We start from the raw sequence: 576,304 nt of genomic DNA, 5'->3' as shown, positions 1-576,304 counted from the left end.
GTCAACTCGAGAAGCTTTTGTTAGAACTTAGAATACCTATTACACTCTCTCTCCCCAGAAGTTGTTACATTGATAGAAAGATATTAGACTGATTTGATGCACTGTTTCCAACAGCCCTCCATGATGACTGCCTTTCATTTCATTAACTTCTAGGTACTTGCAAATAGCTGTTATAATAGACTTCTCTGTTTGTTTGTTTGTTTTCACTTGGAATTGAAATTACATTGGTTTCTAATTTACAAGCGTCTTCTTTCCCCCTTTTAAAAACAAAAATCTTGTTTGTCTTTTTCTAAATTTATAAAACTTCAACTACTGTTCATGAGACTTCAAAGGAAGCCTTTCACTTTTTAGAAATTATTTCATGTTGCTTTTTAATGAACTTCAGCTATTTTCAAAAAAGATTGAAGTCTTCTGGACACTCTCTAACACATACTTTCTTTATGTATGAAAAGTCTTTATTGTTTATAATCCTTTTTGTTGTTGGTTGCATTAATAACCTGAGCACAGTCTTTTTTTTTTGTTGAGAACAAGAGCAGGGAAGTCCAAATTTTTCAGACTCCATCACATTTGATATTTTTCTCTCTGTTTTCAGAAATGGACCAATTTTTCCTTGATTGTCTTCTTGCTAACAATATAAGATCATTTCTCATTATCCTTTACACCCCACATAACATTCATCTTGATTCATATCTTGCCCTTTTGACTTTGTTCTTGCTGGCAAATCGAATTGTTTTATACTTATGTTTAGGAACTTGATCTGGCTTCCTTTTTTGAACAGGTTCTTCTTTTGCTCAAGGTCATATAAGTAGTTATGAGTTGTCCGCATGTGATTATTTTATTCTACTGTCTACCCTCTGCCTACACTGGACAGTCTTTACCTGTGGCCTCAGTGTGACTTCTTTACAAGGTCTCCTGTCTCTCTTGAGCAACATTTTCCTAAGACTTATTTTCTATGCAATCTCATCAGTTAACTTTCCAAGTTGACAGTGTTCTCTTTGCCTTACCTCTGTAAGTTGCTTCAGGTTGTTTGTACAGGAGAGTATCATAAATCACCAGGAAATATTGACTTAATGATTTTTTAAGGCTTTGTTATAATATTTTGCCAGTGACAAATGTTAGGTGGTTGGTTTTGTTTGTTTGCTTGGGGAGGTAGCCTTCAGTTTGGAATATTACTGCTTTACTCACAATAGACAAAATTTAAGTTTTTCCTGGTTTTCAAAAAAAAAAAATAAATCTATTTTTTATGCTATATCAAAACTATGTTAAATATTTACAACCATTGTGTTACAGAAATGATTATGAGCAGGAAAATGGTGAAACAATGAATCATTTTACTGGACAGAACTAAGTATCCTCTTTCTCCCTCTTTCTTTGCCCACCTTCACTGCATCTTTAGTAGGTTCAGGAACAGATACTGAAAGGCATAAAAGCAGCTTTGAGATCCTGAGCACCATAAAAGCAGCTTTGAGCACAGCAAAGAAAAGATGTCACATGAACAGCCATAGCTGAAAAAGGATTCATGCAGTCAAATATATTCCTTAGACAAGAGAAAGATAAATACAGGAGTGCTCAGGTAGACAGCAACAGTCCATTTTGGTAACAAACACACAGCATCATCTACGCAGCTACCGGGCAGAGCAAACACCTCCAACACAGTCAGGCTGTTGGGCACAGGCGCACGGAAATCCACACAAGGAGTTCTGCAGTGTTTCAAGGTCAGTCTCTGTGGCAAGGACATGAGATTTCTGCAGCAAGCGTTCGTCAATCCTGCGGCTGTAATAACGCGCTGCCATCTGCAGCCCCACACCCCCGAATCCCCTGTCGGCTGCCGAGTTGCCAGAGCCAGGGCTTTTCGTAATTCCACGGTCACATGCACGCACACTGCCCAATTTATTTAACTCTTTCTCAGCACTTTGTTAACAAAACAGGGAAGGAAAGCAAAACCACAGAGTTCAAGAGGAAACATAAAGAGAGCTGAGCAGCAGAGCTTAGTTGTGGTTAATCCAGCCAAGTGCCTGCAGGAGGAATAGGGTGAGCTCAGAGGAGAGCAAAGGGTAGCAGTGCCCTGTGCCCACCACGCAGAGCAGGCAGCTATGAGGATGGGAAAGGCTGCTTGGTCCCAGGGTCTGCTGAAGCCAGCAGCAGACATGAACATGTGAGTCATTACCCAGGCAATCCAAGTCCAGGCTCTGCTGACATATCACAACAGAAAGAGAGGAAAGAAACCAGCACTATAGTAATATTTTCTGATTCTCTTCCCAACTTCCAGGCATTTCTGTTAAAAAGAAAAAGGTATTTCTCTCTGATCAGATCTCACTTGCACATACAAGCCCTTAAGCAGCCACACACATCTCAGGTTTGCTTCTAGTGCAATGTGCCATGCTGAAACCTGGAGATGGACAGTTTGCCCGCCTCTCTGCAGACCCTGCAGAGAGCTTAAGCAGCAACATGTAGGCTTTGAATTAGCTCAACCCACAGCACTTTCACTCCAAGCTCAGGAAGATCATATCTAACCTGCTGGAGGACAAAACTAGCATTCAAAACCCCAGCCAAGCTCAACTTGGGTGGGTGCAGAGAGGGATGTTGATGATGGGTGGAAAGTTTGTCACCTAGGCATGCTTGAGGCTCAAAGAAATTATCCACGCATGACTGCAGTCAGCACAGGCCCATTCTCGTGACATTATCCAAAGCCAGCAAGTCTGTCCAGCTGGCTGGGAGAAGCTCACCGCATCATTCATTGTGCACTTGAAAAAGCACATTTTCCAATGCTTTTCACCTGCATCAGTCCAGCAACAATCATAACAAAACCTCTGGCAAGACTGGTGAAATTTCTTCTCAAGACAGTAAGTTTCTTCACCAAGCTTTCATCATGTTCAGCTCTGCTACACAAGAAGACAGTACCTGAGATAAATGGACACAATTTCATTTATCTCTAGGTTTTCTTCAGTTACTGAATATTCTTTTATTTTCTTCTTCCTTTTTCTTCTTCTTTTTTTTTTTTTTTTTTTTTTTTCTTAACTCAATGACAGTTCCTGAAATAGCATAGGCTGGTAGTAAATTCTCCTGAATTATCATACCAGCTATCGCAACTGATCAATTTAATTTTGACTGATATGTTAAAACCATTATAGAGGGACTAGGCTCCCAAATGTAATTGAATTTCAATAGAATTTTGGCACTTAGTTCTCTTAGAAATGTAGAATATTCCAGACCTTAAGACTAAATATTAAAGGTGTTTTAAAAAAAAAAAAAAAAAGATTGCTACAAAATAAAAATAAATAAATAAATAAATAAATAAATAAATAAATAAATAAGAACTAGCCCCCATTTGACTTCAGAAAGTTCACTCAAATTTACATCTTTTTCAGCACATAAAAAGAAGATGAAATTCAAAAAAGAAAATCCTATGGAACAAAGGAAAAAAATTCTTGAATATGACCCCTGAAATTATTGTTTAGCAGAATATATACAGCCACAAGATTTCACATTTTTATTAGAAATTCTAACCAGCTAATGAAAAATTAACAGATACCTGACCTTAAATTAATTTAAAGTAAATATTAAATATTTAATGATTATCATAATATACCTAATATACTTTTCTAGGAATTTAGATGGTTCAGATCTTTCCTTTTGCATCATGTGACCTGATGCAGATTAATACATTTTTTTGGCACTTAAGAAAATTGAAAATAATTAATCCGTAATGGCATTGATGGAAAAAATGTTCAAAATGTCAATAAAAGTGCTACTTTAACAGTACTTCAAATATTCTACTTATGCAACTTAAGAGACACATTATCTTCCAGACTACACACTTTTCCATTAAGGCCTATGAAATTCTGCAGGTGTTTAATTACCTGCTCTCCCATTGTTCCCTGGCTGCAGCAGGAGTATTTTGAATACCACCATGTAAAACTTAATGTGCAATTTGACATAACGGTTATGCAGATGAAATGAAAACTTTCCCTACTTTCTATTTTGTATGTAAAGTCTCATACAAATAAACTGTAAGATGCTTTTTCACCAGACAGGCTTGTTTACATATTTTCACTAATTTCAAACATTTATGAAATAAAGAAGTTAAGTATCACTATTGCAATCATCAACAAAATACCATAAAATATCTGGAAAAATACTCTGTGAAAAACTGCATCTTGTGAGAATAGTTTAAATACGCATTCTTTTTTCCCCAAAATTAGGAGAGAGTTTGTTTAATAAACTCTTATTTCAACAGTTTATCTCAGTTTTCTGTTGTGTTTTCACCAGTGTCAGAAGGACTCAGACAACTCAGTTGGATGTTTTTGCTAAGGACATTTAGTGTCATAGGCCTGACCAAAATGCAAAGAAAATCAATAATTTTTCCATTTCTTTGGGCATTGGTTCAAGGCCCTACCAGCTTGTTTGGCAAGCTTCTAATTTTTCTGTTTCATGCCTAGTCCTTTAAGGCAAAGCCACCAAAGAGGAGCAGTATTTGACTGCCTCATTCATGAACCCTGAATGAATATCTTCACACACACACAAGGACCCAGAAGGGGATCCCATTAGACCCCCAGTAGTTCCATCCATTGGCTGATCTTTGATACCATACTTCACCCAAAATCAACAGCCCAGACCTACTTCTGGGAGCAGGCACTTGCACCCTTTCCTTCCTTATGGAGGAGAGCTCTCCCTTATTTCTGAAGCACTGTAGAGTAGGAAAGAAGACTTCCTGTCTTTTGTGGAACAGCTCAGTGATGCATAGTTGTATCAGGTTTAGAGTGTCATCACCACACTCAACGTGGGCCATAGCCCACCCTCTACCCTGGCCGTAGAGACTATCCAACACAATAAAAGAAGAATTAAAAAGTAATGGAACCAGAGAAAGAGGAAGTAAGAATGGAATTGTTTCCAGGACATACCTGGACCTTTCCAAGGGAAGGAGTTTCATTTGTGTTCCATTTTAAACACTTTACTTGGTCTTCTGAAGGAAACCTTACCTAATGAAAGCAGTCTGAGGTTTTCCAGTTTCCCATGTGTGTCAGGCCCAGATCCTCAATGAAATGGAGAAGGACTACATTGCACCTTAAATCACATATTACTCCTGAACCCTATCTCTGTTTGTCACATTGCTGCATCAACATTACAGACAGGCAGATAAGTCCCCTGGGAATCTGTATCATTCGTGATCCTTTCAATAGAGAAATTTGTGAAAAGAGTTTGTTGCTCTCAAAAATATCCTGGAATATATTTTTACATTAGTGTTTCTTCTGTAGATAAAGGGGCACAATTAAACCTTTTGCTTTCCAGATATGTCCCTTATATGGAAATTACCACCCAACTCCCAGGATAGCAATTGTGTTCAGAGGCACATTGTTCCCAAACCTATTGCAAATATGTGAGGTAGATGAGATTAACTGCTTTCCTAGCCTTGTAGGCTTCCTAATTGAGGTACTTACTTCACTGCATAGAGAACACAATTAGTGTTGTTAACTTTAGTTTTGTGGAAGTAATATATAGGTTTCCACATTACCACTTGGGAACTTTAGAAACCATTCTTGACTTGTTTTAAAGTAACCTTAGGTTTGTTCTGTCTGTGCTCCAGACAAATCAAATCAAATCACTGGAAATCATATAGTCCTGTTGATATAGGATCACACCTAGATTAGTAAACTCTGAAACAAACTGCAAAAGACAACCCAGATATCCCTTAATTTAGTTTACTACTAGATTGTTATTAAGCTCCTTGACTTGGACATAGCATAATCTTTACCATTTAGGGATGAATATCACTTTCAGTCCTGAAGAGTGCAAATCCCAAGTTTCCCCATAATATGTTTGACAAGGCTTGGATACTGCATGAGGCAGTAGCAATAATCTCACATTAGGAATTTCCTCTCTTTTTATACCTGCTGCTGTTCACCACCAACCCTGGCCAGATGAAAAGATGTTATTTCATAGGAGGTTGCCAAATTTTGCTGATTTTGCTGAAGCTACTGAAATTGGCTTATGTAATTTTGATCTTTTTTTGCAAAGCTAAAAATACTAAAAGGGAGGGAAAGGGAGGTGATGAGGGAATTATGCTAAGAGCTTTAAATATATAGAATAGAACCAAGAGAGCAATACTTGTATTTAGTAGCTGGAGGAACCTTTCAGAGCATGGGGGAGAAAGAGAGAGACAAAGATTTAAATTCAATTCTTTTCTTTTCCTATTATGCAGTACTGCAGCATCAACAACCAGCAATTGAGAGAAGAGATACATCATTAAACTTATTTATAGCATTAACTACTTTGCATTCATCCACACAAGTGAAACTGTAAAAAGAAGAAAAAATTATAAAGGGAGTGTGTGGTTCTTTCATTAGCTTGTCTGTAATGTTGGATTGGTCCATAAATTAATGTGTAAAAGAGGACAGGAAAAAAAAAAAAAAAGAATTCAAAGCTTTGCCATTGTAATTACAGCTCTTTAAATATCAAAAGACACAAAGAAAGATTCCTTTTGAAAAGAGTACCGATTCTCTTGGCAAGCCACTATTAAATACTTGCATAAATCTACAGTCTGTATCCTGCAAGTTGAGGTGACATTACTATCATGGCTTACAGGTTTTTGCATGTAACTATTGGTGCACTTCGGGATTATTTATTCGTTTTATTAGGACACCTTGATGGGATAAGACACCTTCCTTCTGTTGAGGGTGAAGGGCTAGGAAGCAGCAACTGAAGTTAACAAGAAAAAGGACCTTGATCAAATCTCAGCTAATTGACTTGAGCTGTTCCAGATGCAGACTGAAGGAGTCTTTGGTACAACTCAGACATCCAGGTGCAGTTTCATCAGATTTACCAGCAGCTCCTTCATAGCCTGGTCCATGTACTGGTACCGTGTCCACCGTGTCCTAGCAGCAGATATGTAGCTGCATCCCTCTGTGTTTGTTTTTTTTTGTTTGTTTGGTTGGTTGGTTGGTTGGTTTGGTTTGTTTGCATCTGGCTCCAGAAAGTCAGCAAAGTTTGCAGACAAAATGTACTAGTTACACACCCTGTAACACACACAGCAGAGTGGATCACTAGGCATTGCCATGTCTAAATGAAACACTGCAAAGCTCAGCTCTCAGCCCCCATTCACTCACTCACTCACTCCCAGGCAACCATTCCACAGTGTCCCATAGAGAGAGGCTCTGCCATCCAAATAGTGCTGTGAAGAAGAAGATCTCATACTTGACACCTGTCAGGAGAAACCAATGCCCTTCAGTCCTATACATTTCTCAGACTGCAAACTTACCTAGGTCCCATCCCATATGAGAGCAGCAGCTTAGGGTATTCCTTTTAAAAGGATAAATCCTACACTTGATTCCTAGACGAAAATGGAATCATAGAATGGTTTGGGTTGGAAGGGACTTTAAAGATCATCTTGTTCTGACCCCACTGCCTTGGGCTGCAATGACACTCACTAGGCCAAGTTACCCAGGGCCCCATCCAACTTGGCCTTGAACACCTCCAAGGATGGGGCATCCACAGCTTCTCTGGGAAACCCGTGCCAGTGCTTTACCACCCTTACAGTGAAGAATTTCTTCCTGATGTCTAATCTAAATCTATCCTCTTCTAGTTTAAGAGCATACTCCCTTGTCCTATCATTATCAACATGAGTAAAGAGTCCTTTTCCATCCTTTTTATAAGCCCTCTTTAGGTAGTGAAAGGCCACCATAAGGTCTCTCTAGGGCCTTCTCTCCTCCAGGCTGAAAATCTCCAGCTCTCAGCCTTTCTCCACAGGTGCTCCAACCCTCTGATCATCTTTGTGACCCTCTTCTGAACCCACTCTAACAGCCCAATGTCCTTCTTGGGCTGGGGGCCGCAGACCTCAGCACTTAATTTGGGGCCTCACGAGGGCAGAGTAGAGGGGGACAATCCCCTCCCTCACCCTGCTGGCCACTCCTCTGTTGATGCAGCCCAGGATGCAGTTGGCCTTCTGGGCTGCAAGCACTCAATGCTGGCTCATGTTGAGCTTTTCATCCACCAGAACCCCTAAGTCTCTCTCCGCAGAGCTGCTCTCAATGAGTTCTTCCAGTCTGTGCTCATATCTGGGCTTTCCCCAACCCAGATGCAGCACCTTGCACTTGGACTTGGTGAACCTCATTAGGTTCACATGGGCCTACTTCTCAAGCTTGTCCAGGTCCCTTTGAACAGCATTTCTCTTCCTTCTGTTGTATCAACTGCAACACTCATCTTGTCATCTGCAAACTTGCTGAGGGTGCACTCAATCCTATAATCATGCATTGCACATGAAATAATTCAGAAGCAGATTTTTTTTTTCTTTTTATGAAGCTGAACAAGTGTTTCCTCAAGACTGAGGTCAATGTATGTGTGAGCAGCTGCAGCTTTTAAGGGTTTTTCAAGGGGCCGGTTGTTTTCCCACAGCTCTCAAGCTGCCAAGCAGAACTTGCCTTATTGATGCTCAACAGCCACAGCTAGACCCATGTGGAGCATGGCACCATTAAGCCCTGGTAATAGCACAGCCTGTCCTCTGACTTGACACTTTCAAGCAAAATACAGGGCACAGCTCATCAAATACACAATGAAAGGCAAGAGTGCTTTCATGAAACTCAGCATCTTTTCCCCAGCTGCTACAAATGTAAGCCAACTCTGAGAAGTAGAAGTTTGCAGGACAATTTTCATGAAGTCAATGGAACCGTTTGCCTAAGCGTTCTCCTCATCTTCGTCCTCAAACATGCAGTTTGAGTAAAACAGATGAGGTAATATCCATCCTAACACCCAGGTATGTTTTAAAGGTAATCCAGCTGCAAGGAGAGAAGCACAGAGTGCCTCGGTTGGTCTTCCAATGGGAATGACCTGGACAGCAGGATGGAAGCAGGTGAGGATCACATCAATATTCACTGCTGTGACATTGCTGAAATTGAGAGCCCATAAGGAGAATGGGACACACAACAGAGGACTTCTTCACATTAACTTATTCTCAGATACTGTGGGTGAGCCAGCTGGTTACCAGGTGCAATAAGTTTGCAAACTCTGCTGCACAGCTTGGGCAGTATCTCTTTTAATGGCTCTTATTTGAAACAAACTGGCTTTACGATTCAGTAGAAAGTAGGGAAGCTCTTGTCATGTATTCTCTAAAAATCATAAAGAATACAGATTTTTTTTTCCTTGCTAGTGACAAAGAAAAGGTTTAAGAGGAGATCCTTGAGGTACTCTGTACTGGCTGCTTCTAGAATTGACTTGACACCATTTAGTACAACCTATGTGCATTCTTCTTTGCAAGCTAACAAGCCAATTAATTATGAAAGGCAACAGGTTTTGGCCTACAGCCAAATTACAATGGTGTCATTAGTCTCTGCTCTGTAACAAAGTGAAGAGTCCTGCCTGGATTACATTCTCTGAACTCTTCACTTCAATGATGCTGTTCTGTAGGACTCCAAGTAGGTGCAGACACTTACACACATCCTTATAGTAGGCACAATGATAGTAATAACGATGCCGTATTTGTAAAGGTCTTTTCACATTTAAATATTCAGAATTTCTCTGTAAGAAAATGACCTAAAACTTGCAAGCCTCTCCTGTTCAACTACCTACCCAAAGGGACCTCACCTAGGGTAATACATAAATATAAGCCTGGAGGCTGCTCACTCTCCAGCAATGCTCCTATCCCAACCCACCCACCCAGAGCCTATTACTGCTCTCAGTATAGCCCCCATCTCTGAAAGTCCTTGCCTCTGATTTTGCATGGATTAATCCTGAAGATTGATTGCTCTCAGGTTTAATTTCAAGAATGGTATTTTTTAGAAAACTGGTAGAGGCTGTACACACACACACACCAAAAAAAAAAAAAAAATCAATAAAAATACTTAAAAATACGTAAATTTAAATTAGAATATTATTCACACTAAAAAAGTAGATCTGATTGGTTTACAATGTACATATGTAAACTATACACAATAAGAAAAGAAAAAATCAGTAAAGTCTGAAGCACAGACAATTTCAGACAAGATGGTGGTCCCCTGAAGATTTTGTCCAATTTGGCTGCACCTCTATCACAATACTTTTAGGTCTCCCTCCTGGGATATCTTCTCTTTCCACCCCATTTCATCCCCCAGCACCACTGTGCCCTCTCTCTCCCCCCCTCCGCTCTACTCCCCCCCCCCCGAGCTGCTGGCTGAATTGCTGAGCAGGCTGGAGAAGCTGCCACAAGCCTCCTAGCCAACTGAGACACAACGCATGGCCCACTGATATGAGCGAACTGGCTGCTGCAAGCCAAGCAAATTGCTTTATTCATAAATTGTGAAAGCTGCATCTAAATTTCATTCAGTATTATTATAAAGTGCCATAGTTTAAGCCAGTAGGATCAATGGCTCATCTAATCTGATTTCTGTATAATGGGAAACAATGGGAATTCACCCCATGACTTCTATGTTGCTATTGCTACTTCTGATAAAATATTATACAAACATATTAAGGAAACCAATAGAAAACACCTGAGATGTCTATCTATGTTAAAGCTTTATTACTTCTGGGATCTCAAAAGGCTTAGGAAACATCACTGAACATTGTTTCATACATACTTGTGAAAGGGTAGCATAATAAAAATAGGTCAAACAATGCTGAACATTAAATTTAATGTAAAGTATGTAAGAGAAAGAAATACAGGAAGTGTCAAAAGAATTATTAAAAGAGGGAAGAGCAAATAATTGTACCTGTGATTGTGTGCATATTTTTGCTGGCAGACAAAACCATTTTACCTCCAAGGAAATATACAATTAATTTTCCTCTTTTTTTTTTTTTTTTCCTAACAAAATTTGGAGCAGCTGAGAGTATGGCTATTTCTAACCATCTTTAAAAATGGACTTATAATGTTGCCATCTGTTGGCATATGACAGATATAGCATCCCTCGATTCCAGACAGAGTCACAAAGACACAGAAAATTAAAGGGACAGATGTGAGGAATGCATGCTCTCATTTGGTTTCAGTGTTCACATCTGTTCTCCTCAAAGATTTTTAAATCATATAAATCAGTCCTTGGAAGCTAGTACCTTGAAATGTTATGGCATTTCTGGTAATAATAAAAAGCATATTCTAGTAGAGTTTACTACATTCCAAAACATCACTGCATTCATAAAAACTGGTTTCCATCAACAAGATACAGAATACATAGCAACATTATCTGTCTAGTTAACTTCCCTCTCCTTCACAAATCATGAGCAAAAAGGTGGGTGATTGATGCTACTGTAACAAAATTACAAGCATACAATTTCAGCAGTTAACTGCAGATACTTTATTTTTACACAACACCTCAAAATGAAATTGGTATCCCTTTCTAATGGTCACTGCACACTAGACTGTCCCTGTGAGGCTCATACAGAGCACTACTCCTGTTCTGCTGGTGTAATGGCATTTCTTTTCACTGAATTGGTTGCCTGCTGTTGCAAGCACATCTGTCTTCATTCGCAAAGTCACTCATTTCACTGTGCTTCTGCCCCACTGCTCCCACAGCACCAGCTCTCTGTGGCCCTGTAAGACCCTCTCTGAGTTGGATGGCCTGACACCCCCCCCAATTCTCACAGATGAAGTAACCACATAATCAGAAATACTTTTTTTTTTTTCTTTTTTTTTTTTGTTTGTTTTTTTTTTTTACTCTTCCTTTTCTTACCTTCATTTTCTTTTCCTGTTATTCCTTGACTCCCTTTGGAATTGAACTTTGCATATCATTTTCATCCAACGGGAATTAGAAAGCACATTTTTTCACCATTATTCTGTCAGTTGGAGCAGGTACTGAGGGTTGCTGCATATTTGTGAGATATGCATGTGTGCTTCTATGGGCAAACATGTACCACCACTTTCTATTCATCATTAAAACCTATGAAAATAAGTAGAGTCTGTGAAGGACAAATATTTTTATTTTTCCTTGCATGCAGTGAACCCTTTTTCACCTAACGTATAGCATACCTCCTTCTTTGTAACACACTGCACAAATTCTCTCTCAAAATGGCACTGCCATCAAAAATTAAAAGGCATAGAACAAAGCAAACAATATTGGAGCTACATAATCATGCTGATAATTCACATGAACAGTTTTCAGTATTTACAGAAAGCATTGACTGATACAGTTCACTGGCCCCATGAGCACTATGTTAAATCATTAAAGCGTGAGCAGTCTTTATTTGTATTGCAATAATATTCCATATCCCCAGCCCAGAACCCTGGTGTGTTCACTGCTGTACAAACAACCACCAGATCATGATCTGCATTTGTGCATGATTTTTGTCTTTAAAGAACTAGTTTCATCTTTGATAACTCTTCATTTTTCCACACAATTTCAATTATTTTGAAACAGAAAATGACCTGCAGGCTACCAAGTGGAAGTCGGAATTCCTCCACACAGTTCTTACATTAAACGCTGAATTAACCTGAAGAGCCTAACTATTGCATGTTTCAGAAAGACCAGTGGCCTATATAAATTTCAAAACATGTGAATATGTACTTCGGAATACATGCTTGGCTTTAGCTGATAGGAGCTACTTAGCAAACTGACTGTTTGGTGCCACTTGCTCCCCAGGAAATTATGTATGAAAATGTAATGGAAAAATATTTCCCCTGAAGCTTCTGATTGTAAGACATTTTATTTTTAGCAGCTGGTACTTATCTGTCTTTCTAAACATGCTAGAAGCCTTAAAAAAAAAAAAAAAAAAAAAAAAAAAAAAAAAAAAAAAACAGCAGAAGTAACCATAGCTTCTTAAGTTTCAAGTGCCAGTAAGCAGTCGGACCGGTGATTCAATATATTGCTTCTGTGGGTTGACCTCATCTGTGGCCACATCTTGTGGCCACACAGCAAGTGCCATAACTTGTATTTCCATGAGAAAAAAATCCAGGGGATAAAGAAAAGACAGTAAAATTAGGGCTATTATGTCTAATGTGGAGTCTCTCAGAAGTATTTTGTCTCACATCTAACTACATTTAAAAGTATATTATATTTACGTGCTTAGTGCAATTCAGTATGAAAATGGGTGTAGCGTAGGTTTTAGTTCAGATTAACATTTCTCTGTAATACGTGGCATGAAGTTTTCAAATACCTTTTCCTTGTAGATAAAGTCAAGGTATTTTTTGGCAAATTAAAGGAAGAATATATAGGAAGAATGTATTTTCAGCATATTAAAGGAAGACTATCTCACCTATGTCTTCTACAGAAGGGAAAAAAAGAATACTCATTAGCACAACTGTCTCCTACTTGACTTCCTTAATGACATCATTCGCTGTTTCCTTCCCAGTATACCCAGTCATTTTTTCCAGTTCCTAAAAGGATTCTTCTTGCAGATATTTTGACCTCACTCACTCAAGTCTTTGCCCTATCACCCCTCTGCTGAACTTCTGGTCCCTTAATTTAAATATCTTCCCTACTTTTTCTCACCTATTGATTTAGTCTCTTCTTTTCTTGTATTCCCCTTGTATTCTTGGTGATAGCTTCACAAGTTGATCTCTGTTTAGCCATTTCTCATCCATTTTCATGTTTTCATCCATGCTGATAATTCTCTGCAAGACCTTTCACTTGAGCCAATTACTTTTACTACCATCAGTCTTTGCAGGAAGTGTTTGCACATTCCTGAGACCTGAGCTATGACTAGAGACAAAATCCCTCTTTCCCTCCATTGACAAAGGAGCGAGCTGCTACCACAGGTATAGTGATCCTCAGCTGATATTTTCAAGAGTTTTTGAAAAATGCTTAATGCAATTCAAGAGTAAGGTATTAAATAAAGAGAGTCATCATGACATCAGACTTCAGCTGCATTAAAAAGAAAAGCAGAAGCAACAACTGAATTTATGAGGCACCCTATTCTGTCAGTGTGTGTTAGTCTCACATCTCACCTGCTGTATCAGGGGCGTAAACAGAGAAACACTCAATTTTCTGAATCCTGAAGGAGCTCAAGCACAAGTAAGATACTGGGCTGCTCAGAACATCCTGAATTAAGACAATTCTGGCCTTACACTGCATGCAATTTTATCATTTTTAACTAACATCTAAAAATCAATAAACTTTTAGAGCTCAGGTATCTTCAGTTTTGGAAAGCAGTTGAGTAGGGGGGTTGAAAGCTACTTTTTGGTACATATATGTTGACAGACATGACTCATCAGCTGAGTGTATTGGTAAATAGGCAGCCCCCAGCCCTGATCCAAGTGTGAGGAGTCAGGATCACATCACAGGAGATGGAAGCAAGACCCAATTCTGGTTGTGCAAACAATGGGTTAATAGCTCATTGTATCCTCCTCCAATAGAGCCATTTCTGATAAATGCAGAGTGATGCATCATTAGAAATGAAAAAAATATTTTTAAAAAGGTCAAATTCAAATCCTGCATCATGGCACAAATGGATAATTCAAAGACTAACTTACAAACCAGAAAGTTGTCACCTGGCTATTTACAAAAGTTAAAATGCTTAAAGATGCTTCAATGCTTCTGTGTCACTAGGGAAAGGCTGTGTAAAAATTACTTCTGTTTATTATATTAGCATCCATCTTCATTAATACCCAATATGGTATCATTTCATACACTAGAAAAAGTAATTGTTAAAAATGTGATTTCCAAAATGTATCAATTGATCAGAGAGTCCAAACAGGATTAACCAACTTATGCAGACCAAGGAGAATTGTTTTCATAATCTTCTTGCATGTCTAAAGAGAGAAAGTACAAATAGTTGTAGCGAAGACCCTTTCTTTTTTTTTTCTTTTCCCCTTAAACTATGTTCAAACACTCCTACACCACTGCCATCTGCTGGCAAACAGGAAATAGAAGTTTTACTTTAAAAAAAAAAAAAATTAGTAGTGTTTAACCATGATGTTATAAGGCTAGAACAGGAAGCATGGCTGGAAGTAAGGCACCTGTAAGGTCCAGGTCTGCAGCAAGGCACTTGCTGTCACCACACTGCTAGAGATTCCCCAAGCTTGAAAGCACATGAGCTTCTTCTGCCGGTGGCATCATCAGCATTAACAAGTATTGCTGTTTCCTCTTCAAAAGTATTTTCTTTCCCATGAGAAAATCAAGTCTTAAAAATGACCCTTCATGAAATACAACAAATAAGTCCCACTTGGCTGCTGTGGGAGCTATAGGAAACATAACTCTTGCTGGAGAACTTTTTTCTTTTTAACTGTGAAGTTGTATGATCAGAAGAAGAAACAAAAAAAGAAAGACAAAGTACAACACAAAGCAGATACATCTCAACAGTTTCTTCCTCTTGCTAGTCAGTTTAGGTTTAGCATGAAATGCAAAGGAATATCTTGTGATAGGCACAGCAATACATGACAGAGAGATCAACAGGCTTTTCTGCTACCTTCCTGAGTGCCAAAGTGCTACATGAATTACAATAAATATTTACAGCATAAGTGCCTTGTGATTTGCCCTGGCCAAAGGGTGGGTCAGTGGATCAAAACAAACTGGAACAAGAGCAGCAAGCTTTTATAAGCATTTGATTGGGATTAACTGATGAGGAAGACAAACATTTGGTTCTGAAAATTCATCTACCAGCAACCATTCCCCTGTACCCCAAGAATTAACATCCATCACAGCTCTAGTACTAGTTAAGACTTCTCAATAAATGAAAAAAAAATATTGAGCTTTTGGATAAAGTTATTTTAAAAAGATTATTAGTATTAGTGAAAATTTAAGATAAACTCTGGGACTGTTTTGGGAAAGAATGTAGGTTTTGTGATTTAAAGTTTTCAGGATTTCAAAAAGAGTGAGATTGTGCCTTAGAAACAAACAACACCCTCAAAATTTTAATCTATGCATTGATACATTTATATTATTGATATTATGAAAGCATCCAGAAGACTTGGCCTTGGACCAGGACTCCTTTTAACATTAGGGCACTGTAGAAACTCAGATCAAAAAAAATATATATAGAGATATATATCTCCTTGCCTTACCATGCAAGGTTTCTAAGATAACAGAAGAAGAAATACAAGGAAGTCACAAATGGTGGAATTAATCCATCAGTTGGCCAGGAAGTTATCCTGGTAGCTACATCAAGAAGTTCCTCTGGGATGTCTTGAGTTCACATCTCAGAATGCAGTGAGTCATCCTCATAATGAGATAGTAGAGAGGTGGGCTGGAAAGAATATCACAAATTTCAACAAGTCCCGCACCTGAGGAGGAACAACCTCAATCACCAGCATGTGCTAGAGGCCACCCAGATCGAAAGCATCTTTGCAGAAAAGGACCTAGGAATCCTGGCGGACATCAAATTGAACATGAGTCAACAGTGTGACCTTGCTGCTAAGAAGGCTAACAGTACTCTTGGCAGCATTAGGCAAAGTATTTCTAGCAGTTTAAGAAAGTTGATCCTTCCCCTCTATTCGGCATTGGTGAGGCCACAGCTGGAGTGTCACATCCAGTTCTGGCCTCCCACCCCCAGTACAAGAGAAACCTGGGCGTTCTGGGGAGAGATCAACATAGTGCCACCAAGATGATGAAGGGATTGGAGCACCTCTCCTATAAGGAAAGGCTAAGAGCTGGGACTGCTCAACCTGGAGAAGAGAAGGCTCAGGGGGTATCTTATCAACGTCTATAAATACCTGAAGGGAGGGTGCAAAGAAGACGGAGCCAGGCTCTGTTCAGTGGTGCCCAGCACCAGGACAAGAGGCAATGGGCACAAACTGGAACACAGAAAGATCTATCTGAACAGCAGGAATCACTTCTGTGATATGCAGGTGATGGAGCACTGGCACATGTTGCCCAGATTTCCTCCTTGGAGATCTTCAAGAGTCACCCAGATGTGGTCCTGCGAAACCTGTTCTGGATTACCCTGCTTGAGCAGGGGTGTTGGACAAGATGGCCTCCAGAGATCCCTTCAAACCTCAGCCATTCTGTGATTGTGATGTTGTGCCATAGGTAGTAGGCACTAATTACAGACAACAACCTTAAACTAGACAACTGAAAAAAAAAAAATAATAATCCAGTTGAACCTCATCTCATGTCAGAGGAAATACAAGGAAGCAAGGTGCTGCTGTTCAGCATCAACTTTACTGGTCATAGCATGTAACAACCCTACATAAGGGCATAGAGGAGATGGAAATTTTGAAGGAGAGTATGAAGATTATTTAGTAACATGAGAAAGCACAAGGGTGTTTACTTGAAAAAATAAAAGAAAGAGAAATTGGCATCTTAGGCTACTTCAGAAGTAGTTCGCATATTTGCAGTAAAGGTAAGAAGGTGGGTAGGCTGGGAAGGAACTGTGAAATGAGGCTTGAGTGCGATGTGCTAAAGAAGTTATAAAGTCTAAGCAATGGCCTTGAAAAAAAGAAAATCTTTTCAGATGTGTCCTGCACAGTTGCGTAGACCAAAAATGCATTTCTCATGGCCAGATAGATGTTACAATAACTGACACAGAAAATTAAAAAAAATGCTACTTACATAAAATGGACTGAAAAAAATGATCAATCTTGAAAAAAACTGCAACAATTGGCTCTAACATGCAGGAGAGGGAAACATGACAGCCAAAGATATACTTTTATAGGTCTGAATTAAATAAGAAAGCAAGGTTGTCTTCAGAGACAAAAATAGGATGTGAATGTGTGAATATGACAGAAATAGAGGACTGTCTCCTTTTTATATATGTATGCTTTGTATATATATATGCATAAAATAAAATGTGTATCCCTCTATATGAAGTCTATATACATGTATAAATAGCCCTTTTGGTGACATGAGTTAATGATTGGACATTCCTGAAGAGATATCACGAAGGTGGAATGAGAGTGGATTTTTTTGAGGGTGGAGGTAGCTTGACAACAGAGAATAGGATTGCAAGTGTAGAAATAATAGTCATCCAACAAATACAATTCTGAGATACAGAGAGAGAAAGAGAGAAAGAAGATGAAGCAAAAAGGAGAGAATAAGAACCCAAAAGATACAATGAGGGAGAGACGCAGAAATTGACAGAGGTATAAAAGTTAAACCAGGCTGGATTTCCAAATGACATGTAGTCAAAGTCAGTCTTAGCACTTCTAAAAACAGACCTAGTGAAGAATAATTAGGAGCTTGTGAGAGTCACATTTAGAAGAAAATAGAGGCAGAAGAAAAAGAGGCAGAATAGGAAATAGCATAGTGCAGAACTGTAAAATAAAAGCAAAAGGGGTAGCAGGCAGGACTTCTGGTGATCTTGGAGAAGCCAAAGCAAGGATGAGAGATAAAAACACAAGAACTGAGAGCAGATGAGGAAATCAAAGCAGATTAATTGACAGAGAGCAAGGGAGAGGTACCCAACAAGCAGTACTAGGGAAGACACCATGATGGCTAGAAAAAGAAAATGAGGCTGGGAGATAGAGGGGGACAAGGGACAGGCTGCTAAAGAATAAGATAGGTAAATGGTCTTTTGAGAAAATTTTGAAACAAGATCGTAGATCAAACTAAAATGTAAGAGAAAGGAAGCACGTAACTATCAGAGTAGGTACTTGATACTGGAGTTAAATCTGAAGTATTAATTCCCATTTAAATCAAAGGAAAGCATATCTATGGATTAGTTTTTTGGCCTATGATCTAGGCAATCTCGAGAGATCAAGCCTTCTCTTTGCCCAGGAGCCCAGCTCCCATGATCAAATATTAAAGCACGTGTGGAACATAACTAGATAAGTGGAGCATCATAGAGAAGTGTCGTGGTTCCGCTCGAGTGGGCAGCCGAGCTCCACCACAGCCGCTCTCTCACTCCCCCTCCTCAAAGAGGAATAGGGAGAAAATATGTGAAAAGGGCTCAAGGATTGAGATAAGGACGAGAAAATCACGCAATAATTATTGTAACGGGCAAAACAGACTCGGCATAAGGAGATAGTAAGATTTATTGCCTACAACTAACAAGCGAGAGAAGTGAGAAAACAAAGGAAAAAAAACCAAAAGCACCTTCCCCCCCCATCCACCCTCTTCCACCTCCTCCCCCCGAGCGGCGCAGGGGAACGGGGAATGGGGGTTATGGTCAGTCTACAGCACTTCTTCTCTGCCGCTCCTTCTCGGTCACTCTCGTCCCCTGTGCTGTGGGGTCCCACCCACGGGATGCAGTCCTTGATGAACTGATCCGGCGTGGGCTTCCCACAGGCAGCAGCTCTTCCAGAACTGCTCCAGATATGGGTCCGTACCACGGGGTCCATCCCTCAGGAGAAAACTGCTCCAACCTGGCTCCCCTACGGGCAGCAGCTCCTGCCAGATCACCTGCTCCTGCGTGGGCTCCTCTCCACGGGCTACAGGTCCGGCCCGGAATCTGCTCCGGCAGGGGTCTTCCACAGGCGGCAGCCTCCGTCAGTGCAGGGCCACCTGCTCCATCGTGGTCTCCTCCACGGGCTGCAGCGTGGAACCCTGCTCCACCGTGGTACTCCATGGGCTACAGGGGGACATCCTGCTTCACCATGGTCCTCACCACAGGCCGCAGGGGACTTCTGCTCCGGCGCCTGGAGCACCTCTCCCCCTCCTTCTACACTGACCTTGGTGCAAGGCTGTTCTCTCATTCCCTTGACTCTCCCGGCTGCTGCGTGGTGCAGCGTTTTTTCCCTGTCTTAAATATGCTCTCACAGAGGCGCAAAACAACATCACTTATTGGCTCGGATCTGGAAAACAATGGGGCCCTTCCCAAACATGGGGCAGCTTCTAGATCTTTCTCACAGAAACCACCCCTATGGCTCCATGCTACCAAAACCTTGCCACGTAAACCCACTACAAGAAGTAAACAAGCAATTTGGTATTGAGCAGAGAACTTGCAAATGAAGGAGGAAAAATACCAGCACTTCCTTTCAGTTTGGGTCTAGAGTCTATCCTGCGTTTGAATTAAGTGTCAAGATCAAATGTGAGTGTTGTAAATTATTTAAACATATGATGCTTTGGGGGAAAGCCTTGTTTTTGATAATTTGTGACTAACTTTTAATCTTGACTTTTTTTTTATTAGTGTCTTTTGAATAATATTTTAAGTACTGCATCCTGTGAAGTTCCCATGAGCTCCAATTTGAGTGTGGTAAATAACATGTTTTGGAACTCAGAAATAATCTTCCATATTCCGAATATTGTAATCTTAAAAATGTTTTAGCCCATTTTTTTCTCCTTTGTGCAGTTTCTTATTCTTCTTTTGACCATGCAAGATTCTTTTCTTTTTTTTTCCCCACTTAGCGTCAGAGCAAGTATGGAATTTGGCTGATAATTTATTTCTAATACTACTCATTGAGGGATTAACTCACTCCCCAAACCATTATGCATTGCCATTTCCATTGAGAAAGTGGCTAATCTAAGGCCTAAAACTGTTAAATAATAACATGATGGTAAAACTAGTGTATAAACGGCACCTGCTGGCTCTTCAGTTTCTAGTCTGTCCATAACCTGACATCCAATGGGATGAAACTAACTGTAGTTTTTTCACCCCACTTTTCAAAAGGTAGTGCCCTACTGTTCTAATCTTGATCCCTGGATCAAGTATTTAGGAAGCAGTTGTATATGATCAGAATCCCTTTTCAGGCAAGTAGTGTAAGATAGTATGTATGACAGCAATAGTAAGTACAATAACAATAATTAACATCAGGTGCATAATAAACTCTTTAACTGTAACTGGTTTATACTTATTATTTGTAGATAGGCTGAGAAAGAAGGTGAAAATTCTCATACTATGTGTGAATGTACTGGGTCTGGCTGGGATGGAGTTAACTTTCCCTGCAGCAGTCTGTGCAAGTGCTCTGCACTTGTAGCTAGAATAGCACTGATGTCACACCAATGTTTTGTCTATTGCTGAGCAATACTGGCACAACATGAGGACTCTCTCCATGAGACTCCTGATGGTCTCATGAGTGTACATTTACCCAATGGAATAAAGATGCCAACAAGTATGGAGAATAGTCAGACTTGTTAGTGTCACTGATAAGCACTGGCCTTGGGCAAGGAGGGAATTAAGAAGCTTTCTTCCACTTATTTCTTATGCAAACTTTGTGGATGGAGGTCTGCAAGCTTGGTGTGAGACTGTCAAAGGAGGGAGTCTTTCAGTGGTGAGATGGCCCTGTTTTGGTGGTAGAACAGGTCACAGTGCCCAGAGTGAATTTTTTTTCTTTATTATTTATAAAATTAATATTAAAGTTAACACACCTATAAAGAGCTTAAAATTAACACACCTATGAAGAGCTTAATGAAGTAAGTGCTAAACATATACGACTACAGTACTTGATACTTCACCCAAATCATGCCAAACATCACTCCAGGGGGAGAAGGTCAGGATATATAAAGAAAGTGTGGGAAAAAAAAAAAAAAAAAAAAGTATTAATGCTAGGAAAGAGTTAGTATTAGCATTAGTTAGATAAGTTTCAAGAGAAAATTTAGAAAAGAGAGAGAGGGAGGGATAGGAGAAATTGGAGACCTAGAAGAGGCTGTGCTCCTTCTCCACCAAGACAGGAACACTATCTTGGAAAGCTCTGTACCTTCAACTTTTGGTGAGGAATACCTCAGATAAGATTGCTGGCAATCTCATATTAAATTAGCACTACTGCAGTAAGCGTATTCATCAATGGCAATTCCTGATCTGTTATATCTGTACTTGGGAAGGCTCTGAAACAGGCAAACATTTGACTCAACGTTGTGAAATTGTCTCAGCGAAAGTCCTTGGCAGGGCTCCAAAGCAGACAAGCGTTTGACTACCCTTTAACATGACAACCAGTTAAGTTGTTTATCTCTGGGCCCCAACGGCAGAACACAGCTATGAAGGTCAGACATTACATTTGCAAGAAGTGACAGAGTTTCAGCATCAACTTCATAATTTTAGAAGCTATAACTGAAAACTATCTAGACATCTGAAAGGCAATAAGGAAGGACAATTAAACATAGGAAGATCAAGGTCATTGCAGTGTATAATACTACACTGTAGTGCATATTACTACATGACAGTTGGAACCTAACAAGGTCAACCTGTCACCAAAAAAAAAAAATTAAGTAAGTAATTACAATGGACAGAGATGCCAGAATGCCCCAGCTTTCACTTGATGCTCAGTCTAGGAATTAAGAACGGCATGATAAGTTTGCAGAGAAAAAAAAAAAAGTATCAACTAAATGCAGAAGTCAAAGGAAAGGTTAGTTATACTGTTCTATACTAGAAATCTATGTATTAACCTAAATATTGTTTAGAACACTCACCAAAATTACTCATTCTGTTCTTCTCATTTATAACCTGGAAGATTATTTATTTAATTTTGGAATTTATTAGGTTTAAATTAATTCCAAGTTCTTAGAAATTCAGATTAGGTTTTTGCATTTTCAGCTAAGCAGACATTTTAAATCAATATTAAAAAAAAAAAAACTGTAGACAATAAACAATTGCCATAATTCAAAGAGGAAGATAAAACACCCAGCCATCCAAAAAGATAATTCAAATGAATGAGAGTGGGTGCAAGAGTGAAAACAAACCATAAAAAAGTATGAAGTTTGTTTTACTTGAGGACAGTTTTGCATGGCATAAACCTACATTAACCTAAGAAGATTAAAGGAAAAAAGAATTTCTTTCTGTAAATCTCATTTTATTTGCACTAGTAAAATAAAGGCATCAAGAAGATCACAAGTATCTGCAGCTTGACTTGTAAAAGGTCTTGATTGCTTTGTGAAATAAATACACTTCCTAAATGATACTCTGAGTTCAGGTGTTATACATTGAAACCATATACATCAATAATTTTAATTAAAGAATTAGCTGGTGTATAATATAATTACTATAAAGAATGTAAATTTTAATTTTTATTCAGTGTCTTAGTTTGCAGCTGAAAAAAAACATAGAAAAATAAAAAGTCCTTAATCTGAAAATTGAGTTCCCCAAACCTCTGCACATCCATTTATATGAACAGCAGTAGAAAATCAAAAATCTGTCAATCACAGAAAGGCTGGGGTTGGAAGAGACTTCTGGAGATCATCTGATCCAACCTCCCTACTGAAGGGACACCTACAGCCACGTCATGACAATTTTTGAAGATCTCCAAAGAGAGAGGCTCCGTAACCAGATCTCCCTCCTTAGAATAAGTCTGGTTACCACCTCCTTAAAGTCCTTTTATCAAACTGCCAATGTGGGCCTTCTCACAGATGCAATTGACAACAACATGGTCAGAGGCACAGGTCACCATGCAGGTCACAACAGCAATCCAAGTAGAAGCACTGTCTGTGGAAACTCAGACACCAGGAAGCAGAAGAGGATTAAAACAAACGTTATTTTAAAATATCCCTTTTTTACACCATCAAGCTCTGCACTACAAGCCTTGAGGGCACAAACACTACATTGCGTATACAGCACAATTTGCATAGGTCTGGAAGCTGCAGACAGTAGATTTGGCTATGCTATGCACTCCAAGAAGCTTACAGTATATATAAACCCTTTGGCAGCTTGGTTTCATGTAAAACCGCTGCCAGAACAAACATACAGGGATTTGATTACTGGACAGAAGTGAGAGGATCAAATCTGTCCCTCCCTTACATACATTTAGTTCTATAGATTGCATTGAGGCAGAAATGCTAGAGTGAAAACAGCACTGGGCTGTCATGTTTGTCGTCAAATGATTGGTAGCTCTAGAAGGTACACAAGAACACCTGCCAAGGTAGGATGGCAAGTAAAGCAAGAAATTTAAATTTCCCTTCACAAAGATGCAATTAGTGTTGAAATATTGAATTTGTATTGTACCTTAGGTATTTTCATAACAACAAAAAGGAAAAAGAAAAAACAACCATGGAACTGAAGAAAAATATCTGCTTTTTGAGGCTGATATGTATTCAGCATATAGCTAAGCAGGAATCACCATGAAGAATGTACATGTTACTCCTCCTACTACTATTCAAAACTAGAGAACAGGCATCCTGTGATAATGAAGTCCTGCTGCAAACAAAATGCAATAAGCATGCATAACACTGTTTCTAAGACAGACATTATAATCTAGTTCTAGTTTATGGGAACAAAGATGCCTGGGGTAAAGTCACAGTTGGCATCAGCCTGCTCTAGGCAGCTGATTTCATCTTCCCCACCTCTGCTTTCTCACCCCACGTCACTGTTTGTGCTCTCCTGTTTGACTCAGGGAGCACGTGCCTCCATGTGTTTGTGGATACAGTGTGTACGACCATGAGCTGGCATTTTTTGCTGTCATTTCTAGCAGGTAAGAAGGGTAAAGAATAAAAAATAAATGCCCTTTTCTTCTCACCCATTTGCCACAGTCTATTTGTTAATACAGTTTTGAAAATATGGAAACACATTTTATGCACATATATTTTGCTTTTGGAAACTTCTGTTAACGTTCCTGCAAAGCCCACACAGCTCCAGGCACTATGCAAACATATGGGAATACATAGAGTGAAGTAAATATGGAACAGTAGAAAGAAATAAGGCTAGATATAAAAATGAGGCCACTAATAGCACAGACTAAAAATAGCTCAGGTTTACAGTATGGATTTTAATAAACAATGTTTCACATTCTAGTAGGGAGTGCATGCATGTAATATCATTCATTGCTCCACAAAATTGAGTTCTCAGAATTTATTTAGAAAGCTGCCCAAAACACTAATATAATCAAATCTCCGAAGCACATCAATGCTGCCAGTGACCATACTGTAAAAGGTATTGAACTGTCATGGATTTTTTTCTTGTATTCCCATATTGAAGGGAAATCAACTTGATTTTTTTTTTTTTTTTTTTTTTTTTTTAAGTGAAGCAAGCATACCGAATCTCAATGGCTCCCTCTGCTGTCTTGTCTCAGAAGTTTCCGGTTCTTTTTTCCAGTCAACAAATATCTGGTGTTTTCACATACCATAGAATGCTCCATCCCTGGAGAGCCAAAGAGACCTTTATTCAAAAGCAACTTCCTCAAAGTGCGGTGAAACCTCTGCTTATCAAGGCTGGAACAGCAGCATCCCTTCAAGTTTGCACATCAGTATCAGGAAGCAATATTTATGAATATTTTATTATCTTTACTGTCAGCTTTGGGGTCCAGCTGGATTTAACTGCTAACAGAGAGATGGATTTTGCCACTAGTGATGCCAGACCACTTTGCATGATTCAACTGTACCAGAAAATAAAAAAAAAATATTTCAGAGCTATGGAAACAGTCCTAGAGGCAGAACAAAAAACAGTCCACAGCCTTGCCAAGCAGCTTACGATGACTGGCCTGCCTCTCAGCATTTAGTTTAGTGATATGTACTCCATCAGAGACCTAACTCCAAGCCTCAGAAATCAACAGGTCCCTCAGAAGAGCCCGTACTTCACCCAAACATCTGCCAGTTTTCTGCAGCACTCCGTCGAAACCCGGCAGTGTAAAATGAAGAGGGAAGCAAAATACTGGAGTACTTCACTTTTTGACCACCTCTGAAAACCTTCTCAGGCACATCACATGCATACAGAGCCAGTGGAGGGGGGACTCATCCACCTCTCTCCCCAGCAGTGCTCCCCTGATCTCAACAGTCCAGCAGGAATAGGTGCTGCTTATAGACACATCCTGCTGTTGTTCCCCCAAAGCATATTTGGCACAAGGTTAATGGAATGACTGCAGGGAATATTTCCATGCTAGAATTTGCCCCAATTGCTTCTGTCTCCCTTTCACTCAGAATCCGATACCTCCACTCCAAAACTGGGAGCTATATTTACCCATCACACACGGCAGCATCTGATGGTCTCATGGTTCTAAATTAAGCAGCTTCTGTCATGCCCAAGACCAGCCATAGCTCTTCTCTATCGACTCTCAGCATCTGCATTCTTGGTGCATTTGTCTAAATCATACTTAGATGCATGTACTTAAATAGCTGGCAGGCATCTCACTCATCTGATCTTGAATCTGAGATTGCTGGGTGTTGTACTTACACCCCTTTTTATTTGGTATGCATTTAAACTAGTGGAAGGCAGCCTTTCTCTCCTCAAATAGCATTAACACAGCTAGTCTAATTTTGCCTAAAAATTATTCACAGACTCATCTTTCCATCACCTTCTCCAGGAAACACGATAAAAATCATTGTGTTTCTATTCTTCACACATCTTTGGCATAGCAAAACTTCCCTCTAGATTTCAACTTTTGTTTTGTTCCATTTTTATTTTTTCTCAGAACATTTTTATCATGGCAGGCTAGTTCACTTCCAGTAAAACAAGTCTAGTTTATATTTTTTGTAAAGCTATATAAGCAGCACTCATTTATTACTACCTCTGAGCATGAAAAGGCTATGCTCTCTAGTTTCAACAAGCTAGACTCACACATTGAATTCTACCAACACAATTTTAAATATTTCTAACACTTCAGATTTAGCTTGGAGGGGAAGCATCATAATCTGACAAGAAAAAAGAAAAAAAAAAAGAAAAAAAGAACTTCTGAAATATTTCAAGTGAAGGATGCCCAAATAATATTGATATATTTGCTCCATATTTAAAATAAGACTTTCCAGTTATCTCCCCAATGCCTTCAGTTTACAGTCATGGTTATCAGCAATCCAAATCTCATATCCAGTGAACTTAAGTTTGGTCTTATTTGCTCAGATTGTAATAAGCTTATGAAGTCATTTGTATTTGCAGAACTAGATACTATATAAGCATATAGTGAAAACATATATATATAGTGGTATATAGGCATCAGGGGAAAAAGTTAACTTAGAATATTCAAAAAAGTTAACGTAAGACTCGTCATAAGGCATCTTGTAGTGCTAGTGAATACACAAACACAACAGAGTGGTCCACCTTTACTTACCCTCCAGATTAAAACTTTTGACATTCATGTTTGTATGAAGTTGCATCTTTATTTCCTTTGGTTCAGTTTGAATGCTGCACGCTACCAGTAGACTTTCCTGACTGGCAGAATTGGGAAGACCAATTTTCATGCAAGAACTGCTGATATTACAGCAGTTATTACAGATTTTTTGCAAAGGAAAAAAAAGTGGCACACTTATACCCTGACACTTCAACATACTGAATGGTGGAAGGCAAGGGGGTAGAAGAGGAGTACAATTAGTTAATGCAAGCAGTTAGCAAGACCATCCTCCGTGTTTTTTTTAGAAACCAGTGAGAATGTAGCCTCCAAAAGCTCCTCTTGCATCTATTCCAAACTCTGCCTACAGAGCTGTAATAATTATCCTGACTCGGGATCAAGTGAGCGTCAGAAAGGCTGAAACAATAGAAGTTCATGAAACTTATCTTTAAAGAATTTGCATGCATGATTAATTTATTTCCTAACCCCTACTAGGTCAAGAAGCCTCTACATTACTAATGTGAAACCAAGGCATGAAGATAAAAGGATGTTTGCTGTTCAATGCCTGATGCACTTCTTTTTTCCTGTAATGCTCTCAACCAGTGAATTAAGCCAGAAAGTTGTGGATACCAAGTCTTCCATCACACTGCAGATACACCTGCTCGTTCTGCATAGTTATCAGCTGCGGTGGTCATTTTGTTGGCTTGTATGGTGGAGGTGGACTTGTGCAATTAGAATGACCATGCTCCAGACGTGCCAGATGTGATCCAGCTGCAGCTCAGAAGCTTGCCGCAGGCTGGGGGTGCTGCTGAGCTTGCCAGCTTTGTTGAAAGCAAGCTGAGTAGCAAAGAACATTACTGTGGCCCAGAACCATGCTGATCCTTCTTCTTCAATAGCAGGTAACTTGCATGGGGACGGCTTCTGGCCAGGAGGAGCAGGGAAGCATGTAGCAGAGATGCACAATGAAGTTTATGACCAGGGGATCATTTGCACAGATAATAACCTATGACATCAATGTTTAAAAATTACTTTCTCCACACTACCCCTCACTCTTTCACAAGCAGTTAACTTGGATAAAGATATCTTTATAGGCATTAGAATAACCTGAGCTCTGTGTGAATTCTGGCACAGCTATCGCTTGTGATTCAATCTCTTCCAAAAAGGCTCTACCTCTGTGAAGAAGGCTGAATACTCAGGTTAAAATCTGCAGCACGGAATAAGTAACATCCAACAGTATCTCAGCCCTTTTCTGGAAAACAGACATTGCTGGAAGGAAAGCATGGAATTCAAAGCATGGTTTCCATATTTCAGAAAGCATCTCCTCCAGCAGCTACAGTTCAGCTAAAAGCAAAGGAACTGACTTTCACCTGGGAAGAGGTTTTCCTATGCTAATTTCCACATGTACTGCCACGAGCGTGAGGGAAGAAGTGAACAGGGAAGAACCTAAACCAGTAACTAACCCAACATCAAGCACATTCTGTCTCTGTACAGGGACAGGAGCACTTGATTCAGTGGGAGTGCAGCACCTGCCCCCATCTAACTGCTAAATTAAGTCCTCCTGGAGGTTGCTTTAGCATGCTTCCTCTGGAACACCAAACATTTCAAGCTGGAAACTTCAACCCAATTCTCTCTCAAGGTAACTCATTGCAGGAGTGCTGCGGTATTTTTCCAGGGGAAAAGTCTGTGGACAGTTCATTTAGACACATCTATTTATTAATTGAAACTTTCTAAACATAATTCTGTCATATACAGTATAGATTTAATTTTGCAAAGCAAATGCCACTTTGCCTGGAACTAACCTTCAATTTATCATCTTGATATTTTTCCTATTTGTTTAAAATTTCTTTTAATGGAGGAAAATCACACTTAATGTTCAACTTAATCCTTTTGAGAAAGTTCTCAATGGACTCTTTTGTTCTTAGCTGTCAAATGAGTCATGCTCTTACTGCAGATATATTAATAATAAAAAGTGAAGAATATAGAATTTTCCTTTTAAAGGTTTTCTGAGTCTATTCAAGCTGCATTGAACTATTTATATAACTTGCAAATCATAAAGCAACTGAACTAATTCACTGAAACAAAATTCCAGAAGAGGTCCTGATTTAGAAAGTCCCAGCCAGCTGGAGGCTAGGAGAGCAAGCAAGAGGCAGCTTATGCTGTCCTTGCTCTTCCACTGGTTTTTAGATGTTCACAACCAGTTGTGGTAAGAGGCAGGATATCAGATTAGCTAAGTCTTTGGTCTCTCATATCCATTCTTATATGAAGCAATTTGTGGGAAGCTTTTCATTGTAAAATATCTGCAAAAAGGGCTGAATTTAAATTGCAAAAATATTTTTGCATCAAGCTTCTTGAACTTCTTAACACAACAAAATTATCTTCTCATACTTTCTGGATATCAGCTCAGGCAATATTTACATGTTTCATGCATTTACTTGTAGGATTTTTTTTTTTTAAGCATAATGTTATGAACACTAAGATGTGCAAGTGTTGAAAGAACTTTGATTTAAAAAGAAATCAGGAAAAATAATGAACTGAGCAAAATTTAGTCAGTCTTCTTACATGCTACATTTTGATTCATGTGTTTAGTTGAAGGGGTAGAACACTCCTACACATGATTTTTTAGGATTATATTGTGGTAAGATTTGATACAATCTGCATTGGGTACTAGCACTGGTGACATTATTTAACAGGGACTTTATATTGAACAGGGACTTTAGGCTAGAACTAAGTCTATGAAGTTTTTTGCTTGAAAAGAACATGGCCCCAGAACTTTCTGCAATATTAATTCTTCCAATGCAGGTTGTAAGAATCACAAAATTGGAGCCCAATCTACCAACACTTTTTTTTTAAGTGATGTGACAGAAGATGGCTGCAGCTGTGTTAACCTCTCCTGTAAAATGTCATACCAAGGCATAGTCTCCCTTGAGGGTCAGCACTCTGTGTTTGAAAAGCTGCAGAGTTCCTTCTTCTTTACATTTTGCTAGCAAATTAGTGGGTAAATCACTTACCAGCCTGAATGTTTCTCTTGTGACTTCCCTCCTCAGGTAGGGATTCCAGGTCAAACTCTTACCTTTGTGCAAAGTTGCAACCATTGAACAAGTGCAGCCATCCTGTGAGCAGGGACCCATGCTTTCAACTCTTCCCTCCTACACGCATGATGCAATGCCTACAGTGATTCCCTTCCCCCAGTTCACTCCCTCTTAACACTGAAAAATCCCCACTTACTATCAACAAGTTTACTTCTAAATCCTTTGTGTTCACTTCCACACCCTCGCTATCCATGGTTCATCCTGTACCTCCCCTACTAAACACTTCTCAGCCCTCAGTACTTTTTACTGTCCCCCCCTCCCCCCCCAAAGGTCCATGTACCATGCTGGTTCACTGGTTCTTATTTAACCCTCCTCCCACCACCCTCAAAAAAATAGAGTAAAATATTTGCAGACAACACATTTTATTCAACTGTCTCCATTTCCTCTGTTTGTCAAGTCCAGGGACAAGTTTTCAAGTCCAGGGACATCCATTTCTGAAGTGTATGGTGTGTCTCACCCTTTGCATGTTTCTCAACTCTACTAGTAGAAAATTACTAGTAGAAAATGTGATTTATTGTAATAGGACTATTACTTTATCAGTTAAATATAGATGAGTGGATGCCTGTCAATGGGTAGCTAGGTATAAATGGGAAAATTACTGCATTACATTTGTGCATTTTAGCTGAAGATGTTTCTCTAAAAGTACACACAGCAGAAGTTTCTGTATAACAATGTTTGCAGGAAAAGATGCTTTGAACATCATAATCAGGATTGTCTTTTGAGTGCAAAATGAATGACAATCAAATTGTTTGATACCAGAATTAAGAAAATAACCATTAGCTAGTATTTTTAAATATATCTTACCACACTGAGTGACTTAGAAGTACAGCACAATAAGTAGCTATTCTGGTCTATCCACCTTATCACACAATTGTCCCAGCACTGTCTAATCAAATTTAGGCTAAAAGTTGAGTAAATATAGGATTTTCTGCTGTTCATTGTATTAGATGTGCAGAATATTCCAGAGCAGCTGAGAACCGACTCAACTCTCTCAACTGAGGTTTCCCACTTCTACTCCACAAGAGTTATTAGCAAACTACCTTCTCTGATGTGAAAATAAAATCCTGAAGAGAACAAATTTTGCAGTCAGCACTGATCCCTAATAAGGAGAAATAAGAGCACAAAGGATAAGGTAGTAAGTCAAAACTCAGAAGCTGACTTTGATTTGTCTCTAACACCTACACAAGGTGTTCAACTAAGAGTAGGTGAGGTTTGTTAATTCCCAATCTGTATGAACAGGCTATTTTTCTCTCCTGCATGTATCATTTCTCACACAATACCTGAAGGACAAATACTCTGCTACAGAGTATGTGTCTCATTTAGGGTCTCTGGAAAGTCTCTGCCTGTGTTACCTCACCTTCTGAGAAGCACAGTTCAAAAAAAAAAAAACAGCTCATTCAATCTGTTATCTGGTACAGCAAGTAGCTCTCTTTGAAGCCTCTTTTCCTGTATGCATTTCAAGAAGCAAGCTGCATTATTTTTTAGGGCCAGCCAGGCTAGCAGCACCTCAGACTGATGCTTCAATTTGTACATTGTTTCATGGGTTGCTAGATGGCCCCTAAGCTGCCGCACTCCCAAACTAATTTGTTCAAATATCTGCATTACACAAACTTTTTCCTTCAATGTTCATACTTTTTTTTCTTTCTGGGGGGATTAGAGGATGTGGAAAGATGGAAAGACTCAGAAGTACCTTCCAACTTTGAAAAGAAAATGAGCCACTTTGAATTTCTCCCAACTGAGCAGCTTTTTTTTTTTTTTGGTGATCTTTAGAACTGTAGATTTGAGTTTAGCAAACTCCTTCAATTAAAAAAGAAAAAAACAAAAAAACTCCATAGCAAACCAACCTACAAACATAGCAAAACATCATAGGGTACATCTGGAGAGTTTGTCCTCAGTTTCCTTTTACCTCAGACTTTGTTGGTGTGTTTGCTCCCTGCAGGTGCAAGCATCACACAATTCCATCTGTTTCACATTTTCTTGAAATATTTCCCATTATCCCTCCCACTTGCTGCAACTGAATAAATCAACAGCTCATTGTTCTTTTACATGCCATAGGAATGATTAACATAATTATGAGGAAAATATCACAAGAAAAAAGGTAGAAACTTAGAGTGTCCTTTCAAGTGCATTTTCTTGCAGAGAAAGCAGGTTCCCTGAATGCAATTCATGTTGCAAGCTTATTCTTTGACCTGAAGACACTAAGTGACAAACTCCATCACAGTAACACTGCAGAAGCATTTAGACAGTTTTCAGCCTACTGAGCCTGAGTGCCATTAAGACAGATTTGAGACACAGAAAGCTAGCTAGGACTTTGAATAGAAGTGGTGAAAGTGTTCGAAATGCATGTTTAGGAAACCTTCCGTATTTTAATATACCTACTATAGAAATCACTTCACCATATTTCATTATCCTGTTTTTTTAATGAGTATGAGGTTAAAAAAATAATGCAACTTACCAAAATAACCTGCTCCAAGGACTAGTAATTACCCACAGAAATACACTAGCAATTGAATAGCTTGTTCAGATAAGCAACTCAAAATAGGTAAGGCTAGAAAAATCACTGGCCATGAAATTAGCTGAGGAAGTTTAGAAAACATCAGTGACTGCTCCTTGCAGAAAGGGGCAGAGGTAGAATGGAGACAGGACCTGACCTATGCCGAACAATCAACTTCCAAAGCCTCAGTAAAAATATGATTTAAAGAAAATGTGAAGTAGAGAATTTTATACTGGAGTGCAAATTAACTCTAATACAATAAACTGACATAGAACCAACAGCAAAAATCATGTTAGGAGAAAAGTTGAAGTGCTTTAGGAGAGAAATGAAAAAGGCCAGCAGAACAAATTAGGAGCTCAACTGGAATAAGGTGTTCTATGTGCATAGAAGTATGTGCATTTTAATTCTTTGCTCAAAAAATTCTTCTGGCATCTGAGAAGTTAACACTGAAGTGCAAGTGAAGAATCAATCTCTCAACACTATCTTAGCTAACATCCTTTGTCTTGAAGAGCAGTCAGTTCTCTTTGGTACTCCAGCGCTTCATCCACTTCCCAGGACAAGTCTCCATCTTTGGCCTTTAAGTTTTCCAAGAAATCATTAATAGTCACTAGAAACCCAAAGGGCAGATAGGATAGGTATTTATTAACATTTAAAATAAGCATAAATTTCAGGAACTAAAAAGTTCTGAATTGTTCGTCATGTGGTATTGTTGAAATTAAAGAGGAAGATCAATACAACTGAAAGACCAAGAATTATAATGAAATATGAAGTTGAATGGAATACAGCTCAAGTTAATAGCAATTATTTTACATTAACTTGAAGAAATTAGTTTTACACATTTTCTGATGAAGCACCACACTCACAAGACCCAGTGAAGCATCTCATGAGAACTAAGCTGCAAACCAATTAAGCAGTTGTAAAACAAATTGGCAGCCAATTTAAGTTAAAAAAAACTAAGGAAGTTGTAAAAATTTAGTAGCGACATTTTCCAGAGGACTAACTGAAGAGGGATAGATTCAACATCCAATATATTCCAGTCACACAGCACAAACATCTTAATTTCAACCAATTTAACAATTCTGTATTCTTGTAAGAAGATCTCAGTCCTTTCATCCTCTACTTTACATAGCTGCTACAATGAACTGATGGAAATACTTGAGAGTCTTGGGTATTATTGAACAGCAGCTGCAGACATTAATGCCTGCAAAATAATGTTTTGTTTTGTTTTTTTTTTTTTACAGCAGATATACAATTACAGTAGATAATGAAAGACCAACAATCTTCTATCTTAACATTTTGTTGAAATGCATTAGATTATCTCAAACTGAAGCTAAACCTCCATTTAACTTGCTCAAATGCTTAGTTTGAAAATTTTTATTCCTGTTCTAAACATAAATCAAGGATTTCTGTTTTTTTTTTTTTTAACATCTGAGGTTCTTTCAGACATTTGCAGAAAATGAAAGATGCATAAATTCAGAGTTCAAGATTAACATGTAATCCTTCACATATGAGGGCACAAATAAAGACAGCTTGTTCATTTGAAAGCCCACAAGCTCCACTTGAAGTACAATCATCAATCTAGAGCATCTTGTTTCACATTACATGAACATCCACTTCATTCTCGAGATGCACATAAACTTCTGCAGGCAGTTGAAATGTTACAGTCTGAGTGGATGAAACTAAAGAAAAAAAGTTCTTCAAGTGTTATGAACTAATCTTACAGGCAAAGGAAGTTAAGTCAGTACTAAGATGACAAGAGTAAATGCACACAGGATATGCAAACAGCTTTTAAACTCACTGTTAACACTTCAGTCATCACCACCACCAAATATCAGAGGAACACCTAAAGCAGATCCTTGCATGTAAATAACTATGCCCATTAAAATTCCAAAGGAACGATGCACCTCCACATTCTGAAAGAAAACACTGTAGAATAAGGTTAAAAAGATTGGCCTAAACCACGTGAGAGACTCAATTCATTGAGTTCTTAAACCCATGCTCCTCTATTTACACTGCCAATTCCTGTGGCAAACAGGCTGAAACAGACCAAGACAAATTGAACTGTCACAAATTTCCTCCATCCAGAAAGGGAAATCAGTGGTATTAGAAGACCAACCCATTCGTGCTCTACTTGCACTATGGCAAACAGTTTGTTGTGAAATACAGAGGTAAACTGATTGGACAAAAAAAAAAAAATCCAACTCATGTCTTTCTTTGTCAGATACCCACTTCTGAGGAAAGACACAGTCAGATAAGAGCAGGTAATAGAAACATTATGCATAGAAGGGTACATTAATAACAAGTGTTGTATGCATTATTATTAATATTGGGCTTACAGATCCCTGGACACTGAGCATATGTTTCAGGATTATGGGAAGAAAAATATCATCAAAAACCTGGACAGATTTAACGTCCTGTACTGAAAGGCCCATATTCATAATATTAAGATGTACTTTATCAAGTACATAAAGTAGAATAAACAGTACAGATGCTTTGATGAAAACATGTCAGTTGTACACTAATTCTGTAGTATTAAGTGTGGCCAAACTTACTTACAAATCCTACAACTCAAAGTCTCCTCTCCCACACCAAACTGTGGTGGACATGCCAGACTGAAAATAAGGATGTGAACAGGTTACTTTTGCTGAAGCTTTCAAAGAGATTAAGATCAAATTGTCAATTCTCATGCCAAAAAATCTCATCTATGTTACTGTACTCTAATGTACATAAAACCAAAGTTTAAACCAGATTTTGCTGCAACTAAGAGAAGATTTTTTTCTATTCAATCTCTTAATTTTATCAGTAAATTATATGGATTTTCACCTGTCAAAAGAATACGAGACATTGAAAACAGGTACATATTTCTGTAACACAAAATGGTAGCAAAAATAAGGTTAAATGACTGGAAGTCACATGAAGGCCATTTCTTCATGAAGCGTAATTTGTATTTGAATACCTGGAATTAAGTTAAAAAATAGTGCAGTAGAAAATTCAAACAGTCCACAGAGGATTTCAACAGTGTGCGAATCACCTGAAGTATTTAGGTATCTTCTGGTGAAAGAACTACCAGTAGTATTGAAAACTTAGCTGCAATAGGGCCAAAATAAAGATAACTGATACTTACAGAATTAAAAATACTGTCACTTCATTGTTTTCACTTAAATTGCCAGTTTCACATCGGACTGAAGGGCTGGAGCACCTCTCCTATGAAGGAAAGCTAAGAGAGCTGGGGTTGTTCAGCCTGGAGAAGAGAAGGCTATGGGGAAACCTCATTGCAGCCTTCCAGTACCCAGAGGAACTCCTACAGGAAAGCTGAGCAGGGACTCTTTGTCAGTGAATGCAGTAATAGGACAAGGAGTAATGGTTTTAAACTAAAGGAGAATAGATTTAGTTATTTAGAATAAATTCTTTACTGTGAGGGTGGTGATGCCCTGGAACAGGTTGGCCAGAGAAGCTGTGGATGCCCCATCCTTGGAGGTGTTCAGGGCCAAGTTAGATAGGGCTTTGGGCAACCTGGTCTGGTGGTAGGTGGTCCCTGCCCATGGCAGAGGGGTTGGAATTAGATGATCTTTAACTTCCCTTCCAATCTAATTGGTTCTATGAAACATGTACTGATGATTGTACATCAATTTTTTAGAAGAATATTTTGTGTGGATACCCTTGTACACTACAGAACAAAACAGTTCAAAACAGAACTTTGACTCAATGAAAAATATTTAATATAAGTCCTCCTAAATACCCAGTTTTTTGCACCTGACCAAAAGCTTACCGTATTTGGTGTGACAGATTTGTCTTTGATCAATATCATTTTGGCAAGGGGCTTTTGCATCTCAACTTTGTAGAGTGTTATGAAACTGCTGGTGTATCATAGAAAAAAAGAGCAAGATGATATAAAGAAAGAAGGTATTTGATAAATTAAGCCTGGTAAAGCAAAAGACATGAAAACAGTGAATTTTACCTAGTTGTAAATATTGAAGTTTTCCCAATCCAAATATCCCAAAAATAAAGTTGCACCCATGTTTTGCATCAGCCAGCAACCTGAGCATTCAACTGACAGAAGCTATTTCTTGTTAAATACCAAAAATATCCTATGTTAAAGATGCTGATATTACAAAGTCAAGACACTCAAGGATTAGCAAAGCTCAAACTTTAATTTGTCCCACTTGATTGCTGAAAGGCTTGGCCTGCCTATACATTTCTGACTTCTCAAATCTGTGAAAAAAAGTGAAAAAGTACTCAAAATGGAAAATACTCAGCATTTTTTCCCTCCTCCTGGTATCACTAAACATGTGGTAAGTTATTTTACAGTACACTACAAAAACCTTACACTGAAAAAGACATCTGGTGGTGTGTTTTTTTCCTCAGGGTGCCCTCTCCTCTGCAGTTTTCACAATACTACTGCATATATGGTTCACCAATTCGAAAGCATAGTTACAATGCAGTTTAGCCTGTGCAACGGTGCTCCTGAAAGAACTTATATTCTTCCCTCCTCCCATCACCTCCCTTGTAAACAGCCAACCTCACAGAACTGCCCAGTTTGAGAAGTTTTCTGCTGGTTTAGCTGGCTTAGAATGGATCACAGGAAAACCAATGCTGACACAAAGGAGGTGGAATCACGAACAGAAAAAGGGTTCTAGCAACTCCTTCTTTAGCAAGCAGCCATTATGACAGCTTCACTGCGTGGAAAAAAACAGACCCAAAAAAAGTATTTTACATTTATTTGAGATATTAAGCACCATTCCTTTTCTTTCTGGAGGAAAATAACTCGTGCATAAGAAAGCTGAAGGCTAGAAGTGTCAAGTGTCCATTAACCAGTACAGGACTCCATAGCTGATTTTACAACATTATACACTATTTTTACAGCACTTTATATGCACATAAAACTTTTTCATTTCAGCTGCACATACTAAACTCTCAGCAGTCTGCAAGTCGGTCACAACATGACTAATACCACCAGCAATGAAACTCTTCTATTTGTAGAATTGCTAACAATTCTGGAACAGCACAAGAACTGTCACAGCTTTCTAAATGTGATCACCTCCTTCTCTTACAATCCTCTCTCATTTTCCAAGCTTTCCAAGTCTGCAAAGTGACAAACCCATTTTATACTAAACCTGATTCAATCAAAGCTCAACGCTTATGCTATAGAGTAAAAGAGGCAAGGAGTAAAGCAGGAAATACTTTAAGCCTGCAAAAATATGAGTACTGCAGTGGAAGCAAACTAAGGTTGCACATGCAATCAATTCCTGAATACCTCACTAACAGCAGCTTTCTTAACTGGAAATGTCTTTGCATTTTCTGGAGATATTTTTGCAACGAAGAAGTAGAAACATGCTGATCCCTTGAAAGATCATCAGAAGGACTACATTCTTTGAACTTACAGCATTGGTTTTTGCTACTTCAAATAATTAGCTACAGTTGGAGTAACAGGCAGTAATCCATAGGTCAACCAATAGAGGGAAACAAATACCTACAAAATCTGTTAGCAAGAAACAGACATGGAAGTAGAAATTTTGGGGCTCAAGCCATGTTTCATAGGGTTTAGGGCTTGCAACCTTTCTCTCCTAGTCTCCTCAGGTAATAAGCACTTAATTTTCCCTTCCTTACCATATTTGCATTTAAGTGAGATTGCTTTTCTCCAAACCATGGGAGTGGCTTCCATTTTGAGCTTCCAGAATCCAGGCAGTAAACATTAAAATTCATATCTGCTACTCCTCATTATAAAATAGTATTTTAAATAACAAGAAATAGCATGTACTGAAGGTTTTCTGTATGCGAGGTCAGAGAGCTAGGGGCTTAAAAAGAGAAAGTAAAATCCAGCAAAATAGCCAATATTTAAAACAAAGCTATAGAACTTAAGCTTCAGAACTTTGTTTGCCAGAATCTATAAATGAAAGGCTCGAAACACAATATAAACATCTGTGTTGGACATTAAGACATGAAACGTTCAAATACGTGGTATTGCTATTTTAAGCTATAACATATCTGACTTCTACAGTGCCATTCTAAAAAGAGAAAGCTATCCCTGGAGTTTGGTACAAGCTGTTCAGTATTTTGTACAGTCAATACACCTGCTTAACATTTTTCTAATATTCCCTTCCAGCAGACAATGCGCATGGCTATACAAACTGAAACAAAAGACATAATTTTGAGAAGTTAAAAGCTAGTATAGCATTAATCACTTTAATATGCATTCTAAAACTTATCGAATGTTCTAACAAAAAAATCTTGCTAAAATGGCTACAAATGTCATCCCCATGGATCAGAGTATTTCTTTCAAAATGTTTTCAATATGTGGGAAAAAATAGCTGAACATTGGGACAATGAAACAAAAGATTTGAGAAACAGTATATGCTTGCTAAACAAGAATTATGTTTATTTAGCTAGTGAATCACCTAGAGGAGTAAATTTTCACTTTCATGATAGCAATCTGTCAGGCTTGCAAACACCCAGAAATAGGAATTAAAGATTTTAAATGTAGTTATAAAGGTCATAAAAAGTCTGATTTAGACTGAGGTACATTTACTCAAAACTGAGATTCATTGAGTGGTAGCAAACAAACAGTTCCTCAGACAAATGCACTTTTTCAGTATACATGTTACAGAAAAAAAAGAAATGTGCATTAACTGGTGGTGTCCACCAAGCTGCATATTAATATTCTCTTACACCAAACAGTTTGAAACAAGGGAAATGTCATTCTAATATAATTTTATGTTACGTTTCATTTGGCTAAACTGCAGCTTAAAGTTGCTTTGCCATATTAAAAGATTACTACAATAATTTCACATGAACATTTAGACTTGAGTTTTACTCCAGGACTAAATATGGCATGATTTGCTTTTAATCTGTTGAATAGCTAAAAACTGACAATTAAAAAAACTACAACAAAGAAAAAAATTAAGTTGAAGCAATGTGGATCTCACATCATTGAACCACTTCTAATGGTTAAATGTTAGTATTTAACAAATTCAAAGAGTTAATGAATCCTTGCATTCGTTCGGTCTCCTGTGCCTTAGCTAGGATGCATAAATACAAAAGACAGCAGATACTGGTAAAAGCTTCAGGACAGAAAGTGCTTGACGAAGGTACAGTTCTCAAGTGTGTTTGGTGAGAGAGTATAAGGGCAGATGCACTGATGAGAACCATTACAAGAAGAGTCAATTTTGTGTTAAAGTGTTCAAAGATGTCACCTTAAGCAGAAAAAAGCTTTAATAACGTCTTCTTAGACATATTAGGCATTTCCAGAGTCTACATCATTAGTGTTGTAATTCTAGCAGGACATCTCCGTATAGTTATTGTTTGTTCCTATTCCTCTCCTGAAAGAAAGCAAAAACAAAAAGAAAAATAATGTTAATACACATACATGAACTTTATTTGCTTTCTTCTCACTAGAGCAGTGGCATTGATTGTCATTTCTCTTAAATCAAGCAACTAGCTTTAAACGAAAAAAGTGTGTTTTTTTTTTCCAGAAATCTGAAGTATGTCGTTCAAGTCAACTTTTTCAAAATAAGGCACACAACTATAGGTCAAATTAAAACAAAGATGCTCAAAAACAGCTATCAAAAACCAAAGGTTTTGTAACATTACTTTTAAAAGACTGACAATAAAATATTGCACGAAGTGAACTGGTTAAGGAATCCAAAGAACCTACAAACAATACAAGAGGTAAACCTTCTATTTAATTTGTCAAAAATGTTCTAAGTTTAAATATCTGTCCACTAAATACCTGGAAAAGTGAGGATCATATTCCCAGGTACCTTATTCAAAGCCCACTATAATAAATGTTTCCATGTGCTTAAGATCAAAAGGTAAAGGAACAAGTTGCACCAATACCACCACCTCCATGCATCATAGTGTTGAGAGGGCAAGTGAAAGACATTTAAAAAGCCATTCATACATTTGTTAAAAAGGTATTTACCAATAAAATTCAAAAACATTACAAATAGGATGGGAAAAAAAACTTGAATGCATGCCTGAGTTGGAACACCTGAGTTGGAATCAGGCTCATATTCAGTACCAAGCTGCCACAGCATTATGAGGTGTAGCCTTTAATGTAAAGGAAGACAATATAAAACATCATATGTAATAAAAGAAACAATGAACTATAGTTCTATAGTTAAAGTCTAAAATACTAACTGCATCTCTAACAGGGACAAAATGTTCCTCTATTTTACGAGACTAACATAGGAGTAACTTTTTCAATGCTTTTGTCACCAATTTTCTCTACTTTGTTAAACACACAATTACATATTATGACTTATAGGAAAAAACAATGAAATATTTATTCTTTTCTTCATTATGTATCGTTCTAACTAGACTGCAGGACACTATTGCTTGACTTTAGGAAACTAAGAAGTTTTCTTCCAATAGCATTTTCTTATAAAAAAATATGTAAAACTGAGAAGGCTACATAAATGTTTTAAAATGCCTTCATGAAGATGTGGTTCTCTCCCCCATTTAAAAGAACAGAAGTAATTTGCTGTGTTTTATATTATTATTGCATTACACAGTATGTTATAAATGGAACAAGCATAGCAAGGAAAACCAAAATAAACCAGGAGGTATTTGAACAATTTCAAAACCACTATCTGGTATCATATTGAAACTTTATTATGCCAGAAACTATTTAGAAAAAGCAAAAGTTAGCATGCAATCCCAAATAAATTCTTCCCAGAAGACATTATAATGAAAGAAAAGTCTATGTGACACTTAAATTGGTTATTAGTGTAGAGATGATGCTCTAGTCTTCTCCAAGACAGACTCCTGCCTCAAGAACAGTTGCTTCAAGATGAACACAAAAAAAGTAAGGCTTGCACAAAGTTCTTGGTCACAATAATAATCCCACCATCTCAGCAGCTGTGTGACTAAGCTTGTACAATCTACAGAACTTCAGTATATTTAAACAACAGCATCTGCAACTATTCTGCAGTATTTTTCCTAGTTCAGAGACAAGTGACCAATATTTGCATAGTGTTTTTGAAGTGAGATTGATGCTATCAGTCATTAATATAAATTGGTATGTTAAGAGTGTATCTCCAGGCTAAAAGCACATGATCACTGGCCTCATGCCTCACGATGCATGTAAGGCATGCAAAAATAGCCTGCTCATGTACATCTTAGATTATTGCTGTACTATTAGCAGACATAACTGAAAGGACTGCACAAAGTGCTGAAAACCACTACTGCAGTACTGTGGTAGCCTATGAAACTGCTATGTTAAATAATGAAGCAGTATTTAAAATATTGATATCTATACACAGGTAATACCATTAGTTGCCATCCATTTGCAAGTATGACAGATGTAAACACTTCAAAACATCTACAAAGCTTCTCTGCATCCTAAAGTGCTGCACAGTAAGCTGACCAGCCTTGTATTTCACACAGCCCTGAATCAAATGCACTTCAGTTCATAACAATTCACTGCAGAAAGGGAATGATATCCTGACTACCTGCTTCCAGTGTGTGAAATAAGGGAGGCTTTACTATTTTTAAGTCCATTTTGAACTCCAGAGAGGAAAAAAGGCTTTAAGAAAAATCAATGCACCTTTCCTGTAGTCTCAAGGTTACATTACTACACGTATAGTTAAGCACTTTAAGCAGACCGACAAACCTGACATTTTTCAACGTGTGCAAACACTGTCTTCTTCAGATATATTGGTGTCAGTGACATTTGGCACTGCGGACAGCAAAATGAACTGAGACAAAACCTGATTTCTTCAAAATACAAGAACAAGACTATGCTCAGTAGCAAACTAGAACCCTCCCCAACCCTAAGTCAGATCACTCAGTAACAGCTTCACTTCCTATCTCAAAAAGTATTCCCCTTTTTCTGCATAACCAGTGATTATTAACATAACAGAAGCCTTTATATCCCAAGCAGCTTTCCACCATCAGCACAGAGGAAATTTCCACTGTACTGTCTGGATTGTACCACATTTCCCTTTCACAAAGCACCTCTTAGTTATTCTGTACATTCAGATGAGCACCATCTTTGCCAAATCTCTCCTCAGCATCCTAGGGTAAAAAGCTTCTCTAGTCAATTCAAGTTGCCTGCCAAAGGCCAGCACAGCCTGCTTCACTTTACAATTTGCCAAAGTGAGGTTATTCAGCTTTAGGTGGAGTTTATGAGCAGGAGTGGAAAGTAATTAGCCATTTGAATTAGAACTAAGTGGGAATGCAACAGCTGGTTAGCACTAACTGCTAGCTATAGACCATGTGGTGAGCAGATTGCACACAGGCAAACAACTTGCTACACAAACTGAAAAACCAAATAAAGGTGAACCTAAAGAGGCTCAGGCATTAGGAAGATGCCTCAATCTAGAGTAAATGAAGGTACAAAATGAGCAATGCAGCAACCTGGTCTTAACTGTTAGGTTGACTTATTTCAAAATTTCAGTTCTCTAAATTCAGTGCATTAATTGAATGACCCCAGGCTGAAAAGCAACTGCAGTGTAATTTATCCTCACATTTAACAACCACTGTGCCAACAAAATTTCAGCCTTCTAACAAAATGTTTTCTGATCTGAAAGAAACTGCCAAGATGCATAACACTGGTTTCTAGATTTTGATTTTGTTCCCCAAAAAGAAATAAAAAAGACTGATTTTTTAGTACCAAAAATTTAAGTCATGACCTAACAAAAAGCTACAGTCCTCAGCTGCATTTTTTTCCCCCGGGGTCCCACAAACTGAAGCTTAAAAAAGGTGACAGAGAGTAGACCTGAAAGAAGGGCTTGTGCTTTTTTTATAGTAGTTGGAGGTGCAAGCCCAACTACTGAAAGTGCCCATTTTGAAATCTGTTCAGGATTGCAAACTTGCACAAGCAAATTGCAGATAGCTTCCCCACACGCTCACCTCCAGCACAATCAGCTATACTTGCAAAATAAAATTTTGCTGAACTTGTGCATCTTGCTGCAACATTTAAAACGTTCATGCCTGAAGATGTCTGCTTCGCCCCTCTGTCAAATGTAGCATTCTTAGAGCAGCTTCAGAAGCCAGTGTGTGGCATATCTCAGTTGCTTCGATGCAAACTTTGATTTAATCTTCATGTTCATCTGCAAAGTAAGCTAACATGTCAGACTGCATTTCTGAAGTGAGGTGCTCTGCCAGCTCTGCTGCGTGGGCAGAAACACCTGGCAGAGGCAGAACAGACAGCTGTAGAGGTGGTGAGGAGAAGCCACAGCAAAGTTCATGAAATCTCATTTACTGACGGCATCAGCCAGAAGCTGCAGTTTATTGCACCCCAGTCTGTCATTATAGCTGTAACAGCATAAAAATTGACCTTAGTGCTTCAGAAACACAACGAAGAACTCATTACTGAGAAAACCAAAAAACACTAAAAATAGTTTACCCCATTTACAGCAAGAATGTCATCAGCTGTTAACTAAGTACTTCACCGAAACTTTAAAAATTTGCCAAGTAGGAGTCCCTTTTGACTTCTCACTCATCTCTTAAGACAGATACTACCTCACAACTAGATAAAATACATTTTTCTGAGTAGTACTTCTAGTGAATTCTGGGAATCTTTGAGGAAAAGGTCAGATGAAAAGGATTTCCAGAGGCATTACATGGACCCAAAAGTTTCTTATGTGGCAGATGTAGTAAGAAATAAAAGGGAGATGATGACAACATAGAAACTAAAAGCCACAAATTAAAAATCAAGCTCAAAGGAAGTCAAATGAGGCTTTAAAAACTCCAGAGCAATTCCTTCTCCTGGTAAGCCCTACGAACTAATACTCCTGAGACCTCACTGCTGCAGATGATTTCATGTCCAGGTAGTAAATAAGGCTTTCTAGCATATAAATATTAAGAAAATCTACAAAACTTATCTACTCTTCATATCAATTTTGATGGCATTTTACTTTATTTCAACCTCTGCAACACTTAGCAACAGCAAAACTGAAAAATTAAAATGGAAGTGGTAAATACATTTGAACTTGAGCAGAGCACTGTTAGTGGAACAGACAGATCATATTATTTTGTTATACTTAAAAATTGAATCCGTATCTGAATTTCCACAGCACACTAAGGAGCAGGGTATGAACACAGAAGGCAGAGGTGGGGAAAGAAACCTAACTAGTTTAAAGATACCATGTGATGACAACACGAAGGAAGGCTCTGCAGAAATCATGCTTGTACTAGAGCTAGCAAAGTCTTTCCAGCCTTGTTTTCCCAGATGGATATTTTCAGTGATGAATAGGTCAATTCTAACCAGCAGTAGCAAATGCTTCCCTCCAGTGCTGTACGCATTGGAATATCAGATGTTAATTAGCAACAATACAGCCATTTCAAGCTCATTAAGAAGTTGTTTTTTAAAAAAAAAATCAAGTTTCTCGTTCCTCATTACTATTTAACAACGTAAGGCAGTGCAATATTGACATTTGAAGACTGACAACTGATAGCTTTCAGAACTGCATCCATAGAAACTGCATCCACTGATGGTTACAATCACAGTGAAAGGAGCAGAAAGATGACTGACACCTCTGTTACTTCCACTCAGAAGCCCACAGACAACAAGCCCTTACTTTACTGCTCTGCTAGGGAATCTAGAGCACCCCTGGAAGGGTTATGACATTCAATGCAGGGTCTACAAAATATACTGGGGAAGAATTTCTCAGACATTCCTTAAGCCTCACCAATCTTTGCAGATGTGTAACTCAAATTACAGTCTGCCTCAAGGAACCGTGAACATTTTTAATCTTGGTTTCTCATTATATTCCATACGAAACTGGAATTAACATGCAAGTTTGTTTACATTTTCACAACCAACTATAAGCCTAAGTAGAGAAGCATACAATACTACTTCTGTTTATTAAGAACACTATCAGACCCCTGAAAAAGTGTTTAAACATAACTTGGCTCTAACAGCTCTTCTTTCAATTAAAAACACACTTCATAATAATATAATTTCATAATTACAAATAAGTGTCTCTGAAGGTTAAAGCCAATTAATATTTATATAAAACTTCAACAATCCTAGTTTAACTGAATGTACAAAACAGCTTGGCTAGATATAAGCTTTGTATGGTTTTAAGCTGACATGGTTTTCCAGCAAAGCACCACTAGCAATCTCTGCTTGATTTTCTCCTAACTAGTCCATCCATGACATGAAACAATGAAATACAGCTGAAACAGTTTAGAAAGTCATGCAGGCTGTGATTACCTTATGCAGACATATTTCTTCCCACTTCCTGCAAACAGCAGGAAAAGCACTGCTGTTCTAGTCAATTTGTTTTGAGTGATCTGAGGAGATGCAGCAGGAAGCAAAAGGCTGCTGCATGATTTTTTTTATTTTTATTTTTAACAGCTACTAACATATACTCAGGGCTCTGCTTTTGCTCTGGAAGAAGGGATTTAGAATTGTTCCTTTATCTTATAAAAGATTAGACACAGCATTTAGAAATAGTAAAGTTAACACAGATAACACTCCAAGTTGAAATTCTTGTTTTGAGGATCTACCTTCATATTCAGGAACATCAAAGAATTCGGTTCGAAAAATACCTGGTCTCTGAACACTACGGTAAACCACTTGGTTGACATTCCTAGCTTTTCCAATAGGGGTCCCTATATTACAGGAGAAACTGGTCATTCCAGTCCTAGAGTCAGAATTTAACTCCCCTCAGTAAAAAGGACTCTGCGGTCTTCATCCTGCAGGCAGCAATTTCAAAAAAAAAGAAAAAAGGAAGATCCACGTAAGTCTCTTTCTAAACTCACGTGTGAGTTTGCTTAGATTCCAGCTTTTTCATTCAACAGTCCAATACCGGACCTTCTCTGCTGCAGCACCTTTTTCCTTACTACAGGAAGGCACACCACTACCTAAACTCTTATTTAAGTCACTCTGACACTTTTTCTTAATACTCAGACCTCTCTATACCATCCCCATCCTGTAAGAAATTCTAAACACAAGCAACGATCTCAGCCACATCCACAGAAAACATGTTTTAAATCTCTACATCTACAAGAAAATTTGTAGGTCATTTTTAGGTACTTCCGAATGACTGAAGATGCTGAAGCAAATGAAGATACAGGAACTATGCATGTCATCATGGGATGAAACTTCTGTATCAATGTGTAAATTAATCTTGCTCCAAACAATCCTCTTCTCCCAAGACCAGGGGTACACATTAATCTTATGAGTATCAAAAGGAGCAAAAAAAATCTTGATAACACTTCCTGAGCGTTTTTCTTTCTTAAAATAGTTAACAACTGCAATATCACTGGATTTACAAAGAAACTGTAGGTATGTAAGTTCAAGCAAATCATAACTACCTTTAAAACCTCAACAGAAGCATATAGCACTCACAAGATACTAGAAACTGTTTCATTTACTGTTTTGAATGCCCTTTAGACATACCTATGCAAAGTTCAGAAAGCAGTACTACAAAACAGTACAAATAGCATTTAACTACATTAAAAATGTCCATCAACTACCTGTTTTTCTTGACTTGTGCAAGGATTGTGTCTGTATCAGAATTTGACATTACAAAATTGTAATTGAATGGGTCAGAGGAGGGAAGAGTCAGTTTCCTCTTAATGGATTATTTCTCACTTCCCTTCTTCAAAATATTTTTAAGAAATATCTAATCAAGCATTAATACACCAATGTCCTAGAGTAGAAAGGAGATAAGTTGTGTCATTTCAGACTACACTGTTACATATCAGAGAAACAGAAGTTGCATTAGTATCAGAATGAAGGAGAAAATAGGAAATGAATCCACTTAAATCAAAGTTCAGCTGTATCTGCATCGCTCTTACAAGATATGTAGTACAAGAGGAAAAAGCTAACATTTTAAATGTTTGACCTTCCATTTAAAAGTTTCTTGAAAAGTTAAAAATCCAGATGCAAATTAGAGAAATACAAACATACTGCATTTCCTTTATCCTTCCCTATGGATAACAATCAACTATTTTCAGTGCTATCACATTAAGACAACAATTTCATGTTAGTTACTGTGTCAGCATTCCACATTTACATGGGACCAGGACCTTGTTTCCATCATATTCTACAGAGAGCAGAATTCAAGAGGTCCTCAGACAACAGATAGTTGTAGTTTAATAAGCCACCTCCTGTGGGTGATAAAGACTATTAACAATCATTTGACTGGTTTTTGTTCTGTTTCTTTTAGTCAAATCCATGTTAGTTTGTTAGCATCTACATTAGTATGTTAATATCTACATAGTTATGCACCTGATCATCAGTAAATACTGCTTTTTTGCAAGCTATTTTTCTACTGCAATTATGCGCTCTTAAATTGTGTCTTTTTTCTGCTCCTTTAAAAAAAACTTTTTCTAACTGGTTTCTGTTGAAAGACAATCCAACAGAGTTTTAAACAATCTGAATGCAGTTATGCACACTTACACCCCAAAACAGTAGTTCAAACTACAGACTAATGCAATTTCAGATTTCAACGTACTATTAACAGACCTTGTGAAAAAGGGGCAAGATTTCTTTGCTCCTTAGGACTACAGCACTTGCACACTTCGAACAGGACACTAACTTGAGCCATACAAAAACTGTGAATGATTACTGCACAAATTAGTTTCCAATCCCACTTTTGGGAACACTACCTACAGCAGGGTCACATCAAATAACAGTACACACTCCAGCTCTAATATTTAGACTTGAAATCATTATTCACGATCATTTGGAAGTAACCTTTATCAAATGGCAAAGTTAAGCAAGTTTAATGTTCATCAGACTATTCACTGCACTTTTACAAGTATATTGTCCTATTTTAATAAAATATACTGATAGGTCATATTGGAAATTAATTATTGATTCCCCTGAGCTGTTAAGATTAAACTTTTACAACCAATTATTTTAAAATAAGTTAGCTGGAATGATGAACAGTTATAAAGTAAATTAAATCCATAAATCACATGCTGTTATGTTTAGATCAGTGATGGATTCAAATTTTTTTTACCACCTATTTAACAACAAAATATTAACTGAACTTGAAGGAACACGCGACTACTGCTGTCTGATGCACTTAATATTTTATTAAGAGCCATTAGCACATTTTTCATAACAAACACTAGAATCAAAATGATCCCCACAGCTGCCACAGAAAGCATTTTATACACAGAATATACAGTTTTACTGGCAGTAGAAAGTGCACTAATTTATATATAGCTCCATAAAAACCTAGATAGCACTAGGTAAAGGATTACTCAATTAACCATAAAACAGAGCTTACAATAGTAAGTAATTATTTCTGAGCTATGTCTGAATCATGAAGGAGTTAACTGTACGTTTACAAGTTGGGGATAAGTTGTTTATATACTGTGTCATAACAGAACAAGAAGCCTAGACATTTTAAATCAACACTCACATGTAAGAGAATGAAAATCATCTCAGTGAGCATTAGTTTAATTTGGACTTCATACATTTTAAGTACATACTAATTTGCTCAAGGCATGTCTTAAATCCATCAACAGAAGAAATCTCACTAGATATCCAGCACTAAAGTCATTATTTGTTTAAGAATTGGTCACAAAAACAAGTTGTACAATGCTGGAGAAGAATCAATGCCTCCTGTGCAAGTATCAGGGCAAGTATGTTTGTTCTCATTAGTGCTGGGAAAGGCAGCTGTTTCAGCAGAGAAAAGCAGAGCTCACTACTTGAGTCATATGGATAATGCATGCTTCACCAAGAAGATTACAGGAAATAGCAATGTTCCTTTATTACACAAAATATACATAACCTCATTGTCATCTAGAGACCCACTAAATGCTGAGTTTAGTAATTTGATTTTTAAGTTTATCATACACAGAAACACTACAAAACCCACGCTCCCTCCCCCTGTCCCCAATTACATTTCATGGCTTTTAGCTACTGCAGAGGAACCAAAACCACAAATAAAGCAGCTGCTAGGGCATGTCTGAATTATGACTCCTTTGACAAGTTCTTTCACAGAAGTATCAGCTTTTGAAGCAGCCAAGGTATGTGTGAAAGTGTCTTAAATAATCAGAAATATAAGAAACAGGAAGGCCATAGAGAAACACTATAATCCTTCTGAAACATTACCAATAATGTTGTATTAAAGCCCGAAAAAAAATCAGTTTTCCCCATACATAGTATATTAGATATGAATGTGGCCCAATCTCCTATCATCAAGATGGCACAGAAGCAACAATACTGATTTAGGGCAACTCTGTTTTTAAAAAGGAAAAAAATACATATATTTAAAAGGCATTACCCACGCAGATATTCATCCTGCCTCCAAATAAAAAACCTCTAACATAATTTATTGCAGAGTTGTGCAATAAAACTACGAAGTTGAATTTGGGCATACATGACACCAGTCTAGAGGAGATGCCAAACATATGTTGAAGGATTAGGTATGTTCAAGGGCTAGAATCACTAGACACTATCAGAAACCTAACAGAAGTAAGGAGATAGTGGAGCAGGTAACACAGCCAGAATGGTGACAGTTTCAAATGAAAACAAATACAGCACTTTACAGACCACAAGTTTCCTAATTAGCAAAACCCCTAGAGTTTTGGGGTTTTGTTCAGTAGGTGGTGCAATGGATGAACAGAAAGTACTACCACCAAACCCCAGTAATGCAAATTCTCACTTCTGAGTACTTGCACACCAAACTAGTACAATAGTTCCAGATCCCTGAAATGCTTCTCACCATGAGACAAGTCATGTATTTACTGTTACTAGCAAGCCTGGAAAGAAAATACAGTGAAAGTGAATATTGAGGCCAATAGCGAATAGAAGTGTTTTTAGTAGAGGGGGAGTACGCAAAACAAACAAGTACTAAAAGTAATTTAACTTAAATGCTTTTTTCTCTTCCCCATTTTTCTCAAATACTGACCTCCAAAACTAGTTTTCTCTACAGATTTATCATTTATTTTCTCTACAGATTTATTATTTTCACAGAAATTAACTTTTTAATTGCACTATCACCACTGTCCAAAAAATAATTCTGACACTGTACAAAATCACTGTATATCACATTTCACAAACTTAAATACAAATTAAATCAGGAGGAAGATCTTTTTCACAGTAATCTTGCTGTTAAAATTTTGCTAAAGCAACCTGAACTGAAATATTTTGTTAAACTTTTTGCAATTTCACATTTCAAATGACATCCAGAAAAAGTAAAAATCTAAACTAGAAAACTTCAGTCAATACACTCAATTTGGGTTTTGTTTACTTTGTAAAGTAAAACACATCTGAAGTCAGCTAATGCCCACATTAGTATTGTGGTTAAATACGTAACTGTTGTTGTGTTAACGCAGATATAAGAACTTAAATCTTTTCATTAATAGGTAGTTACATCAAGTATATACACTTTAGGGGGGGGAAAGCACCACTTTCTGATTCAACACTCTCACAGAGATTTCAGTCATATGAAATAACAAGCTTACCAAAAGTAGGAAAAACAGGAGAGCTACTATAATACTGATTTCTTACCCTACGCATGGCTTCCTCCTCCTCTTGACGCTTTTCATAATGTGCAAAGTCATCAAAGATTGAGGTGGTATGCTTGAAAGTAGCAATTATTTTAAGCACTTGCTTGGCTTTTTCTAGGGGTACTTCTTGAGTGTCCCTCGAATTGGTAACTGGTTTGTTGTCATTGTTTTCCAAGCGAATATGCCGCAGTTGGTTATTGGGAACGTCTTTGACAAAGATCCATTTGACATCAAACTTGCCCTTCCACTTATCCTGAGACCAGACACCAGCATATGCATTGTAGTCCACAACAGACTTCATCTCAGCCACTCCACAAAAGTGTCCACTGCCATTCACGCTGAAGAGTAAATAGAGTGGGCCTTTTCCATTCAAGGAACGGTAAGCAGCATCCAAGCGCTTATTACCATGTTCAGTACTACACCAGATAGAGTACTTAATGGAGCGATGAATATCGTCCTCTGAATAACTTTTGATTATAAACACACGTCCATTCTTCAGGTTCCAATCGAAGTCTTTGGGATTGTAGTTGTTTATGGCCTTTAGTTTCTCCAGCACTGGGTGCACTTCCACACCAGAAGGTGAGGAGCTGACGGATACAACACCTAAACCAAAGTTTTCAGTACCAGCTCCGTTGTTCTGGCTGAAGCCCACCCCCCTATTACGAGGCGCTACCCAGCGGTTTTGCAGCTGTTGCTGCTGCAACTGGTGAGGCTGGGCCTGCTGCTGAGGTCCTTGTTGCTGTTGTGGTTGCTGTGGCTGAGGCTGCTGTTGAGGCAGTTGGCTTTGCACCAGTGGTGGTGGTTGAATTAATGGCTGAGGCTGCTGGATTATAGTCTGAGGAGGCAGTACTGGTTGGGCTGGGGGTGCTTTTACCACTGACCCTTTGTCATCCCAAGTTCCAATATTCATGTTGTGTTTTATAGGTGGGGGTGGTACAGCAGGGCCCCCAATGCCCACATTACCTTTAGGCTTGAGTTTTGGCTGAGGTTTAGCAGGCTTCCTTGCAATGGCAGCCCATGAGGTTGGTTTAGGTGCTGAACTGCTAACTGGGGGCACGCTGTTGGCTGCAATGCTTGTCATACCTGTACTGCTCAGAGCTGAACCTACAGTTTTTGTTACAGCAGCCGTCATATCTCCACCAATTTTCAGTCCAGTCATGCCTTGCTCAATGCTGCTAATACCAGGCACCTTGCTCAGAGTATCGCTGCCAAATCCAGCCTGTCCATCTGCTATGGCTCTCCCAAGAGAACTAGGTGGATAGCCATAGCTGCTGCTGTAAGCAGAGCTTTGCGTTGATTGTCCCTGAGATCCACTCGTCCCCCATGTAGAGAAGTCTGCATTCCCAGGAAAAAAATTAAATCCATGCTGCCCAAGAAACGGAGGGGTATTTCCTAATGCCCCAGGTTGACTAAATACACCATCGGGTATGTAATGGTGTTCACCATTACTCATCTGTCCATAAGTTGTCAAGTATGGCATTGGAGGGTCACCTGCAGTTGACCATGCTGCTTCGCCTAAAGAGTACGGAAATCCAATGGATGGAGCATAATAACTAGGCATATATGGGTCTGACATTGGTGGATAGCTGTTACTCTGCAAGAGAACAAAACAAAAGATCAGCAATATAGACTACATCCACAAGCCAAAAAAATCTCTAATACCATCCAAATGTTTTTAACGATTATATGAATGAAATTATACTTTCACCACTCCTCACAGGTAACAAACACGAATACCTGTTAGAATTGGCCATTTTTTCCACAAACCATTTTAAAAACAGAGTCATAACAGTAGTTTCATAAGCAGAGAAGCATATCTGCAACTAGGATTTAAAGTTTTGCTATTTTTTGGTCAGATTTCACACTTTTAATAGGAGACAGCTGCAGGAACATGATGGCAGAAAGGATGTAAGGATGTCTATTTGTTCCAGGAGGAACAATACTCAAACCATAAGCTTTCCGTTAAGTATAATTTGTGGTCTAGCAGAACAAAGTTTACTGGCTAAACTCAAATATCAAGATTTGCTGGAAATCAAAACAGTTATTTCTTTATGTGAGAAAGTACCAAGACACTTGAAAGACTACCCCCATGTAACTTCTGATGTTGTTTTGGAAAAAATATGGCACAAACATTATCATACCTCCTTAATATCACACTATTTGATTAAGTGGGAAAGCAGGAAAAATTCTCAAAAGCCTTTTAATAAGTTGTCCTTTCCCATCTCTCATGGCCATCACAACATATAAAGTTAACTTAATGAATATTAACTTCTAACTACAGAGACAACTCCCAGCTCTGAAAACAAGTCATTAGCTTTCTGGCAGAAGTGTTATACCAAGCCATAGTAATATTAAACTTCAATCTATTATGCCATCAACTAGAAGATACTATTCCTCCTACCAATGTCAAAGGAAATCATGTCCATGCAGTTAGTATTTTCTCAGAGCCAATTAAACTGTTGTTTTGAACTTAATCTAAAATATGATGAATTCATTGTAAATTTAAGGTGTGGGCTTTCACTTTGATATTTGGGTTTGTTTTATTTTAAGCTTCTTGTAATTGGATCTTTCTGAAGTCAGAATACAAGATCAGGAGATATCAGAGCATGCTTTTCAACTGAATCTTTTCCAGAATTTAAGACAACTTTACCTGTTTAAGATATAAGATAGAAAATTATATTTCAACAGGTACTCAGACAAGTAATGCTAAGAAGCATCAAATTAGGTCTGGAAGTCCACCGAGTTGCACAGTTAAATTCAAGAAAGTAATATTCACTTACCTGATTTGTCTGACTACTTAGATATGGCTCAAAATCATCATCATTTACTGCATCCTTTTGATGAATCGAACCGTTTTGTACTGAAACTAAAAGTAAATCTGTATTAGGTATACTCTCTGGAAATCTATCACACTTTCAATCTAGGTAACACTTCTTAATCACCTGTGCACTGAAATACCTCTACTTATGCTTTGAGACTGAATATATTATCATTAAATACCACATTGCCAATTTAAAGAAAATAGTTTGTTTTGTTTTTAAGTCCCCCGATTACATCTCAGGAGAGGCCTGGAAAGACTGCAACCAGAACAGACTATTCCTGTCTGTGGAGTTTCCTCCTTCCTGAAAGAGGAATTTTCCTGAACTCCACAGACAAAAAAACTACAGTCACACCTTATTTGCATGGGCAATAAATCCAGCGTTTCCAGAAGTACCAGACCAAGTGCATATATACAGACCAACCCGACCACACATTCAATAGGTTCAGGGAAAGTTGCAACATGCACCTTTCTCTTGCCAAGAATAAAGTCAGTAACCCACCAAGACAACTGGGAAGAGCTATTCCAGCTGTTTAATTTTGTAATTGCTACATAACTATTATACTATACTAAATTAGCAGCATCTCTAGAGTTCATAGGGGACAAGACAAGATGTACGCAATAGCTGAAGTCCCCAAGGGTGATTACAATCCTTATGTGCCACTTCACACTGGAATCTCTACCTACCTGCTCTTCTTAGCCTTTTATTACTTTTAATTTCATCTAAGGCATTACACCTACCTGGGATTTTGCAGCTCCCAAATTATTTGAAGCATCTCTCAACTCCCCCTCCCAAGCTATTATTTAAACAAAGTCAAATTGCACAAATTTCTACTAAACTCCACTGTTTCCCATGGTGCAAAGCAGAACAGGCACTTAAATGAGGAGGCTGCTGATTTGAAATTATACAACTTCAATCTGAGAAGATAAAGAACTTCTTCTCAAAAAGAAGTGTCTGCTTTTCTGAATGCCTTTTTTGTTGTTTTTATTAGTAGCTTCAGTGAAAACAAGTTTTAGAGTAATCAATAAGGTACACTATGAATCCATGACAGCAGAAGTTCCAGGAGATTTTCTGACAGATGGCAAATCCGAGTTATGAGTTGACTCCTGTTTCCCTCTTCTAGCAAAAGCTTCTGAGAAGTATATACAACCACATAACTAAACTTTCAGCTTTGTTGTAGCCAGTTTTTTAGAGAAGGCTTTGTTGCTTGGTTGTGCTCCTCCCTCCCCCAAAGTTCACACTGCAAACCAAGCAGTACTTGGACCATATCACTTCCTAATTTTTTCACATTTGATTTCAGTAACTCTAAAACAAACTATCCTCAGGGAATTAAACTAGATGAAAAATAACAATGGAATAGACGATCGTAAGAAATAACCAGAATTCTGGAAAAATATATTAATTTCAGACAGCAGTAACAAGAGCTGAAAAATCATAATTTAACACAGAACAATAAAAGATTTGTTCCAAAGCAAATACCTGGGGAGGAGGGAAGCAACTTGCATCTTGTGCATCTCCCTGGGGTTTTAAAAGTTAGAACACTTGACACTTCAATTGCTACAAACTGGCACAGTGTGTATGTATGCTAGCTGCAGCCAATTATGACCAGCAATAATGAGCATTATTAAAACAAGATATAAAAATACTTATAAATTAAGTAACAACTGAAGTTAATATTAGTGTTTTATTTTGTTTTCCCCATAAATAAGGAGTTTCAGTTCTGGTCATTAATCATCCCAAATTTAAACACAATGGAAACACACTAATGAGCTGGAACACTGTATTCCTTTTTATGTTTGGCCCAGTCACACCAGAGGATGATCCTCAAAGTCTTTTCTCCACACCATATTCATTGCTTATTCTTAACCAATTAGTATGGACAGGAAAATTTTCAAACACTATTTTCTTCTAATAGAAAAGTAAATGGAGGGAGAAGTGTCTTGAAGGCATGCAGCCACAAATAAAGGGATGTACAAGCATGTCTAGACTGGAACCTTATCAAAATTAATCTCTTTTTAGCATCTGCCATGTTTGTTTCAGAGGTATCTAAAGATAACTTAGAATTATTTTTGGTCAGCCATGACACATAACAGAATGCTATTGTAAACTTATTTCCTTTCTTATTCATTCTGTATTGAGATCTTAAGTCAGAGACAAAATATTTCCACACTGCCATCTTTACTATTAAATGTATACATTCCCCAGTGAAATGGCATGACTAGAAGTGTTTCTTTGGCTTTCCATTCTAACTTTACATAACATGTTAATCATGAAGAACGTAGCCCACACACAGATTTAACAAGAGCAAACAGATTAAGATGCATGCCTTATACCCCAAACCTCACACTAAGTGTTCCAACTGAACAGGGCAGCAATGAAAAACACTAATGGAAACTAATCTACAGTTACTAAAAATATCTGTATCAATCCAACCCTGAAAATACTGTATGCTTCCGCAAACACTGTGAAAACATACGATGTAATTAAACGTTGTGAAGAAACATCTAATCAAATAAAGGAACTTAAAGCTTATGCTCTTTTAGCTGCCACTATCCTTTGAATAACCACTTGCAAAAAGCGCAAATGATGGCCAAAGGCATAAGAATAAAATTTTCCTTAGAAGCAGCCATTATACCTTGATTAATGTGGAGAATGAGGCCTAAAATAAACAGGTAACATTTCATTCCTGCTTTAAACCTAATCCTATGTTTAAACCTCCTACAAAACCAAAAAAGATATATATACATATATATGTAAACAGAAGTCAGCACTTCTCTATCATAGGTGTGATACACTGGCATGAACAACAGAAAGGGAAAGAGGGAGCTTGGGGAACACCAGGTCCCTATCACCCCCATCTTAAGACATCATTTGGTTGTTATCATTTCTGATGTTTCATGTCAACACTACAGCATTTGACAAACAGAGTAAGAGAACTTTCAAGATAAGATAATTTACTGGTTTAAGTTTCTGAAATACTGGAATTAACATCCAAGAGATTGATAGTACTGTTCTACACCCTGCAACTTCAATCCCACACATTCTGGTCAAAGGAAAAAAGCACATTACACCAACTTATAATTAACTAGAACAAAGCATTAACAACATTTTACTAGACAATACAAATCAGCTACTTCTATCATTTGCAGGCTTAGTATTTTTATTTCAATATGATAAATACTTTCTATTTACATGCATACACCCATTCAACTGCCTGTTCTAAATCTCTCATATGCTCTATCAGCCCATGCAAACAGTAACCTTTTCACCATCCTTTTCAGCATCATGATTCTTATGCATAGAATCAAATTTAGTCTGTTGACTCAGACTAATCACATCTTCCCTCAAAGCCCCTTTAAGCTGGGACTATATCGTGACACCTGAAAAAGATTACTGTCTGCTAACATGTGGATGGACAGTAAGGATTTATGCTACTGACATACATCCTCTTGAATGAGTCGCTGATGCAAAGACAACTATTTGTGCTACCCTGTGCCACCATCTTCAATCTCCTAGCCCTTTAATCTAAGGCTAAATCATAAGTCAGATTCATATGCTATTTGCTTTAATGTATATTTCACCAGAATTGAGCTGATTATTGGTTTGTTTCACTACAACTTTCATTGAGGTCATATTCTCACCAGCAGCCTACATATATATACACATTATTTAACAGGATGCACTCCACAAAAATGCAAATTTAAAAAAAAATGCAAAAACATTTTTATTTAGGAATTTATGAGCTGTATTTTGATAGACATTCTGAAGTATTTACAAATTACAGCACAAAAAAATGCTAACATTAGTTAGTAAAGTTGACTTGTTTTCCTTATTGAACAAACTGCAAAAACAGCATCCAAAACAGAGATGCTTATTAATACTTCCACTCTCAATTCATATATATGGAGTACAGTTCAAAAAAACTACTTATAAGATTCTCTAATAGATGCATCTTAATAACCTCAGAAAACGAAACAGTGTAATTCAAAGAACAGGAAGCCACAAGCTACTTGCTAAGACAGAACTGACTTTTCTTCTCATTTAAGAGCAACATGGAAGACAAACAGAACTGTTTTAGAGACACAGAAAGAGTTAAAAGCTCCATAAATATTAGAATATGAGAGAACATGAGAGCATGACCAAACTGAAAAGGCCTGAGGAGGCAAACAGGTTCATTTTTCTCTGAATGCTTGTCACAATTAAAAGGGAACAGACCAAATTCAACAAGATTCAGGATCCACTTGTCAACACATGAGTGACATATACAATAAGCAGCAGATAATCTGCACACAGACAAGGCAGCAGAATAAGTAAACTGTGGATAACATTAAATGACAGTTCACTGAGAACAATTAGATTAGTTCAGGTAATGAACAGCATGGGCAAAAAAATGGTTCTTTTCTGCAGACAGAAATAACAAGCATATTGAATACATCATGCAGGTAGCTGTTTGCGTATTATTCTACAGCCCAGCTTACTGAGCAGGTAAAAAATATAAACGGGCACAAGTGGACTGATTAAATAAAAATAAATCCCAAATAAATTTTGAGATCAAAGATAAATCCCAGACCAGAAATAAATTGTAAGATATAATCTGAGATGCTGTCTAGGACAGACTTGCCAAGTATTTTTGAGGGAAGAATATTAAGTAGTTAGCTGTTTGTTTCTGTGGGAGGGAAGAAACCCCAATGAGTATGGTATTTAAAAACTAAGATGTTGACAGAAATCTGAAAAAGAAAAGCAAAGGGCCTAGAAAAACGAAGGAAAAATTCTTGACTGACTAATACTAACATGAAAAGCCAAGAAATTTTCTGAAAATAAGGGTGATCTGTTTTGCTCACAGATATGAGTAACTAAATAGTCACGTGGCTCTTGTCTCTCAAGCTGAGGAAGCTGTTCAAAGACTCTTCCTGATGATTCTAGTAAACTGATTCTATTCACTCTACAGAAAGACCCAAGGTATACTGTTAAAGAGATTATACAGACATATCACATATCAGCTAAAAATAAATAGCTATGTTATCTGCTTACTCGTGACATTAATCTTTATCTGCAAAATAAAACATTTTAAATTGATGTGCCATTGTGCAATAGTAAAAATGCTGGGAAATAATATTTGGCACACCATTTCCTGTCATCTTGCTCTGAAATAAGACATCCTATAGCTGCATTCTCTTCCCATAATTGTCTCAGGACACATTAACCTTCACAAACAACAAGATAAGAGACTTACACAAAATTACAAGGAATCAACTTACCTTTATTTCCCTGTCCTTTAGGTCTCTGTATAGGAAAGGGGAGGGGGAAGCAAAACAGAAAAGTTCTGTTAGAATCCTCAGATGTTTACTTCAGGATATCTCAATTTTTTTTGCTAGTTCTGTTGTTTTCAATTTAAGCATCAATTCAAACTACTATAAAAACATGCTGAAACACAAACCCAACAGAATCGTTTTAAAATTGAAAGAATTTCACAGAAAACCATTAAAGTATTCTACAGTCTTTTATAGCATGTGAAGCTTAACCGGTGGTGGAAATGCAATGAAATGAATTTTGATTGCCCCTCCTTGAGAAGCATAAGCAATAAACATAGCATAAACTGAAACAGAGAAAGTTAGCTTAAGATTACTGCCAGTGCTAGAACTTCATTATGATACATCATCTTTAGAATTGACTTACGGTTATTTATCAGAGAAAAAACCTACCATGTCTTGCCTTTTAGATATACAGAAGTATATAAAAATACACGGTAATACTGCAAGCTGAACTACAAGCTGCGCATTCCTCATTTAGGCAATTACATTAAGTCTCTACACTTTCACACACGGAAATACCTTAAGGAGAATTTTTTTTTTCCAGGATTAGTCATTACAAAACACTGTTAATCTGTCATGCACTAAGAATCACTGTAACAGTACAAATTACAGTATCCTTAATTCCTCTACAGCAAAATAAAACAGCTTAAAGACAGAAACAACTACCAACCCTGAGAGTTTAATTCATCTCCTCATATATGTACAATTAAGCATGAGTTGATCTCCTGGCGCCATCACTAGCAATTTTTAGTCCTGACAGACTCAGTATTTACTGGTTTGAAAGTTTAGGGTAGGTTAGAGATAACCACCTCCATCTTGCTTTCACATGCATCTGTCTCAGGGTTAGGTGCCTGTTTAACACAGCTCCATCTAAAGCTGCATTGGTTAGTCACTCCCCTCTCCTCAGACGAGAAAAAAAACATCTGTAACATTAAAAGCCCCAGCTATATCTTCTTTTCTGATATATCTCATCCAGGCACGCAAGGATCAACAAGAGACGTGAAACTAAAAGAAAGTCGAGAAGCAGCAGCCCCCGCAGAAGCGAGGGGAGCAATGAAAAGCTAAGAGACCACTGAGCTAGAAATAAGTGCATAAAAGGAAACCGGAGAGCATGCAGAGGGACAAAAGCAGCAAAACGCTACAGGCACACGAGGAAAAATAAAAGAGGGAAGGAGGCTGCGGGGAGAAAACTTTTGGGGAGTGGCAGAGGCCCGAGGAGGAAGCAGAAAAGCACGCACCGAGAAACGAAGAGCAGCAGAGGCCTAGCAGAGATTAGTTAGAAATAATAATAAAAAAAAAAAAAAACAACAACCTCGCAAGGCCCGGGAAGGATCGCAGCGCAGCGACAGGGAAGGAACGGCGGAGAGCGGGTGGAAGGCGCGGAGGCCGCGGGGGAAGGAAGAGAAAGCGGCGAGGCCCGCGGGGAGGAAAGGTGGGTGAGGAGGGAGAGGAGAGAAGGCGTGGAGAGCGGGGATGCGGCGGCAGCAGCCCCAAAAGGCCGGGAGGGCGGCACGGAGGCGCCCGGGCACACAAAGCCGGCGGGCAGCGGGGCCCGGCGGGCCGGGGGAGGCGGAGCGGGGCGGATGGGCGGCTATAAATAGGGGCCGCCGGAGCGGCCCAGCAGCACGGGCAAGCCCATGGCGGCCGGGGCGAGCCGGGAGGGAGGCGGCCGCCGCCCCGGCGCCGGGGGGGGGTGAGGGGGGGCCGGTACCTGGTCGACGCTGGTGGCTGACATTCTTCACGGGGAGCCGCGATCCCCTCGCTCCGCCTGGGCCTCGAGTGCTCGCTCGCACGCCGCCCGCCTCCCTCCTCCTCCTCCGCCTCCTCCTCGTCGTCGTCCTCGCCCTCCGCCGGGTTGTCGCCGCAGGAGGCAGGCAGCCGGCCGGCCGGTCGCAGCGCCGCTTCCCCCCCCCGCTGCTGCTGCTGCCGCCGCTCCGGGCTCCGCTTGCCCACAATGGCGGACGGGCTCCGGCTCCCACTTCCGCTCGGCGGCGCCCTGACCTTCCGCTCCCCCTCCGCCGGCGGCGCCGCTGACCTTTCCCTCCCCGGCCCCGCCCCCATGTCACGTGGGGGGGCGGGGAGGGAGGGGAGGGGAGCGGCGGTGCGCTGCCAGCGGCTTAAATGGTGCCCGGGAGGGGGCAGTGCGCATGCGCAGGGCGCCTCCGTGCCCGCCTGGAGCCTTGCGGTGCGCATGCTCGGCGGGGACAGCTGGGGAGAGTTAATGGTGATGGGCTGCGCGCTACTGCGCATCTGCAGACCGGGGGGGGTGGGGAACAGGGCGCATGCGCGGGGAGCAACCAGTTGTGGCGGTTCACGTTCCAGTCCCAATCTCACTCCCAGCCACAATCCCAATCCTAATCCCAAACCTGGTCCCAGTTCCAGCCCCAATCCCAGCCAGCCCAAACCCTGAAGCCCCTCAGTTGAAGCACATCTTCTGACAGGAGCCCCTGCTGCCAGTGCTGCCTCCCCTCCCCTCCCTCCTCATCGCCCTTAGCAGCAACGCCAAAATTCGGTGTGAGGGTGACCACGAGTTTAACGCTTGGTTAAACGCAGTGTTACGTGTATGGCTACTTTCACCTCATTAATAAAGCATGCAGGCCTTAATCACTGTAAACACAAGTTCAGCATGCATAGGTGGTTCCAGTAGCAGACAATCTTCAATAAACACCATTGCTCATCTGATGATGGGGAAAATCAAGCAATTATGGGCTTGAATGTGAAAATCTATCATTGTAATTCAAACACATAGAGTTTTGGGGAGATAATGCCTTAAATCCTGTACCATCTGTAATATAAACAGAGTAGTCTGGGCAAAGTGAAAGGTATATCACTTGCAGTCAGTTCCTTTTGCTACAGGATGCACATCTATTTTTTCCTCACAAAGTAAGGAATGTCTTTTTTATTGTTTGTTCTTCCTTTAGCAATTACGCAAATTGATCCAAATAACTGGGTAAACAACCATTCTGCATGGAAATCTCAGGTTAGAGTGGATAATAATTTCTTACTATTGTCAAAAAGTGAGCATTATACTGGACGTTACACAAAATTGGTGTAGTTATGACTTGAGTGCTCATGTATTCCACTGCAGTGCAGTCTGACAACCACCCATCAAGAAACATAGATGCTAGAGTCAAGAAGGAAACAACGAGGATGATGAAAGGTCTGGAAAATTGGTCTGAAGGAAAAGATTGAAAGAAATTACTTTAGTTGGGCTAGAAGAGAGAATGAGGGTTGACGTGAAGATGGTCATCAAATATTTTTATGTATGAAAGAGAAAGTGATAATTTTTTTGTGCTTTTTTTTTTTTTTTTTTTTTTTTTTTTTTTTGAGCATCACAAAATAAAAGGGATTTAAACTATATGTGTAAATTTGGTCTTCTCTTATGACACCTGGATGACTAGCTGACCTTTCCTGACAACTGAAGTTTGGATAGGACTACTTTAAAAGACCGTCAGAGCAAATAAAACTGCAACCCTGCCTCTGTAGCACCACAGTTACAAATCAGGTGAGACCCTTTATGTTCAGTCTTTAAAATCACATTTCTCTTTTTTTTTTTTTTTTACTGTTTTCCTACTCCATAGGCTGCTCTGGCATGAGGGGTTTCTCACTGTTTGATGAAGTGGATCTAGTTTGCATACAACAACAACAACAAAAGCACAATAAGACAGAGGAAAAAGTAAAAGTAACTCAAACAAAGAGCATGGGCACTTATGTGGGAATAATCCCCACCTCACATCTATCTATCTGTCTATCTGTCTATCTATCCAACTATTTATCCATCCATCTGCACCTTGGATAGTTTCCTTACCAGTAAGCTAGACATTCATTTATACACTTTTTCTCCCACTGGCATCTTCTATCCTTGTTTTATTTAACCACAGTGAAATAACTTCAACACCAGAATACTTTTTAGTGTGGTGATTAGAATACTGCCACAATAAATGTGGGTCCTAATCTCTCTCCACTGAGGAACTAATTAAGATTTCTCAGTATTTCAAGGGGACTACTTGGCCTACCAAGGTGGATATTGAATATGTCACTAAGGATTCCAGTTTGGATTTTACAGACCTAAATTTGACATTGGGAACACTAGATAGGAGTCTTCCATATCACTCCATTAGGGAAACCAGGCCAATGAATCAATGGGTTTTAAACCATCTTGCCAGTTTTCAGGGTTTTATCCCAAGATTTAGAAAGTGTATTTTTCAACCTCTTATCTTTGGAATCATAAAATGACATCAAAATAACATTTTTTTTAATGGTTTTGGTCTTCCTGATGGACAAAAAGTTTTGGAAGTAAGCAGCTAAGAACTTCAAAAACAGGTTTCAGAGAAAGGAAAACTCTTATTTTATTTTATTTTATTTTATTTTATTTTATTTTATTTTATTTTATTTTATTTTATTTTATTTTATTTTATTTTAATCTCATTGGATTTGACCTCATGTCATTATTGTTTTAAGCCAAATATTATTGAATGTTCAGGGATTTAGGTATTGTTCCTCTTACACCACTAATGTGTTGCCTTTGAAAAAGTGCTGGTTGCTAGTGACTTAATAGCCTCTATTCAGTTGAATATGCAATGTAATAGTGGAACAAATAAAGCCAGTAGGAACTTAGAATTTATTTGTAATGGTCTCTGCAATGTGTGTGACAAAAATCCAATGTACTGCAAATATTTTCAATTTTTGATAAGGTTGGTATCTGTACTGGGAAGTGAATCTACTTTGTTCCTTCTTATCTGTATCATTAGGAATGTGGTAGAGTGAAAATTATCCTTAAAGAGAGTGCAAGTTCAGCAGGATTCCAGTCTGCATTGCAAGCTTTACAAAGTCTTAAGCTCAAATGAACCATTTTGATGGGAATAATGCACCACTCTGAGGACTTGCTGAAATGCTCTGTGGCAATTAGTTCTGTAACATTATAGTTCAAGTTCCTGCATTATGTGTCCCTAGAGACCTCAGAGGTATACACATTTCATTTTCAAAATGCTTTTAGGCCCCCTTTTTATCTCTTATTTTTCATCTTCTAATAGTTATCCTCAGGAAAATTGCTTGTGATCTGAACTGTGATAGTTTGATTCCATAAGCTTTTGCCATCAGATTACCATAATGAAGATTTGCATCATCCATGTGTGTGATTTGCAGAGTTGGTGCAGTTAGAGCTATGTCTAAGTCAACGTACTGTCAATTCTCCAGCTGGACTTCATTGGACAGAGATTGCCAACCAACACTAACATTCACTTCAGGACTCCAATTCCTCATGGTTGTTTGCAACACATACCAAACTGATGTGGGCTTATGACTGTGAAAAGGTCTTACGTAGCTCTAGACTACTATGGAGCTGAGCAAGAGGATCCTTTTTTTAACTATGGAATCAGTAGGTCATTATCAAAGTCTTCCCCGTTACATTCAACAAACCCTTCTAGATTTTTTCCATTCTGCTTTCAGAAGTTTGTTGTCAAATTAATAGCAAACTTAAAGGGCAAAAGAATGACAGTTTACCCTTTTGAGAAACATTTTTCTCTTCAGTTTTGCTGGACAAAACCAGAAGAACATATATATATTAAAAATTAGGAAAACTTCATGGTAATATCTTATTTCAAAATGATTGAGGTTTAAGACAAAGTTTCTTAAGCTTTTAGAAAATGTAGCAAGAATTCTTTTCTTAGCACGTAAAATGTTAAAAAGACCAAGTCCTAATAATCATTTTTTCTCAATACATCTCAGAAGCTCTCACTGGACTGGAAAACAGGTGCAATTTTAGCTACAGATAGAAAGTGATCCAGAGAGTCTTACAAACTAATAATAGACGTCAGACAAACTGTAAATAGCATGATGCCTGTGTTTCTCAGTGTAGTCAAACAGCTCAAAAAGATTATGAAACCACTTGTTACGGAGGAAGAAGACGGATGCTATCAATGTTCCTCTATTTCTCTTTCCAGAGTGTCTCAGTTACTGGCACACCTCCAGCTGCACATTGGCATTGAACCTCTGCTCCTTGCCTCTGTGGTCAAGAGGCTGGGCTGCTTGTCTTCATCTGGCATGAAGGATGATCACATCAGTGAAAGTCCTCAAAACACTGCCATAAATGAGTGACGATCAGCTCAGCCTCTGATAACTAAACAGTTACTCTCCATAAGTGAGATTTGATAGTTCTGAGCTATTAAAAATAGGAATATATTTATCACGTATAATTTAGGCAGCAGTAATTAAACAACTACATGCTCTGCATCCTGTGTGAAATACAATCCTACACTGAAGGCCAGGGCAGATCCCAGATTCCAGCAAGCATTCTTTTCCAGGGTTTGAAAGGGTTGAGTGATACATTATCATCTATGGAATGGTGAATTTCCATATACAGAGCAGGCATTCTGGAAAATACACTGACCATGAAAGAGTGATAATGTTGTATGATATGTTAATGTTGTTGATGCACTTCTTGGGAATGAGGAAATATGGGCTTGCATTTATGAAAGAGTTCAGAGGAAAACATTGTATGAAAGGACTGCAAATAATCATAGTACATGTAAAACTGTAATTAATGGACAATTAAATAGAATGTAATTCTGAGACAGAGTATTGCAGCTAAGTTGGTGCATGTAAGTCTTTAAAAAAAAGAGATTCCATCGCTGAAACAACAATAATTTTGCCTCCTAATTACTTCAACTTTATTTCCTTTGTTATCCAGAATATTATTTTTGGTGGGCTCTATTAACTGGCAGCACAAGGTAAGACAGGATCTTCCCACACTGGCAAGCTTTTTTTCTAGGTATATACTAAAGTAAAGCATTGGTATATTTGATAACAATGTGTACTAGCTGTTTGGCTTAAATGATCGTGTAATCACATATCATAGTAGGCTGGGTCCATGACAATGATTAGTTGCTGATGGATCTTCTCATATTAGTTCTCCTTAAGAAAGACAGTCTTGAAAACAAACAAACAAACAAACAAACAAAAAATTTTATTTCTTCAATTTTCTGAAACCTGTCTATCAGTCTGTGTTTTTTTTTAAATCTAAATCTCACTCACTTTTTTTTTTTTTCTGAAATGAGTATTTTCTCTTGCTGTATTTGCTCCTAGTCACAAAGAACAATCTCTTTTTTTGGTGCACAGTGTTGCTCATCTTAAACACTTTAGAAGCTTAGCTATGCCAACATCTTGACTACAACCCAGAGGGATGAGTAACAACCAAGTCCTGGGGTAGAGATACCCAGGGTCTGTATAGCAGGGGTACTTGGGGTATTGATGGCCCACATCACTGCGCTTTTAAGACTGTACCTCTACAAGTTCCTTGGTAAACTATACCACATCCAGGAAAACCAACAACTGCCTATTAATAAATAAATAAATAAATAAAACTTTTGTGTGGCTTTAAAACACAGATGCAGACTCCTGCAAGCAGAAACCCTCTTAAAGTAAACTGTATGCTCATGTTTCAAATTGTTTTATATGCCAGCTGAGAAAAAAACATGGAACTATGGCATAGACAGTGCTCAGATATATTACTGTTTGCCCAAACATTTTTACTAAGAAAACTTCTCTAGTTCCATTTAGCCTGTGACATTTATACTCGTGGGCAGCTGCATGAATGTTTCATTCCAGTCTTAATATTTCTTTGAGGAGCTGGAGGTAAATAGAATCATAGAATCATTAAGGTTGGAAAAGCCCTTCATCTGGTCCAACTGCCAATGTCTGGTTCATCTGGTCCCTTACTGCCAATATCACCCACTGAACCCTGAGCACCTAAGCACCTAAGCACCATGTCCAACATTTCCTTGAAAACCCCCAGGGATGGTGATGCCACCACTTCCTGGGCAACCCGTTCCAATGCCTGACTGCTCCTTCTGAGAAGGAATGTCTCCTCATTTCCAACCTGAACCTCCCCTGGCACAACTTGAGGCCATTACCTCTATTCCTATTGCTAGTTATCTGCGAGAAGAGGCCAACCCCTAGCTCCACACAGCTTCCTTTCAGGTACCTGTAGAGAGCAATAAGGTCTCCCCTGAGCCTCCTCTTCCCCAGACTAAACAACCCCAGTTCCCTCAACTGCTCCCCACAGGACTTATGCTCCAGGCCCTTCACCAGCTTTGTAGCCTTTCTCTGGACACGTTCCGTGGCCTCGATGTCCTTCTTGTACTGAGGGGCCCAAAGTAACCTAGCAGTTTAGGTGTGAAGCTTTACATGGTAACCTGTTTGCCTGAGAATATGCACTGAAATGCTGTTCTTTAGTTTTAGATTAAGTTTATAATTTCTCTGACGTTCAAGAAAATAACACCCAGTAAAGGTAAAAGAATGTAATAAGTGAAGAATTGTATTCCTGAAATATGTTTGCCTTCAAATATCCATAATTATTTTTTTTCATCTGTATCATGTTCCTCTGCTATCTAAGGGTATACATTAATTTTATATGTATATCACTTTATATAATCAATTCTCATGATTATGTAGATTATATTGTCATGCTTGTTTATTTAAGAAGCACCTTTTTAGAATCATTTTTTTTACAACAAACTATGTTAAATTTCTTTGTCCTTGGGTGACAAAAGGGATGCATCTCCTTAAAAACATCTGCCTTCTGGGATGCTGAAGTCTTGTTAATAAATCCTGATCTAGGTACCAGCCAGTTTCTCAGCCCTTGGAAGCACAGATCCTACTGAAGGAAAAAGCTTCTGTATTTCTGTGTGCATCTTGGGTGCCATGATCTCTCACTGAACAAAACAATAAAATGTACGTTCATTCTCCCTGAGCAATATGGGAGGTTAAATTCAGCCCTGTTATCATTGTACAGTAGAATTGCTCCCACTGACACCAAGCTGAATTTGCCCATCAGAAATATAGAAGCTGCAGAAGGCAGCATTATGATTAATATAATATGTTATTTCTGCATTGCTAAACAATCTTTACAATTTACCATTGCAGGCACAAAATCCAGCCACCCACCCCTTTATCAGTACGATAACAGAAAGAATTAATCACCAAAGGCTAATAGAATTTAGTTAATTTCTCTGTTTGCCCATTTCCTTGACCAAAGTATGTGGGAGAACCAGACCTATGAATCAGAACATTTGATATTTTGTATGTGCGTCATTTTAAAACATTTAATGCAAATCTGGAGAAGGGGAAAGCCTTGTTTTCTTCAAAGTATGTAAGCTTTGCATATATCTTATCAGCACAGCCACACACCATCCCCAGTATGAATGTATTTATTTAAGTAGGCCCTAAATAAATGTGATACATATATTTATATCCAAATATTTACAAAAGAATATAATGAGCAAATATGCAGCAAACTATGATTCCCCCATTGTTATCTGTAGGAAGAGAGGAACTTAAATTCTGGTTTAAAGCAGAGATATCTTGTAATGTACCACATACAGACCAAAATACCTTACATAACTTCAAACCAAAGATAAAATTGTAATGATTAGTACACAGTACTTTGGTCATTTTCATTCAGTCTACTAAAAATAACTACATTTCCTCATTAATGACATATTTTCTCTATCACTACTTGTAGCTCAATATTTCTTACAAGAATTAATCCGTTTTCAGTCATGCCTTACTGTAAAATAACAATACGGTGGTTTTAGTATACAATGGGTGAAAAATACTTTCAATACACAATACAAACATTAGAACCAATAACTTTTTTTTTCCTAATTTTAGACTAATTGAATAAATATGAGATAAATCCTACTGAACTCATTGCATGATGAAACCTACAACCCATTGGCTATTGCAATCCACTTTTATTTTAATAGCCTCATCAGAGAGACAAACAAAATCCTTATATTTCACTCGACACAGATGATGACCATTTTTTTGAGGCTTTTCATTAACCTACATAATCATTTCTGATCAGCTGCTGGATCAACTCCATCAGTTCTAGTCCACATGAAAGTGTCTCCAGGGTGGGGAGCTCAGGGTTATTTTTTCTCAACATTGGTTTCTGCCCTCAGTTCTTTCACTAATTTCTGTTTGCCACTGTTTGATCTTTCAGCCATCACTAACTGCATCTCATAAATGGTTGTGCTGATTCTGGCACAACAGTACTTTATTGTTTTCTAATGACACTTCAAGATATTTTTTCTATTTTCTATTTTAGTTGCCTGATCATGGCCATCTCTATTCCCTAATTTTACAAGGGCTACACTGGCTAGCTAATATTCGATAAGGCATAAGTGCTAAGTTGCTTAAGATTTGGTCTCAGTCCCGAGTCAGAGTAAACTCAGTTTACTTAGGCCAGCCACACATCACTTTAAATGTATGACATACATTTAAATGTATGACATGACAGTATGAATGACATACTTTACTTCATGAAGCAATATTCAGATCAACTACAGAACTTAAATAAGTAACCATCCATCCATAATTGAATTAAAACAATGAAATCAGTAAAAGTATTAACAAACCTATTTATTGATTCTTGTGATATTATTTTTATTTTAGGAAAGTACATGGATAGAAGGCCTACTATGTGTCTCTGAACATACTCTATAGTCATATTTTTAAAACTATATTTTTATATAGTTATATAGCCACATTTTACTGACCAGTAAACAACATTAGGAGTACTTTCATTCTTTAGTTAGTTATTTTTCAATATAAAAATTATGACTTCTCAATCTCTCTCACTCGCTTTCATTTCAAAGGAGAACTTAATTTATTTTTTTTTACTCTGGAAATTCTGATCATTAAAGGGCATAGCTCTTTTAATGTTTTGGTCCTAATAAGTTGGGAAGAGAATGTCTCATTCTGAAGCTCCATAAAAGCCAAATTTTGACTGATGCTATTTTTTTCACCTTTATTAATTTAGTGTTTTTCAGAGATGTGACTTGTTTTCAACAATATCTATCAAATAGGAACATTTAAAAAGGATAAACTGAGAGCTGTCATTCCTACTTTCAAAAGCTAAAATATTTTGCTAATAGATATATATATTTTTTGAAGAGATCCACTAGGTGGTGCTTGAAATAAGCTACCCTGATGTTACTCACTTAGCCTTGCCAAGCACATCTCAGAAATCCGGGGGCAATTGGGAATTAGTGTGGCTGTGAAATATTAAACTATAATTCATTAGTTTAATCTCCAACATGAATATTCCTGGCAACAGGAATAAGATTTCTCTCCAAGTGCTTGGGTTTCTCCTTTTCCAAAAACAGGTTTTCTATCTGAGAAGTAGACTACCTCTTCACCACTCCTGAGGTGTACAGCTCTCAATTATAAATTTCAGTGATTCTTCACCTCTGATACTCTCAAAATGGTTATTTATTTATTTATTTTAGTAGATTATTTTCCATATTATTTTTTACATTTGAAGAAGAATTTTGTCCCATTCAAAATGATTTGCATAAGTAGTTCTATAAACATGTTATACAAAAACAAAGACTGGCATTACCAGACTGCTGCTCCACTCCTGAAAGTAGTTTAACTTCCAATAAGAAATGCAGGAAGATTTTTGCCATGTTACTGAGCATGGCTGAGGCAAGGAGCAGGAAGGCATATATTGTTATTATACTGGTACAAATTGAAGATGCTGTGCCAAATTCCTTGTGGAGACCAAGGAGTGTTTTCTCAGACAATACTTTAGCCATTTGCTCCATAATATAATTTCTAATGCAAGCCAGCATCCTCAGAGCTTTGAAAAACTCACAGCCACACAGCAATGCCCTGTTCAGTTGCCCGATCATTCCCCTATCTTTCAATCTGTCAGTAAAAGCTTCTGGCATGATTACTTGTTCCTGACATTGCTCTTCTACCAAAGAGGGTTTTACTTCTGTCAAACATCTGTTCAGCACCCCTGTGCAAGCTCCACAGCTCCTCCAGCTGCCAGGAGAAGCTGACAACACCTTCAGCCCTTGGGCCACTCTGATTTCCTCTCCTCTCCCTTGAGGAAACGAGGTGAAATTCTGGCAAGTTAGGTTTTCATTCTGCATGTGGTTTTGAGGGAAGTGTCTTTCAAAGAACATTTTTCATCTCTTTGTAGACCCCAGGAGAACAACTCTAGTCCACATGGACAGCAGAATATAGGCAGAGGAGAGGAAGGAAATAATGAATTTTTTAGATAAGTGGCCCAGGGCAGCTGCCCAGGCTGCATGGGTACATGTAGTGCTGGCACTTGTATGGCCTGTGCAAGTCTTACCTGAGAAGCAGGCCAGCAAAAGCTGGAGCCATCAGAGGGCTCTGATTGACAATGTAGGCCTGGGAGAGCATCAGGTTTGAGGTGAGGGAGCTGGGGAACTGAAGTGGGGGAGTCCAGAGGGAAAGCAAAGGAAATACTGGGGAGGAATCAGAGGTGTTGCACTAGCAGCTGTGGAGAATTAGCATGAAGGTGACTGGAAGTAACCATAGCGGAACAGTTTGAGAGACACAGGACAAATTTACTGTAACCCAGGCTTCTGTTATTCATAGAAAAATAAATGTTTAAAATTAACAGTGAGGTTGGGTATGAAGGAAAACCGTATGTAAACAGCCAGTGGAATAGCCTGTAGATAATCTATAATAAAACTCCCTAAAGGTTACACATGCAAAACCAGAGAATTCAGACCTTGTTATTGATAAATGCACTGCAACAAAATGCAATGTGACATTTAGGAATAACAAAAAGTCTCATTTGCTCATAGCCAAAGCACAAAGGCTCTTTTCACCAGAGTTTTTAGAATCAGAGATATACAAACTAGGGTGATGTACACAAGAAGCTAATCTTCCACTTTCAGAATGGGTACTTTTGGATGGGAAACACCTCACTGGGTATTTTTCATGCTTAAAACAGCCTTTCAATACTTAAAAAGGGGTTGTAAAAAAGACGGAGAGCAACTTTTTGTCAGGAAAATAGTGATAAAAAAAGGAGGATTGGTTTTAAACTAAAAGAAGGGAGATTTAGATTAGATGTTAGGAGGAAATCCTTTACTGTAGTGAAGGATTTACCTGAGGTGGTGAGGCACTGGCAGAGGTTGCCCAAAGAAGCTGTGGATGCCCCATCCTTGGAGGCCAGGTTGGACGGGGCTTTGGGTAACCTGGTTTAGGGGGTGGCATCCCTGCCCATGTCAGGAGGGTTGGAACTGGGTGATCTTTAAGGTCCCTTCCAACTATTTTTCTGTGATTCTATTCTACAATTCTATGAAAATATAGTATATGAAGAACGAGCTTAAGAATATCGATCTCACATAGGAAAAATAAAAGGATTTGGGTCATTGGAAAAATATAGAGAAATTAATCACAAACTGAGATAGCATTTTGTGTGTAGTTGATTTATTGATCATGGAAAAGGAGAACTATTATCTGCAATGTATAAAACTAAAACCTTTTTTAAACCAAAACTCAACTGTGGGTTGATGGAGTTAGTTGATTTTACTGTTAAAGTATCACTGTTTATATAATACTGTTTGTATTGTGTGTGATTTTATCAATTATGTATTCATTAAATTCATTTTTAATGGCCTAATTGTTATTTACAGCCTGTTTCAATTTCTTGGCTAAAAAGGAGACTGAAAATATTTGATCAGATTATATCAGCGGCCAAATCACCAGAACTACCACTAGAAGTGCTGCACTCACATGCAGTTCTGGACAAGCTGTAGGTGGCCATTTCAGCAGGGAGCCAAAATAAAAAAAAAAAGAAGCCCTTGGCTCTGTGAGTCCTGAAAGGGGGATGGAGGGAGCTACTGCCTCTGCCAGGCTCAGTAGAGAGCATACTGAAATCCACATTGAGAAGGAACATACTCTGACCTCTGTGCTTTACCATTGCACATACTGTTATCAGATATCAGCTGAAGAGAGAGTATTCAAGTTCAAGAGCTGAAAAAGGACTAGATAGGTTTTACATGTCTTTGTAGGACCTCAGCTAGGACACAGGAAAAAGGTTAGTTTCTATTTCAGTGAAATAAGGTTATGTAAATTTTCACTCGTTTAAACAAGTGATTTAGCTAGGTTGTTATAACATCTTGTAAGAACTAGGAGCAATATGTTTCAAGATCAAAAGAAGAAAATATGTATTTTTTATTATTTAATGCTAAAGTAGGACAAATGATGTTTTCTTCAGTTAGTTTTTAAGTTTTCCTTTTCAAGCTAACCAGAAAAATGCTTAGGTTAAGTAAAGATTTTTTTTTTCCCTGTCAAGTTCTGAAATTGCTATTAGTTTTAAGGCTAAATTCATTTATGGTGTAACTTCAAACAACTTAACATTACTGCTTTAGAAACATTTTCTGGGACAATCTGTGAGACAGACACTGGAGCTTAGAGACAAGTCAGTCTGAGGACAGAACTGCAGAAGAGTAACTTGATTGAAAGCCAAACCAACACAACCTTTGTAAAGGGGAAGAAAAGTGCTTTGCTTGCAGGCTTTAGCCTGTGAAATAGCAGGTGAAGATGTCCTAAAAGCCGAGTCAATTTTGCACAGGATATCTCAGAGAATTAAGATGATTAAAGGTTATGAATAAGTGTGGCTTTTGCTATGAAATAAACATTGAGTGTGTGAGGGAAAAAAAAAAAAAAAAAAAAAAGGAAACAACAACCAAAAAGCTGGAGTGAATGGCAGTTTCTCAAAATAGAAGGAGGTTAGTGACAGGCCATCCCAGGGATCTGTGTTAAGACCATATTATTTTCCTTTGGAAGCAAAACCTTTTACCCACTTGTTCTAAAAATAGGCTAATATGAGATGGAAATAGCTCTGTTAGAATCCAAAGATGAGATACCCCTTTGCAACAAGACAGAGTTGACTAATAACTATTCTGAGATAGAGTACGGTATGTGCCTGTTTTGTGGTTGTATTGGCTTCTCAACTATATATCAAGTCCAATTTATTTCCATGCAATTGTGTAATTGCTCACACTTTTAGGATTGTCACATCCACTTCTTCCCTCCAAAACTTTTCTTACTAGCAATTGAAATACAAGTATGCCTTCCTGGCTTGTCTCACGGATGGTTAGCCAGCAAACTCCCCCCTCCCTACCCAACCTTTCTCTGCCTCCTCTTCAATGCCAATGTCATCTCTCTGCCTGTCATTTTGACTATACCTGAACACCTATCAGACTCCTTTCTCAATCCTTGTCCCTGGTTCATACCTCTTTTTCACTATTTCTCTCTGCATACCATGTCTAGGATAGAATTCTCACTGTCTGCTCACAAAGCTGTTGTTCTCATTCATGTTATCTCATTCATGTTGTCTCATTTATTGAGGCCTTTTTCTGGTCTTGTCAAATACAATCTTGTCCTGCTCACACCTATCTATGAGGCTGCTGTAAAAATTGTTTTCAGTGTGGTCCCTGAAAGTGTTGTCTCTGTGCATTCTTATACTCCCATTTCTCTGTCACATCAAAACTATACTGCTGCTTCAAATCAAAGCATTTTTTACTGCTAGCATCTAATCTATGACACCAGCTTTTCTGTATCAGTGATTTAAAATTAGGTGCAGACTCCCTTTTGCCCTCACTATTGGGAAAAGCTCCATATATGATAAAGGTCCTCTATTTTCTCCTTTCGTTTCCAACTTAAAGCTCTTGTCTGGGATACTTCCAGGCTTCTCAAGACCTAGGTTGCAGGCCTGTTGTTTTGACTAGTATGGTCTTACTGCTTTGTTTTTTTTTTTTTTTTTTTTTTTTTGTTTATTTGTTTTATCCTCTGTCTAGCTCTGCCTTTTTGTATCTTTTTTCATATGGAGATGCAGGCTGTCTGTGGTCAGGACCCTCTTTTTGTTCTATGCCTACACAGAAGCTCAGAGAAGAGGGTAATGCAGTAACATCAATAACAGTAATAACACCATCAATGCATACGTAATATTATTTTTATGTCAGTGGTTTTTAGGAATCACAGGCACCTTTTTGGCTTAGCCACTTCATGAAGGTACCTTCTCTTTTCTCCTGTGCTCATGTCTTTCATTTAATTTCACTGATATCACAGCAAGTTCCCCTGCCTGGACAGCAGCAAGGACCTCACAAGGGTGAAGTCCTTACTTTTTCAGTATCTAAGGACAGTTGTGTCCTCTGGCTACCTTCACACACTAAAGAAAGGAAAATGTTGGTAGGAGATTGCAATCCTGTAATGATGCTGCTATAAAATCTCTGGGTATGATTAGTATAGGCAATATAGACAGCATCATTATTCTTTTGAGTTCCATGAAGAAATTGTAAAGAAAATAAAGAATAAAAATGCTTAATTAATTTATTAACTCAGTTGATTCAGTGAATACCAACCAAACTAGTGATTGCCAACCTGGATTAAAGTTTATATATCATTCAAGAACTCAAATATTGTTTTGCTTGGCAGGCAAAGGTTTAAGTAAACAGGTCTACCCTGAAGGTAGCAAGGAAAGATGATGCAATGTAGTTATTTATTAGCTTTGCTATTACTGTCTGGGAAATGGGCAAATAATGCCCTAATGCTTAGAAATTACATGGGTTTAACTGCACTGCTTGGTCTCTGCCCAACTTCTTTATAAGTTCCTAGAAATAAACTTCTCGGTAAACTTAATAATTTTCTGAAGTACTTTATTCTCTTTTGGTACTTTGTGACAGTTTAAGCTCTTTTAAACATCAAGCCATTCATTTAAGTTTTGCAATAAAACTACTCAGAACATTTTTTTTTTTCCTAGAAGATACTCCTCATTTAAACTCAAAGTTTTCATACAGATGTACTAATTTGCTTTCATAGAGATCTACCAATTTGGACTGAGTTCTTTCCTGAAATGTTCAATGTTGCCTGTTTAGTCACTTCAAGTGTGATATCTAAATATACATATTTTAAATCCAAACCCAAACATTTGACATAGTATGCTCTCATAGTTCTTTCATTATTATTATTATTATTATTATTATTATTATTATTGCCTTTTTTTTTTTTTTCCAGTATAAGATGAAAGCAAATATTGAAATCTTAGAATAACTGGATGGTTCTCCTCTGGACAGGTTTAATTTTACCCCTAGCTTAAATTAGTTATTTGAAAAATATATAAAAACCTCTTGTTCTCAGGTTAGGAAAAAAAAATATTCCTTTAAAAAAGCAACTTAACTGACTCAACTGGGGAAAAAAATACTGAAAGTAAGAGAGGCTGGAATGAGTTTCCCAGGGAAGTGGTGGCATCACCACCCCTGGGAGTGTTTAAGAAAAGGTTGGATGTAGTACTTAGGGACGTGGTTTAGTGGGTGACACTGGGGGTGGTTAAACCAGATGATCTTGAAGGTCTTTTCCAACCTTAATGATTCTATCATTCTGTGTTGGATTCTGTGTTTGTTGTTCAAATCTGCTTTCCATTTGACTAGGAGAAAATAATTTATGTAGTGGCGTATACCAATTTCACTTTCATAATACCCAATGGACACTAGCATCAGATCTTTGCTGATAGTCATTCTGCTCACTTTCCTCTGCAATCTCTTTTACAACATGGTTATGAGTTGGAGTTTGCTCACAAGATTTGACAGTGTCAGTACACCTAAACTACCATGGCACATAGTTCTTTGCTACGGAGCTCACATGCAGAAGTAATGCAAACCAAATGAAGATATTCCTTGACTGTGTCTTTGAAACATTTCACTGGTTATCTCCCCTAAAATATAATATATTTGAACTGACAATAGAAAATGGGAGATCCCTTACCCAACATATATTCTTATTGTACTGAATTAGTGTAAAAACTTGCAAGAACAGTGCTTCAGTGTTAAATACTTGGCACTAATCTAAAGCCTTGATTTCTGTGTGTCATTTTAGCATCAAGACAATACATGCAAATGAAGACGTCTAACTTCAAAATTTTTAAGGTTTTCAGATATTATCATTGTTTTTCTGTAAGTTTCATAGAATTATAGACTCTTAAATGAGTGCCAAAACTATTGTCTACCATTTTAAACACAGCAAGTGAGATTAAGACTGCTGAAGTGATACAGCAAATCCTATTAAAGTCATTTATGATAGGACTTCAAAGTTGCTTAGGTACCTAATTCTCCTTTTATTATAGTTAAGATGAGGTGCATAAAGAAATTTGCAGCACTGCGTCTTAGGGACGTTTGAAAATCCCACCCACCAGCACACTTTTTGCAGTTTTGCATTTGACATAGATCTGACTTCTCAAGGAAATAAATGTGCTTTATGTGATCATGTTGCCTGCTCATCTGTCTGTCAGTCCATCAGTCTGTCTCTGATCTGTCTCTCCCATTCAGAACTTTTGACTGGCAGATAATTGTTAACTATATTTGATGAGAAGGCCCAAAGATACCAAGTTCTTACAAAGCATAATGTCAGGGAAAATAACACAGGCTCTATTCTCTCTCTCCCCAGCAGCTGCAACATGGACTCAGCTCTTGTTAGTCCCCTCTTGCCTGCCCAGGTTAACTAGTAGCACGCCTGCAGTTGAAAGCCACCACAGTCCCTCTGTCTCCACCAGCCTGAAGGTATGACCTTGGCTTTGGGAGCAAACAGTGCAGAGAAAGCACTTGGCACTGTTCTTCAGGGGGTGTTGTCAAACTTGAAACAGATCCAGGGTAAACCAGGCACCATGAGTTTCACCTGTCTAAAACCAGACATTTACTAACTTCATATAGCCAACATGGAAGAGCAGCTTCTCAATACAGCTTCTGAAAAAAACACTCACAAAAAAAGAAAAAAAAAAAAAAAAAAAAAAAAACCACAAACAAACAAACAAACATGCATTTTCACTGCAAAGGCCATCAAGAGAACTTTTTAAAGTTCCTCTCTGGAATCCCACAATTTTGACCTCTTGCAAAGAGAAATCAATAAAGCAATCAATAAAAGACATGTCACTGGAGCAGCAGCTGTACTGAAGAGTTAACTTCGGTGACAACCCTGTACAAGGCTCTCCAATCCAGATTGGTGACATGCCACAGGCATGAGATGAACTGTAATTTCTTTTTGGTTCACATGGGTAATATTTCTTATCCTCCAGGTTCGCATCATCTTGATCCCATGTGACCAGCCAGCAGGACAGGTACCATGCCAGAAGGAAGCAATGGAACTCCAGCGCACAGGTCTCAGATCTAACTTGAGCTCAGGCTCTTTTGTAAATAAATCAATGCCTCGGTCCATGAAGCTCTATGTCTTCAAGGCAGTGAACATGGTCAATAAAAGTACAGTATGAAAGCCAGTAGAGGTGACTGAGCTTCAGCTGGAAACTGAGAAGCTGGTGTCAAATGAAATTAGGTCAATTGCTCATCTTAAAGAGTTAAGACAATACCAATTGGAGGCAGCATAGACCAGGTTTTAATCGAGTGTCAGGAAGGAAACATAGGGTAGAAGCTATGTATCTCGCCTACTCAAAAGTATATTTATTAAGGGTATTTACAGAGAGTTAAAAACAATTCTGCACCTATCTGGAACCAACCATTTTCTTTTCCAGAAAAGATGCACCATTTATCAGTGGCTGATTTTTGTCAAAATTTTTGAAAATTATTTTTATTCACCTAGAGTGAGGCAATAGTGCAATATATCCCTCTCCACCTCATAAACCTCTTTAGCAGTAGGAATGAGGCCTACTGGTTTGTTTACAGTTTGTTAAATTGGCCTGATTCTGGTCACAGCACCTATGTTTAGGCAGTCCAAAGCTTGTCTAGGTGAGAAGAGGCCTGTTGTTTCAAATAAGATTGTGGTTTGCTAAGATACAAAACTAAAAGATGGGCCATAAAATGGGTCAGATTTTTGGCCAGGAAGTCAAAACCAGCTGTGGATACTTACTGTTTGTGTTTCCAAAGGCACAAATGTGTTCATGGTGAACCTGGATATCTTTTTGCAGCATCTGCAGGTGCTCTTTTCTATGTTAAGTTTTTAATCACAGGTATCAGCTTGTATATGATTTTCCCAGTGGCTCAGAGAATCAACTATATGTATTCTTGAGTGAAAAGTAGGTTTCACTCCTCTACACAGAAGCAGTAAACTTCATAGATTTTTGAGGAAAGTGAATGTCTTCAGAGCTTCAGAATCTCCCCGGAACAGAATATACCATGTACTAATTATTTCCCTGGAAATTGCTTTTAGTAATCTTTGCATTACTATCTTATTTGCCAAATAAATAAATAAATATATGTTTGTGACTCTGCTTACTAATAGATCATATCAATGAAAATCATATCAATAAAAATCAATGCCATTCTTATCTCCACAGTGCTGGTAATCAATGATACTCATGGAACATAAGAAAATGCAGACTTGCTGAGGATATAAAATTAAACATTACTTTTATAGGGGTCATTGAAGTCAATAGCACTGCAATCTGATTTCATTTTTAAGGCTTATATCTCTACAGAAGTGGTTCTCAGCTTTTCTGTGCCTGAAACCCCTTCATCTTCCAGTTCCCTTCTCATTCCTTGGGAATCTAACTCAGACTCTCATATCCCCAATATTTCTGAATTTTCTCTGGTGTTCAATGAGTATCTGTGTTTACTGTCAGCAGTACTGATGTTGTTTTATTGTTATTTTCTTCCTACTTATTCAGATGAACACTATGTAAGATATACTACTCTCTTTATTTAGAATTCAGAGTTTAAATTCAAAGCAAACTTATTTACTACATTGATCTCAGTAGTTTCTATGTGTTAAATTGCATATAATACATTCCTTTTTTTTCTAAAGGAATATTTTGTCAGCAATTGCTGCAAATATTTTATTTTTCCCAAAATGTCCATTTTCCAAAAGACAAATATAATATTTTTCTCTGCCTTTGAAATTTTCATACCTCACGCAGGCTTCCTCAACTACTGTAGCAGCTTACAACACAACAGCAATGTTTATTCAGTGACAAGAGAACTGCTCTGCAGTCCTTCCCTCTTTATATCTTTGTATATTATGCTTGTAAAATATTTAAGCTGTTCCTGGAGCAGGATCCTGAACCAAAGTTCCTGCTGTTAGTACTCTGATTGTTCTGCTCTACAGTCAGGTTCATCTTACCATGCACTAAGACCCAAATAACTCTAGTGAAATATGTGTACTAGAAGTAAAGGACAGAGTGTTCTCATAGTATCGTTTTACAGCATTTAAGGATTTTTTTTTTTTTTTTTTGAGATAAGCATTTGGAGGTGGAGGAGGGGAGTTAAACCTGGGGCTTTTACAGTCCTGGCAAATGTTCTAACCAGCAATTGACATTAATATGAACCAATTCCTCCCATTCTCCTCCTGAAACTATGTTTTAGTGACAGAAATTGATTTCCTTGGTTTTTGTTTTGTTTTGTTTGATTGATTGATTGTTGTTTTTGTTTTGTTTTGTTTTGTTTTGTTTTCAGTGCAAAATTGCAGTACAGGACTCTGAGAAGGGCACACCTTGAGAGCTCAGAAATCAGGCACACAACTCCCTGCTGGTAAAACTCCATTTAGAAGAACCTAGCTCTTTCCAGGCAAAAATTTACTAACTCAGGGCAGTGGATGCTGCTTCTGTGCCAGGACTTGTATTTATTACCCTGTGTATCCTGCTGCATACCACAAACAAGACTACAGAGTCAACAGAACTAAGGAGTTGCCGAGTGCAATCAAGTCAGGTACAAAGAAGTGGGGAACCACACCTTGAAACAACATGCTTTTATTGAGTATTTGGCAGTAAAGGAAAAGAAACTGTAATTTGCTACGGTAAATCATAACTCGTAGAGGGCTGCTGAAGGCAGTAACTATATGCCTAGCATAGATCCAGGAAGAAAAAGACAAGGCATTTGAACACACAAATATTCACCCTATTGATTCTGCTTGTTGATTTTGCTCTCAGCTTTTCAGTGGCTGTTAGCATCAGAAACCTGAGTTAGCATCTTTTATCGCTTTTATACATTAGAAATCTTGACAAACTGCAAAAACAGCAAAAAATTATGAGCATAGGTCCCAGGGAGGGACACTGCAGCCAGCCAGACCAAACACACAGTCACAGACAGATGTTGTGAAATGCACAGATGCAGGCAGGGAATAATGAGAAGTTTGCGGAAGAGCTGTTCTGTTTGCTATTTTTTTTTTTTTGTTGTTTTGTTTTGTTTTGTTTGTTTGGCTCCTCCTCACCACTAGTTTACAGACGCTCTGCAGTGAAAACATTGTGAAATTACCTAGATAAACTTCAACTAAAAATGATGGATAAGTGGAAAACTGAAAGGTGAAATTAAAGCCTGCAGTCTTCAATTAAATGTGCAGCTGATGGGTAAATCCTTTCCAATATGTACTGGCACAAATTTATTTGGAAGAAGTGAAGAGACGAGAGGGTGAAGAGAACCTACACAGGTCTTTCCTCCCTTTCTTTAAGCACCTATAATGCAATACATATTCTCCCAGACATATGGCAGGGCTGGGCCTTTCCATTATCGCTTCTTTAACATGCCCAGACTTTGAGGGGATGCCCGTAAATCTGGCAGTTATTAAACCATCACCTTTGCAAAATAGTTTGGTGTGGGTGATTCACACTCTTGCTACAGCAAGGCAGCAGGATCAAAATCTCTCCCAATCAACATACAGCCTTTGAGTTACCTTACCAGTTCCTCATAACAAATATTTTTCATCATCTCTTCACACACCAAGGGTTGTAATGTTTTACAGAGTAGATTAATTAAACTTTATTTAATTTAACTAGAAGCTTGAGGTGGGCTTATACTATGCTTTTGTTTGTTTTAAAACATTTGCTTTCATTACAAGATGGTTTTGTAAATAATCTACTGTGCTATAAAATCACAGACAAAGTTCTCTGCCAATTCTTACCATCAATTCTCTCCTGAGATTGCCTAATCACATTGTAGAGTGAGACTTTTAAAGGCTACTGCTAAGTAACTGACACCTGCTAACCGTGCTGTAAGGAATATTACAAGCTTTAAGGTCTAGTACAATAAGAAGTTTGCCAAATTGAGCAATGCTGCCAGCACAAATGAGCAGGCAGACCATGAGAAAGATGGATCATGGAGAAATTCAGGCAAAAATCAGAAAGTATTTACTGCAGCAACCAGAGCTACTAAACCTTGGGGTTTACATCTTTGGCACTACTGTCACTTGCTGCAGCATTCCTATAAGATCAATGCAGAGAAGGATGACATAGAATCATAGAATGGTTTGGGTTGGAAGAGACCTTAAAGATCATCTAATTCCAACCCCACTCCCATGGACAGGGATGTCACCCACCAGACCAGGTTGCTCAAAGCCCCATCCAACCTGGTCTTGAACACTTCCAGGGATGGGGCATCCACAGCTTCTCTGGGGAACCTGTGCCAGTGCCTCACCATCTCACACTAAAGAATTTCTTACTAATATCTAATCTATTTCTATTACAATTAGTTTAAAGCCATTACCACTTGTTCTATCACTACAATCCCTGACAAAGAATCCCTCCCCAGCTTTCCTGTAGGCCCCTTGTAGGTACTGGAAGGTTGCTACAAGGTCTTCCTGGAGCCTTCTCTTCTCCAGGCTGAGCAACCCCAGCTCCCTCAGCCTGTCTTCATAGGAGAGGTGCTCCAGCCCTCTGATCATCTTTGTGGCCCTCCTCTGGACTTGCTCTAATAGGTCCATGTCCTTTTTGTGCTGGGCACAGGGTTCCAGGTGGGGTCTCAGGAGAGCAGAGTAGAGGGAAACAATCACCTGCCTCACCCTGCTGGCCACGCTGCTTTTGATGCAGCCCAGGATGCAGTTGGCTTTCTGGGCTGCAGACGCACATTGCATGTTTAGCTTCTCATCCACCAGTATCCCCAGGTCCCTCTCACTCAATCCATTCTCCACTCAGCCTGTATTTGTACCTGGGATGCAGACATCTATTATATATATATATTTTTTTTTCTGTTCAAAATTGTCAGCCTTCAGATAAAGTAATGAGTTCTTGATTTAGTTTTGCTTATCTTGAAAGATTTATTTTTTCCATCCTTACTGAAACAGCAATATTCCAAACTACTGTCTGTGAACACTCATGGCAAACTGGTGGTCCCATTGATTTGACTATCTGCTCTGTATGTCACTGGAGCTTGCATTTGTACAAGAGTTTGCTTGCACAGGAATGTTATTTTTACCTGTACATGCTAAGTACCTGAGTGATAAATAATATTTTTCCATGTGACGTGCAATTTTATGTTATTTATTTATTTATTTGTTTATTTTTGATAGAGAAGGACTATTTTATCTTAGCTGTGTATGTTTCTTTAAGGAGAAAGGCAAGAGGAAGGAGCAAGCCATCTGGCACTCTGTGAAACAGTTCTCCCAGTTGTTGCCCTGATTTCCTGACTAACACTGCTGCACTTACACTTTTGTGGATTTTTCATTAAAAAAATAAATAGCCAAAGATCAGAAAATTAAACATTCCATGACATCTTTCTCTGCACAAGTTTAAGCAAGTTAAGTAGAACTTAGCTCACAGAGTTGCTGACCAGTGGCTGTTCTCACTGATGGAAATTAAATGTTCAGCATCTCTGAAGGTTTAATTTTTAGTTTCAATCCTATTGAAATTGTATGTTAGTGCTAGCTTAAATGTGTGTGCAGAAGACAAGGTCCTTCCATTTCATTCATAATATTCACAGAAAGAAAATATAACTGCTACTGTAGGGTTGAAATTTAAAAAATAAAAATAAAATTAAAAAAAAAATGGATATACTAGAAACTCTCACAGCTCCTACTTCCTGACCACTTTGAACTTTAGCCAGGACAATTATAAGGATTCCCTTGCACTGAGTACTACAACAATACGCAACAAATTTATTTCAACAGTGTCAGGGTTTCACACACGGGCGGTATGTTATGAGGCTGGAATCCTCATAACCTGTGCCCTGTTCTCAGTCTACTTAACCAAATGTGGTTTTTTGTTTGCTTGTTTTCTTTTTTATTATTATTATTATTATTATTATTTTTTTTTAACTTAACGGATATATTTTAAAGCCTTAGAAACATCCCGTAGTATAATAGTATGAAGTTTGTATTAATGCATATTGTCTTACATACAGTGTAGGGAAAGGGGGATTTTTGAGATACAAGAACCCAGTCTTGGTATAATTCAGAAAAGTAATTGACATTGGACAATAAATAGGCCATAAAATACATGTTAAGCCTTATCTCCTCTGAACTTTAAAAGTTTTTGAGGTAGTGAGTTGTCCCATTAAATTTTTAAAAAGATATGGCATGTAAATGCTTTACATACATCGTTGACCTGAAAAAATAACTTTTGAGTCATAGATCATGTCTATACAATCTGACAACCTGAGGCCTGCCTGCAACACCACTCTGTGACCCAAGACTTCATTTCTGGGCCAAGTGCTGACTTTCACAGCACACCCAAAGCTGCTCTGCCCATTTTCCAAATGAGCTTGTGGGATCTTCAGTGCAACTGGCAAGTGGATGGGAGTTTGGAGGATGTACTGCGAGTCTTCACATGTGAGGACAACTAAAGAGAAAACAGCTTAAGCAGATACAGGTAAAGTCGTTAAACTTCAGAATGATTGTGTTTCTGCCACCTTTTATATACATATCCATAATATATGTGTACACGTACGCATGTATTTTACGGTCAAACTAAGATAGCTGCCTACACAGCACTCGAACTCTTTTCATGGAAGACCTTTAAAGTTATGATGCAGGTTCTGTGAAATTCTGTGATTCTGTGATTCTGTGATTTTACACAGATTTCTGCTGAAGGAGTGCAAATTCCAGCTATTTTGGAAAAGTCTGTCACAGGAATTTGCCAGAATCCAACATCTAAGAGACTTTGCTACAGTTGCAAGCCTTTGTTGCAGCAGTAAATCATCAAGGCCCAAGGACACCAGCAAGGTGTAGTGGGTTTACGTGGCAAGGTTTTGGTAGCAGGGGGCTATAGGGGTGGTTTCTGTGAGAAAGATCTAGAAGCTGCCCCATGTTTGGGAAGGGCCCCATTGTTTTCCAGATCTGAGCCAATAAGCGATGTTGTTTGCGCCTCTGTGAGAGCATATTTAAGACAGGGAAAAAAAACGCTGCGCCACACAGCAGCCAGGAGTGAGAGAACAGCCTTGCACGTGCCAAGGTCAGTGTAGAGGGAGGGGGAGAGGTGCTCCAGGCGCCGGAGCAGAAGTCCCCTGCGGCCTGTGGTGAGGACCATGGTGAAGCAGGATGTCCCCCTGCAGCCCATGGAGTACCACGGTGGAGCAGGGTTCCACGCTGCAGCCCGTGGAGGAGACCACGGTGGAGCAGGTGGCCCTGCACCGACGGAGGCTGCCGCCTGTGGAAGACCCCTGCCGGAGCAGATTCTGGGCCGGACCTGTAGCCCGTGGAGAGGAGACCACGCAGGAGCAGGTGACCTGGCAGGAGCTGCTGCCCGTAGGGGAGCCAGGTTGGAGCAGTTTTCTCCTGAGGGATGGACCCCGTGGTACGGACCCATATCTGGAGCAGTTCTGGAAGAGCTGCTGCCTGTGGGAAGCCCACGCCGGATCAGTTCATCAAGGACTGCATCCCGTGGGTGGGACCCCACAGCACAGGGGACGAGAGTGACCGAGAAGGAGCGGCAGAGAAGAAGTGCTGTAGACTGACCATAACCCCCATTCCCCCGTTCCCCTGCGCCGCTCAGGGGGAGGAGGTGGAAGAGGGTGGATGGGGGGGAAGGTGCTTTTGGTTTGCTTTTTCCTTTGTTTTCTCACTTCTCTCGCTTGTTAGTAATAGGCAATAAATCTTACTATCTCCTTATGCCGAGTCTGTTTTGCCCGTTACAATAATTATTGCGTGATTTTCTCGTCCTTATCTCAATCCTTGAGCCCTTTTCACGTATTTTCTCCCCATTCCTCTTTGAGGAGGGGGAGTGAGAGAGCGGCTGTGGTGGAGCTCGGCTGCCCACTCGAGCGGAACCACGACACAAGGGAACAAAGAAGAGTATTTAATCTCTTGAACCTGTTTCCAGCTTTCACAATCCATGACACCTCTGGGTTCCTGCAAGCCCAGAACATCCCCTCTTGTGACAGGGATGGACACAACTCCTTTTGGGGGCTATAAGCAGGCAAACCAAAACAACAGGAGATCATAGAATCATAGAATCATTATGGCTGGAAAAGACCTCCAAGATCTTCTGGTCCAACCATCACCGTACCACTAATGTCACCCACTAAACCACATTCCTAAGTAGCACATCCAACCATTCCTTAAACAGCTCTGGAGATGGTGATGTCACCACTTTGCTAGACAACCCATTCCAATGCCTGACAACTCTTTCTAAGAAGAAATTTCCCCTAATTTTCAACCTAAACCTCCACTGGCACAACTTGAGGCCATTCCCTCTACTCCTATTGCTAGTTATCTGTGAGAAGAGACTGACCGCCAGCTCCTCACCACTTCCTTTCAGGTACCTGTAGAGAGCAATAAGGTCTCCCCTGAGCCTCCTCTTCCCCAGACTAAACAACCCCAGTTCCCTCAGCTGCTCCTCACAGGACTTGTGTTCCAGGCCCTTCACCAGCTTCATAGCCCTTCTCTGAACATGCTGCAGGGCCTCAATATCCTTGTAGTGAGGGGTCCAAAACTGAACACAGTACTCCACCAGAGTACTGGAGTACTGGTGTGGCTCCACCAGAGCAGAGTACAGGGGGATGATCACCTCCCTGGTCCTGCTGGCTACACTATTCCTGATACAAGCCAGGATGCCATTGGCCTTCTTAGCCACCTGGGCACACTGCCAGCTCATGTTCAGGCGAGCATCAATCAGTACCCCCAGATCCTTTTCCTCCGCACAACTTTCCAGCCACTCTGCCTCAAGCCTGTAGTGCTGCATGGGGTTGTTGTGGCCAAAGCACGGGGCCTGGTACTTAGCCATGTTGAACCTCATCCCATTGGCCTCTGCCCATCAACAACATGTACAGGTCCCTCTGCAGGGACCTCCCACCCTCCAGCAGGTTGACACTTCCCCCCAGTTTGGTGTCATCTGAAAATGTACTGAGGCTGCACTCAATTCCCTCGTCCAAATAATCAATAAAGATATTAAAGAGGATGAGCCCCAACACCGACCCCTGAGGAACACCACTGGTGACCAGTTGCCAGCTGGATTTCAGTCCATTCACCACCACTTTCTGGGCCCAGCTGTCCATCCAGTTTTTAACCCAGCAGGGTGTACCTGTCCAAGCCATGGGCTACCAGCTTCTCCAGGAGAATACTGTGGAAGACCGTGTCAAAGGCCTTGCTGAAGTCTAGGTAGACTATGTCAACAGGCTTTCCCTCATCCACCAGGCAGTCACCTGGTCATAGAAGGAAATGAGGTTAGTCAGGCAAGACGTGCCTTTCATAAACCCATACTGGCTGGGCCTGATCCCCAGGTTGTCCTGCACATGCTGTGTGATTGCATTCAAGGTGACCTGTTCCATCACCTTTCCTGGCACCGAGGTCAGGCTGACAGGCCTGTAGTTCCCCAGTTCCTCCTTATGGCTCTTCTTCTAGATGGGCGTCACATTAGCACGTCTCTAGACATGTGGGACTGCTCCAGATGATCATAACTGCTAACAGATGATGGAAAGTGGCTTGCAATCACACACCATCAATCACATATCATCCTGTGTAACATGCTGTAGGTCACCCTGCTTGAGCAGGGGCTTGGACCAGATGATCTCTGAAGGTCCCTTCCAACTTCAACCATTCCATGATTCTGTGATCCACCAGCTCTCTCAGCACCGTCGGGTGGATCCCATCTGGCTGCATGGACTTGTGACAGTCCAGGTGGAGCAGCAGGTCTCTGTTTCCACCTGAACTGTGTGTGGGGTTTCTTCTGCTCCCTGTCCCAGGTCAGAAGGCTGAGTAGCCTGAGGATAAGTGGTCAGCCTAGTAAAGACAGATGCAAAGAAGGTGTTAAGAACCTCAGCCTTTTCCTTATCCTCAGTAGTCATGTCCCCCATTGTGTCCTGTAAAGGATGGAGATTCTCCTTGCCCTTTGTCTTACTGTGAAAATATTTGTTAAAACGTTTTTTGTTTGTTTGTTTGTTTGTTTTTGTTTTGTTTGTTCTTGTTTTTGTTTTGTTTGTTCTTGTTTTTGTTATCTTTTACCACAGTGACCAGGTTGAGCTCATACAAGGCTTTAGCATTCCTGATTTTTTTTTCCTCTGAATATGCTGGCAACCTCCTTGCGCTCTGCCTGAGCTGCCTGCCCCTTCTCCCACCAGACACAACCTCTCTTTTTCTCCGGGAAACTCAGCAAAAGTTCCCTGCGATGCGCTGAAAGCAGAAAGTTCTGAAAACTAAGTCTCCATAAGTGGGAAAAAGAAAAAAACAAACAAACAAACAAACAAAAACGGGTGGTTTGGGGGAGTAACCCGAAGGGTGCGGAGGGGTTAAGCCCCGCCGCCCCGGGGGCGGAGGCAGCCCGGCCGGGCTCTGCAGCCGCCGCCGCCCCGCACCTCGCCATGGGTCCGGCCGTGCGGTGGGGCTGAGCGGCGGCCCCCGGCCATGTCGCAGCGAGGGGACGGCGACCTCCCCGAGCAGTCGCCGCAGGCCCGGGGCGCCGTGACCGAGCTGCGGCGACGGGCGGAGGCAGAGCCCGGGCAGCGCTGGCCCCAGCCCCTCAGCGACGCCTTCCTGCTGAGGTTCCTGCGAGCCCGGGACTTCAACGTGGACCTGGCGTGGAGGGTAAGGTGGGGAGGGGGGCGTCACACCTCGGGGGTCCCCTCGTGTCACCCCCCCCGGGGGGGCTCGGAAATGGAGGTTGAGGGGTGAGGTGCTGCTCCCCGGGGGTGGACGGGTGGGTGATGCGCGCTGTTTGGGTGTTTCGTGGGTGTAGCAAAATGTTGGTCGTGGAGTAACGTGGGCACACGCCAGCTTGGTGTGACCCCACCAAAAGCAGCCACAAAGGTTATGGGAAATGTGGGAAGGTCACAGCTTCACTCAGGGAGCGGCATCCTTGCACGGGCATCCTTGAGGATCCTGCTTGGGCCACCTGCACCTAGTACACCTGCTGGTTTTGTTATACGTTTATAGTAACCCTAGTGTAAAGCTATCAGTAATAAGTTCCTTTCTCTTAGAGTTTGATGGTTTAACACCTTTCAGGCTTTGGTAGGTTTTGTTGCTTTCCTGGCTGTTTGCATGACTTTTTGCCCTATCGACAATGCATGCCTGTTTTCGGTACCCAAAGGTACAAATTATAATTAATTGTTTCCTTTTTTACATAAAGGAAACCACTAATCCTTCTCAACAGAAAGTATTTCCGGATCTTCCCAGGGCAAAAGCATTTATTTGCTTGTGCCAGTTGGGAACTGTGTTTCCATGGAATGTGATGCTGATGACAAAGCATCAAACAACAGACCCCACCATTTATTTTCTGACTTCTGTGTGCCATAGATCTTCCAAGTTCAGTGTTTCATGTTGCCACAACTAAATACTGTTTGCATGTGGGTATACTGCCGGATCAGGGTGGCTAAACAAGAATGTGAGAAATTGTATGATGCTCTTAATAATAACTAGCTTAAAAAATGTATTTTGTGTTTACCTCGCTTGATTCATAACATTGGCATTAGAGCTTTAAATCATCCCTCCTCAGCAGAAGAAGAAGCAAGTTAATCCAGATTCCTTTGGCTATTCATGCATCTCGCTTTTGCTTGAAGTTCATGAGATTGCTTATATCAGCTGTGTAGTAGCAATTGTAGGACTGTGCTGTTCTTTTATTTCTTTCCCAGCAAAAACTGCCCCCCCCCCAGTATTACTAGGTTCCAAAAAGTACAGCTTAATGAAGGTAATATGCACTCCTACATGTGTTGCAATACTGGAAGTTAATAATTGTGTAGACATGGCTACATGAATTGCTCAGAATTTGGTCCATACATTTCTTCTGATAAGTTGTGAGACATATTATAAATGAGACTACTCTTCAAGAGTGTAAAATCGAAGCTAGGTTTAGAGATTAGAGTCTACAGAGTAGCAGATTTCATATGCTCTGTGAGAGTCAGCCCTTTAGGGCTGGAGACCTGCTTTGGAAGAACCAAGTCTTTTTAGAATCTCTTCAGAATTTCTGTGTCTCTGCTGGTTATGAACTCTGTAAAGTTCTTGTTTGGACCCTTCTTTGTTCTGAGAGATTTTGATGATCAAAAACCACACATTTCAGCTTTCCACCTAAAATTTCTTTCTCCAAATGCAGCTTGTACTTAATCTTCCACATACCAGCTGACACTGATTTCTAGGTTACTTCCCTTTGGAAGTAGCATGGGAAGAACACGAGAAACACAAACACTTTTTTTTTTTTTTTATTTAATATCTGCAGTCAACGTGTTCTTAAAAAGCCCAAGAGAATTATTGTGCAAAAGTCTGTGGTGGTCATAAGATGAATATTCGTCCAGCCCAAGTGTGACTTTATGCAGAGGTTATAGGTTACATTAGTACTTCATCCTAGACAGAGCCCTCCTGTCGTCTGTCTAGACAGTGGGTGCTCCTCCCCTCCTGGTTAGATGTCCTCTCTCAGTTTGGAGTTGAGGCTGACACAGCCCCTTTTCCCCACTGGGCTTCTGTGTACTGCTGCATAGCACTTGTAGAGCAGTAAGGGATAATCAGAGTCTGTGGCTCTGTCAGTGCTTATGACCAAAAGATTGCAAGCTCTTCTCAAGCATCCTTCTTGGCATGGGCTTATACTTAGCCTTAAATATTAATTCAGAGTCTGGCCACTGACCAAGCTGTCTCTTGATGCATGCCTGGTTAATATGTGACACAGATCTATCTGATTATTGGCCTCCCTGGAATTTCAGTTTATCAGTGTTTGGATATCTTTCAGAAAATAATAATCTGGTAGATTGTGAAAAGACATTCAATTCCTGAGTCATTTATGTTAACTCATTGGAACAGAAATATTTTACATTTTCCTGCTGGCAATTCCAGACTTGTTTCGAAGTACTCATCTATTGATATATACATATGAAATGCTAGAAGAAAATTCACCACTGAAACAGGTATATGGTGCTGAAGAACTCAAAGGAGAACTAGAACTGTCTGTATGCTTTAAAATCAGCGATATATTTAATTAAGCTCAGTAGCAGACTGTTCTTTTTAGAAGAAAATTCTTTTCCTAATTTTGAATCACAGGAAAGTTTAATTTTGGCCACATGCCTTATCTTCAAAAGTGGATGGAGATGTCTGCATGAACCCTAACCACTTAAGGAGAAACCTCCAGAAGAAGAGATGAAATTAAGCAGATACCTTCCGCTATGGGATTTCAAATGTGTGAATGCTATCAGTGAGAATGGTTATGATGAAATCCTTAAATCCTATATGAAATCCTGTCACAGATATGTCTCCAGGAATAAACAGAAAGTCTGTTGACACAGGCTAACAATAACTGTCAAATAACACATCAAACCCTGAATAAGTCAATAAGACAGTTCTTGTCCTGTGAGACTTCAAAGCAATGCTTATATCCCCAAAACATTGACACTTAGAAGGAATGGTGTTACATTGTCACAAGCACTTCTGCTTGTGGCTTTGGAATCACCGTGAGAAATAAAGGTAGGGGTCAGATGTTGATCATAGAATATCACAAGTTGGGAGGGGCATGCAAGGATCGTAGGACTCCACAAAGGACTACATAAAAAATAGATGATAAGTCTGAGAGCATTGTCCAAACGCTTCTTGAACTCTGGCAGCTCAGTGCTGTGACTGCTGCCCTCGGGAGCCTGTCCCAGTGCCCGACCACCTTCTGGGTGCAGAACCTTTCCCTAACACCTAGCCTGACCCTCTCCTGTCCCAGCTCCATGATGTTCCCTTGGGTCCTTTGGAGAGAAGCAGCCATTACTGTGGCTGATACCAGCAATTCAAGCTAATATATTAAGCAAATATATTCTGCTTAAATTATATGGAAATCGGAGAATCACAGCATAATTTAAGTTGGAAGAGATCTGTGTAGATCATCTAGTCCAAACTCTTGCTTAGTGTGGGTCCACGTAGCAGATCAGTCAGGGCAAGGAGCAAACCTGTTACATCATGTTTTGAATGCTGCAAAAGATTTCAGTCTGGATATAAATTCATACCGGACCTGAGCATGTTGTTTGCTTGTTCATTTGTACAGGTATACCTACGAACTGTACGTGTTTTAAACTAAAAAGCAGGCCATGGGTCTCCATTAATGTGGCTAAAGCAATGGGTTTAATTCTTTTTTTTTTTTTTTTTTTTTTTTAATTTTAATGTGCCAGCTATGTTTAACTTTCTTGCTGTAATTAAAGATACTGTCACAGTACAATTCAGTAAAAATGCATCATTGAAATGCTTTTCCTAACACACCACTTAAACTTTTTAAGCATCCTTTTTAGAGCACTCAAAACCATCTAAATATCTAGGATCCTTTTAGGAGTTCTGGTTGACACAAAGGCATATATCTGGACTCATTCTTTGCCCTGCATTTGATTTATGGAGGAAACTTTGTGGTGCAAGTAAGTTGCATAGAAAATCTAGGATGTACAGTATGTGTCAAACATCCTGCTGTATGTGCATACTACATGTATACTTGCGTAGTGTCTGAATACTGCTGGATTTCAGGCTTTATCTCTGAGGATCTTCACAGCAGTCAAATATAACTACTAAGTTCAAACCAGTTACTTGGCTGATTTTCAGACCTTTTGCCAATGAGAGATATGATGAAAAGGGTGGAAGAGCCCTTGGTAGGCTCTCTGAACTGACTGTTGAGGAAACATAAAACAGTTGGCCACTCTTCCCTTTGTGCTAAGCCAAATGCCTAAACTTATGCTCGTGCCTGTCTTCTCCCAGCTGGTGAAGAGGTAATACATGTGGAATTAGGGAAGTTCTGTGTCCATATAAAAATATTTTAAATTCTATGCCAGTATATGCTCAATCTTTAAATTCTCTGTGTAGATGAAAGCGCATATATAAGAAATGTAAAACACACACACACCTTTTTGCATATATTTATGTTTATAGTGGTTCTGTAACAAACACTGTTGTCCAGTTCTTTTAATTCTAACTAAAGTACTAAGTTCACTTTTCTTTGTTTTGCATCACATGAAACTTGGATTAATCAGTAACATTTCTATCTCCAATGTTCAGAAATCTGGAACTATCCCCAAAAGACCTCAGGAAAAAGCTCTTAATTAATGCTTAACTCCAGACAGTGGAGTTTTTCATCCAGCTTTAGCCATTTATCAAGCTATCTTGCATCTATTTTCAGATGCTCAGCAGCTTCTAAGTAGGTTACTCAGTTTGTAAACACAGATAATTACACATTGAGATGTTTTCCTTGTAGGTGCATGAGACATTTTTATTACATTTACATTGCATTTATCCAATGTAATCCATGCTTCTGTTTTTCCTGATTATATTAAGTTGCTTTATCTTCTTCATTCAGACTGATTATTATATGTAAAGTTTACATTTTCCCCTGCTGCTTTTAGCTGAAAAGTTTCCTATGTTTTAAATATTCCACATGGATTTCTGCATTTAAACAATATTAAAGTAGATATTTTCAAAATATAGTAAAACTGTAAGTATGTAGTGCTAATTTTTGAATTCAGTTACATATGTAGGAATTACTCATGTAAATAGCTCCGTGTGACTGGAGTGTGTCCAGCTGCTAAGAAAGTGATTGTTTACATAAATAAAGACTGAAAGAACATGTCTCCAAACTAGCTGCAGATGCTGTGGAGGGTTGCTAACGTCTACTTCAGCCATAAATCACTATTTCAGGTAATTAAATCACATGGTTTCAAAATCTGAGAGCAATTTACTTTGTAGCTTCCTGGACAAGGGAGGTAGGGCTGGAGCTTAGCCATGCCTCTGTAAAAAGATGTAGCATTTGCCCACGTCATGGAAGGTGTCAGAAGTGTTCCAACCGTATATTTATTGCTGAATGGACAGTCAGTAGGTAAATTATATCTTTCATAAAGATCTTGAGTGTGTCGCAAACCGTGAACACCTTTCCTTTCCTCTCCAGGCTCAGAACTTGAGCTCTTGCTGTTTTTAACTTGGGAAAGGTTCATGCTCATGAAAAGAAGAAATGAACTGTACTGACAAATTGGGATTATTCAGGGGATTGAGTAAACATATTTATTCTCATCTTGGTTTTGGCAGGCAGCTCTTCAAAATCTGTGGAAAACATTTAAGTAATTGTTAATTAGTTCATTATGTTGTGGTACAACTGAAGTTAGTAGAATAGGGACAAAGGATGCAGCTACAGATGTTTGGTTAGATGTTTGGTGCTCTTTAAGCATCTGTGTTGGAAAGACAAAGGAAAAGAACACAGTATGTTAACAGTGCTGTCTGGTTGTCACAAAAAAAGTGCTCTTTATTGATGCTGGACTCTTTATGTGGCACCTCATCAGGCCTATTTTTGCAATCACAGTGAATTTCTGTTCCAGAGATTAACTTCTTTTCCCCCACTACTTCCCCACCGCCTGTTTTGTTTGGTTGTTAAATTAACCTAGACTAGAACATATATAAGACTAAGTAAAATTCTATAGCACTTATATGTTTCTTTTTTACAGTGTATGTCTTAGGATGAGGTTTTTATCAACTTGCTCATTGCCAAATCACATGGGATTTTAGTGTGGCTGTTGAACTCTCTCGTTTTTGTACCTATAAACACATATTTATAGGTTGTATTTCCAGGAAGGATATAGACAATTGCTGAGCAGTGCATCATCTATTTGTAAATAAATTATGTTAACAAACAATAATGCCCTGTAAATAGTTCCCTCATGACAATTTTTTTGAGAGACCTTAAAAATAACTCAGGACCTTCATTTAAGAAGAGCCTTAAGCTGAAGAAAAATGGTATGTTGTATACTAAATGATACAAGAAACTTGAAAGTAGAAGGAAGAATAAGAAATTACTGCTAAGACTAATTATCTAACATAAGCGGGCTATGAGGTAGACCATGGTGAATCTTTGGTTTCACTCCTGAGTCTGTAGCTACTCTGATGCTGTGATGTTCCAAGGGATGGATTCAGTATCCACTGAGGTTCCTTCCAACCATTCTATGAAGATGGTGAAGAAAATCATCCTTGCATAGCTATGAGAAATGTTGTTATTTATTAAAGGTTATGTTTTATTAGCTGGAGATTGACAGTTCTTTTAATTCTACTGCTTCTGTTCCAGAATGTGGTATAACTTAGAGATGAGTAAATACAAATTAACAGAAATAAAAGAGTGTTGGCTGATGTTTTTTCTTTTGCTGAACATACTTTATTTGTGCAACTGTACTGAGGATGATTGTTTTCTTGCTGTTTGATGAAATATAGCAACAATTTGAAAGGCTGGCCTGTGTGTGCTACCTTTGAGATTTAAATGTGTGTGTGAGTTTGTTGTGAAATGAGGTACTGAAACATTCTGATGCACTTAGATCCTGTGAAAATCTCAGTTAGGAGTCCAAACTGTAGCTATCTAGGAAATTTTAATGCAAAATTTAAATTATTTTCTAGAGCTATCCCTCTACTCTACAAAGTCACTTCTGGACAATTTAGCACAGCAGAGGTAGATCATAGCTGATGAATTTACAGAAAGCTTTATAAAAAACAGCCACTGTAACTCCTTACTTACCTATACAAAATGTCGTAAATAAACTTTAGTTGCAGGGCACAGCAGTTCCTTTTCTCTACCACCACTTAATTTCTTTATTTTAAAAGGGAAACGATAATTAAACTGGGAAATTGGAACTAGTGCATCACCGATTTATTATTTCACAGTCCATCTCTACAATAATCTTTCACAATATTACCTGTAATTCCTCTACCTAGATGTTATCTCAGAAAGAAACACCTTTAATTGACTCTTCCTTAGATTTAGGCCATTTCCTTTCAACACATAGCCCTTCCTATCCTTTAGAAAAGCCTGCATATGATGCTGCCTTCCAGCCTTGGGAACAAGGGCAGCAATCATGTTCCTGACAATGGGCAGAATCTTTGTTTTAGCAAAATGGGTTCTCGTTATTTCCACTCTGGGGTCTGATAGGTAATGGGAGAGATGAATCCACTACACTGTTTTGTTTTGTAATTTCAGAGGGATAGGAAGGACTGAAAATGTGCTTAAGATATGCTGATGACCATATGTGTTTCAAACAGTAAAATGAACTTATTAATAATTGTGTATACAAAATGGGCCCAGACTTTGGGGGGAGGAGGGTGAGGAAGGAATTGTCCTCTGTAAGAAACTTTTTTTTAATGTATTTTACATAGAAACTACTGCTGCTTTCTACGTAGTCCAATTTTTTCTGACATAAAATAATAACTGGAGTCCATTAACAAGTTGATAGGATTCTAAATTCATAATGACTTGCTCATTTGATGAAGGATAGCAGCCTTCTGTTTCTAGGAGCGATTTTCTTAAAATGCACAGTGAAATGATAGCTAATATGATGAATTAAACCTCTGACTGTGACCACATGTTGAAAAGCACATTTTTAACTGTGATTTTTATGTAATACCTGATGCAAATCTGACATGCACATTTATTTTTTCCAGTTACTGAGGAATTACCAGAAATGGAGAATTGAATGCCCAGAAATAAGTGCAGATTTACAACCATCTTCTATTCTTGGTCTTCTGCATGCTGGCTATCACGGAGTCCTGAGATCCAGAGACCCATATGGAAGCAAAGTTCTAATATACAGAATTGGTGAGTGACAAAATTTCTTGGACATGTTTCATACCTGGTTTTTGCACGAATGTTTTTATGTGTGTTTTTGTTTGTTTGTTTAATTCTCACAATTTCAGCAGCAAGATAAAAGTATTTTATGGGTATAACACTGGGAGTTGATAAAAATGGAAGATGATATCAGAATATCTTAACTAGAAAAGTAATATATTTATTGCTCCCTGTTAGAAATACCTTTAAGATAAAGATGGATTCATTGAGCTGCAACAGTTATATCATTTGACTTATCACTAGTATGGCTAAAGCTATACAGTCCTTTATGATGGACTGATTTTCTTTTAAATAGAATTATTATGTCTGCATCAAAAAAAGTCTTAAGGCTAAAAGCCTGAAGGTTAGAAGCATAAAACTTACAAGAATATGCAGTTATTTAGCCTTGAGTTACCAAGCATTAATTTTGTTCCTATGGGAATTTTCAAAGCTGTATGCTAAGACTGTGCTGGTGCAGCTGCAGCCGCCAGCACAGAGTGGAGAGATGGAACAGAAAAAAGGCACACATCTAGCCATGTAGCAACATTCAGCTTACATGAGGATGAGTTCACTGGGTTTTCACTACTTAGATGTATGTAGCTGAAGAGCCCTGTTAGTAAGATACACTCTGAACATCCTTGGTTTGTATGATGCACTCCCCAAAATCTTTTAAAAAAGTTAAATGATCACATGATGCCATGCTTCTTTGTGCTTGTGTTGGACATAGGAATGATTTTTGCCAACTTTCAAATAATTTTTTTAATATCAGCTCATCTAGCAGAAGGAAAGGCTTTTCTTTAAAAAGTTGTGCTCTCTGAAGATTGTGTCCAGGGTTAATGCCAATACCATACAATTCTTTTTCAGGCCTCAGAAATGAAAATGGGATTCACTGAATCTTCGCAGTATTACTGTACTGAAGAAAAATTATATGAATTGGCTATGAGTTGATGATCAGTTCCTGAAGGCCATAGACAATGATTAGCCCATTTGAGCTATACTGTGCTTTGTTTTGGTTTCTGCTAAAATGACAGTTACTGACTTAAGCCGTTCCTGTCAAAATCTTCTACTGGATTCTACAGTAGATGTCACACACTACTCTGGTACCATCTACAGAAATAGAAATAGCATCAAAGATAACTGATGGAACAGGCGCATAAAAGAATTTCTGTACTGGCAAATCTGTTTAATTCAGAACCTTTGATATAGCTGCTTACTTTTTCTTGAGAAGAACATCAGAAGCAGTAGCAAGTGAAAGTACAAGTGTATGTTGTATGCTTGTGGTAATGCAGTGTAATCTTATTTACTCTTCAGGACAATGGGATCCCAAGTTATTTACAGCATATGATGTGTTTCGTGTAAGTTTGATCACATCTGAACTCATCGTAAAGGAGACTGAAACTCAGAAGAATGGAGTCAAGGCTATCTTTGATCTTCAAGGGTGGCGATTTGCTCATGCATTTCAAATCAGTCCAGCAGTGGCCAAGAAAATTGCTGCTGTGCTCACAGTAAGTATAACATACTGCTTTATGTTACTTCACGGCTATAACTCCCAATTTTTCTTCCATTGAAACTTATGGTAATTTTTCCTTCCATAGACATTTTTAGAGGTCATGCAGTTTGAAAGAACAAAAACTTAAATCCATGAAATGTCACACAGCTGAGGCATAAGCTGTGCTCGACTTGACTTAAAGTCTGTTCATGTATAGCAGCAAATGCCCTTTAACCTCTGATGTTTTATTAGAATTCCACTTGCCTGTTACAATACAGGAATTTCATGAGTAGATGAAGCCTACTTTTGTAATGATCTTTTCTGTTCTACTCTTTTGTACATTAACTTGTCGTTCAAAACCTTTTTATTTCTTTTTTTTTTTTTTTTCCCCACTGAGACTCAGAGAAGGTGAGAAATAGCATGTGCTGGGAGCATTTAAGAGCAAGAGAACAATAACTTGTTGGCCAGTATGGATGATGCCACACCACCATCCATGTGCTACCAACAGTGTACAATGTTTATTTTGATTGCTTTTCTCACCAACACGAGCATTATTTTGTGCAACTTAGTGCTACCTCACCTCCTGACTTTAACAACACTTGCAGGGATCTTACTGTCTTTAAGATTTTTCCTTTTTGTCAAATTTGGTTGAATTTTACTAATGAATTTGACAAAAAAAAAAAAAAAGAGGGGAAGGAGACAGAGAATTGACAAGCAGGCTACACTGTACTTGTACTGTATTTGTGCTATTTTCCTTCTGAAGTTAAGCTAAAAATCAGTAATAATAAAACCGTTAACCTATGATGTAGAAATGAGCTAGGGACATAATCTCTCACTTTGATTTGTTAAGGGTCGTGTCTGAGGTTTGTCTGAGGTTGATTCGAAGCTTAGTCAGTGAGCTAATAGCATCAGAATTTCATCCATTCTTCATTTTTGATATTTACTATAGAACTTCAATGAAACTAGCAGGTATAACCCCCCCCCCTTTTTTTTCCCCATCTAGAATAAGACAAATCTCATTCATATGATTCTGGGCCAGATCTCACTAAAACAGCCATTGAGAGTGTTTCAGTCGATTTCTGAGGCACTAAACTAGTTACTAGTAATTTCATGACCTTGAAATTGAGAGCAGAAATTATGTATAATTATATTCACAATTAAATCTTAAGGTTTGAATCCATTACCTCAAACCAGGAAATTCTTTGAATGGAATGTTTCCATCATGACTTATTTCAGATTTATTTTATGCTTTTTAGGCTTCTAAAGGCTTAATATAGCTATTGAAAAAGAGGGAAAAACAGATTGTGTTTCTAGTGTTGTTTTCTTGTATAAGGAATCAACTGGGTTTTTTTGTTTGTTTTTTAGATTCTTTTCATCTTTCTAGCTGGGTTCATATACTTCTCCCAGAGATTATTTTAGTGTTAATTGATATGTTTATAAAAAATAATTAGGGACGTTGTTTTCAACTCTATGTTTTTCTTAAGAAATGTATCTTTCTTGCAAATTATTATCCTGTATGGAGAAACAGAAATTAATAGAAAGGAAATAAATGCAATACAGAGTGGAAAGCATAGTACCATCAGTAACGAACATCAGCATGAAAAAAATCTATTATCCACAGGCAAAACCAAATTGTTTTGTATAGAACAGTAGCCTTTAAACATATAAAACATAATAATGTGTAGTAAACCTAAAACCTGACAGTTTTGAGGTCTTTATCATACATTAAAATCTAATAGATTTTGCACTTAAATGCATGTGTTTTTTGTTTGTTTGTTTTCCTTAGCCATAGAATAGTGCATGAAATAAGGAGAAAAGGACTATTGTATTAGTGGGAAGAACTGTTTGTGACAAGTGCCATTTTTATAAGCAGAAAAACTCTGGTTGCAATAGTAGTATCGGAGAGATATGAATGGAACTTATTTTTACCCTATTTTATAATACTGTCTTTGAGCACTGCCATACTTCCTTTAAACTTGCAAAGTTGTGGTACTTCTTCATGAATCTTGAATCCAACTGTCAGTATTTCAAACTATAAAGGCTGTATAGAAGATGCAATTTTAATTTTATGAGAGTAATCTTACTGTAAAACTGAAGTTCTGTCTTGGGTAAATTTTTGCTACTTTTAAGACTTTTCTCTGGATAATATTTTATTATATTATTGTATTATATTTATTTAATTTTATTATATTGTATTTAACTTAAAGATAGCAACTTTGATAGTTTGTGTGTATATGTATATAAGGAAAAGAAAATACCTATTTTCCTCCAGGTTGTGAATTGCCAATGAAAACACTAGATAGCTTTTTGGTAAAGGAGCAGCAGGATCTCTGCTGTGGAGGAAAAGCTTAGCACAAGCTTCATGTGCATTACTTACGTGCAATTCGTTTTTCATGCTTGTTTTTTTAAGTCAGCCTCTTCATATACTGATTTTTTTTTTTCTAATTCGAGGAACAAGATATGCTTTTCTAAGCAGTGTAAACTAAGAGCACTCCAAAGTGCAGGAATTAGCAAGGTCAGGAAGAATTCTTTAACCTATGGACTAGGTAGTCTTCACAGATTTGTCCTTAACAATAGAATCTTTTCAATAATTCCTTTTTCTCATGCTGTTTTTCATGTATGTTGACAGGATTCCTTTCCACTAAAAGTTCGAGGTATCCACTTGATTAATGAGCCTTTATTCTTCCATCCAGTCTTTGCTCTAATTAAGCCTTTTCTCACTGAAAAAATAAAGCAACGGGTGAGTGCACACAAACATTTCTTTCTACCACAAAACCCCTACGTTACAATCTGCAGCATTTCCTTTAGGATCTGAATACTGAAGAGGATACGTCATGTTTATGTCTTAATACTATACTGGCCTCTGGAATCTAATTGTAAAACATTCACAGTTACCAATAATGTGAGAGTTGCAAGTGTTTGATGTTGTTAAGTGTTTGTTGTTTAATCTTTTTGTAAAGATTAAAAAAAAACGTGGTAACTCAAGAGGGTTGGTTTAAATAACTTGCTTAAGGTCACACAGCAAAACTTCTGCAGAATTAGGAAGAAATAGGTCCCAGATCTCCTAGCATTCAGTCTATAAATGCCAGTGAGAAATTGTCACTGTTCAGTGACATTATGCTCTAAGTTGTGCAAAATTAGTAGAAGACAGCTATCCAGTTCTGTAAAAGCTGCAGAGGCATTTATGCATCAATAAAGAGGTCAGGCTGAAGTTCAGATTTATTTTCCAAGCAGCTTCTTAGCTGTTGCAAATAATTTTGTAGTTTTAAATTGGAAAACTCTGCATTTGGATGCAAAAGCATGCCAAGAATTCTGGAAGAATTCTGGTTTATTGCAATACAGGAAGGAAATATTGAATGTTTCAGCTGGCAGAAGAGGAAATGCTGTGAAGTGTTAATAGCAGAGCTAAGGTACAAAATAAACAGCACAGTCTTTTAATATTCTCCCTCTGAGGCCTCCTTGTGCCTCCAATGCACATGGATCTTGTGCATTTACAGTAGCTGCTGCACTCCAGGACAGTAAAGCAAGATTTTCACTGTTAGTGACGTTTGCCAGTCCCCTTTTTCTTAGCATGTGCGTTTTGTTATGGTAGAGAGGCAGGATTACTTCTGCCAGCCTTGTGTAGTCACTCACTGACACACAGATGATAAAGAAAAGAATACATTCCAGCAGCCTGATGCTGTGGCCCTTCCCCTGTCATATTAATGTCCATGTAACAGCCCCCTATCACCAGATCCAGCTCAGAGAATCTCTGGGGGCTAGAATTCAAAAAGTGGGAAAGAGGACAGATGGACAGTAAAGGCCTGAAAGAAGACAAACCAAATATCATGATTCATGGAATGGCTTAGAGTTGCAGGTATAAGCTGAAAAGAAACTAGAAGGACCAGTTCCCCATACTTTCATAGGAATAATTACTATTCACTCATTATCTTAGTGCCTGATGTGGAAGCATTAAAGGCAGCTAGCTACATTTTGAGTGAACGTGTTTGTAGTGTTTGTGTAATAATAATCACAGAAAATTCTTGTCAATTTTTAATAAGAGACCTATAAAATTTCCTGACCGAAATTAATGGACAAGGCTTCAAATCAGCTATAATAAAGCAAGAAAAGAACAATTAGAATGACTGCATTAAAAGGGTTAAAGTGGAGGAGCAGTCCAGGATCTAATTTCTTCTGGAACTGAATTGTAAGGACTGAAATGTAAGACAGGTATTCTTCTGAATATCCACCTTGGTACCTGTCTGAATTTACATACCTAGCACATAATGTTGAGTGTAAATGCATATAGCAGGACCAGATAGGAATAGCCAGGTGTCCTGGTTTCAGTTAGAACAGAATTAATTTTCTTCCTAGTAGCTGGTGGAATGCTGTGTTTTGGCTTAGGATGAGAAGAGATAACACCCCGATGTTTTAATTAGGATGAGATAACACCCCGATGTTTTAATTGTTGCAGAGCAGTGCTTATACCAAGCCAAGGACACCTCAGACTTTCGCTCTGTCCTGCCAACAGGCAGGCTGGGGGTGCAGTAAGAGCTGGGAGGGGACAGACCCAGGACAGGTGACCCGAATTAGCCAAAGGGGTATTCCATACCATCTGACGTCATGCTGAACAATATATAGGGGTGGCTAGCTGGGGGGAGGGGGCCGGACTGCTCGGGGTTAAGCTGGGCATCGGTCAGCGGGTGGTGAGCAATTGCATTGTGCATCACTTGTTTGTACATATTATTAGTAGTAGTACTATTATCATCATTGTACTATTATTATTATTATTATTATTATTATTATTATTATTTTCCTGTCTTATTAAACTGTCTTTATCTCAACTCACGGGCTTCACTTTCCATTTCTCTCCCCCGTCCCAGAGAGGGAGGGGGGAGGGTGAGCGAACGGCTGCGTGGTGTTTAGCTGCCAGCCGGGTTAAACCACGACACCAGGTGTCAAACATTTTTTTTTTTTTCTGAAATGACTGAAAAGCAGCTATGCGATACCCATCATGACAAGACCAAACCCCAGTATTCCCTGGTTTAGGTCAGTTTATCTACATGGGTGTAGTTAGTTTTGGCTCTTGTGCTTGGAGCTGCATAAAATGCAGTTCTTTGTCTGCACATTGATTGAACATGGACTAAAACACAGACTGAACAATCATTAAGCAGGAGAGAGTTCGAGCATCCATGTGAAACTTGCTTACACAGTACTTTCTTCCTCATTGAAGGAACTCATTATGAACACTTATTTAGTAGAACCAAGCTGAGGGCTTAAGCCCTTGCATTGAGTTTGCTGTCTGTTTTCACCCATGAGTCTAACAGCTGTTCTGAAGTAAATGTTTTTCATATATTTTCTTTAGGTGCATATGCATGGAAATAACTACATGCAGAGTCTGACTGAACACTTTCCAGTCAGCATTCTCCCACAGGAATATGGAGGGGAAGGAGTCTCCTTCGAAGAGCTGGCCAAGGAATGGACTGACTTCATAATGTCGTGTGCAGATTATCTCCAGAGCATTTCTCTGGTTGCCCATAAATAACCTTATGGCAGTATTACAGCAGATCATGAAGACTGGAAGTGGAAATAAGTTTAATATGAAATCTTTCATGTAAACTTGAAGTTGCTGTAAATGGAAGCAGTATGTCTTTGCGGGGCACTGAGGGTTACATTGACTGCACTTTAATAGTAACTGGAGTGTATCTGTATGTACATCTGAGGAGACTAATGAATTCTAAATGTTTGCGATACTGTTTGTAACTGATTAAGTTGTATGTCAGTAGTTGTGCATTGGATAGGACATTATTGATACTGCTCCTGTTAAGTCATTGGAGAAAACTCCTGTGTCCAGAACCTTATGCTTAGCTCTTTTATCTTGGCTTGATGATTAAATACAAAGCCAAATAATTTAAGTAGAACAGAATGTGAATGGGGTAGACTAGTTGCAGAAGTATGAATACAAGCCTAATTTACAACTGGGGGAAAGAGGCTGCTTTTTGGATTGATCTCAGGGAAATGGTTGTTTTGTTAGTTTGCGCTGCTAAGATTGCACAGTCAAATTGAGAATTAGTCAGCAATAGTGAAACATTTGTTATCTCTGTGCTGCTTGTGCAGCTTCCCATTTTGTGCTAATTAACACAGTAATCTGCTAGTTTCATAGAGGAAGATGAGAAAAACACCATGTACGTGTTCTTCAAAGGACAGCATGAACCAAGAGGAACTGTTAAGAGAGTCAAAAGAACTTTGAAAATTCTGATTTTCGTCCTTCAGAGATATTGTCTGTGAACAAGTTATAAGCAACCCAGTAATGCGAACACTTTTAATTCCTGCTGTAGAGTGTTAGAGGTCAAGAGCTCTTAGCTGTTTGCAGTATCAGTTTGTTTTGAAGGGTGAAGTAAATTATCCTTCATACATCTGAGCTTTAGAAATATCTGTTCTGTGGTATATGGGTGCTTGTAGGTCACTTTGAGCCTCAGCTTAGGAGTTGCTGGCTGTCTTCCGTTTTATCTTCGGAAAAGTAATTGGTATCTTGCCAGCTTACGTCGTGTTGGGCACTGGATGATTTAACTTTCTGTCAAGTCTTATATGTAATGAAAAAAATCTGTCTGTAGTTATGGAAAATGGATTTTTCTAAGGGACATGATTCATATATGAGTACTGTATATGTATAAGTTGTCACGTATATTACATAGCAGTAACATCCTACATTCCTCAATATTTAATAATCTGAAATGTTAATTTACTTTTGACTCTGTTTTTTGTTAAAATTCCTGAAATACAGCAACTGCTGGAGTTCATTTACACAATTTTTATCTCTCTTTTGTAACAAACCAGGGGTCTTTACATAAATACTAGATATTTAAGCATTCCATGTGAATGTTCATATAAATGAATCATTAATTACTTCTCAGGTAGCTAGAAGTGCTTAACTTCAGTTATTTTGAAATCATTAGAACATTGGAATGCTGTATTAATATATGTTTAGGGGAGAGAAATAAGAATATCTTACTAAGTCAGAAATGTCTTATTTTACTTTATTATTGATACTCTGTTATTGCAAAAGCCAGTGGAAGCTTCTCTTTATTAGCATGAGGAACACCTATGAAAGTCCTATATTATACTTGGTGGTGGTAGTTTCCTCTGATATTGTAAGATCAATGTCTGTTATAAAATTCCTTCAAAACTGACAAAGATTTTTTTTCCAATCCCCTCATTTTCACAAGTGCATTTTCATTCTTTTCTTTCAGGATATCTTTGAAACAGAGCCTAAATCTAAAGAAATTATTTTTGTGATGCATTTTCATATATGCACGTATTTCATATCCTTCTTTTTCTCTGATTGAACTATTTTGTGATATGAAAAAAGCGCCTTAAATTGCTGAGTTCATTGCAATGATTATTCTTCTTTATTAGAAAATAAACTAAGTAGCCAGACATCTGGCAATTCTTCAGGAGTTTAACTCAAGTTCCAAATCATTTATGAACTGGAGAACTGAAAGTACTGTCCTAAAGTTATGCTCCTTCAGTTTTAGTGCTTGAATGTAAACTGCATAAAGGAATTAGCCATGTTTCAGTGAAAAAAAAAGATTCAATCCTTTCCTATGAAACCAGTCCCCGATTGTTGTGGTTTTATCTGAAAGAGACAAGAATCAGATTACTTCCGTTGATTGCATTTGTATATGTATGCAGACAAAATGTATGGGTTTTATCTTCATTTAAACTACACCATCTCTATGAAGTCCAAAATGTCTTCAAAAATATCCTGGATCTATTATTAAATGGTAATATATAAAAATATATATATAAATGAATATATAACACAATGGAGCACTGAATAGTTATTTTTTTCATGAACTGTTAATTATTTTTAGTGTTTACATGTTCAGTAGGAAGTCTGTACACTGAATTTGCTGCTATTAACGATGATTAAATAATCAGAACATTTGCATAACAAATGGCAAAGGTGTTAGTGTAATGGGTGGAGAAGGAGCACCCGTGAGTTTTAGAGTAAATAAATCTGTAAGTGCCTTATTCTTCTAGTGAGACCAGGAGTGCCTTTAAAGAAAACAAGCGTGCTGTGAAATGCTGATGCAAGTACTGGCAACAAGCGTTGATGTAATGCAAAATGGTTTTTAATCCTTTTTTTTTTTTTTACATGTCAACACCATTATTATCAATAAACCTCTTCTAGCTGAACCGGTCTTTGAGAACTTTTTTTTTTTTTTTTTTTTTTTTTTTTCATTTAGCGATATAAACAGCTTGCCCGGTCCACGTTAACCCCTGGGGCCCAAACCCTGCCCCTCGGCCCCGCCCGCCGCCATTTCCACCCTTCGCTTCAGCTCGGAGCCCGGCCCCGCCGCCAGGACTACACTTCCCAGCGTGCCCCGCGGCGCAGGCAGCGAGGGGCGGGGCGGCGGCCGTAAGGAGCCGGGCGCCCCAGCGGCTCCGAGCCGTTGGTTCCGCGGTGCGCGGCGGGCGATGGGGCTCTGTGCCGGCTGCTCCCCGCTGCTGGCCGCCGCCTTCCTCCTCCTCCTCTTCCTCCTCCAGCTTCGCTCTGCCTCCCCCGCCGCCTTGCCCGGCCGCCAGAGCGAGCCCAACGACAGGCCCATCGTCGGTAAGGGGCGTTATGGGGTGGGGGGCACTCACGACGTAGCCATAGCGCTGTGCTTGCAGCCTCTTGAGGTGCCTCCCGAAACTGGCGTGAAACCTCGTGGTTTGCTACAGTTTTGTTAAATTGTAGGTAATTTACTTAGGATAAGGCGTAGTACTTCCCTAAAACAGAGGAGTCGGGTAAAACGCGTTCACCTGACCCCCTGTGGCTAGGCATTGCGATTGATGCCCCGTTGCCTCGCTGTTCACAGTTCTTCCAGGCAATAAAGGTATCAACCTTTGTAACGTGGCATTTCAAAAACTAAACTCTGATTTCTCTTTCAGCGCATAACATTTCTGTGAAGTGTTCTCTATAATGCTGGTTTTCTTTCTTGGACCTTTCAGGGGTGCTGGCACAGGAATGTCACTTCAACAAGTTCCAGCAGTTTGGAAATTCGTATATTGCAGCTTCTTACGTGAAGTTTTTAGAGTCTGCTGGTGCCCGAGTTGTCCCACTAAGGTAGGTTTTTATATCCTTGTGAATGGTTAATAATCCTGTAACATGAGGGCATTAGGGGCACCTGAAGGTAGTTCTGCTGATTTTTTGAGTGCTAAGTGCTCGTCAAAGACCATTTCAGGATGCCACAATTTAAAAGCTATTTTAGAAAGCAGAATAAAGGAAAACTGGAACATATAATTTTTAATTTTCTTACAAAATTGTATGATTTTTTAAATTTTTTTTAACCTGTAAAATTACTCAGTAGTTCACATTAGTGTTTTTTCCAAGTTAGCTAGCGTATTTTGCCTTAAAAACATGCATATCAAGATAGATAAGGCTATCTTTTGACACATTCTGTAGTCCTAGAATCTGACTAGTGGAGGAAGACTATCAGTAGTCCTTGAAGAAATCTAAATCCAGTTTGGCTCCAAGTATGGGTCACTAACACCATGTTGTATAATATTTTGATTGTTGTGTAAAAAGTAGCAAAGTAAGTAAAAAAAGTGACAATATTTCATAGCTAATTGTTAACTACAAAGTAGTAAATGTGCTATTGTCCAATGCTAAAATGACCTTTATACAAAGTTAAAGGTAATACTAATGAGGCCGCAAAGAAAAAAAAAAAAAAAAAACTAAACACAATAGAATGTATAAAGGAACCAGTGAAGTGCCTGAATTATAAGCCAGTGTTCCTCATGTAGCTGGTGAAAGTTTCAGAATGGTTGCTGACTGAAAGCTGTATCAATAACACATTGAACCAAGGCTTCCAATTCTTTCAACAAAGTTAGATGCCATAAAGCTGACCACTTTGAATATACCCAGTGTACCTACACGAGTGTAGGCATCATACTGTTTTGCTGGTGCTGAGGTCGTTCTCACCTTTCTACTTCTCAGCTTTACCTTTGTTGAAGAATGGGCGTGACTAACTGTTTGCAGTTCTTGGAATCAATCTGAAACTGGAGTTGCCAGTCTGCAGGAAATAATAACTACACCACTTACGTAAATGCTAAATTTAATGATTGGTTGCGAAGGGGTCTCAGACTACCTAATTCTGAACTGTACTTGACAGGGACCTGTTCTCAGTTGTGTGGATTCTCAATCTCTACTGAGCTGTTACACGTGATATGTTTCATTTGAACTGGGACTATTGTATTCTAAATGTTTAAAGCATGCTTTCTATGTATTTTCTATGCCCCTTGCTTCAGTTCAATAACTAAGATATTTTTGTGATTAAATACATATATTTCATGTGTTCTGTAACTATTTTTTGGTGTTTCAGATTAAATCTTTCAGATGAAGTGTATGATAAAATATTCCACTCTATTAACGGGTAAGTTTTGAGCACTATCTTTCTGTTGAAATATATGATAATTCCTGTTTTGAGATCTGGCATATCCTCAAGGATATTGTCTTTTACCCTTTTGGAAGGTTGTGCTGAGTGTCGCAGATGTGTAAATCTGTTCTAAGATGGAGTACTGTTTCATCCCACATCGGTCTGCTGCATTTCCTTCCTTTTGGAGCATGTCAGTTAATCTGCAACACTGTCAGAGTTCGTTTTAGCACTCTCCAGTGCTTGCCTGCAAGTACACAAAAGTGGCAGGATAGAGGTTAACAATTGTTTTTACTTTACTAGTGAAGTAGGTCACTTCCTCTTTGTTATATTTTTTCTTACCCTCATATGAGTGATCACCTTAATTTTGAATTGTAATAGCGCTTACTGGGTGTGTCGTCACTCTTCGTCTTCCCTTCCCAGACCTTCCCATCCCTTCCCATCCTCTCCGTATTTCCTCTATTGTGAAAGCTTCTGATTTCCAGTCTTTATTACCCTATCTCTTTGGGTTCCTTCTCTCCTACTTCTCTAATGGCCCATATTGCCTGGTGTGATTCTGTGGCTTAGATCTCTGTTAGACAAATGTATTTTAACTTCTCAGCTGATGTACAACCATTATCCACTCAAGTGTTTTTCCTGAGTTTTTAAATGTCAGATAATGTGATCTAGTTCAACACACATTTAATTACGGACTTAGCAAAGTCAAAACCTTTTAGGTTTGCTTTAAGCTAACAGTGCTTTTCAGAAGAGTTAAACCAGCTGGTGCTACATTTCAGTAGCTTGGTTGTGTGTGATCCCCTAGCATGTGATTGGGCTACTTGTAGTCATGAGATGAACATCTTAAACCATGAGTATTTTCATTAAGCTTATGCATATAACAGAATGTTAATCAATGTGAGTAAAACCTGCACGTTTAGATTTGTGGCTGTCTGGGTAGATCAGTCTTATACAGCACACCCTATATGTTAAGATGCGGGTCTTTACAGTGTTTTGGTGAAAACAAGCGTATGACAGCTATGCTTTCTCCCCTGTGTCTTCTCATAGTGGAGACAAAATGAGTAATTTCACCCCTTTTTTTGTGACTGTCACCCTCTCTTTCATTGCCAGACGGATTGTAACCTATGGAATCTCCTCTTTATTCTACTTCCCACCTCCATCAATGCACGAGGTGGTATTAGGCAAGTAGATCCAGTTCTGTTATCCTTCTGTCTTTGCAGTGACTGGCAGTTGGGTCTGTGCTATGTAGGTGGGTAAGGATGATCTATGTTTCCTCTTGTTGCCCTCCTCTGTCACCTAATGGCTTCCACAATACAGTTGTCTATAACAAATAAGAGAGAGGACTTGCTATACTGTGGAAACTTATAAGAAAGAGTCACCACTGACTTTTCTGACTAGATCCCTGCTGTCCCTAATTGAAGGTTAGATATCCATCTACAGGCTTCTGAAATCTAGGTGTCCTAATCTACACCCGAATCCTACCCTTAAAACCACCGTCAAACTTTTCTCTGTGTATGCTGCCCAGGTTTTAGTTCGATCACCATCATTCATTGTTGCTAATCAGATTCTTGGATGTTGCCTTTCAGGGTACTTTTTCCAGGAGGTGGTGTGGATCTTAAGACTTCAGAATATTCCAGGGTTGCTAAGATATTTTACCGCAAGGCATTAGAGGTAATTACTAAAGAACAGTCTGTTCTTGTTATTGTCACTTCTTAGAGATCAAAATGACAGGGAAGCTTGTATTCTCAGTTTCCCACTGGCATACAGTGTGTTAACTATAAGCCAAATAATAAGTAGCTTATTGCTAGCTTCTGCTTAAAAAAATCATTTCATAGCTTAAGATTCAGACACCCCATGCCCTTTCCTGTTACGTGTTGTGTCATTGTCTTAAAATCTGATTTCTTTGGGTGGGTACACTATCATTTATTCATTATAACTGGGACTTTATTGCTGTTTGGAACCTGCAATAAAATAACAACAATGCCTTCCAAAAGCACAGGGTGTTCAGTGACATTAAACATTGAACAAAATTATAAAAAAAAATTAAAGGTAACTACATTTATGTTCACTTAAAGTTTAGACTTTGAAGGAATTCTAGAGAGACTCTCAAATAATCCAATTTACAGTAATATAACATTAAGGCTTCCCTTAACATATATGCTACAGCTAGTGAAAGACCTTTGTTCTTACTTACCTGTAAGTAGATTTAAATACATATTTGGAGGTTCATATGAAAGATGTACATGAGATAATCATAAGAGTTTTTATTTATTTATTTTAAGATAATAACGTATTTTGAAGTAAAATTTTATCTTGTAAGTGCATTGTGGAAAGGAATGGAGATTCACTGAGCTTTATACTCAACCCCTGTGATTTCTGAAGGATCTTCTGTATTCAGGTTGAATAAAAAATGCAAATTTTCTTCACTTTTTCTTCTTTACTGGCTTTATTTAATTTTATTTTCAGCTGATGTTGATTACAATTGTTGCAGAAGTCATAGCTCAGAAAACTTTGCCCAATTCTAGAGCCAGTTGAGAGTAGTGCTTAAGCTACTAGTACAGTAGGAGGCATTCACTGGCAGTGAGGAATTCCTTTCTGCTCTGGCTGCTGACTTTTCTTCAGCATGCAAGGAAAGTGAAAAGAATAGGAATTTCTGTTCAGTCTTCTTTCTGTAAATCTTCAGAACTTTTTATTTTGCTGCTTTTTATTTTGAAGGCTAATGATAAAGGAGATTATTTCCCAATATGGGGGACATGCCTTGGACATGAAGAACTGACATATCTCACAAGCAACAAAGTTTTACTCGTTAATACCAAGACAACTGGTTTGGCACTTCCTTTGAACTTTACCTCAGGTGAGAAATTCATGTCTGAGTTTTGCTGAGAAGTAATGGAGAGGTGTTGTGGTTTTGTTTGTAATAAACACACGTGGCTGAATGTTTGGGAGGTTTCTGAAGACTGTCTTAAGTGCTTTCTTAATACATTGCTGTGACTCTTTATGAAGGCAGTGCAACTCTATGACTTCTAAGGAAGAGATGTGAGCACAAGCTACTTGAAACCAACAGCAATCAGCAAAAAACAGAGTTGTGGCTCCGTGAGTCATTTGATCATTTGTACCCACAAAAATAATGTGGGTTTAGGTCCCTTTTTGTTACTGAGCTGGACAAAATTCACAGTCCCAAAACGTATCAGACTTGGAGAGCAAGTGCATTTGAATTTTTCACCTTGCATCTTTCCTAATGATGAATATTTGCACTGCTGTCTCACTTGAACAGTATTGAAATCAGAGAGGGTCCTGAAAGTAGAGCTGTGCCACTCAGTAACACTGGTTGAACGTTGATTCTTGTTATACTTCATATGACTTTATCCTTTTGTGAGTAATCCATGTGTGGTGCATGTAGTATTCACGAATTCTGGCAATTGTAGCCACTCTGAATGGAAAGGTCACTGAACTGAGTGGCAAAGCATTATGCTTATCTGTGGGAACTTAGGTGGTAAAGTTGGGTTCTCTCTAGGTCAAGACTGGAAGACAGTGGTAACATCATACTTGAAACCTGTTGGAAGTTACTTCACTGACTTTTTTCCCCTTGCAGTATATTCTTAAATCAGAAAGTTATACCACAGAAACAAAAAAGGTTGCTTTAATGTAGTGTTTTATTAAATAGGTCTCCTTCTATTCAGTAACAGACAATCTGTTAGCAGTTTGAGTAATGGACAGTATCTTTTTTTTGTCTTTGTGACAGCTGCAAAAGACAGTAGGTTGTTCAAGAATCTTCCTAAGGATTTGTTACGTGCTCTTGCTAACGAGCCATTGACATCAAACTTTCATAGATGGAGCCTCTCCATGGAGGTATTTAATCATTTTATTTCATTAACACAAATGTATTCTCTCTGTTAAAACTAGAAATAAGTAAACAGATAACGCACCTTTATTTTCTTTCCTCATTGCAGAATTTCACAAAGAATGAAAAGCTTCATAAATTCTACAATGTTCTGACCACTAACACTGATGGTAAAGTGGAATATATATCTACCATGGAAGGTAGGAAAACGAATTTCCTTTGTATGCTATGATTGTAAGAGAGTATTTCTTCAGAGGTGTCAGTTTATGCTAATTTGTAGAGCAAGCTTACCCTTAGAATAACAGGGTGAGTGCCGACCCTGTATGTGCTGACTGTGAGGAACATACAGTTTACAGACAGAGTTTATCTTTTGAGTACATATCCTTGAGCCTAACTGCATACTTCTTTTGCCCACTGTTTCCCTTCCAGATATGCTGTTGCAATTTAGCAATATTGCAGTGCTGTGATACAAAGTGTACAGCACTCATCTTGTAGCAGTTTAACCCCTCCATAGTGCAGCATGCCTCTGTTGTATCTTGCTTGCTATCTGCCTCTTTATGCTTGTGTTCCTGTGTGATGCTTTATTCTGTGTGCTGTATGAGGAGAACAATTCATGGCACTGAGATATAACAGCAATATCCCTCATTACTTTGACAGCAATACTGGTAATTGTTCTCCTCCAAAAACCTTTTGCGCTGGGTTGTATATGTTCTGCACCACACTTGCTCAGCTCAAGAAACAAGTTAGCTCATTAGAGAGTAGTTTATTTTGAATAGTATACTACTAGCAGCTTTACAATAAGGCCCAGCTGTCAGCCTATGGCATTCTTCTGTATGGCATGCTGGCAGTCCTCCAGAAGAGGAGAATAACCGTTTGATCAGAAGACCTAATTAGGCTAATAAGATATGTATCCTGTGTCTGCAAGCAGTTTATCACAGAGTAGTCATCAGCTGCTGTGCTTCTATTCTTTTTTTTTTTTTTTTTTTATATGAAAGTTAAGGACTGGCTTCCCCTGGCACAGAGCAGATGGGAGCTGACACTGTATTGACTGGGCCTTCAAGGGGATCCTAAGACTTGGATCTGTTTTGACTTGCTCTCTAAGCTTTTGTGAAGCTGTTGATAAGTCAGATATATTTGTAGGTTGTCCTTTGAGTTTGTTTTGCAGTAAGACTTAGCACATCACTCTTAAGGCATAGATCTTGCTTAGATCATTCTTTGATGAAAAATGTGTTTGTTGCAGCATACAAATACCCAATTTATAGTGTTCAGTGGCATCCGGAAAAAAATCCTTTTGAATGGAAGAAATCAACAGGCATTCCACATTCCTCATCAGCTGTAAGAGCTGCATATTACATAGCTGACTTCTTCGTTAATGAAGGTAAAAAGTTTTTTGTTTATCAGTTTTTAGAGTGAAGAAGACTCTCATCTTTCAAGTTCCTCTTGCTGCTTTCTTAAAAGTTTATTCTACAAGCTTTGTAGACTTACAAAACACAAGGGGTACTAGAAGTAGAATGGTTTTGTAAAAGTGACATCAAAATGCTGGTCGTTCTTGCAGAAGTAGTCTCTCTTTTCAGTAGACTGGGCTAAGACTAAAAGTCTTGTCTGTGCTGTGATTTTTCTACCATTTTGAATGGTCTCTGTAACATCTTATCCTGCCTGGCACAAAGACACTGAAATGGAAAAAAATGCTCCATTCATAATCCCACATACTTCCTCAGTTCTGAACTGAGGAAAGTTGTTGAAAGTGTTATCTAACCAGAATACCAAGATTATAAATGCTGCTTGGGCTCAGTATACAGATGTGTCAGGGGGTGCAACATAGTGCCAGTAGTATATAACTGCAGGACGGCATTTTGAGGAAGTTTCTGAATTTTCACTGAGCTTCTAGTTTATTTTGTTATACGCAAAGATGTTGAAAGTAACTAATGTGTGAAATTTTGATAATTTATTATACTTTTTTTTGTTCACTGTGAGTGAGTGATGTGGAAATGCAGAAGTATTTGAAGCAATCAAACTTGCTTTATTCTTTTATCTGTACCTCCTAAACCATTCCAATGAAATAGCATTTTCAGATATTAAACTGGCAATACATAAAATTGTCTCAGCTAATTGACTGGGAATATAATGAACATAAGCAATAGCCTAAGTGAGTTAGGATTCCAGATTTCATTTCTCATCAAAAGAGTCACCATATTGGAGAAATTGGACAGTGATTTAAAGAAGTGAAATATGTGCTGACCTGGTCAGTGAAAATGTAGAAATAAAAGTTATATGTTGTACAAGTTTAAGGCTGTTTCCTTGCATTATATAGTTCTACATTGGTTTGTGAAAACATAACAAAATAATGTAAAATTCCATATTGGTATCCATAAGCTTCACGTATTTATGAATTTTAGTAGTGTGCTTATGGGATAAATAGGGTAAAGTGTAAGATGAATCCAATTTTTCTTATGCTGTGTTCTAATGTTGTACAATTCTTCAGCTTTGTTTGCTACATTCTGTAGTACCTATCTACATACTGTGTTACAGGCAGAAGTAAGCTTGCTCTAGCCATTATCCAAGTAAATGTGGCAAAATTCAGTGCCAACTATTCTCATAAGTCCTGCAGCGCATGTGAGTTTGTTCATTTGTGTATGTGCACACATAGTTGGCTTGTATGCAGTACCACACTGAAATGTAACCAGCTTTTGGATGTGCTGGACTTTAATTCTAGCAGAACAAACTGGTGTCAGCTAGCTGCGTGTGTCTAGCCTCTGCCTCATATCAAACCAAAAGTTCCTCTTAATTATCTCCCCTGTCTGTGTACAGCTACTTCTACTATTTCATATCTCAATGTTGTGATGGGTAGTTGATATTTTCAGCTAACATAAGGCAGAGTGTCTTCCTTAACTTTGAAAATTAACCTTGGGGCAAAAAAATGTAAACTCTTGTCAACTGGCAAAAATATTCTTATTTGTGATTTTTCTTTTTTTTTAATAACTAAACTGATATCGTTTTTATATTCACCTGTTAATTTTGTGTAGAGTTGCCAACATGACCAAATAGAGCAGAATTCATTTTTTATTGTCCTCACCAACACATGCCACGTTAGGCTGATAGTCTGATACATTTCTTCCAGTACTATGAGTGCTGGTATCTTTGGTAGGTACCGACAGTACCTCATGAATAAATCTTGTTGTGTAGTCTTGGTTTTAAATGAGCAATTAATTTTCTCCCTCTTCAGTAATAAAATACCGTTGTAACCAGCTTTCCGAATCTGTATCTTCACAGTTCTCCATATATTAGTTACTGTGATTCTGTTTGCTGTTACGCTACACAGAATAGTTTTGCCAAGAAAGATACTGTCAAGGCTGATAACAGTAACGTGATGTATACTTTTAAAATGTTTTACAGCACGGAAGAGCCTGCACCGTTTCCCCAGTGAAGATGAAGAAAGAAAAGAATTGATTTATAATTATACTCCAATTTATACAGGAACGTTTTCTTCATTTCAGCAAGCCTATTTTTTTGATTGAGTGTCTTGTCAGAGGTGCCGCATTGCTATTTATAAATGGAATTATTTGCCTGCATTGCATAATTAAGCTGATATAGTGCAGTGCACGTGATAGAAAGCCAGACCAGTTCTCTTCCTTTACAGTGACTTATTCTGTGTTTCTTCTGCACTACGGGACCGCTAATCTGAAAATTTACGTTCTACACCATAATAGTTGTCTTGGATCACACTTTAATGCGAACTACAGAAAAATGCATTTTTTTCCTATAGGGAAGGCATTTTGATTGTGCTGATGAATTTGAACAATTTCAGGTTTAGTACAGGGAAAAATATTGTATTCTTATATTGCAAAATATGGGGGTTATCTCTATAAAACGTGGACTATGATAGCACTACAGATTTAAGGTGTATTCCTTACTAAAATGCTGTCCTCTTCAAATGATTTAGTGAACAAGACTTTGGATCTTGGGCCTGTCACAAATGTATATGTAATCAAGTTCTTGACAGCGACTAGTTTGTCATTTGAAAAATTGTCCAAAATAAGCATGATAACAAGGAGACACAAAAAGGATGTGTTATATCCACTTTGTGAAACTCTCCATTGTGCATTCAATTCAATGTTCAGAGAGTTCATACCTTGTGAGGTCTACATAAATATGAAGATGTAGTGTAAATTAGGCATTGCAAATTTCAGATAAAGTAAGTGTGGAGAGTGTAGTTATGTGCTGCTTTCACTTTCTGTTCTTTTCAAATTCCTTTTTATATATATTCCAAGAATCTGTTTGACAGTACCTAGAATCAGCAGGCAGATATGAGGTACAGACTTCTCTTTGTATGTAAAAGAATGTAAAACTAACTTTTGCTTTATATACTCTAACTTTTCCTGTAGTTACTTAGTAGAATTCTCACTTTTAATCTGAGATAGACACTATTGTCTCCACTGAGTCAATGGAAAACTTTCTGTGTTGTTGGATAGTTAGTACATCTGGAATTCAGTAAATGGATGAATGTGTATAAGAAACCTGCTAATATTGACATAATGTGATAATAGCAGTTGCATTCGGTACAGTGCAATATTTTCTGGGTGTTTGATTTTTGCTTTGCTACATGGTTAGTTTAAATCTTGTTCAGTGGTTTTGTTTAACATTCAGAAATTTACCAAGACAATCAGCTATACTTCTTTATTGCACAGCTTCCAAATCCTGTTAACATCAGTGGGGATTTGGAATTCACGAAAAATTCGGGTTTATACCTCAACTCTGTATCATAGTACGTTACACTCTCAAGTACCACTTGAAAGTCAGATACACTTCTCAGGTTTCTCAGGTAAAGGGCACTCTAACTTATTCTTTATAATGAAACAATGTCATAAGACAGAGAAAATGTGAAATGTATTAATTAAAATAGTAGTCACAGTTAATGTTTCCTTATACTAGAAAGACGCTGCTGGGTAACCACAAGCTTAAACATGTGATACTGTGGATTTCTATGCTTGTCAGATCAGCCAAATTCAGTAAATCTCTTTTTCATATGGGTGATTTTATCATGTTAACTATATTATCTGATTCCTGAGTAGAACCAGTGTAAAGAGATAATCATGCTCTACAGTTGCATATAAGTACAGCAGCTAATCATAGGCTCTCAGAATGGCTCAGGCTGCCTTCAAGATCATCTAGTTCCACCTGCACTGCCATGGGCAGAGATGCCACCCACTAGCTCAGGTTGCCCAGGGCTTCATCTAACCTGGTCTAGTCTATCCAGCTAAGATACTTATGAAACAAGTCCAGCCACCTATTTCTTAGTCAGGTTGAGTTCTTCGGAATACCTCCGAGAACTTGCCTAAGTAAGAGGGGCGGGATTTAGCCTTAAAAATAGGGACCGACCTTAGAAGTCAGATGTCTGCTAACTGCAGTGGGAGTAATTAGTTCCTAAGTGTACAACTTTAAGGAATATTGTGTGTAATATGATGAAAGAGAGCAGTATATTTATTATGAATTTGTATGTGTCTCTTCTTTATATCCTTTATCTTGTAAAGCCTTTTTGATGGTGGCAGTGATTTTTCTATGATACTTGAAATAAAATATATTCAAGCAGATGTGTATTTTTGTTCTTTGAGGTACCACAGATAAAGCATTAACATTGATTGGCCTTTTTTCCCCTCCATCTATGTCTGTTATCAAGGCAATGAATTGTTATGATTTTTCTGAATCAAAAAATTTTTCTGAACATTCTGTGACAGTCATAATTCAGGAGGCTACTCTAACCTACATGTATGTCCACTTGGTGTGGTTTTGGGAACCATTTCTCTGTTGAGATGGTGAAAGTGAGGGAGCTGTCTATGTCAACTTAGTCCAAGAAGGTACGCAGTTACTAATCTCTTTCATTCTGCCTCTTGGCACTATAGCTAGAGTATCCAGGATCAGAATGTTTGCCTGCTTACTTGCTAAATTTTTCGTCGCTTCGTTTCTGCAAAAGTGATGCTCTTATGCTGTGTGTTGCTTCTATGCAGTCACAAAGCTGGTAGGCATGATGGCTAGTGATTTGCACTTTTGTTTAGTGGTAACTCATAGTCAGATGGGAGGCAAACAAGGGAAAGCTGAAATAGCTGAATGAGCTACTGATTTGGGGAAATTTTTGTGGAAAATGCAAGTGATTGAACTACGTTGAAGGTTATTGTCCATCAGAAGTAGATAAGGCTTGTGTGATCCAAAACAGAGTTAAAAGCTTTTGATTTAGAGCGTTGCCTAGAAGAAAAATTGAACAGGGCTACCAGGGAAGGTGGCAGAACAGCTGGCATGATGGCCTTAGGAGGAAGGAAAGTAAGGAAAGCACTTCAGTAAGGAAAGCAGAACTTTGTCACTTGTTCAGTGACAATAGCTTGGGTCAGCCACAGTCTGAAGGTTGCTAGACAAGTCCTTAGTGACATGGCAGGTCCAAGGCCAAGCCAGAAAGTCACATCAGCAAGTTAGGATCAGGATAAGTGAGTTCCGTGGCCAGGCACAGGTGTATCTACAGCACAGTTCAGGCAGGGCCCAGAGACTGAGTTTAAATACACTGAAATGTAGCTGCTGAGCCAGGCACAGAAGCTTTCTACAAAGCTGCTCACAGCATCTTCTTGCACAGGCCTTTCACAGCAATCTGATCCTAAGTGTCATTGGGCATAGGCAACCTAACCCCTGTAAAGGTGAGAAGGGCTTGTAGAGCTGTTGGGTGCTCTCAAAGTCCTGAAACTCCAGAGCTGTAAGCAAAGCAACCGCTATGTTCAGGGAAGTAAGAGCCTCTGTCCGTGTATGTGGCAGCTTCCACCAAGTTCTCACCAAGGCACCCAACAGAGGGTTTGAAATTGTTTTTAGGAACTTTCAGTAAACCTCTTACTGCTCTAAGTGATTACAAGATTTACAATATGGTTTTTAATTTCTCAGAAATTATAACAGGTAGTTTTCAGGATTAATGCTGGAGAGAAGGCTGGCCATACTCTCATCTTATTCAGAGTATGGTTTATAAGCCTAATCATCTTGCTTACTGCTATGTGGGGAAAGCGTCCACCGATCAGTAAAGTAAACTCTAATATAATCTGGCAGATAATATTCAAACACTTTCAGAAAAATTTGAACTGGTTTTCTCTTTGTAATATTTCTTTTTTACCACTAGATGGCCCACGTGAACTAGTAGTGTAATTTCTTACTCAGACGAGGTGGTCTGTCAAAAGTTTTAAGCGTCACGCTGAATAGGGTGCTTATTGTATTGTAGCATTTACATATGTACTAGGATACATTGTATTGTGGTACCTACATATGTACCAGGATTTTGTGCATGTGGATGCAGATGGAAGGAGACAGACTAAAACAGAAGCCTTAGGGCATGACTGGCCAGATTGGCAGGGCAGGAGAAGAGAAGGAGAGGGTACAAGAGCATAGAATTATTTGAGCTGGGATTAAATCATAATTCCAGTGAATATTTAAAACATTTGAGCATTAGCCGGAGGTGATTAGAATGAAATCCCAATATCCAGGTGATGGTTCTTCCCCTACAGCTACAGCGTCTGTCTTGGTTCCTTTTTCTATGAATAAGAAATGAACTCATGCAAAACAGAAGAGTTTAGGCAGGAGTCTGTGAGAACCTGAGCTCAGAAAACCTTTGCCTGGGAGGTGGAAAAGACCGTTTTGAATTCCTTCAGGTAAGGAAGAAATTACAGGGAAGAAACATTCTGAGTAGGTGATCTAAATACTGAATAAAAGAGTAAGATGATCCTAACTCATAAGCTGCTTCCTGGGCTAAAAACAAAACAATAAAAAAAAAAAAAAAAAAAAGAAAAAAAAAAAAAAAACTCAAACCACCACTGACCAGTTTTGTGAAATTACCTACCAAGATTGTGAATCCAAAGCAGATCAGAAGCAGATCAGTGTCTGAGTACCTAGAGGAGCTGGCCATGACCCAATTCTCACTTCAGCACTGACTATCTTGGTTACAGACTAATTTTTAACAGTTTTCAATTCATCATCAGAGCATCCTATTCATTGCTGCATATGCCACTTGGATAAAAGATACAGAAAGCTAGACTGTACTGTACTTCTGTGCACATTTCTCTAAAAATTAGTAATGTATTAGGGATGTGATTAATTTTTTTTCATGAAACAGTGAGAAAGGTATGGGGAAGTCTTGAAAAAGCAGGAAAACTAGCAATGAGTAGTTTCCTAGTTGTATCATCCCTGCATTGCCCTTTTATGAGGCAAAGGTCCTTGGGGGGAGAAAAATAGCGTGTGGTCAGACAGTAGAGAGTACATGCCAACATATATTCAAGAATGTTTGTGCTTGTGGTATGAGGGTATATGCAAGACGATTTCACAGTCGCTTCTATCATGGTAATTAATTTCATTATTTAAATTTGCCTTTTTTTTTTTTTTTTTTCTTCTTTGCAGTTCACTTACATGTATCTGGTGGTGGTGCTAGCATAAAAGCTATGGAACTTGGCTAGTATTCAAATTCCATTAAGGTTCAAATTATTTTGGCTTGAGTGCTTACATGGAAGACAGATTGACAGATACAGTGAGGTGATTGATTACCTTCTCTTGCTAGCCTTGTGTCTTTCCCCAGGGCAGGTCTTTTTCCTACTCTAGTGCTTATTTATAGGACAAATAGTGAAGAGTATCTTCCCCAGGGCCACCTGTCGATCAGGATACTATTCCAGCTTTCATCGCTTCCTCATAATGTTTACAACTATTTTGTGATGTAGACAGTATGTTTTAAGAGCTGACTTTCCATATAAGTTCTTATATAACCAAAAATTTCCAAGAACCATTCACCACAAAAATCCAAATCATCTAAAACCAGCTGTCACTATTTGAAAGAGCTCTTGAACATGGCAACATCTGAACTTAAGCTAAAGAACTCAAATTCCCTTCTTTGTGATTCACAGAAATGCAGCGAATGAACATCCCTTTCAACCAAGCTTTCTGAAAATGAAATGCAAAAAGCAATCAGAGCAAAACGCTTAAATGAATAAATTCTAGGAATTGTAGCCTTACATAACCAATAGTACTTGGACTGAGTACAATTAACCTGGGACTACATACCTCCCAAGAATATTAGAAAGCTTCATTTGATGATCTAGGCTGTAAGGTATTTCATAGTCTTTTCCCTGTTACAGCAGTCCAAAAGCTGATTTTATATGTGTGTAATTTTTTTACTATTTTCCTGAAGAGATCAACAACAACAGAAAACCTGAAGTGGTAATTTTCTAGCTAGGAACACATTAGGAAATTAGTTTCTCCCTATGGCATTCTTGAGGCAGCACTGTAAACAGGTTATAATCATCTTTGCAATATTTCCGAGAAGCATCTCAGCCTATCCATTCAATCAAGAGTACCAGTAAACCTGTTTCTAGAGTTACACCCACACCAGCTTTGTTTCTTTGTTATGCCAACAAATTGAGAAAAAAAAAAAAAAAAAAAAGTTTTTCTGTTAGAAACAGAAGCTGTTTCACCCTTTATCCCTAGCCTCTCAAACTTTACTTCAGGTTTCTCATGCCTCACAGGGATGAGTTCAAACACATCCTTGTAGTTTTTCTACTTGGGTTCTTGTGGCCCATGGTACTTCACAGCTCCTCAGGCAGCCTAGTTACTGTACCCGCCAGTGAAGCCACTACTTCATCCAGCAACAGCTGCTGTAGTCTTCCCAAATTAATCCCACTTAGAGAAAGCTTTCAAAGAAACGCAAGACACAGCGTTCCACTTCAGATGCTTGCAAACAAGTGTATTGGGTTTGTGAGCATGCTGAGTGTTTGAGCAAGCCTGGAAGCTCCCTGGCTTAGAAGCGCCGGTGGATGCGTTAGTTGGAGCCTGCTGCAGAGCTGGGGGAAAGGAAGCAGCAAGTAACAGAGGCAGCAGCCTGTGCTGTCTGAAGCTGCAGCTCAAGCCATCCTAGTGTGCGCTGTGGTTAGGCAGCACTTGAACACAAATGCTGTTTGTGTCCTTTTAGTCTTAACTGTCAATACTCTTGCCCTCCTTTAGTTGTTTGTAAGGCTTCCCTAAGAAACCCATTCAGAAACTAAAGAGAAGTTTCCTCTTTGTTTTCCACAGCCAGGGGGCTGAGGCAAGTCAAAGAATGAATCTGGACCAATTTCCAACTGTTTTAATCAGACTAGAAGAGAAACTTGCACTGTGGGTGTACTGTGGCTTTCAGCCACACCTTAGGGCAGCAAGTGGGAAATAATTATGATACAGACGAAAGTATATTTTATACATCGATTTAATTTGAAAATAAACTGAATTGTATCACATCAACATAGGGAACACCAAAGCAGATAACATCTGCTTGAATAGCAGGGCTTACTGGGAATCTTTTGCCTCCCCAGATTTCTCACTGGAGCATTTAACAAGGGAGTCCAGGCTAGTTTATAAACCATCCTTTTAGCAACTGCTTCTGTGAAGTCTCAGTGTAGATAGTGATGGTCATGTGAGGAACTCCCTCCTTGCCCCAGTCAAAATCCTGGACCAACTCGTGTTCAGATTCAGTGATGTTTTGTTCTCCTGTTTGGTTGCCTGTGTCAGTCAGACCATGGGATTACATAGGTGAAAAATACAAATGACAAGTTATGTGGCAGATTAGGCTTGACACGTCAGGGTTTCACAAATCACACCTCATCTGTCACGTCTCACTCAAACAGCTTAGGAGAGTTTCACCTTCCCAAATGCAGAGCAAGCCCAACAGGCTTGTATTTGACAGTGCCATGTCTGAGTGCAGACGGGTGCACAAAACATGCCATATATATGTGTCATTCATTATGAATGACATAAAGGATTTAACACGATATTCAGAAAGGTCATGAGGTGTCAAATAATGTTCTGCCTTCCTGCATTTTCCATGAGAGATAAAATTAATACCCATACAGCACAATGAAATGATTTCTGGTCAGAAATTTTATCTTGTCAAAATAGTTTTTTCTTTCCTTTTCCTTATTTTTTTCTTTCTTTCTTTTTTCTTTCTTTCTTTTGTTCCTTGGGGCCTTGATAGTATAGTATTGCTTCCTCTGAGGCTTTTAGCACCCTCCTGCTCCCTTTTTCAATTTGTTGTCTCTATTCCCATGACCTTTGAGGAAGCGAACAGCCAAGCTTGTAAGTGTGGCATCCTCAACATCTTCTCCTGCGTGGATATCCCTCCCAAGAGCATCCGTGCTTCCCTGCCGCTGCCCTACAGTTGTGTGGCAGAAGAAGGATGGCAGTGGTCGCAATAAACCTCTCTGCTGGAAGTGGATATTTTGTATTCCTGACATTTATCCTACTTGCTGCTATGGGTGGCACTAAGCAAACCTCTCCTGGGATCAGCTGCTCTCATGTCAAGGAGGGAGGGCATTTTTATACAGTGGCATTAGGACTAGGGATTACTGGGAGGAAAAAAAAATCCTGGGAAAAAAAAAAAAAACAAACAAAAAAACTTCATAGTTATGCTCAGTTTTTAGTTACAAGACAGATGACCCCAGATGGTAAATGAAGGGGTAAACTGTCATCTTTATTATGGGCTTTGCTGCAGCCTCTAAATCAGTAACAAACATCATTTTTATTCTTCTAGCACAGCTTCCTGCTATGCTTGCCATGAATTCATTGCATGTTTTTTAACTCAACTATAGCACTGAAGAATATAATCCAAACAGATGGATGATTAATTATTTGAGAAGTAATTATAAAGAAACATGATCTCATACTTTAATGAGTAGTAGGATTTTTGGTAGTTGTTTTTTTTTCTGTGTCCTGTAAAACTTATTGATAAATTATAATCTAGATACCAAGACTTCATACCAGACAAGAAAAATTAAAGTGTGTCATTTATGCAATTTGAAATTAGATTGGAGTACTAAAAAATTGAGACAATTAAAATTTGGGATGTCTCATCTGCCTGATTAAACATGCAACAAGATGTGTGACTGACACTCCTCTCCAATCTTCATTTATTTGTTTAATATTAAAAAACTCCTCAGATGTATATAAGCCATCTGCTGTTCTCACATTCACTGAGCCTTGCTATATTATGCATCTGCAAAGCATTTTAATTTGATGCCATTAACTATGGAAATTTGCTCATGAAATTTGCTCATTTGAAAATATGAAATTTGCTCATTTTCCAGTAGAAAAACCTCATGCTTTCTAGACATTTCTGATTATGACCCAATCTTCTTTCCTCTTTTGTCTTCAACAGCTCTATTTTCATCATTACAGTTAAGCTGCAGGCTGCTTTGGTGATAAATAACACTGAGTGAGTCACTGCGAACAGGCTGGGTCCTCCTCAACACCTTCAGGCCACTTAACATTGTTAGCTCCTCAGTGCACTGCGAACATCTCCACCTGGAGATAGGGCCCTTGCTCAGCCAGTGGACTATAGAGCTACCCTAACCTGTAGCACGGTGAATGTCATCGTCCAACATTGCCAGGGTAAGTGTGAGAGTGTGACAGCATGCAGAGAGTTTCAGACAGAGGAGGCAACCATGCCTTCTGATGTGGAATCCAGGCAGCCCAGGGAGGGATTCACCTGAGCAAGCATTCAAGGTGGTCACCTTGACTCCCTGCTCTACACCCTCTGTTGCACTCTCCACCACCATGCCTTGCCTGTTTCTCTCCTAAGAGGGCGGGGAAAGCCCAGAGTTCTCTCCAGAAACAGAGTTGTAAGGCAATGTCAGAGGATGACCAACATCAGCCAGACCTTCTGCGTGGCTGGAGGTGGTGAGCTGCCTCTCCTTCCTCTGCCTGCGTTTGCCTTTCTTCCTACCGTGCCTTCTGCCTGGTGCAAGCTGTTATGCATATGTACAGTAACAAGCGTGGTGGGATTTGTTACGGCAGCTGCTGTAATACAGCAAACATATGGAAATGAGAAGGAATACATCAGTGCCATAAAAGAAACTAGCCCTTAGGTCTTGGATGTAAGCTGAAGCAAGACATGGCAGTTGCAGTCAGTTAACATTATGATTTACTTCAGGTGTTTGAGTTACTGGTTGGCTCTTATTTTTGTTGATTTGAACAAATACCTGTAGATTTCAGTCATTAGACTGCTTGCCAAGTGCAGCACCTGAAGGATTTAAATCCTTGCTGATGATTTCTTCTCAGTCTATTCAGGAGGTAGCTACCATTTGACCATCAGTGCTGATAACCTGCTTCGACTAGCAAAACACTGGGAAAAGGCCAAGATAAAGGAGAATAGTCCCTAAACCCTATACTGTAGGAAGAACCTTACGTAGCACCAATTCTGTGGCCTCCCCATACCTCATGAGGGAAAAAAATTGGGGTGAGGTATCACTGACTTGCAATTTCATTGTACCAGGCCTCATCACACAGTGGAAATGACTTTATCAAGAGGAAGGTGGTAGCTCCTCCATATACAGCCCATGAGCGTGGCTCTGACAGGCCCTGTCCGTCAACCCTCTCAGCTGCACTGAAGGGACAGCACTGGCACCACATAGCAAGGATTTAATCTCTCTCAGGAAAAAGGGGAGACTGAAATGTGCAACTTCTCAGTTGTGCCACCTCTCCTTTGCCACCTATGACTTGCACCACCCTCCCTTTCCCTCGTTCCTTGCAGGGACAAGTGGAAAAGTGCAGTGATGTTAACACGTGGCATCTGTCAATGGTCACAGGGCAGCTTCTCCCCTTGGGGTTCCTTCCAGTCTCAGCACAGAGTGCAGTATGTGCACTGCGTGAAGAACCATGGCCCCACCGCCAGCTAGGAGGAGTCAGCAGGAGAACTTAAGTTTGGTGTATTTCATTTTATTTTATGTCTCTTTGCTCCTAATGACCCTTTAGTCTCCTGTGCAGTAGAGAATGGAAGTGGATAAAGTGGCAAATCATTACAGTCACACTTTATTCACTTGATGTACAGAATGCCGATTTAAACAAAGAGGACTGAGATGCAGAGTGCCTGGTGCATGTGCACAGAGGCACTCCTATTTATGATAGCCTCTTCCTGGACTATATAGAGATTTAATCCAGAGCAAGCAGTGACTGGAGCTCACTGAATGTACTGAAGGGACAGGGTGCGCGTCACTTCAGCAGGTACTAACTCAGCTGTTACTGTGGCTCTGATCATTGGTAATCATCTTTATTACTGTCACTGGGGCCAGTTTAAAAGACAGAAAACTTAGAGTCTGCAGGGTCTGCAGATCTGCATCTGCAGGGTCACCCAAATAAGTACATGCTATATAGCATTAAGTACACCGTGTCCGAGTTGGATGTGTCCTAGGGGTATTGAATTTAACATCTACTGTATTAACAGCCTGTGTATTCACACCAAACAAGCCAAGAATTGTTAATTTACAGCATGATCAAAAACACCACTCACTACAAGGCAACCCACCCCAAAAGATTATGAGATTGCTAGAAATCTGGGAAAGATCACAAGTCCTCAGATAATGATCCCAAATGGTGCCGAACAGGTGTAATTTCTGGCTGGGGAGAAAGGATATATACAGGAGCAAGGGCCACACTGCAGCCCTACAGAAAAGATCCCTTGCAAAAAAAAGAACAGTAAGTCAACATAACACTGGGTTAGAGTGCAGGCAATAGGATCTCATATCATGTTAACAGCAACATGGAGTACTATCTCTATCTCTCAGTTACTTTTTAACTGAGTGAAGGCAAACTCTGGAGACCATATCACATTTCCTGTCTATGATTTTATACTTTACTTTTCAGTGTTCATAGCACTTCTGAAGTGGAGAATAATACATTTCTACTTGTGTCTCCTAATGTGGAAGGTCTTGTGGCTGCTTTTTTTTTTTTTTTTTTCCCCCCCTCATTTCTCATTTTTTCCCTGAGGGAAAAAGAGATGTAGATAAAGCAGTCCTGTAAATGACAACACATTATTTTTAGTTCCTGAACTTAGCTATGGTTAATTAGTTTATCCAGCTGAAAATGAAAAAGAAAACCTCATGCCCCACAGTAACATACTTTCATGTGTAGCTCCCAATAACTGAAATCTTTTACTTTGTCCATGAAGAAAAGCCATTGTTGTGTGTGAAAAAGGTGGCACAATCTGTTATATATAATCCTCATATTTAATAAAGGACAAATAATTTCATCTCTCATTATGAAGGTGGCCAACATGACTATCAAATTGAAAACCCTCATAAGACACCTTGAAAAAAATATCAGAAACATGAATGTAATGCAAAAGTCCAACCCTTTCTGTTAGTTTCCTGCTAGTTCTCTTTCTTGCCTGTTGGGTTTTGCTCCTTGCACTGCCCTTGGAGCTAACCTCTCTGTGACTGGCATCTTTATTCTAAATTACTTCTCCCCTCTGAATAGAGAATATTCCCCTTCTTATGTTTCCGTCTTTGATAAACCTTTCAAAATTAATGTATATAAAGGGAAGAAAAAGTGCTCAAGAAAAGGCAAGGGAGACCTTATGAGCCTTCCACCTACACTGAGCTCAAGCGTAGCCAAAATTCAACCCCCGCCCCATATGGACTGCCTCTCCGTGTCTTGTCCATTCAGGCTGAAGGAAGAGGAGCCCCAGGGTTGTAGTGAGCCTCCTGCCCCTGCTGTTGGGTCTGGTGTTGAGGCTGGTGTCCAGGCACTGAAGCTTTGCCAAGTGGTAGTGGTACCACAGACATGCCTGTCCCTTTGTGTAGGTGACAAACCTCCAGTTCAGCTGCCATTGTGGTCACAGTGGTACAGAAAATAAAGTGGGCCAGGGCCTATGATCTAACTTCTTGGTCAAATATCTCAGTGCAGCTTATCCAAAAGCTACTAAAGCCTAAAGTGGACTTTAGTTAGTTGATATCCATCCACACTGACTACCGGGGACAGTCCCTGGCCCATGTTTTCCCCCAAGCTAAGCCATGCATGCACTGACTGGAAGAGTACCAGCAGGCCTGGCTCAGAACCATACCAAGGGGTTAGTGACAGCAATGTTGGTTCAGTCAGCACTGGTGCTTGAGGCCCCAGCTTACTTGAGTTTACTAGGCAGCACAGACCCTGAGCAGCTGCTGTGCTCTCATCTTTACACTTAAACATAGCCATGGGCAGGCCCCAGGCCTCCTTTTATCAGGCTGGGCTCAGGGAAGGAGAGGGGAAGGGGAAAGAGGTTGGTGCTGGCACAGGTTTGCTTTGTGAAGGAGGTCCAGCTCTGGTCCTTTGCCAATGATTTTCTCTTTGCAGCTACATGGTAGTTCCCAGTTGAAGTCAAGAGAAGTTGAATCTCAGAACATGACCTGGGAGCAACTGATACAGCTGCCATACAAAACGTTGTGTTTTATAGTCAGTGGCTCCACTAAATTAAATGTCAAATATGAGTGAAATCCTGTTTCTGTGGACAAATGTTACATAACAATTATTATTCTCATTTCTCAGAGGAATGTGGTAGCAAGACATTAAAGAGCATAGCCCAAGTCTCAAAGCGGGACTTCATGTCACAGACACAACTACAGTTTGGACTATTAGGGTGAGGTCTCACTAGTGGGCAGTGTTGCTTCTTCAGAAAAAATCCAAGTACCTTCTGTTTCCTTAAAGTTTCAGCATTCCTGCTTTGCAGTTTCATAGCATAAAGGGAAAAGAGCTGCATTTTCTTCTTCGTTTCTTTGTAAGGCTTGGACCTGAAGTAACAGCTGTACTAAAGTACAATAAGTAGCCACATCCACTGAAGAAGCTGTTTTCATTTTTCTCCAGGAAGACAAAGACATATCTACACACCATTATTTACTAATGTGTTGGCCCAAGCAAGTTTTCATCAGTCATTTTAAAGATCATTATAGAGGATGTGAGTGTTTTCAGAAGATAGCTTTTGCGTGGATATTCTAGCCAATGCCAGGAAGTCATTTGCATGCAATTTCAAAGCAGAGACTCTGTTTATTAAGGGCCCCCTACTTCTAACATACTGACTAATGGTATGCATAATTATCTGTCACACAGAGCAGACTGAGAGTCATAATAGTTCCACTGGATGAACAGAATGAATATCAAAGGTAGGGAGCTATTCTTGCAATACATTATTCATGGATGGCCAAATTTATCCCAGAAACTGGAAGTAGGGAAAGAATGCACAGCTTATAGCTCTTTTATTCCCAGTAAATTCTGACTACATTGTCATATTTGCTGCACACACTATCTCCTTCTTTAAACAATCTCCAGAAAGAGTTTTCAGGGCTCTTAGGTAGTTATGCAGTGTAAATTTTAAAACTGGCATAATTAGCAACATATATTCTGTTTTACTTTAATAAACAATTGCTTTTGAACAGGAAATAACTAGTAACTGCTATTTTTTTTTTTTCTGATGACAATGTCATTTTAATTTATTTGAACAGTAAGTCATCTTTTGGGAATATGAAATTTCTGGCAAGTCTGAGAAATGAGGACAATCCCTAAATGCATCAATAATTTTGTAATGCCTTTTTTTTTTTTTGGTAAAAACAAGGCACAGTCCCTTTTTCAAACTACTACATTAAGAAGAAAAGCTAAATTTCAAAGAGCAAATGGTGCCTGACTTCCACATTCACTTTTACAAAGTTAACCTACAAGGCTTTTTCAAAGAGATAAAACCAAGGAAGGTTTCTCTATCCTCTGTCATGATGGAAAGACTGTAGTACTGTTCAGAGGAGCATTTTTAAACTATGTATAGTCATATAGTGGCTGGAAAGTTGCCTGGTGGAAAGGGACCTGGGGGTATTGGTCAACAGCAGGCTGAATATGAGCCAGAAGTGTGCTCAGGTGGCCAAAAAGGCCAACAGCATCCTGGCTTGTATCAGAAGTAACATGGCCAGCAGGACCAGGGAAGTGATTGTCCCTCTGTATGTGGTGAGGCCGCACCTTGAATACTGTGTTCAGTTTTGGGCCCCTCACTACAAAAAGGACATCGAGGTGCTGGAGTATGTCCAGAGAAGGTCAATGAGGACCAGCAGGGGGAGCTGGGGTTGTTTAGATTGGAGAAAAGAATGCTCAGGGTACCTTATTGTACTTTACAATTACCTTAAAGGAGGTTGTAGGGTGGTGGGGATTAGGCTCTTCTCCCAAGCACCAACTGATAAAACAAGAGGAAATGGCCTCAAGTTGCGCTGAGGAGGTTTAGGTTGGATATTAGGAGAAATTTCTTTACTGAAAGGGCTGTGCGGCATTGGAACAGGGCTGCCCAAGAATCACCATTCTTCAAGAAACGTGTAGATTTAGAACACAGTAGCATGGATTAGTGGTGGACTTTAGTACTGGGTTAAAGGTTGGACTGGATGATCTTAAAAGTCTTTCCAACCTGAGTGATTCTATGATTCTATGATTCCTCATGTGTTCTGGATTGGTTATCTGGTTTGTAGCTAACCAGAAACAGAAACAACCAACAAACCAACCAACCAAAAAAAAACCAGAAAGACATATTTTTGACACCTCATTTCCAGTTTTCAAGTTGGCATGTGTTTGCCTGATTAATAAATGTTTTGTTTTAAATGCGGTTTTTGTCTATTTAGTTTTCTTTAGATATTCAGGAATTGGCCATACTCAGAACTGTCTGAAGCTGAGCATGCTTCATTGAAAGATCAGGAAAGTAAAAACAAACGATCTGGAAGTACATTTGTTTTACATTCCTCTGGCCTAACTCTGAGTGGGACTCAGATGCCCAAATTAAGAGCTTGATTACCACGTCAGGTGACTGGGCTCTTAAATTTAGATATTTAAGATAAATTCCTAAACTTAAATGAGATTAATCTATTTCTACTCATTTGTATTCAAGCTCATATTCATCTGAATCCAAGCCATTGGTTTAAGCAAACATTTTCTCCAAAATGATTTTGGTGTAGCTGAGAGGCTGTACATCACCTACCTGACTGTACACTGTTTCTTCGTTTCCTAGCTCCACTAGCTCCAATTACTACTTCACTATATAACTTATTCTGATGTAAACATATAATCTAGTAATTGCTAGTGTATTATGAACTGAAGTGTAAATTATATTCTCCTGAGCTTTTGAATTTTTTTTTTTCTTTTTTTACTATAAGATGTTTAGGTCACCCTAAAACACTAGTCTGATAATTAGGTGTTTATTATCCACATCCAGGGCTGGAATTTCATATTAGTTATCCAACTTGTAAGTGGATAACTACAATATATACAAAATAATATTTCCTCTTACTAGAGTGATAGAAGCAAGGAAATGATACTTCCTGGAGATGATAGCACTATGTGCTTTCAGTTAATGGCAACCTACCAAAACCAGGCAAACATGAGAATTTAGTGCCATAGGAGGAGTTGTCTGTGGGGTGCTATCAAGTCAGATTTGGATTATCTGTTATGTTAGCAATCTGCTTGCAGTAAAACAGCAAATTCAACTGTTAAAAGGAGGTATGTTTTGCAGTGTTTTGTCCTTTCATACTGTATATAATTCACAGATTAGATATTAGCACTTTGTGTTGATTGGTCCCAGTGGGACTTCTGACATTTCAGCAATATATGCTGATGAAGGAGAAGTGCTATTCTTTTTCTTCTGCTATATTTTTGAAATATCAATCTTGAATGTGGTGTTTCTGCCACTAACCATGAGGTGGCATAATGTGCACATTGCGATGGCAGAAGAAGTGTCAAGCCTTCATTTTAATACTCCTTTGTAGATCATAGTCCTTGGCATATTAAATTTTAATGCTGAAAGGCAGGCTGTAAAACTTGTCAGGGTTTTAGAAACCCTACACTATGATAAAAGTGGTGACAAAGGTATATATTTGTGTGCATGTGTGCTGTGGTTCTTTTCATTCTAGCAAATAATCATTTTGAGTATACCGCTTCCTGATGATGTTAATTAAAATTATATATATATATTTTTATTTTTTCAAGTTTGCTTTTCATTATCTACTTTTTCTTTTAGAATGATCCCTTTTGTCTGATTTATTTATTTGTTTCCTCAAATCTTTATTCTTTCACAGGGCTAGGTTTGATTTTCCTTTCAGGTTCTTGTAACGTGAAATAGATTTACTGAGTTAAGAATAGTCACAGGTTTAATTTCTTAATAACTGGACAGAGCTATAGGATTGTCTTTTAAATCAGATACTTTTCACACATCTGTTAATCACATGATTGAGTCTAATACTTCCCCAAACACACAACACTTTTAAAAAGGTGGAGTCTAAATTTGTATAAGAATATCTTTGTAAGAGCACTTGACTTCATATCAAACATCATTAGAAACTCATTTTTTGAGCACAGATTTTCATATTTGCTGGCTTGAGGAAAGAAGGACAAAACCTCTCTAATCCTAACACTAAGGTTTCTGGCAGATTTGGAAAACTTTCTGGCAAGCCATAAATCAGTAAATGGACTACATGCCAGGTTCTTTCATCCCCTGTAAACACAGTCTGTTATATCCATCTTATTTTCATCACCAGAGTCCTTGTGGTGAAGGGATGCAAAAGGAAGGTTATTTTGTCAGTGCAGGATACTTTATATAGGAAAAACAAACAAAACAGAACAAAACAAAACAAAAACAAAAACAAAACAAAACAAAAACAAAACAAACAAAAAAAAAGGTAAGCCTCTGTCAGGGGAAGTGGGAGAAGGATGCTTAGGAAGTGAAGGCAAGCCAGGAACCACAGGTGATGGGCCCTTTCCCCCTGTGCCCAACAAGAAGAGTGACCACCAGAAAAAGTGGCCACGACAAGGCAGGTCTGAGGTGGAGCCAGGAAGGGGCCTCAGTGATCATCACAGAATCACAGAGTGTTTGAGGTTGGAAGGCACCTCTAGAGGCCTTCTGGTCCAACCTGCTGCTTAAACAGGGCCACCCAGAGCAGGTTGCCCAGGAAAAGTCCAAATGATTTTTGAATATCTCCAAGAAGGGAGACTTCACAACCTCTCTGGGAATCCTGTGCCAGTGGTACATCATCTGCACTGTAAAGTGGTTCATAATGTCTATACCAAGCCTTCTCTTCTCCAGGCTGAACAGATCCATCTCTCTCAGCTTTTTTCTCAGAGGAGAGGTGCTCCAGCCCCACCATCATCTTCATGGCCCTTCATTGGACTCTCTCCAGTAGCTCCAAGTCTCTCTTGTACTGGGGAGCCCAGGACTGGACAAGGTACTCTACATGGGAGTCAGGGTCAGGCAGGTCCTTGGCCAGTCGCAGGCAGGGCCACAGCACATCTCAGGGCTTGGGTTTAAATACAGTTAAATGCAGCCTCGAGCAAAGCAGGGGAGAGCCCCGATGGGGCCCTCAGGGCTGTTTCCAGCAGGCTGATGCAGGCCACAGAGCCTAGAGGTGGGAGCTGGCTGTGGTAGCCAGGGCCATTTGGTTGTCTCTGAGCCCCAGGCTCCTCTGGGTTTCCTCCAGAGCTGCCAGCCTGGATGGGTCTTATGTGTGCTCCTGCAGGCAGGCAGTGGTCTCCATAGGAGTTATTCTGGTCTCTAAAACACTCCAAGGAACACTTCCCACAGCAGTCTAGATACAGCTGCTCATCTAAACTTCAGAGCAAACAGACTTATGGCCTTTATAAACCAAAACATGGGTGTGAATATATATGTGTAAGAGCAAAACAGAAGGTTATCACACACCTGAGGATCTGGCTGTAACCTTTAAGCCAGGCAGCTTTACTTGCTAAGAAAAACAACGTCCTGCTGCGTGGATTATGAATATCAGACCAAGGTTGTTTAGATGAGCTGCTGGCTTTTCTGTACAAACACTTGGGTCTTTGTATCTGCTTGCCATTCTGATTCTGGCTATACAGATAAAGTACGATCGATACACCCTAGTGATGTGTTGTACAGCGTGGGGTGCAGATCTGCTTGCCTGTGTGTAGCACAGTTCTCATTCCAAGTATGGAATACTAGGAAATGCTGTAACCTTTCCTTGCATATGATGCTCTACTAATTGGGCAGGTACGCAATGATGTGGAAAAAGAGAAATTAGATTACACTTTGAGTCATATTCAGCCAACTTATAATTCAGCTTCAGCGAGTCTGCTTGGCAAGGACTCACGTGAATGTTTTGAAAGCATGCTTGCATAAGACTGGTGTGAAATAAATAGGAAACTGGGACAGAAGGCTTAAAGCTGTGATATTAGGTCCCAGAGGAATAAGCAAAACAAGGAGAATCCTTTTTGCCTTCCCAGTATTATTTATGCATGGATGCTGTTTAGTGAGACTATCTCCCGAGTCTGCTGCTGGCTTCGAGAGGCAATAGACCATGCAATAGCAGCTATGCCACAAAGCTGTCACACACGGAACTGTGTAATGTGTGTGACCAACTAGCAGGTATTCATGTGGAGGAAGGAATTAAATCCAGACGCTTAATTTGTTTAAAATCAAAGAAAAGCATTCAAATTATGACTTATATGAAGAAAATGGAAATTATGGTGAGAAACCATCATTTATCAGCCATTGCTTATCGACACAGGGAAAGAAGCACATCTTATATGTAGTTGTCAAACAGCAAGCTGTACAGGCTTGATCTGTGTCCTTAGCTGCTAAGTAAGGACAACCTTGTGACTGGTTACAGTGAAGCAGAGTATTGCTGGTACACCAGGGTGATCAGGGACACCCTGAGAGGCTGTGAGCAGACCACCAGAATATAATGCAGATAAAGCTCTAAGGGCTAATCCTGCAGCAGTAACCTTGATCTGAAGCATCTTCTTCATGTGCTCATTGCATAGATCTGAATCCCAATTGTCCATAATGCTTGTAAACCCTATTTCAGTGCAAATTAACTAATCTTTCAGGTTTATCACCAGTTATACTTCAGGCAAAGTCAGCTCCCTGGATAGAGAGGACAGAGAGCGCTCATTAAGGCTGTATGGATATTGGGCATCCTCTATACCATGCAGTGCTATCCCATCAAACCTCCGATGTGAACTCAGCCACCCTACTCTAAAGGCATTGTTCTGGTGAGCAATAATATGGCCCATAGCTGTTTCAGGCACTAAAGAACTGGTTTCTATCAAGGCATTTGGCATGGTGGGTAAGAGCTGAATTTATTTGTGAGAAAAAATGGCCTGCAGATGTGGGAGCTGTATGTGGAAGGAACATTTTGCCAAGTTGAAAAAAAACTTCTTCAGTTTACAAAAGAGCTCCCAGGTTGTAATTTATTATAATTAAACTAGATGAGACTGATTCTACAAGGAGGCAGGCCAATTAGTTTGGGATGTCAATTTTTGTTTGCCACTGTCAAAGTCTGTTAAGGGAACTTGATAGATTGCTGGGTTGGCTTTTTTTAATCAGATAATCCCCACATGAAAGGCAGACAGACAGCCGGGTGCAGAGAAGCACAGAGCAGTTGCCACTGTAAAAATACACCTGCCAATGTGGTGCTTGAAGGTGAAGGAGATTTTGCTATGCCTGAGCTGTGGACAACTGTATGGAGAGGTGAAACTCAAGACCTAAACATGGAGCAGATCCCTGTGGGGCAGCTGCAAAGAATGAAAGAAGCCTTAATCGAAAGGCGTTTGAAAGACAAAACAGCCACTGTTTTTTATCTGGGAGAAAATCTGCCATTCTTCAGGAAGGGCTATGTCCTTCTGAGTGGCCCAAATGTGTGGTTCCACAGCTTTAGACAGGAAAAGTTAATTTTGTCACACATTAGCCAGCTCCCATACTCTTCAGACTCTGATATTCTTACTAATATGTGTTAAATATGTGTTAAGCCACTTGCCGAGGCGATCGGCTCCGGGGCAGACGCGTTCTGCAGCAGAGCGGGGGATTGGACAGGCAGGGCTAATTTTTCCAGCACTCGAGGGAGCCGCCAGGACCCGGCAGCCCTCGTGAGGGAGGTGAACGAGGCGAGAATGTGGCATAGGCGGAGCCAGCAGCGCCCCCTCCCCGGCCCTTCAAAAGCTGCCCCTAGGGAGCTCAGCGACCAGGACGGGCAAACAGGGCATGGCGCATCAGAAGGGAGTGGTGTGGCAGTTAGCACAGGCAGGGCGAGCAGGCAGGGCAGAGCGCTCCCCCCGCCCATACGAACAGCTTCTCTAATGGCGGTCTACCACTAGCTCAGCTGCAGTGGTGTACACCAGGCACAGTGCTCTCTCTAGGAAGTCTGTACACACCCAGACCGACTGCCCGCTCAAAACTGCGGTAGTTCAGGTCTCTGGATGCAGGGAGTGCCTGAGCCTGTTGCTACCACCTGCGGGGGGCACAGAGACTGTGTGTGTGAGGTGCGAGCAGGTGGACGACCTGGTCCGCCTGGTGGCAGGACTCAAGGAGGAGGTCAAGAGGTTGAGGGATATCAGGGAGTGTGAGCGCGAGATAGACTTGTGGAGCAACTCCCTGCACAGCCTGAAGGACAGGTACTGGGGTGAGACACCCCAAACAGGGGTGGACCCCCTGCCCTGCTGCTGTTGGACAGAGGGAGGGGACCTAGGAGTTGAGGAGGAATGGAGACAGGTCCCTGCTCGACATTGCAGGCGATGCCCCCCCACCGGCCTCACCTTCCCAGGTGCCCTTATGCAACAGGTTTGAGGCCCTGGAGCTTGAGAGACCGGTAGCTGAGGAAGAGGGAAAAAATGTACCCAGGAGGATGCCTAGGGTGAGGAAGTCAACTCCACGCCTCAGAACTACCAGGACAGAAAGAAGGGTGATTGTTGTGGGCTACTCCCTTCTCAGGGGAACAGAGAGCTCTATTTGTTGGCCTGACCCTACCCGTAGGGAAGTCTGCTGGAGGTCAGACATTGCCAGAAAGCTTCCCAACCTGGTTTGCCCCTCTGACTATTATCCTCTTTTAATAGTCCAGGCTGGCAGTGATGACATTGAAGAGAGAAACCTGAAGACCATCAAACAGGACTTTAGGGGACTGGGACAGTTAGTGGATGGAGTGGGAGTACAGGTGGTGTTTTCGTCTATCCCCACGGTGGCAGGGAGGGGTACAGAGAGGACATGGAAAGCCCACCTGTTAAACACATGGCTCCGGGGCTGGTGCCAACACAGAAATTTTTTTTTTTTTTTTTTTTTTTTGACCATGGGGCACTTTACTTGGCACCCAGCCTGATGGTTGCAGACGGGTCCCTATCTTTTAGGGGAAAATGGATCCTGGGCCAGGAGTTGGCGGGGCTCATTGAGAGGGCTTTGAACTAGGTAAGAAAGAGGACAGGGCTGAAACAAGGCTACATCAATGCTAAACAGAGGACTAAGGAGAATCTCCAGCCTTTACTGGATGCAGGGGGAGAACTTAGTTACAAAAGATGAGGAAAAGGTGGAGGTGCTTAATGCCTTCTTTGCCTCAGTCTTTAGCGGCAAAACCAGTTGCTCTCTGGATACCCAGTACCCTGAGCTGCTGGCAGGGGATGGGGAGCAGAATGTGGCCCTCACTATCCATGAGGAAATTGTTGGTGACCTGCTACGGCACTTGGATGTATGCAAGTCGATGGGGCCAGATGGGATCCACCCAAGGATACTGAGAGAACTGGCAGAGGAGCTGGCCAGGCTGCTTAGCATCATTTATCAACAGTCCTGGCTATCGGGGGAGGTCCCAGTTGACTGGCGGCTAGCAAAAGCGACGCCCATCTACAAGAAGGGCCGGAGGGCAGACCCAGGAAACTATAGGCCTGTCCATTTGACCTCAGTGCCAGGGAAACTCATGGAGCAGATTATCTTGAGTGTCATCATGTGGCACTTACAGGGCAACCAGGCAATCAGGCCCAGTCAGCATGGGTTTATGAAAGGCAGGTCCTGCTTGACGAACCTGATCTCCTTCTATGACAAAGTGACATGCTTGGTGGATGAGGGAAAAGCTGTGGATGTGGTCTACCTTGACTTCAGCAAGGCTTTTGACACCATTTCCCACAGCATTCTCCTCAAGAAACTGTCTGCTTGTGGCTTGGACTGGCATACGCTTTGTTGGATTAAAAACTGGCTGGATAGCCGGGCCCAAAGAGTCGTGGTGAATGGAGTCAAGTCCAGTTGGAGGCCAGTCACTAGTGGCATTCCCCAGGGCTCGGTACTGGGGCCGGTCCTCTTTAATGTCTTTATTGATGATCTGGATGAGGGGATCAAGTGCACCCTCAGTAAGTTTGCAGATGACACCAAACTAGGTGCGTGTGTCGATCTGCTCAAGGGTGGGAAGACTCTGCAGGAGGATCTGAATAGGCTGGACTGATGGACTGAGATCAACTGTATGAAGGCCAAGTGCCGGGTCCTGCACCTGGGGTGCAATAACCCCAAGCAGAGCAACAGGTTGGGAGATGAGTGGTTGGAAAGCTGCCTGGCCGAGAAGGACCTGGGAGTATTGGTGGATAGTCACCTGAATATGTGCCAGCAGTGTGCTCAGGTGGCCAAGAAGGCCAACAGCTTGCATAAGAAACAGTGTGGCCAGCAGGTCTAGGGAAGTGATCGTCCCCCTGTACTCGGCTCTGGTGAGGCCGCACCTCGAGTACCGTGTTCAGTTTTGGGCCCCTTGCTACAAGAAGGACATCGAGGTGCTTGAGCGAGTCCAGAGAAGGGCGACGAAGCTGGTGAGGGGCCTGGAGAACAAGTCCTACCAGGAGCGGCTGAGGGAGCTGGGCTTGTTCAGCCTGGAGAAGAGGAGGCTCAGGGGCGACCTTATCACTCTTTATAAGTACATTAAAGGAGGCTGTAGCGAGGTGGGGGTTGATCTGTTCTCCCACGTGCCTGGTGACAGGACGAGGGGGAATGGGCTAAAGTTGCGCCAGGGGAGTTTTAGGTTGGATATTAGGAAGAACTTCTTTACCAAGAGGGTTGTTAGGCATTGGAATGGGCTGCCCAGGTAAGTGGTGGAGTCACCATCCCTGGAGTTTAAAAGACGTTTAGATGTAGAGTTTGGTGATATGGTTTAGTGGAGGACTTGTTAGTGTTAGGTCAGAGGTTGGACTTGATGATCTTGAGGTCTCTTCCAACCTAGAAATTCTGTGATTCTGTAAATATCATCTTCTTAACAGGCTCTATTATACTGCTGAAAGAAAGCAGGTGTTAAATAAAAACAGGCATAATTTCCATGGTTTTAACTGATACAGCTCCACTGGAAATTGTTTAGAATAGTTAGTGTCATATCCTAGCACTGTAAAGACCCTTCACCAAATCCAGGTAATAAAGTGTTCAATTTTAGAGAGCAATTTGGGATCATAAGTGATCATCAAAAAATGCATTAATTTCAATTTTTTGAGTCAAAAATCTCTATGGAAAGAGCTGGGATCATCGGCCCAATCAATAATACCTCCAGCAACACCAGGAATTCTAATACATAATCACTCTATGTCACTCATACAAATATCTATTCACAAATATTTCTTTATACAATTCCAGTTTCAGGTCCTGAAAACTGAAAATCAGCTTCTTTAAAAACAAAACAAAACAAAAAAACACTGCTTGTACCTGGCTCAGCCCTTAGTGAATGTGTAACACCATCTTTCTGCAGTCACATCTCTAGTTCTGCTATCAGTCAAAGCACTGTTTCAAATCTGATTCTCTGTAAAACTTGAATTAAGCAGAAACTCGGAGAATAGAAAAAGGTGTAGAAGGCTGAAGGACAGATCTTCAGCTGTTACAAACTTTTACAGTATGAGTTATTAATGCTGCCAAGAAAGTTTATACCAACTGATAATCTGCTCTGAAATTTGAGGATTGTTGGCAAATTCTCTTTTGCAGTACAAATTTAGTCATTTCCTGAAACTTCATGTTACAGTTAAGCTTAACAAAACTATCCAAGCATATTTAGAAAGCTGACATTTATTTGCTATGTAGCTGGCTGTTCTGTGACTCACCTAACACCTTACTGAAAGTATGTGTTGCATGACTCCCTACCAAAATGTTACCCGATATGTATACTGTATTGGAGGACACAGCAATTAACATTCAAGTCCATTTATTATTCTCAATATTTTTTTTTCCAACATGTACAGATTACTTGGTACTATTTTGTGTCTTAATTTAGAAAAGAATGACAGTTTTCCTCAGCATTGCAGTGTGCATTTTAGTTTGTTCTAATGAAGACAAATTCCTCTCAATCAGGTTTGTTCTGTTCATTAAATGAGACAGATGGCAGACTTGCTGTATAGGTAACGATTCCAAGATTTTAAGCTTACTTGGAATGTAGTAGTTTGTGTTCCCCAGCTAAAAATTGATCAATATCTCAGATGAAAGAGTAGTCGGTTCTGTCTTTGCAGAATTTTTGTGGCATGTCCACAGTTCTTCATTAGAAAGCTGAAAATCTGAAGGTGCCACAGAAAGGCATAGAAGAGGTACATTCAGTCAAATTTGTAAAATATGGTCCAGCAGATGTTTCTGTCTTGGTTGAAAATTAATATATGTTTCCAAAGCTCTGCCAGAACAGAGTATATTATCTTCTGGAGGAGAATCTGCAACTGACTAGGATGTAGTGCTCCTTTCCTTTCTTCCCTTTGGTTCTGAGAGTAGCAGTGTGTTCAGTTGGAAGCCTTTAATCTGCCAGCCCATCATAATTAATGCCATGAAATTAGTGTTGAAATGTAAAACCCAAATGGGAACTGCTTTGATCATAGGAATCTGTGCTAGATGCCCACATCATGGACTCTCTGAAACTGAGAGAGGTAAAACATGGAAACTGCTGAACAGTGCTCAGAGATACCAGTCTCTGAAATCCTGGAGCCATTTCAAACACAGAAGGCTACAGGCACTGGCTGGATAGACATTGTCACTGTTTAAGGCATCATAGAAAGAAATGAAATAATCTTTTGTGCTAAACAGAAGTAAAGTATTACTCAAGTAGATAAAAATGTTTTTGCCTTATTCAAATATTACAACTATAAAGCAATTCTCATTGTTATCTTCATAATGCCTCAAAAATGGTATCATTTATATTAGTTTTGTGATAAATACCTATTTTTTTCAATGCTAAGATAAGTATTCAAGATGAAGCAAGCCATGTAATTTGCAGTATTCTTGAATATATGAGAACATCATGTATGAGGGAAGGTATAAGTACAAGAGGACATTATCTTCATGTACATTCCTGGTTTTGGCACAGTCTGATTTTACACACACATACTGTTTGAGGTATATCTAACCCTAGGAACACTAAGAAATTGTTTTATTCAGTTGTCGTTTCTGTTCACTTTGTCTTAACAAATTCATACTTGATTTCAGGGAAGGTTATCCTGTGTTCAGACAGTGTTTTCTCCAAAGATGATAATGTCTTTGGTTCAGCTAACTGGGAAACAGGTGCATGCACCACTAGAGCATTGTCAATAATAGACTCTGCCTCTATTATATTTATTAACATTCTCATTAGTTCATATCAACGAATAACACAGATAGACTTTATAAGGGAAAGGATCAAGACAAGCCTTCATCTACTTCACATCTGCTCAGACTGGAAAAGACAGGGGATGCATCCTTCAAGAGAAGACTGGAAACTGAGAATCTGAATGCTGTTGGACCAGAAATTACCAACCGAATACTATTCAGGACATTTACGAAGGCCCTTAGTTCAGCTCCTATTTGAGAGGTGGAGATATACATATTGAAAGGAATGTCCTTCCTGACAATCCCACCAAAGAAACCACAAAATGAGAAAGCACAAATGCCCCAAAACCCTGATGAATTTATGCTGATGCTGAGGCACATATGCTCTGTGGAGAGACATAACTCTCTGGTGTATACAACTATGCACCCTATTTTAAATAGCAATTAAGAAGGAAGAAACACAGAATTCTGGTAAAAAGACTACCAGTTGCCCAAAGAAAGTAGCTTTTGTGTATCACTTTATGCTAGTGGTGACATAATAGAAAACAAAATACCACAGAGTTACATACATGTTATTTGTCCAGACGTATTTACAAATAACTTTACAAATTTTTATACACATTTTCAGGTTTGCTTGTTTACTTTTAAATTAAGAAAAAAGTTAGTCCCCAGAGGCTTCTAAGGCTGAAGTTGGTGCCTTATACTGTACATTCATGCTTGGCTTCTTCCTGGGAGAAGGGAGGAAAAGAGTTTAAAAATGTGCAAAACCCAGACACCTAAAGAGCCATGGATTTAAAGGTTCCTAGATACTGACATCCACAGAGTGGTCATTCTACTTCTCAAATTAGAGACACTATTGTTGATGGGCTCAGGACAAAAGAGATTAGGGAAGGAGAAGGAGCCATATATGAATTGCAATAATGAGATGAGTACATTAGTGCCGGAACATCTGGCTAAGAAGAGTCATAAATCAATTCCTACTGCATACAGCAGTTAAGAAAATACAAGGAGTGGACATTGTGGATTTTAAATACAGCATTGAAATGATCTCTTTTACACTGTTAGGGTTTGACTCATGCTGGATGTTTTGGAGTCAAAATCACTGTTTACTGATACAATCTTGACCAGGCACAGTATGATTCTGTCAGTTAAAAAATACTGTCTTCCTTGAGGAAGATGCATCCTTCTCATAGTTTTCACAGGTTTTGTTTTAATGCCTCAACACTAACTGTTGTAAAAATATTAAAATTAAAAAAGAAAAAATTTACAATTTACAAGTGTCCATATAAGTAAATCATTCAAAAATTCCAGATAATCTACAAGGATCTACCAAATAACAATGCTGATAATGACACTGAGCCTGTGGGAAGAACAATCCACATGCCGTGAGAAACGGATGGTGGGTTTCTTCCAGAAGGATGAGTCACAAGGTTGGTCTTTTCTTCTAAAATCTGTTTCTTCAGCTACAACAGCAGAAGTCTTGAGTCAATGCTCATTACTTACTTCGACCTATAAAACAGAATATATGAATTACTTACAAATGAAAACCTGTTCAGTACATCTTATTTGTGAGGTGTACGTTCACAGCAGCTGACAAGTTAGTAACTAATGAACAAGTGGATAAAACACCTCTAGACACTAATTTCCCCAGCTGTAAGACACAGATATAAGGTCAAAAATGAAAAGCTGGTTACAAAGTAGTAGATTTGCATCATGCATACCACAAAAGCAAAAAAAAAAAAAAAAAAAAACAAAAAACATTTTGGGAAAAATACAAGAGGTGATGAAAAATGCCTGAAGCTCACATAATAATAAATTATTTTCAGAATTTTAACAGTGTAAGATGTATATTCACCAGGTTATAGAATTCTCATCTGATTACAAATGTACATTTCAGCTGGACTCACACATTTACAGTCTTCATCATAGTCACCTGCCTGCTGAATCTATGTATTTTAGTGTCTGCCTGTAAGCTGTGTTCACTTGGATAATTTTGGAAAATCTGTGGTGGCTTTTCATAGTGATTTCATGGTGGCTAGGCTCTCAGGAGAAGATACAAACAGGGCAGGAACACACAGACCCATCATAGAGCGGTAGCCTTTCCATTGGCCATTTCTCAGGCACTGCATCAATCCCACAAGCAGAAGCTAAGAACATCTCTAGAAAAGGTCTGTATTCTTTGGAATTAGGGGTTCAGTGTCTGTCCAGACAAGGCTACCCAAAAGTATAGTAGCAATGAATCAGACCTACTCATCCCAGCAGTAATGGTGGACATGTAAAGCTTAACTTCTGCAGCCAGATAATAACAGCAATAAAAAACCCAAGTGCAAACCAAAATGCAACATTTTTAATTTCTTCAAATCATTAATAATCATAATGAAACAAAACAAAACAATGAAATTAAAATGCAACATTCTGTTTTGTTTTGATTGTGTATCTCCATACTTCTCTGTTTTACATGTAGCAGTACGTGGAAGCAATTTTAATTACTACCAGGTGACCTGGCTTTAGATATTGTGCTTGAAACAAATGAAAATACAACAGTCTTCTTTAAAGCCCATGTGTTTCAGTCCCAAGAACATGACAATCTTTTTCCACTCCCTCTGTTGTCCCTCCCGCCACATTTTAATTGAAACTGCATGGTTCAGGGCAAAGATTCTCCTTCTGCTAGTCCAATGGCCTAACGGAGTTATAGGCAGAACTGACAGCAGACATGCTATGGTTGTTCATATTTGTGTTTAAAAACATTCCCTGTGAGCACAGATTCAAATTTAATCTACATGTATACTCAGAGACGAAAAGGAAAATGACTCTTAGACTTGTTAATGATTAGCAATTATTATAGCACCAAGCAGGTATCATACTGAGTAGTATGGGCACTCAATAAAAACAGAGAATGTCTTCTACATACATTCAATGAGGCCACAGAACCTTTTTTTTTTTTTTTTTTTTTTTTTTTTTTTTTTCCCAGTGTCTTATTTTTAGTTAATTTATGAATGAAAGAAGGGACATGAAAGGGATGAGAAAGCGGGGTATATAGCCAAGGTATAAAGAGCATCACACTAATCTTTCCCATGAGTAAAATGGTGAAGATAGCAAAAGATCTATAACCTTTATTAAGGCTTTTAATGTATTTAACAGGCATTATTCATGTTCACTTCTCAGTGAATAGAAATGGAGTTTTTCACTGGATATCAGCAGTCACATTTCTTAGGGATACTATGGATTTTCAGACTACATATAACTGATATTGATAGCAATTAACTTCTTAAAAGAAGTCAGGAAGGCTGATGTGCTGCAGACAGATAAGCATCTGCAAATTTCTGGCACAATCCTCTGACTGTTCAAATGGTTTCCAGCAATTTAAGTCAGACTTTGATCACTGATATTATTTTTCCTCCTTGCTTGAGTAAAGATGCTTTCTGTAGCTTTCAGTGCCTAAAAACATAACATCAATAAAGAAGAAAATACAATGTAATTTGTTTGTTTTACAGTTTTATACTTCTAGCAGCCATAAAGAAGCCAGATAAGATCCTTCCAACTGTACAAGAATACCTATCCATAGGAAATGGGAAGACGCTATTTATTTTCCAGTATAAAAAGCTCACCAACATCCCCCATATCCTCCAAGCTATTTAACCTAAATCTGCTAACAAAGAACAAATTCTCATATTCTTTTTTTTTTTTTTTTTAACATAAATGAACAGATTTTACAGGAATGTATATATAAATATTTCCTGAATATATGTATATATTTTTTTTCTTTTTTCTCCTTTAGTTACACTGAGTTTGCTCAATGACTGTTTTAAAACTAACCTCAACACAGCTTTAGAGATTAAAATTGTTTATGGAGAGGTGTAAATGTTGTAGCTGTGGCTTTCTTCTTCCCAGATACCAATTTCATATTTTCATTCTCAAGCATCATGTTAAGAATGGTCAAACCTCCTTTCTGCCATCATCTTTCCTATATAAAATGCAGTAAAGCCAGCACCTAGAGAAATATTACTGAAAATACATATTCCAACACAGAGAGTATACTTATTATCATGTTAAACTCCTCATTATTTGTTGTTGTTCTTGTTGTTGTTGTTGTCTTAATGTGATATTTCTTCCCGTTCTAACATGTACTATCACACTGAAATAGGGCTTTTCTCTTTTCTTGGCTTTCATAATCCTACAATTTTTACTCACTAAATTTGAATAAAATTTTGTTCATTTTTTTTTTTTTCCTGCAAACTGAAAGCTGCAGCACTTGTAAAATGTATTTACAAAACATGCAAATATTAGCAAAGTCTCAAGCAGAGTTCAGGTGTCAAGTGCCCACTCAAAGCATTTTGTTAGCAACTGTCTTCTTTAAATTAAAACTCCTAGAACATGTAACCATACATACACCAAGAAAAACCTTCAAACTCATTTTAATTCTCTTAAGTGATAAGTAAAATATAGTAAGTCATTAGATCAAGTTCGGTCAGTTAGCTGCACTTGGGTTTTGTGCTGCATTTAAGATGCACGAAAGGCCCAAAGATAAATTTAAAGACGGAAAGCATCGAGGCAACAACTTACAAATATCTAAGATCTCCAAATGAACATCTGTTTTACCAGTAACACTATGAAATATCTATTTAAATTTATCTTAGCTTCTGACAAAATATATGTACTGCTAACACTATATTTCATATACATGTAAAATGAACAGATTTGTATCCAAATTAATTCATTAGATAGCAGAGAGTACTTCATAGAAAGACTGTGTAAAAACTGTGATTTTCATAACTGATAACAAAGAGATAATGAAGTTTCAATGAAACTCTACAGATAGATTTTAAGCCAACTAGCAGTTTTTCAGCAAACATTTTTTCTTCCAGTATCTTAACTGACAACAGAGATAATGAAGCTTCAATGAAACTCTACAGATTTTAAGCCAACTAGTATTTTTTCAGCAAGCATTTGTTTTCGAGTAGCTAGAAAGTTCTGTTTTTCTATAAATGGGTTAATCCCATTAAGATTTATGAAGCAGGAGCCATAAACTAACTCTCTTTTTTGCTGAAAAGTCAGCAGGAAACAATTCCATCCTTTACTGCAAGCCTCTCCTTGTGTTAAGCCAAGGCATGTCACAGCAGACATGGTGATATTTACTAATCCTTGTTTTAGCAGATGTGTCATCAATGACAAAGTGTCCTTACTAACATGTTTTATGTGGATTATTTTTTAGTTAAGTTCTAATTGAAGTAAAATTATTAGTAACCTCATGCCAAAATTATTTCAGGAGAAAGTTAGCTTTCAGTCCAGTTAGAAGGATTAATGTGGTCCATAGGACCAGAACCTTACCTACAGGCTTTACAGGCTTTAACTCAACATGCTCCTGGGGGGGCTGTCGGTAGGAGTATGTGTCAAGTCCGCCTATGAAATCAACTGAAAATACAACAGTGCCAGAAATGAACAAATGGAAATGAAAGTATGTCAACTGAAAAATAAGTATGGACAAATTATATTAAAAAAATAGTAAACACATGCACAGGTTTGCATAACAGAAATAAACAAGTAAAAATACTGTGGAAGTGTCTTCCAGAAGGCTCTGTGGTCTGTCATCTACAATGTCCACATAGCACTGTGCCAGGCCAGACAAGGCAGCAGCTGTCTGACCAAACATGCATGCTTCTTTCAGCACACATGCTTATTCACATATCTGAAGAGTACGTAGATAAAAAATACTGTGGAATAATTAGCTTCTTGTTTCAAAAGCAATCTCAGCATAAATTTCATAATTCAGATTCTGCTCCTTCTGAAGTGTTTAGAAATTTAGTGGTGGAAACTATTTAGTTCATGAACCTAATTTCTCCCCAACTTTCATAAACCAATGGACTCATGAATGTAAGGAAACAAGACAAACCAATGAGCCCACTGAGTTGAGAATAAATAGGTAACAGGTCGATGTGAAGAAGCAGCAGAATCTTCTCTGAATTTGGGGGACAGTAAGTCTTTTCAGAATCCTTCCAATTTCTTTCAACATTTCTGTCAGAAACTATGTGGGGATATCTGCCCTTGATAAGTTTTTGGTTCCCTTTACGGTCATAATGATTTTTAAATTACAATGCTTTAGTCTAAATCTTCTATCTTGTTACTCTTGGTAAGATTTTCAACAGCTTCAAGAAGACACAGTTCCAAGCTATCACAGAAATCTAAAAGCAAGTTTGGGATGAAGATGATTTTTCTGCTGATTTAGGAGGGCTTTTTACAGAAGCAATGTAGAGCTGACAATCACATCACATTAGGATTCTTTGGTCACATGAAAGGCCTTTATTTGTTTACACACAAACACATTTATAAATCCTAAACTGAATTTATGTCCTCATCATGTTAATCACTGTATGAGGACCTGTACTGGGTTTATGTGGCAAGATTTTGGTAGTAGGGGGCTGTAGGAGTGGCCTCTATGAGCAGAGCCCATCAGCTGCCCCATGTCAGATCAGAGCCAGCTCCACAACAGATCTGCTGCTGGCCACAGCTGAGACAGTGAGCGATGTTGGTTGGACCTCTGGGAAAGCAGATTTAAGAAGGGGAAAAGAAAAACAAAAAAACTGGTGTGCAACAGCAGATGGGAGAGTGGTGAGAACCAGCTCTGCAGCTCCCCAGGTCAGTGCAGCAGGAGGGCAGGAGCAGCAGTTCCCCTGTGGCCTGTGGAGAGGCCCCTGGTGGAGCAGGCTGTCCCCCTGCGGCCCATGGGTCCCACATGGAGCAGCCCATGGCCCGTGGAGGAGCCCTCAGTGGAGCAGGTGGATGTGGCCTGGAGGAGGCTGCGGCCCATGTAGAACCCCTGCAGGAGCAGGCCCTGGGCCGGAGCTGCAGCCCGTGGGGAGGAGCCCACGCAGGAGCAGGGGACCTGGGGGGAGCTGCCCCATAGTACGGAGCCGTGTGGGAGCAGTTCTGGAAGAGCTGCTTCCTGTGGGCAGCCCCCGCAGGCTCAGTTCGGGAAGGACGGCATCCACGTGGAGCAGGGGCAGAGAGTGACCATGAAGGAGTGGTGGAGACGAAGCATCAGGGGCAGTCTGCAGCCCCCATTCCCTGTTCCCCTGCACCTCTCGGGGATAGGAAGTGGAAGAGGGCAGCGGGGGGGGGGGGGGGGGGGGGGGGGGGGGAGGTGGTTTTAGCTTACTTTTTTCTCACTGTTCTAGCTTGTTAGTAATAGGTAATAAATTAGATTAATCTCCCTATGCTGAGTCAGTTTTGCCTGTAATGATAATTGTTGAGTGATCTCCCTGTCCTTATCTCAACCCTGGAGCCCTTTCTATCGTATCTTCTCCCCCTTTCCCTTTGAGGATGATGGGTGAGAAAGTGGTTGTGGTGGAGCTCAGCTGTCTAGTTGAATAAAACCACCATAGCACCTAATATGAAACAGCCCCTTTCCCAGCACTGTGTATGTACAAGGCAAACAGCGAAAGAGTGCTCATTGAGGCTGAGGGGGATGGAGAAATGAGGTTTAGAGACTGAAGGACTGATGAAATGTCCTGCAAAATCTGTGGAAGTGGTGCTGCTGATTTTAATTGCCTCTTCTCTTGATCCCAGAAAAGGAGTAGCTTAGATGAAAACTGAACTTGATGTATTTCAATCATGCAGCATCCCCTCAGCTGCAAGAGTATTTTCTTAAAACTGCTTGAACAGGACATTATGCTCACCAGCTAGCCCAGTCTGAGTGTCAGACCCAACCTATTTTCACCTTCTCCTTATACTGCTTTTCTTTCATGTTGCAGCCCCCCTTCAGAATGGTATAACAAAATAAAACACCAAAAGTCAAAATTGCTCTAAGCACTAATGGGACCAAGAGATACATTTGCAGATATACTCTTGTAAAAACTGATTTATAAAATATCTAGATGTATAATGTAAAACATTACTGGTTCATTTTTGGAAGAAATCATGTCTGTGGTAATAGATTCTTTTTTTATTGTTATTTATGTGTGTGGGGGGTTATTTATACACCTTAGTTTTCCCTGCTCTTTGAAGAGGATTTTTTTTTTCCCTGAGGATATGATAGAAAGAGTTAGCAAGTATTCTTTTGAGATAATTCACCACTTCAGAACTACACATCATTCCTCTCAGCAATCACCAACATAATCTGCAACAGTAAGCAGGGAGAGAATTTAAAATAACTAGTTCAACAAGCAGGTCTCTTGGAGAAAGACATGAAGTCGGTATGTATTAATGATTGGCAACATAGATGTGTCTTTGTCTGACAAAGAAAACATATTTAATAGCACCATCAGAAAAGTTTTGAGATGAGCTGTTCAAATCCGTTTAGCTGAGGCTTTCTATTTTGCAATGAAAGACGTATTATATAGTACTAAAGCTGAAGTTTGACTTAAAATTCATGTGAAGATAATTCTCAAAGCAAGAAGCTGCTCTATCATACAAGACAATGGAATGTGCCATTTTCTATTATGCACTCTATTTTATGGTTGATAGCTCTTTAATATGAAGAATCATCATCAGTTATTTGAATTAAGTTACTTTTCATTCTAAAAATTCTCTCTGATTTTACCTGATATTTTCAGCATTTATGTCTAGAAGACTGCCAGGACTAGGACTGCGGAGGACCGTTAAATGGAACTTTACATTGACTGAAATTTTAGGATGCATACATCTAAAGAGATGTATGCATGTTTAATTGGGAAAAAGTAAAGAGCAATAACATCTGTATAGGTTTCCCAAGGGGAAAATATTAGTTTAGGGCTGATATTGAATAACTGATTTTGTTTATTCCTGACTAATGGATTATGGATAATACCTGCCATACAGTTTTAGGATTACAACAATTAACTTCAGAAAGCTGCATAGAACTGGAAGTTCAATGAAAAATAAAATCACTTTCTATACAGTTCTATAGTTCTGTGCTTTATTATTATTATTATTATTTTTTAAAGCAACATGTCATCAGTAGAGATATTCAGTCACTAAACAAGAAACACCCCATGGAGTCCAGTCATTAACTACAGTCATGCAGAGAGAAACTTAAAATCCTAGGGAGAGGATATTTTAGAACCCCACAGATAATAGCAGGTTACAGCAGAAACTGGTTATTTTATCTGCAGCTGGCTGCAAAACATGATCCATATTCCCAGGGAATTTTTCTCTCCTTGTGTCACCTCAGTTTTGTGGTCATGCTGGATGCTTAATGGCCAGTGTGAAATGTTCTTTTAGAGTTCACTACCTGCTGGGCTTGGAAGTGCAAATTTGTGCTGGCTGCCCACTGTGGGTAGTCCATTAAAATGATGTTCATTCACTCATGGGCCATATCAGAGGAATAGTTGTCATAATCTGTCTGAGTGAGAAAAGTGCAACATGCTGCTAGCTGAAGAAGGTGTATCCACTGTCATCAGTAATTCTGAGGGTTATTCTTTTGTAGAAGGATGACATTTAGGTATGCCTCACTACTATTAATGCAGTGCATTCACCCATATGCCAAAAATTTCCTCTCCTTTTGAAGGTAGCACAGAAGAATCAGACATCTGAAAAAATCCATTCTCCTTTGCCACCCTCTCATCTGTAATTCAGCTTCTCTGGCAGTATCTCACTGACCTGCTAGCAGGCCCTGTGCAAACAGCTGCCAGAGCTTGTCAGCCTATAGGTATATAGGTATACTTATAGGTATATTACTAATTTCTCCTTTCAAAGCTGGCACATCCTAAGTGTGTCTGGAGGAAGGTGCAGGGTATGAACAGAGCAGTGATATGCAGATAGCATAAATCTTAGTAAAAGTTGCAGCTTCTTGTGCTGAAATAGCTTAGATTCTCTTGATGTTTGCCTCTCCATTTTATAAATCAGGATAAGCCCTCAAAATGATGGCTGGAGTGGATAGCACCTTCAGCTGTCCCCTGTTGCAGGCTAGAAGCTACTTGCCTTTGTGCTTTTATGTACAGAATATTTTCTTAATCAATGGGGCTCCAAATACTATTTTGCACTGCATTTTTTCCCACTGCGCTAAGATTTTTTTGAATGGCAATATAGTAATGCAATCACATTCATTAAGAAAAGTATATATCTGGGGTGGTTGTAACCAGTTGAAGTGACAAGTAGTAAGACAAGGAGCCAAAGCCTATGACAAAGAAGTAAAAATGGGGAATTGATGTTAAGTCAGTGCTACATGCATGAAGTCCAAAATTTAGACTTGCCTATGTTTGCACTTGGAGCATATATAAACTTTCCAGATAAGCATCTGTGGGTTTGGTTTGATTGTTTGTTTTCCCATTAGGTCTCCACTTTTTCAGTTTCGTCAAAAGATACACTGTTCTTATATCTGAACTACTCAGATTGATCCAGGTATCTGTTGGGAGCCAATACTATCAGACTTCATATTACATCTGAGTAGCTGAGCCTCTAGTCATGTGGCAGAAGAATCACACATTGCTTTGCAGGATACCTGGAATAGCTTCTTATTTATGGAGAGGTCTAAATGAGGGAAAACATGTACAAGACAATTAAGAAAGGAAGAAAAAGACACATCAGTAATAATGTGCCACTGCGATTGTTTTTCTGTCTCTATGAAGTATTAGAAGATAGTAATAAGATGAAGACAGGAAGAAGTGGTAGCAAACTACTGAGAAACAACTTCTTGCATAAACTTTTATAACCAGAAGCTGGAAGGGGAATATTTCATGGTTCCACTCTAATTATTATGATTTGGCACCAAATTTTCCTTTTAGTCTTTACCTTTTAAAACTGCCCCACATTTTAAAATGTGAGCCCTACTCTGATCACCACACTTCTCTGCAGGACTGCACTGAAGGAAACACTCTCTCACAAGCTGCCTTAAACTGGTATGGAAATCTTAACTATGGTCTCTGCTACTGAACTCTCTTCTAATTTTATTAGTGTTTTGACAACCAAGATATTCATATCAGATGTTCAGATTTTTTATTCTCTAACGATGCAGCTGCCCAATAAGATGAAAGAAGTCTGAAGAACATCAAAGATGTTAGGAGGTGAAGGTGGCTCAAACCTTCTCATCCCAGTTTCCCCAGTCCTTCTGAATCAGAAATCTTTCCAAAACATTTTCCATGCCATGTCTTTGGCAGCTATTTAATCCCACTATTGAAGTTAAAAGGCAGGCTGGCTGCCTGGTTACATGTATTTTCTTAAAGGAAATATTTATCAATCACTTTCAGGTCATTAAGGACTCATGCCCATTACAGGGTAAAAGTTCCTGGTAGAATATGGTCATCACCCATAAGGTCTATAGAAAAAAATACTTATCTTGAGTACTTAACACTAACATGGAACCAGAAAAAGCAGCAAATATGTAGGGATTCTTTCTTTTAGGCTTAAGCAAACACCATTTTTTCATGATGTGCTATCTGCAAATCCATACTTGAAGCTTGAGTTGTTGAGGACTAGTTTTCCATTTTGGTTTAAAATGTTTTACTGTATTCTTTCTAAATACATATCAAAGCTTCATCTGTTTAGCAAAGCAAATCAGCTTTGGCATCAGACATCCCATACATGTCTGCATGGCTACAGCTTATATTATTCTTCTGCCAGGCTGTCCTAATGAAATATTTCTGATGATGCATTTTCTTCCTATATAGGTCACTATTCTGTTCCTCATTTTTCTTAAATTTTGTCTTGATGACTAAAATACTTGACTAATGACTAATGTCTAAATAACTTGTCATTTATTTGTGGAAAAAAATCATATGGAAAATATATCTAAAACCACTTCAAACAAATAAAGCTTTCCCCTCCCTCCCTTCTTCCCCCAAGGCTTGTATTTAAAGGTGTTATTGCTAGTACTAAAATAAGATTGTTTCAAAGAAAGTGAATGGTAGCTTTCTTTCTGCCTATGGCCAAAGAAAGTTACAAATGATTCCTATTTGTAACTTCTTATTCCTTTCAATATGGATGATAATAAACTTGGTACAAGTATTTTCCATATAGAATTTATATGTCATTATAGTCTTTTTCGTACAGTAAGAAAATTAGAAAAATGAAGAATCTTAGCTCACTCGATTTCACTAATTATTAATTTTTTCCTCTCTGGCACCCTTTCTAATTTAATCTCCTTTGAAGCAGAATGCTCTGGGATTTTTATTATTTTTTTTTTCAATAGAATGGTTTGAGTTGGAAGGGACCTTAAAGATCATCCAGATCCAAATCCTTGCTATGGGCAGGAACACCTCCCACTAGATCAGGTTGCCCAAAGCCCCATCCAGCCTAGACTTGAACACTTGAACACAACAACTTCTCTGGGTAACCTGTTCCAGTGCCTCACCACCCTCTGAGTGAAGAATTTCTTCCTTATATGTAATCTCTCTTTTTCTTACCATTAATTTTCTTACCATACTGCATTTATACAAATTAAGCTGGTAGAGGAAAATAATCCATGCATAAAAGATGATAAATACTCAGAAACTACACCTACCAATTAAGTTCATATAGTAACAAGACAGAGACAATGCCAATGAGGTTTTGCTATGCATACCCAGTCAGTCCTCTAAACTGGCAGAATAGTCAAGAATAAAGACTTAAATATAGAAGGCTGCTACAACTTCAATCCCATCTCCTAACACACGATCTTCACAATAAATGTGTCCAAGCTGACTTCAGAAGAGATAGAACTCTGAATTTGCTTTTTGAAGATATGCTTTGATCTTTTTTGGTAGTTTGATTCAGGAAGATATGTTATGTATTAGTGTGGCTTTATATTGCTGCTGAGTTTGGTGCCAGAAACTACACACCTCTTTAAAAAATGTTTAGTACAGATGCTAGGACCAACTGGAATTGATTTATTCCATTTAGAGTTCATTGCTAATTCACAAGTTAGGTGTTTTGTTCCTTTATTGTTAATTTTTCTTTTTTTTTTTTTCTTTTTTTTTTCTTTTTTTTTTCTTTTTTTTTTTCCCTGTCAGTTGAGTCCCACATGGCTCTATTTCTGGATTTTGTTCTTTGTATACATACCAATTGCTGTTTGCTCCAGTTATTTGTCAATATGATCCAAATATTTACTTTAAGACAACATCTAACTCTTCCTGATTATTGTATATCTAAGAATATCTCAGCTGCTGTTTCTAACCTTAACTACAAGACACGGACATTTTAGTATGCAAAATTAATGTCCCTTATATAATGTATAACCTGTTCAATTCTACTGAATAATTAAAGATAAACTTCCTAGAGCAAAGTATTTACAAATCAAATAGTTGGCATAAAGCAGTGCTTTTCAAAACACTTGTGACATTTGGAGTTTCTGTATTGGAATTTCTTTTGGATTTCTGTACATAGAAGAAAGTTCATGTCATCTATTCATGACAGAAGAATATTAACATTATTTTAATAATTTAGGTTATGGGACAGGAGGGACCCTTTTAATCATTGAGTGATTCTGGATTTTTATTCCCACTTTTCTAGTGATGGAAGGCTGTTCTTGAACTTTGCTGCTAGCAACCTCTGTGACATAGTATTTGCTTCACATTTTTCTATCTTCACTGCTCTTGTGAAGATTGAACGGGAGTGAGCTAAGGATGTTCAGGATAGTACACCTGTGTGCTGTTCACAGAACAGGACTCAAGTGAGAGAGGCACCACAAGATGCTGGCACTCTGCTCCTCGAGCCTCGGCTGTGGAGAGGAACAGCAAACCAGGTGGGTCTTAAAGGTGATGGAAAACAGACACTGATAAGGACTGGGGAGGGTGAGCAAAGTTTTCTGCAATTCAAGAAGCCAGAGACCTGGCTGGGACTCAGAAGAGAAGAGTGGTTCTCCAACTGCATGGACACAAAGGGAGGAAATGTTATTAACCTCTCATTTTTATTCTGTATGATCTAGTAATTTTGAGTTTGCTATTTAATTGTACTAGTTTATAATCTCTCTCTCTCTCTCTCTCTCTCTTTTTATTTTTATTTTTTTTTAATTTAGTGTTGTTTTCTTTGGGAGTTCTCAATGAAAAGATTTGTACACATCTACTTCAAAGCTCTAGATAACTGCAGTTCTGTCACATTCAGGCCATGTTGCAATTTTTTTTTTTTTTTAATGGTGATATTTTCAATATAGGGCTTAAAAATCTGTTTAATGACTCTTCCTGTTAATTTTTTTTGCAGTCACTCAGGAAAGTCTCCCTTTTTCCTGACCCTTCCTTACTGTCTAGTAGCTAACTGCTGTGGTCCAGTTACAGCCTACCATCTTTAAGTTGACAAACTAGATAATGTGAACTTGACAAACCTGGTGAAATTTATTTCCATTAGTATGAGAGTTCAGGTATGAGGTTTTGTAGCAAAATATTGATCTTGCATTTTCTTCTCCATAGTATCAGGCACACTAACATTGTGTAACTTTGTTTTACGTTTCAGATTGTACTGGGTTTATGTGACAAGGTTTTGTTAGGGAAGGGCTTCAGGAGTGGCCTCTGTCAGCAGAGCCCAGCAGCCACCCCGTATCAGATCAGAGCCAGCTCCAGACAGCTCCAAAAGGGATCTGCTGCTGGCCAGAGCCGAGCCAGGGAGTGATGCTTGTTTGCCCTCTGGGAGAGCAGATTGAAGGAAGGAGAAAAAAACTGCTGCACAACAGCGGCTGGGAGATTGAGGAGTGAGAAGCAGCCCTGCAGCCCCCCCAGGTCAGTGCACCAGGAGGACAGGAGGTGCTCCAGGCAGGGAGCAGCAGTTCCCCTGCAGCCTGTGGAGAGGCTCCTGATGGAGCAGGCTGTCGCCCTGCAGCCCATGGGTCCCACATGGAGCAGATCTCCATGCTGCAGCCCGTGGAGGAGCCCTTGGTGGAGCTGGGTCTGGGGAGACCTGCTGCCCTTGAGAGAAGAAGAGGGGGAGTGAGAGAGTGGTTATAGTGCAGCAGCCCAGCAGGGTAAAACCACCACACAGATGAAGCAGTTTCCACTTCCGAAAACCTCCTTTTCATTTATCATCCTGCGTTTGACTCCATGAGCATCTCTGAAGCTCTGCATAGAAATCCTGATTTACCAGATGACATTTGCTCCTTATGGTCAGGCACTGTGTAAATTCCCTCCTTTGCAAATTCTGCTCACAGCATAGACATGATCATCATGTGTAGTGATGGTCTGCCTCAGTCCTTGAGGAGGTAGATCCCAACGTCTTCCATGGTTTCAGCATCTTTAAACTCCAAACTACCTTTTTTTCCTCTGCTAAGCAGACAAAATTACCTCCAGCACTGATAGAACGTTCCTTTCCTCATGCTAGCAGAAACTCCCACATTCTCCTTCTTTGACCAACCAGCAGGTAAGCTTGTGGTCCTACTGTGCCTTCTTTGAATTCAGGTCTACAGATCAGAAATAGAACTGGATAAACTCCTGTGATCATTATGTCTTCTTATGACTATGATTATGTCTTCTCCTTTCTATGTTTTATCTCTCTGGATGAGCAGAAACTAGTGACCTCTGGTCTTCCCTTTGTTTTTGCCCTTGGTTTTTCAAGCCAGCAAAATAATCCTTCTCTTGATTTGTGTCAAACCAGCATTCTCCAGTCTCTGTAAATGCATTATTAAGTTCTTTTATGGTGCCCTTGGTCTTCCCTAGAATAAGATCATCCACTATGCTCCATTTTAGAGCTGTTGCAGAAGCACCTGGTAAGTCTTCTACTTAATCACACCCAAGTGCATCAGTGAGCACTGGTTTGTCTCTGTAAGTGCTTTTCTGCAAATGGGCAAACCTACTGTACCTCATATGTTTATTGCTTTTCTCTGGCTCTTTCTTCATCTTCAAGTTGTCTTGCTGATCTCTTATCCTGGCATTTTTCCTGGCATTACCATCGTTCTCACTAATTAAGCTCTTCTCACTCAAGGTAGCTCTTCAAAAATACCCAATATATATGATTACATTCTCAGCTATGAAAATAGACCTAAGAATATAGAGCAGTAAAAACCTGGAGCTTACGATGGCCAGTGGATGATGGACACTTCTTATGATGGAGTGGAAAAAAATAAATGTCCTTTGTGTCAGAAAACATGATGGCTAGGAAAATGGTTTTCTCATTGTTAGAAAGTTTGTATCATTTCATATTAGGAGAAAGATGAATGTGCAAAAGGGGAATAGAGTATGTAGCAGGATTAATACTCATTTTGAAGCCATCAGTGAATCAATCTGTTAATGATAAAGAAAGATAATTCAATACTGACTTCATCAATAAAAAATTCTCTTCCTGAGGAAAGATGAAGTAAAAAATACATTTTTATGAAAGCCTTGTGAGTCTTGAATTACAATCGTACAAAATAGCACATTGTCCTGATTAATTGTAATGATTATGAAGGAAAAGAAAATGTGCAGAAATCAATGCCAAGGAATAAGAGTCATCTTATAAATGGCGAGAGTAACACAGCATTATTTGGTTTTGCTTCACCTAAACTGTAATATTGAGAAAAACACAGATGTACTGAGATTAAATTTCAGCTAACAAAACGAACTGTATTGAAACAGTCAATATTTACTGTTTCGAGACAAAAGAATGTAAAATGAAGTTTGAATTGAGTCCAGCTATGTCCTAAATCACAGAGGATTCATAAGAAAAGTCTTGTTATGATAAAGAGCTAATAAAACACATAACCAACACAGATTAACTGCAATAAATATAATACAGTCAACAGTAGGCTCAACATGAGGCAGCAGTGTGCCCTGGCAGACAAGAAGGCAAACCACATTTTGGGGTGTATTAAACACAGCACAGCCAGCCAGTCAAAAGAGGTGATTCTGGTAAGATATTTAGCATTTGTGCTGCATCACCTTGAGTATTGTGTGCAGTTCTGGGCTCTGCAATATAAAAAGGATGTTTTTATACATCCTTCCAAGGATGTATATAGGATGTATACAGGTTGTATACAAAGATGTATTTATACATCCTTTCAAGGAATCCCTTTCAAGGGATTCAGGGACACTTGAATGTGTCCAGAGGAAGGCAACAAAGCTGATGAAAGGGCTTGAAGGGATGCCCCATACGGAGAAGATGAGGATCTTTGGGTCATCTAGTCTGGAAAAAAAGGCTAAGAGGGGACCTCACTGCTCTCTGCACCTTCCTGAGGAGGGGAAGCAGAGAAAGGTGCTGGCCTCTGCTCCCTGGGAACCAATGACAGGACATGTGGTAACAGCACAAAGCTGTACCAGGGGAGGTTCAGACTGGACATTAGGAAAAATTTCTTTACCACGGAGGTAAAGACACTGGAACAGGCTTCCTAGAGAGGTTGTTGAAGCCCCTTGTCTGTCAGTGTTCAAGAGACATTTGAACAATATATGTTTTAATTATATAATATGCTTTAATTTTTGGTTAGTCATGAAATAAATGGTCAAGCAGTTGGACGCAATGATTGCTGAAGGTCCCTTCAAACTGAGCTATGCTATACTATGCTATGCTATTCAATTCAATTCAATTCTATTCTATTCTATTCTTGAAAAGTAAGTTTTCTATGGAGAGGTGATACTTTTTATGACCAGCAGACCCAACTGGAAAACTGTATTAGCTAAATCAACAGATTTAATAAGACAACATCTCTTGTTATAAATCCCGCTTCTTTTATATCCTGAAAATTAGGACTATTGAAATACTACAACTAAAAAAATTTGAAAAGTACAAAATATAGACAACAATTCATGGCTTACAAATAGGAGGAAGTTAGAAGGATTATTTTATGAAGGGTTGAAAGCCTGATGGCATCAGAGACTCAGTACACAGAACTAAATAATAAATTACAGTAAAAATCAATAGGATTTTAAAAAAAAAAAAAGGATTTGCAAAAAATATTTTAATATGTTGTTTTTCTTTGTGGTTCTTCTAACAAATCTTTGTGATGCCTTATTTGTATGGGTCTTTCTCTTGCTTTGATATTGTCATTAATCAACATTGGTATCCCTTCCTTTTCCAAGAAAAAAATTACGACCTATCTTGGTTAAACATGCTGGTTGTCTTTAGGTTTACTAGATTTAGAACTGAGACAGCTACAATTATGGATAACTAATTCTTATTTGTTTAACTTTGCTATACCTGGGGAAAGAACATTACCAAATACATTATCTTCCAAAATTACCTGACTGTGACTGTGACATAGCTTGATTTAATGTATTTCACTGAGTTGTGCTGGTTAGCCACCTCTTAGAATTTGTACTGTAGCTCCTTTGCAAAGTAATTGTTCAAGTGGTCTGTAAGGCAATCATGTTCATATATACATTGGGAAACATTACATGCAATGGGACCCATAGTATATCAAAACAAGAAATGAGCAGCTTTGGCTTTTTTTTTTTTTTATTCTTTTTTTTTTTCTTTCCCTTTTCTCCTTTTTTTTTTTTTTTTTTTTTTTTTTTTTTTTTTTTTAATACTGGATTTCAAAGCTTAGTATTGATAGACAGGAATTGAATATAAATCTCAGCTTCAGGGAAATTTAGTGACAGTCTCTTCTCTCATCTGGTCAATATTGATCTGTTCATTTTTGAGGTTATTGTCTGCAAGGAAGAAAAAGGGAGGACATTTCTTTCTTATAAGATGAAACTTCAGTGTCACTCTCTCAGACCAGACGTAGGCATAAAGGAAAAGACATTGAGAATTCTGACCACCTAAAAAGCCAGTTCATCCTTCTGAGCCTTCTGAGCCTGTCAAACACATTGAGATATTTATAACGGGAAGCAGTTATATATTTGTCTCAATTGTAACTGTTCAGCTCACTGAATCCCCAGATTTCTTACCAGTGTATTACCAAGATAATTTATGGCCAGCTCCCTGCTGGTGTAGGGCCTCATTAAATGTGTATCCTCTTTGACTTGGTATGCCACCTCCATAACACAGGCCCACCACTAATTCCATGCTTACACATCTCACACTAAAAACATGAATTAAAGCTGTTACAATATAGATCTCTTAGGTATGATGTGGTAACTAGCCTAAGGGAAATTCCCACTCAGGCAACAAAAACAATGAAATGGATCTTATTTAAGCTGAGGCCCAGAAACTGGAAGAACCCATCTACCTGTATCTTAAGACATGGAGGAGATGGTATTTATAGGGAAGTACAGGAGTCTGAAAAGTTTCCTTTCAAGCTCTACAAATTAAAACAGACACAAAGCTGTTGCCTTTTAGAAATGAAAAAGTAAGAAGGTTGCAACTGGAAGTGGAAAATGGATTTGGAAAGAGATTTAATTTTAATGGAGAAGCTGGGTGAAAGCTAGGGGCAGGAGCAGGCACCACTTAGGCCTGTATGTGATGTCAAGTGGAAAGCTCAGGAGAGGGATGCTGGATGCTGGAGTAAGATTGATTTAACAATAGATGCAATTTAAGTGAAAAGGCTAAGGTGCTGGCAACAGAAGGTTGAGATGGCATCCATTTAAAAGCAGATCTAATTTAAACAGAAAGGCCAAGGAGGTGGAAGGTGGAGACTAAAATTAAATCAATATTGAATTAGCTAAGTAGAAGCTTGAATCAAATCTGCTAGTTTAAAAAAAAGGGCATACTGTGAGTATTTGGGGACCAAGGAATGGACCTAAGAAATGTCAACGAGCTGTCAGTATACAATATATTGCCTCTAAATTGAAATTGTATTTCCATTTTAGTAAGAATATTATTTATTACAGTAGTAAACCAAGAAATCTTAAAGGAAGGTGTAAAAGGAAAAATGCATTATTATAATTATATACCTATTTGAAGCAAATTGTCTTTTAGGTATATATTAATCTATGTATATATATACCTGGGGTATGGTATATAGTATTCAGAATCACAGAATCACAGAATTGTCTAGGCTGGAAGAGACCTCAAGATCATCGAGTCCAACCTCTGACCTAGCACTAACAAGTTCTCCACTAAACCATATCGCTAAGAATCAACAACAGAAATGTTTGACATTAATTACTTTTGCAAAACAGGAAATTATAAGGTAGTAATGAACTAGCCTTTAAATGCTGTCCTTTCTAGTTATCAGTCTGGAAACCAACTAAAGGCTAAGGGGAGTTTGTATTTACCTATGTTTGGAACAAAATATATGTGTGATATATATATATCAATACACACACACATTCATACACATATACACATTCACCTACATATATATATGTTTATCTATTTATTCATAAAGGTCAGAATTGGCCCATATATGCCCTGGTAGTGTTCTGACACATTTCTCTGTTCAGAGAAATATGTTAGTACGCCCTGCAAAAAATAAATCAAAAATATTTTGCTTTCCATAAAAATATTTCTAAATGTTTAAATGAAGGCCCATTTAAACATTATATATATATATATAATATATATATATATATATAATATGTGTATATATATATATATACACACACACACACATATATGCTACTGCTCTCATCTATTAATATTCTGTGGAATATTCAACAAAAATTCAACAAAAATTCTTTGTGATAAAGTGATAAAGTGATAGTTTACTACTGAATTTCAGGAAAAAAAAAATCCATTTCATATTTATAGGAAGAATTGTGGATAGGCACTGGAGGACTCTTAAAATGAGTGATTTACCCCTATCCTTTAATGAAAAATAAATAAGCTGCTGGCTAGCATGAAAATAGTATCTAGACTATCATCTTCATACCTATGCCAGAAAAGATAGTCAGAGTTTAATGCATAATTAAACTTGGTGATGGCAGAGGAAATTAGAGGCAACCCTACAGTAAAAAATGAGTTCTTTACTGAAGATGTATTAAAATATTTTGTTCAAGTGGTACAGAAACTCAGGGAGAATTTCTTCAAGTTATGTGAGTCGCATATTATAGCAGGCTATGCTTTATCAATGAAAAACTGAATTCATTTATATGTCTTTTAGATGTTGCTACTCTCTCATACTTCATCTGCACCCTACTTGGATAAACCTTACATGTTACATTCCACATTAAATTTATGATACTTTCAGGCAGATAAGTTTTGCTGCTGCTAGAATATTCCAGAGCCATGACTTTCCCTTCTGTATATTGTGCACTATCTATTATTTAAAGACCATCTCTCAGCTAGAACAAGGTGTTCTGTAACAGTCCATGAAGATTACATCTGGAAACAAAGACTATTTTGTACATTTTGCTAGAGGACTGTAAAAGCAGAGGATGGAATGGGTGTTTTGTTCTTAGTTGTTTTCCTGAAATGGATTATTCATCTACAGTTTTATAGCAGAATAAAGAAGGGGGAATCACGCCTCCACTGTAATTTATATATTTATTTATTTATTTTGCCACTGACTTAACTAGGATCAAGATTTCTTCTGGTCTTCAGCATTTATATTGTTTAACAGTTTTTATTTTATGCTACTTCAGAGGTTTTACTTTTGTTTTTCTGAATTATATCTATGTGCTTATTTCCATAGGAACAAGAACAAATGCTTGTTCAGGCAATTGTATAATAAAGTAATGTAAAAAAAAAAAAAAGTAAGAAAAGAAAAGAATGTAGTGTTAATTTAAATAGTATAATGTGCCATATGTATTTGCTCCTTCATTAAATATTTCAGAATTCACTATATCAGTTCAAAATAGGACTGAACATGCATTTTCAGTCAATTCACACATTAAGGCTAATGATATATAGGAAGACACTAACAGGACTGTAAGACCATGGAATATTGTTGCAATAATAGGTTTATCCTGTATATTTACTGTACGGGAGAAAGTGGAGTAAGCATGATAGCAAAGAGGTGAGTCTGCATCTAGTCAGTAAACTCCCAACTGGACAGGCCTCTCTTGTGGAAGCTGGAAGCTGACATTTGGCTCCATTAAATTTTTGGTGGGGTTGTCCTGGGCCACCACTGAGCTGAGGGAGCCTCCTGGATACTTATGGTGGTATTTCTGATCGTATGTCACCTGCTTCTCTTCTCTGTTTTATAGTGGGCATCTACAAGGCAATGACAGCAGCCATTGTCTTACCAGAACTGGTACACCAAATTCTGTGATTTTGCATCATTCTTCCAGATGAGCAGATGCAAATTTCTTTTCAAGCCTTCCAAAAATACTGATTGTCATTTTGCAGATATGCAAAACCCAGGAGAATACTCTCAACCTGGAAGCTATAGTGCTGTTTGAGAGCCAGGAAGCAAAACTTACCGTCATTTAAAAAGTCTGTGTCAAGCATATTCATCTGCTGGTCAGTAACAGCACATTTTGTTTCAATACCTAAAGTCATTATGGCCTAATAAAGTGGTGAGTGCTAAAGCTCAATGATGATCTTTGGCTACTGTTTGGAAAGTTTCACAAGTACTCATTTTCAGTGAGATAGTTTAAGATAGTCGTCATCTGGGGATGTTTAAATCTGGTAATGCCCAATAGAAGTTTAACGCAGTATCCTCTTTGTTGGTCATCTTTTAAGTTAACTGTTTTATTATAAAAATCATATATTTTTAGGAGTTAAATGGACTCAACCATATTGGAAATTGCAATTGATGTAAAGATATTAGTAGTGGATTCCCAAATACTGCTTAGTTAAGTAAACATGTATATTTATATATAAAGGTAATCACACAGACATATGGATATGTTACTACTATTAGCTACTATGATAGCTCTTCATTCCTTTTGCAAAACATAGCATATTTATAAGAAATTTATCACTGCTGGACCTCCTGTGTAACTACAAAAATTAAAAGCAAATAAAAAATTATCTTGCATTAGATTACTGACAACAGATGCTCAATGATGTGCATAAATGTAATGCCATATGTCAGATAAAGCATTGTGGTAGTTTTTCAGTGTTGTTAATAATTTGGTTTACTTAATTTTTGTCTAATGATAGCACATGGAGGTTCCTATAGATAGCGCAGTATAGGGGAAACTCTTCCTTTTTAAAAAGCAGGTTATTGTCTTCTGTTCTGAAATACAGCAGAGATCTAAAAACAACTGGTTCAGGGGAGAGAAAAACAAAAACCATTTTTTTTTTTTTGTTAACTTTGTTCTTGTGGTTTCATTTGTTGAATAAAACTTTTCTTTATGATGAATGGAAGCCCTTTCTCTTATTTTCATTTATGTACAAAAGAGGCTTGAACTTCCTTGGATTGACCTTTTGATATTTCAGTCTTGTTTTTATAATGAATGGTGAAAGAGCGATTGTAGGTTTGTCATAAATCTTCCTCTCTATTTTCATGTCTTTTTCCTTATGCAATTTATATGCAATTCAGCTTCCACTTTACATACTCACGTACAGTACAGAACTATCACTTTTGAGATGTGTCAATGTCATATTTATGAAATAATATTTAGCAGCAATAATGCTATTGTTTCTCAAAGAAAGTCCAGAAAATATTTATAAATTTAAAAACATTTTTAACATTTTTATTTTGCCTAGTCTCCAGACTCCACTTTATTAAAACCATTCTGTAACTCTGACAGGGTGGTAACAAGATTCTGAGTTCATTTTTTGGAGAAAATGATTCACAAACAGGATAGTGACAGGCTTTTATGATTACGGATTTCACTTATTCTGTTCCTTCAAAAGGGCTTATATAGATTGATAGATCTACAAAGATAGAAATGAAAAAATGAAAGGAAGAGATATAAATAGACTTTTTCATTAGGATGAATGACGGAAGGTATTAACCCCACTACAGCAGCGTGCCTTTTACATGTCTTCTTTTTTATTCCTTTTGACCTGCTATCATCTTCTTTCTAAGTAAAAGTTAACTACAGTCTGGAATGTACGTAAAGGTGAGCAATAGCTGGAAATAAATGTTTCTTCAAGCATTATTACTGTTCAGAGAAGTGTCCATCAGCCAAAATGTCAGCCTCAAAATCCATTTAAGCACTGCACAGAGGCTAAACAGGCAGCTATTATTAATTTTTAAGTCTGCCTGACAGGTTTCAGACCAAGAACTGGGGTTAACTTGATGCACTGAATATTGCAGAATGTATTTAGTTAAGGAGGCTGTGACTCTCAGATGGCTGAGGATTTCTTATATGCAAACTACTGCAAAACTATGATAGCTGCATTTACCTAAGAAAGGAACCTGTTGCACCATATTAAAATGCGTAAAATTGCTCTTTCATTACAGTTTCTTGAACTTTTATCCTAATGTAATCATTAAATAGTTTAAACTTGACTATTTTGAAGCACCACTGTACTTCTCTTTTAAATAAATTTTGTTCATTATGCTGCAAGTTAACAATATGAATTTTTCCAGAATAAGCCCTATTCATTTTTATGCTCTCTAGTTAGCAAACCAAATAATTTTCCCACTGTGCCTTGCATGGATGTTTCCTCATTTAAAACATAGCTGTGGAATTAATATAAATGAATTAACATTTGTCTTTAATGTATTTATCTATAAAAATTAAGGATTCTAAAACACAAATAGGCATTAAGACACAAATCAGCCCGAAGTAAGTTACTAAAGAGCTATTTAGTTGCTTCTGACTGGATTCGGGATCTTAGAAAAATATATATTAAAAACCAACAAACTAGAAATTATTTCACTCCACTGGTTGTTAAACCTCCTAGATGTTCTGCTGTTTGCTCCACTTCCAGCACACAGCTTTTTTTTCTCTGTCCCAGACAATCCTCTGCTAAATAATAATAATAATAATAATAATAATAATAATAATAATAATAATATATTCACACAAGAATCTGGAAGATTATAATCATACAAGTGAAAATGGGAAACTGACACAATCCTAATGAAAGATTTTAGGTACTGTTATCTCATTAGCATTTGATATGCTTTATTGTTTAATAAATAAGTCAATTGTCCATTCTCATTGATTTAAATTTCCGTTGATATCATACAGCATGAAACTCTCAGAAGATGGTGACTCAACAGTCAGAGGATAGAGGGTCTGGGGTAAATGCATTTTGTAAGTGAATAAGGCCATTACCTTGACAATAACCCTCTTGTGGGGCCCCAAATGTAAACTGCTTATACTCTTTATCAGGTGATGGTATTTTCCAAGAATATGCTATATTCTTTGGTCTGAGTTTTGTATTTCTTTCACGCATACCTAAACACTGATATGTGAAGCACACTATGAAGGACTAAACAAACAAACAAAATATATAAAACACCTATGGAAAAAGTAAAGTATAGATATCTGTGTCTAGATATAGACACAGATATAGATATCTGTGTCTGTATGCGTGCGTGCACATACAGGCAGCATTGCTTTTCTAAGAGTACTGTAGCCTGTGTCTTTCTTATGAGTTTGCCAGACTTCCTGATCATTTAATGAAGCCTCCCCATTACATTTTGTTAGCAGTTGTCTCATACACAAAGTTTCCCGACATCAATACGAAGCCTTAGATTCTGTCATGACTCACCACAGCTGTATGAAAAGAACATTTGTCTCTCCGTTTCTCTGTAGTCTTTAGTCCACATCTCGTATATCTTGCTGCCACCCTCACCTTTGGAGCTATCCTATACTACCAGTTCCTGACTAATCAGCACTTCGTAGCTTTCTAAGGGAGCGTTGTTTAGGCTTCTGCTCCTCCTTAAGACCTACATTTTATGTTGCTTCTCCAAGTGTTCATATTTCTCATTTACTGCTCCAGGTTCCTTTAGCCTTTTCAAAATGAACAATGTGTACAACAATTTAATGACTTCCTCCCACTAAATATTATCTGAGAATTTCTTTGCTATATTTACTTGCTATTAGAAACCTAAATGAAAGCATGAAAATAGATTTGACGCTAATAACTGTCACATTAGGATGGAGAACTGAACACAGTATTGTTTGTAACAGTGGAAAAATATATTCACACTGTTTTCAGTCAAAAAGTCTGTTTTTCCATCACAGCCATGAATTACCTGAATTATGTTTTCAATAAGATTTTCAAGATATTACCAAATACTTTCTTAAGACATGAGTTATTTTTTTTGTACTCTATTTATCTCACCCACTGGTGCTATTCTATGCAGAAACAAAACAACTATGTTAAGATTTATGAGTAAAACTTTAGGAATAAATATTTGGTTGCATATTATTTATCCTATAGCTATAAAGATGTTTTTTTTTTTTTTTTTTTTTTTTTTTTCCCCTAAAGGCAGGTATACTGCTTAATTCCTTACATATGAGAGGAGGTAACTGACACAAACACATCCTTTTATTTTAAATAATTTTGTTCTTCTGCTTGCTCCTGTTTGCTCATTCAATATCATTGCAGTTTCACTACTGTTTTTAAGAATACTTATGATAGTCATGTGCTTATAGCAAGTTTGTTAGGCAGTTCTCACAGTCACTTTTCACACAGCTTCCTACCAAAGCATTCAACATATTCATATTTTTCCAAAGACCATTTAATTGTTTTTGATAAATGCTTTTTAAAAGATATTCACATTTTCAAACTCTGAACAATATATGGGTATGTATATAAGTGTTTTCTTGATAAAAGCATGTTAACAACATGGAGTCAACATTTCTGATGTGTGGTCTAGTTACTTTTAAGTGCTGAATAGGTCTATCTAATTATTGATGAGAGTAATACAGTACACTGTAAATGGCTTGACCTGTCATCTGCATTAACTTTACTGCCGATAAAACTGTCATTTGGAAAAACAGACTAAATGTCTTCAGAAGCTTTGGTTCAAATTTAAATATACATATAGAAAAACTCATGTATATATGCAGCATGGATCACATCCTTTTCAGCAGTATGACTGGTTCACAGATCCCTACAAACAAGTTCAATAAGTATAATCCTGACACTTGTAGTACCTAAATACTACAGTGTAAGTATGGGTTTGAGCAAAATTTGTTGTGTACATGACTGTCATATTCTGCCATTTTTACAAACTTTGTTCTTCATCTTGGTAGTTAATGCAAGACTAAGTCTCACCCCAGGTACTGTAGCTCCAGAGATGGATAGGTGTGTATCAGTACTTACAGCTGTCCTCTTCCTCCATGAAAATACTGATCACGTAACAGGCATACACAAATCCAATCAGCTGCATGAAAGAAAAGGAAAAGCAATCATTAGAACACTCTGAACACTTATTAAGCTTTTATTACAATGCTATATAAATACAGGTATTACAGCTATATTTAGAAAATATTTGCTTCCATTTCCTGAATTTATATGTAAATTTCAGAGCAAGTGGTCACAAACAGATAAATTAAAGAGACTTTCTCTTTTTTTGCACATTACATTATATTTTAAGATCTTTTTCTCTTTTCTAGCCCCACTGAGATCATCACTGATGAATGCTACTACAAAACATTAGGTCTGAACATCATGTTAGAAAGTGCTTGGATCTTGATCTTTAGCTACTATGTACATTTCTTTGTTTGTTGAATACTTCTGTGCTCATGAGGCTCAGTCAACATTCATTGCTGAGGGCCCCCTAAGAACCTAATTAAGATATAAAAAAGATAAAATATTTACTGAGTGCTATAGAATTAAGTTATAGTAAAGGTATTACAGAATCCACAAGAGATGTCATTTGTCTTACATAAAGTGATCCAGTGAAGGACTGCTTGGCCAAAGTTTAATTTGATATGTGAAAAAACATAATTTAGCTAAACAGTAAAGTTGTGTTATGATTCATCTGCATTAGGAAACACCTTATCAGAAGGACCTATCTGCAAACCACATTCACTATGCATGAAAAGAGCAGACGCATTTCCTCAAAGGACAACACCAGCAAAATCATGCCATTATTTTAACAGGAGCTCCCATAAGAACTTTCTTCCCTGTCCAGATCTGTGTCACTTGTGCAACTGAGAGGAAGGGATTAAAATCTTAGGACCAGGGAATAGACACTCTGCTCATTAGCTTTTAATACAGACAAAATATTTTCTTACGACCATCACCAAAGATGAAGAAAATTCCAATGGGAAAGAAAACATAATAAACTGCACTGCCCAGACATGTCCATGCTTGAGAAAATATTGTTTGTGCAGCTGTACACAATTTGTGCTATCTGAAAGCCTTGAAGAGGCTGTTCATGAAAGATTTCTAAAATAACCTAGAGATTAGTGTTTTTTTTTTTTTAAAATCTTTTTGTCTGATCCATTCAAAAAAAATTCTAATTAAAATAGTTCCTTTAAGGGTGTCATGGATCGACCATCTGAGAAGGAGGTAATTTAATAGCATCTAGACAGGTATAAGCTCCTTCACTGGCACAGAAATCATTCCAACCTGCTTTCTTCTTGAGCTATACCAGGAGCTTTACAAGCAGCTCCAAGATCCTCTCTGCAGACAAAAAGCTTGTCCACACAAGAGAATTCAGGGAAGTTAAGATGAATTAACTAAAGCTGTGAAATCAATGCATGTAAGATAAAGCACATTAAATCCCTGTGTGGCCTTTTCCATTCAGAAATAAAGTGGCCTCAGTTCACTGCAGCTTAATCCTCCTCCAAGGGATTAATCTTCCCCATGGAGAATTAAGCTTCAGTACACCCAGGCCAAGTTCCGTGTGAATGAGAGCTGTCACAGCGTTGCAGCCCAGTCCTGCCAGCTTCCTCTCTTGGGCATTCACCTCACCGATGTTTTGGGAAAATGAGCCAGTAAGTCTAATCCAGCTTTCCTCTCGCTTTGAGCAAGCTGCAGCTTCCTTAGCTTTTTTGGGAGTCATATTTACTGGGAGAAATTGTCACAGCCTTTATCAGGTGGGTATTGGATCGAAGTGTCTTTCACATAGGTTAACTGAAGCACGATTATATAAAGGCTTTCAAGGGATAAAAAAAAAATCATATTATATTTGAGGTATATTGCTTGTGCCACCCAAACATTACACATAGATTAAACTGCTGTTGCATTAAGTATCATACAAAACAAACAAACAAACAAACAAACCAGAAAATGAGTGGCTTTTCAAGAGGAAATGTCACCTGCTTATCTGCTTATTTACAGTATTTCCAGGTCAGCACTGACAGTGTGAGATTTGACTAGACAAGTCACTTGGGTTTGTTTCTTCTCCCTAAGTATGTGACTGAAATATTTGGAAGAGAAAAGCTGCTGAATAAATAATGAACACAATAAAAATGAATTGTAGTACAGCTTTTCAGGACAATAACAATTCATGTAAAACGTGGTATCAAAAAAAAAAAAAAAAAAAAAGAAAAAAGAAAAATCAAAAAATCAATAAAACAGATTAGACAATTTTAAATGGACCTGTCCTAGTAATTCTCCCTCTTTTATGCCTCTAGATGAGGTTACTAGCTATATCATACAACATTTGAAGACTATAGGCCACGATTAAGTAGAGTTAAGCATACATAAGAGACTGGATATGAAGGGAATTGCAAGTGGTCACAGGCATCGCAGCAATGATGCCCAGCAAGTTGGCAGTGCAGCTTGGCATGAGCCCTGGATTGGGGGTGACCTCTTGCTTTGTGGAATATCTTGCAGGAAGCACATATTTTTTGTGCTATATAATGTGTACTGTTATCATTCTAGATATAGGCTCCAACTTCTGCAGTTCTTCCGCACCATTCCCATAACAGTATTTGGAATCTGACTACAGAAAAGACCACGTTTTTATCTGTGCATCACCCTTTGCTGTCTGGCTACCCCATGGTGTAGGCTAGCTAAAGCTGATGATTGGGTGTCCTCACCCTCTGCCTTCAGCAGTAAATCCTAAATTTGCTGAGCTTCAGAGCACCCTGAAAACATTACCTCTTCTTCCTGATGTGAGCAAAGAATGGCGGTACAGACAGAGCATTGGAAATAGGAGTGACAGTTCAGCCCACAGTCTTTGTGGGTTGAATGTTTGTGAAGGAAGCTCAACGATTTAGAATTATTTACCGTTATCCAATTCTGTATTTTGTAATTTTTTTGTACTCAAACTTGGTGAGAATGCTATTTCCACCTCTCATCCTCCCAGCACAGGAAGAGATTTCCACTCTCATAGGTAACAACCTACTTGACACAAAGAAGAAAGCTACAGGGAAAACTACTCTGGGAGGTCTTCCCTCCAAAAAAGTATGAGGTTTGGCAAACCTGATTGTTTTAGCAGTCATAACAGCTTACATCTTGCTCTTTCAGTAGATCTTAAAGTAAACCTTTTGCTACTGCCTTTAGAGTTTGAAACATGCTGTTGTAATGTCTTTGTCTTATTTATGGCCTTATTCTTGAAGAATCAGCCATCTCTTTCTGCTTCTTAGTATTTCTTTTTATTTCTTAGCATTAGTAGATAAATATTCCTCAATCAGACAAAAATCGATATTACATATTATGTTTATGGCATATACTGGTTTAAAAGATAGACTTTCCTCAACCTGATTATCAATTAATACCTAGAGAAGTAAAAAAAATATATTTAGCCATGCTCAGTGTTTTTTTTTGGTTTTTTTTTTTTTTTTTGGAGGAAAAGGAAAAATCAGGTCTTTAATCACAGTGGGAAGTATAAAAATCCACCATATTTCAAAAACAACTGTCTGTAATCAAAAGGTAGAATGCATATTTCTGAAAGAATACAACAACAAAGAGAGAAAAGAGCCCTTTGACATTAGTTGTTAGGTATAGGTGATCAGTGGTGGACAGCAATATTTGGCTTGTAACTAACATACTTGTAATTATAGCTGGGTAACTGATATCTACAGTACAATTAGTAGGAAGTGATGAAGTGGGAATATAACCTTCTGCAGTTTAGATCTCTTTTCAGATCCTTAAACAGAGCTACAGCCACCACAGTGTGAATATTTTTATAAATGAATTAATTAAAACCTCTTCTTTTGCTTTATTGATGGACACACTAATAAAATATTTATTCCAACAAATTACTTTTGCTATCTTGATTAACCCAGCTGCTGTTTAATTAATAACGTTATGCTCATGTGAACCCATCCAGCCATCACATTAATTGCCAATTTGCAGTGAGCTGATTGATGCGAACTGCCTGGTTTCTTGACATTGGAAATGTTGGCTATTGGCCGGGCACCAAGTGATAGACATAAATGTGTGTTCCCTGATAACTAAAGAAACCATGATGCAAATGACCCGAAAGATATTTAATTTTCTTATCTTGTATTTCAGTAATCATTCAAGGGGACAAATGAAGTGGTTGGAACAGGATGTCCAAAGCATCAAATATCGCTAGCAATGAGAGGTGTATAAATGGGAACCTAGGGCTTGATCCAGACAGCAATTTAGATTCCAAAGTGGAACGTTAGAATCTAAGCAGGTATTGAGACCCCTGACAGCATCTAGTCTATCTTTCGGAAAAATAAAATAACCCTCAGAAGAGTCAAACATTGGCCATGGTTGGATATGAGACACTGAGTGCTTCTATGAAACCAACAATATTTTGGTACAAAAAGTCATATTTCTCCAATGACTAGCTGATAAACATTGCTCATATTCCCCACATCACAGTGATCAGGGTGTGGGTAACAATTGTCACCTTGTTTAAGTTGACAAGGACTTTGATGTGGAGTGCACAAAGGGATTTCTTAATAGTGGAACATAGGTACGTTAATATGATGTTATTATGAGGACATTTTATACGTAATTTCTTTTCTCCTGATACTCTTAGGTAGAAATACTAGACTGTTATTTTTTCCCTATGCAGGCAGTATAGTCTCTAGAGGACATAAATGCTTTAGTCTAACTAAAATCTCTAAGCTTGAGATATGGACATCTGCATGAAATATAAATACCTCGTTTAATAGAAGTGAAATTATATTACATAATTGTTCATCATTAACTGTAAGAAGCTGTGAAAACATGTAAGAAATTTAAAAACCTAATCATCTCAGCAAATATATGCTGTGTCTTAATTGCTTTAATAAATGAATATTGTTATAATATATCCTATTAAAAAGAAGAAACAAACTGGGTGTAAAATGTATATTTACTTGTAAATTAATGTATTTAATAGTTAACAGTTAATGTGTATTAACCTTTCCTTAGAAAAGCAAGGACAAATGCAAAATAAAATTAAAAGTGTTTATTTAAATCAAGGTTATGAACTGCAGACTGAAATATTTTTTTATTAAAATTGGTTATTTAAATAATTTTGATTTAAATCATTTTACCTGGCTTTATCATCATCAGCAGCTGTGGCCTTAAAATCTACTGTCTCAGTATGTGATTACTTTACTATCTCGTTCACACACTGCAGTTCCTCTAGTTCAAAAGAGATATATCAGAGTATACTGGGTATTTAAGATTACATGAAGCAGTGCTCTAGGCTATCAGGTTGATCTTCAAGATCAGATGTACAACAGGACACTTATCACTGTTAAGCTACTACCCAGAGTTTTATAGAGATCTCATTACAAGAAGACGGGACCATCCAAATAGGCTGGTAGCCTGGCTCTCAGAGAATGTACAGGTTATTATAGGTAAACTAGTTTTGGAAGATTCATCCAATCAAAAAGATATGACAACCCTACTTCAAGTTCTTCCTTGTACACTCCCAATACATTCAGGTCATCTCATTGAATATGGATTTATCTTGATTTCATTTGTTGCTCTTGACAGCTAAAAATCATTATTTCTTGTCTATCTGTGCGGTGCTTGAGAAGTGGTGCTTGAGAACCTTATAAATACAAGTCCCATTTTCTGTGAGATATTTCACTATTGGCTAATTTAGTAATGCATTAGTAAAGCATTAAACCAGAATGTGAGAATTCAGAGGGCTGGAGCACTTCTACAAAAACAGGCTAAGATAGTTGGAGTTGTTCAGCCTGGAGAAGAGAAGGCTCTGGGGAGACCTTACAGAGGCCTTCCAGTAGCTACAGGGAGGCTACAGAAAAGCTGGGGACTTTTTGTCCCACCAAAAAAGCTGGGGACTCCCTGACTCTTTGTCAGGGAGTGTAGTGATAGGACAGGTGGGAATAGTGTTAAACTAAAAGGTTTAGATTAGATATTAGGAAGAAATTCTTCACTCAGAGGGTGGTGAGGCACTGGAACAGGTTGCACAGAGAAGCTGTGGATGCCCCATCCCTGGAAGTGTTCAAGGCCAGGTTGGATGGGGCTTTGGGCAACCTGGTATGGTGGGAGGTGTCCCTTCCCATTGCAGGGGGGGTGGAATTAAGTAATCTTTACGATTCCTGCCAACACAAACCACTCTGTGATTCTATGATTCTATGCATAAGAGAAGCAGGATATTATCCTAGGATGTGTGTGTATATGTGAGTTAGTAAGATAGCAATATGTCTGAGATTATCAAGCATGAAGAATTTATAGCTCCACATATTCCACAGCAATGACAACAGATATCAAAAAATGCAATTTGCAGAAGAGGAATTAGGATCAAGGGTAACAACGTATACAGCTGTAGTTTAATAATAAGTATGCACTATAACTGCGTGACTATATAATGTATACTATTGTATATAGTTATCCAGTTTTATAATTATATATATAATTATTCAATATAAATGCTTGATTATATACTATAATTAATTAAATGCTTGATGATACACTATAACAATAGTTTTACACTATATTATAATTATACATAATTTCAAAACAATGCAATTTTTGAATTACAGAAACAGTTTCCAAGTTCTATTTTCTTTGTCTAGAACTAAATGTTGAAATGCACACCAATTTACTATATAAGTCCCAACCTTAGAGTATTAAGCAATCTAAAAACATAAAAGTAGACCAACAGCTAGAAGTATCTCCAGAAAACATAGTATAGCAGTAAGTTCTGAAGTACACTATTTACTTAATATTCCTAAAAACTATTGGATTTGATTTGAATAAAATCCAGGTATCAGGGGCATTGTCTAACAATTTCAACTGCATGACCCAGAGCCAGTCTGGTCCAACTGTGCTATTTAGAGTTGTAGTGGAGAGCTCTCCCAGAGGCTACAACTCAGATAGGACTTAAAATGGATTAAGCACTCTAAAAGTTGGTGAGAGGAGTTGATGGGTCCTTTAACTTTATATTGATAGGGGAGAAACAAGTGAGCAGAGATCCTAAAATAAACATGTGTTCTTCAAATGTACATAAAGGTTGTTGTTGGCTAATACTGCAGGAGATAACTCCTCTCAAATGCCATCTACCTAGCACTACAAGGGGAGAACAGCATGCTGGAAAAGACTATGCCTGTTAGTTACTCTGCTTTTTGAAGTCCTGCACAGTATCTGCTCTTCTCTTTTCCTGGTCTCTGTGGGGGCCCTTCATCTTTAAAATAAAAATTGTATTTGACAATCTAAGCCAAGATCAGAAGCATTATGATATGCATTTGATCTGGAAATTTATTTCTCCAGCATCTTAAATATAAAACTAACCCTATTGCTCGTTTGCCAAAAAGACCAGTTAAGAGGGAACAGTGCTATGTTGCCAATGTGTGTCCCAGCTTGGTTAGGGTTGAGAAAAACAAGTGAGAGCATTTTGTATTACTTCCCTCTCTCCCTCTCAAGTGTTTATCTTACTTGCAGCTTATTCTCCTTACTTTGTTTTCATTACAGGACCTTTAGAAAAAATATCATATGTTCTTAGAACAGACAGCTGGAGAATTTGGATCAGACTCCTTAATCCAGACCTCTGTATAATTTAGTTTATAGAATTTCATCTAGATACTCTGGTATCCCAGAGATAACATTGTCAGAGCATCTCTCACAGATGAGGTTAGGGAACAGCTGCTCTAGATGAGTTACACCAACAGAAGGAATCTTGGAACATTTGTCCTTGAGACATACAAGAGAAAGAAAAACGCCCCAAGCAATAATCCTATTGACTTGGTTGTCCATCACATGAAAGATATGCTTAAAATTTTGAATGAAATGGAAGTCTCAATATGTAAAAACATTGAACACAGTATTTAAACATGACTGGCTGGAATATAGTGTTTTATCTTGCAATAAATTAATCAAATGTTAATGATTTAATTGAATACAGTGAAATTCAATAGTATAATATAGAATCAATCTCAAACCTTGATTGGTAAGGGACAGAATGATGCAAAGGGAAAGGAATGTGGATGGTAAGAAGGAAGAGGGAGATAACAGAGATCTACATGTGAACAGATTCCTACAAAATAACCAGAAAATCATTGGCTAGGCAGCAATTTTCTTTTTTTTTTTTTCTTTTTTTTTTTTTTTTTTTTTCTCTAGATCTGTTTTTCATTCAGTATTTAAAGAAAATAGAAGTTCTGCTAGGAACAAGGTAGGAGTTCTCATACTTCCATTAATACCTAATCAGCTTGTCAGCTAAATAACAGAGTGAGAAAACACTTTACATCTAATTTTACAAGGAGACAGAAAGATGGTTTTCTTTTTTTTCTTTAAACCTGGCTTTGACCTGGGGACACTGGTTGATGAGAACCTCAACGTGAGCCAGCAATGTGCACTTGCAGCCCAGAAAGCCAACCATATCCTGGGCTGCATCAAAAGAAGCATGGCTAGCAGGTCAAGGGAGGTGATTCTCCCCTTCTACTCTGCTCTTGTGAGACCTGGTCTGTGTTCAGCTCTGGGGCTCTCAGCACAAGAAGGACATGGATCTATTAGAGCAAGTTCAGAGGAGGGTCATGAGGATGATCAAAGGGTTGGAGCACCTCTTCTTTGAAGAAAGGTTGAGGAAGTTGGGGTTGTTCAGTTTTCAGAATAGAAGGCTCAGGGGAGACCTCATTACAGCCTTCCAGTACCTACAGGGGGCTGGACAGGAAAGCTGGTGAGGGTATATATCCCTTTTGTCAGGGGATGTCGCTTTTGTCAGGACAAGGAGTAGTGGTTTTAAACTAAAATAGATAGATTTAGATTAGACATAAGGAGGAAGTTCTTTACTCAAAGGGTGGAGAGGCACTGGAACAGGCTGCCCAGAGAAGCTGTGGATGCCCCATCGCTGGAGGTGTTCAAGGCCAGGTTGGATGGGGCCTTGGGCAACCTGGTCTGGTGGGAGGTGTCCCTGCCTGCGGCCAGGGGTGGAACTAGATGGTCTTTACGGTCCCTTCCAACCCAAACCATTCTATGTCCTTTGTTGATAGAATACCAATATATATATATTCTTAGTAGATCAAAGGGTCCTAATTGGAAATAAGGAATTGGAAAAAAGGGTCCTAAATGGGAATATTATTTCCACTTATTTGTGGCAACAGGCACAAAGAATATATTTTAATTCTAATGAAGTGCAATCTGTAAGAATTATTTATTTTCTACTGAATTATTTCTTTCCCTTCAAGCACCATGTAAACAACACGTGGATGAAACTATTACATCACATTGAGGTAGTACCCGTACCCACTTAAAGACAGATGAGCTGTGGCACAGAAATAAAAATGCCAAATGTTTAAGATTTCAGTGAGGTCACAATGACTGTAAGAGTAGAAATACTACATCCTGATCCTTACTACTCTCTAACCTCCTTTAAAAATACTTCTTAAATACCTAGGTCATAGTAGCTAAGACTGAACACATTATAATTTTAGCTCATATTATCATATTAATCTATAAACATAGCCTGAAAAATGTATGAAAAAATTCAAAGCTTTCACTAACAAGAGTTATGCCAGAGCATGTGTCAGGGAAAACAGAACAAAAAAAAACAACCCCCCCTCCCCCCCAAAAAAAAAAAAAAAAAAAAAAAAAAAAAAAAAAAAAAGCTAAGTCTTTGTATTAACTCACTGTAGGAAATGTTCTATGATCTAATGAACTCCAAAGTAAGATTTAATCTCTAGCCTTCCCAGGTTGCCCCTATTAGCCCCCTAGTGGAACACTCAAGGAAGATATTCAGGAGTAACAGACACAGAGATGTACCTTAGAAGCAAGCTCCACAATGTGAAAGATGTGCTCCAGCTTAGACCCAGAACTAATTAAATCACAGAAAAAAATAGACTTGAATAATAACTAGGAGGAGGATAAAATTCACAAGAGTGCAGAAGTTCACATAAGTCAGCACGGATGAGTACAGATTGTCTGAAAACTTTTCTTATAATCTAGTCTGCAGAGGGAGCTGAAAAAGCATCATATAGTATTTCTCTTTGTGGATCTCAATTACAAACTGTTTTTGCACACATCATTATTATTTTATTTTTCTATTAATAATTTATTAAATATAGACAAGGAAAATTACAAGCAAATGCTAGTTTTGTTATTATTTTTGGAAGTATAAATAAATACTTGAAAATCTCATCTTCCTTAGAAGTTCACAGATGATAAGTCTGTGGACTTATCTATCTAAAGTCTAGTTGTTGTGAAGGTGTACCTGCATCTTTAGGAAGGAAAAAAGACAGAACATATGTTGGATTTTGACTCTTGAAAATGAAAAATGAAAAACATCACTTCTATGTCCACCAGAGACTTTGATATTGTTTTGTCATTTTTTGTGCATTCATCGAAATGCTAGTGATGCACAGAAGTATATCACAGACAGATGAAGCTGAGGAACAGCATTCTGATCATCATTCTGTTTTTCCTAATCAATTTCCATCTAATACGATGTTTAGCAGATGATCTACCACATGTATGCTTTCACTTGTGTATCAATCTGACGTACTCAAACCAAAGAACAAATGACTATTTTGAGCCACAGCTGACCTATTTTTGCTCTTTGGAAGAAACAGTACTATTATCAGAATTGTGTTTGAATTTATGTTTGGCAGGTAACAGTAGCGTCTTCACCCAGCTGTAAACTTGTGCAATGATTGCAATGCAGGTCATTTTGAAAAACCCTTTTATGACAGTTTATTTTCTTTTATGGCTATCTTTCCCACTGTAGTACTTTTTACTATGGATAATATTGGTTAATTCCTTCAAGCTGCTACCTGAATGTGCAGATGGAGGTTCACATACACACACACAAACACACCCCTATAATGCTTTGTGAAGTAGCCTGCTGTGATATGTAAGAAACAAGACTACCATAAAAGCAGCTATGTTATCTGTTTGCTCAGGTATTCCCAGTAAAACTGTGTGCTAAAAGGTTTTTGTGCAGGATTCCCACTGGGCAGAAAAGCTATCAAGAATTGCAATGAAGCTTTGCTTGCTCTCAGTGTTTAATGAATTTCAGAAGCAGCTTCTCTAGTCATATCTGACCCAGCATGATCTCTTTTACCACCTGTCTGTGACACAGTTTATTTTTTTGGTCCCCGTATGTGACTCACAGTTTTGTGTCCGGTTGCCTCCTGTTTCTTACCAACAACTATCATTTGACAGTGTATCCTAGTGCCTTCATTACCTTCATCTGGGTCTGACTGTGGGGCTTGAAGCCAAAAATCACTACTTCTTTTCAAAGGAGCCTAAGTTCAGGCTGTAATTAAGAAGTTTACAAACATAGAAGAAACACTGGAGCCCTTCTAGCAATGACATTGTCTCTGAAGATTCACACAAAACCAGCATAAGCATCCCTTCATGGCTGATGATCACACCCTCATGTTCTGTGTCTATGGGTGGCAGCAAGTGAATTGCCCTAGAACCAAACATCAGGATGTTTTAGCAAATGGGAGACAGATTTCTCCTCAAATCCTACCTTGAAGATACTGTTATTCAGAAATGCAAATGTAGACATAGAGCCTACACTTTGCAACTGCAACTTCAGGAAGAGCCAAAGCTGAAACTGTAGCTCTGAGAATGCATCTTGACCAGAGACAGGTGTTACTGGAGCATGTCTTTGCAGTCCTTGACCTTGGATCATCTAGACTGACCTTTCAGCTACAGCATGTAGAGATTCTTTATGGAAAACAAACACAGACTTCTTTCCAGGAAGCCAGATTCTGAATTACACAGCCTGAAGGAGAGAAAGTCAGGCAAAGAAATGTAAGCCTACTTCTGGCATCCAGAGCTGGTATTGATCTTTGCCAAGAAAAAAAATAAAAGTGTAATAAAAAATATTCAGTGATGTATTACTAACAAAGGACAAGCTCAAGCAGTGAGCTGTTGTAGTCCTTAGTGATGTGACACTAAGGCTGTAGGAATATGCAGAGGCAATAATTGTTTTTCAGCATGGGCAGGTGACCCACCAGCTCTCCAGCCCATTGCATCTACACAAACAGCTCTTCCAGCTGAACAGGGCCATGGATTTAAGCAGGTAGAGATGAGGTTTGGCTATGTTAAATGGCATTAAGATGATTAATACAGAACTACGGCCTTGTGCTGGCTGAAAATCCTAGTATCTTTTATCTTTATTTTCATCTTCAGATAGTCAGCAAAATAATGCCACTGACACAACTGATGAAGGACTCGGGTGAGCATAAGGAAATAATATGCTTATATGCTTTAGATAATTCATATAAATCAGAAACCAGAAGAAATGCATATATACTAGTCTTGGTGGATTCACCTGAAAGCATATAAGGGTCTTGCTAAAGCAATCTCAAATATGTACACGACTTGCTAGAATTTGATTAAAACAGGAGAGACTGAAGAACATTGGAAAGCCAAAGATTGTCCCTATCTATCTTTACACTAAGACAGGAAAAGGGAAGGAAAAGACCCACAGAAAGACCCGTAGAATTATGTTCCTAACTTCATTTACCATAAACTTACTGAAACAAGAAATCAAATTATTAATGGGTAAACAAACATACTACTAAGAAGATAAGGTGAATTTATTCACATTAATTTATCAGAAACCGAACCATGTTAAATTGAGTCTGTTCTTTTTCAGGAGAGCTAATGGGCTTTGTGGTTAGGGAAGAAGCAACAAGTGTGATAAATCTTGTTTTTAGTAAGCATTTTGACATTGGTTGGCATTCTTATAAGCAAACTATGAAAACGTTTAGACCAGAGTATTGCTATATAGATTGAACAACTGTCTTGAAAATTGAACTCATAAATATCTACCCACAATTCTTCATCAGATTAAGAGTCAGTAACCAACAGGAGTCTGTTGAATTCGTTTGGGTCCAGCACTATCCAGTATTTTCATCAGTCACCTGGTTATCTGAATAGATATTATGCGTTTTACACTTCCAGACAGAAGCAAGCTGTCATGGAGTTGCAGGCCAAACACAAGATTATTATTAAAACAATCTTGACAAACTGACAAAGGGTTTGGAAAAAATGTGATGCAATTCAGTGAGACCAAGTGCAAATTACTATACTTAACTAGGACTAATGAAGTGCTCAGAGGCAGAATCAACTAAACAACAGGCTATATAGCAGTAACGAATCACAACCTATGACTTGATAATCTTATACTGTTGTAAAAGTATCAGATGGCATAGTGGGTTGCAAAACCGAATTTCCTCGTGAATCAGCAGTGCTCTAGTACACAGCACCAATAATGCATCAGATCACAGATTGTCTGAGTTTTGGAGACTTCTCTTCATCAAAGATGTGAACCAATTAGTGATAAGTCCAGATGAGAATTATAAAGATGATCAAACACCTAGAAAACTTAACCTCCAAGAAAAGCTTGTGATACTAAATTATGCACTCCTTTAAAACTTCTGTATCTGGGAGTATTTACAGTGAGTGGTTGGTTCACATTGTTCACATACAGATCAAGTGCAAAGGGCTTCTTCATACTGCTACCATCTAAAATACTTTTCAAACTATTTTGTTCTAGAAATAAGAAGTTACTGTCAAAAGATAAAAATCTTGACAGAGCTTTTTATATTCAATTACAACATGAAACAGCTACTAATATCATAAGACTCAAGGGTATTCTCATTAGTATTTTAAGGCATTGTGACAGATTGTTTTGGGTGTGTCAGAAGTGATTCATACTCCTTGTTGAGTCCCCACTGTAAAGGGAAAATTGTAAGACAGTCAAACTGTCTTTTTTCAGAACAATATATGAAAAACATCATGAACGTTGTTATGAACCTAGACAGGACATAACTTTGTGTGACATCTACAACAAGAGCAGATGAAATGCAAAGCAGAATCTGATCTCCTCAGATTTTCTGCTGGCTACTATGTGGGCAAAATTCAATTATTTTTAAAGAAATATGACACACAGGAAATCTATCTAAAGCGGAAAAGAGGAACAAGGCAGGGAGATTATTCTCTGATGGTGAAGAGAGACTATTTTATACCAGATATTACCTTCTTGATAGGTTAAACTGATGATCACCATGAAATAGTAAATATCTTCAACATCAAACAAAACATATGTTACTGTTGGACCCTGGGCTGTACATGAGAATAAAATTGCAATTCTTTCCAGGATGCACCTTTGACACGTTGCAAGCCCGGTGTCCAGCCACACCTATCCAGAATGTGGACACACCTATCCAGATTGTGGACAATCTTAATCTATTTTAAACATCAAGTTTGAGTTGATTACAAGAAGAAGATACTGATGAGGAATAGGATAGTTGTTTGTTTGTTTGTTTGTTTTTCTTTTCTTTTTTTTCTTAAGTTTTAAAAAAATGACAACACAGCTCAGACAGTATGTTTCTGATTGGTCTAGACCCTCAAAGGAGTGGTAAGAAACCATTTTTCCATCTTTTTCTTTTCATCTTTCTCAAGATCAGCTGCAAAAATAGCAGGAGAGCAGAATGAGGGATGTCATTTCCAAAGAAGGAGATGAAAAAATCTGAAAGGAAAGCAGAAACATGTGGCTGTGTGTGTAGCCAACAGTTTTGTTTTCAAAACAGATTGATTTTCAGTGCTTACTGGTTATGAAAGAAGAGAAGAGGAGCTATACAACAAAAGACCAGTTAATGATGAAAATTTGACCACTTCCACCCCTACATCAATGCATACCTGGCTGCCCTTTTGTAAGCATATACAAGATTAAAAAGCTGTGTTTTCCAGACTTGGCTGAAGAGTATAACCGTAGTGCTGCAGGAGTTATTGTTGCTTAGAAAATCAGACCTTATTCATTGAGTTGAATAAATGCAGTTGTAAAATCTTACAATATGTTAAGAATATAGTTATAGAATATGTTAAGATATAGTCCAACTGCCCTTTTATGGCTTGGGTTAGAAAGTATCTTAAAGACCATCTATTTCCACCTTCCCTGCTGTGGGCAGGGATGCCATCCACTAGAGCAGGTTGCCCAAAACTTAACCAACTTGCCCTTGAACACTTCTAGAGCTGGGATATCCACAACTTCTCTGGGCAACCTGTTCCTCAGAGGCCTCACCACCCTCTGAGTGGAGAATTTCCTCTTAACATCTAACCTAAATATAGAATCATGGAATGAATGAATACCAATAGCAATGAGAGCTACATTAAGTAGGGAAGTGACAATTAAAATACAGGCTGGCTGGTTTCTTGTTAGAACATCTTTCAGCTGTACAGTTCAGCTAAATACCACTGAATAGTATTTCACTACTGTGAAAACTTTTAAAAATGTTATCTGTATCGCTTTATTAAGATTTAGTTTACTAAAATGTATGGTACAACCATGACTGATTATTATACTGAAATAGGTGATGGCAGCATACCTAGAGAAAACAATATACATGTATAGCTACAACTTTTCAACAAAGATTTCTAAAAGCTGTATCCATCTCAGATTGCTAAAACAGATCAAGAGGTTACACTAACAGAAACCTATCCTGTTTTATCTTTTTATATCAGAACTGAAGCTGTAGTTATGGCAGTAAATAGTAGTAAATACAATTTCCTTACTACATTTTGCTATTTTCTCTTTCCAGTATATGCCTATCCTATCCTATAGATTTGTACCTATGTCTTATCTGCATTGCAGAAAGTGAATAATTGGGCTGGAAGAATTGTCTGCGTTTAGTTGTCTGAACAGAACCCTGGCAAATAAGATATTTTGACTGCCAATTTTAGTTTCTTTCACTGGAATTTGTAGTGTTATATACACCCCAAATATTTTCTAGTAATATTTACTTCATCTGAAACTTCCTCAGATTAGTTACCCTGAAAAAAATAAAATAGAATAACCATGGTATATAACGCTACCCTCTATTGTAGCAGAATTCCTAATTGTGGAAGATAATTCAAAGAAAGTCTTAATGTGTGTGAATGTCATTTTAGGCCCTACAATAACATTTTTGAACCATTATTTTTTTAGCATATTTTAAGCAAATTAATAAAAGTATGGCATACTATTTGATAGAGTAGGTATCTAAGCCTGTTTAGAGAAATTTTCAAAACCTTTAAAAAAAACCCCTGACTAGGTACTGTGGCTGAGGCAACTGAGAGAATTCATTTCTTCAGTGAATAAAAGCTAATATTGAGATAGCATTTATTGGATTATAAACATGGTAGCATTCAAACATAGGTTTATTGAAACATTATTTTAATACTATTTAAGATCAAATGATTCCAGATGGTTAATCTGGAATCCCCACAGCTAGGCCTGTCAGATATTCTGGAGTTTTAATCAGGCTTTTAATACACCAATGGGTTTTGAACAGCCTGCATCCTCTGAAAATAATAATAAAAAAATGTCCTTAGGAACAATCATGAAAAGATTGATGAAGGTATCTGAATAATAGGCAGCAGCAGTTATGAACATCAAGCACAGCATGTTAAGGCAAGGTAACTGTGGCCAAAAATAATGCACTTCCAACATAGGAAGCTATGCTTTTTATTTTCCCTTCCTTACTGAAGAAACATATCCTCAATCCCTCAGGGGTCCATAGAAGAGAAGCCGAAATCCTGATCCCATGTCACATACAGTCAATACCTCAAATACCTTGATATTATAAACAGGACAGACAAAAACCCTAGGTACAAATTGAGTCTGTAACCCATCTCTGCTTCTTGTCTACAGAATGCTGCTGATAGTGCTTTACACAACATTTTTCCAGGGCAAGGCAGAAGACAACCAAATCTCATGGCTAATAAGCATATTTCAAGTGGTATTTCACAATCACAGAATCATCTAGGTTGGAAGAGCACTCCAGGATCATCTAGTCCAACCTCTGACCTAAGACTAACAAGTCCTCCATTAAACCATATCACCAAACTCTACATCTAAACATCTTTTAAAGACCTCCAGGGATGGTGACTCAACCACTTCCTTAGGCAGCCTGTTCCAATGCCTAACAACACTTTCAGTAAAGAAGTTCTTCCTAATATCCAACCTAAACCTCCCCTGGTGCAACTTTAGCCCATTCCCCCTCATCCTGTCACCAGGCATGTGGGAGAATATACCAACCCCCACCTTGCTACAGCCTCCAGTACTGAGGTATAGTGAATAAGAAGCTGATACAACATGCAAGCCATCTGGCTGCAGATCATGTTTTCCTGAAGAGCTAGTCTAAAAAAACTATTACACCCAAAGCCTTTTAACAGTATTTCTGTGTATTTCTGGAGACCAGCCTGAGGCTCCTCCACACCATCCACTGGGGGTTCTGAGCCACTGCAATGCTGTACTCCTCCAGAAGAAAGGTGAGGAAATAAGAATGTGTCACACAGGTAATATTGGCCAGATTGACTGTATGGTTTTACCAAAGTCTCTAGTAACAAGGTGTAGGTGTTACTGCCTGTCAGAACATCTCCTGTCTTCATCTAATTGTTTCTGCTACAGATCTTCCTAGATGTGTGGGGTGATTAATAACATGTTCTCTCATTAATAGGGTTTACATCTCCTATGTCAGGTCATTGCCTATTTCTCCCATAGGTAAAACTCCTTCAGAGCAAAATGAGGAATCCCATATCATGACAATTATTATCTCAATTAGTGACATTATTAATATGCGCTAGCAAAAGAACAATTGCACTTTACTGCACTAACAGGTGGAAATGTTCAATTCTTAATTAACTTTATAGGACATAAAATTATTAGAATACATCTAGAAAGGTCAAATTAAAGGGTAAGAGAAGTGCAGAACTCTACTGTAATAAATCTAGTAGCCAGGGAGGCCATTTCAAGTTGTGGAACATTTTGCAAAGAATGGAAAAGCAAAAAGCCAAAGATCTCTTCATGTAGTAACAATTTTTGAAGGGGTATGCTATTTTCTTAATATAATATTCTTATAAACATTAAGAAACTAATACTGCACTTGTAGAACAAATTACTGCATTGTGCATTATGGTACAAATGCTAATGTGCAGATGCACTGTTGACTGCTTGTGCATTTAGAAAATCTAAATCAAAATTCAGAGTAACTGAAAAAGACTCTGTGAGTTCTTTCTTCAGTGACTTCTTAGCCAGATATGTGACAGGAGCTCTCCTTTCTCTCCTGCTCTATGTCCTGCTATTATTTCCCTGGTTTCCACTCTCCTTATCCAATGATAAGCTCAGATCCAAAAGATGAGCTCAGAGGGATTCGTAACAGTGTAGAGAAGAATGAAAAAATAACTGTTTTTACACAGCACTTGCAAATGATAGAATGTTGCTGAAGCTTCAAAACTCAATATGAGGAAAATCTAGGCTTTCCTTTGAAATTCCCAGGCTTCCAATGAACCCTTTCTTTTCAGTCCAGTCACTGTGATTTTTAACACTCCTCTTCCTGCTCAATATATTTTTTTGTGTTTTCCCTAAGGATTATCTCATACAGTGTTTACAGAATTAGTGATTGTGTTTTCAGTATACCACTAATGTGTTTGTGTGGAGGGATTACTCTCCATCTTTGAAGACTGGAGCTACTTTCCTGTAATAAAGCCTGTTTTCACAATTTTAGTCCTCAGAGTTTCACAGCAGCAAAACTAAACAATATGGTATTTCACACGGAAACTTAGCTATGGAAATACAGAACAAAGTGTTCAAGCTCCATGTTTGGAGATACAGCAGGTCGAACAGTTTGAGGGGGTCTCTGGGCACTTTTCCAAATTATTTTGTACTGTTTTATTTCAAAACCTATTTAGACTGGAAATTCATCTTTCTCCAGAGTATTTGGCAGATGCCTTCAAATTCTCAGACATGAAGAGCAGACTGAGCAAATAATTATTTGTATATTTTAGAGGATTTATGTGTATTTTATGGAGTCTAAAATCCATGTTATAAACACTGCCTGGTCTGCTGAGAAAATTCTACAGTTGATGTGGTGCCAAAGTTTGTTTTCAGACTTCGTGTGGCCTCAGTGAAGTTGGCCATAATGGGAAGACCATCAGCCAAGAAACGTATAAAAGGGAAAGAAAGCACTTTTGTAGTACAGGAATAACCCAAGGAAGTCTGTGAGACAGAAGAATTAGCACGAAAGCTAGTAGAATATGGTACTCCGCAAGGACTGCCATGTCCCAGCAGCAGAAGGATGTAATGAGTGAAGAACTTCTTTGTCTTTTATTATCATTATATTTATTATAAGAGGGGAGGCTCAGGGGAGACCTTATTGCTCTCTACAACTACCTGAAAGGAAGTTTTGGGGAGCTGGCGATTGGCCTCTTCTCACAGGTAACTAGTGATAGGACTAGAGGGACTGGCCTCAAGTTGTCCCGGGGAGGATTATGTTGGAAATTAGGAGAAATTTCTCCTCAGAAAGAGCAGTGAGGCATTGGAACGGGTTGCCCAGGGAGGTGGTGGTGTCACCATCCTTGGGGATGTTTAAGGAAAGGTTGGATGTAGTGCTTAGGGACATAGTTTAGTGGGTGACATTGGTGGTAGGGTGATGGTTGGACTGGATAATCTTGGAAGTCTTTTCCAACCTTAATGGTTCTGTGATTCTATGATTATTGCTGATGTAAGGAAACAATACCTGAAAATTTACAGGATACTGGTTGATGTGCTATTTCTTTTTCATTAGCTGCTGTTATTAGTTAATATAATATCCAGTTATCACTTAAATTTTCAGCATTTTTCATTTTTAAATGATATTTGGGAATGTAATTTTTGTATGTGGTAAAATCAGTATACAAAGGGAAAATAATTAATTCTTATTTGCACTAGCAGGAATTTTGTTATTCATCACAACAGGACCAGGATTGTATCTGCAGTCTTGACTTTTCTCAGACTCCTGCTTCTTGGTTTGCTAGCAACAGTGACTTCTAAAAATAATTTTTCATCCCACCAGCAAGGTTCCTACTGTGCACCATGCAAGCAATGGCAAGCCCTGCAAAACATTCATTTTGAATTTGCTCTTGTGTGTTTACGTGTTTACCTTATTCATGGCCCATCATGCTCTTTGCAAGGTAAATGTTCACTGAACTCATGGGTGTGTTTGAAGAGTTCAGACTTTGGACAGCTTTTGGTGTTTATTTCTTTTTATCTGTCTGTCTGTCTGTCTGTCTTTTTTTTTTTTTTTTTTTTTTTTTTTGGTCAAATCCATAATTTACCAAAAGTATAGAACCATTTTCCTACCTCTTCTTTTTATATTTATTTGTTATTGTGTTGACAAGATGGCCTACAGGATATATAAGCATAAGTACCTTTAATTTGAACAGATAACTTGAAGAAGGGTCACAGAACACCCAAAAGTACTTCTATAAAGAGTACATTATATCTTTAACACTCTTTAATAGAGCTTTCTTTAAAACAAACAAACAAACAAAACCAAAACCAACAAAAAATGCTCTGTTTTTTCTCTCTCTCTTTATTTCTTAACACATGGATTGCATTTTCCTCTGATGCTTTCTTCATGATGTTGAATAAGGGTGAAATTTTCTCTTGAAATAAATGACCATTGAAATAAATGACATAATGAAAGTGCTTTCATAAGTCATATCTTTATAGATTTAGAGTCTATTTGCAAGTAGAAGAAAACAGTTACATTTATTTCAAAGTTCCTTGGATCAGGCATTATTTTCCTCCATCTTCTTCAACTCTTTAATTACATTTTATAACATATTTAAGTCATGCTACCTATTATGACTAGTTTTAATCCAGTAGATTTGTTTATACTTTAGCTTTACTAACTCTGTTTGTGTATGCTTTGGATGAGTATTTTACCTCTCTGCAAGGCAGCAGACTTCGCTTCTAGCTTTATGTACAAATGATTTTGAATTTTTTTTTTTTGTCAATAAAAATAAGCAGCAGACAGCTGCACAGTTTTACTGCTCTTGTCTCCACTAACATCCTCATTTGTTCTTAAGAGATGAATCATTTTATTCCTTCCAATCAGAATCAGCGGTCAAATGGAAATGTGAATGGCACATAACGAAGTAAATAAGGAGTGATGCGAGGTGAAATTTGGTTGGTTAGAGCAGAGGTCTAGGCTATAAGGACAATAATAGAGCTCTGAAAGTGCCATATGGTGACTAAAAGGCTCAATTTGTTTCACAAGCGCTGCATTACAGTAGATAAAAGACCTTTTATATCAGCTTCTTTATATCTCATTTTTGCAAATCGATCCTACTTTATTCCTCCACTCAATTACATGTTTTTCTATTGTTAATAGCAAATGTAAGAAGGCTGAAAAATGCCTATGTTCCATAAGAAATCAGATTTATTCTTCACAAGGTTGCAAATGTATGAATAAAGTTAAAGTTAGAAAGTTTATCTGTTACACTTTCTGTCATGAGAAATGTAATAAAACACACTGTATGGATAGAGATAAGAATTAAATCAAATCCGTAAAATCAAAATTCCCTAACATATAGCAGATAATTGTATTAATCAGCTAGACTGGGAAATAAGTAATTTGCATCTTTCATTGCTCATTTGATATAACAATGTATACATACTAAAATATACATGCTTTAATACATATATATTTCAAATTTGGAGAAAATAAACCAGACGTGATTTTAGGAAAGGAAATTCATATCTGTCCACAAAGGAAAAATACATCAGGGTTCTAATCATATAGACCCTTAATCTGGAAAAACCAACGAGTTTTTTATCTAAGCAATTCAATTCTGTAGGTTTCCATTTCTGTACAAATAATAAAAAGATACATAAAGCCAACATTTGATATAGAAGGCTTGGTTTTAATCTTTCTCAAACTAGTGTAAATCAAAGGCTGCTCAGCTAACGGTAGTGGAAATACAGCAATATAAAATAAGTGTGAAATGAGAATTAAGCTCAGGCTTTCCTTTTGGCATAGCTTTTTTATTCTAAGATGTAGTATTATGTGCTGTTCTCTCAGCACCAAAGACAGCATCTTTGCCAAGGGCATAAAATGTATTACCTGGCACACAATAAAAGAACTCATATTAATGCAGAATGGCACTTTAGAGTAGGGATTGGTTTTCTGTGTACTCCTGAAAGACATAGTAAAGGATAATTGCTATTTTCATTAACTATCTCACTTACAGAGTTACTTGCAGTGGTTTAGAAAGCCAGCATCCTGGAACAATTCCAAAATAAAAATAAATAAAAAATACACATAGCTGTCTCTTCGATACCCTGATAACCTGTGGGAATATCCAGTCATTTCTGATAGACTTTCAGTATTTTTTAATTGAATGCAGCAACTTCCTTATACAGCCAAGCAAAAATCCTGGAAGTATACAGACAGAAATGAAAACTGTCCAGGAAGATGTTTTGAGATTGATAGACTCCACTGCAGTTAGAGGGACAAGATATTTATGGCAGTGAAAATGCTACATTAAACTGAACATCTCACTAAGGCTTCATTCATTTCCATAATCAGTTAGGTTTATAAGAAATGCAGATCAGTTATCAGTAGCAGCAATTTAGACACATGTTAGAAGCCAGAGTGCAATAAAAGACATAGTATAAGAGTAGAGTGTACTCTATTTTGGAGTATCCAGTGGTCTTGAAGAAAAGGTGAGCAGTCACCAGATAGACATTTAGAAGTGAAAGCTTGCCAAAGAAAAATGGAAAGAAGAAATAAAATAGAAGGTAAGCAGAAAGACAAGCAGATTTTTCTCTTTGCTTTCCTTTAACCTCTCAGGTTAAAGAGAGGTTCATAAGGAAATGAACCTTCAGGTTCATTTCTTTAACAAAACAACATCAGGAAAACCTGAATATGGTACTCCAGAAACATGCCCACTGGATAACCCATGTGCTGTCATGGCCTGGGGAGTATGAGATTCCTACGGCATAAATAAATGAGTGCATAAGCAGTCATAGAACTATGTATTTTTCATGAGAGAAAAGATGGACACTATAATTTAATGAAAGGCTGACATTTTGTAACAAGAAGATCATATTCTTGTATCTAAAACAGGAGAGAGTGAGCGTAGTATATGAGAAAAATAGAACAAAGCGTATATGGAAAGCTTTGGTTGTAAGCATGCCATTTTTAATAATTTAATACAAATACATTGATTTGCACTTCTGTATCCTCATGTGCATCCGCTTTATGGAAATATCAAAACGTGACCATTAACCATTGTCTGAATATCATATAAAAAGATTATTTTCTGCCATTTAGTTTCAAAAAATGAAAGCCTTGTATCATACACATTCTTTTGATAAATCAAGTCCAGTATTTTTGTCATTGGTTTACAAGAAAAACATTTGCCTCGGATTTAGTTAAATCATGCTGCTCAAATTTGAGTATGATTGCTGCCTTGTGCTGTCAATGTGCACTCAGTTTCTATTAGAGAACTATGCCACACAAAATTGGCATTCCCGACTTTTAATTCTTATTAATAATTAAATGACAGCTTGCTTTGAAATGAAACCACTAACAGTGGTGCAAGCAGGAACATACTGCAATTCATTGTGTTCTCTGGGGTCTCCATACATCAGTGTCAAGACTGAGCACACAGGAGCATTAGAAGAACTGTATTTTCACACAATTTTCAGTGTTTGTTGCTGATTCATTGTCACCTCACCCTGTAATTTCCTGTGATTACTTTGCAGATGTCTAACGTGAAACAGTGAGACCATAGTTCCCCTTTACAACAGAAAGCCGATACAAAGTTTCCTGAAATCAATAAGAGGCATAGCATGTGGCATTTGTTATTATGGTAAGCAGAGCGTATGTACTGCTAGACAGCCATTGAGAATTTTCAAGTATTCATCCAAAATCTGAACTATATCCATCCTCTTTTTTTTTTTTTTTTTTCCCCAATCAGATAACTGAGTATAATTATCTTGATATATGAAGGGAGGAGGGCTGAGCAGAAACAATTAATGCTTGAAACACTTATTTCATCTGCTAGCAGTGGATTTCACCATCCTTCACTCCCTCCTGGTATCATTTAATTCTTGTTTAAACAGCTCCTGCCTTTTAATTTCTTCTGCTGTGATTGTCACACCATTTCTCATAGTCATGACCCACAATATAATAATGTCTTTGGAATCCTCAGGCAGTTGTTCCAGATTTGTTTTCCTTCCAGTTTCCTCTATGAATGTATTTGTTCCAATGTTACTACCTAGCATGAAAAAAATACTTTAGTTAGAGTGGACTAAAAATATAGTAAAATTGATATGATAAATATAAAATATGATTCATAGAATGCTATGTTTAGGGAACTTTCCTGTCAGCTCCTAACACTCTTAGTGTACACACTTAATGCTTGTGGTTCTTCATGTCTCTGCTCTTTGTTTTTGTTGTGCTAAAATGCGTTTATATTGATTAACCACGTTTGAATTAAATAAGCAAACCCTGTGTTGAAAAAAAAATCAATACTGTCTTTAATTCTGAAAATGCCATTTTGTATGTAGAAAAAAAATATCCCCATTTAAACATGAGCATGAAACCACACAGACAGAAATACAGACTGATTTTTCAAAATCATGTCCTTTAAATACGTATGCAATGAAAATGAGCCAGATTTTTCATAACTGCTATATCAATAATGATTGATAGCAAAGGGATTCAAAAGTACCTACTGACAAATAAAATGACTCCCATTTCTTCCATATCCTCATTCTATATTGATGATGTTTTAACTTATTTTGCATCTGGTCTATGACCAGCATCTAGTTCTAGAATCCATAACTTGGTTTTAGCAGGAGTCGAGATTGTCAATTATTATTAAGGGCTTTTAGAAGGTGTTAGTAATATCCACCATTGGATATAGATTGCCATTACCTTTGAGCCTGGATAAACAAAACAACCTGAGCTTTAACTGGCCATTTCTAATGAGAATATTATAACTCTGTATTCAGTAATTTTGCATTCATTATGTCTTTTGATAATTGTAAGAAACATTTTAATTGAGGGTTTTCCATTTAAAAACCCACAAGAAAAATGAAAGCATGTTAGAAAGGGTAAAAATAACAACTCTCATTATGTATCTCTCAGGACTAAAGGCTGGTCTGATCTTCCTTCACATGCTAACAAATTTAGCTGCCCAGATACAATTTTAAACTATATGTTTGCTACACTCATTTTTTTTTTCCCTTCTGTGAGCATTTTGCTGGTAACAAGAGCCAGAGAGCCAGATAATATAAGCTGGTAGGTCTCTGAACATCTTTAAGGATTATTTACATGAGCAAATAGTTCCCAGATTGAGTCTCCAGCCCCTCAGCACCATCTCATACCTTCAATTTTTACAGAGATGTCAACAAATACCGAATTTCAAAAAGCCTTCAATAAAGCCTGAGGTTTTGTGCGTACTCCAAGTGATGCCAAAAATTCTATTCTTTGTTTCTTTCTTTGTACTCATGGATTACTTAACTCTTGAAGGATCTCTGGGACACAGTTCCTGTCTTAACATTAAAAATACAGTGGCCACAATCATGTATTGCTAAAAAGAAGATAAAATGTTATTCTCCAGACCCAAGTGCACATATAAATCTTTTCACTGGACATAAATCCAAACACATTACTGAACCTAGATTTCTCATGGCAAAGAAGCAGAAGATAAAAGGTGGGGTGACACTTCCAACACACAGTTTTGAGAATCATGAAGCATCTTGCTTATTTCTCAACTACAAGTCTTCCCCCTTTTCCCTTCCCCCCCCCCCAAAAAAAAAGGAGAGAGAGAGGATGTCAAAAAATAAAATAAAATAAAATAAAATAAAATAAAATCATAGTTACTGGCTACATACATACATGGCTACAATAAAGTGAATATTGCATTTCCCCTCCTTACTGGGAACTCTAAATATTGTTAAATATAACATAAATATAATATAAATATGTTTGTATTGTTTCCACCACTTTTTAACCCTGCGCTTGTCAAACAAACCTTGCATATCTTACTGCTGCAGTCCTACTATTCTCTACAGCTTGGTAATATGATGAACCCTTCCAATGACTTTCAAAGATATAGAATAAATTTTCTTTTCTTTGTCATGTACCAGTCTGTGTCTCTCATAAGGCTATCTATTGTATTTCCTCTAAAATATGTTTTCTTTTCATATTCTCTGCTCTGCCCTCAGTTGCTGCTTGTTTCTAAGACCTGTGATCTAGATATTGTGCCAGCTTCTGTGTCTCAGATGTTCCCCATTCTGCTACCTCCTTGCTCTTGGTCTTCTCACAGTTTCTCTTCATTCCCATACTATTTTTAATTTATTTTTATTCTAATCACTTATCTCCAACAGCTCCTATAGTCTCTTGAATTCTGTCCATGACCATGGGTCTTAAGCACATCTCTTCATCCATGGTATAACTCCCTGCTCATGCTATTTTATGCTTCTCACTCTCTCTCTCTTTTTTTTGTTGTTGTTGTTGTTGTTTGTTTGTTTGTTTGTTTTTGTTTTTGTTTTTTTAAGGAATTTTCTGATACTTCCAAAAGCAGCACTGCTGCATCTCTTCTTCAGAAGCTTATTTCATTTTTTTTTTTTTCAACTACCATATTATTTCAGTTGCTTTGATATAAAATACCGAAGTTGGTTTTGATTAGTTTCTCTTTCCTTCCTTTTATGTTTGTATCAGTATTCTAGCACACAAACTAATCTTCTTACTTCTCTCTGTGTAACAGTTCTAAATTCCTCTGTTCTCCTTCACTGTTATCTAAAACCATGATATGCCTATAGTTTTCTTTTTTCCTTCTGTTTTATCAGATCAGCAAATCACACTCTTTCTTAGGCTTCCTGAACTTCTTTGCTTTTAAAGCCAAACTTACAGCTATTTATAACAATGGAACTGGAGGCCAGTATCTGGAAAGGCGAAGCATGCTCAGATAAGACTGAAATGAACAATCTATCACAGGGCTTGCACTAAAATGGAACAAGACCACGTTCATTAAAAATGCATGTTAATTCCTTAAGCAATGTTTCCTACAGCAGTCTAACAAAGCCTAAAACTTGAACTGTTAGCTGTGACTTCTTAAGAAAATAGATATTAACGAAGTCTTGCAGCAGTGATGGATAGAGACTATTCTTCAGCTACTTCAGCTCTCTCTGAAGAGAAAATGTCTTTTAGTGGCAGAAAATTAGTCCTTTACTCACTCCTGTCCAGAGGGAGCTTTCACTTATGCAGTTAAACAAATGGAATGTGCTCCCCTTCTCTTTATTTATGCTGTTGGCTGTATCTTTGCAGATTTCATTTAATCCTTGTGAGACTGTTAGCCATTATGCCATTTAAGATTAATTGAGCAGGGTTATGAATTAAATTAATATGATTTCATTAATATTTGAACAGTATGTTACAACTGCCTATAAGATTATTTATAACTGTTTGTGTGTCATAATATCATTAATATATATTGTCTAAATGAAAAACCTTTATTTAAAATATGTTTGATATTATGAATTAAAATACATACTACAGAGTGAAAGCATGTAACAAACACATTAATTATTAAAATAAATGTATAGGTACATTAGCTAATTATTTTATTCACATTTTCCAACTAGCAGAAGAATGAATCCATATGTGTGACACAATTCCATAAATTACTCACACCATAATAAGTAAATTGACCTTGCTTCACCCTTCTAAACAGCCTTAAGGAGGAAAACAAAACAGAGTATTTTTTGCATGCTTAGAAGTTCAATTATTCAAGCCCCTAATCCTAGAGTTATATAAAAAAGAAGGGGGCAAATCTTAGTTGAAATCATAACTTTACTTTCATTCTGTTGATCCAAACATTGGGACTGAGTTAGAATAAATCACAGAAAACTCCCCAGAGCAGCAACCACCCAGATTATTCAGTAGAGTAATTAACACTTTATTAATCAGGTAACAGGTGATGTAGAAGCACAGATACATACTTTCCCAAATATGCACATTATCCTAAATTAGGAAAAGTTATAAACAGAGAAAATAAGATGACAAGGACTAAGGTAACAATATGTCCAGGAACAGGAGAGTTTAAGTAGAGAAAAAAGCAGGTCAGCACATTCTGAAAATAATAATCTAAAACATAACTTTTCTGTTGGAAATACTTGGAAAGCAATAATGCTGGGGCAGACCAAAGGGAGATACAGTAGAAAACTGGATATGAATCTGTGCTGGGAAATGAAGGAAGCTAGTTTGATTTTGAGCTGGATATGTAGAAAAAGTGCATGCTAGAATACTGATAGCCCCCGTCTACACAGTACTGATAAAGCCAGTTCCATACAGACTTCCATTTCAACATGAGAAGGTGCCAACAAAGAGAAATTTTGAGAAAAATGAATATATATGTACATATGAGAAACAGAATTTTCACACATAGAAAGATGAAAAGAAAGACTCTGAAAAAAAGGAATATAACACAGGACTCCCAAATTTATAGTTCTACACCTTCATATTAGATTTAAAATATACTTGTTTTTCATGACAACAAGAATTTCTGCTTTACTTGAAATAGCTTTAATGCAGCTTTAAACATGGCAGATTAACCCACTATAGGTATCTTTTCTTTAAGTTTTGTTTTCTGTTGCCGGCCATTATTCATCATTTGAGTAAACTGTTGAAACAAAAGAATATTTATTTCAGGAGGTAACAAATTAAAGAAGGAAAAATATGATTTTGTTTAAAAATAAAAAAATAGTAAAAGTGAGCAAATAGCATTTCACTTCATTGTGTTCTGAGAAAATGGTGATGTTTTGCTCTTCTTACAGCTGTTAACAACCTTTCCTGTCTTCAAAGTGTTAATTTGGAAAGAAAGATCAGAATCTTTTTTATACACGTATATGCATTACATGTAAATAAATTTTAAAAATAAAATGATGAAAGAATCCGAAAATATTTGTGATTCTGAGATAAGTAGAATGAGAATCAGATTATTTCCCATGTCAAATAGGGAATATAACTGCCATTTAGAATTGAGCTACATATTTTAAAGCAGATTTCCTTGACCTTGTACATATGCTGAACAAAGGAACTGTTATTTTTGCATCTGTGGTTTAAACAGATTATTATTTTTTACTTTTGCTTGTAAGGAAACAGCAATGACACAAATAGGGCAGGGAGGCAGAGACAACACAGAATTTGTGTAACCACTCAGTGCAGGAAACAGCGTGACAAATTGGTCAGATTCACCATTTTCTGTCTGAAAATCAGTAAGGTCATGCAGAGAAATTAGGGTCGACTAGTATTTCCTGGTAGTTTAAACTTCTTCAGATCACTCATTCTAAACGACAGCAAGATGCAAGCCCTCTTGTTTCCTGAAACATCTTTCTTTGCTAAAGATGAGAAGTGTGCTACAATTTATAGATGCGTCCAGAAGAAAATGTCAGATGGTTTTAACCAGCTGCTTTACTTCAGAACAATGCATTGGGTTCATTAGGGAAACACAGAAGTATTTTCAAACATTGCCTTTGTTGTTTGCCATTTTGTTTGTTTGTTTGTTTGTTTGTTTTTAAGCATACTAATGGAAATGAGAACTAGTTTCAAATTGCTAGGGAAAAAACAAACAAACAAATAAATACTGATGTGTAAAATCTAGCATATTCTGTGATTCTATGAAAATCTAGCATATACACATTTTCAAATTAATGTGAAAAATCTGTGCATGGTCTGCAGTGCAGGTACCATATGAAAACATTTGTGTGTCATGGATAATTCTAAGAAAAAATCATATTGCTCAATATCTCAAAGAAAAAAGAGGGGATTGGTGATAAGAGCATGAATTTCATCTCATCTTAAACCTCTGCTGGAGTTTTTGCTGGTGAAAACGACTTTTGAGGCAAACTAATTAGCTGATCAGAGACCTACCCCTAAAATGCCTGAAGCAAGGGTCACTTCAAAGGTTTTGCTAAAAATAAATGTAGTAGCGTTCAAGGCCATTCACATTTTGAATATGAAACTTTTGATTACTCTGATTCCAACAAAGATGTTCGACTGGGAGAAAGGAGTCCTGTGAGAAATACATAGAATCACAGAATCACAGAATCACAGAATTTTCTAGGTTGGAAGAGACCTCAAGGTCATCGAGTCCAACCTCCAACCTAACGCTAACAGCCCTCCACTAAACCATATCCCTAAGCTCTACATCTAAGCTTCTTTTGAAGACTTCCAGGGATGGTGACTCCACCACTTCCCTGGGCAGCCTGTTCCAATGCCTCACAACCCTTTCTGTAAAGAAGTTCTTCCTAACATCTAACCTAAAACTCCCCTGGCTCAACTTAAGCCCATTCCCCCTCGTCCTGTCACCAGGCACGTGGGAGAACAGGCCAACCCCCACCTCTCTACAGCCTCCCTTGAGGTACCTAAAAAGAGCGATAAGGTCACCCCTGAGCCTCCTCTTCTCCAGGCTGAACAAGCCCAGCTCCCTTAGCCGCTCCTCGTAGGACTTGTTCTCCAGGCCCCTCACCAGCTTCGTCGCCCTTCTCTGCACCCGCTCAAGCACCTCGATGTCCTTCTTGTAGCGAGGGGCCCAAAACTGAACACAGTACTCGAGGTGCGGCCTCACCAGAGCTGAGTACAGGGGGACGATCACCTCCCTAGCCCTGCTGGTCACGCTGTTCCTAATACAAGCCAGGATGCCGTTGGCCTTCTTGGCCACCTGAGCACACTGCTGGCTCATATTCAGCCGACTGTCCACCATCACTCCCAGGTCCTTCTCTGCCTGGCAGCTTTCCAACCATTCCTCTCCCAGCCTGTAGCTCTGCTTGGGGTTATTGCGCCCCAGGTGCAGGACCCGGCACTTGGCCTTGTTAAACTTCATGCAGTTGACCTCAGCCCATCGGTGCAGCCTATCCAGATCCTCCTGCAGAGCTTTCCTACCCTCAAGCAGATCGACACACGCACCTAACTTGGTGTCATCTGCGAACTTACTGAGGGTGCACTCGATGCCCTCATCCAGATCATCGATGAAGATATTAAAGAGGACCGGCCCCAGCACCGAGCCCTGGGGGACGCCACTAGTGACTGGCCTCCAACTGGACTTGGCTCCATTTACCACGACTCTTTGGGCCCGGCTATCCAGCCAGTTTCTAACCCAACGAAGCGTGCGCCAGTCCAAGCCAAGAGCAGCCAGTTTCTTGAGGAGAATGCTGTGGGAGACGGTGTCAAAAGCCTTGCTGAAGTCAAGGTAGACCACATCCACAGCCTTTCCCTCATCCACCCAGCGCGTCACTCTGTCATAGAAGGAGATCAGGTTCGTCAGGCATGACCTGCCTTTCATAAAGCCATGCTGACTGGGCCTGATCGCCTGCTTCCCCTTCAAGTGCTGCATGATGACTCTCAGGAGGATCTGCTCCATGAGCTTTCCTGGCACTGAGGTCAAACTGACAGGCCTGTAGTTTCCTGGGTCTGCCCTCCGGCCCTTCTTGTAGATGGGCGTCACGTTTGCTAGCCGCCAGTCGATTGGGACCTCCCCCGATAGCCAGGACTGTTGATAAATGATGGACAGCGGCTTGGCCAGCTCCTCTGCCAGTTCCCTCAGTACCCTTGGGTGGATAGGTTTGACATGAAAGGTTTTGCAGAAAAAGATGTTTTATTAGAGTGAGAGCCATGTTTTTGAGAATACAGAGTTGCATAGAGCCACAGATCAGCACCTGGGGGTATCTTTCTCCCTTTATCACAGTTGTGTTTTAGTGGGTCTCTTCACAAAATGTTCTCACAGGCAATTCTTTTGGCAGTGCATTTCAGGTAGTAACCTTTCAAACTTCTTGAGGCATTGCCATGCACCCACTGTATTGGTTTTTGAGATTTTTTCAGTGAGAAACCATTGGTGCTTGCCTGTTTCCTTTCTGTACAGTCTCTTGATGACAGTACTTCAACTTTTGAAGCAAGGCACAGAAACAACACTGCCAAGCAATTCAAGCACCAAGAAAACAAGGTGGAGGCTTGGAGGCAGGTGAGGAGGCAGAGCCCAGTCCCTGACCAAGGCTGGGGAATGGCTATGCCAGGATCCAGGCCCGATTTGAACACACTGTCCAGCATTTCTAGTGATTAAGGTCAGTGGTGACACAAAATTTACTTTGATTTTTATTTTTTCTTAGTTGATATGAACAGGTCTTTTTATCAAACTGACCAAAACAAAGAATAGTTTTACTTTTTAAGGATGTTTATCACAAGTCTCAGAGGTTTGCAAATGCAGCAGCAGATTCTGTTGCAGCTACACACATTGTATCTTGATTTAATCTGAAGAAAATAAATCTTTTCAAATTGGTGAAATATTGAAACAGAATTGTATACATTTTTTTTTCTGCTAATTGACTTTAAATATTCTAAATAGAGTAATGTATTTTCAACATATATATATATATACATGTGTATATATATATATATATATTTTTTTTTTTTTCCACAAGGCAATTTTCCGAATTGGAATTTGAAAAAGAACTCACCAAAATGAAGCTAACAAAACCCCAATAACCTTTAAACTATTCCTTATGTAAAGAACAGCTATGCGTAATTTAAAATGAGTAAAGACAAGCTTGAAAATAAAATTGCACCAACACTTTCACTAATTTAAGATTTTTCTTCATTTCACAACCAACTCTACTAGCAAACTACAGGTCATAATCAGATTAAAATTTAGTAGCTTAGCCAAAAAAGGGAGTGAAAGTTTGCCAACAACGTCAAATCATGCACTTTAGCGAAACAAGTAATTGAAATGCGATTACTTCCTGCTGTAGTAAAGCTCAATTTGAAGTGATTTTTAGGAAAGTTATGATCCTACTTTTAAATACATTTCCACAACCCTAGAATTCCTAATTATGTAAATATATATATAGTTATATAAATTTACAATATGCATATCTATATATTTTTACACTGGATTTATAATTCTCTCTCTCTCCCCCCCCCCCCCCCCCCTCTCTCTCTCTCTATATATATATATATAGTCCTTCAAGGGGCTAATATCTGTATAATTCAACTACAAAAGTAAAACATAGACAGACGAAAATACTAGAATTGCTACAAAGATTCATATTAATCACTGGGAGTAACATGATTTTTTCTCATGAGTTAGCCTATGGAGCTAACTACAGTAAGCAGTGAAACAAAATAGTGCTTGCACATAACACCTGCAAAAACATTCCTGCAGAAGTGTGCTTCTCTAAGGAGGACATGTAAATTCCAATCTATGAATGTAAAGTTCCAATGAAATTAGCGTCATATTAAAATATTCATTTATTTATATTGCTTCTTCATACCTGAAGATATATATCAACTTGCAAGATTGTAGTCCTAAAACAATTTTGGATACAACACAGCTAAGATACAGATCAGCAAGGTGCAATATCCTCATCTTTTTCTGCTTGTAAAAGCATTTTACAATGTGGTAATAAGGGAGAAAAGCCATAAATGTAAGAAAAGTGACTCCATGCATGTGAATCACACTTGAAAATAGCACCAATATAATGAGATTAGTTCAAACTGGGATCATTTCCCAGCCTCATTTCAACCTGGAGGTCTTCCTCAGACACTGATCCCACAGGTTCATTTGAAGCACGTGGGTGCTCAATTAGACTTTTTTTTTATGATGCCTATTAAATTACAGAAGGTGCTCTACACTGAAACCTGTAAAGCACTCATTAGCACAGTGTTATAATGGTGAGCTAACTTGATTGCAAAAGCAGAGGCTGAGTAGCTCTTCAGTGTTTTCTGAATGAAACTGATTTTAATTGCCTGCCAGCTTAAACCTTGTGACATTGCAATGCCTCTTTGGAACAAACAGTATCAAACGCTCTACCAGCTGTGCCCACGCTTGCATCTTCCTTTCATTAATTGCCACATGAGGAGGACTTAGGACTGAGGTTAGCTGAGGAAATTTGTGCACTTCTTGCCCCAGTGAGCCTCTGCAGAAAGACAGCTGGTATTCTGGACAAGATCAGCACAGCTTAGCCATGCTCCACTGATCGCTGGTGCTGGTGCTGATCCCTGAGAGTGTGTTTTGGTCTCGTGTCAGGAATGGGCAGCTTGACTTGATTTCTTTAAGTTGCTCACTACTCTCTTAGCTGTTGCTTTGTGAGGCTGTAGGCAGCTGTAGCCAGCTGCAAGCTTCCAGGTCTCCTGGAAACTGCTCTTAGCTTTTTATATCACTGAATTTTTCTCTCAAGCACTTGTATTCAAAGGGAACATCAATTACTCCAGAGCAGAGACTGATAGCTTGTATGAAACAAATCAGAGACTCCGATGCCTCTGACTCACATCCTAGCTGTAACTCAGCACTGAGCCAGAGAAGAGTGATCCATGACTGATAGTGTGCATACAGGGACACACGAGGTGACATGTGTATGTCAGAAAAGAACAGAAAGAGGTCATTGGACTAAATCAGTTAATAACAAAGTAATGGCTGCACAGCCCAGTGGTTGGGAAGCTATGACACTGGCAGTGCCTTGTGGAGGAATGAAGTGCCCCAGGAGAACACCTCTGGTGAGACTGTGTCACCTTTCTTCACATTTGGTAATGTCCTTGTTGTACAGTTCCTTTACTGAGTTTGATGAGCTCTCCTCTGAAGTGAGGCTCAGGTGGCAAAGTATGGCCTTATTATAGAGCAATCAAGTTTGGAACTAGTTCAGTAAGAATATTCCTGCTTCTGATACTCAGTGTAATTTCAGGCGACATTAGACTGCAGCATAATACATTTTGCACAAATATTTACTAAGGGATGACTAACCTAGTACTACTGACATATCTGTTACAGTTTTGCAACTGTTTCTATTCCCACCATAATCTCCTTGAGAGAGATTCTATACTTTCTGCATATCTCATTTACAATGAAAGTAATTGAAAAATCATTTTGCCTCCGGCTGCTATGTAGAATATGGGAAAATGGCATTTTTCTAGGGCTACTAGACAACTCTCCCTTCATATTAAGGAGTCTCTAAATGGAGAAAATTACTTTTAGTGATTCCCTCAGCAAGGCAAGAAAATATCTGTCATCAGATCAAGTTTCAGACATGAAGAAGGAATCATGTACCCATAACCTTGTTTCTTCTTACCAGGTACATCACTTGGACTGACCTCTGTTTCGTTTGTTCTGTATAACCTTTGTAGGTGTCTTGCTGATGCAGGCTGAGAGATGCAATCAAAATTTAGGCTAGCAAGACAGATGAGAATCAGGCATAAGGAGGCTCTGTGGTCACAATTTGAAAACAGAAGTAACCTGTGAAGAACAGAGGTCATTTTATCTAAGATATAAACGAGGCTCACTGCTCAAATCTCTTTTTAACATATCATAAATGAAATTTTAAGTGATACATTTTGTGGATTTAGCCCAAGTAGGAGGTATGATGATATCATTGGATAAAGCCGACACTGGGTACCATGTTCTCTTTGGGAACAGCATTTCAGGTAACATTGGAGAGAATCCAGAGAACAGTAACAGCTATCATGGGCTTGGAGAAAATGGTCTAAAGTCACAACTAAAAGAATTAGTTCAGCCTCATCTAGAGAAGACTATGCACTAGAGAAGACTAATCAGCACAGTGTATGATAACAATTTTCAAATTTATGAACAAAATCTAAAAATCTAAAGAAAAATATAAGCAAATTTTCTTTGCTCACAGCCTGAACGATTTGAAATACAGAACCTTTCATTTTCATAAAAAAAAAAAATATGTTAGAAAACTTTCTAGTTATGAGAACTGTTAATTAGGAAGACTGGAATTGCTGGCATGGTTAAACTTTGCAGAACAAATTGTGCAAAGATCCATAAAAGATAGTAAAATCACTTGATTTTCCCTTGATGGATGATCTCTTAAGATACCATGTAACTTTTTTTTTGCTACATCACTGATGTCTTGATAAACAAATAATACATATACTATGCTAAGCGTTACAGGTATTAGAAATATTTAGTAATCAGATGAAACACTGAGACATATTAATAAGACTAGAAAAAGGATAAAATGAGAGCAAGCTTTTGTTTCTAAGGCCCTATGTCCAGGTCAGTTGTTTGCTTGCCTGTTATCCCCAGAAGTTATGTCTGCAGTAAATTGGCCACGTAGACTGTTTCCTGTTAGGAAGAGGATAAGAAAAGGATAATAACTCAGAGTCCAATTGTTGTTTTGTCTTAGGTATTGGATAAATATACATTTCTTAGTCTTTCCAGAGTCCTGGGAGCTTAAGCAATGGTTTCACACATATCTTTCTGTGAAATGCACTGTTGTGTGTTAGCTAGGTAAAAGCTAAGTATATGTGTATTTCTTATAATAGGAAGAAAGAACTAAGGAATTCCTTATGTTTCTTAAGATAGTCGTTAGATAAGGTACTTGCTAGAATTACTAGCCTACATGTCACAAAATACCTATGGGAGGGTTGAAATCAGTTGTGGAAAGGCTCAAAGCAAAGCATGTCTCAAAGTTGTTTCTTTGGAGGTGTCTTTCTAAAAGACTTGTTAAGACTTGGTGCAATTTACTCCAGAGCTAGTGCAGAAGAGGAAAGCGGAAAGAAATGCGGGCAGCAGGATGAGGAGAGCTGCATGGCAGTGTGGGCCAGTCATTGATGGATGCAGAGAGAATAGGGGGCATGGGCAGTGCCTACTTTGATACTTGCAAATCAAACACAGCACACTTCAGACTACACAAAAAGTTCTGTATGTAACAAAAAAAAAAAAAAAAAAAAAAAAAAAAGGACAATTCGCTTTTTAATATTTCACAGCAGCTCATAGTAGAAACCTTAAAAGTAACTACAGGACAGCCCCTATACACACACTTTGTTACTTTTTCTTTTCTGTCTGTTGTCATGTAAAATGCTCTCTTTTCCTTGAGTTTTATTCTTGTCAGCCCATGAAGCATTCTCACCTTGGGCATCCAAACAAGAAAGGACCAAACCAATAAATGTGCTAGGGTTGAGAAGGCATGTGCTAAGCAATAGTTGTGTTGCATATTAGGGAGTGGGGAGAACTAGGTTTTTGTACTTTCTTTAATAACATAGTAGGTGGTGAGAGAGTGAAAGAAAACAGAGTACATAGGAGTACAGAAGGAAAATTAGAATGGTGTTAATGTCATCGTGCTCACAAACCAAGACTTTAAGCCTTTCTTACAATGATATTAATATCACACTGTGCTGATTAAACACAATCTCCTCTCATCTTTGGGCCTCCAACAGATGTGTGATAGCTTTTCACAGAAGTTTTAGACTGTATGAAGTCTCCCAGAGGCCCTATTATTTCACCAGCACTCCTCCAACCTGCCACAAGCTCTTCTGCTTTACTATGTTCCCATTTTCTCTCCCAGCTGTTTTAATTCTGCTTGCAGACCTGCAAGTTGATCCTGCTAAGTGACTGTTAATCACTCAGAAGGACCTGTACTCACCCTCTCTCCATGGAGGGCTGGTACCAGCAATCATAATGTGGGACTACCTATACCTGAAGTATCTGCACACCTGACAAGCTAGAGCAGCAGCAGGTGTCATTCAGCTGCACAGCCACATGTCAGCAAGAGGTGATGCTGGGCTGGGGTGGTCTCAGAGGCTCAGAGGTACCAGGCTGGCCAGCCAGGTACCGTGGGATGCCCGTGGGAGGGCATGGTTGTTGGATGACACTTTTTCTGAGGGAGGAGGCATACAGGCTTGCTGGCAAGCAAGATAAGCCAGCATTTTCCAGAGGAAGTGCAATAATGCATATAAAGATGATCCACCATAGGTAGGCACAAAAAAGACTTATGAAAGAAAGTGTCAATGAAAATCTGTCCTGGTTCACAAGAACCTGCAGTTCATACTCATTCCCACAAGAATGACTGCTATTACTCCCTGAGAAAATCAAGGCTTCCAGCACTTAATCTTAACAGATCTCTTTTTTTTTCTATTACAATCATGTTAGCATAACTTAGCAGTACTTAAAATGTGGCTGAATGACCCACTGCCAGCTGATAATTATTTAGTTAACACAAGTTAACTAAATTGATAGTTAACACAATCAAGAAATTGTGTAGGTAACCAACTGCCTAAAATTTACTTCTGTGGAAGACTTTTCCTTAACAAAGTCATGAAAATCACAATCTATTCCCATGAGATTCATAAATATTTATTTTCAAAAACTAAAAAAATAATTTTAAAAAAATGTAATTATTTGCTGCTATTAGTTTGCCTCTCTAAATATTCTCTCAAATTTAACAGACCCAGCCTCATTGCACAATCACAGATATTGATGATGGGAAAGAACCAGATACTTTTCTTCTTTAGCTGAGTATCATTGTCCTCTCTCTTTGTGATATGCTTCCTAAAAAAATGCTGTGAGGAATTTCTACTGTGTCTCTGCATTCCTTTGATGTCTTGTACTTGTCCAGTCTCAGAATCTTCAGCTTCTTCAGCTTCATACTGAGTGCCTCTGCTCAGTTGAAACTGTGCTAATGACAGTATCTTTTTCTTTACTGCTTACTGAGATTGATGCTTTCTTTGAAGGTTCCCTGCTCATTTAAATCTTTGCCTGGTACTTAAAAAGCAGTAGTACATGCCTATGTGACAGGCATCAGTGTTCTGTCAGTTTGGTCCCATGTGTCTCACTTTGGCTTGTTGTAAATCATAATTCACAGACAAGACTCTACTAAGACCTGAATGAATGGATGTTCTGAGAAACTCAAAATGCCAATTACTAAATGATAGCTAGATGCAATGTGTTCCTGCTTATTCAGGATTGTTACTTCTAAAATAAATTGGTCTCTCAGTGTCTAAACCTTTTTTTTTTTTTTTTTTTTCTTTTTTCCCAGTAAATTATCCTGATGAAATTCTATAAAGTTTCTGAATACCAGTGAGACAAAATGTCTTGTGCCTATATGACAGTAGCCTAATGTCAGCTAAATAAACTAGTGATAGTGGTGACCCACTACATCTTAAACAGACCACTTGTTTTCAGATACATATCACTAGACAAAACCTGAGCACAGCTTTCAAGCAATTACTTGACACAGAAAAGAAGAGAGGAAACAGTGAGAATAACAACTTCACAGTATCACACAGTCTAGTGCATATAAGGAGTCTGATCTTTGCTATACAGAGCCCCCTTTTTCTGGGCTACCTTGTTTTACTTATTGGCAGGTGATGGTGCTTTTGTTTGCTATTAGCATTGTGCAGTGCAGATGAGTATAAACAAAACCACTCAGCCAACATGTTTATAACAAAGAGTTTGTTCTAGAAGGTGCTCAGCACCTTCTGAAGTTCTTCACCATTTTTTCAGGATTGAAGAAATGAGAGAAGACTTGCCAAAGACACTACAAAGGAGAAAAAAAAAAAAAAAAAAAAAAAAAAAAAAGAAAGAATGATGACGATATCATAATTTGCCCTAGATTTTACAGAACACGGCAACTGAGAAGCAACTAGCAATTCTTTTGAGTCTTTGCATCTTTTTTTTTTTTTTTTTTTTTTTAATATTTATTTTTTCCTTGGAAAAGAGTAAACAGCAATTAGTCCTAATATGTACAGGTAAGAAGTACCCCAGTGTCAATTACTGTCTACTTATAGGAATAGAAGAATAAAGTTAAGAGAATTGGGGTATTTCAAAATTGGTGCTTAATTACAGAATCACAGAATCACAGAATTTTCACAGAATTTTCTAGGTTGGAAGAGACCTCAAGGTCATCGAGTCCAACCTCCAACCTAACGCTAACAGCCCTCCACTAAACCATATCCCTAAGCTCTACATCTAAACGTCTTTTGAAGACTTCCAAGGATGGTGACTCCACCACTTCCCTGGGCAGCCTGTTCCAGTGCCTCACAACCCTTTCAGTGAAGAAGTTCTTCCTAACATCTAGCCTAAAACTCCCCTGGCTCAACTTAAACCCATTCCCCCTCGTCCTGTCACCAGGCACGTGGGAGAACAGGCCAACCCCCACCTCGCTACAGCCTCCCTTGAGGTACCTAAAAAGAGCGATAAGGTCGCCCCTGAGCCTCCTCTTCTCCAGGCTGAACAAGCCCAGCTCCCTCAGCCGCTCCTGGTAGGACTTGTTCTCCAGGCCCCTCACCAGCTTCGTCGTCCTTCTCTGCACCCGCTCAAGCACCTCGATGTCCTTCTTGTAGCGAGGGGCCCAAAACTGAACACAGTACTCGAGGTGCGGCCTCACCAGAGCTGAGTACAGGGGGACGATCACCTCCCTAGCCCTGCTGGTCACGCTGTTCCTAATACAAGCCAGGATGCCGTTGGCCTTCTTGGCCACCTGAGCACACTGCTGGCTCATATTCAGCCGACTGTCCACCATCACTCCCAGGTCCTTCTCTGCCTGGCAGCTTTCCAACCATTCCTCTCCCAGCCTGTAGCTCTGCTTGGGGTTATTGCGCCCCAGGTGCAGGACCCGGCACTTGGCCTTGTTAAACTTCATGCAGTTGACCTCAGCCCATCGGTGCAGCCTATCCAGATCCTCCTGCAGAGCTTTCCTACCCTCAAGCAGATCGACACACGCACCTAACTTGGTGTCATCTGCGAACTTACTGAGGGTGCACTCGATGCCCTCGTCCAGATCATCGATGAAGATATTAAAGAGGACCGGCCCCAGCACCGAGCCCTGGGGGACGCCACTAGTGACTGGCCTCCAACTGGACTTGGCTCCATTCACCACGACTCTTTGGGCCCGGCTATCCAGCCAGTTTCTAACCCAACGAAGCGTACGCCAGTCCAAGCCAAGAGCAGCCAGTTTCTTGAGGAGAATGCTGTGGGAGACGGTGTCAAAAGCCTTGCTGAAGTCAAGGTAGACCACATCCACAGCCTTTCCCTCATCCACCCAGCGCGTCACTCTGTCATAGAAGGAGATCAGGTTCGTCAGGCATGACCTGCCTTTCATAAAGCCATGCTGACTGGGCCTGATCGCCTGCTTCCCCTTCAAGTGCTGCATGATGACTCTCAGGAGGATCTGCTCCATGAGCTTTCCTGGCACTGAGGTCAAACTGACAGGCCTGTAGTTTCCTGGGTCTGCCCTCCGGCCCTTCTTGTAGATGGGCGTCACGTTTGCTAGCCGCCAGTCGATTGGGACCTCCCCCGATAGCCAGGACTGTTGATAAATGATGGACAGTGGCTTGGCCAGCTCCTCTGCCAGTTCCCTCAGTACCCTTGGGTGGATCCCATCTGGCCCCATCGACTTGTGCACATCTAAGTGCCGTAGTAGGTCACCAACCAGTTCTTCATGGATAATGAGGGCCACATCCTGCTCCCCATCCCCTTCCACCAGCTCAGGGTACTGGGTATCCAGAGAACATCCGGTATTGCTGCTAAAGACTGAGGCAAAGAAGGCATTGAGCACCTCCGCCTTTTCCTCATCTCTTGTAACTAAGTTTCCCCCCGCATCCAGTAAAGGATGGAGATTCTCCTTAGTCCTCCTTTTTGTGTTGATGTATTTATAGAAACGTTTTTTGTTATCTTTAACGGCAGTAGCCAGATTGAGCTCCAGATGAGCTTTGGCCTTCCTAATTTTGTCCCTGCACAGCCTCGCTACTTCTTTAAAGTCCTCCTTAGTGGCCTGCCCACTTTTCCAAAGCTTATAAACCCTCTTTTTCCTCCTAAGATCAAGCCACAATTCTCTGTTGAGCCAGGCCGGTCTTCTTCCCCGCCAGCTCGTCTTTGGGCACGTGGGAACAGACCGTTCCTGCGCCATTAAGACTTCCCTCTTGAAGAGCGCCCAGCCTTCCTGGACCCCTCTGCCCTTCAGAACCGCCTCCCAAGGGACTCCACCAACCAGTGTCCTGAGCAGCTCAAAGTCAGCCCTCCGAAAGTCCAATACAGCGGTTTTACTGGTCCCCTTCCTGGCCTCGCCAAGAATAGTGAACTCCACCATTGCGTGGTCACTCTGCCCTAGACAGCTCCCGACGATCACGTCCTCCACCAGTCCTTCTCTGTTTGTGAAGAGAAGGTCTAGCGGGGCACCTCCCCTGGTAGGCTCACTAACCAGCTGCGTCAGGAAGCTATCTTCCACGCTCTCCAGAAACCTCCTAGACTGCTTTCTCAGGGCTGTGTTGTGCTTCCAGGATATGTCAGGGAAGTTGAAGTCCCCCACGAGTACAAGAGCTGATGATTTTGCAACCTCTGTCAGCTGCCTGTAGAATTCCTCATCCGTCTCCTCATCCTGGTTCGGCGGTCTATAGCAGACCCCGACCAGGACACTAGCCTTGTTGTCCCTGCCGATCCTAACCCAAAGGGACTCGACCTTGTCATTCCCAACCTCGAGTTCTACAACCTCGAAAGACTCTCTAATATAGAGAGCCACACCACCACCCCTTCTATGCTGCCTGTCCCTTCTATAGAGCTTATAGCCAGGCATTGCAGCACTCCAGTCATGAGACTGGTCCCACCACGTCTCCGTGATGGCAACCAAGTCGTAGCCTGCCTGCCGCACGATGGCTTCCAGCTCCTCCTGTTTGTTACCCATGCTGCGTGCATTGGTGTAGATGCACTTCAGCTGGGCCATTGCCTTATCCTCCGGCCTTGCCATTGTTCCCCCTGGCACAGCCCCAACAATCCTAGCCTCAGCCCCATCCCCCTTCCTACCTAGTTTAAAGCCCTCTCAATGAGCCCTGCCAGTTCCTGGCCCAGGATCCTTTTTCCCCTAAAAGATAGGGACCCGTCTGCGGCCATCAGGCCAGGTGCTGAGTAAAGTGCCCCATGATCAAAAAACCCAAGATTTCTGCGTTGGCACCAGCCCCGGAGCCACGTGTTTAACAGGTGGGCTTTCCGTGTCCTCTCTGAACTCCTCCCTGCCACCATAGGGATGGACGAAAACACCACCTGCACTCCCGCTCCATCCACTAACCGACCCAGCCCCCTAAAGTCCCTTTTGATAGCCTTGAGGCTTCTCTCTTCGATGTTATCACTGCTATAATTAGTAATGTTTCACTTGTGTTCAGACACATCAACTGTATATAACACTTTAACCCAGAAATGTCAGGCTAGATTAGGCATGAATCAGTACAAGTACTGATACGGAAAGGTGTTTAATGGTAACCATGAAGGATGAAGCAAATTGTGTACAAGAAATATAGCATCTGTGCTTTCCTACAAGATGTGAATGTACTACTTAGAGTCAGCTTAGACTTCTTCTCTGATGAGCCCTTCTAACCTAATATTGGAAGGGGTGGATTTCTCCTCTCCATTTATCACTTAGCCTCTATGTACATTCTTCACTCTTCTGCTTTCTCTATGGGTTCTTGCTTATCTTTCCTCCTCATTCATCATCAGCAAGAGCATGAGATCAAAAGCCAATGCATTTTGGAGGGTCCTAGAGGAGGTGCTCTAAGTTCCCTAAAAGATACTGGGACTTTGAAGATCACCCATGGGAGGCAACGCAAGGCAGCTCTGAGGTATTGAACTTGCTCTGCATTAACAGAATTGTCAGAGAATGGATCTGATGTATTTAAAATACACTACTGAAATAGGAGTCTACTAAATTTCTGCACAGTCAGAGAGCAAAAGTATTTAACATTAGAGCATTCCCTTTATCTCTTCTTCCCTGCAGACTTCAAACTCCTGTTCTACAGCAGGGATCTCCTCAGTAACAATATGTTTTCTCTTTTTAATTGTCAGGGTGGACCATTTTCTTTTGGTCTCATTCTCAGAAAAAAAAAGTTGGATATTAGAGCTAAGTTAGGCATTAGCATACTATGGAAAATTTGGGCAGAATGTTCTAAATTTTGTCGAACATTTATTATATCATTATACATATATATCATTATACATGTTTTATCAAGCTAAGCAGCCTTAATGACAATGACCATTAGGGCTGTGTCTACATGAACAGGCAGTGCAGACCACCAGGTGCAAAACCAAACAGTGAAACAGCAGGACCTCAGAACCATACTACTGCCAAACAGCAGGACCTCATAGCCATACTACACACATATCAGACTCTTTTGGTTTGGTTTGGCTTTAAAGTTTGGACTAGCTCTGGTCTAATCCCATCAACTGAATGCCTGTTTTGGACACTCATGCCTGAGGTGTCCTACAGGAACTCCTCTTCCAGTTCAGTTTCATGCAGAAGGAGATCTAGATATGAACCACAGCACAGAAAGTTGTCATGGCTGAGGGCTGTCCTGCAAAAGCCAACTCTAATTAGAAATGAAACACTTACAGAAATGCATGTTACCAGTACTAAGGATAATATTGCAATAGTAACAAGGGTATCATAAAATGTTAGCCTGGTTCCCATGGGTTCTGGACACCTTAATCTTCCATTTGCTTGTTCAAAGGCTCACTTGACATATCTCATGTTCAGAATCAGGGTTTCTATTTTCAACAGAACCTGATTCTGAGTTCATCAGAAACCTGTGTTAGTGACACTTGCCTATGTTTACTGTTCAGAGTAGAATATATGTGAGAATGACTGATCATCAGCAGATAGAAATGGCAAAACAGGAGCATAAGGGACCTAATTCTCATTTTAGAAGAACTGACAAATGAAAAAAAGTCCTAAAGTTGACAGGCAAAAGAAAAGTGGGAAGAGAGCAAAGCTCATTCTCTACAAAGAGAGAGTAGATTACAGTTTATTTTATGAATAAAGGAGAATCATGGAAAATATAGATGAGGGAAGCATGTAAATTACTTTCAGCTGAAAGATATTAATATTAAATTTGAACTGAGTATAGCCTCGTTCATGTGATAGTATCAGAAACCAAATGAGTTACCCATTTCAGTAAAAGTTCAGCTTTGCAGAATATAAAATTCATAGAGATGGCAACAGCATTCTTAGAGCCATTGCACCTGCAAAGATCCAACCAATAAAGTCTAATGTGTTTCTCCTGTTTTTGCTATTTGTCTCAATTCCACTAGGATTATTGCTCGGACTGACCTATTCATTCAGAAACTACACATCCACACAGCCCAGATGCTGCTGCTTCAGGTCAAAGTACAAAGCAGCTCCTATTTTACATCCTTTCCAACCCTGACTTATGCTGTCTGTAGTGGCTTTGGAATTCAGGCAGTCTTTCAGGCAAGTTCTTCCTGAATTGTCCCCCAAAATATTGTCTGTGAGTAACTGTCTAGAGAGTACACGTTTGTGATGCTAAGCAATGCTGTCAAATGCATTAAGTAGTAACAAATCATTAGGTTTTACTTTGAACTAACATGGTGCACATTTTAAAATCCCCACATGTGGGAAGAAAGGAGCAAATCCTCTGCAGTTTACTCATAAATATTTATAGGATTATTCAATCCATTGTGTAGCGAATAACCAAATGCATTCTGATGTAAACCAGCTCAGCTTCTGAATATATATATAGTCTATCTGGTGGAGTGCAACTACAAAACACATTTTTTATTTATATATATATATATATTTGTAATTTCTACTCCAGCTCCTTGAAGCACCTAGAATTTGATCTTGGCAATATAGAACTCAAATTGTCCAGGGACCCAGCATCTCAGATATTAGAAATGCATGTATTCTTTAAGGATAAAACTATATACTGTATACTTTATGTTCACATAAATGTATTCTGTAAGGACAAATCAATACATACTTATATCCTACATTTCTGATCCTGGTAGGAAATTCTACTGCCAAGTAGAGCAAACCCACAAAAATAACTTAATTCTGAGAAACAAACACTGCTTTTGCTTTTTATGGCTTTATTTTATTTTGAAACCAAAAAGGAAGATATAGGTGTAGGATGCGACTCTTGACTTAACATGTCCATGACTGGGGCAATTGGCAAGGGCTATTGGAAGGGCTACTATTTCTTATGATTTTATGAGTGTAAACATTTATGCTCAGTCTTAATTTTTTTTCCTTTTTTTTTTTTTTTTTTTTTTTTAATATATATTCTGGTTGTTCCCGCTATTCAGTTTATTTACCATTGAAAGTTTTCTTTTTTTTTCTTTTTTTTTTTTTAATCAGAAAATCATAGTCTGAGGCATAGACTGAAATGCCGATTTCAGCAACAAATTGGAAACTGAAAAATAAGATGAAAGGAGAGAGAAAGCAAGTTGGAAAGTGCAGATGCACTTTCATTTTCAAGAATGTCTGTTAACTCAAATGAAAGAAATACTCACACACACACACACAAAAAAAAAAAAAAAAAAAAAAAAAAGGTTTAATTCACCATGGAAATGTACAAAACTTTTCAAGGCAAAGTCTTTGCATATGCTAAAGGCACAGATGATGTTCCATGTAAAGGATTACTTTTATCTTTATTGTTTTGAATATGTTGGATCATAAGAATGAATGCTCTCCAACTGCCACTTCAAAGCTGCACAGATAATCCCATATCCCTCTTGCTTTGTTTGCGTTTTTAATTTTGCTCAAGTAAAAGCAAAATCAAAGCTCATGCCTTATTCTCTGAAAAATGTCTGTACAACCTCCTTCAAAATTCCAGCTTGTCTGCACCAGGGTAAGTTACAAAGTTCTTAGCTCATTTAAGGATATTTCTATTTACTTTGTGTTTGCCTTTTTTTTATATATGATAAAGTGCTTCAATTTCTCACTGGATGGAAGTCATCAATCTCTACCATTCTCAAAAATTCTTCCTCTGTAGATCAGGGAGCCCCTAATCTGTGGAGCAGGTGCTGATGTTGAAGCAGGAGCAGCAAGAGGAATGTAATTGTTTCTGATGCACGTGACAGTCATTGTCACTCAGCCTGCAATGCAGGTGTCGATAAAAGCAAGGTCAAACTCCAAGTCATTTTTGCCTGTTCTGGTCCCTGAGCCTGAAAAATGGGCTTGAGTGCAGGCAGTCTGTCCCCAGTTCCTTTATCACCTAGTTGCAGGCTCTGTGGGCTGCTGTGCTTGTTGCCCAAAGGAGGAGAGAAACAGCTGCAAATGTAAAATTTCTTCACTCATTGGTGAAAAGTTCCCAGGTGAGAGCAGTCAGTGATCAGAGCAGGTCTGCTGCCACTTCATCTGCCAGCTATCTCCATTCTTTCTGAACTGATCTCTGCTCAGAAGACCCCAAAAGATATGGTTCCTATCTTTACACCTACCACTGAAAGTCTTGCACCCCAGGAAGAGACTGAGAATATTAACATGAAAGAGAAACAGTTGGCTTGGAAGGGCTTATAGATCAAGTGCTTTTCAATGGCATTTTTGTTCAAAGCACTTCAAACACAAAAATAAATGCAAGTTAGGGAGCTTTAAGTCAGTAAAGCCTTTTTCTAGATGACATTATTTCCTCAGATGATTTGATAAGCTATGGCTGGTAGTTAAAATAAGTGTTACTCCCCTAGTCTTTCATGAAATCGGGTAACTTATATAGCAAATTTGTGGGTGCTTTCCTTCTCACCAGAGGGAATACGTCTTACATCCCCCCATAAAACCCTACAAATAAATGAGAGCCTAGAAACATGCTATTTATTGTAATGAGAGCCCTAGGTTCAATAATACTGTAAGAAAATATGTGAAGGTCCTGGAAAGTGCAAGATCTATGCAATCTTCATCTTACTCATCATTTTCCATATAAATTATTTTATCAATAAGTACCTAGAGGATTATTTTTCACTTGCATCCGTTTTACAACTGTATGTTTCCATTTATTTCATCAAAATTATTTCTGGTTTACAGTGGTGCAGTTTAAAATATTTTAATAAAAATGAATGACTCCCCCATGAAAAGGAAAAACCCCTAATAAGGTATTTTCGAGTACCAGCTCTAAACTGACAATAACAGATTAAAGGAGAAAACATCAGTGGCCATAAAATATTCTTAGCTTGCAGGTATGAGAATGTGCCAACATGACATCATGAGGGAAAAAAAAAAAAAAGAAAGAAAAAAAAAGATTTTAATATTATTTATGCTTTTTGTCTACAGACCTCCAATGGGGTCCATAAGAAGCCTGTGTCCATCAAATCCAGAAAACAGTAAAGTAAGAAGAATTTCTGAAGGATTAAAACTGATGGCAAACACCTGACTCTTTCAGCCACTCTATTACAAAAGAAAATTGGAATCCCCTCATGTTTGATACAGGATCTGAAGAGTGTGTTTGTATGAAATAATAAACACAGAGAGTACCAATGTTCCTGTGAAATTAAGTATATTTGTTAATGTGGAACTACATGTAATCTTCTAACTGGCAGACAGAGACTCCCTATACTAATGAAAACTGAACAGGTAGGTGTGGAAAACAAGGGAACAGGAGGAAAAATAAAATAAAAATGGTTCCAAGCCCTGAAAATTTTTTAAATTACATTATGCACACAGTAGAAATGTCATGCTCTCAGTTGTGAATCATAGAAAACACCAGAAAAGAAACTCCACAAAACTCTTGCTTCTGTGGGCTCCAAGGCAGCAGTAAATAAAATGGGCCAAGGCACAATCCCTGCCACCACAGGGTAAGTGGTGTGGCTGGCATGGCTCAGGACTTATGTCCTCCCCATCTCTCTCAGTGCACTGCTTAAATGGTGGATTCATCTGCCCTGGCTCCTGGTATGGTCCCTGATCCGCGCTGTGCCCAGCTTTGGCAGCTGATGTAGCCAAAACTGTGATGCTAATGTTCACACAATGGGCGGTAGAGGACGATGCTCAAACATTTTCTGTTCCTGTTCGGGTTATTGGTCTAGACACAGCTATTGAAATTCTGCAACACACGTTGAGCGTGTTGGAAGCATGAGGGTGTCCCATTCTATAAGTGCAAGTAATACAGAAAGCAGAGCACTGGAGGATAATGGTGAACAGCTCTTAATATTCCTTTCATATCCTATTTTAGCCGACTAAGGAAAAATAAGGAGATTAAAAGATCCAGAAGCCTTTTGTGAATTTTCCTTGGAGTCTAATTACTTGGATCATATTGTAGTTAAGTAAAATTGCTAGGGATAATTATATTAATATTATTACGATTATTAATTATGTATTATATGATAATATTAAGATAATTATACATTATACAATATCAGTATAATTTTATAGTATTAATCTATCTCACTTTAGAACAATTTCCATGGTTAGAAAGAGCAGAAAAATTCTCTGGTACAATAAGGCCTTAATTTGGTTTCATCTCCACATAGTTTGTGTAGGATTTGCACAAGAAAATTAAGTGGTATATAACAGTATTAAATTGTGTTAATGGTTATAGTTGAAAAGAATCTTGTAGTAGTGTCCTTGTTTTGTCTGGGACAAGTTAATTTTCTTCATAGTAATTGGAATGGTGCTGTGGTTTGGATTTAGAATGAAAAAAATGTTTATAACACATTTTTAGTTGTTGTTGAGCAGTGCTTACACAGACTAAACCAGGACAGCAGACCCAAATGAACCAAAGGGATATCCCATATCATAGGACATGATGTCCAGTAATAAAAGCTGAGGGAAAGAAGGTGGAAGTGGGCACATTTGAAATGATGGTGTTTGTCTTCCCAGTAAACCACTACATGTGATAGGTCCTGCTCTCCTGGAAGTGGCCAAACATGTGCCTTTCAGTGGAAAGTAGTGAATGAACTCCTTCTTTTGCCTTGCTTGTGCGTGCAGCTTTTTGCTTTAGCTATTTAGCTATAGCTAAACTTCTTTATCTTGATGCATGTATTTTCTCACTGTTATCTTTCTGATTCTCTCCCCTATTCCACTTGGGAGTAGTGAGTGAGCAGCTGTGCAGTGCTCACTCAGCCTTCTGAGGTTAAACCACAAGCAGGAAAATTTCTCTAGACAGTCAATAAATTTGATAATTATACTATGTCTATTAAGCTTTGCAGTCAGAAGGGCCTGTCCCAGGTTGGACATTAAACTTAGTACCATGAAGCAGACCATTTCCATGTCACCAGTGAAGAATAGAATGGCACAGATAATAAGACTTTCATTACTGAAGACTGAAATGTGTTTAAATGAGGTTGTGGTTTAGGTCCGCAAATTTATTCTCTAAAAATAATAGATGGGGAACTAGTAACTACTAGTAAAAGCTACTGGTACTACTCCTTTCAGACAAAACAGCATAAACACATGCAAAAGAAGGTAGAAATCAATAGCAGAGCCAAAAAGTATAACTTCACTTTCCAGCAGGGATGATTACTTGTGAGGTCACTACTCGGACAACCCTAGCATGTCACAGCTAGCCATCACTCACTCCCACTCCTGGTAATCTGCACTGTAACAAAATCTGCAGAGAATTGATTTTAGCTGCAATGACATTGGAAAAGGGGAAACAAATGTTCTTGTACATAGTTCAGCCAGATCTCACTACAAAGGCGGTAAAGAAAATAAAAAAAATAAAGTTGAGAAACAAAAGAAATGTGAGGCTTGTCCAATTGTGTTCTAGACTGTTGCCCCTCTGTGGGCTGATTCAGGGAGAGCACCTTCATGTGATATGTTTGATATTTCATGATATTTCACCATGGTCCCAGCAAGAGGCAAGGGAGAAGAAACAATAATGAAATTCAGCACAAGAAGGATGTGGATCTGTTAGAGCAGGTCCAGAGGAGAGCTATGATGTTGAAGAGAGGGCTGGAGCAACTCTCCTATGAAGAAAGGCTGAGAGAGCTGGGTACGCTCAGTCTGAAGAAGAGAGGCTCTGTGGAGACCTTATAGTGGTCTTTCAATACTTAAAGGGGGCTTATAAAAAAGATGGAGTGGAACTTTTTGCTTGGGTAGACGATGACAGGACAAGGAGGAGTAGTTTTAAACTACAAGAGGGGAGATTTAAATTAGATGTTAGGAGGAAATTCTTCACTCATAGAGTGGTGAGACACAGGAATAGGTTACTCAGAAAAGTTGTGCATGCCCCATCCCTGGAAGTGTTAGATGGAGCCTTGGGCAACCTGATCTAGTGGGTGGCATCCCTCCATCACCTCCCTGGGCAACCCATTCCAGAGCCTTACTGCTCTTTCTGAGAGGAAATTTCTCCTAATTTCCAAATTGAACCTCCCCTGGCACAACTTGAGGACATTCCCTCTTGTCTATCACTAGTTATCTGTGAGAAGAGGCTGATCCCCAGCTCCCCACACCTTCCTTTCAGGTAGTTTTTAACCCAGCAAAGAGTGTACCTTTCCAAGCCATGGGCTGCCAGCTTCCCCAGGAGAATACTATGGGAGACTGTTGTCAAAGGCTTTGCTGAAGTCTAGGTAAACTATTAGATGATCTTTAAAGTCATTTCCAACACATGCCATTCTATGATTCCATGAAATATTTGTGTCTTTCCATTTCACTCTTGTTTGTCTGAATTAAAAATAGTATCAAGGGAGGGGAATTTGGCTATCCCTGCCTATTAGTGCTGACAGCTACTAAGAAGATCAAGTTTGTAAGAAAAACCTACAGGTATTGGAGAAGGTATTTCAAATATCCACTATGTATGATTTCAGTCTTGAAAACTCGCTCTAGAAATCAGTGTTTTGCTTAAATAAACATTACATCTATCTTGGTATAAGTGTTCAGAATGTAGCTTTAGTATTCAATGTTGATCTTTGTATTCTAACCTTTTATTTGAATTTATATATATATACGTGTGAATATATCAGCCACATTTTAAGTTAATAAACAGGATAAAAATAAATTAATCACAAATAAAAATGGAAATGATAATGTTCTTTTAAGAGGCTGCTTAATTATCTACCACTTTTTACTGTCATTCACAGTGATTATCAATTAATCTACATAGCAGGAATTTGCATAGAAGTTAATGGAAAGTTAAGCTGGAAGGCTTCTGCATCACTAGGAATGATTTCTTGAAAAATCTTTACGTATGTGATAAGTTCAGACAGAGATCTAGCAGATGTATCTTTCACAATACGTGATTTATTAGATTATCATTTTGATTCAGACTAGCATCAGAACTGTGGAGAAACACTATTATTCATAATTTCTGTCCTTTCCATGCAGGCAATTGTTTCAGCTGAAACCTTCTGCGTATTCTCCAAGGTTAAGAAGAAATAAATTTGCTTTTCAGACTTCCACCTGAAGGTGATTTTGTTCTCTCAGCATTGTTTCTGACATATGACAAAAACTTAAAAGCTGAAAGTAATTCATATCAGTCTCCCTTTCAAGACCACTAGCAATCTTACCTGTTCAAATCATAATCAAACCACAGCAATGAAATTATTCAAGCATTAGTTTCACTCCATCTCTGTCTATTCTGAACATTCTGAGAACACAAAAGTTACTCCCAGCCATAACCTCAAAACCCATCCTTCTCACCTGTGTTTGTCTGTTTCCTTTCCATGACATGAGACTTTTTTCTTTTGTTTTATGAAAGCACATAAAAAGTACTCATTCTCTTATGCAAGCCTGACAACCATGGCAAAACAAATCCAAGTTTTATTAAAAAAAGGTAAATTCATCAGGCATTCTACCTAAATTACTACTGTGATACAGTAAAACATCACTTCTTAGGTGCTCATCAACATGTGTCTTGACTGTACTCATGCTGTATTGCAGGGTCATCCAGTTGCTGCTGTCTGGTACATAAGTGAATGAGTCCTGTGGATTAGAGCTTTTTTCTTTCCTTCCTTCTTTCTCCTCACAGCTAAATTGTGAATGCAGAGTGTTGCAGCACCATCTCCTCTGACAGGTACTGAAAGAGCAAAACCACAACTCTTGCATCATCACTAAGTTTTACAACAGTTTCTGCAATATTAGAGTGTAAACAAAGAACAGCCAAAAGATATGCAGATATACTACACAATCTTCCAAAATCAAAATACATTTTTCAGAAAACCTCATCTTCCTGTGAGTAGTTCTGAGAGGAGCACATACGTGTATACACATTGACTTTCTTCCTCAATGAAAAACAAATCACACCATCAAACCTTGAGGAGTCTGAACTGTTCTACTGCTTGTTTAGTGAAATCCCTGATTTGCGTTCTTATATTTCCCTAGGATAAAACAGAGAGTGTTGCAAATAATCAGGGACTGTAGTCAAGGGAAAAAATATATATTTCTGCAGTCTGGTCACATTCAGGCAGCAAATTTTAATGGAAGAACTAGTCTGTGAATCCACTACATGATTAAAAGAAAAATGTCCTGTCTGTGGAAGCTTACACAGAGATAGGTTTTAATCAGTGAATATTTCCCCCCCAAGAAAGAGTGGTCATGTGGTTATCAACTACAATGTGCAGAAGGAATCATTCCGATAAGCATTAGTGAACACGTATCTACTGCTGTTAAGATCACCAAGACTGTAGTGTGAGGCTTGCCTCTGATTTCCCTGTGTTCTTTACACTAAATGTGACTCAGGCTAAGAAATCAGTCCATATGAATAAAAAGTATTCTCATTATTTAAAAGCATGGCTGCAGGAAAATATCAATTATATATATATATATATAAATGAAAAAAAAGTAAAACCTATTTAGCCAAGTGAGTACTTTACCTAAAGAAGGAGTTAATTTCCTTGATTGGCTTATCAACTTTACAAATGGAGCAGACTTTTTGCAGCACACTTGCTGGAGACACAGCAGAGTTGTTTGTATTGAACTGCAGCTTGGCAGAAAGGTATGAATTTGATTCTGCCTTCCAAGGGAACTGCTATGCACTGATTGGCAAGGTTCCTCAAATTTGGGAGTGTCCTGAGAAGCAACAAATACAGACATCCTTGGGAGCACTGTGCTCTGACTTGAGCAGGATTTTCCAGGTCCTTAAGTGTCTCAGTAGCTCATCAGTTAATGGCTTCAGACAATATAGTCAGAAGAGTCTTCTTAAAGTCCAAAGTAAATATTGCTTGATTTTTTTTAACTGAAAAATGTTGGATTTTCTCGATTCCTAAAAAAACACCACCAACAACAAAAAAATCTAAATTGCTAATCTTTGTTCCAGTGCAGTGCTTTCTCTTATAATTTTCAAATTCCCAGTGTAACACAATTTCAGCATTCTGCTCTGATGTCTTTACCTCTTTCACTGCCTCTGATGCTTGTCTACTGGGATGCTGCCTTGTATTTGAATCAGCAATCTCTGAATTTACTGTGCATTGGGCCACTGCAGCTCCCAGTTCAACATCAACTCTATTTAACATGAAATGGATCTGAATGAAAACATCTGAAAGAATTACCATGACTAAGATGCAGACATACAGTTTATTATAATGCTTGTATCATGGGGGACGTAATTTCAGGCAAAAGTGGAAAGAAAAAATGTTGGTATTTTCCAAATCTTCCATTTATCTCCGATGTTTCTGTGCCACTTCTATCAGAACATTCATAAAATTAAAATTAAAATTAAGAGTAGACTTCATTTTTACTTCAAATATTTTTCATGTAAATGAAAACATTTCACAATATTTTCACAAATTCATTTAATTTTTTGGGGGTACAAAATATTGGAAAAATGCCATAGTGATTTTCACATCAAACAGAAAACAGATCTATATCAAGTACTGCAAAATGTCTAGAATAATTTAGTTCTTGTATTGATTAGTTGACAAGGTGAAGACACTGCCATATTGCTAGGCTTAAATTGCTGTCCCCTATCCCCTCACCTTTAGCCAACTCCACTTAGAAGTCGCCCAACTTTTTTGCAAATCCATATCAGGACAGTTAATAAATAAATGATCATGCAAATAACTAAATCATCAATGTTTTCAGTTCATTTTAAATTAGCTCCTTGGAAAAACAGGACCACCCAGGAAAGGAGAACTCAGGTGGAAAAAAAACTATTTTTCTTGATTCTGTCTCAGAACAAGAGAACTCTGCTTTATTGACCCAGACAGGTAATTAGACAAATATACTTGTGTGTTTTCTTAACCTATGCACTATCACGTATAATGGTGTCTGACTATATCTAACAATAAAGGACAAAGCAATTTTTAGAATGTAGGTGCAGATATAGTCTCTCATTAACTTTGTTTCTCTTGGAAATATATTTTTTTAACAATGAAGGCGTGATATTGGCAAAGGAGAAATGGACTCTGTGCAACCCTGATCTATTTCTACAAACTCTGGAGGAACTGCACAAGATTACACTAAAAATATGAGACTACTACTATAGAGCACTGGGGGTAATTTCAAAAGCCACAAGTTTGAACAAGCCATCTTCTCTGCAGTTTGTTCCAGGGACTGAGAACTCCTCTGTAAAACTGCCCAGGCTGAATAAGTTCTTTTGACTTTTAATAAACTGGTGATCACTCTAAACTTACTAATAAATCTTTGAGAAGCCCACAGCCCACCTGAACCAACTATTCACATGACTAAAAGGTCTTTCTAGCTATGATGATGATGATGAACAGGTATTTACCTCAGACCCTCTTCTGGAGTAATGTTGAAGTTGAGCTCTGCAGACAATGCCAAGTTAATTTTCTATGCCACTTGTGCAATTCTTTATTTGCAAGTTATTTGCAATTTGAAAGTTACAAGCAAAAATTCATGAAGAGATGTAATACCTTCAGGACTACTATATTTGAGTCATGTACCATTCCTGCAGCCCTTAACAGTAAATTACCTCATGTTTTTCTATCACATGCTGATGTTGACTGGCTTTCTTAATCAATCACGTGTCTCTTGAGGAAATTGAAAGAGAGCAAGGAACCTGGCTGAACACTAGTGTCAGCCCCTACAGGTCTTTTCTTTGCAGAACAACGTACATGATGTGCTCCCTAGCATCCTTTTCTGTTCAATTATAAAAATAACAGGGCCATAACTAATGGTAAAAAAGGGGCTGCTGCAGTGCCCTGGAGGAACCACATTATATATTGATATCATTAGCACTTTTGTTACATCTAAATGAATAAGAACCAGGCTGCAGCTCTGTCTGCCTGAAGGGAGGGGCAAAAGCTGCTTCTAGAGCAACTCCTGGAGCTTTTAGAGTGGCATAGAGAAGGCAATTCTTAACACTGGGGATATAGGAAGAGCCATCAAATTACCCTAAAAAGGATTCAGACTCAGGGCTCAGTAGTAAAAGTTTGGTCAATGATCTGAAATTTGGCATTGCCTCTGCATTTAGTCTCTTGATATTCACAATGTTTCTCTTGTTTAATTGTCTACATAAGACTCATAAACTCCATTTTAATGTATGTTGTGCTAAATATGATTGTTAATTAATTTATATTTTTATCTTATGAAAAAAACATTTAAGTCTACCAAATGTCATAACTCATTTTAGTATTACATAGTCAACATTTGGCAGATTCTTTGAAGACAGCAGGGCAGAAATAATTCACAAAGGGAGGCAATTGCTTGGAGTTAGTATGAGGCACTGACTGATGACAGATAACCAGAAAGAATATAATCGGATCATATTGTTTTTCTTTTCCCTATAGAACTGATGTTGCATCCTCTGGGCAGAAGAGTACACATTTAGGACATCAGAGAATTATGATGAGAAATTAACTGAAGGGAAAGTAACTAATTTTATGGTAGGGGTGGTTGCATTATTATGAATCATCAGAATAAAATGAAAATTCAAAATGAAATCATCCTACCTGGTTAATTAAAACAGGGAAACCTACAAATGTAAGGATGACAAATCTAAGAATGTTGATGATTAGATTTTTTAAAGTGTTTAGCATCAGCTTTCATTGGCAAGCATGAATATTTTGGACAGGTTAGTACTATTTTTACAGAAAATGAGGTAAGTGCTGGAAATATCGTTAAAGGCTTTTTTTTTTTTTTTTTTTTTTTTTTTTTTTTTTTTTTTTCTTAGCATAGCATACAGAGGTTGAGATTTTTCTACCAGCAGTGGAAATGTTATCAAACTTTCAGGCACAGATGCTTTGCAAGTTTATTTCCTATTCAGAGAAAGTACAATTTTTATAAATTCAGGAATTGAAAGGTGCACTGGGAAGAGATATTCTTAGGACACATACTTTAGCAATTGTATTTTATATGTACTTATTTTCTATTCCAACTCCTGGGAGACAGTGATCAGTTACATGTAGTCTTGTCATCTCTTGTACGCACAATTGTGGGTAGATATATCCAGACCTCCACCACCAACAATGGAAGACGGCAGTGCAAGCTGCCTCCACACTGTCAGACTGCTATGCACGCTGGATGTCTTCCTGTATCAGCATGAACGCATGCTCCAGCGCAACGAAACCAATACTGAACAAAGACAAAAGTCTTCAAGCTATTTAAAGGTGTTGGCCCCAATTTTCTCTAGAGTACCAAAGAAAGAGTTTTAGCCAAAAATTATGGTCAAAGCCCTATCACTTTTGGTACCATCTTCACTCCACCATTTATGCAAAAGACAGAACTTTCTTGGGGGCCAGAATGAGGCCAGGTATAAATGAAAATAATTCCCACAATAAATTAAAAAAAAACCATCTCAGGCCTTGGCTATTTGTGCCCAAAGCTCAAGGTGTTTCCATCTTGTTTTCCTGTTGATACATCATGAAGATACACATCCAAGAGTGAAACATTTAGAAACAGCACAGAAACAACACAAACCTTCTCCAGGCAAAGCCTCAGCTCCATGCTCAGTTCTCCATCTGGAAAGAGGACAGCAGAACTTCTGACACAAGACAGATGTATGTTCCTTAATGCAGGGCTTGAGGTACTCACACAGTGTGCTACATGAGGATGGTGGAAGAGCTTAACAGAATAGAATGCCTCTCAATGGAAACCCACCACCATCTTCAGTTGTACCACCTGTGGAATTACCTATCCATCAAAATGGATATTAACAAGGATATCAATTCCTGATATCAGTCCAGTATTGATTGCCTGACATCATGTGCTATCATAAAACATTGCTGTGAACACTAGGTGTCACATGAAAACATACCATACTGTGTCAAAAAGGTAGATCATTAGCTTCTCTGGCAGAGATTAAAAAAGTAAGATGTTGGTATAAATCAAGGATTTCTACACTCCTCTAGCTAAAGAGGCCCCTTAGCCATCTTCTGCCTAGGTTGCCTCTGCATAAAGAACTGCAGCTGGACATTTGTCTGCTACAGCTTCATCAATAAGAGAAAATTCCTGCATGCTTGGGAACGTTCCTGGCACTAGCATGCAGTCACCCATGTCACTATGAGTTTGGCCTTTTCCAGCCTTTGTTTTCCCCAAAAAGTTTGCAAAACACAGTTTTGGTTGGGAGAACAATCCAGGGATTATTCCTGCTGGGTGTCTTGGACATGCTAGCCTATTTTGGAGACTGAGACCCTTTGTGTAGACATGAGCTTGAACTGTCCTGGACCGATTGGCCTCAGCCTCCAAGTCCCTTGGCATGGTTAATTGATGTGTATAGATGTAGTCTGTCCATCTTGCTGGAAAACTGAACAGTGACCACAGTATCCAATTCCCAATTTGGCTGCCAGAAGTCTTCTTATACCTGTGAGTATACAACTTCCTACATACAATATACTGTGGAAAATATTTATTTTTTTTTTTTCTGGCTATGTTTTGTGTGTGATAGAGTTAACAAATAAGTTATTCCCCATTGATTAGTGACTGACTTTACCTTAGGCTGGTATGTTCACTGCTTTCAGCTCCTCTATGGATAAGACTCTTTAAATCACATCCTTGCCTGTCTTTATAATGTATTGAAAACCAGGTGACTCTGAAGGTGGGTTTTGTTGGTTAGTTTGTTTTTATGGTTGTTTGTTTTGTTTTGTTACTGTTATTTTGTGACTGCTCCTCATATGTAGTCCAGTGGTCACCTAGGAGCTATAAATGACACTGATTGACAAGAGCCACCAGATGGACCTCTGCAAAGTAAAACAGAGATTTTCTTCAAAATACCCTGATTTTGGTCAGCAGCAACATGCCAAACAGCTTGAATGCTTTGGGTGTTTTCAATTTTTCAATTCTCTTGTCTTCAGGGTTCTAGATATTAGATATGGCTCTTCTGTACAGTGAAAAGTAGTGTGCTGGGACTCTGGTGGAAAGTTAAATTCACTTTGCTCAATGCAGCATCACAAGAAGGTTACAACTCCTACCCCCTTAAGCACTATAGTGTCAGCCTGTCACTCTGCCAAAATTAATTTGTTTTGCTTTTTCAGTACTAATGAAGTTATACTGCTGCTAATTCCAGAGCTACTTCCATGAACCTTGGCTTGAGGGTCTCTGCTTCACAGTGAAGCTGTAGACAAATGTTCTGTGATATAAGTCTCAGGGTCTAATACAAAACTTTCTGCAAGGTCTTCTCTTAAAGTTACTCACTGTTTTGACTACAATAACCATTCATTCTCCAAAAATTCAGATTTCAATAAAGATGACATATCTTGCATTTTGAAATAAAAGGTGCTGTGTGAAAAGCCTTACCCATCACAAGAATATGTGCTATACAATAAATAAATGTATATTTTAAACACACAACTTAAATATATTTTGTTATTATTAATTGCATTCCACTCTCCCATATGTCTCTTGATTATTCATCAGTCTACAGAAATTCTTAATACCTTCAATACTCAATCATTTCAATAGCTGGTCAAAATATGGACGAGATAGAAAGTTACTGTTTCACTGATAAAAGATATTTTCTTTGGAAACAACTAAAGAGCAAATACAAAAGGAGTCTTAGTGTATTAGAATGAAATAAACTGCTATATAGTCTATTACCTGAAGTAGGGTCTAATGTAGTCACAGCTGCAGCATTCTATGCATATAAATATATATATATATATATATATATATACACCTTTTATTTCATTTATTTTTTGGACAAACACAGCAGATTATATATCTGGACAGGTATCTGATATTTACCCCTGGAGGGATATTTTATTACAGTGGCTCTGACTCCCTATCAATTGGAAATGCTCACCTTTCCAGTCATTTGGACAACAGTTAGCATGATAAAATGATTTGTTATGCCAATAAAGTTTTTGTTACACTGTAAAATGGTTTGTTACACTCCTACTGCTACCAAAAAAAGAAAAAAAAACTTTATGAAAATTAAGTAGATTTTAAGGTCCAAAAAACGAAAAGTCTACTGTGGGGTCTAGATAATAGAAAAAAAAAAAAAAAAAAGAAAAAAAAAAAAAAAGAAAAAGAAAAAGACAGGCCTTCTGATCTACATGTCTGGCCATCTAGTAATTCTTCAGTACTGTAAAAAGACAACCTAAATGACCTTTTAACTAACAACTGAAATTAGTATCCCAATTAGGAAAACAGTTATGCATCTGAAATGAATGGGAGCCTCCTCAGGTCAACAGTACTCAGAAAATGGGAGGAAACTGCAGCAAGTCTGATAATCTAGGTGGTGACTTATATTTTATGGGACAGTAAATTAAGCAAGGCTAAATTACAATTCTAAATGGAAATTGAAGTACAGACTCATATGCTAATCACACTGCCTCACAGATGGAATAAGGAAGATAATAAGACTGGAGGAAAACCCTACTTCGCATATTTTAACATTGTGTATATCAGGCAAAAACAATATCTGAGACTGCAACTATTTAATTCCCAGTCAAGCCTTACAAGTTCCTGGCACATTTTGAACTTGCAATGAATTGTATACAGAATTTATTTATGACTGTTCCAGGCAATCATTCACACCACAAGGAATGGACATCTTATGCTTTACACAAAGCTGTACAAATTATTACATAGTTTTCCTATTTTTTCCATATGCATATTTCATTAAGTTTATATATATTAAATGCTTTTATTCTATTATTATAATATTTCTATCTGTGTTCTTGTCATTTGGTAAATTTTGAGCTGAATTTTATTACACTGGATAAGCAGAGAAGAAAACTGTTCTTGATTTCAACCACCAGCTGTATTTCCACTGAACTCTAAATTTAATCACAAAAAATTTTTGATCAAATCACCAAAAAATCACCAAAAAATCACAAAAAATCTATAAAAAATTCTGAATATCACAATACATTTTTCTTATAGAAGTGATGAATAATTTATATAAATATAATTTGGAAATATTAATGTTTTTCTCCTATTAAATAGACCATACTACAGTTTCCCTTGTATGGGCAAAACTAGAGGACTGTGAAGGAAATTTTCTGCAGATGCAGAGATGGACCTAATGGGAGAGGCAACCTGGTTTCAGTATCAAACCCTCACAAGAGTAAGAAAGCTACACTCTATCAGGCTTTGCAGTTGCAGTGTGCAATATTCTTTTCCAAAGCCTGCTTGCATTGTAATTTCACAATGTATGTTGACACATACAGGACTAAGCCTCAAGAGAAGTAATTTTATCTTCATTGAAAAATATCTTGACTCAAAGTCTTTACTTTCTGACTGAACAACACTCGGGAAAAGGCTGGTTTATGTGCCTGTGATGTCGCTAGTGCCTGAGAAGCTGGAAAAGGCACATGTGATATGCAAGCACTTGTGATGTCACTGGTGAACTAAGAAAATGCACTAATTCAGGTCTGGACTTTCAAGTGGAAGTTCACTAATCACTGCTGTAAGATCAAAGTTTATTAAATTTTGACTCAAAGCAGTGGTAAGACAATAACATTTGGCATCTTACAAAAGCATCCTTTAGTAATGCTGAGAAGTCTAAAACTTCAAGACTTTTAGACTGTGAACACTACTGTGTTCTAGACGGTTGGGCAGTTCTAGACAGTTAGATCTATGATAGATAATAGAAATCATCTAGGTCCTGACCCTGTCAGCAAGACTTCTGAATAGGCTGATGTCTGCCCTCCAGAAATCCAAGGTAACAGCTCTGTTAACCCCTATCTTACTTCACCAAAGATCAAAAACTCTATTTCATGATCGCTGTGCCCAAGACAGCCTCCAGCCATCACATCACCCCTAAGTCTTTCTTTGACCTATCTGCAAGGATAGGTCAAGTGAAGCACCTTCCCTAGATGGTTCCTTCACCGCATGTGTGAGTAAGCTATCCTACACATACTCCAAGAATCTCCTAGACTGCTTCCACTCTGTGTTACTTTATTTCTAGCAGACATCTAGGAAGTTGGAGTCCCCAAGAGAACAAGGGCTAGTGATCATGAGACTTCTTGTTGCTTATAGAAGATTTCATCTGCCTTTTCACCCTGTGTGAGTGGTCTATAACAGACTTCCAACATAATATCTGTCTCATTGCCCTTTCCCTGACTCTTACCCAGAGACACTCAGCCCTTTTTGTCACCATCTCCCAGCTATGTGCAGTCAAGGCATTCCTTAAAATACAGGGCTACTTACCTCCTCTTCTTCTCTGCCTTTCTCTCCTGAAGAGCCTGTTATACCTATTACATCATTCCAGGCATGCAAGTTGTCCCAACATGTACACTGATTTTTTTTTTTTTTTTCATTCAGAATATAAATGTCATTAACTTGAGAAAATGTAAAAATTAAAATGTGGACATAATTTTAAACTAATAAGCTTAAAATCTCGAATCTCTTTCTTTGTTAGTAAAGGACTTACAAGTCAGTTAGTAAAACATCTTGAAATACTGAGTAGACCAGGAATATCCAGCCTATCTGGTTGATCAGACCATGGAGTTTTTTTCATGGAGCAGGTGTGGACTTTAGACCACAACTCTTCTTTGACTGTCTGCCAAGCACTGGAGGTCATAGTTACAACCATGAACCATGAACATTTGTGTTCTCAGAATAGGTGCAGATATCTAAGGCATATCAGAACCATGTGCACCCACATGGTGTGAACCATTTGCTATGTACTACACTCAGCTATGTAGAGAAAGAAACCAAGAAAGAGGTACTACTTCTAAATCACACAAAGTCTGTGCCAGTCAAGATTTTGAGCATAAGCAGAACCTGCTACCAAAATGAGGAAAAACTGTGGACAAGACTTGGCTGCTGCTCCCAGAGTAATTCATCGAGCCCCAGTGCTTCTTTGAATTGCCCATATCCCTCAGGTGCCCATTGTCCCGTGGCTCAATGACCATGCAATAGACAGCATACTTTTTGTAATGACTTCTAGTGCTTGCATTTTTTTACTAGTAGTGCAACAGCAAAAAGTAGATCATGAAGGCAGAGTATTCTGATAACCCAGAGACCCAGGAAAGAACAGATAATGTCATTAAATATACATGAGTACTCCCATTCCTAATATTTCCCCGACTTTCTTCACATGTCACATTCATATCTCCCTTTGGGAGAATCTTAGCTGTGTGTCAAGTAAAATATATTTACATTCAGGACTGAATAAATACCATCATTGATTGTGAACTTTGGAAAAGTTTAGGCCAACTGATTTTGGACAAGTCTGTTCTCCTTTTCAGTATGTCTCAATGAATGAGAGATGAGAATTTGAAATAGTTTTCACCTTTCCTAGCAAAGGCCAGAATGGGGACTATGCCACTTTGTCACTTTTGTCGTAAGCAAAGAGAAGAGCAGTGTACATTTTAATAATGTGACTATCATTCTCTAATTCAAAATACAATACAATTCCAAATCCATGCTGCTATTGATCAACCACTACATCACCTTGTCAGGAAAGAGGCACACAACAACTGATGGCTGAATGCGGAAAGACGTCTTGAGTCCAAGTACAAGAGAAAATTGGTACTTACGGAGAGGAGTATTTGGATAGCACTGTGAATAACCTCTAGGTACTGGAAATCAATTATGCAGCCTGTCACAGAGACGTAGGAGTAATCATCTAGGATGCCAGGAGCAGAAGGACGCACCACCCTTCGTATGCAGCCGGGCCCGTGCTCCCGCCACCAAGATCGGTGCATTGAGATGTTAAATGTCATGAGATCGGTTTCCTAGGAGACAGGGAGGGAAAAAGCATGAAATCCTCAAACTCAATATTATTTAAGATAAAGAAAGGGAAATAAAAAGTGATTTTAGTTACTAAAATGAAAATAAGATAAATAAATAGCCTTCCTCTTCACCCACATAATCTTAACATGAAAGTAGACCATTAAGAGGGAGAGAGAAAATTGCAAAGGTTTATTGTTTATTTTGTAATTGTGCATTAGAGTTTTTGTCTGGTAGAAGGGCCATCATATCACGTAGTACACAAAACACAGTGAATATCCTATGTCTCCATGGATTCACAGCCTGAAAAGCAATTTTGTTTTTACTTGATTAGAATTTGATTCAAGAATTATTTTTTGAACAAACAACAGAGACAACTTTACTCCGTGGTACTGGAGATGATCTAAAAAAAAATTCCACCACATTTATTTAAGTTAATAATTATAGAAAAATTAAGTATCATTTTAAATTAGGCTACAACCAGGCAGATTGTCCCACTTGCCAATGGTTCAGATGAAATGTTCTCTCCAGCCAAAGATTTGGCTGCCTTTCCTTCCTTCTATTACCTCCATGGAGATTATCTTTTTAGCTTAGATAATAAACCCACTTCTGTGAACTGATTTCAGTTTAAAATAAAAGGAATAATTGCTCTTCATTCACATCAGCTTCAAAATCAATGACAACTTGTCCAATCAGTCTACCCATAGAAGTAGCATAACACACTAACAAAAAGTACACTTGGTACAAATTCCAGTTCAAGAAAGTCTTTATATTTCCCTTTGATAATTACTTTTATTCTGGCTACACATGAAAATTAACAGGTGTTACACATGGTCAATCTCTGTTAGTTAGCAGTAAGTAATCAGCCTTTGTGGTTTGATGTTTTGCTCTTCATAACTTCTTTACCCTTTAAATGCAGATTTGTAGGATCATTATTCACAGTTGATGAAGCATTTGTCTTTTGACTTTGTATGTCATTCCTTGATAGTGGTTTAGAAATTTTTCAGCTGCAATATGAAAATGATTTACAAAATCAGAAGTTGACAGACAATTCAGTGTAAAGAAAATATAATTATAAATACAGTCATAGGAAATAGCTGAGGCTTTCTCTGTACAACAATGCCAGAGATTGCACAGTGTTATCAAGTGTTTTTTACAACTGTCAAGTGTAGGAAATACCATTTGTCAAGCAGTACACAGATACTCATCTATTTTGGTAACTCTTTGTTGAGTGGGAATATGGATTTACCATGTGGATTAGTCTATATCAAATGTTGCAAGTTAACACTTTGTTATCATATCTATGGGAAAAATTGTGGGGTCCGCGTGTTTGGTGTTGGTTTCATAATTTCACTTATTACAATTTCAAGGTTTCATATTTTTCTTTACCCTCAAAGTTTTTCTTTTTGGTTCCATTATTTCATTTTTTTCTATCTTTTGCCTTTAAGTTTTATTGAAGTTTGTGCTTGGGCAGGTAACAGGAAAAGGCAAAGGAAGCCAGTAACTTGAAAAGGAAACATCTCTGTTACATCTTGCCAACACCTTTAAAACATAAGAATTTGACGTTATTTTTCTGATTATTATCAGAGCTTGTTTACATGGATCACATCTGTAGTTTTGTTCATATTTCAAGGTTCCTGGTGACACAGTGAGAAAAGGAAACAGCAATATTATAGCTAAAATTACTTTATATAATTAGAAAGAATAGAGATATCATCACAGCAATTGCTGCTTTTCTTCTTATTATTATTATTCAGACATTATGGATAAAGGCTATAAGTACAGCTTTCTAACAGTTATTTGTCACTGTGTATATTATGTCCTGAGTCCTCAAAACAGGTAAATGATGATAATGATGGCCCAGTAAAGATCACTTTTAGAAATGCAAACAAAACCACCTGGTGCACAAGCTTGACCTCTAAAATATCACTTCACATATTGGCAGACGTAAGCTGTTTGAGCTGATAAATGTTAAGCTGTCAATCAATAAATGAAAGCCTAAAAAAAAATCAATTTTCTTTTTATTATTATTATTATTTTTAAGCAGCCAAAGCACACTCCCACCTAATTTCTTGGAGATTTTTAATCTGTGAAGTCATTGGAATATACCAGGCTTTGAAAAATTAGCCTGTATCTTCATTACTACTTACAGTAACATAGAAAATGAAAAAACACTTTGGCTGGGTGTACAGATTTTAAATACTGGTGTACTTCTGAGAGTGTTTCGGTATCTGTAAATTCAGTGTTTGGAACCTCTGTGCATAAACTGATGCACAAGTGGATTATTGTATGTTCAATAAAAGTTAAGAATTCTTTCAGAATGTACAAGCAAGTACTTCATTTTTTTTTCAAGAGATAACGTGCTATTTTCCAGTGTAACAAGCAACCATTAAGCAAATGGTTATAAAATGATCAGACTTCATCAGGTGATGTAAACTGTTTATTTCTTACAGGAGAATGGTGCCTATTCATAACAAGAGACCAAATTCCAGGCTCTGTACAAAAGACATCAATCTGTCTCTTTGATGAGTCAGTTGGGATTCATGTAATAACTGAAATTTCAATTATGAATTGAAAATTGTTGTCTTCTGAGCTACAGACTCATCATGTTTCTTGATCTTGATTCCATACATCAGCACACAAACCAAACTTCCCCAGCTAGTAACCTGTCGGGAAGATGCCATAAACTAAGTGTAGGTAGAACATAAATAATAGGACTTCTAGGAAATTCATGTGGCACTTATGGAAGCGATATAGCAAAGGGAACCCCTATGCTCTATTTTTGAGCATAGGGATTTCATTCAGCACTGAATAAATGCTCCAGTACATGGTAAGAAGTTTTCACCTGAGCACAGGATCAGCACAATAATCACATTTCTACTGATGTAGAGTCCTGCTTAATGGCTTTTTAAGCTTTTAAACTATGTATAGGATTTGTGTTGGTTGTCAACCAAAGGATTAATTTTGATCATTATTGGAAATCATTGCTACAGCAGGTGCTTTCTTTTAGGTGAGACATAATCCCTTTAAGTCCCAATAATACTGTTTTCTAAGTGCTTGGAGATAATGTTTAATTTCATTATATCTGCTTAAATTCCACATTTGGTTTCAAGCGGAGATTTTCTATATTCAGGTGGTGGATCTAGATAAATCTTATCAGATAATAACAGATAGCAGGGCTTAGTTTTAAACTAAGTAACAATAATAAGGATATTTCTTTCATTTATTTGTTTACTTTGTGTACAGTGCCTACAAAAAGCAAAAAAGATCATAAAAATAATGATAAGTTAAGACTACTTAATTAAAATCACCAGAACTAAAGAAAGAAAAGACAATAAAACTCCAGGGGAAAAAAATAACAAACAAGATTCACTTATGTAACAGACGTATTTTATTGTAACATAATGATTATGCATTGTAGATTTTTTTTTTCACTGTATGTTTCTGCTTTATGCCATGCTATTTTATATTTTTTTCATTCCTGAAGAATAAACTCTTAGGAAAACCACTAACAGAGACATTTGCATGTCTAATTGGATGGAGGAGAAGCACTTTTTCTTCCATAAAGCAGTCACCACTTGAAATTTCACAGAAAGATGCAAGAACAAGGGCTAGCAAAGCATAACAGTAGAGGACATTATTTTCACTTGTGCAGTACCTAGCCCCTACCAATACTTTTTTATTTTATTGATATATGCCATAATTTATATTATAAATGAAAATTATTTAGGCTGAGGCTAATGTTAACAGGTTGATGTTAATAAACATTCTCATCTCATTTCTAAGACCAACAAGTATGGTCTAGTTCTCACTTGCTACCCAGTTTCTGTTTTTACCAATGAGGAGAAAAAGTTTATATCAAATCCTAATCAATAGTTAAAAGGTAAAGCATGTAGTGGTAGGAGAGCAGAAGTACATTACATTTGTAATTTCCTGCTCCTGATTAAGCTTAGAGTTAAACTTATAGTGCTGCTGGCATGGATAAGGAACACACATATTCTATTATATTCTATATTCTATTATATTCTATATTCTATATGATATATTCTATTCTGGTAACTAATTTCGAGGAGACATTAACCCCTATTAGATATAAATGGTGTGTTCCAGTGTTAACAAAACCTGCTCTAATTGTAGAAGAGGTCTGTGGTTCCCACTGTAATTAGAGTCTCACACACTGAATGAATCCTGTAGCCATGATATTGAACTATGGCTGAAGGAAAGGATTCCCATGTCAACCATAACTACAGTTAAAAAAATTGTATGCATTTAATCTCAAAAAAATAAAAAAAAAAGGTGTTTGAGTTAGGCAGTACTGTCTTTACTGTTTTTTACTGGTGAGCTTTGCCAGAATTTATATATATGCATATATATGCACACACATATATATATGAATGAATATATATGCATATATATGAATATATATATATATAAATACATATATATATAAATACATATATATACACACATATTTTTTTAAAGTGAGCAAAATAACTTTGGGCAATTTGTTTGAAAAATGCATAGATGATCTACTGGAAAGATTAAAAAGAAAAAAAGGTTCATCTGCATTGTTTAATTTGCCACATGCTCATAAATTAGTTTCCTGTCTTCTGCAGAACTTACTTTCAAAGTGGAGTGTCTTTAGAAGACCAGAAGGCAAGAAGTCAACCAAAGAAGCACACTGCTGTCTTCTTTATTCAACGTTATTATCAGTCATAAGAACCCATCAAGGGGTTGTTTTCTGCAACCTGTTTTCTGCAACCTTCATCTCTCAAAGGTGAGCTCTCATGTTTGGCAATATTCAGATCTATGCTCAAATCTCAGTTTTATGGCTCATGTTTTTTTCCTCCACCACTTTTGTGGCAGTCTCTGTGTCTGAGAAACATCCCAAGAGGTAATATAGTATAGCTGAAATAAGCTCCAAGATCAAATGAAAAAAAGACATGAGATAGGGTGATTGAATCAATATGAGCCTTACTCATCACTTGTCATAGGAAGTTCAACAGGAGCACAAAAAAGTCACAGCTGTCCAGAAGAGCTGTTTTGTTCCCATGGGGTCCTTGACATGCTATTAAGTCAAGCACTTAGTCTGAAAATTGTTCTCACCTATTCCCTCTGACGATACAGACAAGGATAAGAGACAAACCAGGTTTGGACTGATGGCAAACTGAGCACTGCTTTCTGTTTTGAAGACTGGAGATGGGATAAGGGCTTGTGTGAAGTCAAAGCAGACTGGTGTGTCCCTCAGTCAAGCCCTATGCAATTCTGACTGAAATGAGTCAAGATGATACTGACATGTAACTATAATAGTGAAAAATTTGAAACAGCGTCAGCAAGACATATATAGTCACCAAAACAAATGCTGTATGAAAACTTCTCAGGGCAGATAGCCAAGAAAGGCAAAAGAAGGCCTGGAAAAGTCTTGGAACACACACACACACACAAGATTTGAAAAAAAAAATCCAATTATTGGTCACAAAAATTTTCTGTCTAAAAGGTTCATAAAATTATGAACATTTGAAAAAGGAGTTTATAATGTAAAGCAATTTTCAGTCTCAACAAGACCATTTCATTTCAACCCATCTTATCTTGGTTTTGTTGCTTTTAAACAATAATGCTCAGATCCCTAAGGAGTTCTACATACATTTGAAATATCAAAAAATTAAATTTTGTCACCAATATATCTTCCCTGAAAGAAAACCTGCTATAGGAGGTCTCTAGCAATGTTAATAGGGTCTGGTTTGACTCACTTGTGCTGAAACTGTTTGTTCTTATGTAGTTCTCCATCTTTAGTACCATGGGCATCCTGAAGTGACAAGCCTTACAAAACCAATCCTTGCATGGGGTAGTAGTTCTAGTGTTCCTGGGAAATGTATGCAAATAGGAGACATAACTTGTGCCAAAAGCCCACATAATTCAGTAGGAGGAACAGATGCAATCTAGCTTGCAGCCAAAACAGGATTCATCTTTGTTGTTATCCAAAAAACTGTACTTTGTGCACAGTGGTTGTGAACAAAGAAAAAATATGGTGATAAAGGCATGATTAAGAATACAATAGTGCAGTAATAGTACAGTTAATTTTAATAATTTCCTTAATTTCTGTTTGGTTCTGTGCTCTCTTTCTGTTGTGGATGTAGGAATACTATAACTTCCCCTGCTATATAATGAGATAAATGTTATGCAGGAAATAAATGCACAAGAGAGTGGGTGCTAAATTTAAGGGTCTGTACCAGAATCCAATGCCATTAAAATGAACCACAAAAAGATTTTTGAAAACTCTCTTGAATGTTAAGATTTCCAGCAAGAAAAATAACTCCCTCTTTTGAGACTAACTACAATGTTCATACCTGCATCCAGGAACACTTTTAAAGATTAATAGGCCAGTTTAAGCAACTGCTGTTGTGTTCTCTGCTTTGCTTGCTTGAAGCGAAACAATTGCTCATGATATTGCCAACCCTTGTTGTTTTATGGCAAGTCTGGTTATGTTCAGCATTTTTGTTAAAGGCTCCATTCCCAGGGACATGAGATTACAATAAGGAGTTTGGCTTGTTACAAAAAAGTGAGTTGAAGAGTAGAAACTTCAAAAATCATGAACCCTACTGATAGGTACTTCTGATCTGTTCTGTAACTGGCATTATTTGCTTAAAGCTTAGCTCCTGGGATCTAGGTGTGAAGCATCTGAATCACAGTTCATGGCTATCTAGGACACCATGTCCCCCATCTTGTACCGTAGTCCCCCATAGATCTTGGATGATCACGGATCCTGCAGGGTATAGGAAAGGATCAACTGTTTATTAACTATGAATTGATCAAAGAGTTCAAAATTCAAATGCACCCCAAAGAGCTTAAAAGTCAGAAGTCAAAAGGAATACCCAGTTTTATTGATTTTTATATCACATCATATGATTTACTGGTATTTCTCTTAGGAAATTTGAATACATGACTAAACCCTAAAAATTAAGAAATGAAAGAACATTTGTAAAAAACAAACAAACAAATAAAAATGATCTAAATCAAACCAAACCAAACCAAGTCAAATCAAACAATAAAAATGCCACCTTTTCTATTTTACAGGTATTGTTATAGTTATGAGCAGTTGAAAACATTGTTACCAGCTGTACAGGGCTGCCTTCTGCATTAGAGATACCTTTTTTTTTTTTTTTTTAATTTTAGAGTTTGGAACCAGAAGGATCTATGCACTCACCAAACCTTTTGAGTGGACTCCTATGTAGTTTATTGAATAAAACTGTCTGCAGCCAACTGATTGCAAAGAATGAGTATCTGCACTGCTGAAGCCCTCCTGAGGACTCAGAATACAAAATGAGAAGAGCAGCAGTAAGCAGCAGCAATGTATTGAACTAATAGGGGACGCTTTTCTTACTATTTTTATTTAAATGAAGTACAAGATGTAACTTTTTTATTATTTTTTTTTCCTGTGTTTGAAAACAAACATCCTGATTACACTTTTGTTTCTATATGTCTGGCACGTGACATCAGGTCATCATATTTTTACTAGTCTCCCAAGTTTTGTGGTGTTGTTTCCCAGTGACCTTGACTTTAGGAAAGTGATGCTTTAATCACAGACCTTGCTTACATTCTGCTGGAACAATGAATGTCTTTGAAATACGTTTGTTACATATATTTAAAAAAGCAAAGAGAGTACCCATAGAAACTTTAAGTTTAGATGATGAAATTTGAAATCTTCTCTTTCCTAGAGAGGAAGTGAAGCACTGACAATGAATATAGAAAAAGAATCTGCTGTATCAGAGCTCAGATAATATGATTTCTTTAACTGAATTCCAAATTTTCTATAAGCATTAGTCCATATTTTAGGTTACTTAAAGCATTTTATGTATATAAATACACGCATACTTTGTAATTTTTATATTGAAATTATGCATGTACTTATATATCTACATGAACACATAAAATAAGAATACATACATTTACACTTACCTGCAAAAATTAATGACACAACAGTGCTTTCCTGAGAACATCTGCCAACTGTAGCCAAAGCAGGCAGCATTAATAATATCCTTGAGCAATGCCTGGCCTTAATCAGATGAATCTAATTTCCTGCGTAATCTACCTCCAAATCTCAGTAACTCTCACAGACATTCACACGAAAGAGAGTTATAATTTGTCCTCTCTAGTCATTTCCAGATTTTCAGAAGATTATCGCAGGAATAAGGACCCTTTTTTCTCTGACATGTGCAGGTTATCTTTGTTTCAGTCGGGATAGAGTTAATTTTCTTCCTAGTAGATTTTGTAGTGTACTTTGGATTTAAAATGAGAATAATGATAACACACTGCTGCTTTGTGCTTACATTAAATCAAGGACTTTTCAGCTTCTTATAATCAGACTTTCAAAGTTCTTTCCATGAGATTAATCAGAAAGATCTGATAGTGTCCAGTAACTTTTGGAAAATTTCATGTTTGTTGTGGGGTGTTGTGCTTACTCATACTTTTTTTTTTCATTGTGAAGAAATTTCTCACAAATGTACTTCTACTCAACATGATTTAATATGTTCCTATAAAATGTATTTTTAATCCAGGAGGAAAAGACATAAAATTCTGTTAAGAACTTCAAGTCTAGGCAGATTACTTAATCATCCTGTTAACAGATGTTAAACAAATCTGGTCACTTTAAGAGATGAATAAAGCCATAGAGAAGCCTAATGATCCATTCATTCTTTAACATCACAGACTTGTCTGTAATCCTTCATCAGGCAACATTTAATATAACTTGCTCCAATAAATAAAAATAAAATGAGACTACTGCAAAAATGTAAGAGCATATCAGAAAAATGATTTTTTCATTTCACTGTCAAATGTGAAATTATCTTAACAAACAAAAAGAAGGACATTGATCAACTTTCAGATAGGCTGATACAGTTGTGAATGACAGCAGGACACAAATGTAAAAGGACAAGTAAAATTAACATCCCTTTATTTACTGAAATTAGAAAATTGAGAATGCTACATAAAGAGCTGCCCAAGATAAAATATATAGAAAAATAATTTTCAGTTTGTATGAGGAAACAAAACAAAACAACATTGACATTGAGGACTTTTTCTATATGCTGCTGTGTCTACAAGTTCCAATATACTTCAGAGTTCATTAATCTTTACTATAAATAATAATTATTGATATAACTAGCATTTTCACTGTGTGTTTTATTTTTAAAACCATTTAAAAATCATTGATATGAAGAGGTCAATGTAACCCCAGAACACAGCTGAAAGTCTGATCAGTCTACAAAGCTACTAAGCTAATTCAACAAGCATGTATGCAAGTCACTTAATTTCAACAAGCATCCCGTTGACCTTAGGGATCTACATATATTTGCTGGATTAAGGCCAGCAAGTAAGAATGAATAAAACAGATGTGAGAGAAGGAGGAGAAAGATAAGAATATATGAGCATATTCTTGACAGCCTAATTGTATAAACCTTGGAGATAATACAGTTTCTTATCAGTACATCCGATACAGATTTTTTTAACTTAATGCATAAAGAGGAAGGTTTCTTCAGACAAACACATGGTATGTGTTGCTCTGTTGCTCTAAAAGTCTAGTAAAATCTGCCCACAGATCATTCTAGTAGATGTTAATGTTACTCCCAGGTACAACTGGTGTTGTTTCAAGTATACTGCTTTAAAGGTGAATTATCATTTCAGTCTCTGGGAGAGGAAGAGAAGCACAAAGAGACTAGATCACAGAATCACAGAATCATTTAGGTTGGAAAAAACCTCTAAGATCATCACGTCTAACCATTATCCTAGCACTTCCAAGTCTACCACTAAACCATGTCCTAACCGTCACATCTACATGTCTTTTGAATACCTCAAGGAATGGTGACTTCCCTGGGTAGCCTCTAACCTTCCCTGGTCACTTCCCTGGGCAGCCTGTTCCAATGCCTCACGACCCTTTTAGTGAATAATTTTTTCCTAATATCCAACCTACACCTCCCCTGGCACAACATAGTCATTTGCTCTTGTCCTATCAATTGTTGCTTGGAAGAAGAGACCAACTCCCACCCCATTACAATGTCTTTTGAAGTAGTTGTAAAGAGTGATAAGGTCTCCCCTGAGCCTCCTTTTCTCTAGGCTGAATAACCCCAGTTGCCTTAACTGTTCCTCATAAGACCCTAGGCCCTTCACCAGCTTTGTTGCCCTTCTCTGGACACTCTCCAGTACCTCAATGACCTCTTGTAGCCAAAACTGGACACACTACTCGAGGTATAGCCTCACCAGAGCCAAATATAGATGGGCAATCACTTCCCTGGTCCTGCTGACTGTGCTATGTCTGATACAAGCCAGGATGCTGTTAGCCTTCTTGGCCACCTGAGCACACTCGATCATGTTCATCTCACTATCACCCTCAGATTCTGTTCTTCCAGGCGGCTTTCCAGCCATTCTTCACCAGCCTTTATGGGGTTGCTGTGCCCCAAGTGCTGTGCCCCAAGTGCTGGACCCATCACTGAGCCTTGTTAAACCTCATACAGTTGGCCTTGGCCCATTGATCAAGCTTATCCAGATCCCTCTGTAGAGCCCTCCTACCCTCAAGTAGATCAGCACTTGCATCTCACTTGGTGTTGTCTGCAAACTTACTGAGGGTGCACTCATCCAGATCATTGATAAAGATATTGAACAGAACCGATCACCATATTCAGCCAGGGGAGACACTGCTTGTGACCAGTCTCCAATTGGATTTAATTCCATTCTCCACAGCTCTTTGGGCCCAGCCACCCAGCCATTTTTTTCTCCAGCAACGCCTGTGCCCTTCAACGTCATGAGCAGACAGTCTCTCCAGGAGAATGCTGTGGAAAACGGTGTCAAAAGCCTTACTGAAGTCTAGGTAGACAACATCCCTTCATCCACTAAGCATGTTACTGTGTCATAGAAGGAGATCAGTTTAGTCAAGCAGGACTTGTTTTATGTAAACCCATGCTGACTGGGCCTGATCATCTGGTTGTCCTGTATGTGCTGTGCGTTGGCACTCAGGAAGATCTACTTCATAACCTTCCCTGGCACTGAAGTCAGATTGACTGGTCTGTAGTTCCTCAGGTCCTCCTTCCAGCCTTTCTTGTAAATGTTGTTTACATTTAGTTTATGCCTCACTTGCAGCCAGCTAATGTCTTTGGAATAAATAAAAAAGATGTGGATGGATTCAGAGCTAAGCATGTCTGGGGAAGATGATAGATACAGCAGGTGAATATTGAGATGTGAAAATGTAAAGCAGCACAGGAGTGCTGCTGTTTCTTATTTCCCACTGATCCTTGGAGAATTCCCCACTGCTGCTGTTTCAGTACTTGCCACTTTTCAGAGCTAGACATGGAACAACAATTTTGCTTCTTAAAGAACTGTGGAGAGTTGGGCCCTTCCTGAAAAGGGCTATGAAGATGGTGAAGGGCCTGGAACACAGGTCCTATGAGGAGTGTTTGAGGGAACTGGGGTTGTCTAGTCTGGAGAAGAGAAGGCTCAGTGGGGACCTTATTGCTCTCTGCAACTACCTGAAAGGAAGTGGTGGGGAGCTGGGGGCTGGCCTCTTCTCACAGATAACTAGCAAGAAGACAAAAGGGAATGGCCTCAAGTTGTGCCAGGGGAGGTTTAGATTGGAAACGAGGAGACATTTCTTCTCAGAAACAGTAGTCAGACATTGGAATGGGTTGCCTAGTGAGGTGGTGGCATCATCATCCCTGGGGGTGTTTAAGGAAAGGCTGGAAGTGGTGCTTAGGGGCATGGTTTAGTGGGTAATGTTGGTAGTAGGGGAACGGTTAGACCAGATGATCTTGGAAATCTTTTCCAACCTTAATGATTCTATGATTCTGTGAGGGGGTGGGTCAGCTTGTCATCTGTGCACAGGCTGCATTTCTGTGGGTATCAAAGCAGTGACACCAGCTTAGGTCACACCAGCTGTGGTGAAGAAGACCAAGTGGTGTGTAGTACATTAGGATGTTGCTTAACAGGTCTGTGGATCAAGAATGTGAAAAATCTCACCAAATTTTGCCTTGGTACTTCTAGATAACTCTTATTTCAACACGTGTAACACTGCATGTCCTAACATCTACACATTCATGGATTCAATTTTAAATCTCAGTTGTGTACTAGCAATATGACCACATGGCCACTAGCAGTACCGAGACATGCAGAAACTTTGGGAAGCTTTGGATTAGATCCCTCTAAACCTAACTGTGGGACAAAGAAGCACTGGGTCTGATCTGAGGTAAAAGGATCTGATAGGACAGGCTAGCTACAGATGGGCAGCTGTAAAGTCACACCAACATGCATACATGGAAAACAGAAATGCCTTCACTCCCCTCCTCTTAACTTTGTTGTCCTGTTTGGGAGCTTTTTTTTTTTTTTTTTGCTTTTTTTTTTTTTTTTTTTTTTTTTTTTTAAATACAGTTATGCATGCAAACACAAGGAGGGCAATCAGATATTCATATACTGTAATAAAGTATATCTATGAACATCATGATATTCTGCATGGAGGGAAAACTTTGCTTCACAAGTTAGAAAACAATGTGACATCTGCAGTCGTCTGCAGTTGACAATCCTTTTGAAAACTGAAATTGTTATTTCTGATTTTTTCTCTTGCCATCAGTAAACACAGATATTAAATAGTAAAGATTCATGACCTGAACAGGAAAATTAAAATATATATATATAATATTAAAAAATGACTCTAAAAAAAAGAAGAAGAAAAAAGAAAAAAGAAAAAAAAAAAAAGAAAAGAAAAAGAAAAAAAAAGAAAAAAAAGAGAAAAAAAAAGAGAAAAAAAAGAAAGAAAAAGGAAAAAAAAAAAAAAAAAAAAACAAAAGGAAAAGGAAAACCTTGAATGTTCCCATTCTGTTTCATCTTAAATGTATTCGTAAGGGAGCAATTTTTCAGCTGAAAATGTACTCCCATGGCAAGACTACTAAAAAACAGTACTAAAAAACCCATATGTCTCATGACTTACCTCTGAACAAAGAATATGGCCTACTTACAAACTCATGAGGCTTTCTAATGGGGATCTAATTTCACAGCTTTAAACATCATCTAGAATATGGTAGAGTATAACTGTTCAGCTTTCTTTTCAGAAACAACGTAGTGGATTGGATGCTCTGTTGCTGTAGCTTGAAATTATTTCACTGGGTTAAGTGCTCATAAACATGGTTTACGTAAGTCAGGGCTACCCATCCTGTTCGGTAAGAGTATGAGCAACTACTGAAGTCACTGTGAGTCAGAAATGTCATCTAATGCCCCCATTAAATTCCTAAGTCAAAAGTGAGACTTCATAGTAATTCATACTTACTATTTTAAAGATGTAAATGGCCACTCATAATTCAGCTTTAAAAAAAAAAAAAGTCATACAAGATAGCAGTAGTAAGCAGTGTCTAAATGTCATAAACACATTGTGGTGTTTACAGGTATTTTTTCACAATACATGTTAAGTAATTTCAAGTAGTGTCTGGCAGAAAGGAAATAGCTAAACTGAAAGGCTCTGTCATGGAGCAGACAGACACCTAACAAACAAATCCCTTAACATCCCCAAATGAGCTTTCTTGGAACGTACTTCCAGAATGGAGCATATTCAAGTGATCCCATTTAATGAGAGCAACGAAATAGAGGTACAAGTGAGGGCAACTGCTTGTGATAATATTACAATTCATGGAAGTATATCTCTCTTTTTCTCTATATTAGTGCCTGGCTATAAAATTCACCTTCCTATGATTTGTGGTAAATATCTATATTCTTCAAAAGTTGTGCTAGTCTGATGTGTTGGTCTCCAATAATACTTTAATAAAAAATAAAGTTATTGTGATTACATTAACAGGGTTATACAAGTAGACTTGTCAACAAAAGCATATTTGAATAACTATGATTAGCTTACTGGATTATAACTGTGAAAGATGTACTTTCTTAGAAGTGGGGAGAGCATCTCAGTATATGATTTGGACTTAATTCAAGTACAAACCCTCCCACAACTTTTTGAATTCCAGTCTCCGGAAGATCCACAAAGAAAGTGAAAATAGAAAAAATGGAGAGCCTCTTACTTTCTTTCACTTACTTTCTAAGTAAGCAGATGATTTTCTTTACTTGAAATACAATTAATAAAAATCCAATGAACTTTATGTATGGGTCACATCTGTAGAATGACTTCTTTGGAACTTTTACTAAAGGAAGAAAGAGAAAACCTTTCTAAGTAAAAGAAATTTGCTCTTTCTTCCTTGATGTGCAGATTCTTTGAGCAAACTGTAATTTAAGAATGGTATCCATCTAATTCATGAAGGAAAACAAAATCAACCAAGTAAACAAACAAAAACATCCAAACAGAAACAAAACAAAACAAAATCTCTATTAACACAGCATGAGTAAACTGTACAGAAGTAAATCACAGATTGCTGCATCCAAAGCCTGGTCCCAGAGTTGTACTATTTCAGCTAAATTGATAAAATTAAATTGGCAAGAATTCCACCAGCATAAAAACAATTATAATGTTATAAAGTTATTTTAACAGTATTTCTTATTGTGTTACAGAATGCAGAATAAACCAAAATGGTATAAGGAAGCTTTTTAATAAAAAGAATAATAATGACCATAGTGGTCACTATACCATCTGAATAATTTAATTAAAACAAAAATTTCACCCCTAACTCCTGTAGCAATATTGCTGTTTAGCTCAAGTCTTTACTGCCTTTAAAATGTATAATGGTCTATCAAGGAGTAAATTACCCTGCAAATGTCATATAAAGGGGTCCTACTAAAATTACAATTGGCCATTCACTGCAGGTGTAACTCAAAGTGCACTAAAGAATTTGTTTTGCATATGGTCCTTACAGATACTTTCAAAGAAATTTGATTTGATTTATATCATTTTATACAAGGAAATTTGTTTGATTTATACCTAACAGCTTCACCAATATGCCTGGATAAAGTACTACTCTGAGTGTAAATCTGCTATGTTCTGACAGTGATCTACCAATCTTCTGAATATCCTGAACAAATTACCACAACTCAAGTACAGCACAACTCAACATCAAATGTACGTTGTATAGACTGCCTGACTTGCTGCATGTGTGTAGGTCAACTGAGCATTTTCAGTACATTCCTAGTGAAAAATGTTAGACCTATCAGTCTCAAATAGCCAGTGCTCACAGGTGTATCATAAGTCAAGCATGATTTTTAGCCTAATTTTAGTTTGTTTCCCTAAAGAACCAAAGATGTGCATAGCATCTGAGTGTCTCAGTCTCTTAGTCCCTCAGTCCCCTCAGGGCATTTTAAGACATTTGCAGATGAGGAAAGGTATCAAGTTTATTAACATTCCTAAAGATTTCATTGAAATAAGTCACCGGGAAGAGCAGAAGTACCCTAGGGAAAGATTACATTTTTTGATATCAGAGAATCCATAAGGGAGATCGATGTCAAAGTACAAACAGAAGATGAGGCATCATTACTTCTACTACTCACAAAACTATCTATGTTGCATATTTACCAGATTTTCAACAATGTTATGATAGAATATTGTTAGCAAGGAGATTGCTACATTTTTGGGAGAATGGCAATCAGAAATTGTGAACTGTTTTCAAGGTGTCAACATACATTCAGTACCCATTAAAAGCAAAAAAGAAAGGAAAAAACAAAACAACAACAAAAAAACATCCCCCATCACAGCCAACAAGTACATGCTTATCTTGTCCTGCTCATCTGCACTTAGGAAGTCCAGGGATGCAGGACTTAGAGGAAGATCCTATGAGAGGAAGCTAAGTGGAAACTAGATATCTTGCATGAGGCAAGAGATTTCAAATCCTACAAACTCCCAGTATGAAGTAGGACAGTCACAGAATCACAGTTGGAAGGGACCTCTGGAGGTCATCTAGTAACACACCACCACCACCACCTCCCTGCTCAAGCAGGGCCACCTGCAGGCTGCCCAGGACCACGTCTGAAGATCTCCAAGGGGGGAAACTCCACAACCTCTCTGGGCAAACTGTGCCAGTGCTCTGTCACCTGCACAGCACGGAAGTGCTGCCTGGTGTTCAGAGGGAATCTCCCATGTTCCATCTTGTGCCCATTGCCTCTTCTTCTGGCACTGGGCACCACTAATAAAGAATGGTGGCCTGTCTCCATCCTCTTTGCACCCTTCCTTTTGGTATTTATACACATTAATAAGATCCCCTCTGAGCCAGGAATTTATTTTCCACCAGGGTATAAAACATGAAAAAAAAAATATAGTCACAGGAATTACTCCTTCAGAATGTGTTATGAGGCTGTGGCAACAAGAAATAGTATGTATTTTGTATGACATGCATACTCATCTGCAACACTGGGCTCTTTTTAAAAGCTATGAATAGTTACAAACCCTTACATGTTATATAAACAGCAAAGGATTATTGAAGTGCAAGAGAAAACAATTCAAAACTAATTTTATGCTTCAAGGAGAAGAAAGTTTGTCTCTCTAGAATATTTCCTTTTCTTTCCACCAAAGCTTAGACACTCTTCTAGACAAAATGGGCAATGAAATTTATTGGTACACCTGCACTGAAGCTAATGCAGCTAAGAACATTTATATTGCTAAAGAATTTGGCTTTGAGAAGATGGTAGTTGGGGAGAAAAGAAATTAGGCATTAGATTCCGGCTTGGAAAAGCAAAAAATCTGAGAATAAGAAACCTGAACAGTTCTGAATACTGACAGTATCCCTTGGGTAATTAGAATTTCTGCAACAGCAACACTCTAGGTAGTAATGCTATTGTCATTTATAGCCAGAGAGAAAAATTATTAAGAGTTTAAAAATCTCCTGTGACTTAGTTTTATTGTTAACTTACAATCATATAACTAGTGCCATCATATTTTACAGCAATGTAAAATATTATACACATCTATGGCTGTGAATAATTCCAGAGGTCTGAATGGAAAGATACAGACTGATACTAACATTATCTCATTAATATTTAATTCCTGTCATGTTCAGAGAGGTCTGTTTTCTGAAATATATATTTATATATTTTGCTTTTAAGGTATTAAGGTGTTTTAGAGTATTTTCACTGATCTTTATACCTAAAATTAGTTGAAATTATGAAATTGCAAACATCACAAATATTTCCCCTATTTCAGTACTTGATTTTGTAACCTGCATAAAATATCAAAGCTGTAATCATGCTTCATTGTGAATGCTGATTAGTTAGTCCAAGGTCATTACAGACCTGCTTACCATGTATTGCTTAGGTTCAGTTTTTACCTGCATGCTGTCTGTCTACAAAAAGTGGAAAAGTAGTTCCAGATCAACCTTATGGTTCTGCAAAATCTTGTCATCAGGCTAATTTAAAGCAGGCTTTTTTTTTTTTTTTTTTTTTTTTTTCCTTGCCCCCTATTCCACCAGCTAAAATAATACCTCTTGCTTGACTCTGCTGTATGTAATACACTGCTCGAGGATTTTTCTTCTACACTCTTAGTAACTCAAATAGACGATATAGGTTTATGACATAAGAGTCTCTAACCTTGAAGGTAATCCTCAATGACTTGTTTAAAGGTGGACTATTTGGATTTTATTTTAAAGATCTTTCCAAAGAAGTACAATGAAAAGTGGTGTCTGTCCCACTCTCTGTCTGTCTGCCCTCCATTTCTTCAGAAATCTCTAAAAGTGGGACCTGACAGACACCATTTGTAATGACACGATCATCAAGAGGACATTGTCACAAACAAACTGCTAGAAGCAATATTAACATTAACATCTTCCTTTTCACTTTAGGCATGATTTCTTCTTATTATTTTTTATTTTTTTCCTGAAGCACAAGGTAATGGAAAATAGATTAGCAGTACCAGACAGGCAGGGAGATATCTTCAGTACCAGCAGCAACCAAGTATATTGCACCTGCTGCATCATGTCTGAGATGTCACAAGAAAAGCTTAAACTTCTGCTATTCCAGAATGTGGGTGGTTTGCCCATAGTCAAAAGGTGCAGTAGCAGTGAAAGAGTGCTTTTATTCTCAAAAAATGGCTACAGATTGTTAAGGAAGAGTCTTAGTGCATTGGAAAACAGTGTTTGCCTCAGTGCTCCTTTGCAAGTGGTTTATGCTCTCAGTCCATCTTCCGGTGCAGTCTTCAGTGCTGCTAGTGACAGTCCAAGAAAGAAAAATAGGTAAACAGAACAGCTAATGTTGAGAACCTAATTTTTTAATGATTCCTCTGGAAGATTTCCCAGAGTACACATCTGCCTGCACTTCAGAAAACAAGTCTCACTGGAGATGCAGTGAGAACAGCTACATTTACTCACAGTGGGTAGGCTGCTTCTCTCCCCTTCTTTTGAGATACTATGCCTACTACTTATCCTTTCAAAAAATTTAGCCAGTTAGTAAGAACTGTGCATTTACTAAAAGCCACAGGAAGATCCCAATATGCCAGTTGCAATACTAAGAACAGAAAACAAGGAGAAACAGATCTATGTGACAGACAGATCAGATTTTCAACATAGTCAGGATTTTGTTGTTGTTGCCTCATTGTGATATTTTACTTATCTCCCGTGCTTCTGTCCTTAGTTGTAATATGGAAGTGCTAGCAATGATCATGACACAAACGGTACAGTTCCAGGTGTTAATGCTTTGGATAAGTTTTATGTAGTACAAATATCAGAATCAATTTCCCATACATAATCTTTTATCTCCAATATAATTTATTTTTTAGAGTACCTTCATTCATATTGTAAAAGGTTTATGGCCACATAAAGTTAAAAAATAAATGCTGAAATAAATCTTCACATGACTTCATGACAGTCATCATGTTTATTCACAGCATTGCCAGTCAGTGAAAAGGAGACCACATATGAAGGAGTTACCTTACTTCTACCAAAACAAAAAAGATGGCAAGTGAATTTGTTTTTTTAATTCTTAGTTGCCCAACAGTCAAATGATACATACTATACAGATGGAATGGCTATTATTTTGCCATGTTCCTAAGTTAAACTTAAGTTTGAAAACAGTGCAAAATTCATCCAGAGTTTCCAACATGCCTGCAGTCCATTCTTCCCTTGAAAGCAGCTGTTTGTCTTTTCCTTGTGAGGAGAATGACAGAAAGAAAATTCCCACAGTAGAGGTAAAATGGCAGAATTGCCTAAGAAAATTGTATTTGCTTTTACATCTGGAGTGAGTTTTCTGAAGAAGCATTTTTATTTTTTTTTAATTTCATAAGGAATATATGTGTTTTGCAGAGGACCACTTACAATATTGCTTGTGGAACCATAACAAGGAAAGCGAGAGTGTCCCCTGTTTTATTTCTATGGCTGAAGGGGGAACTATCCCCACAGAACAGCCCTTCCAGTCCTTTCTCCCCCATTGCCCCACCTCAAAATAATCTTTTTCATGAAGGGCCCAAAAAATCTTACAAATGTTGCTAAAAATAAAACTGTGGTGTCCCATTTTTATTTCATGCAAATTAATCCTATGAAGAAAATATGTTATATATCTTCAATAGAATTTCATTTGCTCTGCAGTCCCATTAAAACATTTATGTATATGTTCCCCAAGACTTAGAGTATATGTCTGGACAATTATGGACTCAGGTGTGCTAAAAAGGTCATTGAAGAGAGCCAAATGGCAATCACAGTCCCTTCATTCATGCGCCTTTTGTCCCCTCCATCATATACATACAGTATCTGACTTAATTTCTTATAAGTAGGATCTTATATCCTAGTTTTATAGCCTCCATGGCCAGCAACTCAGCTATTACATTGTATTTTTCACAGGTTTGACTATAATTTCATTAAAATCCTACAGAATAGGCTTAAGTGTCTGTGTGAACATAAAAATAAAACGCATTCTTGATAAGCAAAAGAACAAAAACAAAAATAAAGGCAAAACCAAGGAAGAGAAAAACTACCACTAGTTCAAAAGCCAAGAAAGCAAAAAAGCTGACATCCATACCTGAAGGAAACCTAACTGCTGATGGGGACTTAGTTTGGGACTAAAAGATTGTTATTTTTTAACTGCTGAAGAATGGATTATGATAGTAGAACTGAGGAAAAAAGCTTTTGGTTGTTAAAGTTGTTTCACTTAGTTCAGAGAGCTGTAAAGATAATGAAATTGAACAGAATAGAAAGTGCTATTCAAGTCAGTGACCTGGGAATAAGGTGTGCACTCTTCCTAATATGAATTGTCACAAAAATAATCAGCTGGTGTAATAACTTAGTCTTCTCCAATTAGAAGGTCTCCCCAGGGTCCCAAATTTAGTGACAACAGGCAAGTGATATCTAGTGTTATTCTTTAACAGTCCCACTCTGATGGCAACTTTGACTCTCCAATTACTATATATCAAACAAATAGCCATTTTTTACAGATCCTAATTAATATTTAAATGGAAGAATAAACTGATACAATTTTACAGTGTTTCCCCTTGATAATAATCTTTTTCTTTAAATAAAGAAAATAGAGGGAGATTTTTATGGATGATAACAATTTCTGAGTCAATTAAAGGTAAGGAGAGTGGCAATGAAAGAATCTTAGGCATCTTAGAGATGAGAGATAAAAAGAGAGTTTTATCTCTCTTTGTCACTTAATTAGTTAAAGCTTATGTTTAATTTTACCAATTCTTACTACTCATTACATGAATCTAATTTATAAAGACATGCAGCCCATTTAGCATTAATCTGAAATAATTAAATGGCATACACTAGGAATTCTTTTCAGAGTATCAAAAAGAAACCAATGACTAGACTCTCAGGAAAAGAGATCAATCTCACCTATCTTCAGTAGGTCTAAAAAGTCTAAAAGTTAAGTACCTAATTTCACCCAATTTTCTATCCCTCCTGGAAAAAGAGATGTAGCTCTAAAGGGCAGCTGTTACTACATTAGGTATTTAAAAGATGTAAGATGCCTCTGGAGGATGTCTCCTTCTGCTTTCTGCTGAAGATGGAAGGAGCCCATATAATCAACCTAGACTAGTTGGAGATGATTAATCCCCCAAAATGCTTTGAAATGTAAATCAAGACTTTAAATCCAGCAGACAAGATCTGTGTTACATGCATTTATTTAATAAATGGCATTTTTTTGTCATTTAGAGGTACTGATGAGGCTAAATCCAGTTATATGAAGAAGGTGCTTTTGAATCCTAGAAGATGGTGTATAATCAGGTGACTTCATATTTGCAAAAAGCACAATGAGATGTTAAAATATAATTATTTAAGAAGAATGCAACTGCTTGCATTTCTTTAAATGCAGTAATCATACTAAGAAATTACATTAGCAATTACTTGCAATAGGATTTTCCTTTAATAAAATGCTCCATTCTGGACTGGCATTTCTATCTTTTTATTTCAGTATTCAAAACCTAAACCAATTTCCTGCTACAAATAGCATTGTTCTTCGCTTTTTGGAAGATGTTAACAAATAAGGAATAAAGTAGAAGAGAAATAAAATTATTAAGGATCTGAAAAGGCTGAGATATGAGGAAAGTTTAACAGGATGAAACTTGGCTTGGGTTGGAAAGTCATCTAGTTCCAACCTCCCTGCCATGTCTTGAACACCTCCCAGGATGGGGCATCCACAATGTCTCTGAGCAACCTGTTCCAGTGCCTCACCACCCTATGAGTGAATAATTTCCTCTTAATCTCTAAGCTAAATCTCCCCCTTTTACTGTAAAACCATTCTTCTTTGTCTTGACATTGTCTGCCTAAGCAAAAAGTTGCACTCCATCTATTTTATAAGCCCCCTTTAAGTATTTAAAGACCACTATAAGGTCTCCCAATGAGTTCTTCTCCCAGTCTGGGTATATGTCTGGGCTTGCCTGACCCAGGTGCAGCACCTTGCACTTGGACTTGTTGAACCTCATTAGGCTCAGATGGGCACACTTCTCCAGCTTGTCCAGGTCCCTTCACATGACATTTCTTCCTTCTGTTGTATTGACTACACTGCTTAGCTTGGTTTCGTCTGCAGACTTGCTGAGGCTGCACTCAACCTCATTGTCTATGTCATTGACAACGATATTTAACAGTATTAAACAGCAGAATCTAGTTACACTTCTCTGCTGGAAGTGCTTCTTCTGCCTGGTCTCTTCCAGAAGAGCAGGGAAATGCCCCAAGGATGGGTCTGACCCAGGAGCGGGCTGTACCCTGCTTGGCCAAGACCAATGGCATGCAATCTAGCAGAAATGTAGGAACTATCCTGTCTGAATAGTTTAATAGTTTAAGTGTTTTGTGTACCAGGTACTCAAAACAAGAACATTATGTTCAAATGCATAAAGTGGATTTGGACACTATACAAGAGTGTAACAGTCTTCAGAAGAAAGCCAATGGATGTTTGGGAGCACTGGTGAAAGTTATCTTAACACAGCCCTCCAGGTTGCAAGTTATCCAGCCCCACAGCTCTGAACAGTAATCACTGAAGATGGGGTTAATTTGTTCCCAGAAAAGTAAAATAGAGGACAAAAAAAAAAAACATGGAAAGGTGATGTTGGTCTAGCCTCCTCTCTAAGATACTTTATAATCCACCTTCACACAGAAAGGGAAAATAATGTTTACAGGTCCTAAAATGCTTGGCAACATCATCCTTCTGTGTGGATTGCCCCAAAAATCTCCAGTTTGCAGTTTAGATATGGTCCAACACTAAAAGTCCTGTCACTTTCAGACTGCTCCCTCAGACTGCCATTCCTCTTTTGCCTAACCTGATCTCTGTTACCTTACCTGTATTCTTTACTTCTCCTGCTGTCAGAAATTTTATATCCCACAATATCTGCTCTCCCAAGAAAGACTTTCTGAGAAGGGATGAATACTTTCTTTATAACTTGTACATATTTACATTTCAGCCACATTTTGGGAACAAAAAATAAATTTTGTGTACTCATAATTTATTAGTAACTACAAAATATCTATTTCATAATTATATGCTTCCTTCCCAATTACAAAACTGATATCTTAAAAGTAATTTGCACTTCTAAAGAAGACAGAAGCAGAAAAATCAGTGTACTGTTAGAATGACTTGGCATTTTGTAGTAACTTGCACTGCACTTACCAAACTGAAAAGACTGGGGGTGCATGATCCTTTCTGCTCCTTGCATTATAATGAATTAAATTTAGCCGTACCCATATCTTCTGTGTAAAATTTTGCACACAATATGCAGGTTTTAAAACAAATCTGCAAAGATATTGCTTTCCAGTTATCTCCAGAAAAGCAGTGTCAATGTTTGAAGGAATTTGCTTCCTACATTTCTTTCTTTTTCTGCTTCCAGGCATAGAAATCATAGCATTAATCTCCATAAGACTGGAAAAGATTGAAGTCTCCACCAGACAATATTTTGTGAGTGTGTATATTTTAATAGCTGCAGTTACTCTTGCAAGTACACTGTCTGAATTCTGCACTTAGTGCCAGTTATAGAATTGTGTTAAATATGAAAGCCCAAGCCCAGATAATACTCTATGTCTAAGAGTCAGCAATTTTCTTAGTGAACAGAGTGCAGCGGATAATGCTAAGGAATATCAATGACAGTTCACTTCGTGTCCTAGAAGAAATTTGACTTCAAAGTATTTGCCACAGAATATGAATAAGTGATAGAAAAAAATCCTCCAAATTCCTTTAAAAATAGCATTAAAATAAATTATTCAGTAATTCACTGCATTTCTTCACTAACTTTTCAGCATTTATAGTTTAAAATTCCAGTCAAATGTGCAGAATGAATATGGAAGATAATTTTGCTCATGTGAAGTAATTCTCTTCACCCAATGTAATTTAAAAGCGAATTGGGTTAGCAAAGTTAGGTTGTCCACTAGTTAAACATCAGCTCTGGAGTATCTAGAAATATCTGTGAAACCAAATTAAAAAAAATCCAGTGTTTTCTGAGCAGCATCCCACCTTATCGGTATAGGAAAAATACAGACATGAATCTGACAGAATGGCTGCGCTCTTGTGGAATGAAGTCACCACTTCCTAGAACAAGCCACCGATATTTGTCCTCATTAAAGTGGTTATCAAGGGAGAGTAAGTGTTAAAAGAAATTAATTACATTAGGGTAACTGAATCATTCCTTCAAAGATACAAGTTTCAAGAACAGTTCAGACAAAGAGTTCTCATGCATATCAGAAGAGAAAGATATGATGTAGGGTTATGTTTAGTCTATCGAATCCAGCTCACGGGTATGAAATTGAAATGCAATAGCTATGAAATTGCTGAGATTAAATGACATATGGACAGAGAAATAGTGTATTTGATTTCTCTACCACACTGGAGCTGAAAAGGCAGAAATAAATGTGATGGTTTCCTCCTAGGATTTATTTTAAAAGATCAAAATCCTAACAATGTTTCTAAATTAAATTTTCAAAATAAATAAATAAACAAAGCTTTCCTGGATCATAATAGTAGATGTAATCATCTACTTACTCACGCCCCTTAATCTGCTGGCTTTTCCTGTGTTCACCTCATGTTGTGCTTAATAAAGAGGCACTAACCAACCTAACACTCCTATGAAAGCTAAATTCTTCAACAAGTTCATGGAGGAAATAGAAAAATAATGCACTGTACTCCTATATATTATCTCTTTCTTGACTGATACTAGATGAAGTGAAAATAAAATTGGAATTCCTGCTTGAGGAAAACAGACTGGAGCTTTTCTATTATTATAGTAATATTATTATAACATATATACCATTATTACAATATTAATATATATATGAGAATTTGACTAACTATCTACATTTAAAAATAAATAAATAAAAAACCTATGTAAAACTTGTCCTTGTTGCCTGACATCACATTTCATCAAATCTATAAAAAACACTGTCTCTGGCCTTATGGATGTAAACAGAGGGACAATTGCTGTTTAACTGGAAAATAAAATAACTATTCTGTGAAAAAAGACCTCATACAACTTTTGTTGTATCAGCAGAAATTTGAAAAAAATAAAAGGGAAAAAAAATTTGACATCAATCCCCAGATTATGTGTCCTTTATCTCCATGTAAGTAATGGTATCTCTCCTTTTGGATGACAAAGGACTGCAAGTGCACACTACCTGTAAAGGTCTGCCAGTAGATTTGTGTTCTTATATTCAAAAATATAAAATGATGGAGAGTGTCATCTTCAATTAGTCAGGTACACTTTGGAATTCCTGGAAGCATCTTTATATAACCAACACTGGCAAGATGACATTTATATAATTCAACTTTCCAAATGGCTATTACAGTAAGTAGCTGCTGAATTAAATTTCAGAGAAATTATGTCTTTAATTTAAAATACTTGCAGGAATTTTACTTATTTGTTTATTTTCAATGAGTATATGAGCATGATATAAATTCATTAATAATTCAATGAGAAATGCTTTATACATCCAGAGCAATTAACTATTTTTAAAGAACATTTGTCAGACACTTTTGAAGTAATTCAGTTGTTTTGTGACTAATTATCACACAACCTACAGTTTTTAGATCTCATGAAAATGGTGACTTTCAGAATATATACACACAAAAAAAAGATATAATTATGTACTAGTTAGGGTACTGTGTCATCATTTTTTACAGTATAATTAGGAAAATGTTTACAGAATTTCACAGAATTTCACAGAATTTTCTAGGTTGGAAGAGACCTCAAGGTCATCGAGTCCAACCTCCAACCTAACGCTAACAGCCCTCCACTAAACCATATCCCTAAGCTCTACATCTAAGCGTCTTTTGAAGACTTCCAGGGATGGTGACTCCACCACTTCCCTGGGCAGCCTGTTCCAATGCCTCACAACCCTTTCAGTGAAGAAGTTCTTCCTAACATCTAACCTAAAACTCCCCTGGCTCAACTTAAGCCCATTCCCCCTCGTCCTGTCACCAGGCACGGGGGAGAACAGGCCAACCCCCACCTCGCTACAGCCTCCCTTGAGGTACCTAAAAGGAGCGATAAGGTCACCCCTGAGCCTCCTCTTCTCCAGGCTGAACAAGCCCAGCTCCCTCAGCCGCTCCTCGTAGGACTTGTTCTCCAGGCCCCTCACCAGCTTCGTTGCCCTTCTCTGCACCCGCTCAAGCACCTCGATGTCCTTCTTGTAGCGAGGGGCCCAAAACTGAACACAGTACTCGAGGTGCGGCCTCACCAGAGCTGAGTACAGGGGGACGATCACCTCCCTAGCCCTGCTGGTCACGCTGTTCCTGATACAAGCCAGGATGCCGTTGGCCTTCTTGGCCACCTGAGCACACTGCTGGCTCATATCCAGCCGACAATCCACCATCACTCCCAGGTCCTTCTCTGCCTGGCAGCTTTCCAACCATTCCTCTCCCAGCCTGTAGCTCTGCTTGGGGTTATTGCGCCCCAGGTGCAGGACCCGGCACTTGGCCTTGTTAAACTTCATGCAGTTGACCTCAGCCCATCGGTGCAGCCTATCCAGATCCTCCTGCAGAGCTTTCCTACCCTCAAGCAGATCGACACATGCACCTAACTTGGTGTCATCTGCAAACTTACTGAGGGTGCACTCGATGCCCTCGTCCAGATCATCGATGAAGATATTAAAGAGGACCGGCCCCAGCACTGAGCCCTGGGGGACGCCACTAGTGACTGGCCTCCAACTGGACTTGGCTCCATTCACCACGACTCTTTGGGCCCGGCTATCCAGCCAGTTTCTAACCCAACGAAGCGTGCGCCAGTCCAAGCCAAGAGCAGCCAGTTTCTTGAGGAGAATGCTGTGGGAGACGGTGTCAAAAGCCTTGCTGAAGTCAAGGTAGACCACATCCACAGCCTTTCCCTCATCCACCCAGCGCGTCACTTTGTCATAGAAGGAGATCAGGTTCGTCAGGCAGGACCTGCCTTTCATAAAGCCATGCTGACTGGGCCTGATCGCCTGCTTGCCCTGCAAGTACTGCATGATGACTCTCAGGAGGATCTGCTCCATGAGCTTTCCTGGCACTGAGGTCAAACTGACAGGCCTGTAGTTTCCCGGGTTAATGTTACATTATTGTATAGAAAAACAAAATCTGACAGCAAGACTGCATAATTAGGACACCACCTCAGTGATGATGTCAGATGTAAGGTCAGAGAGCAAATCATTTCATCTCCCACAAAGAGCGAATAAGGAGTGCACTCCCACAGTGCTATTGCTAACATGAAATAGCGTTTATGCACAATGATGGAAATCAGATTCAGGTGTTATTGCCAGGGTTATGACTTGTAGTAACACTGCAAACACCCAAAAATACTGTCATGGAGCACTGCTAAGTACTTTACAGCATACTACAGAAGACAGGATAGATGGGATGGGAATGCAAAGTTGTTTTCAAGCGTTTAAAATGAGCTTTTAGTTTCTAGAAAACCATGTCTTAATCATGATTATTTTCATGACTAAATAGCTCCTTGCTAAATATTCTGTAATGCTAAAACGTTTGGCTAACAGCTGAAGAAGTCATTCTTTTAAGACATTCAGATCCCCTCCTTGTGTCTCTGATGTTCCCTCCAAACTGAAAAAGCAGAAATAACCAGTGAACTAAAAAAAATAATAATAATAATAAAAAAAAAATCTCCCAAACTAACTTCCTGAATAGCAGAGATGCTACAAGTTATACCAGATGGGTATCAGGCTCTTCTCCCAAGCACCAAGTGATAAGACATGAGGCAATGGCCTCAAGTTAAACCTTGAGGGGAGGTTTAGGTTGGATATTAGAAGAAATTTCTTTACTGAAAGAGTTGTGCAGCATTGGAACAGGCTGTCCAGGGAAGTAGTTGAGTCACCATGCCTGAAGGTCTTCAAGAAATGTGTAGATTTAGAACTTAGTAGCATGCTTCAGTGGTGGACTTTAGTACCAGGTTAAAGGTTGGATTGGATGATCTTGAAGGTCTTTTCAAACCTGAATGATTCTACAGTTCTCCAAAAATTATTCATTGAAAATCCCTCTCAGTGAGTGAAGTTACTTTAGCAATTCTTGTTGCAGAAACTCCTACCACAGTCATGATGATGGTTTATGTCCCACATGAGAACAATCACAATAGAGAGCTTCCTGAACTGCTTTACCCTGTACTCCTCTTCCCACAGAACCCAAAAGGACTTTTGAAGGAGTCAGAAGAACTATTAAGGCTGGTTTTCTACAAACATGGGCAACTATGCAACAAATTTTTAGTTCAAAAAGGTCCACATGATTGTCTTTCCACCTATTCCTATATCTATCCATAAAACCCTTCCCAGAGCCATGTAGAAAGTACAAGACCTGCAGTACAAAAGACCCTGCAAAAATATAACAGTTACTCTGAGTTCAGAATGGAACTGGAATGATTTAATGTATGGATCTTCAAGAAATTGCTTTGTACACGTATCCCTCCATCTTTTGCTTTCATAAAGGATTTATCAAATGAAAATCAGAGGAGTTCTCCAGTGCTGTATGATGCTCTTTTCCTCTAGAATAGTATTTTTTTTTTCTTTTTACTGTGTTACCAGGGCATCTTTCATAGTGTAATAGCTGACAGACAACATTTTTTTCCAATGGAATTTGTCCATTGTTTTCTTACACTTCTTTGGGGAAAAGTATTTGTCTATGGTTTTGTACCAATGAATAAAGGACCAAAGCTGTGTCCCTGACCTACCCCCATCTCTAAACAGAGCTGAGGTCTCAGTCCCAGTGTGTGGGACTCTATATGGAGACAACGAATTACAAGGTCGAGAACAATCTATTTTACTTTATTGTATATATTATGATCCTCCAGCTGGGCTCGTAGCAGGCTGACAGTTTAAACCACAGCTGGGAAAGATTCAGGACATCTGAGCTTTGCTTCATTTATGTGTACTTATACCTGCCAAATGTCATGGTCATGTACTTGTCCCCATGGCTCTGACCCTGGCTGCAACAGGGGAGGAGGCTATTTTCACTTCCCTCTTGTAGCTGCTCAGGTTTGTTGATGAAGTTGCCCATATCTGAAATTGTTTCTTCATCTCATTCAGACAGGCTCTCAGCACTGCTCTCCTTTGGGAAGAGCAAGAAGCCATTCCAGATCCCTTTTAGAAGAAATGAGTCAACTAATTTGGGAGTATTACAAAGGCTTCTTTCCCTGGTCTTTCTGCAAATCTTAAGGTCTTCTCTGAGTGCACTATTAAAAAGAGATGGAATAACAGATGGACATCACTAATGTTTGATGATGGGCATGCAAAAGTATATTTTTAATAGCACCAATCTAGTGAGCTAAAGCCATTATAAAAATACAGTCAAGTGTGAAAGTGGAAGAAGGGGAAAAGTTAACTGTGGAGGGGAGGAACAGAAATACCTACCCCTATTCTTCTCACTTGTTTTCTGACCCTGCATAGCAACAGAATCAAATTAGAAGTAGAAAAAAATAAATGAGGATTAGTACTGGGGAAAAGGAACGTGAAGCTAGTGGAAGGCTTATGGGACAGGACAGAAGGAGAACTAGACCAGAAGGAAAGAAAACTAGCATTTATAAGAAAGTAATCACAGAAAGAGAAACAGGAAAAAAAAAAAAAAAGACAAAGAAAAGTAGAGATAAAAGGGATACAAAGACAGAGAGAGGTGAACAGGGGAGAGAGAGCAGTGCAGATAAAAATAGATCTAGGAAAGAACACTCAATTATAAAAATAGCTCCCATGCTCACACTGATGAAAAACATCTCTCTTGAAGCTACTCAGGCCTTGACAACCATACGTCCTGCCAAACACAGAATTGCTTTTCTGTGTTCCCTGATACACGCTCACCTCTTTATGAAATTATATTACTTAGATGAGCTATGAGCCATTAGCAAAAAGGTACTTAAATACTTAAAATTCATTTGTGATCACATTCATTTCTTTCACCTCTGTTCTGTCCTCTCCATTACCTTACTGTGCTGCAGACTTTTCTCTCTGTAATCCGTTATTAGCCCATGCTCAGAACATTTTTAAAAACTGGACACTTCTTAGTCGTTTTGAAATTAAAATGGAAGTGCAGTTGTTAATCACTTTAATCCAAATTTAAGCTTTCAGTGCTACCATCTTTGGCTGCAATTTTGTAAAATTATATTTATTGATTTTATTATTATTTTTTTCCCCACGTTTTCAAAAACTGAGAAGCATGTAATAAAATGTAAAACCCTTACAAAATACCTTTCTTGCCAACCGTATGTAATGTAATGTCTTTGTAATATTTCATATGTTCACTGATGATCTGGAAGAGAGATTTGTTATCAGTAATAAAGCTCAGGTAAGATGCAAAACTAGAATATTTTTTAAAACAGCTGCATAACAAATGGATTTATGTGCAGTTGGAGAGCTGGGAGTAGCTGAGAAGGATACTCTATAAGGGTAATATTGGACAAAACGTCCAAAAAGGCAGACTGGGACTATCAGTCTTAATAGAAATACACCACTGAAGGAAGCAGGAAACAGCAGAGACATCAAGGGAATACAAATCAGGTAGAATATAAGGTTTCTGGATAATGGAGTGCGACTGACAAGTGAGCAGGAGAGGACAAAAGGAGGGAGAAAAGACAGAGACAAGTTGGGGAGGACAAAGCAGTAAGTGGCCAACATTTCTCTTCCCCAGAGATCTATGCTTTCAGAAACTTACCTGTTTGCCAGGGAAAGGAGCCCCAAAACTCCTATTCCCCTGCAAAACCCATGGGCAAAATCTTTTCTTCCATTCTAATTTTGATCCACCAAGATGCCAAACCACTTTTTCTAGCCACTGTTCTACTAGTTACAATGACAGAAGTCTATTCCGTGGATCAGGAAGCTCAAATCTAAACGTGTTAATAGTTTTGACACCTCAAAATATGCTACAGAAGTATAACAAAGCCCATCAGTCAAAAATCAAATTTCAATTTTCTGTTTTGCTGAAAAAATTATACCCCAGAATTTTCTCTTGTCACAAGCAGAAAAAAAAACAAAAAAATAACCAGATTTCAAAGAATAGAAGTCATCCAAACTATTCTGTATTTAGAAACATCAAATCAACCTGGATTAGCATTTATTTGCCTGTTTTGGTCTATGTAAAACAATGTCGTATTCTCATAAGAAAAAACCTGTAACAGTAAAGTAAAATGGATACTTCCTGACGTGACCAAAATGAAAAGTTTGGAGAAGAATCTTCCTAAAATGTCAGTTGAAATCCATATACTCCTTCCATTTCATTCTGTGAGCTGAACACTTTCTGCTAGAAAACCTTTTTGTCAGAAATTCTCGACCAGCAGCTAGCCAGCTGCAGAGTTAGGATGAATGGCCAGGCTGCCCACTTGCATGTCCAGACCTGGATCAAGGAGAAAGTGTGGCAATTCAAAGAGAACCTCTATTTCAAGGAGAAATAGTGGCAGTTCCCACAGAGAAGCTCTCTATGGACTCCAGAGCAGCAGAGAATATTTTAATTTAATTTATCTATTTATTTTCTTTTGTACATGACTAGTGCAGACATCGCCATTTCATGCTGACAGAACCATGGTTTGGGAATAACCAAAGAGGCTGCAGTGTTCTCCCAGGCCAGATGACATGGCAATACAACAACCACTTGGCTCTTCTAGTCTCTCTTGTAAGCTATAGGTAGTTCTCAGTGGAGACCTTGCACTGTGTAACTAACCATGTAACAAAATAAACCCAAACACATTCAGTATTGTATCATCTTCCTGAGTCCCACTTCATACAACCCATATTTGTAAATAAATAAATAAACAAATACATAAAATTTACTTTATTTTCCCTTTCTTCTACTACACTGTGTCTGAGAGCTGGTTTCCCATTAGTGGCATGTCAAGTTCAGGCTGCCAGAGCCCATCTGTTTGCCTGCTGGAGATGGAGGGCAGCCCTCTTTCCTCAAACCCAAGCTTACGCACTGGACAGATGCTCCAAATGATGTGAGAAAAAAACATCAAAAATAAGAAAAGCAAGGAGACACCATTCCACTGTCACATTCTGGAGCATGGTGACAATTTCTAGAAGTATCATTTGTGCCCTCTGTTTGCTAAAGTAGAAGCAAAAAGATCAGGAAAAAGAGGGGGAAGAAAAAAGGACAAAGAATTAACAGTAGAGGGAGAAATGCAACAGAGATGGTAAAGAAATGGAGGGCTAAGTTTCAACCAAAAACAAAGAGAAAATCTCCCAGGGGAGAATTAAAAGCAGGGAGGAAAAGGATGCTGAATAAAAATAAATAAATAAATAAATAAATAAATAAATAAAAGAGAGGGAGAGGGAGAGAGAGAAGTAATTGCATCCTGAAGGAAGGAGACTAGAGGAATATACCAACCTAGTCTTAAAAAATATATTAAAAAAATAGAGACTAATAATAGATAGAAAAGCCTGCAAAAATAATTATTTAAAGGGAAGTGTGTTATGCATCTGTCTTGAGTTTACATTGCAAAGTTTTGGTTACAGGGGGGCTGCAGGGGTGGCCTCTGTGAGCAGAGCCCAGCAGCTGCCCCATATCAGATCAGAGCCAGCTCCAGCTGGGTCCAAAAGGGACCCACCGCTGGACAGAGCTGAGCCAGGGAATGACACTGGCTGGGCCTCTGGGAGAGCAGATTGAAGAAAGTGGGAACAAAAACAAAACAAAACAAAACAATAACAACAACAACAAAACTTGCTGCACAACAGCAGCTGGGAGAAAGAGGAGCGAGAAATATGAGAGAACAAATCCTGCAGGCCCCCAGGTCAGTGCAGCATGAGGGCAGGAGGTGCTCCAGGCAGGCAGCAGCAGTTCCCCTGCAGCCTGTGGAGAGGCCCCTGGTGGAGCAGGCTGTCCCCCTGCAGCCCATGGGTCCCACATGGAGCAGATCTCCACACTGCAGCCCGTGGAGGAGCCCCCGGTGGAGCAGGTGGATGTGGCCTGGAGGAGGCTGCGGCCCATGGAGAGCCCCCGCAGGAATAAGCCCTGGGCTGGAGCTGCGGCCCATGGAGAGGAGCCCATGCAGGAGCAGGGGTCTGGGGGGAGCTGCCAACCACCTGTGGGGTACCCGTGCTGGAGCAGTTTGCCCTTGGCAAATGGACCCCGTGGTACGGACTCGTATCTGGAGCAGTTCTTTTACAGCTGCTGCCTGTGGGCAGCCCCTGCAGGCTCAGCTGGGGAAGGACGGCATCCCGTGGGAGGGACCCCACGTGGAGCAGGGGCAGAGAGCGACCATGAAGGAGTGGCGGAGACAAACTGTCAGGGACTGACCACAGTCCCCATTCCCTGTGCCACTCAGGGGGGGAGGAGGTGGAAGAGAACCTTGGCCAAGAACCACATTACTTCCAGAGAATCAAAGATGGTAGAAGGGCACATAAGAATATTATTTAAAGCAAGGCACTCAGGGTAAACTAGAGATAACTGTGGGACTTGCTTGACCAGATTGCTGCTTTAGCCCCCCCCCCCAAAAAAAAAAAAAAAAAAAAAAAATTAATAATAATAATTGAAGAAAATAGAGCATTACCAATAGATGAAAAATACAATTATTTCATTTTCTTCTGGCAATATTGAATCTTCACAGGTCATAGAAGAAAAGCTATTAAAATAATAATAGGTAGTAGTAGTAGCAGTAGTAATGGTAGTAATAACAACAATAATAGCAACAACAATAATATAATTCTGCTAAAAATTATATTGGAAATTCTGTAGCACTATTGTAGGGCTTAGCTCAGGCTAACAGAATCAATAAAAAAAAAAAAAATAAAAAGGAGCCTGCAAATGCATTGTGTCCCTCAAGGAATTAGCAGCACCACAGCGTAATTTGTGGCTGCCAAAACAGTGATTGTTTCAGAAACCTAATTCTTGTTTCTTATTCAGAGAACAGAGATGAATTGGATCCATGGGAAATAAGATTCTCCCTTAAACTAAGAGTTTCAAAAGTAATAAACAAAATAATATTTTTATTGTATATTTTGAAAACTAGTGCTTATACAGTTTTTTCTAGTCTTGGTTGTGTTGGCTGCACATTGTTTAATGCAGAGGTGTTTGAAAGCTCTTTTAGACATTAAAAGAATGTAGTCATTAACTACACATGCACATGCATTCATCTCTAGGCAATTTTACACATGGAGAACCAATTTGTATGATTATGTGGATAAGTCAGCAAGTGGTTCCTCATGTGTAGGCAACTTGAGGACTACAGATTTTTTTCTTGCTGTTGCTGACACTTGCATAAATTTGAAACTTTAGACAGAAAAATCTTCACTTTGAATATTACCTCATACAAGCCTGCCTTCCAAGATGTGTTTTTAGAAAGAGGAAGGGACTTCATAAAAAAACCCACATCCTTGCCACAGGACCACAGGAGGCTAGTTCCTGTGGCAAGATATTTGATTTAGCAAAATCTTGTCAGTTGTGTATAAAATTGCTATTGATTAAGAACAAGGCAGTTAGCACAGATATGCTGATCATTAAATCATAGTAGAAACAAATAATAAACTTAAGGCTAGTAACTGAGTATTTGATACACTTCTGGAGTGTAGGGATTCTGGCTAAATAATGTCTTGATATCAATGCATTGCTCTGAACAGCAAACAGGTACATTTCATAGGGAAAGAAGAGGTGTTTGGTAGTGTTGGAATAAGTAGTCCTACAAAGCACATTAAAAATGGATGTCAAAAAATTACATCACCTTCCTCTTTACCCAGTACAGGTCAGGAGGATGAAAACATTCATTTCTGTTCAAGAAGCAAAAAGGTGCTCATTATACTAGCCTTTTTTAATGCACAATTTTATCCTATTCCTACAAAATACTGTCATATAGAAGCTTAGCATGGATACCAAAGATTATGGGAAGAAAAAAAAAAAAAAAGAAAAAAGATTTGTCTAGTAAAATGCACTTTCTGGAACACACCAAAAGTAGAAGGTATCCTAGGTTAAAATATATATATATATAGGTATATACATATATAAATCACAATAATAAATTTTGTGAATCAAATGAATTTTTAGTAACAAATCAAATTCAATTGACCAAAGGTCTTTCACTTAAGTGATGAAGAAATACTTATGCTATAAAACAATCTATTGGAAATGGCTGAGCTAAAGCAGGACTGGATATGCTAGCAACTTTTGGAATCACTTTTTTATTAGCATTAGTTAGGATCACAATTAGGATTAACCCAAATCTGACATCTAGAATAGATGAGCTGGAAGCTCCCTGGCATAACTTCAAGCTGTAGGTGCTCAGTGCCTCTGAAAATCACATTACTTCATTGGTGCCTTTTTCAAACAGCTAAACTATTGGAAATTAATCTTAATTCTCACCTTCAATAAAATGAGGTTACTACTACCTAACATAGTTTTGAAGACTTGTGCACATACCAGGTTGCAAAGATTATCAAATCTGTGAAAAGAAGCAGTTTATTATTTTTTATTTCTAATTATTTAATTTTACATTAAAACATACTGATTTGAACATTTTACATATTTTTAAAACTAAATTTATAAGTCATTTTGGATACACATAGATAGGCAATATGAATCTACTGAAGATATTGGGCTCCAGAAGGAAATATACAGAGATCTCCCTGTTTTTCATTATGGAAGAAAGACCTGTGACATTTCAAATACAGTTAAAATGTTTCACTCAGAAGACTTATAGAATATGCAATTGCAGCTTCCCCTGAATATAGAAACAAAGAAAGACTGAGACAACTTATCTAAAGATAAAGCACCTAGTATTTTAATTTGAAATGTCAATGTGATATGATTTAGAAGGAAGAACTAGGATAGAATCTATAAAACAAAGTATTATTGGTTTGTCCTTTCATGACACTACTTTTCTCATTCCATTAAAGTGCTCAGAATCTTTAGACTTGGTCTCCAAGTTCCATCCAATAAATATGTGATACTGTCATGGATTCATCTTCGATCTGTGTTTAGGTTAGAAGGGCACTATTCATTTTTGAGTGAAAATATCTGAGGACAGAACCTTTGTAAAATCATCTGTCTGACACATTTAGCCTCTACAGGAGTGAAAAGTACCTCTTAAATTACTTTCAAATCTATATAGGTTTCCCCTATATATTCTGCTTTATTAGCTTGAAAAGAGAGGGGAACTATGACTTCCTACAGTACAGCTGTTAGTAAATGTAATGCACTGGCCCAGTAGTTAAACATCCAACTCAGCAGCATTTAAAACATCACCATCCATCATAGCACAGCTTCTTCCATACAACTGTACCAACCAAATAAATGCAAAATAATGGTTGCTCTAAGCAATCAAATGAAAGAAGACAGGGAAAGCATAACATAAAATCTCTGGACACCCTGGCAATCTTTTGTAAATTTTTCTCTTTCTCACTGTGCTTCCAGGTAATTTATTTTCTATTCTTGCAATTTTTATTTCTGTAGTAGAGACATTAGGGTGAACATTGCATTGCAGGACACACTAAGACTTTCTCATTTGAACTGAGATTACAGTAAAGAAAATAGGGTTAAGCAGGACTGACAGAAAATTAAATGAATACAAGCAGCTAGATTTTAGTTTCTGGTTCAACAGCTGGATACAAAGGCTTGCATGGATAATGCATAATTTGCTTTTGCTCATAAGATGAACAAGAAAAAAAAAAGTCAGACCAACCCCAAATTATTTTTCTACAGTTTCCCTACTTTAGGGAAGATTACAAATCCTACTTAAATTACTGTCAAAACTAGAGCACATATTCTTCAATGAAGTCTACTAAGTCTTAGATAAGGCAGGATGGAGAACATTCTTTGTCCTACAAAGGATCCATTTTACAAAAAACATTGAGAAATGTTATACAAACAGGTTAGAAAGCCTTTGTGAAGGACATGAGTACATGGAAGCATGGAAAAGTAATTTGTAAAGTTATTATATAAGGTTTGTGGCTTTTGAGTTCATAAACTATACTAAAAGCTAACTGAATAAACTACTGCATGCATTTAGATTTTACTTAAAATCCTAAACAAGAAAATATACATGATATGTATGATAGCACATTTACTGTAATACTACTCTTTATTAAAATGGAACATAATGATCAACCTGAAGGCAGGGCTCAAGACTTAATCATTGTATCTTCTGGTTTAGATTAGAGGTTTACACAACTCAGAAATGGGTAAAACAAGTGAACAATGTGAAAGTCTCGGGATCTTGGGATCCATAGAAACTGTTTCACACTAAGATTAAAGGTGCAATTACAGCACTTTGACCCATGGTGAGCAGTACTCAGGGAGGGATAACCACAGCACTATTTACTGAGTTTCAGTATTTTGCTGCTGTGATACCAATATTTTCAGTTTTCAAGTTAGCTAGTTTAAAGCTGACTAGCTAACTGCTGTTGGAAACAAGAAAGAGTTCAAGACCTGCAGAAATGCACAAGGACTCAACACCATGTCTTGTTTCAGATTAAGAATATAAAGCTATCCAGCAATTTTACATTAGTACAATCTCCTTATATCTGCTATCAGAAAGTATCAGCTGTGTTCGTAACAAAAGATTCCTATGACTAATTCAATGACAGATTGATTTTGTGTGCAAGCATATGCATACAGAAACAAATAATACATGTAGTTGAAGTATCCTTTTACTAAAATACTGGTAGCAATAAATGGCTTGCACTTACTTTGCCTTTCTTTGCTGAACAATCTGATTCGTGAGGACCATTTTCTCCAACCAGGTGGGACAAGCCTTTCTTAAGGTTGCAGGCTGTTCAGTTTAATCCCATCAATTATTCACAGTTTTCAACTCTTTTTCTTCTAGACAGCATGTTCAGAGGGCTTGTAACTTTGGATTTTGACATAGACACATGCAGAAGAACTGCCTGTCTTCAGCATCCTCTTTGCTCACTATTTGTGCTGCCTCAATGAATATTTTTTATAGTTTAAAGCCCAGTTAGATCAACTTGAGAGTTTTGGAAAGTCAATTGTGAATTGCTCCTCTTATAGCAGCAATTCTTAGGTTTGTTTATTCATGTACAATAGGTAAATATCTTAAGTCTGCTCCAGGACTACTTACTCTGAAAAATTAGGTATATCCAGAAACAATTTGCCAAACTAAGCTGGAATAATCATGCAGGGAAGTAACACAACACTATGGTCTTGCTTTCTCAAGCTTAGAACAGATGAGATGAGATGTAAAGCAAGATGTAAAGCCGGCTTTGCGAGGAAAGTTTTATTTTCAAAGTTGAAAGGCAGTAGCTGCAAATGCAGATCTGATATAGGGACGAGAAGGACTGGAGATGCTGGAGCTCTATTGACTGCACCTTGTGCCAGAGAGATCATGCAGTTGCATCCTCTTCACACTCTTTCCCCATGGCTTGTACTGACATCACCTGTGTGGTTCAGCCAACCCTTGATATTGGAAATGCACTTGATAAAAATCATGTCTGTTTCAAAAACTAATTAGCACATCCTAAGCACATTTCTCTTCCTGGCAAGTACTTTATTGTTCTCCATACTGCTTAAAATGTCATGATTTCTTTTCTAAGAAGGATCTGGGAGATTAGTAGAACAGCCATGGCTTTCCCTAATGGCTTTTGACCTAAGAAAGAAGACAACATTTTATTGGAACAAACTCTGCTTATACACAAAATTTCCTCCAGATCTACTCAAATTTGGACCTGCATGCTTTATATCCCCACTTAAAGAAACAATTTACATGGTAAGGTAAAGAAGGAGCTCTAGTCTGTTCTGATTCTGAGCCATGAGCAGGTATTTCCCAATAATTCTGCACTTGCTCTTTCAGGCAGAGGATTCTCTGGAGGATGCACTTATCATTTGTTGAAGTTGTTGAAAAGCTGATTAGGAATAGGGCAGGTGACTGCAAAAAGGAGAAAGGCTTTTTAAGTTCCTTTGCAAAATATGGGTAAAGCACACCTTTTGTGCTCACAGACCTTTCCCCCTCCACATTTTTGCTCTTATCCCATCCAGCCTCATCTGTCCTGCAACCTGATGTCTCTCCCTGGTTTGGTGTGCTCCCTGATCCACGTATCCTGATCCTCCTCCTTCCGCTGTGTCAGTTTGCACTCAGCATAAGTCTTATCCCACTTCTGCCCATTGTTTCCTCCTCTGAACTTTTAGTCTGAAGCCCAACTTTCTTTTCTACCACAACATCTCTCCAGTGCTGCCTTTCCTCAGAGGATCACCACCACACACCAGCCATCCTCTACTTTAATTTCCCTAGTTCCCCAGTCAATCTGCACTGCATACTTCTGCTATTTCCCCTACTCAGTTTCCTCAGTCTCCTTCATCACTTAGTCAGATTATCCTGGCATAGGCTCTGCAACCATTTTAATGTTTGAGAAGCCCTTTCATAATGCAGAATCCTCTCCTATATTGCTCAAGTGCCTGAGGAGGGAAAGACGAGCTCTTCAAGCTCAGTTCTTGTATTCAGCAGAGGAGAGAACCAGCTACAAAAGCCCTGAGGTAAGCACAGCAGAATCTTTCAAGGTAATACCTATCCCATTCAAACAAGTTTCTTCTAAATGCATGAAAACCTTTTTGAAGACTTTTTTTTTTTTTTTTTTTCTCTTTTTATTTTCTTCTTCTTTATTTCTTTTTAAATGCTCATGAGCCTAGTGAAAGAAACATGCCTGACACAGAGGTGGCCACTTTCTTGATATCTTTCAAAAGCCCCCATTAAATTTTATTTCTCAAAAAAAAAAAATAAATTAAGAAAATAATAATTAAAAAAAAAAAAAGCTTTTGTTTTTATTTTATTTTTTTTTTTAAATCAGTATTTGTGTCTGAACTATTTAACTGTAACTTTCCAGTAATAATACGCATTAAGTTAATTTAGATATCAGCTCTGGGAATGATCACAATAAATAGACTTTAAAAAACAAAAACAAACAAACAAACAAAAAAAAACCACCACACATTTACAATGGCTGTGAACAGCAGACAAAGGGTTCAAATGTAATAAATTCAGTTTTAGTGGGACTTATCAGTTGCTTTCCCAGGCTGGAAAAGAATGATCAACACCTTGGAACCAATTACCATTAACACATTTCCACTCTCACATAGCTGGTATTTTCAGTCATTTGAAAAGCCTTAGCCAAATGTTAATTTACGCGTCAGGCCCTTGCTGCCTTGAACTGACATTTCCCAACCAGACTCCATGGACAGACAAAGTCCATGCAAACATTAAAGTCACTCAGTAAAAGTGCATAGACTTTTTCCTGAATGCATCTCAGCATAAAATTTTTCATTTATTCATCCAGAAAGATTCTACCTCTATGTAACCAAACATACCGCTAAATCTTGATCAGAAAGTACTAAGCATTGAATAAATTAAGTGTGATGGCTCTGGGAGGGCCCTGTTCCTCGTTTTGTCCAGCAGACCATACAACGATAGCTCCTTCATATAGTGAAGCTGTTCATGACTGCAAGGAAAGAAATCTGTGCTGTAATGCATCATTAAGTCAAATTAACCCAATCATCCACCTGTTAAGTGAACAAAATGAAGAAAAACCTCATTCTCAGCAAGTTCTCTGGCATGCAATTGGCAGGGAATGGCTACATCATGCCAACAGTTCCTTAATCTCATTAGTTAGCTCTCAATTCTTTTATAGCCAGTAATGTACTTTGCTTCTAATGTTTCAGCAGATTTATTATGGGAAAACACAAATTTATTTTCAAAATTAAATGTACCAGTAAATAATGTATTTTCTTTGAATGCGTCTATTTTCATGGGAAGTGGTATGTGTTTTTAACAAAAACAAACAAACAAACAAACAAAAACCCACCACAACAACAACCCAAAACTATTTATTATTGAAGATACCAGTATGGTACTTGCTACTTTCAGTTTGCTTGTGTTATTTCCCCATTGCATTTGGGCTTGGGCTTCTACCTATCTACCTAAAACTGCTTTTTTTTTTTTTTTAACCTTTTTTTTTCACAACCAGTGACAACCTCATTGTCGCATAGTGGAGACCAATTTGCTCTTCTTCCTTACCAAACACAGTATCATGAAGACAATAGAACTAACCTGGAGCATTCTTTTTCTTTTTCCTGTGAGAATTGGTTCCAACCAAACTTCAGATGAAAGTGTTTGAAATTGCAACAGGACCCTTATTAGAAAATAAACTACCCCCATGAAAATAGAATCTTAGTGCTGCTTCATTTTTACAAATTGAAGCATCTCACTTCTAAGTCCTGCATTTTGTTAATCTGCTTTATTTATTGCTTTATTTATTGTTAATGTGTGTTGTTATTCATACAGGCATATAAACCTTTCTTACTTTGGTAATTTATTGTACCAATAGCACACAGTTTTCTTATCTTTTTTTTTTTTTTTTTTTTTTTTTTTTTTTTTTTTTTAAAGTGAGGCCTTGTTTAACTTGTTTAAGAGGCATCTCTTAAGAGGTGGGAGAAAAGTCGTGATATATTGGCTGATGTAGAAAAAGTTATAAGCTATTTTTCTATTACTACTTACACTAAAGTAAATCACCAAACTAAATGAAATGCTATGTGGATTTACTTGAATAAATGAGCCTTGTTTATTACAGCAAAGCAGATGGTCCTTTTAAAATACAAACTGGAAAAGTAAAAGGAAATAAGGGATGACTGTAGCTGATCTGACTTCCTTTGCATCTGACAGGTGAAGAATTATGGATAGAAAATTTGAAAAGCTGTGTAAGAAAGGTACTTATTGTGCTTATTACAGAATGAAGAGAAAGAATGAAGAGAAAGTTTTTAGGCTGAACAATAATTTAGAAGCATAGAAGATCAAAACATCAAATCAGAAGATCAGAACATCAAATTGTTTCTTTTAATATGAAATGTTTCTTGTGATCCTATTATTAAGACTTGGGCTTGGTTCTGTGGGCAAATGTATTTATATCAACAGAAATATATATATTTTTAAATGTAGTGAGAAAAATGGTAATATAAATTATGTCCTAAGGTTTCTATTTCAGATTATATTTTTCCTCATCCTGGTCAAGGTTTTATAACCATTATTAATGCAGTAAATTTTGAATTTAAAACTTGGGACAACACAAATATGCAGAAAATCCTGCCACTCTAAAATTTATAAATAATTTATAAATAAATTTATAATTTATAAATAATGAGGACATAATGGAAAAACAATAATCCATCCAGCTGACAGAAAGCAAATAAATGTGTGAACCATAAACATTTTATTGCTCAACTTCCTGATCAAACAAGAAACCTTTAGTGTACCTGTCAGATAACATAAAAACACTGATATAATAAAATAGGAAAAATAAACTTAGGTGTAAGAAATAATTATTGTGCTTACTTCTGTCATACCTCAGGCCACTAAAAATCCTATATATTTCCAACATTCAAAATTCATGCATGTACTTGATATAAGCTTGCCTAGGAAGGATAGGATTTGATTCATTGTCTGTAGGATGTGTGTGAAATTTACAGTGGAAAAAGCTTTTGTGATCAATGCTGTGGAAGTACAAAATCTATTGAAAATGAAGCAAGATGAACTGCTGTTACACAGTACAGTAGCACAAAAGGAAGGACAAGAACTACACAAACTCATCATCCTTAATGGTCTGACAGTCATCAGGAAACAAACAGAAAACACTACTGCCTGAAAAAAAAAAAGAAAAAAAAAAGAAAAAAAAAAAAAAAAAGACCAGAAAAAATAGCATCTGCTATCAAAGTAGTACAATAGTAACATTTGATGCAATCAGGGCCATCACCTATAGCTTTGACCCTGACCTTCTTTAAGAGAAAAAACATGGGGCCACAGTGACAGTGATACTGCGGGCTATGAAAACCTCTTGTTTCAAGCAATGTTGTAATTCTCATACCATATAAATTCTCTGTTTTACCCTGAAGGTAACCTGGGAATTAGGAGTATGTTAGTGTTTCCTTCTCAGAGTCAAGTTTAAAGCTTAATCTGAAGGTGTGCTCTGGTGTTACCGATCAGTGAGGTGTGTATTCAATACTCCTCTTCAAGGACTCCGTGATATTAATATTAGTTACTGGCAAACACCAAATGTATTTGTTCTCTATCGAAGAGGCTTCAAGGCTGCTTGGGAACAACCTTTAAATGGTTCATCTTGCTCAAACTGAAACCCTACAGGCAATATTTTGTCTACATCAAACTTTTTTTTTTTTTTTTTTTTTTTTTTTTTGTGTGTGTGTGCAAGAGCCAAAAGGCTTATCTTCTCCCTCTGCTATTGCATGTGTTGCGTGCAATAACAAGTGCTGTGAGACAGCGCAGGCTGATTTCTAAAATGAAAAACACTTAAAGACTCTTCTGTATAAAAACAATCCACCCATCTCTTAGTTTTCTTAATGGCCAAGTAAAACTGCTGAAGTGATACTCCTTTTTAGCAAAACATTGAAATGAGGGATTTCCTGAGACAAAAATGCTCTTTAAACAATGTGATACTTTTAGAGCATCCCCCACTAGGGATGCAGTCTCCACCAGCTTGTTTGAAATACCAGACTCCTTAAAAGCTGCTTTTGAGTCTCAAGTAGACAAAGCTCTTGAAAGTCTAAAAACCAGCTGGGGAAAAGATTTCATGTGCTACAATTAAGTGGAGAGTAGAAAAAAGAAGTCCTTGCACATGTGAGACTTGATTTGTACCAGCAAAATATAATAATGTGGATGACAGAACTACCATCAGACAGTAGACACTGTTCTTCTGCTAGATATCTTTGAATGTGTCTTCCCTTTACTTTGTCCCTGATCAAGATCTCTGTGACAATATTTAAAGCTCTACAGTTAGATATGATGTGCACTTCAAAGCTGTTAAACTGGGGAACAGTGAAAAAGATTAAGTTCAGGAGAAAAAAAAAAAGAAAGAAAAAAAAAAAAACTCCAACATGATATACCAAAATTTGAATAGGAGTTGGACTATGCAGGAAAGCTGCTAGCTCAGACAACAACATCAACAACAAACCTTTCACAGTTTTCCCTAAATATATTCTTTCTTGTTCACCTATCCTTCTACCTGTCCCTGCTAAAAACTATAAGTAAGCAAAGTGACTCTATTATCCAAGTTATTCCTCTTCCATCCAGATCAGGAAAATAAAAGAGAAAAGGTTGTCTCTGCTCATCATTCATGAAATACCAGAGCTGCTTAGATGCTGTGTTTTTATGCCACATAAGAATCTACACAGATAGGATTCAAACTATTTGGTAGATGGAGAATTGTGCTCTATAAAATTCATACTACTGTACGTGAGGATTCTAATCAGAACATGTTATGGGTTTAGATAATTATAACATTTTAGCTGATAATTAGAATAGAAGCTGGCAGTTAGGACCCAGTATGGGGCTGAGTAATGCTGAATAATACTTCTGGCAGGCAAAGGACACAAGGGATCCGTAGTTCAGATGAAGCTGGGTTTGTGAATAGCCATATTTATGCCATCTACTTCAAAACGTCACTTCCAAGCTGGAGCTACTCCAAATGTAGCAAGGACATGCATGCAATAAGGCAATATTCAGGCAGAAGACATGTACATGTATGTGTATGCCTGTGCATGTGAAATATATGAAGTGCTTTGAAGATAACTATGTAATGCCTTGGAAGGTTTGTGAGTACAAGCATAAAATATATGCTTGTTCTTTTATAGATATATATTTGTGTGTTACTAGGTGGTGGTGTTTCTGCTTTCTTTGTGGTGAAAAGCAACTCATAAAATCCATGTAAAACATGTCTGAACAGGAAATAAACCATAAACCTCCATCCAGTTCTACTTCTAACAAAGACAAGCAGGAGAAATTCCCTGCTCCACTCTAGATTTCCTATATCCTTTGAGGACTTTTCACTCCTGGCTTTACAATCAACTCAGCTGTGGATGGATGCCATGAAAGAAGCTTTTAGATGGGATGCTGAGCAGCCCAAGCATCTGCTTGTGTTGGAGAAAATTTCTTGAAAATATCTGTAACACTGGAGTTCAAAAATTCCATCTTTGGGATGATGCATTCCATGAAAAATGCAGACTGAAAGTACAGAATTACCATGAAAATAGTAAGACAATGCAACCTTGTAAAAAACATAGCAGTCTGCTCATATCAGTGAAAGCACTGGTAATCATAATGGATTATATAGACAATTTACTGAAACGGGAAGACAATTTAATTTTTTTTTTTTTTCATTTTAATATTGGTTTTCTCCTATGAATAATTTTTACTTTCTGGAACAGTCTTTCTAAAAAAAGTAGAACCTCTTTTATCATGCAAATGTGAATGCAAAAGTGTGAAAAAAAAATTAAACTACAGGTTACACAAAGAAGAAAGAAGTATATCAAAGTTGCTCTGAAAAGCCTGTTTCTCCCTAAGGAAATTAAAGTTGTAAATGTATTCCCTTTCTTTTCAAACATTTTTTTCTTTTTCTTTTTTTTTTTTCCTTTTTTTTTTTCTTCTTTTTTTTTTTGCAGGTGCTGGTGGGAAATCAGGGACGGTATTCAAATGTAGATTAATTTAAAAATATACATCTGATTGGATACCATATTTACTTGGAGCTTCTACTGACTGAAGTTCAAAGGCTCAATTAAGACAATGAGAAGAGACTAAGAAGAAGCTCTTCTAATAGAAGCCTTTTCTTTCCATGGAGAGCAAAGATTGTTAATTTAGGAGAAAGCTGATTCTATGCTTAGAGCTGAGCCAGAAGAAATCTTTATTTTCAAACACTCTTCTACAAGTGATGAATAAACAAACGCACACACACACACACACACAAAGTAATTGCCAGCATGCTGGGGACACACATTAAACATCCAATATTTAAATCTATATATTCTGCAACCTGCCACTCAGTAAAATTCTGGCACCAAGTGGTTACAAGCATTGGTGACCATCCAAAAAGATTACTTGTTTTCTTCATTAAGAGTATCTGGTACTCAGGCAGTGGGAGAGAGAAGGAGGCAGGACATCAATCATTCCATTTGAAAACATCCTGAAGCATGTGAGAGCTCATGGAAAAATAAAGGAAAAGCACTTATTTCCCTTTCAAACATTTTAGTTGTGATCAATTCCACTAGCTCCCCTGTCTTGCTGTATTCCAAGCATGTGTACAAGTGCTTTGGTTTCTTCCACAGTATCTGGATGCAGCAGCACTTTGCTGGAGCACTTGCAAGGCCTCACCTGGGAGATCAGTTCTCACAGACTGGGTGCACCTCACCCATGTGGTGACCACATCTGGAATCTCCTCTCCCAAAACACCTGAAGTCTACCCATTCTGGTGAGTCACCAAGTACAGCTCTTACACTGGTGTGCTCAAGATCTTATCAGAATATGGGTTATTACATTTACTAGGCAATGGGTTTACACAGAGTACTGCCACAGACATTAAAAAGCAGAGGGTGGTAGGAGGCAGTCAAGATATTGAAGGCCATGGCATTTCCAATGCAAAAGTCCCCAAAGATAAAGGCATTTTATGTTAAAATAAGGAATGAGAGCAACTGTCCATTCAACAGCACCTGTTCGTCCTTTCTCCTGTGGCTTCCATCAACCATCTCCAACTAAGAAATGGCTTTTCTAGCCAAATAAACCAGAAGCCCCTGGAATCAACCATGTCAGCTGTTTCAGGAGGCTTTTCTTTCAGGAAGGCTCAACCTCGAGTGTGAGGAAAGTATCCTGGGAGCAGAAATTTGAACTCATTGCCATACCTGGGTAGACCTGAGCAGTGCAAGATCTGGTGAGGATGATCAGATACTTCACTAGATTCTTTCCTTCACCATGGTGATCTGGAGCAGAGGGGATGCTGCCTTCATGTTGAAGCTCTGCCAGAGGCTTCCAGCCAGAGCAACCACTGACCTCCTGCTAGGTGCTGGAGAAGATGAGGCCCTGAGTACCCTTTCATTATTTTCACTCAAGTAACAGAACTTTATTAACATTTCCTCTCAATTTCTGAGTCTCTCCTGTGCTGCCAAAAACATAATTCAAACTAGTGTAATCAAAAGTCAGGTCTTCTGACACTGTATGGTTTATCTCCAATATTAAATATATGGAATTTATTTATTTTAATTATAATATTAGCTCTTACATTAGAAGATGCTTAAGCTGATTTACCCTGAGAAAGGAATTATGAGAATGATATAATTTTACCTGTGTTTTCATCAACCTTTATGACTTGATGTGCTTTGTTTATTAATGTTCCTAAAACATTTGCTTTTATATATTTTTTTTTTTCCTGTAGCAAGTTGTTTTCTTATTGGTGTCCTTGTTTATTCAGTTATGAGATTTGCTTGATGTGCTATTTGCTTGGGCACTAGAGTAGGTTAATTGAGGAGAAACATTATTGCTCTCCATGCAGGCACAGTTGTTACTGTGTAGTTTTGTTTTCTACTGAACAATATCCTCCTGTGATATTTTTCAGCTGATTTGGATTCTCTGATCTTAAGTTCTGCAGTGGATTTGAATTAAGAATACCTGTAAAACTGTGGGAAAAAAAAAATAAAAAACACCTAAGGTCCTTGCATAGAATCACAGAATCACAGAATTTCTAGGTTGGAAGAGACCTCAAGACCATTGAGTTCAACCTCTGACCTAACACTAACAAGTCCTCCACTAAACCATATCACTGAGTTCAACATCTAAACTTCTTTTAAAGACCTCCAGGGATGGTGACTCCACCACTTACCTGGGCAGCCCATTCCAATGCCTCACAACCCTTTCAGTAAAGAAGTTCTTCCTAATATCCAACCTAAAACTCCCCTGGTGCAACTTTAGCCCGTTCCCCCTTGTCCTGCCACCAGGCACATGGGAGAACAGACCAATTCCCACCTCGCTACAGCCTCCTTTAAGGTACCTGTAGAGAGCAATAAGGTCGCCCCAGAGCCTCCTTTTCTCCAGGCTGAACAAACCCAGCTCCCTCAGCCGCTCCTCGTAAGACTTGTTCTCCAGACCCCTCACCAGCTTCGTCGCCCTTCTCTGGACTCTTTCGAGCACCTCCATGTCCTTCTTGTAGTGAGGGGCCCAAAACTGAACACAGTACTCGAGGTGCGGCCTCACCAGAGCCGAGTACAGGGGGACAATCACTTCCCTAGACCTGCTGGCCACACTGCTTCTTATGCAAGCCAGGATGCTGTTGGCCTTCTTGGCCACCTTCTTGGCCACACTGCTGGCTCATATTCAGGTGACTATCAACCAATACTTCCAGGTCCTTCTCCACCAGGCAGCTTTCCAACCACTCATCTCCCAACCTGTTGCTCTGCTTGGGGTTATTGCGCCCCAGGTGCAGGACCCAGCACTTGGCCTTGTTGAACTTCAGACAGTTGACCTCAGCCCATCAGTCCAGCCTATCCAGATCCTCCTGCAGAGCCTTCCTACCCTCAAGCAGATTGACACACGCACCTAACTTGGTGTCATCTGCGAACTTACTGAGGGTGCACTCAATGCCCTCATCCAGATCAACGATGAAGATATTAAAGAGGACCGGCCCCAGCACTGAGCCCTGGGGAATACCACTAGTGACCGGCCTCCAACTAGATTTGACTCCATTCACCACGACTCTTTGGGCCCGGCTATCCAGCCAGTTTCTAACCAAATGAAGCATACGCCAGTCCAAACCAAGAGCAGCCAGTTTCTTGAGGAGAATGCTGTGGGAAACGATGTCAAAAGCCTTGCTGATGTCAAGGTAGACCACATTCACAGCCTTTCCCTCATCCACCAAGTGCGTCACTTTGTCATAGAAGGAGATCAGGTTCGTCAAGCAGGACCTGCCTTTCATAAACCCATGCTGACTGGGCCTGATTGCCTGGTTGCCCTGTAAGTGCCACATGATGACACTCCAGATAATCTGCTCCATGAGCTTCCCTGGCACTGAGGTCAAACTGACAGGCCTATAGTTCCTTTGGTCTACTCTCCGGCCCTTCTTGTAGATGGGCCTCACATTTGCTAGCCGCCAGTCAACTGAGACCTCCCCCGATAGCGAGGACTGTTGATAAATGAAAGTAAGCAGCTTGGCCAGCTCCTCCTCCAGTTCTCTCAGTATCCTCAGGTGGATCCCATCTGGCCCCATCGACTTGCATATATCCAAGTACTGTAGCAGGTCGCCAACCATTTCCTCATGGATAGTGAGTGCCACATTCTGCTCCCCATCCCCTTCCACCAGCTCAGGGTACTGGGTATCCAGAGAGCAACTGGTTTTGCCGCTAAAGACTGAGGCAAAGAAGGCATTAAGCACCTCCACCTTTTCCTCATCTTTTGTAACTAAGTTCCCCCCCACATCCAGTAAAGGCTGGAGATTCTCCTTAGTCCTCTGTTTTGCATTAATGTATTTGTAAAAACATTTTTTGTTGTCTTTGACGGCTGTAGCCAGATTGAGCTCCACATGAGCTTTGGCCTTTCTAATTTTGTCCCTGCACCACCTCGCAACATCCTTATAGTCCTCCTGAGTGGCCTGCCCTCTTTTCCAAAGATTGTAAACCCTCTTTTTTCTCCTAAGCTCAAGCCACAGTTCTCTGTTCAGCCAGGCTGGTCTTCTTCCATGCTGGCTCATCTTTGGGCACATGGAGACAGACCGCTCCTGCACCATTAAGATTTCCTTCTTGAAGAGTGCCTTCCTACACTCTTCTGCCCTTCAGAACCACCTCCCAAGGGACTCTACCAATCAGTGTCCTGAACGTCTCAAAGTCGGCCCTCTGGAAGTCCAATACAGCAGTTTTACTGGTCCCCTTCCTGGCTTCTCCAAGAATGGAGAGCTCTACCATTTCATGGTCACTCTGCCCAAGACAGTTTCCAACCACCACATCTCCCACCAGTCTTTCTCTGTTTGTGAACAGAAGGTCTAGCGGGGCACCTCCCCTGGTAGGCTCACTAACCCAGCCTTGCCATTGTTACCCTTGGCAGAGCTCTAAGAAGCCTTGTTTCAGCCCCGTCCCCTTTCTTACCTAGTTTAAAGCCCTCTCAATGAGTCCCACCAGCTCCTGGCCTAGGATCCGTTTTTCCCTTAGAGATAGGGACCCATTTGTGGCCATCAGGCCAGGTGCCAAGTAAACTGCCCCATTGTCAAAAAAAAAAAAACAAACACAAGATTTCTGTGTTGGCAGCAGCCTCTGAGCCACGTGTTTATCAGGTGCACTTTCCGTGTCCTCTCTGTACCCCTTCCTGCCACCGTAGGGATAGATGAAAACACCACCTGTACTCCCACTCCATCCACTAACCGTCCCAGTCCCCTAAAGTCCTGTTTGATGGTCTTCGGGCTTCTCTCTTCAATGTCATCACTGCCAGTCTGGACTATTAAAAGAGGATAATAGTCAGAAGGGTGAACCAGGTTGGGAAGCTTTCTGGCAATGTCCCTGCATAAACAATTCCAAACGTTTTTCTGTATCATTGCCATTACCACCAGTAAGACTGCCATTCTTTCTTCCACAAAATCTGCTGATTACCACTCCTCAGCATAGTGAAAACAATTCGTAGGTATTATATGTAGTAAGCCGTAATGTATGAGATCTAGAAAAACATGAACACAAATATGCATGCCACACATTAAATGCTGGATTTTGAGTGGCCATCTGTATTTCCTGCCAGATCTCTTTTTCCATAATAGTCATCACTGCAGCTTTGGTATTCAAGCTTTTGTCAACAGAACCTGCAAAATAGCTGAGGTACATGAGTTAAAGTAGTTACTTTCCTTTTTGTTGTTGTACATACATAGGAAAAATATAAAATAACTTCTATATACACATACAATCACAGGAGCCAAAATACAGTGTTATTATGCATATAACTCAAATGCTATTGTAAAGATAAAAAAAAATAAAAATGGTGGGGCATTGCAAAAAATACGAGAATTTGCTGAAAAGTAAATACTTTAGTGGCAGTTAAACGCATGGAGGTCTATGGCGTATATCTGAAAGATGAAGCTAGGTTTAAGAACGTGAAGACAGAATTAAACTCACTGTCTCTTTTCTGTCTTTAAAGTTCTCTCTTTTTCTGTCTTACCAGTTATCGTTGTTATCTCATTTGTTTCATCATTTATGGGCTTCTGGTGTTCCTGTAGCATATGCTAATTTACACCTGAATTCCTTTCACTTAGCATTGCTTTTGTTTTGATCATTACATCTTAATGTTACAATTACTTAGATGCTTCTTATAAAACACCATAAATCAAAAACATGTTATTTTTTATCTTGCTTTTGGGCTTTAAAATTAAAAAAATGTGGCAGGTAGCTACTACAGCCATCTCTATGGTGATGAATAGCATGTGCTTTAATAGGTAGTTTACATAAAAATTACTTGGTGTTTGAGAATGGTAAAGCTATTTTAGAGTGGAGATATTCAGACTTACTTTAATACATTGGCTTAATACACTCTAGAAGCACTCTTGCAAGGTGTTTTCAACTAGGGAGGAAAGATTGGGTAATTTTTAATTGCTCAGACCTAGTTTTAATGTAAACTGACTGTGTTCAGCTGTACTTCATGACTCTAAGGCCTCTTACTATGGTGGAACAATAGCATGTGATAATTAACACTTCTGCCAGAGCAGGAGGAGTGGAACAATATACTTGATAAAATTCAATGACCTCAAGGCTACACTGTCTGTGCTCTCATATATAAAACTGTAAATGCCAGGAGGAATAAGTGCTTTTCTTAAAAAAGAAAATGACTGCTGCCAGCAACATGCCTCAGCAACAGGTATGGCTGAACTGACAAAGTTCAGAGTGCAATTGAAAAAGCAGGCAGGGAAAAGTGGTATTCAGCATCATCATAGAAATGATCATAAGCGTACACTGTTTGCCCTGATCTAGCATGGAAATATTTACTTGTTGTAAGTGGCCAGGATAATCATTGTGCAAATAAGCCTTTTTGTGGTTGTCCTCAGGCTATGGACTACACAAACATGTTGCTCAGGAAAACATCTGGCGTGCTTCATGAGCAAGGAGATTAAAACAATGTAAACTGTCCCACAGGGAGAGCAACCTATGATGCTTGATACAGTACATTAATGGTCTTGCTAGTTATTGGCCAGCATAAGGTGGGGACCACTGCTTTAGTATATATGTTCCTCAGGCAAAGCACTTGGCATTTTATTTGCTTTCCGGGTATTCAGCACATTTCATCACTTTCCATGTATTCAGCACATTCAGCTGAGATGATCATTTGTGAAGGCATTAAAGTAAATACTGGGTTTAACAGGGGTAACTCAAAAGTCAGTCATTCCTAAAAGTGTTGGGCTGAAAGATGGTCTATATTGTTAGAAATAATAACTGCCCTTATACCTATCTTCTAACTTACAGCATGTCAAACAGTATTTAAATTGCCATTTATACATCATATTCAACCCAATCCTAAGCAATTAATTGCAATTGAAGTGACCTGAGACATTAAATGTTCTGATTTTCTCTCCTATACAGAGATGCACTTGTGTACCAGTTGTGCAATAAATAATTGCCATACAAGAGTTGGCAAAGTAACCATTCACACATACGTTTTCAACCTTTGTCTTCCTTTCACCACAGTACAATTCATAAGGTAGATATGGCTCTAAAGGTGCAGAAAAAAATAAAGTTTGTCTGGATTTCTTCCCAATTTTTCAGCAGAGTCTCTTTTTGTGTAACAGTAGAAACTTGATGCTAGCGAGCCACAAAAACTCACTATAAAATCTGTTTAAGGGGGATGAAAACAGCATAGCAATTCAGGTTTTGCATTCAGTGTCTCTATTTTTGTTTTTGTTTCATTTAATGGATTCTTTACTGTTCACTGAATGAAGTCTTTAGCGATTTAACTGAGGAAACAGTAGAACAGATTTTCTGGAATAAATTCATATTAATGTATAAAAATAGAAAAAAAAAAAGAAACAAACAAAAAACAAAAGCTGATGACAACCACAAGCAAGTTTGGCAACTTTACTTCAAGGATTTTGAGTCCTGTGCATTATAAGCACCCCAGCTGCTTTTCATTTTAAGTTTTCCACTGAAACTAGGAATGAGGTTGACTTGAACTGATACAATTGACCTTATCTCTAAGATAGATAAGAAAAGCTACACAGTCTGTTACTGCAGCTTAGAGATGTACAGTAATTTATGAAACCCTGGCAGACAGATCACCCGACTGAAACATTGCTACCTTCAACAATGTTAGGTACAAAATATCTGATTTGCAAGATCTGGTTACTTACTGGTTAGTCCCAATAAATTGTCTCTCACAGTGGTCTGCATCTGATATTTTAGAAAATAAAAGATACACAAATACACTTGCCTCATTGTTAGACAGGGCAAATGGGTGAAATTCTCTCCTAATCCCAGAGTTTACATATAGATCCTTATGCACAGCTATCTCAGTTCAGAATGACTTCTGTTCATCCTTGTAACAAATATACAGATATATGATCTTCAAACCCCTTCTACAGATGTCTCTCTAGCGTGATTTGCAATGTATTATACAAAACACAGAAACAAAAATAAATAGATATTTCCTGAAACAGGAGATCCCCATAGCAGTAGCAAAGTATCACTTCAGAGGCACCTTATTTGGTTCCAGAGAATGAAGGTGCAAATACCATAACAAATTGAGAAAAGAAAAGTGTAACAGTAGAATCCACATCTCCAAGTGAATTATGAGGAATAGGGTGGCTGAACACAGCCACAGATGTATGCACAAGCTGCAGCTTTCATTTATACAACTTGCTGCCTCACCAAGAGAACACCCAACTTACAACAGAAATGTACTGATGCATTTTTCAGCTACCAAAGCCAGTAAAAAACAAAGTGGTTAGATAATTTGTAAGGAATAAAGTGCAATTTATTTAAGCTTAAGATCTGAAAATGTTGTGAAATCAGTTTTAGAAGCATAAAAAAGCAGAATTCTTCAAACAGTGGAAGAGAAAAAGCAGACAATGAGTCTTCACTTGGATGATTTTTTTAAGAAGCAAATGATCATTTGGGGATGTTTTCTTTGATCCTTTTTAAGGTTTAAATAAAAATATAGCATGGAAAATCCTCTTGATTTCCACAAGGTACTTATGGGGCATCCATTTATTGGACTAAAAAGACCGTCACATTATTAAGGCACCCACTGTTTCTCATAACTGCAGTTAGTAGTGAGCAGCTATGGGATCTGCTTTTCTGTATTGATCAAAAAGAGATACAGTAGGATTAGTCAATTTACAGCAGATAGACAGTTATTCTTATTCTTATTTGGATTTACCTCAGAATATTCCTACAAGACTAAGGAGTTGTAAAGCATCATAAAGAAAACAAACATCTGAACAACTTACATATTACTAAAAACTACTACATATTACATCAACTTTGCTTTATCTACCCTTATGGTCTATAAAAACATTATTTTTCCTTTAAGATCACATCTGTAATGAACATGTCTTTCACTCATTTCCTCACTTCTAAGGACTTTTCAAAATAAATGCCTGAAAAGATGACATTACTTTCTTATCTAATACCTTCAGCTATTGAGTTCAAATCATCTTCCAAACACTGGGAACACCCAAGGAGGCAACAGTGGATAAAACATCATCATCTTACATAAAATGCTCAAATCCACATCTCCTTTAAATAACATTAATAGCATTACTGTTCAGCTTTCAAAATCACCATGCATAAAAAGAGCTGTTAATTGTACGGAAGACTAATGTAACACAGAAAGAGAAGGAGTACTTCAGAAAAATAAAAAGACAATCTCATTATTTTGGAGTGACCTGGCTCAGATTGATTTGTTTGGGTGACGGCTGCTAATGAGGCTGCCAACTTACATAAGGAAAATTTTCAGATGAAAACTCTTAAAGAAGCTAATGGGAGATTAAGATCATGTTCATTCTATAGCTTAAACCAGTCACAGGTTTCACTTTGCAAAATTAACTTAAAACTCTATTCTCTAGCTTTGACAATTTTGAATGCACAAGACCACAACATATCAATTCATCCACAGATACAAAGGTAATCAAAATTCTAATCAAGAGATTAGAGACTGATAAAGAAGCAATAAGAATTAAGTTTTAATAAATCATGAATCATTGACACAGGTTTGGATCTGAAAATCAGACATTTCTAATGTTAAAAAAAAAAAACACACAACAAACCAACCAACCAACCAACCAAACAAAAGCATACTCAAAGGATAAGCGAGAAAGTCTGTGCTGTGTTATTAGCTCCCTATAGAGATTTTGCTACTTTTACTTTGATTTCTGTCTGAATTTAAAAAAGGCCTTTTCTATAAGGTAATAACCAAATCAAGGCATTGACAAGAAATTCTACAATTCAAGAATTAAGCAGCACACCTTGCCAATAGTCTCCTGATGTCTTTCACTAGAAGCACACACACCTAAAGGTTGTGATCCCTTTATTCCAATGCTACTACCAACCAGAAACTTCCCTTATTGCAGCTTCAGTAGACCTCTTGACATGGATCATTTGTTAATCTGGAACACCTTCTATACTGGGCCAGCTAGGCTGGCAGCTCTCCTCTGACCTAGATCCAGACTCTGGTGCTTACAGTAAAGGCTTCTGTGCCTGGAAAGTTTTATATGGACTTCAGGGATGACAGGAAAAGGAGATGTAGAGGAAAAGGATCTAGGGGTGCTGATTGATGCTTGCCTGAACATGTGCCCAGGTGGCCAAGAAGGCCAACGACATCCTGGCTTGTATCAGGAATAGTGTTGCCAGCAGGACCAGGAAGGTGATCGTCCCCCTGTACTCTGCTCTGGTGAGGCCGCACCTCAAGTACTATGTTCAGTTTTGGGCTCCTCACTACAAGAACGATATTGAAGTCCTGGAATGTGTCCAGAGAAGGGTTACGAAGATTGTGATGGGCCTGGAGCACAAGTCCTGTGAGGAGCAGCTGAGGGAACTGGGGTTGTTTAGTCTGGAGAAGAGGAAATTCAGGAGAAACCATATTGCTCTCTACAACTACGTGAAAGGAAGCTGTGGGGAGCTGGGGGTTAGCTTCTTCTTGCAGATAATTAGTGACAGGACTATAAGGAATGGCCTCAAGTTGTGCCAGGGGAGGTTTAGGTTATAAATTAAGAGACATTTCTTCTCAGAAAGAGCAGTCAGGCATTGGAATGGGTTGCCCAGGGAAGTGGTGGCGTCACTGTCCCTGGGGGTATTTAAGGAAAGGTTGGATGTGTTGATTAGGGAAATGATTTAGGTGGGTGACATTGGTGGTAGGGTGATGGCTGGACCAGATGATCTTGGAAGTCTTTTCCAACCTTAATGATTCTCTGATTCTATGAATGTCTGTGTACCTTTAAGTTAAGTGCTGAGTTACAGCTCATTGGAGCCTTGAGCTACCTGTTGGGTAAAAGTGTATGATGACTGATCTATGTCATTTCCCCGATATCAGTCTCTGTCATTGCTTCATGTGGGCAGACCTCTACTGTTAAGGCAAAATAAAACATCACCCATCATTTTTCACACACTTAGAGATGAAGCAATCATAACATACCCTGTTCTAGAGGACTTGAATCTCTTCTCTGTTTTCTCTTCCATAGCTCTGTTTATTTTAGCCTACTTGGTAGCCATATACCATGATTTTATCTGTAGTTGCAACACTTACCATGGTAATATGCTAAGCTACCACTGCAGCAGAAGAACAATAGTTTAAGAACTGTACCTTGTTCAATATACAAGTGCTTTTGTTATTGTGGAAGGCATTTTGAAAATACACTACAGATCAAAAACATCTGAAGGCAAAAAAAAAATAATATATATATATATATATATTATTTTTAAATCTCATTATATTTCTGGCCTTGCTTCATTACTTTTGATTGTCTGGGTTAACAGTACTTGACCTTACAAACAATTCTGAGATAGTGCTGGACTCAATTACTTAAAAGAAAAAAAAAAAAAAAAAGGAGAGAAAAAGGGAGAGAGAAAGGGAGAGAGAAAGGGAGAGAGAAAGGGAGAGAAAAGGGGAGAGAGAAAGGGGAGAGAAAAGGGGAGAGAAAAGGGGAGAGAAAAGGGGAGAGAAAAGGGGAGAGAAAAGGGGAGAGAAAAGGGGAGAGAAAAGGGGAGAGAAAAGGGGAGAGAAAAGGGGAGAGAAAAAGGGAGAGAAAAAGGGAGAGAAAAAGGGAGAGAGAGAGAAAAAGGGAGAGAGAGAGAAAAAGGGAGAGAGAGAGAGAGAGAGAGAGAGAGAGAGAAGGAGAGAAAAAGAGAGAGAGAGAGAGAGAGAGAAGGAGAGAAAAAGAGAGAGAGAGAAAGAGAGAAAAAGAGAGAGAGAGAGAGGGAAAGGGAAAGAGAAAGGGAAAGGGAAAGGGAAAGGGAAAGGGAAAGGGAAAGGGAAAGGGAAAGGGAAAGGGAAAGGGAAAGGGAAAGGGAAAGGGAAAGGGAAAGGGAAAGGGAAAGGGAAAGGGAAAGGGAAAGGGAAAGGAGAGAAGAAATTATTGGTCCTTTATAATGCCTGGGTCCTTCACAACACAAAATGACAGCAGGATTGCCAGACTCCCCTTGTCCTGGTTTCAGCTAGGATGGAGTTAATTTTGCTCCTAGTAGCTGGTGTGGTGCTATGTTTTGGATTTAGGATGAGAATGGTGTTGATAACACACTGATGTTTTAGTCATTGTGGAGTGGTGCTTACACTAAGCCAAGGACTTTTCAGCTTCTCACTCTGTCCTGCCAGTGGGCAGGCTGGGGGTGCAGCAGGATCTGGGAGGGGACAGACCCAGAACAGCTGACCAAAACTGCTTTAAAAATCTAGATGCAAAATTGAAGCATGGATGTAGTATATAGGTCCTGATAAACTTCCAGGGGCTGCATCCAGCCTTTAACATTACACAGTGACAAAAATGGTGACAAGACTGATGAGGTTGATGCCATCCTTCTCAATGGTTCTTCTGGCTGCCTGCAATGGGCGCTGCTAGCAAGGAGATGCACCTGGCCACACTTAGTCAATGCACAAAGCCTCTCTGGTTTCACTCTAAGTCATTTAAGAAGGTCAGAATGCTGATACTGAGGAGAGAATAAACATTTGGTGTATAATAAACAGCACTGTTAATTGAGAGAAAGACTTTCCCTGGCCCTTGCCAAGAGCTTATGAGGAGTTTTGCTTCTTTTTTTGCACTCTCTGGGCAAAGACAAGATTTGGGGAATGTAATGACTGCTCCTTCTATCAACTCCTAAAGTGCAAATTTCCCCAGAGGTGCCCAGAAAATGAGAACTACAGTTTCAGCCACAGCCCAGACTCATGCTGGGGTGTTGACCAGCTGAAAAGGAACATGCATTCTCTTATCTTTTATGGGCAGAATCACTCAGAGTTTATGTCTACCAACACACATTTACTTATGCACAGTTTAGTTATTAAATACTCTGAAGACATGAAACGAATCATTAGAACAGAATGGTCAGGAACTCATCTCTTCCCCATTCTCTTAAAAATCATTATAATAGAATTGTGCTCTGAGACTAATTCAGTCTCATTAAACGCCAGTGTAAATATCCATGCTCTTCCCATTTCAAAAGCAATTCCAAATCAACTCAAGCATCAACAATAATACACATATACAAGCAGGTACAACTATAACTTTCATCATGATAATTCATCTAATCGCTAGCTGAGCAGAGGTGAGTCTCTGAGAAATTATAAAATTAAAACATAGAAAAACTAAAGGGAGGCAGATAACAAATCTCTTTACCTGTTGGCTATTAATGTTTCAACTTGGCTGTTTTCATTCAAGAGCTCACCCAAAAATGCTCAAGACAATTGCGACTGTAAAGACAATATTAATCAAAATTTTACAGACTGCATAGATGTACTGGAAAGTGTCTGGAAGGAAGAATTGATATTAAATTTTCCAAATCCTATCTGAAAATTTGCACCCCTACAGCTTCTGTGAAAATGCAACCTCTTTGTTACTTGAGGAATTCTGTAAGAAAATCAGGATCTGATAGAAAACAGATATTTTTATTCTAGGTTTATTCAGAGTAGCTTCAATTTTGCAATGCAGGAGTGAAGATCATTATTATTATTATTATCACTATTACTAGTACTATTATTATTATATTTCTTTGTCTCCAGGACCAGAAATGTGCCTGCAGCTGGGAAAATCAGGTTTCTGGTTCCCTTGGTAATATATTCTACCACCAGCTGTCATTTCCAGTCTTTGACAAGAAGTCTGTAAAAGGTGATTCTTTATCAGCCTCACCTGAAAAATGCACCCATGAAAGATTGACATAAAGTTCCCATTTTTAAGTGAACTACAGAAATAGACCAGCTGCCAAAGAAACATTTAAATACACAAACATGCACAAACAGTGTATTTCAGAAATAATTCTTGTGGCACACTAGAACATAATCCTGTCATCAACACATACCATTATTTATTCACAGATTTTCAAGATAGAGATGAAAGGACTGAGAAATGCTGCAGTTTTTAATTCATGACATTGTATCAAGCTGAGAAATCAGGTCTTTGTCTGAATGCTAAGTCTGTCTACTTAGGAGTCAAACATCCATTTCTGTGTGTGTAAGTTATACCTACATGTCAGAGTTCCAGTGGATTGCTTTATTCCTATTAACTACACTGGAACCGTCTGATCTTTTTATTGCAATTTGGCAGCTACTGTATCAAGTAAAACTTTTAAAATTTGATTGCCAAGAGTTACTACCCTATTTACAAATTTTCTAGTGTAGTAATTTTCTAGATAAAAGAAGATGTTGTCAGTCAGTGTAAACTACATGGGACCTCATTACTGAGTACAGACATTCCAATTAATCTTAAATACATGCGGTGCCAAGAGAGTAATTAGCAACAATAAATTGCTGTGATTTTTTAAAATAACAATCGCTCCTACAAATCTCATTTATGCTTCATAAGCCCCAAAATATCAAAGTGTATTATTTACTAGTGCTATTTTTAAAGACATTAGTTCTTTCTGATTACCACTGGCAAGAAACTAATTTACAAAGTCAGTCGTTTTATCAAACTCCTTCATGGAAGCCCAAAGAAAGCACGTGAATTTTGCAGAGTCAAGCACTGAAAAGTTACTAAGTGCAAGAATTAAAATTGCTTATGCGGTTCTCACTTGTCCCCTTTGTACATTTGCAGTTTGATAAAAGCTTTAGTCCATGAACAAATGCTTTCTTTTTTCTTTTTTTTTTTTTTTTTTCTCTCTCTCTCTCTTCACCTTAAGGACTCATGGTATTTATAGATATGTTTCCTTAACTGTTGACTATTTCTTTTTATATCTGTGATTTAGCACATAAACCTAAATAAGGAACATGCAACTAATGACTATCACGATATTTATATTGGGAGCTACCTCATGCTGGGCCAGCATCTAAGGGGTGAAGAAAGACTCCTCATCTACTTGGATACAGCTAATGGATTATCCAGCCACAGGAAAAGAGGTTGCAGGTGAGGTAGAAAGATATGGTTGCCACAGAGACAGACGTTACCTGGCAGGAGCCTGTCAGTTATGGGCTGGCAGAGATGTGAAAGAGCAGTCATGCATCCTGCAAGAAGTAAATGAAGGCATTGCATTCTTTCCCAACTCCCAAACCATCTATAGAGCCCCCATGAAGACCACAAAGCTTATAAAGCCAGGTGAAAACCACAGGAAAATGGTAATTCTTTGACTGCCAACACAAGCACAGGTGTATAAACTTCTCCAGAGCTGGCCAATGGTAAAGGAGGTGCAGGTAGTTCACTGTGTGGTGCCACCAGAAGGAAGCAGCGCAAGAAAACCAGAAGCTGGGAGAAGATGGGCAGCACTGGGTCAGCTAGTGGCCAAACCCAATAGTAAGTGGTTAGGGGGAACTGAGTTTTTTTAATTATTTATTGACAAACAGTAGTTTGTTGGGTTCAAAGGTTATGACAACTCATTTCATGCTGTTTTGAGGGGAAGATGCAAGCAACATGCCATGGCCTGACTCGTAAGTGGGTATTGACATTCAGCTGTAAAGCTGACCTTACAAAGTCATGCTGGTTTCTGAGAAGCAAGAAAGTCTGATGCCAGTCTGATACCAATTCATACCAATCTCTTTTTATCAGGAACACTATAGTAGTTAGGCCAAGAAAAGGCCTAATCCACAATACATAACAGCTGGTGGCTTCAGGCAGCAGACACTATTGCACATTATCCTGCATCGTTTCTGCCTGTTCATTCACAGTTGAAACTGTAGCAGCTGGGCTCTTATAATTTTGCAAGAACTGGCCTAACGAGAGACTGAAGAACTTATTTCACTCAATTGCTGAGAGACAAATCAACCCACAAACCAAGAAATTGATCTGAAGCTTTAATCAAAAGAAATGAGAAAAAGCTTCACATAGATGTGTCTATACCACTGGGAGAAGACTCCTCTAATTTCAGATTGCTGTAAGAGAAAACTTCCAGGCCTCAGCTAGCTTTGTTTCCTTTTCTTTCTCCTGGGAGTATTTTGAGCCTAGCAAGACAAAACTTAAAATTACAGACAGACAAGGTTCTCCATGATATAGAAAAATTTGCACAACAGAGTCTCCAGAAAGTCCAGCTGGTACAAAATACATTAACAAAAGGCATCTTCCTAAATTTCGTAATTAGTACTGTTCCCTTACTCCAAATTACTGAAGAGGCAAAGACAACATGAAGCACCACAGATACAAAACTTTTAACGTTTATTAACCAGATTGCAAGAAAAACAAACCATGACACCTGATTAGTTATAGGGTAAAAGGATACTTCAGATTGGAAGGGACTTTAAGAGACCCAAACTCCTGCTCCTGGAAGGCTCAGATGTAAGATCAGGTCAGGTTGCACAGGGCTTTATATTGTTGGGTCCTGATAAAGTCTGTCAAAACTTTAAAAGATTCTCATAGACTTCTACCTCTACAAACTCAAACCAGGACTCAGTATAGATCGTTTGAGAGAAAATTTTAACCTCTAACACAGGCGTGAATATTATGTTTGACAGATGCCTTCCATAACTTCAAAAGATCTAAAATAGATGGGAATACACAATAGGAGATGTGAGGGAGAATAAGAACAATATTCAGAGTACTTCCAACTATGCTAGATCCTCTTTAACTCTCATCTCCCTTCCCCAACCCCCTCCCTCCCCCCCCCCCCTTTCAAAAAAAAAACAACAAAACACCACAAACAAAACAAACACAGAAAAAAAATGTTCTTACACAGATTTAGGTAGCAACAGTGCTGTCTAAAATTGGTGATTTTCAGTAGAAAATGTTCCAGAAACTAAGAAGACATGCACAGAAAACTTTATGTAGGAACTGTTTAGTGCTTATAATGGCTACAGTTTTTATAACATAAAGCTAAATTCCCAGGAAGTCAGCTTTCTTTAAAAAGAGCTGCTAGGAAAGGTTAGTATTTTAGGGTACTGGCTGCACTCATCATCATTAATATGTCTTTGCAGCTATGAGATTAAGTGGAAAATGCCTAACAATAACAAAAATTCATCAGTAATCCACTAATGCCTAATAGAAAATTTACTTGTACTTTGGTTTGCAGTCAGTTTCAATGGGAAACTGACGTTCAAGAAAAGTGAGCAGTCTTTGTGCTACTTAACAACTCAGTCAGAAGACGAAATTGTTAAAAACAGAAACATTTATTGAGAGAGCTAATGCATATATTTAGCAGAAGCTGAAGGACTTCTTAGAATATAAACCTTCTCTAGGAAGTTGCTCCAAAATAAAATAGACTATTGCACACTGTCTACTTTTGTTTAACTCTTGGTGTGGATATCAGCATGTTTTAAGTGAAATGAACTAATTCACATATTTTATATGACCAGGATCTCCATAGTGGGTATTAAGATACAGTAGTTAGTACATATGAAGATTCTAGTATTCGTAGATTTTTCAGGGTATGTTTCTGTATGTTTGCTCATACGGCAAACATAGTCTTAAAACTTGTGTCACCATAATGACACTTCATGATGCAACTTTCTAATGCCATTCTTAATGCTGTCAAACATCAATAAATAAATAAATAAATCAGATAAATAGAAAAGGTTCTGTTGTTAGAATACTTTCTTTTTCTTTTGTTCTGGAACCTGATACAAAATACTAGCTAATGTTGCTAATATATGAAGTCTTTGCCACAACATACGGTCTTTTCCAGGGTGGACTCAGACTTACATGTCATTTCACAGTTCATTCCCCTTTTCAATGTAGCTAAGTCTCAAAAAAAAAAAAAAAAAAAAAAAAAAAAAAAAGATAAATCTATATTTGGATTTATTTATTTTTTATTGTGAGACTGAAAGTAATTTTTTTTTGCAACCTAAGTGGAATATTTGTGTTCTCACTGTTAATTTTTTTTTCCTTTGATAGTACTTATTATTAACTTTGATTCATTTAAAGCACAAGGAATAAAGCTGTTCAAAAGATAAAAAAGAGCACAGCTGTGTAGTACATATACTTTGCTACTTAGTGTGGCAGAAGATTTGGACATCTGAACCTTCTACCCAGTCTCATGATAACCAGGTTTTATGCTCCAAGTGCAGGAGTCCATGAAATGAGACTGATAGTGACCATAAGATAATGACCATAGTGTTGTTTTCCTTCTTAACCATCTACTGTCTGTATCCACCCCTTTCCTACACCTCAGCCATTCATTTTGTAATCTTCTGAATGCTGTTGAGATTTGGTATAATGTGAGCAAAAGAAGGCCCAGTATTTACGAATGCAGGTTGTATGCGATGCAATTGAGGATACATTAAATTCCAGTTTTGAGGCAAAAGACATGATACAGCCCCTGTGAGGAAAGAGGACAGGCCCTTAGCAACTGTGAATGGTTGGCACTCAGACAGAAGGTCTCAAAACACTCTGGAGCTGGAGTCTACAGTGTAGTCAGCAACATTGCTGTGTGAACCACTCCCACAGGTCAGAAAGACTTTGTCTGTCTATGTTCACTTGTGTCAATGTAGATCATACACCTGCTATATCCACCGCATCAAGCTTGACCATAGAGCACTGGGAGTCTGGGAAAGGGAACTACTGTACTAGGTTTCCTACCAATTTTGCCCCCAAGGTATAGGCATTTCTGAGATCCTCACATCTAGAGACTAAGAAACATAGCTTCTGACTCCCAGACAAACATCCCACATAGTTAGCACAGCATTATTGTGGCATCTCTCAGCTTCTTTTAAAAACAAAACAATATGATGATCTGAATATTTGACATAACTCATATTATATGGAAGGGAAAAATACCTTCCCCAGGAACTGTCAAAGTATCAAAGACTTATTAAGATGAAGATGACATCTAGTCATATTGGCTGGATGTAATATTGGCTGGGTACAGTACATCACCTCAGACAGATGTACTGTTTGATGGGTAAAAATCTGAATGGATGACCGAGCCCAAAAGAGTCACTGTGAATAGAGTTATAACCAGTCGGTGGCTAGTCACAATGGCGTCGCATGGGACTCAGTACTTGGGCTGGTTTTGTTTAATATCTTCATAAATGATATTGATGAGCAGATTGAGTGCGCCCTCACTAAGTTTGCAGATGACACCAAGTTGGGTGTCAGTGTTGATCCGATGAAGAGTAGGAAAACTCTGCAGAGAGATCTGGATAGGCTGGGTTGATGGGCCAAGGCAAATCAAAATCAACAGTATGGCACTCAGCAAGGCTAAGTACTGGGTCCTGCACTTGGGTCCTAACAATCCCATGCTGTGATACAGGCTGTGGGAAGCATTGCTGGAAATTTGCATGTCAGAAAAGAACTTGTTGTGTTGGTTGACAGCCAGCTGAACATGAGCAAGAAGTGTGCCCAAGTGGCCAAGAATGCCAGTTCCATCCTGACTTGTGTGAGAAATTGTGAGATCAGCAGGACGAGGGAAGGGAAGTGATTGTCCCTCTGTACTTGGCTCTGGGGAGACGGCACCGTGTTCAGTTTTGGGGCCCTCACTACAATACATTATAAGTTGCTGGAATATGTTCAGAGAAGAGCAACAAAGCTGGTGATGTGACTAGAAAACATGACATATGAGGAGCTTCTGAGGGAACTGGGGTTGTTTAGTCTGGAGAAGAAGAGGCTGAGGGAAGACCTTGTCATCCTCTACAACCACCTGAAAGGAGGTTGTGGTGAAATGGCTATCAGTCTCTTTTCTCAGCTGATAAGATCACAGAATCATAGAAGACTGGCCTTTCTTTCCAAATTCTTATCAGCAATAGTAGCAACTTCTAGAAAAAAATAACTGATGCAATGAAATGGCCTTGAGTTGTGCCAGGGAAGGTTTAGATTGGATATCAGGAAGAATTTTGTTACAGAAAGGGTGGTTAGGCTGCCCAGGGAAGTGGTGGACTCCCCATACCTGGAGGTATTTAAGAGGAGCTGATGCTTAGGAACATGGTTTATTGGTGGACTTGGTAGTATTGGCTGTGATGGTTGGACCTGATGATCATAAGGGTCTTTTCCAAACTAAATGATTCTATATTTATTCATTCAAAAGGTAAAATTGTTGCACCAACTTCAACAGTTCAAAAGTCTTCTGTTTTGGCTTGTCCCCTGCTTGTAAATGAGGTACTAAAAGCAATTAACATCCTTATCTATTTATTTAGTGCTGTGGTTGTGGAGGAAAATACAATATCCAGCAAAGTCTGAAGCTAGCTTTTGAACTGAGATTGAGAAAGAAGCCTGCAAGGTATTTAACTGGTGGCACTTAATCTATAAGAATGAAAGATGTGATCACCTACAAATCTTCTCCTTTCTCTCTCTCATTTATGAAAGTTGAAAGCTAGTGCCCTAATCCTCCACTCCCTTCAAGACAGACCTTGCTGACTAATACACAAGAATATCTTCATCTGACATGCAGTGCAGGTATACCACAGCATAGTCCACTGTTGCCAGACCACTAAATGGCTGCTCAACATCGAGAGTGTTTGACATCTAATATATCCTTTTCAAAGCACACTAAAGCAAGCAGTGCAGTGCAGCAGCAACAGGGCATGACAGAGTTGAAAATGTGTTTCATTATCAGAAAAACCTATGGTATTAAGTACCTTTAAATATAAATGGAGAGAGAGAAAGAGAAAGAGAAAGAGAAAGAGAGAGAAAGAGAAAGAGAAAGAGAAAGAGAAAGAGAAAGAGAAAGAGAAAGAGAAAGAGAAAGAGAAAGAGAAAGAGAAAGAGAAAGAGAAAGAGAAAGAGAAAGAGAAAGAGAAAAGAGAGAGATCCATATTAGTATTTGGGTTTGCTTTGAAACATTTCGTTAAAGTTCTTTTCAATAAACTTAGAAACATAGAATCATAGAACTAACTTAATTGTTAGAGCAATTTAGAGCAATCTTTTTGTTAGGGTATTCATCCAGGCTATGTAAAAGTCAGGCTGATACCCCTTTTTGATCAAAAGGAGGGATTTAAATTATGATCATCCACATTTTAAGAAAATTGCTTTGACAGCAAGCTACACTCTTCTGGGGGATGTTTCCTTTTGAGTCATTCTATTGCATAAGAAATATTTTAGTTTGGGTCAAAGGAAAAAAAGCCCTCATGGCAAAGTAGGTCCACTTTGGAATAGAAAATATTAGAACTTAATCAAATAAATCCTCTCCAGAGCAGGTCTAAACTATAAAAAGACAGAACAGAAGTATCTTCTCAGCAGTAAAATTAGGAAAGAAATGTCCCTGTGCCACCAATTACTAGGCTATTTTGCCCAGAACCACCTCACTCTCACATTGAACCCTATGATTTTTTGCTCATTGCCCCTTCACCAGCAGCTGTGACTGACAAAATCCATTAATTTTCAAACATCTCTTCTTATGCTTTGCCTTGCTGCAGACAGCCCTTGTGACTTTGGCAGTGTTACCTATCTGTGCACTAGCAGTTTAGAAAGTGAACCTCCACCACTGGTGACTGAAAGAAAGCACAGGGGCATCACTATTTTCACTCAGTTTCTGAATCTAGAATAGGGAAAACAAAATACTTAATTTTAGGGGAGAATTTGGATCACTCTTTCTGCTTTTCAGTAGATTAATCATTTTTGCGGAAAAGAATAAACACGAAGTCTTAGAATTTGTTACAAAACCTGTCTGTTTTATGCCCATCTAGGGTGCCAAATATTCCCCTCTTGATGCTAAAGCAAGCTTATCTAGCTGGCACAAGAGTGTGTACAGTGCACACCTTAATGCATTTTGGACCTCACCTGATGGGTCTAGTGCACATGGCTGCTTCTGCTTCTTGTAACATGGCACTATACAGAGAAGAATGCTTTTGCAATCTTTATCACATCTTGTTCTTCCATCCAATCCCTCACCCCACTTAACAAAGAAGGTTAACACAGTCTTGCTATATTAGTGCTATAGCAGTATGTGTGTATATATGGCCAACTTGTTTTGCATATATTTTTAAGTATTTTTTTTTCTAGTGTGAGTATTGGGAACGGTGCCAGTTACTACATTTGAAAAAGGATGTTTTAAAATGCAGTTCATGAGCTCTTTCTCAGCGTTAAAAACAATTTCCTAATGGCTGGGCTCTGATCCAGCAAACGTTTCTCTGTACCTAGTCCTACCTTTATAAGCTATCCCATATGGATAGCAATGTAATTAATAGAACTTATACGGAGTTTATTTAGCAGTTCAGATTTAAAAAAATGCTGAAGGTGAGAAACTTTAAACTAAAAACCAAACTACAGAATTCTTCAAAAACATTGTTCAAACTGCTCTATTAAAATTATTTTTTCTAGAAGTGCACTGTTCACTCTTAAAGAGTGAAAAATACCTGCTATTTGGTGACATCTTAGGCTTTATATAGGCCAAGGCCAACTGTACGAGGTCCAACAAGGCTAAGTGCTGGGCCCAGCACTTGGGGCACAACAACCACATACAATGATACAGGCTGGACAAGAGTGTCTGTAAAGCTGCCTGAGAGAAACGGATCTGGGGGTATTTGGTCAATAGCTGGTTGAACAAGAGCCAGCAGTGTGCTCAGGTGGCCAAGGCCAAGAGCATCCTGGCTTGTATCAGAAATAGTGTGGCCAGCAGGACCAGGGAAGTGATTGTGTCCCTCTGTACTCAGCTCTGGTGAGGCTGCATCTCGAGTAATGTGTTCAGTTTTGGGCCTCTCACTACAGGAAGGACACTGAGGTGCTGGAGCATGTCCAGAGAAGGGCAATGATACTGGTAAAGGGTCTAGAGAACAAGTCCTATGAGGAGCAGTTAAAGGAACTGGGGTTATTCAACTCAGAGTGAAGGAGACTCAGGGGAGACATTATCATTCTCTACAACTACTTCAAAGAAGGTTTTAATGGGGTAAGGGTTGGTCTCTTCTCTCAAGCAACACATGACAGAAGAAGAGGAAATGGACTCAAGTTGTGCTAGGGGAGGTTTAGGTTGGGTATTAAGAGAAATTTCTTCACTGAAGGGGTTATAAGGCATTGGAACAGGCTGCCCAGTGAAGGACAGTCACATATCCCTGAAGGTATTCATAGGACACTAGGACTTGGTTTAGTGGTAGACTTGGGAGTGCTAGTTAACAGTTGGACTGGATGATTTTGGAGATCTTTTCCAACCTAAATTCTATAATTCTGTGAAACAAAATGTGCCCCCCTCAACTAACAGCTATGTGCTAACAATTTGGAGTGGAAAAGAAATGATTCTCAAATACCAGTTTGACTTTTACAGCATCTATAATTTACATATTTCTTCTTCCTATTCTTCTCAGCTGACTACAGATCATAGTGTCACACTGGTTCAACATGATTAGAGAACATGGGAAATGTGGTCAGATCAGATCTGTATATCAGGGAAGAGAATTAGAGATACGAGACTGAACACTTCTGAGTCTAAATTTTCATGTTTCAAGTAAATGTGCTGTTTCTTGGGGAAATTTTTAGTTTTCTATTTACTTTCATTGAAAATTTTAAATGGTTTCTGAAAAATATTCTGAGTACCCGTAGATCTTACTTCTCATGGGCTGCACCTATCATAACAAATACTGGATTTTTTGAAATACTATATGAGCTGTGCTTATGGTAAGTATTGAATTCCTCAACTTAATGTCAAACAGACATTTTGTAGTATAAATGATGAAATAAAATGATGATACAGTAGAAAAAAATATTATATTCCACATTTACCCCTTCTTCGATCAGGTCAGAGGCAGAGCAGTAACCTAAAATGCGTTAGATGAAACACATTATCACTTTGAGATATATCTCAAAACAGCGGTCCCAATATTTGACCACAGGCAACATTACTTAAGCAGAATGAGCAGTGGGCACTTTCCCATGCCCACAAGCAAAGGTGAAAAGTCTTGTAGGCAGCACATTGTCTGTGACTGAAGGCTGGAGAATACTATATTAAATATCTTCTCAACGCACCTCAAAAGGTCTCAGGCGATGTTTTAACTTGCTGTTTCTTCTTGTTTTTATTTTCCCATCCCCCCAAAATTATGAGCCATAATTTTCCATATCTTGATAGTGAGAGGTAGCTAAGAATGAAGGAAAAGAAAAAAATTACTGTATTTCGTGCAATTCATACAAAGATAGGGCTTGTAATTAGCAGTTTTGATATTTGAAGTAATGAAGACAGTCCATTTTTTTCTTTTCTTCCTTTTTTTTTTTATCATTACTTTTGACTATAGAAAAAATGTTTTCCTTTACAACAATGGACCACAGCAACAGTCCTATAAAACAACATAATTGCTCCCATTCAGCTGTAATCTCATCAGATCTATCTACAGACCCTCAGTGCAGTTAAATTTAAGAACAAAAACACATGCAGTCCTTACAGGCACCTTTTGCATGGTTGTGACAAACTGCTTATCTGAAAAGGGATTAAGCTGTATTCTTTAAGGTGTTTTGTTGTTTCTTCTTCGGGAATAGAAATGTTCAGTCTGAGGGTAGTACTTCAAAACCACCCTCTCTCTTCTCCTGTGCTAGATAGAATGGTGTGCTGAATTTATAAGGCAGCAGTCTTGGGTAAGAGTCTCTGTACAAAAAAGCCTATTACAATGCTGAAGTGTAGAGAAGGAGGAAACAAAAGAAACAAAATAGGTAAACAGTTTTCTTAAAATTGTAAAAAATACTTAGTGTCAGGAGAAGTCTATGATGTTATCCAATAAATCCAAAATTTGCAACTTCAAGTCATTATGTGCTACGTGGATCACAAAACTCAGTGTGAAAATGCAAAATAAAATGACATGGGTCATATAATCACATTATATGTAACAAGTGATGGGTGAATCTCAACTAGTTTTTCAAAGAGATTACATGACAGAACTGTTGGTTATTCAAAAGACTGTACATGGCAACTGAGGAAGTGTCTGTCCTTCATGTCCACTTTTCTTAATCCAGCTTCATTTTCCCTGTTAGCTAAGAAAACGGAACTAACCTTTGCAGGATGCACAGTTTGATTATATTTTTTCCTGATTTTTTTTATTTTTACTTTGTATGCATTGAGGTATTTGCTTCAATTATGTGGCCTGGGAAATACTAGGTGGTTGTATGTCTCATAAGGTGGGCCAGAACTGATTGATTTGCTGGATTTATCCAATAACCCTAGTATGTTATAGTCTGCTTGAAAAGGGGAAAAACATCTTCAGAAAGCTCTGAGAAAAAAAAATAGTGAAGCCAAGACAGAAACTGTTAATTCTGTCAAGATTTATTAAAAATGCCAAAAGCAATGCCACTGAGATAAACTTTTCCATGAGCACAGTTACTTCAGCAGGCAAGTACAAATTATAATTAAAGTTTTCTGAGCTCTACTGTTTAGTTTAAATGCATGGAAAAATTAACTTAAAACATACAGTAGAGAAGTAGAAATCATAGTAAAAATTAGTGTGCAATTTTACACTGTGAATTTTAAAATAATTTAAATCTCAGGTTTGAGGAAACTGCTGTTTTCAATCTTTCTTCCTAATCCCTATGTTTTTTTGGAAAATTTAAGCAAAGTACATCGACATATTCTTTAGTTGTTCAGTGAAAGAATAAGTAGCTTATTTTGTTGCTTGAATTCATATTTATCTTTGAGTATATGTAAGGCCATATGCAGTGAAAGATTATTCAAATATTTCACAAAAGCACTTTTGAATAGATTCCTTTATTCTGACGTTCATTTAGAGTGCGTTCAGGTTCCAGCAATATTTCACACCTTGTTGTTACCTTAAAACAGCAGAGAATCTTGGGCATTTCCTAAAGGATGTTCCGAATAGCACACAAAAGAAAAACTGGGGCAATGCAAGTGCTCATTTTAAAGAAGATTTTCTGTGTGTGTACATGAGCAATTATGCCTACTTGTACCTCCCTACATACACTTCTTAGAGGGGGTCCAAAATGTGCCATAGTATTTCATACTGTGAAAACACATTTTCTGATCTTAACACTACAGCGGTATCGCTTACCTTTTTAATAAATCTACTCTTTTTCTGACTTTTACATTTTTCTGTTCTATTTGATGTAAATATAATTCACTCCAACAAAGATGTGCTAAAACATAGCAATATTCATTTAGCAACCCAACTGATAGCAATATTAGGAGGTAGTGAAAGGTCGTGTGACTAAATCTGCGTCCTACATTGTGTACAGGACATACAATGAGATCAACAAAAACGGGATTTTATTTAACCATGAATAACACTGAGCATGAGATTGCAACCAATTAGAAATTAAAGAAAACTTTTCTTTTAACTGAAGGTAGGACTCAGAATATAAAATTAATTTACACCAAAAAAAAAGAAAATTTTCACCATATAGCACCTAGCTAAGAAGTCTAAGTCTATCATTTGTGACCTTGTAGCTCTTCTTGTTTTTACAGCTATGCCTTATTTTTTTTTACTCTTAGAGAAAATGTCTTTTCTGTGCTGTCCTGGTTTTCAGTTGGGATAGAGTTATTTTTCTTCACAGTAGCTGGTATGGTGCTGCGTTTTGGATTCAGGATGAAAATATTGCTGATAACACTGTGTTTCAGTTGTTGCTGAGCAGTGCTTACAGGAAGCCAAGGACTTTTCAGCTTTTCAAACTGCCCTGCCAGTGAAGAGGCTGGATGTACACAAGAAGCTGGGAGGGGACACAGTCAGGACATAAGACCCAAACTGAACAGAAGGAAGTCCTATAACATAGGATGTTTTACTCAACCATAAAATTGGAGGGAATTGGTTGGTGGGGCTGCCATTGCTCAGGGACCTGCTGGAAATCAGTCAGCTGGTGGTAAGCAATTGTGTACCACTTGCTTTGTTTATTCTTTTATTTGATTTCTTTGTTTCTTTGTTTTGTTTTGTTTCTTATTAAATTGTCCTTGTCTCAACCAGCAAGTTTTGCCACTTTCATGTTTTTTGTTTCTCTCCCTCATCTCACTGGACAGGAAACTGACCAAGCAGCTGTGTGGTACTCAGCTGCCTGCTGGTTTGAACTACAACATGTGGTTCTGGAAAGGACCTCCACAATCATCATAGAGAACTGACTGTGCCAAGGAAAATTCTATCAAAATATTTTATGTCTTACAATGTATTGTAAAATGTTCTAAATGAAGAACACCTCAAACCCCAATGTAAGATATTGATATAACTGAAAAAAAAGCAGCAGGTTGAAGATGTCCAGAGAAAAAAAATAAAGACTTCAAAATCAGTACTTTTCTCTGAAATGTTATGCTAAAATAGTTACCAAACTGAAAATGTGTTTATTATCTGCTTCCATCATACTGTTTCAATCATAGACATCTTTGCAAAAAGTAAAACAAGTATAATTTTAACAAGACTGATGATAACTGCATTGTAAAAAAAAAAAAAAAAAAAAAAAAAAAGATATCAAAGTCTTACTGCCAAAGACTAGCCTAATTAACAGGCGAATTTCATGACCACAAGTTTTCAAATCTGTAATATTAATTAAGAAACTAAAGGAGACAAATGGCCTGCAAAGAGACTTATTTGCCTTCTGGCCTGCAAATGAGCACTCACAATCTGTGTAATCAATACCAGGAAACTAGCTGGAATTAATGTCCAGCCTCACAGTATTGTGCGCCAGCTCCACATTTTCCCTTAATTTACCTGACCTTTTAGGTTCTGATATATCTTGTGGTTCTCAAATGACCAGCTGGCACCTTTAGTTATTTTAGTCATCGGCCAAAAATGTATGAAAATGTCAGCCTTTTTAAGATGACTTGAAGACTGGGAAAAAGACAAGCTTTATAAGTTCTCAGATACAAACAGAAAATTAAAATTATACTTTTAGCCACATTCTAGCTGTAGCAATAGTATCACTGCTGCACAGGATTCACCAGAAAAGCTTTTACATGTCATATGCACCACTTCCTGATATAAAAGACATATACAGCTGGCTTGGATGGCAAGCTTAAAAGATATAATTCAAATTAAGATTTGTGGATCAGCAAAGTAAAACTTTCTTGAGATTTTTTTAAAGAAACTAACATGTTAGGTACCAAGACTTTGAATATTGAAACTGTAAATATTACCCTCCGTTAAGATGAGGGAGTGTAAGTACATTCAGATAACTAAACATGTAAAAACAAGGACCAGCCATTTCCTTTATCTCTCTTCAAATGGCACAAAAGGAACAACTATCCAAACTAGACATCTCTATAGGGCCTGCTTGTATAGGGCCCCTCTGTGGGGATGGAGATCTGTCACACAAGCCTCACTGTGAGAAGTCTAAAATAAGAGCAGTCTAAAACAAGAAAATAATGCACAGGTTCTTTGAATAAGGTCAACCAAAAAGGTAGTCTGAATGAACAAACTACTTTGAGTAAAATAAGAAAAACTCAAGTCTTCTAAAACTAAATAACGTTGCTTGACCTTTGAATTACCAGAAATAAGAACAAAATTTTCCTCAACAAAATAAAGTTCCTTCTTTGAGACTTGCAATAAAATTTCTAGAACTGATAGACTTTTCTGAATGAACACTTTGAGTAAACAACAGGTTCTTACTATAAACTAGTTATAACCACAAAGGCTTATTTTGATACCATAAACACAATAAAGTTCACATTTTAAATAAACTTTCCCTCTGTGCTTCATGTGTGTACATATGTCTCTGAAGTGAGGGTACATCTTCCTGTTGATATTCCTTTTTTTTTTTTTTTTTTCCTTTTTACTAAAATAACATATACAAAAGTGAATACTTACTTCCCCAAATACTGATTTATCGATATTTTTATGTAAATATTGAATTACCCCCTCAAGAACACTCATTCTGAAGAAATACAGGCATACAAAACAAACAAACAAAACACAAACAACAACAAAAGACCCAATACATGAAGACATGATTTGTGATAGCTAATATTTAGAAATCACATTATGAGTTATGATGGGCTCTAGAGAGCAGTAGCTTGCAAGCTTGAGGTCATGGCTCCTAACCTTTCAGAAGTCTGTTCCAGCTGAAACATATCTCAATCAGAAATTCTGCTTATGCATCTTGTGCATTTTCTTGAGCTTTCTATTCTTACATTTCCAGAATGTAAGGTGAGGCTTGATACTTACATGTATGTAAAAATATTATTTTTTAAAATTTGCCCTTGAATTAGATTCATATAAAATTACTATTTGACAAAAGAAAAAAATAAAATCTAGTGAATTTATAGTGTTCTCCCACTCTGGGGGTATGTTTCCTACATTTTGTACAAAGACTGTTGAGGGGATAGAATGTGCAATGACACTTTTGATCAAGAGAATAACACACAACATACAAACCACAATATCCTTTGTCTACCCTCATGTGGAGTCTACACAATGACCATACCCTGCTTTTCACTCATAACCATTATATTCTATCCCATTTTCATGTCAGAATTCAAGTTCACACAACATGCTGAAAGGAAACTCATGACAAAACTATTTAGCCAGTTCATTTAAACATATTCCATAAATTCATTACAAACTAACTTGGTTAATTTCTTGCAATGAGGTGAAGCTAGAGAAATGAAGAACATGCTTTCATCTTTTTCAGCATTTTTTTTAATCTTCATTGCTCGTCATAAAGCATTTTCCCCTAGTGAATTAACCCCAGATGACTCATGCCTCTCAAAAAATTTTGATAGGTAGATGTCAAACTAGCTTACATTTTCCAATATAAAAATTGGTGATAAAAGGACAGAGCTAAGAGCACACACAGATTTTAAGGGAAGATGTTGCCTGAAAAACTCAAACAGAAATCCACAGATAGCAGAAAGTAGTTTTTATAAAGCTGAGTTTACCATAAAGTCACTTGCTCCATTTCTGTTCATTTTGTGGAAGCATATAAAATAAGATCCTTCTTGCATTTACCAAAAGAAGAAAGATTAAAAAAAAATAAATCAGAAACTGACAGCAACAATGAATTATAATTTGTGTGTTCCAGAATATTTTAAAACATGACTTAGATAGTAAGACATGTTGGTAGAAAACACCATGAGATATTACTTAGTTTCTTAATTGCATCCAATATTCCAGAGATCTTCAAACAAGTCACTAATTATTAAACTTTCACTGTCAAGATTTATTTTTGTTTTGATTACATTATTTTGACATCTTTCAATTTAAAATGATAACGAAACAAACAGCAACATAAGGTTCCTTTGCAGGATTACTTTTTATTATAAAACATTTTGAAGTTGGGAGTTCCAAGTTATTTTGGAAGCATACTAAATGCATGCTAAAAGTTGACAGCAACTTCCTCAGATCAAAACCAGATACAGTGCACATATAAATTGAGTAATATGAAAGAATCTACAATTGCATTTTTAAGATATGTTTAGCCACAACGCTACAATCAACAGTTTTTTCAACCAAGTCTTTTAAATAAATAGTTTTTTATCTGCCTAAATTTTAAACAAACTATTTAGACTTGAGACAGGGTAATATGAACGGTAGCAATTTAAAAATGCTTCTTGCTTATTGTTCCTTTGTGGTGCTATTAGGTATGTACAAGAACTTGTGTTTGTTCGATGTCAGGCAGCCAAGAAAAACATAAGGCATGGCACAAGATCAGAGAGAAACCAACAGCAAACAGCCCAGGGATGGTCATTTGGAGGGACTGTATTTGTACAGTATCAAACAGAGACAAAGTAAATGAGCTCACACATGACAGCAAAGTATTTAATAGTAATTCTAAAATGTATTTACAAAAAAAAAAATAAATTGGTAGTCTAATTTGTTTAGACTTAACCCTGGAAATAAAGCTAGTTTATAGAAGTTCAAAAGAGCTAGAAATCTGCATTTAGCTTTTCCCCATTAGGGAAAGTTGTTTTTTGAGAAGAGAATCTGAGAAAAGAAACTGTGTTTCTTCCACATAATTCAAAGTAATGTTCCTGTTACCAGGTCAGACCATATGACCTCATGAATAACATACAGCCCATGTCTTCCATGCTTGAGGTCTGGTTGGTGAAATAATTGCTACTGCTGACCCAATTTAAGGTTCTTTCTTCTGAAAAATCAAAAGCAGAGAAAGATTTCATAGGACCTAGCTTGTGAAATATTGATCTCACTTGTGAAATAAGTCATGTAATACCAGACTAATGGGCCATTATTAATCTGTATTCATTGACCACTTCACTTTTTAATTCCTATGATGAAATTCTAACATTTTCTGTTCTTATTCATTGAAGTTCAAAGGGGAAAGAAAACTAGTCATTTATTAAAAAACTGTCACAGCTTCCCTTTTTGAGAAAAACTGGATGAAAGATGACATTAAAATAAACCATCAAAGATGAAAGCAGATATTAATTTGGAGTAGGGAGATTTGAAACACAAAACACAACGTTTACTCTTTCCTTGCTTATTTTAGGGTTTATACACAAAGCAGCATTACTAAAGTCCCTGGGAGACTGCATAACTCATATTAGTCCTAAGTGATGTGAATTCATGTACTTAAATTTGAGGAAGGAGATCTCGTAGTAGCAGCACTGTACTAGTCTCAGCACCATGGCCTCTACCACTTCACACTGCCACAAAATCCTGTGCAGGCAGACTGACTAATGCTCCTCCACAGGAAAGAGAACTACGTGAATAGCAAACCCACTTTACAGAAATGGAAAAGACAACTTTTAATAAAGGAAGTTGAAAAACAGAGATTTTCTGTGCATAAAAATGCATTGGAACCTCCTTTGCTATTTGGCTCTATGTGCCAGTATGGAGGGGACACGGACTGAATTATAAATCAAAGATACATAGCAAGACATTTAGCCAGGAAGTTTTGACTTCTAAATAAATCAGAGATTTTGCTGAGTATTCTTAAGAATCTGTTTGTAATGAAATATCCCAATATCTTTTGCTCTGTGCATTACAATCCTACTGAACTAGTGTAGTCTTCCTGCAAAGTTGTTCCAGAGGAAAAACATTTTTTCTTTCCTACCAAACACTTCCCGAAAAAAAAAACTTTCCATAGGCAACTCTACTTGGCATGACTGGAGAAGGTACAGGAATCCCGGAAGAGCACCTAACCCACTTGTAAATACTAATACACATGGGTACTAATACTAATACAGGGAATACTAAACATTTAATTCACATAATATAATACAGTAACAATATCCATTTGTTGTGTATAATTAAACTTGGATCACCTGTCAGAAGCTAAGACCTGTTATCTGAGATGCACATTGGCTGAAATTTAGCAATATCATGGCTGGAGTAATAGGAATGGCAACATCTGAGAGATCACCTTGATTACTGGGTGACAACAAAGAGGTTCATTCTTTTTTTACTCTAACCTCTCCTAGGTTTGCCAGACATTTTCATTGCCTCTCTTTACCACACACCTGTAACAAAATTGCTCATTGGCCTTCAGGTATCACTGGCTTGTACAGCTGGACAGGATTATCTCTGGCTTTTCACTTACATTTAATTCAGATTCCAGTCTTCTGTTTTGTCTCTTTTTATGTACAATACTTAGACCCTTTTTCCTAAGAGTCTTCCAAAAATATTGAATGTTTAAGTTACAGTGCACCTCCTCACAGTGGCTGTTTAAAATGTTCTCCATTGTTTATGATCACTTTCAACTTTAATGGTTTCCTGTCTTTTAATACTACTGGTCAAACAATTTTCCAGGTGAGCAGCACTACGAGAAATTCCTCTTCATGACTGTCTGCCAAGTTAGAAGAATCTGGTGTACTGACAGCATAATGGGGAAAGAGAGTTTTATGTCTGATTTTACTCACTTGGACACCATGTGCACAATACTCTAGGCAATACAATTTTAGACTGACTGGATTTCTGCCTCTCCTGGGAGAGTCACTGAAAGCAGAGTTTTCAGAAGTTTTTATGCAAAATCATTTATGCAGAATCTAGTGATGTCATATCCCTTGATTTGATTTCTTCAAAATAATTAATTAATTAAAAAGAAGTTTAGGGTTGGAACTTGCAGTGAAGAAATTGGGGAAAAATTATCATGTAGTGGTAAAACATTCCTTATAAAGTGCTGTTTTATCAAAATAAAGTTCTCTTTTTCTATTTTAACGATTCTTGGATAATTCACTAACTACCGTGACTTCATTATACCAAGACATCTTTTATACAAAACTAGACAGGTTTTTGAATGAGTGACTACTGGAAAGTACTTTGCAACTATTTAAAAGCCAGGGAATCTGAGCAGAAGTTATTGCGTGTCAAAAATAAATTTCTGGAGAGTGCATGTTCATTTTTGAAGATCATTAGAGAAAGACAAAGAAGGTGAATGGTATCATCACTTACACTGAACCCATGATGTTGAAGGAAAGTAGTTAAGAAAGCAATGAAACATATTCCTTGGGTCAAGCACTGCACATCAACATGCCATGGAAATATAATGGGAACTGAGTCAATAGGAAGACTTACAATTCAGTTGATAATTAAAACAAACAGACAAATAAAGCTGAATATCTCCTTCTCTGGTCCAATATGATATCCTGGCACCAACAGATCAGCTTCAGAAACAACTCCAGTAACCATCAGTTAAAGAAACCAGATGAAGTGATGAAGCTGATGCATACTGCTGTATTCCCAGCCATCTGAAGCATTTATAATCAGGATTTCTGACATACCTCTGAAGAAAGAAGGTATTTTGGGAATATATTACTGTGTTAATGAGATGTAAAATATCAGCACAGAACCATACAGCAACCATACAGCACTGCAGAACACAAATGCCTAAAAATATCATGTAAAATTTCCCTTGAAAATGTTAATTTGCATGCATACATACTTCAGTTGCAGTAGGAGGTCTATGTGCTGTTCCCTACCCAAGCAGAAATATAGCTCAACCTCAGTTGTAAGGAGTCCTTCACTAAACTTTATAACCTCATTCTAAACTCTGGCTGTCAGTTAACAGCTTTTCAGAATGACAGTTTAAATCAAGAAAATGTCACATGTGTATAGTAACAGGTCTAATCTTTTCTGTAAATTGCTGCCTGTGGTTTTCAGAAACATAGTAAATTGCTGTCGATTTACACTGAGTCTCACTGCAAAGATAACTTGACTTTTGCACATTTAACAAAACAGTCTTAAATTATTCAAGCATATCATTCAATGTTTGGGCAATTTTGAGAGCCATTGATTTCAGGAACCTGTAGTCTGCCTTTCCACTAGATAAATATAAATCTTACACTTGACTTCTGCTTCTCAAATGTAAGACTGAAAGTCTATCCAGGTACCAAAGATCTATAACATTTTAGGACTCACTTATCAAGCCTAAGTGGCCAATATTTTCAAATACCCAACAACTACAAACAATGCTTTAGGCTGTTTTCAGGTGCCTCAGGACTAGTGGTATTTAATTCCAGTGATCCAGAACACAACAGCACCCACATTTTTTTTTTTAAACACAGTGAATCCAAGGGAGAAACAAACAAACAGAACACCTTATGGTTGTCTTCCATGAGTCAAATATCTAAGCAATGGCTGTCCAGAAACCAACAAGAGATTAAAAAAAAATAGTAGAGGACAGCTGAGGGTGAAAAACAATGGCATAAGTTAGTGGACAGTGCTTTGTGGAGAAAACAAAACAAAACAAAACAAAACAAAACAAAACAAAACAAAAAAACACCACAAACATGACAGCAAAATTTCTTTTATCCTGGTAGTTGGATGAGGACTGCAGCATCACTCCGTCTAGGATAGGAAGAGGTATGATCTATTTTTGGAAGGGAGAAGTCTGAGTACAGAGATGATGTGCTCTGCTCCTTCTAGAGAGACAGCAAGACTCAGAGAGACAGTTTCATTCTGAGAGTTGCCACTGAGGCACAGTCTATGAGCAGCCTATGTGAAACCTGTGTCTGCATCCCTAAAAACTCATTGTAGGTGTCAAGTTAGCTATACATCATTGCTCTCCAGGTTTTTTTCCTCCTCAGAAAAGGAAACTACCTTTGCTGGAGTATACAGAAGAGATCTGTAAAACTTCTGTGACAAGCTGCAAAGTTAGCCTGTGCCTTGGTAAGAGAAACTTCTTCATAAGTTCCAAGGTACGCATTTATTTTCTTAGATGATCTAAGACCATGACCAGTGGCTTTGCAAAACCCCACCTCTTTTTAAGGTTAGTTTATTTTGCACACAAATGTCTTTGTTTACTTTAAAGAAATATCTGACCAAAAAAGTCAATTTTTTATCTAACCTGTGTGATCCGAAGTTGAATTTCCTGTAGCTGTGTTAGTTTATACCAGCTCAGCAGAAAGCCAAGAGCTTTGAAATATTAACAGAATTTCATAAAATGAAATATTCACAAAACTTTATTTTTTCCTCCTAAATATAGCATTTACCATGAGCCTATACATTAGCAGTAGAAAAAATACAGTAACCAAAATACTATCTTTTGTTTTCAGTAGTTATTGTGTAATACCTTCTCCTTATTATAGTGTAACTCATAAGCTTCTGTGTTTCTTTTCGTCTATGGTACAACATGAATTAAATAGCAAAAGGACTGACAAAATAATCTATTAAGGCAAGAGAAATTACAAGTAAAAGGGAGTGATAACTCCATTAGGAAGGCAGAACACAATCTTTTGAACTATTAAATCACACTTATTTGACACACAAACTTATTTTACTTTTGGCAAAACACCTAAATACAGGAACTCATTCATATTTCCATACTAATAATGGAGCTCAAACTACAAACACTAAATTAAAAAACAAACTATGCCAGAAAGATTACTTATTACAATATCCATAGTCCTGGTGATATGATGAAACAGAAGAAATTGTAATGAATTATTCTTGGCAGTGTGTTTAGCAGAGCATAAAAAGCAACAGATAGTGCAGTCTTTTACGTACAAACCTAATGCTTCCTTTGTCTCTGAATCTTTTTTGGATCCTAAGAAAAGCTTTAATTCCCAGTGTGCTATGTGTTTGCTCTTGTTGATATTTTGTTTTGTTTTTCCCTTTCTATAAACATTATAACTTTTGTATTGTTCTGTTTTTAAATGAATATTTCAGAGAGACACTGAAAAGTAAGATAAGGCAGAAGATAGCTTAAAAAAAAATAACACAAATTTCATACATATACATACATATTCATCCCTCGCTTTTTCTGAATTCAGTTCACTGAATTCTCTCATCTAATGTCATGTATTGGAAGCATTTATGAAGCACAAGCACAACAGTAGAGGTGCCACAGTAATATATACAAGATCAATACAAATAAATGCAACCTAGATGATTTGAACATGCTGGTAAGAGATATTATAAACATACTGTAACATTCATCATATAAGAACATATAATAATTTACATGGACCCATACAACAGAATTTATTTAATATGTTAGTATATATTACATCTTTGCATTTCAACTTTACTGCATAAAGCAAGAATTCCATGCCTGATGTATGTTCAGGATTTTTTCAGCTTTTATAGTCAAGCCTCCTCCCGTTCCCAAACTTTAATATATGAAAACTGAAGAGGTCTATAGATTGCTTCTTATTTTAATGCTGATTCAGCAAACTACTTAAAAGCACAGTAAGCACGTGAGTAATTTTATTGAGTTTAATGAGACTACTCATGCATTTAAAGTTAATCATGTGTCTTGCTGAACTGAAGCTGCAAAAGAAAGCGTACAGAAATCTTATTGGAACCACACATTGATATAGGACAATAACCACTTTAATTTTTATCCACTACACCTGTTCTTTAGGTTGCAGCAGCCCTTTGGGTGTATGCTGTTCTTACTGCTTTTCTGAAGCAGATCAAAGAATCACAGAATTGTCTAGGTTGGGAGAGACCTCAAGATCATCGAGTTCAACCTCTGGCCTAACACTAACAAGTCCTCCACTAAACCATATCGCTAAGTTCAACATCTAAACGTCTTGTAAAGACCTCCAGGGATGGTGACTCCACCATTTCCCTGGGCAGCCTGTTCCAATGCCTCACAACTCTCTTCTCAGTAAAGAAGTTCTTCCTAATATCCAACCTAAAACACCCCTGGCACAACTTTAGCCCATTCCCCCTCATCCTGTCACCAGGCATGTGGGAGAATAGACTAACCCCCACCTCGCTACAGCCTCCTTTAAGGTACTTATAAAGAGCGGTAAGGTCGCCCCAGAGCCTCCTTTTCTCCAGGCTGAACAAACCCAGCTCCCTCAGCCGCTCCTCATAAGACTTGTTCTCCAGATCCCTCACCAGCTTCGTCGCCCCTCTCTGGACTCTTTCAAGCACCTCCATGTCCTTCTTGTAGTGAGGGGCCCAAAACTGAACACAGTACTCGAGGTGCAGCCTCACCAGAGCCGAGTACAGGGGGACAATCACTTCCCTAGACCTGAAGACATTAAAGAGGACCAGCCCCAATACCAAGCCCTGGGGAACACCACTAGTGACCGGCCTCCAACTGGATTTGGCTCCGTTCACCACGACTCTTTGGGCCTGGCTATCCAGCCAGTTTTTAACCCAATGAAGCGTACGCCTGTCCAAGCCACGAGCAGACAGTTTCTTGAGGAGAATGCTGTGGGAAACGGTGTCAAAAGCCTTGCTGATGTCAAGGTAGACCACATCCACAGCCTTTCCCTCATCCACCAAGCGCGTCACTTTGTCATAGAAGGAGATCAGGTTCGTCAAGCAGGACCTGCCTTTCATAAACCCATGCTGACTGGGCCTGATTGCCTGGTTGCCCTGTAAGTGCCACATGATGACACTCCAGATAATCTGCTCCATGAGCTTCCCTGGCACTGAGGTCAAACTGACAGGCCTATAGTTTCCTGGGTCAGTCCTCCAGCCCCTCTTGTAGATGGGCCTCACATTTGCTAGCCGCCAGTCGACTGGGACCTCCCCTGATAGCCAGAACTGTTGATAAATGAAAGTAAGCAGCTTGGCCAGCTCCTCCTCCAGTTCTCTCAGTATCCTCAGGTGGATCCCATCTGGCCCCATCGACTTGCAGGTCGCCAACCATTTCCTCATGGATAGTGAGTGCCACATTCTGCTCCCCATCCCCTTCCACCAGCTCAGGGTACTGGGTATCCAGAGAGCAACTGGTTTTGCCGCTAAAGACTGAGGCAAAGAAGGCATTAAGCACCTCCGCCTTTTCCTCATCTTTTGTAACTAAGTTCCCCCCTGCATCCAGTAAAGGCTGGAGATTCTCCTTAGTCCTCCGTTTTGCATTAATGTATTTGTAAAAACATTTTTTGTTGTCTTTGACGGCTGTAGCCAGATTGAGCTCCACATGAGCTTTGGCCTTTCTAATTTTGTCCCTGCACTGCCTCGCAACATCCTTATAGTCCTCCTGAGTGGCCTGCTCTCTTTTCCAAAGATTGTAAACCCTCTTTTTTCTCCTAAGCTCAAGCCACAGTTCTCTGTTCAGCCCGGCTGGTCTTCTTCCATGCTGGCTCGTCTTTGGGCACGTGGAGACAGACCACTCCTGCGCCATTAAGATTTCCTTCTTGAAGAGTGCCTTCCTACACTCTTCTGCCCTTCAGAACCACCTCCCAAGGGACTCTACCAACCAGTGTCCTGAACAGCTCAAAGTCAGCCCTCTGGAAGTCCAATACAGCAGTTTTACTGGTCCCCTTCCTGGCTTCTCTAAGAATGGAGAGCTCTACCATTTCATGGTCACTCTGCCCAAGACAGTTTCCAACCACCACATCTCCCACCAGTCCTTCTCTGTTTGTGAACAGAAGGTCTAGTGGGGCACCTCCCCCGGTAGGCTCAGTAACCAGCTGTGTCAGGAAGCTATCTTTCACGCTCTCCAGAAATCTCCTAGACTGCTTTCTCTGGGCGGTGTTGTGCTTCCAGTCTCCTCATCCTGGTTCAGCAGTCTACAACAGACCCCCACCAGGATGCTTCCCCTGTTGGCCTTCCTGCTGATCCTAACCCATAAGGACTCAACCTTATCATTCCAGTCTCAAGTTCCACAACATCAAAACTCTCTCTGATATAGAGAGCCACACCACCACCCCTTCCATGGTGCCTGTCCCTTCTGAAGAGCCTATAGCCAGACATTGCAGCACTCCAGATGTAGAGGCTGTGCATATTAACAACACAGGAAAAACTTCTCAGCAAGGGAAAATTCATTTTGCTATGCTGTTCTGTAGGAGTCAGAGAAAGAAAACATCCAGGGTACTAAGTACCCCGGTGAGAAGGGCTGCAGAAGCCCTAGGTGGAATTTCAGAGGTTAATAAGTCAAGGGGTATCCCGGGTGCAGAGCTAGGGTGATTTGGGTGATGAAGAGAAGCTGGGAAGAAATACAAAATGATCTCTTTCCCTTCTCCTCCTCTGTGGTCTTTCTTCTGATTTAGTGTAAACCAAAACCAGCAATTATAAATAAAGCATTATATAGTACGTAGAACAATCATCTCTCAGAAACAGAACAAAGCAAGTTCTATTTATGAATATTGTTTATGAAGCAGAGCTGCCTATTTGCAGTTGGATAGTAGCAATCAAGCAAGTGTTTCTGATAAGAAGTTGCAGCACTTTTTGTCTATGGAGATGCTACACAGTTTCTTCTGTTCTCTCTTCCAGCTACATTTTTCCTTTGTAATGGCACACATGCATGAATTTAACCATGAAATATTTATTTGTAAAAATTTGTTCAATCAATAGGTATGAAAGTTTTCAGTGGCACATAAACACTCATGCTCTCTCTCTTTTGTATCAGCCTGTTCCTCAAGAAGGCAGAATAACAATGGATAAAAGATTTCAGTCAATATAAATTAGAAGATACATAATAGAGAATATTTAATGGGGAAGAAAAATGTCAGGTAAAATCCATACTAGCAAGGTTAAAGGCAGTTAGAGGTACCTCATAATGCTTAATTAGAAATAAAAGAGATTGTAGAGAAGATATAGACCTACAAGTAGATGAAGTCTGTCATTTTTGTAAAGAGGCAAAAAAGGTAGACATTCTTTAATAAATATGCAAGTTCTTTATTTAGTAAAGAACAGAATGAGAAGAAGTGGAAAGGTACTTTCAAAACCATAAGTAAATGGCTTAAATTGGTTTTAGTGATTTATAAATCATATCAAGTCTGGCACTGAACTTACAACCATGCAAAAACTTGGGTGTGGAGATCCATGAATGTAGAGAAGTTAGTTTTTAATACATCATTTGAACTTCATGAAAATGAAGAATTTTAAAGCTGACGCAAAGTTCACAAAACACATGTGCAATGGTTCAAGAACAGTTAGTCTAGCACCAGTTACAAAGAAATTGAGGAAAGATTGACAAGATCTTAAAAATAGATCTTCGAGAACCAGCAAAAGCTGTGTAATCAATGCCAGTCACTATGAATTCATAAGACATTAGAACTTGTTAAAAAAAAACAACTTGATTTCATTACTTTAAGAGGTTAAAACTTGAGTTGATATAAGCAGCTGCAAGAATGTAATTTACTTAGTCCTCTATATAAGGCATTCACAAAACATTTTTATTGAAAAAATTACAAAGTCAGTACATTTTTAATGGACTGAAAATTAAATGGATTGAAAACTGGCTAATTAACATAGTTGTCAATGGAAAATCATAACTGAATAAGAGTGTTTCTAGCAGGACTCCCCTGGGACTCAACTAAGGTCTGATGTTATTCAACACTTTCATCACTGATCTAGAAGTAAATATAAAATCACTGCTTATAGTGAATGTGTTTGCAGATGACACAAAGAGAGGGAGGAGGTTAAATAATGAAAAGGCAGGCAGCTGTACAGGGCCATCTGGATTACTTGGTAAACTGGGATCAGCAAAATAAAATCTGTTAAATTATAGGCACCAGCAAAGTGATATAGCTTGGAAGCAGGAAAGACAAGTTGTGTAACAGAATTGGAAACTGCATCCCAGAGAATAAAATGTTTGGAAAAATAAATATGATCCTGAAATGTTGAAGCAAGGTGACTACTTACAGCTATAAAAAGTGATCATAGACAGAAATGGAGAAATCCTATGATATTGTTCTCATTGCTAGGGTCTAAGAACATTTTAAAACTCTCTAGAATATCCCACACTAGAAGGGACCTACAAGGATGATTGAGTTCAACTCCTCCCTCCAGACAGGAACAACAAGAAATCAGACCATATATCTGAGATCATTTTCAAAACGCTTCTTGAGCTCCACCAGACTCAGTGCCATGACCACATCCCTGGGGAGCCTGTTCCAGTGCTCGACCAGCCTCCCACTGAAGAACCTTTTCCTGAAATCCAGCCTGAACCTCCCGTGACACAGCTTCAAGCCATTCCCTTGGGTCCTAAACAACCTTTAAAAACCTTTTTGTTATTTAATGTATTAAAACTAGGTAAATTTGTGTCCAAAGCATATTATAATATGTAGACATTTTCATGAATATTAGCGTATTGCATCAGAGTGATGCAAAAAGTTTTTACAGGAAATTACTGTTTTAAAACTGGAATAGAAAGTATATGTTTAAATAATAACCAGATTTACCCTTATGAATCAATTTATTATAAGTATACACAAGCTAAACCTAAGATACATAAAAATATCAATATGTACAAATTAAAATGTATTTGTATGAAGTAAAAAGTAATTACTAAGAGATTTATAACACTGGCTTTTCTGAAATAACTATTTTCAATGACTGTGCTAATGTTTGTAGGGTGTACACAAAGTCTACATGCACACAGCATGTAACAATAAAAATAGTTATTTCATGCAGATAAAAAAAAAAAATAAAAAAAAATAAAGACAAAGGGATGCAAGATGCCCTAAAGCAAAACATAGTTGAAACTCAGGGTAAACATGAAGCATATAAAAATAGCCCCAAAACAGCACAAATGACTCTGAAGTTAAATATTGTACAAATATATTTCAGATGAAGACATAATGGATATCACAGTTTCTTCACAACTGGACACATGCACACGCACACACACACATATATTTTCCCCCTCAATAAATGTTGTCTTTTATCCAACAGCCATCTTTGAAGTGGAAAAAAATAAGACAGCTGTGAATGCCTCAGGAAATGGTAAAAAGAAAGAAACATTAATTTAGTCAGGGTGAAATGTCTCTAAAGGAAAATAATCTGCCCTGGTAATACTGATCATGAGAAAGTTAGACTGTAGTTTGTCACTTCTGTTCAAAATAATGAAAATTACAGAATAGTGAACACAAAGCTGAAAAGTGAAAGTATCATCCACAATTCACAGAAAATAAAGGTAAAATGAATCAAGTGTGTTTATCTGCAGCAAGCAAGTAATCTGAGTTTTAGAAATAATATCTGTGCTCCTCTTAGCAGAACACTAGGCAGAGAGTTCAGCAGGCAGCTCAGAAAGTTCAGTCTCAGCATAAAAAATGCCCAAGCCTTCAAACAACTTTGAGATAAACAAGGAAACTCCAGAAGAAACTCCCAAATCAACCCTGAATCTCTTGATCTACCAAGGAGGGGTGGAGGGTGACTGTTTCCATGCCTGCAGAAGATCCATAGCAGTAACACAGAAGAGCCAAAGCCTATCTGTTCTCAACAGACAAGTATAATATATTCTCTCCTTGCAAAGGAAACATTCTTCCAAAACAACATGGACTTCTACGTGCTCTCTAAAGGCATATGTGGAGAGGTAATTTAAGTATACAGAATGCAATATGGACAAATAACACAGACAAATTATTCATAAATAGTGTCTGCCCTTGGAAGACAGTCTCAGGCAGGCACTCCTTCTAGCACTGTGACTTCTCCAAAGCTTCTACCTTCCCCATTTGACTGAATAGGTCAAAAAGACCCAGTATTATTCCTAGTGTAGTAAAGCCACTGACAATAAATCTCCCAGCAAAATAAAGGGCAGGAGGTCAGCCAAATCCCCAGTGGGATTCTCTCACTCTTTCCCCATTAATCCAAGCTGAAGACCTCTGTTCAAAGGAATGCTGATACTCATGAATAATAAACTCAGTCACATCAATATGTCTCAAGAATTTCCCTGAAGGACAGCTAAAAAAGGAAAAGAAAAGCCAGAAAGGTGATTCTACAACTGAAAGAGAATATAATAATCTACCCAAGGAACAATCCCTTCTTACTGAGGCTAAATATATTATTACACAGAAACCAAACATAGGATATAAACTTGCTCCAAGTCTTGAACCACAAAGATTAAGAGACTACTTCCTGTGATCTATGTGATCAAAAGTCTTTTTCTAATTAAGACAGATTAATACAACATAAAGATCAAGCATTCCACAAACAAAATACTGCCAAAACAGATGTCTTGGAAATTTATTTGAAGTTTACCCGAGGTGAGCTACTGAACTAACCAGCACTTCTCTGTTTGCTGAAGTCTTTGAAAAAAAAGTAGTAGTAGAAATCTACCAGGGACACCTGCCCTATGGCTCCCCTTACTGAGCAGCAAGTAAGAATCATCTCATGGGAGCTAAAGAACAAAATTTTCTTGCAGATGCTTTTGAAAAACCTGATGAAATTCTGGCTCAGATAGGCTCACCAGACTTAAAAAATGTGTAAAACTCAGAAGGTAAAATGCTTATACCAGTCCCATGGAACAAAGCTGTTGTAAGCAGATATTAATTCAGAAAGTTCAAGACAATGATTGTCTACTGTTGAGATCCTAGAAAATCCTAAGATATCTCTGACTGGATACACAGGCTCTGTGTAGTTAGTAAAATCACCTTGGTTGTCAAATGCAGATCTGTGAAATGTAAACCAAAGAACTGCTGCTTGTCTTTCCACTAAATTAGACAGAGTTCATGAATCCCAAAGGATGAAAGTGCAGTCTTCTGGATGACATTTGGTGGTGATGGTGAATCACCTGCTTCCTGTATTTCTTTTACAGGTCAAAGATAGTTCCACGTTAACATATCTATCTAAGCAATATGCTGAAGTTGCACTATTATGAATTTCTGTAAGATGCACTTAGCATACTTAAAAACTTTCATGCAATTCAGTATCATCATTTCTGGGAAGAACTTTTTCATATTCTACAATAAGTCCTCTGTACTTTCATCAAGCACTATTGAGTGTAAATTATTTACTCTTAAGTGTAAATTATTACCAAAAAAAAACATATTATATTTTGTTCCTAGTGAATATTGTCTTCAAATGGAAAAAGATGCCATATGAATCAGTGCAAAACTCCCTTCAAAACAATAAAACTGTCTTAAAACTAGACATCAGTTGAATGCTGATATTTACTAGAGGACAGACTAAATAATAGGCCTTCTCATAAAATGGAAGAACGGCTTACTTGACCAACATAGGAACTCAAATTCTGAAAAGTGGGATACAACTGAAAAAATAGTGTATAGAAAAAAAATAGTAAAAAACAAACAAACAAACAAAAAACTAATTTGACCTCAGCTTGCAAAAAACAGAGCCAACACTAGCATTAAAATAAACACACTGCCCTATAGAAGCATTAAAATCTGGACACAGCAGTCACTCATGTCAATAGTTAGAAACAACTGGACAGACAGCAACTGTGGCCAATCCAATGCCTAACCAAGAATATGATTAAAGAAGCAATCAAAATATTTCTTTGAAATCTTGCCAGGACATCATATACAGAAAACAAAATCTCAGCAATCTTTCCTTTTTGTACAATAAGAGTATAACAATCAATGCAAAATAGATTAAGTTGTCTATAAGTACATAAAATGATACCCTGAGTAATCAAACCTAGGTTTACCCTTGTTTGCAGACAGATTTTCCATACTTGCTTACAACCAAACCATGATTTAGAGGAATTTCCCTTCCTCTCTCCATGAACAAATTCAAATTCTCCATCCTCGCACACTGACCCTGCTCTGTGGCAGGTACTCAAGCAGCACCTATTCACCAGTCTCTTTATAGATGAGTTGTGGAGAGGTGGGGGCAGTGAAAAACTAATTGGCAGAGAGACACTTAATAGCAGAGAAAACACAGCATATGCTGGATATGAGACACCAAAATTCAAACTCCTGATCTAATGAGCAATTTTAGACTGAAATGCAATTTCTCTACAGTGTTTAAATCCTTACTTAAGTAAGCATTGGATATTTAAGAGCAAGAAAAAACATACACAAAAGATAAGGTACCTGTATTTAACACTAAGGTGATTAATCATAAGTGAACTATCACAATCTGATTGATTCTTCAGGATCCTGAAAAATTTGTGTTAGTGTAATAGACTAAACTGAACACAGGAAAATGAAAAAATGCAGCAATCTTTCGGACACATCAGGTAAGTGTAGATGACTGGACGATCCTTCCTCTCTTTACATGCTCTGACTCTTTATTCTACATCTTATTGTTCTCTATATAAATACCCAATCCTTCTTCAAGTTCTGTGAGGGGATTCAGGCAGTTATACTATAAGGTACACAGGGATTTAATCTCTCTGCCACAATAGCTATAACAGCATGCACATCTGCATCACATGACCCATTTCAGGCTGGAACTGCATCATTAATTCTTTTTCATATCCAACTGTGGTTTTGGAGAGATTTTGCAAGCTACCTGCCTCCTCCCTGTAAGACTTTTTATACATTTTAGCACTTGTTTTAAGTATTGGATTTTTTTTTTTTTAACTTCAAGATCCTAGAAATATTTGAACGATTAAGGTAATAAACTCAAACAAATATGAATGCGGTATTTATATTAATAAATTTATTTGTGTAGTAGTTAGCTAACCATATATAACACATCCATCATTCCAAAAGCCAATTAACCGTGGATTTTCAGTGGCATACTTAAAAATAAAAATAAAAATAAATAATTAATAATAAAAAAAGACAGTGAGGTATCATCTCAGTTATTTAAACTGATGAAGGATGGTACCTCCTGCAAATATCAGCTTTAGACTTTAACATTAAGGTTATTTAAAAGGACATTAATTCTGTTTTAAAAAAACATATTTGAATGGTGCTGATTGTATAAAATATTATGAACCACTCTAAATGTCACCTGAAAGGATATGAAATTCAATTTTTGCACCATCTGTAATGTACTCCTGATTAAGTTGTTCTGCAATGTGATTCTATCACCTAAACAATTAACATCAGGATGACACATTTTGCAGTTTCTGTGGCATTTATCAGTGTCCCATTTGTTCTTTTTTTTTTTTTTTTTCCAAAATGACCTTATGCTGAAACTGTGGCATCCAGCTATCTGCTATCTAAATTGTCCTTCTAAGAATAAACATATATTTCATTAAAACTTACATGGTGTTGCAGCTTTACTCAGCACACAGAAACGGAATGAAAAAAAAATGGCTTTGGTCATGTAAAATCTGGAACATCAAGAAACTTCCACAGTCTCTTCAGCTAAATAGAAGCCTTTGAGGCCAGTTGACTGTTCAAAATTCCAAACTGGATGAACTGATTTTAATACTAGAGTACTAACAGATTAATACTCTTCTGATATTCTCTCTCTCTCTTTTTTTTTTTTCTTTTTTTCTTTTTTTTTTTTTTTTTAATATAGAACATATAAAATCTTGTTAAGCAGTCTGCAGGTAGCATTCCTTTGATTTATTTTAATAACACCAGCACAGATGTGTAGTTTTTCCTTTTTTTTTTGTCTTTTTTTTTTTTTTTTTTTTCTGGATGAGAAGTGTAAACTGTTAATAAAAACATAATACTTTTTACCACAGCTTCACTATTATGATTCACAGTTCATGGCAGATAGTATGCTAACTTTTAATGGAAACAATCATTGTATTCTAAACAGAAACTATATGCAGCAGTAGAAACTGCATGTAGTACCAACGTCAATATAACAGAACATCAGAAAATATTGTTTGTAAATACTGTGGAAAGGCACACCACCAATATATTGAATTCATGATTAACGGTATCTGAGGCAAGATCATGGTTATTATTTTGAAGCTCTGAAATGTTTCTGTTCAGCATTACACTGCATAACATCACAGTAAATTGGATTCCAGGTTTACTGCCAAAATAATTAAAAATTCAAAAGGTTGTTCTTAGAACAGAACATTATGGAAAAATATTAAATACAGATGAACCTGGATATTATTTCTCTTTATTATGAAAAAGCAGCACGATGGGAGGAGTAACGTGCATAAAGAAGGTCATATTAGAACATTATGCTGTAGCAAACACATTTCAGTGGAATCTCTACTGTAAGAAAGGGAAATATAATAATAACAATAATAAAAAGAGAGGCAGGTGTTTCTTAACACATCCTTTTGTTGTTGTTGTTAATTATGAGAGCTGGTTCAAAGAAAGAGTGAAAGCTGAGATGAATTTGTTTGCACAAGGCAAGCATTGAAATGTGTATACTGGGCCCACTTTTCCGTGTCTTACTATAAGTTTAATTCTATTTACTGAAGTGGTGTTTAATTAGCATTCCTCATTTCTCCATACCAGAAAACACTCTGGAACATAACTTTAAAAACAGTAATTCCTTAAACTCTTTTAGAATAACAAAGTCAGGAAAGTAGGAGGAAGTAAGAGGGTCCAAACTTCAAGGAAATGAAAACTTTCCTTTCTTCAGGTTTAATTTCTGCTAATTGAGTTTTATTCAAATACACACTAAGAAGAGATTATATTTAACTACTGCTATAAAACTAGTTATCTGTAACAACTAGAAATTGCAAAATGCCTCCAGCTACATCCACTGCTTTAGTGTGATCCATTATTGCAGATATCACAGTTAGTAGCAGTTGATGGCATCAGCTGAAACAAATGGATCTATAGGAGCATGAAGAATAAGAATAATGGATACGTAGCCTCCCAAGGCCTAAGAGACACTGACCTAAAGCAATTGATAGTAGTCATAGGTGTGTGGGAAGAAATTCTCAGCTGAGTTGTACATGACTATGTACCATGTCCAAAAGGAAAGAAATACACCGTTACTGGTATTAAATTCTCTTTGGTGAAGGATGCGTTGTGAATGGCAATGATTTGTGTTCAATTAAAAATCCATCAAAAGAACTGAGAGAACATGAGTCTTGTGTTTAACAGATGCCTAGTGTCTGTCAGGAGTGAACAGCAGCGACAGCATCGCCTCCCACTTGGTGTCACACAGCTGAACACCAACATCCCATCCATGCATGTACAAGAACTGCCATCAGCCGCCTTGAAGCCTCCATTGGGTTTCCCCATTTTCTGTGTCCCTACACATCTGCTGAGGGAAAAAGCCAGAGACACCCCAAGATCCTCAGCTGGAACACCACTCCTGCTGAAGTTAACACAATTCTCAGTTAGTTGAAGAGGAGGTTTTCCATTTTCAAAATCTATTCACTTTTTCATATGTAACACTCATACCTCAAACCATCCATGGATATTACCTTGGAATTTTACCTTGACAGAGGCTTATTTCTATAGATTAAAAATAGCAAGGAGGAAGAGTTACCTTGATCATCACAGATAGCTATTCCTTTACTTAATTCTTCACAGTATCTAGTGATGAAGAGTTACAACAGTGTTAGACCTTATTCAGTGCACTTAGTACTAGAAAGCTCCTCCTAACCTCCAGACAAGTATTTGTCACATGTTCAAAAAGTTATTTGTTGACTTTCTTCTGAGTAGATCTAAAAAATGAACACTTGCCTCCATATAAAAATCATTTACAGTTGAGTAGATGTGTTATGCCCTGCCAGGAAATCCTTTCCACTCTCCTTGCTGATTTTCTATATAGGCTTTATTTATTTATTTTATTTTATTATTTTATTTTTTAAGTTTAGCACTTCTTCCTCTCCTAAAGATGCTGCCAACTTTATTCAAATGTTTCTCAGAGTGGGCTATGTCATTGAGCTAATTTTGATGCTAACTACACCAAAATAATTGCCTTAATTTTCTCATTTATACCTGCATGTTAGAATGAGAATGACTTTTTTTCATGTTGTTAGCCAACATATTTTGTATTGTAGCAGCCAACATGGCTTCACTAAGGGTAGATCTTGCCTAACAAATCTGGTGGCCTTCTAAGATGGGGTTACAACACTGGTAGATAGGGGAGGAGCAACTGACATCATGACAACCAACTACCTGGACTTGTGCAAAGCATTTGACGCTGTCCCCCATGATATCTTTGTCTCTAAATTGGAGAGATGGGGATTTAAGGGACAGACCACTCAGTGGGTAAGGAATTGGCTGGATGGTTGCACTCAGAGAGTTGTGGTAATGGCTCAATGTTGAAGAAAATGGGTGAAGAAAACACCCATCCCTGGAGGTGTTCAAGGCCAGGTTGGATGGGGCAAACTAACCTAATGGGTGGCATCCCCGCCTATGGCAGGTGGGTTAGAATTAGATGATCTTTAAGGTCCCTTCCAACTCACTGCTTAAGTTCCAACTTCCATTGCTTAAATTTAAGCAATGCTCCTGTTCTCATTTCACATTAAAAAAAAATAATAAAATAAATACCACGAGCCCCCAAACTTTACCTTTACATCTTTATTAATTAAAAAATGGCATTATTTTTGAGCTTAACTTGATCCATTTGAGATACTTAGATATAACTGTACAATAATTAAGAATTGACTGACATGCACCAAATGGAATAAAGAGGACTCCAGAAGTAGCCAGGATTAAGCGCACATGATTAGCTGATTAGCCCTTATTCTGATCTACAATACTTTGTTTAGAAAAGAGTATTAAGTCTCTATTCCCACAGCACTTTTGCTAAGTAATTTATTAGTCCATTTTTTCCTCAGAGGGAACAAATTAATTTTACCAGTTATAATTTTATCCACCAACTAAAGAGCTATATCAAAACTTAGTCCATATTTCTGTCTCTAGTTTAATAAAGTTGGCTGGGAGCCTCAGACACACTGATATAAATAAATATTACTAGAAAATAAATGTGAAAAAGATTGTTTTATTAATTAGCATATGCAAAATTTCCACTGGCTTCAGTGTGTGTAGTATCGCAGACACATTAAAGAAGTCACATTGACCTCAATTCGACTTCAGAAATTAAGGACCGGATAATAAACGTAAGCTGTTTTAGAAGCAGTTTCCTACTGAATATGTGAGTGTGTGCCATGGAAATCTTTGCTCAAAAGCAGCACTAGACATAGCTAACAGACAGCTCAACCTTGAAAGCTGAACTTAAAGTAACCTAGATTTAGGCAAAGTTCATGCTTAAGAAGCATGCTACAGAAAAACAGCGAAGAACAGATGGAAACATCATAGAATAAGAAACTAGCTGATCAACATTGCCCAGTTGGTAAGGCAAGGCATATAAAACAGGAAAGGAATATGCAGCCCTGGAGTGCTGCCATACATTTACAGGATAAAGGGTAGTAACATGTGTGAGCAAATGTCACAGTAACCCACAATAAATCTAGTAGGAGAAAAATGGTCTACCAAAAAGTACCAGTTAGCAGATCAAATGATAAATACAAATAAACACAACTATTTTCATACTTGTTCTGAAATACTAGTGGGAGGTAAATGATAGAAATATTAACTCTGAAAACTAAATAAATTAGGCATCCTTTGTAAAGTAAAAAGTACATTAAAGAATGTACTGCTAGGGATAGAAGGCTGACTTATATAAGATAGATTATGTCTAGTCCATATTTAAGAACATATAAAATTTCAAAAGGACAACTTCTGGTACTGGTAAGATTCAATTGAAGTTTATTTTCAAATGTGTTTTAGGGAATGTTTTGTTTGCCTCTTAATTCTTGAGATTTTTCTTTATGTCTGTATATCTAAGATTGTCCATACTCTCAAATGCAGCAATTAGAACAGTTTCATTTCAAGACATAGAATAAGATCCAAACAACTAATGAGCTCCACGACTAAAAGGTGTGTGGATGTAGCAATCTGTCATCCTGCTGTGGAGGATTAAAAGGTCATGTTATAACAACAGCTTTGTTTCTGTCACACAGGGTGGTTTACACTAAAAATTATGCTTTGAGTTTCAAAAAAGCAGTAAATTAAAAATATAGGCAATTTTCATTTTTTCACAGGGACAGTTTTTTCACTGGTAGGCAAATAGAGAGCTGGTGGGATTGTACTGCTAAAATGAGAAATAAAAGACAAGTAAAAATCTAAATTAATACAAACAAAGAATTAACTATTCTATTTCTGATCAAATAATATTTATTTAGCCCTGAAAGAAAATATTAATGTTTTATTTGCAATTCTGTAACAGAAGTGAGAAATGATCTTGACTTTACACTGTCTATAGGATAGTTAAAGATGAGCCCTTTACTCATTAGATTTGTGCTTAAAACACTCCAGCTGGTGGAAAGCCAAGTTTATTCCCCTTCCACACACAAGAAGACTGGAATCCATATCATTAATTTCTCAGGAGATTTCCCTGATTACCACGTTGTAGTTATTGTGGGATGAGCTGCTTTTGGTTTCTTCTGCACAACTCTCCTTCTTTATATTTATAATTCCTGTTTATAATACCATATTAATTGAGTATTAATTAACTGAGACCTAAGTTAATTCCTTGACCACAAGAGGTCCTATAGCCCCAGATTACATATGTATATAGACTATATACATCCCCTCAGGTTTTAATAATCTCTCACAAGATTATTAAAAACAAAAACTTAAATGGGCTTTTGGGTCAAAATATTTGGGTATTTGTGAAATTGAATTCTTTTGGCAAAGGTGAAATATGTTTGTAAAACATGAAATGTGTTTTCACTGGTATATTATGTATTTCAAAAATACATAAACTTTCCAGGAAACTCTTAAGAAAAAGCACCATACTTTGCTGAAAGAATAGAAAAGTTCAAGCCACTTCTGTGGTGTTTGACAATGAGAGAATGGATGACAGTTTTCATCACTCTTTATCAAGAAAAGTTTAAGTATCTATTATATGTGTCTACATATATATATATACACAGTCACACACAGACTTAAAATTAAAATCAAGCTGTTCTTTTAATAAATAAATAATCACTTTATCTTTCTGGAAAATATGAACAGTATGCATTGTAACTGAAAGATAAATGTTTTCTTTAAACCCTCACAGCAAAGAATGGGTATAAATTAGCTAAGTCCTTCTTACTCAAATTTTCCATTACATTTAGTGGAATTTCTTGGCACAATTTACACAAAATTCTGGATTTTATTATTACTAGCTTGGTCCTGATGCCAGTGCTACAATGTAATGTGTGATGTAATTTGTTCAGGAGCAGTTAAATTCCATGAGGATAATTTTGTGTGTACCACCTTGAAATCACTTTTCAAACATTGTAATTATAAATGACAAAATAAAAATTCCACCAAAAAGATCAATCAAAATAAATAGTAATAAAAGAGATTTTTCTTAATTACTGAGTGATATTTGTACTACATCTCTGCATTTTGTTTTGTCATATATATTAAATAAAAAGGCCTAAAAGTGAAGCATATTGGTGAAACTGGAAGATAAAGGATTTCTATTTATTTCTACTGTTTTATATTGGTAAGGACACAATCAGAATTATTTGCAATCTATGTAAAGGCAACTCTGATTTTCACAAATTTAGGGGTCACACTACAAGTTTCACGTCCAAGGCATTTAGATAAAAAATACTAGCAATCTTTAAAAAAATATAATAGTCCCTATAATAACAGTCATCAACGAACTGAAAAAAAATGCAAACTATGTGTACAGCAAAATGAAAAAGAACAATTACTTTAGGCATTCATCACTTCTGTGTACACAATAGATTTTTAAGTCAAAACATGCCAATACAATAAGTTATTTTGATCTATGAAGTGCACTAATCTCCCCATCAAGTCTATGACTCCGAGCAAACTAAATCACATTTGCAGAAAAAATAAGCTGTTTTAGTTTTTCATTACAAAGTTTTATCACCAAAAGAAGCTTTCGTTGAAAGCTTTAATTTTAATAGATTTTTTTTTTTTTTTGCTGAGTAAATTAAATTTTATTTCTTATTAAATTGGTTTCACCGTTTTTTTATTTGTTGTCAACCGAAAGCCATGAGTTTTAATGACGAACCCAGAAAATCACATAGCTCACAAACATTGCTATCTGAACTGAGTGGAGTTCAGAATTCTTTAAAAGCATTGCATGAATCAACAGTAGCATAATCTATATCATTAAATCCACAGCTAGTATCAGGGACATTTATTCTATTAATTCCAGGATCCACTTGTGCTATTGGCATACTGTGCCTACAAACGTTTAAATATGAATGTGGTAAACAGAGATTAATTTAATTTCTGTCTAACAATAGAATAAAAATCATCAGACACTGTATGGAACTCACTGTAGATACAATGCTAAATATAACCTACACTAACATAAGCACTCTGTTTTATGAATGCAATACATATCCTGGTAATTCCAGCAAATACTTCTGCTCTAATCAGAGGTTTGAATAGAGAATCAATGGCCTAGAGCATTAAGTGCCATGTAAAGGAAAGTTTTATTCAGATGTGAAAAAAGTCATCCTTTGCCTTTTTTTTTTTTTTTTAAAGAAAAGAATTAACATTCTCACTGTAAGACCAATTTGCTCTACAAGTTACTACATTAACCTTCTTCGTAATTTTCTTTAGCTGCTTTCAAAGCAGCCTGAGAAATTCAGATACGTTTTCCACTTACGCTTGGAAATTCACCCAAAATGGCATTGTCTGTTTTTCAAGAATCAAAAAGAACTTTAAAGTTTCTACTGAATAACATAATTTTTCTTCAGATGGTGCTTCAGAAGGCAACTGTAGTTTAGATTCATTGCATTTATGTACTTCAAAACCATGATTATTTACTATCATATACAAGTTCAAACACTGAAGATCAGATTGTATGCTCAAACAGCCACATTTTTCCTCTATGGTTCCAGCCTTCTAAAATCCATGAGTTCTGTAGTTAAAACACCCTCCCATAAACCTAAAGAATGATAAGAGACCTACCTTAGAAAGTCCGCCTACTTCCAAATAGAAGCAGATAATGAAAACATTCCAGGTGACCCACAGGGCAGTCCACACCGTGTACTAAACACAAAGCCGGATGAAAGCAAAAAGACAGAAAAATAAAACGTGAAGATGAAAGAACTTTATACTGAGCAAATCAATAATAAAATACTGATATCAATAAGCATTGTTCTTCTGGGAACAGTCAAGGGCAGAGTTCAGAAAAGGAGTTTTCCCTGCACAAGTCCCCTAAGAATCACAGGAAATTACAAATCCAATACTCTTTGCTGTTCTAAATACATACTAATAAAACAGATTTATTCTTTACAGTTTTACACTACTCTACTGGTACCAATTAAAACCAAAATGCTGACTTTTGGGACAACTGTGAGTCATTTGTAAATCATGACTTAGCTCTGTTAATGCACATTTCAGAATAGTATAGTAATTTAAATGCTCCATATTCTACAAAATATTATGAAGAAAGATACAAGGAAAAACAAAATGTCAAAGAAAACAGAAAATCTATTGATCTGATATTTAGAACTTGCTAGAAAACAAAAAGGAGAAAGGTTAGGATATTTTTTAAGAGTCTTTAAGTAAAAGATATTTTAATTAGATCATTATTTCAGCTGATTGTGTCTGGCTCATTAGTTCTCCAACCCTTGTGGCTGTGAACATGATTCTACAATGCACCCTTACTGGATGAATGTATCTACATCACTTCTGGGTTCTCCAGTGCTTTCCTCTAGTGCAAGAATGACCCTATACTCCACCCACAGCATGTATGGGAGATTAATTTGTCTGTCTTAAATCATCTTTTGCATTTTAATTGTCAGCATAATTGACTGGCACTGTTTCCTTATGCTGTTTATCTATATATGACAGTAAAACTATGCATAATTAACTATCCAAACAGCTCAGCTCAGAAGCATTTATGTCTGACTAGTCAAGTGCATACCCAACCATGCTGGGGCTACACCCACATAAAAATATAACGAGCAGTGGCAGCACAATTTTACATGTATGTGCTTATAACCTTCACAATGGAGAACTGCTGCTAAATAGCTTTGCAAGTCTACTTAGCTGTGACCAGGTGAGGTTAATATGCTATTGTTTTGCTTCAATGCACTCAGAAAAACTTAACACCCTAATCTGCACTATGCTAGATCCTGTTTCCATTCCAGGCACATTGTCAGCTTGGCTTTGTTGGGCAGGTTTCAGTTATGTTCTCCTCCTCCTTCCTCTTCCTATGGCATACAATGATAGGTTCAGCTGAAGAGGGCTGAAGTTTTCCACTCTTTGATTACACGAGAATATAACAGTTTCTGTACGCAGGTTAGCTGGTTTAATTTATTTTCTTTATGTAGTAATTAGGATGTTTGGAGATGTCTATGACATAAGAAGTAGATCATTAATAGACAAAATTAAAGTAACACTCCTGGCCCATTTCTGCTGGCTTCCAGAGAAGGGCAGGGTGGCAAACTAAGGGCTGTGTTATAAATTAGACAAAGCAGCTGTGGACTGTGAACAATATAAGGTCTATTCAGAAGATTAACTTAGAAGAGGATATCACAGTTTTTCCTGTTTGCTGACTTTGTAGTAACTCACCACAAACTCTTGATTTTCCATTGTATGTCCTAAGAACATCAGGTGCAGAGTGCTCAAAATTAATGAATCCTTAATACAATGCCAGCTGCTGGAATTTCAGTCTTATTAAGGCACAGCTGCTCATATACAGCAGATTTCTGAATATTGAGGAGAATTCCACTTTTTAAGAAAGATTTTTTCATTTGTCAATGAATGAATTTTATCATCATAATAAAAATAGGAAACATATTTGATCTGCAGGCCATGCCAAATCTGTTAAGGGTCTCGTTCTGTTACATGGGTGCAATTCTATGGGCAATTATAAACCACACAGGCAAAACCTATCTGTTTTACAAAGTCAGGACCTGCTCAGTTACATATCCACTTGACAAATACTGAAGGAGAAGTGATGATTCAAAACCAATGTGTACCTTGAAACCCAGCTATTGTGTAAGAAGGTGGCTCTTCCAACACTCACTGAAGAGCAGGAATATAAATATAGGCTCTGTATTGGTTAAGTACATGTTACATAATTACATATTCAGTAATAAGTCCTACTTAATTTTTATAAGTAAGAAAATTATTCTTCACACTTAAAAACACAGCTTTTTGATCTTGCAAGTAGCATATTTTTTCCTTGTATAGCATCATAGATGCTTAAGGAAGACTGCATTAATAGAAAACTTTAAAGAAAACAAAAGCAAGAAAGCAAAATGAGGAAATAGAATTCTAGCTATACATGCTATATTAGTTTTCCTTTTCGTGGCTGTGTAATACAATGCAAACATCAATTAAATCATTATATATATATATTTTTATTTTAGAGGATCCTACCTTACTCACTCACTGAACAGCTAACTTAACACTTTGTTTCTCTTTGTCACTCAGACCCTGCTCTGAAGACAGAATATTAATTTCCTCATGAGGTTTTCTAAGATGCTCATCGCTGTAATGTTAGAACTGCACAAACATTAACTAATTTATTTTATGTTATAAGGGAATGCTACAGCTCTCAGAATGCAAATGATGTTCTGATACATGCAGAGATTACATTCAGAAGTACTCGTACATTATAGGCATCCAATTTGAGATGCTTAAGACTTTGTTTTTCAGAACACTTGGGTTTATACAGAACTTTACAATCTCAGTGTTCAGCTCCCAGAGGCTGAGTGCTCAGCATGTGTGCAAATCAGACCACAAAGTCTCCAGTCAAGAACCCAGAACACAAGGGGAAAACAAAGCATGCAAGAAGTTTGGTTTGAGTGACTTGCCTTGTGTCAAAAAAGGTTTCACTGGTTGAGAGCAGAGAAAAAATTCAGCTACCCATAACTGCCTTCATAGCAAAAGCAGTCCTTTATTCCTTCAGTTTCATTGTTCCCATGTCTTTTGTTTTCTGCAAATCAAGTTTGTATTCTATAGCTTTCATCACCAGAAAACTGCAAAATGTCTGTCCTTTCTATTGAAAGTGAGGTGTCACTATGAAAATATTGGTATGCATCCATGCAGCTCAAAACTGAAAATATATAAAAGGATACCATTAAGATTGTACATTATTAATAGTTTTCCTTAGCTTTTTTTTTTTTTTTTTTTTTTTTCTGTGTGTGTTCACAAAAATTTATAATACTTTCTGAGCATTATGTGTATGTGTGTAATTTTTTATGTATATACACTTTCAAAGTTTAAAACAACAACTTGTAACAATATTCCATGATGTGGTATCACACTTAACACCTGCTTAGGTCACTAAAAGAGGAATACCTTATAGATCCATTACAAAAAACTGTGCTTTGAACTAGTGGAAAAATTGACTACAGTGATGGTTTGTTCTCCTCTGTGTGATGGGACAACAGGCACAGGAGCATGTCATGTGAGGTGTCAGACAGTTGCTCTCAGTGGAGGAGTGGTCAGCCTGAAACATCAGGTCCAAGCTGATCCACAGGGTTAATTTCCCTCCCAAGACACTTAAGTTAATCTGTTCACGACCTGAGCTGCCATTCAACCTCTCCTGCCCCATGTCCTGAACACTACCCAGGTGATCCTGCTGTGTCTGCACACTCTCATCCTACCCACATCCAGCCTCTCCTGCCCCAGTTCTTTGGCCAGCCCCATTCAGTTTCTGCCAGGCCCATCTGGTCTAATGCTCAGCATCAAAATCCTTCCTGTATCTGTCATCATTTTCCACATAAATTGAAGTAATAGGGGAAGCTGTGTTTTATTTATTTATTTTTTTTTTATTTTTTTTATTTTATACTCCACATCATGCACTACCTAAAGGTAATGTGGATATTATCACCTAACAGGTGCCTTCTGCTGAAAAGAAGCTAGGACATTGGTGATAACCTCTGCTGATTTCTCCCCAGAATGCACTGTATGTTTTCTTACTTTTGGACTTTTGCCCTAGGAATGTTTGGGGTGAGGTAGTATTTGGTGTCCTGTAAGTTATGCAGAGAGTGTACTCCCTAAACATCACAGGTTAAATTAGTATTCATCCCAGGAGGTTCCTTTCAGATCCCTTCTTAACGCCAGGCTCCTTGTAACAGGATGCCTCTTGTGCCTCTACAGGTCACTTGCACACTGAAAGTGTTGCAAGGATACCTTTCGTACACCAGTGAAATATAACCACTTCCAGAGTTAAACCATTGCAATTGGATGGGAACAATTTCACAAATAGAAAGGGTTAAGGACAGTTGTGAAGAATGGCTTGTTAAATTGAAAGATAAGAGAGAAAAGGGAAATGTCTAAGTCTGAATATTACAAGGGTTGTGGGACAACTTTAGCTTTAATGAATAATCTCAGCACCTCTTCTGATGTAGTGTCTTGGCATTAGCAGAAATAAATGTTGGCTCAGAGATGCTTCAAGGGAAAGGCAGCAACTACTGAATCATCAGATCTTCTTCTATTAGGTACCTGGCTATGCCTCAGAGGCACCAGTACTCACACAGCCCTGCTTAGCTGTATTTGTGGATGACGAGGAAAGTGGCATAAATCAACATGATGGAACAGTAACAACTCAGGACTTACAGAAAGGGTATTCAAGGAATAATTCCGGTTATCTAAATATTTCACGTGTTTTGAAACAGCAAGTCTTTGTACAGCATTTGTTTGAATACTGTGTAAAGCAGTCTTGTATACTGTCCAGCCTTTTTTTTTTTTTAGAGAAACTGCTTTTTCAGGTGTACAGATTGCCTATATATAATATTATTTATTGGAATAAATTACAGCAAGTAAAGAAGAGATTTATTCTTTCTATTCCCCCTATATGAGTGCATTATTTTCATCTCTCACTGTTCATTAATACATTCATGTTCAGCTTTGGGCCAGGTTTGTGCAATTTAATCTATATGACTCATAGTTCGGAAAGCTTTTGAAGTCCCATATCAGAAATAGAAAGAGGGAAAAAAAGACAACTTTAACAAGTATCCTATCATCATCTTTAATCAATTTTAACAGCTTGAAAATCTTGCTGGTGATAGCAAGTTCTATCAAAAAAAGGAAAAGCATGCATAGGGAAACAGATCACAGCAAAGCTCTGGAGCTGTGTGACCAGTGTATTACACTGTAGTTAGAATTCAGATTTAACTGTTTTTTTTCTTCTTTGCAAATGTTTGTTGTGTAAATTTCAGATGAGCCAATATGGGAAAATTAAGAATCGGCTCAGCATTTTTATGTCTCCTGGGAACGTTCCACTGATTTAATTCAGCCACAAAATATCCAAGTACTGAAAATAACACAACTGCTTAGTGACAGGACAAATTGTTCACAAGAATTGATCTACATTAGAAATTAACATAAAAACTGTTAAAAATAATTATTATATTTAAAACTAACTAGGACATTTGAAGTTAATGTTATTTCTCTCTCTGTGTTTCCTAAGCTGTTCTGAGGACTCAGAATTTTACTTATGAGCAAGTGAAATTCCAGATTTATTTCAGAATGACCATTTTTATAGTCCTGTATCCAAAGGCCAGTAGACTAAGAATGTCAGACACAACAATTGTATTTGACAGTGATGCTTCATGAGTTGCGTTTCTCAGTCCAAATTTCATATCACTCAAACTATAAGCAAAACTCATTTATTTTTTTTTATTTTTTTTTTTTTTATTCAGACTTTTACTTCACAGTGGCTATGTTTATACTGTTGTCAAATCAATTACTACAGCTTATGTAGTTATTAAATGCTAGTGTTAAACTAACAAGCTTGGGTTTAATGACAGTGGGAGGGGCAGAAGCATCCAGCTGCTTTTGAGTTTATTCAGCTTCTATTGCAGCCCTCACTGAGCATGATGGCTCCAGGTACCTGCACCAAAAGCCTTTTCAGTTGTGTCTGCAGAACAACACTCTCATATTTGACTACAGTATAGATGTGTTTCAAATTATAGCCCTACATGTAACACATTTATTTATTTATTTCCCATCCCTGGCTTATTTTAAAGTTTGAGCAGAGAGAACATGGCATACTTAGCATAGAATAGCAAAGTGAAGGCTTTTGTGTAACTTCTTTAGTCAGGGAAGTCTCCAGTCACAGCCTTCATCACACAGAAAATACATTAAAGATCTCTTTAGGACAAAGCAGGGTCCATAGAGCAGGTCAGCCCAACTGAAGGTTCCTATAGAAGTATGATAGAATATCATAGGGACAATTTGCGGACATGTGCATTAGATCAATTTTCTGTAGACAGTTTACACAAGTAAACTGTTGTATCTGACATGATTTTTCATTACTTTAATTTTTTTGAATTCTGATAAAATCAGAATTCAAAGCAAAATTCAGCAAAGATGATTTCCAGGGAAGTCTTAAGGAAAAAACAATAGATACTAAGAACTTTTCATGAAGTATTTGATTAGTCTTTCAATTAGCTTAATCTAAACCAGAAACTTCAGTAATCAGAGTACATAAAAACACATCACAATATTTCTTTTGCCAAACCCACAGAAACAAACTCTCACTCTGGAGTGGGATGCCAACCACGATCATATCCAGGAGCTTAGATGTGGCTGAAAGTACAGATATGGACTTGGAAACCCATTTAGAGCACAATTCACTACTCAGTCTGGCTAGGAATCTTGCTGCATTCTGTGTTTAAGTTACATTGAAATTCAGGTTGGTGGTGAAGATTTGCGTTAAATAGACTTTACACTTGAAGCCAGTGGTAAAAGTTTACTACTATAATGGGTGGAACGTGATTTCATAGAGTATCAGAAGCAGGGAGACAGTCTATGTCCTCCCCTAGGAGAGATGCCTTCAGATTCCTTTTTGTCTTGGACAAGTCAGCCTAAAGCTGGCACTCATAGGAGTCTTTGCTGTCCACACCATGCATTTCTTTAGGGCTTCTGAGGACAGCTGCTGGCAAAGCCAGAGGAAGCACAGTTTCTGGGAAACATGTTATTGGAAGATCCTCAGGCTATAGCTCAAGGAGCACTTTAAGCTGGTGTAAGCCTTCACTGCTGCAGAAGAAATCAATGCACTTGTCCCCCTCCTCTGACTGCTTGTTCCCATTTCCCCTCTCCCACCTCTCCCTTCTGCTGGAGCAAGCCTTATAGTGAACCAAGTCAGAGAGCTGACCTGCACTTAAATTAACACCACAAAAGAAAATGGTTGCTTTTCAGCTGAATCTGTTCTAGTTTGACAATTTATCAAGTGGCTGAAGTGACTCTTGTGCTGGTGCAAAAGAAGGATCAGCACAGGGACTAAAAGAAGCAGCTGAGCAAAGGGAGGATTACAGTTTATGCGGGTTTGAGGCATTCGATGTCTTCAGCCTGAGGGTGAAGCTAAACAAGAGGCTAAGCTGACAAGTTTGTAGCTAACAATAAGGGCAGTCTTGCACCTCCTTTCTTCCGTGATGCCTCTGCACTGCTGCTCATGACTGTGCAGTCCCAATCCCCATCTTATGCTGGCCCTGGCACCAACTGGGAACCTCACAGACTGTATTAACTTCACTGAACTAGCAAAATACTCTCCAGTTTTTGCTGGGTTGGTTTTCTGAGAGCTTGGGATTGGAACTGGCTCACCTAAGGGTCTGGTAAACATCTGCCAAAGTTGGTGGAGGGGCTGTGGAGAAGTATTCAGCCAGGTAGAAGAAAATGCAGAATAGGGAGGCATGTAAGACACCCCTTCTGCTGATGTTGAGCTGTGAGACTGGTACTAGACAGCCTGTGTGCTTTCACTCTTCAGACTTCATCATTCCTAATTCACTGGGAATCTTTCATTAGTAGGAATGGGAACTGCTCAAAAGTCTTGATCTTCCCAAGTAACGAGTATTCACAGTTGCATTAATCGCTTAAATATATGCTTAGATCAGGATGTAAGTGAAGTTAAATGTGAGGAAAAAGTATCTTGGTGGGATGTTTCTTTAATTACCAAGCTTTAAACCTTTACTTTAAAATAGTTTGATATAGTCTAAAATGTTCATTTACATTTGAAAAATATAGAAGCAGTCAACATCTGTTGTTCTTCATTCTGACAGCAAAAGCAGAGCTTCCACCACTGAACAGCAGAGCTGAACTCGAGGGACAAGAGATTTGTGTTGTTGCACTTCAGACACCAATTTCTTGTGTAATTTTACAGATGCTTACCCTCACTTGCTTCCATTGTCTTATGTATAAAATGAAGAACATGAAGCAGAAAGGTGAGTGATCAATACATGGATGATGCTCTGTTCTCCAGTGACAGGTATCAGATAAAAATGTTATTATTTACATCAATCCATTTTCAATTATTTATAGTCTGCTTGTGAAATTTAGCTAATGTGAGTGTAAAGAACCTCAACATTACCTTGGGTACAGTTTTTGTTCACATTTAAGACATCAAGAAGAATTACAGGATTTCAGGCTTGACTAGAAAAGATGAAGCCTTTTAAGCACTGTTTTAATGAGCCTTTCCTAGCAGACATTTATTTCAGTCTTGTGAGGAAAGAAAAGAAGAGAAAAAAAAAAAAAAGAAAAAAAGAAAAAAAGAAAAAAAAGAAAAAAACACAACAAATTTAGCCTCTTAAAATCCATTACTGGCAACACAACTGAAATGTTCCAGATACAGACAATGCCAGGTGAAAATGTAATAATCATCCATTAAGAAGAGGTGGTGGGGGAGCAAAAGAGATATTTCTGATGCGTGTTCCTTCACAGCTTTGAAAGTTGTTGAGTTTGTTATTATTATTATTATTTCTGGCTATGTTGTGAACATAGGAAGAAGTCTGTGAAGCTCCAAGTTACAAGCATCAGAGTTAATTCACAACAATTTGGGGTCAAGGTGGTAAACACACATTTTGGCAGGTCAAGTTATAGTTATATGTAAGTAAGAGCAAGATGTCTTTGTAACCCTTGTGTCAAATTGCTTCTCCCCATTTAAGAGGAAGATGTAGCCAAATATGACTTGTTCCTTTTTTATTATTTTTATTATTATTATTTTTTTAATGGCCATTGATTCTGTTTTTATATTGCAAAGTGAACAATATTTTTACCTCTTTTCTTCATTTAATTTATATGTAACATAATTGTAGATGTTCCCATGACCCATCCTAGTATTTAATTCTATAAAGAATCTTACTAATAGCTTGTATCACTGTCATATTTTTGCAGCTCTTTCTTTAAGCTATCCATTCTTATAACTTCCAAAATTTCAGAAATGCTACTCACTAGTCCTCAATTTGCAAAAATACATAGGGACTCTGAACTTTCTACAGAAATAACATCCGGTGTTTTGAGGCCAAGAAGATTATGCATTGTAATGTGACAAGTTTTAAAACCAATTGCAAAAATAATATAATATAAATGAGACTTACCACAACTATATATCGAGGCCTAAACTGGATGGTTCCAAACAAACCCAAAATGACAACTATTATTTGTAGAAAATTGCCAAGGATAGGAGCCCATTGGAAACCAAGGAAGTCAAAGATCTGTCTCTCTAATGCTGCCAGCTGTAAGAAAACACATAAACAGAACATCCACTTTTTAATTATGGGTGACATAGAACACTTTTCACTTTTTGTTTGTTATTTGTACGAGGCTTCACTAGATTGAAATACTGCAAAATTCTGGAAACTGTAGTTCCTGGGTGTAGCCCTTAGTAGTGTTGTCAACATGCTGCTATCTGAAAATAGCTACTAGTCAGCATTCAGATCCCCTCAGAAGAATCCTAGATGTAGCTACATGGATATATTCCTGGGAGTTCACTTATGCAGGAATTAAGGAAGCCTGCTGGAACTTCATTGATTTAAGGATACAGGCTGTGAGAATGAATGGCTGTAGAAAAAGTTGGAAGACCTTGGAATAAGCTGCTCCAAAACTGAGGGCCAGATGGGCTACCTGCATGCTGGCAAAAGCTGCTAAGATACTTTGGACACCTCTAATTCAGAAAGACACAGAAGCAGCCTAATGGCTCTCTCCCCACTATCCACATTGTACTTTGGGAATGCATTTTTATAGGTGTAGAAATGAAGGAAGCTAAGAAGCATCATCCTTAGGTATAAATAAGCAGCATCCTTAGGTATTTCTGCACTTCTGAATATATAGAAAAAAAAAAAAGAGGAAAATAAAAAGCCAGATAAAAATCATCTTCTTGCTCAGCTCCTCCAGCAATTTCTGAATATTTCTGCTAGAATGCCAGCTTTATGCTGACAAACCCATTTTCTACTCATTCTTGACAATCCAGCCTATTGTTCTAAAGACATTAAACCCAGAGCTTTCCTGGCAGCATACTTGTTCAAGTTTAAACTTGGTTCAATATTTTTCTAGCCTAGCAAGACTTTTTTTGAGCAGCTAAACAGAACCCTATTGAGCAACAACTGAGTTGCTGTGCTTGTCAGAATTTATTACACATCTACTTGATTTTACTACATTGTTACAAACTCTAAAATTTACTGAAATATGCACTTAAAATATTTATAACCGAGACAGATGGAGTAAGCATGGCCCTACGAATACCAATCAAAGTATTATCATATGTGGGTATTTGATGTAAAACATTACTTTCTACTCATAATGGCCTGATTCAATTCTCACTTACAAGATGGGGCTATGTGTAGCTGAGAGCAGAATACATCCTTTCTGTACAAAAATCACCCCTTATTTAAGTCATGAAATCGGGAGTCTCTATGCTGAGGTTCTTAAATATGATAAATCTAAACAATTAAATGAACAAAGGTTAAACCATAAACTTGGTGCAGCTCCTCTGCAATTACTAAAGTTTCTCTGATCTTTATCAGCTAAACATCTGGCCGGGTATACATAAATAAAAAATTATCACACAGCAGACTATTAAAATGATAATATCCTCCTGGACATGTGGGATGCTCATCTCATTCTTTTGGTTCAGTAGGTAAGGGAGAACATCAGAGGGAACAGCACTCATGTGAGAAAGCTGTCCGCTTATGTGGCATTAGCTCTCTACCTCACTTTTGCCTACTTCACACTGTCCTCTCTTCTACTAACTTATTGTTCTGTAGCATATTAACTGTGTTTTTTTATTATTATGATTTTTTTTTTTTTCCTGTAGGTATGGAATATAACTACAGAAGTCAATGCCCAAATCCGGAAAAATGGCATATGGACCTCAGGAGGAATTTTAGTTGTGTAAAATCCTCACAGAGTAGTTTGTCACCTACACAAAAATATGTGGTCTTTCTAACAACAGTGACCCTGATGTTATCCTCACCATGTTTTCAACTTGTAGTAGATTCAGGGACATTCAGTAGCTTCATCATAATAGTGACCTAGTTGGCACTTCACTAGCAGAGCCTCAGAATCACTAGCTTTTTCAACCACTTTCCAATGCCTTCCCTCAGGCAATTCAGATGATCTCACCTTGGGAATACTCCTGCCTGTAGCTTCCCTAAACCATAGGATACATCACACAATACAGTGCAAGGGTGCCCCAGTTCCCATGTGAAATGACAGAGAGTTTCAAAAACTCTTTGGCACAGGCAGAACTCAGTATTTAAGGTATTAGCAACAACAAAGCAAGACGCCTGTCCTATATCATAAGAGGATATAAGCAGAAGATATTTATGATATCATAAATATGATATCAGAACCAGAGCAATTCCTACCACTGCAAGGGGAGATCTTTTGGGATCAGCAAGACATTCAAATAATTCACTGACTGTATTTTTTTCAGAGACAATATATCTTCCTCCTGGATCCACAACGTTACCAACAACTAAGCAGGGGATGGCGCATGCTGTGAAGGAGCTGCTGGAAAATCTGATGAAACTGCACCTGCATGTGTGATTGTACCAAAGACTATTTCAGGGTCTGCATCTGGAACAGCCTGAGTTAATTAGCTGACACTTGTACTCAAAATCAGATTCAAACCTGCTCATCAACCACCTTTGTCCTGATACTCATTCAAGCTCTCACCTAGCAAAGCCTATGTCTTCACCTGCAATAATGAATTGAGCACGTCATGTAGTGCTCCCAGCACTGAGGGCAGCTGGCTTAGGATTTCCCTCCTGCCTCCAATGAAGAGTCCTTGGCTCTGAAAAAGGGAAGCTGTGCCCCAGATTCATATCTACCTACTCAAAATGGTCCCTTGGGCATGAGTGCACTGGCTGGGGAGACAACTGGTCACAACCTGCTCACTTAACATGAGGGAGGACTCCTGACAGCTCACTTGCACCCCCAGTGGTGTGTCTGGCTTCTTTCCCTGGCATATCTGAAACACCTAGAGCAGTCTGAGAGCCAAAAGCACAGATATGGATGAAGTTGTTTAGTATGTGCCTCTTCTTAGGAGCAATCTCTCAGAGATACCTGGAGCAGTGCCTTAAATTCCTGGAAGACTGTGCTGTAACGGCAACAAACACAGCCTCTACACTTTGCCAACAGGACCATGTTAACAGGCTTGGTACCCAGCTCATGCCTGATCTGAATCAGAAACAGTTTGCCTTCATGTGTCCATCTTGGTATCTGCCAAGCAAGGTCAGAGCTACACGTGCCAGGACTGGGCTCCCATAAAATTGGGCAGTGGCCAGAAGCACCTTCCCAAATGGAGTTCTACAGATATGTATATGCACCTTAGGCATTTGCACACATACAAAATAAATAAATAAATAAATAAATAAATAAATAAAAATTAGCCTTTTTATTGGCTACTGTGATAAAGGCATCCACCATAAACACTGAGAAATAAGGTTCAATTTCTTCTCCTCCCACTTACATAGACATCCATTCTTCTCCTACCTCCTATCCACTATGATCCCCAGGGGAGAGCTTCTTCCTGAAGCAATGTCAGTAGCCAAATAAAATAAAATAAAATATTAAAAATTAACATTTATTGAGTCCAGAAGAGAGCACAAGCAGAAATGGGAGTTTATAGCCTACTGCTTAGGGCACTTATCTGGCATTGGGAAAGTTGCTTGTATTTCTTGCCTGTAGGGCTCTTTATTTTTATATACAATGACAGCACGTAAAGCACAGGAGTCCTGGGAGCAGGATGCTGAATATACAGCAACATTTCTTCCCCACTAACAAGGGCTTTCACCATTGGGTTATGCAGTAAGATTTGCCTGTGCAGCTAGGTCTCATTTATTTTGTTCATGTCGCCAACACAGAGTAATTTGTCTCATCCCTAAAACCTTCAGAATACATTAGTGGGGAAAAAAAAATCTACAGAAAAGAGGTAGAGGCACGTGGGTCCTGCTCAAATTACTATCCTATTCTTAATTACAAAATCTTGCGGACAGCACAGATAGAAGTTAAAAAAAAATAACAATTCATCATAATGGTAGAGGAAATATATTTACTTCTGGATTCTTTATACGAAGAGCAATATCCACTAATAGAGATATATGTCACTGTTCTTATTTCTACTTTTTCACCCAAAAGAATCCCCAAGCAGAGGTGAAGGACACAGGCTTTTTAGCTCTATATAAATGACAAAAAAGCAGACTCTAACCCAGAGTATGATTAAGGTAATTAACTGCATTGAAATCAACAGAATAAAAGGAGGGAAAGAGGTATCTGTGCACAATTTCAGACTGCTTTTCTCAAAGAGTTACTTTACCCAGAGAATTTATGTGTTCAACCCCATTTTCAGATTATTCTGAGACAATCCAAACCAGATAAACCTTGAAGGCGAGACAGAGGTATCCAAAATTTGCTGGCTCAACTTACCCCATTGATAGAAGAATAGATTGTACAAATTAGAAGGGCAGAGGAACTCAAAATGAAATGGGGTATACTGAAGTAATTTGGGGGTTTGCTGCTTACCAGAAGGAGATAAGGAGGTCATATCACTTCCTTAAGAGGCACGTGTTGGTGGAGGCTGGCACCTTCACTACTAGTGACATCTCAGACAACAAAGTTTAGGAGTTTCCATCAAAAATTGTTGTTTGATATTGTTACTTACTGCTCAGCATAAAAGCAGAAAGAAACTCCAGATTTTTCTTGCAAACAAAAGAAGAGGGTTTCAGTTTTGGAAAGTTAAATACTGGAGGTTGTGAGAACTTTAAAAATTATATCAAAGTTAATAGGAAATTACATTTTTTTATTTCATAACAACACGAGGAAAAGGAAAGGTAATACTTCTTACTATTGCTGCCAAGAGACTGCTTTGATATTTAGTCATCATCAGCACTGACAATCTTGTAATGTAAAGTACTCAACTCAGGAGACCAGCACTAGCAGTAAAATGCTCTAGTGGGACTCTACCAGATCACTTAATGAAGACGTGCCACATTTTTCCTGTTCTTGTACCTCTTTGTTTCACTAAGTCTATCAAACATTCCCTGTGTCCCTTAGAGTGCAAGGAGGAAGTACTAAACTGCAAGATTGGGCTGCGCTAAAATCACACAGGCTGAAGTTTCTCTCAACATGTCAAAGTCATTTTGTGTTAAAAGGTAAAGTGAGCTAATCTTTTTGAATTTTAAATTTCTCCACCTGGGTGGATCAACAAGATCATCCATGCAGCACATTTGGGACACCTCGAACAGACAAAATGTGGCAGCTGTAGCCTCAGTGACCCTATGGTGAAGCAGTAACAAAATGAACATGAGGCAGCGATCAGCAATGTTACATAGCATGTACATAACGAAATCACCAAGACGCTCCTAGTCAACAGACAGATCAAAAAACGTTTTTGAGATCAGGCTCCAACAAATATCCCTATGGAATTATGTCCTTTTCTAAATGCTCAGGTCCTATTATACTTCAAAATATATATCAGCAGCTGTCTGAGTGATGAGCCAGCACAGCAGAGTTCCAAAGTCAACATTTCAAAATAAGTGTAAAAATACAATTTCCTGTTCTGTCAGAAACTCCATGGATAACCCTCAGGTTTATATTTTAATCAAAAAGCTTTTGTATAAAAGACATGTTACTTTGAGATGAATAAATAACATTCATACATCCAAATAGATACATCCAGAATGGAAGGAGTCACTGGATCAAGAAAAAGGAGATTTTGTATGTAACACATCATTTTAGACAAGAAAAGTCTTTAAAATGGCTTAATACAAACATAGAAATATAAAGTGGCTTCACATAAAAATAAAAGGTTAATGATACAGAGAAAAATCTTCAAACTTGATACCCTATAAATCACAGAGTTTACGAAGTTGAGAAAGTATAATATACTCCACTTGACATTAAAAATCTGATTCAGCTTGTCATGTAAAACAATCCCCAGAAATAATAAGTAGAAAATTATCCATTCTATACCTAAAAAACTTGCATTCAAGAAATCTAAGTGCAACCATGAAATTCAATACGATGTATAACTATAGTTTTTTATAGTTTTGAAATCTTTTCTGAAATAAAAATTATTATAAGAACTATGACTAATACCCACACAAACTAAGGCGACTTCCCAAATGGACATAATACCCTAAGCTTTCAAAAAATGAAATAGTGTACAAAAAATAGTGAATCCAAAAATTATAGTCTGGAGTACTCATATTCTAAGTTCAAGTCAGGAATTATCCAAGCCATTGGTATTATGCATGTAAGACTCAGTGCTGGCTCATGTGACTAATAATGATCACAGGAGAAGTGCCAGGACACAGCACATCATACATACTAACTAGTGGTTCTAAGGATAAATACATTTTCTCCAAAATTCTGCTTCATCTTATTACCATAAATTTAATCTGTGGCTTTAGAAAGACAGTTTCTAGGACTTGAAAAATCCCTGAGGACTGTTGCTCCCTTTACAATTATCACTATTTTCCACAGCCGATGTGTTACCCTGAATTACAGACAAAGAATGGCTGAGGTTGGATGGGACCTCTGGAAATGCTTGGTCCAAGCCCACTGCTGAAGCAGGGCCACCCAGAGCAGGCTGCCCAGGACCAAGTCCAGGCAGCTTTTGAAGGTCTCCAAGGTGGAAAACTCCGCAGACTGTCTGGGCAACCTATGCCAGTTCTCTGTCACCTGCACAGTAACAAAGTGCATCCTGATGTTCAGAGGCATCCTCCTGGAGTCAATGTTAAGGCATATGCAGGACAAGGAGGTGATCCTGGACAGCCAGCATGGCTTCAACAAGGGTAAATCATGCCTGACCAATCCGGTGGCCTTCAATGATGGAGTAACTGCATAAGTCAACAAGGGAAGACTGACTGCTGTCATCTACTTGGACTTCTACAAGGCCTTTGACACAGTCCCATATGACATACTAATCTCTCAATTAGAAACATGGATTTGAAGGGTAGACCAAGTCCTACGAGGAGCAGCTGAGGGAGCTGGGCTTGTTCAGCCTGGAAAAAAGGAGGCTCAGGGGCGACCTTACCGCTCTCTACAGATACCTTAAAGGAGGCTGTAGAGAGGTGGGGCTTGGTCTGTTCTCCCACATGCCTGGTGACAGGACGAGGGGGAATGGGCTTAAGTTGCGCCAGGGGAGTTTTAGATTGGATACTAGGAAGAACTTCTTTACTGAAAGGGTTGTTAGACATTGGAACAGGCTGCCTAGGGAAGTGGTGGAGTGACCATCACTGGAAGTTTTCAAAAGACATTTAGAAGTAGAGCTTAGGGATATGGTTTAGTGGGGACTGTTAGCGTTAGGTCAGAGGTTGTACTCGATGATCTTGAGGTCTCTTCCAACCTAGAAATTCTGTGATTCTGTGACCATCTGGTGGATAAGGAATTGGCTTGATGGCCGCATGTAGAGAGTAGTGGTCAATGGTTCTCAGTCCAGGTGGAGACCAATGATGAGCAGTGTCCCTCAGGAGTCTGTCTTGGGACCAGTGCTTTTCAATATTTTCATCAGTGACATAGATGATGGGATTGAGTGCACCCTCAGCAAGTTTGCAGATGACACCAAGCTGAGTGGTGCAGTTGATAACGAAGAATAAAGAGATGCCATTCAAAGGGAGCTGGAGAAGTGGGTGCATATGAACTTAATGATGTTCAACAAGTCCAAGTGCAAGGTGTTGCATCTGGGTCAGGACAATCCCAGACATGAGCACAGACTGGGAGAAGAACTCATTGAGAGAAGCCCTTCAGAGAAGGACTTGGGGGTTCTGGTGGACGAAAAGCTCAACATGAGCCAGCAGTGTGTGCCTGCAGCCCAGAAGGCCAACTGCATCCTGGGCTGCATCAACAGAGGTGTGACCAGCAGGTGGAGGGAGGTGATTATCACCATCTGCTCTGCCTTTTTGAGGCCCCCAGAGCTGCATCCAGGTCTGAGGCCCACAGAAGAAGAAGGATGTGGGGCTGTTAGAGTGAGTCCAGAGGAGGGCTATAAAGATGGTTAGAGGGCTGGAGCACCACTCCTACGAGAGAAAGGCTGAGAGAGCTGGGATGTTCAGCCTGGAGAAGAGAAGGCTCCAGGGAGACCTCGTGGCCTTTCAGTACTTAAAGGGTTTTATATAAAAAGGATGGAGAAGGACTCTTTAGTTGGGTAGATAAAGATAGCAGCAGCTAAAAAGCAACCATCTGACCACAGAGGAGATTCCCATTATATTTTTAATGATCTCAATTCACTTGTCTAGGTAAAATACTAGCTCTGGGGTGATTTTAAGATAGTAATCCCTTATAAAACTTCACTAAATACATTTATAAGATTATGTGGCATGAAGGTTATTGAATTTCAAGGAAGGTTTGGAGTAAATCACTGATGTTTATAGTACATTGAGTTTCATGTAGCAAAAAAATAAACTGCTAGCTTTCTGACAAGTTGTTGTCAAAGGAAAAATAAGCCTGATGATCTAATATTAAAAGCGCCTTCACATTGTTGGTCAGATAGGTAATGGATTGTCATTTGGATAGTGGTAAGAGTGGATAAAAGATAATGTGAAAGAAATATATGGGATTGTTGCTGAAGGAGCTTAGTAAAAGAGAAGTAGCAAAGGTTAGTGAAAGCCAAAGCACAGAAACAAAGAGAAGAAAGGCAGGTATGAGAAAAGTCCTTTTGAAGAGATTCTGTGTTGCCTTTCAAAAGTGAAGATTATTCCTTTTCATCAGCTATTCAATTCATATGGATCATATGGAAAATATTCAGAACAAGGTGATGGTCTTTCCACCATTCTTGTAAGTGCTTTAGTGAATAAGTGCATTAGAGGAGGATGGTACTGATAGCACATAAAATTACAGATAAAAAAATCATATTTGGGTAAAATAATTCAAAATAGTTTTGGGGAAAAAAAATTGTTAGTCATCAATACTCCATCAGTAGTTCTTTGAGAACTGCTTAAGGAAAAAGACAGGTAAGTAGAGAACAGTATATGCTCACTCTTTTTTGAAAGCCAACACACTGTACTAATTTCTCAAAACCAGCCACCACTAAACAACTGGCAAACAATTGATATCATCTGAAAATTCAGACCAAAGTGTAAAAAGGAGAGGCAGTAACTGGCAGGTCTCAGAAATCTGCAAAAGTAACTGTCAGATATTGAAAAGGTTCTTTTCCTTAGCTCAGTGTCTTTTTTCCTTAGCTAAATGTCTTTTTAACAGCATTGTTTAACATTATCAGTCACACACAAATCCAAATGTAATTCTTGAAGAAAAATGTTGTGTATATTCATCAAACTGAGTCCAAACATCCAGTTTTGGCTCAGATAATATCCCTGCAGAAGTCAACAGGAGCTTTGACTGCATCAAGACTGCAGGACCTGGCTCAGAAAGGCAATAGTACGTTATTTAAGAATATCATCAGCATAAAAGGAAGAGTCTGACATTATTTTTCTGCAGGGTCACCTGACTGCAGTGATATAAAAGGCGGCATCAAGTAGTCCCACTTCCCAGAGCACTATAGATGCCAGTGTGACATACCCAAGGCTGACTACTACATCTGTATCAAACAAACACTGTAAAAGTACAGTTGCAGTCTGTGGGTAGCCAAGATAGGGAAGAAGCCAGCTATTGCAGTAAAACCTCATAGCGCCAACTTGTTACAGCACAGTGATTTAAGATTGAATTTCAACCCTCCATTGAAGCTGTAACTGATCCCCAAATACTACAGTCAAGCCCCTTGGCTGGATGACTTGTACACTCCTACAACCAGCTGGAATGAATGTGCTTGAAGGGCATTCAAGATTCCCTTGGCTGATTATTTAAATGCCAGCACACATACAGCAAAAGATAGACTAAGAGATGGTTATAGTTTAAAGACTCTTAAATATTTCAATCATTTTATGAATGATGAAGTCCATGGCAAAAGATACCAGAAAAAGTGGAAAAGCAAATAAAAATATACCTTCTTTGTATTTATACCAAGCTACATAGACTGGAGCTTTAATCCAAAAGAATGGCTTTGTCACACCATTGTAACCCTGGATACCCTTAAATCCTAACTTCTCATAAATGTAGGTTGTTACTTATTTTCAATTTTTTATTTATTTGCACATTCAAACAAATCTAGTAGATCTATGTAGCTTTAGAGGCTTCCTGAGTTGCTGCTTACAAAATTGTGAAGTAAAGCAGCTACTGATAAATCAACAACAGTGAAAAAACATGTTTATTGTTTCTTGGAATTCTTAAGGCATAGAAGAGGTAACCAATGATAATAGCACTTGATAGCAGTGATGCCAACAGCCCTGGATTGATTGTAGACTCTGATGACAATGTATCAAGCAAAAATTAAAAATATAAATAAAGAAATAAAAAGAAGAAAGAAGAAAGAAGAAAGAAGAAAGAAGAAAGAAGAAAGAAGAAAGTAAGAGACTTGGAAGCACTTGCTGCTGGATCTGTACCAACGTGTACCTACATCTGTACCCCAGCATGAACAGACAGACTGTGAGTGTATGAAGGGAGAGAGGCTGTGAGATGGGCATCCAGATTGCAATGCATGAGTCAAATTGAAATCTCTGTAATGTGTATAAAACAGTATTTAGGGCCTCTAATGGATGAATGGCATGCTTATTTTGGTGAAGTAACAATCCCCTTGTCTTATGAAATACGTCTAGTAGTCTTTTATGCCCTATAAACCCTTGGGTTTTAATGCGCCCTCCGAAAGAAGACAGAAATTCAACCAGCTGGAGCTCTGTTTAGGTGGGAAAGGAAGACACATGTTCAGAATTCAGGAGTCAGACAGAGGTCAACTTGGTCAAGGTCCAAGTTTAACCAATCCAGATTTTTTGATATGAGTTTTGGCATAAAACATCGAGTGGCACAAACTAGCTTATGGCAAGTTTTGTGAAACATATGGTTTCCCACAGGATGGTGAATTTTCTGTTAGGCTTTAGGACTGTGGTTCCAAAGAGACAGGATATCCTAAATCATCAACTCTCTTCAGACAAAAATGAAGTATTAAGCCAGGGAGCAAAGTAATAAAAATCAGGTGCTGTCTCTTCCTCCTAACATAAGACACAGAATAGAGTTTATTCCCACAGCTGGGAGGAGTAACTTTTCCTTTCTTTCCCCAGAAAATTCTGTCTAGTGCCTCTCTCAGGTACCCAGCTATGCAGAAATAGAAAACAAACAAACAAACAAACAAAAACAAGTGTGCAGCTGCTTGGAGTCCCCAGATGCACACAGGAAAAAGGAGCAGTTTTGTACACACTCAGAAGTCTAAGAACACAACTGAAGATTTTGGTGGCTACATTGCAGTTCATTCTTATATTATCAAACACCAGGTTCAAGCATACTAGAAAAGGATTGTGGATCCTTTGACTTCTTCATTGCATATGGGTTAGATGAGAAAACTCTCTGATAATAGACTGCTTCCCGTTGCCACATAAAATAGAAGTTTGTTTTTTTTCTAGTTTACAGCATAGCAATAATATCCCTCAGCCTCATGAGTTATTTGGCCAAGAAGACAGATTGTTGTCTGGATAGAGAAAGTACATGCTCCAGCATGTTGAAAAGGCTGTTGCTTTTTCTTTTCTTTGATGAGAGAAAAAGATATTTAGGGAGTACTGAATCTACCTCAGTCTCTTCAGAAGTCTTCTTTACTGTTGTCTTTTTCTTTTCCCTTCAGAGTGCTGCTTCATCTCCACAGGCAGACCAGCTCACCTCCATGAGGCCAGACAAATGAGATTGTTCATGACATTATAATTGAGCAAGTCAATTTACACTGTTGTTAAGAAGGTAAACTGAAGTAAATGAACCTAAGGCAGAAGCATTTAGAGCAGATGTCCAGGGCATTGTTTGAAAAATAATAAATTCAAAACTGTTCTTTGTTCAATCTTCTGTATAATCAAGAACACTTAATGCTTCCAGCATCCATTCCATTTAATGCCTGGTGTCTGCTGAAATCCTGCAAACTCTCAGAACATACTGCAGGATCTGGACTGGCATATACCAGCTTGGATCTTCTAATTTTTACGGACCCAGTCAACTTGCTGGAAGTAGGCCACCACCAATTTTTTGTGGCATGTCCTTTGCATTAAATCTTTTTTTATTTTCCTTTCTTTCAAGTATCAAACTTTAATATCTAATATCTGATCCTGCAGCCTGGACACATATACAACATCCCATGAGCATCTTCCTGCCAGGTGCTATCAGCAAAAAGTAGGGCAACTGTTTTATTTTTCCTTTTCTAACCTCTCCCACTAAGGGAAAGAAAATGATAGGACTGAGTAGCAGCATGACAAATTATTTTGACCTCATGTTATCTAAAGTAATTTATCATAAATTTTATCTTATGAAAAACTTCCAGTAGAGGGCTGTATTTTAGAAAGCATTCTTCAGATCCTTCTGTGAGGAATAGAATAAAATGTGTGTGTGTACTAAATTCATGGAAATATGAGTTACAGGTTTGTTGAAGAACTGGGAAGAGAAAGGTGTTACGTTAATGCCCAAATTAGTGTCAGTGGCTGACATGTTAATCATGTTACTTTGCTACTTTAGAAATAAGAATGCTGAAGAGCACTTAAAGTACATGTATATGTAAAAAGCAGATTTAAATGAAATTTACCTATAAAGGTGCTACTCAGTGTGCCATTTCAATACATTCATAGGGCAGGGAAGTAAGCTTAATCATGTATGAACAGACCATATTCTCCTGAACAGGGAGTGTCTTGTATATAGCATATAAATTGGTACATTAAAAGGCATTTACAGCTCATATAGACATTTAAGAACATTCCTATTAAAAATAATGGGACGTATGAAGTTCAAACATGGAAGAACATAACTACAGTTAGAAGTGGGTGACAACACAGCACTATCCTGCTTTAAGTCTTGCCTTTTATATTTATTCTGAGATCTGGCCATTCTCTTGAAGAAATAACACCCGAAATTTCCAGTGATTTTGTATCATTCCTGTTAAATGGAGAATGAAATTCTCAAAGTGTATATATACATATACACTCATATTTGTTTCCAATAAATCTGTCAACAAAAGCAGGGAACAGCATGTACACTGTAGAAATCTAGGTCCTAAATATGGAAGTGCCCTGCCATAAGGATGTTATATTCTGCTGAGTGCAGGATTCTGCAAAGCCACTGAGTTGTGCCTCTGGAAAACGCTGCAAGATTCATTGTGATAGAGCTACAGGGGACTAAAAGATTGTCTTTTGGGTCATCAAAGCCCATTCCCTGTTATCAAAAGCAATTCAATTCTATTACTGCTTTTAAGAATTCTTTAGGTGATATCTGAACTAGCTTGTTCCCACTACCCTTTCTGGAACGCAGTTCCAAAATGACATATCTTTCAAAGTCCAATGTGCTGCACCTGCTTCACCTTGAATTCATCTTTCTTGAACATCCTTGGTCAGAATCATCTTAGCTGTGCAGATGAATTTTCATTTGTACCTTTTTATTTGAAAATATCTATTTTCATTGGCTATCAAATAAAAATATCTCAACTTTGGCTTGGAATTAACTGATAATCCATAGTTTATGAGAGAGTGACAGATGAATTATCATCTGAATGAAAAACAATTATTTAGGAGTAGGGATACTCCTACTCTTACTTTTCAGACACATTTTGAAACTCTAAATTATATATAAAGAACTAAAAAAATTTGTCATATGTGACCGTTTTTGGACCTCTTTCATAAAATAAGTGTTCCAATTGTTTAATCTTTATGTTTCCAGTCTACAGACCTTATTTCATTTCTCAGTGATTTGCTTCCATTTGTCTCATTATTTCCATTTAATCCTCTGACTTCTGATTTTTCTCCCTCAAATGACCTCTCTTTGACAAACAACACTAATTTAGCAGTTGTTCTGTTGTGTTCCTAAAAAGTTTATCTAGCCTTGTGCCTGCAAACCACACATATAGCAATTATCTCCCTTTACTTTTTCCTGCTGCTCTCCACTAGTTCCACTGGTGGTATTTTAGTATGCACTACAAAAATAAGATAGCTAGTGATACTCAGTGGAACTCTTCATTTATCTCAGCAGTATTCTCTCTATTTATCCCATCAGTCAAATCTTCCCCAGCAGTCCTTTTGTCCATTCCTAATCTCAGCCAGCAAACAGAAATACCCAAGCTTGTCAACTGTCTTTCAAAATGACTGGAACATAAAAAACAAGTTGAGGAAAACAGGGGGACTATCACAATGTCACGAAATACACCACTGCTGCTCAAAGTATAAAAATAATTATCTAGAGATGCTCAGTAAGACTACACAGGCAGTAAGACTACACAGGCAAATGGGAAGAGTGATTGAAGTCATGCAATGTAATAAATACCCATTCTACAAAAATTCTCCTCTGGATTTCAGTGTACTGATCCCTGATCTCAGATGTTTGCAAAATTCCTGAAATACTTGCCAGTGCATCACCAGAAAGGGTGTTTGTATAAACACTATATATGTTATATTCAAAAAACAACTGACATAAGAATGCAACAGCCCTAATTAGCTGTCAAATGCCACAATTTTGTGCAGCTCTTTTCTGAGCTGCAGTACTATACTGTATCGGCCAGATCATTTGCATTGCCTAGTCCATTTATGGATAACAAAAATACTAGAGCCACTGTGCTGCATAAGATAGACCTCATAATTAGCTTTAGACATGATCTTCACTGTTAACAGCTGTTGCACAAATACCTCTATACCTCTAGGATATGATCTGTAGCTGTACAAAGTGCCCCATAGAAAACACAAAAAGATTAGATCATTTCATATAAGACCAGTGTTAAAGTAAATGCATAGATTCTACCTGAGTGCTAGCAGGGCAAAAACGCTTGACAGAATGGTTGGGGTTGGAAGGAAGCTCTGGAGGTCATCTGGTCCAACTCTCTGCTCAAGCAGAGCCACCCAGAGCAGGTTGCCCAGGGCCATGTCCAGGTGGTCTTTGAAGGTCTCCAAGGACAGACACTCCACAACTTCTGCAAGCAACCTGCACTAGTTCTCAGTCACCTGCACAGCAAAAAAGTGTCCTTTTTCAGGGCCTCTCAGTATGTAATTTCTAGTGAATTTCCATAGATGTGCTATGACAGTAACCGTGGAAAAGGGGTAACTTTGTGCAAACATAAGAAACTCCAAGGTATGTTTCTCTCATCAAAAGATGCTGTTTTTCTTGCTGTGGCAGACCCAAAAGGACTAAATCAGGATCAAACTCATAAACTTGAGCAAGTTGCTATTTCATAAGGGCGACGAAAGGAGATGATAACAAGAAGTGAGGACAAATTAGGGCAAAGGCTCTGGAAAGAAAACTTATTCTCAGTAGTTTTTCTTGAGACATTATGTGGGCTGTTCAGGAATGTATGAGCTACAGGATCACACAAATGAATGGTAAGTATGCCAAAGGTTGGAACTGCCCAAACTTACCTGCGGCTTCATGAGATAAAAACAGATCTTCATGATGCAACTAGAGCATCATGGCACTATGCAATTTTCTGTATAAAATCATGATGATTTAACTTAACTGAAATCATGATGGTTTAACTTAACTGAAATGAATGTCAGATGAATCAGAATCTGATTAGAGAAACCTGCTGTGAAGAAAAGTGTAAGACTAACCAATCGATTGATCAGTGAATTAAATGTAAGGTAAGGATTGAGAAATAAATGTATCTCTAGCATATGTAGAGGGAGACAGTATTGCTGGCTTCATGTTTGAACAAAAATAAGCCTGGGAACACCAGCTGCTACTAGAAATCTCTCACACTACCTATATCCCAGAAGGCTACTATTGGAACTGTAAGACTTTGTGACTTTTAGACAGTATTATCTAGGGATATTTATTACACAACTGTTGAAGTTCGTATTAATGACAGTCCATGCAGATGAAACACTGCAATGCCTTTAGTCTCCTCCATGAACATGGAATTAAGCATGTCTTAGAACACTGACTTTCTCTTGTCTTCTGCAAAAGAGGCTCATCTCTTTTTTTACAGTGCTAGAAAATTTTTAGTTTTTACAGCTTTTTTACATTTTTTTTCTAGTTTACAGTGCTAGAAAATATTCCAAACTGCCCAGCTGAAGTGTGATGCTTCAGAGATTACCTCTATAAAACTGGACTTTACTAAATTCTATTTACTTCAAGACTTTTAAGAAGTGTTACTATTTATATGATGGCAGATTTTGGTCACCGTGGCACAAAATTTCAGTATTATGACTTGATTCATAATTCATAACTAAATAAGTCAGAAGATTCCAAACTCTTATTTGAGCACAATACTAGCAGTGATAAAATGTGATGAATAAAATTATGTCTACTAAATAGGTATATTTCATTGTCAGTGTAGTATTTGTTTGAAGGTCTTACTGCTATGAAAGTGATTCTTAAAAACTAGTGAAAAGAATCTTTAAAAAGACCGAGCTGGTAAGTATGTTATTTGCCTTCCTTCCTTACTCACATTTTATCTACAAAAAATAGCTGGATTAGTAAAAAATGTGAAGGGAAGACTTTAATCCCAGAAAAAAAGACCTGCTGTAGACCTGCCTCATTTAATTTTACTGTGCAAGTTCAAAAAGGGAAGACTGCAGAGGGAAAATGTAATGCTAGGTATCACTGTGAATACCAGTAACCACATTAACCGGTCACATGCTCATACATCCACTGGGTTTCAGTCACTGTAGGGATGTTTATTCCAGCTTCATCTCTCTGGCGAGAGACATCTGTTTTCAGCAAGGCTAGGCAATCAGTCAGTGACACAGAGTTTTCAGACTCCAGGGAAGGCAAACTGTAATCTCTATTCTTATCGTTGCTGGAAAAGACATAAAGACAAGGCACTGTCATGGAGCCTGCCTTATCTGATTCCATGGCAAGAAATGATAAACATTCATTATCTTGCAGGACCTCCCCCAAAAAAACACTGTACGAAGAGAAGCCTCTTTAATCCAGTGATTCAGCAAATGGAGTAATATGGAGGAAGCTGATACAATGAAAACCTGCTTATATTTTTATGAGGCATGCCTCCATATCTCTGTTGTCTCACCTCCTTTATCATTTCAGGGTTGGAAGGGCTGCAGACATGTTTATTCTTGGTTCCTCCTGAACTGGCATGTCTTTTGTCTTGGTTTGCCATAAACACTTCTTTGCAGGCTCACACATCTCTTTTGGGACATGCTGCCCACTGAATCTCCAGATCTATTTTATACTTCTTCATGACCAACTGTATGTCCCACACACACTCTGCTGTAAACTCTTCATGACAATGATTATTGCATATTTACATCATCTGGGATATGTTCTGCCACCTGGTGCACTGGATATTTCTAATGGACTCCTAGAATCTAAGGTAAACCACAAACACCTTAAACTGCTGGACGCTTTATGTTTGCCAACAAGTCTGTATTCCAAAAACGCAGAGAAAATACACCATATTAACTATATTTTGCTATTTAATGCTCAAAAAGATGACAAACATTTATTTGGAAATATGCCACAAGGTGGACACATTTGCCATTATATTTATGCCTTACAGACCCTTTATTCTGGTCTCAATTAAAGGTTGATGTCTATCTGTTCTGCTGCATGACTGCATGGGAAATAAATAGCAATTATTAGTGTTAATGACTTGCCTGTACTTTCATTGAAGAACCAAAGCAAACCATAGGACATGAGACAGATCCAGGTTATTTTCTGTGCCAGCTCTGCACTCTGCTGCCTCTCCTATTCCTTCCAGAAAAGAAGCTGGGAACAAGGAGCAGTCTTGTGCTCAGAGCATTCTGCATGGTGTGCTAGTAAGGGATAAAATTTTTCTTACTGTAATTCTTTAGTAGAATTAGTTAAACCATAATGCTTTTTGATGGCACAAGAATAGTATATTAACATAAGCTTTTTGTAAATTCTGACTCTCAATCTGCAAAACATCCCTGTTTGTTTATCACACTGTCTCCCTACAAATCTGACTGCTGTTACAGACAGTAGATTACCTAAGTATTTGCTCTGATACAGTATGACCATTTTTTTGTTACTAAATGTTTTCAAATTTCTGGGAGTAACTTATTGCAATTTATCACTACTTCCAAGGCTATGCAACTCAGTGAAATGAATAAAATATCAACCTTTATCTGTCTTACAAGTACTGTCTTACAAGTCCTTTGAGTCCCTATGGCTTAGGATCAGTGGAAAGGCCAACAAGGGAAACATCCTGGTGGGGGTCTGTTATAGACCACCAAACCAGGATGAGGAGACTGATGAGGAGTTCTACAGGCAGCTGACAAAAGTTGCAAAATCGTCAGCGCTTGTTCTCGTGGGGGACTTCAACTTCCCAGATATATCCTGGAAGCACAACACCGCCCAGAGAAAGCAGTCTAGGAGGTTTCCGGAGAGCATGGAAGATAGCTTCCTGACGCAGCTGGTTACTGAGCCTACCAGGGGAGGTGCCCCACTAGACCTTCTGTTCACAAACAGAGAAGGACTGGTGGGAGATGTGGTGGTTGGAAACTGTCTTGGGCAGAGTGACCATGAAATGGTAGAGCTCTCCATTCTTAGAGAAGCCAGGAAGGGGACCAGTAAAACCGCTGTATTGGACTTCCAGAGGGCCGACTTTGAGACGTTCAGGACACTGGTTGGTAGAGTCCCTTGGGAGGCAGTTCTGAAGGGCAGAGGAATGTAGGAAGGCTGGGCTATCTTCAAGAAGGAAATCTTAATGGCGCAGGAGTGGTCTGTCCCCACGTGCCCAAAGATGAGCTGGCAGGGAAGAAGACCAGCCGGGCTGAACAGAGAACTGTGGCTTGAGCTTAGGAGAAAAAAGAGGGTTTACAATCTTTGGAAAAGAGGGCAGGCCACTCAGGAGGACTATAAGGATGTTGCGAGGCAGTGCAGGGACAAAATTAGAAGGGCCAAAGCTCATGTGGAGCTCAATCTGGCTACTGCCGTCAAAGACAACAAAAAATGTTTTTACAAATACATTAATGCAAAACGGAAGACTAAAGAGAATCTCCAGCAGGGATCCCTGGATGTGGGGGGGAACTTAGTTACAAAAGATGAGGAAAAGGCGGAGGTGCTTAATGCCTTCTTTGCCTCAGTCTTTAGCAGCAAAACCAGTTGCTCTCTGTATACCCAGTACCCTGAGCTGGTGGAAGGGGATGGGGAGCAGAATGTGGCACTCACTATCCATGAGGAAATGGTTGGTGACCTGCTATAGCACTTGGATGTATGCAAGTCGATGGGGCCAGATGGGATCCACCCAAGGATACTGAGAGAACTGGTGGAGGAGCTGGCCAAGTCACTTACCATCATTTATCAACAGTTCTGGCTATCGGGGGAGGTCCCAGTCGACTGGCGGCTAGCAAATGTGAGGCCCATCTACAAGAAGGGCTGGAGAGTAGACCCGGGGAACTCTAAGCTTGTCAGTTTGACCTCAGCGCCAGGGAAGCTCGTGGAGCAGATTATCTGGAGTGTCATCACATGGCAACTAGGTGATCAGGCCCAGTCAGCATGGCTTTATGAAAGGCAGGTCCTGCTTGACGAACCTGATCTCCTTCTATGACAAAGTGACGCGCTTGGTGGATGAGGGAAAGGCTGTGGATGTGGTCTACCTTGACATCAGCAAGGCTTTTGACACCGTTTCCCACAGCATTCTCCTCAAGAAACTGGCTGCTCGTGGCTTGGACTGGCGTACGCTTCGTTAGGTTAAAAACTGGCTGGATAGCCGGGCCCAAAGAGTTGCAGTGAATGGAGTCAAATCTAGTTGGAGGCCGGTCACTAGTGGTGTTCCCCAGGGCTTGGTACTGGGGCCGGTCCTCTTTAATATCTTTATTGATGATCTGGATGAGGGGATCGAGTGCACCCTCAGTAAGTTCGCAGATGACACCACGTTAGGTGCGTGTGTCAATCTGCTTGAGGGTAGGAAGGCTCTGCAGGAGGATCTGGATAGGCTGGACTGATGGGCTGAGGTCAACTGTCTGAAGTTCAACAAGGCCAAGTGCTGGGTCCTACACCTGGGGCACAATAACCCCAAGCAAAGCAACAGGTTGGGAGATGAGTGGTTGGAAAGCTGCCTGGTGGAAAAGGACCTGGGAGTATTGGTGGACAGTTGGCCGACTATGAACAAGCAGTGTGCTCAGGTGGCCAAGAAGGCCAACGGCATCCTGGCTTGCATAAGAAGCAGTGTGGCCAGCAGGACTAGGGAAGTGATTGTCCCCCTGTACTCGGCTCTGGTGAGGCTGCACCTTGAGTACTGTGTCCAGTTTTGGGCCCCTTGCTACAAGAAGGACATCAAGGTGCTTGAAAGTGTCCAGAGAAAGGTGACAAACCTTGTGAGGGGTCTGGAGAACAAGTCTTACGAGGAGTGGCTGAGGGAGCTGGGTTTGTTCAGCCTGGAGGAAAGGAGGCTCTGGGGTGACCTTATCACTCTTTATAAGTACATTAAAGGAGGCTGTAGTGAGGTGGGGGTTGGTCTATTTTCCCACGTGCCTGGTGACAGGATGAGGGGAAATGGGCTGAAGTTGTGCCAGGGGTGTTTTAGGTTGGATATTAGGAAGAACTTCTTTACTGAGAAGAGAGTTGTGAGGCATTGGAATGGGCTGCCCAGGTAAGTGGTGGAGTCACCATCCCTGGAGGTCTTTAAAAGAAGTTTAGATGTTGAACTCAGTGATATGGTTTAGTGGAGGATTTGTTAGTGTTAGGTCAGAGGTTGGACTTGATGATCTTGAGGTCTCTTCCAACCTAGACAATTCTGTGATTCTGTGATACTAACCAAACACATTGAGAAGCTTGTCATCGCTTCCTTCATTCTCCATCGTAAACTCTTCGTATTCCCTTCTTTATAATGTATTCTTCTATAAAAGTCAGGAAACTGCTGCTTCATCTGAAATACCCTTTATACTCAGATGGTAGCACGTGAAGTATTTATGCAGACAATAGCGAGGTTTCCCTACACTGGTTAAGGACAAAACCCAAATTCACTTTCTCAAATGTTATTCAGCTTGCTCACGGTTTACTTGATATCTGGGTGGGCACTGTACTGTTAAACAGAAGTGGGCCAGGGAGTGGCTAGAGCTGTGGTGCTCGACTGTCCACAGTGTCCATCTCTGGTTTTGGCATCTTCATTCAGCTCTTTTCAAGGGAGCACTTCACAAAATTCAAAAGGTAGCCGGCTCCTAGACCCACTCTTAAAAATAGCATGCACAAGAGTGGCCCTGGAAGGATTTCTATTTCCAAGCACATCTGCACACTCTAATACTTCATATACCCCACCTCTGTTTTTCCCCAACACTGGTAAACAATATATACATGCACTCTGTTTCACACTGTAAAAATGTCTGATGGGATGCAACACATTTCACCTTTTATTTCAAGCTCACCTCAGACTCTTGGAAGACAAGAAAGCCACAAACAACAGAAGTGGTTATGCCTTTGCACCACTCTACACCACAGAGAGCCTAGAGAAGCCTGCTGGGATTCTTTTCCCTCTCTGTTTGGTAGTATAAAAAATACCATGTTTTAGTTCATTTGGCACTTGCAGGGCCTTTTATTACACTTCGTATTTTCAAATTCTGTTTCTAACATAATTTACATAATATAAAGTTAACTATTATCTATATTGCTTATTAAGCAATGAACACCTGTTTAACCAGGTAAGACACCCACCTTCTTTCTATTTTTCTCCACAACCAATGCAAATTCATTTCTCAGTGTAAAGAATGGGAAGGAATCTGAGTCAGGGATAATGTACAAGACATGTATGTCCTCAGGTATATCTTTTATCTTATCTCCATTCTGACTCTCTAATGATCTAACTTATAGTATATTTTCACTAAACGTAAATTCAAGTTCCTACTTCTGAATTCATAGTATATACCCTAAAGTGACTTGTGGTTTAAAAAATGTGCTTGTTCTGATAAGCTCTTTGTATTATCCACCTAAAAGAATTCAATTCAGAGCTATAAAAATTTCTCCAAGCAGTACTCTAAATTAAAGCAGTCACTTTGTCCTGAAAGCCTGGAGATGTTGCATGGCTTCAGGAGTACACATGGAACCATTACCTTTCTATCATGTTTTTCTCTTCACATCCCAAATTTCTGCCTTTTCCTAAGTACCTCTCAGAGTGTAAAGCTCTTCAAATTTGTTTTTATTGAGGACTTAGTCCCATTACACAAACACAGGACTATACCACAAGGCTAATATTTCAATCAAAACACAATGAAAAATGCTGAGTCTACTAGGAACACTACATTATGAAAGTAGTTTTTAATGTTTGCAAAGTATATCTAACTAGATTATGCTGTTGCATTACATTTTTAGCCACCTTCAGTATTCATTTCAATTTTTCCATGTAATTATAAATTATTTTGCATTTCTCATGCAAAGATGATAAGTCTTACACAGAAAGCCAGGGAAATACAAATATATCATTTATCAGAAAAAATGTTTCAGTGAAGTCATTCAATGAAGCTTTTGGAAAAGCTGGAAACAGAATACAGTTTTTTGATTTCTAAGCGTTCCACTACTATATATTCAAAGTATCCACACCTGTTTTTTATGATTAAAGAATAGTCCTGTAGTTAAAACTAAGGAGAAATTTACAACAGGTTCCTATATTTTTCCCATAAAGCTGTGCATGATATTTGAGAAGACTAGCATCAGACATGAAGGAAAGTCATGTATGTGCATATGCATGCAAATATCCAAATTCGGGGCCTAAGGAGCTAGTTCCTAAAAATATATTGATATTTCTATATGTATATCAATATTGCTTATTGACTCATATTTGGTAAAGTCCAATATCACACGACTAAGAAGAAAGATCTTGTTAAATCAATATCTTGTATTTGAAAAATAATAATAATTTTGAAAGCAACACAATATATATTATAGCCCTCTTCCAAAATAAATGATTGTCTTTCAGTGACTACTAAACTAAGGTGTAGCATTGGCTACTTTGGAAACAAAGTATTTAATTGCCAATATAGTATTTTTGGGCTTTACGGGCATTTGGAGAAAAGAACACTAATTTCATTATTTATCTTTATTATTTAACACTTTCCTATTTTCACATCCCTGCAAATCTTTTAAATTATGATTTTAGGTTTTCTGTTTGCCTATTACTTTAATGTTTGGTGGCATGGAGCCCGAAAAAAAACTATATGACAGTTAAGACAGAGCTTTAAAACATAATATTTTTGAATAAATCCCTGAGAAAATTGTCATTTTCAGACCTAGGTTTACTCTGTTTTTCCTATATTTAAGGTATGCCATAATATTTTCATAACACTTGAAATTTCATAAGGTCCCCGGTTAAACACATTACTAAACACTGAATATAATAGTAAATAATTCACTTATGAGATTTTCAAAATTGTAACATAACATCTGCACTCTTCTGGAACTTCTTTTGTATTCTAGAATGTGGTGAAAACAAGATCATATATACCATCAGATAATTTCTTGCCTAATTCTTTTAAAAACTCTCAATGCAAATGCAAGGATGTATATCAATGTATATCACATCAAATGTCTGTCACTTTAATAGTTAGTGCTAGAAATCCTCTCAAATTACTGCAGGATCAAAAAGTGTTTTATCATCCTTACATTTTCAAACACCTGCATCATTTTCTTTTCGGATTTTTTTTTTCCTCCCAAAATGGAGAAAAAATAATGATTAATCACTTCTGTCATTTCTACATTTTTAAGCAATTTGACCACTATTTAAGAGACCCTCGTCACGGTTAACATTCTTTAACTCCAAGTACATCTCCAAGTACATATTTCCATACCCTACTTCTATTGCTACAGTTTTCTTTCTCGTGTTCGTTCGATGATTTTAGCAATTTTTTTTTGACTGTGTATCTGAAGCTCTATATTTGAAGTTCTTGCTTCAGATACATATATATATTGCTACATACTGGATACTGATCTTTTCATGATGGTCTTTCACTTTCTTTTCTAGTATGTACATTCAAAGGCTAACATTGGTTACATTAGATTTAATATTTTCTGTGTTACTCTAAAGCTAAATAAAGTGATCTTCATTTCCCGAGTTTTATGGGAAAGTAAAGGGAAGAGAAATTTATTTTCCCATGGCCCAAGATGTACATTCTGTGGTTTAGTTAAAATCCCACTAAGTTATATAATGTAATCACTATGTAGCTAATTTATTTTATTTTACTTTTGTACACTTAAATTAAAAAGGCTTAAAATATTCTGTCATTTCTAGGTATAGGGTCTTGTTCGTTGCACTATATCATAAATTTACTTTTCTAGACCTTTTTTTAAGCAATGAAACATACTTGTAGAATCCTTAAAAACTATTCTACTCTACAATTTTACAAAATAGTCCCAAGAGCAATCTAGCAGAACACTGCAAAGCTACCATGCTTTGATCTTTCCTCATTATCATCCTACTGTATCTCTTGAGCTAAGCAACATAAGGAAACTATGTACAGGGGAAAAAGCTCCCCTTGTGTACAGCTATTGCTTCCTCATTTTTCAGGCAATTTCCTTTGTTTCCATATTAATAGAACAGCTACATCAGTATTGCAATCAATAATCAATTGTGAATGAGGCTTTTGGTTGATAAAACTGCTTTATGCTGGCAATGATTCTGCTCCTGTATTTTATTATGGTCCTCATGACATAGCCCTTGGGGAACTACAACTACTTCAAAATCTCTGCTGAGTATGAGTATGTATGTGCAGAAAAGGGCAGAACGAATAATAAATAGTTGCTGTTAAAAAAATCATATTTAACACTGTGAGATGAAACCTACAGCTGTAGGTTTCAGAGCCATATTTTTAAATTTTATTGCATTCTTTTTTTTTTTTTTTTTCCCTGCTATTTCCATCAAAATGCAGTAAAATGCCAGACAATATTTATTAACCAATATCTGAATCCAGAGGTCCTCTCTTTAGAAAGAGGACAACAAATGAGTTGAAAGAAACACATTACAGACCTGAATTTCAGTGGTATTATTTTGCACCCAAAACAGATTATGAAAGCATTAAAGGACTATGTATTTGGTCTAGTATCTATACCATATTGTCACCATATTGAAATTGGTGCTGTCACTATATGAGAAATCCATGTTAGCAAGGAAATCAAGGTTAAACATCTAATCCAGAGACCAAGCCTATTGACATATCTGCATCCAAAACCAGCTCATTCTCCATCAGAAACTATCAACACCTCCTTTACACAAAGGTTAAGATATGGTGTGCTTAAGTTAGTGGAATACTTGCTTTTTCTTAAAGATATAAACTCCATTAGCATTCCAACAGGCACCACTAGTAGCTAGCTACACCCACTTAAATCATCTGAGATCCCTGGATTTCAGATTGGATAATTAAAGGTAAACAGATAAAACTTGTCTTTCATAATTTCCTATGATGCAAGTAAGAAGGTTTTCTCTGTTTGGAAGTATTGACAAGACACGATGAAACCTCAAAATAAAACCATTCTGAGATGGCAGTATCAAGCAGAATGAGCAAACTACACTCACCACCCAGCAAGAGTAAACCATCACAACTCTTGGCAGTGTTTCTCATGTGGAGAAATAAGTATATGCAGTGATGATGAAGGTGATGAAGAAAAGGAAATCTACTGCCCAAGATCCCTTTGGAGACAGAAATACATATTTTGTAGCAGTTGTCACTACTCAAGTCTGGTGGGCTGTTGAAAACTCTTTGGACCTCCCCCATATTTGCTTAGGTAGGTAGGTGAACTTTGGCATGACTGGAATTCATGCATAAGAACGCTTGTACTAATATTTTTTAATATAATATGATGAGAATTGATGGCATAGTGCTCAACATACCACTCTATTCCATTATAGCTAACACCATTATTTTAATTGGTAGCTGGAATTACAAAGCTGGCACTGCTTGAAGAAACTAATAAGGGCCTTTCACCTGTTAAATGTAATGGCACTACTGAAGGTGGAGGTGACAGGGTAAAGGATTGCTATCTTGTGGGCACTGATTTCAGAGACCTTTAAGTCTATGTTAATCCTTATCTACAATTAATAGGTTTTAATTTGACTGTATATACTGCTAACTTGAACAGCTGTTAAATCTGAGCACATTGTTTGGCCTCTAGGGACCTGTGTTCATTATCAAAATGTCAAGAAGTGCTTGGGAGCAAGCATGGAGCAGTCTGAGCTTCCTATAGAAAGGGAAAAATACTCTTTAGAATAAAAGAGTATAAATATCAGTTATGTTGAAAGCCTTTAAAAGGAAAGCAAAACAAATCAGATACCCTCAAGGCCCAACAAGACATGGAAATGCCAAAATACCATATGTTATGGGGAGGGGGTGGATGTTACATTGGTACAATTACCTGGGGCTGCATGGGTTAATCAGAATCTTTGGGGGTAAAACCAAAAGAACCACTCAAATTAAAGGCTTGCTGTGTTTTCTCCTTCAAAGTAGATCTTCAATAATTTCTATTCAGTCCTACTATCTAGAAAGTAATAATCTCTATGTTGCCAGTATTGACACTGAATTACTTTTTCCATCAATTGATAATTAAAATTGGGTCAAATCATGATGTAAATCCCCAAACAGGAAATGTCTCTTAAGTGACACTGGAAATTTCAAAACAAGTTAATAATCTAGTAAGTATATTTCCATGTGAAATTATAACACGTTTTAGATCTGTCTGTAATGAGTCAGGGACAATATAACCAATTCTATGGCATGGCATGACACAAGCTATTAACTACACCAGGTTCTTAGTATCTTATATTCCCATAGCACAAAGTGGAATCCTACTTCTTTCACATGGAAAAAATCACTGAATATTATTTGTATTGATATGGTTTGTCACATAAGGGAGTAGATATTTTACACCATTATGGCATTATAACATGAAGACAGTATAAATAAGTTTTATATTCTACATATAATTTTGAATCAGCACTTAAGTGTTTTAGCAGTGCAAATAAGCTTTACTATCTCCATTCCATGAATCAGGAAAAAAAAAAATCAGACAACAGTTATGGGCTACGTTTTTGTCTGAACTTCGTACGCATGCAAGAACATAAAAATAAGATTTTTGTATGGCTATGGGAGATAGAGTCCTAATAGTCCAAATACACCGGAAGCAAGTAAGGACTCGCATGCCATGCATCAAATTAAGAGTGAGTGATATGAAAGCTTTAACAGCTAAACGAAGCAGATGAGAAAGCACACATTTATGTTAGGATTTCCGTGCTGATGCTTAGGAATTTACTACAGACAGAGGTAAGCAGCTGATTATTATCCCCCAAGAGCAAGAGGAAGCTGGTAAGCAATTATTCTGAACTGTGGTACGAGGCACAATGCTTCCCAGAGTTATTCATAGGTTGAAGCAATTTACATACCATTGTTTGCTCAAGACTGTGCTTAAGAAACACAGTTTATCCAAGGTAATACCGATGTGCATGAGTGGTCACATCTGAAACAGAACAAGCTTTTCTGCCTCATAGTTTCATTAGATGCTTTCAGAGACATTCTTCTTCGTTAGTGCAAAAGGGTGATCCTTCAAACTAAAATATTAGCTGAAAGAGTGGTGCTGTTTCTGCAGTATCAGTGGGAGACAAAAGGAGATATGCATGTCAGACTGTTATGGGAAATTAGGAAGGGAAGGAAGGGAACAACCCTCTGTTTTCTATACAAAAGAATGGAGATAGAGCAGAATAGAAAGTCAAATTGCATTTCTGAAGAACAACTTCCAGTATTTTTTTTCATGTTGAAATACCATAGGATCCACCTTTTTCTTCCAGGATGGAAGGTGTTCAGGGTCTCAAATTCCTCACCAGTTAACATACTGAAAAGCCAGAAAAGGGCTAGGGTGAGCAGGCCAGAATGGTTGTAAGTAGGCAGAAGTTATCTCACGTCTCTAATGGAAACCTTCAAGGACTGTAGGAATCTCCCCAAACTGACACACTCCCTTCCTTCCTTCCTTCCTTCCTTCCTTCCTTCCTTCCTTCCTTCCTTCCTTCCTTCCTTCCTTCCTTCCTTCCTTCCTTCCTTCCTTCCTTCCTTCCTTCCTTCCTTCCTTCCTTCCTTCCTTCCTTCCTTCCTTTTCTTTCATTTTTTCTGTTTTAACAGCATCAGAAATTTTCCAGCCACCCTTCAAAAATCCAAAATGTAATGTCATCTGCATAATAATAGGTGGTTCAACCAAAATCTTTAGTCAGATATGTGGGATGTAGGTAATGTGTTAAAATTGCTCTTTGAAGTGCACATGATGTGTGAAAAGCTAAGGGTAGGAGGGTTTGTATGTATGTAGATGTGTCTTTATGTAAATAGATCAATACCTGAAGATCGTAGCAAGGATTGCATATGTAAGTAATGTGAAGACTTCTTTTATATACCTTAAGTACATTTTGCTTTGGGATCATTTAGACCTTAACATTTTTATTAATCTATCTTCTGTCATTTTCCTTTAACTTCTGTATTTTCAAATTTTCATAAAAGAGCACCAAAATAAAGCCAGAACTGGGCTATTTCCTGTTTAAAAAGCCAGCTTGTTTCTGTAGCCCAATGAAATGAAAGGTGAAACATCCAGACCTTGCACAAATACAAGGACATATAAATTAACTTAGATCTCAAACAGACCAGAATGCATTTCCTATAAATTATTGAAGAGCTCATACTGTGAGATAAGTGTGCAATTCAGCAAACTGAGTAACTCTAGAAAGAAAGGTTTGTAAGCAAAATGGAATTATGGAAACAAGCTAAAATAAATGAGAACAGTTGGTCTGGGATCCATATAGGGTGAGCTGTACAAAGCATTCAAAATAAACTCCCTTCTGGGGCCCAAGAGGTATCAAGCTCATTTGTTTCTTACAGAAGCGTCACATACTGCTTATGTCTTACTTTAAAGAGAACCAGTATTTCTAACCCTGGAGAAGTTTAACAGTAAGTCCTTCATATCCAGTGGATATTTGGTACTAGCATCAGGAAACAAATGTCTTTCTTTTGTAGCAATGAAAAGGTCACCCTGATTTTACTCTCACACTGTGGCAAATCAGTAATAACTCCTTGAAATGCTAAGTAGTTGGGCATGCTTAAAACAATGTAAATGAGAAAAGAATTAAATCTCAGGAGACAGACCTTTGCCTGCCATAAATATCACAGCTCCTTTAAGTCAATCCCATTATGATAATACACAATGAATGAGGAGTTGTTTTTATGTGTTTATTTTTCCCCAAAATATAAATAATTTCTATGTTACATATTTCATTCTTGAGAGTAATCACCATTAACAAAATTGCTAAAACGACCTGCTTCTTCTGCTTACATTTGATTTAAGAAACTCTAAGGAAGATATATGAAGGGGATGGAAGGTTCAGACATCTTTTCAGCATTGTTTCCCTTGTTCCTCATAGCTCAAACTATATTCCTCATCTGTTCAGAGATCAGGTGTATTTTTGTAATGATTTCTTCCAGTTAGGAGACAATCTGAGAAAAGATCTCATTGTCTCATTCTTTGAAACATATAAAACTTCATTACCAAGGCAGCTTCATAAAGTTTAACCTATCAAGTGAAATTAAATTGCCTATACAGGTTTCTATTGTGTCAGAAAATCATCTTTTCCCTCTTCTGAGGCTCGCAATGAATCCTGCATGAATCACATGTGACTTAAAAACACATATTTTTGTTCACTCTCTGTTTATTTTATTATCAGCATGTATGATTTGCTTTAAATTCCGTAGGCATTACATGGAATTTTGTTTTGATAGTGCAGCTCCTCAGCACAGGCTCTGCTGAGAGACTAGTCATTGTACCTAATTAGGATTCAAACCAAATTCAATCTCATTTCAGTTTCTCAGGGTGGATATTGTGTAGGCTGTCTTGAATGTTAAGCCCCTCATGAAAGAAATCTACACTGTATATACTAAACAAGTGTTTCATACCAAGGGGATGTTCAAAATGTTTGTTTCAGCTGAGGACTCAACAAAATCTCGTTAAACCATATTATTCATACACAAAAGTACTGTCTACTATGAAAGTACACTATTGATTGGGTTGTCTTCAGTAAAAGGCAAGAGGTATTTATAAAGGAACCTAAAGGGAAGCACTACTCTATGATCTTAAAACATTTTGTGTTCGCCGTATGCTAGATCTTGAACCTTGGCTAGTCAACAAAGTTCAAATTTTCTTTAAATTTTAACTGTGTTCTTCATACTCTGGAGTAGAAGCAGGATATGAACACATACATACCTGTAATAATGCACTGGATACAGATCAGGATATTTGCTATGGACCTGTTCACTACAGCTGGACAGCAGCTTTTGGACAGAGCCCAAACATGACCATTGTTGGTGTTTCAGAGGTGGTCCATGATGATTTAATGCCTGAGGATGTATTTAAGCATCCCAGAGGTTTTCCAAAAGTATCTGTCTGTATGTTCAGGAACCTACACACCTTTAAAGACATGGCCTCAAGTGCCTTGGCATAATAACTATATATTTCTACAGGCAAACCTGAAACTTGAATTCTTATTCACTAGACAACATACTACAGACTACTGAAGAGAATTCCTTGACTTAGATTAGATTTCTCTTTTATAAAAATAAGACTAGGACCTGAGGCTGTTTTTCTCACTAACGACACTGTGAAGGTTCAATGATGTCAATTAGAGAAATTAAGGAACTCATCCCATATTTAGCATCTTAGATCTTTTAGTCTGCCTTTGACTAAAATTAGGAAAAGAGTCAGAAGTTTCCAACTTTGTGTTCTGAACTGTGCTTAACCAAAACAAAATGTTCAGTTTCAGCTAATTTCAAATCATATAGCTTATGTGCATTCACTTGTTGGAGTCACATTCAATATATCACTTATGTATCATATTTATGGAGTATTTGAACATGCTTCATTTGTGGTCTGTACCTCTTCCCCATATGAAATAATCAGCTGTAGTGGTTCTGAGATATTCTTGAGGGATATGAAATCAATTCCTCTGCATAGAGCCAGAGGGAGCAGTTTCTGCATCATTAAATTCACATTTAACCCTTCAAAATGAGGCCTGAGTAAGTACTGAAGAGACACATAAGCTTTGTATTAACCTTCTTCAGAGAAATGAGTTTTGTTCCACTATGATTACCTTTTACTGCATATCCTTTCCTGTTACGTTGACATTTTCATATAAAGTACACTTTTCCTATACATGCAACAAAGTATTACTATAAAAGCACCCAACAGCTAATACCTAAAGACAGCTTCAACACCATAATTCGACTAATTCTACTGACAAACTACAAGAAAATGTGTATTAACTTATTCCATAAAAAATAGAAAACTAAGACTTTTTTTTTTTCTTTTTTTTTTTTTTTTTCAATTTGAAGGAGACAGATTCTCTATCTGGATCAATTTTCACTTATATTCAACTTTTTAATAGCAAGTGAAAAACAGAGAAAGAATCATTAACATCATAAGAAAAAAATATCAAAAAATATTGTAAAATCAATAATCCTAGCTGACTGTAAAAAAGTGCTTCCTTTTTCTTCTGCTGCTCCTTTTATTTTTCTGGCATTGACACAGATTCCTTTATGGCATGACTAGAAAGAAATGATAACCTGATGAAAGAGTCATCATCATATATTGTATGCGTCCTGTGAAACAAGTATTTTTCACAGCCATGACATGATAGCATAGTCAAAAAAAAAAAAAAAAAAAAAAGATACGGCTTTCAAAGATACATGATGACAAATTGCAGATGTCAAAATGTCAGTATAATCAGATGGGACCAGATACAAAATAGGCATATATCCCAGCTCCTCCGCTACGAAGCTGCAGGAGAAATCCTTATTACTACCTTATCTGTGGTTGAAATGCATTTCCATGCAAACAAATTGTGGGAGCACCTGCATGGCACTTAAGTTCTGCTTTAGGATCTTAAGCGAAGCTTATTGCTAAGGCCTCTCCATACAGGTTATTGTCACCATGAATGGGACACACTTTATATTAATCAACATGTGTTAGTACAGACATATCAGAGAAGTTTATAGTGATGAGTCTGACAAGGAAATTATTTCTGAAACCAGTTTAAACGATTGAATAAGGTACTCTAAGTTAAGAATTGCTATTACTATTCTAGTGGCATAAACATCCAACGTACATGTATACACAGACAATGATTAGAAATAATTCTGATGGAGTAGACCAGAAAGAATTCTTGCTACACACATGACCTGCTTTGTTTTGCTAAATGTTTCTCTTGCATACAAACAAAGCTTTATTCCATGCTCAAGTCAGTCTACTTCAAGAACATGGATAAAAACAATATATATGTACAAACAATGGTCAATCACTGCATGATTTCCCCTAAAGAAAAGCTGTTCCAAATAAAATAGAAAGTATTTTAAAATCTTAAAACAAACAAACAAACAAACAAACAACCCCCTAATCATCTAGACTAGAAGATAACTGTTATATACACCCCTAAAACTTTGCATGAATAAGCCCTTTATTCTTCGGAATATATTTTTAACATGGTCTACTAAGTAAATGAGGATCATGTAATCACCTATGCATGAGCATATTTCTGTGTCTGTCCCCATCCCTGTTTCCCTGTTCTTCACTTGGCCCATTTCAATTACATGTTTAAATATGAAACATGAACCAGGAGCAGAGGTCTCAAAGATAACTACACACTTTCAAGAAAACAGTATAAGAGAGATGTTTTCTTAGGTAGGAAAAGAAGTCACAAGAAGAAGTCACATTTGGTAAAACACCAGGCAGTGATTTCATCAAAGCCTACACTGAAATCATTTAACCAGCAGACAAACCTGTAGAAAACCAGGCTGCCTATTCCAGAGCCTCTAAAAGTCCTTGTGAAGTCTGGAGAAAGAGAAAATCACAAACTTGTGTCTCAGCAGCTGTGCAGAGAAAGGCAAGTAGGAGGTTGTTGTGCTTCCTAAGTTTAGTTTGTTTCTTGAGCATACACAAAATCCTGCTGTCTCTGAAGTTCAGACAACCAGGACTGAACAAGTGTGCAGTAAGAAGGATTAGCATAACAAGGATTAAAGACGGGCGTGTGAGCTATGGCACCAATGGGCTCAGGCCCTCTGAAAGATGGGCTCCACTCTCTTGACCTCTGTGAATTGAGATGGGTGTTTTTTCAGGTTTTACATAATTTGGGAATATCTCAGCCAATCTGGACTACATTCCATATGGACTACATTATGTTACCTCTGTGGTGAAAATACGAGAAGTGGAACCTCTCTGCATCCCACAGGCTAATAAGAGTCTAGAAAAAAAAAAACAAACATTTAACTAGATATTAACCTTGTAGTTAGTATCGATTAAGAAGTGGTTGGGTATGTTAAGGTTCATTATGGCGAACTAATGAAGAAATTTTAAGATCCATATTAATCTTTGATAATAGGGAAAATTGGCTCTTAGCATGTGCAAAGCACAGAGAAGATGCAGACATTTTATTTGCTTGCTTCAATATCTTTGTTGGCTTCTATTTCACTAGAAGACAGCATGTGTCAGTGAATGGACCAAAATTTCACTTCCAATATGCTCAGTGTTTTACTGAAAGAAAGTCAGAGAATCTGAAAAGGGACTGAGATGCCTGCATTACTTTCAGCCATGAAGACACTGATTTATATTATATGTTATGATCAAACTGTAGGTGCTGAATAATTATCTCTGAAAGATGATTAGAGGATAATGTGTTATTTGAATATTAGTATGCTGAAATACACATATTAAAATGAAACAGAATGTTGCAACAGCAACATGTAGGAATAGAAAGCACGCTGTTTGACTCACGAACTAATATCTTTTGTTTAAAGCCATTTTAGCATATACTAAATACTGACAGCTGACAGAGAACTGTTATTAAGAGACATATTCAGGACTTCACCTCCATTGTAATGTTCACCCTGTTTGATGTTTTCCACAAAACCCTCAAAAGACAAAATTCTGTCATATGCTTGTTCTACAAAGTGTTACACAAAAGCACAGGAAACACATACCAGATTTGCTGATAAACAGACAGTTGCTTATATCTGGCATTATCCTTACAACTTAAATATTTTTCTTTGTACTGCAGATCTTTAATATTTAAAATAGGGTAAAACTTGACGACCATGCAGAGAGTTTTTCAAGCAGTAACACAGGAATGATCACAAAAAATACATGAGCTGCCACTTTCCAGAAAAGAAATCAAGAAGAATGGAAATGTTCATCAGCTTGTTATGTCTAAAGTTATACCTGGTCTATGTCTAAAGTTATACTAGTTATACCTAAAAATACATGTATGAGAACTTCTGAGCTCCCAGGTCCAGAGCAGTCTCTGGTTGACTCCATGCTGGAATGAAACCCAGGCATGCACAGGCACACCCAGCCTTTCCTCTTCTCTCTTCCTGTTTCCTCCAACATGCCCATCCTCCTGGGACCACATGGCAGTCAGAGCACACTCCTACCAAAAGCACCAGTAGGACCAGCAGTGGTCTGGGACCTCAGCAGAACAGTCAGAATACCACTATGTGTATTGGAACTAAAGTTCAGTCTTTTTGCCATGCAAACATATTTATGGGGAGACAAGCATTCTGCCTGCAAAATGACCATAATTTTTTCAATGTAAATGTGCTAACCCCTTAACCCAGCCAACTACAGAAAGCAGGTTAGAAACACCTCCAGTGTAAATTGTGATAGCATACGTATGCAGTACAGCATGAAGGCTGGAATGTCTGGATGGTTGGAATACCTATGGAGTCAATAAAGCCAGATAATGCAGACAGCTGTTTTCTGAGAAAAGGGATGAGGGCAATGTGGGTATAGCTATTGTCCAGTCTCTGTAAAGTCTAGCGATGTGTCATGTCTGATAGAAAGCCCTACTGCCCAACAGCCTCAGTTGGGTGTCCCTCCCCCTTCCCTTAAACATGGCTGGTATATCCATAAAACTTCAACAGGAGTAAAAACAGATGGAGAAAAAAAGTGATTGGGTGTGTTTTTTTATAAACCTAGGTTACGTTGAACTTCTGTCACAGAGCTTAGACTAAACTGTGGCTTATTTCTAGCTTTGTCAAGGGCTTCCTATGTGTCTTCAGGCAATCACACTCCATTTATGAAGTGGCTTAACTATGTCAAACACCTGGCACGTAATTTCTGTCATTCAGTCCTCTATATGTAAAATACAGGTAGTACTATTTCTTTTTACTCCCATCTTTGTCCATCTGTTTAGGATAGTAAACTATAGACAGCACCAGACCATGTGCAGACAGCACCTAGCACAAGTAGCCCCCAAAGAGCTCTGCAGTTACTGAAATAGAAATACTGAGTCAGGCAGCTCAAGAAGGAGCAGCTGGTTAAACAGTCTACTCTGGGATAAAAATGAACATAGTAATTCATCTTCTTCAGGTTTTTCATTCTAAAGCTGGAACAAAACAGGGAAATACTTTCTTCTTAAGAGCATACACCTTCTGAAGAGTAATATCATTGATATTCTGGGGTGCTCATTATCAATCCAGTAAAGGAATAGCCTTATGACCTCTGATGGTGCAGAACAAAGACAGAGGAAGAAATGGTCTAACAGTACTTCGCTGAAACTCCCAAACAATTCCTGAGTATCTGCTAAGTAAAGATGGCCTTAAGTCTGAGGCTCCCAAATGAGTTTGCCTCAGAGGATTCATTTCCTCTCAGAAAGTATTGCCTTCCTTTCTGATAATGTAAATAATCCTTTACTTGAACACATCTTCCTGTGTCTTCTTGCTTTCTTCCTCTTATTACTCTCCCCTCATCTTCACCCCTTGGATCCTACTTTTCCCACATCCTGTTGAGCCTGAATTTTTAAAGCAATATGAGGTAGGAGCAGTCCTATTAGCACAGTTCAAGTTAGCAGAGAGAAGAAACCAGTCTTTCATCCACTCTTTCTCTGCTCTTTAGACAATTAGTGCCAGAAAAGGTTGTTTGGGAGGAGGTGGCTAAGTGCTCATAGGTATGGCATCAAAACTTTGTGGGGAAGTTGATATTACATAGATTCTCTAAACCCAGCAAAAGAGCAGAATCTTTCTTACTGACCAGAATGGAGACCTGTAAGGGCAGGTTTAAAAGAGGAGAGGTTTTTATTTCAAGACCAATAGAAGACTACTGTCAGATCCAGTCAGATACAGTTTGTTATCAGAAATAGCAGTTCCACTCAGAGAAAGAAGGAAAAAATACTGTTCATCATGGCAAGGGCAGAAAGGTGAGATCAGAAAAGGCTTTTTACAAAAAAAAAAAAAAAAAAAAAAAAAAAAAAAAAAAAAAAAAAAAAAAAAAGTAAGGGTGTTTTACAGCTTTATAGAGAGATTATAGGTCAACGTATCCCTGACCCTTCTGCAAGTTTTCTTAAATCTTAACACAAGCAGTCCAATGATGCCCAACTTTGTTTGTAATCTGTATCTTTAAAAAATCATCCACAGAATAGGAACAAGCAGCTACTCCTCTGTAGTGCCAATTCATATTCATACTCTTAATAAGACCAATCGCCAAAAATCTTGACTATCAGACCTGTCACAGAATCACAGAATGGGTTGAAAGGGACCCCTGAAGATCATCTAGTCCAACCTCCAACCTGTACAACCTGTCATCTATGAAAAACTGTTTTAGACATTAAAAGAAGCTTTCTTGCAATGTTTACATGTTCTAACAACAACAATAATAAAAACAATAATAATAAAACTTGGCAGTAATAGCTATTAGACAGTGTCTCACCAAATGTCACTTAATGCACTCTATACCCCCCACTTCCCTTCCTCCCCTATCCTATTTGTGTGCATGTCTTTTCTGCAGACTTTCTGCTCCCTTGCTGTCATTTGCAATGCACTGCCTCCATTCAGTTGTCTGCTGTCGCACAGATCTCACCTAAAAAAGGCTTTTTATCTGCAGGCACATATGGACCATCCGTGGGAAAAGCAGCAGCACTTGAGCACCAGAAAGGACAAAGAAATCATCATCTCATCCCCTTGATATTTCCAGAAGTCATTAGTCATAAAAATCAGGATAAAAGCCATTTCAGTTTCTTATTCCCCACAGAGGGAGAACGTAACTTCAGTGGAACTGGTGACTTCACGGGGCCAGTGACTTCATGTAGCTTCATGGAACCAGTGAACATAGACATCTACAGAAAACTCAGCTGAAGCTGAATATATTAATATGCAGAAAGAGATGCACACTGCCAAAACCCATGCTTCCCCACCCCAAAAGCCTGCATTAGTGTGAGGAAAAAGGAAAAGAAAACGGATTGTTACATAGCTAGTAGTAAGCAAAGCATTTGACTAACCCAATCAGGGACCAATTAGGCCTAATGAGATCAAATAAATATTTATCAACACAGCCAAAGCATATGTCCTTGCCTACATGTTGATTATGTTAGCTTATATATTGTGAACACAACACCTGGAAACCAGGGAGCTCCTATTGACTTTGGTGGTCCAGGATTTAATTGTCCATATAGCAATGTGATGTACCACCTTTGCATAAATGAATGTCAACACCTTGGTGAAACATACATCCAAATACTTGAGAAGATTCATTTGGGATTTGAAATCTCATACATAGTTCTGTAAATCAGGGATATGCATTAGACAGAGATCTCACACCAACTGAAATTGAGCATTTCTTGGGACTTCCTGGAAGTATGTTCATTTACATATTTACAATTTGTAACAATTAGGCTCACCAATGATATCTTGACAGGATATCTTCCTCCTCCTCTGAGTGGTTTCCTCATTGAACATAACAGGCATTTTAGATAAGGATTTTGAACACTTCTACAGTTACATAACATTGTAATAGGAAGAGACTTTCTTGGGGAAAGGTGCAGATAATAAATCACTGGAGCACTAAACTGTTTTGATAGCACATCTGTTTTAACAGTATGCAGTGCCACATGGTGTACTACAGAACAAACCATTCGGCTGGAAGAGGTTTTCACATCTGTTAAAGGACCTTTGCACATGTTCACATGAACTCAAATTTAACATGCCTTTTTGTTATTCTTCTTCCTGATACTGTACCCATGCAGAAAAATCCAAAACTATAGGAACAAGGATGGCTGAGATAGGATACAGTGAGTTGAAAGAGCAAAGATCCACTTTTGTTTTTTCTCTCTCTCTCAGTAGATGAAATCAGCAGGACAACGTAGTATCAGGGGAAAAGCCAATAATCAGAGCTTAAAAGGAGGACATTACAGGCCAGAAATGATACAAATGGAGATAGCTGAAGGAATCCAGACACCAGAGGTAGAGTCCACGAGGGAAAAAATATCAGTCCTAGTGACATGTAAGATCTGAATTCAAAGTCCCATGTTTTTTAATGAGCTGTGCTATTGTGTCCTTCCACAATCTTGAGCATATCATTTGACAACACTGCATCTCAACTTTAGATGTTACATGGAAACCATGGTCGTTTCCTAAATACCCAACAGTAGTATTGTCAGGATAAAGACAATATTGTCTAGATGTGTCTCAGACTATTTCTGGACACTCAGAAGGACCCTGCACACAAAGGCGCAGCCAATAAATAAATAAAGAGTAGCGCAGATGTACAGATCTGAGCAGAATAAATTCTAATAAATGAAAATAAAAGCTTTATTAAACTTGGTTTATTAAATAAATCCATCGAGATATTTGAAAATACATTCCATTAATAAATGTCCTTTTTTTTTTCCTTTTTTTTTTTCTTTTTTCCTGAACTGTATTAATTAGCCACTTCAGACCAATGCTTTTCTATCTAGAGAATACATTTTTTGCTTCATTCACAAGATCACTCTTAAGAACCTAAAAATCTTCTGAGAGTCACCCATACTTAAATGAAGCAGATATTCTTGTTAGCTTTTTGGCAAGAAAGCTCATGTTTCATGTGTAATGAGTCATTAATTTAACTCTCTGGAAGTCCTAGTAAATAATAAATTTAATCCCTAATAACTATTAAAAAGAAAAATAGGACTATATGGAATAATGTCTTTTACCTTCTCATTTTACACAAACACAAAACAAATCAAGTACAGACATAGACATTGTATTCTAAACCATTGCATACCACCAGCCTAAAACGTAAGGAAAATAAGAGGGGAAAACCACCAACACTAGACTTGTCTTGCTAATGGGATTAAAGGAAATTGGCCAAGACTATTGCAGATGACTGGGTTTTATCTTAACTGCTCACAGAGTGAAATGGTCTGTTGCTGTGAGTGATGTCCCACATTAGCAAATGTTGATCTTTCTCATCACATAAATCAGCAGTTATCTATCTTCTTGATGCTATCAGTCTTCTGAAGATGCCTCAACTGTGACAAGAAATAATGAGAGATTAATTAAACTGTTAACCTCTTCTGTAGTATTAGCCATAGTTAGAGGGAAAGATAGTCCTTCATGGAGACTGCTGTCAGTAAACCACATCTGGGAGAACAAATATCAAGAATTAGTCCATGACATTACAAAATGTACAGCATTTTCAGGAATTTTATTTTATTTTATTTGATAAAGGAGGATTTAGCCTGCTGTGATTTAACTCATGAAGAAAAGGAACCACCAAAAGTACAAAAAATGACAATTGTAGATAAGTTAAAGCCAGCCCTGTAGGCATCTGATAAGTTTTCAGTCCATACCACATTTTCCAAGAATAAACACCAGCTGCAGCCAGTATGGCTGCAAGTTTACACAAGTAAAACAACAATGCAAAGCTACTTGGATAATATCAAATGGACTAAAAATCACATGCAGCAACATTGTCTGAGATTTGAAATAAATATTTTGTGTTCCCTGCAAAGAGGAATACTTACAAATATCCTTTATCATCTAGTCCATTCAAACTCATTACTAGCACACATAAGCTTGTGTGCTTAAAGGAAGTAAGACAGCAAACAATGTTGTGCAGGAGAAGCAGCTCTATTGGTCAAAATGTCAATTTTTATATCATATGGAGATGCTTACTTTGAACTAGTCTGTCTGATCTCTTGGAATAAATGTTCCTGGTTTATATTCATTTGAAGGAAACCTAGTCCACGCACTCCAGAGTGCTCCATGACAGAAAACAAAGTGCAGTCAAGAGGTGACAATCGGGGTATTCTGTTCAGAAGCACACTCTTGAGGCAAATTATTTCTAATGTTAACACAGATGTACCTTCTGTGTTTGCATTTGAGGAAAAAATGAAGAAACATAATACATACTCAAACAGGAGGTCTGCGTCCTAGTAAGAATGAATCCTTCAAAATCCTAAAGAAGGAGCTTGAAACTTTAAGGCTCCAATACTGCAAATATGATACTTATTTTCATGCACACAAGTCCATACAGACTGGTTTCAGTGGGTCTACTACTTGTTGCCATTTCAGCAAAGCTTTTAAGTATGTTTATGTATGTATGTATTAATGTATTTTAAGTATGTTTATGTTAAGTATGTGTAGACACCTCCATTCATGCTTTGGGCTGAGTTACCTGAGCAGAAAGTCCTGAAAGACTTTGTAAGACCTGAAAGGCAGGTGTTACAAAGCAATGTAAAATCACTTGTCTACATGAATTTAACACTAGATATGGTTTGTATTTCACACATTCACTATGCCATGAATGTCTGCACTTGACTACATAAACTTGCCGTTCGCTGTCAAATGGGCAATACTTAGTTGAATGGATCGTTTTAGATTCATATCTTGAGCAGAGCTGAGCAAAGTATCTGCCTATTTGAATAGAAAGCATATAGAAATTTCTAATAGAAATTAGAAAGCAAGCAAAGCATCTGCCTATTAGAATAAAAGGGAGGAGGAACTATGGACCAAAAAGTATTCCTCAAATTTTTGACACAGAATAATTGCTGCTTCATGAACTTGATAGTAATAGATTTAAATATCACATATGTAAAAATGCAATCACTTCCATTTACATTTTCCTCTATTTCCGTTGGGTTGGAATTCACACTTTAGAATAAAAATTTTATACAAATAGCCCTTTGCTATTTGTAAAGGAGCATTTCAGGCAGCTTCTGAGATCAGGAAAAGCTAATTCATGCAAATGGACCAACATCTGGACAATCAAAGAAACTTTCTTACTAGAATATCCACTTCTTATATGGCAGTAACTGTCACTAGGGAAATGTCTTGGGTTTTTCATATCTGAAAAGGACCTTGAATCAATGCCTTCTTAATTGTGAAATGTTTTAAGAGTTTTCAGAAATGACATTATTCTCTAATGCCCCTGCCCATTAATGGAGCACATTCATTGTACTTATTAAGATGGTAAAGAATCATTAGACTGGTGGGAATGAGGGAAAGAAAATTGAAATATTCCCTGCTAAGAAACTAATTTCACAAAAATGACAGGAAGCCAGTGGAACTGAAAAGCTGGAGATGTTAGAATTAGGTGTATTCATTTGAGTCACATTTGATGGCAACAACAAAGGCTGCTGTGAAGAAAATCATCCCGGTCCTCCTGCTCTCTATTTTTCCAGAGAGCACTACTCCCCATTCTTTCTACCACTATCCACATCATAGTCACTGCCTGAAGTTAACTTGTGCAATACATTTTTTTGAGCTCAGTTACAATGGTCTGAAGCTAACTGCTCTGGGGGAATGGGAAATTCACATGGCATTCAGAGGGACTACTGTGTTGTCTAGAACCCTGTCCAAGGTCCTTTCAAAGAGTTTGTCTGCTAACACCAATGCACTCAAAATTAGGTTTCAGAAGGATGGGATACTGTAACTCTCCTTCGACTGCACTCATATCTTTCAGAGAAGATGCATCCAAAAGGTTTTTTGCTTGTTTGTTTGATTGCTCTTTTGCACTTGGTTCTCATGTTACTGGCTAAAGCAGTTTCAAAGTCATAATAAGAAAGTGAAATACCCTCCCCTTCCACTTCCACCTTTCCTTCTAGGCATGCTTAAAGTGAAATGCTATAATATGCATAAAGGATGATAGAGAACAGAGAGCAGACAGCAACCGGCAAAAAGAGTGGTACATATCTATACACTAGGTCTTACAATTCTGATGTTTAATGTGAAATGCAACCTGATCAAAGAAAACTTAAAGTACTGCATTGTGGGAAATTGATTCGAGTCCCTGGGCACTCAGGAAAGAACCAAATGCTATTCTGCCAGAATGGCCATGCTCCAGCTTCATCCTCTATAATGACTTCTGAACTAGTGACCAATCCCTTCAACAGCATTGGAGTTCCTACTTCACTGCTTCAGATAGCTTTTAAAAATGAAGTTACATTTTGTTATATTTTGGATATATAAATGAATTTCAGTCAACCACTGCTTGCAAAAGGTTACTGAACATTCAAAGCTTTGAATACATACACAAAAAGCACAGGCAGAAGGAACATATGCAGTAGTAGTAGGAGTAGTGTTATACTTTTCCAAAATTATTTTTTCTTTCTTTTTGAGATTTCAGAAATACTCTTCATTTCTATTCTGCTCATCACAGCATTTTGGAAAAAAAAAAAAAAAAAAAAAAAAAGGCAATGCCATACTAGTAGTCATCCTACAGCAGCCCAGAAGTTTGCCTGGTGTGGTGGTTTTACCTTGCTACAGAGCTGAACTCCACCACAGCCACTCTTTCACTCCCAATCCTCAAAGGAAAAGGGGAAGCAAATACAATGGAAAGGACTCGAGGACTGACATAAGGACAAGGAGATAACTCAACAATTATCATCATGGGCAAAACAGACTCAGCATAGGGAGATTAATTGAATTTATTGCCTATTACTAACAGACTAGAAGAGTGAGAAACTAAAAGCAAACTAAAAACACCTTGCCCCCATCCACCCTCTCCCACCTCCTCCCCTTGAGTTGCACAGGAGAATGGGGAATGGGGGCTGCGGTCAGTCCCTGATGCTTCATTTCCATTGCTCCCTCATGGTCACTCTCTGCCCCTCCTCCAGGTGGGGTCCCTCCCATGGGATTCCGTCTCCCGAACTGAGCCTGCAGGGCTGCCACAGGCAGCAGCTCTTCAAGAACTGCTCGCACATGGCTCCATACCATGGGGTACATCCCCCAGGAGCAAACTGCTCCAGCACAGATTCCCCACAGGTGGCAGCTCCCCCCAGGACTCTCTGCTTCTGCATGGGCTCCTGATATGGGGGTCCTCATATCCTAGCCGAATTTTCCAGGCTCCAGATACTTCTGGGGACATCGGTTTCTCTGGTTTTGAGAGAAAGCTCAATACCAGAATATAACGTGCTTCATCTCAACATGTAAAACAAAAGGAAAAACAGTTCCTAACAAAACAAAAAGCAATTATCATAAAATTCCGACTAGCCATACTGTGTGGTAAAACCATAAATGGAAATTAATTTCCAAAGCAAATCCTGCATCATATTTAAGTCTCAGAAAGTAGTAATTCAGAAATTGGTGGTTCAGTGTTTAATTGTTTTGCTACCTGACGTCATTACTACACAAATGAACTATAACAAGACTGACTGTACCTATGGGAAAACTCTCATCACAACACGAGGGCACAACTTTTAGAACAACATTTTTCACAGAATAAGAGAGAGACTGAGACTCCAATTCCTAAGATTTATTTTTTTCCTCAGAACTTCAGCCTTGCTTTGACCTATTCATAGTATTATGATCTAGGAATATGATCTGAATCAGAACACAGCAAAACAACGACCAGGAGAATTCATCTTCCATTCATTGGCTTGCTATTTTAAATTCAAAGATGACAACAGGAGTAGCTGTTGAGCTGGCGGTGTCGGGAACCGGTTTGTGGAGAACAGCATTAGCAGTGCTTCAGTGTGCATGCTGCTGGGAGCACAGGATGCAGAGTGTGGGTTTGAGCAGCCAGGGTGTTTGGGGAAGGGAAATCAAGCAGGTGGTGAATAGGAAAGCTGGATCAGTAAGTGGAAAAGAGCTGTCAGGGGAATCATTAGGAGCAGTTGCCTGGCCAGCTCCCATTTAGGAGCAGCAGCTGTGCCAGCCTGAGAAGGGGAGGGGCTGCTGCTACACACCAGATGTGCCCAGCATGAGTGAGCGGTGCTGGCTGCAAGGGACAGGGGGAAATGAAGAGGGGAGCCATAGGGAGGGTGGTGGCGAGAACCAGGGGAACAGCTGCTGGGTTGCTACAGACGACAGACGCTGTGAGCAGAATCGTATGTGCCACTGCTGCACCACTTTGATCTCTCAGACATTTCTGCCTAGCAGTAAGGGGTTAAATAAATGTCCAGGGGAAAAAAAAAAAGATATTTCAGGGGCTGTAGGTGCTGATTAGGATGATCCATCCCCCTGTGACTGCTTCCTGCAATCAAGACAAGTTGGTATTTTCTGCTTGAACTACTGCTTAATTTTATCACTGTACAGTAGCTAAGAATTATTTCTTGGACTATACACCAGCTTAAAACGGCAGTGAAGGATATTAGATTTTGTTCTGCCAAATATCCTATAAAGTCTGATTTTTCTCTCTCTTTCTCAACTCAACTGTAATTCACGAATTCACTCAGAATAGACACATTTGTCTGGCTGCTTCTGAAGCTGAGCTGTGATGAGCACAGGATGCAATTGATCAAAAGTTTCAAGACAGTATTCATGCCTTGGGACTATGAATATCTATTTTGATTTCCTCTCTTGGTGTTATGTGATGCCTCTACTATGCATTCGCACTTCTTTGACTATCTTCTGCTGAAACTCTTCTGACATATGGTAGCAATCGTATTTCTGACCATATGGGGAGGTCTGGGCTTTGGCTAGAATATTATAACCCAGCATGTATGATCTGCCTCTCTTCTTTTACAGCTGAATTTCACTACTTCGTATTTTTGTTGTTTGTTTTTGTTTGTTTTGTTTTGTTTTAATCAGTTTTTTAATCAAGTTCCTGTCTCACCCCACTTTAGTTGTATCAGTAGAACATTCCGTATCTCTTTAGGGAGGTCTGAAGTTTTCTCAATCATAATGTTCTGTACATAAATCTTTCAAGCGGGATTTTCACACCCCGCTCCCCTGAGGTTGCTGCTAGAGTATAACAGTGCGAGTCAATGAATTGAGCTAAGCTAAACCAGCATTTTCTGTAATTCAACTTACATTTCAATTCATCAAAGAGAGCGTAGCTGGTTTAGGCAGCTCCTTTCGGCCTGTTTAGAAGTCAGAATATAAATAAATATCAATTTTTATTTCTCCCCTGAGATCTAAGCTAACTGCCATAATATATAAAGAAAGAGGGAATATGTTTTATGCAACAGAAAACTTCATCAGAAACATTGTACAATAAGCAGAATGGAGCAAATAATTCATATTGATTACTTTTTTATAGATGTTTAACCTGTCTTTTGTCTATGACACATATGCCAGGAAATTTCAATTGTTTTCAATGTGTACAGTATTCTGTGCTTATACATGAAGTTTTTTAATGTGCAAATTAATATAACAGGTATGTAGTTAACACTTCCTAGATACTATTCACCCATTGATATAATTGATCAGAGAGGCCACATAGCATGCATTTTGCAGTTGGGACAGCAGTTGCATAGAATGAACTTTTAAAGCAAAAATAAATGCATGTTCAACAAAATATGTTGAATTGAGTACTTTGACAGATTTTCTTTTTATTCTCTTAAGGAAAAATATTAAAATGTTATAAAAAATAATCATTGCAGAAAAAAATCAAGTAGTGGGATAAATTTTGTTGAGGCATATTTTCCCAGGCTTAAAGAAATGTTATATTGTTAAAATAATGTGGACTCTTTGTCTTCAGAGAGTTTTTCAAACTGTAATCATGCAGACAGCTAGATAAATGCAGGAATAGTTAAGATTCCATCTTACACTAGCTTTAGAAAAGGAGAAAAAAATCCCTCATAAAATGTTTCAAAATTATAATAAACACCTCAATAAAGTTCTACAGTCATCTTCTCCAAATTTATGTCATTAGTGCATTTTCAATTTCATTTTCAATCTAAATAAAGTCATTTCTTGAGCTTGTAGCCTGACTTACTAACATAAAATAACAAAGACTGGACTGTGGTCCTAGCTCAGGACAACAGAGTAAGTAGTTCTTTGTGAGTTTGCAGACTGGGTTAGCCACTACCGTTCACAAACTTCTTTGTTTCATACGGCTAGGACCAACCTGATGAAAAGTTATGGGGATGGACCATAGGCCATTCATCTAAAAAAAAAAAATAAATAATAATTGAGTCTGCTTTTCTAGACAGTCATTCTTTTTATATGCCCTGTTAAAAAGCCTTCACAGTACAGGTTTCTTCTGTAGAACAGCAATCATCTCTGACTAATTTATTCTTTTCATTCTTCCCTCCCACTCCATATATAATTTAAAGTAAGTAATTACACTGTACAAAATGCTTAGATGAAAATACGGGGTGTAACGCAGAGGCTGGCTTAAAATCAGATGACGGGTTCACAAGATGCAACATGAAGACATCTTAACAGCAGCATCACTGTTAGGTTCATAATTATAAAACCCTTCTGGGATTCCCAGTATTGGGCAATCTTTAAGAACACCTTCATCATTGAAATGGGAATTTATATTTGTGATAATGGCTATCATATGGTCTTACGGAACTTGTCCTCTTTTTACGAAAGAATTTTATCTAGTAAACATATCTATTTAAGCTGTAAACATATGTTAGAAGAATGTACAATGTACTTAGATGCTCTTGGCCTGATTTAGGCAAGCATTTCATAAAATGCGTAACAGAAAACACGTCAAGATTTTAAATGAACTTTTAAATGTTTAAATATTACATGTTCTTCTCCTTTGCCTTTATTTAGATATCAAATGTGTTCATACAGGCTTCATTTCACAAAGAACATTGCTCACAAGGATATACACTCAAACCAGTGCAAAGCACTTACAAGAATTTATATTTAAAGCACTGCTTCAACTCAAAAGCACCACAGAATGTTCAAATACTTCTTGAGCCGGGGAACTGAGAGAGGCCACTAGACCAGAAAACACAAAATTAAACATGGGGAGTGAAATCTCTCTCTCTCTCAAGCAATAAGGATTTTTTTTTTTTTTCTTACTTTAATTATCAAGATGGAAATAGCCCTGCTTCAGAGAAATTTGCATCCAGTATCTTTACCATCTCATTCTAAATCTAACATGAAGTTTAATATAAAAGCTAACACAATTCACAAAGTCCTTTCATTAGAAAGAGATAAAGACAATCACAGCGTTGTAATTGTCTTAGGTCATTCTGCCAATTTTCATTTCAAAAGATTTTCTATTTTGAGAATTTCAAAATGCCTTCATCAAATTGTGGTTAATAATATTATTATGCTCTTCATAAAATCACAGATTTTGATATATTTGGCCTCTGGCTCACAGACAGAAACAGCTAACTGGAGAGTCTGGAAGAAAGACAGAACATAGATATAAATTCTGTGCTCCAGCCTACTTGATCCAAGGCCTGCACTGAAAGACATCTTGAAAATATTTCAATTTCCCATTTTAAGCATTTATTTTATCTTGTCCTCCTCAAATAAGCAAAGATTTCTGTGGAATTAATCCCATGACACACTTGAGTTTGACTTGCCAGCACTCAGCTTTACTTTTTCAGTCTGCCACATGCCTTTACAAAAGGAGTTGATAAGGGAAGTACCTGAAACATGAAACCATTTGCACAGTAGTGATGTTCTGTCTCAACTCAGTTACTACAATAACAAATATATATTCTATTTATAAATTTCCATAAACTGTTAAAATTATTTGTCTGGATTGGCCCAATATGGACTGCAGTGGAAGAGATCATATAAATAAATAAGAAAAAAATAAGACTTGCACTATTTCTTAAGCTGTTCAAGCCACTGACAAAATTTTTTCTTGCTTTCAAAAGTTTTCTGAATACCCAAGTGGTTATTCAGTGAGGGTGGTTCAGAAAACCCTGTAGGAAATACGAAGATTCAGGCAGTTTCCATTTTCCTCCCATTCTTACCCTTTGCCTATAAGCTGTCTTGCTAGTTTTCCTTGTTTGAACAGTAACCTATTACATATGTTTATTCCCTCTTGTGTACTTAAAACATTTTATAGTTCCTAATTTCCTAGTTATAAGATTATATCCTCTGATTTCCATGGCGCTCTGCCAAATATAACAGTTCATTCTCGATTATTGAAAACATATGCAGAAGCTCCTGCAAGCCTGATTTCATATCCATCTTTATTTCTTTCACAAACGTACTTTCTGAACACACTGGTGCCTCAGATATTTTAGCATTTATTTCTCCTCTTCCCTTCCTGTACTTGCTGCAGTCACTAACTACTGTCCCTTGCAATATTAACAGCTTAAAAAATTGCTCACCGGATATTCTGCAGTAAATGGAGCAGACTCTCAGCAGAAATCAATTGTACAGATGGAGCTACATGAACATACAGCAGCTGAAGAGGAGTTGTGGGCTGGGGTTCAGCTCCCTCACCTACAGGAGGCAGCTTCGGATTCTCCAGGCCTGCTAAAGGTGTTGGAAATATATAAGAATTTGCATAAGGGGCAAGCTAATGAAGTGGCTGTATCTAGGAAAAGCAGCTGTCATTATTACACACTGATACCTGCCCACTGGTACCTAACAGAAAAGCTCTTTGTGTTGTTTTTGGTCTTGCTTCCACCCTTGCTAAAAAATTCTTTGTCTATTAATGGAACAATAAAGCATCATCTCATTTATTTATTTCAGTATATCTTAAAACTTTTGAAAATCCCTTCTGAAATTGTTTCCACTAAAATCCCACTGGGAACAATACAATTTAGACTCAGAGGGATGCTGAGTGTATCCCCCATGATCAGTGTCCCAGCCTTTCCACAAAGCTGCTTCCTCCATCTGCATAAGCATTTCCTAGCCTGCCTTTTAATTCTGCCCTTGGAGATCTATAATAGTTTCCTGTGATTGCTCTTACGCCTTTCCTGTATTTCACTTCAATCAAAGCTGTCTCTGCACTGGTAGCCAAACTACATGTCATTTCATCCTTCAGTCAAGGCGTACTCCCTTGTCTCTCATATTCCTCTATATTGGTGTGGCAATCCATTTTAAAGTGTCTGCGACCCCGTTAGAATGCATCTGGGAAAAAAAATACATAATGTGCAATCTCGGAGAAAGAAATAGATAGGAAAAAGAAAGATGAGGAGACAAAGCAAGGAGAGGAAAAAGTTTGAGAGAAAAACAATCTGTAGACTTTCTGCTTTCTCTAGTTAGGTCAAGCTCCCCCAGCCTGCACAGAAAGCCTGCCCATGGAAGGAGGCTGGCACTCCCTTCTGGATTGCCCACCTTTCCGCCGGTCACCACTGAGGTGACCGTTTTCAAAAACGGACGTGCTTTCAAAAAAGGACATGCTTTCAAAAAATGCATAACCCAGGAGCAACACTGGGAAGAAAAACAGAGGTGAAGCTGTCCTGCAGGCTGGTTTTCTATAGAAAAGATCTACTACAGAAACAGTTTATTATGCTGCCTCTGCTTCTCCCAGCAGCTCAAAGGGTAACCTAAAGAGACGTCTGTTTTCTCCGGCCACACAGTGGTTTCCCAAATTTCTTTCCACAGGTCCTTGCCACGTTCCATTTGTACCTTAAATCCACTTGGCCAAAAAGATTCACAGAATATATTTTGGTGATTTAAATAACCAATTAAAACGCTAAGTATTTTAAAATTATTTGATGCAAAAATAACAACCTACATCACTTTAAGCTCACTCCCTCACTTCCATAAAGCTGCTTATAAAGGCATTGTACCTACAAGTGACCTGCATATAAACCTACATTACACCTGCAGCTGAGCAACAGTATTAGGTGTGCCTCTACACACCTAATACAAACATGTCTCTACATAAGCAACTCACTGGTTTTCTGTATAGGACTTCTGTAGCAAGGTTTTGGTAGCGGGGGACTGCAGATTAGTGAGCAGAGCCCAGCAGCTGCCCGATGTCAGATCAGAGCCAGCTCCAGCCAGCTCCAAAGGGACCCACTTCTGGCCAGAGCTGAGCCAGGGAGTGATGCTGGTTGGGCCTCTGGGAGAGCAGATTGAAGGAAGGGGAAAAAAAAAATTGCTGTGCAACAGGGGCTGGGAGACAGGAGTGAGAAACAGCCCTGCAGCCCCCCAGGTCAGTGCAGCAGGAGGGCAGGAGGTGCTCCAGGCAGGGAGCAGCAGTTCCCCTGTGGCCTGTGGAGAGGCCCCTGGTGCAGCAGGCTGTCCCCCTGCAGCCCATGGGTCCCACATGGAGCAGATCTCCATGTTGCAGCCCGTGGAGGAGCCCCCGGTGGAGCAGGTGGATGTGGCCTGGAGGAGGCTGCGGCCCATGGAGAGCCCCTGCAGGAGCATGCCCCAGGCCAGAGCTGTAGCCCGTGGAGAGGACCACGTGGAGAAGCAGAGAAAATTGGAGGATTATATTAAATAATATAGAAGATATTATAATTAAATTATATTAACCTCCTTATAGTGAGTCTGTTTTGCCTATGATGGTGACTGATGAGCTATCTCCCTGTCCTGATCTCAACCCAAGAGCCTTTTTCATTGTCTTTTCTCCCCATGTTCTTTTGAGAAGAGAGAGTGAAGAGAGCAGCACGGTGATGCTTAACTACCTAACAGTGTGAAACCATCACATCTATTGCAAAACTTTTTCTATGCCTGTTGGTGAAATCCAGCTGCTAATGGTATAATGATATCATGGACAATAAACATTGTTTGTGATCACTTAATCACATTTAACCACATTTTGATCTACTTACTTACATACATGTTCAATTTATGGTTTCTATTTTATTCAATATAGATATATGTTATTTATTATTATTATTATAACTGGGTTTTACCTATGATTTGATCAAGATGAGTTTGCTCCAGAGATGGACCATAGAAGGACAGACAGCACCCAGAATCCAGACCTTGCACGGATTCTCTCTGTGGATCACGGCTTCCCATCTGCCTAGACAGTAGCATTGGAGTCCAACCACAATACAGTGGATTACCAATAACAGCAATAAGTATTTTGATTAAATCACAGGACACTTTGAAGCATAGAGTAATAATATTTTTACTGTATTTTGTGCAGTAATTTTGTTCTGAAAAGAAAGAATAGGAGTGACAAAACTTAGAAAAGATGAACAATTTAAGCTGTACATACTGGAAATTTATTTGAAATGGCTACTCTTTGGGAAATTTTTTTTTCCATGCTGCATTGCCTTTTTTTTGATCAAATTATGAGCATTAATGCACCCCTTGCAGCTTATTTTTTCAAAGAAAGCTGAATTACAGTGAGCAGGAAAGTACTGAAGGGAAGTGAGCCAGAGATAATTCTTAGACGAGGTGACCAAAATTACAAGCATGCCTACAGACTCAGAGTCTTTATTCCTGGATTGATTTTAATTTCATCAAAAGGCTACAATGACTGATCTAAATAATAAAAAAGAATGGTTTATACTATCAGTTTTATTGGAAAATCTATTGGTCTGTCAAGCTAATTAGCTGACACCACTGTTGCAGTACATTAAATTCTGCATTAACAAGGAACTTGGCATCCTCATTTGTATATACATGACTCCTTGGGAGACTGAACATTTGCTAAACAACAAGCCAACAGACAACAAGACTTCTGAAGTTCCTACCTGCTAAGAGCCATTTACCTCTCAGCATATACACCCTACTCTTCCCCAGTTCATTTCATGTGAAGTATGTATTATGTGAATAATCTAATTAGCAGCTGGAATAAACCACCTTTGAAACTGATGTAGTTTGGGATTTCCTGTAAAGGAAATATCACACTGAACTTACTCATGTCTGAATCAGTGCATTCCCCCTGCTTTGACTAAATTAATTTTGTTTATATGTTGGTTTACAATATGATGCAGGAAGACATGGCCATCGCAAACATGGCACTATAATGAAAGCCTCATCACCCCCTGTGTAACAGGTAGGACAAAGCACTCACAGGGATTCATTGGAAACTTGTTTCTTCCTTTTGCACTCACAAGTCTGAGAAACAAGGAATGGAAAACAGATGTCTCCTACTTTTATATTTCTCAAGTTCAATGGCTACCAGAAGGAAGGTTTTGAGGAAATTCTCTTCTCATTACTTGGGTTAGCTTAATGTTGCTTTGTAGCAATGAAGACTCATAAAGTCATTTTAAGAGTATCTGTGACCTAGAGCAAGGATCTGAGGATTTCATAGATCTTGATGTCTCTGGTGCTATAACATTAAAATATCTCCAGGTTAATACACTTACAATGCAAACTAGCAATGAGAATCAACTTAATGCATGAGGCTGTATTGCGGGGACTCTTTAAAATTTTATTTGGCAGTTTGTTTCTATAAAATTGTTTTTTTCTGTTTTTTTTTTTTTTTTTTTTTTCTTTTTTTTTCACTGATTTCAGAATGTTTTATAACTTTGAGAAGCTCAGCTAAAAGCAGAGGTGGTGAACACATAGCTTGTATATAAAATAAACAAGCTTTTCTAATTTTTGCTGATAAAATAAAATTTTTCACCTAAATTAGTTTGAAATACACATTTATTCTTGTACATTTATGTGGCTTTATTTATTTTAAGTGCCTCTTTGTACTTCAGTGAACAATTACAAATCATTTTCCCAATTTCTTCAGACACTCAGGCATGCCAAGAGCTAATTAACTAGTGTGACAATTGCAGGAAGCAGCAACATAATTCAGTTTTTGAATGACTGGAAGGTATTTAATTTGAATAGAAGAGGAATTAAATAGCAGTAGTAATGAATGGTATTGACAGAAAGGGTACATATATCAGAAAGGTTGCTACCAAAGTATTTGCAGGTACTTTCAAAACTCCACTTCAGAGTTGTGAAATTAGGATTAATTGGCTGGAGCGGTTTTATAGACTATTTCACACATTTAATACCTTACAATCTATTGAGGCAATCAGCCATGTGTAAAGAACAAGTTTTGAATCGATTTCCTGATTAAGTAACATATAAGAGTCTTCGTATGCAAACTGTTGAATGCTTAATGGAAGATTCATCTTCCACAGTGAAATACTGGTAGAAAAGACCTTTTTCAAAGTTGTGAATCCCAGTTTTCGAGGAAGTATGCATAGCAATGAACTTACCAGAATTTGAGGAAATATTGGCACAGCTCAGAAATTCATTCTGCTCTTGCTGTTGGAAGTAAAGTTGATAGAAATAATAACTGAATTATATAGACTTCTTTTTAGTGACTATCAGTGTTCTTTCTTAAATATACAAAACTTCCTTGTTTAGTTTAAGTAAGCTTTCACGGTGTCTTTTAAAATACCAAAAAGAAGAGATCCAATATGCTATTGGAAAAATATTCTTCCTTCCTTTCCTCTCTATAAAAATATAAAACATAAAAATGATTACATTTTCCAATAAGTTTGTGAAGGAGAATGCAGTTAGGATCTAAAAACTACATTGCCCAGAAATACTGGTCCTAGGTAAATTGGATTTTTCTTGACATTCTACCTCAACCATCACTCTTGGGTTATGGAGTCAAATTGTTCCTTATTCATGGCAGTCCACCATTCTTCCCCTGTTTTGTTTATTCCCTTCCACTGAGCCTAAGGATCTTGTTGCAGCAACAACAGTTGGATCAAATACCTGATGGATTTGAAAAAAGGAGTAGTCCTCCAACATGACCCAGAGAAGGGGCATATAAGCATGGGTAATATTGATCAAAGAATATTAAAATGGTAAAGTCTTGCCAAAAAAGATAAGTACAATTGCATTCCCATGGAGAAAAAGTGCATCATCATCTGTGGGTACAATTATATTAGTTCTTTATTTCAGAGCAGTAGTGAATTCTCTGATCATTCCTAGGTATTAGGATAAATATAGGTATTCATTCATCTGTTGGACAAGTTCTAGTGTGCATGGACTACATTCTTTTAGGATGAAACCAACTGGAAGACGTACTACAGATTTATATTCAGTGCGGTCTAACCCTGGGTGGGAACTTAAGAATCCAAACCAAGTGGGCTCCACCATGAATAAGTCTTCCAGTGAATAATGACATTGACATTTTGAGAGTCTTTTATAAATGTGTTACTCTGCAACTCCCTGATATGCTTCTTGTGCTTTTCTATGTATGAGACATGCAGAGAGGCCCAAAATATCAAAAGGACTTCAATTTCCCTAGGACAGGGACTGAAGAATGCTGAGAAGGATTCTTACATATTAACTCTTGCCAGAAACAGGTGGGCTTGCTAACAGTATACTCTATTTGGGCAAATACTTTGCACTCAAGTTCCTATGTAAGTCATGTGTTAAGCATTATTTAAATTATATGTTGTGTGTTTAAACATGGCATGTTACAGCAATGATAAACCAATCTTTGCCTTTTATTGTGAAATAATCAATAAATTATATTTATTATAAATACTTAATACTAATAAATTATCAGCCAGATGAATTTTAGCTTGACTGTACTTGATTAGAACTCCTTACACAATGATCAATATGCAAAGTAGTTCCTTATCTTGTTGGGAGATACTCACTGTCACACTAATATTATGTTCCTTACAGCTGTTTACTTGTTAGTCACCCTTTGATCTAATGACTATTTGACTTCTAATGTTACAAATAATAAAAAAAAAATGCTCTTTACTTCCTGTGTGACCAAAATATACTACTTGAGGTCTTCGTGCATCATACCTAGTCCAATTTCAACTTAAGACTTTAACAAGTAAAACTCATCCTTCTTTCTGTTCATCAAAAATCATATTTGTTTCTTCAGAACAAGATTCACACTTGGGTGGAAAATCAACATAGTAAAAATAACAGAGATTGATTATATCTTTTAATAAAGGTAGAAACAGATTTTATTTTTTTTCCTAGAAAACTGCCTTTCTCACAATCCAGACTATGCTCCAGACAGGTGTTTCTGCTTTAATTTCAAACCTTGAGTTCAATTTGATGCTTTTCATTCCCCAGTCAGAAATAGGAAGCATGTAATGAAAATTGAATAATGGCACACAGAAATCATTTAGAGCATTATCCTTCATTTTCTTTGTTAGATGCCTGTTTGTTTGTTTGTTGGTTTGTTTGTTTTTCTGTAAAAATATGATAAATATGAGCCATTCTAATGTATCCTTTTTTTTTTTTTCTTACCATTTACTTCCTGATTCTTCCTATTTGTAGTTCTTCCTTACTTCTTTCTTGACTTTTCAACAACATATCTACAAAACTGTAAAATACTTGCTTATCTTGAGGAAATCCCCTCTGAGTGAAAATATATGGATATATTCATCCCTGGTTGCAGTCTACCAACATATATTGAGTTTTGTCATGACTGAATTTATCCAATATTTGAGTGAACATATTGAAAGAAGAGAATTCTTCTAGGCCTAGGACAAGTATCTCCTCTTACTTGGACTTTTCATACTGTCAGCAGTAGAATAAGATTACTAATTTATGAGGGGCTGAAAATGTACAGTTAGGAGACTGAAAAACATTATCTTGCAAAATTCTTCTTTCACTAGGAGATTTATATATTTTGCTTCAGTGGCAAGCAATGTTGCAAGAGGAGATTCTCTAAAACACTTTGAAAATAGAACTAGCAAGAAAAAAAATTACATTGAAAATTACAGTGCTGAAATTCATGATGAAAATGCATTTGCAGAGATAAAGAAGGCATTGCAAGCTTTTCCTGCTTTTCATATCCTGCGACCTTGCTTAATCTCACAAAGCACTGTGCAGTGGCATGGAAAACCACCTATAATTTCTCTAACAATATGGTGTGCACTTCATGGAATAGACAGTTGTTGACCTATTGTAGTAATTGTTTGGTTCCCAATTACACAGCTTGAAAAACATCAAGTCCTTGTGAGACAGTATGCAAATTTTATCAGCCAAATGCACCCCTTACATTGCTTCACTATTGCCGAGCTGTTTTAATGGAATTACATCAGAGATGAGTTTTGTCCCAGTGTATTGTTTATTAAAAGAAAATCAAAATATCAATTAGCTTTTCTGAGCAGATATAACAAAAAATATACCAACAATATCCTTTTTACCTTTGGACATTAGCCAAATTCCAGAGCTGTGTAAATATTTGCTTTCTGAGTAGATATTAATGACAGGGTTTATTTTTTCTTAATGTGATCCTTCTTACCCACAAAGACTATATGAAAACCTGCTTTTAAGAACTCAGCATTGGGCAATGCTTTGCTCATCATTGTTTCAGTCTAGCTCAAGAGCTATCTTTCTGTTTTCTCTCCATGTCTATGAACTTTTCCCCTTATCCTTTTAGACACAAATCACTTCTATGCTACATGCTTACCTGGTATCCCACACAGAAGCCACATCTGACAAGTGTCCAGTATTTAACAATAAAATTAATGATTCTTTAACTGCTTCTGTACCTTTGAAGGGATAAAACAGCAGGGCACAAGTAATCTAGGAGGTTTTTGGAGTGCATCAGTAGGCGGAGCCAGCAGCGTCCCCTCCCCGGCCATTCAAAAGCAGCCCCTAGGAAGTGCGAGCAAACAAGGCGGGCAAACAGGGCGTGGTGCGTCAGTAGGGTGTCAGTAGGGCGTGGCATGTCAGTTAGCACGGCAGTTTGAGCAGGAAGGGCGAGCAGGAAGGGCAGACCATTCCCCAGCACCCATACAAACAAGTCCTCTAACAGCGGTCTACCACTAGCTCAGCTGCAATGGTGTACATCAGGCACAGTGCTCTCTCTAGGAAGTCTGTACATACCCAGACCGACTGACTGCTCAAAACTGCAGCAGTTCAGGTCTCCGGGTGCAGGGAGTGCCTGAGCCTGTTGCTACCACCTGCGGGGGGCACAGAGACTGTGTGCGTGAGGTGCGAGCAGGTGGATGACCTGGACTGCCTGGTGGCAGAACTAAAGGAGGACGTTGAGAGGTTGAGGGATATCAAGGAGTGTGAGCGGGAGATAGACTGGTGGAGCAACTCCCTGCATGGCCTGAAGGACAGGTACTGGGGTGAAACACCCCAAATGGGGGTGGGCCCCCTGCTCTGTTGCTGTTGGGCAGAGGGAGGGGACCTAGGAGTTGAGGAGGAATGGAAACAGGTCCCTGCTCAACATCAGAGGTGATGCCCGCCCCCCCCCCCCATACCAGCCCCACCTTCCCAGGTGCCCTTACGCAACAGGTTTGAGGCCCTGGAGCCTGAGAGACCAGTAGCTGAGGAAGAGGGAGAAAGTCTACCCAGGAGGATGCCTAGGGCGAGGAAGTCGACTCCACGCCTCAGGACTGCCTCCACCAGGACAGAAAGAAGGGTGATTGTTGTGGGCGACTTCCTTCTCAGGGGAACAGAGAGCCTTATTTGTCGGCCTGACCCTACCCATAGGGAAGTCTGCTGCCTCCCTGGGGCCAGGGTCAGGGACATTGCCAGAAAGCTTCCCAACCTGGTTCACCCCTCTGACTATTATCCTCTTTTAACAGTCCAGGCTGGCAGTGATGACATTGAAGAGAGAAACCTGAAGACATGTCTAGACAGTCTACAAACAAAGGCTGACATGAAAGACCCTTCCTTTCCCTTTTTTTCCCTTCCATTTTTTTTCCCTTCCCACCCCACTTTCTCCTCCCCAGGTTTTACCACTGAACATAGCTTTATATGGTATGGAATATGCCTTTGACTGAGGTCGGGATCAGTCTCTTCCCCTAAGCAAGAAGTGATAGGACAAGAGTAAGTGGCCTCAAGTTGCTCCAGAGGAGGTATAGGTTGTATATTAGGAAAAACCAGAAGGACCTGGAAAGCATGACTAGCAGGTAGAGGGAGGTGACTGTCCCCCTACACTGTGCCTTCATGAGGCCCCACTTGAAGTGATGCATCCAGGTTTGAGGCCCCCAACACAAAAAAGATGTGGACCTGTTAGAATGAGTCCAGATAAGGGCTACAAAGATGATTAGAGGGCAGTAGCACCTCTCCTATGAAGAAAGGCTGAGAGACCTGGAGCATGGAGAAGAGAAGGCTCCAGGAAGACCTCATTGTGGACTTTAAATACTTAAAGGGGTCTTATAAAAAGGATGGAGAGGGACTCTTTATTTGGGTAGATAATGGTAGGACAAGGGGGAATGGTCTTAAACTTAAAAGAGGATAGATTTAGACTAGACATTAGGAGGAAGTTCTTCACTGTAAGGGTAGTGAGACACTGGAACAGGTTGCCCAGACAAGTTGTAGATGCCCCATCCCTGGATGTGTTCAAGGCCAGGCTGGATGTGTCCTTGGCCAGCCTGATTTAGTGGGTGGCATCCCTGCCAACCCAAGCCATTCTATGATTCTTTGATGCCATGAAAAGCTAGAAAAATGGGCCAACAGGGACCACATGAAATGCAACAAATGTTAATGCAATGCCCTTAAGCAGAGGTTTATAGTTGTAATAGGGGATAGGCTGGATGACAACTTCTTGGAGCTGGAAAGCAGCTTAATGAAAATGACCTAGGGTTCTTTGTGGACACCACATTGAACATGAGCCAGAAATGTGCCCCTGCAGCAAAGAAGGCCAAAGGACTCCTGGGCTGAACTAGGCAGTGCATTGCCTGCAAGTAAAGGGGGGAGTAAAGAAGATGGAGCCAAATTCTTAGTGGTGCACAGTAAAAGGACAATATTCAATGGTCATAAATTAAAAAAGTAAATTCCATCTGAACTCAAGAAAATGCTTTCTTACTATAAGGGCAGTCAAATACCAGCATAGGTGTCCAAGAGTAGTTGAAGAGTCTCTAACTTTGAAGTTGTTCAAAACCTGATATGTCCCAAGCAGTCTTCTCTAGTTGATCCTGCTTTGACCAAAGAGTGTGTGGAAGTGAATCCCAGTGGTTCCCTACAACCTCAATTACTATGATTTGTAGGTAATATTTTTTTTTTCTGAGTTGATTATATTCATAACCAACAACTTTCTCAATATCCTTTACCTTCTTCTCTCATCTACACCATGCTTACACTTCTCATCCCCAGCTTTAAGACACATCTCTTTTCATTACATCAGCTTTCCTTACAACTTTTCACTGCTGCTAACATCTCCCCTCATCAGCTCTCCATAATATCTCAGCCCCGTTTTCATACCTTCTCTCACACTGGTAACCTAATTTCAACTCCAGAGTAACAGTGGGTCTTCATATATGTCTGATTTATATGGTTTAATTTAAATTCTTGTAAAAAATACTTGTGAGCAAAGTTTCATCTGTATTTCATCTCTGTTATTATATTCTTATTTACCTCTCTTGCTTACAATGATCAACAATTTACTTTAAAATAATCTCTGAATAATAAGTAGGTGTCCTTCAGAGGCAGAGCAGAACAGAATAAATCACAATATCCACAAAACATCACAGACTTCTATTTAGGATTTTTTTTTTTTTAATAGAAACAGTCAAAGCATTTTGATCACTTTGCATCATCAGCAGCAAGGTAGAGAAATAGATATGCAGGACTTTGTCTATATTGCCTCTTCTTGTTCATACTAGTATGCTTTCAAGCAGTCATGTAATTCTTGTTTCAGTAAATAGTGACACAAACAGACTTACTGCAAGTGGATTGTTAACTCATTTCTAATTCTGACCGCTCAACACACAACTACTGGCAAGATTTTTTCAGCTATTACTAAGATGAAGATTCATCCTGCAGCCTTCCAAAACACCCTCATCCTACTTCAAATCCTGTTAAATTACTTCAAATCCTTAAAATCCTGTCTGTGTTTCTGTAGCACCTCTCATCATCCTTCACAGTAACTATACCCTCTTAGTATGGAAGTAGTAAAAATGCCTACTTCCACAGTAAAGAACTCTTTAGTATGGTTGGACTAAGTGGTATGGCAAGCATTTGGTAAAATATATATATACATATATATTAACAAGGAAAATTTAAAAAATACCCACAAAACCTGAAAATAACACTTAGAAGACTTTAGCTTATTTTACAATTAAGTAATATGAAGAAGGGAACTTTTTCATTGTTGTATCAGAGAAGTTCTTTTCAGGAGGTAATAATGAAAGTGGGAAATTTCAGAGGTACTTGTTCACACATGCAAGCACAAAGATATTCCTTAACACATATTTGTAGAGTATTTTTGAATCCTTTTCAAGAAACTATATTAAGAATTAAAAATGTAACATATCAGTTAATATATTCAGTTTTCCTTTGGACAACTTGAAGTAAATCATAAGAACGAGATAAAAAAATTGATAAAGCTCAAACTGATCATCACTTGGATCAACAGAGATGCTGACCCTCATGCTATTAATCTAATACTAAGGATTGTTGAAATTCTCTGAGAAACTCATTGTTCAGTAAGTATAGGCCAAAGGAAAATTGATTCACAGAATAAATTTGAATCTGCATCAAACTTTCAAAGAACATTTAGATAAGACAAGAATACAGAAAAGGAAGAAACAACTGAACAACTTATCAGCTGTTTACTCGATCAAGATGCTATGAGAAATTTGCTTTTGTCCAGTTCTACAAGATGACCATGACTGACAAAAAAAATCATGTGAGGAAACATTAACAGAAAATTGAAGACTAAGACAGCCATATATACAGCAACACATCTCTGCACACTGGCATGCCTTACAAATACCATACCCAGCAACTGCTTAACATCAGTGATTTTTCCATTTTTCTTTTTTCCTGCCAGAAGCCTAAATTCAGTAAATGATATGGAAAAATGTCACCAATGAACAGAAAATGTGAATTTCTACTGGTAATATTTAATGGGTAGAATCGTAAAGATTAATTACATTAGACAAATTCAAATGCACAGACAGACAGACATAAAATTACCTAAACCTCTTTACAACTGCCCATATTTGCATTTCTTAAAGCCGTAAATGGATTTAAACATATGCTGTTTATTTTTGAAGCTCTCAAAGAGAGGTAACTCAAACAAAGGGCAGAAAGTGACTAAACGTTCAATAGTGAAAATATTGCAGATATTCGGGTGATTTCTGAACATCTGTCTAACATACAGAAATAATAAGATTATTATTATAATAAATATATTATTATTATAATATTAATAATACATTATAATAATAAGTAAATGCTGAGCAGATTAGCAAAGAGCAAATTTGGATGCTAATACTGAGACAAAGCAATTTGAAATATGAGGTATTATGCTATGTTTTAAATACTCCCTTGTCGTAAGTAAATACACTTTAGTTTACTGTTAAAAATCAGAATTGGTGATAAATTCTTCCAGAAACTGTTGTATTAATAACACTTAAAACGAGCAGCAATGACATGTTAGTAAGAAAGATAATGCAAGGTTGTTGGTTGCGGGGGGTTGTTTGTTTGTGTTTTTGTTTGTTTGTTTTTTTGTTTTTTTTAAAAAAGCTTATCTCCTAAGTATTCTATTTAGCCAGATGAAAGTCATCTGTACATCTTTAGCCAAAAATGTATCCATAAAACCTGAATGTTAATAAGACTTTGCAATTAATATATTAATTTTAGTTTCATAAACAGGATTTTTGCAGATGAATCCAAACTATTTTTATACATTTTGTTTGTTTTTTTTTGTTTGTTTCAAGAGGAATAACTGAATAAGCCATGATCTATTGGCAAATACATCTACCTAGTAAGCTATTGGCATAATAAGACGCACACTACAATTATTTTGGGTCAGGTTAAATTCATTTTCCTCCTATAAAATAATTTCTTGTTCTTTTCAGTAACAAACAACTCAATCTGACTACCATTGAAGAATCTGTCCCTAAGTAATTATCACACAGGGGACCATTGATTATATAATGTTGAAATATGAAGGCATGTAACTAGGCATATTATACCTCATACTCAGATAAGTCTAGAGATAATAGCAGTAAAATTACACAATCAAAAATGTTTCTTCTTCATACTCAAAGATCAGTCCAAGAAATTTTGTAAAGTTAATAAACTGTCATAGTTATTCTTTTTCTGCACCATATGAAAGAAGCTCAAAGGAAAATTACCTTGCAAGAAGAAATGGAATTAAATAGGACAGAAAAAACAAAGCTTCATCAGAAAAGTTTCTAAGCATCTTATTCTGCCATTTAAATATTCACATATTTCTGTGCCAGAAATCAATATCCAGTTTATACCCTCAAAAAAATAAATAAAAATAATTTTTTTAAAAAATGCAGAAGAAAGCAGAAGCTTTCTCCTGCTTTTCTGCTTGAATTGCAGGAGGAGTTCAGTAGAGTGAATGAATGATTTAAATGGAAATTCTCAAGTAGATACAATATGCTTTGATTTGTACCTTCTACAATATCACTGAGGTCAATTAACTCAACTGAGGATTTGCCTTTTATCTGCAATATATAAAAAATATGAGATTCAAGTGATTATATCTTGAAAGATGGGTATCTACTCAGAACAAAGATAGCTGAAATGCAGGATTTCCTTTTTCACAAAACACATGCTTGTTCAGAATTTGATTTCATTCCAGATTGAAACATTTTTGTTTCCCCAAAATTTCCAGTGAACTAGAAATTCAGAGAACAGTCTTTTCAAGAAACAAAAAGACCAACTCTTATTCTCGTCTTTACCGTTTGCATGTTTGATCAGTCCACATCTCCTCAGGTAGCAAGGACAAGAAGACAGCATACTCTTGAACGTTAGAAAGGGACCAGTTGCCAGGAATAGCCATCTTTGTCCACCTCCAAATAGGTATAAATACTAATTTTAGCAAGAAGTAAATACTTTCAATCTCGGTTGAATTTCACATCATATTCTACATCTGTTGGTAGAAAAGTCTGCTGATAGTTTTATAACTCAGTGCAGACAGGACATACAGTCTGACTTCAATGTTACCAGGTCAGCAACCTACCATTACAACAAAGCTTCAGTGAAAGCTTGCAATACCTCTGGTTGGGACCCATGTCAAAGGAATGTGACATCAGCTTACACCTGGAATGGTGACAGAGCAAATTTCTTTGTGAGACAGAGAGGAGACAAAATACCTTGCAATACAGTGGACAAATGCTGAAGGTGACGATAAAAGACATCTATAAGAACAGCTATAATACAAAAAAAACCTCTCAGCAATAACAGACATGCCAGCTGGAGCCTGTATATCTATCAGATCTACACTTTCCCCTTTCCTACTCACATGTGTATGGCAAGAACCTCTGCTAGCATCCATTATTCTACCTCTACAACACAACCATAGTGATACTGATTTACACCAGCTGAAGCACAAGCTGCAGAACCCTCTGTGAAATGACACCTCACCCATACAAACTCCTACACCCATGCAGTCACAACATCCTCTTTGTGTACTTCATGCCTCGTCCCCCACCCCCCCAAGTGCAGTCTGGCAACTGCAACTGTGCTGAGAGCCTCCCTTGGCCAATTTCTGGTAAGAAACAAGCCTGAACTTACACTGCGGACCCAAAGGAGAATCTGTCAAGTCAAATATTTATCTTCTGACCTTTTGCATTGAAGAGGGTAATTGGAAAAAAAACAGCAACAAAAACCTGATCGTGTATGTCCCCGCAGTAGCTTCTGTATTAGGAATGTAGAACCTCATTAGAAATGTAGAACATTATCTAGGAAATCCACTGTCAACTGGCACCACTGTTATTAATAAAAAAATCCCAATGGCCACAAAGAGCCTTTTTTATTAACAATATTTTCTATTACAAAAAGCCTTCCTTTAAGCAGAGTGTTATTAGTAATGACGCAGGACACATATTTTGACTCATTTACTGAATCCCTTGCTCTTCTGATTTATTAAGAGGGGACTTCCTGGGTTAGTAGGGCTTATTACAATCCTATTTAATTCTTCTTCATTTTTCGTTATTGGGTTCTTACAGGCGTTAAGCCACTACTTTTTTTCTGCTGTCTGAATTCCAGGTAACTTAGCCCAAAGATATTGCACAGGAAGAGAGTGCAGGTAATGAAAATAAAAAACTACAAAATCCTTAATATGCTTGAACTGGACAGTGGGCAGGGGAAGTTTAAAAGCCATTTTGTTTCAAATATTCCCCACATCTTCCTTAGGGACAGTGATACTCTTTTATTCTGACACCTATATTTGTACCCTCCCACACATTTCTTTCAGTCAAGGCTTTCAGGCTAAGCTGATGACAAACAGTAGACCTAGCATGAGAGGACCACATGCTGTGGACATTAATGAGTTTCCTCCAGGCCCAAACAAAAGTTTTATAACCTTAGGTTGAGTAACTCTCCTGTTAGGTTAAGTAAAAATATTTTGGCTCTTACAAACAATTCAGGAAGATACAGAAACAGCAAGATCCAAACGAGTGGAGGGATTTTGAGCTTTTCCAAGGCTTACATCTGTTTCAACCATTTTCAGTCACTCATTAGGCAATGTAGTATATCTCTGATTCTCTCTTTTGGTATCCAATATGTATTACCCAAAATCAAGTGAGAAAGAAAGACTGGGATTTAAAATTATATTGCAAAGCATATTTTTACTTCAGTGATGGACTTCTGTGAAATACAACAAAACAGCAATTCTGGCTATAGCTAACAAACTACAAATGCTGCCCTAAAAGAGTCAGTGTAATACCACACGTGGAATGCATCATTTTGATGTTTGCAGTGCCTCAGAGGCTTTACATATTTTATACCTTCACCATTTGTTAATGTTTCCAGTATAACACCAAAAGAAATCAGAATCCAGCAAGCTGAGCAAAGTAGCAATTCATGAGGACAGAAACATTCTTAACAAACTGCACATTCTAGTTGTAGATTAAATGAACAGAGCTTTGCTTGCCTTCATTCAACTGGACTTTTGGGAAGCTTTAAACCCATAAATTCAAACCTTAGACAGCAGAAAAGATACATGGCGTTTGCTCATGATAATCTTCATATTATGCCAGAGAAAGGAAAAGAAGCTCGTCTGTATAACAAAGTGTTAGGCTTTAAATGATCTTTCTTAAGTACTGGTTATATACTCTCTCATGACATTAAGCATTCATATTTATGGATGATCTCTGGACTCTCAATGATTGTGACAAGGATTATGATGCAGAAATCCAGACAGGGAAAGGCTGGACAAACTGATTGTGTATCAGAGAACTAGCACTGTGATACACAAAGAGTTTTAGTTCACGGCAGGACATCAGAAAACAAGAAAGTCTCTACATCTAGCCACTTGCTTATCTTCCTGTTTTAAGTACCTCGTGCTGTTTTTTTATTATCAGAACATCTCACCATTATGTACCAGTGTGCAAGTGCCAATTCACAAAGATCCCCAGCAGTCTTAAGGTAATAGTGGAAACTGTAACACAGATCGGGATTTAAACGAAGGACTTTGTGGTGGAAGATTCTCTTTTCATTACCAGCTGTGTGAATCATGACTCGTTTATCCTACCCTTAAAATAAACCACATTTCCAAAAGCATGCTTTGATACCTATTCTCTTATCCTTCAGTTATGACAAATGAAAAAATTTGTAAAACATATATTTCTGCTCTGACTGACAGCTTATACAAATTGTTCCTTTATGTCTTTGTAGTTTTACATTCAATATTTTAAATTCCTCAAATTGCACATAGTCGTATTGAATTCCATTAGGATTCCCCAGTCTGTCAGAATAATGATATATTTCAGTTTTCAAATTTCATACATAGTTCATTTCATTTACAATGGTTATGTTAAAAAGACTATTTTCTTATCCTTACAAATGAGGCATAGAGCAAATTCTAATAACTATCCCATGGGATCATGAAAAATGATTATTTTTCTATCAATATTTGAAACTAGTCTTTGAGAGAGGGCTGTAATATGTTCTTAAAGAATGTGCACCCACCCAAAGGTCTCAGTAACCTCCATAGTCCCATTAAACATCCAGGTTTCCCTCTTAATTTTATGAATGAAGATGACATTCAGGTGACCCCTTGAATAAAGTCATAGGTGAGACTCCCTGCTGCTGAAAAACTGAGAAAAATGTGACCCGATGATTCCAAAAGATAGGACTGATGAGACAGGAGAAATCAAAATTTTACAGTAATATTTGATTACAAATATCAACATAAATATCAACCATATAATATTATTTTAATTTTGCTCCCAAAGATAAAAAGAAAAGCTAATTTTATTAAAAGTTGGTGAAACAGACCATTCAGCCAATTACTTGATGGTGTTGTGGTGGATGAATACTTAGCTTTTAATATATTAAATACTTAGCATTTACAGCTTTGAAGGTTATATGCTGTGGTTTTTGTGGTGAACTTTTATTCAGTAAGTGTAGGAATGTTCCAGATGTTTTTGGTCAACAGCTGGAAACTCAACTTCCTAATCATACCAATTGATGGTCTGCATACAAGCCACGAACAGCATATACTTAGGCTTGGTGAGAAAGGGTTTTTCAAACTGGGAATAATATGTTGGCATAATATATAGACATAATAGACACCATGAATAGATTAGAAATTAAAACTATTATAAATCTGAATCCTTATCAGCATGGAATGAAATATGAATGATGCACAGAGTGGGGAAGAAGAAAACACAGTAGTGCACATACACACACTAAATTACACAGTGAATATCAAGATCCCATATTTCATCCTCTACCTTTATTATTCACTAATAAACCCTGCCAATAAAATAAGCCTCAAGTTATTCTCCCTCTTTGTCCTTGTTCATTCTACCTGCCAAATATTCTTCCTATCCTGATTTACTGGTCTCTTCATACCCCGGTCTCTCCTGAAGAGTATTTTTTCCATGATGCCCTGAAGAAGCAAACACTTAGCACATATTAAATTTCAAGACAAATCTTTTCTCAGAATTCTGCCTGCAACCTGTCTCTCTGTGTCTTCATTTAGGTTTTAAGTAGCTCAGGTCAAGGATTTAATTTGTCAGCTTGTACAGAGCAAATATATACAATGATATTTAAGAAAGAATCTGTTATCATGATATTAGTTCCTTCAGGTAGCATACAGAGGCTATTGCTGAGGTCACAGTATATTGCATAATACCATTAAGCAGATATAGAGAATTTATACACAGACTTGTTAAAAGAGAAGGCCAGTCTCAGAGAGTTTGTAAAGTAAAAAGCAAAAGCAGACTCTCATCTGTACGGATCAGAAACTCACTCTCCACTGTATCAAAGTATGCAGAGGGCACCTCCAGTACAGCCAGGGCAGCCAGAAGGCTGTGGTGATTCTTCTCATCCTACTCAGTGCACTCAGGAACTGAGACATGGGTAACATCACCCCTCCCATGCTTTGGCCAGACTTGCAAAAATCATTCTCATGAAACTGAAGTGAAAAATCTTAGAAGAGTCAGGGACCAAGGAAGAGAAAAAATCTTTTTACAGGAGGCTGGGATGTCCAAGGAGACAGAAACATGAAATTCATCTTTTTGCCTTCCACTCTCCCCACCTGCCTGACCTACTGAATGGATCATGAAGTCAGAAAACATATTTTCTGCAGTTTAACATTCTGTTTGTACATCTCTTCATTACTCCCACAGATATCCTTCCTGCTACGTCATCCGCAGGCAGAACGTGCCCTGCCACTGTAGCAGTGGCTCACAGCCACTTTTTGCAGGGCACGGTCTCTAGCAGTGATGGCCTTGTTCACTTTTAACACTTTATGCCCAAATATTTTCTCAACATAGTTAAATTGAATTTGTTTTGATTTTGAACACATACACTGCACCTTTTACAAATGCACAACTGAGTTTTTGTTCATATGGCATATGATTGAGCATCATCCTTACTGTCACCTGGTTAAAAGAGATTTTTGTGTATAAGAAATTTCTTCTTTAACTTTTTGCCTGCCTTTAGAGATTTTGTCATTATTGATTAGATGCAAAATTAGATCATAACTTGACTAAATAAAATTTCCTTTCATATGACAGTTCTTTGGTCTCTGCTTCCTGTGTCACTTTATTGCTCATTGTGCAAATTATATTAAAAATTTAATTTTCCTTTTCATGTAAAAAGAAAAATCAAGACATCAGACTGCATCCAATTTACATCTATCATTCATAATGATAAAACGAAAATAAACCTGTCTTCACATAATAAATGAGCATTGCTTCACAGTTATGATTATAAACACAATATCATCTCCTGCATAATAAATTCTAAAGTGTTTGACTTTCCTTCTCTAAACTCTGCTCCAAGTCTGCTTGTCACTATTTGAAAGTTCCTCTATGGAAAGGGAATTGGTGCAAGAACATTGGTGCCAAGAAGAACAGCACCAGGTCTGACATTTTGACTGTACTGTCACCGCAGTATTTGATTTGGCACATCCAACATTAGTTGAATGATTTTGCACATGATTAGCACCAAATCCTTTTGCAAATACATTTTCACTGGGTACAACTAAGTAACGGATAAGTTTTCATCCTTTAGATATCATCCTGACTAAGTACTGGGCCCTGTCTGTTTTGTATTCACACAGTACTGCCAAGCTGATTTTCCAACCCCCTGTTTATGTTTCATTTTTTAAAGAAAATCTCCTATAAAACAAACACCACAAGTAAAGCATGGCAAAGACTGACAACAAAGAGGACTTCAGGTCAAATATTCAGTATTGTATTTGACTTTCCCTAACAATTTGGTCTGAACAAAGCACCTTGAAGCCAACTAGCTGTTAGCAACACAGCAAAGTCATGTTCAGCTAGATTGGAAAAGAAGAAGCAAACTACAAGAAGTTGTAAACATTTTTAATTAAAACTCTGGAGTTAAAATTGAGGTGAAATTTCCCATATGTCTTACAAGCCTTCCCTCTTAGCATCTGAACAGTGTGAAATCCTTTGCCTGTTTTGAGATGCAGTTTTGGGAAAGGGGGCTGTAACAAATCAGAAGATAATTTGGTCTCTGCCCTGATTAGAGATATTTTAGAGCAGAGCTGTTTTTTAGCAATGAGCACGACTACTGAAGATAACATCTGTTAAGAGTAGGCTTGTCTTTTATGATCATTTTGTTCAATTACAGATACATTAAACAAATAAAAACCCTGTTCATTTCTTCACCAAACCCACCTGAAAGCCCCAGTAGCAAATAAGATACAGATGGATGAATATTCTAATTATTTTCACATTTCAGTGAAACCTGGAGAAACAGTAAAATAAAGCAAGGGCTAGAGTTAAAATCTAAAGTAAATTATGAAGGAAGAAGCAGAAAAAACAATGAAATTGTAAACCATTCTAAATGCTAAGTGATCCTGACTACAGAATGTGAGTTGTACTTGAAAGCAGGAAATTATTTTTGTATGGAACAAGAACAATCTAGTCACTTATAAAAATCCCATGACCAAACACTCGATGTCAAAGCAGAAGGAGTTCAGATATTTCTGTCCCTCCTTTTCAGTTTAATTTGATGCCATATCCACACAAAATACAAGAGGAAAAAGAGTCAGCTGAACTAAACTGCATGAGGGAAAGAGTACCTAACACAGGAAAACAGAGGGAAGTGATGAGCAGAGATATATATTGCGAAGGCATTGCCTTGGGAACAGAGAACCCTACTTTTCACTTCTGTCTTCTCCCTGGCAAATTGTACAAATATCAGCAAGTCACTGAATGACTTCATGCATTCGAGATGAGAGCCATGCTCCTAATGAACTGGAGAAAGGAAAGATACATGGGCAGGCAAAACACAACATTACTCACATCTCACAGCATTACTGTAACAAGCTTTCTCGTACTACCAACAAATAGTCCCACAAGAAAATACTTTTTACTGTTAGGGCTGAATTATTTATTTTTGCAGATGCACATAAAAGCCACCATAAGGGGCTTAGCCCTCCAGTACAACACACTGTATACATACATATTGTGAAAACGTAATCACTGCCCCAAGGAGATGACAATTCATGTGTAATGTGGGGAGCAGGAGATGGAGCAGTATAAAAACCTGTGGGGCAGAAAGGTGAACATGAAGCAATTGCAGTTAGTGTCACACCTTGCCACCTGCTAAACCTTTGCAGAGTGCCTCCCAGTCAAAAACCCCTCTATTATTACAAAGTCATCTACAAACAAAAGAGAGGTAACTCTCCCTTCTTTCCTCAGGGAGACTGGTATAAAAACCAGTCTATTTCACAGGTCCAGCTTGATTCCTGCAGGATTCATGCAAATAACTAGCCAGTGTTTGATTTCTGAAAGATTTTCAGGATGACATTATTTCAGAAAGAAGACAATATGATGAAAATGAAGCTATCTGCAAATACATTAATTCAGTTTTGTTATGTGACTTTTCCATTTTTGTCCACAGCAGTAGTTGGTCTTTTATGACCAACATTAAAATTACTCTTTCTGAAAATAACAATTTGCCCAGGAAAATTTTTAGATAATTTTTTCAACCACTTTCCAGGGTCAAAGACATCTTTTTGCCAACAGGTTACTCCACTTTATATCTATATATATATAAAGAGATAGATAGATATAGATAATATATATATATATATAGAATGAAAAATGAATATATATATGTGTGTACATATAACGAATTAACTATTTGTATATACAATGAATTAACTATTCACTACGGTAGAAATGAGAGCTTCATGTACTGACATACCTGTTAAGTGTGATACTCCCTGGACCATTGTGTCCATTTCACGTGCTTTAAGAGTAAAATGAAAATGTTCCAACTAAAGGCTGTGAGAAAGTGAGGTTCCACTGGTTATGGGATGTTGGAGATCCCTCTCCTGGTCACTTGTTTTACTCAATCTTTAATTATTGATACAAAAATTGAGACCTTGAGACTGAAAGAGATGCTTCAAACTTACTCAGAGTTCAGTGGCTGGGTATTATTTGAGTCCCATATTTACACCATGTGCTTTTGCAGGTACACTGCTAGTCGTAAAGGGGAAGGACATGCTCCTTTCCTTAAAGAGATATGACAATATATGCAAGATAGAAAATACACTCAAAAAAAATAATAAATAAAAGTAGACAACACATAAAAAAACATCTCTTTGGCCAAGTTCAAGTGATTCTGGTACTAAAATGCAGCCTTATTTTCAGAAGTACTTAAGCAATGTCATCTCCCATTCTTCCATTCTTTTTACGAAGAAGTTACCTTCAAATGAAGATGAGGTCACTAGGCTTTAGGTTTTATTCCAAACCCTAGAAAGTATAAGGTTCAAGTTTTGTTTTGCCTGGCTTTTTGTTGTTATTTTAGTTTTTATTTCTGTTTTGTTTTTCTTGTAAGGACCTGAAAAATATTAAATGCTTATATTCAGGTTAAAGAAATCATAGAAATTGAAAATTTTAAGTGATTAATTTGATCTTCTGAGCCATGTTGGTGATCAGCAAAGGAGGTATATAAAAATGTTCTAGTGAATCTATAAAAGGATACTTATGTTCTCCCAAAGAAAGAAAAGCTTTCCATAACTGTAAAAAGTTTCCATAACTGTATGGAAAGAATTAAGAATTTAAGATCTTACACACCTTTCAGGAAAGGACAGTTTCCCACCCTGCTCCCTGTTCTTCTCTGCTCTAGAGAGCTAAAACTCAACATTCAAACATAAGAATACAATTGAGATGAGGAGAGAAGAAGAAAAAAAAATAAAAAATAGAGAGATTCCACTAATGAGCATATAAAACTGGCAAAAAATCTTTGATTTTAAATGGACAGAGGAATGTAAATGTTAATGAAAATTAAAACTTTTGTTTTTAGTATTCTTAAAAAAGAAGAAAATAAGGAAGCAACAATATTATTTGAATCTATCACTGCAATAGAATAAAAATTTGAGAATCAGGACTGCCAGAAATGTCTAAGATGATAAAGAATACTTTGTCTGCCTAGTGACGTGTCACTAGTCACAATTTTTAGCATGAAGACAGTAACTTAATTATATTTTTATTATTTTTTATTAATAATAGCTCTCTCATCTTCTTCCATATTGGATCCATTCAACCACATAGTGCTGGAAATGCTCTATTAAAAAAAAAAAAATAGTTTTGTAAATTCATTCCTGAAACAGAATAGTTCCGTGTACCCTTTATGTGAAAATATTACAGCCATTTCTATCTTATTAGTACCATTACATCTTACTTCTCACAATGTTCTTCCTCCTTATATTCATTATTTGTGCTTTTGTATTATTCATTAAAGTAGTAGTATTGTGTTTCCTGACAAGATGAATAATTGTACTTCTTACATGTTCCAGCAGGGACACATTGCTGGACAGACAAATTAGTATTCACATATAAATGAGTGCCTCTTCATTTATGAAAAGTTCCCCATACTTTCATGTTAACTTAGTCAATGTTCATTAATATTTTAATAAATTCAAATGACTCTTCATCCATTCAAAAATTTATGAACATCGACTAAGTGCGGGATTTAGAAACTCATCAAATGGATTTCACTGTTTCTATTTATAAAAATATTAATGTCCTGGATATTCTTACCATCTTCAGCTCTCATTGAGTAAAGGTAGGATCTGAAAAAGCACATGCTTATTGCAATATTTGCAGGCACAGATGACAGTTAGACTCCCTTTCAATCTCCTAGAATGGTAGCACCGAACAGTTTAAGCACCAAAGCACCAAAGAGTTTACAGCCCTACATAATACAGACAAAAGAAAGGGGAAACATAAAAACAGGAGAATCATGAGGAGCGTATGAGTTATTCTTGTAACTAACTATGTGCAGGCATATAATGAAGATTGTTGTTATCTAGTGTGAAGGCAGAAGAGGAAGATAGAAAATAAAGTTGTCTAATATCAGTATCTGAGAGATATCTGAGTCTGTTCCAAAACTCAAGGAAAAAAAAAACAAACTTACCAGTAGTATCAGTGTCAGGAAACGTAATGATAACAATGACAGGCATTACTTAACTTGGCACTGAAGAATGGTGTCTCACCCATCCCATTTGTTTGGTTTTGGCACTCCCATCCTTTTGCATCTAATGAAGCCTGAAAAGCCCACCAGCTCTCCATTTTAGCATCTCTTCATTCCAATAATCCCAAAAATAGTGTCTTAAAATTCAAAATAAATTTAATCAAAGCCAATGGTAGCCTTTCCATTAATTTGAGTAGGAACTGGCCAGACCTTTTTTCTGGAAGATGCTCAAGGCAAAAACTTAGCATTTCTTCATGTACTAATTGTAAAATAATTAATAAAAGTAAATTAGATCAAATATAACTTAGAGAAAACCACTCTACTGAATTATGATTGTTGAAACATAGCCAGAGGAGCACTTTCAGGAGCCTGCTGGGCTGTTTAGTATTGATTTAATTATGATGTTTAGTTTACTATGGAGATACCTGATGTATTTTGCTAGCCACACTAGACCTTCGGTAGATGAGCTTATGTGTTAATAGTCAGAAATACAAAAATTGAATGCACCAATATGTGAATGAATATGGTTTATTTTGTAGAGGTTTGGATCCAAGAAAATTCAAACCTGTGATTTCTGTCTGAGATTAGGATTCTATGAAAATTTGAAAAAATAATCTTTATCCTTTTTTTTTTTTTTTTGCACTAAGAATTTACTCTACATGATTCTGCAGATTCTCAATAATTTGGACATAACATGCATCAGTCCATCTAACTCATTTGTCAAGGGCTAGAGCCTTTTTCCCTGAATTTTTTTCTGAGATACAATTCTGAAGATATGGAAAACAGACACAGAATCTACCAATTGAAGTTCAGTATTCAAACCCATCATTTTAAAAATAGTAAATAAAGACTGCACAAACAAAATCCACTAAGTACTTATTTTATATTTATTATATATTTTTCTGTCCTGGGGAAATTTAATCTAAAAATCAAAACAAATTTTCTTTCCTATAGCTACTAAGGTGGTTTCGTTATTGTTGTTTGTTGTGTTGTTTTGTTGTATGTTTTTTTGTTTTGTTTTGTTTTTTAATTATTCACTAATGAAAACAGGCAGTCCTTTATTTTGTTTCATAGTGCTTCCCTAAGAGCCAAAATAAACTCAATTTACCTATTCTGTTGTTCCTGGAATGATTGCTCTGTTCTTTATATTGTTTGATGTTGCCATCATAGCTTTTCAGCGTTCATTGCCTGATTTGTTCACTTAATTCTCTAAGTTATTAAGCCCTCCATTCCAAAAATAAGCTGTTTTTCTCATTTAAAAACCAATGTCATCTTTATGTATTAAATATTTACAGTTCACAATGTTAATGGTTCATATAAACAATGACATGAAAGGTTAAATTATGAAAATATATTTCACTTACATAAATGAAAAAAGTGATAGCACCATATAAGAAAATATGGATCATTTCTGCAAAAAAGATGATAATTGAAATGTATCTGTAAGGAATCTGAGTCACATCTCTCGCAAGTTCACAAAATGCTTAAAAAACAAAACCAGCAATTGTAGGTTATGACAAGGAGTGCATTAACTGCACACCATTCTCCTGGTGTTGCAATCACTCCTTAATCCTTCACCCCAGTACGAAGGCTGGTACTCCCCTTACATGTGCCTTGATGTGTGTGCTGTACACTCTGGTTTCTCGGTACTCTTCAAACTGTAACTTTGCTCACCAAGAAGCTCTTGCTCCATAGGCTGACATTTTGACACACTCACAATTCAAATCAATAGACATAGTTATTTGTAATTTGAATGCTGTTTTTACCATTTTGAGTGACCAGTCCTTTCCACACAAATAACATATAGCTAAGATCCCAATATTTCATTTACTTATTTTTATTCTATGTATCTCAAAACAGCATTTTTCAGGAGCATTTTATATGTGACAACCAAGTAAAAATATGATGACTCAGCTGTATTTTGAATTTAACTACCCAAACTGAAGTCACTATGAACTCTCATCTCCAGAGGTAGTTGTTAAAAATAAACAAAAATCCTTAAATTATTTCATTAAAAGATTTCTTTTTATAGTATAAAAGAGAATTGTTGATAAAATAAATAAAGGTAGTACTCCCAAAATGAAATCTTGAATCTGCTATTATCAGTTAACAAAGTGGCTTTGTTATATCTTTAAATAGCAAAGAGAAGAAATACCACATTATAATGTTTTTTGTTTTTGTTTCTGTTTTTGTTTTTTGTTTGTTTGTTTGTTGTTGTTGTTGTTGTTGTTTGCTTTTTTTTTACATGGCCACCACAGATCCTACTGGGTCATGAGTTTCTGAAGCCCACGTATTAGTAAAGATCAGAGACCAATATCCATACTGTCAATCTACTAATTTTCTGTGCATTCAGAATCAGAACAAAAAGAAGGTCAGCACATAGTTTTAAACTTTTGTAACCCTAAAGGCTTAATATATACATATTCTCCACCACCACTTTAACCTTCTTCATGTAAAGCTATCATCATGCCACTTGAATAACCGAGTATAACCGATATATTCCTACCACTTGAATAACCAAGACAAGACAAGACTAAGGAGGCAGAGAACTAATGCCACAAACATTGCAACTATGAATATGGGGTTACCATGCAGGACTAGCTTTAGGCTGTGGGTGCACAGCTATCTAAGCCATATCGAGTCCTTTTCTTGTGTGATAGATGATGTTGGTCTACTATATTGTAAGCCCATTTCAGTCCAGTGAGTTGGCATCAAACTAGATCTCTACTGAGTTAATTTTGTGGAGTTAATTTTGTGCCATATCTGTGAGCTAAACTTGTTTATCACTGGATGAGAGAATTAACAGCACAAGGCAAAAAAGGAAGGGATGGGATGATGCACATTAAGTTAGTGCTGGCTGCCACATGGGAGGTAAAGTCCTGTGTTGTCCCTACTAAAGATGAATAAACTCTGTTCATCTTTGTTTAGATCCTCCATCTTGCAGGTTTGCAGTACGTAAGTGGCAAGGAAGGTGCCTATTCCTAAATGCAAAAGTTGAGGTGGGCAGAGGTAGAAAATTTTGTCATTTTGCTTATATGTGTCTCGTTAAAACACTTTCAGCTTCAGGAAAAGGTCAATCACCTGAAGCCGATACTCATCCGTATTTAGAATTAGCCAGTCCATAATTCCAGCTACAGCAAGTATGCACTTTTTCAGAAGTAAAAGCAATTTTGCCTAGGTTTGCAACATGTAGGCTGCACACTTGCATTTCGTGTACGGGTGCTATTCCCAGCCATCAACTGTGCCCTTCAGAAAAGATCAGAGACATCATGAAAAATATAGAGTCTAAAACTAGTATGACAAAGCATCAAACATCATGTTAATATGCAGTGTCTGTCACAGATTAATTTTAATGCACAAGCCCTTGGGTCACATCAACATCACAGAGTTTTCTGGGTCACCAAATTAAAAGGCATGGCATCATTTTCATTTGACACAGAAGAAGTTCATTAAAATTATTTGTAGAGATATAGAAAAGTAATCTTGGTCAGACATATGCTTTGAAAATTCTTCTTCAAGTTCTTCTGGCTTGAGTAGAGACTCGTACAGAGACAAGCTCTTCTGGGAAGAAGAGTCAAACTTGGAAATTAAATTAGATGAAAGTTCCCAGCTGGACTTTGTTCTCAGTAACACTCTTTGTGAATACATAAGTTCCTGTCATAGCATGTACAGACAATAAATGCTTATTTTTCTACGGGTTTCCAAACCTACTGTACCTCTGATTTATCATGAGAACAGTATCAAGAATAATTAAATTTTCCCTCCAAACAGTGTTCTATTCCAAGTGTCAATTTTGATGAATAGCCTGTCAAGCCAAGACACAATCAAAGAGCTGAAATAAAACTACTATCACGTGGCTTTTGTCATTAAGAAATCAATTTTTACTTCTTTTAAATACTGAATTAATCTGCTTCTATTTGTTACTATAGTTACACTAATGTATTAGAGTTTTTTTCATATTATGTAACTAAATTGCATGTTAACTATACCTTAATTGGAAAGGTTATATTTTGCAGAAAAGTTATTTCACTCTTTGATTAGAAGTTGTTTCAGCAATTTTTTTTTGAATCTCTAAAAATGATATAATTAAATCTCTAAGCTGCTGTTACTGTCAGTCTTCACAGTAATCACCAACAGCAGTTAGCGGGATGAATGAGATTCTAGTGTCAAGTTACCTGGGTACATAAAATATTATGGCTCATAAAAAATAGAGAAAAACTGATCAATATAACACTAGCAAATAATGATTTCAAGTAAAAGGCTATGGAGGGGATTACCTTAGACAGACATCGGATACCTTTCAAAATCTTTAAGGTATCACAAAGAAGAATTTGTATTTGTGCATTCACCTGCTGGATTTCTGCCCTGCATGTGGTAGCAAATGCAAACTCATGGTCTCCAGTACGTGCATATGTCGCGGGTAAGAATTGGAGTTAACCAGAATTTGTACAGAAATTTACTCTGAAAGTGCCTGACAAATCAAAAAGAATAAAGTGATAACAGAAATATATATATATATTACTAAAATATTTATTTAACTGTGATGCTGTTTTGAGACTAAGTCAGTTTATATCAAAGCCATGTTTTTTGTTGTGATTTTGTGGTGGCTTTTTTTTTTTTTTTTTTTTTTTTTTGGGTGGGGGGCATTCTGTTTTATTTCATAGAATGAAAAAATGGTTTGGGTTGGAAGAAACCTTAAAGATCATCTAATTCCACCCTCAGGGATGGGGCATCCACAACTTCTCCAGACTACCTATTCCAGTACCTCACCACTCTCACAGTTAAGAATTTCTTTCTTGAATCTAATCTAAAACTACCCTCTTATCTATGTTCTTTACCTGTTCTTGTTTTACGGTGTTAAAATGGAAAACTGACCATCTATTAGCCTACAGATGCAATTATGGAATTTTAAATGTGGGTATTTGTAAAATGTGACAAAGACTGTACACATCAGAAATTAGACTGTCATACCAAAATAAAAAAATTAAATTGTCTTCATTATCTGTTCTTTGAAACAGAGGTTGACACTACATTTGAAGGATGCAATTGTTCCACAAAAAGACACTGAATTGGTCTAAGGTTTGTTGCCAATACATTCAAACTCAGAGATAATCTGGCAAAGGAGACATTGTTCATTCTTCCTGCTTCCATTGCTGTTCTACGACAGCTTTATTCCTAAGAAGAAGAAGAATCCTGATGCCATGAATATTTACAAATGAACTTCTTTTTATGTGAGTGCTCCTACTAAGTACTTCTCAAAGCCTTCTTTTTTCCTTTGACAAATATTAATTACATTATTCTTGTAATTAACCTACAGACGCTGTACTTGTTCTACTAGCTTCACTGATATTCCCACAGCTGACACCTATGCAGCTAAGTATGTAGGACAGTCTAGCACTCACCTACATAGGACTCTTGGATTCTGTAGATGATAAACTGCAGGATATTCACAGCATATTTGTAACACGTCACCTAAACAGTGACATGTAGGCAAAAACTACATGCCTGAGGGTTCAGGCATTTTCCCATGTTCTTCATAGCTCTCCTCTGGCTAATGCTTGTCCTGGTGTCTCCCAAAAATGATTTGTTTTTTATTTATTTTTTTTACCACATACTGAAATAGACCGTGCACCTCCAGCAAGAACACTAACACTTCACAGTATTTCTGTTCTTGTACTACATACAGGACAGGTCACTAGAGGGTGGAACAGTTTTCTGTTTATTGCAGGATACTATTGCAGGTTACTGCAGTCTTCACGCAATGCTACTGCATAACCCACCACCTCAGATCACACTTTTAATACTAGACAAATGAAAAACAATGAATAAACTTATAAACTATGTATTAACAATATACTGGTGTCAGATCTGAATCAGAAATGTAAGAAAGATCTGCTTAAGGACATCTATTTTTCAGTTTAGTTCTCAGTGTTTTTCTTTCTTTTCCATCAGTCAAAAAGCTGTTGGGATGCTTGGGTAGTTGGATCCAGTTCTCAGCCATTATCTTTATCCCATGAATCACTTTCACTGACTGAGAAACATCTCCAAATGGATTTATAAGCATACACTGATTTTCCCCCAGGGATTTCTTACAATATTCACACTTTCCTGAAGACTATCTATGATTCATGAATGTGATAACTAATTACAATGTCAAGTTTTCTTATTCCTCTCACAAGACTATCAGCTGACCCCTACCACAAGCCTGAAATGCAAATATCCCTTGAGCATGGTTAGGCAGAGACATCTCCTGGCCATACCCTAAACAGAACATGCTAATGACTTTCCCAGTGCTTAACTCAACTGATAAACAAAGTTTTTGCCTGCCTGACTGTCAAGGCAGTGTTCAGACTGCAGAAATAACTGAAGTTCGGTGTAATAATGATCCAAGGATAAGTGATGCACTGACAAAAGACTTCTTTCTTCATGATCTTGAAGCTGGTATGATTTGTCTTTGCTACTAATGTGACAAATAGTGACCTGTCACAAACAGTAAGACTGAGATACAAAAGAATGCCACTTTCTTTTTACCTAGAGCCAGCTCAACGCTTCTCAAGACATATAACATGAATTTTGCCACAAAAGGAGTAGAGACATCGAGACCTGGGCAAGAAATGGGCATCTACTTTTAGGTAAATGTGGTTGTAGGGAAAGGAGAAGAAGGGAAAGAAGCAGGCAGTTGCAGGAACATAAAGGATAAACTGAAGAAACCTCTGTGAGGATCTGACTACATCAGCAGAAGCTCATGCTCACTCATCCATTACTTGAAAGTAATGGTAGCACTAGCCAACAGTCTGACTTTTCAGGGATCCAGATTAGATAAAGCAGTCTGTCTGTTTTTTTTTTTTTTTTTTTTTTTTCCACCATAAAAACCATGCCTGATTTGCCTCTGTTTAGAGTCAGGATTGTCCTTTAACATCCAATTTACAAGATTACGCTGTTGTCGCATGGCACAGGCTATGAATCCATCAACCAGAACTTATGGAGAACTAATCAAATGTAATTTGTGCAAAAATTCAGGAACAGGATGAAGCCATGTCATTCAGCAGCCCTACCAGCACCATGTGGCACCATCCAGTCACACACTCTGCAATGAAATAATAACGCCAATACTACCTAGGTGGCAGTTCACCACTGACAAGAGTCCAAACTGCTTCATACAGATTTAGCTGTTCCATCAAAACCTATTTTATGTACCCTGGGCTGTGTAGAGCAAGGTAAGGTCAAATGAAAAGTAATAGAAAACTCCTATCACTATTTTATTTCTCTAAACCACAGTGACCTCAAAAAGAGAAGGTCAGAAAAATTTTGTAGAATCACAGAATGGTTGAGATTAGAAGGGGCTTCTCAAGATCATTTAGTCTAACACTCTGCTCATGCAGGGTCACCTAAAGCAGATTGCTCAGGTTCATGTCCAGCTCAGTTCTGAATACATCCACAGACAGAAATTCCACAACCTCTCTCCACAACCTTTTCCAGTGTTTGACCACTCACACAGTAAAAAAGTGGAATTTCATATTTTTAAATTTGTGTCCATTATATATTGTCCTGTCAGTGGACTCCACTGGCTTCCTCATTTTCTTTCATTCCTTCCCATCAAGTACTTATCCACTCTGAGCCTTCTATTCTCCAGATTGAATTGATTTAGGTTGACTGAATTGATCAGACTCTCCTCCTACAGTTGGTGCTCCAGTCCCTTCATTGCATCAGTGGTCCTGTGTTGGACTTTTGCCAGTAAGTCCATATGTCCTGCAGTAGGGAGCCCAGAACTAGACTCAGCACTCAAGACTTGGCCTCACCAGTGCTGTGTAGAGGGGAAGGATCATCTCCCTCAGCCTGTTAACAATTATCTTTGTAACACAGCTCAGGATACTAATGGCCTTTTTTTGCTGCAAGGGTGCATTGGTGGTCTCTGGTCAGTGTATTGTCTACCCCAATGCACTTTGCAAAGCTGCTTTCCAGACAGTCATCCCCCAGCATATACTTGTGCCTGGAGTTATTCTTCCTCATATGCAGGACTTGGCATTTCCTCTTGTTTAATTTCATGTAATTCCTGTCAGCCCATTTCTACAGCCTCTCTAGGACCCTCTAAATAGCATCAAGATCCTCTGGTATTAGCTGTTACTCCCAGTTTTGTCTCCAAACCTGCTGACAGTAAAGTGTGTCCCAGCATTCAGATCATTAATGAAGATGTTAACCAGTACTGGCCCAGTATTGACCCCTGTGGTATACCACTAATGACTGGCCTCCAACTGGGTTTTATGCCACTGATCACAATTCTCTAGGCCTAGCCATTAAGCCAGTTTTCCATTCACTTCACTATTCACCTATCCAACCCATACTTTGTTAGCTTGTCTCTGACGATGTTGCAGAAGACAGTGTCAAAAGCCTTACTAAAGTCACAATACAACACAGTCTTTTTTTGGATGAAGACACCCAAGGCCTTCATTTATTCATTCTTTGTTTCTTAACTCGCCTACCCCATAGCAGAAAATAAAGTTTACCATCTTTTATGCATGATTTTTCATTGCAACATGGATTACAACACAGCTTATTTTGCTAGCACTTTCAGCACAGCCTCGCTGAACCATGGTAATGCAATGTAGTTGGACATGTAGCTTTCAATGCTTAGGAACCACCAACTATTAAAGGTCACTACAACATATTTCCTGTGCTGAATAAGTTACCACAGGCTTATCAAGTCCTTCTCCTGTTGACTTATTGATTTCCATGAACTTTCAAATCAGCTACAAGACCTTGTTCCTTCAAGGTTAAGAACTTGTATCACTGCAAGATGACAACTGTTTTCAGTAACATCTCCTGTGGCACAGCAGAAGGCTAAGGAGACAAAACTCACATTGGCTGGGAATTTGACTGGGAATTTTAGTATGAACTTTCTTCATGCTAAATAATAAGGGAATGTTACTCATTCCTTTATTTTCCTAAAAGAAAGGACACTGCATTGATAGCACCTTCAAGCAAACCGCAACCACAATGTGTAGCTTTTAAGGAACATGACTAAAAATAAAAACATCAGTTACCACAAATAGTAAAATGACTGAATGATAGTGCTGATCCCTTGCTTGATTGGGTGAATAATAAAAAACATGACAAACATCAACCATCTTGGCTACTGGATTTCTGAAGAGAGCTTGAATGTCACCAGTGAGCATGAATTTAAAGAGCGCTGATCATCCAGATGAGCTCAGAGAAAAATGCCTAGTCTTCCCATTGAGAAAGCATAGAACAAAGTATTTCAACCTGTATTCTGAACAGTGGAAACAAAATATTCTTGCTTAACCAGGACTTTGAATAATGAACTGCCTTTTACTACATCTAGAACATAAAAACCTTTTCACAAAAGCAGCAGAGAATAGCAGCCAATAGACTCTGCAAATAACGATCTAACCTTGCAGCTTCTTAGGCCAGGAAAATTTTCTAATGTAGACCAAAAGAAACTGCGCTGATCAAGGCTATCAAAACATCATCCCTCTCTGCAGGCTATTTCTGCCTTTAACCACAGTACACACATACTCTGGGTCTATAACTCCAAATCTCCCTCCTCCTGAGCAAGCATCACTGATTCACTTCTGATCCAATGACACATTACATGCTGCACAGTTATTTAGCTTAAACAGGAAAAGGGAATTCTTCAGTCTTTCTCCCATCTACCTTTGAAAGAGCACTACCAGAAGGGCTATCATCTGGCTAAACAATAACACAGAACCTATATTTGATTACTCATCTGAAATGTGATTGACACCTCCTTAGACTGGATCCAGATATCTCATTTATTTCTACCCTGGAAAATTCACAACTTTTTGATCAAAACCAGGAACAGAAATCTGATGAATGAATTATATAAACAGAACTTCTGTATTCTTTTACAAAACTTGGGTGTTGAAATCCAGGTGTGAGATATTCTAAACTCCTATTTATTGCCTAAGTTTTCGGTAGTAAAATTTCTTAGATGGCTACAGCTCTGTTCTGGCATAAAAGCGCCCAAGTTTTCTGTCACTGTTGAACATCTTGGCATAAGCTGTACACAAGGCTTCTTCCTTACAAATATTCCCACCACAGTCCTAGTCAAATTAACATGTGTTTTTTTTTTTTTTTTGTTTATTTTTTTTGTTTATTCATTTCTAAACATAGATACTGCTTTACCACACACTATAGACTCTTCATTGGATCCTGATCTTAGACACATGTTTCTCTGTATGATTTGATTCAAAACAGCATCTAGACTAGCAAAAAAGCTATTCAATTTACAATGAGCATAGTCAACTCCCACTTCTGCCCACAGGGCTTCAAACAGATCATTTCCCTGAGTGCGCTGTGATTAGCAGGCTAGAAACTGTGCCACAGTGAAACAGCGACAGCCCCTTATATGTAAAAGTGATATTCAGTATTGAGAACAAGCTGAACATCCCATTTCAAGTCAATACATAATTAAATAACCATCCCCAAATAGACACATTTGTTGATTTTACCCTGGATGCTGTTCCTTACACACTGATTTGGCAACTCCAATTGCTAGAAGCTCACGGTTTCAAAATGCTGAATTATCCTGTTAACTATTACTTCCACTAAACCTCTCTGAAACAAACTAGCACCTTAAAAATGTGTGGACCTCTCGGATGGATAGTGTCATCAACTTCACACTATCACTGTTTCCTGTTGGACTCAGCACTCTCACCTTGATGGTTCTCATTGGGCCTTCTAGCTGAAACATTTCAGACAATTAAAGAGTGACTGAGTTGGGGATGGGGAAGAAGAAGGCACACCTGGTTAATAACTCTATATTTTTGTAATCCTTCAATAAATTTCTCAGAGTTTTCTGTTTGGTTGAAGATGTACCCTAGATTAAAAATTTGGATTTTGATAATGACTTAGATTCTGAAAGCTAGTGAGCTGGATGTGGTCTCTCAGGCAGCAAAGCACCCAGCTCAAAGGATATTTTTGTCAGTTTGTCTGTACTTGTTTGATCTGTAAGTGATTTCAAAAGAATAATTGTCCACTATATGTAATTAATCTATGCAGACAAATGTGCAATTTATTATTTATTTACAACATTTAAACAATTTTATAAATTGTTCTGTCATTTGAGACAGCTCAGCCCAGGCCTGATCATAATTCCCAGAACTTGATTCAGATGATTCATGAATCATAGTCAGGTTACCAGAAAATACTTACCTATGCTTATGCTTACCAATACAAATACTTTATTATATGCTGCTAGGGGCAAGCTTTTCCTTTTCTGGAGCTGGAGTCTTCAATTAAGCAAGTAACAAAGTCATCAACAAATTGAAGGAAATACAGCTCTCTTGTCATGGTCACCAGTGAAGTAATCTTTCAGACCAGAGTAATCAGCCTTAGCTCTAAGCCTCTAACTGAAACAGTTAACAGTTACAATTATCTCAAGAGGTGATGTTTCTAGATTAAGGGCAAACCTTATGTCAGCTTGTGTCTTTAGACAAAAACACTGTGTGGATACCAGTCTTCTAGATCTGAAACAAGTAACTGAGATCATACCATACCATTTACTACATCAGTAAGAAATTAAATAGAAACGTATTTCATAAAGTGATGAGAAAACACATTGAAAATCTTTCAATATGGTAAAATAGCTGTCATGAGGATATCAGCTACTACTGCATTAGGCTAATGACTGAGAGTCTTTCAGCTCAGTTTCCTTTTATGCAAGTATGTCATAAGAATAACTGTGCAGGCTATAACCTATGCTAAGCATGTTTTTAGGCTTACATATTTGATAAAGGCCTTTTTTTCTACACTCTTCAGCACAATCAATATTGCCATAACTACTTGAACTCCTTCCACAACATTCAAATTATATTGACAATTAATATCACATTCTCCTCTCCTCAACGTCCTGAATCAAGTAAACAAGCCATAGCAGCTAGGTTATAATCATACGTAAAAGGCTTCATCCCTGCACTAATCTCATTTTGAAATACCAAAACTATTTGCTGCTGTTGTTGTTTTCAATATGTAATTTACTTCTCCTAGCATACTACGCTTACTTTTTACACTTGGCTGGCTGAATCAGGCTTAGTCCAATAGCAGTATAGAGTTCTTGAGGTATTCATTCATCTAGGCTGATTTTTGTCTCTCTTTTTTTTTTATAATTCAGAAAGAATAAAAAATCAACATCCTAAAGACAAACAATTGTCGTAATCAACACACATCTAATGAGTACCTTGTTATTTTTATGTGTGACAAACTAACGAATACATTAAGTGAGAAGAGACCCCGCTGATACAGTTCTCATTCAGATATTCTGAGTCTAAGCAAGAAAAGTCATTGAGTACATGAACACATTTCAGAGCTCAGAAACAAAAGAAGTGCTATCCAACAAGAATTTACAGGCCTCTTTGCTGTCAAACTTACATGCCTCTACCAGCAAGAAGCATCTGTTCTCTGAAAAGACAATGAAGGCTTCATTTAAAAAGAAAGGACAAGTGTCATAATAAAGGTGGGAATCAGAATAATAGTGGATCTCCCTAACAACTGTACAAGAAGTCTAAACCTAGACGGTTCCTATCTGAAACAGGCAAATCCAAGTGGCTGAGTGCAGAGCCCACCCTGACCATTGCTGACCCACCGCATTTCCAGACAGCCCTTAGCACTGTCTGGAGTACCCAGCTGGTCCCAGAGAGATCAGCAACACTTGACACAGCTGCTGTTTCCTACTTCACCCATAACAACGCTGGCACAGAAAACTAAGCTTTATCTTGTCTCTGGTATGCATCTGCACATTGCATGAAATCCAGTGCTGATGCCATTTTGTCAATGGAAGACTGATGCCACTTACACAAAGTGCATAAATGATTACACAGGTATTAGTCCCATCAGGAATCAGTGACACAACACACTTGTGAAGCAAGGAGATTTTATGAAGTCTGGTGTTATGCTACAGCAGCACATCAGCTTTGTTCACCTGAGGCCCAGCTCCCCAAGTGACAGTCCCACTGTAGCTGGCAGTTCAGAGTGAGGCTGAGATTTTTTCTGTGACAGAACAGAGCATCCTTATTAAAGGTTTGATCTGAAACCAACAGAGAGACTCCCACTGACTCCAATGTATATTCTATCACACTTTTCTTAACCCCACTGATTGTGCAATACAGTTTTGAGCAATACTCAGTAGAAAATATGTATTATATTTCATATACTGGAAACCAAACAATCTCTTTCGTTTTTAAAGTAGCTCAATATCTTATAGCACATTCTCACTCCAGCCTTCAGCTGAGCATGTTGGGAAAGCACTTACATTCTAGAGCTGGCCCTCTCAAAACTCTAATACTTGAAATTTCTACTTTCTTGGGAACAGAGAGTTAATTAAAACATTTGTCCAGACAATGATAAGTGACAGTTCAGTGACAGCTACATGTAACAATCAGGCTGAAAAAATCTAAACATGAAATCTGAACATGGGATAAAATCTGAACACAGATACATAACTTCAAGAGGCTAATTCTACATTTTCCTTCACATTCCTGATATCTTATGTATGCAGTGTGTCACTCACATGAAGGGAACTCAAGGAGAAACTAATAACTCATTCAGACAAAAAATAACAGGAAGAGTGGGCTGAGAGGCATACAAGAAAAAAGCCTGTCATGTCTTTCATTCACAGATCTTCAGTATTTCATCTTCTGTGCTAGATTTTCTAGTGCAGAAAATATTTGTATCACTCTTTTCTTTTCCTTTTTGCATATTGTATATCATTACATCAAAGGGACCTGTAAAAAAATGGGCCAAATTTCATATTCAGGCCAGACATACCTTTACTTTTCAAGGCTAGCAAGGTTGAATAGGAATTGCATTGATTGGTTCTTATTAATTTCAATGTATTCCATATAAACAACAAAACTGCATGGCAAAATTCATTTGAAATACTACTTTATTAATTGTTGTCTTTGAATATCCCAGAGTGGATTCATCCCATTTTATATTTTAATTGTAGTTGAGATGAAGAGTGATTGGATTAGATTCAATCTATGTGTAATTGAAATTAATGAATTTGGCTAATGAAATATTTATAGGTGACCTTTCCCTGAATTGATTAAAAAAGACTGTTTTGTTTAAAATATCTTTGATATTTACTGTCTAAGGTTAGATTTAAATTATTCTTTTGCATAAGAAAGCTAAATAGACATCTGTTAATCCTGTAGACTGGCAAAAAAATATTTCAGTTTTCTCCTGACAAATTTAGTGCTTCTTGTCAGGTATCCAAGTGCCATTCCCAAAAGTTAAAAAGTCTTACAGAAAATCATTAATGTACTTGTTTGTATGTGAATAATTTATTCTCATCTTGGTCCACCCACCAGTTCTACTGACATTTAAATGTGATCTAGTCTCAGGCATGTTGTCATTAATATTAAAGCAGTGTGAAACTAGGACATAGGCCTGTGCTGCATTAATGAATTTATCAAATTGAAGTATGTTACCATTGTCAGAATTAGCAATGCAGAAATGCTAATATGATTCTCCATGGACTACAGTAGCATATTCCACTTTGTTAGAGTGCTGGTGTAATGATGACTATTACAAAACCTTAGTTGCAAAATACTGACCTAGCAACTTTGTAAACTTTGAAATAACTGGCATACTTATCTCTACTTAGACAGATGTGAAACTACATTAAATTAAAATCAGATATAAAAATGCATTAAATCTCTCTCAATGTATATTAAAACATGAAGATGATGTAAAATGATAGCATTTACTCAATCAGAATCCTCTGTGTTTTACTTGTGCAATTAGCTCAACGCTGTCTGCAGGACCATTTTTTTAAGAAAGGTGAAAGACACATGGCCTTTAAAAACTTCTCTTTCTTTTCTCCTATTGCCAACAGTTCCATACTACCTGTGATGTGTGAAAGAGGAACAGCATCTGTGAGATACACCACGTCAATCAATCTCCTGCTCACCCATGCATGAGTAAAACCTACTTTGCAGTGTTACATAGTTTGGGGCATTGTACTTCAGGACAGATATGGATCAACAAAAGGAGTTCAAAAGCAAACAGCAAGAATGATCAGATCTACAAAAAATTATTGAAAGATTGAGAAAAATCAGGACTGTTTATCTTTGAGACCAAGGGGAGGCAGGATAAGTCTTCAAATATATAAAAGGCAGTTGTAAAAAAAATGGTAATGTTTTAATCCCCATATCCACTATGAGAACAAAAAAAGAAGGACTGGCTTAAAAAAGCAGCTGGGACAGGCAGACAAGACATGAGGGGAAAATACAACTTCCTAATAGCAAGGATAGTCAGTAAAGGCAGCCTGCACGAAAGCATTGAAAAATTACCACCCTTAGATGTTTTCAGAGCATGCTAAGCAAATATCTATCAAGAATAGAATAAGCCTATTTGGTTTTGCTTCATGCCTAAGATACAGAGTGGATGAAACCTCACAATCCCTCCTTGTCCTATTTTTTATAATTCCATAAACTCAACTGGGTTCTTTTGAAAAACCAAGCATCTCCAGCAGCTTCTTCAAAGACCAACAGTTTTCTTTTCCACAAAGCAGATGAGACCAAAAGTAACACTATCTCTAATCAACACACTTCCCAGTTCAGAGGAGGACACACATTACATCCAGGATTAAAGCATTCAATTATATGTGATACTCGGAGGTTTTACTGAGAAAAATCCTGTACGATTAGCAGTATATCAGTTAAACTTCAGAGAACACACGACAGACAGAAAGGCAAATGGAGAGGTGACAGCTTTGTGCACAGAAGCAGAAAGAAACAATAAAGGCTTTGCCCTGCCAAATATGCTTTCTAAGGACTTAATGTTTACTAGTTTAGGAGGCTCGGTCAGACAGTTAGATGGATTTAATTCTTGGCAAAACATTCTGTGACAATCATTGTGCCAGCTGCAAGTTACAAAGTGCTAAGAAACATGAATATGAAAGAAGGAAGGACAATTTTAAAGCCTTGAACTATCCATTTATATACCTCCTGCAGTGTTTATCTCTTAATTTTCTTCTTTTATGACTTTGATGTGCAGATAATCACTGGTCCTAATACCTCTAAATACAACACACTTTAAAACTGCACATTGTAATAGGGGAACTCAAATAAACAATTTTTGGCTAGTCAGTAGAGATATAAAGAGAATCATAGAATGATTTGGGCTGGAAGGGACCTTAAAGATCATCCAGTTCCAGTCCCCCTGCCAAGGGCAGGGACACCTCCCAGTAGACCAGGTTGCTCAAAGCCCCATCCAATCTGGCCTTGAACACTTCCAGGGATGGGGCATCTACAGTTTCTCGGGGCAACCTGTGCCCCATCACCTACATAGTGAAAAATGTCTTCCTAATATCTTATATTAAACCTACCCTCCTTTAGTTTAAAACCATTACTCCTTGTCCTATCACTACATTTCCTGACAACGAGTCCCTCCCTAGATTTCCTGTAGGCTCCCTTTTGGTACTGGAAGGCTGCTCTAAGGCCTTTCCAACCTTGTAAACTGCACATTCTGGGAGCCCTAAGATCCTTGTCAGGAAGGGACTTCGGAGCTTCCTGCCCCAAAGCCACAGATGAATCTACAAGACCCCTTCTGGGAGCTCAGGCCAGATCCCAGCCTTCCTGTTCATATGAAGCAAGCTAGAAGTCTTGAAATCACTGACTCTGAGACACTGCATTTAGCATAGCTTTCTGGAAATGGGAAAAGCCAGAAGGTTTTCATGCTGTGTTTTGCTGAAAGTTTATAAAAGCATGTAAATATTTGGGCTCCAATAAACTGTTGTCTTTGAAGATTAATAATATGTCAAAAACTTCCTGCCCATCTGTAAACATGGCTAATCTTCAGAGCAGAACCTAAGTGGCCACTTGTAGACTTGGCCACTTGTTCAATAATCAAAATACAAATGATAAACACAAACATTATAATTTTCTAATATTATGTTTCTTTCCATCTACAGAGACACATTACAGCAGTCACAGGACACACAGAATAGCATCTATAAAGTAAATTAGGATACAGCAGAGCATTATACACCCACTGATTTAGCTTAACTTTTAGCTTTCTGCAGCTAACCAATATTTTTTAATCCATCGTTATTATGCAGAGACAATACAGTAATGATAACTTTATTAAGCATTACATCTGTGTTCCCTGTGTTTGAACAAACACTGGCTGTCTACATAATGCTTAAGCGTTCTCTTTTTCCATCTCTTCTGTAAATTCACTGCCTGGAAATTCTGTACCCATCAGTGCAGCCATGGTGACATTCTCATTCATGAGACTGTCCATAAACTCTCAAGACATTTTGCACTGTATTGGGTTTACATGGCCAGGGTTTGGGAGCAGGGAGGGCTGCAGGAGTGGCCTCTATGAGCAGAGCCCAACAGCTGCCCCATGATCAGAGCCAGCCCCAGACGGCTCCAAAAGGGAGGGACCCACTGCTGGCCAGAGCCGAGTCAGGGAACAATGCTGGTTGGGCCTCTGGGAGACCAGAGCTAAGGAAGGGAAAAGAAAAAAAAAAATAAATACTGATGCTCAGCAAAAGCTGGAAGAGAGGAGTGAGAAATGTGAGAGCAGTGGCCCTGCAGCCCCCAAGTCAGTGCAGCAGGAGGCCAGGAGGTGCTCCAGGCAGGCAGCAGCAGTTCCCCTGCAGCCTGTGGAGAGGCCCCTGGTGGAGCAGGTGGAGGTGGCCTGGAGGAGGATGTGGCCCATGGAGAGCCCCTGCAGGAGCAGGCCCCAGGCCAGAGCTGCAGCTCGTGGAGAGGAGCCCACACAGGAACAAGAGGTCTGGGGAGAGCTGCCACCCACCTGTGGGGGTCCTATGCTGAAGCATTTTTCTCCTGGGGGATGGACCCCGTGGTACGGAGCTGTGTGGGAGCAGTTCTGGAAGAGCTGCTGCATGTGGGCAGCCCCCGCAGGCTCAGTTGAGGAAGGACGGCATCCCATGGGAGGGACTCCGCATGGGGCAGGGGCAGAGAGGGACCATGAAGAAGCAGCAGAGACGAAGTGTCAGGGACTGACCGCAGTCCCCACACCAGTGACATTTGGGGTGGAAGAGGATGAATGGGGGGAAGGTGGTTTTAGATTTTTTTGTTTGTTTCTCACTGTTCTAGATGATTAGTAATAGGTAAATTTTATTAATCTGCCTATGCTGAGTCTGTTTTGCCTGTGATGGTAATTGGTGATTTTCCTGTCCTTATGTCAACCAATGAGGTATTTTTCATCATATTTTCAACCCTTTTTTATGAGGAGCAAGAGTGAGACAGCACTGTGGTGGAGTTTTAGCTGCCTAGCAAAGCAAAACTACCACAGGCACTTACCCATAATTCTTTGCAATCCACATCAAAGAGAAATAAAACCAATTACCATGCGGTTTTATTATTATTTTATTTATTAACTATATACTGGAATATACGCAGGGTCGAAGATATTAGACATAGACAAGAAATGGAAGGGAGCTGAATGCTAATCTGTTCAGTGACTACTTGGACCAGTTTGACTTCCAAAGTTGCTAAGCGGCCTAAGCTCACAGTGACTTCAGGTGGAATTTCAAATGCTCCACACTTCTAGATGTCTTTAAGCTCTCTGTCCTTATTTTTCCATTTTGCAAAACACAAATAGTCACTTTTTCAAATAATGTTGTGGTTTCTAATCAAATGCACTACACAACTACACAGCATTACTTTTAGCTTTAAGAAAGGAGATTGTATAGCAATATGATCATCATGTTTATTTTTTTCAGAGAAGCATAATGTTCCCAGTCAGAAAATTATTTTATTTCAAATGTCACATTTTCTTTATCAATTCTGAACCTGTAAGAAGAAGGTGTCAAAGTTTGGAAATTTCCTTTGCAAATCACACCTAATTAACTTTCTAATTACCTTACCTCTTTCTAATGAACCCTTATTTCATTAAGTCCACTCTGGTACTAATGTATACCTGAAAGGCCCAGCTCTGACACACTTCTGTCTCCATGTATAGAAGACTGGATTTCAGCTGAGCTAAACAGATAAAGTGACAATATTGTACCTTCCCAGATGGCTTGTAAAGACGGGATTTACAAAAGTGGGAAACAAAGCAGTAGATGAGAGAAAACATGTCTGAAAATAAATAGCACAATGTTGTAGGTAAACTGAGCTTTTGAGTTCCTTAGCATTTGTGTATGCACATATACACACACAGATAAAGCACATGAATAATATCACTTAAGCTTAAATATTTACCAAGAGCCAAATTCTTCATTACCAATGTCCATGCCAAATGTTTTAACAAAAGCACGTTGCCATGTCTACAGAGTCATTCCATCAAGAGCACCTGAAATAAGGCAGCTCCACAGCCACATTGAAATCTTTCCTCAGAAGTGAAATACCCTGACAACTGTAAGAGGTGAATTTCATTAAATATATACATATATATACATGTCTTCTTTCTTCTGCAGGGTTCTACAAGGGCCTGCATGAAGGTGGCATACCGTGCCATGCTAAAAGTGAGCTCTATACGTCAAAGCATCACATGGCCCTTCTTCTTGTATGCTAGAACATCCTTTCTGCAGTTAGAAAATTCTTCTAGGACAAAAGGAAAATGTTAGGACTTCTGCTTCAAGAGATGACTATCTCCTAACAGCAACTCAATGTGGCATATTTGGTTCAGAGATGAATTTGTGTGAAAATCTGTAACATTCAAGAGAACATGTTCAGTGTTGTGAAAATGCAGAAACTTTTTCATCAATAAATATCTCTTAAAAGAGAAATGAAAACAGGAGACACAGATGACAGAGTTCTGACTTGTTAAATGCAAGGAAGATTGACAAAGGAAGGCAGATATGAGGCAATAAGACTTTGAGGATTGCGCCAGCTTGATAGCTTGATGATTTCATAGTGATAGAGAATTATATAGCAGTGGTGAAGATACGTTTAAATTCAATTTCTTGCCTTGAACAAATTATTTGGTTGTTAAAACAGCAGATACTTAGCACATAGTTTCTTTAATTGTTATGGAGTCCACTGAAATATTGGTTTCATTTCAGTGACAGCTGTGAATTTTGTGGCCACCAATATTAATATTTTTCAGATGAAAAGGCAATATGAAATGGTAATTTGTTTTATTCCTGATAAACATGAAACATCCTGAAACAAAAGTGTCTTATGGCAAAACAGCTTCTAGGACATGTCTATGGACCTTATTGATTTCTCATTTACATAAATGGGGAAAAAAATCTCATTCTTTCTGGAGTTTTGGAGCAAGCAGTCAATATGATTGCTCCAGCTGTACTTCAAAGAGCCTTTATACACACATTTCAGTATGTTTATAAAATAAATATAAGAGGACTGAAAGTATTTCTTCTCATTTTCATTTCTATATTTTAGCATGCATGTCTGTTTCCCTATAAAACAATTTGCAGATATAGAACCAGTATCATTTCTATTGCTCTATTTCTCCATTTAAAATGTAATTCCCATAGAATTATTGTGGAAAATACAGAACAAAAGCAAAATGCAATTTTACAAGATCTTAATCCAATGACTTTCATTAACACAGACAGACTTGAGAGCTATTTCTACCACTGACTGCTGTTTAACATCATGGAGTTAATTAGGTCAAACCAATAATCAATGCATCACCATCTACACTGTTAACACCAACGGTCTGTGGTTTGTTATAGAAGGCAATATACATGATTTAAAATGAAAGCATTTCTCTGCATTAGGAAGGAATATTCTGGTGATTCAAAAGGAGTCAAGGGGTACTGCAGATGTATTCAAAGAATGCTTTAACATAAGTTTAGTTAGTACTAATCACACCTATAAACTTGTTTGGCACCCTTGCCTAGTTTCCAGATAGTATTACTGCTGTCATTCAAATGGTTCGTGCACTTAACTTGAGCTGTTAAGATTTAAGAACTGGTCTAGAATATCTCAAAAGGTTCAGGTAAAGTGCTTTTTAATTTAAGTGACAGGTTGGAATGATTTAAGTCCAAAATCCATATTCTGATCTCCATTATACTAGTGTAAATCCACAATAACACTGTCAGCCAATTTATTTCAGACTCATTCTTGCTTAACTGTGATGAGAATCTGGTCTTCTAGGTTGAGTTCAGTCAAAAATCAGACACGGAGCTTTGCATATTTTTTTGTTACTAAAGGATTAAACTATGTCAGACTTTTACAATTTAGTGTCTGTTTCAGATTGCCGACTTAGAAAATGATACAAAAATATTCAGTGTCTACCTAGCATTCTTTCACTGCAATTCAAAGTATCGGTACTATTCATATGAAAAGTTTAATTGAAGTCCTTGGAATGCAGAAGAGAGATAGAGTTACTGACATCAGTATGTAAAGCTTAGCCATGACAAGGTGTAACAGAAATAGGAAGGCTGTCTACTGTCATAAATGAAGAAGGTAAATGAGCTAAGACTCCAAAATACTTATTAATAAGGATTAGGACATGCAGCAAAGTGTAATCTTTTCACTGTGGGTCCAGCATGCTCCCTGCTGTGCTGCAGATGTTCCATCAGCATTTCAACACAAACAGTGGCCACTAGGATTCAGTAGCACAGTGTAGTGCAGTCTAATAAGCATATTTGTCATTTATTCAGCAGCTAATGGGTTAAAAACTCTTAATACCCCTGAGCTCCACCATTTGTTTCAGAGAAGAAAAAAAAAAAAAAAAAAACATATAAATGAAGCATCAACACTCTACATCTTCCTGCCTGATGAATTTTCTCATTTGCAAAAGCATCAGTCTATTCAAATAGCACTAAGAACTGCGATCACACTATTTCATTTTGCTCATTTCTACCAAATACAGCATGCATTCAGCTGTTTCTTTTTTTTTTTTTATGGTTTTTTTTTTTGCCTCTACAATCTCTTCCACAGTTTTCATCCTAGCAAACATCTGTGTGCATCTTGATGCAAACACAACTCACCTATTACGCCTTACCTACTAGTTCAAGAAACCGACACCACTGAATAGAAAATCAATTTTTTCAAAGTTAACTAGCAATATGTATTCTACAGTATATTGTTACAAAGGATGATTATACAATTCCTATTTAATTTTAATCTGTTTAAAGATGACAAGTGTACATGAATTATAATAAAGACCAAACAGGAAGGCTATTATAAAAAATTTGGACTACAGCATTCACTTTGACAAACAGATGCAACATTTTGACCGCTAATCACCCTGGGCTTTTTCATCTGTGTCCACGCAAGTTTAGTGCTGACCTATTAATTTTAATCACTTGTCGGACTCTCATTTAATGGTTCGATGAATATAATGCACTAGTGCTTTTTTTTTCATAAAGAGGTTTGGTAAGCAAAATCACTTTTTAAACTTAATATAGCAACATTTTTTTTCTATAAATATTATACACATTTCAACTTTTTATTTATTAATAAAAGCTTATCTGAATTATTTCTAAACTAAGTTTTAGGCCTTTCAACAGACCTACAAATATACTACCTGCTCCTGACCTTGCCATATGTGAATTCACATTCACTCTTCAAGACACCTAACCTAAATGAGAGTAAGGAGCCTAATCCTGTAAGATACTGAGTTTTTTTTAAGAGACAATGAAGCCATTATTTTTCAACCTCTTACCAGCTTACTCAAATTGCACTTTCTCTTTTTAGAAGCCATTCATTCTCCTCAAGGACCAAGTTATTTGTTTCCAGAAAGTATGATGGTGCTAGAACTATAATTAATGCTACAGTTCTTTCAGCACCAAACTTTAATTTGCTTCATAACTCCCAATGAAAAGAAAAACATATTTATTTTCAGACAACCAATTTTGTGTCCTTGCAAAATAAAGTGTATTTATAAGGCAATTCCTAATTAATCCTTTTTGTATTTGGACAGTTCATACACATTTTTCTTCTACCTGAACTATGATTCCACTGCACATTCCCCCTTCACTGAAAGTGAGAAATTCAAAAAATTAAATCAGAAGCTGAACTATTACTGTACTTATATAGAATAAAATGAAATGAAATGAACTTTAACATCAACTCCATGATAAAAAATGCCATTCCTTGGCCATTTTATAACTACTCCAGAAGATGATGAACAGACACTTAGAATAGAGCAGCTCTAAAGTCAGCATCCCCTTTTTACAGGAAATTCTGACATTTTAAAGAATGTTTCATTCTTGTTAAGCTCAAAGGGGAACTTTCATCTTTTTCTCAAGTAGAATAAAGATCCAGATTCTCAGGTTCACCTAAACACAACTACAAATCCAGAAATTGTAACTCAAGTCTACATGATCAAGCCCTTCCTCTTTGTTAAGGTAGCCAAGAGTCTGAAAGCTCCCTAGGTTTCCATACTCTTGAATTGGAAATGTTAAAACCATCAATTTAAGTAGACCTTCTTTGTGACTCCAGACCACCTGTTAAGAAGCTTTGATTCAACCAGAATCTTGCTAGAAGGCAGGAGCCAAGATCCACCTGATGCCTAGCTTTGCACTGGAACCCTCACATCTCTGACCTCATAGTACCTCCAATAGAAGGGACTGCAAAAGAAACATGTCCTGATGACAGCTTCACGAGGCAGCCCTTAGGATCCTAGACTGCAAACAAAACCTCTGGAGCTGCAGATCCAAAGTGAAATTTACCCTTCTGAGATATCATCCCTAGTTGTTAACAGCTAAAAGACAAGTTTTTCCTGATTTGCAGAAATTATTATAAAGTATCATTCAGTCCATAGAAGTTCCTGGACGGGTAACCTTGAAGAGCTTGTCCCAGCCACAGAGTGGATACAGAACAGAAATGAGGATGCAATTTGATGCATGCAGCATCACTGATTTATTTCCATGTATGTCAGAGCCAGACTCTAAATTCAGTAGAAACTAGATGAATACATCTTTGAGCCTAGTTGATGTGGGCACTTACACACTGACAGAGGACTTGGACTGTCTCGGCTACTGAGCAGCTGTAAGATGATAGCATGTTTTAATCACTTTTACAGCAGCTGGAGAGGAGCCAGCAATCTACAGATAAAGGGCTACAAGTTACTTAATGTTCCCATTAAATATGTCTTATTGTTAGCAGTACTGAAGATTAATGACTAAAATGAAAGTGAAAAGATAACACTGGTAGGTGACAGTGTTAATCAAAGAGCCTCTGGGGCCTGTAGAACTGCATCAGGGTCACAGGGATTTATTTTCTTCCTAGGGTATTTAGACAGATTTGTTTTCCAATGCTGGTGAAGAGACTCCCCATATTTACACTATACAAAAACTATACAGTAGACAAGGGCAAAGGTCTCATAGCAATAGCTCTAGCTAGTGACTGGCTTTCAGTCTCTGCTCCTCACAAGCGTCCTTTCTGGTTTTGGACTACTTGCTGAGGCAACTCAGGTACTAAACTTAGCTAAAAATAAGGGAAGACCATAGTCTACCTCTGCAAGCAATGGCAACTAGTACATACATTTACATTTAATTTACATTTAGGCTCCTCACACCTTAAATGTAATTAATTGTACCATACAGAGGTCTCTAATTATCCATTGACCAAAAGGCAAGATTTTCTCACTGAAGCACTCCAGCTAGATGCTTAAATTAGACTGGATTAAGATTTAGGATGTAGCTCAGTGGAGCACCAAGCAGAGCCAAGAACTCAGGTCTCAGAGCAATATAAATCCATTAGCTGAGAGTCTGACACTTCACAGTCTGTAAAATGGGAGTAACTGTATTTCCTTCTTTCACAGTGCTATGAAACTGCCTATTTAAAACATTAAAATACTCAGTCCATGAAGATAAGGCACTTCAGATCACTAAGTATTATGGAAGAATGTTACAGCAAATATCCATGAGTTTAAAAGTATTTGAATTAAAGGATATTGTTGAAAGTACACTTCATCTAAAGTTTTCAAGGTAACCATTTCTTCTTACACCTTCCGTTGTACCCAGGTGAGAGAATCCCAGGATCTAGTATTTGTAAACAATAAGAAATTTCTAATGGAAAGAAGTATCTACCCTGGAAAAATAAAACATTAGAAAATTTAGTCACTTGAAAAATGACTTAGTTGAGGTTTGTGAGAAGAAAATAGTTGGTATTTGTGAGGCGCTGATTATGCAGATAAGTGCTCTTGAGTATTTCTATAAGGAAATTAATAACCACGTATTCAAAAGAATGGAATGCTACCTACATAAGGCCTGTATTAGCAGGTTGCCCTCTATTACAAAGTTGTTGACTATCTGCACATCTATTGAATCCTTTGTCTCTTAACTAAATGTAATCGGATGTGAAGGACATGAGCCCATACTATGGGTCACTGCCTGAATTTCCACAAGCCACAAGGTGGAGAAAACTATTGAAAATCAGTGGCAGTAGATGCTACTTCCTGCTATAAAAACTATGAGACACTACATAAATAGGCACTTGGTTCTGAGTCTTAGCAAAAACATTCACAGGGAACTCAAAAATCCCTTACAAATGAAATATTTTTTCTCAGTATTCAAGCATATGTAATTTAGCTTAACTAACTATATAGTATGGTTCCTTTGACAGTATTATTGTATATACTGTGACAGATTAAAACTACTTGTATTGATTTCAGAGACAGTCAAGTAGATCACTCAAATTGCTATGTCAAAAACTGTAATAATCATTCAAAATGAAAAGCAAGAGTTTAGCAAGTGCCCCTCTTTTTCTTTTATCTTAGAAGAATAATATAGGAAAAAAGATATTTTCAGATATTTTCCAACGGGCATCTAATATTTAATGCATCTGCTTTTTTGAGTAAACATAAAGCATTCACAGTGAACTGAAAATATGTCATTTAAAGAAAAATGCACTTACTAATTTGGAAAAGTTATACCTATTCATGATCGAGCTCTATATTCTGAAGGTATTTTTAAGTCTAGAAAATTATTCTAGTGGTTGAATAGCTGCTATAGTTGAAGGAAGCTTCATAACTGGAGCATGTTACACTTGGGAAAAGTTCCTTGATTAGCAAAGCTAGCTGTTAAATGGAAAAAAAAAATTACATTGATTATGGTCATGAGTCCAAGACAAGCTTAATTAAAATCAATGGAGAATTTTAAAGAAAAGAAAAAAAAGAGAGAGAGAGAGAGAGAGAGAGAGAGAGAGAGCAACAGTGTTCTCTCTTAATTATGTTACAGAAATTTTCTCTAAGTGATACCTGTCTCAAGTCACTACAACTAAAGCAACCTACAGATTTCAGCCTATAAATATTATTCCACGTTATTTGCCCTGAAGCTTAAGTAAGAGATGGTCCTTTCTTGTTTTTCTTCTCTCTCTTTCACCAAAACTGACAGCACTGCTCAGCTTTTTTTTCTTTTCTTTTCTTTTCTTTTCTTTTCTTTTCTTTTCTTTTCTTTTCTTTTCTTTTCTTTTCTTTTCTTTTCTTTTCTTCTCTTCTCTTCTCTTCTCTTCTCTTCTCTTCTCTTCTCTTCTCTTCTCTTCTCTTCTCTTCTCTTCTCTTCTCTTCTCTTCTCTTCTTTTTTCTTTTCTTTCTCCCATCTACCACTTCTCTTGAGGCATTTATGAAGTGCCCCTTGCAGTGTTTTTTTGTTTGTTTGTTTGTTTATTTGTTTTGAGGTTTCTACTTTAATTTTGTTCAAAATACACAAGTAGAAATTAACACTGATGTAAAAATTCACACAGTTCATTAAAAATCAGTGACTAAGATTCAAAGCCTGTTGGGATTCCTTACCCAGTGTCCAGCATAGTCTGGATGCTTAAGAAGAACACAGTCTAAAATTTTACTGGGACTTGTAATAAGGTAGTAGGTAATACAGCTGAACTCAATTTTAAAATGATAAATTGGTCACCTATTCTCAAAAGAAGCACTATTTGACATTAATGAGACAATCCCTGTGACTCTACTGAACAACAAAACTACATGCTGCTATTCTGATGACACATTCCCTGTTTTTACTTTCTGAACACAAATTACTACTCACACATGCTAGCAGTGAAGCTGTGGTCAGACTAGTGCTAATAAGTTGGCAATCATCCCTGATCCAATACTGTTCATCAGATGGTGCTCTTTAACAGATTCCCACTGGTGTTACAAAAAGCTCTAAGCAGCAATAAAGATGGTACTTCATCCTGTTAAAAGGCTTCACTTGAAGTTACATTTACCTCCGAGTCTGTGGTACCTATAGCTATGGAAAGGAACAGAGGCAATTTGCCTCTGATAACATCTTCTTTTCCTGGTTTGTTTTCTTTGTGTAGAAAACAGCATATAAGAAAATCCACAGCTAATAAAAGTTCAGAAGTTCTCTTCTAGAATCAGGAAATGTAACGAAAACATTCAAGTCACATTAGAATATTACAAAAACAAGGGTTTGCCAACTAACAACATCACTGTTCAACCCGTGTAATTTTTAAAACTTAAGAAGTCACAAATCTTAAGCTGATTTCACACAAATGCTCAGCTCAGTGTACATGATAACAGCTATGCTAGGACACTTCCCAACTAGGATCATTACATGTATCATAACAGGCCATTTATTAAAACAGCAAGCCATGCACAACTATATTTACTACACTGACATCTTCATGTAATGGGGTGAAATATCTATACAGCCTTTTTTTTTTTTTTTTTTTTTTTTTTTTTTGCTTTCAGGCCCTCAGAATTTAAATGGCTTAGGAACTAAACAGTGTAAAGATCAGAAAAGTCTTATACATTGGGTAATCTTATTGGAAACAACAATGGTAACAATAATTTTAATGGTAACTCAAAAAGAAAACAGAACAAAACAAAAACTGTGTTTCCAATAAATATTCATAGATTCATACATCTGTGCTGCTCAAATCCAGAGACAAATAGAGTCTTAATTTGCTTTTTACAAAGTCAATTATAAAACCTCAGTTTGGGAGGAAGTAGCTCTTAATATGAAAATCAGTTCTCAGTACTTTACAAATTCTGTGGGCTTTTTCCAACATACAATACAATAGAATTTCTACTTTACATGGTGAAATCTGTTTGAATACACACGTGGTGTTTATTCACATCATTCTTCTTTTCTTAAAGACACCTGGAAGTAAATAGAATCAAAGATATCACACATCTCCTTTAAAACTATGTTTTTCTTTTGTTCTCCTTATTTATTTAATTATTCTAGAATAATCTAAATTTGGGAGACTCCTGAACACAGCTGAGATTTAAAAAAAAAAAAAAAAAAAAAAAAACAAGGAAAAGCAATTTTCATCTTTAAATGCCAGTGTACACACACAATACAAGAGGAAAATGCCAGGGTCTTGCTGTACATATGAAATCTATTGGGATTTTCATTTAAACCTTCCATAGTCTTCTATTTACTCTGAAAATGACATTAAAGGCTTGAACTTGTTCAGTGTTCAATAAATCAAAAAATAAAAATACACCTATCTAACACTAGAAACAGTTAGCAATATCCTAATAAAATTGTGTTTCATTAAAAACAATCTAAACGAATTAAAAGTGCTTCATGGATTCACCATAAGGTAAATCCTTGATAAGCTTTCACTGGTAACTGTCTGTCTGGAAGGCTCTCATGGCAGCAGTAGAGCTGAATCACAGTATATTGGTAGATGCCCACCACAAGTCTGTGCAATGATGAGGTCTTGGAATTGCAGCTGTGGGGGAAGTCCTTCCATAATGCTGTTCATGATGGGAACTGAACACCTTCAGCCTTGTCAGGTCACAGACTTTGGGATTCCACCTCCTGTTACGTAGCAGAAACCCCATGAAATCAGTGGAAGCAGGTGGGAGGCCCAGAACTGCCACCTCATCAATTCACAATAGTTTACATTCTCTAATTCCATGATGCCAGAGCATAAAATGGGAAAAACTAAAGAAAAAAAAAAAAAAAAAAAAAAAAAAAAAGTAAAACTGAATAAAAGACACAAACATCTCTTCAACTCAGACATCTCTGTAACATGAATCATGAGTAATCATTAATATATTCGGTTTTGTACTGTCAGAAGCCTGTGTTCAAAACATCATAGTTCTGTCTTTTTTTATTTTTAAAATGTTTTGTTTAAAAGAAAACACACCTGTCCCTGATCTTCCAACTTCTGAAGGTTATCAGAAAATGAAGAATAATGAAAAGAATTTGTTTATCATGACACTTGTAACAATGCTGGCACAAGGAGTACTTTCAAGAAAGTCGGTGTTTACAGGATTCCTAGGTAAGTTTTCAGGCCAACAATTAAACTTTCATATTTTAGCATGTTAAGATAAACTAAAGCACTTTTTTTTTTTTTTTTTTTTTTTTCCCAGACTCCTTCTCATGAATGATCTAGAACCACAGAATCACAGAATGGTTTGGGTTGGAAGGAACCTTAAAGATCACCCAGTTCCGACCCCCCTGCCATAGGCAGGGACACCTCCCACTAGACTAGATCGCCCAAAGCCCCATCCAGTCTGGCATTGAACACTTCCATGGATGGGGCATCCACAACTTCTCTGGGCAACCTGTGCCACTGTCTCACCATCCTCTGCGTGAAGAATTTCTTACTAATACCTAATCTAAATCTCCCCTCTTTCAGTTTAAAACCATTACTTCTTGTTCTATCACTGCACAGAGACAAAGAGTCTCTCCCCAGCTTTCTTGCAGGCCCCTTGCAGGTGCTGGAAGGCTGCTGTAAGGTCTCCCCAGAGCCTTCTTTTCCCCAGGCTGAACAACCCCAACTCCCTCAGCCTGTCTTCATAGAAATGCTCCAGCCCCTTGATCATCCTCATGGCCCTCCTCTGGACTTGTTCTAATATGTCCATGTCCTTGTGCTGGAGACCCCAGAGATGAACACAGCACTCCAGATGGGGTCTCACAAAAGCAGAGCAGATGGGAACAATCACCTCCTTCAACCTCCTGGCCACACTTCTTTTGATGCAGCCCAGGATATGGTTGTCTTTTGGGCTACAAATGCACATTGCCAGCTCATGCTGAACTTCTCATCAACCAACACACCCAGATCTTTCTTCTGAGAGCTGCTCTCAATCCATTTTCTGCCCAGCCTGTATTCATGCTTGAGATTCATGAGCTCATGCTTCAGTTCATGTTGAACTTCTCATCAACCAACACCCCCAGATCTTTCTCCTGAGAGCTGCTCTCAATCCATTCTCTGCGCAGCCTGTATTCATGCTTGAGATTGCCACAGCCCAGATGCAGGACCTTGCACTTGAATTTGCTGAACATCATGAGGTTCACACTGGCCCACCTCTCTAGCCTGTCAAGACCCCTCTGGATGTCATCCTTTCCCTCCAGTATGTTGAACACACACAGCTTGCTGTCATCAGCATACTTGATGAGGGTGCTGCGCACTCGACCCCGCTGACCTTGTCACCAACAGTGTTAAACAGTGCTAGTTTACCGACAACTACAATGTGATAAGGAAAATTAGGTACATTTCAGAGTTCTGCTTGCTTCTCCTATGGCCCAGTGAGAACACTGCCAAAAGTCAGTCATCTGTAGACAAGGTGACACAAAGACACTCAGATCTCAAAGACAATTCTGATTGCCTCAATGGATAGCTTATCCAATATTCTTATTACTGAACTTTAATAGCTGAAAATAAATAGATGAAATGAAAACTAATGGTAAGCTGTAATGAATTTAACAAAAATGTTGAACTCTTCAGGATTCCCACCAACACAATAACTCAAAATCAGAGAAAATTCAAATTAAATGTTTAATAGCTGACTGATTTAACCTCGATTACATCCTGTAATGGCATAATGAAGGAAAGAAGACATAATATAAAAGCACTAAAGATCACAAAGGACAGCGGGAGTCCTTAATACAAAGAAACCAAGCAATAGAAAGAGAAGTATAGGAATCTCTGAGACAAAGAAAATGGGTCTGTATTTGAAACAATCTTTTGAACAGAGAAAGAGCAAGATAGAGTGCCAATACTTCCCTTGAAGGCCTTGAAAACAATGAAATACCAGGCTCTGGAAATTATTTTATTTTCTTATGTTAAAGGATAAAAAATAAATTTAATTAGTTAGTAAAATGCGATTTTATTCCATTTGGAGTCATTTTCCAATACATTAACTTTCTCATTAGAATTCAGTTTTGTTTTGCTAAACAAAAGGAACCACTTCAATCCCTGTGGCAGGAAGAATCATCTAGAAGATGAGTTGTGCCCCAAATTACTGCAAATAATTGAACACAAGTTCTACACACTAACACCACACAGAAGTACTTGGGGAGACAAGCCCAGACTGACTGAGCAGGCAGCCAGCATAATGAGCAGCAACAAGTCAAAAAAAAAAAAAAAAAAAAAAAAGGATTTGGAACTATCTTAGGAAGGAAGATAACTAAGTTAGCAAGGAAGACTTGCCAGTACATGTTTGGTCCAGTCTTTAGTCTTTTTTCCCTCCTCTTCTTCAGTATTATCCCTTGATATTGCTCATTCTTGCCAAGGTCACCTTACACAAGCATCACAGGAAGTGATTAAATATAGCACTCTGTTCTAATTAATTTTGCAATTGATATAGATATATTGTTCCATCAGTGTGAAGAGTCAACTATCTGTACGCAGCTTAAACATATATAAACAAAACTATTTCACTTCACTTTATCTGCCTCTAATTGAAATGGCTACACTAACAAAAGTAATCTTTCTATACAGGGTTTTGATGAACTGCATACGGTTTGTGTTACATTAGTGCAATTGCCACAGTTGCGTTCCACTTCAATTATTAGAAATTCAGGTCAGGGACAGTACAGTACATCTTTCTTCACCTCAGTACATCTTTCTTCAGTTTTTAATACAATAGGACTATGACCTGATAAAGCATTGTAATACTACTAAAACAGAAACATATTTGAAAGACAAATAACTATGAAAAAATAGGGACTACTAGGGTAATGTTGATCTGTGTCAATATGTGAGGCAAAACGAGAGGTCAATTACTGGTGTGACTTCTAAAACTCATGGTGTTTGCTCTTCTTGGCCTAAGCAGCCATTTCAGCTAGGAGATACCATAACTTTGTTCAGTCATGGACATATAAAAAAAATGTTCTCCCTGTTCACTGCCTGTGAAGAAATACAAAACCTCACTCACAAAATAAGTTTTCTGTCTCTAAAGACCACAGCAGTGACTGTTTGCAGTGGCTGAGTCACCAAACTGCTGATCGGTCATTATAGACTCTTAACAATCTCATCAATAACTTCATGCAGTGCTCAAAGGAAAAGGATTTTGGGCTTTTAAGGCAAGTCATTGCCTCTGATCTTGATTTTTTACAGGTCTCAGTCTATGAAGTGAGTTATAGTTGTCTAAAGTTCTCATCTATAAAGAAAAAAAATCATACAAAACCAACTGATATATCAAAACTTCAATAAATAAATAAGAACATTCAAAACAAAACAAGACAAAATATAAAGAAAAAGGCCTTTGGACATACTATCTCTAGTTTCAAACCAAAACAAGCTTCAAGCTAAACATAATTTGGGAACTATTGCAGTGAGTTTAACTTAATTATGTTAATCGTTTAGATAACTGATAGTGAGAAGAGTATGGCTGGCATCTGTGGAGCAGAGCACATTTAGCAAGGAGACAGATGAAAAGCTTGTTTGTCCCTGTGGGGCAGAGGAAAGGAGAGAGGCAATTACCAGCTGCAGAACACAGGACCGCTTCTGATGGGAGGAGGGCATGGGGAAACTTCCATGTGCCAAATCAATGTTTCTACTAGGTCCATGAATTTTAGGTTTGCCTTTTGAAGGTATTTTATACATTTTATGGGAAATGAGGCTTAAGGTGTCTGCTGATAATGTAGCTATGTACCACCTACCATACTCCAAAAGCACTATAGGGGTTATCAGTCTGGCCTGGGCTGTAGAACTCCAGAACACTCTGTTAGGGCCTGGTCAATGTGAACACGGCATTAATTCCTTCTGCTCTTTTTAGCCTGGCCTTTATTTTTAGCCTGGCTTGAGGGTGCTTGAGGAAAAAAATAATCATAATTGGGCCCCAGGTTCTGTGTGAAAATAAGAACCACTGGACTAAACATCAACAAGTGTGATCAGCTTTAGTCTGCCATTAACTCTTGCATCCTGTTGACTTAAACAAATAATTAAGTGCTCAGTTCATATCCAAGTGGTCTAGTAATTCCAGATTTTTGTTCAGGTAAAGAGGGAGGAAAATCTTATTAAGAGCTTCTGCTGTACTACTGTGATTCATGGTCTAGGATTTTGTTTAATACTGTCCTTCAGCATTGAGGTGCTGTGAGGGAGTTTTTCAATATACTGCCCCAGGGCCATATCCTTTTTTTCTAGGTCCCTCTCCCCTTTCCTCCAGTGCCTCTGATTAAATCAGGGATTGGTACTCTACCCTCCTGAAACTGTTCTGGCTAAAGAAAATCGCCCTGTATCATCTCTGTGGTTTTACTCCTCTGTTAACAGACAGATGCATGCTCTACTACTTTTTATAGTGCTGTTTATTGTTTGTCTTTCCTGCTTTATGAAGCGTTTTTTAATAAGTATTTTTAATACTTAGCATTTTTTAATAAGTTAAAGCATTAGATTCTTCTGGAGCTTCTGGTTCCTATTTATTTTATTTAAAAAAAAATGATGAAAATCTCACATTTTCTTTTCACCATTGAAAAATTTTCAACTGCATAACCACATCTGGAATAGGCTACCTCAGAGGTATATGGCATTTTCTTGAATGAGACTCGTACATGATTCTAGACATTTTCTAGTTCATTTTTTTTTTTTTAATGCCTTTTTCTGTTCTGGATTTTAACTGTTCAAGAAGTGTAGAAAGGGCCTTTAGAAATGAATCTATGCCAGATCTGAATACAGAATTGACTGTCAAAGAAAAACTTCACGTGTTGTTAGGACTTGCATGACAGCTAATATCAGTCATACCATATAAACTCTGAATGCATTGGCATCCAGGTGTCCTTATCTACCCACATGCACAGGACAGTGGAATGTGTGTGCATCTTTCAGATGTTCACTATAGGCAATACTTCGACGTGTACTTTTGCATCATTCTCTTGTTCCTGCTTGCCATCACTGGAGGGCTGTTTGCACCTTAAGTGACTTACACCTCACAGCTTTTTCTTTTTACAGTACTTTTCAGAGGTCACTAATCTTTGAGCTAAGAATCAAGAGCCTTTGAGAAAGACACAATTCTATTATGTGGACTATAAAAACAATCAGTGATGGTAGATATTGTAGCGTGTTGTTCAGTTATTGTCAGGAGTTAACAAGTGCCACCACTATCAAGAGAACACAATGCAAGCTCCTGAAAAGGCTTTTCTCATCTAGGTTGGGCTCAGTGTTTGAGGTATTTTTTTGATTTGGTTTGGTTTGGTTTGTTTTTTTAATAATACTGAAAAATTCACAGGCTGCCTGATATGAAACAGTTTTTAAATTACAATTTTTATAATTTCTATGTATATACATATAGATACAGCTCTGGTATCTCTGTCTAAATGTATTTATTTAGAGCATTAAAACAGACAAATTCATTTGAAATCAATGTCCCGATTGTATGAAACAACAACTATTGAAGATTTGAATCTTTCACTCTTTAAATGGTTCTCTTCAATTTGAAGGGAATTTTCTTGCCCATATGTTTTAAGAAGTCTCAAGAGTTTCCTGCCACTCTAATGACATCCGCTTCTAAATTAGATAAAAACCACAACAAAACATTATGCAGGCTGTCCCCTCATTCTAGACATTCCCTGAATCGTCTCCACAATTTCTTGCTTGTTTCAAGTCAGAGCCCTTAGAAAGCACTTTAGCCTGCAACTTGGTATTAGCAGGTACACTAACTGTATATTTGGTATTTATAGGTGAAATTTATTCCCACACAGTCAACACCAGGTCAGCCCTGAAGGCAGTATGCACCAGTTAAATTGCAAGTGGATAGGAAGGAACTATTCATTTAAGGTGATAGAGGAATCTTTCAGAAGCCACTTACCAAGATTCTGGCTGCAGCAGTATCCTATTTCCCATGACTTTGCTTATTAGCTGCATAAGGGCAGCAAAAATGTTAAATCTACAGCAGAATATACCTAAACCTGTAACCTTTGCAACTTGCCAATAACCCTCATTTTACAGTTCAAAGGGCAAAATAACTTTAGGAACTTTCAGAAAGCAGCAAATTCTGCCCATTTTTTCCTTTGACAGCAGAGATATTCTTTGTTTTTGACCCCTGAGACTCTTACAGAGGTGGAGAATAATGTAAGAGTGCTGTGGAGTCTGAGATTGTCTTTCACTTCAGTTGTCAGTTCAGTGAGATGGAAGCAGTGTTACATAGATAGAGCTAATTAATTCAATTCAGTTTTTTGGAAGGCACTCACTTTGTATATAAAACTGTATTATAGGTGCTTTTCAGGGATTATATTTGCCTAAGAAGGGCTCTTCATCTTATGGCATGACTTCTTCAAAGGCTGATAACTAATACACTGTTAAATAAAGGCTGTATTTTCAAATTTTAAAGAAAAGATTCAGCCTTCAGAGTTATACTAACAATGCATGCCTTAGCACTGCACTAAAAATACTCTTTGTAAGCAAACTCCTCATGATGCTGAGCATGACGCCAAAGCTCTCCTTGACTTTGGTATGGATTAGAATTCACTCTGCATATGATGGGAGAATTTGTATATTCTGCAACACTGCTGTCATTGGTATTTAGAGGACATTACTACTTTGCTTTGTTACAAAATATAGTGTGTGATCTAAATAAATATCTCTGCGTGCTTAGTCTGTTAATGATGCAGAAGAAATGGAGTCAATTAGATTTTCTCCCGTGAAAACTATATACTGGTGCTTTGTGGATTATCTGAGACAAGGTTATGCATAACAGTCTGGTGAACAGGCTAAACAAACCATTTCTAGCATGTGGTTTTCTTACAAACTCACACATTATAGGTGTTGTGCCACATCATTGATCAGCTAAACTGCATGGTCTGAGGGAAGGTGTTACTTAAAAGATCAATAAGGAAAATAAAAATCTCCTCTCGACATCTTCTAGGAGCAGAGAGGACAAACTCTCCTAGTATTTCAGAACAGAAATCAAAAAGGCAGAAAATAAGAGGTCATCTATAAAAGAAACAAATTCCAGAGCTAGTGGCAAGAACAAGGGAAACAATTTTCACTATGTAGGTAGCATAAAGGTCTCTTTAAAACAGGCCAAGTTGGCTGTGCAGACTGAGGAAGAGAGAGGATGCTCCAGACCAAAAAGCCTAGAATATACTAATTTTTCAAACCCTAACAACCAGTAGTAAACAAAGATTTCTGTTGCAAAGGGTTCTTTTTCACCTATTTCTGTAACATTGAAAACAACTTCTGGAGAAGATGCAAGAGAAACAGAAGCATCCTGTCCTGCTATCATCAGTTCTTTATGAAAGGACATCTCCTGACCCAACTCAGTACTTTCCAGCCCAAACCTATCACATGCCAGAGTAAGACAGGCAACTATCTGACTCTTCCAACAACCACCAATAACTTCTTTTCTGAATTCTCTCTATTTTCAAATAAATAACTCCAGTGAGTAAAAAGAAAGTAAAATGACAGTAAAGTAAATGACAGTGAAATGACAACTAAATGTTAAGAGGGCAAATAACTCCTTTTATTCTGATACTCCTTCTTTGTCATAACCAAGACCAATCTGGTGGCTTTCTATGATGGAGTGACTGCTTCAGTTGACAAAGGAAGACCGACCAATGTCATCTACCTGGACTTCTGCAAGGCCTTTGATATGGTCCCACATGACATCCTGGTCTCCAGATTGAAGAGAGATGGATTTGATGGATGTACCATTCAGTGGATAAGGAGTTGGCTTGAAGGTCTCACCCAGAGTGACAGTCAATTGCTCTATGTCCAGGTGGAGGCCAGTGACAAGTGGTATACCTCAGAGGTCTGTCCTGGCACCGGTACTGTTTAATATTTTTATCAGTGATATAGACAGTGGGATTGAGTGCACCCTCAGCAAGTTTGCAGATGACACCAAGCTGAGTGGTGTAGTTGATACAACAGAAAGAAGGGATTCCATCCAAAGGGACCTGGACAAGCTTGAGAAGTAGGCCCATGTGAACCTAATGAGGTTCAACAAGTCCAAGTGCAAGGTGCTGCAGCTGGGTTGGGGAAAGCCTGGAAATGAACACAGACTGGGAGAAGAACTCACTGAGAGCAGCTCTGCAGAGAAGGACTTGGGCGTTCTGGTGGATGAAAAGCTTGACACAAGCCAGCAGTTCGTGCTTGCAGTCCAGAAGGGCAACTGCATCCTGGGCTGCATCAACAGAGGGGTGGCCAGCATGTGGAGGGAGGTGGTTGTGCCCCTCTGCTCTGCCCTTGTGAGGCCCCACCTGGAGTGCTGCGTCCAGGTTGGGGCCCCCAGCACAAGAAGGATGTGGGACTATTAGAACAGGTCCAGAGGAGGGCCACAAAGATGATCAAGGAGCTGGAGCACCTCTCCTAAAAAGAAAGTCTGAAAGAGCAGGGGATGTTCAGCCTGGAGAAGAGAAGGCTCTGGGGTGACCTCATTGTGGCCTTTCAATATTTAAAGGGGACTTATAAAAAAGATGGAGAGCGACTTTTTGCTCAATCAGATAATGACAGGACAAAGGGGAATGGTTTTAAACTGAAAGAGGGGAGATTTAGATTAGAGATTAGGAAGAAATTTTTCACTCAGACGGTGGTGAGGCACAGGCATGGGTTGCCCACAGAGGTTGCGGATGCCCCATCCCTGGAGGTGTTCAAGACAAGTTAGATGAAGCCTTGAGCAACCTGATCTAGTGGGAGGTGTCCCTGCCTATGGAAGGGGGGTTGGAACTGGATGATCTTTGGTTGGAACTGGATGATCTCCCAACCCAAGCCATTCTGTGATTCTATGACAAGGCTCATTACAGAAGGCTGGGCAGGAGGAGCAAATTGTGCAAAGTAGTAAAGAAACCAGTAAGAATGGAGAAAGGATGGGTAAGAGAAGGAGGCTCAGCTAAAACTGCAAAGAAAGGACAAATTAGAGAGAAATAGCATGTATCTTGTCAAAGCTCACTGCAAGTAGTGTAATGATCACCAATAACACATTTCCATTCACAGTACTTCCATGGGAATCTGACTGATAGTCCTTAGAAGTACTGTCTATTTATCCTCACTTGAAATCAGAAAGATACAGTAGAAAAGAGAAGGGAAACAGTAAAGGTTTATGCCAGGGTCAGGGGACTGCAATATGTTGTGTCTCTGTAGGTGAGAGGTGCCAATGAAAACTGATGGAGTAAGAAGCTATATTTGTCTCTGATCTCCTGCAGATGCTACGCTACCAGAAGAAATTGAAAATGAGGTATTAGCTGTGCTCAGACACCTGTCTTAAACTTCACTCGAAAGCAATTCCACAGGGAAGGCTTCATAAAAAGCTTCACTGCCCCCATAACTTAGAAATGATCTGAGAGATGGCTTGGAGAGATATTTGTGACTTTCCTATTCTGGGCACCCTCCCACTCCTCACTGCACTTACACCTCTCTAACAACCCTTCAGTGCAAATACTTTCTAAAGCCTTTCATTTTTAGGGGAGAATCCTTAAAGAGTCCTTTTTTTTTCCTGTTCAGGTGCCTGGGTAACTGGGCTAGAGGAACAGAGCAATTCCCCCACATGCTCCTGCCAGCCTCCCAAATCAGGCCATAGCGAAGCCTATAAGCAGGGTTCCCTCTAACACAGCATCCCTGGGCTGCAGCTTTGAAGTGGAAGAACAATTTGCTGCACTGCAGTTTTACAAACAACAGCTGCCTGGGGACCATGATCTGGTCAATAGAGATGAGCTCTCAATGTTGCCCATGATTTCATTCACCAAAGCTGAAAAGCAAACCGGAGAAGCTGAGTGGCTTTACAGCAACACAAACCATTTTGCTTTGGGTCACTAGATTGCAATGACACAAGACAGTGAGAGCCCAGTGCATCTTCTACCTGGTAGCTGTTTGATGATCTGATACTCATGTAACAGTGTTTGCTTTATTCTTGATAATGAAAGAAAATCTATCTCGCACCTGGCAGTCCTGATGGAAATCACATTGGAGAAAGCAGAAATTAAACAGAAGCTGAAGGTCAAAACTACATTTTCACTGTTAAAGATGATCTTTCTGTAATCAGCACTGGGAGGTAAGGAGTGCAGGGAAAGCATATATGCTCTGAGAAAACCTGTGCAGGTACAGCCCTTTTGTGTAGCCTCAAAAAATCAAGTTTGATAATTACGATTCCTTTTACCATCAAGAGAACTATATAAGCAGGAAAACAACAACAACAACAAAAAAGAAATGTTTACTGCAGTTTAACTGGCATAAGCTGACTTAACTCCATTTAAAAGAAAAGGGTTTTGCCAGCTCACATTAGCTACCTGTCTACGTCTTATCAACACCCTCTGAGAGCATCTTTGTTTTTCCCTCACTCAGTTTAAGATACATTCAACTTTATCTATCCTACTTAAGAAAACAGTATTCCTCTGAAAGCAATTCAGAAATAAATGCAAAGGAAAGGTCTGTTGGTGGGCTAAAATCTGCACACATCATTACTACCAATTACATGCACAGTGATCTATAGTTATAAACTGCATTAGGGATGCATTGAGAGGAAACTGGAACAACATAAATAATAGCTCTAGAGAGCAATAGTGCTTGATAACATACACGCAGGAACCTGGTGAAGAGATGAAGTTAAATGCTAAGTTATATCCCATTAAAATTTGACCAACTTTTGCAAATATTTAAGGAGGGAAAAAACACTTTCTAAAAGTTTCCATGAAATAAAAAATAAAAAAGATTCATTTCACCTTTACCTTTTTCCTCCCTTCATAAAAAAAAAAAAAATTTGTGCACCCAATGTAAAGAAGAGCAAAGCTTTAATTCCAATCAAATCTTTAACATCTTGGGATCTCTCACGTCCCAAGTGAGCACTTTGTCATCTCATTAATTCAATGTGAGCAGTCTTAGCCTTTCATTTGCATGAGAAATTGCAGCTTCTGTTCAGTAGTAAACCATAGTTTTAGCAATGCATCTTTCTCACTCAGAAGCCATGTTATGAAAGTCCTAACCAGCATTAATTATTTCCCATTTTTGAATGAGGACCAAGACAGAGTAGATTCTTCACACTACAGAGTGACCCTGGCCTAGACAATGACTTAGAAGGTAAAAATTTTATGCATCATGAGTAGAATTCATCCTCATCTAAGATCTAAGATCTAAGGCCATAAAGTGCTTAATAGCAGAAAACAGAAATATGGTATTCAGTTAAAGAACTTGTTGACCTTAGAAATGCACCATTAAAATTACCTACATATACATTATATATATATACATATATATATATATATAAAATTACCACACAAAACTGGACAAGCTGAAGCACTTTTGTTCTAAAGTGACTCCATACTCTGTTGCAGGCAAAATGTTAATTTGGGGTTACCCAGGACTAGAAACTTCTTGCAAAAGCTGGAGTTTCTGATTCCAAGAACAAGTAAGGACCAGAAAGGGTCAACTTCCCAGACAGAAGTTTCAGACTTCTCAGTCTGTAAATTGCTTTGCTTCCTATTTCTAGGCCTAGACTCACTGGCTTCTTCTCAGGTCAGCAAATTTGAAAATGGCCCATTGTGCAGGACCCTGCAAATTGACACATTTTATCCATCAGATGCTGATCCACAAAGATGGAGATGGAATAAAGCAACTGCACAACTTTCAGTAGTGTTCTGCACAGCGGTCCCTTACAGTATGTACTAATAACAGTATATGCAAAGTCCATTTAGTGGCATCCATACAAGATACAGCTTGATCTTTTTTTTTTAAAACTAACATAGTACACTGACCTGCTCCTTCTACCTGTAGTCTCTTCAGATACTGTGCTCTTTACAGTGGAAAGGAACAAAACTGCCAGATGTGTAGCAATAGTTACGCATATTTCAACAGGCATTGCTGTTTCAATTCATAATTTTGTAGAGGTGACATTTGAATCACTCCTACTGCTCAGGGAGCAGTTTACTTAAGACTTCGTCCAAATACACCCTGATATAGGATCGAAGGGTGCATAGCTGATAATTACCATATCCTCCTCTTCCTCTGGCTCTTTCCTCTTTACTTTCTCCTACTTCTCTCTTCCTTCAAGACAAGCTGTTTGTGATTAGATTTTGTATACCTCTGCCATCATAGCTGAGCTAAAGTCAGGGTGGAAGGAAATTCAAGCTACAGCACTTACTGACTGCAATTCAATCTGATTTATCAGACAGGACTGTTGAAACAGCTCTTGGAACACAGCAGCTCTTGGCTCAGTCCTCATGTATTTTACAGAAATATCCGTATAACAAATTGACTTGCTGCGTTTCCTGATATGACAACTCATTCAATCAAATCCTTCAGACAAAGACATCTGGAAAGAGAAACGTAGTACATCAAATAGTGCATTCCACATAACACGTACAATAATGTCTGCAAATAGGTTTACAAGCACGCACCTTTACAGCCTGATACTGCCACAGTGGGGGAGAAAATAAAAAATATCAGATATTAAATAAGTAAGTATGCACAGCTAGTGCCTCACAGTCCAAACTATTTTCCTAGCGGGGAAGATTATGTTAATTTCCTGTACAGGTCGAAGAGGCCTAGTGATCATATGTTATTGGCTACAAGTCTTATGATCAGGAAGCACTTTTCTTGCCAATCTAGGTAATACATTTTTAATTTGCAACCTCATTTGCAAAGGCAAGGCAGTAATGCCAGATGTTAAGAAAGTTATTATCAGTACAAAAGAAATCTATCAGTTTTGTAGGAGACTCTTTGCACAGTTATTCCCCTAAACACAGGCACACATCTGCTACGACTATACCTTAGCTGTGTCCCTTCACTGAAGCTTGGACAGAGTGCCAGAAGGTGCCTCTCATTTCTGGGTCCAATGAAACACAAGCTAAAGTTTACTGTTGATTTATTTTCAATTTGTTGGGATCTATGTCTGATCAATTGTACATGATCTATTTAGGTTTTAAGCTCTCTCTGTATAACTTCTGGCATACGTTGGAGTTGTGATTGTAATAAACACTAATGCTGAACAAACAAAATATTAGCACATGTGTTGGCTGATTCATTTCTCTGTACCTCAATTATACAATAAATGTTTGTTAAAATTATTCTGTACAAGGGAAAGAAATTTCTGTTTTAAGTGCACTTTTAATCAGACAGACTGTCTTTATGGCTTGAAATTATTTGCAAAGAAAAAAAAAAAATCTTTACTGAGCAGCAGAAGCCTGCATTTGAACAGCAACAATACTGAAGTCTCAACAAAAACTTGCATGCACATTGGTATAAAGAACATACACAGGAACAAAGGACTTTATACATATACAGGAACAAGGCACCGCAGAACAAAGCCCTTATCTTTACAGACCCTCAAAAAATGATAAGCAACATGCTGTGATTTAGTCAAACGTAGTGGACTTAGAAAAAGAGATTCACTCATGGAAATCCTGTGGCTTCTGTATGCAGGACATTTTGTGGCTAGGACACCATTACAGCATTAAAAGCCCAGAGCCTTTGGGAAAACAAATAGTCACATCTATTGAAAATAAAAAAACAACTACCAAATGACTCGGGAATGGTTTCTACTGAGGTCACATTAAATACCACAGGGGTCAAGACAAAATGAAAATAATGAATTCTCTATGTAGTCTTTTTCCTAAGTGTACTTCTTGTAAATACCATTATAAACCAGGCAGGGTCACAAGCCTCCCGCTGTGGCAAGGGAAGACCACTCAGAGCCTGAGCCCGCACCCAGGATCTTCCTTGTAAATGCACCCAAGCAGCACAATGCCTCTCTCTTCCAAAGGCATCAGTGCTCAAATATAAGAGGACAAATTTTAAGGTCACAATGTAGAAAGTATTAAGCACCCTTAGTATTTCAGAAAACAAACTTCGTACTCATCCAAAAGATAAGTTAAAATAATGTCAGTGAAATCATGCGTGAATGTCTGGTACATTGTACATGTTGTTTAGATATACACTGCCAGATTGTTCAGACTAGATTTAATTCAAGCTTCTAGGCAGCATTTTTCAGCAGACAAGGCTGTGAAAACAACCTGTGGAACTATGATATGAGCTGTATTTAAAATAAAGCTGTGAACGCATAAATAAGGAAAACACCGCTGGTGGCACAATTTAAGGTTTGCTAGGCGGATTACCAGAAATTCAACTTCTTACAGATGCTCAGCAATCATTGATGGCAAGTGCCTGCATTTCAATCCCCATCACAGATACTAAGAGTATCAGGCTGACTGTCACAGCTCCTGGAAGAACTGTGCCTTTTACCATCTGTTCTTTGCGCGTACTTGGATTTTGATTCCTCAGTCCCATTCTAGAGTCAAAAATGTCCTTTAGCACAAGATGTAGGATAAGGAAAAGGAGGTCATTTCTAGTGTTTAAATACATGAGGTAAGTTTAGAGTTGGGCTTTGCAGAGTCCAGTCACTGATAGTGCACTCTCCTGCATCTGCCCTCCTGGTGTTGTCTACCTTGCATAAGCTTCTAGTGAGGATGGGCACATGATTCGGCCTTAATGAAGCAGTAACAAATGAAGTGATCTTCAGTAAAATGCACTTCTCATGGTTGTTTGCATACTCTGAAAATGATTTGGGGACAAGAAAGGATTTTCTTTTCTTATTATTATTATTAAAAGCTCTTGCATTTCACCTTTAAGGCATTATTGCAAATTTAATCTTGTTAATTGGCTTCTCATATGGTAATCATTTTACACCACATTAAGTAATGTTCTAATTTGTTTTAATGCCCTCACTTAATGTGAATAAAAAGCAACATATATAGAAATTATTAACTCATTTACATATTCAGTATACATGCTGGTCTTCTGGTTTTATATTGGAAGGGTGTAGGAAGGGTGTCAGAACATAGTAGGAATATACACATGGGAGGGAATGAGGCAAGCAGTACAATAAACTGTCAAACTGAGAAGAATGAAGGTGAGACACCAATCCAGCAGGCATCAATTCTACATTGTTATGTACATCACTGAATGCTTTTTGCTGCTTCAATTGGGCTGAAAAAAAGCAAGATAGAAGTTAGAACCTGATTAAACACACCACTGAATGTATCGGGAATGACAGATTCAATGAATGTGTTTCTTTCTATTTAGACAGAGGAGTCATCTTTAGTTTGTGTGTGCAAGCAGTAAAGAATTGGGAATGGTGAAAAGTAAAAGTCACGGCTGCTTCCTGTACAGTAACCTTTTCTGTGGAGCTAAGTTACCTGCGAAATCCATGCAGCACAGAAGCAGAGGATATTCTCTCCCTAATGTATTTCTTCTCTTTTTAGGGATTTGACTCCATGCTTGGATCCGTTATAGACCATTAAAACAAAAGTTAAGAATAAAAAAGGAGTACAGCAGCCATGTCATGAATATTCAAAGCTCCCAGTGAAACCTCAGACCTAGAACTTTTTTTCCAAATGTTCCTAGAACATTTTCCAAAAAACAGCTTAGACCTTTATAACTAATATACTCCTATAAACACCATAGTAACAAGAATATTTGTCCTTATATGTCCTACTGTTGCACACTAAAGCATATTAATGACTGGAAACTGAGCGGTGTAAATTGAACTCACAGCTGTTTGCATTCTTGTTGGTGGCTCTCAATATTCCCAGAGCAACCATTTGGAAAACTATTACTTTTCTGTCACTTTCTACTCTCCTCCAGAAGGTCTAATGAAGTACATAGGTCAACTTTCTGCCTTTGTCTTTGAAAGAAGAGCTAATATCTTTTCATGATCTGATCAGACTCTCATTATTGTACTGAAACAGTTAAACACTTCATGATACTAGATTTCGTGAGAATTATGTACATCTGTGCATCTGTGAGGACACAAAAATACTATGGGTGGACTGAGATAAGCTATAGAGAATTTTAAAAAAACGAATGAGATTTGTGATTTTCTCCTAAATTTGCAAATTCAAACATGTAGATATATTAAAAGAATAAAAAACGTTGCAAACAATACTGTTAAGATTAGAATATTCCTATTTTTTCTCCTTTTACATTAATCCAACACTAGGATTAAAAATTTAAGGCGCAACTGTACAGTGAGCTCCCTGTCTCCTTGTAAAGATTGTTGCATAACTGTGATCTTAAGCCCTTTAAACCAGACAGCTGTCCTGGTTTCAGTTAGAACAGGGTTAATTTTCTTCCTAGTAGCTGGTAGAATGCTATGTTTTGGCTTAGGATGAGAAGAGTGCGGATACCATGCTGATATTTTAATTGTTGCAGAGCAGTGATTACACCAAGCCAAGGACATTTCAGCTTCTCACTCTGTCCTGCCAGTGGGCAGGCTGGGGGTGAAGCAAGACCTGGGAGGTGACAGACCCAGAACAGCTGACCCAAACTAGCCAAAGGGGTATTCCATACCATCTGACATCATGCTAAACAATATATAAGGATGGCTAGCAAGGGCAAGGAGGGCCAGACTGCTCGGGGTTAGGCTGGGCATCGGTCAGTGGGTGATGAGCAATTGTATTGTGCATCACTTGTTTCATACACATTATTAGTCTTAGTACTATTATCATCATTATTGTTATTATTATTGTTATTATTATTTTTCTGTCTTAATAAACTGTCTTTATCTCAACTCACAGGCTTCACTTTCCTGTTTCTCTCCCCCATCCCAGTGAGGGAGGGGGGAGGGTGAGCGAACGGCTGTGTGGTGTTTAGCTGCTGGCTGGGTTAAACCAACAGCAGGTAAAACAAAGTTCCCATCATTATTTTAAATCATGTATGCTGATTAGACTGGCCAAAACTCAAAGACTTGTGAGTACTGGCAACTTCTGTTGGGTTCTCTGTATAAGAGAATTATTATCAGCATAACCGGCAATGTCAAATACTGTATCATCCCTTACTGACCAAATAGAACCTGTGCATTTGATTTAATATTTTACAGTCAAAATGGAAATACTTATTGACAGATACAAACACAGATATAGATAAAGAATACAGATAGATATAAATTCATAAGCACTGCCAAATTTCTGCAGTGTCTGCACAACCTCTTTCCATGCTGCCAGTGACCTTCAGATGCTCCTAAAAGTTTTTGAACAAATAACTTCAACAACAGATATCTCAATGAAAATATTTTTTAAAAATCACAGATAAGGATATTTTGTTCCATGAATTGTAAAGTACTTAGTACGAACCTAAGCATGGTGGTCTAGGCTGACCAGGAGGGCAATCAAATTGTATCACCAAAAGCTGATAATTAAATTAATACCTGAATAAGTGAAATGTAAAAAAAAAAAAAAAGAAAAAAAAAAAAAAAAAAAAAAAGCTGAGAAACGTAAGGAAAATATGAAACTGGAAAAAGAGAAGAAAAAAAGTTACAACATCCAGATTAGCTCCATATTCTTCCCCTTCTTCACAGATATAAACAGGAGGATAAAGGTGAAATCTTTTAAGAATTTTTGTTTTCATTTACAACAACAGCAAAGCCTTCCATTTCAATAAGAGCCAAAAATATATTTCAAAATATTTTTTTTTCAAAAAATATCTAATGGCAAATGCTCTTCCAATTTTTTATTCTTTTTAGTAGTTGTTGTAAGTAGTATAAGACAGCAGAACTGAAATCTGAACTGAAATGTTTGCATGACATTTGACTCTTTACTCCATCCTGGTTTTACATATGACACCAACCTGTGAAAGCAGGCTACCTTTCAGCTCCTGAAGATAAGACTTTTCTGTTCTTGTTTGTCCTGAAAGCAGTTTTCCTCTTTCTCCCAGTTGTGGATAACCACATGTACCACACATTCAACCAACAACATTTTGGGACACCTACAGTCATTTTCCCCTATTAACTCAATAGTTACTTATCACCCCATTCCCACTGATAGCTTGTTCTCAACTGACAGCTTGTTCTCAGCTGCATACCATTGAAAAGGTTAACAATTATACAATGAAAACTGGTTCCACTTGGTAAGAGAAGGGTTTGCATTAGCTTCACTGACTTCCCCTCTTCCCTCAAGACATATCTGTCAATTGTTTTCCCATTACAAATCCTTTCATTCAACCACAATGCATATGCAGCTGTGTAGTACTAGTGCAAATAATGTTTTCCATCATGTAAAGGAGCAGAAAGGACAATATTTAAATTCTTCTTGTTTCTGTTTTCATGGACATTCTGGTAGCTGGTATTCTAATTTGCCCTGTGCAGAGAAAGAGGGGAACAACTTCTCTCTTGCATGAAACTCTCAATGATACAAGTGAGAATTTTTTTACTGCCTTCACAGTTGAATGAACCTGTTAAGTTTAAGGTTAAGGTAACAGTAGTTAACAGTGAATCTTCTTGGAATCCTTTAACCATGATGCCAACCAATGCACAGATCACTGCAGAGTCTGGAAACTAGACCCTAACAAACAAAGCACACAAGTCTTATAGCATAGGTCCAAAAAACACTTAACTTTTCTGTTAAGTACACTCTACAAGTGTAACAGATACTCAAATAGGGACCACACTTTTTCATTCCTTTCATGTCATACCTATCACTAACCTGTAAAAGCAATGGCCCTTGGAAGAAAATATTGTAGACAAAGACAGCTTATGCATGGCCTATTTCCCTAGTGTGGGAATTTGCAGCAACTGAAATTAAAAAAATACCCAGAGGGGACCTGCTTCTAAATACTGAACAGTTTGACATTGGAAGCAATTCTTCTTTTCCTCTGCATCATGATATCCCTAGGGCTGAAGGACCCTCTCTTCTCAGCAAGCTGCTATTTTCACAACAGGTGAGTGTCAGTTTCCATTTCTTCTCAAAAATCGCAAAAAAAAACATTGCCACAAAAGAGAATTTGTCATCCTTTCCCCTTCCCATAGTGAGTTTCAAAATAGCCCTTTAAAAAATATGCAAATTTTAAGCACCACTGGAGACATGTTAATAGTCAGGAAAATTTACTAGAGACTGTTGCCAGGTGGATTTATTGGAGGTGTTTGCGGAAAAACCCTTTCTCGACTTTTTCCAAAATGCCAGGCTATTCTTATAACTCGTATTTCTAAGGATTTCCTGATCTGAGATACTGGCAAGGTTTGATTTGCAGGGGATAAGTGTCCAAAGTTCCAAAAACTCAAGCCTGATACAGACAGCACACAAATTGTTCTGAATTTTTTGTTGCTAAATTTTGAAATTTCTGTAACTTTCTTGCCTTTGTTACTATTGCCAGAGGCAGGTCCATGCAGTACAACACTAAGATGTACACTTCACATGAATGCATTGTTAAAATCACTTTTCTTTTTCACCCTATGGCAAAGTACAAAAAGACAATTAATTACCAAAAAGCCTAATGTACCTAGATGTGAGGAGATGCTACTACCAAAAGTAATGTCTCACATGCTTACACATTTTAGCACCATATGGAGGATTTCAGCTCCTTTTAACTGAAGTAGAAGAACATAAATCTATTTATGCCTATAGATTTAATGTATAATGGAAAAGAACCTCTACTTTTGGCTTACAAAGCATTTTGCATCTTATCAGCTACCATTAAAATGCATTAAATAGCTCAAATAATGATGCACAATTGACCTGCATGGTGCCTCAGCATTTCTAATCATCTCCAATTTTTGTCTAAATATGAAACAGTCTAATTATCAAACTACTAACTTCAGGTCTTTGGAGTATTAAAAAGAAAAAAAAAAAGAAAAAGAAAAAAAAGCAGCATGTTAATTAGTTCCAACAATACGCTTTGTGAACATTAGAAAGTTCAGAGTGATATTAACATTAGAGTATGTGTTATGGTTCACCTAAGCTTGGAAGTTATTTTGCACTATAATCTTCCATTTAGACCAATTGGGAATGGCTAGGCTACAAATTGTACATCCATGCACTTTTGTTGTATCCGCTTCATGTACTTCTCTTCCATCACAACCACACACATCTGTGGTATTTCCAAATAAATATAATCTCTTTCGGCATAAATGCTAACAGCAAACCTCAGCACAGCAAGTGCAAATTATGGAGTTTTGATTATAATTGGGGTCATCCTTAATGTATCTTCCCTTTGCATTTGTAATTTGGATCAGATTCCCATAACCCCTCTCCTGTTATGCCTTTACTCATAAGAAGCGAGAGTCACCATCATTTTTAAACTGCTGTTGAGCAGTACAGTCCAAGCTCCAAACGCCACACTCCTGATGGACTTCAACACAAGGAACACAAGAAAGCAGTGACAGAGCTGCTTTGCAAGGTGGCTCTTGCAGTAAGGAGGGTGATCGGGGACTCTGCACCTCTGTTGGTGGTTCTGCTGCTGCACAGCACTTCCACAATTCTGATCAAATCCCCTTGCTTTGCGATAGACAAGGGTCATGACAGAAATATGAAAGAGGTAACCTCATCAGATAATTCTTCATGTATTTTCGCATCCTATTGACTCTCGACAACTGGAACAAAAGACGGCAAGAAAGTCCTAAACTTCAGCATGAGCAGCTGAAACTACAGCTATTTTGCAACCAGTGTGCGATGACACCATGTACACAGATTCAGGAAGAGCTGGAATCACAAAAAAGGCACTACATAGAAGATGTGAAAGCAGATGAGCAAGCCCAGATCTGAAGAACAACAGTTAATAAAAGAAATGCTAATATCATCGAAAGCAACATCTCAGTTTTGAAATGGGATGTATCTACTTCTACCTTAAAGGACAATTTCTTCCAAGTCTGAGTGTTTGTTTCCAAAAATGTAAATTTAAAAAAAAAAAAGTATAAATAAAAATAAATAAATAAACAAAAGATTCATCTTCAACTTCACTGCACTTTTTTATTATTTTTTTTGATGTAGAGTAACTTGGCTACTCTACCTGCGGTACTTTTAAGCAGGTTTCTTTTTTACTCTTTTAAAGTTAAAAGTTTACTTTTAAGCATATCCTTCAGATGTGAAGGAGACACGAATAATAACAACTTTTTTTTTTCTTTTTTTTTTTTTTTTTTTTAATTAGGTGAATTTTGTACTGGTTGTAGGGCTAGAACAGAATTATCAATCTCTAACAAATTGACTAATGAGGCATATACTGTGACACTGCTTACTGTTTTAGGACATCCTATAGGCTGCCTTTGGCTTTGTGAGGGTAGCACTGGAGAATGAAGATGAAAAATTACTCTCCTGACTTTTCTTATACTTGTAATTCAAGTAATCTGTGACTATCCTAAACTGACTGGCCTATTTGTGTTTGGAAGTGATGGTGATAAAAAGCTAGGAAGTTTTGAAAATCACTAGCTTTCTTATATAAAATATATAAATACCACTTCAACAAAAGGGCAGAAAGGAGAACAGTAAGTAATGAAACTGAGACATTTTTAGCAAAAAGAGTCTCATTTGGAAGTGCAAAGTGCATTTTCTGCTTCTAGAATGTGGTGGACCGGTGATTTGAGTGAGTGAGTAATGATGGCAGCAAAAGGCTGGAAATCTGGTAAACTTCATAGGCAGATACATAACTATCACCTTACCGAACACTCAGCAGTTCTCTTGCCATAAATAAACAAATGGCACAGATGAAAATAAGTGATCCCACAGACAATGCCATATAGTTTAATTACTGAATTTATCATATATGCCAATCAGGGAATACAGAAGAGTTACCTGAAAAGTCCTGGGAAAAGCCCTGCTGCTCAGACAATCAAGCAACATAGACAATGAGAAATGATCATGCTCACCATTCACAGATGGCACTACACATGCAAATACAAACACAAATACCTCGTGTTAATGTCACAAAAGAAAGCTGACTATAGCATCTGCTGAATAGCCGATAAATGTTAAATATCTCATTCTCACTCATGGCCAAACAGGTATCTGAACCTAGGATTACAGGAATAACTCAGTCCTGAAGGTTTCAAGCATCTATCTCCTCATGCTGAGCATCTTAAACATTAACTGGTTACACCAAAAATTTGATGAGCGTTAATAACAAAGTCCATAAAAATGAAGTCTCCTCAGCAGAGTTTAGATGGCAACCCTGAAGTGAAGAATCAATGCTGTCTTCTGCAGAAAAGGTCAACACCGCAGGTCTGCTCTTCAGTAACTTCCCTAGGAAAAGGAAGGATTGATGATTTCTTCTTACTCTTCTTAAATCAGAAGTCATCTAAGCAGGGAAGGGAAACTATACCAGGTGCTGTGCAACAAATTGAAAAAATGAACTCTCATCAAAAGCAGAAGTCTATACATGGAAACTGAAAGGAACTGAGTACACATAAAAGAGATCTGAAGTGTAAATATAATGGATAAGCTGTTCTTGATCTGCTGGCAAACTGTTCATTAAAAGAAAAAACTCTACATAAAACTGTCCATAACAAATAATTTAGCCCTCCCCTGGATTAATATGGTTTTGATTCCTATCACCAAGGTTGCACTGAAATAATTTGGGTCAAACGCCTGCCAAGTTCTTGGTATTGAAAACCATTTTCTAATTCAGCTAACATAGATTTACTGTGATTGCCAGATAGTTTGTCACCTTTTTTTTAAAAAAAAAAGTCACCTTCAATGTCACAGATAAGGCATTCTGATTTTCTTGACTAACCAATAGTTCCCAGTGGCATTACCTATACAGAAATTAAAGCTGGAAAAAATACCAGAGACCAAGAGTTGAAGCAATTCTAAGTGGAAAATGAAATATCATTAAAGGGATTCTCATCCTTTGTAAATCTTTGTCATTTTTCTAGGCTGAGATAACTATTTAATGCTATCATTACACATATAATAGAATCATAGAATCATTTACGTTGGAAAATATTTCTAAGATCATCAAGTCCAACCGTTAACCTAGCACTACCACTAAACCATGTCCCTAAACACCACATCTACATGTCTTTTCAATACCTCCAGGGAAGGTGACTCACCTACTTCCCTGGGCAACCTGTTCCAATGCCTCACAACCTGTTCAGTGAAGAAACTGTTCCCTATACCCAACTTACACCTCCCCTGGCAGAACTTCAGACCACTTCCTCTTCTATTACATGTTGCCTGGGAGAAGGGATGATGCCCCACCCCAGTAGAATGTCCTTTGACGTAGTTGTAGAGAGAATCTAGTTGTAGAAAGTCATAGAGAGAATGTATGTCCACCAGTACCAGAATGCAGAGAAACTCCATGCAAATTCCAGTGGGATTTTTCTAACATAGATAAAACAAAAATGATTCAGAAAAAAACATATCTAACACTAAGTGACACTGTTCTTGACAGACCACAGAAAACATGTGTGCTCTTATATCCTCATTTTTTAATGTTTCAACTAAAAGGAACAGTGAATGAATCTGGAGTGCAAACCTAAAAATATATCCACACAGATCATATTTAGTTCTCCATTAGGGGAAAAAGCAGATTTATATTCCTATATGTGAATTCAAACAGAATTCACATAGATGATTGTGGAAAAGGTAATACACTATTAATAACAGCCAAGCTGCCAAGAATGCTAATTTGAGACAGTTTTCTCAAAGTATGGTTTTCTCTATGCTTGTAAAGAATTATTGTAAAGACTCCTTTGGCCACTTTTAACTGCCATAGGAGTAAATTCCTAAAAGGTCTAGGATAGTTCAAGCTAAGAACTCAGACATCACAAGGTTGTTGAATACCCTCTGGGAATTATTACTAGGAGGGCAGATATGCTAGTTCAGTAAAAAGTATGTGACAGGAAAGGAAACAATTGCAGAAGTAAAACTAACAGGATTTTTGAAAGACAAAATGCTCTATTCTTGCCTTGGACAGGTGTATTCTCTTTTGCAATGACACGTGATCTATGGAGTACACATATTTGACTTTCAGAGAGGCACGGATCAGGCTCTGTAGTCTCATTCAACTCACTGCTGAAGCTTAAGTGAGGTCTCTCATCCATTTTCTAACACTGCTTGTGGCTTCCCCTGACACCTCGACAGAAACTTCCCAGTGGATAAAGTTGGGGCAGGGGGGAGGTGATCCTCCAGCCTGGGCTTTCCAAACAGGCTGCTGTAGGACAACTGTTACCCTGCAACAACTATTGACTCCTATAACGTATTCTTTTCATGGTCTATGACAAAAGACGTAGGTGGGCAATGCCACACTGGCTGTGGCTGCTGTGACAACCCCTCTTTCATCTGGCTCATCAATGAAAGAGGAGCCGAGTAACACTGTGCCACCAGGTCATGAAAATCAAAAACTCAGGACTTTCTTTGTCCTGAAGCCTCCCCAACCCAGCACTGGCGAGGAGCCGTGTGCCTGCCCACATGTGAGAGAGAGATTCAGACTGCTTTTGTGGAGTGTAGAAGAATAAGCTGCATTACAAAAGAACGAGCATCAGGACTGCACAGACAGCTTGTGCTCGGGAGAGGTTTTTTCTCCTCCACTGTGGATTTCACCAACAGCACGGCCTTTCGGGCCTCCACAGTACAGCCTAGCTGCACAGCCACCTCCATCAGACCAGCAATAACTAAGCTTATACTGTATTTGCTACATTTACAAGTAAAATTCTTAATATTCCCAAACAGCTGCAGTTTGTTTTCTTGTTGATAGTACCAAAAATAACGTGGGCAGAAAAACAAGTTCATCCTATAGCTAAAAAACAAGCATAACTATTACGTTGCTCACTTGGCCAGCAAACGTGAAAGGAATAGTGAAACTGCATAGGAACAACGCTCTCCTCATCTCCTGTTGATTGGCAGCTTTTGCTTGCTTGTTCACCAGACAAAAAAGAGGATGGTCATGCTGTCCTTGTTTATCTACAGGGGGAATCGGTGCAAATGCATGAATGTTGCCTTGTACCCTTCAGGAGGTGTTCTTGAATCTGAATGTCAGCTGAAACTTCATAAGAAGAAACAAGGAATGATCTGAATTGGAAAAAAATTGGAGGACTGGGGTTTGTTTAACCTTCTCCCAATTTATATGAAGACCTTGCTGAAGGCAATTGTTGGCAATTTAATTCAGGAATATCTTGAGATCAAATGCTTCTATTTACTGTGTAATTCACTCAAAGCATTTGTTCTTGCTTATCAGCAAAGATGTAGATCTTGAGGATCCTGTGGATTCTTTGATATTTGCAAAGAATCAAGCACGTGTCTGAAATTCTGTGTATTGTTTCAAAATATATCAATTGCTGTAACAACAAATCTCACAAACTTTGACCTGCTTATATCATTAGTCCACTATAGCTACAACAGAGAATGAAAGGTGGTATTACAGCTATCATTAGGTCTCAGAATTACCAGATCTAACTGAGACCTTGAGACTTTGAGTCCTTCTGAAACATACTTGGGCCCACAGACTGTATTTCACTCTGGGAAAGTACTAGGAATTAGATTTTTAATAACATACTTCCACAGAAATTTGTTGAGTTGCTCTCATTTATACCAGTATTGGTTTTGGTTTCAAGAACATTTTTTCCTGCTAATTTTATCTTAATTCAGAATTAGGACTCATGCATTGTTGCTTCCTCAGATCTCCAGGTTCTGAAACAATTTTGCTGCTTGCTTATGCTTTGTTTTGTTATGTTTTGTTGTTGGCTTTTTTTTAATGACTGTTTTAAACACTTATGCTTATTTAGAAATAAAGGAAAACAATGTCTGAAACTATAGGTTCATTAAGCAAACAAGCCATAACTGTACACAGCTCAGAAGATAAACTGTCTTACCTTTCACGGGGCTTGAAAACACTATGGAAGATAATGCTGAGCTTACTGAGATGTAATTTAAAAAACTCCAGCAATATAATAATAATAGGTTTGGCTACTGGCTCTGTTTCCCAGCTACAGTGCATTGAATGTCATTTTACTGTTCCAATAAATTCAGGCTCATAGGTACAACTGGTAAGCATAAGAATGGAATAAACTGGTATAACAGATGGATCGATAAACAATACAAAGATGTAACAAGCATTCAATGTGTTGAGGATGGAAACAACCTGAAAAATCCTTGTTAATTGTTTTGAAATTTAAACATTCAGAAATGAGTCTGAATTAATAGTTATTTACTGTGTGCTGCAACAAGTATTCTGTTAAATTCCTGTTTCTGTTAAATCTGTTAAATTTCTGTTAAATTTCTGTTAAATGAGTTACCGCTAGGACTTATTTAGCAAAAGAAAGAAAACATTTGCAATCACAGAGGTTGTTCCTATGTCAGATGTAAACTTATAACAAGACCATTAGTGCTGTGCTTTAAAGACAAACTGAACGTTTCCTGGGATTTTCTAATTCCTGTGAAAGAACAAAACACAGCAAGAAATTGCCTTGTGTACCATCACTGCTGATACAGTAGGGAGGGATTGTCAAGAGGCTGATGTTTTCACCACTCATTTAACTTCAAATAAACATTTCCGAATGAAATGCTTTCCATGGTGCATTCCAATTCATTTTCAGGATAGCTAAGGCTGTTAGAAGAATTACCTTCAGTTACAATTCCTGTAGCCAACACAAGGCACCTAAAGCCACAACCACTGGAGCTCCGCTGGCACTACGCTGGCAGCAGTGGGGTCCTGGTGCTCATCACACTGTGCATCTTCAAAGCTTCTGCTGCTGAGTGAACAGGCACTTCACAATGGTTATAAACCAGCTCTGCTATGCTGCTGTCTAGCCTGGGATTTTAAGCCTCCACAGAGACTTCCCTGGCACAATAAGAATTTGCTGCTGTTCTTCAGATGAGGGCAAAATCAGATCCTAGAGAAATTCAAAGAAAAATAAACCAACCAGCTGGCTCCATCAGAACAGGGCACACAGCTCTTCACTACAGATGCACTGCTCCTGAAATAGATGCTCTTACTCAAAAATCAAACCCCGAGTAAAAGTAGGTATCAAATGGATGCATACACATGCTGAGAGCCCCAGCCATTACTGCTGCTTTATTTCTGTACAGCCAGAAGTGAGACCAGAATGGTAGGAAACTAGAAATGCACAACATTACCCAAGAAGCAAGTCCTTGGTCCTGGATTTGACAGCAACATGTTACAGGAGCAGTGTCTTCTTTTATTATTATATGGCTGATTCAAGACCAGGGTTATGTCTCATACAGTGGGACAACAGTGATGTACACTTCACAGCCATTGTGCAAGGGATTTCTTATGTCCTGCAGTGCCAATCACAAAGCCAAGGCTCCTCCTGTTTCCCACCTTTTCACCAGCTCTTCCTCACACATGCACACTGGGAATGCAACCACACCACAGAGGCTGCTCTGCTCCTTCCCCAGAGGTAATAGGCTCTAGTCTGTCTAGAGGGCCAGGATCTAGCCCACAATTTGCCCAGAAGATTGGTTACACTCCTGGTCCTTTTCTCGACCATGCTGGCTTTATTGTAGGTGATGGAATGATTTGGGCCATAAAAGGTCTTTTCCATGTAATTTCAGTACTTCACAAGCCAGAATTTTATATTCTGCTGTGAATTTGAATGAGAGAACTGAACTTTGTTCCTTTTTGTTTTTTTTTTTTTTTCCCAAAAATAATTGAAACATCACAGATTTGAAAAGTAGGGAAAGCAAAGCAGACAAAGTACCACAGCAATATTTATTTATTTATTTGTTTGTTTATTTATTTATTTATTTATTTATTTTTCAGAGAACCCAACTGCTTGTTAATTTTCTGGACTCTTCATCTTATTATGTATGTCAAACCTGTAAAGGAAAAGCCAATCTTTGCACTATTTGTGTGCATAATGTTTAATAAAGTGGGAGCCTGATTTGCAAGAGCACCTAAATATCACTAAAGAAATAAAAATAATATTACTAACAATAATATATCTTCTCCATGACACTGGCATAAAACATAGCTCTTTACTATGGGGAACCTACACAAAGAAAATAAGAAAAGTGGCCTGGTGCCTCCATTATGGCTAAGTACTTTTCTCAGTCAGAAGCATAATCTGTGAACTAGGTAATTATTTCAGAAAGGTCTTTTTTTCCACCCATTTGTTCAGTGAGTGAACAATGTTGAAATAAGTAGGTTTGAAATTAATTATTTTTCTCAGGAGCCCCAGCAGGATTCAGTGGGAGGTCTGTTGCAGTGATTTTATTCACTGCTTTCAGGATTTGTGATCAGAATTTACTATTGAGAATTACCAAAAAAGAGCAGCATAGGCTACCTTTCACAGTTTTCTTAAACAAAAGAAGTGGACCATGTGCAAATTTTGGGCACAAAAGAAAGGAATGACACACAGCTGAGAAATGCATCCCTGGATTTCTCTTTTTCTTGAGGCTGAGGAGAAAGAACTGCCTGCTCTTTGACATCCACAGAATCACGACCTGCAGTAGGAAGATTTTTGAGCATTTCTGTTGTATTTTTCAATGCAGGAAAAGTTGAATGTGGAAATGGTAAAAATGTATGGATGGCTTTATTCTCCTTATGCAATGCAAGGATGTCAGCAAGTGCAGTTTCTCGTTTCTAGCAGGCACATATACTGCCTATATAGCCCCTTCCATAAAAGTTACCCTATATAATCTATAGTATAGATATAACTAATTATTCTGAAAACATAAATAGATTCACTGAGTGTCCTAGCTCTAGAGCTAACCTTGATTCCCATTTCTTCCAGGGTCTTTGGCAGATTCTGTAGCACCAGGTTTGCAGACTGTTTCTAGTTCCACGAGACTTTCGGAACATAGATTGTCAGCTGTCTTCAGGAGACATTACAAAAAGCAGCAAAGCAATAGCTACAGGTATTCACGTAAATTAATTCAATATAGCGATTGCAATTTTCTCAGTCTTTTCTATCTGACTGAAATATAGTATCCATTCAGTGATCTGCTACACCTCTGGTGAAGCACCATCCCTGCACCTTAACTTGTTGCTCCACCTTTCCATTCGTCTGACAGGAGAATGAAAATGATTGATTGAAAAATCAATCAACAACCAATAAAACAAGTCTCCTGGTTGTAAATATCAGTGGCAGCACAGGACACTACTCAGCTCACACAAGAAGTCACACTAGAAATGTAATTGAGAGCATGAACCAAGTAACAACATATGATAATAAAATAACAAGGAATTGTACGCAAGTGAGACTAATTTAGCATAAAGGGGAAATGTACAAAGTTTCATAGCCTAACATCAGCCATCCTCTATAAAACACAAGTTTATCTTTGTTGTTGTCGTTGTTGTTAAATTCTGCCATGTATTTTTACTTATCTTAGGATATGCATACTTTCGCATTACTGAGGGCCAGCAATGTATCAGAAGCCTTTTTATATAAATCACATGAAGCAATCAGACTTGCCTTCATTTTTCATTCAGAGACAGCATATAAAATTTAGGTTCCATCATGGCATACTCTACACTAGCTTTTCTATAGTATCTTGAAGAGCTATGGGAGCATTAGAATAAAAACGTAGGTTTTTAACAAGCCTAAAGGTACTGAATGATTTTGTGCATTCTCATAACAGTCAAATGCATTCACAGTGACCAAAGCTTTTGACAAAGCTGATGCAGAAAGGCTTTAATATACTGTAGAAAGTCTGTTAGCAGCTGTTGTTTTATTATTATTATTATTTGAAGTACTGTAGATAGAAAACTTCTTTTTTAGTTAACACAGCTTTTCCTATCTATGAGATTCACTGGTGAGATATAATTTTTCACCCTTGAGCTGTTAATAATTAACAGGAATTCTCATTAAATTGCTGATATACACACCCTTAGGCATTTACTTTCCTAAGCAGAAAGAAACTCCTCTTACAACATACTTATGAACAAACCAACCAAAATACTACTTAAGTGTCATTTGTGTTTCAGCAACAACGTAGATGAACAACAATTTATTTTTTTCTGAACTTTCCAAATGAGGCATGTAAAATTAGTATTAAATATCCTGTGTTTATAAATCTACGATTTGACTTCAGTTAATGACTTATCAAGAGAGAATAAAACTTTGTGTTCAGAAAGCGGAAATTTATTAATGACTTCTTTCACTAAGAAAATTTATCATCAGCATCCTAAAGACATTGGAAGACCTAAGGATACAGGTTTATGTTTTTGCCCAAGGGTTGTATTACCCTAGATTTTAAAATAAATACAAGCAGTAGGTATTTTACCATTAGATGTAGCACTTGGCCATGGAAAAGGATCCTGAATATTTTGATAGCCCACATTCTCAAAGAACGTGTGAATCTAAATCAAAGGATCTTTTTAAAACAGTAAAAGTTGTATAAGCTCCTCTGAGCAGTGAAACAGAACTTGAATTGCGGGCTTGATAAATAGAATTTCTTGAAGTATAGTTTATCTTCTACATATGCTTTATTGCTACTTATTTTAAAATCAAAACAACATGCGTTTCCTAGGCAAATGCCACATCACAACAGCAGAAAGACTATGCTTTTGTGCCAGGTTTTTCATGAATGTGTGAAGAAAAATGTAATTACAAACTAAGAAAGAAGCACAGGATTCTACTTCATTAAATACCAACATTATGCTGTTCACTATTTAGAGAGAACAGATGTACAGCTACTTCCTTTAAATACATTATGCTAAAATAACTCCTTGATAATTATAAAAATACCTAATTTCCAAAGCATATTATAACTTATTGAATGGTAAATTATCAGAAATATAACTGCTTTATTTATACTGCATTGAGAAATACTGTTTTACACCTAGTTAAGAGAAAAACAAAGCTATTTGATATAGGTTAAAGACCTACAACATCCACAAGGTTCTTGCAAGGACCTCCCTTCAAATTAGCACTGAACATGCAAATGCATTTATATCTACAGATGTAGCCATGAGCTATTGCCAGATACACACAACATTTAGAAATAAGGCTTTATCTAATAAAGCATAGTTGCAGTCTAGAGCTAGAAGAATCTGGGGAGCTCTAAGGAGATGTTCATTTACCCTTCCCATTTGCCAGATACAAGAAGGCTCCAGTCTCACCTCATCTGAATTTGTAGTAAATTTGCTTTCAGTAGAAATTCATGTTAGTATGGAGGCAGATGATCAGTGTTTGGCCTGATGTTTAGCTAAGTGAAGAGAAACTGTGGAGATGACATGAGAAATTGCTGGATGGTAACCAATAACAGAGTGAGAAATGGCCAAATTTCACTGAGAAATGGAGAAGAGTACTGACAAGCTCTGAGGTAGGCAGCATTTCAAGGTCAAGAGCACCTAGGTGGCCATTTTAGTAATATGTTACCAATAAGGGTGAGAAGACCTAGGTAATTGTATCAGAAATGTCAAATTTGGCTATGCGCATAGTTAAAGTTAGACTAACCAGGAAAAAATCATTCATAATGAGTCATTTATTTGGGAAGGAGGCAAGGGCAGAGACAAGGAGAGATAGAAGTGGGTGGCGGGAAAGAACACACATGGGAGAATGGAGAGAAAAGGAGATAAAAAGGCCAATCCAAATATAAGCTAACTGCAGGTTAGTACACTTGTGTAGCCAAACCCTGAACAACATCAGCAGTCTATTCTAACATTTTATTAAGCTCCTCTTAGCTGTTTTCTCTGTAAGTATGCTCAGATGTGCTTTCTGTTCTGTGTATGAGAACATGTGTGAGGTGCTAGCAAACTTAAAGCTGGACTAGCCAACAAGCAGGATAAGAGCTGCCTGAAAATCCGTGGTCTGGAAAGTCTGAGAGCAGGCTATTCTCAGGACCCACAGGTCTGGAGACATCTATCTGTGTGTGTGCATGGATGGATGCGTGAGCATGAGATGTACTAGCAAGCTGAGAGCCTGACTGGCTGGAAGAGAAGAGCAGGATCAATCAGATCATTCCTGCTGCAGAAATATATATATATATAATATATATATGCATGTGGTTCTGACCAAGCACTGTCCTTCTCTTTGTGTTACATTGCCAGTGGCTGGCTGTGTCTGTGCAGCACACGTGTGTACACACTGGGAATCCACGCTCAGAATTCCTACCACCTACCAAGGAACATGGGACAACAACAACCTGGATATAGTGGTTTGAACCAGAAAAATCCCGTGAGTCCCAAAGTCCATCTGATTAAACTTCTCAACAGCTCTGAATGATGGCAGAAGAATTATCCCAAGGATTATTCTACAGTGAATTTTCACAGGATGTCTTACCAAAACCAAGAGACAACATACTGTACTCAGCTATTTCTCATGTTACATTTATTCCTAACCAAGAATAGGATGGGAGGTATTTTGTGATATACAGCTAAACAGCAGAGGTGTGTTATATCTTTTGCTCCCTGAAATTTAAAAACAGAAAACTACATACAATAGCTAAAGATAAGATATATCTTTCTGTAGAGACTAAGCATGGGAGGAAGCAGTGGCTGCCTACTTTAATACATCCCAGCTTGCAACCACTTTTTTCATTTTCTTCACATCTTTCTAACTTCAGCTTTAAAAACACCAAAAACACCATAGCCAAATAACTGTCTTACTCTGTGAGACATAAAGATGTATCTCCCATTTTTAGCCTGTGCACCCAGAGGTGGACCTAAAACCTAAAAGAAACAAAGACTATATTGTTTTCAAGAACATATCTCTGTAACATAAATTTCTCACTGACTTTCTCTTCTCAGCTCTCTGACCTTGCATTCACATACCCCCCTTTTGTTTGGCTTGCCACTCATTCATTTTGGTGTCTGTACATCTCTCCCCAATTAGGAAGGTCATCCTTTTGCTTTCTCTGCCTCATTTGTCTGTAATTCAATCGTCTCCTCCTTTCTCAGCCACAAAGTCAATTTCTCTGCTTAAATCACACCTTAAAAGCTTGTATTTTATTTGTTGTTTAAAATCTGCTTCCTTTTGAACCATTTTGTGATACTCTGTGTGAAATTCACTAGATGATATAAATTATCTTCTGTTTCATTTGCTGGAGCGCAAAAATAAGTTAGAGTTTCAAGTAATCATACAAATGTGTATCATTAAACATTGCACTTAAAAAAAAAATCATTTAATTAGAATATTCTCTTCCTCAGAATTGCAGTGCTGAATGCACAATAGTAATTGAGACAGAATGCAAAATTAAAGTATTTCAATCAATACAGACACATAGACAATAAGCTGCAGGCAATAGGGTAGCCTATCACATCCCATCTATTATTCCAAAGTTGTATGCTTTTTTTTTTTTTTTTTTTTTTATGTTACCTTCCCTGAAGCTTGATGTCTTTCAATTACAAGCTGCACAGAGTCTTCTCCAAAGTGGCTGTAAAGTTGTACTTGCATTTTCTAGGATGCAAATATATGAAGGGGAAAAAAATTTAATCATTTGAATATTATCACCTTGATAGTTCTCTATTTAGAAATACGGAGTTAAATTGGAAGAAATAAGGTTTGAATTATAAGAGCAAATATTCCATCATGCACTACATGCTAGTTTATTCAAAATCTTACTTGTATACACTTTATATTAAAGAAATCAGGTATTCAATGAATGTTTCTGTATTCACTTTTGTTTTCAAATCTCTTTGCATTTGTTAAACCAGAAATTGATATAGAAACACTGAAGGAGACTTTACAGGTCGTCACATCGAGCCTGTTGCTACCTTTTTTCTAACTGCTCATACATATTTTTAGCAAATGATGAAAAAATGTCTTTGTCTTCCTCAGCTATTTGCAAGAGAGTAGCTCTATGCTTAGATCAGTAAATCCCAATACCAGTCCCTAAATATAAGGTCTTGCATTTTGCATTGTCCAATTTCTATCCATTTCTCTCCATTCAGCCACCCTATCATCATTTTGACACCTCCTAGCTTCATTCACCAGCAAATTTCACAAGCGCTATTTCTTCTGCAAGATCATCATTGCAGATGCTCAGACGCTTCCAAAACCAGTCCTTGAAGCACCTGACCAGTATCCTTGCTCCAGATCAACAGTTCCATACTCAAGAAAAGCCGCCATCCCCTCTTCCCTTACTGCCTATTGAACCCACTGTACTCAGACTGATCACCATGATCTGCTTTTTAAAGAAACATTTCCTGTGTGAAATCATATCAAATGCAATCCATGCAGATTAAGCCAGCACATGTTCCTGGTCTAGAAATCAGTTTTCCTGTTAAAGAAATATTTGCTCTAATCTGTTTTTGTTAAACCTAGGTGGCATCTTCTCCCAGTTTCCATTTATCTTCATGGCAGTTGACAGCTACACTTTCCCAAATGAAGAATTATTATGTATTATTATTATTACATTCATCTCATTGCAAATTATCATACAACTCCTGTCAATGAACCTTTAACTGCCATCAGGAAAGCTTTCTCACATACTCAGTTAGCTGCTGAAGTATTTATAAAATGGTTGCCATTTTACTTCACCTATGTATATTTAAGGCTGAAAATGTCTGTTTCAGTTAATGGACTTTAGAAAAATCAGGGACTATTTTTCTCGTGTGAAGCAGCCAATGCTCCAAAAGAATCAAATAATTGTCATGTCAGAAGCTTAAGTTTAAGCCTTAAGAAGCTATTCATCAATCCTGAATTTTGTCATGTCAACAGAAACATTTCAGCTAACACCTTAATAAAGTCAATGACACCTGGCCTGTGCAGAGCTCCACAAACTTTAGGCTTTAGTTATGAGGTGAATAGCTTAAGTTACACTACTACTTCACTACAAAACAGAATGAAATGCAACTCAGTAACTTTCCAATAATTAGCCATGGCAAACACCTTAATCAGTATGCCCATACTGCCTTGTATGATTTATCCTGAGCTAAGGAGTTGCATATTTTGGACTGTGATTGTCAACGCTGCCTAATAGTCCTAGCGTTAGAAAATGGGCTTTTCTCAATAACAAAAGGCAAAAGGCATTCTGTCATATTATTCTCTATTCCTTTCCTTTTTTAACTGTAGGACCATTTCCTTATTTTTTTTAAAGAGTAGTCCTAAAAAATAAGATTAAAAAAAAAAAAAAACAACAACAACAACAAAAAACACCAATTACAGCACACATTCCATGTTTTTATACTTTTTAAAATTATTATTCCATCTTGTGAATGTCCAGGACTGATGCAGAATAATCTATATATGCAGATTGTCTCCAAATAATCTGAAGGAGAATTCAGGTTTGGAAACTGGACACTAATTTATTGTTTACTCTTCACAATTTTTTCAAATTAACAAATATCCAAGTCAGAACTCAATTAAAAATTACTGTATCAACTTTATTTTTCAGACGCTATTTTTCAACTTGCTTGTTGAGCTTTTTATAAAGCATACATTTATTTCATTGAAGAAGCACCTAGAAAATAGAGGTTCCCTCACTGAAGGCATACCAAAGCCATTAGAAGTGACACTGCACCTTTTCCAACAACTTTACTGAGACAACATACAACGTGTTTATAGAAGTAATTGGTGGGAAATGGAAGATGCCAGTAGAAAAGACGAGGTGTATGGCACAGCCACAAGGCAGTGCAATTAGTGCCAACTTAAATCGACTGTCTTCTCTACCACGCGTATGGAATACATGGAACAGCAAAATGTCATTGCATTTGTGCAGTTCCCATCCAAACGGGAGAGAATTAATAACACAAGAGAGCAAAAGGTTAGTCATCTGCAGCCGTTCTGTTTTACTAAATTATGGCCCCATGCTTTCTAAACATGTTAAACTACAAATCCTGAAAAAGAGCCACAGTTTTGGAGCAATATTATCCGCAATTAAATAGCATGATCCCTGCAGCAAAAGGCTCGTTTGGGTATTTTGAAATATAGCAAGTTCCTTTCAAATACCTAATTTATTTTTTGTGCAAAACATATTAAAAAAACATGAAGTAGAGGTGGGGTAGGCTGGAAATTAGACCTGCAGATACAGGCTATATTTCAAGACTCTTGTGATAACCTTAGTAAATTAAAAGGGAAAAGATCAACTCACACTAGCAAGTATGTCCAGTTTTATTGTGCTGATACAGAGATAATTCAGCAGTTCTACACATCTCATTTTAATTGTCACAGAGTTAGTCACCAAAGATTACAGCTGCTTTCAAAGGAAAAGTTAAATCAACAACTGGAGAAAATGTATTTGAGTGCATTTTTCCAACAAATGCTAATTCACTTTCATTATAAAACTTTGGCCTATGGCATCCTTAAAGTGCATCAAAACTATGTAGATGTAGAAATCCATCTACCTGAAATCATGAATTCCAGTTTATGACCTTGCTGGAACAGCTTCCCTTAAGTACTTGCTGTGCCTTTCACTTCATCTTTCCCTGAAAGAACCATCAGCAAGTGATTGATCCTGTCCTAGTAGCACAACCTTGTCCTAGGAACACAACTGAGACTATCTGCCCAGGGCTATTGCTTTTCTAATAACTCTAGCTCACTGTAGATTGGAGGATGGAGAAGTTGAAGAAAAAAGTGTGAGTGCTACAAATACTGGGTCTGATTGGAACAAGCAGGGCTGAGTCGAGGAGGGGGTCACAGTGTGTGGAAGAAAGTCGTGGGTCCAGTACAACAGCCCAGTGAGTATCCACAGAGAACAAGCAGGGATGAAACTCTAATGAAGATTTTATAATGGTCCTCTCTGAATGACCTGATTTCAGGAATTTTATTTATTCTTATAATTCTCTAAGAAAGTAAATGCAGTGTAAAAGTGACAGATTGCAATGTTCTTAAAAAGAGAAGCACTCAACGGCACCACAGTGGAAACCACAATTACAAGCAAGACTACAATGCATAACAAATTCCCAGGGAGAAAAAAAAAAATATGTCCATCAATGTATTGGCATATCCATCACCATTTTACTTTACAGGTTCTTGTCCTGACAGACACTGAGTATGCTGTCCCTCTAAATCAAGTCCATAAATACAACCACAATGTGTGACCTTGTTCATGTATCCATGAAAAGCTCCATTAACTTGCTTAAAAAAAAAAAAAAAAAAAAAACACACAACTCAGTGGGGTGAACTCATCTGTGTTTCCTTGATGAATGGTACCAAATCAGAATCAGAAAAACACAGAAAACTATTATGTAAGGAGGTGATTACTGAATCTGTTTCCTCAATCTGTGGATTTGTGGCTATACACACATGTAAATATCGGAGGCTTTCAAACATCCACAGGTAGCTGTCTTTTGTGCGACACGGCAGGCATAGAAGGTAGCAGTAGGAAAAATGTTATTTTTGTGCCACAAGTGCTCTTCTGTCATTCTGCTGGCACATGCTATGGGACAAGTGTCTGCAAATTGTGACACAGGAACTGCACGCATAATCAAAACCTCTTCATTAACACAGGTATCAATATAGGTAAAGGTGAATTCCAAAATGTCAGACTTAAGTAAGCAATGGAAATAACTGTATAATAAAGTGAGTTCAAAGCATAAATGGATGACGTTTCAGTTCAAGTTTGTTAATATACTCATGTGTCCTTATAAGTTTTTTTTTTTCCTACTCCTTGTGAAAAGCATGCAAGTGAGAATTTTAAATAAACATGTTACAAAACAAGTGTTCCAGTGTTCCAGTTACCCCACAGACTTTTTTCCTCACTTTCAGAAGCAGATGTGTCTGTTTGCTTAGGTGTTCTATTTGGTAGCATTTGTAGAAACAGAAAAAGAACTACCAACAGTGAAGAAATTCCAGCAGTTTTTAAATAATCTTTAAGGAAAAGAATCAACTTTCTTATTTAAGAAGCAGATACATTTCAGGGAAATATCAATACTGTAGTACAAATTATTACTGTTAATTTTGAAAAAAAAATTGCCACAGTGATAGTGTTACTAGTAAACAGAGTCACAATGTAAGCAGCAACCAGCTGAAAGAAAGAGAGATCTTTCTTTACATACGGCAGGCTTTTTAAACTTCTAAATGATCTTTCCTCTGAGCCTCCAACCTAGCAAAAACCTGCATCCTCCCTGACTTCACAGATTCTGCCACACCCTACTTATGCAGATTTCTTTTGGTAGGAATATAAATACGCAGCAATGTTCTAATTGTGGGGCAATTGCAAAATCATGCAATTTATTTTTCTGCTTTTTAGAATGGCAATCTGCTTTTCAGAAACAACCTTTCCATCTGGTTCTCCATACATTCTTTGCTAAGACTGGAAATCAAGAATGCATTTGCAGTAGTTATTCCTGCCATGAATGAAAAGAAAGATTAAACTTTCAAGAAAGATAGAGCTATGTCTAATTGTCTTCAAAGTTATAGACTTGCAGAACTAAGTTCAAGAATGGGTGACTACAAGGACAAATAGCTGATAACTTAATTACCTTTTATGACAAGGTTGCCCACCTACTTGACCAAGGGAAGGCAGTTGATGTAATCTTCTTGGATTTCAGAAAGCTTTTGATACTTTTTGTTTCTTTGTTTGTTTTTGATACAGTTTTGATACTGAAGGCAAGACATATGAGGAGAAGTTGAGGCCCCTTGGTTTGCTCAGCCCAGAACAGAGCAGGCTGAGGGAAGGCCTCATGGCAGCCTGCAGCTCCCTCACAAGCAGGCGCTGAGCTCTGCTCTCTGGGGACAGTGACAGGACCCGAGGGAATGGCATGGAGCTGGGACAGAGGAGGGTCAGGCTGGGAAGGTCCTGCACCCAGAGTGTGCTCAGGAACCGGAACAGGCTGCCCAGGGCAGTGGTCACAGCAACCAAGCCTGACAGAGTTCAAGGACAATGCTCTCAGACACATGGTCTGGTTTTTGGGTGGTCCTGTGTGGAGCCAGGAGTTGAACTCAATGAGCATCATGTATCCCTTATTCATATGCTGTGATTCTGTGATAAAAGTAACACTTTTCAGTGGAGAGTGATTATCTGATGGAGCAGATGAAAAGGAACAGTTTAGGAATTTGTCCCAAGAAAGAAATGGAAACAAAGGCTTTAGAACACCGTTGTTATACTAAGTTGCTAAGGAAAACCCTTAAATTGGAGGCTTAGTGTGTGAAAACGTAAAAGTTATTCATAATGCCTACATATACCTTCATTGCATGCTCTCATTACTCAGTGAAACTCCAGGAGGGATACTTTATGCCATGCTGTAGATGTGATCTGTATATGTGTGTTCATTCCAGACTACACAGCAAAGAAAAAGAAACTATGGCTTATTAGCAGCTGACAGCATAAGACAAACTGACTTAGCCTGAGACTCACAAATACTATTCTGCTACTTGTTCACTTAATTTTTTTTCAAACTACTGAGAAGACATTTTCACTACTCCATGTTTTTCACCATTTATTCCAGACAGAATTCTGTCTAAAACAGACTCTTCTCTTTCTGGAGAAAAAAAAAAAAAAAAAAAAAAAGTGGTGGAGCATTGGAGAGGGGTGTAGACTGGCAAACAGTTTTTCAACAGAAGTTTTTTGTTTTTTTTTTTCCCAGAAAATGCTCCATATTACATCTTCCCTAATTTTAATGAAATTTGACTATAGTGCAGGTAGTCAACAGAGAAAGTGACTTACTAGCGACTGTGCCTCAGAGAGCTGCCATTCCTCCTTTCTGTATGTAAAATGGGAAAAACAACCCATACCAGCATTGACATATTGTGCTTGCTTCCTTTCTGTACCAGTAGGGTACATTGCCTAAAGATCAGTTGCTATCATATGAGACAGTGTTGCATCTTCCATTTGCTTCCATTTCAGAAGCAAATTTCCACTTTATTTTAGACAGCATACTCAAACTCACTTGTGGTTTGTCTAATTTTGTTTCTACTAACATTATCATTTAGTTCATACAAGTCCATGCTTTAGTTATTACATACATTACAAAATATAATATTAAAATAATGGAACTGAAGTTTAAATATTGCCTCATGAGGAAGGAATACAGGGATTGCTAAAATAAAATCTATATGAAATCTGTAATAGGTTATTCCACAGTTCACTAATTATCATTTTTCCATGAATAAACTCGTATAGGAATGATGAGCTTTTTTTTCTTGCTAGGGGATTCTGAGGTACCATGAGGTAACCCTACTGGAAGAAAAACTCCTTTTAGCAGACATGATACTAGATCAGTATCAGTACTACGTCAGACACTAGACGAGATTTCGGTTCTGAGTACATTGTCTCTAGGTCTTTCCAAAGAAAATCCCTATATAACAAAATTTTATTTTGGATAGGATCTGGTTATAAAGTTAGAAACTGGTTTGTTTTGGACAGGCACATCAAAGAGAAAGCCACCACCACAAACTTAGGTAATTTTTTTAAGCAATTGCTGGGATTCCCTTGATGAGAGGGGAGTATAGAGGAAGAAGGAAGCAGTCTAATGTGGGGCTGCAAAACTCAATTTGTATACAGCATTTTAACTAATCTTAAGGGAATGCTTCAGGTCATCAGCCCTGAACTGCTTTGTGGTAATACAGAACTGACTGATAAAGGTAAAATGATTTTTCCATGGTTTTGATTTATTGTTATCTAAACTGAAAACAAGAAACTTTAGTTAACAGTTAGATAAATGAACCTCACTTAGATCAAAACACATGGCTGTGCTAATTAGCAACTAAGCAAACAACAGCATGAAAAATGGTAACCCTTAATTACAGCCTCAAGTGTACTGCTGGGCATTTAGTATTGTCTGTTTATCCAAAACGAACAATAAGTAGCTTGCCACATGTTTCTCATGTCTCAGAGGACTAATTAAAAGTGGCCATCCCTGGTCCTAACCACCTGAGTACTGATTAGATCTCCCTGGGTAAACATTGCTTCCAGCCTTTGGCCACCAGCACTTTCCCTGTGACCCTGTTTCTTTTGTGTACCAGCTCGCTATTAAATTTCTCCTGCTAATTCAGCTGAGCGGTGATGAATTGCTGCTGTCCTGCCTATTTTAGCAAAACAGTAACTTAGTACTGTAACTGAGGTACCAATGACAGTAAGCACTGTTCACAGTAGTTTCTAAGCTCCTGGTGGGGAGCTCGACTGCCTTCGTGTTTGGCTACTGCTGCCAACTGCACACTCTGCGTGCCAGGCAAGAAGCACAGTCTCCAAAATGTTTCCTAATGGGTCATGCCTCCAGTTTGACCTCCCAAACAATCCTGCCAATGAAGTGCCTCCTTTGAGAGGGGCTGGCATCCGAGAAGTTAACCCATTAATAAGAAACCATAAGAGTACTAGAACCCTTAATAATTAAGTACCTTAAGAGTGCTAGTTCTAGAAAGCAAAGTGACACAGATCATCATCGAGACAGAAGAGAAAAAGAACAAGCTGGATTGTTAAAACTATCTAATTGTGTGGACATAAAGAATTTGGATCCAAGGCATCTCAAATTACTCCTTCCAGTGCACTTTACTTTGCATGTATTTATAATGAATCTCTTAGGATTTCATGACACTGAGTTCCACTCACTCTTCCCTAAGCCTGAATTAACAAGTTTAAATGATTTGTTATCTGCAAATGTTCCAGTAACTGCTTGTCTTGCCTTTCTACCATCCTACTGGCAAAAGTTCTAGCAGCATGTCATCCAGAGAAGGAATCCACTGTTACTATCTGTCTGTATTAAATACAATTTTTACAGCCTAAATCTTGTAGATTAGACAGAGTATTAATCGTGACTATTTCGTCCTGATCTTAATGATAGTGCACAATAACCAGGATACCTAAATCATATTTTAATAATTCCACATGAAGGCAAAAAAGTTAAAAAAAAAAAAAATCAATTTAATTATCTTGTAGAAATGTACAAATAAAATACATGGCAAAGGAAAAACAAAAAGTTATTTTTCATGTGTGTATACTTAGTGTCCACAACACAGGCATAGTCAGAATCTCCTGCCTGAGAGGATGTGTTTTTCTTTGAGGGACACAAAATCTGGACAACAGTGGAAATCTAACTCAGCACTTTGTACAACAGAAGACAAGGTCTTAAAGATAGTATTGGAAGGCTTTTTTTTTTTTTTTTTTTTTTTTCCCCAGTGAGCTAGAATGCAGTTGATTCAGAATGCAGTATACACAGTTGATGAAAGCTGTGACTTCCAAGAAAGCAGCCAGTCCACTTAAATCTCACAGAGTGGTTAGCTTCAGCACACCAGTTGTAATGGATGCTTTTCATTTGGACCTTGGTAAGATACGTTTAACTGCTATGTTTCAAAACCAAGAAGATGTCTTTCTGTGTGTGTAATTTGTGGGGTAAACAAGCACAGAAACCAAAACCACATATGCTCAACCAGTGTGGATTCATATGAAGGAAGACCTTCATATTGTGAAGAAACCTGACAGGTGAGAGTAGGCATTTTCTTGGAGGAGGCTAGCATGGAGCCATGAATAATAAAATAACTGCTGCACTGAAGGAATCCTCTCCTCTATTTCAGCAGTGGAACCTTATGAAGAACTGTGTGTAGAAAGCCTAACTTCAAAAGCAGTACCAATACTCTTTTTATAAGAATAGAAGGGTTTATGAAATGTCTGTTTAGGAACTCAAGCTGCTTCCCCTTCCATGCAGAAACAATTAAGGAGAGAGAGGATGGGAGAGGAGAAAGCTGAAAAGCCACGTTAAGAGACTTCATTATGAGACTTTTTATGGAGAATGACACATGGAAAACAAAAGACAGAACAGGAAAACAAAAAGGTGTTTCTACATGCACACCACACTGACATGAAGCCCAGAGCAGTTAAAATACATTCATCTTCACTGTATAAAGTCCCATAGATGAGACGATGTGGTTTTGTTATGTGGATTGTAACATGTATCACTTATAAACTGTTGTACCATTTATACATACTTAACTACAAAGACAAAATCCTATGACAAAACATGAGCTTTGCAATTAAATCACTTCAACACATGATATTGTGTTCCTGTAAAATGCCGCGAGGTTATTGTTCTTCTGAGTATTGTTACAATAAAAGAGCCCACAGTTAATGTACCACAAATTAGCAGTATCAAACAGCTCTACTGAATAAAAGATGCAGACATATCGGAAGACAGACAGCAATATGACTGTGATATTAAAATATGCCATCAATAAGCAAGTTCAGAGAAATACTGATAGCTGTCTAGAGGGAAAACAGAGTTCTGAGGCCAAGGCAACCGTGTTTGTAAGGACTAATGATAAAATAAAGTTCATTTGTATTGAAGTAAATTGGAAAGGACAGTAATCCAGGAGATCGGTGTTTCAGATCTAAACTCATGCCTTGGAGAGCGCTGTACGTTGACGATATGAGAATCAGTCTCCCTGGTATGCTGAATGGCTTGAGTGGTGGCAGAGGACCTCAGTTCACGTCACCTGGGCCTGTCACGCCCCAGTAGGAGGCACTCAGCTAATCCATCACGAACCCATTTACTGTAAAACAGATTGCTTGACAGCTCCTCAGCCTCATTGCCCCATCACACTAAAAACCTCTGCCTGACAGAAATATTGAGTCAATTAAAGGAGATGGCCTGCTCCTTTAATACAATAGAAATAACAATAACAATAGAAATGTGTTTTTCTTCTAACAGTTCTCTATTGGGTCTAAATAAACTGAAAATGTTTCAGAGAAGGTGACCATACTTGCATGGGCCCTCCCATTGCCAACATATTTTTTGTAAAAGCAAATTGTCCTTCTAGAGCACTCAGGAAACAAGGCTGTCATTTTCAAAACTCCAAACAATTTGTAATTAATTATGCTTAGACCTTACATGCCTTTTCTTGTATACTGAAATCAAATCAAGTGGCTACATAATGATTCATATAGAATGGTAACATACAAAATAAAAATATACTTTGATACTCTGAGCTGCTTTGCTAAGTAAATGATCAATTATTTATTGCACACTGAAATTCCATAACATATTTTGAAGTATTATCCAGGTCTATACTTAATTTAGTTTCATATAAATTAAAGGAGAGTGACTTTGAATTAAAGAAAATGCACACAGCAAGAGAAGTAACAAGACTAAAAAATATTCTGAAAAAGTGTGCTCAGTTTTACAATTCAATTCCTTATGTGATGCTCCCACCTCCTTGTATATATTTTCTATCAATATTTGAGAGATCAGGTTTATTACTCTGAGTAGTCACATGAAATGAAGATTTCCCCTGTATCTGCAGAAACAGAATTCTAAATTGACCTGACCACATATTACCAGTAGAAATGCTTACTCTCCCCATTTTGTTACATATGGAGTATTCTCCAACTATTTGGTGAATTAAGTACTTACAGCAATAAAAAATAAGTGTCAGTGACGGTCTTCACTGATACATAACCGGTGTCTAAATCAGGTAGCTGTGAGCAAACTGTCCATTTTTCCAGAAGTATTGATCAGTTCTTGATCACACTTTTGTGCCTTCAACTTATGATCCTCTGAAAGGGGAAGACCAAGATTAAGAACTCTTGATTCTCTTGAAAAAAAAAAAAAAAAAAAAAAAGAAAAGAAAAAAAAAAAGGCTGGTTTGGGGCTAAAGTCCAGCCCAGACTTCTGGAAGTGTCCATGATCATCCTTCCAAGAGATAATTGTCCATGTTAATAAACAATGCTCAGAAAATGGTGGCTGTGTTAAAGTGAACAGCAAGGATGTGATACTGTTCCTGGATGAAATTATTTTGTTTTTACAATACTGAAAATAAATAAATAAATAAATAAAGCCTATTTATAGTCCTGAAAAATATCCTCTGTATCATACAAATCATGTGCATTCAGTAACATCAGTTTTGCTTCTGCACCAGCCCATTCATGGGTTTGACTGGAGTGGTATTTATACATATAAATATATATCCCATGTACTTAAAGCAGTACATAAGCGCTCTGTATATCTTTAATCTTCAAATTCTAATTTATTTCAACTAGTTTTTGCACTATGAAACAAAAGTATAAATAGTGTGTTTATACTTCAGAAAACTGAAGTGCTGTCTTTCCTAAGATTTCATGGATATCTCATTTACGGAAAGCATCCTTCCAACCTGAAGCACCAATTCCCTTCATATATTTTACAACATGACATATTATTTACTATAAATTTAAGAAGCTTCTATTCATACATAACGTTCAGCCAAAAATGTCCATTAACTTTCTAACATATAGAAAAAATGCTTATTTAAAAGTTGCAAAACTGCAAAAATTAAAATGGAAATAGTATTTTTTTCTCTATAGGCTTCTTTCACGTTCCAAACAATCATAAACTGCTTTTAACACAAAATAAACTTTTGGCTAACCGTGAAAATGAACTGGACTTTTTCTAATCTAATTTTCTGTCTCCCAAGGAAATGGGGATAAACACATTTTGTGACAGGATTTGTTCCTACCACACTACTTACATTTACTCTGTATGCACTGCAAATCTTGAGATCAAAAGACAGAGTGATGGGGGAAAACTGTTCTTAGTCTGTGCACCAAAGCTGCAAATGTGTTAAAATTCTCATCTTTCATGTTTTCAAGGTATTTTCAGTAAATGGCTCTTTACTGTAGTCTTCACGAAGGAACTTAACCTCTGATAACGATGGACTTTAAAACAAGAAATAGTATTGTATTTATTGCATAAGAACCTGTTTACTGCTTTTACTGCTATTTTTTTACCTATTTTTTTTTACCTATTTACTGCTTTTAAAAGTCCTGATATCTACTATACTTACAAACAATTCTCAAATTATTTATCTTTTTATCCTCATAAAAGGAAAAAGCACTTGCTATTATTTGACTTTGTTACTTTTACATAATGTAGAGATAGAAGAAATAATACTAATGTTTTGAGTAGTGTCCTCTCATGAGAATTAATACAAACCTATTCTTAATGAAACTTTTAGATATTCAGACTTGTAATGCCAACTGATGTTCTTCATCTTTAGCAAATTTACTTCTCCCCAATCCCCTTTCTTTTTCTAAAGGAAAAGTTACTCTATTCATACTTAGGAAAGGAGTTGGCATGAAAAATGGGCAAAACCTTTCTTTGCCTTGCTGACAGTTCCAATAAATATATACATGCATTATTATTGCAGATCGATACAAAAACAAATTTGCTCCATTTTTTAGTGAATGAAAAAAAAAAGAATGGTTTGCTTTTTGACTATTTTTAACTTCATTCAAAGGATAGATAATTTCAAAACAAATGGATAGATTAAGTGGCTTTAGACATCATTCACATTCATATCTTAATATAGGTTAATAATGTCTCATGTACTATGCACTTAATAATGAGGACACTAAGTGAGCCTGCTTGACTTGCCCAGAAAAGTTCAGTTGGCCAGAGTTAGAACTTTCACATGCCAACACTTTTCAAAAGAGTTTCTTCTTTATCATTTACCGTTATGTTGCAGTTTTCATGGGCCACTAAATTCCCCACTGTAGTGGGGAATAGTTTTTAAAGTCACTAGAAAGTTATGATGTTTCCTTCTGAAGTGTTAAATGACCTGTTTCAATGTTTGAATTTTCATGTTTATTGTTATTTCAGACTAAACTACCCCATGAATTTGACCAAACCTATGCATCTCCTACCTATGCTTAAAAATACATATGCATATATATGCATACACCCAACTCAGAGTGTAAAAAATCATTGATTAATGTTCATAAGCTGCTACAAAGATAATAAAATGCATCCTACATTTTCAAACACATCACTGTTGTAATCCACTGGACAAATCAATTGTCTTCTAAATTGTTTCCACATGCTGTAATCAGAGTAGATTTTATTAGCCAGTATCAACTTCCTGGATTCATGTCTTGGTGACTTCCTATACCTCTCTGAGAAAACAAACAAAAGTTTCAATTTACAGTGCATGTTTAACTGTTCCATCTTTGTACAACTATTTAACAGGAGATTCTGCATCTTTATATTTTCTGACTTTGTTTTTGCTCTGGGGTCATTAACAGCTTGCTCAGATTTCGTTCTCTTCTTTTTGCTTTTGCATTTTTTTAAGTGTATCTTGAATAATTAAAAGCACAGCAATGTGCATTTCAGCTCAGTGAAAAGCTGCATATCAAAAGCGTGATGTCCATGTCACCTCTAATCCTCTCAAGGCTCTTTGCAGATCAGACAGATGACAATTCATCTAAATAGAAGTCAATCCTCAAAAGGTTAAAGGCACCTGGGCTAGAAAGACTGTAATGATTCCCTGAGAGTATCATAATAATCAATAGCCCTTGTTTTGAAAAACATCAGTAGTATACTTCACATAAACCAGGAATTAAGCCAGACAATAATACACACTGGGACAGCTTCAAGTCGATGCACTGAAAAGGCATGAAAAAAAAATGTTTCTGTTGTTTTTCAATTACCAAAAATATATGGATATCCACATGTAAACATGTTAAATCATGTAGCAAAGAAGAAGAAAATTTTGTACTCCTAGCTCAGATGTGCATTCTTAACAGATGGCATGTACGGACAACAAAGGTGCCATGAATGACAAAGCAGATAGTCCAAGAGCTGCTGCAGAAAACCGGGCTATTTAATTCTGCTTTGATGTAAATCTGCTTTGATTTTTATGACTTACTTTATCCAGCCCATAATTATTGCAAGCATATGACAAGAAACACGGCTGGAAATGAGCAAAGAATTGTTGGCCCTGCTCTCAGCAATCACTTTGGTATGAAAGTAACTTGACATGGAATTTACTTATGTATATAAAGCATATAAGTAATTACTGAGATAAGTATGCCAGGGGCCTCAGTAAAACAGCTTACATGGTATTTTAAGGATCAAGAACTAAGAAGTGTATTTGTTGTACAAGTATGGCTGTATGGAAGGTATGGATATGTGGAAAGACACAATTCCTCAATTACTGACACTAGGCAGACATATATCCTAGTGAGTAGGAAGTAAATTATTGCTTATACTGGGTTTTCTTAAGTCCAGGTGAGATTTTAATGGGATGATGCTAGGATGTTGGGAGTTACAAAAAAGCACTCCAGAAATGACAGGAAAAGCATAGGGAAAAGCACAGAGTTATCAGAGGACAGAAGCCAGAAGTACTGGAGAGGGTCCCAAGGTAAGTTTAGTTATATAGAGAAGCAAAAACGCCCAGTTCTTTCCTCAGATCTGAACTACGTTTCCTTTGGGTCAGGTTTGCGCTGCCATTTCATTGCTTTTGCAGCTTATCTGTTGATAAAGATTTTTCCTGTGAGCACTGTGGAAATATTTAAAGACATAACTGATTTGCTGATATCATTTAATTAATTCCATGAGCTGAGTGTTACACTTCATATAGGCCTTGTGATCCTATGATCCCCTAAAGATCCACTGCCTTCAAAGAAAACATCTTAAGAATACCAAACCAGCTGGATCAGCAACTTTAATATTATAATCTAAATGTGTTGCAGGGTTTTGGATGCCTAAGTCTGAATCTGATCAACTCTGTACAGCCATTAACTACTCCTAACCACAGCTGCTTCCTTAGGTCTCTCTCAGCACTTTAAAATGTAACTTCCTGCTGAAAAATGGGAAACGTGCTTGACATCTAGTTCATGCTGAAACCACTTAGGATCTGGAAAACAAGAAGGGGATCCAAACATCCTAATCTGGACACTGAGTTGGAGGTTAACGCAGAAGTTTTCACGCTTTAAGTCACTTTTTCAGAGTGGCATCAATCAATCCCTAGATGTTAGAGACATCCAGGGGAGTTCCCTGCTCCCTCTCCAAAACAGTGAGAACACTTGCCCAGGTTGTGGGAGACAGGCTTAATTTATTTTCTTCAGCATAAGATTCAAACCCATGACTCTAAACACTAGGTTGTGATCTAACCTGTCTGACTGTGTGTTTGCATGAATGGAAAAGAGGAGGATAGGAAAGTGGGGATACCTATTTCATTCGCAGTTTGCATTGGGCAGAGAAGAAAGAACACAAACCCATGTTTCAGAGCTTAACAGACCACCAGTGGTTCAAGCTCTTCTCCAAGCTGATTGCTGCATTTTGAACAGTTGCTGCAATGCAAAAGCAGCACTGAAGCCACATCCAGAAACCCTTCTAGTGCTAACAACCTCATTCAAAAGTGACAGGATAACCTACTTCTCTGAAACTCTTGGTATCTCTCTGGCACAGCAAAAGCCTCAGTGCAAAGTGACCACTTTAGCGAGTGTGAGGAAAACCTTCCCAAAGAGCCTGTGGCCATACTGCCCATGGCCACCCACTGCCTCAGCAACCTGGGGAGCTCAGACAGCGGTTAACAGGAAAGGGAAAGGACAATGTTGTCATCACACTAGTACGACCTGATCATCCAGTTGGAAAATAGAGATAATCCTGTGTGATTTAGGCAACTAATCATATAGCTCTGATACCTATAAAGGTACCTATAAAAATAATTACGACTCATTTCCAAACAGCCAAGAGCCTGAAATAGATAGACATAAATTGCGAATCCTGAATAATGCATAGATATGTAAAAAGCAAGATCTCCACAAGCAGAATTTGCCTCCATCCACTGGAAGAAAGTATGTCTAATGAGTAATGTCACCAGATCTACTGCAAACAGCAGGCATCTTCCACACTGCTTACGTTAAACTCCCAGTGGGTAAGGTAAATGACATAAGTTATGCTTGAAGTTAGCACTCCCCCATTACAACAGAAAAAAAAAGATCAAAACCTTGCTATTAATCACAACTTTGCTCTTAAGCAGAACCATACCATTACTTCAAGATAGGTTTTCAGTAAGTAATAAAGTACTAACAGGATAATTGTAGCGGAATGGCAAATGAAATCCATTCTTGCTCACATTTGTTCCACTTCTCTGCACTGATAGTAAAAATACATAAAATCAGAAACTGACAACATCCATAGGAAGTGCTTTAAAAAGAAAAAGAAAAAAAAAAAAAGAAAAGCCACTAGCAGATACCATTCTTTCTCATGCATCATCAACTACATTCTGCCCAAGTCATAGTCAGCTGGTAAGAAGCAATAAAAAACTGAAATTGGAGAATCACAGAAGACTGAGGGGATGTAAACACAAGCCTAAAAATAACTCATCCCTGTAAATACTCCCCTTACTCGCCTTCTTTTCCATGTTTTGGACATTGTTTTGACTGAGAACCCATATTTCTGTTGCGTTAGTCAATGACTGGATATTCACCCCAAAACATTTCTAATTTCAGCAACCCAGGAGTCTAGAAATATTCACACATGTTCCAGAGCCTAAAGGTTGGTCTGCGAGTCTACAATCTGTTAATATATTGACTTCCCAAAAAGTTTTCCAGGTGGCTAATTTGAAGCATGTATACACTCTATACTGAACTTGCAGCCCCATACTCAAATCCATCTACCTTACTAGGTTTTAGCAAGAGATCAGCTCAAGAGAAGAGGCCAGTCCTCCATTAGAACAAGCAGGATGACACCAGATGTGGAGAGACTCTTCCACATGGGAATCTGCGTGCAATAACATGGTGGTTTTACGAGCATCTCTATCCAGGGCAGCTGAATCTTCTCGCCCATCACTTCATAGTAAGGAGGTTAAAATTCAACCTCTTTATGGAAGTATATCTCACAAGCACAGCACATGAAAAACACTGCGCGTCAATAAAACTTATCATATAAGAGAATAATCATGTTTTGGTTATTATTAGTTCAGAATATTTGTCTTTCCAATGATTTTAAATCTTGCAGATCAATCACTATTTCATGGGAAAATGTATGTATGTCTGAGGCCAGAAAGCAATGGAATGTGGCATTTATCATGCAAATAATATTTTTTTTAAAAAAGCATAAAAGCACCAACATTCACCTGTTAATTGAAACATACTTACTATCAAGTGTGATGGTGACTGCCGTGAGCTCTTAACTAACATTATCACTGTTACTGAAGACAATAAGCATTACTGTAACTGTTTTTGAATCTGACCCTGTGAGCTTTATACAAATATTAATAGCTTTTCAAAATACATTTGCCTTTTAAAAATTGCAATATGTACAGAGCCTACATTAACTTTCTATATTGCCCACATCTTTGCAGTCCATTTGACACTACTGCAAATCATCAGGAACAAATTCATTCTGAACATGCCAGCTAATACCTAGATGACATCAAGTGATGGTAAGAGCCCAAAAGTAAATAAATGCATACAAATTCATGTATTTGTATTTGCATGCATACATTTGGCAGAAAAGAACAAGAAACAAAAGAGATAACAGAAAATTTATCTTATTCACTTGATTAAAATCAACTTTGGTGAGAAATACCGCTAAAATTATTTCTACTGATTGAAATGTGTTTATGAAGCAATTCATATAATATCATCCCAAATTCAGAGTACTTCTGCTCAAAGAAGAGAGAGCTCCTGTAGAATATTAAAATGATAACCGACTGCTAACTCCATTATATATTCAATTCAAACAATTAGAAAACATGGAGAATTGGCTTCTGATTTTCAATTTAAAAACTAAAAAAAGTTATAGCGAAAGCAAGATTTTTTTTTTTTTTTGTAAGAGAGTATCTAATCCTTCTTAGAACTACCTGGACTGTACACATCACTTCAAATTACCAAGTAAATGTCTTACATGACTTGACTATAACATTGAAACAGAAACGTAATAATTAATATGCAAAATACCAGATCCATATTAATGAAATTAGTAGGAGAAGATACCACTTGTCACCATAAGGACCACTCAAATTCTTTTTCCAGTGAGCAGAATTTGGCCATTATATTGCACAGTTGGATCTTCACATGCAGATGTGCAGCACTGGTCCCATGACACAGCTACAGATCAGATGTTACATTTGTGAGGACAGAATTCACAAACTAAAAAACATTATAAGACCTACTAAATTTAGCTCCAACACCTTTCATATTTTCCATTTTTTACCAATTACATTGAATCTACTCCTGGTAGATCTACTTATATTTCTGAATCCTTCTGGATTACTGCCGTGAAGGTGATTATTCAAGCGCAATGCATGACACCTGCTTCCTCCCATCCTATGGCACAACTAACTTGCCTGTTTGTCTTCGAGAAGAAGGCACTAAACAAGAAATATCCAAACTATCTGTGTAGTCTTGGATAAACCGGCTTTGTAACAAACAAATCATTACTGGAACTATCTGCAATTTTACACCTATCATAAACACTCCCTGGAAAACAGTTCTCAAAAAATAGTTTGCATGTCCCTAACATAACCAGAAAAAAAAAAAAGCGTATGAACTAATGGGTTTTGGAGAATGCTTTAGGACAAACTATTTACAAAGAACATTTTCAGCTTCATAAATGCACTCCACATACTGTTTCCAGCCTTTGTTTATTCATAATTCCTAGTAATAATCTTCTAATACTACTTTTCTCTAACACCTGGCCATGCTGGATATTTCACTAAAATGTAGTGTATAGCTAAAATAAACTATGTGAACAGCCCACTACTGATAATAGAGTTCATCTTTACTTTTAGTATGAACATTTTTGCTGTTAGAACTGTGCTAGCAGTGTTTGGAGAGCTGGTGGTACAGCAGGCATCAGGAAATTTTCTACAAAATAATTGGGAATATATATATACATGTATATTTAAACACATATACATGGTCCTTTATACACAAGCACACAAACAAGCAAAGTGAGGGGAAAGTTTTTTCTTGTCATTGTTATTTTGTTTTGAACATACTCAGCATAGTTTTGAATAATATGAAAAATCTGCACCCATCATGGTAACACTGTATACCTTACATCCTCTTTACAAAGGACACAATCCTTTATTTTTTTAAAAAAAGGGGGGAGGGGAGGAGAGACATCAGACTACCTACCAATGCGATGGGAAAAAGCTGGGAAAATTTGGTCAGTGTGGATTTTAAAGAGATAACGGAGAAACCACTGTCTTCACATACCTCAAAGCAGCACCTACTAATAAGTACAGGTATTTCACCTGTGCTGGAAAAACTACCGGTCCTGCCCCCAGAGGGAACAAAACCTTAGATATATCATCTGCATATCTGTCAGCTTGAATGACTCCTGGAGTCAACTGAAGCTTGAAAATATTCTTACAAGTTCCTGCCACATTTAAAACATACTTTCTGAACATCTATTTGGCAAGAGTTAGCACAAATTTTGTATTTAGAGAAAGGCAGTAGACAGAACAGCCAAGTCAAGGGTTTATGGAAAGAAGAAAAGCTATCTGTTTTAGCATTTAGCTGTCATGAGTTATTTTATGAGATATATGAAACTTAGTAAATCACATTCCCATCAGAAAGAAACTATATCCAATACTGACTAAAACACATCCCCTTGCTAGTGCTGTAACCAAGGAGTCTGACCTTCCGCATTACATTTAATGGGAGACAGAAAGAATAAGAGCCACATACAGTAGAGAATAATCTATGAAACCTCTTAAAAATAAATATTTGCAAGTCCTAAAGAAAACATTATGAAATAAGAGCTGTATGAAAAATTGTTTATGAGCTCAAATGCACAAACATTGTCTTTTTACATATAAGTATAAATTAATCTCTTTGCACACACACAAAAAAGGAAGACTATATAAGTATATATATCACACAACATAGAAGTCCAACAATTACTTGCTTTTTATTTCCATCTATAAATTTGAAAATGCAGTTGCCAGCTTTTTTGGTGCCTACTGTAATTTTCCTCCAGACAATTTATGGTAAGATTAATAGATTCAGTATGATGTACTTTCACTATTTAGCCCTTATGCTGCATCCACAACTTGCATATCATACAGTCACAGAATGGTTTGGGTTGGAAGGGACCTTAAAGATCACTCAGCAGCAATCCCCCTGCCATGGGCAGGGACAACTCCCACCAGACCAAGCTGCCCAAAGCCCCATCCAGCCTGGCCTTGAACACCTCCAGGCATGGGGCGTCCACAGCTTCTCCGGGCAACCTGTACCAGTGCCATACCACCAAGAATTTCTTCCTTATGATTAATCTCCCCTCTTTTAGTTTAAAACCATTACTCTTTGTCCTATCACTATGATCCCTGACAAAGAGCCACTCCCTAGCTTTCCTGCAGGCCCCTGTAGGTACTGGAAGGCCACCATGAGGTCACTCTGGAGCCTTCTCTTCTCCAGGCTGAACAATCCCAACTCCCTCAGCCTGTCTTCATAGGAGAGGTGCTCCAGTCCTTTGTTCATCCTCATGACCCTCCTATGGACTCACTCTAACAGGTCCATGTCCTTTTTGTGCTGGGGTACCCAAAGCTGAACACAGCACTCCAGGTGGGGCCTCACAAAGGCAGAGCAGAGGGGGACAATCACCTTCCTTGACCTGCTAGCCATGCTTCTTTTGATGCAGCCCAGGATACAGTTGCTTTTTGGGTTGTAAGTACACATTCATTGCCAGCTCACGTTGAACTTCTAAAGAACCACAACTTCCTCTGGACTTGTTCTAATATGAGTAACAATCCTTTTCAATGAAAATAAATAAATAAATAAATCATGTCAGGAAAACAAAACAAAAATCTATTTTACAAAAGAAAAAAAAAAAAAAAGGACCCTGATAAAATTCATAAGGATCAAGTGCTCATAACTTAAAGCCCTGTCTTAGATATACTGATGTATCCATTTAACATCAGCAGCATGAATCTATTGAATTTTGTGTCTTTCAGTCTGCATGAAATAACAAATACAAGTTTGTCTTTCAGTATGGGAATCTTTTCCCTACACTTATATTCCAAATGCTGGACCTACACAGAATTAATAGCAGCTTATCCATGGACCACTAAAATTCATATCTGAACTCTCCATTCATAATTACCAAGGCCACTGTTCACAGGCTTATGCTTAAGCATACGCTATCTGTTAGGGAATTATTGGGGAGAGTTGCAGTAGCACAGTCCAAATGTTCCACACAAATAACAAACTGATCAAAAGTCCTACAGTGGAAGACTTTTTTATTAAAAAATATCGATTCCACAATAATAAAACTGTTCCATGAAAATCCTTTAACCGTTCAAGCGCTGTCAGAAACAAAAAAGATTGGCTTTCTGTAAGCACAGACCTTCCAATGTTGTTGCTTTTCTGGATTTGCTGAGCAATTCCTGGGAATCCAGGACCAATTTCTTCAGAAAATGGCAGTACCAAGGGCCAACTGCATGGTGAGGTAGGCAGAAGAAAGCAATGGGAAAAATGCTTGCGTTTACACATAATGCACACACCACACTTTAACAGCTTCAGTGACATTCACCTAAATTATTTCCTTATTTTCCTGCTCCAGGTATGTATATGTTGGTATTTTTTACAGCAATGGCTGAAGCTTCTTTCTTACAACTGCTGGAGCACAGACACACTTCTGCATAAATTGCAACTTTCACATTAGGTGAAAATTTGAGTATTCAGTTAGAAATATTCTGCATAACATTCAAACAAACTGAATTTGACAGTGCTTTTTGAGGCTTCTTGGCAATTTTTGTGAAGCTTTGTCTTTTCTCTTCTACATGCTCTTCTCCTGTACTGTACCTGTCATGACACATTAAGACTACAGATTCACATCATATGACAACAGAGGAAAGCATGTCACTTTACTCAAAGCAGAAGTCATCTAGACTTCCACAGAGGAGACTGAAGCTACTTCAAGAGGTATCAACTCTTACTGAGGCAACATGATAGAATTTCTAAATACAAAGGGAATGTGTTCTGCCACAAAATTCTCACTGAAGGTATTTTTGATACTGAAAAATAAGCTTTTCTTTTGTTTCAGGTAAAACAATACCATCATATAGCAAAGGAATATGCCAGATTTCCTGTAGGGCAATGGCATCAATAGTTTTGTAGTTTGCACTGAACAGAAGATGAAAAATATTGACAGATCTGTTATCAGTAGCTACCAAAACTCATGCTGCTTTGCTATCTGTTAAAACATCTGGCTGAATAATGAACTACCATTAATATGGAAGCTCTCCCACTGGGAACACATTTTATTGACTGTTAGATGTAGCTGACCACTACGGCAGCTTTTTCTTAAAGCAGTGTGTTAATGGAGACACTCCCCAAGACAATGCATACAATGTGATCTTTACTTTTGTTGATACCAAACATATTATCAAACCACATGCCTTATACATTTCTGTATTTCATAGCCTGTAATCTGCACAATGTACAAAAAATTATTAATTTGATTACAGATGTGCCTCAGTGTTCCAGCCCCTTGGTGCTGCACAAACTAAGTTGTCCTTCTTGTAAAGAGTTTAAGATATTAATGGTAAATTGTCAGTTATCTGAAACTGGGGTCTTTGAACTCCACTGACTGAACAGAATGATCTAAATTAAAAAGATAATTTAAGAAAAAAAAAAAAAAAAAGTGCAATCATTTGTTCCTTTGATCATTTATCTTTATAATTTTTTCTTCACCAACCAGGAAAGCATCAGGTTCCCATAAGAACCTCTGATGCCAAAGAAGCCAAAGCTCCAAGTGTATTTGACCTGGTGCTTGAAATGGGCTGTTTCACTGTTTGCTTTTCAGGTCCACAGGGACTGGATGCTGGGTGACATGCTGACCCTAGAGCCATTAACAAGATGTTGGTCTTTTTTATTTGTTTGTAAAGAACAGAGTGCACCCTGAAAAAGACAAAGTAATGATAATAATTAAAAGTAAGCTCTTACTGGAAACACATTTTGAAACTCTAGCGAACTTAAAGCCTTCAAAGAACCACAAACAGTAGGAGGCAATATCAAAACATTATGCTCAATATGCAGAAAAAAAATCCTGCTGCCCCCTGTAGATTGCCATGCTGCAGATACAACATGGTTTTCAAACTGATTATCTATGCAAGTCAAATTCTCAGAAACAGGATGAGGAGTTAGAGGAAAAAAAGGCCTATGAAAATGTTAAACCTGGTAGTGCCAGGATTTTCTCATGGAACTTACAGCAGATCTGTAAGTCTTATGAAATTCCACCCCCATCCATATCATAATGGTATCTTAACAGCAATGCTTCTGGCTAAATCCCATCAAGGGGAATACCTCTCTTGAAAATGACTGTAGGACATACCCCCTTGTGGCTTACTTAGCAGACATTCACAGAGTCACCAAGAAGACATTCGTTATTAATTATGAGGTTTCCAAAACATTTATTTAGCAGGCTAAAATGAGGACCAAGGAAATAAATGTATGACATAGGAGATTAAGCTTCCACTCCAATCGTCTTTTTCAAATATGTAGGCTTTTCCACTATAAAATTGCACATTAACCACTTCATTGTTCCTCTAAAAACTCTTTCAGGTTCCTCATATATTAAATTACTGGTGGGCTGCTAAGGTGGAGCTGCTAAATAACTTCACTGTAAAACCTATTTGTATTCACAAAGCCACCTTTACCAACCTTAAAAAAAAAAAAAAAAAAAGGACATTGGGGAAGTTTTCCCTTTTTGAAAATCTGGCAGAAATATTGAAACAAGTACATAGCTTTGGTCCAAAGGGTAAGTTTTTATTGTGTGATTAAATCTATGTGACATTATTCACATTATATTACTCACATGATGTTATACTCACATAAGACTAGGACATTTTGTTTTTACTGCATGAATGATTTTTTTTTTCATATATGAATACGTTGGAATAAAACTTATTGGTTTCCAAAAGTTTTACACTTTACATAACATTTGCATCTGGGCATAATTATAAAATCAGAATAATTTAGGTAGGAATAGATATGTGGAAGTCATCTGGTTTGGTCACTGCTCCATCATCCCTCACTCCATACACACAAAGCAGCATCAACTTTGAAGTTGATTCAACTTCAGAATTAAATCAAGCTGTCCAGAGTCACAACCAGATCTGAATATCTGCAAGGATGTGACAGTGTACTGCTGTCTGGGTGCATATTGCAAGTTGGCAGCAGTTCCAGTGCTTCTGTGGTAAATGTGAAACTGCTGCTTTACTTTAGACACAGCACTCAACAGCACCTAATATTCCGTGGACTCGGAAAACCTGGCCATAGGGTGACACACAGCTTTATCACAGGAAGCTCAACTGATTCGCTGAAATGCTACAGTTGTCCAAATTTTGTTCTTTGGGGAATACGCAATGGATGGTGCTGCAAAACTGCTTGATGTTCTAACTAAATGTTCCCAAATGGCTTCTCCTTTAAAAAGAAGACACGATCAAATTACTCTAGACAAGTACACAAGTCCCCAAAATCAGAAAAGCAAAAGTACAAAATGATTAACTATGTAACAGACGTATTGACTATGGGAGATAACAGAGCTCCATCAGAACATCTGATGTTTGGAGTATTTTTTTTCCATTAAGGAAGAAGTAGGTCCAATATTCGCTGTAAAATAAAGTATAATGCGAAGACAGCTGAATGGCTGAATTGCTTTTTTTGCTTAAGTCTTCACTTAAAAGGGCCAAATATGATCCAGCTCATGGTAGAAGATGATAAATAATATTTTCAAATTGGCTGGGCTATATGAAGTGCACTCCAAAACATATAAAGAACTTGACGAATACATTTTATTACTGTTAGTTTTCTCAGAGATAACACAATGATAACTGATGAGAAGACGGAGAAAAGGAAAAGTATAATCCCTATCCTTAAAAATATAGTAAATTACGGATTAGTGAGTTTTATTTGTACCTGTGTTTTCTGGAAATTTAACATAGCCAACAGTTTCTAAGATGCTAGGCAATGAAAAAGAAATTATTATCAACCTACATGGATCTGTTGAGAACAAACTTTGTGAAATCAACCTGATTTTTTCTGTGGAAAACTTGCTTGGAAGGGAAAAAATGGATCATATATTTTCATCTTTAAAGAGATTTTTGATAGTTTTCCATTTTATAACCTTAAAATAATCTAAGAAAGTAAGTGAAAATGTCATGAAGATGAAGAAAGTAAGAAGAAGAAATGAAGAAAGTAAGTGATAACGTCATGAGATGCAAAACTGGCTAAATAACTGTATTGTAAGAATTTTGACCAATGGTTCACTGACAGATGAATTAACTTGGCTTTTGCTGGAGGGTTTATCCTCGGCCACAGGGCAAATTATCTTACAGATTTATAAATGACTTGTCTGCTAGATTAAAACATATACTAGCTAGGTTTATGGACAATGTGAAGACAGGAAAGATTGTAGTCACGTTAGAAGGCAAGATAGTATTCAAAATGATTTTGATGAAATGGCAAAATGGTCTAAAAGGAAGAATGTAATTCAGCATAGTAAGAAGATTTGGGAACCACATTTCAAGAGCAATGTGGGCCAACTGGCAAAAATGCAGAGGACAGCAGTGAAACAATCAGAAAACAAGGAAGCATAACCTTCCTCCAAAGCAGAATTTGAACAGTTTAGTCTGAAGAAAACTGTGGGAAGAGGTAATTATGATAACCAAATACATCAAGGGCTACTGTTGAGACAGGAGCTGCACATGAAAAAGGAAAATAAATGGAAAATGGATTGCTGTAAAAATTTAACATACACCAAGACTGCATCTAACAGTAGTGTGAATGAGGGTACAGATAGAAATGTCATGTGTCCAGATTGCTCTAACAAGAGATGAAAAACCAGGCTGTACCATTCCTAAGTAAATGTGTGTCTGGGCAAGGCATGGACATGTTTTCTAGTTGTAAGGAAACTTAGGCAGTAGAATAACAGGACTTCCATAACTGGATGGGTTTTGTTTTATGAATAGCTTAGACAAAGCTATGGCTGATGCTGCCCTGAGGCATCAGTAATGGTTTACTTGATAGTTCCTCTAACCTGAATTTTTATGATTCATTACAAAAAAATACCTGCTCAGTAAATTGTTTTGGGTAGTCTAAGGCATTATCCTTGGGTAGTCTAAGGTTATCCTTGTACATTCAATAAATAGCAACACAATAGCATGCACGTGGAAGAAAACCAGAGTAATATCCAAAACTGAGAAAATATGTTTCTAAGTCACTGCCAGACATTAAGCAGAAATGGGCTTTTTATCAACTTTGTGATAAACTGCAAGCTCTCCAGACTTAAGAAATAGAAGCAGAGAACCTGATCACAGCAGACTTACTTATTTTATTTAGAATCTGAGCTACAAGAAGGGCCACTGCAATCAGTAAGACTATCAGAAGTCAGATGATGCTTTAAAAGTATAATGCTGGAATGATAAGGTCAAGAGAAAAGAGACCCTCACATGCAAAATATACCTTGTATTCATTCTCTTTTCCTCTCATTACTCTCCCTCCCATCCTGTCAGCTGTTTATTTTCTTCTATTATTAAAATCCTTGATAAATATTTTTTAAAACAACATAATACATATGTAAAACAAACATTGGACCTCATTCATAATAAACAAAAGGCCTTTTTGCTGTACACAATTTTCTGCTTCCAATTAATGAGATTCTCACACTTTAAAACATTATTTTAATTCATTATTTTAAAAGGTAAAAGGGTTGCCTCCTAACTTTGCAGGGAATAGTAGTAGCACAGACAGCAAGTGCTTAGGAGATTTTTTTTAGCTTGAGCGCATTTCCTTTTGGCCACTTCTGAAATCAGGGTCAGAAGCAGCCACAAGAGATCAGACCTAGAAGTCTGGGACGGGGAGCAGAAGAACCCTTCCACAGTTCAGGTGGAAACAGTTAGAGACCTGCTGCTCCACCTGGACTGTCACAAGTCCATAGGGCTAGATAGGATCCACTCAAGGGTGCTGAGGGAGCTGGTGCATGTGACTGTTGTGCCACTTTCCATCATCTATCTGTGGTCTTGGTCATCCAGAGAGGTCCTGGATGACTGGAGACTTGCTAATGTGACACCTGCCTATAAGAAGGGTCGGAAGGAGGAAATAGGGAACTACAGGCCTGTCAGCCTGACCTAGGTACCAGAAAAGGTGATGGAACAGGTTATCTAGAATGCAATCACACAGCATGTACGGGACAACCGGGGTATCAGGCCCAGCCAGCATGGGTTCATGAAAGGCAAGTCCTGCCTGACCAACCTTATCTCCTTCTATGACTGAGTGACCCACCTGCTGACATAGTCTACCTAGTCTTCTGTAAGACCTTTGACACAGTTTCCCGTAGTATTCTCCTGGAGAAGATAGCAGCCCATGGCTTGGACAGGTACACTCTGCTGGGTTAAAAACTGGCTGGACAGCTGGGTCCAGAGAGTGGTGGTGAATGGAGTGAAATCCAGCTGGCGACCGGTCACCAAGGATGTTCCCTAGGGGTCAGTGTTGGGGCCCATCCTCTTTAATATCTTTATTGATGACTTGGATGAGGAAATTGAATGCAGCCTCAGCAAGTTTTCAGACGACACCAAACTGGGGGGAAGTGCTGATCTGCTGAAGTGTAGGAAGACCCTGCAGAGGGACCTGGACAGGTTGGGTTGAAGGGCAGAGAACAATGGGATGAGGTCCAACATGGCTAAGTGCAAGGTCCTGCACTTTGGCCACAACCTCCCCTTGGCCAGTGCTACAAGCTTGGGGGGGAGTAGCTGGAAAGCTATGCAGAGGATCTAGGGGTGCTGACTGATGCTTGCCCGAACATGAGCTGGCAGTGCGTCCAGGTGGCCAAGAAGGCCAACTGCATCCTGGCTTGTATCAGGAATAGTGTTGCCAGCAGGACCAGGGAGGTGATCGTCCCCCTGTACTCTGCTCTGGTGAGGCTGCATCTTGAGTACTATGTTCAGGTTTGGGCCCCTCGCTACAAGAAGGACACGGAGGCCCTGGAACATGTCCATAGAAGGGCTACGAAGCTGGTGAAGGGCCTGGAACACAAGTCCTGTGAGGAGCAGCTGTGGGAACTGAGGTTGGTTAGTCTGGAGAAGAGGAGGCTCAAGGGAGACCTTATTGCTCTCTACAACTACCTGAAAGGTACTTGCAGTTAATTAGTGATGGCCTCAAGTAGTGCCTGGGGAGGTTTAGATTGGAAATGAGGAGACATTTCTTCTCAGAAAGAGCAGTCAGGCATTGGAACAGGTTGACCAAGGAGGTGGTGGCGTCACCGCCCCTGGGGGTGTTCAAGGAAAGGTTGGAAGTGGTGCTTAGGGACATGGTTTAGTGGGTGACGTTGGTGGCAGGGTGATGGTTGGACCAGATGATCTTGGAGGTCTTTTCCAACCTTAATGATTCTATGATCTGCCTCCAGACAGAATCAACTGTATAAACAGTACATTCTTGATCAAATACTCTTGTAAATGAAACTATGATTTCTCTGAGAAATGTATTGTTTTCATAAATAAATAAACAAGCAGTTTTTAGCCCATATTTTTTACAAGCAAAAGTAATTTCCAACTGAGGCAGGGCATGCAAAAACATGCACCATCTAAACCAGAATAATAATTTTTTAAATATTTTTTTTTAAACCAGAATAAGTCTTTTCCCATAAAATTAAATCAGGATATTTCTCTTATTTTTCAAAAGAAGGACAATCAAGCTAAAGCTTTCTTCACCTGAATAAATGAAAAAGTGCAACTGTATCTGAAAACATCATTAAAACTGTTCAGGTTTTGTCTTTCTTGATGATAATCCCAACTGCCTCAGTTCTTACCACTCCCTGAGATAAGAACTGAAATGATGTATATTTCAAAATTCTTGACTTATGTTCATAGAAAAGTGCCTGTTTATTACAGTTTCTCAGTTTCTTCTGGTATTTTAGCACATTGCTGTAAAATGCTTTGGTTCCAGCCCTGAGTTGCAGGTTTGGCTCACAGCTCTTCCTCTCTTGTGAAAGGTTAAGATTGCATCTATAATATGCCTCTCCTGACACCTTTGGAAAGATTTTTAGACAACGATTCCAGAAACAAATGAGTTTCTACCCCGTCAAGTAAAAGTACTAAATGTAAAGAATTTTGTTAATATAATGTTACAGTTGAGATTTTCAGTCAGGCACAGTCTAGGAAATTATACCTCTCACAATAATTCTAATAAAGTATACTTAAGTGTCTGGAGAAAAAAAAAAAAAAAAAAAAAGAGGGAAAACACAAACAGCATTGCAGAAAACTACATTTGAAATCAATGAGATCTCTGTTCCTCTGATTTCCAACAGATATTGGTTGTTATTCTTGTCTCAAGCCCATCCCATGCCTCTTGATGTATGTAACCACCATCCACTGTCAATGGGTCTTGCCTTGAAAGGGGTACAATGGTCATCTGAGCAGCTGATTTGCTTGTCCTCTAGACAATCATTAACCATAGGCTCCTTCCTTCCTTTCTTTCTTCCTTTCTTCTCTCCCTCTCACGCACATAAAAATGATGAACATATCTGTGCTTTTGTTGGCCATATCTTTGACCCTTACCAATACCCCTTCAAAAAGAGACATAAAAACCTGTTCTGGAAAGACTAGGTATTACAGGAGTATTCTGAGTCTTCTCTGCAGCAATAGCTTTCCACTAAAAAAAAAAAATAATAATAATAAAAAAAACAACTGTGAGGGTCCTGCTGCATCCTGCTGCATTTAGGATCTTTACACTTTTCAAAGTTGGAAAAGGATGGAGGAGGCAGAGGAGGTAGAGAGACAAACCCCCTAATTAAGGTAGGTGGCAGAAGCAGCTACTAAAATACACTTACTTCAGACCAGTGACACCATTATCAACTCAAACTCTATTGAGAATTTAATAAAATCTGGGGAAAATATTTGAAAACATGATTGTGTGAAGGACACTTACCACCAAGCATTCATCTGTCATCTCTTAAAACTGATATTCAGCAAATATAAATGACCATCACTCCATTTACATTAATGGGTTTACAGAAGCTAGAGAGCCAGAGAAAGTGAGTTTTGAATGATCTAATAATAGAAAAAGCAGGTGATGATAAATTCAGCTGTATCATCACCATACACCTTGTTGCTCATAAATAAACAAGAGTGGCACAACCAAACTTTACCAAGGAAAAAATCTATCCTCATGCTGTGAAAAAGTATGAACGCTTCAAGCTCAAGTCTCATTTTTCTGAGAGTTTGAAAGCACCAGACAAGAAAGGCTTTCAAAAAGACAAATGGTGATCATGTGCTTAAGACATGAGTCTGGGATTCATGAGTCTGGGTTTTTTTCCTGTCTCTGTCCCAACTTCCCTATGGCCTCATGCAAGGTCTTCTACTCGCAGCACTAGCAGTAAAAGGTTACAAACCCACTTTTGAGTGTAGCTGTAAGAAACAGCTCAAGGATCCCAGAAGATTAATAATAGTCTTCAAAAAGGACAGAAAAAAAAAAAAAAAAAAAAAAAAAAGATCAACTAAGCAGGAAGGGTTAAAATTAAATGTCTGTTTTAGCTTTATGACTGGCAGGGTAAGAAAGAATCTTTAAATTAACAAAGCAAAACTGGTGTACATAAAATTAGTCCCACATCAGCTAAATAATAATGTGGAGGTTTATTCCACCAATGGCTTCTGTGTAGAGTTTTACAAAACAAAACCTCAGAAATCAAAATAGCAAGAGATTTCCATGGGAACTCTGGAAAGCATAAGGCAATTTCCAGCCCAGTTCAGAGCATCCACCCCCCTCTGCTGAGCTTCAGCCACAGAGGGAAGAAGACAAAAACAGTCAAGATGAAACCAACTATCAGCAGCAGGATATTAACCCAGCAGTCTTAAGACTCTGCTGGATATACTTCTCTTCTATCCTTATATTCCTCTCAATTCTTACCTTTCACCTAATCCTAAAACCCCAGTACAGATGTATTATGGATTAAGACGGTCTGTTCCATTCTGCTGCCCAAGAATTACCAACAGAAGAGAAAAACCTGATTGAGCTGAACAACTCATGTTCTCACCAAAAGAATAAGCTGGAATTCAACAAAGCAATAACTATGGACCCAGTCTGTTCACCTAACATATCTCTTTTCTGTAGCTGCTTCACATCCAGAGAATGTCAATGAACTATATGCTTTCACATGTTGTTAACTCACCATGTTTTTCTGCTGGTTTGTCCTGACCCAGCTGCCATGTTGGGGTGAATATCCCTGATTATATCAAAGAACCATAGGATGGTTTGGGTTGGATGGGACCTTAAAGTAGTTCCAACTTGTGTGCCACAGGCAGGGACACCTCCAAAGCTCTATCTAGTATGGAAGGTATCCCTGCCATGGCAGGGGCGTTAGAACTAGATGGTCCAAAATCTCTGCACAAAGACCCTATTACCTACCATCCCTATCTTCCCACATCAGAAGGGATTGAGGCATGAAATCCAAAAATGAACCTATGGACTGTGTATACCAGCTGCATTCCTGATCTGGTCAGTGGGGTGACTCCAGCTTGTACTAAAGAACTTAGTTTCAACATAGTGCTGGAGAACTAAATTGGGTTTCTTTGCTCACAGGAATTTTAGAATAGTTTTAAATAAATAAATTTGGTGCAACTGTCAGGTTTCAATATACTTAGAGGTTTGTTTGTTTGTTTTTCTCCTTCCCTCTTCTGTATGCTAATCCGTAATTTTCCATGCTCTGATTTGGTTGGTTTAATCATCCTGATGGGGGATCTAAATCAGTGGAGTCCAAACTTTGCTTAGGGTTGTTCAGTGATGAGAACACCTTAACAATTTTGACCCTCTGGTAATGAGTCCTCAGTCAGAATTACCATGAAATACCTCAATGTCAATAGCTAAAAAACTCAGATACTATATCTTTAGAGAGACACAGAGTATCTGTCTAACAGTGTTAATTTTACTGAGGTACGTATCTCTTCCAGACTGGATCTGATTGCTTTGCCTGTAATCCAGCCAAGCCCAGACCAGCTTCAGTCCAGAAGTTCTGGGGATGCATTAGCCCAGCACTGTGCCAGAACTCCATTATTCTCAGCAGGCTTATTAACCAGGACACCACACCATGCTAACTCCATTGTTCCCAGATGTGAACTGGCTTACCTCCCACCATCTTAAAGCAGCATGATCTGTAACTTAAAAGTTCTTTGAATTCTGTATATCTGCGAAAGAATGACCAGTGACAACAGCCAGAGAAAGGCTCACCTTGCCATACAGCTAACATTTCTACTGCAAAATTATAACTGCATATAAATATGCATTCAAATAGGACAAAGGGAGATATTTTATAAAGACTATGTATGAGGCTTGAAGACATAATTATATAATAAAATGACCTCAAAATCTGAGGTATTTTCTTGCTTATCCAGAAATCAGCATATATTAGCTTCTGACATTTGAAAGGCTTTTGTTCCCAACTAATAAAATGAGAGTAGAACAGACCTTGAAAGCATCTTAAAGTAATGGAAGATTTAATAAGAAAATGGATAATAAGATACTTTTAGTCTAGCAAAAAATGCCATCATGTTAATAATAGATGACCAGCACTACTCAGCATGATGTAGGGGATCTGTGAAATGTTACAAAGCTAAGTCTCACGCTAGTGAAATGCTGGCTGGTAACACTGACAGAGTCAGTATGCGTGAAAGAAATCTTCCCTGGAGGATATCCAGTGGGTATATCCTCACCCACAACACTTTTAGATTATGAAAGTGTACTAATTTTTGCAGGCTTCCTAATGGTTCAATGACTTCATCTAATGGCACCTTCTAATAGTGCCTGCACTTACAGAGCCCAGTCAGTGGCACAGCTGCCTCGGTTATATCTCGATCCCCCAAGGTAGCGATGCTCGAGTGGAAGGCAGTCAGCATCCCTAACTCCTGCTGCTCTCAGAGGTTACTCACTCCTGCAAAGGAGGTGCTCCACATTTGGCACAGCCAGACTGGCAGGCCTCTGATAATTTGTGTACCATAAAGACAGAGATTATCCTTTAAACTCCAATATAATATATTGCTTTGTTTTTAAATGAAGGGAATTATTAGCAAATGGACTGCTTTGAGAATTACTCTTCTGCCTAGATAGTTGGGATCTACTGTTAGTCATGCTTTTATCATTTAGATTAAAAGGTACATGTAAAAAATCAAAAGTTTACCACCCAAGAGATTAGGATGTCTTCTTCCTATGATGATATATATGGTATAATATCTTAGCCAACTCCAGTTAGCAAAAATTAAATTAAGCAGATGGGTTGACAAAAGTAACATACCAATAAAAGAATTCACAGTTCTTTTTGTACAAATTAAACAGTGCTTCTATTTAACAGCAAAAAGAAAACAAACCTTTTACCTTCCTCAAAATTGTCCTTTCCCTTTATGCAGTTGGTCAGTTTCAGCATTTAGGGAACATTTACTTATTTTCCTGTTCTCCAGAATACCCTAGGAGCCTGACTCCCTTCTTTTTTTTCAGAGCCTGTGTCCAGAAGTGACACTGTAAGGGGGAAATCCCCAGCTAAGCATGCAGCCAGTACAGTTACAGGTATCTGCAAGTCTCATTCTGCAGCAGAGAATTCCAGTTGATCATGTCAGGACTCAAATCTGTCAACACCTGAAAATAATCTTTCCAAAAGAGAATTTGTAGTTAGTACATTCCTCCTTAAACAGAAAGATATTTTTGCCTTTGCAGTGACTTTTACCACCCCTAAATCACTTTGCAAACAGTATGCAATTAAAAAATAATGTAATCTCCAACTATGCCCCCACCCAAATATAGAGAACTTGCCTATCAAACTGTTAATACACTCATAGTCACTTGTGGCCAATACAGAAAAGGAAGTATGGTAATTGTGTGCAGAAACATGAGCAAACACCAAGCAGAAAAAATGGACCAGAATTGGGACTCCAGAGACTCTCTGTAGTGCCTAAAGAAAATCATTTAATATTTGCATGCTTCCTTTTCCAAGTGCACTACCTGTTTTGGTTTATAAGCACTTTAGGCAAGGTGTATCTCAGACACACATCATAGTCTATAGACAACCTTAGCTGCACTCTGCTTCTTGTGATTTTTAAAAGCACTAACCCAGTACTGGATCTGGGGCATTAAATACTCAGCTTCTCAACAGATGAGTAAGCAGGGTGAAACCCTAGCAGTAATGGAGCACTCCAGCATGTCTGGCACATGTACAAGATGCAGATCAGCCTAGAAACCCAACTACAGCCTAGAAATCTCACAGAAAACTAAGAGATTCACGTGACCAAGAATTTCACAGGTCAGGTATCCTAAGGCAACCAAATATGTAGGAAAGCAAAATAACACATAATGAAATTATTATCAAGGGAAAGGCCAGAATCTCCATTGCTAGTAAGACCTTGGATTAACCTTGACAGTCTTCTGGCCACAAGGCTCTGCAGAAACAGTTCATCAGCTTTCAATGCAAATAAGTATCTCTAAACTCTAAAGCCTGGAACCTTTCATGGCTATAAAAATGCAATGAAACTACTTCATATCACTCTTTCACAGAGTCATAGAATGGTTTGGTTTGGAAGGAACCTTAAAGATTACCTAGTTCCAACTTCTCCATACTCTTTATAAGTGATGCAAGCTTGTTAAATATGACTAAAAGAGGTCACAGGTAACTTTGTTCTCCAGACATCATGAAATATATATAAAAAAAAACCTCCCTTTTAAAAAGATATAAATAAAAGCCAGGGTACGTAGAAAAATTCATCAGAGCAGGGTTCATACAGGTTTAGTGCCTGTCCCACACTTGTCCCACAATGAACAAGGAGCACGCAGCTGTGTTAAATGACTCAGTGACCTCCTGGTGTGGCTGTTCTTGTTCTTGTTAAGAAGGCTTCAGGCACCCTGCATTAGTGCTGTGCATGAAGACCCCACATCTCAGCTACATGAGTGATATTGTGAAAGAATCATCTGTGTGCTCAACTGATTACAGGTGCACAGACTAACAGGTGTAACTTGTAACAATTAAAATCTAAACATACTTGACTACAGCTACTTAACTAATGAAAAAAATACATGTAGAGAAATGAAGGGCTTCATCACTTTAATTCAACTTAAATCAACTTTGGCACTTTGTGGTTACTTCTGGTACCACTCAGTCAGCTTTGGCTTTCATCAAACCACTATGATTAAATTATACATTAGTAATACAACCTAAAGCCATTCATGGCATCCAAAATACTTCAATACACTTAAACTCATTCGTGACATTTGAGTGAAGTTTGGTTTAGGCTACTGTCATCCATACATCTGATTTGTCATCATGAACTCAGACTTGGAAGAACTTCTTCTATTCCCTTCCAACACCCCTGTTGAAAGTCCTCTGACAACAGCATTACAGTAAATTATACTACTAGCTCATTTATCATGTATCACTCATTAACCACTCTTCACACTGCCTTCTCCTCTAAACTAACCAGACCTTTTTTTTAATGTTGTGCAACCAGCACGATGCAAAGAACCACAGCTAACTGTGGATAAGACTAAACAAAATTCTATTCCTGTCGTACAGATATAAATCAATCAGATAACAACCCTGTCCTTGGTTTTCCTACAAAGGAAGAGAAATGGACCACAGTACTATACATTCATTTCTGTACATCTTTGATTTTTTTTTTCTTACGCTGGAAGAGAAGTTGAAGAAATATGTATGCGGATCCTTGGACAGGAGACTTATCCTTGTTTATGGAAGTGCTCTACTCAGCAGCACTGATTACTTTGTTTTAACCAAGCAATTCTACCTGCCATTTGTAAGAGCAAACATTTTTGCCATTTATCACAGTTCACTAGAATGACACTATTTTAGCCAAGGGTGTGATAATGGGACAGTGCAACCACAGAAGTGAAGAATACTTTCAGGAAGGAAGAGCCTTAAACCAGATGTTCACTGGATCAATTTACAGCTACAATTAAATTTTAAGTTTTACTGATTTGGGATTAGGGCGAACCGGGTCTGAATCCTACTTTAATAAAGCAGATGAAGATCAGAACTTGGAACTTGTTCTGAAATACTTGGGAGGAGAGATGGGAACAAATCATCTGGCTCAGGAAAAAAGGGCTCTCAGACAGAATGGAAATAGCATATAATTTCACAGCTAAGCACTGGAGCCAAGAATTTTATGTTGATGAGAACAGAAACAGTTTATCAGAAGAAAGATGAAGCTGAGCACCGATCAGCAACTGGTGCCAACTGGAATCAACTGGAAACAGTGGGAAACACCTAAAATTGCTTCCAAATGTGGAGATATTTTTATTTTTTTTTAAGATTCCTGAATGCACATGTTAGTGGATACATTGAAATGAGCACCTTAAAAACGTACAGCTGACTGACTAATATCTGACTTAATCTTCAGCAGCTCAAGGGATCTTCGTGAGGAGACCATCTCTTCAGTTCTCTGAGTAGAGTAGCTCCATCTGTGTTAGAGGGCAGAAAGGCTTTTGAGGTTTCTGTGATGTAAATTATTCACACAATCTGTAGGAGCAGCAAGGTTTCTATTCCAGTTAAAATCTAAACACACTTACCTTGACGATGTCTACTTAATTCATGGAAAAAAAAAAAATAATAGAGAAATGAAATACTATTTTCTCTGTGCAGAAAGACATGGTAGGCTTTTAGCTGCGGGGAAAAAAAAAAAAAAAAAAAGCTCACAAGCAGAGGCAAAACTACATATTTTTTGTAATGTTATTCCTACATTATCATGCCTTATAGTTTCCAGCTTGAAAATGTTTCAGCTTTTTATTCCTTGATTATGGAGACTAAACTTCCTAAATAAGTTTTCTCTACACACTCTATTTTAACAGAATCCCATTTCTGAAATACATTTAGACATATTATAAACTCCTTCCAATCCATCTAAAAATCTGTCTAATTGTTTTGTTGGTGGTAGTTTTTTGTTGTTGTTGTTGTTTGTTTGTTTTATGTTGTTTCTTTTGTAGGGATGTACAAGGCTTGTATTCTATTGGAATTTATATGCCTACTCATTTCTACAGAGGCTCATGCAGAGCTTCAGCTGCACCCTCACAAGCTCCAGGACTTTGCTTACATGAGATTGCAGGGACTGCTGACAGGACAGTGAATCTGCATTGTTCCCAGAACAGTACCAAATCTTCAAGGCTCCACCAAAGGAAGAAACTAAAGTCGGGTGAGAAAAACTGCAATTCTAATCTCTCTAATAAATATCATCATAATACAGTTGTGCTTCTTTGTCTTTTTATTCAGAAGATCTGACACGAGCAATAAAATACAACAGTTGAGAGGTTGGCCTATTATCAGCAACACGTTAGATAAGATAAAGATTATTTTCTCAAGATCTCTCTTTCAGTGAAACCTTAGAGAGGAACTCCTCCTACACACACAGTTAACTTTCATCTGTGCACTGAAGAGGGCTCCTATGTCTCACCTTTTTTACACTGATCTAAACGTACCTTTCTACAATTCATCTCATGCTCGCACATAATCTCCCTCACTATAAACGTGTATCAGGATCTTTCTGTTCATAGGTCACCTTCCTTTACTTTATCTGTAGCTTCTTTGGTGTGTGTCAAAACCCTCCTTAGGGAAATTCCATTTGACTAAAACGTATGTTCTTTATATATATTTATACTCACTCTCTGCTAAAACTTCGGTCCTGATGAAATAAAAAACCTCATTCGCCTTTGGAGAGATCTATGGAAGAACCAACTGTGATTGTTCAAGAGTCGCACTCAACATAAGTAATTCTTTGCCAATTATCTTTCTTTTGCATTTCACAAAATTTTCCATTTCTCTATTTCTTGATGTTAATTTCTGTAAGAGATATTTGTCTGGCAAACCCCACTTGTTTGATTAAGTAGAAAACTTTTCTTTTTTCTTTCTTTTCACTGTAACACTGGCATTTGCTAGTTGGAAGGGTTTTCTGCTGCTTTTGCTTGAACCTATTATTACGAAGAGCCTATATGTAAAAGAATGACTTTCAGGGACTTTAATGAGAGCTGGAGGGCATTCAGCAACTCGTAAGAACAAGTCCCAAATCACCACAGCATTAAAAAATCCATCTGAGCTGGGATTACATGCAAGGTATGGCAGTGTTTGAAGAAAGACCAGATGATAAGGAAGTATAGTAAAAAATAAAAAGACTAAAAGACTAAAATAAAATCTTTTACTACCTTTTTATTACCAGGGTCTTAAGCACTCTGTATGTTCCTGAGATCAGAGAACAGTGATTAAATCCAGCTTACCACTGTCTTTTACGGACCTGCCAAAGGCACAGATCCTTAGCAAGATCGCAAAGATTTCACTGGTCACACACAGGGAAAAAAAAGCCCATGACATGCTAAAACCTGTGATAGTGCTGCTGGCACTATTCTGTCAGGGAATTGTGGATCTCGCCGAGCGTAGCATCTGAAACCTGGTGGCATACCCTTTAGGAAGATGCACATTAACTGCTCTTGATAGATGAGGAGAAAACTCTCTCATCTTAGATGAATCTAAGTAGCTTCAAGATTTAAAGTGAGACATTTTCCGTTCCCTACTACTGAATTTTATTTTCAAGACAAAACGTACTAAATAAAAAGCAAGAAATATTCTTCTTATGAAAAAGATGAAATTCACACAAAATCAATGTGATTTTTTCAAACATTATTTTTCATTTTTTTTTAATGTGACTCATAAAGGTTACAAATGCCTCCCTATGACACCATCCCTAGTGAAGATATCATTTTCAGCATGAGGAAAGGCAGTGCAAACTTCATCACTCTGTCCTGCTAGCAGCACTGAAAAGATGACCTGAAGAAAACACGGGCAAAGAGATTGTTATGGTCTTCACAATACCATGCCCACCTCCTTGATCCTCCTAGTAAAACATAAAAGGTAGAAATCCGGACTAATATGGAGATGTTTTTATATTGACACCTTATCAAGACTGCTAACATTTCATACAAGCTATAATGACTGCTGCCCTCATCTAACTTGCAGTGCATTTCAAAACGTGACCTAGAGGTGAAAAACTCTGTATCATATTATCACCCTCTTGAACTACACAGTCACTTATTACTGCTTCTCATCTAGACCCAAATACATGCAGTTCAGTTCCCCATACCGATGAAAATAACAGGCACTCTGCCCCCAAAATGTTTTCCATTTCCCCCCAGTCTTGCTTAGCAAATAATTACAGGACAGAATGAATAAAATATATATTTGCTTCATTACAAATGAGCTCAAAAAATCTGGCATACTATATTGTATGACAGAAATACTCTTTCTCAAATTACAAATGACAAGGCCATCATAGGTACTTGTTATTTAATTTAACACCTTAGTTTGGTGTTCAGAGATACAACTGCATAGGCCATTTCAAGCCTATTTCCACAGTATTACACTCACAACAAATTAAGAAGATAGTTCCCTCAAAACAACCTAAATTATTGTGTATCTCAAATACCCTCCTAATAAAGAATTGAAGGTCCTTATTCTTTATGCTTTTGTAAAACGGCATAGTCATAAGGTAACCTAAGTTGAAAGAGATCTCTGAATGTTACCTGGTAAAACTCTTACTCGTGGCACGGCCCAATTCAACATCACATACACTTCAAAGTTAGATTAGTTTTTTCAGAGCTATATTCATCTGGGTTTTAAAACTATTTAAGAGCAGAGATTCATCAGCTTGCCTGAAAGCATGATCCAACATATGGCTGCTCTTACTATCATTTTTTTTCCCCACTAACATTTAAGCAGAACTTCTCCCTAGCAGCACTAGGTGAATTGCCTCTCCCCCTTCCATTGTGCACACCTAAGAAGATCTTACCAATATTTGCAGAGAACACATGAATTGATGCTGAGCCTACTCAAGGGAACTACAAAACTTCCACACACTTTCCTTGTGCAATATCAGAGCCAGTCATCTGTGCAACTGGTTTGATTCTCTCTTTGGTCACCTAATCAAGAAAATTATTTTATTTATGTGCAAAAGTAACAGAATCACAGAATTTCTAGGTTGGAAGAGACCTCAAGATCATCGAGTCCAACCTCTGACCTAACGCTAGCAGTCCCCACTAAACCATATCCCTAAGCTCTACATCTAAACGTCTTTTGAAGACTTCCAGGGATGGTGACTCCACCACTTCCCTGGGCAGCCTGTTCCAATGCCTCACAACCCTTTCAGTGAAGAAGTTCTTCCTAACATCTAACCTAAAACTCCCCTGGCTCAACTTAAGCCCATTCCCCCTCGTCCTGTCACCAGGCACATGGGAGAACAGACCAACCCCCACCTCGCTACAGCCTCCCTTGAGGTACCTATAGAGAGCGATAAGGTCGCCCCTGAGCCTCCTCTTCTCCAGGCTGAAAAAGCCCAGCTCCCTCAGCCGCTCCTCGTAGGACTTGTTCTCCAGGCCCCTCACCAGCTTCGTCGCCCTTCTCTGCACCCGCTCAAGCACCTCGATGTCCTTCTTGTAGTGAGGGGCCCAAAACTGAACACAGTACTCGAGGTGCGGCCTCACCAGAGCTGAGTACAGGGGGACGATCACCTCCCTAGCCCTGCTGGTCGCACTGTTCCTGATACAAGCCAGGATGCCGTTGGCCTTCTTGGCCACCTGAGCACACTGCTGGCTCATATTCAGCCGACTATCCACCATCACTCCCAGGTCCTTCTCTGCCTGGCAGCTCTCCAACCATTCCTCTCCCAGCCTATAGCTCTGCTTGGGGTTATTGCGCCCCAGGTGCAGGACCCGGCACTTGGCCTTGTTAAACTTCATGCAGTTGACCTCAGCCCATCGGTGCAGCCTATCCAGATCCTCCTGCAGAGCTTTCCTACCCTCAAGCAGATCGACACATGCGCGTAGCTTGGTGTCATCTGCAAACTTACTGAGGGTGCACTCAATGCCCTCGTCCAGATCATCGATGAAGATATTAAAGAGGACTGGCCCCAGCACCGAGCCCTGGGGGACGCCACTAGTGACTGGCCTCCAACTGGACTTGGCTCCATTCACCACGACTCTTTGGGCCCGGCTATCCAGCCAGTTTCTAACCCAACGAAGCGTGCGCCAGTCCAAGCCTAGGGCAGCCAGTTTCTTGAGGAGAATGCTGTGGGAGACGGTGTCAAAAGCCTTGCTGAAGTCAAGGTAGACCACATCCACAGCCTTTCCCTCATCCACCCAGCGCGTCACTTTGTCATAGAAGGAGATCAGGTTCGTCAAGCAGGACCTGCCTTTCATAAACCCATGCTGACTGGGCCTGATCGCCTGCTTGCCCTGCAAGTGCTGCGTGATGACTCTCAGGAGGATCTGCTCCATGAGCTTCCCTGGCACTGAGGTCAAACTGACAGGATATCACAAAGGAAGTAAGATGCAAACCTTTTACTTGAAAAACTAAAGAATAGTGATTTTATTGCTTATTTGTCAACTTACCAGATTGGCCCCAAAACTAAAAGGACCCACTTTACACCTCCAAGATGCATGAAAGGTATATAAATATTGGAAAACATGTTCTAATGTTCTAGTCTTACAAGTTTCTATTTCAGATCCAAACCTCACAAGACCAGCAAGGTTTAAACACCACCCATTCAACTGCTGGTGCAGTCAATCTCATGAAATCTCTAGGCATAAACCTCCTCTGTGCTCAAGTTCTGCAAGTCCTACCCAAACCCCATTTGGATCCAACAATGCCACCCTTCTAAATTTTAATGATTTTCAGAACTGCTATCTTTGCTTCCCAGACCCCAAAATTTTGGCAGAATGTAGCAGATCTTGAAATAGAAGATCCGCTGCATCTTCCAATACTCTTAAAATAAATATTTCCAAAACTTCCTGTTCTTATAGACAGAAAGGATAGCTGCATAACTCGATTTTCAGTGAATCAAATGCCATTATTGTGGTTAAAATCTTGACTCGTTAACTTCATCACTGTACAAAATATTCTGTATATTTCTATATGACAGAAGACTGTCAGTCACTGTCAGAGCAACAAGGGATGGTAGAAAAATAGCCTGCTGTGGTGAATAAAGCCTAAACCAAAGAAACAGTCACATAGCTTAAGAGATTCACCTAGTTCAAAATTTTCAGATAGCCCTGCAAAGTCAAGGTTTCTCAAGCTCTGAATTCCCAACTTCAGAACACCAAACTGACAGAAGTATTGCTTGTCATTCAGGGAGGAGGGGATTTCCCTACTGAGGCTGAATTTCTGGTGTATGGAGTGGCTAAAAAAAAATATCTTCTAACAATTTTGTAAAATAAACCAAAACCAAAGCAAAAAACACTTATTGGTGGTTGTTACTCTTTTGTTTCTGATAATAGAGCTCCTCAGAAGGATATTATCTCACTGTTTTTGGATTTCAACTTGTAAAGACGAAACTCAAGCAGTTGTGCTGGATGCAGCATATTACTTCTAATTTAACATTAAGTGCATTCACACATCCACAGCACAAGTGCATCAGCCTCTCAGGCACAGCTACTAGGAACAGTTACATGATTTGGGGGTGTCATTTGAGTCACCTGAGCAAAACACCACTCCCCCAACAGTATGTGAAGCATCCTGCTAACAGCATATTGTTCAGGGCTGAAATCCTAAATCCCCTCCATCTCTGTTAGGACAACGTGCGCTCCCTCATCCTTTACCAGTGGACAGATGCTTCATCTGCTGATCAATGGGCCAGTGATTCTGTTACCAACATAAAAAAGATGCCACAATTTACCGGTTCAAAGATTTTACTTTCTCAAATTTATCAAACCTCTTGAACCCCTGAGCTGTTAAGTGAAATAACTCTGATCTGTCAGTTCTAACATACAAGCACGGACAGGCAAAATCATAACATTTTCAGAAGGTACATTAGCAGAACTTAAAGTTTCCACCTTAATAAAACATTTTTGAATGAGATTAAAATCTATGCATGGCAAATACCACTTCCCCACATAACTACTGAAATTCCACTATGTATAATAATAAATGGGGAAACATTACCTTTTAGTTTAATGGATACAGCCTCAACCCACAAAGTAAGAATTTACAAGCGTCAGTATAATTAATGTTAATGGCAATCACAAACATAAACCTTCTGAATATTAAGAATTTGTTAACATGACCAAGTGCACTCACCAGGCAGTCACTTGGTCAAACCATTAATACACAGAAGCTTTTTATTACCTGTGTGGTCTGTTGGCACAAAAACTGTTTGGAACGCAACAGGTTAAACAGAGAATAGACTCCTTTATGCCAACAATTAGGAAAAACATACACTTTTAAATCTGAATCTATATAATGAACACAGTGCAGCAAAGCCCAAGGAAAAACAAATGAAATGCGATTTTCAAAGCAAGGAAGCTTCCTTAGCACCTTCCATTTATCTTCCCCTCACTGCTCTGAAAATCTCATTCATGACCTCTGTTGTGTACAGTTGTTTGTGTTTGCATATCTGTGTACTTCTAGGTACCAAAAACTTCCACTTTCTGTAAAATGAAATTACCCTGCAATGGTAGTTACTCAGAAACACATTTTCAGAGCAGCATGAAGGTTTCCACAGTGTGACACATATTAACATCAATTGGATTCACACAGCTAAATCTCTCTGCAATTCTTTGCCAATTTACCCCTTCCAGAATTTAATATTTTTTGAACTTGCTTTATTTTCCAAACATTTTCCTGTTACAGTATTTTATGGCATGATGGCTACTCTAACACAGGCACCATCTCTGGCAGCTGCTTTAATTTTCTAGTACAAGGGAGGCCAACATCTCTGACTTCTGATGGCACTAGTAAGACTTATGGCTGTAATCCAAAGGGCTCATATATCCTTATGATATATTTTTCAGACATATACATAGCTCCTAATAATCCTAATGACAGATTTATGTGCAAAACGATATGCACACACTTCTGAGTTCTTAGCTTGACAACTTTGGAAACGGCATATGCTTCACTCGGGAAGAGCAAGATATTGACAGAGATCATGGGGTTTAAATGCATGGGGGGGACAGGGAGAACACAGTACTGTTCTCCTTCCACAAAATTCCCTTGGCTTCCAGAAGGAAGAATCAACCTGCAGAGGTGCAAGGCAACTGTTCAGGAAACCCTGTGGTTAACAGCTTTTCCTGCAGTGATGCCACCCAGCCCACCCTCTCTGTGATTATTTCCAGAATCCTGTACCACACACAATGATAGGGATTCACTTTGATGAACACGAAGAATGAGATTATCATTAAATGATGTAAATGAATGTCCTTGGGATTAGTGGATTCAATATTAAAATGTATTTACTATAAAATGGAAAAGCTGTCAGTCAGAAATAGACATTTTCATGAATCAAAACACAATTGAAAACTGGTGTTATTGTCATTCCACATCAAAGTCCCCCAACAGACAAAGAGCATTGAAAATCACAAACAAATCTTGAAGTTTACACACTTTAATGCATTATTGTTAGAGAACGAGTATTTTATACACTGTCATGCAACAACCATTGTTTGTTTTATTCCAGCAACATGCAGAGTAGGCAAAAGTTAGAGAAGAAGCCAGTTTCAAAGAATCACAAAGCTGTGCTGCAAGGCCACTGCATACTGTGTATTTCTTTCAAACAAGAAGCAAACCTTTGGTGTGAACACGTTTCCAGGAATTTGGCTTTTCACTTCACCTCATTTTATATCAAAGAGAGCCTACACAGTATCTGTATGCTACTGAAGGTGTTGCCAACTGTATTCTATAAGATCTGTCTTCCTCAGGTGACATCTAAAGGTTAATCCTAAGGTTCAGGCAGAACTGCTCACAGACCCTTTTCTGACATGACTAGAATATGACTAGGAGGAACAATTTTAAAATATATGCCCAGCTTTATCTTTTCCTAAAGTTTTTACTCTAGTTGTATAAATCACCTGTACTTTTGAAATGCTAGAAATTAGCACAGGTATTTTGCTGTTACAGTACTTCATCTAAACGTTGTCCACACGCATCTTTCACCTCTCCATAACCGGATGCAAGGTAAAATAAATCTCGCCTAATGACAGTAATGTCTGGGATGTAGTTCTGTTGTGCATGCTTTATACCCGTGACCTCTGAGATGTTAGAAAAAGATCTAAAACCGCCCGTGGTGACAACTTCTACAGGCACAAATTGAACACTACCACCACTGAAATCACGGAAAGCGCCTGAGTTCACGTGTACCAGATTACACCTTGGATGTAAAACATGACTTCTTTTTTTAAATAAAGCAAAAGCATTTTGCCAGACAGGCATTTATCAGTGCCTAAAAGATATGGATATGACAACCATGGAACATTACTATAAAACAGGTAAGTACAGCAGAAAAAGCTCCATATTAAAGTCATTTCTGAAAGTTGTGAGATCATCTGATAGGTCTTTTATAAAACAGGAATCTTTTTCTGAAAGATTTTATATGCATTTCTCTGCGGATTATGGTGGCTATTCACACTTTACTTCAATTTTTATAGCCTCCAAGTAATTCTACAGCATAGTAAATACAGTTATTATAACCTTCGTAACCGGTAGAGGGATATATTTGAAGAAAAAGGGGCTGTTTCTCCTCCCACACGCACTGAAGTAAATCAGGAGCAATTCTCCTGCAGTCAATGGGAGAGTATCTGTGAAACTGACGCAAAACAAGAAAAAAACAAAGCCAGAAACGTACAAGCAAAGCTCTCCTAACCCTATGGGCACAAATTGCAGGTCTCCTCTGCCTTCTGGTGAGGCTGAACCATTGATGCATCTATCCCACACTTTGCTCCATCCCGTGAAAGGGAATCTCAGCAGGGTCCAGACTCGCACTGAGCACAATGGAGGTAGGTACAGCAGCTCGGGCAGGCTGAGAGCCTGGCATAAAGCCCTGAGAATGAATGAGGATTGTCAAGTGAAGTGATTGTACGCGTTGCATTTCAGCACGTTGCCCCTGAAACACAGGGCGTTTCTGAGCGCTGTAACAGGAAACTAGGAAGATTAGAAAACGATTTAGGGGAAAAATAAAAATAAATAAATAAATAAATAAAAAACAGTAGACGCATCCCACTTTTTTTCTTTACAGACACAAGGACCAGCACTCGTCTTAGGGAAAGATCATGTGGCAAAACGATGACTCTGAGTCACTAGAAAAGAGAAAATCTTTTGAAACACTCTCGGGACCAGGGACGAACTGTTAAGGGAAGAGCACTATTTTATCATTCAGCTAACGAGCCCGAGGAAGGATGATCACCGCTCGGTGCGGTTTCGCCTTGACAACTCTTTCTCCCCGAAACAGATACGCCAACTTCGGTAAACAAAGAGCAGAAGACGCATTATCCTCCCTCCCGCCTCGGGAATATTTAACGAGAAGAAAAGGAAACCCGGGAAAGTCGCGGACGGGCGGATTTCGCCCTTCGGGAGAAGAAAAAGGGAGACTGGCAGAGGATGGCGACGGCGTCCCCGAGCACCCCCACACGGCCGGGGGGGAGGCTCCCCGGGGGGACACCGCCAAACTTCGGGGGTCGCGGGGCGAGGAGCGGGGCCGTCCCCCTTCGCCGTGCCCTGTGGAGCCGTGCCCCGGAGCTCACTCACCAGCTGCAGCGAGCAGAGGAAGATGAGCGTGCAGCGCCCCGTGCAGCAGCCCATGGTGGCAGCCGGCGAGCCGCCGCCGCTCCTCGCTCGTCCCTCCCGAGTCGGTGCGGCCCCGGAGGCGAAGCCTTGCAGGAGGGGGTCACCGCATCCGGACAGCGCTGCCGCGGCCCCCTCCCCTCCCCTCCACCTTCTTTCTCTCCCTCCCCTGCTTCTGTGCAAGGGGCGGCGGAGGGCAGCGCGGCCCCGCGGAGGAGCAGCCGGCGACGGGGGGCTCTGCCCGGCTGCGGGGAAGGGGCAGGGGCCGGGGGTGGGCGTGTGCGGGGCGGGGAGGGAAGGGAGAAGAAGGGAGGGGAGGTGTGGGCGTGATGGTGGGGATGGGAGCGGTGGAGGGCGGGCGAGGGGAGCTGAGGGTGTGGGGACGGGGCAGCAAGGAGCGGGGCGCTTGTTGCGAGCGCCCGGGGAAAGTTCAAGGGACTCGGGCGGCTGAGGCGGGGCCCGCAGGAGGGGCGAGGCTGAGGCACCGGTGCCCCGGCCCCTTCCCTCGTCCCGCGGTGCCCGGGTGTGTCAGGGGCTACTTTGGGGACCCCCTGCCCGGGCTAGGAGCCCGGGTGGCTTCCTGCCCTCCTCGGTCTCCCCCTGAGGCGGCGCCGTTGTGCCAGGGGCTGGCGGTGCCCGGCTGAGGGGCTCGGCTCCCTGGGGGCTTCTCTGTTGGAGAATAAATAAATCTGTAAATAAATCTTTTCTGAGAAGGAAAAAGGAACATTTTCTGCAAAGAAATCCCCTGTGCGAGGAGAGGGGTGAATAAACCACAGCTCTGCGGGGGCCTGCCGTGGGCAGCTGAGGAGAGTGGGGTCTGTGGAGGTACCGCAGTCCCCACATCTACCTAAACACTTTGGCCACAGATGAGTGTTGTTTGTGGGGGGTAAAATAGATTAAAAATGCCCATGCTGTCTTAAAAACGTTTTTACACATGGATGATATGTTAACTACCCTGCCTTTTTCTCTCCAACAAAGTATGGATAAATCAAATGACTTCTTAGAGGCATTAAGGCGTTTACCAGAAAATGCTTTCCTACAGCCTGTTAGTAGCTGCTGTTCCGTGATACGTGAGCTTCTGCCAAAGAACACTGAAGCCTGCCCAGAGAAACAAAAACTATCTTATGTAAGGCATTTATACAAGGTATCTGGCTGCTATCTCTATGAAATGTACAGTGTTGTATCCATAAATTATGTAGAACTTTTGAGTTATGCATAATGGTAGTGACAGTCAAATAATTACAAAATTACCCCAAAGTCCTATTGTGTCATACTACATTTGGAAAGCTGCTTTTTATGCATTTTAAGTAGGAAAGCATTTGTATAGTTTTATATATCAAACTGAAAGAAAAAAAAGGAAGTCAGACAAATAAGAACCAGGTTCTGCTCACCCAGGATATATATTTGGTTATCTACGTGAAGAGTAGAAAATAAACCCCACGTTGCACAATATACGAAACTTGAATAAAACAGCCTGATGGCTTTTGAGATAAAATTCTTTCCAGAGCTAAACTTCAGTAAAGTTACATGTTCTGGGAACGTATATTTTGAAGGACGAGTATTTGACTGTATGCAAGTAAATTGAAAAGGTGATAGTCGCCAAAAATATAATGTGCCAGCTGAAACTGGTAACATTTATGGATAATTGATTTTCTATACAGAGGGCTTAGAGTAGGATCTCTGGACTTCTTTGAAGTAGTTATTAGACCAGAAGTTTTTAGTTAGACAGAGACTAACCATAAGAATTGTTGGGTGGGTAGGAACCAGATAAAGGAAGTGACAAGAGCTGCTGCTGAATGGATTTTACTTGTACTCACCTTAGTCAGCCCCTGCTTGTATGTCAGTGGGATGAAGTCCATAACTCTTCCCCTCTCTCTCCCCAGGGGGAGTACTCTTCTGGGAAGTAGGTACATCTTTACCTTTCCTTTTCGAAAGAAAGCAGATATCTTCCAGTACTATTGTAGTAGCTGATGTTAACTCATGTTTTTGTTATGGCAGAGCTGCCTGAAGACCTGGGTAAGATACGCAAGTCACTCTTCACCAATCTGTTGTTTTATCAGCCCGCAGAACCATGTGGGTATCACTATTTTAGCAACAATCAGTGTTCAAACTGTCTTCCAGATAATGAGAGAAGAAAATTATAAGAAAATTTCTTTTCAAAAAAAAAGAGAGAGAGAGAGAGAGAGAAAGCCAGTAGAGGTTATTTTTGTATAGACAGTTTAACTCGCCTATTTTCACAATTTCTAATCTCTGTGTGTTACTGAACTTGAATTCCAGAACTGATAACTTTCAGAGCATGTAAAAGTAAGTCCCAGAAATGAAATCTAAAGAGTGTGTGGGGGGAAACAAAACTTCTCCAAACCACCTATATCCTTGCCTAACCTTGTAAAAGATGGTAATTCCCATCCTTCCTGAGAGACATTTCACTGAGATCTACTAATCTCTAACGTGTTGTTTGCCTGCTCTTGTTCCTGAAGAATTTTGCAATCTCTGTCACCTAGCTATCCAAAACTGATCCTGAGATTAAAAGGTCAATTTTCTAAAGCAGATTTTTCTTGAGTATAAGCTTCCACAAACAAAAAACTGTTATCTGGTCAGGGAAGCATTAAAAATGCTAATTAACAAGCAAATGCTGTAGAACATGACTTCCACATGAGTACAAGTATCTAAGCTGTATATTGCCATATAGCTAAAAGCACTAGGCATAAACAGGAGAATGTCAGTCAAAAGGAGCTTAAAAATGAAGTATGATTACAGGAAGGCATAGGATTCTAAAAACTTATAAGAGAATGCAATATAAAAGTAATATATACAAAGCAAAGAGGAAGGGCTGTATTTTATAGAATTGTCTACCCATGAAGTCCGTAGAGGAGCTGATAGTCAAACTGTAGAAACTCATTTCCAGCTTCATAATTAGAGAGCCCTAATACAGCGCTGTGCATGCCAAGTAGGTAAAAAAAATAAAAAAAATAAAAAAAAAATGGTGTAAGCACTAGAAAGCCCTGTGGACTAGCTTAATGCCTAACAAGATGTGCTGTATGGATGCAAATTTACTTCACTTGAAAAGAAAACTTGTAGTCAAAAGTTTGATGATACATTTATGTAGATATGGCCATACCCTGATAGAATTGTATGATTCCATATGCTAAAACTGTAATTGTAGGCCTTCAGAGCTTTGGCTTTTAATCTCACCATATTCAAAGCAGAAAAACAAAGATGTTTACTTTTATAGAAAATAGCCTTATAAATATCTGTAAGAGATATTACAACTTTGTAGTAGGGACTTTTATTTCCTCTACATTTATTCCTTGATTCTGATATCCTTCAGAATCAAGTATCCAGAAAATTTTATCTTTAAATAAGTAAAACCATCAGAAAAAGATGTAAACTTGAACGGACAAAATAAAATTCATAACTTTTGACTGTCCTCGTAGCTCTTCAACTGTGTATGCCATTCATCCAATTGTTTTAATCGTCTGCCTGTACTAGATTATTTCTCAACCTGCATCAAATTGGTTTTATCCTTGATGTAGGCTTTAGAAGATGCATTTTGTTGACTATGTTGGTTGGACAACAAGAACAACCAGTCAACAGAAGAAACACTTCCCTTATAGCTTGACTTTGCCATCTTTGATGATGATGAATATTATTCAGAGGAAATTATTGATAAAAATGAATAAGATTTTCAGAGGGTAACCCTAATCCTGGAAAGATTTATGTAATTACCTAATTTCAAACACAGAGTCGCCCTACATACTGTGCAGAAGCTAGGTAAGTATATTAGTACTTAGTAAGTTAGTAAGTGCTTAGGTAGTAACATTAGTTAGTAAGTCTGCAGCCTCAGAGTTAAGAACAGATTCTCATGGCCTCACATTTCACTTTTAATTTTGGTTTATAATGCAGAAAGACTGGAAATTAGAAGCTTTGTAATTAGGTTTTAAGCTTTTCCATAATGACGAAGGATACAGGGAGCAAAATACACTTCCATACAGCTATCGACAGGTCACGCTTTCGGCAGGCATGCATTGTAATAGGTAGAGAAACATTCCCCTGCGTATTCCCCAAGCAGTCTTGAAATACCTCAAGCAAACTAGAAAACCCATGAAATTTAATATACCTTTAAAGACAAATGAGTGTTTCAAGATATTATCAGTGTTTTTCGTAAATCCTATTTTCAATTTTATCCTTCTGAAGGCAGATATACAATCTAATTTTTCATTTCGGTGTTAACACCTGCTGCTAGGAAACTGTATTCTTCGTTAAAGCATAAGTACTTTATGGAATGGAAATCTACGTTCATTGTGAATGATTGTTATTATCATTCCAACAATAATGTTTGAAATGATCAGGCCCGGTGAGGGGAAGCAGGGTCAGACATAGCCTTGGGATACTGAGGAGATGGAGCTGGAGGCAAGCCCTGCTGCAGCATCACTGGGGCAGGAGCTGGCAGTCCCAGGGGGCTGCCGTGAGGTCCTGGGGCCTGAGCAGGGTGGAGGGAGCCTTGGGGGTGCACAGGGCTGGCAGTGCCTCTTGGCCATTACAGTGTGAAAGGAATTTTGAAAACAGTGCTTTAAGTACACAGGGTGGCTCCTTTTAACTTATCCTGGTTTGACAGCAGTAACTGTCCAGTTAGGCTTTGTTTTTTTTGTTTTTTTTTTTTTTGTTTGTTTTGTTTTGGTTTGTTTTGGTTTGGTTTGGTTTTTTTTTGGTTGGTTGGTTACTTTGGTTGTGCGTGTGCATGTGTGTAATGCATGCTATACCCATGTCACTATAACCAAGAACAGCCAGACTAAAGGTGAAGCAACTGTCACTTATATTAACTGCAGAAACAAAAGGCTGACAAGCTTTTGTTGTTGTTTGCAGGTCAATAAGTGATTCATTCTGAACCATCCAGTGTAAATAAACATTGCTACAATCACCAGTTTTAGCTTGGAAAACTTGAGTGGAGGTACAGTAACAAAATGTGCTGTAAAAATACACAGCCATTAAAAGATGGCTATTTACACAAAGGATAAAGGATATTTACACAATAAATGAAGTTTTTTCTACCCTCAGAACATTTTCTTGGTTACAAAAATTTAAGTTTGGGTGAAGCATATCCATAGATGGATGCAGAATATACACAGAGTATTTTTACTGACACTTCCCAACAAAAATAAACAGAAACTGCTAATGTAATGGAGAATGTGCATTTTTCCCCTCTGAAACCATGAACAGCTGATCAGGTGTCCAGCTGCAGACTGTGAAAACAAACATTTGCAATTATCAGTATATTTATTCATCATTGTTCAAAAATCTTTCAGCTCTCTCATTGTGTATATGTGGAAAATTATGGGGGATTTTCCTTCAAAATGCAAAGCTGAATTTATATAATCTGAAATGGAGTACAGAATGGATTGCTTTCCTTGGCTTGCTGAGGCTCTTGCATTAGGTTTTTAAAAGATGGCACTGATACCTGCTGTTATTCACAACCTAGGGTAGTCTGAAATATTACTGTGACACTTACTGCACTCGTGCTCTGCTCAGCTTTTGTGACCTGGTGAATGAGATTTTGGATCTGGGCATCAGTGATAAGGCCTCACAGGTCACAGCACAGGTTTTGCCACAACGGAAAATATGGGCTGTATCTCCTGTTCTCGATACGTTCTGAACTCCCGCTGAAATCAATGGGAGTATGGGCAAGCACTGAACACATTACCAAGGCCTGAATAGGCTGAGATGACAGGTTGTTCCACGTGATTGTTTTAAAGTTTCTGTTGTCAGCTTTAGTAGAGGCAATATTTTTCTCTGAGTAATTCACACTCATTTTCTGGCTATTTTCAGACATTAAATGTCAGCTTTTCATAGGAAAGGCAAAACTGACTTGTCCGCTTGATGCCAAATAACAAAATTGACCTAAATTACAGTTATTATATTTGTAGTTTAAAACACATTCTTTTGTTATGTCTACGAAGCTGAAATATTTTAACTCAAGTTTTCTTTTTCCACAGTGTGAAAGGTTGCCTTTTGGATAAAGCCTGTGAACAGCATCCATTCAGGCCATGAATTTTGGTTCAGGGAAACTAAATTCTGATTTTTTAAACCTCTTGAGCCAGTTGTACCCCTTAAAAGAATGCCTAAGGAACTAGATCTGCATTTGACACAAACTACCCTAACTCCATTACTCTCAGGTGAAATGCAGTGATATACTCAAATGACTACATAAAGCTGCCTTAACATTACACAAACCATACTCATGGTAAACACCTCATGTCTTTTTCTGCAAAGCCATCATACAAGATTCTGGGAGCAATGAACTCCTGCTTATATAATTTAATTGGTGTTTTCTTTTTTTTATAAAAGTATTTTTTTGCCATGTTAATTTTTTCCTTTCAGTATGCTTATAGTATAAACAATAACATTCCAGGAAGCAATTGTCTCTCCTTTCAATTTCTCCTCAAAGAGAGCAAATTTCTGCTTGCTAAATCAACCTGATTTACTAATTAACATCTGGATCTTATGTGCACGCTATGCACACACACAATAATTCCACAATTATATTATATTAGCTATTTAAGGGCTCATCTAATTTTACTCTATACATAATCCTTGAAAATGAGATTTGCATAAAGTAATTTAAAATAGACAGGGCAAACTAGAAGTATATAATTATGTGTCGCTCTGAAATAAATACATTTTCAGTTTTCAATTTCCATAACTGAGTTCATTGGAACATAATTTAGACTATGAATATCTGAATTAATAACAAAATGACGGTATTCTACTGTCCTGTATGTACTTGCATGGAATTTACAGACAGGGTCTCCTTTGTTATACTTACTGGGCTACCTGTGGGGACAGTAAACCTTAATAACATTGAAATGATCTTTCTCTAGGAGCTGCAGGAGAGGAGGAAGCCATTCAAGGCTATTAAACAACCATCTTAAAAGTTATTGTCAAGATCTCTACCACTTTCAATGTGGGAAACAGGCTCCTAACCTTGGTTCTCTAAATTTGATGCTTGTACTAAGCTGACATCTACAACGTACATGTAAATATTGTCCAAACATTCAACCTCTTTTTTGGACTCACCATTAGTCTGAGAGCTGCCTATGACATTATTTTTGGAGTTCAGAATTTATGACTACGTGCTAATGATTCACACATAGTGAGGTAAATCCACTCACTCTTTGTTTATCAGTTTCCTGCATGGTGTAGATATATTTCTGTAACCTAGCAATTCTTTTATAGATTTAGGATTGCCAGTGGGTAAGCATGCTGTTCATACATACTGGTAACACATATTACTAAACATAAGGATTTTATCCTGTTTGCTAATGTTGTATAAGCCCAACGCCAGGGGGCTAGTGACTACACTGGAAATTTTGTTTACATGAATAAAAATAAATCAAATCTTCTCCACAATAAAGTAGAGCTGTTAAATGCATAAGAATAACAGTAATAGATCAGTTGAATGGAAGCTGAATGAGTTCCAGAATCTGACAGCACACACTCTGACTGTTAAACATAATCATCTGTACTATATACTGATCAAGAAGGCAGTACTGATGCATTTTCAGCTTGGGTGACCAGTACTGTCTGAGGAGTTGGGTAACTGGTTACTTTAATACTAATAACAGTCACACTTTTTGCATTTGTTTGACATTCCTGAAAGTTACAGGGCTGTGCTTAAAGTTAAGTATGTTGTTGGAAATTTTCTCTACCACACTAAGCTCTTTACTTGTTTTAAGGACACTCTTAAATATATATATATATATATATATATATATATATATATATATATCTCAGTCCCAGCAATCAGTGAGGAATATATCAGACAGTATTTTGATGATGCCTTTATGCTGGGAATTAGGAGGACTCCAGCCAACAAAGGAATGAGATTCTAGAGCACCTTTCCCAAAGGGCTATTGGGAAAAGACCATTAAGTCAATTAGTTTTGACATGCAGTTGACAAATTAATGAAGGGAAGTGGATGACGCATAACCACATGCAGTACTGGGACTCTATGGGGTACCAGGAAGACCCTTTGAGTTATAGAAAGCCATCAAAAATTCTTACGTTAAGGCAGTATCACAAGGGAAGGGAAGATGTGTCAGAGGCAGAAATCCATTGTGTCACCAGGGATAATTTTACACAGACTGCAGACAGCATAGCTGCCGCTAAGCATCCTGTCCTAAGTTAGGCAGTCCTCCAGGATGCTCAGAAGAAAATGAAATCAACTTTAGTGAACTTACTTGAATGTTCCTGTGAACAAATAACAAATAATGGCTGACTCATACTTGAGAAAAATGGCCAGAGCAAGCAATTCAGGAGCAGTGCATAAACTCCAGTATAGCTACATAAAGAACTCACTGAGTAACACTGAATAATAGGCCAGCACATAAAAATCAGACTGTTTGCAGATAAATTTCAATAGGGAAAAGGGAAAAAAAAAATGCTAAATTCCCTGAATAAATGTTTTACTGCAAATAATTTTCCCACCTCTAATGAAGAGAGTTTGCTCTCGCAGCAGACAGAATAGGGCTGTGATGATGGATGATATCTTGGTCACTTAAAGCTGTAAGGACATTCTCTTCAATAACTGATTTTCACCCACCACCAAAATGAAAATTGTCATTTTCTCTAAATCATTTAAGACTACAGGAAGTGTACAGCGCAAACAGAAGCTGGGTCATGCAGGGAAGACAGGAGCAAGCCATCAGCTAAGGGGGCCTCCTTTTGAGTCCTGGGCAGCGCAGGAGGGAGTGGTGCGAGCCTCCCCCATCCCTGCCCCCATCACTGCTGCAGCTGCAGCTCTGCCTAAGCCCTTAAGTGTAATTCCAATTTGACAGCTTGCATGGGTGTGAATACATTTAAGTAAAAAAGAAACCCTGCCAACCTCAGATGAATTAAACAACTGTGGCACACGCTAGGCCAGACTCTCTAATGCACTGCACCAAATTTGCAGTGCTGGGGCTGTTAACTGGAGCCCCAGATTATTTTTAATACCATAGTTAACAAAGCTATCTACAGATGCAGTGACTGTTCTAGATGTTAAAATGTTTAAGTGCTTTTGTCTGTGATTGCTCTTTGCAATGGATTTTCGTATAATGCTTTAAAAACGGTAATGAGAACCATGTTTTCAATTGCATTTCTAGTATCAGATTCTGCTGTTTAAGAACATTTTCTGATATGTCTTGGTATATTTATATAAAACTTAAAGGCAGAGTCTGTGTTTTGCTAACTAATCCCTGTTTGGCTCAATTAATATCTCAGGGTTTCCATGGTAAACACAAAAGCTAACCTTCAGAAAAGTTTTTGTGTCATTTTAAATGGCTCGTGATTTTGCTTTTTTATCCATTTGCCTATGTAAGGGAAAAAGAAGGGGTTAAAACTTGGGAACAAATAACAATTTGTATAATGTTTCTGCCAAAGCCAATGGAACCAGAAATATCTGTGTCTGTCACTTGTTTGCTGAATCAAATATTTCAGAAGAAATGTAACAGGTTTATATTTTCAAATGTCACTATTCAATAGAAAATGTCATCTTTTCAGCAGGAACATGGAACTTAACAATATCATAATGAAACTGCAGTGAACTTCTGGGTATGAATGTGACCTACCTGTGGTTCATTCTTCATTCCTCTGAAGGGTTTTGTTAGCCCCAAGGAACAGAAAGGTAATGTGAGCCAGGCTGGGGACACACAATGACTCATCACAGGCAGCTCTGCTGCTCTTTTGCTGAGGGAACCCTTGTGGTTCAAATGGTATAGTAAATACCGAGATCCGAAATAAGTGTATGATTTAAGATGAAATGTTTGCTCTTATGTAAACGTGTTACCAGGTTTGATCAGCTTCTTTTTTTCTAGCAGAAAATGTATCATTAAGAAGGTGGTAAGAGAGGAGCAGCTGTGTAAAAAAATAAATAAATAAAAAATAAAATCTTTTCATTCAACAAGTTCTGCTGCATTTGGTGAGGTGCTCTGCTCGTTAGTCTTTCTTTTGGATGGGGCTTTGAAGCAAAGTACCTAAAGTCTGGATGGCAGAATTGTGCAACTGTTTTTCATGTCTGTACATCCACCTGCTCCCTGATGCCAGTAATATCATTCTTTTGATCAGGTGCATCTCCGGGAGCCAAAAAAAGGGAGCAGTCCTTGCATTTTTTGAGTATGCGCTTGCAAGGAAACCACTAACACTGCATAAGCAAAAATTGTTCATACACATATTTTAAAAAAGCTTACACTGTGTTTATTCCTTTGAAAAGAAAATTCCATGAAAAGTGTGTTTTCTTTGTTAGGTATGATCAAGGAACATGTTTCCATTGTTGAACATGGATATAAACTTCATACTCCAGCTTAAGCTTTAGATGACAATGGCTATTTTTATTGAACACTTTTAACTAAAAGTGAGGTTTGGGAGATAGGGACCACTAAGAACAGAATAATAGCATCTTTTTTAAGGGCATTTGAGAACATTATCACATTTATACCACATCTTTATGAAAAGTGCAAGCCAAGAATAGCAGCCGTACCCTTTGTCTGCCTCTAAATACAAACTGCTGCCTTCCCAGTTGCTCCCTTCGTTTGGCTGACAAAGGTGCTCTCATAGCTGAACAACAGACCAATTTGAATGAATCTGGAGTGAAACTAATGATTACTATTTTTTTCTCTCGAGTTAAGTTTGAAGGGAACCCATTCTCCCATTTAGTTCATTGCTTGGCAATGCCAACGCTTTAGCTGGCAGCAGGCGGGGAGCAACATCCCAAGAGCAAGCGTTTGGGAACACAGAAAGGGCAGGGCTGTTCTTTCTGGCAGCAGCGCTGTATGCTGCTTGCAGAATTGCATTGTTTAAACATCCCATCCGAACTCTGTTAGCTTATTTCTGCTTATGCTAACACAACCAAAGCAGATCAAGCTACCCTGAGTGGGAGGCTCAGACAAGGCAATCACAAACTGCACTGTTACAGAGACTGGAGTGTTCATTAGTAGTGAGGTCTCAAGTAGTAAATTGGCAGTTTAAAAGCCAATCGTGGTGCAATCAGTAGTGCAGCTTTTGTGAAGAGGTGTGGAGACCAAGTCCAGATTTGTGCTGCAGCTGGTTAGCACTGCGTGGCTGACACAAAGCAACTCTGAAGCTGGGGCAGCCAATTAATGCAGAGAACCCGCATAGCGTGTCTTATGCCACTGCTCTCCTGGCAGCTGGTATTTGTCTCCTGCAGTCAGACCATGCCTAGATGTGACTGTCTTAACTGTCCCAGGGGCCCTTATTTGTTGGTACAATCCCGAGTTGGTATATCTCATTTAAAATTGCCATAAGAGCAGAGTTGGAGGGCGCGCACGCATTTCCAGGCTGCTCCTCTGAGTGAGCTGTGCTGTTTGGATGCTTGATTTTTCTTGTTTCACAAATATGCCCACTAACAAAGGAAACTAAGATAAATACTTTTCAGTGAAATAAAATGATCCCCTTTATTGTTTACTTATATTGGAGCACTTGCTAAGTGATAGCTTAAAACATGTAACTAGTGGAAATGAGAAATGGTTTGTGATTTGGAATACACAAAGCACTTGATAGCTATCTGAGCATGTCACAGTGCACAAAAAGTTCACTTCCTAGGGCTCTCTGGGCAGGGCAAGCCACATAGCTTGTTATGGAGGCATTTCAAGAACACAATTATGCTGTTTTCCATGAACATACAGTACCTATCACATGATCAAAAAGTCACCCCCGTTATGTGAGAGATGCTTTTTCAGTCAAGAGGATGGAAACTGCGTGATTGGCATTCTGCATGTTATCACTCAGGGGATGAGATGTGAATTCACCTCAGACAGCTCCCTGGTGGGAAGCGCATCATGTTGATGAGAGCAACACTGCTGTGGTGACACGAGGGAAGGGTCATGGGGTGCGAGAGATTGCAGCCTCTGGGATTCACTGATGGACTCCCAGGACGGTGCACTGACCTGCAGCCTGCTCACACCGATGGGTTTTCAGGAAAGGGAGGAGGCTTGAGACTGGGAAACTGTTCTCACTGCTTTTGCAGCTGTGGGTGACCAGCCCCAGGGAATAGTAAGAATTTATAATACAGGATGCCCTTATTGTTTTAATTACCTGTGCATTTATTTAGGTCCCTGATGTTAAAAGGATATTTCTTGCACCTGGCAGCAGCTAAACACTCTGACCTGGAGATCATGAGGATGCAGCGTGTCACCAATCCAAAGAGCTGAGCAGCAGTCTTTACACTTGAAAATCATATTATTGAACTCACATTCTGTCAAAAGGGTTTACAAGAGGTGTGTTCTATATTTTGCTCATACTGCTGGTGATTCTGAGTTCATGAAATACACAGAAAGTTCAAGGTGCTCTTGCTGAAATCAACATGCTGCAGGGAATGATGAAACTGAAAAGCTTTTCTTTATCCCTCTTCCAGACTTAGAACCAACTTCTGCACTAAAAAAGAAGAAATGTGCAGTTCCCTTTGCTCATACAAATTTTGATCATATCTGTGCACACAAGAAGACTTGGAAAAATATTCCAGACTTTTAACTCTTGATTTCCTCAAATCTGTATTTGCAGGAAAAAATAAAAATACAAAAAAAAAAAAAAAATAAGGCTATGGACCCAGATTTATCCAGAAATTATTTATATTTAACATTTACCAGTGGCCTTATGTAGCATTCTTTTTTACATGTTTCTATTCCTTCAGCTTTCCTACTCATCTGTCAGAAACAATTAAATCACTGGATTTTTCATTGTTTGAAATAACTGGTTGCATTACCATCTGGAAACAATACATTTTAAGTGCATAATCACGGGTGTTTGAAATCCCAGGAACCCAACTTTATATGCACAGGACTCGGAGGCAGCGTGCTCAAAAATGTATTGTCAGCTGTGTGATGTACAGCTAAGAGGAAAGGAAAAATGATTCCCAGCCTCTTCTCTGCTGTCTTCTCTCCGCTGGCCTCGGTAAGCTAAGGTCAGGTTTGCCTGCAGAGCAAATGAGAACATTTTAGATTGCTCTTATTTGCGTTGAGTTTTAATGATTGCAGCGGGCCAAGGGACACCAGCTGAGCTGTGGCCTGTCAACGCCTCATCCTTCTTAGAGTTCAGTTCCAGTACGAGGCTGGAAAATCAACTTTGTGATCCATTTCCAGGAAGCGTAAAGAAATGAAGCACATTACCTGGTAGGACTGCTGAGGATAGCCATTCATTGCATATAAGTGCATGGTGGAAAATGCTTTGAGACTCTGAAACAGAAGCTGAAACAAAACCACAACTAAGAGCTGTAACAGTCAACTGGTCCTTATTTATACACAAGGGGAGAGGAGAAATTCACAGCCTTATGCACTTCTCAAGATAGCAGCTGTCTCCGTGCCATCTAACTGCCAAAGCTTTTCACCTGACTGATCTGATAGCACGGTGGACTGCTGTTCAAACTAATAACCAACTCCTTGAGAGCCCTCTGGTAGCAGGCAGTGTGCTGTGTTTGTGTCTCTGTAGGAGATTGTAGTCAGGTAAGAAGCATGGGGAGAAAAGAACCCCAGGAGGTGGATTGGGTACTGCACAAAGTGGTTGACGGCAAAATTTTAAAAAGAAAAAAAGGGGTTGTTATTCTGCAAACCAGACCTCTGCAGCCACAGTGGACCAAGCCCTCAGATGGATGTGCAGCCTGACCTGACTGTACAGCCAGTCCCTCATTTAAGAAGCATCAGGAAGAGAAAGTTGTCATTTGTGTGCATTACAGTTGTGTGTTACAAAGCTCCCAGGCAGTTTCAAGATACAGTGAGCTAGGTACTGACCATACATACATCTAAAAACACTTTTTGCCTCAAACTTTTTTTTCTATCTTACAGGCATGCCAAAATACTGATAAATGTCAGCACCCCTAGCAAACTTGCCTCTCTGTGAAAACTGTGGCAGTTTTCACAGAAGAAAAGACTCTTAGGGTGGATCTAATTGAGAATAACAAAATGGCCTAATGGGTTTTAGCCAGGGAAGGTTTCTGCCACTTCTTCACACAGACAAGATGCAGTGAATAAAGGAGGAAAAAGGTATTTTGTCAGTTAGTAACCACTGAGACTCCACATGCACGAACATCCCTGCGTGGCCAGAATATACGTTTCAGAGATTCCAAATCCTCTTTTTCTGTATTTGGAGCTTTGCAAACCCCATTTAGGCTTCTGGAGTCCCTTTCCTATACGGTTCAGAGTTGACATCCAATTGCCTTTCCTTTCTACTCCTAGATATGAAAAGGAATAAATCAGACCTTGGTAGGTACATCCTACTATCAGATTTTTTAACAGATTCAGTACTAGTTGGCTGAGGAGAAAAGCTCAAACCTCTGACCTGTATGACCAGTAAATACCTTCTTGATTAAAAGTGCTTTTCTTAATCAACAAGTTAAAATCCACATGACCAAGTTTACATCTGTGAAATTTATTTCTCCATTGCCAAATCAGTGTGTTTCAGAACAATAAATCATGTCTCTTCCGTGCATTTTTGTAATGCAGATATCATTTTTATTTGAATGACAGCATGAAATGTGCTTGCAAAAATCAATACATCAAATTTCCTAAAACCCACAAGTGGAATAGCACTTGGAACAGGTAACCCCCCCACACCTAAATTCTGCACTACCAGCAGCCATGTAAACGTGTAAAACGTGACAGGGGGAGGACAGCTTATTGAAGAATAGCGTGAGTGACAAGAAGACCTTGACATAGCTAATGGAAAGGCACTAACATATAGCATCAAAAAAAAAAAAAAAAAAAAAAAAAAAAAAAAAAAGACAATGTAGCTCAAACCATCTTACAATAAGAAATTCCTGTTCCAACTTAAAAGAGCACAGCATAGTCCCAAGCATCTCCAGTAAGTACTAACTGGTTGTATGCTCCTGTGCACTGAGGAAGAGCACTTACAGCTCCCCAGGACTCAGCATGTTGTACTGTGTGAAAACTGGTGCCCTGCACTGCACAAAGCATAGTGAAGACCACAGAATCACAGAATTGTCTAGGTTGGAAGAGACCTCAAGATCATCGAGTCCAACCTCTGACCTAACACTAACAAGTCCTCCACTAAACCATATCCCTAAGCTCTACATCTAAACGTCTTTTAAAGATCTTTTTAATGACGGTGACTCCACCACTTCCCTGGGCAGCCTGTTCCAATGCCTAACAACCCTTTTGGTAAAGAAGTTCTTCCTAACATCCAACCCAAAACTCCCCTGGCACAACTTTAGCCCGTTCCCCCTCGTCCTGTCACCAGGCACGTGGGAGAACAGACCAACCCCCACCTCGCTACAGCCTCCTTTAAGGTACCTGTAGAGAGCAATAAGGTCACCCCAGAGCCTCCTTTTCTCCAGGCTGAACAAGCCCAGCTCCCTCAGCCGCTCCTGGTTGGACTTGTTCTCCAGACCCCTCACCAGCTTCATCGCCCTTCTCTGGACTCGCTCAAACACCTCGATGTCCTTCTTGTAGCGAGGGGCCCAAAACTGAACACAGTACTCGAGGTGCGGCCTCACCAGAGCCGAGTACAGGGGGACAATCACTTCCCTAGCCCTGCTGGCCACAAGCCAGGATGCCGTTGGCCTTCTTGGCCACCTGAGCACACTGCTGGCTCATATTCAGCCGCCTATCCACCATCACTCCCAGGTCCTTCTCCACCAGGCAGCTTTCCAGCCTGTAGCTCTGCTTGGGGTTATTGCACCCCAGGTGCGGGACCTGGCACTTGGCCTTGTTGAAGATGCTACTAAAAGTTGTACACAATTCCAGATGTTTTTAAACATTTTAAAATATATGTCGTACGTTTTCTTAAATAAAGAAACTTCAAAGAAAAGCAGGCTTTTCTGATGTGGGAGAGATGGTCAAACTGAACAAATGTGTTTCCTTTTCTCTTTTGAATAAAATAAATGGCATTTATTGGCTCGTGATATACTGACTGAGGCACACACAGGAAAGAATGCGATTAAATAGCTTTTCATTTGGTGCATTGTTTATGTATTCAGCCCTGATGATAATGTTCCCAAAGACAATCAATCATTGATTTTAATTTACTTTATTGTGTTAAAGAAAAGAGTGAATTAAATGTAGAATTTGTTTAGCCTTCTTCTTGCATTCTGTAATAATCCAGATGGAGCGTATACATTTTCTATTTAGTGGCACTAGCATGATTAAGAAATAAGACTTAACGAGCACTGCATTTTTAGGGCTCATTAATAAAAGTTGGAGATAGAAAAGATCTATCGGTCACCAAGTTTCTCTCTTCACTGTGTTTGAGGGTTTACTATGTAGTCAATAATTATACATTATTATTCATTTATATAGAATTGAGAGGGACCTTAACTGAGGGGCATTTGCTAACTATAAACTCAGTGAGATCTTTCTGCCCCTAACTGGCTCAGTCTAAGTCCCTGTGCATGACACAGACTGGGTCTGCTGCAGAAGGATGAAGAGAGATGACAGTCGAGGAGACCAAAGCAGGAATAATTCAGGGAAGAAGCAGGTTTGACAGAAGGAAGAAATATACTTGAAGGAGGAAAAAACATAATGCTGCAACAAGAAATAGGAGACTGGCTTAAAAACAAAGCAGTATACAACAGAAGGCACACAGAGAAGAGCAAAGGGTCTGGGGAAGGAATCATAGTGACTCAGCTGGGTTATTAATTTGTTGCAATGCAAGGGTGATAAATTACACCAAGCTCTAGACTTGAATGTTGCATAGCTAGAAACAGACAACTGCAGTTGTGGTACAGGTACAGGCATTTCCTGGGACTGCATTTTGGAAAACAAACAAACAAACGAAAAACCCTAATAGGCATTTTATGTATCTTAAAAATAGTTCTCAATACACTAGATAAAGGGGGATATTCCAGAAAACCCCCCATATATGACTTGATTTCAAAGGGGAATAAATAATCTCTGTGGCTAACCCATCTCTCTTCTCTCCTTAAGACAAAAAAGTCACAGCCAGAAACATCGTGCAGTAGCATAATAATAGTGCATAGTGAAGGGCAACACAAAACAGACAAGCAAGGAAGGGCTGTAAATTGCACCTAGGCTGCAATACGTTTTTGTTTTTAATGATTAAATGAATTCACGTTACCTGTTTTATGTATCTCCACCTTTACCCCACAGCATTCATACTGTCAAGCCCTTAAAGTGTCCATCACTTTGGTCCTTTTAAGCTTGGTGTGATCCTGTTTTATAGAGACAGTCTTGAATAATGTTGATGGATAACAATGATAGTATCACTTTTTATAGCAATGAAAATGGAGCATTCAAATTAGAAAGGCAATTTTTATATCCCATATAGCTTTGCATTTACCTACAAGTACTCTTTGCTTGATGTATTTCAATGAACTTGATCCTACTGCCTCCTCTTAAATATAAATAAAACTACTTAGTTCTACAGTTGCTATTTTTTATAGTGCTTCCCTGTGGCACATTTAGCAGGGGTATCAGTGTTCAGAATGGTTTGCCTCTGGCAACTACACCTGGAAACCAGGCTGCCTGCAAGCCTGGAGCCACAGGACTGCAGTGCTGAGGGTGCGTATCAGTGACTACTCTAAAAGGGGTTGCTTCCCATGTCAATTGTGTATGGTAAAAATGAAAGTTTAAAAGTTGCACAAAATTGTTATTTTCCTATTCAGGAAGGAGACACATAGCTGCTTCATAGTCAGGCTTGAACTTCCACCAGAAATCCATGCCTGGAATTACATTTTTAGTCAAAAAACCATACAACTTCAGTCACACTGCAACGTCTGCCATCAGCACAAGTTGGTAAGTTGGCTGGTTTGGATTTTTAACAGGAGCAGAACCACTCCAGGTCACATTCCTGTCTTTTGTGGAGCCCAGGACATCCTTAGGAGACCCCAAACTGGTGACACGTAAGCGTGTATGGCCAGATGAGGGATGCTGCCTGCTGCACGGGCTCTGTAGCTCCCCTGTCACTTCTGCCGGGAAGAGGCAAGGATACATTCTGCCTTGGTGGGTGCATCCCTTCCTAAAGGTTTCTGTTAATGGCTCCACATTACAGCATCCTAATCCATTGCAGATTGTATGGGGAGCCAGAAAAAAATATATATATACATATATATATAAAATAATAATAATAATAATTTTTAAAAAAAAAGCAATGAGAAGTTCTAAACTTGTGAGAAGGAGACAGAAATACATCCAGCAGGTCTTCAAGCCTAGAAATGCTGGGCATGGGCATGGCAGGGGACAGGTCATGGTGTGCTCTAGCAGTTGTTATACCCTGTCTCCTGAAATCACTAAACCCCAAATTAATAAACATTCCTTAGTTTACTACAATAATAAGAAGGGGCCCCTATCCCATATCAGAGGTCCATGATGCTAGGTGATACAGAAACACATTTAGTTAAATGTTGTGAAGACTCGTGTCAGCAAACAAGGAGGAATTGCTTCACTTACAGCTCTTCAGATTTGCCAAGCCCTGTTTAGATAGAAACTGAGGCAGTGTGAGGGAGTAACCAAACAATATTTCCTGGCAAAAATTAGTAGTGTCTCTTATAAAGAATACCAACATGAAATAGGAAAACAAGCCTGTATTCATTAAATTAATGCAGTGATCTAAGTCCCACGAATTTAAACATTCAAAACATTTTTGTATGAACCCTGGAAAATCTTGTTTATAGAGATCATTAATAAATTAACAATTTTAATCTTTGCTTAATTAGGTTCTTAACTTCTCCCCATTGCAAACCATTTTTAGTCTCAGGAAAATGATTTTCCTTACAGCATTTTCAATTCCTCTTTTTATTCTTTTTTTCTTTTCTTTAAGTAGTTTTCAACAGCTTCCTTAAAAGCTAGTTATTTACTTATTCAGTTCCCTTTCCCCTTTGCACATGATGCATCTTGAGTAATGGTTCACTGTTTTCTCTTGGGCAGGTAACAAAATCCTTCCATAGATTATGGGAGCAATGAAAATCATGATGAGCTGCAGTAACCGTGTGATAGTTATTGTCCCGTGTTTGATGGCAGAATTTCAGTACATATTGGCTCTGAAGCTGGCAGCTGATGGGAAAATTATTTCCATTTAGGTACACGTACCAGTATTTAACTAGCAAAAAATAAAAAAAATAAAAAAAAAAAAGAAATCTATTGATAGGTTCTGTTCTTAAATAGCAAGGAGAAACATTTTGCATTTCTATACCCTCATACATGTCAGGAAAAAAAAAAGGGGGGGGGGGGGGAGGGGTGGAAGTGCAGAGAAAAAAATCAGGCTGGGGATGGGACACAGTAGTGTTGGAGGAATGTAGAAGACTTCATGAGACCAGAAAAAGGTGTTCTGTTTGTTGCTGGTAGTAGCACTGAGCCATAACAGTGCTGGTTTATTAGTATCAGCCCTGCCGATTTAGAGAGCTGGTAGTATTTGCTGTATGTAGTCCTTGGTACCTTTCAAGGTGAATTGAAAAATGAGAGTGAAGAGAGATGAGAGAGGGAGAGGGAAAGAGAAATGTTACAGCTGGTGGTGAAGCAGCTGTGACAAGAGGGTATACAGTGCTCTAACTTATTGTCCTTACCTCATAGGCAAGCCTTCATTCTTACTCTTCTTGCTTGTTCTTTGTAGTTATACTTGGTTACAAGTGGAAATTACAAAAGAAGTTGCGAATACCCCCTGCCATAGTGCCTGATACAATAAATAATATAATTATTTAGCCTACAACAGTAGCTAAAAATATCATCTGTAAATCAGGACCCTGCTATGCTACCTACTGTACCGACACACGGTAAAGCTAAATCCTTCTCCCAGTGTGTTTGCACTTGGGATAGAATAGAAAACGCTTCTTCATGAGCTCTTTCTTGCAAACCAGGCATAATTTTTAAGCTGTCTAGGAAAATAAACCAGCTTTCCTGTCATTTGGCCAGCCTTCAGGTGTGAAGTGCACATGTCAATAACAGCACATTTGCATCATGGGTTTTGTCTTCACTGGGAAACTGAAAAAGAAACTTGGGCATCTGGTACAGTGTGGCAGATTGTCACAACACCACAGGACAGAGTGGTGGTAGTGAAAACAAGATGTTGTGCTGGCTGTCTGAACAGGTCTGTTTGTCTTCTCCTTTCATAGCCAGAAGAGATCCTGGGGATTGTCTAGGCTATTGTCTGCTAATCCAATGGATCCTAAACTGAAAATTTTGTATGGCACTATCTACTCAATATTCACTCATAGCAATGAGGACAAAAGCTGTAATATATTCTCAGAAAGTCCAGTATTATTTTTTTTCCTCTTCACTAGGAATCTGTATTCAAAATATTGTCTTGATGTCACAAAGCCAGTGCTGCATTTTTAAAGCAAGTACAAAGAGATGCCATAAAAGCTCTTCAGCATTTACTAAAATCTTCTTCCTGATCGCCTGACCCCTCAAAAACCCAGAAGGATTAAAAAGTTCAACAAGGGAACCTACAAGAGTAGGATGGCATTCAGCCGACATTACTTCCAAACAAGGAAAATAGAAAATAGCAAACTCTGTCATGTTAAATGCAAAAATGCTATAAGGCAGGGCAATAAAATTCAGACAACAACTCTCAAAAGCTTTAAGACTAATAATAAATCTTGTTCAAATACACAAGAAAGAGGAAGCTGGCCAGACAAGCTGTAAAGCTAAGAGGCGATGAAGGCAAAACAGAGCTCACAATGATAAGGCCAGGGCAGAAAAGATGACTTTGCATCCATCTTTGGCGTGTAGGTGCCTTCAATAGTTAGGAGCTCAGGCAGAATCCCACAATGAAACACGGTAGCATCACAGTATTGTCTCAAATTGAAGTGTCAATAGAAAAAGTTTTTGGTCAGAGTGACATGATGAAGAGTAACAAACCTCCAGGACTGGTGCTAGAGGAACTCAATTATGAAGCAGCTGAAATAAGCATTGCAGGGCATAACCTCTCACTTAAAATTGCCTCAGTGTCAGCAAATGTGATGTGTTTCCAGAAGGTATCCAGGGAACATCAGAGGAATAATACTGTACTGCGCAAAGTGCTGTAGCACTTCACAGAATAAATGGGCATCTGGATAAACACTGAAAAACTTTCAGTAATACCTAGGAACCCTGCTCAAAGACCAAGACCCCATTATGCCACTCAACATAAAAGCGCAGAGCAAACAGATTGCTTCTAGCCCAAACTACAAGCAGGAAAAGTATACACAGAGTGCTAGAGGAGATATAGTAACACAAATAGACTTTTGCAGGCCTTTTAGTTGGGTTTCTGAATGGTTATCTTGCGGCTTATAAATTAAGTGTCTAACTTCAGCAGGCCAAAACAGAAAAGTCAGAGGAAGAAGAATCAAAGAGACAGGCATTGGCAAGAGGATTCTTCAACTTCAGGAAATGGAGCTCACTACAGGACATGGTCAGACTGGTTCAAATAAGCATGGGGTGCAGATATGAGACTGAAAATAGTCGAGCGTGTGCAGGCACAGAGTAGAAAGCTAGATACATCCGTTTGCCTTATTTTTACTAAAGTAATTTTATCCTGGTGATTCAGTGCCCCAGGCAGCATTCCTCTGGCTCTGAACTTACATTCATACTGAGGTTCCCATCTGTAGATGTGAGGGCCTCATTTCATTGCAACTTACCTTTGAGTCCTCAGTAGGATTTAGCATTCACCACATGTTAGGGTTTCTTAATATTTTAAAACCTGTTAAAAATTAATATTAAGATTCCTTCCCTTCTGTTAGGTTTAAAAACATTACATTATTTATGTAGTATTGTGATACTGCAATCACATTATTTTCAGTGCATTTTTTGATTGTACTCAAGACAACTTTGGTACTCAAGACCCAGTTCACTGCATACAGGTAGGAGTCAATACTATGACACATTCAGGAGGAGCTGATGCGAAAAGGGAAATAATGCTTCAAAAACCTCTCCTAGTTGTGTGAAGGAGTCAAGGGCAGGTATGTAACTGGTGGATGTAACTACTTGGATCTCCAGAAGACATTCATAAAGATCCCTTTGAAGAGCTTCTCAAGAACTAAGGTGCCTTGGGATAAGAGGAAAGGTCTTCATAAAACTGACTGACTGACTAAAGGAAACAGCAAATGGGTAATTGTCAAAAAAGAGAGGAGTCACCAGTGAAGACCCCACAGGGGACCTATGCTCAAGCTTATGCCATTTTCTGTATTCATAAATGATTATGACTATCAAAGTGGAAAAGTTTTAAATCATTCACAGAAGGAAAAATGAGGGCTGACTAAGAGGAGTTGCAGAAGGACTTTGCAACACTGTACAATAAAATGCCAAATGAAATTCAATAAAGACAAATGGGAAGTAATGCCAAGAAAAAAAAATCTAACTTTATAAAGCAAAGGAGAAGCTCTCAGCTAGCTATTACCACTCAGGAATGGAATCTCAGAGTTATAATAAATAGTTCTATAAAAATGTCAGCTCAGTGCCTCACAGTGGTAAAAACAAAAACAAGCAAAAATGACCAATTGTTTGGAAAGAAATAGGAAAGAAAACAGAAAGACGTAGTGAGACACTAATACGGGAGGTAGTAATTCCAGTTCCAAGGACAGCTGAACAGACCTGGAAAAGTGGCATCATTGTGATGATGAAAATTAAGTAATGGTTGTCACACAAGGAATAATTAAATCAACATGGATTCCTCAAACAGGAAAGAAAATAAAACTGAGGGGAATATGATTTAGATTTATAAACTCATAAGAGATATAGGCAAGGTCCCTCCCCATGCCCTTTTGGACATTATGCCTGGTTGAATTTTTTATTAGAGGACTTTGTGGATTCCAAGAGTTTCCATGGTTTCAGAAAGATCACACTAGCTTGTGGAAGAAAAATACGTGAAGCACAAAGATACGCCTCTGAGTCAGAACATCCTTGTGAACCACATTGGAGGCTGGGAATGAATTACTACTTAAATAAAATAAAATTAAAAAAAAAAAAAAAAAAAAAAAAAAAAGCAGTATCAATCACCAATGCAAAACTAAGGAATACAATATTTGTCAGATACAATATTCAGCTCAAGCCATATATAAATTTACTGTATTCAACCATGCATGTAAATTGATAGCATAGGAATTTACTTGTTGACATCCTAATTCAAACTAATGTTATTTCTGTAAAGCAATTTTAGTTTTGAAGTTGCTTCTAACAGAGCTCCGTGTTAGTGCAGAACGATAAATTTGAATCAATACAACTAATTGAAGCTAAACTCACCAGAGAATAGGTAGGTATTTAACAGTGTGAAAACTGGAATTAGAGGTATAGTCATTCTCTAAATGCATTAGAAAAAAACAAGTCTACAATATATGTCACAAGAACTGTTTTCAAAGAAAACTTAAGCATTCAGTACTGTTCAAAGTAAAGACAAGTTGGGCTGACATTCATATACTGCATGTAAACATATGTACTTGGACAACTGCCTAAGAGCTGAATGTGTGTTCAGTTTTGCTCTACCTGTGACATCTACTGCTCTTGTACTAGCCAGGGAACTAAACCTAATTAAGTAGCTGAAAACACAAAACTGCATCCTGTCAATCCATTAGCAGGCACTTGCAAAGATGTTGTGAGTAAACTACCCTATCAGGTCTGGAGATGGCCCCTCCAGCTGAAGAACATCTCTGTCACTGTTAAACTTACATGTTTACATTGCACCCGATAGCAAAATAAACACAGAATTTCAGTCCCATGTCTGTTAGTGACTGAACTCATAGTTGTGTATGCTCCAGCTCAGAAGTGGAGTATCTCTGAATGGCTTTTAAACCCTAAATGAGAAAAAGCTGTAGACATAAGAATGGGTAGAGAAAGGGGGAAAACCAAAGGCTGGAGAAGTGTTGACTTGGTGCACATCAATTGTATCATGGCAAGAGAGGTGCACTGCTGCTGGCTTTGCCGTGCTTCCTTCCAGGGAGGTTCTGGGTACTCCCAAAGGGGGGTCACCCAAAGTGCCACAGGGGCACAGCAGAGGGTATGAGAACAAAGCATTCCCTTGGTTTATCTACTGGCATTCCACATGCATCAGCGTGGATGATCCCAAGATCGCAGGACAGATTACATCCATTTTGGCCTCAAGGCAACAAAGTAGACATGTTGATAGGGCAGTGTAGGTGTAGCTACTGATGATCTTATATTCAGAAGAAATATTCTACAGAGCTGCCATCTTCAAAACCTGTCTCCCTTTTTTCTTTCAGAAGCATCATTAATATAAGATTACAACAACACATAATACAAAGTTGGGTCTGTCTTTGAAATGCTTGTATTCATGTTACCTATGCAATCTGATTGGTTTGCAAAAATCTTGCCAGAGCACAACCAGACAAAAAAAATTTGTGAGGCATCCACAGATTTCTGTTTAATATGTGGAGAAGTGGCATCTGTAAGCCTCTGAAATGCCAGGCTTCAAGGTCAAAGCAACAGAACAGCTACACACAGCACAGTTCCAGCAAAGAAGCACTGTATTGCCAGCCAAAAAGTAACAGGTACAAACACGATTAGCATACATCCTAAGCATCCTAAGCAAAGTCAACGGAGGCATTTGTGGAAGAATTATAATCAGAGAAAATGTAACTCCAAAAAGCAAAGCATTGGCTTTTAAGTAAATAAGTCTCATGTCAAAGTGAGGCAATGCCAAAATGATCAGTCAGAGGAGATGAGTGGGGGCAGGAGGTGGCAGCTTGCCATCCGGCAGTAGGGTTACATAAAAGTGTTGCTCTGTGCTTTGGGTTTTCTACAGGGTTTTTATGGGCACTTATGTGTCTAATTAAAAAAGATTGTGAAAGACACCAAAATGGGAACACTCTTCCAGGCACGCTTAAGTAGGGGAGGAGAAATAATAAAAAAAGAAAAGGAGATTGCAGTTGATGTCTTCTTAAGCCACAATCCTGGGAATCTGAAATGGATGCAATCTGTCCTTTTGTTTCTATATTTCCTTTTCATTGATGGCAACTCTGCCAAATCACAGGAGAAAGTTAATGGCAAAAAAGATCATCTGTTTCTTCCAACTGGTTTGTTGAGTACTTTAAAAATTGGCAGTCTGGAAACATTTCAAGGCAGAAGGGAAAATATTCATGTACCCACACATCAAAGTGTTTCTAAAGACTGAGCATACATAGTTCTGAACACTTCTCAGGTGATCAAAACAGAAATGCATTTCTAAAATGCTGCTTACAATATAACAGGCAGTAAGCTATGGACTACAAAAATGGTTGTTCAAACTGAAGCATTGACTGACTTCAGAGCTAAATGAGAAGCAAAAAGGGTCCTCTGGGGGGGACAGAGAGAAGAATGAAATATTAGATTGAGAAGTTAATGAGACTATAAGCAGCAGAAAGAAATTCTGATGACAGAAGGGTGATAGTAGGAAACAGCTATGGAAGAAGGAGAAGGGGAAGGGGAAGGGGAAGGGGAAGGAGAAGGAGAAGGAGAAGGAGGAGAAGGAGAAGGAGAAGGAGAAGGAGAAGGAGAAGGAGAAGGAGAAGGAGAAGGAGAAGGAGAAGGAGAAGGAGAAGGAGAAGGAGAAGGAGAAGGAGAAGGAGAAGGAGAAGGAGAAGGAGAAGGAGAAGGAGAAGGAGAAGGAGAAGGAGAAGGAGAAGGAGAAGGAGAAGGAGAAGGAGAAGGAGAAGGAGAAGGAGAAGGAGAAGATTATCAAATAACAATTTTCAAAAGATCATTTTTGTTGTTTTAAACTGAAGGCATTGCAAGGTACTTGCAGATGGAATTAAATCATCTTTGGGAAAAATGTTTAAGTAAGGATAATTCGCTCTTATTTTTGGCTTTGCATTCTAATCAAAAAAAATGACCCACAAATTAATTTGAGTATTAAATTTTCATCCAGGGTTGAAAACTTACTAACCATTAAATTTCCGTGTATTTGGAATATTGTGCCTTGTCTGCATTTTGCATGCTTCTTGTTATGTTCCACATTGAGGTAAATCTCATCCAAATATTGTTTTAGGGAGACAATAGTCTTGGTTTCATAGTTAGCAGTGAATTAAAATTTAATGCATTCTGAGAATGTTCTTTTTACCTTTATTTGTTCTGTTTTCCATTTCCAACATAAAGCTGTAAGTTATGGTCCCACAGCAGTATCTAGTGACCTGTACACACAGACATCCTTTTGGAGACCTCACCTTCCTGGCAACATGAGTGTGTCCATGCAAAGGCACCACACACTCTTCAGGCCTTTACAGACCTGTTAGAGAATGGGGAACATGCAGAATGATGTGGATGTGCTAACTTTGCCAAACAGTCCTGCCCTTGACAGTGCAAATCAGTCTGCCGTGAAACAGAGCATTATGTAAACCAATATATATAGGTCTGTTGTTTGCAGACACCCAGGGAAACAGACATGATAAAATTGTGTTTACTATCAGATTACTCTCTTCACATTGTGGGAATACTCTTGAAGTGTGATAGCAGGCATAAGCTTGGCTGACCCCGTGTGCTACATGACAGCCATGAACCCTTTGCATTGCTCCTGAGCATTTTGTGAAGACACTTTGATGCATGGCCTCACCATGCTAACATTGAGTTTCAGCATGTACGAAGTGAAACAAGCAGCAAGGACCTGGAGCATCAGCCACCCCCACTATAAAGGACATAGAACCATGCTGGTGCATCAAGAAACCCACAGAGAAACCAAGTTCAATCAGCTCTGCTGAGAGCCACATCGGACCATACTGTGTTTAGCTTCCATTACCTTCTGCACTGCTGACTTAAACTGTTGGTAAACATTGTTTTATGAACTCAAGAGTTGCTCCCAGGTGCTGCACCTTAGCCTACCTTCAATTTTGCTGCCTTCCTTCTAAAATAAACAGGATTTAAACACATAAAAACAAACAAACAAACAAACAAAAATTAACAGTCTAAAAGCAGGCAGAGTATCAGCAGATAGAGGCTGGCTGTGTTTACCAGCTCTGCTTGGGCTTTGCACTCTAATCTGGCTGCAGTAACGATGCTCAGAGTATCACACAATTTCTTAGCGCTTTTGTATAGGCAAGAGTGGGTACCAGAAGCAGCACAAGGAAAATGTTACAGCTAATGCACTACTAATGAAGAAGAAAGGCTCTAGAGTGAAATACAGAAATGGATCCAAGCCAAACATTTTGAATCCAAATTGCTCCAAATGTTATTGTTCAGACTCAGTGGTTTGAGAAGCATTTGCCCCTAGGTGGCTACTAGAAGGAAACCAAGTCATCAGGATGAAACTGTCCTGTGATGAATTTTTTGCAGCTGCTGCCCAGGGGGTACACAGTGCTCAGACACGTGGAAGAAACAGACTGAACAAGGAAGCAAGATCTTGGACATACACACCACTTTGTTTCCTTCAATGAGGTTCTTCTTTTTCCAAAGGAATACGATTAGATGTATAATAAAGATCCTCCTCTTTGTCCCAGTAGGACTTCAATAGGACTCCAGCACATTTCAGAGGATTAGAAATTTGGGATGGGAAGGACCACTGGTGAACGGCCTGAATAATTGTGATGGTCAATGAAGGCACAGTAGGGCACAACAGGTGTGTTGGAGCTACAAATTCATCTGACATATCCTAAAGCACAAAGTGGTCTGCAGACCTTAAATTGAAACAGTCTTAGATCCATAATACTATTTGGTGTATTTGGTTTTTGTTCTTCATTCATATTAGGAAATAGCATAAGGCATGACAATTACCAGGCACCGGATATCCCATCTTATATTCTGCACTATCATCTCTGTCACAATTTCCTCCAGCTGAGATTTAGTTTGAAGCATCCAGATGGCCTGCAGGAACTGCTGTCCCCACCCACCAAGGGCAGTGTCATCTGCTAAAGAGGAAAGCCACATCATTTTTTACTGCCCATCTCACTGCTGATGGATCTGCACTGGAAAAAAATAAAAGCCGATCCCCCTCCCTGTCCCAAAAGCACTGAGAAGCCTATGTAGTGACACCAGCAAAAGAAGCAGTGTCAGTACTAATGGTGCCCTCAGGCTCTCCCAGAGCCTTTGTGTCATTCTTGACTTCAGGCTGCATTTAAGCATTACACAGCTTCCTACGTTATCTGAAGCAGAACATGGTGACCATGCCACAGCTTACAATAGATGCATTACCAAAAAGCATGCAAATAAGCTGATTATGTACATTCATTTTGTGTCATGCATGGAGAGGGACAAAACTCGACAGTGAAAATTTTCTTTTTACTTTAATATTATTGAGACGTGGAGTGATTCTTAAGCATTATCCTTCAATGCCTGGGATGTAAAGCACTATAAACCAGTGCTCTGTCTAGGTGTGAGTCTGTGTAAACCAGTGGTAGACAACTAACACACATGGGCAGAACCAGGCTCCAGAATGGCCTGGGCCATTTCTGTGCAAAATTATCTTAATTTCTATTATACATACAACCCAGGTTTGGTCTATTGGGCATAACAGCAAACCTGGGTCCTAGAACATGAAACCTGCAACTACGTCATGCATGTTACTGCGAAGGCTTTGTCCATTGAACTGGCCTGTTTATTTAATCTGTGCCAGGGTGAACACAATTCACATACTGAATTTATGCCAACTGACACGAGACCTAGACAAGCATCAAGAATTTCAGATGTCTTCAACCTGACATCGAACATTTTTCACCATCAACAGCTCCACCGCTCCCTTCATTTATCAGTGGTGAAAAAAAAAAAAAAAAAAAAAAAAGAGAGAGAAAAAAAAAAAGTATCAGAGCCCCACAATATAGATAAATAGCCCCATAGTAGATCTATGAGCATCATTTCCCTCCCTCTATCTGTCTAACCTTAGGAGGAAGAACATAGAATGTAGCCCTGTCCAACTGTTATTCTTACCATCAAGATAGATGTGTGAGAAAATGTAAAAGACCTTTCTTTGTGATGCCTAAGACCGTAAAATTCAGGAAGATGCGGGTGACTCTTGGAAATAGTACTGTCCATTGCCTTTTAACCCTCTTATGCTATCTATCCCACATGTGCACAGCTAGCCTTCTGAGTTTAAGGAATTTCCATGCTGGTTCACTGTCCCTGCTGTAAGACAAGAAAAAATCAGGCTCTAAAATTGTCAGATCCTACTTCCTCTGCAGCATTTAAAATGAAACAATCTTTCACTCTCTCAGTCCTTGTAAACAAGTTTTATAGTGCTTTCAACTTCAGTCTATTGCAGGTTGCTGGAGAATTGTGAGTGTTTAGGATTTAAACCCTTTTCTCAGTGTATCAGGCTGAAAGAACAAATAAAGGCTTTATCTCTAAAAGCTTTCAGAACTTCCAAAACAAAGTTCTTGCATTTATCAGCATGAGCTGGCATAAGTCACCTGGTGAACAAATTGCTTGCTTGAAAAGGAAAAGCTCAAATGAAAAATAAATGAGAAGTTTTAAATTTCTCTGTTGCATCTCTCATTCCATCTATTTCTTCTGTTCATAACTACAAACACTACAGGCCCAGACCTCTCTCTTTTCATGTTGGCATTAAGTGTGTAACCAAAGTCCACTGGCTTCAGTGAACAGGCTTCTTAACTTTAGCAAGCTTTGGATTAGACCTTAAATAAATAGCAATATACAGAGAAGCTTCAGGCTAAACATTTGGAAGCTTTGAACTGTGTTACTCTCTGAACTCTGAGGAAAGCTGTGCTATATTGTACAATAATCTTTTATGTTACCACTGGGCTGTTTCCTCCACGTCTTACATCAGGCTCCTACACATATACACATGAATGCCATCAGAGAAGTGTCGTCATGAAACCCAGTGCAAAGGAAAGAGGCAGGGACTGTAGCTTCACGGAGGGGTTTAATGGCAGTGCATGAGGAATGGGCTAACAAACACTTCCCAGTTAAACTCCAGGAAGCCATTCATTGCTTTTTAGAGCATGCAAATCTGGACAGGATCCATCCTGTTGAATGTTTCGAGAACTACTCGTTCATGCTTTTATTTATGTAGCTGGAATACTCTACTTGAAAACATAAAATGAACTCCATATCCAAATCTTGGAAAAGTCTGAGCAACATTTGGAAGCAAATGTCATTTCCCTTAGTTAACTCCTTGTACACTGAATGGAGACAAATCCAAGGTGGTGCCAAACTGCATTTTGTGTCCATTTCTTGCAATTCTACAAAGAGTAAAACAACGTACGCCTCAAGGGCACAAACCCAACTGCGCCTAAATCAATGGAATAACTCCTGCTGACTTCAAGAGTCCGGAGTGAGAGTAGGACATTCGGGGAAGAGCATAGTCTCACTTACTGGCAGAGGGTTTTGTTTCATCCCAGAAACAGAAACATTCTTAGTGTGACACCTAGTGTTGACAACAAATACCGTACAGACCTATCAAACGCAACACATCAAGAACACAAAGAAGTTAACTGCACTGAAAACTCAAGTAACGAAAATTATTAAAAAAATATATATATTTTTTGAATATGAACTAATACCTAAAATACAGAAAAATAGTGGGAAAAGTTTACTTGTTTTAATAAATCCTTTAAAATACATACTGGTTGGCCTCACTCTTTAAATCAAACTCTGACCTGATTATATCTGTTGTCTACTCAATGCATTTAGCTCTCTGGACTCTGCTTATGATAGCACCTACCACAAGAAGGACCAGTTTTGCAGAATAATTAGGTGTTATTTTAAGGTGCAACCCATTTCTGCTGGCTTGAAAGGGAACAAAAGAAATGAGATGTAGACTTCAGAGGCAGACACACTGACTCATGTTATTGCTGCATTTGTGTGTTTTTAGATCCTCATGAAACAAATTCAAAAGATGTGTAATGACAACACAAGGATTATGAGATGACATTCAAAATGTTAAATTCACTTCAAAATCATTTTAGTAGTACCACAAGAAACGTGTGGGAAAATACCTATTAATAATTTTTCAAGTCAGCAATTCAGGAATGTAATTAATTCTAAACAGTAATTACAATTGATTATTAATCAAGGTCTGGCACATCTAGCCCTACATATACTATAAATATGATTTGTTACCATAATTATGCTGACAGGTACTCTTTTTGCTTTACTCTCCCTGCTTGATCTCTGAGTTCTACTTTACTGACGTTCAGACTCAGAGAATAACACCATTTTGATGTGGACTCATCACTGTTGGGGTTTTATGACCAGTGATGACCAAATTTCAGTAAATGCAGGCCAAATGCAAAGGAAGTATAGGGTGTATGAATGTATTTTTTTTTTTTTTTGCAAACCAAAGGCTAATCTGAAAGTCAGGCTTCTAGAAACTGACTGAAGGCCAGAGTTCTTGACTTAGCAAACTGCAAATGTTTATTCTAAGGAACAAGCTTCTACATTTTCCTGTGAACAGGAATTACATTTTGTATAAGCACAATGATGTTCCCTGAGATCTTCTGGAAATGCCTTTGAGGTACTCACTCTAGAGATATTTAGAGCACAGTCAGTAGTTTAGCAAATCATTACAAAATACAAGTAGGGAAAACACTGACACAATGTCAGTGTTTGTTTTTTTTTTACAGAACCTCAACTGTCTTCAAAAACAGGAACTTTCCAGAACTATGTTTTTATTTTTATAGAATAAACTTTCCCACAAAAGACAATTACAAGGCAAGTCCCTGCATACCTATACATATCATCTCAATTGCTAAACAACTCCATGGAAAGCTCTTATGGCAGTGAAATTCTTCCCATTAATAAAAGCTGTATTGATAAAGGTAGCTGTACACAGTCTCACTGCTGTGATTTTATTGATTTGAACATTTCATTTTATGAAGAAATAGAGTCAGACTTCAGCAAAACCAGCAAACCCATACAATACCACTGCAAGCGTCATATAAAGGGCAAGTAAAAAAGCAAAAGGTACATACATTATAAATATATATATCTATAATTGTTTATTTCATTTTATCTGTCATTGTCAGGTCATTATTTCCTGATAAACTGGCTAATTTCTTATAGGAATCATGATTTAAAAAGGCCTGGAGGAACAGGTTCAAAGAAGCTCTTCTAGATACAAAAGTCAAAGCCATTATTAAAATATCCCAGTGCAAATGAGCCTGTGGACATAAAATCTATCTGCCCAATATTTGATGGTGACGATATTAAAAAGAGTGAGAAGAAAAGAAAATCTTATGTCCTGCAGGTGCCTGGAGATCACCTCTCTTGAACTAGGGCAAACATATCACAGCACAAAGATCCTCCTCTTGTTCCTCGGGATGAAAAATGTTTACACCATCCACTGCTGCCAAGCTGCAGAGAGTTCACCAAAATAATAAAACAGCCACAGAATCTATCACTTTTCAGTGAACCTCAACTTGGTAGTGTTACATGATCATTAGACTTAATGGGTCTTTTCCAATCTAAATGACTCTATGATTCAAGGTTGTGCTGGTAGCACATCCCAGATCTCTTATTTCCAAGGGCTGAACAGAACACCAAGTTCTGGGAGGGGTGTTGGGTAGCTTCACAAATAATGCTGATCTCACAGTCTAGACATACTATTATCAAGGTGTGGATGTGAAAACTCTTGCCTCCTTCAGAGATTCCTCATTACTCAATGCTAGGAAGGATGGGAAGCCTGTAAAGCAGGGGCATAAGGAGACTTTGCTCCCAATGGGTTTTACTTCAGGAGGCTATGATTACAGCCCAAACCTTTTATTTAGCCAGAAAAGAAACACACATATTCAGGTGTGGAAATAGAATTTTTAAGGCTATTTTCAATGGTAGTGACTTTGAAAAAGGCAGAATAAGATTAGAGCCAAAAAGTACTTTGAAAATGTTAACAATAGAAACTAGTAATTGTGCTGAGCTCTAAAAAAAAAAAATTTATTAGTTTTAAACTTATATTTGCATGAGAGATGCTCAGCAAAAATTAATTATCTCAATTTATTAGGGAACTGTTGGTAATCAATAAGGTGTATGCTTCCTATTTGTAACATATTTAATGCCCACTGCATGGGCAATGTAGAGCACATTTGCTCTTTAATTATGGTTAGGACAGATTTATTCTGCTGCATCATTGAATAATCAGTCATCTGTTACCTTCATGAGTTTGAGAGATTTCTATTGCTACTAATGAAATCACAGGGAAAAAAATGCAAACACTTTTTTTTTTCCTATATAAATTTGTTACATGTATAAACATTATGAACTAATGTTTAATGATAAATGAATTCTGACTTGAAAATAACTATTTAACTATTTAAATAGGTATCTTCCAACAGAAAGTACAGCAGATGAAATTTCTGAATGCTAGGATGCAAACATATAGCACAAAAAATATTAAATTTCACTTCAAAATCTGCTCCACAATATATAGTATTTTAACACAGAACACTTATTTTAATGGGCTTCTTGCTGGGGAAAATGAGGAGATTCCCAAAAGAAGGGACCAAGTCATGGAAATTCTAAGTATTAGGGATGTGAAAGAAGAAGTTATTTAGAACCTATACATTCACTGATAATGTGTAACTACATATGTTTTTTTTTGGTATATACAATGATACACCTTGAAGATTTTATTCATGACCTCAGTCTAACACAAGCTGAAATACTTTCTCATTAAAATCAATGCCAAAGCTCCAAATGTGTAAAAATGCTGCATAAGGTCCCTAAATCAAATGCTTAGCATTTAGACTACATTTGTATTTCAGTGCTTAAGTGTTCTTCAGAGAAGCATGGGTAGATAATTTTTCAGCTGAGTTACATATAAATAAAATTCCTAACATTCCTCTTGACATAAACATTTCCAGATATTTCTCTTCTCCAAACCTGATACTCACCATAAATGATTTCGTCCCTTCTCAAACCATATTTTTTTCAGTTAATTTTCTTTAAAACAAAACCAGTTAGCCAGTCCTATTGGTGTTCTAAACTGGATTCAGTTTGACTTCTGAAAAATATAGTGGTTGTTTTCAAAAATGTTTAAAGAACAACTTTCAGGAGCAAAAAAAAATTAAGGCAGAGATGAGAAATAAAATTTTGTCCAGATCACTGCAGGAAACTTGGTGAAAGGGAGACAGAACCTCGAAAGCTCATGTGTGTACTTCTTAAAAGAAAGACCTTGATGATCTGAAAGTATTAAATTACTTTAATACTGCTCTCATGCATTCATATTTTCTGTTTGTAATACAAGGACGATGTCATCACCCATGACCCAATATATCTTCCTAGTGAAATTTTGCATTTGTGAGACTCTGCATCCCAAAGATTGTGAAGAGTCAAATGCTGGTTTTATTTGCATTGTTGAAATTATGAAATTACCCATCTTCCCCCAACGATGGGTCAGAATCTGCCCCTTTCTGGGTTGCTGGCTAGAAGTTTGGTTGTGCATATTGCAACAAGCTATTTTAAAAAATCCACTTAGATACAGGTGTCAATTTTTTTTCTGGGCAGGATTTAGAAGCGTCCTGCCCCAATAATAATCCCAGGACAATGTACCTGAAGTATCTGCATTACTCTACATGCAGTAGATTTTGCTCTGCTCACCAAAAACGCCATCCAGTGTTTGCTGTGTGGCCTGCCAATGACTGCTTCTCTGCAGTTTGTCCTTTCCATCACTTCTACAGCTTCTTTCTTTGCAGTAAAGATGTGCAAGTCATGTGGGGCTCTCATAAAAGGTCATATAGCAGCCACAGAGGGAGCAAAATTGTCCCTATATCTCATATATCTGTGAAAGGACTGCCCACAGTTTATACCACAGTAACTCACTGTTGGTAACTTGGGATTTTCAAGCTATTACTGAACATACCACGCTTGCCCCACTTTTGTACAATCCAAAATGTCTCTTAACATTGTGTCAGAAGCATGGGGAAGGAAAGTCCTCCTCAAACTTGTGTCAAGGCTGGAGCCAGCCACCTGACCTTCACCGAAAAAATCACTCATGAAAGAAAAATTAAATGGATGTTGATTGAGAGTTCTCTTAAGCTAATGGTGCGATCAGACGTTAGTGTGACTAATGGTAATGGGTTCTCTTGATGAATTATGTGGTAACAGTGCTCCAGCTGCTTTGGCTTCACAGAAACCAGTCAGATGGCTGAAAATCACTTTTCTGATCTTTCTGGAATTAATCTCTGTTGAATTAAATAACAAAGGAAAATTATGAACAGTTCTGAATCTACCGGTGGGGGTTGTTGCCATGTCTGTGCTACGGTATTAAAGTACACTTGTAGTCGCCTTGGCTCTTTAGAAATCAAGTATCACTCACAAAATTCTAAAGACTTGGGCTTACTTGTCAAGGTTTGGTAGTAAGGGGGCAGCAGGGGTGGCCTCTGTGAGCAGAGCCCAGCAGCTGCCCCATGGCAGATCAGAGCCAGCTCCAGCCGGCTCCAAAAGGGAGCTGCTGCTGGCCAGAGCTGAGCCAGGGACCAATGCTGATTGGACCTCTGGGAGAGTAGATCTAAGGAATGGAAAAAAACTGCTACACAACAGCAGACTTACACTTGAAAAAAAGGCCCGATACGTCCATCCTCATTCAGAAAAAGGCACGACCTAACATAAAAGTTGTGTCATGAATATGTCATCTAAAAATAACTATTTCCTAACCCTCTTTGCACTTATCAGCAGTGTAAATGTTACAGAATAAAACCAGCAGTGTTGTTAAATGACACTGCAATTAAGTGTACAACTAAATGGACAACTAAATGGACTGGTTTCCTTTTGTTCTTCTTCATGAAGTTTGTTTTCTTACTCTGGGTCATACACCGGGAAATTACTAAGGAAAAACTAACCTGTCATAGCTGAACAGTCTTTCTTTTCAGATCAGGATTTTCATTGTTTTTGCATAGATGAAAGTGCCAGAATAATATAAGGGAAGGAAGAGTTAGGTCTGTCACACAGTGTCTGTGTTAGACCAACTCTCTGGGACATTTTCTCAGGAGAACAGCTCAAATGCTGTGAGTCAAATGCAGACTGCCAGGGAAACCAGAGAGATTTTTAGGGTGAGCCACAGTACCTGGCAGTCAGCTAAAATCCTCTAGCAGACTGGCACGTTTTCCCTGCTGCTTCACTGAAAAAGAAAGGATAAAAGAGCCAATGCTATTTCAAATGCTGAAAGTTGAAATCTAGTGTAGAAGAATATTTTCCCCATGCTTCAAACTATGAAATACATATGGACACAGAATATATTTCCTCTACATCTTAAATGTACGCAGCTCTGTGCTGCCGCAAAGAAGCACTAGGACTGTCCTCGTTAGGTAGTTTAAAACTATACTGGAAATCTCTACACTACACTGTAGTCACTTCTCTGTGTGTAATAAAAACATGACATGATAAGGATTGGAGAACGGTATTAAACTTCCTTTATGCTTTTCTTCTCCTTTTTTCCAAGTATTGATGGAAAAAGAGAGACTTTTCAGTCAGGGAGACTGATGAGCAGAATGAAACACCTCCCCTGCTGTGCTTACCCTTTCTCTTTCCCACAGCAGCCCTGAACAAGGGGAATCCAAATATCAATTCAAACCAAATTAAATCTATAACTGGCTATACAAGTCACATCTAGTGAGCAGAAATCTGGGCCTTGTATTTGTCCAAAAGAAAAAGAAAATTACGGGATTTTATTCTATCAGTTTTTGGGAGCTGAGTTTGGGAGAATGTCTGTACTTCACTAAATACCTATACAGTTATTTCCCACCTTTCAGGGCCATCATTTGGGTCAAGCCCATAACATTTTTCAGTGTCTTATTTAGCTAGCTAGCTGCCAAGATGCTTCCACAATCAGACCTTCATCTTTAGCTGTTTTCCACTGAACAGGACCAACTCCAGGATCCTAAGATACACCTTGATACTCACCAAGATTCTTTCAGGAATGCATTGATACTGACTCACCTCATTTACATTTACCACCTCGCTTTGAACATGTTGACAGTTCCCAGGACTGGTAAACAAGACTATTCCCTATCAGAATGGCAAACAGAATATGTAAATGGCTTTCCTGGTGCTACAGCATAAAGTTAACTCTTTCCTGATGATCAGAACAGGATTCAGTGCTGACTGACTCATTTCTTTAGGTATTTTATGCACCATGTTTAATGCAAGCCATACTTTAATAAAAATGAAAAATGACCATAAGGTATTCTATTAATATCACATCTGAGATTAATGTGATGGCAGCCAGACAGCTTGGAAAGGGCAGGGGAGATGGGTATGAGTCCCTGATACTGATTTAAAGGATCTTCCCTTCTCCCAGGCATTATTCTACCCTATGGAAAAAGCCATCAAGAGGATTTCTTTACCATGAATCGGAAGGAGTCCAGCCCCCTGCCAAGCTGAGAGAATGGGGTGGAGAAGACAAGGACTGGAGTTCTGTATTCTTAAGGGTGCCCTTTCTGTCTTTACCTCAAAGCTAACAAAATTTTCAAACTTAAAATTAGTCCCTGAATTTTCATGAGAGAGAGGCACATGTTTTTGCTAACCAACAGCAATTTTCATTCCTATGTGTAAAGGCTGAAATGTTCACTTAGAGCCCTGAGCAGAACCCAAAGTCAGGGGAATGGAGGATGCTCAACTGCAGAGCCCTCTGGCAGCAGGTCACAGTAGCCTGTGTGCTGAAAAATTGGTGTTTGAAAAACCATCTCGGGCCAGATTTAGAAAGCAACAGAATGTAGTAAATGCTTCTATTGATTTTGCATTATTAAATCCTGAAAAATAACCGAGCTTTGCATGATATCTAATTTACTTGATTTAGTACGTTAATAATTCTGTCCCTGAGACAGAAATGAAAACTGCAGTGATTCTTCACTCCGGAATTAGATGTCTACAGAGGGATTCATTTTTTCAGATTATGTAAATTATTCAAGAATGCTAAAAAGCACTATTTTTAAACTGTTAAACTGCTTCAACATTTCTACTGATATGAACTGTTCATCCCTTGGGGACTACTATTTTAGGGTCCTGACAAAAACCTGGTAGGAGCCAGTGGAGTCTTAATGATGGCAAGGCTTGGACTGGGGCCATAATATGCCTTAAAAGAGACAGGTCTTAATGATGCATATTGAAACTGGAAGATCAGATGTGCAGTTTGGGACACTGAACACCAACTGGGCATTATATTGCAAGCATTTGGCATCCACATTAAAATATAACCGAGGTCATAAAATCCAAAACTTTGAAAAGTCTTTTATTAACTATGTCTCTGTAGTGCTGATTTGTCAGGACTGAAGATGACAGTCAAGGACCCTGTCCTTAAGACTGTAATGTGATTTTCTGTCATGTAGTGTGTCTACAGGCATATTATAGCTTTGATTTTTAACTTAATTTTTTTTTTTTAATTGTTTAAATTTACATAGCCTGCAAAATCATCTAGCTTCATTCAGAAGACAAATACTATACTATAACATAAAATGAATACTACCACGGAATTGATCACCTTTATTTTGAATCCAATGTTCAGAAACTACATCCTCAGAATTTTAACCTGACATTTCTTTTAAGAAGTCCCACTTCTAGAACCCTGCAGAATTTTTATTTTCTGTCACAAGTCTATTTTGAACAGAATGGAACTGGGCTCCTTACATGAATGCTCAACTCTTCCTTCATGTCGTGCTTCACTACTGACCTCTAATGAGCAGTAAGCATATTGCCTGAATTCCTTACCCCTTTATAGAGAAATGTAATATTATTAGTGAAATGCAAGACTAACATAACTTTTCTTTCTCATATGGGTTTATAATTTCAGAGTAAGTAGGAATGCTTGCAAGACTCACTGTATTGGATTCCTAGGTCATTTTTCCTAAAAAGCTTTTTTTCAGAGGAACATCTCATACAACTGGGAGATGGTATTTTTTAATGACCGTGAACTGATAAAATTTCAAAGACACTAGCAGATTAAAGTTAAATTTGCAAACATAGGAGTTTTGGAAAACTGGAGTGCTCCTAGAATCAGGTTTGTAAACCTCATGTGAATACAGAGAAACGTGTGTTTGTGAGAAGAAGCTTTGTAGTATATTATAAAAATAGATCACCATTGAAATAGTCTCACACATATATCCCTTGGTATGCACTTGACTGGTCAGGAATTTTGTTCCTGAGGCATATTGCATACTGTGTCAAGCACATGACATTCAAACCATGTTATATTTTCAAAGTATTATTTTTTAAATAGACTTCAGATGACTAATGTAATTTCAGTTTTAATATTCATTTATTTTAAATGCATCTATTAATGGTTTAGCTGTTTATCCCTTGTCCTATTTCATAAAAGCTATTATTGCATAATTTAGCAGCCTTGTAATAGGGTCTAGGTTAACAGCTCTCATAAGTACAGACCTTCCGTCTTCAAGAAGTCTATTAAGGTTATCACATTTTTCACTATGCAACTATCTTCGTGCAATATTGAAAGAACCTCCATTTAAGGCCAAGAATAAAACAGAGATCTTTCCATGTCCAAACAACTTTATAAACCCAGTGACTGACAATGTTGTTATATTGTGGACATCCCTCCCAGGCTCCCACATCCAGAGTGCCAGGAAGCAGGAGAATTTCCCAAATCTACCACCTTGTAGAATCAGTCTGATACAATTTTTCTATTTTTCATGGCTGAAAAATTTGATCCCCAGACAGACTACAATATACATAAAAATTACTACAAGCTATTTCCTAAATTGCTGCCTTCATCTGTGACAATAATGACATTATAGGATTTAAAAAAAAAAAAAAAAAAGAGAGAGAGAGAGAGTAGAGAAAGTCTTAAGCATTTTAACTTACAACAAAAGTTCAAAGGAAGATATAATGTCTCCCAAAACATATTGGTAATAATTAGTAGAGCAAGAACCCATTTTGAAGAAGGGGAAGGGGAGTACCAGTGCCAGTAAAGGACGGGGTCAGTTGAGCACTAAGAACTTTGAAAGGAAATATTGCAAAATGTGGCTAGAGCTGCACCCGCCTCAGAGGACTGTGGCCACAGTCCCCCTGAATGAGCAACACACAATGAGCTTGACCAAAACCAGATGCTGTGCTAAAAGCCATTTCACAATAGCTAGTGCAGAGCGACTCTGTATGCCCTTTTCTGAAATATCTGAACACTGAACTGGAGAACGTCCTTTTATCCTGGAGTAAAGTCTGGATGGGGTATTTCTTAAGCAATTTTAAACTTATGTACAGATTGAGGATGGGTAAAGGTCATGGGAGAAGCAACATGTTACTCATACCACTGGCACAAGGACAAATCCCTACACAAAAAGAGCTCTCTGCCCACAATATCACGGAGGACAGACGCTAGAAATATTTGAATCACTTGCAACAGGAGACAGAAGCACCCATTTCCCTTGCTGGTGAGAGGCAGGAAGACCTGGAGAATGAATGCTTTCAAATGAGCGCTGCAGTGTTCTGCACTGCCACATCACCAAAACCTCACACAGTGTTTGCTTCTTCCCCAGGATGGTGGGAAGCTCTAACACAGACACTGAACCTGGGCAGGAACAGAGATGCGGTTATGTTTCTGAAGTCACCTTTGGGAGCCACCAAATCTGCAGCCTCCCTGTGCTCAATGGGAGCTTGAACTGGCAACGAGAGATTCCTCAAGCTGAATATTACAGTCAGGCCAAACCCTCCTTGGAGGAACTCCAGGAAGCTTTCTAACCCTTGCTTTGGAATAGTTTGGACAGAAAACAAATGAGTGGTATTATGGAATTTTGGTTGCACATAAGTAACTTCTGAAAATTATTTTTTGCTCTTCCCTAGAGGCAAAATCCACATTCATAGCAGAAAACTGGCATGGCTATAACTAATTTCAAAATATTCAATCTCAGGTTTGAAAAATTAACACAACAGAAATGTTTGGTATGTGCAACATATCTAATAATTAGGATACAAATAGGATAATATGTTCTAATACATGTTTGAAAATAACGCAACTCTTCCTTTACTACAAATAACACCTCTATATAAAGATATAACTCACATTAGATTTTTTTTTGTCATTTCTTTTTAAATAGACCATGAAAAACAAAACAGCTATTTCCCCTTTAGTTTTTAGACACTGTTAAATAGCAGTATAATGTATTTTTTATGTATTTCTCCAGAGCTCCACACTTTGTCAGCAGGAAAGGAAAATATTTATGTTAACCAGTCCTAAAGGCATTCATATTAATTTATCAAAAAAGCTCTTGATTAATATTCTTGAGCAAAATACTTTTCCCTTTCCAAGATAAATAACATTTGGCGTCTTCTCTCATTAAAAGAAAAGTAAGCAGTGCAATGTAGGTGTCCTGAAATGTAAACACTTATTCAGAAAGAAGTGTGCCTTATTTGTTGCCATAGAATCAAAAGACAAACTAATTCCCTAGGCAATGAATCAGCTCTCAGTGAGATGCTGAGTAGATGACTCAACTATCAGACTATCAACAACCTCCTCTATAGTGGGGTAGTGTATCAGTCCCTAGAGAGGCTGATGCAAAACCCTCTGCTTTCAGATTGCAACAGATAACAGTCTGTTTCTATTTCTAAGGTATGAAATCTGGCTCTTTGGTTCACTCTCTTCCATGTGGTAGTCCCTAGTTCAAATACCAAAACATTGCCCAAAAGGACAACCATTGCATAAAACAGAAATAATTCTGGAAATATTGCTTCAGGAAGAGTTGAGTTAATGTTTTATTCACTCTAGTGGGCGAACACTCTTGGGATCAAACGAAAATGTGCAACATCCTCAAGGTTTCAGAAAGAGAAGCAATCACACAGACTGACAAATATCCTCCTCTATTGGAGACTCTCCACTGACAGTCTATGTTCTGTCAAGAGTCTGCTTCTGATCTTTGAAAGCAAGCATCCTAGGTCACCAACAGTAGGCAAAATAAGTCTAAGCCTCCTCTTTTTTTTTTTTTTTTCCATAAACTCCAGTAATTCCAAGAATATTTTCTATTTTTCTTAAGAGAACCATAGAGATCATTCATAAGCAGGAATCTGAACTTAGCAGTGCAACATCTTTAGCAACACCAGAAGTCCTCAGGACTCTGCTGCAGGTCCAGTTGTGAACAGCAGGAGTTGAACATCTGAGGTTCTGAATCTCAGTGACGAGATGACTTGGCCACTCCTAGCAAAAAAAAAAAAAACATGGCCAAAATCTGACCTGATGAAAAACTGAACCTTCTCTATTAAACACTCATTCACCCCATCTCAAGTTTCCTTCATTGCAAAAACTTTACCAACAGCCACAAAGAAAGAGTATGTAACACAAAAGTTCGGTATATGTTAATATATTCATCCCATTATTTTATTTTGTCTCCCTTAATGTAATGTTACAGCATAGGGGTAATTTCTTGACAGATGAATTACATAAACATTGATTTTTAAAATTTTATTTCTCTCATTAAATTGCACTTATCCAATTACCCATTAAAGAGGTTTGCAGTATGAATGCACATTTCTCACACAGCATTCCAAAGCAATCAACTGGAAAATGATGCCTTGCCAAAATGGCACATTTGCCTATCTGATAATAGAGGTGGAAGACAAAAAGAAAAGGGGCGGGGAGAGAAGGGGGAACTAGTTAAAACCAGCTTTTATCACTGTTTCAGAACCCAGTGAGGTCTCCTCAACCCAGCTTTTTAAGAAAACAAAACAAAACAAAACAAAACAAAACAAAACAAAAAGAAAACAAACAAACAAACAAAAAACAACAACATATTTTTATCAAATACTAGTAAGTTGCAAGCCCCAAGAACTCCATTTATTGTCCAAAAATTACCAAAGGAGCTCTAAAGAACAGAACAAGCAGAGCTCATCTGGAGCTTACTCAAAGCACATCGAAAACAAACTCCCAACCCACGCTGTGCTGATGGGTGCAGACAGTCCTAAACCAGCTCTGGCTGTGCTGAACATGATCTGGGGCAAGCACGCCACACAGAAGCCCAAGATTGACGAGCCTGCTCCAGGCCACAGAGCAGCAAAGCTGCATTAGTGCAGCTCAGCGCCCAAGGTATTGTGCAGCAGCAAGAGTCAGAGCTCATTAGCTCAGGAACTGTGCTAAGCTCATTTATATACACACTGTCGTCAAAGCTGAACTGCTAAGCTTGCGAAATGCTGAACTCTACTTGTTGGCCAGTGGGCTGCATCTCTACGCTTTATGCCATTTCCCCGTCCCCCAGTCCCCTCTGGTCCCAGCCAAGGTCTGAGGAAGCACAAAACGACTCCCAGAGCTAAGCATCGTATAGATAGTTACACCTCAAAAGAATTTGACTCTATATTCCAATACATGTAGCAGTCCTGATTAAAAGCTTTCTACTCATGCAAAGACATATGACTACATATGACTACAACACTACCTGCTACTGATATATGTTCTCAAAAAATTAAATATTTTAAATACAAATTGTTTGTATTGAGTGCGTTGTGTTGGCTGAGTGTGCAGAGATATATTTGAGTACTATTGCATGGATCTTCTGCGATGAGCACCTTTTATGGATTTTTCACTTTCCCTTGTGTATCTGCTTTATTTAGGCACAAAAGCACAGGTCGCTCTTCAGCGCCTTGTTACACCAACAGGCAGCTAGGAAGCATTATTGTTTACAACAGCCTTCTGAGCACTGCCTAGAGACTGCTTTTACAGGTCTGAGCAGTCCCAAATCCCCATGTTGCTGCAATAACACTCTTTCTGCAGCTACCCTTTGGTCATATAGGTGCTACGGTCACACAACACTTCAGAAGGTCTATCCTAACCCAGTCCTGTGGGGATTACATGTTCTCTGCAACACTACTGTGTCATGTCCTACACAGCGATCTGCTCTGTGTAGTGTTAACAAAAGACATAAGGGGAAGAAACATAAGACATAAGGGGAAGAAACATAAGATACATCAGAAACTCAGAGAAGGCCAGTGATGAAATGATTATGTCAAAGATTGTATTGCTGTAACCCTTGTGCAGGACAGATTACACAACTTTTCCCAGAAATTCATTCATCTATCCCTGTAGCACAAAGGCAATTAAAAATCCAAAGATACTTAGGTGAGTTAATGATGCAATATATAAACATAGTTAATACAAGCATTGGAACAATAAAGATGAGGTGCAGTCTGCTAAGGCATCTCTCCTAAAAGAAAAATTACTGGAGTCCCCACAGAGAATCATGCTACTGGACCGAGAAATTAAATCATCTCTCTGCTCCTCCTTAGTCACAGGCACTGAGAATCTTTGGGAACAGGGATCCAGCTGTTAAGAATGCCTCTGGTGACTTCATCTAGGTTGGGGGTCAACCACTGCTGTTGGATGCAGAGCCATCTGAAGTGGGCCAGCCTCAGTCTAAAAGCAACGTAGTCTCTCCCCAGCACTTTTAAAGCCTACCAGCTTGAGTCAGCTGAAGGATCTTTGCACTCCATGGCCAATTAAGTTTCCTCCTTTTCCCAATCATATCTTGCATTACAGTTTTCTACGTTATATTGTCTGTTATTCACATTTACTACATTTCTGTCTTATCCACCCTTCGGAAAACTGAGAGCTGGAAGTACTTGGGGAAAAGAGGAGTGAGGAAAGAAGGTACAAAATCATATTTCTATTAAATGTACAAATTTATGAGCCATACAGTCAATAAAAGGAGCAAAATGTACTGTATAACAGAAGTATGGCCATAACAGCATTCCTAATGCTATCTGCTTTACTGAGCTACAATTTAGTTACTAAAGAATTGCACCCACAGGCCCACAGAGTTATCTCAGGTTGGCTCTTTTTTCACATCTGTTTCAGTCCAGCAACATATGTATCATACAGCTCTGCTCCAGTGTGCTTTAATGCAAGTAATATCAGCGACATGAACTCCAACACTGCTTTCTGGTGTGTGGTGTTCAGGTTTGTATCATCCCTCTGTGTAAAAAGCTACACTTTAGACTACCCTTGGTTCAATTCAGCTTGGTATTACCATTGGGTAACTATAATTCATCTTCTTGATCCTGACAATAACTGCAGTGACTGCCACTAGTTCACTCTGGCTCCATGCCCCATGTCCAGATCCACAGGATTCCTTGAACCAAATCAGATCCTCCAGAACCATAGACCACAGTTCCTCTCTTGAAGACAAAGAAATTAGAACAAGAGGACTACTAGACTGCTGCCACTGGGTTGTTCTTGTTTCATTTCTAGAAATTATATAAAAATTTCAGCTGTAAGGGACCTTTAGAGTTCATTCTGTCAAACATAGGTATCATTCCTAATTCAGAACTCCCTGCCTGTTAAGTCTGGATGACTCTCTAACCCCAAAACAAAGGATAACATTATTATTTATACATAATACCCTTTAGTACAAAATATTAACCTAGCCAGAATACCTACACCAGAAAAAAAAAAAAAAGGAAAAAAAAAAAAAAAACAATAATAAAACAGTACTGTGTGGAACTAAAAATAAGTAAGACAGTAATTTATGTAAATTGTTAGACACAGTAGGTTGTTCTCCTTCGCCTTTGGAGCCAAACAGCTAATCCTCTCTTCCAGCTCTAATGTTTCTGTCCAGAAGGATTTAACTTATTAATATTACAAGCTTATTGAAAGCATTTAGAGTCCTCTTAGTTATTTCAGCTTAATATAAGTAAATGATCAGAAGAAGTAAAGACCAAAAATAAAGGCAGTGGAATACCAAGATTTTCCAACAATACAGAATAATGGACATTAGAATACTTTAGCAGGGGAAAAAATTACATTTCCAGAAAATTAAGAAGTTCCTAAAGAAAACAAGCTCCTGCTTTGTGGATTTAGAAGTAATGATTCACCCTTCAAACTAAAGGACACCCAATTTAACATAACAGGGATTTATTTTATAATAGCATCATTACATTTTGTACAGCATGAGTATACCACATACAGACTGCAAGATTTTTTAAGGAGCTGGATGATGAGTTGGCAACTCACAAGCACTCACTGCTGAGCCAGCGTAGGGTAATAGGAGCACTCCAGGGTCCCATGTCAGGGCATAACCTGATCACCTACAAAGATTAGAAAGGAATGCTACCCATGTGTAGACCTGAGCAGCTGGCTCTGTATGTCACAGATTTTGAAGCTTCTTTTTTAACCTCTTCCTTGAGCAGAAGTTTACCACCACTTCTAGATTAGGTACACAGCAGATCCAGTTTAGTATACCAAACCCTATTCTCTTAACTTCTTACTAGTATATGCTTTTTTGAAGTGCTTGAGGGAGAAAACAGTCCTATTATACACTTAAATATGCAGCTGTATTCCAAGGTCATTTCCTTTACATTGCATGTTTTGCTACTAATTTATTTCCACCATCCACCAGACACCATAAATGAGCATGTTATACAAAATAAAAATGCTTAGCTTTGCACTCAGGCAAATGAGCTTAGCATCATAAAGTTAGTGAAATACATAAAAAATATAAGACTTTCTTGATTATAATTTGCTGTGTATATATTTGTTATATAATTTAATTGGATTTTACTTACTAGATTGCATGATTTAAAGGCCACCCTCCAGTACTGTAGATATCATTGATAAACTTTTAAAAGCTACCCACAACATAAACTAGGTAATAAATCCTCCTTTGACTGAATCAGGTAATTCAGTAACAACATAAAGTAAATAGACTCCGACTTGCCATAGCTTCCATATTGCCACTGCCAAACCCCACTAAACATCCAATTTCTGGCAGTCATGGGGGTGAGCAAAAGGGCTAGTTTTGCAATCAGGCCAGGATGCTCTGATGTTTCACTGATCTTGGAAGGACAAATAGAAAATACCTCACACGTTACTTTATTTTCTTATTTCAATGCTTTAAGCCCAGCTCCTCATTTAGCAGCATAGTCTACAACAGGATAGTAGTTCTGCAAAGTCAAACTCTACATTCACTGAACAGGCAAATAAAAGGTGGCTGATAGACTTTAAGTGTAGGGTTTTCAGTTGTTGGTTGTGGGGTTTTGTTTTGTGTGGGGGAGGGGGTGAGGATGTTGTTTTTTGACAGTTAATCTGTATCAGCTAGGGATCAGCCAGATAGGCTAACTGACAAGTGAGGCTGATTCACTGAAACTCTATTAGCCCACCTCGGTCTGCTTATCTAGCAGAAGAGTAACTGTGCATTGTAATAACAGAAAATCTTGTTAAAACTGTGTACTCTCACAACAGTAAAATTCTTGTTAAAACTCATGCTAGAGGGCTGGGGAAGATTGAAGAAGAAGCCTGGAGTGGTCCAGGTTAAAGGAGAAAGTGAAGGTGGAATCAGAGACTTGTTTTCTAAATGCTGGGAACCATGAGGTACCTGATCACTGAAGGTGAGGTTTAAGGTGATGTTAGCTATGTCTTAGGAGATCATTCCTTCACTACAGGACCCTGGGATGATGCAGAGCTAGAAGCGGGCAGACCCATCTAAAAGAAGACACTTCAGGCATGCAAAAGAGTACATGTATTTTTGGTTTGACTTGACCTCTGTGCAGCTTCTCCCCATGGGTCAGGAAAATGGTCTTTCAGGTGGAGATGATGCAAGCATAATTTCTCTCCTCTCACAAATAAAGCTTCAAAGACTTACCTGCCTTCACAGAGGCTGAGATCATGAGCTCTTCCTTATGGGATTCCCTCAACCCATCCTGTCAGTGTATTACAGTCACACTGCTCTGTCCTTTTCTTTCACTCTTAGCAATTCAGATGGAAATGGCAGCCTACTGTAAAGAAGAGAAATAGCCCCATCTGGTCTATACTTGGGTACTACAGGTGGGGAACATATATGAACAGATTCAAAACATGGACTCAGCTCTGTTTGTGAGGCTATCCACCACCTGTAAACTGCTCTAATCTGTGAGATGAAATTATGATGAAAAACAACACTGACTTCTGGAGGAGGCAGAAAAACACCCATCTTACCTTTTTGTCGCAGCAATACCCTCTAGCCAGGTCGCTGACAGGCCTGACGGATCTATTTGGCTAATAGAACATTAACTGCCTATTCGTCGTTTTGGCTTAGCTAAGCACAGTGCCATCAATCTAGCTTTCTAGTCAGCCTCACCGAACATAAGCATGTCAGATGCTAATTCTTTCAATGGCCTCCACACTCCCTTTAATGTCCCAATATTTTATGTTTTCAAACAACCATTTCTCCCCTCAAGATTCCATTGGATACAGTATGTTTGCTCACATCACCCTGATCTGGGGTGCAAGTGTGTTTTACCTCTTTTCCTTGTTCTTATCACCCATCCTCCCTCTGCAGAGTTAAGTTCTTGGGGTTAGGACCTCTTTGCTACGGTGTATTCTTCTGGTATCTTCCACATGATGCCCATTTTTCAAGTTACTCTAAGTAGTATAAAAATGCAATTAATGACAATTATAACCACTTAGTAATAAAAATTTGGATGTTATATGGTTTTGAGCAGGTAAATTTTCATTTGGATCACATTCAACCCCCTAACTACAAAAAATAATATGCCTTAATTCAATTCATATTGCTTTTCCTGGCCTACTCTTTCACTTCATCCTCATCTTCTGCTCCATCCCAAAATCCAAACATGTTTCCAACAATAAAGTATATTGTTCCAATTGTACCAGTATGCACAGTATTTAGGGTTCATAGGCTGTTTTTCTAAATTAACATTCAAGCTGTTTTATTACCCAGTCATGAGTAAAGCAAACAGGTTTTTGAAATAAGATACCTCCTTTCCAACATTAGACTGAACACTTGACTAGTTCAGTTAATGTGTTGTGATAGGTGTTGTAGGTTCATATTACCATCTTCCTCTACATCTGTATTTAAGTCTCACTGTGCAGTGTAATTGGATCTTCACAGCATCACCTTCCACCTATTGGCAACAGATAATGGCACAATCTGTAAAACAGCTTATTATAAAGAATGCAATGGCCTGATAAAATCAGAAATATAACGCATGACTCCACAAACTGAAGTACATGGAAATTTTTTCTGCTAACAAATACTTGAGGTTGCATTAAAGAAACACAGAAGAACTTTGAGGAAACATTATAATAAGAATTGTATATTTTCACACTAAAGGAAAATGTAATGATAGTTTTCTCATATGACTCTACAGGACAGTAAACTCCAAAACAGCTAAAATAACTAGAAGGCTACAGACCTATGGCCAGAGACTTCACAGGTGTAAACCAGGAAGGTTTCACCAGCTACAGCTGGTACGATCCAGTGCTAGATGCCACAATCTCAGAGCCATGACAGGAACTACACTTACAAATTTACATGTAGGAAAAAGAGAATCAACAGCACAGGACGCCGTCACTGCCATTACTCCACTGAACTGCTGCTCACTGGTATTTCTGTAGCAGCTAAGACCAACAGGAACTATACAAACTCACAAAAAGATGGGCTCCCCTCAAAAGGGCTCACACCATAAGACACCAGAGAGGAAGGAACACATATATCCTGTCAAAGAGTATAGGAAACAGGACCATCCCCTTGATTACAGTCCTCATCATGGGTCGTTTTGTGGGCAAACAGCTTTTAAGATGGGATGTACATAGGAAATGACAGCATGGAAGAAAGTACTCCAGTGCTTATTGTAAAAGTTAACATATGGGCAAAGTCAGCATCCTAACCAACAAGAAGCAGTCTGTTTTAATCCTGAGATGGAAAGGCAGATATCAGACAAATGAAAGGCATATGCCAGCCTGTGGAGCTGGAACCCACTCATGCTTTGAATGCCAGTCTTTTTTCTTGACTGCATCATATACACAACTTGGCACCCTGTCTCCATTCCACAGAAAGAAGGGAGAGGGAAGTTGAAGGTTCTTGAAAATGAGCTAGCTTTAGTAGGAATAATGTTGGTAGATTCTGCCTGAAATCTTTTTTTTTATTTATTTGAACTTGCCACTTCAAATGTCAGTCTTCCTGGATTTAGTCTTAATCCTGACCAGACTGACTAATATGATGAAAAGAGGAGCAGTGTTGAAGTTCACAGCCACAAGAATTACTAATAGGGAATGACAAACCTTCAATACAACTGATTTTATGTATCTGCAAAGCAGAAAACTTTTCATCATGGATGTTGGTGTACTTTCCCTGCAAAGCGAAGTTTCTCCTCATAATCTACAGGAAACACAATCATGACCACCACACCTACAAGATACCCAGCTTGTAAGGTGAATTATTACCACGTGCTCCCCAGAGGAAAGTGTTTGCTCGTACCTGCCAGGTGGAACCAACAACTGGCAGCTCGATGCCCCACGAAAGCCTTCTGCAAATAGCTTCTTAACAAATATACCCCACCTGGTTTCCTGCTTCCATGCCATTCAAACCAAATATCTCTGACTCCCATACCCCACCTTGGTTGTATTTTGGACTTAGCTTTTGTTCCCTCCCAGTTGACATTGATATATTTTATCACAGCAAATATTAATTACATGCATTTTGTCAAAGACATTGCTTCCTGTTGTTTGAAGCTTTCAACAGGGACAATGTCCTCTCTGGAAATATTATTATACTGAATAACATTTTTATGGGATTATTATTTTTTTCACATTTGCTTTTGCTGTGTCTTATCAAGCAAAAGCAACCACACTTTTCTATGTCACAGAATTTATTCTTCGGATTACTAAATATATTTTCCTGTACCTCTCATTAAGGGGGACAAGATTATTGTATCATATTTATTATCGTACTGAAAGTTTAGTACAGCCAAGTGTTTTCTTGAGTTAGGTTGCACCTAAAAAAGAATTAGCTTGCCTACTGCTTTAAATAACTGCAACAATCTCTCTTTCAGTTTGAAAAGGTTGGCAAGAAATTGGGTTTTAGTTGTCAGTAAGTACAACCAGGTATAAATTCTATCAGTCCAGTACAATTTTTTTCCCAGAAGGCTCTGAAACAAATATAATGAAATACAAAGAGAACTAAACCAAACAAACACACACACACAACCACCACCACTGAACACCTAAGGTTTATTTAAACAAGAGTTAAAAAAATCATTCTTTAATGTGTTCTACTCCAATAAGGCAGAAAGAGATACCTGTGGGAAATTGAAGCAGAGGTACTGGAAGCATACAGGTAGTAGAAAATGCTTATTACAGGACATTTAAAAACCCTACAACTGTAAAAAGAAGTATTTAAATAACCTATTTCCGTTTTGTACATGCTAACCAAAACATTAAAAAAAAAAAAAAAAGTTCAATATCTAGCTTAAAGGAGGAATCAAAATACAGTGAGTTTTAGGCCAACTGCACTTAGATATGTCCATGTCCGTGTCCATCAAGCTCCAAAGATTAATGGATACCACAGGAGGAATATTTCAACTCTGAAATTCACTTGCATAATGAATATAGGGTTGTGAGTTTGCCAAGATTGTATGTTTATATCACAATTTTTCAACTGCCATATATATATCACTGAAAAATGAAATAGGCTTAAATAAATTTTACTTAGCAAAAATAACAACTTTAAGTTACATTTTTTTCACCTTGTAAAATGAAGGAATCAGTGAGGGTTCTGGAAAGGCTAGCACTATCTGTTATATCTAAGAATTTGTCTCCATACTAAGAGGTCTCATTTTTCTCTTCTTGTGTTTACCCTCGCCCTGGGCAGAAGTAGCTTCCAGAAGCTTGGAAGATCACTCTCAGGGTGTATGAGTTTGTGTTGTAGGACGTGCCACCAGAACGATTTGCAAAGACATGAGCATGAGTGAGATCTGGCATTTGGCCAGTTCTGGTTTACCAAAGTGTGTAATTCTGACGGGAGTATAACTCATCCTATTTGCTGCCTTGATCCCATAGTACTGCCAGGCTGCAGCTGGCTGCAAGGGATCTGTGAGCAAGTGCTCCGTGCTGAAAAGGCCCCACACAGGGAAAGCTCTACATGTTATAGGTTTTTAACAATAGCAGCCGTTGTTTACCTATTTCCTGCAGGTGCTTTCAGTTTTTCAATTATTTTGAATACAGTTAAGTCAAGCTTATCTACTTTATTTCTGGAATAATGAAGTATGTAAAAGCTTCGGAAGGCTGCAGTACATTGTATATGTTAAATAAACCTGAGCAGTATTTATTCATAACTGAAGATACAAAGTTCATTAGAGAGGATGTGGTTCTTTAATTTGCCAGCAGGTTGACTAATCGGCAAGTATGTGCTGGCCGGCCATGCCAGAACATGCCAGCCTTAAAGCTCTGTACAAACCAGACAGCACACCTTATCTGAATGTCCCATGGGAACCGTCACAACACTCATCAGGAGATGGGAAGCCATTGAAGCAGGGGTTGGAGAGGGGTTTGGGAAACAAAGGAAAAAAATCTCTAGGAAATAAGGCATCCTGTATTCTACTGCTCCTCAGACTATTTGTTTTGTTTTCCAATCTGCCACATTCACAAGATTATTATATTAGAAAATGTCAAGGTAAAGCAAAACTAGTTCAGATGTGGCATTTGGGGTAGGCAGTTACAGATGATGGCTGATAAGAATTTGATAAGAATACTCCGGGTTGATTCTGGAAAGCTGCTAAGTCACTCCCAGTACAGCACGGTCCAGCAGGACTGCCTATTTATTAAGTGCACTGCTATTTCTGCTCATATCTGCACTTCCTCTGAGTTTAAGAACATCCTAATTTGTGATGAACACACAAACACGCAAAACACCAATTTTGATTCTTTGACGCTATCATTGATAAAAATGTTAAGCCTCTGGAAAAGAGCAGGCAGCACACTGGCAGTAAGGTGCCTTCTACTTGTTTTCCCTACTGGATTCAGTAATAGGTATGATAACAAGTGCTGGTAATGGCCAACTAAGCCTCATTCTCCTGCTGCCATTCTAATGAGGATTTTATTTCTATAAATAATGTTTGAAATAATATCAGTGCTGACTTGTCCTAGTCTTTACCTGCAGCCAACCTGTGGTTTGCATTAACATAGATTTATTGCTTGCACACAATCCATCTGAAAATGTACTACTTCCAGTTTAAGGATCATTCATGTCTGGTTTTGGATTGTTCATGTGAGGATAAATATCAGGAGTAACGGTTTACAGGCACCTTTTACCCTATTCTTCTGGGCCTCTCGTGCTATAAGAGACAAAACCACACATTCCTGCACTTATTCAAAGTGACACGACAAAAGGCCTACCTTAAATTTTAGTAAATCTTCACAGTTTACTCCCAATCTAATTGACAAATGCAAAACCTGAGAAGTTTGCTCCATTCTCAGCTGCAGTTATACTCACAAGGATCAATGTAGATGAATCAACCCAGCAAAATCCACGGGAAGACCCTCAGAAACCAACCAATACTGTAATAAATTCCAGACTATCCAACTACTGCCCCAAAGGCCACATTCTGTTTGCATTACTCATTGTGGGGTCAACGCAAATCTGCTAAGGGCAAGAGCAGTCTTTTGACTTAGACTTTAGGAAGGTCTACATTTTGCCTTACCAGTTTTAAAACGAACTTCCCTTCAACTTCAGATCTGCCCAAACTAGACATGCTTCACCTGGCTCAACTTCTTATATTCTGGGTAATTATACCCTTCTGAATTGCTCTCCAACAAATAGCCACTTTCCATTAGTCACTGACACCGACTATTTGGAAAATGCTCTAAGGTTATATAAGAATGTACAAATCTATGAAGAGGTGTCTACCACCATAAAAAAAAATAAATAAATAAAAATAAATAAAAATAAAAATAAACAAGAGAGAGAGAGAATTCCTCCTTTAGAATAACGAACTCAAATACACCTTTCTTTGCTGCAGGTTTTATAAGCAGAACACCATGACAATCAGTGCAGTTGTTTGGGTTTGGATAACTAAGACTCTCTCTCTTTTCTTTCTTGTGGGTGACCTCTTCCCAAAACATCTCTCTGTTTTTCTGTAAGTGGTTAGTGAATTCTGGTAGACAAATGCAGACAGCTGGACGTTGATTCTGCGTACTGCCTGCAACTCCTTTAGAAAACAGAAAGGTGATCAGCAATTCAAGTCTCAACCTGATAATGCAGAAAACAAACAGCAAAAGCTGTGCATCACCCTCTTTAAGTTCATCCAAGACATATTTTAAAACACAGTCTACTGGTGGAAACACCTCCTCCAATTTACTAGCAAGGTGCTTAGTTCACTTACTGTCCTGGAAAAAAAAAATCATCTGGCCAATCAAAAACCTTAAAATTCTAAATGACAACGTCTTTTATTGAAAGTCTTAGGCTATATCAATGAGTTTTTAATGCATTAATTTTTAAAACCTTCTGAGAATTCCCTGTCTAGAGAATCCCTTAGCTGTTCATATTGCAATGCATTGTCATGCATGCACTTTTCCCTTAACGATCGATTGAAACTTACTTATTTATGAGAAACGTACATAATCCAGTGAACAGCTATAATTCAGTTGCACGATCAACATCTGAATAAAATAGCTCAGGAGCACCAACATAACAAGATATCTAAGCTTTCAATTATTCTCTTTTACACTTTTTTCATCAAAGACGTGTAATGGCCTAGTAGAAGTATAACAGATGACTTTGTGATATGTTCCGGGATTTTGGTAAGAATTTGATAGAAGTTATGAATGGAAATAAATCTATCAATAGAACACAACTTAAAATCAGAAAACCATAGCAACAAATTTATCACAGGTGATGGTGAATTTAAAATATTTGTGTATAAGAAGTAAAAAATATAGGGCTAAATTCTCGGTTGCTTTAAGTGCGTTACTAATTTTGTTCGTATTAGTAATGCCTCTCTTATTCAGCAACTCTTCTCCCTGCTACGGACAGACTGTATATTTATGCTTTTAGAAATTAGGAAACTAGAAACAGAATCCTCTTCTGCAATTATTTCATTGTTGCTTCTACTTATCACTTTGGATGTATTTCTTTCTGTCAAACAGCAGAGTCACCATGCTGTTGAATGAATCAGGCCAGCCAAATAGCACTGACTGCATTAATGCAGAAGTATTTATATAAAAAGCACAGTAAAAACAATACCATGATTTCTGTTACGCAGTATAATTTAGTTTATCTGAAGTCTGAACTAGCAGTCAGTCAGGACATTTTGGACTTGTGACAAATGTGATTATTGCCAACAGGGTTGTTGTTATTTATTTATTTATTTATTTTATTTTGTGTTTTAAATGAGCCTGATCCAAGTGGAAAGACTCCAACTGACTGCAGTGGGTTCTGTCTCATACTTCTTGCTTTTATTATGGAACTTCTGGTTTTATTTCTTTTTTCTGGTTTCTTTTTTTCTAGCAAATTGTTTTACCTTTGCTTTACAAACTTGTTCCTTCCTCACTGTTGTATTCTTTCCGTGTCTTGTTTCTTTTCCCTTACAAATACAATGATATTTATCTTCTTGGGCATTACTGCATTGTTATAATGTACCAAATATTTAGCTTTAAAAGAAAGGAGCAGGTTGAAAACAGAGACAAGCCAGACCCACGTGCATCCACATATACACATTCAGTTTGCTGTTCTCTTCATTATCTTTTCTAAAATTACATTTAAAATTTTTGCTTTAATTTTCATTAAATTGCAGTTCAAAGTGATTGTCCTATCTTTTCATGCAACAATCACCCCAGCAAATTTAAATAAAATGAAGCATTTCTATCTCAAATATAAATCACACCAAGACGTCCCAAGCATCTTCGCCAGTTCAAATGGATCACAGAGCCTGTACCTGAACTACCTTTGAGTGATCCCACAGTAGGGAAACCAGCCTTAATGTTTTTTGCCATCTTGATCTGAAAAGCTGTTGATTCCACAACCACGCCTGACGATCAGGCTTTAACTATGTGAACAGACAGGAAAACAAGAGAAAGTTTCTCCAATATCCCCTCTTACCTAACTTTTCTTTCTTTTTTTTTTTTTTTTTTTTTTCAGATGTCTAGTTATCAGTAGGCTGGAAGGAAAAAATCTTCCTGATGCTTCAGGAAATCAAGACAGACCTTTGA

General features: G+C 38.1%; 5 protein-coding genes and 1 long non-coding RNA gene across 14 annotated transcripts; 3 read left to right on the top strand and 3 right to left on the bottom strand.

Annotated features, from left to right (window-relative positions):
• Positions 1 to 38,600: 38,600 nt before the first annotated feature.
• On the bottom strand, positions 38,601 to 60,834 carry YTHDF3 (YTH N6-methyladenosine RNA binding protein F3). The gene is made up of 5 exons (XM_084512038.1): positions 60,514 to 60,834; positions 58,749 to 58,773; positions 53,452 to 53,537; positions 50,673 to 52,265; positions 38,601 to 39,564 (listed from the first exon to the last, which is right to left on the bottom strand). The coding sequence occupies exons 1-5, from the start codon at positions 60,535 to 60,537 to the stop codon at positions 39,541 to 39,543; spliced, it is 1,752 nt and encodes a 583-aa protein (XP_084368164.1). The 5' UTR covers positions 60,538 to 60,834; the 3' UTR covers positions 38,601 to 39,540.
• Positions 60,835 to 88,031: 27,197 nt separating this feature from the next.
• On the top strand, positions 88,032 to 103,431 carry TTPA (alpha tocopherol transfer protein). Its single transcript, XM_084510441.1, has 5 exons — positions 88,032 to 88,295; positions 96,111 to 96,264; positions 97,585 to 97,778; positions 100,392 to 100,502; positions 103,107 to 103,431. Exons 1-5 carry the CDS (start codon positions 88,116 to 88,118, stop codon positions 103,284 to 103,286), a joined length of 819 nt encoding a protein of 272 aa, XP_084366567.1. The 5' UTR covers positions 88,032 to 88,115; the 3' UTR covers positions 103,287 to 103,431.
• A 2,714-nt stretch (positions 103,432 to 106,145) lies between these two features.
• Positions 106,146 to 117,588, top strand: GGH (gamma-glutamyl hydrolase). The gene is made up of 9 exons (XM_084510442.1): positions 106,146 to 106,358; positions 106,739 to 106,853; positions 108,112 to 108,162; positions 109,746 to 109,830; positions 110,875 to 111,013; positions 111,902 to 112,008; positions 112,110 to 112,200; positions 113,241 to 113,378; positions 115,394 to 117,588. The coding sequence occupies exons 1-9, from the start codon at positions 106,223 to 106,225 to the stop codon at positions 115,513 to 115,515; spliced, it is 984 nt and encodes a 327-aa protein (XP_084366568.1). The 5' UTR covers positions 106,146 to 106,222; the 3' UTR covers positions 115,516 to 117,588.
• Positions 117,589 to 141,094: 23,506 nt separating this feature from the next.
• Positions 141,095 to 520,862, bottom strand: NKAIN3 (sodium/potassium transporting ATPase interacting 3; the record flags this gene model as incomplete). 5 transcript variants are annotated; one of them, XR_014689539.1, is made up of 8 exons in its annotated part: positions 520,571 to 520,830; positions 339,309 to 339,446; positions 329,941 to 330,021; positions 230,991 to 231,188; positions 167,892 to 167,952; positions 146,427 to 146,510; positions 142,479 to 142,607; positions 141,095 to 141,822 (listed from the first exon to the last, which is right to left on the bottom strand). XR_014689539.1 is itself a non-coding variant. In XM_084509283.1 (7 exons), exons 1-7 carry the CDS (start codon positions 520,622 to 520,624, stop codon positions 142,594 to 142,596), a joined length of 630 nt encoding a protein of 209 aa, XP_084365409.1. In that variant the 5' UTR covers positions 520,625 to 520,830. The 5 variants fall into 5 exon arrangements, 4 of the variants coding, with proteins under 4 accessions (XP_084365409.1, XP_084365411.1, XP_084365410.1 ...); XM_084509283.1 differs by having other exon boundaries at positions 141,095 to 142,607; XM_084509285.1 differs by lacking the exon at positions 146,427 to 146,510 and having other exon boundaries at positions 141,095 to 142,607; positions 167,844 to 167,952; positions 520,571 to 520,856.
• On the top strand, positions 235,799 to 239,862 carry LOC311432290. Its single transcript, XR_014689951.1, has 2 exons — positions 235,799 to 235,960; positions 238,357 to 239,862. It is a non-coding gene; the product is annotated as an uncharacterized lncRNA (long non-coding RNA).
• On the bottom strand, positions 378,166 to 395,561 carry LOC311431586 (uncharacterized protein). 5 transcript variants are annotated; one of them, XR_014689542.1, is made up of 5 exons: positions 395,350 to 395,477; positions 392,162 to 392,210; positions 389,900 to 390,012; positions 387,410 to 387,554; positions 385,850 to 386,713 (listed from the first exon to the last, which is right to left on the bottom strand). XR_014689542.1 is itself a non-coding variant. In XM_084509287.1 (4 exons), the coding sequence occupies exons 1-4, from the start codon at positions 395,522 to 395,524 to the stop codon at positions 378,451 to 378,453; spliced, it is 351 nt and encodes a 116-aa protein (XP_084365413.1). In that variant the 5' UTR covers positions 395,525 to 395,561; the 3' UTR covers positions 378,166 to 378,450. The 5 variants fall into 5 exon arrangements, 2 of the variants coding, with proteins under 2 accessions (XP_084365413.1, XP_084365412.1); XR_014689540.1 differs by lacking the exons at positions 385,850 to 386,713; positions 387,410 to 387,554 and adding an exon at positions 378,166 to 378,454 and having other exon boundaries at positions 389,900 to 390,008; positions 395,350 to 395,503; XR_014689541.1 differs by lacking the exons at positions 385,850 to 386,713; positions 387,410 to 387,554 and adding an exon at positions 378,166 to 378,454.
• Positions 520,863 to 576,304: the final 55,442 nt, after the last annotated feature.

The sequence above is a fragment of the Aythya ferina genome (genome assembly GCF_964211825.1).
Source record: "Aythya ferina genome assembly, chromosome: 2".
NCBI classification, from domain to species: domain Eukaryota; kingdom Metazoa; phylum Chordata; class Aves; order Anseriformes; family Anatidae; genus Aythya; species Aythya ferina.
This window is presented reverse-complemented; position numbering and strand designations above follow the sequence as displayed.

Excerpts from the sequence above, each read along its gene's own strand:
- YTHDF3 (XM_084512038.1), bottom strand. The coding sequence starts at position 60,537 with ATGTCAGCCACCAGCGTCGACCAG. Across the intron at positions 53,538-58,748 it reads TAAAGGACAGGGAAATAAAG|TTTCAGTACAAAACGGTTCG; the intron begins GTAAGTTGATTC and ends ATTTACTTTTAG. Across the intron at positions 52,266-53,451 it reads TAAGTAGTCAGACAAATCAG|AGTAACAGCTATCCACCAAT; the intron begins GTAAGTGAATAT and ends GTTCTCTTGCAG.
- TTPA (XM_084510441.1), top strand. The coding sequence starts at position 88,116 with ATGTCGCAGCGAGGGGACGGCGACCTCCCCGAGCAGTCGCCGCAGGCC. Across the intron at positions 96,265-97,584 it reads AGTTCTAATATACAGAATTG|GACAATGGGATCCCAAGTTA; the intron begins GTGAGTGACAAA and ends TTTACTCTTCAG. Across the intron at positions 97,779-100,391 it reads AAATTGCTGCTGTGCTCACA|GATTCCTTTCCACTAAAAGT; the intron begins GTAAGTATAACA and ends GTATGTTGACAG.
- GGH (XM_084510442.1), top strand. The coding sequence starts at position 106,223 with ATGGGGCTCTGTGCCGGCTGCTCCCCGCTGCTGGCCGCCGCCTTCCTC. Across the intron at positions 106,359-106,738 it reads CAACGACAGGCCCATCGTCG|GGGTGCTGGCACAGGAATGT; the intron begins GTAAGGGGCGTT and ends TGGACCTTTCAG. Across the intron at positions 106,854-108,111 it reads GCCCGAGTTGTCCCACTAAG|ATTAAATCTTTCAGATGAAG; the intron begins GTAGGTTTTTAT and ends TTGGTGTTTCAG.
- LOC311431586 (XM_084509286.1), bottom strand. The coding sequence starts at position 395,524 with ATGGCCGGGGAGGGGACGCTGCTGGCTCCGCCTACTGATGCACTCCAA. Across the intron at positions 390,009-395,431 it reads GCTGTTTTATCCCTTCAAAG|ATGGGAAGCCGTGATCCACA; the intron begins GTACAGAAGCAG and ends CTGTCTAGGCAG. Across the intron at positions 387,555-389,899 it reads TCATCTTGATCAAATCATAG|GCCTGGAGAATCCGAAGCTG; the intron begins GTAAAACCCAGT and ends CACCTTTAGCAG.